The sequence below is a fragment of the Marmota monax genome, unplaced genomic scaffold, assembly GCF_021218885.2.
Source record: "Marmota monax isolate L192 unplaced genomic scaffold, Marmota_monax_Labrador192_F-V1.1 WCK01_AAM20220418_F8-fsc00061, whole genome shotgun sequence".
Classification (NCBI taxonomy): domain Eukaryota; kingdom Metazoa; phylum Chordata; class Mammalia; order Rodentia; family Sciuridae; genus Marmota; species Marmota monax.
Genome location: NW_026695230.1, coordinates 11,727,997 through 12,304,712, shown reverse-complemented (window position 1 = coordinate 12,304,712; position 576,716 = coordinate 11,727,997). Strand labels below are relative to the sequence as shown.

General features: G+C 40.7%; 2 protein-coding genes across 3 annotated transcripts; one reads left to right on the top strand and one right to left on the bottom strand.

Moving 5' to 3' along the window:
- Positions 1 to 129,623: 129,623 nt before the first annotated feature.
- On the top strand, positions 129,624 to 405,555 carry Spon1 (spondin 1). Its single transcript, XM_046438224.2, has 16 exons — positions 129,624 to 130,097; positions 148,764 to 148,870; positions 199,227 to 199,360; positions 244,557 to 244,630; positions 249,373 to 249,495; positions 289,733 to 289,881; positions 379,210 to 379,274; positions 389,694 to 389,895; positions 391,016 to 391,156; positions 391,586 to 391,661; positions 393,193 to 393,375; positions 396,813 to 396,983; positions 397,073 to 397,240; positions 398,007 to 398,171; positions 400,152 to 400,415; positions 403,225 to 405,555. Exons 1-16 carry the CDS (start codon positions 129,860 to 129,862, stop codon positions 403,386 to 403,388), a joined length of 2,424 nt encoding a protein of 807 aa, XP_046294180.1. The 5' UTR covers positions 129,624 to 129,859; the 3' UTR covers positions 403,389 to 405,555.
- A 7,035-nt stretch (positions 405,556 to 412,590) lies between these two features.
- Rras2 (RAS related 2) lies at positions 412,591 to 496,547 on the bottom strand. Of its 2 annotated transcripts, none has more exons than XM_046438232.2 (6): positions 496,321 to 496,547; positions 432,518 to 432,605; positions 431,339 to 431,441; positions 431,064 to 431,172; positions 416,226 to 416,344; positions 412,591 to 414,094 (listed from the first exon to the last, which is right to left on the bottom strand). In XM_046438232.2, the coding sequence occupies exons 1-6, from the start codon at positions 496,426 to 496,428 to the stop codon at positions 414,007 to 414,009; spliced, it is 615 nt and encodes a 204-aa protein (XP_046294188.1). In that variant the 5' UTR covers positions 496,429 to 496,547; the 3' UTR covers positions 412,591 to 414,006. The 2 variants fall into 2 exon arrangements, with proteins under 2 accessions (XP_046294188.1, XP_046294189.1); XM_046438233.1 differs by lacking the exon at positions 496,321 to 496,547 and adding an exon at positions 495,821 to 495,844.
- Positions 496,548 to 576,716: the final 80,169 nt, after the last annotated feature.

Sequence of the window (576,716 nt, the reverse complement as noted above, 5' to 3'; positions counted from 1 at the left end):
CAAAGAGGTTCTGAGAGCTCTGCCCCAGCAGCATGAGCAGTGAGGTTGTGCAGTGAAATGTGGACGTGAAGAAACTTCTTGATTGACTACAGTTAGCCATTTGCCTTATGGGGGTATAATTTTTCTAACTAGGAACTCCCTAGAGTTGGTTGGCAATTTGTGCTGGTGAAGGATAATTTTACTGTTAACACTGAATTAGATTTTGATTTGCTTACATAGGAACCCTAGACCCTAGGGCCATCTCAGCCTGATATCTTCCCTATTATTTTAATACCTTTAATCCATTCCAGTCTGGGCCAAATAGGGTACCAGTAATCAAGCACTTCTAATAATATTAGTTATTTCATTTCCCTTCATTCACCACCCCGTGGAATCACTCATCACTACCTAGGTCTTTCCTTGCAGTGGCAGCCAAGAGTAACTCCTTCTGCGATGAGAGCATCCCTGGGAATGTTCTGTTCTAGGCTTCTGTTTGTTCTAGGCTTGTTCCAGATGCACAGCCTTGCAACAATTTCTGAAGAATCTGTATTCTGATTCCTAGTTAGAGTGTTTGCCCCTCATGGCCACATTCATAAAGTGACACATTAAAGGAATTTTAAGGTATTTTTAGTGTAATTCCCTACTTGATGCCTGAGGCCTTTCAGAAATGGCATTCTACTTCAGAGTGACATGACATTTACCACCCCAGAGGCAGCCCATTCCATTTTGGTTCTTTTCAATGAATAGAATGATCAGGGTCATTGGGCAGAAATCCCCATAGCTTCTTTAGAAGCATTCCTGCCAAGATTTGTAATTAGTTTAATAAGTTCAGTGGCTGCCAATTATATACCATAGGCTATATTACTGGTGACCAGAACTCAGAGTCTGTCTTTTAGAAACAACTGATTCAACCTCATTCAACCTCATCCAATGGGCTTAGGTTAAGATGGAAATAGTTAAGAGGAAGATATTTTCTAATCAATTTTTTTATATGCATTATTTACAAATGCCCCTCTTTCACATTATTAATTAATTAACTCAATCATTCTTTCATCCTATCCAGCAAGTGTTACCATGTGTCCATCATAGTGGTTATATTAGTAAATTAGTTAGAGAACGTCTCGCTTTCCAAGTCTTTTTGGCTAGAGGGACAAAGAACCTAAGAACAAGCTATAATTCTCAAAGTGAGCCAACTGCTGTCCTATGGGACTTATTAGAGTACATTGGAAATTCATGATTGAGCCACCTAATCTAATTTGAATTATAATACTGGAAATCAGGAGGGTGGTTTTTTAGGTGCATCCAAGATTTGAAAGTAAACCTTACTCACCTTGGATAAATTTGGGTGGATCTCCTGTTTTCATTAACCTTCATTTTTAGACCATGTCCTGTGGATATATGGATAGATTATTTCTGGTGGGCAAAACCAATGTTGGGCAGTCATAGAAGGGATAAGTGGCTGGTGGGGTGAAGGGAGGAGATGGGCCCTGGGTATTTTTTACTGTTATCAAATGCCCCATTTGCCTGACTCTCTCCAAATAGAGAAACTCACTCTGTTACTTCTCAGAGTAACACAAATTTCTGGGCTTCTGCTGATAAAACAGAAACACATTTTGTTCATTAACCACTCAATGAAGGAGCAAGGTCAGAAACATTAAACACAAATATTTCAAAAATATATATAGGGATTCATTGATTTCTTTTTTCTTTTCTTCTTCTTCTTCTTCTTCTTTTTTTTTTTTTTTTTTTGAGGGCATACACAGATCCAATGGGCTTAGGTTAAGATGGAAATAGTTAAGGGGAAGATATTTTCTAAGGAAACTATTGCATATTTCAAGACAAAAGTGATTACTAAATATATTTCCCAGATGTCAAATCACATAAGAGCCTCATTTCCCTGATAGCATTCAGAGCCTCAAGCCATGTTCATAATTTTTACATTTTCTTTAACTTAATGAAATCTGCTCTGATTTTAAAAAATCTCCATAATTATATTCTCAGTTACAGATGAGGGACAGGGACAGGCAGAGAGCAAGCAGGTGAATTTGCTGACCAGAGTCCAGTAGCTTCCCTTAAGGATGCCTGAAGTGGTGGGCTGAGGGGAATCTAAATAATCCCTGACCACTCCTTTCCCCCGGTTCTGAATTGACCTCTGTTGCCCCCCCCAAAGAACTTGAGCATTCAGAGATGGGTGGGGACAGCCACAGTTATGCTTAGTCCCCAGACCCTAGTGGCGGGATTTTGGTCACATTTAGATACTGGACCATCAGAGTATAGTGTGACTGTAAGAATCATGATTACCCCACTCAGTCCCTGTCATGTGAATTGGGGGGAAAATCTCTAATTATAGACATTCTATAAGATTGGATGCAGGAAGGGTCTGCAGGGAATAAAATGGGTTTGGCTTTAATCCCACCTCTTCATCCTCTTGTTTTGTAATATCTAGGAAGTTGCTGAACCTCAGGAAAGGGAGATGAAAGGAGTTATACCCATCATGGGATTGGGGAGAGAATCAGCCAGGTAAACAGCAGGCCACACAAATATGTAAGTACTGAGCACCTACTCTGAGGTCCAGATCATCAGGCATTGTTCTGTGTGCTTGGGATACAGTGGTAAGAAAGACGTGCAAAGATTCATTCTGCCATAGAACTAAACATGGTACAGGGGATAGTGGTAGATGATAAGCATATTAATAGACATATTACATAGAATATGATAAGTACTATAGAAAAAATGAAAATAGGACCAGTTTAGAGGAAATCAGGAGAGCAGGTTGAGGCTGTGCAGGTCCCAGTGTTAGGGCAGTGAGGCAGGCCTTGTTTAGACTGAGATTTGAGCAGAGCTTTGAAAAAAGTAAAGGAATCGCATAAGTGGTAGCTAGAAGAAGACCCTAATGAGCTGAGGAAACAGCTAATGCTCAGGACCCAAGGTGGCATGTTTGAGGGTAAAGAAGATAGCATAAGAGAATAAGGAAAGGGACTGGAGGTGGTGAGAGTTGGTGTGTCAGGGGATCACCTCTCCCCATCAGGAAGCAAGGGAAGCTAGCTAGGAGGCAGTCATAGAAGTAAGAGATGATGGTGAACCAAGGTAATAGGAAGACATGGTAGACTGGAGGCACAGATAGCACAATTTCCTGTCAGATTGGATTCTGAGCCTGAGCATGTATGTGGAGAAATATCAGGATCTCAAATTTGTTACGTGAGATATCTATTAGATATTAAAGTAGAAAGGTCAACAGTCATTGTACATTTGATCTACAGTTTGAGAAGAACTTTCAGAATAGAGATAGTTTTGGAAGTCATCAGAGAACCACTAACATGTATAGTAATTTGTATTTTGTTGTGATTATATTTTTCCTCAACATCTCTGTCCCTGCAGGACAAAAAAGGGAAGCCAGCCGCCCCCCTGCTTTTTTCCTCATGGGGAGTTGGTTTGGCATTGGAAAGCATCCATTGCTTGAAGGCAACAGTCATTCATCACTTCTGTCTTCAAAAGCCCAGGGTTTCTGGAAAGCTCCTCCAGAGAGATGTGTGTGACAGGTGATTTGCATGAAGCTAGTTCTCTGTGTTATAGTTCAGGTAATGTAGGGCTTTATCAGTTAACACAGGGTATTCCCCCAATCTCAGGGATTGATTCAGGGGTGGCCCAATTTACCAGAAGTTTAAGGCATTTGCTGGGATTCTGAGATACCTATGAATTCTATCCTCTTGGGCAACATAGTGTTTGCTTGTTGGACTTGGAGCTGATACAGCCATTTTACTCACATAAGGGAATTATACTTGAGAATTAAGTTGCCCTGTGAAGAAAGGCATAATGAGATTTTTTTTAAAAAAAGAAAGAAAGAATAAAAGAGAAATAAATAGCAGAGATAGACACATGAATTATCCATTCTTGTATGAAAATTGCCTCCAAACTAAGTAATTTAAAACAATAGACAGTTAATGTTTCACATAGTCTCTTTGGATGAGGAATTTGGGAGTGGTTTACCTGGATGGTTCTGATTTAGGCTGTCTCAGACATTGTAGTGAAGATGTTAGACAGGGCTGCAGCTGTGGTGTTACTCAACTCAAGTCTGTCTGCTCAACACTCAAAACTCCAAATGGGGCAGACAAGAGTGGGTGGGAAGGAAATTGGGTTTATTTAAGGACTAGCACACTGAGAAGATGGGGATGGGTTTATTGTACTCTCCCTCAAGACTATTTTAGGGAACTCAGGTATGTGAAAGGGCTTATATAGGCTTTGTGAGCTAGCTATGTCATTTACATAGACCAAACATGTTTGTGTCTTTCCACAATGTCAGAATTTATTGAGTAAAATATTCACAGCCATACCAGTTTTAGAGGTGGTAATTTACTGAATACTTATAGGTCGCCTGATAGTCATAAGCCAGGCAAACACAAGTTCTTTTATTCCAACACTCAAGTTTGTATATATTGTTAGGTTGGTTTGAGGTGATTAAGTAACAAAGCACCAAGCAACCCAAGCTTGTGCAAGAACCACTAATCAGGTACCATCAGAACCACCTGTCAATCAGCAGGGTCTCCTGACCAATCCTGGATCTCAGCAAGCTTCCCTTACCCAACCCCACTAGGACAAGGGACTCTAAAAACCTCATTTTCCTGTCCCAAGCCCTCCCTTCCTGCCCTAAGCCCAATAAAAATTCTGGTGTGGCTGAGCCCTGCGTGATTCCCCTGGACCCGCTCTGTTGGTCTGGAGGGTCTGGCCTGGGAGCGAAACTCAATAAAGCCTGTTCAGCAGCCTTTTAATCTGCCTTCTTGTGGTCACCGGTGCCTGACCTTACATGTGTGGGTGTTATAGAAAGGTTAACAAAGGGTTACAGCAGCAGCATAGGGGGTCTGGAGACTAAACTGAGAGCAAGTGCAGAGAGCAGATATGCAATGCAGCGGGATTCACTGTAGGTGGTGAGATAGGATTACCAGGGAAGAACTTGTTCAGGGCATAGAGCTGTCAAAGTACATGCGCTTATTTAGGCCAAGATCCAGATTAATGGCAATTTCAGAGTGTCAGCTTGAGATGTCATTTCAAGGTGTTAGTTTCGAGTGGTCTGTGTGTGTCATCATGGGCTAGAGAAACAGCATTCTGTTGAAGCCCAAGGACAGAGATTTGGAAGTTTATCACTGTGGTAATTTTCCTGGGCAAGTCTAGTGGCCAGTGACCAGGTGCCATCATGCTGAGTCTTGGAGTGCTCTGCCTGTTTTGGGTCTTGGATGAGGGGGTTACTTCATTCAGTGGTCTGGTGTGTTTAATAAATCACAGGCCTGTTTTTTTTCCTATATAAGTTTGATGCACTCACGCATCCATGTGATTTTGATTAATTCAATAAGTTCTCAGGTGGTCATTTTATTAGCATGATTAATTTATCAGTTTGTGCCAGGCAGATGGTGGTTGTTTACTTGTACAAATAAGTTGTAGAGTCATTCTATCTCAGCACTTAAATTCAGAATGGAGTAACTCATGGCAAACTACCACTTTTTAAAATGTAGTTAACACAGGTTTAGGTCAGTCTGAGAACTACTCTCCTATACGTCAGGGAGTAATTCAGAGTAGGGCACAGTCTGTTCTCCACAATAGGGAGAGAGAGAGGAGATGCCAGGGGCCAATGGTCAGGAAGACCCTATGCCAGTAGGGTCTTCCTTATCCAGAATGCATGTCTTTCTTCCTTCTTTCCTTTCTCTCTCTCCCTCCCTCCCCCCCTTCCTTCTTTCCTTCCTCTCTTTTCTGGCTGGAACATAGCAATTGACCTAGACCTCTGGGGTCTAGTTCCTGTAATTCTTTTGACAAACATATTACTTTTCTGCAAGTTAAACCTCAGCAATTTACATGCTTTGTGTTAGTTAATAGGCAAAGCTAACAAATAAAGAAAGGAAGGCATTACACATTCTGTTGTTATCTAAAGGCCAGTAGATGTTCTAGGTTCTGTAAGTCTAAAGAAAGATTATTTAGCAGTTAACATCTTGATCATTTAGGTACAGCTTTTCTTTAGAATTTAGAATGCCAGGCAAGGGAGCAGGAAGTAACTCTACACAGAACAACTCCCAAAGGAGCAGCCCCTGTTACATTTAGGAGGTTTGTCTGGGGCTGGAGGACCTTGCTACAGTGGCAATCACAAAGATGGCAGGTCTGTGATGGCTGTGGATGGTCTTCTCTGTAGGACTGCCTGAGTGTCCTCATGCCGTGATAGCTGGTTTTCCCCAGAGTAAATCACCAAAGAGAAAGGAAGAAGGACATTTCAATGTCTTTTAGTCTCAAAAGTCATTCATTCTGTTCATTAGAAGCGAGGCACTAAGTTGAGTCCCTATTCAAAGAGAGGGGAAATCAGCCTTTACTTTTTGAAAAGAAAAATGACAAAGAATTCATAGGAATGTTTAAAAAACACACACAAAGGGCCAGAACTCTTATATAATGATGCCTGACATGGATTTCATGAAAGAACAACTCCTAAACTCAAGAGGGTGGCTGTCGTAGCATCTAATTCATCTGGGGCATTTCAGTGATTAGCCATCCGATGAATGTCCTGGTTTTTAAAAATGAAAAAACAAAACAATATCTGAAGATTTTCCTACCAGTGAGTCAATAATATTTTTTAAAGCCAATTTGAGTTGAAATAAAAAAAAAAGTACTATGGGAAGTTATCCTAATGATGTGGAAGTGTTTAAGTTGAAGAAGAATAAATATTCTTAAAGCTGAGAAGGAGATGATTTCTTGGGAAGTGATAGGTTCTCAGAGATGGAAAGACAACGCTTAGGAATCCCAGGCTCCACAAAGGTCCCTGGGCCCAGCCTTAGCACTGTAGTAACGATGTCCTTTATTTTCTATATTCTGATGTTTTGACAACCGGGGATTTGCTGAAGTAAATAGCTAATTTCTAAAGAGTAAATGACACCCATGAGAAAGGTTTTCAAATGCAAACCAATCAATCCAGAGTCCTTATCCTACCACCTTCTTTAATGAGCTTTCACACTCTTGGCCACTATCCATCTGTCTTCCCTGATCACCCCAGGGCCAACCACCAGACAACAAGATACGGTCACTATGCCCCAGAGCCCACGGAAATGATTCAAACTCGCCAATGCTAAGCCTCCTCACTTAGCCAGCCTTGCCTGTTCTTTCCTGTGGTGATCACGATGAAGGTGCTTACTCACAGCCCCTTCACCTCCTGAGTGAACTTGATTCTTTCCCATGTGGTCCTCTGTGGTGTGGTGTGCACCCTCCTCTTGGCAACTGTGAGTAACAAACTACCTTTTGAATGGCAATCATCTCCTGATTCCTCAGTCTTCTTATGCCTCAAAATTTTTTTTTTGACTAAAGTATATTTTCAATCAGGAATATAATCCATGGAACTTCCTACAAGGAAGTATATCAGCTATTACTAGTATTGTCCCTTCCAGAATTGCTCTGGATCATGTAACACACCAGGGTAAAGGAGACAAAGGGAGGAAGAGTCAGATTTAATACAATTTTTAAGAAAAAAGGTAACATGGTGCTTCTTTACCTAAGTGTGGTGATTATAAATTAATAGCTTCTACATAAAAGTTTTATTTTTGAGTAATCTATGAAAATTCTAATAAGCTGATATCAAAGTTAATTTGTTGTTTTCAGTTTTCAAAGTAATTTGCAAAGATTTATTTTAAAAACTTTCTATGCCCTACAATCTCTCTGCCTTAGTGACCTCACAGCACATGAAAATAGTAGGAAGTGTGAAAGCATTTGGTGATAATTTGTGTATGCAGATGGTGCATACCTCACCTCATGTACATTAGCCAAGTACTTTGAATCTTACTACCTGAAAAAAATCATACAACTATTTTTATAGATTTAGTCATAAGTTCACTTCATTGGGTATTTCAATTTGACCTTTCTTGCAAATTACTGATTTCTCTAAAATCTGAATCTACACCATGTCTATTTAGTGGATAAAAGATTTCCATTTATTCTTTTGGATCTATTTCTTTCCTTCTGGATAAGAAGATGATTTTCCTTCTTAGAAGCTCCTTTCAACAACCTTTGCCTGTGACTGATAAGCCCAGAAATGTTTTCTCCTTTGTGTAGTCATTCTTATACCTTTCTTGCAATGGTTTCCCTGGGTACTTTATCTAATTAGGTCCCTATCTAAAACTCATCTTTAATAAATAAGTATACATCCTTCATCATTGCTGAGATAGAGTTCCCTCACTCACACTCAGGTTCCAAATTCTCTGTATTTTTATGTAATTATTTTATTTCCTTTCTAATATCAGAGGAAGAGGTTGTGAGAAGAAACCCTTCCCTTAAGCTAAGTCATTCCTTTTGGCCTTTTGCCAGAAAAGGATTTCTATATTCATCACCTTGTACTCATTCATCCATCTAGTCAGTTATCTCTCCAACAACTAATGAGTGTGCACCTGATATTTGGGGGGATCAGAGATGTTTAAGACACTGCCCCTTGCTTTTAAGGACTTGGAAAGAATACTAACTAATAAGCGAGCCAACAATTGCAAAAGCATGTACAAAAATACCTAAATACCTCAAATGAGGAGATGAATTACTATGGCATAGGGTAGATGGTGCTTCAGTTATCTATTGCTATGGAATAAACCACCCAAACACTTAGTGACTTAAAACAATAATAACTTATGATTTCTTATGATTCTGTAGGCTGAACTTGGCTTAGCTGGAAGACTTTCCTGCTTTATGTGTTGTCTGCTTGGACAGAAAGTCCAATATGGCTTCTTCAGTTGCCTGCCTGCTGATTCATCTGGAATGACTGGAAGATCTGGGTTCTAGCAGGCAGCTCTCACCTCTGTGTGGAATCTGCACCTGGATTGCTTGGGCTTCCTCATAGTGTGTCTTTCTCAGGGTACTCAGACTTCATTTACAGATAGCTACTCTCAGGGTGGGTATAGAATCTGCAAGTTCTCTTAAGGCCTGGGTTTGGAAGTCCTAGAATGTAACTTTTACCACATTCTATTATCAAATTAGGTCACAAGTCCAGACCAGATATAATGAGAGACAACTTAGATTTTACTTCTTGATGAGTAAAGTGCCATGGGTGTATGTGGAGGGAAGGAATTTATGGCAGCTATTTTTGGAGACTACCATAGGAAGAAAGGTTAGGGAAAGCATCATAAAAAAAGTGATTGAATTGATCAATGAAAAATTATCCAAGCATAAAGTTACTGTAATGTGCTGAATGTTTGTGTTTCCCTAAAATTCATTTGTTGGAATCCTAATCTCCACCATGATGTTATTAGGAAGTGGGGCTTCTGGGAATCAATTCGGTCCTGAGGGTAGAAAGAGACACCAGAGCACTTTCTCATTCCTTTCCTCAACATTATGATTTGGATCTGGAATGTCTCCCAAAAGCTCATGTGTAGAAGGCTTAATCCCCAAGGTAGCAATGTTCAGTGAATGGAGTTTTGGGGAAATGATTGGATTATGAGCACTCATTAGTCCATTGATGGTTTCATAATTAAATGGACAACTGAGAGGTGTTAGAAACTATAGGAAGCAGGGTATAATTGGAGGAAGTAGGTCACTACTAGAGGTGTGCCCTGGAAGGTATCTTGCCTCTGACCCCTTCCTTTCTCTCTTTTCTTTTTGCTTCCTGGCCACCATGAGGTGAGCAGCTCTGCTCTATCACTTGTTCCCTGCCATGATGTTCTGCCCCAGCAAAGCCCCAAAGCTATGAGACCTAATGACCATGGACATAGACCTTTGAAACCATAAGCAAAAATAAATCTTTACTCTTTAAAGTTGATTTTGTTGGATACTTTGTTACAGTGACTGAAAACTGACTAAAACATCCATCACGTGAAGATACAAGGAGATGTCAATAGTGTACAACTGCAGCCAGGCCTCACAGAACCTGACTTTGCTGCCTGGCACTCTGATCCATTCTCAAGAACCATGATAAATAACTTTCTACAGCTGATAAGTCAACCAGTTTGAAACTTTGTTTTAAAAATCTCAAATAAGATAGTCACCTAATCTTTTGATTTAAAAAAAAAAACATTTATTTTTTAGCTGTAGTTGGATAACAATACCTTCATTTTATTTATTTATCTTTATGTGGTGCTGAGGATTGAACCCAGGGCCTCACACATGCTAGGCAAGCGCTTTACCACTGAGCCACAGCCTCCGCCCTAATCTTTTGATCTTTATGAATAAGAACTTCCCTTCTCCACTAACTTTTACCATGCCCCCCCCCCCCACCATTGCCAAGAGAACCAAGGATGTTTACTCTGGCATAAAGATAAAATGTGGAGAACAGCTATTGAAGATGTAGCACTGTAGTAATGATGTCCTTTATTTTCTATATTCTGATGTTTTGACAACTGGGGACTTGCTGAAGTCCCTTCTTTTCATGATCCTGACCCATAATTGGCCTCTCCACCTTTATAGAATTTCTTCCCACCCCCTTGTGATGTACTCCAGCCAATAACAAATCTGTCAATAACCTGGAGAAGAGGTATGTCTTTCAGACAGGAAAGTAGGGCTGAGGGAAGTGTTCACATGGGCTCAGGAAGAGGAACAAACTCTTTCGGTCCCACCTAGAGAGGAAACTGGCAGGAACATAAATATGCCATGACTATTTATATATAATTTATAATAATTTACATAAGAGGAAAAAATGGTGCTTGCTGAAGGAGCCAGGCTGGGAGCTGGGCAGGAAAGCAATATGGCCATTTCAGGGAAGGCTGGCCAGCTCTCTGGGACCTCGAGTTTCCTACAAAGATGGGCTCAGGACAGCTGGCTATCTCTATTCCTATGGAACTAGCATTTTGGTAGCATCAGAAACTCTGAAAACCATGCTATTTCTTATGTTATTTGCACTTTGAAGAATTATTTCTTTACTATTCATTCTCTCTCCCCCACCATCCCTCCATCTCTCCCTCTCCCTCTCTCCGGATTTAGTGACTTTCTTTGCAATGTCATCTTTCACAGCTATGCTAAATGGAGCTAAGGGTTTAGCCCATACTTGTCCTAGAATCATAAAGTGGGAAGCATTCCTGTCCCTGCTGTATGGTGGCAGGAGAGAGTGTTCTAGGTGGAAGATGGGAAACTTTGGCCAGGAACTTTTTGTCCAATGACCTCTACTTACCTTAGTTTTCTTCTTCTCTTCTCAAATCTGGAAGTTTCTGTTTTTACTTTCATTTTTTTCACAGGAGACTGTTGCTGAAGTCCAGGTGGGAGATGGAAGATAAGAACTAAACTAATGTGTTATAAAGGAACAACTAGGCTTCTCTGCCCATGCCTACACACACACACACACACACACACACACACCCTGTCATGGGCCAAGGCAACTTGAAATTGCTTTGTTTGTATAGGAGCTTGTATTCCCCACCTGCCAGATCCCTGTACTTTTTCAGGGCACTGACAGCTCTGCCTGTGAGTAACCCTCTCTCTGGGAGCTGCCTGCCTTCATTATCACCATCTAAAACAGTCCCTTCTAAGTTAGATGGAGAAGTGTCTGGGAACACATTGTAACTTCAGAATCCAGATGCCACCTTATCCAATCTAATGACAAATGGAGTCATACAGTTCTTAATGAAACAGAGGTTGACTTGGAAACCAATAGCATAAACTCTGAGCCCTGAAGGACTCCCCCTCTGTTAGGGCTCTAAGCTGGCCAGGACATCGCTGTTGCTCTTGGAGTAGCTTACTCAGGAAGGATAAGGATCAAGCCAACTCTCCATATTTAGGGAATCTAGGTATGACTTGTCTTTTTTTTTTTTCCCGCCAATTATTTTTTGAGATCTCAATATTTCTAAGAAATTTTGATATCAAGGCACGGAGAAAAAAATTAAGAAAAATAATCACCATAACATTAAGAGGTAGGAATTATTACCATGCCCATTTTACAAAGGTACAGCCCACATTGCCTAGCCTACGATGGCAGAGACTGAGTCTAGGATTCTTTGGCCCCAGATGGCTTCGCTTCCCTGATTAGACCCTGCAAGTTGGCTAGTGATGTCAGGAGCTCTGGGCAGGGCATTTCTGCTGCTCTGTCCCTGGTGCTTTTTTGAGGCTTAGCCAGCTTCTAATCTCTTCTTTCCCTTTTCCTGACCCAAATCCTAGTGGGCCTTCCCACTTTTCTTTCCTGCAGAGCTTTCGCTTGCTCTCCCCTTGGTCTCCTTTCCCCCAAGCTTGGGTGCACCATGGCCTGCAGTCTTCCCAATGGCCTGTTTCCTCCCTGCTCTCAAAGACAAGCACCCAGATCTTTGGTGCTTTAAAGATTCTACCGCAGGTCTCTATAGGGACACATAGAAAAGGTGACAGAAATAAGACCCCTGCAGAGTCTGTATAGTACTAGTCTTGGATCTAGAGTCCCTAACCCTTTATGAAATGGCTGCAAAAAGCCCTGGTAGCCATCGACCTTTTTTATTTCAGAAAGTAGAGTTCACTGGAGCCGTCCTCCCTCGCACTCTCCCCAGTTTAGGAGGAACACAGGGATGCTTTTCTCCTTGAGAAAGCTTCCCCTCAGCCCCAAGGCTCCTGGTTGAGCACTGGAGAGATCTCACCTGGGCAATGGAACTTGGATCAATTTCCTAGCTTCTGCCATTCCCACCTTGTCCTCTGGGGGTGCTGTCTTATCATGACTTGACCCCAGTCCCTTACCTGAGCAAGTCATGTCCCTGGCTGATGAGGACACCAGTGTCTCTGAAGGCCTCATAGGACACTGCAGATTGAAGAAGTCTCATCAGTCAGTTCACTATCAACAGATTACATATTTTCTCAAAATTAAAGCATTTCTTACTGCCCAAGGAAAGTTTCATAAGAGATTTGTCATGAACAAAGAGGTGTACTCATTTTCCCTTTTTTCTCCCTTTCTCTTCCCTCCCTCTTCCATTAAGAGATGATAAAATTAGTTTGAAAGAGAATAGGTGACTGTGTCACTGATTCTTAGGGGAAAGCAGAGATGGTGTACTTTGAAAATAGTGTGGCATGGGCCACAGCTGTGGAGCAGGAGAAGAGTCAGCATTCTCAGTAGGTGATGAAAGCCAGTTATTCATTACCACCAAGACTTGACAGTACACTGAACACCCGACATTATATTTATGCTACATAAAATAACGTGATTCAGTTTTTATGACCCAATTTAATCCAGTAGAGGGTATCGGTTTAATAAAGACAAGGTCAATAGAATTAAAATTATCCATAGATCTACATAACAAAAGGCTAATAAAAAAAGAATTGAACTAATTTGACAGGATAGAGGCAGCACTGTCGTAAAAATGAGAGAAATGTAAAATGGAGAGAAAGTACCTCACTCAGAATTTGTGTGAGTTAAGTTGACAGGTGCCAAGATCTGTAAAAGGAAAAAAGCAAACACCACAGTGTAGTCTTTTTAGAATTTCCAGGCCAAGTACAAGGCCCCTTCATTTATTTATCCCACTGATGGCAAAAAAGACTATGTGTGTGTGTGTATGTGTGTGTGTGTGTGTGTGTGTGTGTGTGAAAACGTTAATGTTTTGACAACTATCCAACAAACAAGCAAACATTTTTATGGTTGTATAAGATTTTTTCAAAGTTGAATTTCACTCCATTTGGTACCTTGCATCCCTTCTAGGTATCCATGGCAATTGACTGGGAATGGCTAATGTGAGTATAGAAATGTCAGTACTAGCTACTCCCTAGACCTGTGGAGAGCTGTGGGCTCAGCGCTCAGTGCAACTTTACAGAGGCAGGAAATCGCACATGCTGTGTGGGTGGATTTCAATTCTGTTTTACTCACCACACATTTATGCAGCTTCCCCTAAGTATCCACCTCAGGACTGGGTTCAATGGAAAAATTCAGTGGAAAAGAATGTGACCTGATCTCTATCCACAAAGGACTCACAGCCTTTAGGGGATACTCTGATTTATTGTCAATCCTTTTGAGAATTTGGGGTCAAAGGTAAATTCTAGTGAACTGCCATAGTTCCTGGTACCAAGTTCCTCATGTTGGCCCCTCAACATTTTCTCCCATTTATCGGTCAACTCCCTTGAACCACTCACTGTTCCTTCCAGCAAGAGCCCAACATTTGAGCAATCCAACCACTGGCTTCATTACCCTCCTCAGGGTTACAAGGTTGGCTTGTGGGCATCAAGTGTCTATTTTCAGACTGCTGTGAAATCCTGGGCTGTTTGGTCTCTAGAGTGATGTGATAGTTCATTTTCTGTGTCAACTTGTAAAGACCATGATACTGAGCTATTTTATTCTAGATATTTCTGCGAAGGTTTTTTTTTTTTAGGTTTATATTTACATTCAAATCTATAGACTTTGAATAAAGCAGATTCTTCTTCAGGATATGGGTAGGCTTCATTCAATCAACTGAAGGCCTTGATAGAAAAAGACTGACAGCCCCCAGAAGCAGAGTGATTCTGCCAGAAAACCACCTTTGAACTCAAACTGCAACTTTTCCTTAGGTGTTCAACCTGGTGGCCTAACCCACAGACTTTAGATCTGCCAAGCCTCCACATTTTTTTTCTCTCTTTCCATATAGACATAGATATGTACATACATACACACATATGTATGTGGATATATGAACACATGCACATATATATATATATGTGTGTGTGTATACATATATATGTGTTGTGTGTGTGTATATATATATATATATATATATATTTTTTCCCCTCTGGAAAACCTGGCTAATACAAGTGGTATTCAGTTACTGCTCCTCAGAGCTCCAGGGCTTCCTTGAACTTCAGAAAGTCCTGCAGTGAGGGAGAAGAACAAAGAAGACTGACTTAACTGGGTCGGGCCCTCTCCCTGCTAAAATCAGAGTAGTTCCATTTTCATCTGTTTTATATATTAATGCCACGTAGATGCTATCGAGTCAATGTAAGTCACAGGAAGGATGGAAGCTGAGCATGACCACTGGGTTTGACCGTGAAAGAATCTCTTGTAGGTTTAGCTCAGTTTCAGGGGAGGGCTGGGGGCAGAAGCCAGGCTTCAACCAGTTGCTAGAAGTGAGGAAGTGAAAGTGGGAAATACCAACTTCCCTTCTAGGGCTGAGCCTGGGGCTCAGCGGTAGCACACTTGCCTGGCATGTGTGAGGCACTGGGTTCGATTCTCAGAACTGCAAATAGATAAATAAAATAAAGATCCATCAACAACTAATGAAAATATTAATAAATAAAATAAACTTTCCTTTTAGAGTGGGGTATAAGGAAGTAGCATGGATGGAGGTCAAGGCAGGGCACTTCCTTTGAGAATTCATAAGTTTGAGGACAGAGACAAAGCTGTGCTCAAGTTGAGAAGGATCTATTGGGAGGGTGTGAGGGAAGGACAGTAGGTGGTCCATCATCCCTAGGAAGTGGGTGGGCAGAGGTCAAGAGCCCCACCTGGTTGCATAAACTCAGACAAGACACTTACCCTCTGGAACCTCCAAGCCTTCACTTGTGAATTGGAGATCACAGTGCCCTCTTCACTGGCTTATAAGGATTAAATGATGCATTGTGTAGGTAGCAGATAGTAGATAGTAGAGGGGCTGGTACACGGGGGACTGTCAGTTCTTCCTTCCCTCTCAGCTTCCTGATATCACTTTCCACTGTCTCTTGGTTTCCACATCTCAGTCTGCGCCTGTGATTGGAATTGGGTAGATCCAGGTTTAACCATACTGGCTGTTTAACTTTAGGTAGGGTATCCAATTTACCTAGACCTCAATACTGACATCTGTAAAAGGAGGATACTATTTCTATTTTAGGATTATTTGGAAAGGTTAAGTGAGATCATATGTAAAACCCCTAATGAAATGCCCAACTTTGGGAAGATACAGAGAAAAAATAGTTTAAGTGGCTCATTAGTGGTCAAAGTCTCCATCCAACTGATGTGCATCAGGGAGCTCCTGCCATTTTATGGGACAAAGAGAAGAGAGGAACAGGTGTCTTTGTGGTTTGGCTCATGTGTCCATTTCTTTCCTAAATGCCTTAAACCTGAGCTTGGCATTGTGTCTCTTGTCTCATTGTGTCTTCGGGATCATTGATACAACCCTAGAATGGTTCTTTCAAGAGCTGTTTTTTTTTTTTTCCAGTTTCTCAAACAGTCAAGCTTCAGGGAGGAGGAAGTGGCAAAAAAAAAAAAAAAAAAAGGAAGGAAAAAAATAAAAGAAAACAGAGAAGAAGCAAGAAGAGAGACAAGGTTTGAGGCAAAGAAACCCTGGGGGATCTCTATCATGTCTGTTTTTTTTTTAATTTTTAATTTTTTTTAAATTAGCTACACATGACAGTACAATGATCTTGGCAATTCATACATTTAAATCAATTGGGGTATAATTTCTCATTTTTCTGGTTGTACAGATTGCAGAATCACACTGGTCATAGAGTCACCTGTATATGTACTCTATCATGTCTGTTTTAATCATCTTACAATATCATGTAAATGTGCTAAATGAATGAATTAACGCATGTCTTCTCCACAGTACATTTAAGTGAGATATAGAGCTATTCAAATACAAATTCCTCTAGCCCATGCTTGTTTTTAAAATGAGACTTTAAAAATATGCATGACTCAAACTCTTCACCTTCCAGTTACCCTTTTTAAAAATACCCAACCAAGACTATGGTTCAAGATTTCCTCCCTGGTGATTTCAGAAATTCTGGTCTTTCATGGGGTTTTTCTCCAAAAGTTTTTTTTGAGATATTCTCCAAAGATGTTTGTATGAGCCGGAAATGAGTTTTGGCCATTGCTTGTCACTCCAGCTTGCTCTAAAAGGCTGTCTCCTGACCTTTGGGTCATCCTTTCCAACCTAATAGCCTTTATCTAGGTTCTGTGTTCTGTAAGTGGGCAGAGATCTTTTCCTTTGATCAGGTCATAAATTTTAGCAAAACTTAGTAGTGGATTTAGTGCCAATAGTTTCAACATATAGAGAATTAATCCTGAGTGAGTTCTGGGCATCTTAAGCCCTAGCCCCCATAAGGCATGGCTCCTGTAACCAAGGCCAGAACTTTCCTTGGCTCCATGCTATTACCTATTGCAGGCCCCAGCTATTATCTTTCCATACAAACAGAAATGCCTACAGTCATCCCTTCTGTCCAAAAATTTCAGGCCTCCAATACCTTCGGGGGCCCATCAGGAGGGTGTGTAAGAAACTCTGTACCTGCCTCAGCTCTGTTATCCTCTCTGTCCTCCCCACCCCTTTTCCTCCACTGGGACAGCTATTTAAATAAAAAGTGGCTTGACTCCCTCTTGTGTCAACATTCAAAAATAGAAGAGACTTTATCTTTGTTAACCAAACTGCTGCCTCAAAGTGTTTTCCTTTTCAAACAAAAAATTAGTCTTGCCTCAGAGATGATGTATTAGTTTCCTATTGCTGCCATAACAAATGACCACAAATGTGGTAGTTACAAATAGCATGCATCTATTGTCTCATAGTTCTAGAGATCAAAAGTCTTAAATGTGTCTCATTGGTCTAAATTTAAGATGATGACAGATCTGTGTTCCTTTTCGGAGTCTTTAAAAGATATTTGTCTCCTTGAGTTTTCCAGCTTCTAGAAGCCTCCTATATTCCTTGGCTTGTGGAATGACCTCCTTCCATTCTTAAAACCAGCAATGACCCATTGAGTCTTTCTTGCCTCTGACTGTCCTTCCCTTTTCCCTTAAAAGAACTCATGATTATACTGAGTCCCCTCAGAAAATCCAAAATGATCTCCCTATCCCAAGATCTTAAGCACATCTACAAAGTTGCTTTTGCCATAGAGGCTATTGTATTCACAGGTGATGGGCCTTAGGAGTTGAATTCTTTGGGGTATGTGTATGCATAAGTGATATTATTATGAAGTCTTTTCATAATTTAAACTTTTCATAATTTGATAACTTTAAAATAGTGGTTGTTCTGGGTATATGCATAAATAACTTATCATAAATGGAGATGTTTTTGTCGCTGAAATTCTTTGTGAAAAGAGCCATATATTTGAAACAAATAAGTCAACCAAGCATTTTGTGGTATGAGTGGGAAGAATGGAGGTGGATAGGGAAGTGAGTCTTTAGACATTTTAAAGAAGCAAAAGATGATCACTGTAGTGTGCTCTAAGGATGGCGGAACTACAGGACTCTTTGCTTCCACAAAAGGGAAACAGAGTTAGTACATAAACTTTATAATAGGAGTGAGGATTGAGATGCTTAACAGGAGAAAGAAAAAGCTGAGCTTCTCAAAGGGAAATTTAAAATGAAAGAACCCAGGAACTGAGTACTAGTGGAAAAGGGGGAGAGAAAGAAATAAAACATCCCAACTAAACCAAGCAAAAGAAACAGCAACAAAACATAAAACTGATGGTCGGAATGGACAACGGACATGTGGGATGTGGGGAGCACCTTATTATATGGGGGGATCTTCATGCAAAGTCACATTGCTCGCTGATGCCTTGGGGCAGGTTGAGGTGGGAAAAGATGAGAAAAGATGTTGAGCTCTACAGCAGGGACAGCACAGGGAAAGGAAGAGGTACCCGCAGGATCAGAGAAGATACTGCCACTAGTTGGGTTGCAAGTGACAAGAAGGTAACTCTTTCCTTCCATTATTCTTATCCTCTAACTACTTGTCTGGTCTAAGTGAGTGACCCTGCATTGTCTAGCAGCTGTCACCTCTCCACTCCTTTAAATACTCTCTTTCATCCCTGCATCTTCTCTAAATTCCTTAAAGATCCTAAGAATTTTAATTTTTTAACATTTATTTTTTACATCTACAGTCCTAATTAGTCTGTAAACTCAACAATGGCATGCATGTTTTTTTTTTTTTCATTACTGTGTAATCAGTTCCTGACACTGAACCTGGTATATAGAGAGGTGCATGGTAGTCCTTGAATGAATGAATGAATGAATGAATCATCTCAGGCTCATTCTCCTTCATTTCAGTTTTCAGCTTATTTCTAAGTCCCAGTTAGTGCCTCTTTCATTCAATTCTGACATGACCTCTTCTTGTCTATTCCAGTTACTTTTGACCTTAAAGGGGTACAGAAGATAAATAAGATGAAATGGACCATGGCAAACAGACCTGCATACAGGGTGGAGCAGGTCCTGGCAATAAGCCCCACATCAGGTAAGAGGAAACCCAAGGTACCAGGCAGACAGATGGAGTTCAGTGCCCCAATCTCATGGTCCAGGCAGGTAATGTGGCCATATGCTCCTGTAAAGATGGAACAGGTAGGTGTTTTGACAGATGTTAGAATCAATTAGATATTGGGTAGTTGTCTGGGAAACTTGAGGTTTGGGACTGAAACTAAAGCATGTGTTTCCCTTTTTCTGTGTGGACATATGCACGGTCACATTCACCTATGTAGGAAGAAAAAATGGGATCCAGTGGAGAGAGGGTGGTGGTCACACACACAAAGAGGATAGTAGGATTGGTACTAAAAGTGGCTCTGCAAATTGCTAACTCTTCTAAGAACAAGATGGGCCTTTAAGTTTGCAGATAGGTATCAAGTAGTTTCAACTATGGAAGAGGCATGTTTGCTGGGAAGGTGTTATGGTTTGAATGCAAGGTATCCCCCAAAAGCTTAAGCGTGAGACAATGCAAGAAGGTTCAGAGGAGAAATGATTGGGTTGTGAGAGTCTTAACCCAATCAGAGAATTAAACCCCTAATAAGGATTAACTGAGTGGTAATTGAGGTGGTAGGGTGTGACTGGAGGAGGTAGGCATTTAGGGCATGGGTTTGGGGTATACATTTATATCTGGCCAGTGGAATCTCTCTCTCTGCTTTTTGGTCATCATGTGAGCTCCTTCCCTCTGCCACATTCTTTTGCCATGATGTCCTGTCTCACCTTGAGCCCTAAGGAATGGAGCTGGCCTTCTATAGAGTAAGACCTCTGAAATGTGAGCCCCTAAATAAACCTTTTCTCCTTTACAGTTTCTGGTTCAGGTCTTTAAGTCACAGCAGCAGAGTAGCTGACTAAAACAGAATAAGTCAGACAGATTCATCCTTCACCAGAGGTTCATACTTCCTCAACTCCAGGCCTCTTCCTATTCTCATCTCAGTTACACAATGTATCTAGATGCACTCACCAAGCACTGATCAAACCCTGTCATTTTTGTTAAACTTTCCAGGGCACTCTACTGCCAGCAAAAGTAGAAACTTCTCACCCTGGCATTGAAGGTCACATAAATGCCCACTTTTCTTGCCATTTTAACCAGATTGCTGTCTATTATATGTGTTTTCCTTTCCTTCTTTGTACCTTTTCTTTTCCTGTTTCTTTGAAGAACTTTCCCATTTTTACTGCTGGAAAAGTCAGCTTGATGCTGTGGGGAAAGACATATCTGAGCTTCAACTTTTGGTTCTATCAGTTATGGTTTTGGGGGCATGCTGCCTAACCTCCTAGAGCGGCACCCTACCTATCAATTAGATGGGGACAGAAATGCTTGTTTGGTAGGATTGTTGGGAGAATTAAATGTGATAGCACATGCTAGCATCTGGCACATAATTGATGCTCAAAATTGTTGGCCACCCATTCTTCAAATCCATCTCAGTTGATATCTCCTGCAGGCACCCCTCAATGACGTGCAGGCTCCTTGTTTGCCCTCAACCCCACAGACACTTGTTGGGACCTTTCTCTTGGCATTCGTCATCTTTGCATTTTACTAAGAATGTTGGTGTACTTGTTCCAGCTCCCTCTTTAGGTTTGAAGTTCTCGAGGGCAAAACCTGAATTGTCTTTATCTTTGCAGCCTCTGCAGAAGGTGGTACCGAACTGGCACAGGGACTTGGCAGCTGTGCTCAAAGTATTTAATAAACATTTGTTGAATTTAATGGAAATGTCTAAAGCAACCTGCTCCCATTGTCATTCTGAGAAATTCCAGTCTTAAGTGCTGCAACCGTCCTCAGCAATCATGTATTATTCATGAAAATGTCATTTTCAGCGCTCCCGTTTCCTGGTCTACCATCAGAGGGAGGTGACAGGTCAGCGGCGTGGGCTGGACACACTCACATTTCAGAAGCTCTGACTTTTCTCACCCTCAGCATGTCCCAGCCCCAGTGAGGTGAGCTCAGCATTGCCAACCACAGAGCCAAAGTCATTGTATTCTCTCTCACAGAAGCTCTGGCAGGAATATTGGTCTTTCAATGCAATGCCAGTTCAAAATATATTATCGGTTCTTTTCACATTTCTAATATTTCAAAAAAGTAAAACTCTAGCATTAAGTTAAGGCCCAGAGGGGATAAATTGTTTAATGAAAGAAGACATATATTTGGCATTTACAAAATGGGAAAGGAGGCACAGAAAATCTGGATATGGCAGGTGGATCCTCCATGAGAAGATGCACACAGAGTCTTCCTTTATTTTTATTTCCTAACTTGATAAAAAACTGGAGCTTTCTGCTGCCACTGAGCAGGGAGGCCTATGATGTTTGTGCGGTTGATTTCATGCATGTTGACAGGTGCATCACAATTCTGACAGTTAAAAAATCTATCCCCTGCCTCCCATCACACTGGGATGTTGATGTCATGTTGGTGTATTCTGGAAGTATCCTGAAGCTACATGCAGAGAACACAGGATTCTTAGTCCTTTTTAGAATTTAAAGCACACTTATTTTGAATTGATCTACTTACAGAATGATGTATTTCTGGAAGGACTGAACCATCAATGAGAGATCACTTCAAGTTGAGTCTTTTTGCTCAGATACATGTCAGGCAGGCCTCTGCAGTGGAGGCACCCCGTCTTTGAGGATGATGATCCCTCTGTTTGGGATACTTTCTGGGGGATACAAGTTCCTCTTCAGTGATGATCAAATATTGTCTTTCCAGTGTCAGGTGGAGTGCTTTGCTCCCTCTTTTTGTTCCCACATAATATTTACATCTCTCTCTAGGGCTGTTTTTTTTTTAAATTGCTGCAATTATTTGTTTATATGCCTCTTTTTTTCTGGATTGCAAATCCTTTAGTGACAGAAATGATTTTCTTTTCTGAGACCATTTTCCTGCCTCTCTTTGTATCCCCTGACCTGCATGAAAATTAAAACAAAACAAAACCCATGAGCCAGTCTCAAAGAACTGGCAGTTATGAATACCAACAGAACAGCTGAAAATTCTGCTCTACAATAATTCAAATCATAGAAGACTGTAAAAAAAGAAAAATGGGTACTATAGAATATGATACCGTGAAAAAACAAGACAGATATGATTAAGATACACATGATACCTGAAAATAAGGCGTAAGGGGATTCAGGGTGTCTCCTACCCCCACCATCCATCCAGCTGGACTTCATGTAAACAAGAAATAAACATCCAGGATTAAGTGACTCCCTTCCCTTCTACTCCTCCAATATTTACTTTCTGTTCTCTTAGTAACTGCCCTTTTCCATTTTTAGTTTATTTTTACTTATATTCAAAATGGGTACTTGAAATAAAAATCATATTTTATATGGAATTGTTGATTTCAGTGTTCATTATTTACGCATTTATGTAGCTAAATTTTCTCCTTTTAATTTTCTTTGTTATTCTAGATAATGCCTCCCAAAGATTTTAACAGAAATATCTGAGTTGTATAGTTTCTGAAGAAAGCTGGTCTCATTACCTTTATGAAAAAATAGTTTCAATGAACACAGTCATCTCATATTACTCATTTTCCCTTCAAAAGTTCTGAAAACACAATTCACTGTCTTCTGACACTGTGTGTTGCAGTAGAAGAATGTGGACCTATTCTGATTTGGTCCTGTTGGAATTGTTTCTAGCTAATACACCTTGAGAAGATTAATGCATAGCTGGAGACATAATAGACAGACATTGCAAGATACCTATGTCCCCACCAGTTCTATTTCCTATCCAGCTGGTTCCACCCCAATATTACTATATCTAGCAAATAGATATAGTCACTGGGAAAAGTTTCTTATGTATGAACAAGTAAACATAAATAGGTATTCTTACAAATAGGCAGGAATGGAAAGAGTGGAAGTAGTTATTATTATCTGCTTGTAATAAAAGCTGAGTACAGATGATACAAAAAGAAGTAGATTATCTCTTAGGTTAGACCAATGACTAATGAGGAAGCATGGGGAAAGTAAGAAAATCCAAAAAGTTCCTAACTCCTTATCAGCCATAAAAGAAATTCTACAGTGATGCTGGAATGGATACATATAAATTGAAAGTTATGGTACATATGCTTTTTATGGAAGGTCTGAAGTTAATGATGAGTAATGTTAAGACAGAGTATTTACCTCCTAAATCATACTAGAACAAAACAATAAAAAAAAGAAAAAGAAAAGAATGCTGTGTACATATATCAAAAAAGCCATAATAGAAAAGACACCTCAAGGAAAAATAATGTTTAAAAGCATAAACTAGAATGACAGTTCTAGTATTTTGATGATCATCATACTCCCCATGAAATAGTGGTTTGATAAATTATAGTTTATTGGTCCTTTGGAAGATGGTGAAGATACAGAAAATAATCTTTTTAAAGACTGGGTGATGAGAAACCACATTTCAGATGTGAAGTTAAGTAAAAGAGAATGTGTTCACTAGGATTGCAGCTATAAAATAAATCTGTGGACAGGCAGAGGACCGACCATGGGGCAGACTGGAGGTGTTGCAATTACAGGATTTATTTTTGTTACTATTTTTCTTAAATTAAAATTTCATTCAGTTTAGTTTTGTATAGAATTTTTCTTTATTAAATTAAAATAATAATATCAATAATTATAACCAATGAAATTGTCCTAAGGCATATTTTTAGAAGTTTAAAAATCTCTTCCTACTGCCCTCCATTCTAATCCTCCTGAAACTGTCAATGTGGAAAACTTGCTGCACATGTTTTCACGGTTTCCTTCATTCTCAAGCTAAAAGCACATATTTAGGACTCTTTTTGTTGGTATTGGCATTTGTTTTCATGGAATTGGAAATGTGCCATAAGTATAACTCTACAGATTATTTCCCCATTTGACAAAATAAATTTCTATATTTTAAAAAAATTTAGTTCATACTGTGGATGATTACAATTGAGTTAACAATATCCCTTGTTGCTTGATATTGAGATTCTTTTGATTTTATAAGCAACAATACAATAAATTTCCTGGTTCATATACACTTATATATTAGATTGGTTGGTCATATTGCCAACCAGAAAAAAAAGGTCTTGGACAAAAACATGAGTTTGTTTATAAATCCACACATATTTACTATTGCACTAATTTTTGAGATGATCACTCTTTGTAAGATCAAGGATGAAAGTTTCAAGTTGTTTTTTTTTTCCTAGGCCCCATTGTGGTACACAACATGCGGGGGCCACATACATGTTGAGAGAGAAAAGAATAATAACAGACTCAGAGAGAGATGGTCAGCAGAAATGCTTGGACGGAAGCAAAGGAGAAGCATCCATTTTATGGATGAGAAAAATGGCCGTTCACAGAATCTCCATGTCTTTCTCCCTGGCAAAGGGAAAGATGGCACCTCTTCCATTCCTTTGACGCTAGACATGGCCATGTGGCTTGTCTTTAGTGTATGGAGCATGTACAGAAGCAGCGCATGTTTTGTGAGGTCAGAGATTTAAGAGCTGGTGCTCAGGTTTCTCTACCTCTTTCTCCCTATTACCATGACTTTGACATTCCAGATAATGGAGGTTCCATAAGGCAGAGTCCCTGAGTGAGTCATAGGACAGAGCTCCCTACCTTCCAGCCAGTGTGGGATGGACATATGAGCATAAGTGAGATATTAATCTTGTTTGAAGTCACTAGGATTTTAGGGTCATTTGTTAGGATAGCATAACTTAGTCCATCCTTACTGATTAGAGTCACCTAGAAAATAGATTTCACTGAGAGATACTGGAGTTGGATCTCAGGGGAGAAGACAGAATGTAGTTCAGGAGTCGAACAGTATGTGTATGAGGAAGTGGAAGTAGCAAGTGCTGCATTTCTTTCAAGGTTGCTTAGGGGAACCCAGTTCTGCCAATTAGTTAAATAAATGTTTTTTGGGGGAATCTAGGGATAATTCTGGAACACTTTTAAAATAAACTTAGAAAAAAATTAACTGCAAAAATAACGACAAAACCAAGACATACATTATAAAATTCTTTGTATATAAAGATGCAGCAGCTTTTATGTGTCTCCATGTGTGCTGGAGATGTAATATCACACAATAAATTCCTCTGTGTACTTCTAGGAAAAATTGCGTTTCTCCTGATGAAATGTATTTCTTTTTATTATTTTATGAGAATTATGCCAACATTCTTACAAGCCCTTGTTCTCTGTTCTCCTCTTTGTCTTGACTGCCAGGGAATTCAGAACTGTGTTCAAGTGAAAAAATACCCTCTACCGAGATGGTTTGTGAACCTCTCTTGTGTTTGGGTCTAGAAAAGGAGCAAAAGGCTTTTGGTCTCTGATGGAAGATCTGGAGAGCCTGGGCAACCCGTGTGACTGAAGACAGGAAAGACTGTGACTGATTGTCACCAAGACAAGTTGGGATACGTTAAAAGTGGAAAAGATGCATTGGAAATACCATGGGAGCCAAAGAGTAGAGGAAGAGAGAGATTTTATGTTTATTCAAGATGACCCTAAAACCTGTAGTCACATAACTAGCCAAATCCAGCAGCACCTTGAGAACCGTTCGGCAATAGTTGGACTATTGGTAGAAAAGAAGGTAGGTGGGCTGTGGGTATAGATGGGTGGCAGAGTTCTTGTCTAGAATGTGCCAGGATCTGGGTTTCATCCCCAGCACCACAAAAACAGGCAAACAATAACAGCAACAACAACAAAAAATGTAAATAAAGGCCTGGTTCCCAGTGAGATAAGATCAAAACTATGTACCACTCGACATCAGAGTTTATAAAACTGGGCCATAAGCTTTTAGTGGATTGTGAATTGACTCAGAGCATCTTAATCAAAGTTGTAAAAAAAATAGAAGAAAATGGAATAGAAAATATCAATATGGATTCCATGTAGTAAGGGTTGGTTTGTTTCTGTAATGAAGCCTTTGTTTCTGTGTGTGTGTGTATGTGTGTGTGTGTGCGCGCGCGCACACGCGCTTTGCTGTGATTAGGAATATATTTCTTACTGTGGATTCTGGGTACAGAAAAAGAAAGAAAAGAAAAGAAAGCCACAGGTTTAGAGCTTGTAGGGAGATTGAGTTTATTTTGTGAAGACAGGGGCAGATCAGCAACTTCAAGTGACCAAGATACCACAAGACAGGCAAAATCTGGCTATTGCTAAGGAAAGAACACCTTATGATGCTAAAGTCGGTGGTGGTGCTGCTGATTTTGAGTGAGACAGAACTGCCCAAGTGTGCAGACAATAGGCAGTGGTTTAAATGAGCATGCAGCCTTGGCACAGCTGAACATCGTTGGTTAGAGTCAATAAATGTTTAAATTGGTATACGACGTCAGTAGCAATTTGTATTAAATCTCTCTCCTTGATCTTGGATCAATTTCCTCCTGCATAATAAGCTAGAGAGAGAAACTGAAGGTCAACACCAAAAGAATGGTGCTGAGCAGAAGGGCCTCAGAGGTGAGATGAGCAGGACTTGAGCTTGAGTTTGAAAACCTGGAGAATCAGGAGCAGGTCGAGTGCTGTGACTTCCCGCCAAGACCTGGAACAATGTGAAGGTGTTGCAGACCCATTTTAAATTGTTCTGCTGCACAGGGGGAGTGCAAACCTGAGACATTAAAGTCCCCAGGAAGGGCCAAAATGCCTTTCCCTTTGTTATATACTTCTTTGGGGGGGGTCTCTTTTGCTTTAATTTAGAATGAGACTGTCTTTGACTCTTTCATTAAAAGCCACTTCAAATCCTTTTCCTAAACCCAGAGTATACAAATGGTAAATAAGGAAATGGAGATTGATAAGACTGTAGCTCATGTTATTTGATGTCATATCCTCTTACTTATGTTACTCTTTGGCAAATTTCTAGGCTGTAGTTGTTTTTCCTATCAATGGAAGTTTTACAGAGCATCCAACATGCCAAAAGTGATTACTGCATTTGGGATGCACAGATATTTCAACCTGCCACCTTGGTTTCTCTGATATCATTACTTCCTATGTCCTTTTAAATTTTCCTTGCAGCCATAATTATCTGACTTCTGAAGATGGTTCTAGCCATAGAAACAGAATTATAACAGTATAGAGGTTCCCCCTGCCGTCCCCGATCTATTTCCAACATTGGCTGTGCCTGGCATGCTGCAAATACCATATCGTCATTCAGACTAAAATTGTAATTCTGGGCGTGCACAATGTCACTTCGGTTAAGTTGCTGATAGAGAAGAATTCTGTTCAGGTTATTGTCAGTGATAGAGAGCAGAGCTTGTGGTTGTTTGAACGTTTATCTTTCTCTCTTTGTTTTCAGGAAGATTATAAGGAGGAAAAGATCTTCATTAGGATAGTGGCATATTTTATTTAACCTAACGCTGTTTAATAAACAGGAACACATTTAAGGCAAGATACAACATAGAGAAAGATTTATGCTTTTTCACTAGGTTTGATTTTTTTAGAGCAATTTTTTTTTCCTCAGAAAAACTGAAAGGAAGAATATTTTTAAAAAATACAAATCTTTTTAAATAATTAACCTTTATTAGTGCTTAACTACACTCTAGTTTTTGTTTATTTATTATTTATTTACTTATCTATTTATCTACGTATAACTTGCAGAGAACGCTGGCCTATATACGTCTTTGCCCCACCTCTGACAATCTGGCTCCCATTTCTGGATCCAGTTTGTATCCTGATCACTGGTCTTGTACCTGATTAATTCTAAAACTCTACCCCCCCCATTATACCACGTTGCTAATTTCATAAAATATGTAGATTTTTCAATAGTCTTATAAACATTTAAAACCTACAGGAAAAATCAAAACAAAATAAAATTTACAACCCAAACCACCCAACCCCATCTCAAGGTCTACCTTTCTGTTTTTAGAAAAAAAATATCTATTTTAATAAAAAGATACAAAATATCTAGGAAAAGAAGTACCTGCCTATCCATGTCCCTACTTTCTGTCCCCACTCTCTCCCCCATAACAATAGCCTACTTTATGCTTTGAATGTAGCCTTGTTGCTCTGCCACTGAGACTTATTTTTAAATGGACATGTTTCTTTCTCTTCCTCTCCACTTCACCTTCGCTAACCTTCCCTTCCCTAATCTGGGGGTCGGGGAGGGGAACTGATTACCTTTCTTCCCCATCCTAGGCAATTACACCCACCATAGGAACAGAAGGAAATAATTCAGACTTGGGGATGGCACCATATTATCTAAGAAATGACTATCTCCCGAATTAACAAGCGAATTACAACTCCAGACAGAGAACACCTGTAATGTGGACTTGGAATCACCTCGTTAAAAATCCTCTGTTCCCTGTGATAGGCAGAATCACAGCCTCTGAAACCAGAGTCCCCTGTGTTTCTCCTTTGCTTGAAAAGTAATAAAACTTATTTTTCCTTTTTCTCAAAACTGGTCCTTGTTATTGGACTGGCATCAAGGACGAGGACCAAGCTTTTGGTAACACCCCTACAAACAAGCTTTTTTTTTTTTTTCTTAAAAGAAGATTAAATTTGGAGGTTCTAGGCTTGCTGAGATTTCTCATCATCCCTTCTTTGGCTGAATTAAAAAATTAAACATGCCGAGTGCCCTGTGTACAACCAGATGTACATGACTCCTCATTGCTTTGAACAGTTCCAGATCCTTAGTAATTTGAGTTTATCTCAAAAATTACTGAACTGCATGGCAAGAAATTAAACTAAAAATTACGTTCATCCATCACCTTTTATGAGCCATGAAAAACTACACAGGGAATAAATCTTTGCAAGCAAGACAGTTTCTGTTCTAAGTGGTTCTTCTCACTTCACATGCATTAATATTCAAAACTATAACCTGTCTCGTGCTCAGCTTTGCGTGAGAAGGAGAACAAATCAATCCCCTCCTTCTGTTTATGTGTTGATTAACACTGTTCTTGTCTGTGCCTGGGGTATGGAGAGGTATGCTGCTTCTCCATTAAAGGAATAGGGGCTCTGGAAACCAAAACCCAGGGACTGGGTGCTTTCTGTGAGCCTGCTGTGGGTCACACCCAATCTTCCAGCAGTTCAAAGAAGATTTTCTTGTCCCCACTTTCCAAGGGAGGAAAATAAAGCCCAGAGAGCCTGTGGAAGGCTGGCTAGCTCACACAGCTTGGAAGTGTGAGCTAGGTCCAAACCCAGCCCCTGTAACTCCAAACACTTCTTGAATTCCTCCATGACACCCTTCAAAAAGCAATCAAAGGAAGTGAGAAAAAGGAAGCCCCCCCACCCCCAGTAGCCACAGCCCTTCCCATGTCCACAGAGCCAGGAGTGGAGCATTCTGCCTAATCCCCGTTCCTAAGGATAGCTCCTTCCCTCTGCTCCCAATTTGCCCAGAAGTCACAGCAGGCTGCTCACCCTCTTGGGAGTGATCGATGGAGTGTGAGTGGGAAGCTGCCCCGAGTGACTCATGCCATGTGCCCCCACACAGCCCTCACGAGGGTACAGAATTCTCCCCCCTGGATTGCATCTGAAGGAATTCATTCCTGTCTGTGTGGCACAGTCGTTTCCTGGGTATCTATCTGGTGGTTGATCCCCTCCTCAGCCTGCAAATAACTGTCAGAGTCAGAATCAGTGTCTTTCAAGCAGAAACCCACTCTTTCCCTTTTGCAGAAGGTTGAGTTGTAGCCTCCTTGGTGGGGACTGATGACAGGACACTGTGGCCTTACGAGCTCTAAACCAGGGAGCAGCTCCTCCCCTACAGTGTCCTGACACGGCTGCATGTGCAGCTGCTTCGGTTGGCACATGTACTTTCATGGCAGGGGGAAGAAAAAAGTTTCTTCATGATCCAGATGTCCTCTTTGTGAACAACTCAAACTGTAACTGACTTCCTGGCCCATCACTGAGAAACCGGATGCCTGCACACCCATGCCCTAGCAGTCCAGCTGATCTTGCCCTCTGATGCCTCGTGAAGCTTATGTACAGAGCAGAATACTGTGAGTGGCATTTGATCTCTATCCACAGCCCAGCACCTCCTGCTGGGGTCACAGCCTTCACCCTGTGATCTCTTCATGTCCCTGTGTCTTCAGTCTCTGTGTGTCCACCTCATTCATCTTGCCAACCAGCTTCCTGGCACTGCCCATCAGCAGCCAACCCTTCCTGAAGAAAAATGGAAACAAGCAGGCCCAATGGTGACCCAGGTGGCACATTAGCACTTTGAGCAGGGCTCTCCACATGGCTTGGTTTTGTTCAGAGTCCATCCGAGGACACCCATCACATTCACACCTTCAGAGCCTGACCTGCCCCTTTTACTGTCCCTGGGAGTACATCTCCCTCCCGGTCTCCCACCTCTTATTTCAGTAGGAAGCTTCCAAGCTGATGATTCTGAGCCCCTCAAGGGCCAGCGCCATGTTCGTTTGCATTTGTGGCAATAATGTGTTGAATAAATGATTGAGATGAGGAAACAGTATAAAGCTATTTAACCTGAATCTCCCCAAATTCAGTCCTCTCTTCCATGCATCTTAATTAAGAGGAAGGGAGGGATGCTAATTTAAATGGAGCACTTAACTATTTTTAAGCCTGGTGCTCAGCAGCACTTTCTCCTATATTATCCCATGGAATCCTCCCCCCAGTCTGTGAGGTAGGTTATGCTATTTCCATTTTAGATGCACAAAAAAGTAAGTGATCCAGATCCGTCTAAGTCCACAGTCACGTACTTTCCAATGCATTTGTCATCTGCCTCTCCACCTGCTTTCCCATATTTATCTCTTCTAATTCTTTAATAACCAAGAGAATTTACTAACAGTTGGCATGAAAGGAGGCAGCATTTGAGGTGGTTCTATAGATACTAAGAGAGAGAGGTCTCCCAAACTTTAACATTCACTGGTAATACTTGGCAAAGGAGTCAGGAAGGAACAGAGCCCATGCATTGGTTTGAATGTTTGATTTTGTTTGCAAGTGACAATAGCCCAACTTGAAATGGAGAGGGAAGGAAAAGAAATTGTTATATCAAGTACCTAGGAAATCCTGGGCACATTTGTCATATGTTTGGGAAGAGAGTTCCTGCAATGCCATGAGCAGGTTGTCATTCTCCTCTCTCTGTCTAGGTTTTGCTCCCCACTGCGTTGGCTTTATCATGAGGCAGGGTACTGTATCTGGTGCCAAGGCAGCCTTATCATTGCTGGGCTGGGAAGCCCATATCCACTGGTGCAGAATCTTATCATCAAGAGGAGAGAAAGAGCTGGGTGTGGTGGCACACACTATAATCCCAGAGGCTCAGGAGGCTGAGGCAGGAGGATCACAAGTTCAAAGCCAGCCTCTGCAACTTAGTGAGGTCCTAAGTAACTTAGCAAGACTTGTCTCAAAATAAAAAATAAAAAGGTCTGGGGATGTGGCTCAGTGGATAAGCACCACAGAGAAAATTCCCTAGTACCTCCCCACCCCATACACACACAAAGATGAGGGTGGTAACAGTGGCCTGTGTCACATAGGGTGGGTGTGAGAGTTAAAGGAAATAGAACATACAAAATGCTTCCTGGCATATCATCAAGTTGTCAGAAGCTATATCTTATTATTGTTGCAATTATTATTAATTTCATTATTTAGAAACCTTGTATAAGAGTAGCACTGGTGCTGTAGAATTGGCAAAAACTAATGTTACACTAGATAAAATTACAAAGATCAATAACTTGTCTACTCTCTATAGCAATAACCAAATGTATATTTTTATGGGAATTGAAGATTACATACACAACTTTTAGAAAGAGCCTGTCTCATGTTTAAGACACTTTCAAGAATGTTGGGGTTAAGATATTCCCAGAAAAGGTGGATGATGGCAACCTGGACTATCAGGAAGTAAACTACCTGGGGACATTTATGAAAGATGCTGCAGGCGCTTTCCTTTGGTAACAAACCTCTACTGAGCACCAACTGATTCCAATGGATTCCCTGGAGACCCCCACTTTTGAAAGTCCCCAGCTGAGAATTGTACCTTCTTTTCTGTAGTCCCCCCTAGCCCCTGGACCTGTGCCCAGAAGGAACTCCTGAATGTGTATATCAATCTATTCTGTTTCTGATGCTAGATTTGGTATGCCCAGAGAGTATTTCTCTGGAATAAGACACCGCCATATGTTCTAGTCACTAAGACCTTTATTTACACGAGTTTTTCACCCTGGTGGTAATGATTAGGGGTGAAAATGCCCTGGAAATTAACAAATTTCACAAAGAAAGAAGCGAATTAAGTCAGTGCAGGCAAGAGGCCTCGATTAGATGGGAACAGCACTATGAAAACATTCGCCTGGTCTGCTGAGGAAGGTACACTCCCTGCTCTCAAATTAATGCCATCTGGTCACCCCCTGCGAGACAAAGGCCCCTCCCCAGGAATGCCAAGTGCCCGCATGAGGACATGTAATCTAATTCTCCACGACACTTCCATCTCCATGTTAATATGAAAAATCTCGATGAAATGGATTCTGCAAGAACAGATTTTCATTATTGAAAAGCCATGTCAGAATAAATTAGCATAAAGAAGAAGCAGGAAAACACTGGATTGGATTATTCAGAACAATTTGATTATTCACCTATTGGCAAAGTTGTTTCGTATGCATTTAGTAGGCGTCAGAGACACTAAGTATTGTTCTTTCTGCTAGCAAAAAAAAAAAGGTTGAATTATCTGTCCTGTCTGAATTTCTGCATTGTTAACTTGAACACTTTCCCTGCTATTTCTTTGTCACTTGGTTATCTTGTGCCTTAGGTCAATAATGATAGTAGCAGAGCAGTGGTTGGAAGAGGAGACCTACCATTCATTTGTAGATTCAGCTCAGGTAGCATATCAGATTAGGTGTCATAACTGAGCACACACTTAGCAAGAATCTGCCTGGATACTATTGTAAAAGAGAGGGAAAAGCAAAATGGAGGCAGACTGGCAAATTTGGGCCTCTAGAACAAGGCTTGAGCTGCTCTTTCCTAACTGACCGTCTGTGGGTAGAGGTAAACTTCCTCTCCATTCTGGCTCATGCTACGTAATTACTAATCAATGGCAGTACCTTTTCCCTCCTGGAACCTAGACAGAGAAATGAAAGTGTTCTCAATGCTGTCTTCCAGGCACCCACTGCAAATGAGCAGGATTGGCACCCGAGAGCAAATCTGTTGGCTGTCCTGATTGTAAGCATGCCCTCCATTTCCTAGAGTGGGGAGAGGAGATCCTGTCGTCAAAGTAACCCCAGTTGACCTTTCCTTTCTCTCCCTCTCCTGGTACAGGGAATCCACATACAGATAACCCTCCAGTGGTTACTCATGAGTCCTCCACCCCTATTATTCCATCTTGCCCAAAGAGCAAACCTCCCCGGTTCCCTCCCAATAAAAACAGCACCTGTGGGTTTCTCAGTTGGTGTAGTCGTGAACCTTTGGGTCAGAGACAAGCTTTGATGCTAAGCTCTCTCAGTCTTTCACTAGTCAAGGGTCTGATTTTGCTTCCTTCACCAATCTCGAGGGCTAGCACCCGGTTTCTAAGGTTGCATCCAGGTAGCAGGAAGCCACTGGGGATTCTGCAGCCATTAATCCGAACAGCTTGTCACTAACAAAAGCTTCAAATTCTGTCTAAAGTTCCAACTGGGATTCCTTGGTTCAGAGAAGGGTCTCATCACAGAGCTTCTCCCAGGACTGCAGAGCTCCAGAGGCCATGTGGGGTCGGTGGCTTCCCTCTTTCTGGGGCACTGGCCTGCATGACTAGGATTCTGTTACAAATCAGAGCCAATGCAGACTGTTGTCACCCATGAGCAGAGGCTGATGTGTGAGGAATTTTAAAGTGCAGTTTATTCAGCCCCAATTAAATCCCATTTTACAAATTCTATCCAACTCCTCCACAGGAGAAAGCTCATTAATTTTTCTCCCCCTGCCCTAAGCCAGACTTGGTGGCAGTGCTGGGCTGTTGCTGGTGGAAGGCTGTCAGCAGAGTTCTGTGATTTCTTAGAAATGGCAAAAGGATTTATGTGGTATAACTAAGTACCAGAAAGACAAGGTTATTTCTAAGCAGGTATCAGAAAATAAAGCGACGGGCATGAAATGGGGAAAATAATCTTTGAAGAGAAGCATTCAAGCAACTCAGGGCTCACAAATCAAGAGAAAAGGTTTCTTTTTCTTTGTCTTTACTCCTTTAAAGAAGGCCAATTCTCTCCAGTCAGGGATATCCAGTGAGCATTATGGGCTTTATAACAGCTCGTGATTAAATCAATTTTTAGAAGAGCATCACAGATAAAGCCTCCTGGGTTGTCTTTTAGCTACTGAATGGGTCATCAGAGGATCACCCTATTAGTCAATCAAACCAGGAACTGGAATCCTTAAGATATCTTAATGTCAGGATTACCTCCCTTCCAGTCTCCTTTTTACCCTTTTAGGTACCTGGCAAATCCAAACTAGGGAACACAGAACCAAATCCTGCTCTTTATTCCTAAGTTTGAGTCAGCCTCAAAACCATTCCCCACCGCAGTCCTGCTCTTCCCCTGTCTGTGTGTTAAGGGCCCCTCTGCACTCCTATTAAGGTCTAGGGCTGCAGCCATCTCCTGTTCCTCTTCCTTGGGTCTTGCTTGACCTCATCAGCTCTTCAGAGTCAAAGGGACCTCACATGCCAGACCCAGATCCGGCCACCAGCACGGCACCAGGTGAGGCAGAGGGTAGAGGGTGGGCCAAGGCACGAAGGGGGTGGTTCTCATTCTTGCACCTGAGGTTCGTCTCTGGGGGAGGTCCCAGGGATAGACTTTGGCAGCCAGGGTGAGGGTTGACCATCTGCTCTCTTACTCCCTCCCTTCTTTCCTTCCTTCCGACTTCCTTTTTAAAAGTCTAATTCGGTGAGAGTGAAATAAATGAAAGATCCTGGGCCTCCACCCCACTTCAGAAACAACCTTGCTTTGATTAGTCATTCAGTTTCCACAGATTTACTATTGGTGAAAGGAGACTTTAATTATGAAGAAAGGAAATGGAAAACTGTCCTTTCTGCAATGTTTCCTTTGGAACCAATGAGGCCCTCTGTAGAACGGAGTGCAGCAGCCTTTCATCCTGTGCAGACTAAAAGACAAGAGAGTGAAATGTGCGTCTGTTAGAGAGAGGCGGAGCGTGTCTTCTCCACCCTTGCATTTTGTGCTCAAGCAGGAGATCTGGGCTCCATCAGCTGCAGACTTCTCCGTGAGCTTCCAGGCCAGGTACTTGAATATGAGAAGACGAAACAGGACTGAGAAGGATGGTTGGAATTCAGGAGCTGGTCCAGGTGGAGGCAGGCAGGGATGAGCCCTTCCAGGGTCAATGGCAGAAATGAACCGTTCAAGAGAAGAATGGAAGTCAGGGAGTGTTATTGGTAGGCCTGCAGAGGAAGGTCACACAGTCAAATGCCTGTGAAGGTCCAGTAACTGAAATAAGCACAGTGGGCAGGGTGTCAATCAATAGGGAGTGGTGGGGACTGTGTTCAACTAGGAGAGCAAGGTTCTCAACACAACCTTTCCACACTGCCACGGGGCTTGTGCCGCCTGCCCTTGCTCTGCTTTACTCTTTGAAGATGGAAATTTGAGCAACTGCAGAGAGAATAGTTGATTCTGGTACCAAGGTGTTGCTGGCGTCATAGGAAGAGGTGTAGCATGGGGTCCATGAACAGGACAAGGAGAAGTGACAAAGAAAGAGGATCTAGACCCAAACCAGGAAATATCAGAATTCCTAGATTCTAAGACATCTTCCATTATAAAATACCATTAATGTGGAAATAGGCTTTAGGAAAAATAGACACGATGTTAAAGAACCCTTTTCATGATTATTTTGCACAATTATATCTATACACTACTTATTTTTTTTTTTTTAGTAATACAATCAAATCTTTTGTCCAAGCTTTTTACAAACAATGAAACTGACTGTTTTTTTCTGAGTTATTTTTGGACAGTAGCAGTGATGTTTACCATCACATGATATATTGATTTTTAATAAACAGTGCTTTAGACTGTTATTGTTATTAACATTTGGATTGAATACAATTTTTGAGTCATATAAAAAATAGAAAGACCTGTCTGAATTTCCTATTTGGCTACTGTTATCTAAATGACTAGACATTAACTGGATTCTAATAACCAGTGAAGAGTAGATAGGCTTAAACTAGGTGCACCAAAAGGCATTTCCTTGATACTCATGGGGCACAGCTTAAATAAAAGACTCATGTGGCTGAGCAGTGAAGGAAAAAACCCTTTCTCTGTGTGTGTGTATGTGAAATGCCACTGAGAGGTGCCCACCACATGCATTTTTCTTTATTCAAGACAAAACAGGATCTTAAATCTGATGTTGGAAAAATCTTCAATCTTAAAATCTAATTTCTATAGGCCACTTTACTGTGGCTTATACTTTACACTTTACAGCAGTAGGGAATTTTTATGCACCTGCTGAGTGCCAGGTGCCCTCATTGGGCTAATACCTTCTGCTATGGTGTGAATGTGTCCCCTCCAAAACTCAAGCCAGTGTGATGGTATTAAGAGGTGGGGCCCTTCATAGGTGTTCAGGCCACAAGAGCCTATCCCTCGTCAACAGAATGAAAGCCCTTTTAACAGAGGTTGCGTGAAACACTGGGCTCCTTTACTTACCCTTTTGCCTTCTGCTACGTGAGGATGCAGACCAAATGCCTGCACCTCTCTTGGGCTTTCCAGCTTCCACAGTAGTGAAAAATAAATTTCTGTGCTTTATAAATGACCCAGTCTCAGGTATTCTGTTATAACAGCACAAAATGGACTGAGATACCTTCTAACCATCAATTTTATAGACTCTTTACAATGACTCTGAAAGGTTTTATGATACTTGTTCTGTAGTTGGAGAAATGGAGAGGCAAGAATTTAGATAATTTGTTTTAAGTCACACAGTAAGAGCTCAAACACAGACTTGATTCTGAAATCCATAAGGTTGAAGAAGACTTCAGTTGTGGTGGCCATCCTCTGCCATGGAATGAAAAATGGGGACCTGGGGGCTTTTCCGAGTAGAACCATGCCATGAACACACCATACTGTCCTATGCTGACCATCTGCCATTTCCTGTCTTGATCATTGAACTCTAGCTGGTGCACCAGTGCAGGAACTGTCTAATCCATGCCTCTTCCCTACGCCTTTCTTTGACTTCAGGGTTCTATATTTCCATCTTTGAAGACCCTTGAATTCTTTCCTGATTACATCCCTCCTCCAATTATCTCTTATTACTTTCTTCTGTATACATATATTTGTTTGTTTTGTTTTGTACTAGAGATCGGACCCAGGGGCACTTAATCCTCAATCACATTCCCAGCCCTCTTTATATTTTATTTTGAGACAGGGTCTCGCTAAGTTACTTGGGCCTTGCTAAGTTGCTAAGGCTGGCTTTTTTTTTTTTTTTTTTGAGAGAGAGAGAGAGAGAGAGAATTTTTTTTTTTAATATTTATTTTTCAGTTTTTCGGCGGACACAACATCTTTGTTTGTATGTGGTGCTGAGGATCGAACCCGGGCCGCACACATGCCAGGCGAGCGCGCTACCACTTGAGCCACATCCCCAGCCCTGGCTTTTTGTTTTATTGGTTCTTTTTTAGTCATATATGACAGCAGAATCCATTTTGATATAATTATACAACAAAGAATACATCTAATTCTAGTTCAAGTACCATTCTTATGGATGTACATGGTGGTGGGATTTACCATTTTGTTTTCATATATGTACCTCGGAAAACTATGGTAGATTCATTCCACTGTCTTTCCTTGGCTTACCCCAACTCCTTTTCCTCCATTCCTAACTTTCTACTCTACTGCACTTTTATTCTTTCTTTCTCCCAATCCCCTTATTGTGTGTTAGCTTCCACCTATCAGAGAAAACATTTGTCCTTTGTTTTTTTGGGACTGGCTTATTTCACTTAGCATGATAGTCTCCAGATCCATTAATTGGCTAGCAAATGTCATAAAGTCATTCTTATTTATGGCTGAGTAATAATCCATTGTGTATATGTACCACATTTTCTTTATCCATTGCATCTGCTGAAGGGCAGCTAGTTTGGTTCCATAGCTTAGCTACTGTGAATTGAGCTGCTATAAACACTGATGTGGCTGTGTCACTGTGGTATGCTGATTTTAAATCCTTCGGATGTATACTGAGGAGTGGGATAACTGGGTCAAATGGTGGTTTCATTCCTAGTTTTCTGAGAAATCTCCGTACTGCTTTAAGAAATGGTCACACCATTTTGCAGTCTTAGCATCAATGTGTAAGTGTACCTTTTTCCCCATATCTGAGGCTGACTTTGAACTTGCTATCCTCCTGCCTCAGACTCCTAAGCCACTGGGATTAAGGCATATGCCACTGTGCATGGCAACCACATGTATTTTTGATCCTCTCTTATGAAAATTATATTCTACCTTACATTATACAATTGTCTACTTTAAGCCCATAGTATATTGGGAGGCAATGAGATCTGTGTTCCACTGAGACCAGCTTCCACGGTTTTGTAGGCCCTTCAAAGAGGGCCTGTCAGATGGGCCTGCAGCATGATGGTGGTCTCTCTCTGGAGACAGCAAGAGTGGCTGGTTGCCTAATCCACCCACAACATCTTCCCCCAGAGCTGCTGCGGCTTTTTCCCCTGCTGAACTTCCAGCCCATGGCTACTTCAGTCGGTCCCAGAACACGGGCCATTCAAAAGCATAATTTAGGAAATCCTTCAATGTAACTAAAGACAATACAAGATATATTTCACATATTTATTGTAACTTATATTTTATAAAACCAAGCTGGTGCTTACCCCTGTTTCTCAGAAAAATCTTAGCTCTAGAATTGCATGAAAGAAAAGAGAAAGGATCTTTTCTCCCTAAATTTATGCTAATCAAAAGAGAAGCGATAATAGGCTTCAAATCAAATAGAATACAAAAAAAAAAAAAAAAGACTCCAGACTTTAGATAAGGAAATGCTTCTGTCAGAGTTGGCTTTTAGCCAAATGAATTAAATGGAGCAGAGGAAGGCTTTGCAGCCTTTGTCGAGTGGCTTGGCACAGCTAACGTGAATTCTGCTTAAAATCCCAACACTTCCCACCTTTTCACCTCAAGTATTGCAGCCTGTGCCCTTCAGGGTAGCAGATCCTCAAAGTGGTGTCTTTGCTATTTACTTTCCCTCTTCTATGTATATTGCCTCATTTTTAATCCCTTCTTCAACCCACTACTCAGCCTTGATGGCTCTAGCATATGGAAGCCAGTTTATCATCAAAGAATCATACAACTACCACTGACACCCTGACCTATGTAGATGTTTCTTAGGAAAGTATTGAGATCCAAAGGGTGGATATGGTGGTTCACCTCCTGCTCAGAAAAATCTCCAAATGCACGCAAACCCTGCAGTCAAGAAGCCTGTCTAAGTTAATTTAATAACTACATGACCAGATTTATTTTTACAGAATGCCACCCTCTCCCACACCCACCCAGCTTTTGTTGCTTGTTGTTCTAGCTCAGGGACTCTATCTAGCCTTCTTTGGAACACAATTTGAAAAATGTTAATATCCCCTTTCTGGTTGTGGGCTCTAACCCTTCCCACATTCTCCATTTTATCAGGGGCTTTCCAGGTGCTCTCACCTCACTCAACTCCCCTAAAGAAGTTCTATTTTGGGAAATAGAGTTTTACAACCAAGACAGTCCAGGGTATGGACTCTCGTGGTCTTTGCCAAATGCCGAGTCATCTGATTATACTTCAATAGTGCCTGACAATTTGGCACTCTAAAATTTCCATTTAAAATTAAAACTCCCAAAAATATTTTAGGTAAGAGCAGGTGGCTTTTTGTTCTGTGCAGCAGCTTCTATGGAAACCTATTTATAAGTGCACCGTTGTTTGCTGTATTTTATTTACTTAGATTTATTTTATTAAATTTGTTGTTTTGGAAACTACCTTTTTAATATGCTTTCTTTCATAAGTGAGGCTTTGTCTTTTGGAAATGCTGTATAATATACAGGATGATTTATATTAGAAGGAAATATCTTGTTTGAAGAACCTTGAGTGACTTCTTTTGTCAGAATATGTCAACCTGTCTACTGCTAAAGGTTCAAAGGAACCTGACCATATCTCTATCCAGAGCCTACAGAGGCTGTTGCAACTTGAAATATTCATTTATTCAGTTCTCAGTCAGTAAATATTTATGGCACACCTATTTGTGGCAGACCCAGTTCTGGTTGCTGGAGATAACACGGTGAGCAAAGACAGAAAAAGGGCCATGACCTCTTGGAGCCCACACTCTTGTTAGAAAGAAATAAGTAAATGAGAGCGTCTCAGAGAGTAATCGATACAGTGAAGGAAATAAGGCAGGGTCAAGGGAAAGGAGGCGGGAGAGAAAGGGCCTCTCCAGGCAGTGCCACGTGAACTGAAGCCTGGATGAACTGAAGGACCAGCCGTGACAGGGAAGGAGATTGCAGACAGAAGGAACAGTAGGCGCCAAAGTCCCGAGATGGGGTAAGCTTGAGGTTTCCCAGGCGCAGAAAGGATGCTTATGTGCTTGGAGGTGGGTTGAGAGCCGGGGAGCCTGGTATGGACTTAGCTGGTCAGGACCAGACCAGGTGGGGTCTGCAAAGCCGGAGTAAGAAACTACATTTTATTCCAAGAACAAACAGGAAGTCACTGCTGAGGTGCACCTGGGGGGGTGACATTATTTAATTTAGACATCACCAGTGCTAAACCAACAAAGCAGCAGTTTATTTAGAAACCTGGACACCACCTAGCCCCATGGTGCCACATTCCTATCAACCATGTCCCCAATTCAAGCCTCTGCAGTCAGTCCTCTTCTGCAGGCTCCTCTCCCTCTACCTCCTTTTCCCCTCAACTTTCTCTACTCTGCTTTCTAGAACTCCATACTCAAGAATCAGCACACCTCGCTTTCTTCTCGGCATCTCACTATTTATTCCCTTCTCTGTCTTGCCTTAACTGGAATCTTGTTCTCCCTTGAAGGTGCTGCCTGTCTTTGCTCCCCTGAGCCTCATTGCCTTGTTCTGCTAAGAAGGTGAGGTGGAAGGTGGGCATCCTTTTCCCTTCACCCAGCTGCCTTCCTCTTGCCTTCTGCACAGAGGCTCCAGTCTGCTTTACAACTTCTCTCTCTGGTACTTTCTTCCAAGTCATCTTGCTAGTTCATTTTCCTCACCTGCCCCTTAAGCTTTGGCATGCGTGGGACTCTTTCCTGGACTCCCTTTCTTTTGTCCTTTACACACCTTTCCTGGGTTATTGAACCCCCTCCACCCAGATTCAATTTCTATCTATGACTTGAAGACACCTGAATCCATATTTCTGGTTCAGACTCCTTTGTTGAGTTCCAGACTCTTCGATTTGACTGCCTTTGGAAAACCTCCACTTGTATGTGCTCTAGATATTTTAAATTCATGAGGCTCAGGTTAGATTTATTAATCTCAACCACCACCCAAACTGCCTTTCTTCCAATAGTCTCTGTCTGTTGAATGATTCAACCCAATTGTTGAAGCTCAAACCTAGGAGTTTTTTTTTTTAATTTTTTTTAGTTGTTGATGGACCTTTATTTTACTTACTTAATTTTTATGTGGTGCTGAGAATCAAACCCAGTGCCTCACACATGTTAGGCAAGTGCTCTACCAAGGAGCTACAATCCCAACCTGGGAAGTCAACTTTGACTCCCCTTGATGCCCACCCATCCTCCAAATTCTGTGGCTTTTACCCCCAAATCACTCACATTTCCACTGCCTTAGTTCAGGTCATCATCACCTTTTATATGACTAGACTAACAAACAAATTGCTTTTCTACAGAGTTATACCAACAGTGATCTTTCTTAAAGCTATAGAACACATTTATTCTTACCTAATCAATATCCATTTATCCTTTTCTGGTGACAGTGCCCTTGTGTGGAGGGAATGGCTTCCCTTTTTTCCTTCTATGGAGTTTGAATGGGGTACCCTTCCCATTTATGGAGTGGAGCACAGAATCAGGTTGACCAATCAGCACACTGAGCTCCCTGCCACTGTGATTGGTTCAGATAGGTCACGTGACCAAGTTTGGTCTAATCAGAAAGACTCCTAGGACTTGAGCCAAAACTGGCAAGAAGAAAAACTTTCTTTCTACTGGATTCAACTCTAGGCAGATACAGGCCCAGATCTGCCATCTTAAGGAGCAAGAACAGAACCCAGCATTCAGGAGAGCAGAACCAAGAGACGACGGAGAAGCCCTGTCCTGATAAAATAGTTTAAGCTATCAATATTTGATAGAAATCAGCTTTACCCTTTGTACTTTTTAGTGATGTGACCAATAAATTCATGTTTTTGCTTAAGGTAGTTTGAGCTGAGTTTCTTGTTTCTTTGTTTTCATCATTTGCTACTAATAATCCAGGCTCATATCATCCCTCTGCTGATTTCTTGTATTCTACAGGATCATCCAAAGGCCCTTAATTGTCCTGAAAACATTCATAACCTAGTACCTGCTCACCTTCCAGTTTCCTCTCCTGCCACCACTCCCTGAATCTCCCCCTGGGCTCCCAACACACAGAGCTCCTTATAGGTCTCAGAATCTGTCACCCTTCTGCCTGCCATCATGTGCTGTACTCACCAGAAACAATTGCACTCCGCCAAGTGCGCAACTGGTGTGCAACTTTGCCAAGAACAACCTGTAGTCTGTCTCTCACCCGTTGCTTCTATTTTTCCATCAAAATGGGGTCAGACATATTTTTTTCCACCACATCTTTTCTGATCTTCTTTCCTCAGTCTCAGGTTATCTCCTCTTGCCCCCTTGATGTTGTGAGTGCCTGGGATTATTCAATCTCCATTCACCATATAATAGTCCCATTTATCTTTTTGTGTTGTTGCTGATCTCTCCCCTTATATCATAAACTTCTTGAAGGCGGAGTCCATGAGTCTCATATCCTTTTTTTTTTAACTTAAAAAAGTTTTTTTTTTGTAGTTGTAGATGAAGAGCATGCCTTTATTTTATTTACTTTTGTATGCGGTGCTAAGGATCAAACCCGGTGCTCATGCATGGTAGGCAAGTGCTCATGCCACTGAGCCCCAGCCCCAGCCTGAGTCTTGTATTCTTAAGAGCCTAGCATTATGCTAGGATCATCAATGAGGCTTGAATCTATAAAGGCCTTTTGATGTTACTTATGTTTATAGGCAGCAAATTGTAAGTCCTTTAAAAAGGGACAATATTTTACTCTTATTTATATGATTCATAGTGTGCATTGGGCTTCATATATAGCACATGCTCTGTCAATATTTGTTGAAGAAAATGGATGGGAGACACATGCCATCACACCCTGTTGCTACTTCTCCTGGTTGTTGCCATCTCCTGGTCTTCCTGTTTCATCCTTCACAGATGCCCTCTGCTCTCCACACGTGTCCTGACATCAGAAACCATTTTGTTAATATCGATATCTATGGAGAAGACACAACCAACAAGTGGCCTCAGACATTCAGCTTCTCACCTCCCCTGGTGAATTTCTCTACTCTACTCCAGCTTACAACTCACATGCTATGCCTCTATCCAGATCTTCTTGTTACCAATAGCTACACCTCCTCTTAAAATCTCAATGCTTCTAATCACCTCTGCCAATATTCTAGAACGCATCCTATAATCATTCTTCATCCCTATTTGGATTTCAGTCTATGGATCCTGTTGTTGTTTTTAGTCCCCTCAGGTCCACATCTCCCTCTCTTCCCACCATGCCATCCATCATTCTCATCAATCCTTCTGAGTTTAGATTATGTCGGAGGAAGTGTCAGATTCTAGGGATAGAGCAGAAAAAAAAAGGCCACCCTGTTCTGCACTCCCAAAATTTATAGTCTAGTGGAGGATGAGATATTAAACACATGAGGAAACTTACAGCTGCTATAATTAAACATTATGAGGAGTTCTTTGAAGGGAGAGTGCAGGAGGCCATGAATTTGCATAACAGGCTCATCTAAGTCAATCTCAGGGGACAGGGGAGTATTTCCTGAAGAATGTTAAAATAATTTCCTTGGAGAAAAAAAAAGGAGAAGTATTTTAGTGGTTTAAATAATAATTTTAATTATTTCAAAAACCCACACAACTTTCACCTAAAGAAAACACTAACAGTTTCCTTCTAATGAATCTCAGTATTTCTGATCTTTTTCCACACCCATTTGTGCCTATTCTTCTAGACATTTCCTGTGGTTTGTATTTTCTGCTTGCCTCTCCTCCTGCCTCAGGATGCTTCTGGAGCTAAATGATCAAAATGGAGAGGAAGTCCATTGAAGACTCTGACAAAATGGTTACTTTTCCTGCCATGTGCAGCAGAGAGACATTATGTGCTGTTTGCAAACCACAAGAAAGGTGAACACCTTGGATTTTGCAATTACGAAAGGTATATTAGCTCCCTGGCTTTCTCCCTCCATGCCTATCTCTGGAAGCTGTCTTACTCATTTTTTTTTTTTTTTCACCAGAAGGCAGCTCATGCCTTCCCCACAATCTGGGAACCTGGCTTGACAACAGGGTTTCTCTTCCTTCAACCTGTCTTCAGTCATAATGTGACAGTTTAATGCCTGAGTCACTGAGCTTTCCTTCCTCCAGGGCAAGGGCATCTGTCGGGTTTATTACAACATGCTCTGGTTCCTCTTTCATATCTATGAAGCCCATCCTACTGCTCCAGGGAATACATCATCCCCACACCATCCCCTTGTGGCTGGTTGGATCAAACTGTACCTGCTCTCAGCTGGCCAGGACAGATGCCTCACTGTGGCCCCCACTCGGTGTCGCCAAGTAAAAAAGTTCCAAGTCCTGTGATCTGCTCACTTCTCTTCCGCTGGCCAATCATTATGTTAAATTCCATCTTGAGCTTTTCTTTGGAGACAGGAACAAACTGACCAGAAAAGAAAATGAAGTGATTGGAGAACAAGATAAAAATGAACTTTCCTCGATTTCAGAGCTTGAAGAATAAAGGTCTTTGAACTGGTTACTCCACATGCTTGAATGGGGGTGCTATAAAGGATCTTTAGGAGATGAGTTAGCAAGGTGCTCAAGATGGAGGGGAGAGGACAGTGCGAGGGACAGGGAGAAGTAGAGCCCTGTGTGGAATACTAACCACTGGGAGACCAAAAAGCTATGATTTGCCTGGAGCTATCTCAGACAGCTCTTTTACTATTTGATGAATTCCTTCTTTCTGTGTTGAGGCTCTTGGGGCCTGTAATTCTTGACATAAGCCTTCCCGGGATCACTCTTGTGATGCGTGTGATGGGTGGATGTCGAGCTGGGTGGGTAGAGCTCAAGTCAGATAGACCTGTTAGAAGGACGCTGAGCACAACAAGGTGAGAGATGAGCTAGACAAAGGCTGTGTAGACAGGAGAGGGAGGATGGTTAAAAAGGTTGTGAGAAGGTAAAACTGGAAGGATTTGTGAGCTATCCATATCTAGAGGGAAATGAGGAAAGAGAAATCCGTGATAAGTTTTCTAGCTTGAGATTTCTAGGATTATGGAAGTGGCATGGGATGGTGCTGGGAGCCATTAGCCAAGTAGGTATGACAATTTCCTTGCCAGCGTACCCCATGTTGCTGACATGTTGCAGTGACATTGAATGTACGTGACCTTGCTCAAGGACCAAGGCAGATTAGGGTGTTCCCGGTTTTAAGATAATCGTGTTTAGGGCGTTCCCAGTTTAGGTTCCAGGTTTAAGGTTTAAGATTATTCCTGCTGGGAATAGGGCGTATCCTGCTGCCTGAGTTCCCCTTGAGTTCTCACGGGATTCAGACAGTATATTTTGGAGATAGAAGCCCAGTGGAGGTGGATTTGGGCAGAGAACGTGGATTTGGGCAGAGAACGTGGATTTCCCCAGAACGTGATTGTAGACGGCTGGTGTGAGTTCGGGAATAAAGAGTTGCTGTTTTAATCTACAAGCTGTGTGGTGGCTCGTGATTGTGTGCCCAGCCAGACTGCGGCATTTGTGCCCAGCCAGACTGCGGCATTTGGTGGCCCGTACGGGGAACTTCTGAATCTTGGAGGTAAGTGAAATTGCTTGCCCCTGAGGAAGATCGAAAGAATGGGTGAACATTTCAAAAAACAATGTGTTATTGTTTTGATTTATTTTGTTTTTATTTCAAGTTGCCTGTTCCTAGAACTTTCTCAGGCAAACTGGGGAAAATGGTTGACTCAAGGTTTGAAGTTATTCGCCTCCGAGCAAAAGAAATTGTTAGAGGAAGGAGGCACCCCAGTGAGACCAAGAACAATTAGGGCATATGTTGATACAATACAAGTAGCCCATGATCTGGTCAAACAACAATTAACGGAAGGACATATACAACCTTCCATATCTCCCCATAATACTCCCATTTTTGTCATCAAAAAGAAATCTGGTAAATGGAGATTATTGCAAGATTTAAGAGCCATTAATAATGAGATGGTTGTTATGGGACCTGCTCAATCAGGGATTCCTCAATTGTCTGCTTTGCCAAAAACCTGGCATGTTTTAGCTATAGATATTAAAGATTGTTTTTTTTCAATTCCAATTCATCCCGAGGATAGTCCACGTTTTGCATTTACTATCCCTGCATTAAATCATGAAGGTCCTGATCAGAGATATGAATGGAAAGTACTCCCTCAAGGGATGGCTAACAGTCCAACTATGTGTCAAATATATGTTAACAAAGCAATCCAGCCACTTAGAAATCAAAATCCTGAACTACAAATATTTCACTATATGGATGATGTATTATTGGCACATAAAGATAAAAACATATTGCTGGAATGTTATGCCACACTTACAAACTTATTAAAAAATTATAATCTAGAGATAGCAATAGATAAAGTACAATTAAATTTTCCAATTAATTATTTAGGAGTTCTACTATCCTCAACCATGGTCCGTCCACCAAAAATTCAAATACGAGTAGATCAACTCAAATCACTTAACGACTTTCAAAAGTTATTGGGAGACATAAATTGGATAAGGCCTTATCTAGGTATACCAACAGGAGAATTGGGACCTTTATTTGATATTCTAAAAGGTCCATCAGATCCAAATTCACCCCGCATGTTAACTCCTAAAGCAAGAAAGGCATTAAAAATTATTGAAACGTATATGGAAAACATACATTTGGATAGAATTGATATAAGTTTGCCTTTATTATTTATTGTACTACCAACAAAAAATATTCCTACAGGAGTATTTTGGCAAGAAGGTCCATTATTGTGGATACATTTACCTTATTCTCCTAACACTATTCTTACTAGGTATCCTGAGGCTGTAGGACAATTAATACTCAAAGGAATAAAAGCAGCGAAGGGAGTGTTTGGAATTTCTCCCAATAAAATTATTACTCCATATACTATGGATCAAATTGATGAGTTAGCTAATGAGTTAAATACTTGGGCAATAATCATGTGTAAATCTAATGTTACATTTGATAATCATTTACCATCTAATCCTTTGTTGTCTTTTTGGTCTAAGCATCCTGTAGTTTTTCCTAAAATGACAAGAAAAACACCTATCATGAATGCTCCAAATATATTCACTGATGGGTCAAATAATGGTACAGCAGCAGTAGTTACCCCTGATCAAACTTTTACATTTTTAGTACCCAAACAATCAGCTCAAAAGGTAGAGCTTAATGCAGTTTTACAAGCTTTTTTGATGTTTAAAGATTCTGTATTTAATTTATTTTCTGATAGTCAGTATGTAGTTAATGCTATAGTATCTCTTGAAGATGCTGGTAGGATTTCCCCTTCTTCTACTGTTTTCTCTTTGTTTTCCACTATACAAAGTCTAATCTGGGACAGAAAAGATCCATTCTTTATAGGACATATTAGGGCACATACAGGATTGCCTGGAGCCCTTAGTTTAGGCAATGATTTAGCAGATAAAACTACACATGACATACATATTTTCTCTACATTTGAAGAAGCTACAAATTTTCATAAAAGGTTTCATGTTAATGCTAATACTTTACAAAAGCGTTTTAAAATAACTAAGGAACAAGCCAGACATATAATAAAACAATGTCAAAATTGTGTGACATTTTTACCACAAGTTAATCTTGGAGTCAATCCTAGAGGACTGATACCTAACCATATTTGGCAGATGGACGTCACACACTTGCCAGAATTTGGAAAATTAAAATATTTACATGTTACAGTCGATACTTCTTCTGGATTTTTGATGGGCTCCCTTCATGCCGGAGAAAAAACTAAAGATGTTATAGCTCATTGCTTACAAAATTTTGCCACTGTGGGCGTTCCTAAACAGTTAAAAACCGATAATGGTCCTGGCTATACCTCTACCTCTTTTAAACAATTTTGCTCATCATTTGGTATTACTCATATAACAGGAATCCCATACAATCCACAGGGACAAGGCATAGTTGAAAGAGCTCATCAAACTATTAAAACATACTTATTAAAGCAAAAAGAGGGAATTGGAAGGGGGTATATATCCCCCAAAGATAAACTTAAAATAACGCTTTTTACTCTAAACTTTTAAAAATTTAGATTCATCAGGACTTAGTGCTGCAGAAAGGCATATGTATCCAAAAAATGTACATAAGTCTAAGGTACTTTGGAAAGATATTCTAACAGGACAATGGAAAGGTCCTGACCCAGTGATTGTCTGGAGTCGGGGTTTTGTTTGTGTGTTTCCACAGGGAGAACAGCAGCAGATTTGGATTCCAGAGAGATTAACTAAAACAATTTCTACAGATCGAGAAGAAGATGATTTGACTCAAATCCATAACAGCTGATATCCAGAGCTCCAGCTTGGCCATTCTTACATCTGCGACAGTGATTAACTAGTGATGCAATTTTTATTTCCTTGCCAGCACACCCCATGTTAATTGTGGTAGTGCTGACATATCTTTGCTGATGGTGTCACCAGTGATGCAATTTTTCCCAAGGAGCCGTCAATTGGCTTGGTGTCGTGGCATTTCTGTATCCTCCTCCCTTCTGCTAGTGATGGTCTAAAATTTGGGGGCCAATGGCTTATGCTGGACCGGTAGTCAGTGACGGGTATGATCCAATTGCAGTGGTATCAACCTAAGACAGGAGGCTGACGCCTAAAGGTCAGTTTTCCGATGACGGGTAAGAACCATATGTTGAATTGGACAACCTACCAGGCACGGTCCATAAGCCACATTAACCTCACTCCCCCACTGGCACCAAGGCCAAATTTGGGGGCCAACAGAGGTGAGGCAAAGAACCTCACCCCCCCACTGGTGCATAGACCTATCCACAAGTATGGGTGTATGCTGGACCGGTAGTCAGTGACGGGTATGATTCAATTGCAGTGGTATCAACCTAAGACAGGAGGCTGACGCCTAAAGGTCAGTTTTCCGATGACGGGTAAGAACCATATGTTGAATTGGACAACCTACCAGGCACGGTCCTTAAGCCACATTGCTTGTTGTTTAATTAATCAGAAGGGGGGAGATGCTGGGAGCCATTAGCCAAGTAGGTATGACAATTTCCTTGCCAGCGTACCCCATGTTGCTGACATGTTGCAGTGACATTGAATGTACGTGACCTTGCTCAAGGACCAAGGCAGATTAGGGTGTTCCCGGTTTTAAGATAATCGTGTTTAGGGCGTTCCCAGTTTAGGTTCCAGGTTTAAGGTTTAAGATTATTCCTGCTGGGAATAGGGCGTATCCTGCTGCCTGAGTTCCCCTTGAGTTCTCACGGGATTCAGACAGTATATTTTGGAGATAGAAGCCCAGTGGAGGTGGATTTGGGCAGAGAACGTGGATTTGGGCAGAGAACGTGGATTTCCCCAGAACGTGATTGTAGACGGCTGGTGTGAGTTCGGGAATAAAGAGTTGCTGTTTTAATCTACAAGCTGTGTGGTGGCTCGTGATTGTGTGCCCAGCCAGACTGCGGCATTTGTGCCCAGCCAGACTGCGGCAGGATGGGGATGGCAGAGAGGGTCCCACATGCAGACAAGCCCCCAGCCCTTCTCAGTCAGACCTCATGGCAGATCTCATTAATCAATGGTATCAGTCTCTCCCACTCTCTGAGCTTGAACCCAGTGTCACAATACCACAATACAATGGCTCCTGGTAGCCATTATCAATTAATCACGTTAGTTCTAAGAATGAAAGCTATTCACTTCCTCTCACAGTCCTAAAGGTTTAGAAATACACTTCTGGGTAATAAGACTGTGTTCCTCACTCAGTGCCTTCTTGGCAAACTCCCCACACCCAGGCTGCCTTTCACACATCTGCCCTGCACCTCTCAGGACACAGGGAGTCCCAGCAGCCGCTGTCTAAAGGTGAGCTTGCGTGTGGTCAGACCTGCAGTCTCCATCTGTGTGCAGTCTTCACACAACCTGCGTAGCATTGAGACTCCCCTCATATATGTGTGCCCCTTTGCCTTTCGTCCCCTCACACAACTGTGTGGATGCCAGTCTGCCTCATCCTGAAATCTGGAGCCTGCATCTTGGGAGGGTGAGTGACAGGCATTCCCCATCGAGGGAGACAATGGCAGTATTGACCCCAGACAGGAAGAAGGCCTGACCACATGCTCTGAGGACAGCTTGCAGACAGGCCTCTCCTCCCACACAATTGCTGGCTGTTTCCCATGTTCCACAAGAGAAGGGGTGCACATTCCAGACAAGGCCACTATTTATTTTCCCACCGAAGGTGACACGTGGCATCCGGAGGTCAGACCCAGGCCGGGGCCATGTTTGCTGGGCTAAGCCTAGCCTTTTCCCAGAGGCCTGGGTTGGTCTGACAACCTCCCCAGCTGTGCCCCCTGGGCTGGGAATGTTTCCTCAACTGCTCTGTACAAACACCCATACTGGCTACCCAGTCTTTCAGGTTTGTTTATAGACCAAAGTCAAGTAATGAGTACTGGTTCTCCAGACAGGGATCTGCCACAAATAGGTGGGTGAGGGGCAGAGTTGGGACCCGCAGGCAGCTCTTTCCCCACAGTCTGAGCAAGATAAGCAGAATTTCAACTATCAAGAGGTCTTCACAGACAATTTGACCCCATTCAAAAGAAACTCCGGTGACTGTGCCTCTGTCTAGCAGGAAAGAATTGAAATGGCTGCCTTCCTAATTTCCTTTTCCAGTGACATAAAAATTCCTTAGTACCCCCTCCAGTAGTTTACTAACAATGATGAATTTTATTTGAAAAGCATCGGACATTTTAAGGGGCACTTTTATAAATATTATTTAAATTCCCTAAGAGATCAGTGTGAATAACCCCATGTGTTTCAGGCATGTGTTGAGATGGGCACGTGCTAGGTAAAAGAGTGAAGGGGAGACGAAGATGAGTGAGAGCCCCTGAGCTGTGGGCACTCACTGTCACGTGTATGAACAAGGAAGAGGGAGCAGCAGGATCTTTTGAGCCTGTCTCCAGCTCAAAGGGGCTCTCAAATTTTGGCTGCCCTCTATGGGAAAATTTGTTGAGAGGATTAGGATGATACTTCAGCATAACCATTGAACCTGACCCAAATCCACTAGTCCCAGGTAGCAACCAAATCTAAATAGACTGTCTCAAAATCTGGCTACACTTCACTCGAAGGATATGCTCATTGTAATGCAGAAACAGCATCCAGCTTCATCCCAAGGGGCTGTTCTGATGGATTTTGTTGCTTTATAACTTGTACAATCTTGGGAAAGTCGTTCAAGCACGTGGGTCAGTGCATGTTGGCTTCTTCATCTTTAAAGTGAGGTTGCCTTTATTATTTATTTCATTTGTTGGCAGGGAGAATTAAATAAATGAATTAATATTAGTGAAGTGTTTTGAATTGTACCTGTCACATAATACATGGTTAATGCATACTAGTTATTAATGTTATTCTAGTGGATTATACCATATGAATGATGAACTGGCTACTTCTTAGAAGTAACAATACAAGTCCAGGCACTGGTGGAAAAAGTCCAGAGAAGAATGGAGGGGTGGTGTAAACTTACTCTCTTTTCTCTGCTTCTTTCTTTTCTTCCTCTATTCCTGCCACTTGCCCTCCCTTATTCCTTCCTTCTTCCCCTTTCTTGGTGGAAAGAATGTGAAGAGAAAACTGGAAGAATTTGGGCAAATTGGGTGATCTTATTTGGAACTAGGGCAGAGGCAGACCCCAAACTTTGGGAAGATCCAAAAGGACTCATATAGGACTACCACCAGGGTGGAGCATCCACAAGTCAAATACTAGGAAACCAAACATAAAAATCCATATGCAAGGGGCAGAGGCAAGATTGGAATCTGAAGGCTGGATGCAGAGTCCCAAGATCACAACTGGGGGAATCAGGTCAGGGCAAGAGTAGGATGGAAACAATCACAAATATCCAAAGGAATTGCCACTTACAGACTCAACGGGTTTGGGTAGCTGTGTTTGGTGGTCTTAAAAGATCAGAGATAGGAAGCATAGAGTCACTACCACCACCAATAGCAACAGCAAGAATGGCCAACATCTGTCTATCCCTTCTTCCATTATGGCAATATGCTAATTCCTTTATGTGTGTTTCTCATGTCATTCTTCCACCATATCTAGTGGGTGATATCTATTATTTTTCTCATTTTGGAGACTAAGTTTCAGAAAAGCGAGCTTCTTGCTGAAGGTTCTAGTGATGAATGTGATGGAGGATAATCAGACCTGGGACTGTTTGACTGCCATACCCATGCTCTATGCCCTTTATTCAAAAACATCAAGTGGAAGTTTCTGGTGCCCTGGTGTCTGGATAAAGCATCCTGAAGGCAACAGAGGGAGACCAGACATGGTCTCTGTTCTCCCAGATGGCAGTGCATCAGTGGAAGCAGATAGAGATAAATATATCTTCTGGCAGAAAGTGATCTAAGTTCTCAACCTGCAAAACCAGGTTAACCGATTGTGAATTAAGGTAGGGGACCAAAAGAGGTGGCCAACTAGTAGGGCTCCATGGAGATGGGAGGGAATAGGAGAAGGGACTGGCCAGATGATCCTAGCTGCATGAGAAGCAGCCCAGGGAGCTGAAAGAGTGTTGGCTTTGGGATAAAAATAAACTACTTCTCACTGGCTCTGGAGGCTCCAATAAGCAAATCTCTCAACTCATGTAGAGTGGGGATACTGATATCTCTCTCAGAGAGTGGTGGTGAGGATTACTGGAAGTAAGTTTTATACAGAGCCTATTACAGTGTCTGACATTGTAGAATACTAATAAATGATGAATTGGTGGAGGAGGAGAGGGAGGAAGAAAGGAAGAAGATGGAAAAGAGAGGGCAAAAGGGAGTGGGACTATTTCTAAGTAGCCCCTGAAGGAACAACTGTGTTCACCATAGTGGAACAGAGTGAATTCCTGGTCTCCACATTCCTGCAAAACTATAGAACAAGGTAATTGTTCTCATGCCATCTCAGCAACACATTGATGATGACCCAGTTCTCCCATATTGGAAAATTTTACTTGTATACTTAAATATTAGTAAGTGAAACTGCAGTGGACATACTTTTTAAAGGAAAGGAAACTACTTAGCCAGGAAATGTAGATGGAGGCAGTGAGAAAAAGGGTTTGCCTCGTACCCCCAAACTATCCCCTTAATAAGCTTTTGTGAAGCACCTGCTGGCATGTGCCCAACCCTTGAAGGGAACTCAGAGACCCAATCCAAGGAAAAGACAGAGCACCAGGCTCCCAGGAGCATAGGCCCATGAGTAGAGGGCAGACAGGAGTATTGGGGGACAAGGAGGAAAGGAGCTATTTGGGATATAGAACTTGCAGGACTCTGTGACTCACTGGGGGTGAGGATGAGGGAAGGACATTGTTACCCGTGTTTCCATCTGCAGTAGTTTTCCCAAGGATCTGGGGGCCCCTGCAAGGCAGAACATAGTCAGGCAGAGCTCCCTGGGTATTTGTTCCCTCAGTACCACAGGAGCAAAGATAACTCCATGTTGGCTCCTCCCCAAGGTCAAGTGCAGAGAAGCTGGCTGCACATACCCACCATGGCTCTCTTCCTCCCTCTTGCCTTGGCACCTTGGGCATAGTCATCCCAGCGGCCTCCCTGACCCACTTCCCTAACCCAGACACAGCACCATCCTCCTGCACAAATCTTCCGTCTACGCCTGTAGCCTTGCCGTGTTGGCTTAGTTCCCTGTCTGGATTTCCGGGAACTTTCTTTCTATTCTATTTTGCCTAAGGCTTGTTCAGGCCAGTGCCAGCAACAACTCCCTCTCCAGCCCCTCTATGGCCACAGACTCCTAATTTAAAAAAAAAAATCCCCTCCAGGCTTCACTTCCCTCAATTGCTCCTTGTTCCAAACTTCTTGTTCTGGTCAGTAATCTCATGCAGTTGTCAGCCACCAGGAGTCCCAAGCCCTCCAACCTAAAGGGGCATTTCCCTCCTTTTAATGGATGCAGAAAAGTAACTCAAAAGCCATCAGGAGGAGGAGGGGAACCCAGCATCCTCCTAGTCTCTCTAGTTTCCCACCTTTCCTGTATCCTTCAACCCGACTCTGTAACCGCCTCTTTGCTCATTTCATGCACCACCCCAATTTTCTTCATTTCTCTCTTAGTTACTGCTAACATAAGGCCGCCCATACAGTAAATTTTCTGGAAGGTTCTGGGGGTACCAGATAGATTTGAGCACACCACATTCATGGTCACAGCCTACAATCCTGTCTGACTTGTCAGCACCTAGAGAGTGAATGCACTTTCCCTGCCCTGGGAAACCTCTCACTGACCTGGCTTCTCATTAAGTCCTGATGTCTCTTCTCTCAGCCTTATGAATCTCCTTCTCCCCTCCCCACCATGACTCCCATGCTGCCAGCTTCCCACCCTAGCCACCAAATTCCTTCACACTGAGAATACCTCAACTACCTACCCTCCACCTACAAACTCTCGACTCCTTTGCTTATCCAAAGCTCATTAAGGGATTCTATTGAAATAGATTAGCTTTTCAGAAACTTCCTCCAAAGGTACTCCGAGGGTCTCTGAGATAAGTTTTCCCTTTATACTCCAGACTTCCAGGAACAAGCTCCTCCTTTGTCAGAGGCCTCCCTTCCAGGGCTGTTGCATTTCATGGGTTAGTTTTTCCTTCTGCATCTGGTTCCGGCTTCTTTCTCAAAGTCTTAGCCAGATTCCTCCACTCTACTTAACCCCTGGGTTGACCACGAGGCCATCAGGATTTGATTTCATCTTCTTCCTCACTGCTGTGACCACACAAGCTGCCACCCAGGCCCGGCACCCCACTCCAGCTGCACCATGTGCCACACACTTGTCCTCCAGAGGGAGGGGCTGTGCAGACCTTCGTGAGGCCTCTTCCCAGCCACTAGGTTCATGTCATCCTGTGCACAGGGGCCTGAAGCAGGGGCTTGGGGCCACCCTCTAATGTTGGCTCGTCAACATGAAGGGGACACATGGAGGACCAGGAAATGCATAACAGAGAGAGTGGGTGGAGGGGACTTCTGGCTTGGGGACTGGCTGCTTGAAGGTGACTTACTGGAAACACAGGCAAAGCAGGTTTGAGAAGGAAAGTTCCTTCTTTCGGGCACGTGAGGGCTGAGGAGCTGTGGAGAGGATGGGAGGACTGGGGGATTAAAGGGTCAGGACAATGGCTTTGGGGCCAGGAGCTCTGCCGACTGGATGGCTTTGCTCTGTTGGAGCTCCTGGGGGACCAGGGGAGTCTTGAGATCCTAGATCTCCCCACACAGAGGCCAGCTGCACCCCTGCACCTCAGCCACAGCAGCCCTCGCACTTCCCCTGCCCAGGCGGGCAGATAATGCGCTCTGGTGTTCAAGGACAATCAGACTCAGCAAAGTGTGAAATCAGTTTTTTCCAACGAACTCACTCTGGGCTGAAGGAACAGTTTCTATCTTCAGAGAGAGAACAGCGACCTGTCATTCCCTGAAGCAATTTACCTGTTTCAGTGGAAATGGACGTTCTTTTTAAGAGCAGGGGCATCTGTGCCTAACCAGGGCCTGCCTGGATGTCCAGGTGCACCGGGTGGAACCATGTGCTGGAACCAGGCTTGCTCTCTTCTCAGCCTTATGTCCAAGGGTTTGTGAGGACAGCAGCCTTGCCAAGAAAGCAGATGTTGCACATCAGCAGCCCAAGGCCACTGGGAGCCAAGAAATAGGTTTCCTTTGTTAGTTTGCTCAGCTTGCATTTATTAAGCACTTTCTGTGCATCAGGCCCTGAGCTCTATTGTTTCATAGAAGAGAAAAATACAGTATAGTGTTAGTTGTGTAGAATCTGGAGTCAACTGCTTGGGTTTAAGTCCTGGTTCCACTGCTTACCAGCTGTTGACCTTGAACAACTTGTCTCCCTTTTTGGTATCCCGATTTCCTTGTTTTAAAATGGGAATATAAACATTTTATCCCCTATATGACAGTATTCCAAAGATTGTTAAAATACATATAAAAACTCCTATCATTGTGCTTTGCACACTGTGAATGCTCCATAAATGCTACTTTTAAAAAGAAAAACTTAGCAGAGTATGGTGGCGCATGCCTGTCATCCCAGTGGCTCAGGAGGCTGAGGCAGGAAGATTGCCAGTTCAAAGCTAGCCTCAGCAACTTAGCAAGGCCCTAAGCAACTCAGTCCCTAAATAAAATACAAAATAGGGCTGGGGATGTGGCTTAGTGGTTGAGTACCCCTGAGTTCTATCCTGGGTACCAAAGAAAGAAAGAAAGAAAGAAAGAAAGAAGGAAGGAAGGAAGGAAGGAAGGAAGGAAGGAAGGAAAGAAAGAAAGAAAGAAAAAGAAAGAAAGAAAATAAAGAAAAGTATTGAAGGACTGAAGCACCAAGGGAGGAGCATCTCATGGAGACAGTGGTGGCTTCAGTCTTGAAAGGTAATCAGGAGAGTGTATGTGTGGTGTATTTGTGGGAACTGGAAATGGCTCCTCATGGCTGGCACCAGCACTCGCTCATGGAAGAGGCAGGTAGTGAGGGAGGAAAGATTGGCAGGGACAGATCCAGGAGGCCTTGAATGCTGTGCCAAGGCACTTGGTGTTGGGTAATGTGTTGTAAAGATGATTCTGGAATCATTTCTGGGAACTCAAATGTCATGCTTTTATTCACTTGTCTTGGAAATATTTTCAAGTCAGGAAGGTGGAATTATAGTTTGTTTATTTTTAACAAAATTGATTTTTTTCTAACCTCCCATCCTTTGCCAATAAACCATTGTGCCGCTGCTGCCGCTTCATCAGCTGGTGACTGTGCTAGCTGGAGTGTAATAATTGTTTTTCCTCATGGACTGACTGAAGCATTGGTCTGTGAGGCTAAGTTCAAGTTCAAATTAGATGGCGTTTGTTCCGTATTTAGGCCCACCTGTTCTGAATATTTACCAAGCTGGAAGAAATCAAGGGAACAAGTGGACAGGCTGTGAGGGTCTTCCAGGCAGAGATGAGCTTGCGTCCACAGGTGCACGCCTCACAGGAGGGCCTTTCTGGGTCTGGAGTGCATCTTGAAGGAGCTCCCTTCACACCTCCCAGTAACATTTCCCCCTTGCCTGGCCTGGGATGGGGGCTCCCGAAGTAATGTCATTTGGAGAGTCACATGCAGTGCATTAGAAAACACATAGACTTTGGTGACAAAGGACCTGTCCTTGGTCCTCCCTCTGGGCCTTTATTTCCTCATCTATAAAATGGTTATCATGCCTGAGAGGGGAAGAGAAGGACACATAGAGCAAAATGCAGGTAAAGTGGGAGACAGAAGGGGAGAAGGAAAAGAGGCTCAAATAAGCACCAGTGGGAGGGGGGAGCACTAGCCAGGGGCTGCCACTGTGAGCAAGGTGCAGCTCCCCGACTGAGTTTCCCTCTGAGTGAAAATAGCCAGGAGACATGGAAAGGAGAGCCCTGGGTTCAATGTCTTAGGAAGCAGCAGCGTCTCTCCTCTGGTTCCAGATAGCATGGGTCAAGGTCCTGGCCCTGTGCCTGCCCACTGGAGGCCATATCATTTATCTTCCCAACTGGGTCACTTTTGAAAGTGAAGGGAGCAGCGACTCATAATTACAGCGACACGGCATGCCAAATTAAGGGCAATCAGGACTCTCCAGGGCAGATTGCTTCTTGTGATCCTGATGCCTAGTAAGCTTGCATTGTTATTCCTAGACTTCATTAATGAGAATCACAAATTAGAGAAAGCACTCATCTAATTTTTTTTTTTTGTTTTATTCCAAAAGGGTGTATTTTGTAGAAACAAGTGCCTGCTACCTCTAAACAGTGTGGCAGCTGATGAGAAGTTAGTGGTCAGGATGTAGAGCTACCACATAACATGCAAGAAGTTCAGTTAAGTTTGGATTTCAGTTCAACAAGGAGTAATTTTTAGTATAAGTGTGTAGTGCACACACTCATTGTAGAAACCATCAGCTTATTGTCTAAAATGAAAACTGGACTTTCTGAATTTTTATTTTTTAAATCTGGCAGTTCCACTGGGATGGAACCCAGGAGTCTATGGATTTAATTGAATTAAAGACATATTTGGTGAATACCTTCTATCTGCCAGGCAAAGAGCTTGCATGCCAGGGTATCCCAAATGTACAAAGACAGTCTCTGCCACAATTTACAGGCCAATGAAGGGGAAAGTGGAAAGGAATTAAGTTGATGTTTACTGAGCACCTATTAAGGTCTGGGCACAGTACCTGATGCTCCCTATATTGTCTCAGTAAATCCTATAGGATTATTTAAATTTTAGAGATGAGAGAGTTAAGGCCCGAAGAGAAGATGTGGGCCCTATAGTCTTAGAATTGCTAAGTGGTGAGGTAAGGTTAAAGTTTAGGTTTATTTGACTTCAGAGCCGTGCTTTTTTTCAACATGAGAACATTTTCTGTAGAATAAATATGCAAATGCACATTTAGTTTATAGGGAAGGGAGAGATGGATTCTTCTCTGGGCAATCAGGGAGTGGCTATCATTTAGGCACAAGTCAAATGATAAGGGGGGGTGGTGTTAACATGAGGAAGACCCAGGGACCAGGATTGTGATACCAAAACTGCAGAAAGATGTAGCACCGCCGAGGACCAGCTGCTCTCTCCACCTCCCTCAAAGTCTCATGGCCTCTCTCTCGGCATCTCCCTCTTCCTCTCCTTGTCTGATTCTTTCTCTTCTCACTCCTGGCTGCCTTCCTCTGGTTAGTCATAGATTCTGTATTGTGACTTTGGCCTGTGCATGGTCAGCCTGGTTTTCTAGGGCCTCCATCTACATTCAGGCTTTCAATTTCAAATACCCACTCCCAAAAGGCTCAGTGTTTCAAAATTCCTCATTTTTTTTTAAACAAATTATTGAAGTATAAAATTTATATGGCATAAAATTCACCTGCTTTCTAGTTTAATGTTTGCAAATAGGTTAGCTTATGAATGAGAGGTCCTGACCAGGGGCTTATCTCCAGGTTATGTACCCATCGCTGCTACAATAGCTGTGACCAGAGGACAGGCCATAGGATTGTCCTTGAGCTAGTGCTGAAGGTTGAGCAGCTTCACTTAGATAGGATCCTGAATCTTCTGATGGTGCGATTAACCTCTCTAGTATAGAATGTTCTAAAAGGAGATGACTTTTGATATGGGTCTTAAAAAATGAGTTAGTTTTTAAAATTTTTTTTATTATTAATTAATTAATTTTAATTAGGTATATATGACAGCAGAATGCATTTTGATTCATTGTAGCACAACAATTGCAGCACAACTTTTCATTTCTCTGGTTGTGCACGATATGTGCAATCATATGTGTACCTAGGGTAATGATGTCCATCTCATTCCACCACCTTTCCTGCCCCCATCCCCCTCCCCACCCGAGAGAGTTTTCACCATGAAGGAAAAAAGGAAGAAAGATGTTCTAGCTGAGGCACATCAGGTGCCAATAGAGCACTTAACAGGAATGAGCAGGAAATGGTGAGTGATTTGAAAAGTGCTAGGATGCAGAGTCCTAGATGGGAAGGTAGGGTGGATGCCGACTTTCAGATTTCTACCTGGGTCATCTGGATGGACAGTGGGACCATACAATGGGATGTGCTTCTAGAAGAAGCACTAGTTTGGGAGGGAAGATAGATGAGGCTGAGTTTGAGGGGCCTTAGAGCATCCAGATGGAGAGAGTCTAGTAGGTAGTTGGAGACACAGTTGGGAACCTACAGGATTACTTCACCACAGACTTAAAATGACGTTCACCAGATCTAGTCCTTGTTGGACCTTGGTGCTGGGCCATAAGATAGTTCAGCAGGAGAGTGAAGTCATTCCTCCAGAGAGACCTGCACAAGCCTCCTGAAGGTGGGCCACATTGAGTTCTGCATTGTTGATTCAGCCCAAACTCAACTGTCTGTGTACCTTATGAGGAAGTAGAGAGTGGCTGAAGTCTGGAATGCTCTATGTGAAATCTCTGCTTAGCCAGCAAGTTTAGATATTAAATGTTGTAAAGAAATATATGACCTGCCATAAATTTTCATTACCTACATTATTTCACTAATAGAAGTACAGATAGGCCCCTGAAGAATTTTCTGACTTGCAGTCAGTATTTAGTTTTAGCTTTTGATTTATTAATTTGTTCTTTTTTTTGCAGTTGCTTATGGTCAACATTTTAGAAAATATGGATAATGTTTTTAAAAAGGAAGAAAAGAAAAATCGCCATAGGTTCCACTACCTCAAGATAATGACCGTTAACAGTTTTAAGAATATAATTCAAGTTTTCTTGGTTTTTTAAATTAAATGTTAATCTCTATGTAATGCATACAGAGCATTGCACATCAAATAGTACAGAAGAGTTGATGATGGAAGCAACTTGGCTCTGTCTCCACCCCTTCATACTACCCCACTATCTAGGGGGGGAGGCTAGAGCTTAGTGGATTCTGTTTCCCATGGTGTTTGCCTCCATCACTCATGATTTGTGCTGTCCAATATGCTGTCCTCTAGCCAGCATGTGGCTCTCTGATTAAAATTAAAGAAATTAAAAATTCAGTTTCTTAGCCTCACTAACTATATTCAAGTGCTCCATCCTCAGGCAGCAGGAAGCCGCCATGTTGGACAGAGTAGATATGGGACCCTTCCATCATTGCCAAGGGTTCTGTTGGACAGCACTGCTCTAGATAAAAATAAGCTTTTACTTTTATTTCTTGATTTATCAAATTTAGATAGCCTCAATTGTCTTAATTCTACTTCTATTTAAATATCCAAATATAACACACACCGAAAAGCATATCATTTATAAATGCACATTTTAACAAGATCACAGAATGAATAATCCAGGTGACTGTACTTCAGAGCAAATGAGCAGAATGTTACAGGACACCTGAATGCATTCCGAAGCCTGCTCAGCTGATGCTCACCCAATATCTCAACTTCTTATCACTCTGGGCTGGTTCACCAGTTTTTGGTCTTTCTGACTTTTTTCATGCAAATTATGTATGTGGGATATATCCATATTTGGAAGTAAAAGAGAGTTTTTGGAAAAGTATTACTAGTTTGCATCATGTGAGGACACCCATTTTTTCAAAATGCATTCTACTGTTCAGAGACATTTAAGTTCCTGTTTGCTATTGTTTGAAGACAGTTTGTCCCTTCCCAAAGTCACGTTGAGGCTTGGCCCCCCAGTGTAAGTGTGGGGAGGTGTTTGGGCCTTTACAAGGTGATTATATTGTTAGAGGGATTGATGCTCTTATTAAGGGAGTGAGTTCTTGTGCTCGTGGGACAGGGTTGGTAATTGCAAGAAGAGGTTATTATAAAACAAGCTTGGCATTGTCTCTTTCTTTTTCTCTCTCTATCACACACACACACACACACACACACACACACACACACACCTTTCTGCCATGAGATCTTCACCTGAAATGAAAAAAATGATGGCACCTGCTTTCAGAATTTCAGAACCATAAGCCAGATAAACCTTTTTCTTTAAAAAGTATGCAGTCTCAGATATTCTGTTATAGCAACAGAAAAAATATGAAAATAAGGCTATATAAATAATGTAGCTGTGAACATTTTTGTGCATGATATGCATGAATACAAACACATTTCTGTTGGGTGTAAGCCTGAGAGGGGAATTGCTGGGCCATCGGATAAGTATGCTCAGCTTTAATGGCTCTTCCATTGTACCATTTATATCCAGCAGTGTTTGATATTATTATTGGTTGCTCTGCATCCTCACTAACTCTTGATATTCTTTTTTTTACAAATTTTTTATGTCTTTATTTATTTATTTTTATGTGGTGCTGAGGATCAAACTCAGAGCCTCACGCATGCAAGACAAGTGCTCTACCATTGAGCTACAAACCCAGCCCCACTAACTCTTGATATTTTAACATATGTTTTAACTGTTAAATGAATGAAGTTTAATATTTTGTTAGGTATCTATCAATGATTTGGATATTCCCTTTTTGTCAAGAGTCTGAGTCTTTTGGCTAGTGTATTATTAGATTTTCTGTCTTTTTAAAAAGTGGAATTTTAGGCATTTTAAGTACTTTTTGGGTATAAAAGTATGTTCTACTTCAGTTTTATGTGTTTCTAACATTGTCTCCCAGACTGAACCTTACCAATACTTTTTGATAAATAAAAAGTTCATGGTCTGGGATTGTAGCTCAGTGGCTGAGAGCTCGCCTCACATGCGTGAAGCACTGGGTTCGATCCTCAGTACCTCATACAAAAATCAATCAATCAATCAATAAATAAAAACAAAGATATTGTGTCCATCTACAATTAAAAACAAAAATTAAAAAAGTTCATAATTTGAGGCTGGGTCTGGGGCTCAGTGGTAGGGTGCTCGCCTAGCACGTGCAAGACGCTCGGTTCAATCCTCAGCACCACATAAAAATAAATAAATAAAATAAAGATATTAAAGAAAAAGTTCATAATTTCATTACAACTTAAAATACCAGCTTTTTCTTTTATGGTTAGTGCTTTTTGAATCTTATTTAAGAAAAACATTTGGCTGGGGGGGTAGCTCAGTTGGTAGAGTGCTTGACTTGCAGGCACAAGGTCTTGGGTTAGATCCCCAGAATCACACACACACTGTATATAAATAAAATGGATGTAAGAAAAACATTTTTGTACCCCAAAATCATAAGTATGTTCTGCTATGTAATTTTCTAGAAGCTTTATCATTTAAATTTTTTTCACATTTATATCTATATTTGAAGGGGAATTTATTTTATATATCATGTGAGGTAGGGATCCAATTTTATTTTTCTAATATGTCTAGCCAACTATTTTTAAAACCATCCATTCCCTATATTCTTCAATACCTTTTTATCACAAGTCATACCTATATGTATTTTGATATTGAGATCTGTGTCTGCCTATGTCCGTTTCTGGATTCTCTATCACAGGGATGGGCAAATGAAGGCCAGCTCCCTCTTGTGCAAGTGAAGCTGTGTTAGAGCCCAGCTGCGTCCATTCATCTGTGTATTACCTGTTGCAGTTTTTATGCTACCACAGCATAGTGGTTATGACAGAGTCAATGTTGTGTGCAAATCCTAGAGTATTTACTATCCTGGCTCTTTTCAGAGAAAGTTTATGATCCCTGCATTCTCTCTCTTTTTACAATTATTCTTGCACTGATGGTATACTTTCTTAATGGCTGCAGATTTGCAATCAATCTTGATTCTTGGTAGAGTACGCCTTCCAATTTTGTTCTTCAGGATTGCTTTGGCTATTCTTTGGTCTTTGTACTTACATAAAAATGCTATTCATATATATTTGGTTATAAAATGCTTTTATACAAATTGAATAAAATTTTTAATAACTTGTTTTATAAATTACTTAATATACTGTGTAAATCTTTCCATGATATTAAATAATCTCCTATAACACTATTTTTAATGGCTTCATAGTATTTAATTGTACAAATAAACTATAATTTATTTAACAAAATAAGTTGCTTGGTTACATGTCTTTCTTATTTTCCTATCACCCTATTAAATTGCAGACTGTTTCTTTAGATGTTCACATCTTTTGCTAAGTAACTCCATTTATGGGAATTGAACCAAAGTAAATGATCTGGAATTTTAAAAATGGATGAAGATGTTTATCATACCATCATTTATAATCATAAAAAATTGGAAATGACCAATACATTGACATTTTGTAAATCAGTGGTTAATGTACTTCCACTTATTGGAACATTATGCACATGTTTAAAACAATGATCAAGGATACTGGAAAGTTACTATAGAATGTTGTATGCAAAAAATTATGTTCTCTTTAATTATCAGTGTTAAGACATAGCCCCATACACTGATAATTAAAAAATCTAGAAGGACACACATCAAATTGAGAGTGAAGAGATTCTAGATTGATTCTAGAGAATAATATTTGTGAGGAGAAGAGAAGGAAAGATACAGCATAATCTTTTGTCTTGCATGAATATTTTATAGAACTTATGTTATAATAAAAACATTTGAAAATCATTTTTAAAATAGACTGCATGATGCATGAAATGATAAAATAGCAATGCCCTAGGGAAAAGATAAGCCTTCTGTAAAAAGCAATGCTAGGAGATTTAGTTTTCAGCAAGTCTGTAAACAGAGACTAAGATTTAAAGTGAGATTTAAAGTGTAACATCCCAGCTTGGCAGATGAATTTAGCCTAAGAGGCTAGAATTCACATAGGATGACCCCAGTTTGATCATAATTATCCCCTGGGTCATACCAGATACCTAATTACCAGTCCCTCAGGGGAGATGAACCACAGACTGTTGGTCCTTAGAGACTGGAGTAAACTGCTTATGTTTTTCACTTGAGTGTGAGCTCAGAGTAATTGTGGAAGATATGGAAGATGACACTCAGAGATCCATAGCATGGGACTGTCCTGTGGGTCTTGTGGGGACTGCAAGAACAGACCACAACCTGGTGAGTGGGGAGGGATTTTTCTCTGAAGAGGACAAATCTCCAATCTTGGGAAATGTTCATGAGGTGGACCTTTGGACCGAGGGAGAGAAGAACATTCCTTCCATCCCCTACTGTACCAACCTGGTATTGCTGGCTCCAAACATGGGGAGACCTAGAGAAGTTTTGGTGGTGGATAAAAGCAATCTCTAGCCAAAGAGATGCAGGTAGTGTAATGGTTTAAATATGAGGTATCCCCCCAAAGCTCATGTGTAAGACAATGTGAGAAGTTTAGAAAATGAAATGATTCAGTTATGAGAACTTTCACCTCATCAGTGCATTAATCCACTGATAGGGACTAACTGGGTGGTAACTGTAGGCAGGAGGGAGTGAGTGGAAGAGGTGAGTCACTGGGGGTGTGACTTGGGGATTTATATTTTGTCCCCGGTCAGCAGAGCTCTCTCTGCTTCCTTGTTGCCACATCCTGCACTGCTTTCCTCTGCCACCCCTATCACCCACGACGTTCTGCGTCACCTCAGCCCAGAGCAATGGAGACAGCTGTCTATGAACTGAGACCTCTGGAAACTGTGATCACCACATAAACTTTTCCACCTATAAAATTGGTCACAGTGACAAAACAAACAAACAAACAATCAAACAACAACAAAAAAACCTTGACTGAAACCGGCAGGATGGTACACAAGGTGATCAGCTGGTGAAACAAGCGGCAGGCATAGACGAAGGACGCTCTTCACTAGCTGACATCCATGTGGGGAGGCAGTGTTTGCAGAACCAGACCTCTGACCTCAAAGGGCTTACATCCTATCACCAACACCGTTATGAAACACACAAATGCACAGATATCACTCCAAACCCATTTGCTCAGAATGTTTAGGGGTGCAGACCAGCAACTACTCATGTCAAAGCTCTAACACACCGTCTGAGAACCACGGCTTTTCAGCCAACCCTTCCGCTACCCACAGGTGTTGGACTCTCAGAACTGTGTCTCACTTGGATTGTGCTGCCCAGCAGATTAATATTGGGCAAGAGCTTCATTCATCAACAAGCCACAGAGTCCTACAGAATGACTCCATTAGCCCTGGCAAACTGCCAGCCCTTTCCTTTTCTCTTTGCCAGAAAATTAATGAAACCATTTATCGGAAGGTGGAAAACTAACCACCCCATTTTGTAGTGTTGTAGGTCAAACTGGACTCATTCTGCTACACTTACACTTCCATCAGAAAGGAGTAGAGGGGAAGGATTCTGGTTATGTGCCCGGAATCTTTTCATATGTTCCTTCTTCTAATGTTAAAAAGCACCCTGGAGATTAAGTAATACTATTAGTTTCTTTTCATAAATAACAAAACTGAGACATTAAATGGCTAAGAAATTTGATCAAAATGGCTCAGGTAGTATGAATGGCAGACTGGAGATTTGAACAAGGTATATCCAACTCCAAAACTCTTTGCTTCTCTTTCTCTGTATTACAACCCTCTCCTTTCTTCATTTCATGGTTATGCATAAAGCATTTAAAGTAATGTCTGGCAAAGAGCAGGAGTTCAATAAATATTAGCAACTCCTCCTAGAATTTTATAGGGAGGAGGAGGAGGATAGGCATGAAATCCTGAGTCTGAATTACAGCAAACTTTGCTAGAGAAAAATGCGGTGTTGGAAGTTGTGATTGGGTGAAGATAATTTCCCAACCTGTGGCTGAAATCCTTCATCCATAATGGAGAGTTCTATCAAATACATGTATACAAAATCAAAGATTAAAACTTCACTTTGTTAAGCTTGCTTTAAAAATGCAAAGCAAGTTCTGAACGTATTGAACTCTTAATGAAGCAAATCCTTTATCCAGGAGAGAACAGGAAGGTTCATGAATTCCAAGTATCACAGTGATTTCCCCTCCTAATGGCGTCTCCTTGGCAGGCATGTGGGTTTCTCTGTGGTGCTGGAAAGAGCAGAACGAGCAGGTGAGAGCAGATCTGCACCATGACCAGGAAGGATGAGTCCATACGACAACCATCTCAGGATGGCTCATGTTAAAGCAGAGCAGCGGCCCTCCCAGGGTGGAGCAGGGGTCTGTTGAGGTCCTGAATTCTCTTTCCCTTAATTATCTCCCACTGGGCTCCAGCTGTCACCACTATCCAGTGATGCTACACAATTGTCATTGAAGATTGGCCTTGCAGTGATGGAGTTATCTTTTGAGATAATCTGAGTTCCCAAAATCAGATTATTTTACAAAATAATGAGACCTGAAAAGAAAAACCTCTCAAATGTATAAGCAGCATAGACTTTCCAAATGATGTTCTGTATTGGTTTCTTTTATTTGACCATGAGTGGCTTATGTCCCCAAAGTGTTTCACATCAGGAGTCCTTCATGTTCTCCCTCCTTCACACTAGCCAGATTTTCTTTATGAAGACAAAACCTGTCTCCCAGATATCCTTAGCCCCCTAGAAGAAATGACCAGCTTCCCCTGAGGGGCATGGCCTCAACTCTCTCCCCAGTTGAGAAGCAGCCCCTGGTGGCCAACACACACACACACACACACACACACACACACACACACTGAAGATTGTGCTGCTCAGATGAGAATTCTGTTTCCTATTCACAAAGGTAGGCTTTGTCCATTTAGAGTTCAATGGAATGACATCTCAAACACTAAACAATAAATTCTCTATTAGAGGCACAATCATAGAAGTATCATTTTTTAAAATAGAGGAATCATGAACATAGCAAAGACTTTTTTTCCCCTCCTGATTCAATTTCAGGTGGTGTATAATTACATTCTCATTCCTTAGAAAGTCCCTTCTAACCAAACACTCCCATTGCCAGTAGGCCTTGTTACCATGTAACAGAGTATCTGCTAATATAAGGGTCGATCTTTAATTTATGAGTTACTACTCAGAAAATAAGTTTTCTGGGATTTTTCATCAAGAATTCCAAAGTCTCAATAATACAATCTCTAGAAGCACATATAAGCAGCTGTGGAGACAGATGAGATATGCATTTGTTCATATGGTTTCATGTGTTCCATGAGCTCAGATAGTAAAGTATCAGCCACTATTGGAGAAAGCACCTGCTTGTGTCTTGCAAAGTCACACCAGATGGGTGTGTACTCTAAGGTAAATACCCATGGCCTCTGTGAACTGGTAAGAAGTGATAGTAGAAGATAATCTGTGACTAAAACACAATTGGAAGCTGGGCACACGGGTGCACATCTGTAATCCCAGCTCCTCAGGAGGCTGAGACAAGAGGATCACAAGTTCAAAGCCAGCCTCAGCAACTTAGTAAGACCCTGTCTCAAACTTAAAAATAAAAAGGACTTGGGGATGTGGTCAAGCAGTGAAGTGCCCCTGGATTCAATCACCAGTACCAAACAAACAAACAAAAATTCCCAGCTGGAACAGATGCAAACAAAGATGACTGAATAAGAATGAATTACAGAGAAAATAAAAACGCATCAGCAAAAGTAATAAATATCTAAATATTTACCTTGGAGAACTTATAAGCAGAAGAGGCATTGCAGAAAATCAGATTAATAACACGGAGAACAAATTATGGAAGATCTCCAAGCATTCAGGAAAAAAATAACAAAAAGATGAAAACAATAAGAGATAATATGATAGCTATTAAAAGTAGAAGAGATCCACAATCTAAGAACCATAGCTTTTTAAAATTTGTTCTTTTTAGATATATGTGACAGTAGGATGTATTTTGACATTATATATACATGGAGTATAACTTCCCATTCTTACAGTTGTACATGATGTGGAGTCTCACTGGTTATGTATTCATCCATGAACATAGGAAGATGAATGGATAAAGAAACTGTGGTACATATACACAGGGAAATGTTACTCAGCCATAAGGAAGATTGAAAAGATGGCATTTGAGGGTGAATGGATGGAACTGGAGAATATCGTGCTAAGTGAAATAAGTCAATCTCAAAAAAAAAAAGGTCAAATATTCTCTCTGGTATGTGGATACTAACACATAATAAGGGTGGGGGAGGGAAGAAAAAAAGTTCATTGGATTAGACAAAAGGGAATGAGGGCAAGAGTGGGGGGATGGGAAAAAAAGATAGTAGAATGAATCAGAACTTTCATATGTTCATAACTTTTTTTAAAAATAAAACAGTACAAAACCATTAGAATGGAAGCAATCATCTATGACACATTGAAGAAAACTTTCCTAAACTAAAAAACAAATATAAATTTATACTTTTTCAAATAAATGTTGTTTTGGAATAATTTTATGTTTGTAGAAAAGGTGCAGAGTTCCCACCTGTGCTTTGCCAGCTTTCCTCTAACATTCGTGCATTACACAGTCAACACTGAGAAATTAGATTTGGTAATTTATAGTGAACTACTCGACAGGTTTTGTTTGGTTTCACCAGGTTTTTCACTAATGTCCTTTTACTGCCCCAGGACCCAATCAAGGATACCACCTTGCATTTTGCCTTTATGGTTTTGCAAAAGTCAAATCGCAGGGGGAAACCTTAACACCAAGCTGTTCATTTGAGCTGCTCACAGAAGTCATTTCTACATCTCAGCCAGTCCACTTTCAACTTTCCTGGTCTCTCATTTTTCCATTTCATGCCTCCTCAGATTGGATGCACACCAGGGCCTCAGAACTTCTCTTCAAGATTGGTGTCTAATGTCCTTCTCAGTTCCCTTCTCTAGACCCAGGACACTCTCACTTTCTTCTGTGTCCTCAGATGGCACCATCAACCCAGTTCCCATGACATTTTTTAAAAAATTTAATTTGTTTTAATTAGTTATACATGACAGTAGAACGCATTTATGCACTTTAATGTATCATATATAGATGGGATATGATTTCATTTTTCTGAGTATTCATGTTGCAGAATCATTGGTGCAACCAGAATTATTGGTCATGTAGTCACATATATACATACAGTAAAATGTCTGTTTCATTCTACTATCTTTCCTATCCCTGTATACCCTCCCCTACCCTCCCATCACTTCCCTCTACCTAATCTAAAATAACACTGTTCTTTTCTAGTGCCACCCCCGCCCCCGCCTTATTGTGAATAAGCATCCGCATATTAGCGAAAACATTCAGTCTTTGGTTTTGTGGGATTGGCTTATTTCACTTAGCATGATATTCTCCAATTCTAACCATTTACTGGCAAATGACATATTTTCACTCTTCTTTAAAGCTGAATAATATTATATATATATATATATCACATTTTCTTTTCCATTTATCTATTGAGGAACACCTAGTAGCTAGTAGTTTGGTTCCATAGTCTAACTATTGTGAATTGAGCTGCTATAAACATTGATGTGGCTGTGTCACTATAGTATGCTGATTTTAAGTCCTTTGGGTATAAAACAAGGAGTGGAATAGCTGGGTCAAATGGTGGTTCCATTCCCAGTTTTCTGAGGAATCTCCATACTGTGTTTCACGGTGGTTGCACCAATTTGCAGTCCCACCAGCATTGGATAGGTGTACCTTTTCACCAGAATTATTGGTCATGCAACCATCCTCGCCCACATTTATTGTTGCCTGTATTCTTGATGATTGCCATTCTGACAGGAGTGAGACAAAATCTTAAAAGAGTATTTTGATTTGCATTTCCCTAATTGCTAGAGATGTTGAACACTTTTTCATATATTTGTTGATCAATTGTATTTCTTCTTCTGTGAAGTGACTGTTCAGTTCCTCAGAGCATTTATTGATTAAAAATTTTTCTGGGGTGTTAAGTTCTTTATATATCCTAGAGATTAATGCTTTATAGGAGATGCACATGATAAAGATTTCCTCCCAACCTGTAGGCTTTCTCCTGACGTTATTAATTGTTTCCTTTGCTGAGAAGAAGCTTTTTAATTTGAATACATCCCATTTATTGATTCTTGATTTTACTTCTTGCGCTTTAGGAGTCTTGTTAAGGAAGTCAGATCCTAAGCGGATGTGGTGAAGAGATAAAGAAGGAAATATCACAATAGACACATCTGAAATACAGAAGATAATTAAAAACTATTTTGAAAATTTATAGTCTAAAAAAAATATAGAAACTGTTGAAGACATCGACAAATTTCTAGAGACATATAACCTACCAAAACTGAATGAGGAGGTCACACATGACTTAAACAGATCAGTTTCAAGTAATAGAATTAAAAACGCCATCAAAAGCCTATCAACCAAGAAAAGCCCAGGACCAGATGGATTCTCAGCCGAGTTCTACAAGATTTTCAAAGAAGAATTAACACTGATACTCCTCAAAGTATTCCATGAAATAGAAAAAGAGGGAACCCTTCCAAACTCATCCTATGAGGTTAATATCGCCCTGATACCAAAACTAGACAAAGACACATCAAGGAAAGAAAATTTCAGATGGATATCCCTGATGAACATAGATGCAAAAATTCTCAATAAAATTCTGGCAAATCACACACAAAAACTTATTAAAAAGATAGTGCACCACGATCAAGTCGGATTCATCTCAGGGATGCAGCGTTGGTTCAACAAGTGGAAATCAATAAACGTAATTCATCATATTAATAGACTTAAAACCAAGAATCATATGATCCTGTGGATCCTGTCCCGTGGATCGAGTCCCTGAGCAGCCTGGTGGGACTCTTTCTCCTCAAGGCACTATTTGAACAACTTTTCTTTTTGCTCTGCCTCCAAAGCTGATTACCAGACTTTTGACTCCTCATACATTCTTTAGGCGGGACCACACTTCTTCCTTCAGTTCTCATCCAGGTCTGGGAACTATCCTGGCTCTTTTAAGATGACGATAGTTCTCATCAATTATTTTTAACTCCCAAAGGACTCACTCCCAAGTCCTGAGCGAGTGTTACTTATGGCCATGTATACTGTTGACATTTCCTTGAGTGCAGCTCTCCCTGACCCCAGCAAAGCAGAGGCAGGGGACTTCAAAGAGAAGAGCAAGACAGGGAGGACCCACTACTTGCCAGGCCTGTGCCAGGTCTTAGAGTTACAGCAATGATCCACAGAGGTCCTCCTACAGAGGTCCCTGCCCTCCTGGGGTTGGGTGGGGGTCATTTGTAAAATAACTGCACAGATAACAGAATCTTCAGAGAATGCTGTGAAGGACAAGGTCGGGGAACATTATCTAGGAGAAAACTGCTCCAGAGCTGGTGGGCAGGGAGGGTTTTCTGGAGAGAGGTAGGCTTGTGCTGGTAGCTCAAGCAAGAGTAAAAGGTAAGCAGAGGAGCTGGGGAGCAGAGACCCACTCTCCACACTGCTCCATCCTGCTCTCTGTTCCTGGAGGCTGACCCCTGGGGTTGCACCTCCAGTGTTCCTGCCTGCTCTGGCTCTCTGTGGGGAGTCCCAGATCCTTAGGAAGTCCAAGGTGGGGTGGAGGAGGGATATGAGGGCCAGGTATGCTTTCCCTGTCTTCCTCCCTCAGTTTGATTGGCTGGTCCTTTAAAGAAAAGCCACTATTCCCATCCTCTCGTGCCAGCTGTGTTGCCCATTGGTGCAGCAGAGGAGTCCCCTGTCATGGACTCCTTCTCTTCTGGCTGCTCCACTACCCTCCGCTCAGCCTGGGCCTGACCCTCCATGTTGTGGGCATCTCTCTTCCACAGTGTGGACCACATCTGAGAGATTGGCCAGAGGGTGCATACTGTCTGTGTGGTAGGTTCTGAGAGCAGCATGGGCTGAGGGATGGATGTCCATCTGTATGAGTGTGGCTTCTCAGGGTTGCAAGCAGAGGCAGTGGTGGTCAGAGAAGGGAGTGGGCTGGGAGCCAGGGCTGGGGTCCAAATGTTTTCCTTCTACCATGCTCCTGCATCGAACAGTCTCTGACTTCCAACTTCCAATGTAGTCTTCCAGGTTGTTATAAAGGCGTACTTGCCAAGGTCAACAGTTAGAACATATTTCATTTAGTGGCTTGTTAGTTTACGTGATAACTTTTAAATATTTAGACACGTGGTTTGGAAAGTCTCCAACTATTCTCTCACCCTGGGCCCCCCAGATATGTGAATATGCTTCCCTACCAGGGTCCACTCCCTCCCTGCTCCCTCTGTGCCTAGGAGGCCCAGGACTACTGCATGCCCACACCTCTGTAATAGTCCTTTGTAAATAGGCTGTCCTCAAATGGTTCTATTTTGAGAGGACCATCTGCTTCCTGTGGAGACCTGACTTGACTCAGCAGGTGTTTCAGGCAGAAGGAAGAACACACACACACACACACACACACACAACACACACACAACCATTTATTTGTACCTTTCATTTATTCTGCAAGCATTAGTTATACGGAGCAAGATGGAGAGCCATGCTAAGAGAGGCTGGAGGGCCCAAGGTTGTGGTGGCTGTTAAGCGAGTGTGTGTGTGTGTGTGTGTGTGTCTTCTCCTAGGGAAGGAGGTGCAGTATCATAGCTTGTTGGTGCTCTTTCCCTTACCAAAAAGCAGTGCATGCTAAGCACCCCCTGCAGAGCCTGGCTGGCAGGATGTCTTCAGATGCTTCAGGACCCAGGCTGTGTCCAACTGCAGAGCAGGGGAGGGTCAGCACTTTCCCTCAACCTTGTGCCCTTCCCTCTAGGAAAACTGGATCTGGTTCCCTCCTCCTCTTATCAGGGACACTACTTCTGTTTTGCTTGCCTGGACTCCCTTTCTTCCCAAGATTTCTAGAAAATATGCCAAGGTGCCTCACTCTAAGAAGGTGTATAGAACCGGTTGAGATGAGGGGTCATGTGTACAGACATCACTGGGATGTCAAATAAGCACCACTTGTAATATAATCAAAATACAATTTTATTTTTGTTGCTCACCCACAATGCTTTAGCAATTTATTCAACAGGGATAAATCTCCCCTGCCCTGCATGAAATCTCTAGCCAGTTCCCAATTACTCTGCTCGCTGTCAGGTAATGGTATTCTTAGCTTTAAATTGAGAACATGCTCTAATTTAGTCATTAAAATGTCCAGCCCCCAACTGTAATCTTTTTTAAAAAAAAATACTTTTTTTGTAGTTGTACACAATAACTTTATTTTATTTATTTATTTTTATGTGGTGCTGAGGATTGAACCTAGGGCCTTGCACATGTGAGGCGAGCGGTCTACCTTTGAGCCACAACCCCAGCCCCGCCACCCACCAACTGTAATCTTGATGTAGGCTTCTCCCTCTTCCCCAGCACAGGCTGACTGTAGGATAGGAAATCGGGTGTGGTGTGGCTGGCAGCCCCAGCTTTGCCCCTGGGCTCCTCCAGGGTCCCATCCCTTCTAGTTGGGAGAGGGTGAAGGGTAGGAATGGCCTTATTGGAATGTTGGGTCTTACCTGGAACCGGGTGTCCTGGGCCTGGTAGATGTTTGAGCTGACTTTTTCTTTTCTGGGGTGTTTTCTCATATTTCTATTTCTCAGGGTTCCCATTGAATCTATCTCCCCCCATAAAAATGCATTTTTTTTTTAATGGAATGTAATCTTCTTACCCTCTGCCAGGTGTTAGAATCCTAGACTGTCCTTCATGATGACCCACAGGTGTTACATGGGAAAATGCATATTCTTGCCTGGACAGTCTCTAGAAATGCACGAGCCCAGAAGGCAGCAGCACCTCCCAGGCTTTCCATCCTCTCCACTTCCTGGGTGTGCCACGCATGATTGTCCCTACATGCACACGTGTGTAGAGGAGACACACTAAGCTCTCTGGGTAGCCTGGAGGAAGCCCTTGCTTGCCACATTGCAATGAGTGGGCAGGCACCCCGGGACTCCCCTCTTCCTTACAAAATCATCACCCCAGAAGAGTGAGTGGGTTTGAGATAGAGAACAGTGGCCATTGACTCCTATTGGTAATCTGCAAAGGGTAACGCCCCTCACTTTGGAATTTCACACTTATTGCTGTGGTTTTCACGTGGTTTGTCCCCTAAAGGAGCATGTGCTAAAAACTTAGTCCCCAGTGTAGTGGTGTTGAGGTGATAGAACCTTTAAGATTTGGGGCCTAGTGGAAGGTGATTAGGTCACAGGGGCAATCCCCCGTCCTTCCTGAAAGGGATTAATGCTGGTCTCATGGAAAGCTTGTAAGAGTGGATTAATTTCCATGAAAACAGGTTGTTATAAAAGTGTGAGACTGGCCCCTTCGGGTCCTTTCTTCCCATCTGGCAATATAACCTCTTTCTTACATACATCCCTGCCATATGATGCCATCTGTTGTGGGTCCCTTACTAGAGGGGAGCAGAGACCAACACCATACTCCTAAAGCTTCTGAACTATGGGTTAATTAAACCTTTTTTCTTTATACATTATCCAGTGCCAGGTATTTTGTTATAGCAACACAAAACAGACTGATATCTATTACATTTTGGCATCTACTAATGCTTTAAACTTTCTAATAAGTGAAAGTTCTTTATTTACTCTCAACTGAAGAGTTGGAACTCTGACAAATCTCCTTTTCAATCACATAAGGAAAGTCCAGCTTTTTTCATTTCTACTTAAGAGAGAAAGGTAAATGTATGAAGGCAAGAACGAGAGTAGCCACAATAGAGGAAGAGACTAGAAGGACTGGGAAGGAAGAGAAAATCATGAGAGAGGGAGAGATAATGAGAGAAGATCCCCTCAGGACTTGAGAGGAATACTCTTACAACAGCCATATATCTGGGTAGACCTGTGTTCACTGATGACCATGCTAGGTCCTCATTCCACCTCTAAGAAGGGGCCCCACTCTTTCCCAGTGCACTCCAAAAGAATGCAAAAGGTGAGATAACTTGTGCAGTTTTAGTTCACGGACCAGGATAGAAACCCAGGAACATGGATTGAGCAAAATTAAAGTGAAGATGAGATTAACCGTGCCCAGGGTCATAGCAATGCTCTGTGATTTTACCTGGGTCTAATAGTTCCATTCTTTTTGTGGAGTTTACAAAAGAAGAGGGATCCATGTGGCCTCAGACTTCTCATCTGCAATTCTGGAGCTAGCAGGTGGAGAAATACAATCCATAGGTCATGAGGACAAAAGAAGAGCAACCCTGGAATCCTGTACCCATCCTTGCATACAGTCTTGCTAATATGCAAGGGTTCAGTGGGTACCCCAAGTTCTCCATCTGAGGAAAATACTCAAGAATCAGAGCAAGAGTCTCGAGATGGAGACCATGAGCAACGAGACTTCTAATACAAGGTTGAATCTGAGTTGATTACTAGCTCATTTTACAAGTATCTCTTGGGGACTATTAAGAACCAGGCACTATTCCATGCACTGGGTGGTAAAACAGATGGTGACCAGCACCCTGCTAGGGTTGAGAGCCCTCTGTGAACTGTGCATGAACCAAATCGGCATGGAAGACTTTGGGTAGGAAGGGGATAAGCCATCTAAGAAAAATAAAGTCTGAAATAGTTAGTGAATAAACAAGGGGCAGAATCAGAAAATAGGTTTTAAAAGCCGATCACCTGATAGGTTCTCCAGCCCTGGTAGGAGATAGAACTGAACAACTACAAACTGTCTCAGGTCTTTTGTCGAAAGGAGTACATTAAAGTCAGGGATAAGGTTTAGGCAGGGATAAGGTTTCAGCAGGAAGAGTCTTGTTTCTCAATGTGGCAGGGGACTTGCAGCCAGCACGTTGATTGGCATCTTGGCAGGCCACAACCATCTCTGAGAGGCTGTGTGTCTATGTGGCTCCAGTGGGTCACCCCTTCTCCGGTGCTTGGTGGAACCTGGCAGAGCTGGATAGGAATTCACATGTATTAGGGCCGTCTTTTCAGCAAGAGTGCCGCTGGGAGTTCCCAGATACCAGACTTTCTTACCCAAAGGTTTGCGTGCCGAATTCGTTCATGCACAGTTCACAGAGGGCTCTTGATATACATCCTAGTGGAGGGGAGGGGAGAAAAGGTAGGCAGATTCATGATTTTTAGTAAAGTTCAATAAAACTAGCCAGGGTTATGGGAAAGGAAGGACGGATAGATGGGAGGGCTTCTGTTTCAGAGAGTGATTTGGGTTTGTGGGGAGGGCACATGTGAGCAGAGACCTGGGGAAAAGAGATAATAAGCCACACGGGTATTCAGGGGAGGAGAGTCCCTATCACAGAGCATGGGTGCAAAGGCCTAGAAGGGAAACAAACATGGAGAAAGAATCTGAAAAACAGCAAGAATATAGTGATTGAGGAGCATGGTGGGAGATGAGGTCAGAGGCCAGGAGGGCATGACCTTGAGCAGTCTGTACGCTCTGGGGGAGAATGGGTTTCACCACCATTCCAAGATGGTTTTGATCAGAGCAGCAATGTGATGTGATGAATTTTTTAGCAAGATCACTCTGGCTCCTGTACAGAGAATAGAAGGTAAGAATACCAGTCAGGAGGCTATTGCAGATGTCCAAGAAAAAAACAAAAACAAAAACGGTTTGGTGATGGACCTGGTGCAGGTGGTGAGAGATGATGGGATTCAGGATATACAATAAAGGAAGAGTCATTTTTCTTTAGCTATTCATATGTCTGTACATTAGAAAGATGCATAAAAGGATAGACAACAGCAAAATATTACTGATGGTTAAAACGCAATCAAATTTGAGGCAATTTTTAACTTTCTATTTGGTAGATTTATATGTTGTTTAAATTTTTCCAAAGAGTAGGTGTCATCGACATAAGCAGAAGAAAAGAAGGAAGGAAAGAAAGAAAGAAGGAAGAAATTTTGTGATAAAAAGAGTGACTCCAAGATTGTCCCTGAATCCCTGGTTCTGTTCTCTTCATGTCCCCATCTTTTCTTAGAATGTCAGGAAGCTCAGAGGAATTGGAAGTTTCCCTTTAATAATTACACAGTAGTCCTGGAGACTGAGCATCTGTGTTTTAGATTTGCTGCTAGATCCTGACCAGCTTCTCTGGGTCAGCAGATTCTGAGAGGGAGATCCTTGTGCAGGGATCGCACTGGGGCCTACTCTTGGTGGTAGACCTGTGTAGGAAGGAAAGAGGCAGGACCAGGCAAATCTAGACACTGAACTGCAACACAGCCAAAGCCCTCAGCTGATTCTTGGAGAACTCTGGATCACAAATGGTCTTTCAGGGTTGTCTCCGGTTGGACCAAGTGCCTGGACTCTATTCTCCTACACTGACTGTGTTTTGGATGGATGGCCAGCTTAACTTTGGTGAAGCATGATTTTGACAAGGGACTTGACTGTGACAAGGGATCTAACACTCCCTTTAACTAAGGAAATGGGTCTCAGTCCTACACAACAGGGACACATGCAGACTTAGACTGAGTTTTAATTCTGGCTCAACACCCCCATTGGCTGAACAGCTTTTTGGCACATTTTTAAATATCCTCATTTACAAAATAGTGATAATGATAATAGGTACCTCAAGTTTTTTTTTTTTTTTTCCAAAAATTCATTTGAGTCCATCCATGTGAAGCATTTAGATCAGTAGCAGGCCCCTAGTGAACAATGAATGGTAGCATTAATATTGTGCTAGTTCATACATTTTTTTTGGTCCAAACTTTAAATTCATTATTTATATGCTTTTTCTAAGTTTCTAAGTTTTTTCTAAGTTTCTTCCAAATCTCTGAGAAATGAGGCGGCTGATTCCAGGTCTCGGATCTGATCTGTAGTGAAAATAATATGAAGATTAGCTCGGGTCCTGCGCAGCTGTCAGCTCCCTCCTTTGAGGTGGGAGGATGTTGCCGACTACTCCTGTCTCCCAGGTGGAGGCTGGGCTGGGACCCCCAGCAGGGCAGAGTCTGAAGGTGAGGCGGAAACAAGACAAGGTTGGCAGGTACTGCTCGACAAATAGTAACATCCTTACAAACCTTGCCTCCAAAATGTGACTTTTGAGTAAAGCCAAGAATATTATATTTTCTAAAATAAAGAAATTTTGTTTCCCATGTAGAACCCTGCCAGGCAGCTAAATGACATAGAAAAGACGGTGACAGCTTGCTGTGTTCCTGACCCCATTATGCAGCCAGTGCATGAAATGTGTCTCCTTGGAAAATAAACAGCTATTCATCAAGTTGTCTCTCTCCAGCATGGTATAATTATCTTCCCAAAGTTATGAATGAAATTATAGGTTCCTGACAAAAAGAGCATGATGTAAAGATGGGTTTTGGTGCTGCCAGTTGGCTCCTAGGCAAAGGTTGGACCTGCCTCTCCCTGGGCTGCCTTTGCCACAGATCACACTTGTCTCAGACCCAGGGATCCTGTGATGTACACAAGAGGAGGGGGGAGCCCCTCAGGGAGAAGAACTTTCAGGTGTACATCCGGTCTGTGGCCACAGTTGTGTGTTGCTGAGCTGAGCCCAGCCTGAGAGGATCCAACCTTAAGGCCTGATTTTCAGGAGATTGGAATGGGCCAAAGGGAGATGAGGCCTGATGAGAGGCTGAAGGATACAGGCATTGTCCATGGAGGAGACTGAGCATCTCAGTGAGGACCTAGGTACTGGCCCTCATCTAGGAGCAGTACCTACCTGACCCTGAAATACATCATTGAGAACCAGAGACCCTTCCTTCAGTCTGCATGATTCATGCTTGTTCACACCCAAAGTCTATAGGCAAAAAACACATCAGCTCTATTCAGTAATTTCTTTCATAGAATATACTAGTGTCTGAGGGTTTTCTCTAACACGAGAGCTCCCTCATTCATACTGTCTCCTTTTTCCCAGGAAAATGAAGCCACTAACCTTGACCTCTGCATCCCCATCTGTATCAACCTTCCACAGAATGATGAGAAATAACCCAGCCTACTGTGACAATAGCAAAGAAATCATTCTGTCGTGTCTTCAACCCCTTCCTGCTGTCTTCTTGAAAGACTTTCACCTGGCTCCTAGTTCTCCAAATGAAGGCCTTACCCCAGGCTCTTTCTTGCTCTGTCATGAGGAAAATCTATATTCATGTTTCTCTTTTCCATCAACTGGTTCCTGCTCCCCCATTTGAACCCACCGGCCCTCCCCAAGGTCACCATGGGTCCTGGGACAATGGTACCTTCAGGATTTTTCTCCTGCTCTTCTGACTTCCCCTGTTAGTCTCTTTGTTGGCACCTCCTTCTCTGCTCACACTTGAACTTCCAAGGTTCTGTGCACAGTAGGGTTTCCAGACTTGGCAAACAAATATTTTCTCTGGCGACTCTAGCCTGCTCTCTGCTTACCCCTCTACGTTCTCCATGGGAAACCTTATCCATGGCGTCACTAGTGCCTCACCAGACATGACTCACAACTTCATTTTTCCAACTCTATTTGCTGAAGCTCATACTGAAAAAGTCCAGGCATCTCCTGGATGTCCCCAAAGTACCTTTAGCTAAATTTTCATTCTTCCTCCTCCTGTGTTCCAATTTCAGTAGATAGTTGCCTTTAAAGGAAGGAGTGTCTCCCTCTTCTAAGTGCCTCCTTGCTTCTCCCAGAGAGAGAAAATTGAAGAATCATATTTTTAAAGATCTAATCAGGCCATGTTTACTTTGACATCACTATGCTTTAGAATAGAAATTGGTAATTTTTTCCCCATAAACCACCAGGTAATGATTATTTCAGGCTTTGTGAACTACTACTATGGCTTATCTCTCAAAAATAGAAGTAGTCATGGACAATATGCAATCTAGTGAGCATGACTGCATTCCAATAAAATTTTATGCTTGGACATTAAAATTTGAATTTTACATTATTTTCACTTGTCATGAAATATTGCTCTTTAATTTTTTTCCAGACCCCGTAATAACCCACATAACAGTATGACAGTTGATGGTGGACCACACTATAACGATGGTCCCAAAGAGCCACACCATCTAGGTTTGTGGAAGTTCTCTCTGTAATGTTTGCATAACAACAAAATTGCCTAACTGCATTTCTTGGAGCATGTCCCTGTCATTAACTATAGCATAAATGTATTTTAAAATGTTAGAATTATTCTTAGCTTGCAGGTCAAATAAAAATAAAAGTGGGACATATTTGCCCTGTACCCTGCACTTTGCCAATCTCTGCTTTTAAAGGTCGCTGCATTGGTAAGATGCTCTGGATTGTTTTCCTTCTTCACGGCCAGGGCAGCTCCCTGAGCGTTCTTCAACTGAGCAGTTTGAAATGTCTGTCTCCTATGTGTCTGAAGCAGTAAGGGCCAGCAAGCTTCTTGTACCCTCTCCATTTGGTTTATTCCATCTGTGTGATGAGTGTGGCAAGAGTGGAAACATGAGTTTGGGCAATGAAGGAGGAGGTACCAGGAAAATCAGGCTTGGTAGACCCTGATTTGCTTGATAAATATTAAATAAGAACCTCAAATCCTAATACTATTTCTAATACTATTGCCATCCTTCTTGTTACCCAGGCTAGAAAACATAAATCATCTTTGACTTTTTCCCTGGTCTGTTACATCCGTACTCTAATTGCTGCAAACACTATTGCTGTTTTGTCAATTGCCTTCCACCCAGCACTCTTGATGCTTTGTAACATACAATCAAATGGGCATGAAATAATTTTTTTTTAAAATTGCAGTCGGAACAGGAGGAGATTTCATAATGATTGCATAATACCAGAATTTAACCAGAAATTTAAATTGGCAGAGAGCAATTGTAAGTACAAAGTAAATGTTAGGAAAAAGGAGCCAATCTCCTTTATAATTATAAAGGGAAACAAGATGGTGGCTATGGGCAGCTACATGAAAGAGGCCGTGCACTTCAGAAGGAGAAGCTGGTACCACAAAGCCACAGAGACGCCTTATTATTTGCAATTCTGCGTGTTCTCAGAATACATTAGAGATTGTCAAAGAATGAAACACAGAAACACCTGCCAGAAACAGCTCTGCAGAAAGCAATGAAGAGGCTGCCAGGATCTGAGAAGTGCCTTTTTCCTCCCCTTTCTTTTCTCATAATTTGGTGTTTTGAATATACTTATCCACCCAATTAGGGTAGACTTATTAGCCTTGGTAAGATCGACGATATATTTTTTTTTCTGCGTTAGTTAGCTTCCTTTCTTTGACCTCATATTAAAAGTGATTACAAAAAACAGGGAAGACACAACTCTACTCCATCAGACAAATATTCCCCAATCTGTTAGGAGCAGCAGCGACACTGAAGACAACCTTTCTCAGAGGAGGTAGCTTTGAGCTGTACAGAAGGTGGTGCTGCCTGTGTGCTCTGCCATCCTGTCTCCTGCCTGGCTGTCCCTGACTCTCGCTCCTCTTCTGCAGAGGCATCTTTGAGGGGACACCCCTGAGCAATCCAGTGTCTCCTCAGAAATTCTTGGTGGTAGATTTCCATGCTGTCCACAGATCCTGTCAAACTCCTGACAAGGTATTCTCATGTGTCTTTGAGCTAGATTCCACAAGCTCCCCAGCCTCATCTCTGTGCCCTCTCTTGCTTCCCAGAAGGTTCTGGCACCTGCAGAATTCGGGGACAGAACCTCCATATCACAGACTTTCAGATGACATCTCTACTCCCCCAAACCCGAAGGTCTCTGTCCAATTACCCAATTCCTTCCACTTGAAATGTTCTTATCCCTATCTCTGCCTGTTAAAATCCTACTCAGCTTCAAGGTCAAATCCTGTCTTCCCCATGAAAATTTTTCAGATCGTCTCTGTCAGCCTCCCCCAGTACATCGACATTGCCTTTGAAAAACACCTAGTTCTTTCAAAACTTTATTATGTTAGTTTGGTCATACATTTGTTCAGTCCATAAATATTTATGAATGACTAGGAGCTGGGCACTGTACCTTGGCATAGGAGATAAGACAGAGCTCAAGACTGAAACCTAGATACTCTCCCTGATTGTATGGGATGATGAGGACCACTGCTCCTAGGACCCCAAATAGTAGGGATGAAGGGATGAAGGGGGACATTCAAGGGTAACATGAAGTAGAGGAGAGCAGGCATTCTAGCTATCTTGCCTTGCTTTTGCTGAATAGGGTTTATAATCTGATGGGGAAAATGATTTGCTTGTAACAACAAGGGAATTTTCAGAAATGTCTTGACAAAAAGAGACAGAGAAAAGAGAGTTCTTGAAAATAGTTCTTTCTCCGAAAGGAAGAGGCTACAGAGGAAAAATGGAAACATCCAAGAGAAAGTTGTTTCATATGTTGCAGAACTGTCTGAATTAAATTAGATTATCTGTGGGAAGTATTCAGCACTGTGCCTAAAACACACGGAGGATCATTCAACTGTAGTTGTTATTATCATTATCATTATCATTTTGCCCCTTCTTCTGAATCCCCATAAAATCTTCATTAACATAGACATCATAGTAGTTAATCTTCATTATCTGTGTGGAATACCTTCTAAGACCCGCATTAGATACCCAAAACTACCAATGGTACTGACTGTCTATATAGTTTTTTCCTATATACGCATACCTCTGATAGTTATTAGGCACAGTAAGATATTAATGACAGCAATAATAAAAATAGAACAATTACAACAATAGACTATAAAAAGTTATATGATTGTAACTTTCTGTCAGATGCCATGGGGTAGGTAGCATATACAATGTGGATACACTGAACAAAGGAATAACTCATGTCCTAGGCATAATGAGTGTGGTGGTGCAATATTTCATTATGCTATTTAGAATAGCAATTTCAAATTTATAAACTATTTCTGGAATTTTTTATAAAATATGTTTATACTCTGGTTGACCTGGGTAATTGAAATAATGGAAAGTAAAACCCCAGAAAAGGGGCACTTACTGTATTTGACAATCTTTTTGGAGTTAAATTTTTTTTTGTGTGTGTGTGTGTGTGTGTGTGAAAATTAATGTGTTATGGGGATGGGGTAAACTACTGAGTCTGGCCTTATATTGGCTGCTCAAAGAGGACTAGTCTTACCTGAGATATATACTACTTATTAAGTGTTTGCATATGATAAGAACTTGGCTAAGGAAGACCCTGTTGTGCATTATTTCACTTAATATTTCAAACAACCCTGTGACACAGGTATTATTATTATCCCCATTTTATAGATGAGAAAACTGAGGTAGCTAGACCATAAATAATTTGCTCAGAGTTACATAGTTTTAAGGGAGCAGAGCTAATGCTCAAATCTCCACTTGACTGTCTCCAAAGTTCACCTACTCCACCCCTGAGCTTCCACAAGCTCCCTGAGGGCAGGAGAAGATAATACTGAAGGCGGCTTGGCCTAGGATGTCATCCCCATGTTATAGTAAGAGAACTGAGTCTCTGGAAGGTGAAATGGCAAAATCAGCACGTTTTGAAGTCAGGACTATGATCTCTGTCTTCTGTGCTCCCTCCATCATCCATGGTTGGCTTTTAAATGAGAACAATTCCCTACCACACAGGGCTGCTCTTCCCACTCCTGGGCTGATAGCACTCCCAAGCTCCAGCCAGGATTAGAGTCTTCTTTGATTTATGGCCTTATTCTTTTCTGGTCTGGGTTATTCAAAGGTCAGTTGGACTAATAGATGAGGGCCGTTTTGCAGTCTATGTTCAATTTGAAATGCATGACGCCTGTCAGACTTATGATTTTTAAAAGGGAGCCCTGATTGGAGCAGGGATGCTATTTTAGAGATGATTCTGTGATTGGTTTTAGAGAGTAGATCAGATATGTTTCAGAAAGATAGTGTTGAAATTCATGACATGTGAAAAAAAGGAACCTAAATTCTCAAATGAACTCCTGATAAGTACAAAAGGATTCTCTGAAATATTTCACCAAAGTCTTTTGAGGCCATTAAGAAAGTGCCCAACCAGAACTAAAAAGTGCATTAATGGTTATTTCTACACAGCAATTGAATTATAGTGTCAATCTCCACCTAACTTGAATCACTTGAAGCAGGTTATTTTAAAAATTAGATACAAGTGTTCTGGTTTAAAAGTGGGCTGGATGGTTACTCTGACACAGCCTCCTCTGAGCTCCCAGGAAAAGTCTATGAAGACAGAGAAGATGTTACAATTATGTTTTTAAAAATTGCAATTTAGGACTACAAACTACTGCTAGAATCTGGGACAAATTAACTAGCAACTTAATTAACAAATTAATTAACAATTTAAATGCCAGTGGAGTTATCCTAAGCAGGCAGATTTTGTACTACCCTTGCTCTGACATTAGAACAGGAAGTCTGTCAAGCTGAAAATAAAATAGGAATAATGTAAAGGCATAGCTTGAAGCATTTTACATTAATTCAGTCATTTAATCTTCTCAAAAATCTTATGAAGCAGGCACTATCATTTTTCCCATTTTACAGATGAGGAAACTGAGGCACAGAGAGGCAAAATATCTTGCTGAAGGTCATAAAGAAGAACCAAGATTAAAATCCATGTACTTTTTCTAGTTCCTCCTTCATTGTGTGCTTCCTGTTCAGAAATGCAAGGACTTCCTATCAGAAATCTAAGCAGTGAAATATCTACAATGTCTAGCAATTATGAAATATAAATATCATGAAATTCTAGTACCAAATTGCAAAGTATCAAATCAGATTTTTTTTAAAAAATGGTCACAAACATAATCCTTGGCTATGAAATTGGTTTCGCTAGTCAAAATTCTCCAGAGGCAGAGCTGTAGGGTATGTGCACAGATAAATCAGAGAAAACTTCTTAGGGAGCTGACTCATACGATGATGGTTGTTTGCAGGATGAAGACATTGAGATGCAATTAGCCTGGCTCAGTCCCAGTCTAAAGGTCTCACAACCAGGGAAGCTGATGGCGTAACTGTCATCCAAGGCCTCAAACCTGAGAACCCAGGGAGGGAGTTGCTGAGGGAAAACAATCTGCCTTCCATATTGATCCTCCTCAGGCCCTGCCGATTGGATGGTGACACCCAGCACTGAGGGTGGCTCCTCACCACCTCCCCCACTCAGACTCACACACCAACCCTCTCTGGAAACACCCTCACAGAGTCGTCCAAAATGATGTTTTTCCAGGTTTCTACGTGTTCTTTAAGCCAGTCGAGCTGACACCTAAAGTTAACCATCACACTGGTAGCTGTCCAATTATTTGAGAGACTTCTGCAGATAAATTAGGACCAAAAATCAAATCAGACCCAAACAAAAACCTGGGGGTATAGAGAATTCAAACACATACAATACAGTTCTCAGGTTTCCAAGCCCCCTTGTTATATAGAGAGAGTGTAGAAGGAGTAGGAAGAGAGGGATGGTACTAAGCATAGCTGAAGTCCTGGTAAGTTTATTTTACTTTTAAATGTTTTATTTGATATTTATTTATTTGAATATTTTAGTTTATTAAAGTCTATAATTTTAAAAAAATCTATGCTATAGGCCAGGCACGGTGACACATGCCTGTAATCCTAGCAGCTCAGGACACTGAGGCAGAAGGATTGCGAGTTCAAAGCCAGCCTCAGCAAAAGCAAGTCACTAAGCAATTCATTGAGAGCCTGTCTCTAAATAAAATACAAAACAGGGCTGGGGATGTGGCTCAGTAGTTGAGCATCACTGAGTTCAATCCCTGGTTACCCCCTCCCCCCCACCAAAAAAAAAGTCTATGCATATTTATATATGTATGTGTGTGTGTGTCTATTCACACATACATTCCCATTCTGCCATTTAACGGGACTCTCAAGCACTTCTAAGGAGAAGCCCACAGCATAGGGCCTCAAAGCCTGCTGCCAGCAATCATGGGAATGCTCTTGGAATCAGATCTTCCAACCCAGTCAAACCTTCAGATGACAGCAGATTCAGCAGACATCTTGACTGGAACTTCATGAACCAGAACCACCCAGCTGAGCTACTCCAAGATTCCCAATCCTCAGAAATTGTGAGATAGTGAATATGTTGCTAAATCTAGTGGTAACCTGTTACACTGCAATAGATAATTAGGCATGGAGAAAATAATATTACTAGACATAGTGAACATTTGAGTGGTGGAGAAGAGGCTTCCAGGCAAGAACTGTAGACAGCAACAATATAGTCATCACGAGAACCATGTCTGCTGTGCTGTAGGGAGAGATAGAAGAAAGCCCTACACACTCTCCTGCTGCTCTCAAACTCCTGCCAGTGTGCACAACAATCAGGCCCAACACATGCCAGAAGGCAAGCAAGCCCCAGTCTCTATCAGTTAGCCCACCGGGACACAGCAAGGTTGAGAAGGTCAGAGAACAAATCTTATGAAGCCAACAAAGAACCATCAGCACATATTTAGGCTAACCTCAATTACAAAACTGTGTTTTGATTAGGGTTTGATCAGAGAAGAAGAACTACTAGGAGATATATGAAATAAAAGATAAATATGATTTAGACCATATGCAATTGTAGGGGCTGGTCAGTTTGAACATGACTGTGTTTGGGGATAGAGCCTCAAGTCAGCAAGACATGCAGTGAAGGAAGAAAGTCAGACATGAGCGGAGGACAAGAATCGGAACCTGCAAAGATAGACTGGAACCTTCGTTAGTCTGTCTCTAAGCTTTCACCCAATGCAGAAATGTGTTTCCTTTCAGAACCATGTCCAGCTCAGGAGACTGAAGTGCAAGTCTCTGGCCCAGCAGTATCTGGAGGAGCTATAGGCCCAGAGTCAAGCCAGCAAAGCAGTGACAGTTCGTGAGCAGCCTCAGTGCCCCGGGCACTGCAACAAGATTGAAAATGTAGGGCACATGCATCCTGCTTCTTCCACCTTCTAGTCTCACACGATTGTTTCTTGTGGCCCAGCTAACCCAGAACTATACACAGAGAATTCTGGAAACACAGACCTACCTACACGAAGTTGATTCAGTACAGATTCACCACAGAGTTTCAAAAGGACAAGATATAATAACAGCAAAGTGAAATATCAAGAAAATCACCAATCACAGCTATATTAGGTTTGTCCCAGAGAAGCAAGGATAGTTTCATGTGGGAAAGACCTATTAACATCATGACATAATTCAATAACCCCAATAGGAAAACTCACATGACATTCTCAATAGGTGGGAAAAGATAAAAATTCAACCTTCAAGCTCAATGAAGAAAAAGAAAATCCTCATAGGATACACAATAGAATATAACTTAGCCTTGAAGAAAAATGAAATTATGGCATTTGCAGGTAAATGGACGGAACTAGAGAACATCATGCTAAGTGAAATAGGCCAATCCCCCCAAACCAAAGGCTGAATGTTTTCTCTGATTCTCGGATGCTGATCCATAGTGGGGCAGGGGTAGGAAAGAATGAAGGAACTTTGGATTATGCAGAGAGGAGTGAGGGGAGGGGTGGGGCTGTGGGGATGGAAGGACAGTAGAATGAGACAGACATTATTACCCTATATATGTATGATTACAGTACTGGTGTGACTCAGCACCATGCAGAGCCAGAGGAATGAGAAGTTGTGCTCCATTCGTGGACAATGTGTCAAAATGCATTCTACTGTCATGTGTAACTAACTAGAACAAATTAAAAAAAAAGGGGGGGGGGGAGACCAGTAGAATAGAAGAAAGAGATCATGGGGAGGGGGGAGGGAAAGGGGAGGTACTGGGGAGAAATTGATGAAATTATACTGTTTTATTGTGTGCATGTAAGAATATATTATAACAAATCCCATTGTTATATATAATTATAATGTGTCAATAAAAAGGGAGGGAAAATTTTTTTTAAAAGTATAAAAACAAACAAAAAAAGAAAACCAGGAGCAGGAAGCTACTTCCTTTATCACATGGTACCTCCTCCGGGCAGACTGAATCATTCTCCATGTTGAACCATCCCCATCAGAACCAGGGAGAGGCAGAGATGCTGGCCGACTCCACCACCCTGTTGCATGTTCTAGAAACCACCTGCTGTAGTAAGACATGTGGCAGAAATAAGAGGAAAAAAATATGGGGAAGGAAGAGACTAATTTACTGTTCTTTGCAGACAAAATGATTATATATCTTTTAAAAATGAGGAGAGAATCAGCTGAAAGCTCTTCACATTAATTTGTAATACGTAAAAGAGTGGCATACAAGAAAAATGTACAGAATTCAGTAACTTTCCTCAATGCCAGAAATACTACACAGTCACATAACGCGGAAAGAAATTGGATCACGGTAGAAACTGGAAAACATTAAATGTCTTATGATGTTGACATTTTTGAAGAACACGGACCATTTATTTTGTTGAATGTCTTGAAATTTGTGTTTGTCTGATGCTTCCCTCTGATTAGGTGCAGGGTTTTTCATTTTAGGTGGTAATATCTAGATATGTCGCTGCATCCTTGCCAGTTCAGCGTGAGAACACCATGCCAATTCGACCCATGACTTTACTGATAATCTCTTGGTTAACATGGGGTCTCAACACAAATGATCACTTTTCCCTTTGTAGTTATTAAGTATCTTATGTGAATTTATTTCAAAACCAAGTAAATACCCTGTTTCTCCTCAAACTTTCATCCATTGTCAACTACTTTAAATGACAAAGGCTAGGAAGGGTGTGTTGAGATCCACATTCACAGGCAGCACTAGCAGGAGTATAAGCAGGTCACATTCTCTTAAAAGCAATGGAACAATCTTCAGGAGGAACATTAAAAATTGCTATTGTCTTTGATCTAATAATCTAATAATTCCAACTTCTAGGAATCTACTTTAAAATGAATAAAAATCACAAAAGTGACCAAAGATTTTATTTTAGAAATCTGATAATGAAAATTTGGCAACAAGGTAACTATCCAACAATAGACAGGTAGATAAATAAATTGTAATAGTTCTGTATGATGAAATAATATACAATCGGTGATCAAATACTAAAAGACTAATGGAAATAGAGTTGCTAAATAATGTTTGTAGATACAGTATTTGAAACTGATATGTACTTACAGGACTTAGTCTTTAAAAAAATACACAAGAGTGCATTAAAATTTTAATAGCATTTGTTTCCAGGGTAGTGTTTTTCTTCCTCTCCTCCTCCTTCTTCTTTTTTTTTTTCCAGTGCTAAGATGGAATCCAGTGCCTACTGTATGCCAAGCAAGCCCTCTACCACTGAGCTACACAACTACCTTTCCAAGGGTGGTTTGGCCATTAATTTTCATTTTTATTTTTCCCAATGTTCTATAGTAAGTTTTTGTATTTTTATAACTTTAAAAAACTTTAAAGAGATGTCACATGAAAACAAATGTTTCCATACATTTTCCTCACACAAACTTGTGATCAATGAGTCATCTCCTCTGGAGTCAGGAACAAAGGATCTGTGGAACTGCTGACAAAGCAGGTGGCATCACTTTGTTGTGGTTGAGAGCTGTTTAAATGTGACATCAGATACTGTACAGCGTGCATTCACCTGGTCAGGCCATTTTATTTAACCTCACTGACTTAATCAGCGGTCGACCCAGTTTTTAGGTGCTATTTTATGATTTACAACACACTCTCATGTACATTATCTAATTTATTAAGTGACGACCTGTTTTAGGTCATTTTAATCTCACCAGGGAGAAAAACCTTTAAAGTTTCACTGAAGACTGAAGTCACTTAGCCTCTGTAGACGTGTCTTCCCTTGCTTTGAGCAGACCGTAGTAGAAAGAGCTTGGGCCTGAGACTCCGAACGTCAGGATTTGAGTTGTCTTTCTGTTCCTTATTAGCATGTGGCCCTCAGCCTGCTGTTTCATCTCTCTGCACTTTCTTTTCCTTACTTTAAAATGAAGGGTTGAGAAGTTTCCATTTAACTCTTATACGATGTATGGATTTCCCCCAGGTCTAACACACCCAGTTCTGTTGAGTCACTGAAATGCCAACAGACATCTGTGCCCTTGTGGTATATCTGCAAACATCACAACGCACCTTAACACTCACATCAGCAGAGGGCTGTATTTAATTTTGCCCTGACAATCATAAGCATTGAGTGAATCTGTATTTTCATTTCATTTCACTAGAGACCTAGGGCATCTATCATGGCCCAGTTCTTTGGTGTCAACTGCCTTCCCATTCTAACCCCTTAAAAGACAGTCACATTGCAATAAAGGGAACCTTACAAGTAAGTGCCCAGTAGCTAGGCATCATGCAAGAGGGCAAGGTACAGTATTCCTGGCTCAATAAAGAATGTCTCAAATAAACACTTGACAATGGGCTGGGAAAATAGGTGGCCAGAAGAGTTCATGCCCCCAATTCCTCTGAAGGAGACCATGCCTTGAGCAACTATTTACGAGAATCTTCTTTCCAATTGACCTTCACACTAAACTCTGGTCCTCTTAGTAAGAACTACAGCACTTTTAAAAATGAACGTCTTACAGAATGTCATCTGATTTCTTCTTGAATTGCTTTATCTGACATCTGCTTTGGATTAGGTTTGATAACATTGCCACACTTTCAAGGATTCCAATTGTCTTTGTCAAACCTACAAAAGAGAATAAATTTATTGACCATTAACCACAGTAGGGTTAAAGCCAATTTGGTCAATTAACCCACAGCATTTTATAAGTATCTTATTTTCATTTTACCAAATGAGAAAAAATGTCTCATAGAAATTAAATAAGTTACTCTGTTCCAACCTCCACGCACAACGAGACCCTTCTGCCTTAATGAATCCATGATCTTTCTATTGCACCTTGACTTTCCAGACCTGGGAATTCTGGGTGGGTCCAGCATCCCTTCATTCTGTAGATATAGGAACATTTGTTCATTTGGTGAACGTTTAATGAGTGTCCCTTGTATGTACTAGGCTTTGGGATTCATCATAGAACAAAAAAGAAAAAGGTACTTGCATCTGCTGCAGATTTCCTTCCAGTGGAGAAGACAGATAACAAAAAATAAATAGAGTAAAATATACTTAGTGTGTGAGTTAAGTGTTAAGGAGAATGTTGAGATTTGGTTTCAGAGGAGGTCAGTTTTGGACATGGTTAATTTTGAGACATATCTAAATGAAGATGTTTGAAAAACAGTTGGAAGAGAGAGCCTGGGGTCAAGGGAGAAGTAAATGAAAACACCTCAGTATAAAAAGAGTCCCGGGAGGAATACTAGAATTGTCCCTATTGTGACCGAGGAGCTCCTGTCTTTCCCTCGTTGCCTCCAGTGCAAAGACCTGGAGGTGTGAGAAGCAAGGTGCATAGCGGGGATGTGAAACATGAGGGGGAAATGTAAAAAGAGCCTGGCAGCACCTAGGGAGAGGATTAAAGAAACCTAAGGAGCTTGGCCTTGTCCAGATGAGAATGGGAGACTATGAAAAGGCTTAAAGGAGAGAAGCTGGGTGCTATAGAGAAAGAATTATGGTTGCAAGGAAGACTGCATTAAAGGGCAAGCCTAGGGGTAGGTAGCCCGACAGAACAGCTGTAGCCACCCCAAGTGAGCAAGACTGTGGCCTTAACCAAGGCAGAGGGAAAGGGGAGGAGAGCAAGTGGATTCCAGTTACATTTTTACATAAAATCAGCAGGGCTTGGTGATTGATGGGCAATGAGGGTGAGCAAGGGTGAGAAGGGAACTGAGGGTGCCTAGGTTTCTGGCTTTGACACCTGGTGTTTGGCCGTGCCACTTATCAAAATGGAGATGAAGGAAGAGAATGTGACTTTGGAAATGCCAAAGATAAGTTAATTTTAGCATATTTTATATTCAAAATGGCTTTGGAAATTTCAGGGAGGCAGTTGAGTGCTGGGATCTGAAACCCACAGGCGAAATCTGAATTGCACATGTTAGGGATACACAGACACACACACACACAACAAAGTGAACAGGGTCACCCAGAGCTAGTGTAGAGCAGGCAAAGTGATGAAGACAGAACCCAAGGGACTCTACATCATCCATAGGCACTATCTAATTGATCCTTTTAACAACCCTATGAATCAAAATTTCTCTTCTGGTTTTTGTTTTGTTTTTCAGAGTTGAATGATTAAAGAACTATAGGCATTTCCCTGCTCCTAGCCACGGGAGTCCCACTTGTGTAACATCTGGGACCCTTGTCACATTGGCTATGTGTGGGCTTCACATTTATTATGTGAGGAGCACTGGCTTCATGCAAACCCATGGAGAAAGTTTAGTGCTGAACCAAAGCCTTTTGAATGCTATTATAAAGTATCCCACCCAAGCCAAAAGGAGAACCCTCACATTCCATTTTCAAATTTTGAGGGGCACAGATATTTGGGCTGGTATCTCAGTTATACTAAGATTCAGAAAAATTACTGACATGGTAAAAGTCAACTTATAGGAACCCCAAAGTCAGATAAGCCAAGGAGATTTTAACACATTAAACTATCTGCATTTCATCTCCATGAAGGTGAGAAAAGTAATAAAATTCCCACATGTTCCTTTCAATAAAACAAGTGGCCAGGAGAAAACGTGGTTAAACAAAGAATCACTCCACAAGGGGAAATATTACAAAATGCAAAGTGTTTTGCTATTACTTTTAATACCTTTCTTGGCAGAGTTTATGGGAGGAAAGGGAAAATATCTCTATTGAAACTTAAGGGAAGCTTTCCATGTGGCCTGATCCAGAATACATAACACAGAATAGAGACTTTTGAAAGGAACTTTAAAAAATAATAGAAAAGTGGTTTTTTTATTCTTTAGAAAGTTGTTATGCAGCGTGATTTTAAGTCTTCAAACAGAAACCCACTAAAATGCAATAATTTATTGTAGGATACACTGAAAACAATATTTAACCCAGTGACTGCGCATAATAGTGAAAAGAAAATACACGCTCAAATGGCACATGGAGCGCAATCCACAGTCTGCAGAGCTGACTGCCACAGAGCTCCTCAGGAGCAAGCTCCGTGCCATTGTGTACGTATTCATGTGTAACTCAGCCACCAGATAGGGCTCCCACATTTATACAAAGGAGAAAAGAAAGTCATTTTTTCAAGTTTGTTCCCACAGCAACAGTATTCCATATTTTCTTCTTCTGTGCCTAAACATAAACGAACTTCAGCGAGAGGGGATGGAATGGAATCCTTGTGAAATACCAATTAGGAATGATTGTGAGTGTGAAAGCGTCAGGGATGACATTCATTGGCCAGGCATCCATTGAAATCCTACCTAGACCTGAGTCTGGGCTAGGCCCTGGAGATGCAGGGGAGGAGAAGACTCTAGACCTGCTCTGGAGTCCTGCATGTGTGCTGAGAAAGAGCCAGGTGAGGTTCAAGGTGCTGCAGTGGGCTCAGCACCATAATAGAGGCCCATCTGAGTACTAGGAAGAAGCAACTAATAGCCCCAGGAAGCTGTGGATATTTGACCTTGATCTTGATGGATTGATGAACTTATACCAGTGAACAAGGTGGGGCACAACCAAGGTAAATGAGAACTGGAGGTAAAAACCATACAAAAGCGGGTATGAAAGCAATATCCTTGAGAAAGGACAGAGTGGAGGGAATGGAGAACATAACATGAAGCTATAAAGGTAGGTTGGGCTATGGGGGAGGGACCATACATGTCTCAGTAAAGTGGAAGAATTTGATCTTACAGGTGACAAGGAGCCATCAAACATACTAATGCAGAGGCACGCTTAGCTCTATGCTGGCAGAATGTTCACCCAGCTCCAGAATAGACAATGCAAGGATGGGAGTCGGAGGAATGGACGTGGAGAACCAACTAAGATCTCACAGTTGATCCAAAGGTTTGAGAGTTTACTGAGATGTTCAAACATATGCATATGGCACGGCTCCAAATAGATTAACATTAATTCACTTTCTTTCCATTCCTCTCCCTTCCCTTCTTGACCTTGTTTAACCCCAGAGTTGAACTGGAGCTCATTCCTTGCAGGGGTTTTGTAGAGGAGGAATTTGGGCATGAGAGAAGAATAACTAGCCCAAAGTTATACAGCAAGTAATGACAGGACTGGAATTGGAACCCAGTCATTCAGACTCCAGAGTGACATCATGGGAGGTTCCTTGTAAGGGTTAAGTGAGAGGATATTTGATTCCTTACTCCTCTCTCATGGAATGTCCTCCTGGCCTGTGACCTTGACCTGGTCATTTTCCATTTTTCAGAGTTTCACATTGGCTCTTGTACTTCTGAACATACCTTTATGCCAAGGTTAGAATTGCTTCCTATAGTGTTCAGTGTTCTCCCTTTTCTAATTCCAGGACCTAACACAACACTCCCATGTATTCTCATGAAATACCCCTTGCAATGGTTCTACGTAAAATGGTGGAAACTCTTCATGTAGCCCCTGGTTCTCTTCCCCCATTAAACAAGTCCCCAAAGTGAGATACCACAGAGCCCCTCTTGACCAGAGACCTTGCTTGTTACTGAGACATCAATCAGTGTGGCTGCCATGCTATCAATCAATGGTGCCACTCTACCTAGTTCAGGAGCATTCAGTCTACTGACTGGTCAGTGAGAGATTTCACTCTCTTCCTCTTCTCTTGAACATAAACTAAGAGATGCAGAAACTGAATTAGTCCATCTGAGATGCTAAAATTACAAGTCAGGTGGAGTATGGTCTGCTCATGGACCTAGTGCAGCTGGACCATCCCAATCGCTAGGAGCCCCTTAACCTTGGTTCCTGACTTTAATCGATATTGACCCTCTGACTGCACTTCTTCCTCCAGAGTCTGAGACAACTGTGATGTCTGTATCCAGTAAGGTTCTCCTTTTGGGTTGTGTCATTTGGAGGGGGTTTCTGTTATTACAATAAGATATTCCCTGACTCTGAAATATAACCAGGGATGGTGTTCTTGCATACGAATTTTGTGTGTGCTCAATTATAAATTCCGTTAGAGCCAGACTAAAAACCTGTTGGGGGGGGGGGGATGATCAATCTACATTGAGACTTGGCAGTGGAGTTAGATTTCTTTGCTCATAGCCTGTAACAGTAGGATAAAACTGGTCATTTCAATTGCCTCTTTTTTCTTTTTAGCACCTAGGTAGTAAATATCAAAGGGTTCTAAAATATAACTTTTTGCTTAAAATTGGCTTAAAATATTTGGCCAGCTTTAGTCTCACAGTTTTGGCTAAATATGAGAACAAATTGTAACAGCTATTTAAAGTCCTAAGAATTGTGGTATTGGTGAGTTTATGTATGGAGAAGGGCCACTAACAAATTTTAGCATCCAGATGCTCCATCTGCTTTTAATTGTCATAATTTTGTCTCACCCGCACCCCACCCCCCCAACACCAGGATAGTACCTGTCTTTTAAAAAACGTGTCCTTTTTGATTTTGACAGTGAGCTATGCCAGGTGGTCGATTTGAATGCCTGTTAATCAGTGCAATGGGATGTCAAAGGAGGCAGGAATCATTAGGAAGGTATCGTCTTTGGAAAGTTTTGTAATTTTCCTAATTTATTTTTATTTGAAGAGACTCCCGAGACTCCACGGTGACATATGTGTCCCATTTACTCCATCAGAAGCAGGATGGCTGGGCACAGATGCACCAGATGAAGAATATGCTAAATTAACCTGGAGGGGTCTGCAATCTGAGGGGTCAGGGAAAGGGTCATCATAAGGGCAGTAGTACAAGAGCATGTCTCATCCACGGGTAAGTGAGATGGGGCACCCAAATGCAAGAGACTCCACCAGATCTCTGGAGATGTGTCACCGGGGAGAGCCCCGTCCTGGGAAGGCTAGCCAGGGCTTGGCAGTAGGATGGGTCGCATCCTCAACAAACAGGTTTCTTAGCAAAAAAAAAAAAAAAAACCAAATTCCAGTTGTAAAGGGACATAGCTTAGCCTGTCACCCTCACATCTCTGAACATTGCGATTAAACTGTAAAACTGTCATAAAAAGAAGCATGAAGATTAATAGATAATATTCTTTAGCACTTTAATTTCGTGAAATTCAAAGTGTAAGAAAATGAATTTCTTGGTCTCTTGCCAAAGCCGATATAAATAAATAGTGATCGGGGTTCTAATTTCCTGAGAATTTTAATAAAGAGAAATATTTATGGTTTAAAATTACCTCTGAAATTATGCAGCAAAGAATAGATAGTTTATGACTTTGGAGAACAAAAAGAAACTTGCAAATACTTGATGTTGGCAGATCAATTAAGTGGTGATACGTGCTACATTATAATTTTAATCACCATGAAATTAAAATATGGTAATGAGTGTTAACATGACTTTATCCTTTCAAACTATGATTTAATTTATGGAACTTTACTTGACTACTTTCTTATTTCCTGGGTTATTTTTTTCTTACTCTGCGTGCTACTTGAGATTATACACTTTCCAATGCATATTATTCAAGACAGTCCCCAACTAAATGAGTTCTTCATTCCTTATCAATTAAGGATCTTTTAGGCTATTCTTACTCATTTTAATTTAGTTTTTTAGCCTCCCTACATAAAATATGCAAAGAATTAGAATATCTTTCTTTCTTTCTTTTTAACAGAATGGTCTCTTTCTGGTTTTCAAATTGTGCATCTTTCCCAGGGACACTAAAGGCAGCCCACGTGCCCCCTTACTCTTTTCAAGGGTCACCTTCCTCTAACATATTCAAGGAAGAGGAGAGTTTGCTCCTGGCACCCAGGACTCCCTCCTTTCCCTTTCTGTGGATGCCCCTGTGATGTCACCACCTTCCCCACCTGCTTCCCCGCCAGGTTCACCTCTGCAGATGCATGAAGTGGTAAAGACCACGTTTGCTGCTCAAACCTCTAATTCCTGGGACTTCACTTCCAAAGATCCATGAAGGAGGTCTAAAAATGATCTCCATAAAAGAAGAAAAGTGTATAATAGCACACCAAAAAGTGGTTCTATGGTTGTCAGAGCACCAACCGGTGTCCGACAATTCAATTCAATTCTGACATGACTCATCCAGAGTTTGCACAGTTAAAAGTTAAGGGCTCAGTCCCACGAGACTGCCCTCACCTCAGATGCCAGGCACAAGTCCCAGGTTACTGACTATATTTCTCACTGCCAATCTGAGAGTTCCCACAACCCCTTCTTCAGTTTGATAATTTGCTAGAATGAATCACAGAACTCAGGAGAGCCCTTTATTTACTATTACTGGTTTATTATCGATACAGAAATCTCAGTCCTTGACCCCAAAGCCAATCCAATATCAAGGACAAGGTTTTGAGGAAAAGGAAGAAAATAATTTATTGCTTTGCTAGCAAAGGAGACACATAGGGCACTTCTGTTCCAGAGGCTTGATTTCGTCAGGGGGAACCGAGGACTTTTAAAGAGGTGATTCAAAGGCTGCACTCCAGCTGTGTGCCCTGTCAGGGGTCATAATTCATTTGCAGCCTTGACAAATAGCTATTTCTTAGATCCACAGGTGCCGGCTCTGAAGTCAAGACTCCTTCGTTCTTGCGGTCTGTGAGCTGAAGGACAGGTAACTCAGCCTAGGATGGAGAGAAGGTTAGTCTTGCTTCCCCCATAATTAGGGAGGGGCAGAGGGAGAAGAGGAAAGAAAAAAACAATGTCAGTTTTAAAATAAGCCACGGTGGCCAAGCAGCAGGGATGATGTTCAAAGCATAAAGTGGATCCTGTTACATTATCGAGGATACCACCCAAGAACAGCCAAATGGAGGAGATGCTCAAGGCCAGGTAAGGGGACCACACGGGGCTTCCAGGTCTCCCCACCCTCCCAGCACCTCTGTCTCCAGCCACTTAAAAACTCTGAACCTCATTGTTCAAGACTTTTTATAACCCCATCTGCAGCCTCCTTCCTATCCCCAGAGGCCAGGAGTAGGGGGTTGGTGGGGGTCACTGAGAGTTCTTACCCTGTATCATATGTTTGGTTGCTTGGACTTTCTGGTGACCAGCCTCCTTTCTGAAACTATCTATGGGCTGATATCCGAGTCACTGTATTAACCCAGCTCAAGTGTTTTCCAGGGAGCCTGGTGACTGGCAACAGATGCTCTTATCACTCCAGGAATTCAAGGGGTGCAGGAGTCCTGTGTCCGGGTCCAGGGACAAAGAGCCACTATGTTTTTTCTTATGCCATACCTTCCCAGGGAACCCCATCATTTTTTCCATGGTGTCCTTCTTTCAGCTTAAGGTGGGCACTCCTCCCTGCACCCCTCTTCCACAGCATGGGAGACCTCAGCCTCTACTCACAGCTGATGGCTGGTCTAACTCTAGACCAACTTTTCTCCAGTCAGGTAATCCCAGGATGAAAACAATCCTGTTTCCCAAATGCATTTATGATTTATCCAGCCAAAGGGCGTGGATGACATGGTTTGAGAGTAGGTGCTAAAGCAAGACTTGGATAGGTTTCTGCACTGAAACCAATATACAGTAATTTCTTGTCCTTGTGTTAAGCAGTGCTGGGACCATGAGGGACAATACAGGACCAAGCAAAAACAGCTTAGTTGCTTGTTCCAGGAAAGAGCAACTCATTCAAGGTGAGGCTGTGAACCAACTGAACAGTTAAATCGTCAAAACTAAGCATGGTCGTTCAAACTCACTTCAAAGCCTTAAGCTTGCTGGACTCACCTATCTAAAATCACCATGCCACCGACTCTACCCAACCCTCCCTAGTTCCCTGCCTTTCAAGATTTGCTTTACCCCCCCACCTCCAAATCAGACTTTTGTTAGAGCCTTTGATGGCTCCCTGTTAGGAATTATCGCCAGCTAGGACCTAATGCTGGGTTCACAAAATCTGACTATTCCAATAACTTAAGAAAGTGACAAAGAAAGCATGCAAACACACAGATGTACCTTTTCAAATCCATGATGGCTCTCTGAGCTTAAGGGTCTGTGGAAAGAGAGCGAGCCACTGGAATTCTTTATTCTTATATAGGAGACACACAAGTGGAGGTTCCATGCAACATTCTATTCCAAAAAGGGCCAAGGGGTAGGATTACAAAGGAACAGGTGAGTGCCTACTCCTGGAGCCATACCTTGTCATCTGAGCTGGGGTAACTCCCAAGTTACTGTGACCTGGCACTGCCATGCCAGACTGAAGGCAATAATTGATTGTTCAGAATCTGGTGCATCAGGACTTAAAGCTGTCTGCATCCAGGACAGCTCCTGACAAGGGATAAAGTAAAAACTTATAAATTAATCCCTGTTTATCTGAGCAGGCTCATCTCCACCACTCCCAATTTGGCATGTTATTCAAGAACTCTGAACAATTGGTACCATCCCTACCCTACACGTCCACACCAAGATGCTTCACTTCTCTGTGCCTCTGTTCATTTTTCTCAGTGTTTTAAATGCCCCCTTCCTCTCCCCTTGCTGCCTTGGATAATTCCAACTCAGCTTTGATAAGCTCTTTTTCAGGGAATCTCCCTGAACCCCAGGCTAACTTAAGGATCCTTTCTTCCTCTTTTCTCTTGAGCACCTTGTGCATTTATCCTGACCCTCCTGCTTACAGTTGCTTGCAATGGGCCGTGTTATTATGGTCTGGATATGTGGTGTTCCCCCAAAACTCATGGGTGAGACAATGCAAGAACCTCTGGAGCTGAACTGATGGGGTTCTGAAAGCCTTAACCTCATCAGTGCATGAAGCCCCTGATGGGCTAACTGGGTGGTAACTGTAGGCAGGCAGGGTGTGCCCAGTGGAGATGGGTCACTGGGGGTGTACTTTGGGGTATACATTTTGTCCCTGGTGAGCAGAGCTCTCTCTGCTTCCTGATCGCTCTGCCTGCGCTTCTTTCCTTCTGCCATGATGTTCTGACTCATCTCGGGCCCAGAACAATGGAGCCAGCCATCTATGGACTGAGGCCTTTTGAGCCCCAAATAGACTTTTCCTCCTCTACATTGTTCTTGTCAGGTCTTTTGTCACTGTGACAAAAAGCTGATTAAAACAGGCAGTTCCATGCCCTGCCTCTCAGCCAAGCTCCGAGAACAGCGACAGTCGAGCATTATGCGGCTCCTGTACCTGAGGTCTTGTTACCTGGGGATGCACAGTTGGTGTGTGTCCAGATAAACCAAATCGGATTTTGCCCTCATGGCTGTGATGAATATTCTTCTCAGTTTATTGTTTGCCTTTAATTTGGGTTGTGTGGCGTTTTGACATGGAGTAGTTTTTAATTTTTATGAAGTCGAAACTATTGATCTTTGTGTGATTTCTTCTATTGATTTTGAGCTTAAAAAGTGAAGGGCTGGTTTTTGAGAGACTCTTCATGACTAAGCTAAGACACTCTGCCACTGTGCCCTTCTCGTGGGGAAGAGAGGACCGTGGGAGGCAGAGGGACAAAGGAGACACCATTCCACTCCTTCTCCAAAATTCTCAGCTCTTTCCTCTTTCCGGTGAGGAACAGCACATGGGTCAAAGACACGAGTTACATTTTCTCTCTCAGCTGTTATAATTTTCATCAACACGTGAAGGCACAAAGCTCAGCAATTTCATTTGTTTTTAAGCCTCAGAAGACAGTCTCTAAGTGTTTTCAATGAAAGAAAAATAACCTTGATCATTTTACTGTTTTCTTATTTCATTTTCTAAATGAGTATAATTCACCACGGCAATTGACCCTCAGGCTCTGCTTTCTTGGTGCTTTGCCCTTGGGTTCTCCAACATCTGAAATGCTGGCCCACCCTCTGGGGGCCAGCTCAAATGTCCTGGCCTTGATGAGCCCCTTCTCCTTCTGTACGCCCCCCTGCAGATTAGTGCTTGCATATAACATTCCTAAAATGCAAGCAACACAAGGGCACAACTAATATGTCCTTCATTTGCCCTTTTGCTGCCCTGCCCTCCTGGAACTTGCATCCCAGCAGAGGAGACAGACCTTTAACAACTAATTAATTGCACATTTGATTTGGAAGGGATAACAAAGGAAAAGTATAGGGGGGGAAAGGGAAGAAGTCAAAGCGGGTGAGGTACAGGAAGGTCAGAAAAAATTTCTCTACGAAGTGATCATTTTAAGATGATATTTGAAGGTTGAGTAGGTGTTAGCTGAGTTTTGTGGAGGAGGGGGAAGCAGGGTGTGCCAGGCAGGAGAAAGCATGTGCAAAGTCCCTGAGGCACATCACCTTGTGGCTGGCTGTGAACATACCCTTGCATACAAAAGGGACCAGAACATACATAAGAAGCAAAGAAAATGATAATACTTCCTAAACAAATAAAATGATATTGTGTGCCACTTTCCTCTTCTATGTCTTTAGATGTTTAACCCTTAAAGTAGATGGATGCATCAAGAGTAAAATTAAGAACTGCCAATTTATTGGAGAGGCAGAAGAGGATTGTGTTGAAAAATAGGATTCTGGAATCAGACAGGGTTTAAACTCAGAGTCATCATTTATACCTGGTGAAGTCACTTGATTTCATTTGCCAAATGTAATGGTGACAGCGGTGATGATGATAATAGTACCTACCTCACAGGTAGCTTCAGGGATGAGGGAGAGAGAACAGGAGAGGAGCCGAGAGCACTCAACAGAGATCAGCTTTTGTCATTTAGCAAAACCAACTTATCATCTGTGGATCTTCTTAGTATCATTAAATAAATATTTATTTGGGTTTAAATTAATAGCACTAACAGTTTATCACGAGAATCAGGAGAGGGAAGTGCAGTTCTTTCTTTTTTTTTTTTTTTTTTTTTGCCTTCTACCCAAGGAATTTCCCTTGTGAGTACGTCTATATACAGCGTTGCTGGTGAAAAAGTAGAGGAAAAACGAGATTTCCAAATGATGAAATTATATTTCTGTTTCAGTCATAATTACATACCTCTGTAGCTCCTCTCATGAATTTCAAGCATAATTCTGCTCTGTTTTCACTTTCAAATGCCTATCAGTTTTGGAAAGCTTTTTTGGCAATCTTTTATAACTTTCCCAACTGGGGCAACTTGATTAGAATCCTGACCCCCTCCCCCCCACCCCTGTTTTTTTTTTTAATCAGCAATTGCTCAAGTTTGTAAAATACATCATTATTGGGCTTTTATTTGTTTCTGTGACAAAATCACCGAGAAGGCAGTGACTTGCGAATGATTAACAGACTTGATATTTAGACGCTTCTAGCCTGGATTTCCAGCTTTGGAACCTGCACTTCATTTTGAGAAAGATCAGGTTTTGTCTGTACTTAGCATTTCTGCCCTGGGTTGACCACCTACCAGCCTCTCTCCCCACCTGATGGAGTTAGACTCAAGAAGCAAAATGAAAAAGCCACTAAGGGGTGGCTGGGTTGGAGAAGAATATCTATGAATGAATGGTCTGCCTCCTCGAGGCTGTGTCTGGGGCAGGTGGCTAACGCTGCCCAAACTGGTGCCCAAACAGAAAGTCCGGTGAGATTGCTGAATTCACCAATTTCTCATTTGCAGACTTGTCACTATCTTGACTTTTTTTTTTAAACAACAGCTTTATTGAGATAAACACTCACACGCCACACAATTCACCCAAAGTATATATTCAGTGATTTTTCATATGTTCCCAGAATTGTGCAGCCAGTGCTACAATCTGCTTTAGAGTATTTTCATCACCCCAAAAGAAACTTCGTACCCTTAATTCTCACCTTCCCCATTGCCCCACCATCTAACCCAAGATAACAGCCAAACCACTTTGTCTCATAGCTTTGCCTATTCTGGACATTTCTTATAAATAGAATCTTATAGTATGTGGTCTTTGGTGACTGGCTTTTTTTCCAAGGTTCATATACATTGTAACATGTGTTAGAACTTCATTTTTTCTTCAGTCCTGGGGATGGAACCCAGGGCATTATATATGCTAGGCAAGCAATCTACCACTGAACAACACCTCACTCCCCAGCCGGGAGTTCATTAATTTCTTAATACCTTTATTTTATTTATTTTTATGTGGGATAAGCATCAAACCTAGCGCCTCACACATGCTAGGCAAGAGCTCTACTGCCAAACCACAATCCCAGCCCCAAGAGTTCATTATTTATTTGTTTTGGTACAGGGATTGAACTCAGGGGCACTCAACCACTGAGCCACATCCCCAGCCCTATTTTGTATTTTATTTAGAGACAGGGTCTCACTGAGTTGCTTAGCGCCTCACTTTTGCTGAGGCTGGCTTTGAACTCACTATTCTGTCTCAATCTCTCAAGTCTCTCTGGGATTACAGGCATGTGCCACCACTCCCAGCTCAGTTTGTTATTTTTTATGGCTAAGGAATATTCTACTGTATGGCATACCATATTTTGTTTATCCACTTATCAGTAGATAGACACTGGGATTTTTTTTCTACCTTTGGTTATGATGAATAATGCTTTTGTGAATAATCATGTACAAGTTTTTGTGCAGATATATGTTTTCATTTTTCCTGCTAGGTCAATTTTTCTTAATGCTTTAACTCAGAAACAAATCTTAGAGCAAATTAAGAAAAATAATAGCGTTTTATAAGTAATAAAGTACTTACAAAACTGTTATAACTGTAACCGTCTTTTAGAATATTTAATATCTCCTGACTTATCCCAGTAATGTTGAATTAGTTTCTACAACAGCAGTCCCCCGCTTTTATCCAAATTTCTAGTTTCTGTGATTCCAGTTACCATGGTCAACCATAGTCTGAATATATTAAATGGAAAATTCTAGAACAAAACAATTCATTAGTTTTAAATTGTGTGTTATTCTAAGTAGTAGGATGAATCTCCAGCTGCCCCTCTGCTTCCTGCCCAGGACATGAATCACCCCTTTGTTCAATGTACCTGTGCTCTGAATGCTGCCCACCGTTGGCCACTTAGAAGCCACCTTGGTTACCAGATCGGCCTCACAGTGCTGCAGTGCTTGTGTTCAAGTGGTCCTTATGTAGGAGCCTACCACTGCCTCACGATGCCTACCCCCCTCACCTCACCTAGGCAGTGTACCATCGCACAATGTCACAAAAAGAAGGACGAGTCCACTGCCATGAGAATATTTTTCAAAACACTGAGAAACCCCATTCACGTAGCTTTTATTACCATACATTGTCATAATTGTTCTATTTTATCATTATTGTTGTTAATTTCTTACTGTGCCTAATTTATAAATCGGACTTTATCATAGGAAGATTTATATTATGAATTGGTACCGTCTGCTGTTTTAGGCACCTACTGGGGGGTCTTGGACTGCATCTCCTCTAGATAAGGGGAGACTACTGTCTGTACCTTGCACTGTGTGGTGCAATGAGAGTAATATTGAGGACGAAAACATGGTCCTAACCTGGAGGGACTTAACTATTTATAAAAATAACTGAGGGCTGGGGTTGTGGCTCAGGGGTAGAGCGCTCGCCTAGCATGTGCGAGGCCCTGGGTTCAATCCTCAGCACCACATAAAAATAAATAAGTAAAAAAAAAGGTATTGTGTCCAACTACAACTAAAAAAAATAATAAATTAAAAAAAATAACTGACATGTATTGGTTTTTCACTCTGGGCCAAGAAGGATACTCAACATCTTATACATAGTAAATGCTTGATGAGGAAGGTACTATTATTATGCTCATTTTACTGACAGCTTAGGTAATCTACCCAAGGTCATGCAGCTAGCTGGCAAGTGTCAGAGAACTGCCACACTTAGTCACTCTCTCAGGCTGCTTCTCTAGCAACAGGGTAACACACAAGTGTTAGGAGTGTGTCATCTGCAGTCAGATATCCTGGTTTTGAACGTTGCCTCTCCCCATGTACCATGTGACCTTGAGCAAATGAATCACACCTCCTACGCCTCAAATGCCTGATTTGTAAAGAGGGACTAATTCAAGTATCTACTTCGGAGGGTTGCTACAAGGATTAAGTGAAATAAACATATATCTGATACTTGGCTTCTAGTTAGCTGTGTCAATAAATATCAGCGGTTGTTATCATCATAAATAAACTCTATAAGCAAAACATTACAAGGGCATGTGATACATTTTAAGCAATGCCAAATGTGACGGTTTTGTCTCAGCTGGGAAAGAAAAAATTCAGGCTAAGCTGCAGAAATGCTAAAACGGTTTGCCTCCTTTTACCCAAATCCTATTCATTGACATTAACAACTGAAGGCTTTAAAGCTAGCTTCCGCTTATCTCTTCTCCTTCCATCTCCATAACTGCTAGGGAGCCTAGTGCAGGATGGCAATTTGTATTCGGTAAGTGTCTCTGGTCTCATTAAGAAAGGGGCCCATCTGGGCCTGTCATTGGGTGGGTTTGGAACCTGACACCCGGAAGATGGGGGTGACAGAGAAGAATCAATCCAGGCATCCTTAGAGGTGTCAGCCAGGCAAGATCCATCCCTCTTTGAGCTCCTGCAAGGAGGGGAAGTGGCAATACGATTATTCAAGGGAAGGGCTCAGAGAGATGTGGGATGCATTTCAACATGAATGCATTCTGTCCTTAGTAACTTGGGGGAGTTGGCATAGCATCAAGGTCAGCCTGACATAGGATTGAAGAGGCCCAGGGTGCAGTGTGACTTGTCACACTAAGTACACTTGTCTCCCACGGCAACAGGTTACTGGGCAGCAGGAGACGGCAGGGCTGGGAAAAGCATTCAGGGGAAGGGTCAATAGGGAGCCCTTCTTTGCATATTTATCCAGCCCCAGATTTGGCCAATGGTTTCAGAATGTGTGAAGTGGTCATCAGCATTCTCGGCTCTTCTTGGGGACATGACTGCTCTGGAGGGAAGGTCAGGGCTGGCTTCCTGATACTACAGGAAAGTCAGACATCTAGGGAGCCAGGCCACGAAGAAGGCCAAGCCCAAAGTATGTTTGTGGAGACACACTCACAAATACACATCACAGTGAGTCTCCTTAAGGATCCCTCTAACTCACACTGTTGAGTTTAATAAATATTTATTCCTTCTCTCCCTGCTGTCTCTGAAGAACTTCTCTTACAGATCTAAGTGCACCATAAGTACTTGCTTGCATCTGTTTCTGCTCACCTGTTTGTGGGTTTGAGGAGAGCAGGGACCGCGTGTTATTCTTAATATTTCTAAAGCATAGCACAGAATCCAGACCCCAATATGTCTGAAAAAAAATGTGAGTAGAATCTGAGGAAAGTATACAAGCCTGGGTGGTGGTTTTATTATTCCTGCTTTAACAGGTGAGGAAACTGAGGTTAGAGAGGTAAAGCAACCTGCCCAAGGCCATGTGGTTGGCGGAGCTGAAATTGAGTCTCAGGTTGAACATCTGATGGGTGATTAAGACTTACATAAAAATCAATCAACCTGCCATCACATTAAGACATTAACTAGCATGACTGAAAGAAGATGCCTGAAGCTTTCAGGAAGTTTAATATCATCAAAGAGTTTAAATTAATTGCCTCTGGGCCCATGACACGGTGCTAAGTGTTGAAAGAGGTAATCCACACAGATGGCGTAGTTCTCTGGAGGATTTTTTTTTTTTAAATAGAAAGCTATACATAAGTATGTGTAAGAGGAGGATTGGCACCACAGTAAACTTGAACCAATCTGAATATGGACAAACGCTCTCTGAGAACAAGGACTCTGGGTCTTTGTCATCACTATTTTTCCAGGGCCCTGCACAAAGCTAGTGACCAATAAGCGCTCTGAGATGGATTCAGTTCTAAGGTGGAAAGGCTGTGTAACTGCGGGGTTTAACACACCGCAGCACTTCAATCAGCAGGACTGCGGTCAAAATAAACAGGTCCTTCTAGCTGGCTTCCCAAACCTGTGCATCAGGCCGCCTCTGAAGTATGTCATCTTGGCTTCACTGGGTTTGAGAGGAAAGTTTGGAAAAGTCATCTTAACTGGCATATCCTTAGGGTTAGCACAGGATACATGGTCCAGATTGAGTTTTTTGATCCTGGGAGGAGATAGGTGGAGTAATTCACCACAGGACTCAGACCATCTCTTGAGCAGAAGACAGGGATGGAGACAGAAACTCTGTTGGCAGAAGCTTGGTGTGGGGGGCCCCTCAGCCTCCCACAAACAGCAATGGGAAGGTGATGCTGAGCCAGGAACATGGAGCTTCAGAGGCTGCAGCTGGTCCAACTGCTTCTGCAGAAGACATTAGTTGTGGGTACAAGAGGGGAGCAGAACATGCTGGAAGGAGCCTGGGTTGTGGGCTGTGTAGAGGAAGAGAGTGCAGAGGAGGGAGGCGGGCTAGGAAGAGCACACACATTCCACAAAGATTTGCCATGTGATTGGGGATTGAGGAGAGTGCTGAGGAAAACAGGGACATACTTGGCAATATGGAGTTAGCTCCAGGATGTCACAGCCTGGAGAGGAAGACAGTCACAAACAAGGCTGTGTTAAAATAATTTTAAAAGGTGGCAGACGGATAAGCAAGGTATGAAAACCAGTATGTACCCCTAGTCAGAGAGGACCAGGTTTAGATCTCACAAGGTGTTTGACCTGGCCCAAGTCATATTATCATATCCAGGCTTCTTGGTCCCATCCATGAAATGGGTAAAAGATACTCCATAAGGGTGTGTAGGGATGAAAAGGAGATATAGATGGAGGGTTCAGCACATGGCGGGCACACCCCCACTTGCAGAATCGGAGTCACTAGTACAACTACTACCTCGGCTTCTGCTTGCCAAGCACTGCGCTAAAGGTTTGCGCTATGTGGTCTCAACCTCTCCTTTCCTAGCCAGTTATTTGTATCCTGATCTAATCAATAAGAATGTGGAAACTCTAAGTGTGTAACGTGGGTAGTATACAGCAGACCCAGACTCGCCGCCAGCCATCAGAAAATCCACTCTGTTCACTATCTTGCTGCTTTACTTTACAAAGATAAGTACCTACCGACATGGCCTAGGTTAATAGCAACTCTATAAAGATGTCATATTTATAATAATTATCATATTCTAGCATTGAATATATACATATATATATATATAATTTTAGTGATCATTTTAGATTATTATTGTAGTCATTGTTAAGAGCTGAACTTGGTACTTTTCATATAGTTCATTTAATCCTTATAATAATCCTTTGAATTGGGAACTATAATTATCTTTGATAGAAAAGATTAAGTGACTTGCCCGAGTTATGTATCTATTAAGTACATCAAGCTGTGTTTTGAAGCGGGTGAAGAGACTTGATTCCAGGCTCTATTTTGGATCACTCTGACCTGCTTAACTTTTTCCCACCTGGGCATTGGGCCCTCCCTGAGGTTCTGAAGAATCATGGCTTCATTGGGTTTGAGAGAAAAGCTATGGACAAGTCATTTTAATTGGCATAGCCTCGGGGGAGTGCTTTTCCCCTCTCTCTAGTTTTTCCTGTTTCTCTACTTCTCCTTTTTCTTCTTCTTTCTTATTAGAGGGGCAGAGAAAGCACTGAATGGATGAGCAGAGGACAGGCACTTTTCATTTTTATAATCCAGTTGTAGATTTACCCAAGAGGGAATGCAAAGGGAAAAAAAAAGTACACAAGTCTGGAAAATGAGCACTTCATCCTGACTAATGAGCAAAGAAATGCAAACTAAAATAAAAATGGTATTAATTTTGCAAAAGATTTTTTTTACATGAGAAAACCCTAGCCCATGAGGAAGTGGGTCCCATTTCTTGTGCGAATACAAGATGGGATAGCTCTTTGGGTAGGAATTTGCATTAGGCACTTAGAGCCACAAAAGGAAAATTCCACTTAGTCACTTACTCACTGAACACAGTGGTGCCAGTGCTGCTTGTGAGTTTAATCACAGTGCCATGATGGAAATTAGTTTCTTCTCATGGGAGTTCCACTTAAAAAGGGGGTGCAGGTTACTAGGTATGCTTCCCCCAGCTGTCCATCAATCTATCTTTCTCCCCAAGGCTAACGGGAGAGGCCAGTTCTGCAGCAGGGTGGTACCCATTTTTGTTGCCCCCAGGATACTGTGTCTACAGAGGGAACCTCGGTGAAGCCAGGGTCAAGAAGAACTAAGGGAAAGGTAATCTTTTTTTTAATGTAGACAGGAAACTCCAGCATCCTGATTAGCAGGCACCTAGCTCTCCAGCCTGCTTTACTGGTCATAATTCACATTCCCCTCCTCTTCTCTTGACCTGGCTGTCCCATGTCTCCAGCCACAGGGGATCCTGGTTTCTCTTTAACATCCTTCATTCTGAACGCTGCTTCGGGAAGAAGGGATGCCCAGCACTCCACCAACGATTTAGTCCTGAAGACTATTCATCACTGCAACCCAGATCCTATCCCTTTCTCAGCAGCCTTGAGGCTCTGAGCAAATGAATCCTTGGTCATGACCTTTCCTTATGGTCTCCCTGGACTTGGTCAACTCCATTCTCAATGCCCTCCAGGTCTTGAAGAGCACACTTTTAAATCTAAGTACTGTTAGCTCTGACTGGGGCCAGGATGGGGGCAGGGAGGGAGGTCATGGAGCGAGGGTGTTCGACATTCTGCTGCACCCGCCATTGCCTGCTATTGATTTTCTCCTGTCCCTCACTCTTCCACTGCCCCATAAAGAAGCCAAAGTAGTAGAGCTGTCAGGACATTTTCTAAAAGAAAGATGTGCTAAATGGAAGTGTTGTTAGTGGCTCTTAAATAAAGAGGGACGGGATGGCTCTGGGAGTTTGTGGCATTGCTGTGGGTGAGTGGAGGAAGGGGTTTGGGGACAGAACTGTGCTGTCCAGGGTGTGGTTGCTGTTGTTCCCACAGATAAGTGAACACCATGGCTAATTCTTCTCGCAGGTAAGAAGCACAGCCCACAGTGAAGTGGCTGTGCTGGTTCAGTTTCCCAAAGGTAAGGCTGGACACTTAAACATCACCGAGTCCCACATAACCATGTAACTCAGAGTTCCTGTGCCCGCCCAGATGGCGACTCCAGTCCAGAGGGGAGGGGAGAAAGGAAGATCTGAAGGTGTTTACAAGTGCAGACTTTATGCATCATGAAAAACATTACTGTCTGCCTGCACACGACGCAGAATGGTGCAAAGGTATTTTGTTTAATCTCAGATTAGGATCCATCTCTGCCGCTTACCAGTTCTGCGGCCATAGGCAAAGCACATAAGCTTTCTGAGGCTCCATTTCCTCATCTCTCAAAATGGGGAGACTTAATACCTACTTGCAGGGATACTGTCAATATAATAAAAGTAGAATCCTATGAAAAAATATCTGTCTCACACCTTTGTGTTCAATAAATGCTTCCTTTGCCTCTCCTTCAGTCTTTGTCCGGAGCCCTTGACCTTTCATGTTTTAACAAGGGCTTATGGAACTGTTCTAGGACATGGTGTCTTTCTGGTTTCACAAAACTCCTCTAATGGCTTAAAAAAAAAAAAAAAAAAAGCACTGTTGTACCAGAGCACAAGGGAGAATACCAAGGTGACTAAAGCTGCAGACTAGCAGTCATTAGTAATGATGATTTCAAACAGTGATGAGGTTCAGGTGCTCATCATCACAGCAACTCTGTGTTCATAAAAGGATAGAGCATAGCACCTGGACCAGGGCAAGCATTCAATGAGTGTGTGGTAGTTAGGATTCTAGGAGAGACCCCTAAGATTCTTGCTCCCTGCTAGGGAGGTCCTGCATAACCTTTAACCTTGCTTCCCTGCCTCCAAATATGGGCAGCGCTTGTGAATATGAAGGTCAAAAGGCCAAAGTGAAGGGATTCTGCAGATGTAATTAAGGTCCCAAATTAGTTGATTTTGAGTTAATCATAAGGGATGTTTTTCCTGGGTGGGGCTGACTCCGCTCAGTGAAAAGCTCTAAAAGACTGATCCCTTCTAAAGGGAGAGATTTTCTTACCAGTTTTGAAGAAGCAAACCACCACAAATTCTACAGCTTCAGGGAAATGAATTCTGCCAACAAAACCATGTGAACTTGGACCAGAACCCAAGACCAAAGTCCAGGCTGACACCTTGATGGAACACTGAACAGAGGACCCAGCTCAGCTGTGCTAAGACCACGGCAACCTGAGTGAGGCAAACCGAGCTCATAGGTGCACCTTGTTGTAAGCAGCAATATTTCTGGGACTTTGTAATGCTTCCACAGAAAACAAAGACAAAGTGTAGGCTTTCAGAAAAATCACTATTACTAGTAAAATAATAAGACAAAATCATTTTAGGTAAGACTCTTTGCCACTCTGTCCTAGGAGAAGGATCATGTAAATAAGATATTGGAAAGACAGTAGAATGAATCGGACATAACTTTCCCACGCTCATATATGAATACACAACCAGTATAACACCACATCATGTACAATAAGAATGGGAAGTTATACTCCATGTATGTATGATATGTCAAAATACACTCTCCTGTCATGTATAACTAAAAAGAACAAATAAAACTTTCTAGGGGCTGAGGATGTGGCTCAAGTGGTAGCGTGTTCGCCTAGCATGCGTGAGGCACTGGGTTCGATTCTCAGCACCACATAAAAATGAAATAAAAAGATATTGTGTCCACCTAAAACTAAATAAGATATTAAACCTTTTGGGAAATGACTACCACCCAACAAAATAAAACTCCATTCCCCCCAATCCAAAATATTATTCTGAGTAACTAAATACCTGCAACCTCACAAGCAGCAAGCATTTCAAGGGGCCCTGCTTGGTAGAAGAAGTGCAGTCTTATTCTGGATCCTCCGGTGGAAAGCAAGAAGCAAATGTACTGGGCTAAGTTTCAGAAGCATGACCATAACCCTCCCTCCCACTCCAAGGACACATCTTCTCCTGCTTTAATGAAACCATTCTGAGTTTCTTGTCTCAGGGAGGGAATAAGCCCAAGAAAGGGAGACAAGCAAGGCTTTTCTGCTTTGGTTTTCAGAAAGTCAGGCCTCAGGGGCAATATCGTTCTGCGTTTAAACAAAAGATTGGGAAGAAAACAGATGGTAAGATACAGGCTATGCTTACTTTTGTAGGGTAGAAGGAGAGGGGGGTCAGAAAGATGAACACTGAGACTGTCTGGTTCTCTGAAGAAAGGGCATTGTTTACACTTTGAACAGGCCAAATCCAGGGCAAGGCAGATTCTTCTTCAGAAAAGTATGGGGAAGCAGTGGAAGATATGGGTCTTGTTTCCTGTGTGGAAGCAAAAGGCAGCAAGATCTCATAAGATAAATGGCTGCATAGTATACAGAGAGGGCCTTGAACAACCTCATAGAGATTGCCACAGTCCAGTGGGGACAAGAGCACAGAATAATTGACTGCACAACAGAGGAACAGAAAAAGGATCTGAGAGGAGGTGAAGCCTTCCGGGGGCTGCATGGACCCTCGGTGAAGAGCCAGAATATCTCCACAATTGCCATCATGCAAATATGACAGTCCAGAGCAGACCAAGCCTTCCCAGCCCTGGAACTTGGATGGAACTTCCAGGGCAGGTACAACTCAAAATTTAAGGTTCCATTTCTACCATCCGGTGAGAAGGAGTGGTCGCTTTCAGTGAAAATTAGACGGACTTCTGCCAAACCAAGTTTTTAAACTGAGATGCACATTCATTGAATCATTATTTTTTCTACTTCTGGGAAACACTATGAGAAGCAGGGAGTAGGTTTTCAGGAGGAGGGGGATGGTAGGAGATCATAGTGGGAATGACCCCAAACTCTCATTTTATATCCTTCCCCACTGCCTGCATGGGACTTGCTTAGGCCAATGGAACCTTAGCAAAGGGGAGGTGGGCTGAGTTTTGAGTTGGACTTTGGTGTTTACCCTCTCTTGTGCTGATTCTGGAACTCATCTACCATGTGCAGAAGCCCAGGCTAGAAACACCTGGCCCAGCTGTCAGCCAGGTCCAACATATGAGTGAAGTTGTTTTAGGGCATCCAGTTACAGAAGGCTGCCAGCTAACTCTAGCTGCACAAATGAGCCCAGGAAACCAGCGTGCAAGCCATCTGCTCAAGTCCAGCTTCACTTGCTGATCCACAGAATCCTGAGTGAAAACAGTCTTTTCTGTAGACCACCATATCATGAGGTGATTAGTTAAACATAGCAAAAGACGATCGATAGAGGGCCACATGAAAAAAAAATAATGATCTCTCAGTGAAGCATGTGAAACTCAGCTCCAATCAGATAGCTCAATATAAAGAAACCAAGCCCATGAACCAGTATCTCTTCACATTTATTTTGAACCAGGAACCTGTATTTCATTTCTTTTTCCACACTGGTGCCTCTGAAGTGAGACTGACTATGATTAAGGTAACTCAGACCAAAGCAGTTGTGTCCAAAGTCCCTGGTTTTCTACTGAGTCCAAATTGTGTGTTTGTGTCGTGTCCTGAACAGTAGCACTTACTAGATGGTGGAGGCAAACGTTTGATGGGACCTAGTATATAACAGTGGGGTTTTCTTTCCTTTCTGGTTCTTTTTAGGACCCTATTCCAACCTGCAGCCTATCAACCATGGGCCCCTTTCTTCTCCCAAGGCAAACAGAAGAGTTAGAAGAAAGAGGGAGGAATTAGCCTTTGTAACACCCCTGGGTGAGAGCGGAGAATCACCATGGAGCTCAGTGATCTATGAGACAAAGGCATTTAACCCCCCTCTGTTTGGACAGCTGAGACTTGCCGCCTGCTCCCCAGTGTACATGCCAGCAGACTCCGGCTGAATCCTAATTCTATAGTAAGAGGAGCTTCTCAAGAATGATTTTCAACAACTATAGGTGAACTCTCTCCAATGACCCAATACTGTCTTCCAGGAATGCTTCAGAGCATTTTTGGCTCTACTTGCTATCACTCTCAATTCTTTTTTTTTTTCCCCATCAGTCTCAGAAAGCAGAGTGACATAAAAGCTGAGTGTGTGTGTTGAGGAGGAGGGGAAGGAGAAGTCCCAAGAAATCATTTAATTCACAGAGTTTTAGACTGGAAGAGTCTCCTGGCCTTATAAGTCATTAAAAAAAGCCAATCTCTGCCAAGAGGCCTTTTCTCCTGAGTGGTTCTGACCCAGCCTGTTGCCCTTGGAAGATGCTGTGGGCCCTGAGTCATCCAGAGACCATCAGTTAGCACATGGCAGCCTGTCTAGAAATGCTTTTAGAAAAAAGCATTTCATGTGTAGAATATGGTGAGGATCCTAGCTCTTTGACTCACCAGTGGATGGCCCTGGGCTTGAGCTTCCTCATCTGTCAAACAGGGATAGTATTACACGCCTTCCTGTGTGGGCGTGAGGACCACATGGAGTAATCCACCTGCACAATAGGAGTGGTTTCTCCCATCCTGGTTGCTCCTGGTACCAGCATTCCCAGCAGACCATCGGTTCTTCCTGATCTTCCCACATGAGTAGTTTCTGGAGTGGTGAATGGCCAGCAGGTTATAATTTTTATTTTGCCCTAAAAGGCAGGAACTCTATTTTATTTACAAAGAGCAGAAACTCTTAAAACTGTCTTAAAAAACAAAAAAAAGCTCTTTTTTTTAAAGAGAGAGAGAGGAGAGAGAGAGAGAGAGAGAGAGAGAGAGAGAGAGAGAGAGAGAGAATTTTTTAATATTTATTTTTCAGTGGACACTGACATCTTTATTTTATTTGTATGTGGTGCTGAGGATCAAACCCAGCGCCCCGCACATGCCAGGCAAGCGCGTTACTGCTTGAGCCACATCCCCAGCCCACAAAAAATCTTTACAAAGATCCTTTGAGTCCCCCGCTAAACTGGAAAATCCAATCGATCCCTCTGGGGAGGACTCATTGATTGCTTTCTCCCCTCTCCCTACCTCTTTTATTTCCTCTTGCCTTATAGCACCCTGATTTCACATGAAAGTTCATGCTCCTCTTTGGCTATGTGCTTCAAAGAAGGTGGTCCCCACCTCAGCTCTAGAAGGTTTCTGATTGGTCTAAGGCCAGGTTTCTCAACCTCAGCACTGTTAATATTTTAAATCAGATATTTCTTTCTTGTGGGGAAGGCTACCTTATGCATTGTAGGATGGGTTAGCAGCATCCCCAGCCTCCACCTGCTAGATGCCACTACCACAGCCTTTCTTCATTTGTGACAATCAAATATGAATCAAGACATTTTGAGTGTCCCCTGGGGAGAATTGGGGAGCAAAATAGTCCCCCCCAGTTGAGAATCCAGATCTAAGCTAATCATAGTAGTGCCATTCCCCTTACCAGAAATTCATTAAAGATTGTATGTGGTACATTTCTGGCCAATAAGACTGTGGAGAAATATCCTGAGGCTTTTAAAAAGGTTTTCTCTCTCTTAAAAAATGACTCAAAGATGTAGACACTTCCTTGCCTACTGTGGGACATTTTATGGTTGTTGTGACCAGAAGTATAAGAGTCATTTTGTTGTGGTTGCAACCACAGAGAGTGAACCTGAAGACAAAGCCAACTCATCAAAAGATAGACTGAACTTGAATCCCTGATGTCAACAAGCCACAGTGTTAACCAAGCCTGGAGACTATTCACTGCTATAAGAGATCTTTCACTTGTTCTTTGAACATATATTTACTGAATGCTTTCTGTGCACCAGCTACTGTTCTAGAAACTGGAGCTGGACTAGAAGATGAGATGGACAGATGTCCTATACTTATGATATTCACAGTCTAGTAAACTTAGTGCTTAAAGCACTTTGAGAAGATTTTCTATTACTTGTTGTAACCAAACTAATACACCCACCATGTGCTAAAGATCGCCAGCATCACTTGGTACTTAGTGCTACCTAGGAGGTTTTTTCTCTCCCTCCAATTTCTAACCTTTTATACTTTTGCTAAAACCTCTGGCCACCAACTCTTCTCTCAAACCTGGTCCTCATTCTTCTGTAGTCCCCAGTAACTCCCTGTGCACACATATCAATTTCTTTGCATTTGTCCTTGCAGATTGGCTTATCTGTGGTGACTCTGGACATAGAAGAGTAGCTGGTGCTGGACACAGTGGTGCACACCTATAATGCCAGTAGCTCTGGAGGCTGAGGCAGGAGGATTGCAAGTTTCAAGCCAAATTCAGCAATGATGAGGTGCTAAAGAACTCAGTGAGACCCTGTCTCTAAATAAAATACAAAATGGGGCTGGGGATGTGGCTCAGTGGTCAAGTGCACTTGAGTTGAATTCCCTGTACCTTTCCCCCCAAAAAAGAAGAGTAGGTGGCTGGACCTAGAGAATGAGTCAAAGGTGAATAATGCAATGAGGAAGAACACCTCTGACATATCATGGCCCTAATAACTTCCTGTTTCTCTTCAGGTTCCCATAAGTTCTGTAGCTTTACAGAAATAAAGTTTTCTTGAGATAGCCCTCAGGGTATCTCTGTTTCCGGGTTCAGCACACTGTGTCCTGAAGGTCAAATCCAGCCTTCCACCTCAGAAACTAAGAATGGTTTTCTAGTGGTTGAAAAACAGTCATAAGAAGAATATTTCATGACTCATGAAAATTATATGAAATTCAAACTCATATCCATCAATAAAGTGTCCTTGGAACACAGCCTCATTCACTTGCTCATGGATGCTCATGCTTTGCAGTACAAGAAGGGGTGAGTAGTTGCTTTGGAGACCAGATGACCTGCAGAGGCTAAAACATTTATCATCTGAAAAAAGTTTGTTGATCCCTGCTCTGTTTCACACAACACAAAGAGCCCTTCCTAGAACAAGTACTTTCTGCACTGAGAGTTCGTGAGGAGCTTTAAAATAGAGAATGCTTAATAGATTATTCAGTGTCTTTTTGATTGGGTTGAGACTGGATTTGATGGGATCATTCTCTGCTTCTCCCCAAAATAGTTAGAAGACAAAAGTAGAGAAAGAATTTGGATTTAGCCTGGCGGAGTGGATGGCTAACTCAAGATATAATACATTCAGGCACTCACTTCTTTAGTAGGTTGTTTTCCAAGTGTGTTCTGCTAGTGTGTTGTCTTCCCAGTGTTTTTGAATAGCAAACATCGCTATACAAATACAGTCAAGAAATGTGGTCAGCCTACATTGTACATGTAGCAGAAACAAAACACAAAGCCATGCCTTCACTATCTGAGCGACTGAGCATTCCCCATTGAATTTCCATGGGTGAGTGAATTCATTAGTTTGTTCATAGTTTAGATACACACCTGTTTAATCTGCAAATATATATTAGGAATTGTATGAGGAAGGGTGTAGACCAAACTGAACAGAGATGTGCAAAAAATATCAAGATCAGCTGAAGAGATTTTTCTTTCTCTCTGGAAGGATAATCAGGGCAGAGTCCAGGGTTTGTGCTCAAGCAGAGGCTGCAGAGGTAGTGGACAACAGAAAATAGAACAACTGTTCTACTGGACTTTTGTCTTTATGAAGGAGAATGGTCATTGGATTGCGAGAGTGAAGCCAACATTGGCACAGGAGACCTGAAGTCTAAGAAAAATTATCAGAGAACTGAACAGCTCCAAATGAGGCTGTGCTGATTAAGGAGGTGACTGTGCTGGGGACCAGAGCGTCTGAATTTCGTGAGACAGAACACTCACATATGCAGCAAGTTCCATGAAGTGATTTCACTACTTACAAGTAGACAGTGGGCACAACAGAAGGCTAGCTGCGCTGACCAGTCCTTCCCCTTCCCTAGTGTCATGTTCCCAGTACATTCTACAATTCTTGGGAACTATAAGCCAGACATGGGGGAGAACTGGATAGGTCCAAGGCTACCCAGAGAGCCGCCAGGGCTTCTGGACTAAACAAATTACCTCCTCAGGCATGAATGTAGGTTTCAATGAGATCACTGGCATGTGCACAGTGGAACTGTGGGGAATTGGGGGGTATAAGAAATTAGAATATTTTCAAGTAGCATCTTGATTTATATATTATGGAAGAAGATAAAGTCTTCAAACTACAGAGAACTGGGGTTGATCCTGGTCAGAATTCATGGACAGATGTATCATGTTTAAATATTAGTAACTGAAGCCTCAAAAGAGTAATTAAACCAATTTTGAAGCTTATTTTTCCATATATATGCACAACTAAACATTTGTTTAGTTTAGTTGCTCAAAGATGCCAGGATTGAATTCTCTGAAATCTCTTGGCCTTTCCCTAGTTGTCACTTCATGGTTCCAAAGTGACTCCTCCTCCATCACCAGCATAAGAGTCTGTCCATGCTCCAGGCAAAGGGAATAAGGACAAGAGCAAACTTGTATGTACCAGCTGACTCTGGTCCCACCTCCCCTTTTGAAGAGATTTCCCTGAAGCTCAAGGGAAGAACTTCCTCCTCTGCACCATTGATCAGAACTGTATCAGATGGTCTGCCGGTACCAGAAATAGAGGGAATTTGTCAGTGAATAAGGGCAGAATGGATATTGAGTACACTCAACAGACTCTCCAAGAAACAGGTTATAGGTGTGTTATAAAAGAAATTAAAAAGAGACGATTGCTAGAAACTGCTATGAGTTTTTGCAAAGAAACTGCAAGCAGATTAACCTACTTTTTTGAATGAAAATGCTAACTAGGCTGATGGAAGAGGGAAATATGGTAGATATAATAGACACATTTGTCAGCCTGGAAAGCATTTAACAAGGTCATTTGTGATGTTCTTGTGGATAAGATAGAAATGTGGATAAGGTAAAGTAGAGTAAGGTAGATTTATAACTGGCTGAAAGACCATCAAAAGATGGCCGATGAATGTCAGCTGTATAGGCAGTAGCCATTATTACTACATTGTATTATTTTAATTCATATCCACCTTAAGAATAATACTTGTAACTGACAGAAGATTCAATCCTTGTCCCAGTCACATTGTAGATCAATCTCTGACATGAAGATCTAGCAGACTTGAAGATGATGTAAATTGGACGACAGAAGCAGAATCCAAAATCAGATGGGCAGGAATAGTGGACCAAAGAGGATCAGTCATCATTCACCGAGTAGCCACCACATGCCAGATACCATGCTGAATGCTTTCCAGACACAATTTCTAGTCCTCTAAGTACCCTTGCAATGAAGTTCTTCTTAGCATTCTCATTTTATAGATTAAAAGACCATGGCTCCAAGGGTTTCAGTTGCTTGCCTAATTTTGCACGAATGGGGAGTGAAAGAATTAGGAGTCCCACCTAGGTCTACCTATTCTTCTATACTTTTTTGTTTTTCTGTTTGTAAATGTGAAAAAAATGTATTTTAGGAGCAAGCAGAGGATGGAAAGGAATAGACTGGGGGAAACTGCAAGTAAAGATGGGACTTGGTAATCTGGGTTGACTGAAAGGTCAATGTGGATGTTTTGAACTTTGAAATACATCAAACAAGTGAAGATTAAGAGCATGATAAAGAAATGGATTCGGGATAAAGCAAGTATAGTAAAATGTTCATTGTAGAATATAGGCAGTGGATATCTGGATATTGATTGTAAAATTCTTTTAACTTTTCTATGTGATTAATTTTTTATAATAAAATGTGGAGTAATCAAAGTAAAGTGACAATATGATGTGGGCATGTTTAGATGAAAGGTTATAGCCTCTCCCTTCTAGGATAGCACCACCATATTTTAATTCTCTTTTCAGTTCTTAGTGTCAGACTTTTCCAGGGCTGGTGATGAGCTTCCATAGTCTTTGTGAGAGAGAACAGAAGGACGAGGGATTCAGAAACCATGCCTAGCCTGCAAAAGAGAAGATAGTAAAACATGGTGATTCTCAGAAAATACAGGGACTGAATATTCGCTTTCTATTGCTGTATAACAAATATTGACCATCTTCTAGTTTCTGTAGGTCAGGAATCTAGAAGTGGTTTGACTAGAGGCTGTAGCTCTCTATGGCTGCAGGTAGAATGCAGGGACAGGGTTCATCTGAAGGTAGACCGGGGCTGGAGAATCTTCTTCAACATGGCTCATCCACACAGTAGGAGGCTTCAGTTTCTGTTATGTGAGTCTCTACACAGAGTTGCCTGAGTGTCCCCATGGCATGGCAGCTACCATTCCCAAAGCAAGCTGTCCAGGAAAGAAAGAAAGAAGCCCCAATGCCTTTCAGAACTTGGTCCCCATAGTCCCACACCATGACTTCTGTCTTACAGTCATTGAAGAAAGTCACTGAGTCCAGCTCACAATCAAGGGGAGTGAAGGGGAGTATGGATCTACCCTTGAAGGGAGGAATTGTGAAGAATATGTGGGCATGTTTTATAATCACAGGTTGCTTCTTGAAATAGAGTTAGTTCTTCTGTTCTGTACGGGCCATAAGGAGGAAGTTTTGACTAGTAAGTAGAGTCATTAAAAGAACAGGAAGGAGTTAGTGAGTTTCCTGTCACTTGAGGGACAAAAAGACTATGAAGAAACTGGAGATGTGAACCTCATTCTTTTACTCAACAAGTACCAATTGCAGATGGTTGAGCATTTAGTCTGTGCCGTGGATTGGGTGAAGACCCCAAAACACAACAGTTGGCCAGACAGGTGTGGTGCCTGCACCCATGGGGCTTACACTGTCCTAAGGCAAGAAGACCATGAACGAGTAGATTAACAAGTAAAATAATTACAGGTTGTGATTACCATTATAAAGACAATAAGCAAGTAGGTGATTGTAATAGCAACACAGTGTGGGGAGCTACTTTGGTTTTACAGCAAGGAATCGCACAAGGGATAAAGGTTTGAAACAGATCATCCTTTCTCTGACATTGTGGTGGTCACTCATTCATTCTTCCATCTGTTCATTAATTTAGTAGATATTTACTGAGCATCTACTGTGTACCAGGCATTGCGCACAGCACTGGGGATGCAAAGTTAACAGTTTCACCTTTTAAGGATTCTGGCATCCTGTGAGAGGTAACAGGATGTATGTATGTACAGAAAGATGATGCTACAAGGGTTATGCACAAAGAACCTGATGCACACAGGAGTGACAACTTTGCCTGGGGCAGTCAGCAGCCTCCACAGAGGTGCCATTTGAACTGTGTTTTCAAGGATTAGAAAGGGGAATGACAATCTGCATAAGCATCTTTCTAAAAGGTCAGCATCTGAGATGCCAGGCCTTATTAAGGAGAACGCAGGAACAGAGACAAAAGTGAAATGTAAGTTTAATGAGTTAATGGAGCCTGATGAATGAATTCACTCTAATTCTGGCTCCGGTGCCACTGCATTAAGATGCACTGAGCTGAGAACTAAAGGGCAGTTCACTCTTAAAACTTCTCAAGAGGAACCCCAATATCACAGGCTTCTCACAAATCTGCCACCATTGCAACAGCTTCCCTGTGATTCCCTGCCACCGACCTTCTGCTCCAGACTGAGGGGCCCCTCACTACCACACCCCACTCCACTCTCCCACCATCCATCTGCACTAATTAAAATGTATTTTCCTTCCTCCCTCCAAATCCTACCCACTCACCAAATCCTCCTGCCTCTCTAAAGCCTTCAGACTACTCTAGCCTATTGGAGATCTTGAGGGTACTAAGCATGGACACTAGACCATTTGTCTTGGTCCTTCATTGGCACTGAAGTATGTCTTTTTGATCTGCATTGGTTCTCAAATAGACTGTGACTTTGGCCAAACAAGTGATCTAACCTTATGCCTCAGTTTATTCATCTGCAAAATGAGGGTAAGAAAAGTACCCGGCTGGTAGGTTCTCATGAGAAAGAAATGAGCCCAAGTGTGGGAAGCATTTAGAACACTACTGGCCCATAATGGCATCTCACAACTGTCCTCCTTCATTACAGCAAGCTCCTTACAGAGAGAAGGCACACCTCTCCACCCTTCAGGGATCCCAGAAAGGGCCCAGAATTGTCAATATCACCACTCTCTGGTGAACGAATAAAATGTGTTTTATTCTCACTCTCTTCAAGCTCAAACCTATAGACTCAGCTCCAGATTTCTAAGAGAAATAAGTTTGGGGGTTGAATTATGTTCTGCCTCCTACACCCCCCTTCCCATCCTAGCTCATGGGGCTGCACATTTGAAGTAACAGTTGGATGAGAGCTTATTTAAAGTCCCATCCAATTGGTAAACCTGACACTTCAGCAATTGTATGTCCACATCGGGAAAGGTGCAAAACTGGGGCCACAGTTCATTGGAAGGCAAAATGTCCTTTATTTATTGCAGCCAATGGACACTTTGTTGTGGTAATAGGAGGATGGGAGCCTCGTTCCCTCTGCCCTTTCTCAGTTGCTCTTAGGTGTTCTTTTGTGCATTAAAACCCCTTCCTGGCCATCTCTGTCTTCTTCCTCATTTCCAGGTCTTTGTACATGTCCTTCCTGACCTGTGTCTCTCGTATCATTAGTCTGAAAGGACATGAGTGCTTATTCTCCTCCATGTCCTCTTTGGTGCTCCCTCCAGTTTCAGCTTTATGCAGCAGTCAGCAAGACCTGGCAGCTCCAGACCATAGTTACTGTCTAGGTTATGGAGTTCCACATCTTTGCTTACCCCAGGACACCACTGTGATCACAGACGTACCTGCTGAGCCAGGTAGTTAACACAGGATTCTCCTCCTCCTCCTCCTCCTCCTCCTCCTCCTCCTCCTCCTCCTCCTCCTCCTCCTCCTTTTTAAATAACATACTGGTCTTTTGGTTTGGAAACAAAAGCACAAAGTTGAGAAGAAGCAACACAGGAAAGTGAAGCTTTTGGAGCTACTTGAAGGGAGTGTGGGGCTCAGTCCACACCAGCTGTCTGTCTCCTGCTCCCACCTTTCTATTGAGCTGGGAACTCGTTGCCTTTCTTTCTTTTTTAAACCTTTTTTTTCAGTTTTAAATGGACACAATACCTTTATTTGGTTTATTTATTTGTATGTGATGCTGAGGATCCAACCCAGAGCCTCACACATGCAAGGCAAGTGCTCTACCGCTGAGCCCCAGCCCCCAAACCTGTTGTCTTTGATGGCCCACTATACAAGCCCCCTTCAAAAGACTCCTTGAATGTGACATATCCACAATTGAACATATCATCTCCCATTCCCATAAGCCCGATGGTTTCTCCTCTTGAATTCTTTAGATAACTATACCATCATTGACCACCCCCACCCCCTTGGCCGGTGTGAGAATTCACAGAGCCATCACTGCCATCATCATGTATGACATCCCCCATGCCCCACCACAAACCACCTCCTAGGGAACCCTCTCATCCATCATCTCCTTCCTACCTTGTCCCTGGCTCTCCTCGGGACTATCACAAAGGCTCCTAATAATGTACCTGGTCCCAGACTCTCATGGGACAACCGTTCCTCTCACAGTGCTACTGAAATGGCCATTCTATTAACCTAGGACATGCCCTGCCTTTCATACCTGTGTACCTTTGTGCCAGTTGTTCTAATAAATTCTCTGCCTATACTACCCATGTCCCCTCATCTAGTTGTCAAGTTCTTATCTGTCCTTCAAGACAGTGTTGAGTCCCTCTTCAACTGTTACCATTACCTGGGCAGAAATGGCCACTCCCTTCTTTGAGCACCCATGGATACACATTTAGTACATCTGATTTGCTTCATTTTACAAATATGTGTCTTATCTGTCTCTGTAGTTTTTGAAGGCAGGGATTATATCTTATTTTTTCTTCATATTACCTCTTCCTACTTAATTCATACATTTGTTGAATGAATGAAAGGCTTAAGTTGCACAAAATTCATTGAGCACCTACTTTGGGCAGACATGTTATTCTAAACACAGCAGGAACCTCAGTAACTGTATTCTCAAAAGGCAGACAATCTAAAGAGGCCCACAGAGGTGACCTTAGAAGAGCATGAATGCTTCAAGTCCTTACTTAATTCTGCTGCACATTCAGAACACTGTCACCAGGTGGCAATAGTGTGTTGTGGTCATGTGGCCAAACTATGAAGTTCCCAGACTTCAAAAAGGTGGCTCTGCTTGTGTCTGGTTGCTAGGTTAACAGCAGGAGAAACACAGGGACTATGGGCTGTGTCCAGGTTCTGTGCACAACTGGCTTTGCAAGGATTTGCTCCTGGGCCCAAAATAGCACCTGGCATGCTACGTTGCATGTGGACACAAGGCTTTTTCTAATCCATAAACCCAAAGCTAGGACACTGAGAGGTCTGGATCCAGGTGGGGACCAGATCTATACCTTGGAAAGCCTCTCCTGTGCTCTTCCTTTTAACTCCCTGCAGGGGTGAGGTTCTACTCTGCTCTGCAGTGATACGGCCCTTACTCACAACACTTGTCTATTTTAATTCAGACAATCAGTATGGCATTTTTGGAGGTGTTAGGTGATTTCTGTCAGAGCAGTTCTAATAAAGTGATATGAGTTGATTCCAAACTACACTGCATGGAAAAAAAAATGATAGAAACTTAAGGAGCAGGGATGTCAAGAAAGGATATGGAGGGGAGATCAGGTCCTGTCTCAAGATGAGAGAGACATACCTATGCCTAAAGGCCAAGGACATGGATGGGAAAGAAATATAAACGAGGAAGGAAGGGAGGGAGGGAGAGAGAGAGAGAAGAAGAAGAAGAAGAAGAAGAAGAAGAAGAAGAAGAAGAAGAAGCAGCTGCTGCTATATTAGTGTTCAGCAAGGCCAGAGGGAATGAGGACAAAATGCAAATCTTAGATTATAAGAGAAATGGAGTTGGTTTTTTTTTTGTTTTTTTTTTTTGAGGGAGTTAATACCCAGTGTCCTCTATTTGAAGGATGAAATAAAAGGGCAGGTTACCTCACAAAGAGTGAGAATAACAGCCAGCTTGAAAAATGGTAAGGACTAGAAGAGAGAAGGCACCAGGAAGGATGGGAATGGAAATGATTAGGAAAAAACTTTACGAGCTATTAGTTAGACACGTTATCTATGAGATAGTAGGAGAGAAATTGGAGAGTTATCAGGTTTTATGCAACACAACTCAAAAGACTGTTCCAATGTTTTGCTTGGTTGATCTTGAGCTGGGGATTAGTTAGAGAGGAGGCACAGAAATAAAAGGGGAGAGATAAGGAAGAGTGTTGCTGAAGATATGGTTAAAATAGTTAAGCATGGGATCCAGATGGGGTGGGGGGAGGAACTGACTCTTGGGAAAATCAGAAGCGATTAAGCTGAGCAACTACAGGCCTTAATAACCAAAAAGAGTGGATTCAAGGGGGTGAGGAATTGGGAGAAGGGAAAGTAGAATGAGGAAGGGCTGCTCAGCACTCAAGATTTCCAAAGCCAAGGGAATTCTGTGAGAGAGGGTTGCTGATATGGAGGGAGGCCAAGCTCATTGAATAGAGGAGGTTAGAGCAATGGCTGGATCATCAGCTCAGACTTCCTCGTCTCCCAGGCCTGTAACATGTGTCAAGATGGGCAGCCAGCTAGGGAGCCAGTTGCAGAGTCCTCTCTGGCTGCAAGATAGTGACCTGGAGGCTCTAGATGGTAGAAATAAAATGAGGAAGTACAGATTGGGTGCAGTGAGTTTTAAAATAAGAGGGGCTCTTGAAGAATATTCTAGAATACTGATCTGGATCTGACAATAGAAAACAGATAGAGGAAAGCTCCAGGGAGCTGAGGGAAGTGCAAAACCGAACAGAGACCAAAGGACTGCAAAAACTAGGTGACAAGGCTCTCCCCCCTTGAGTTGAATTGCAGGTTGGACCTGTTCCACTTTAAAATCATACCTGACTTGGTCAATGCCTAGAACACAGCAGGTGCTGAAGAAGTGTGTTTTAAACTAAATTAATATCTTTTGCTTTTAAATTTTAAAATAATTCTTTATATTCATCTTCCATAGCTTAGTCTCAAAACTTGCTAGCTCTCTTGCAGAGAGCTTCTGGACTTCTCCTCATGACAGATTGCCAATAGATTGTTCAGGGCAATTCAGCTTCCTTCATTGACTATCTGCTTTGTTTTCCTAGAAATCCTTTCTAGATGCAGCATTTCTGGAGACTTGTCTAAATAAGTAAAATAAGAGTAAAAACAATAACCACAGGTTGTTTTTTTATTTTGGTGAATTACTTTGAAGTTTACAAATTATTATAGCAGTTATTTATTTGTCAAAACTCCAGGAGATAGGGAAGATGGGTACTTCCTTTCCCAATTTTGCCCATAAGCAGTTTAGACAGATCATGTGGCTTCCCAGGACACCCCAGCTCTACACAGCCAAACAGGGGCCCCTGAACTTTAAGGATGAATCACAGACTCTAGGACAGTGATTCCTTAAACTTTATGGGAGTTTGTTCAAAGTGCACATTCGGGGGTCTGAGGTGAGGTTTTTGGAATCCACATTTGAAGCAAACATCTGATGAACATCCTCAGAAAAAAACTAATGTAGAAAAGGCTTTTTTCCTTGTTTCTTAAAGGGAAGAAAACAAAACAAGAAATGGCTTACCTTATCTCCTACCAATCCAAGGAATTTTTCTTTTTCTTGGAGAAATGGAGCCCCCAGATCTTCTTTTCAGCAACCTACCCACACACACTGATAAAGTTAATTATCTGCCCTGGCTAAATGACTTTCCCTAGCAACACCCTAGCAACTAACATCAGCTCTGCCTTAGGCTACAAAACTGGAAAGAGATTTCTTGAAGTCCAGTGTATTTTACAGCAGAACAAAACATCTGAACAGGAAATTAAACAGAAAATAAACTGGATTCATTGCTAGGATATGAGACATGGACACAAGAAACGGTTCGTGACAACCCAGTGGCACACTAATAGTCAAAATAAGAAACTTTTTCTCCTCCTGAGCTCAATTCCAGTCTAGAGGAGGAGAGACTGCAGGACTTTGTTCCACAAAGGAGAGTTTAAACAGGCAGGAGGGTAAAAGGAATTCTAGGCACGAGGAAAGCTCTAAGCAAAGGTGTTAAGGCAACATTGATAAGCATGGGACCAAGACGACCTAGCTGGGCTATACTGGAAATTCAGACTGGGATCTATGACCCGATGGGTACAGTGAGATCAGTTATGGAGGACTTTGAAGGCCAACATGAAAAACTTGGACTGAACTTGTTAAAAGACTATGTCCAGAGAACAAGTACTTGTAGATCTGCACCCTGAGTCAGGTACTACTAAGACCATGGAGCACAGAGTGGTGAGACTTTGATGTTCCCGCCCTGGTGCAGCATAGAATTATCAATGGAGACAGACACTAAATAAACATAAAATTTAGAAATCCAACAGACAAATGAATACAAAAATATAAATCTTGAGGCTATTAAAAGAAAAAGTACTGGGTTCCAGTAGAGCATTAATGGTAGGGTCTATTCCACAAAATCAGGAAGGGCTTCTCTAAGAAATTGGCTTTGCACTGAGATCTGAAGGATGCATCCTGTTCAGCCAGAGGAGGGCAGTGGGCTGGAGAAACTAACCACCATTGCAGGACCCCAGGCAGAGAGAAGCTTACAGGCAAAATCTTCCAAAGTTGAAAAGCAGCAGTAGCTGGAACTCATGAGAGAAGAGGCACCTGGCTTGAGAGGCAGATCAAGCAGGGCCCTGGAGTTCACATTAAAGAGTCTATCTTTATTCTGGGATCCCTGAAAGTCACTGTAAAAGGTTTTAACCTCAGGATTGACATTCTAATCTGCATTGTAAAAAAGATCCCTTGGGCTTCTGTCGGAGGATGGATAGATTAGAAGAATAGTTGGGGGCAGACCAATTAGGAGACTGAGAGAGGATGACAACTTGGCCTGGGTGATTGGCAGAGAAGGGGGAAAGAAGCAGACAGGTTCAAGAGGTAGTTGAAAGGTGAGACTGATGACGGGGTGATGGATCAGATGTGTGGAAGAGAGAGCGGAAGTTGGAAGTGGCAGCCAGGTTGGGACAGGGAAATCTAGTTCATGTAGTGAGGTTAGCATTTAGTGTGCTGATTGGAGCTGCTGTCATAACCCAGATGAGAGGGCCAACACTGGGTAATGAAAATACCCCCAGCTTGATACTGGAAAGGCCTATTTTAAGTCCTGGCTCTCTTCCCTTACTAGCATGGTACATTACCTAGATAGGTAATTTTATAGGTCCCTAATCTAGGAAATGGGGTGAAGGAATAGTGATGGTGGTGGAATAAATCCACCTACTTCACATAGTTTTATTGTCAGTGTCCAATAAAAAATTAAATATTATGTCCCTGCCTGTCCCATGCTGGCCCACCTCCAATTTAAATTTGGATGCATTGATGTAAATGAAAAGATATTCAAGAGCACACATATTTAAGCTATAGGATATGCAATAAGCTCCAAGATGATAAAAGTTAGATTTTATTTTCTATAATTTCCTACACTGTGATATACGATCAGAAACACTGTCTTGAAGGACTTAGTTTACCAACACATATCATAATTACAACTTGAAAAAAATTTATGATTGTATTTTTAATATTCACTTCGCCATAGGACTGTAAGATCCACAAAGATACATCTTGGCACTGAGCACATGGAGAGCCTTCAATATACATAAGTGAATGAACGAATGAATGAATTTTTGTTCTCTTCTGTGTCTACCATTCAGTACAGAGCCTGGCTCCAAATCTAAATGCTATGAAAGCTTGCTGAGTGATTGGGAGTAGAGACGCAACATGGGGTCAGGCACGAGCGCTGAGTCCGTAGAGTGGAGATGAAGGTATCTCACTCAGGACACAGTGTGGATCTGAGTGTCACCTCTGTGAAGGAGGGTTGGTCAACTGGATCGGAGGCTGCTGAAGTCAGTTCTCAGTCTTTGCCCTCAGTGCTTACAAAGGAGTAGTATAGGTTTTGTCAAGGGGTTACTCTTAGGTGATTCTTGGAAGATAGTGCCCAGTTAGCAGTGAAAATGGGAGTCACAAGCATGAGGACTAAGGAGCAGGTGGGAGGACCTTCAAGGCAGAGGATTTCCACAGACTGAAGTAATGTGAAAGAGAAAACCCTGATCTGGAAAGCAAAGGAGATTGAGGCACTGGGGGTGTTTTGAAGGTCCCAAGGAAGCAAGGGGTACAGGGAGCTTCTGAAAACATCTGGGGATGCTTATGTGCACTGAGGAGAGGTAGGAGGCAAAATGTGTCCCCAAGGAGGGGAGTGCTGAAGGTCAACTGTTTCATAAAAGGAATTTCGTTGAATTTTAGTGCACTACCCCAGGAAGGGTATAGTAGCATCTATCCCCACCTCCCTGCTCTGGATTGGCAGGACCTAGGCTTGACTCAGGTCTCTCCCCAGGGAGACACTGGGAGAGCTTCCTGCCTGGGTTCTTCTTCCCTCCAACCCTCTGGTTGTTTTGTAGGGCTGTGCCCAGTGAATTTTCATACTTAGCACATCTCCAAACACCTGTTCCTGGGTACAGCAAACTTGAACTAAAATCTAAGCCAAGAACACACAAGCTCTTCTTTGACTCTTTCAAAACTCCTTTCCAGATCTGGATGAGGACCTTCCTAGTCCTTAGGCACTTTTGTATTGGAAGGTTCCATTCTTCACAAAACAATATTAAACATATTTTGGCTGTTTGGATATAAAAATGAATATATATATAGTAAAACATTTTCTTCAACCTAAATGTTTTTCTCTACTGCTTTTAAAGAAAAAGCATAGATCTCTAAACGAATTGTGGCCCTAGGCACTGTGCCTGCTGAGCTCAGAGAATAAGTTCTCTGGCTCCTTTCTCATCTTCCAGTCCGACCTGTTCCAATATGCCTATGGGAAGCGCGATGGAGCCAGAAACTCACGCTTCTAACCCTGTCTACCTCCATCTGCTTGTCTATAAAATGAGTGAAAGTAATGTAGTGTTTGTTCATTGTGTGCGGTGAGAGTGGAGACCGTGAGCTGACACTACAAGTAAACCGCTCAGCATAGTAGTGTGCAAAGTAGGTGTGCAACGAAAGTTAGTTCTCAGGCTTTCCCTCCTCGGAGCGCGGTGGTCCACGGGTCCCAGAGTGCAGTCGGGGGTTGGGGCAGCAGCCTCTCTGGTGGTGGAGAGAGCCCGCAGTGTCCCAGTCGCCTATAATTTCCCCTCCAGACCCTGGGAATCCAGTGTCGCAAAATAAACACCCCCGCTCCGCTAATCGCCGGCTCGGAAACAAAACAGCGCTGCGTTGGGGGATCTGGGCAAAATCAGCCCTCCCTCCTCCCGCTCCTTCGCCGCCGCCCTCTCCTCCTCGCGCTGCTGGCTCGCTCTGCTCAGCTCAGCGCAGCGCAGCTCGGCAGCCGCCAAACCGAGGCGGGCACAGTCTCCGAGTCGCCAGAGCTGCTCAGAGCTCCTTTCCTCCGCCTGGGCTCTTCCAGGTATCGCTTCTGCCGGGACCACTTCAGGCAGCAGTCGCTTGGTGAGAGCCGGCGACACAGCACAAAGTTGGGGACCCGCGAGGATGAGGCTGCCTCCTGCGCCCCTGAGGCTAAGCCGGAGTCCGGCGCTGGTGGCCCTGGCTCTGCCCCTGGCCTTGGCGCTGGCCTTCTCCGACGAGACCCTGGACAAAGTGGCCAAGTCGGAGGGCTACTGCAGCCGTATCTTGCGTGCCCAGGGCACAAGGCGCGAGGGCTACACCGAGTTCAGCCTCCGCGTGGAGGGTGACCCCGACTTCTACAAGCCAGGAAGCAGCTACCGCGGTAAGTGGCCTGGCGTGGCGATGAGGGCACGGGACCCGGCCCCTGGAGGGCACCGATCGCGCGGTGCCAGAGGAGGGCGCGCGGTCCCTGGGCGCACAGAGCCGGCGCTGCCCTGCACGGGCCCTTCTGCCTTGGCTGCCCTCAGCCCATTGAGCCGAGCACTCTGCGCGAATTGCTAGCCAACGTCCGGGGCCGTCGCGGGAGTCGCAGCCAGGCAAAGCAGCCTGGATCCCAAGGGCGCGTTTCCCAGGCAGGGGCTGTAGCTGAGCCACGCGTCACACCCGCCTGACTGTGAGGGAGCCCCGCTCCAACCCTAGCGGTCGTCAGGAGGGAAGTAGACTTGACTTTTTCCAGATCGGTCTCTGGAGAGGAGGGGACCCTGTCTTCTCTCAGTCGAGTCACAAGCAAGGCAGCGTTTTCCGCTTCCATTCCTTAAAGAAAGGGTACCAGTTTCTAGCAGACCCCTCAGAGCAGGAGGGTCACTCGGGCTTCCCTGGATAGATCTGTTCCGGAGAAGAGACTTCGGCTTCTCACTAACCCGTCCCAGGGCGCGAGGAGAAGGGAAGAAGCCTGAAGCTCTTCGAAAGGGTCCCTACGAAGATGCCCAGATTATTCTTCCATGGTCCCAAGCGATAGAAAGGACCTTGGATTTCCAGGACGGGTTCCCAGTGAGAACGGGTCCCCAAAGAACCCAGAATAGCTCCCAACGGGAGGGGAAATCGATAAAGACCGAAAGGGGAGCCTCGATAGCTTATAGTCCAGGCCTGCTCCCTGGAGGCTGTGGGACTTTGTCTCCTGCAGCCAGGAGGCTTGGCGCCACCGAGATGTCGCACCTACGCTGATCAGCTAAGAACAGGTTTTCCGGAGCACAGGAGGAGGGTATCCAAACAGGTGAGCATCTCCAGGGTAGGATAGGCAGCTGGCCTGGCATCGACCCCAAGACCCTTAACTCCATTCCCAGCGCCCACTGCTTCCCTCCTCAGCTAAACGTCTCCCCAAACACCTCTTCCCCCGCGGCAGCTGCTGCTTTTAGGGTGGGACACAGGACATCAGTCAGGGAAGGAAGCCTGCTTAGCCTTACCTAGTGTCCCGCCAGGGCGCGAGTCCCCTCAACTCCGCCCCCTCATAAGTCAACTCCAGTACCAAGCAGAGAAGAACGGGTCATTGGGGCACCTGAGGGACAAATGGGTTCCCAGTCATATCCCTTCCATTCCCGCCTTCCGGGTCCCTGGAGCCTCGGGAGAAAGAGGGGGGAGCAACAAGAGAGAAAGTTTGGGACCATGTCAGCCGACACCCGGTCATCCACGCGCAGCGCAGGACAGAACCAGGGGCCACCCTTTTCCCCCGGTTTCGCGTACCCGACTTTCGGAGCTATGGGGTCGGCTCCAGGCTCCCCGCGCGTCCGCGGGGTCTTGATACCCCAAGAAGAAAGATGTGTGGAGAGCACCGTGCCCATCCGCCCATCTGCTCATCCGGGGAGGGAGCGTGCGGGTTACAGCGGCGTCAAGGGGGAATTGAATCGATTTGTGGGGACAATCACCGGGCAGAGGCGGGAGGTAGCCAGTTCTCTCAGCCTACAGGAGAGAAGCAGCGGTAATCTCAAAGGCCTCTCCCGTCTTCCCCCAAACCCAGGGCCAGAGTTCACTAGGGAACTGACCCAGCTCCAACAGGCAAGCAAAGAGGGTGAGGAGACAATTGATGGGGAGGGGGAGGTTTTAGCACCTGTATGACCTGTGCAAGTAATTTAATTTCTCCGAGCCCATTTCCCAGCTGTAAAAATAGCCGTTTACCTAACTTCTCTGGGTGGTTGTAGAGAGTAAATGAGCTTACCAAGGTCAGTGTGTCAGAGAGAACGGGTCCCCAATACACTTTAGTTCAAGTTGGATTGAGGACTTTACTGGTTTAATAAGGTATGTGCCTGGTCAGAGGTGTGTGTGTGTGTGTGTGTGAGAGAGAGAGAGAGAGAGAGAGAGAGAGAGAGAGAGAGAGAGACTTCCTTAGTACTGCTCCAAGTCAATCTAACAATGAATGACCATTATCTGGGTCCTCATGAACTAATTGGATGTGTGATGATTTGATTTCTCCATACTAGGAGCCTGTCAAAGACTGTTCCTAATTTAAGTCCAGGAAGATTTTGAGTGGTATGATTTAGGTCAGTCTGGGACTCTGGCCAAGTGTCCTCCTGGCATCTCTTCCCCACACTAATGCTTCATGTTTGCCTGAGTGTTGGATCAGTGGTCCCAGCACATCCCATATTGACAAGACCAGAGAATTTTCCCCAGGCCCAACTGGGAGGAACTGGGACTGGAAGGGGAGGGCCCTGGACTTTCCAGCCTAAATCATTAGGTTTTTGGAAACTGACCCAGCTCCAAAGGACAAGCAAAGAGGTTGTAGGTAGGGTGATAATCTTTTCTCCTTTCTTGTGGCTAAGAGATCTTGAAGGAAAGATCTTTCAGAAACCATGCTAAGGTCTCCTGTGTAAATATTCTGCAACTAAAAAATCTTGTTCTGCCACTCAAAGTTTCAAAGAAAGGGCACTGACCTAGTTTGTGACATTTTCTGTGGGCTTAGTCTTTCTTAGGATAATTATGTTGAAAGTAAACCTAATGCACTTTGCCCGTTGCATTGCCTTAGAGTTGTGGAAGTTCACATTCCCCTGCTTTTCTATTTACTTTAGTTTTTTTTTTTTTTTCCTGAATTAGGATCCCTTACAATCCTTGGGATCAATAACTTCTTTTCTTCTGTATTCCAGTTCATCCCCAAGTAATAACCCTGATGTGAGTACTGCTGTTAGGTATTCTGAACTGGAATAAAATGGTCATTTTTAAAAAATTGAATCATGAGGTTTCTTCCCCACAGCCTGGGCCTAGTTGAGATTGTTATTCAGCCTTTCAGTTAGTTGTTAGTATTATATTGACTTCCTTTTCTCCCCCACCACTTCTCTCTCCCCCTCCCTCCCTCTCTCTTCCCCCTACCACCAACCACCACCTCCAGCAATAATTGTGCTTTAGAAAGCTCTGAAAGGCCTGCTCTGTTTCTGACCAGGGCCTCCTTTGAAAGGAGATTACAGTGATTAAAAATAACAAGTTGAGGATCCTCAAGGGGCTTCCCTTATAGGAGGACAATTTGCAGGACCAGCCTTTCCCAGATCACTATTTCAAGCCAAATAGAAGAAAATCAGCTGAAACATTCAAGAATTGATTGAAAATAAAAGAGGCCCTTTTGTCTAACCAAAGTTCTGTTTATTAGGAAAATAAAGTCAGACCCTGGCTAATGAGAATGGCTTTTCCTAGATGCTCTTTAAAGGGAAATTTCAAGGAACTTGATGGGAAAAGAATGTGCAGTTGAGTTTTCAAAAGCTGGTCTAACTTCAAGCATAATTGGGGGATTTATTCAAAATAGGGAGGTTTGGAGACCTCCGAGGTTGCCTTGCTTTCTCTCCTTTGTCTCACTCTGGGACACAGTGCCTGTAGGAGTAGCCATCTCAGCCTGGTGTAAAAAGCACAGGATTTAATGTTTGGATGAGTCAGTTTCAATTTGTGCTCAGTCACATATTCACTGTGTGTTTTCAGGAAAGCCACTTCACCTCTCTGAGCTACAATCTCTCCATCTGTAAAATGAGGGTATTTGTCCCTCCAGCTCCCCACCCCCAGCATTGCTGTAAGAACTGGAAATAATCCAAGTTTAAATGATTTGTAACATAGTAGTCACATAGCAAGTGTACATAAATAAATATTATATATTATATATCCATATCATATATGTGTGTGTATGTGTATATATATTATATATAGAATATATTATATATATAACAGAAAATTATATATATATATATATATATATATATATATATATATATAACTTTTCTGTTTCCAAAATAATTATCTCATCTTATGATCCTATGATGACATAATTATTTTGGAAATAGGAAAACCCTCAGCTGCAAAGCACTGGATAAGACATTGTGTTACGTTCTTTTTCTATTCAGCTCTCTTGTTCCTTATGATACTTTGGGGCAACTTATTATTATTATTTTACAGATGAGAAGACTAAGTCTCAGAGAGGTCTAGTTCCTTCCCAAGGGTCTCACAGCTAACAATCAGTGGAGTCAGGATACACTGTCAGGTCTAATGTGACTCGTAAGTCTGGGCAAGTAATCAGTCATCTGTGCTCATCCAATAACATGACTTGGGAGTAGAACGCATTTTCTCAGTCTTCTGGATGGTGAGTCTTCCTCAAAGGAGAACAGGATCAACAAATCAAGATAATAACTGACATATCACAGGACCCGAAGTAATAAAGAGATGGATCCTTATTTACATTTGCTTTTTTTCTTTTTATAGGCTTCAGTATTGCCTTTCCCCATAAACCAGAGGATTACTTTAGAAACATGAAGAACCTTGTCAGTCTTTCCGCCAACTCCTCTTGTTTGTAGGGAAACAGAAACAAATTGGATAGGGAACAGAGCCTGATTTGATTACTGCTTTCTTTTCACATGCAGAAGTTATACCACTATGCCTGTAAAACTGTATGTTTGAACAGAATATATATATATATATATATATATATATATATATATATATATATATATATATATATATGATGTGACAAATTGAACCTGGGTGAGGTCTTTCAATAAACTCTTTCTGATATGGTGTTTTCCTTTAAAGTACTGCTGAGAAGAGCATAATGTCACTCCTCCTCCCTTCTTAAAACATTCTCTTCTTTTTTTTATTATGTCATTTTAATTTTTAATCCTTATCCCTTTTAGTAAATATTTAGTTCAAATTTATAATAAGGATAAAATATGCATACATATGCATAATGGTTGTAGAGATTGTTTATTGCTCTGAGATTCATGAAATGAAAAAAATTCAAAATATGAAAAAAAATGAAGACACATTAATTGATGTTTTTCAAGGTTTAAAACCTGGGTACTTTCCCATACACAGGTAAGTTGTTGGGTGACAGGTAACTGGGCCAGAACAACGGGCAGTAATTGCTGATTTGTCAACAAACCTGGACTAACATCAAGGGCCTTTTCCTGCCACACTCTCTATTTGCCTTCCATACAGAATGTCAGATGTGGGTCAAGAACAATTCCTGTGGGACAAAAACCCCCTTACCCTGTTCATGGTGCAGGCAAATCTCATGTTACAAAGAGATCCCCAGATACAGTGTTTTAAACAAGTGGTAAGCTGAAGATCCATTGTGATGGGAAGTGTTGCTCTCCAAGGTCGTTCAGAACCCCAGGTTCCTTTCATTCTCTTGCTTTGCCATCTTCGAACACAGCTGTCCAAGAGGTAGCCACTAGCCAATGGTCAAGCATGACCATGACATAATCGGCATGAGGCAGGTCTGACTTGAGATATCCTGAGTTATTGAACAATCAGTATTAAAAGAAGACAAACTTCTCAATAATTTTTATATGGATTCCATGTTGAAATGATTATTGTGTACACTAGGTTAAATTAAATAGATTGCTAAAATTAATTTTTCCTGTTTTACATTTATTTCTATTGGATACCTATTAAAATTCATTTCACCTGGCCTGAGCGTATTTCTGTTGGACAGCACTGTCTTGGGATAGTTACAGTCAGCTCACTGCCACCATATCTGAGTTTTAGTCGGCATGTGGAGAAGAGAGAGGGATAGAAGTAGAAGACAAACACCTTCTTTTAATGATATGACCCAGAAATTTCACCCAGCCCTTCTAAACGCACTTCTCATTAGTCATGCAGCTGCATCTAGCTGCAAGAGATGCTGGGAAAAAACAGCTTTAAGCCAGGCAGCTACATGCACAGCTAAAGCGTGAGGGAGGGACGTATTTTTCAAAAAGATGAAGGGAAAAACGTATTCGGGGAGGCAATTACCTATTTCTGTTACATTTTGATGCCTGTCTTATAAAAACACAATATTTCATTTTCTGTCATCCTGTGAAATGTCTTGTGAATGGGTCCTCTCCACAGCGTGTGAACTGGTATTTTGCTAAATGAGTTGATAGAGGAAGGGGTCCTTGGGTGTGTATGTGCAAGCATGTGTGTGTGTGTGTACATGTGCAAGCTTGTGTCTATACATAAGTATGTGTGTGTAAGCATGTGTGTTTACACAAGGGTGTATAGGTGGCCTATTCTGTCGTAACTCTCTCCTCAATAAAGGAGGGATCAGCAAAGAAAGAACAGAGTGGGGGAAGGAGTGCATCAAGCAAGGGAGCAAGGGGGTGGTGTGAGAAGAGAAAAGGGAAAGAAAAAGAAAAAAAACGCTTGGGTAGACATGCAGAATGAAAAAAAAAAATAACTTGAGTTCTGTGAAGTACTGTCCTCCTTGAGGGTTAGATTCAAGAGGCACCCCAAAAGTGAAAATCATGTAAGTCCAAATTATTCCTTAAAGATCTTTTGAAATTGTACATCAAATATAACACAGATACCAGTTTCAATCTGGACTGGTTTATGCAGCACCCCCCCCCCACCCCAGATATTTTTGTTAGGAATAGAAACAAATTGACATTTCTCAATAAGTCCCACACTTCTATTTTTCCTGCAGCATTGGAAGAGATCCATTTTTCTGCAGTTGAAGAGCAGATAAAACCATTGGTTTTCTCCCCCTTAAACACTGACTTACACTTACAAAATCCTCACTGCATGGTGGATGAGGGGACTGAGGGCCTGCCACATGCTCTCTTAGGCATATCCATGCATTGAGTGGAGTGGCGAGGCCATTGACTTTAAATGACTCCCAGGTTTAAAGTGTTTAAAGATTTAAACTGTTTCTTCCAGTCTCCCCCAGCCCTCTCAAGCTTTGTGCATTTGTGTTTGATTATGCCAAATGCGCTTCTCTTGAAGCACAGTAGTGTTGGGGAGCTGACCACATCACATACAAGCTCTTGGTGATGCCAGCCAGCTCTTGCTGATATAAAATGTCCCATTTTTACAAAAAAGTTTTGCCTGGGCTTGAGCTGAGGCTCAGATAGGACAGAGCGAGAAGTGAGATGCGTGCCCTACATGGTCAAGGCTCCTAACTCTCACAGAATATTCAAAACTGCCATGAGAAGTTTAGGAAAACCTAAACAGGGCTTAATCCACATGAGCCTTGAGTACATAGAAGAGCAGGGCAGAGTGACTCCTCAAGCCCAGATACAGATTACCAAAGTGAATTTCCCTGGCATCATTTGCTGTGCGTGCCAAACCTAGCTATGGGTTAGAATCACTTGGAGAATTTAAACCAACAAGCCAAAGTTCCCCGGGGCCCTGACAAAGGGCTAGACTCCAGGAATCTGCATTTTTTCTTTTACGGCAACATGGTGAGGCTCGAAGAGAAGGTGGCCAAAAGCCATTCCTTTTGGGGGGCAGGGGATTGAACCCAGGGGTGCTTGCTACATCCCCAGCCCTTATTTATTTAATTTTGAGACAAGGCCTCACTAAGTTGCTTAGGGCCTAAGTTGCTGAGACTGGCCTTGAAATTGTGAGCTTCCTGCCTCAACCTCCCAGATATCTAGGATTACGAGCACGTACCGCCACACCCACAGATATTCCCTTTCCTATGAGCATGTTTCCCATCACCTCCTGTCCCAGTCTCCCAACCACACATCCTTTTGCACCTGATCCTATCACTGCCCTGTTCCATTACTGAGGGACACCTGTACAGTGGAATGCCCCAATACCAGCATGATTTCTGCATTCCGCTGCCTTAGCAGATGGTGACACTCATAGACTAGCAAAGATGGGGCCAGAGCTGACCTCATGGTACTTCTCTGCTGCTGAAGCCTGCCTCCCCTGGACCTTTCACACCTGTGTCCAGGTTCTGGCCTTTGGAGTCAAACAAAATGAGTTCCCCTCTGGCCATAGGTCAGCCCTTGAGGTATTTGTGGGTAAACAGATATTGGGGCTTCTCTTCTGATTAAAATGCCCATTTCTTCAACGATTCCCTTGTAGGGTACTGTTTCTTGTTCCCTGTACTTTACAATCCAGATGTGCACTGATGAGGCAGAACAGGGTGGAATGGCTCTCTTCCTGTCCTGGACTCTGTGCTGTGTTAAGCTTGCCAGGTTTTGTGCTTGCTGTTTTGGCCAACATGTTGTTCTTTGGAATTGTACTTAGTTTGCAGCCAACTCAAATTCTTGCTATTTGCTATAAAGGCCTGATGCCTTCCTTAACTGCTATGAAGGGATGTGGATAGTGTCCCATGAAGATCCATTTGTTAAAGGCATGGTCCCTAGGGTGTACTGTTGGAATGTGCTATGGACCTTTAGGAGGGTGGGCCTTATAGAGGTCCCTAGTTTACTGGGGGTGGTGCCCTCAAAAAGGAGTGTGGGACTCTAGTCTCTTAGTCGCTCTCTACTTTCTGACTCAAGATGTAAGTGGTTTGTTCCTGCTGTAATTTGTTGCATTCACAAGAGTCCCCAAACTGTGGGGCTGCCCAATCTTGGACTGAACTTCCAAAAACATGAGTCAAAAGAATCCTTTTCTCTTTGAAAATAACTGCCTCAGGTATTTTGTTATAGTAACACCAAACTGATTAACACATTAACCTACACTGGTGTAGCTGTTCTTGGATGTAACATTTAACATGATTCCCCCATTAAACTTAATCTGATATATAATTTGGTTCATCCCTGTAGCTGTCATATATCCATTGACTTCTGTCAATGAGTGTCTTACCCACATAACCAATTTTGGATTATCCACAATTTTTATAAGCAGGACTGATAAATCTTTATCTAAGGAGTTGATTAGAATGTTGAGCAGGTCAGAAGTTAGGACAAAGCCTCAGTCAAACCTTGGAGTCATTTCTAAAACTGACATTCAGTTACATAGTTTTGAAATCAACAACCTATCAATCCAATGACCTTGCATACCAACTGCCACCCCAGCTCAGTCTCTCTTCAGTTTAGTGGTGAGTATGGTTTCCTGGGCCTGGTGATGATTCTTATAGTTCAGGCAGAATTATTTGCTTCAAATTATTCAGGACTCTTTTCACTCCAAATGACAGGAACACAGTCTAACTAACTAAAGCAAAGAATGGAATGCATTAATTCCTGTATTTAGAAAGTCCAGGGGTGGGTCTGGCTTCAGGCATGAATGGATCTAGGAACACATCAAGAGTTGTTTTCCTTGGTCCTGCCCCAGCCCCCTCCACCTTTTTCCCTCTCTACCCTTCCCATTCCTCCTTTCCACCTTCTCTGCCTTGATCCTTCCATTCTTTATTTCTTGGCTGTGTTTCTGTGTGTTGTCCTCATTTTTTCTTACTACAGATAAACTTTCTCCAAATGGCATGGAGGATAGCTGCCAGCAGCCTTCAATGAAGAGCCTGTTAGCTGGTTCTGTCACTAAAAGAAAAGCCCTTGTCTCTCTAACTCCAACCCGAAACATCTCGGGGAAGTACTTTCATTAGTCACACACCCAGGGGAATGGGGTATGGAAATAGAGCAGGTCTGGGCATAGTCATTTTCATGGCTTCATGTTTTAGGAGGGAGAAGGGGAACTGTGATTGGCAATCCTCATGATCATATGGTCAGAATAAGGGGAGTCATCAGGTCCCCTCAAGTTTCTGCTCCTTATCTGTATTGGCTGACATATTGCCATTTCCCCCAGAGTATCTTTACTATTTGTATTAGTCAACTTTCCATTATGTAACAAAATACCCCAGATAATCAACTGTAAAAGTGTTTTTTTTTATTATTGTTGGTTTTTAATCTTATGGTTTCAGATTATGGTTGCTTGGCTCTATTGCAACATAGCATATATCATAGTGGGAGCATGTAACAGACGAGACCTGTTCACTTCCTGGCAGCAGGGAAGGAAAAGAGAGAAAGGAGGGACTTGGAATCCCAATATCCCCTTCAATGCTCCCAATGACCTAACTTCCTCCAACTAGGCCCCGCCTCCCAAGGCTTCCACTATTTACTAAATAGTCCCATGGTCTGGGGACCAAGTCTCAACTTGTGGCCCTATGGGGAACAATTAAGATCCAAACTGTAGCACCACTCTTCCTTTTCCCATCCACAGATTGTTTAGCCCAGGACTCTTCCATTTGGCTCTAAGCTATCCTGAGATGAAGGAACCCATGGGGGAAAGAATTAACTTTTATTGAGCTGTTGCAATGTGCTCACATTCATTTTCTTCACTAATCCTCCTGACAGGTTCATGAGATGATAATTATGATCTTTATTTCATAGAGGAGGCCAAATTATTTTTTAATATATCTTATTGATTTAACAAACCTTTTTGTATGAATTATAGATTCACTAGTGATCATAATAACAACACAAGGTAAATAATATTATTGCTGATTTATAGGTAAAGACACTGGGACAAAGAGAGGGTAGATACCTTATTCAAAGTTATACATAATAAACAGAGGGATGTTTGAATCCAGGTCTTTTAGATATTTCCACTATAGGACAATGAACCTAGCAATTTTAAATGTGAAAGACCTTTCATTTGGAATGGGAGACACTTCCTGAACACTGAGAGCACTGGGAGAACAGCACAAGCCCACCCTACCACCCTACCATACACACTTGCTTTATTTCTTGGCTGTGTTTCTGTGTGTTGTCCTCATTTTTTCCTACTACAGATAAACTTTCTCCAAATGGCAGGGAGGATAGCTGCCAGCAGCCTTCAATGAAGAGCCTATTAGCTGGCTCTTACCCCTGGGACTATTACCCCTGCCTTCCTATCTGCAAACCCACCAACAACAACCCTTCTTCTGCTTGGTCCTAGCTCGGTGGACTGAATTGCACCCATTTCTTAATGGAGCATTGGATTTGTAGCCCCCCTGAACTCTGCAAATTGTGTCGAATAGGGCTTATATAATGCTGCAGCAGTCTTTATAACCCCATGTTGTAAATCGAGGCAGAAGCTGAAGTTCACTGTGGTTGAGGTGTGTGGCATGAAGCACAGCAGGTGGGTGGGAGGGGCTGCTAAGGTGATGGAGCTGATACTTGATTCAGGACCTCCCTACTGAGGTTAGAGTTCTGATTCTGAAACCCCAAACGCAGAGTACAGAGGGTGATGGAACTGGACAGGAGCTAATAAACATAATAATCCATAGAAGATGCAGAAGTCACAAAAGACAGTTCATCTGGGTTTTTGTTAGATTGTTGACACACGGTCACTTGAAGGACCCAGAAATCTGTTTGGGAATGGTGGGGAGGCTGGAGTTTCCATATGGCAAGTGTATCCAAGGATGGGGAGAACTCTGCCCTGGGTGGGGATTTAAGGCCAGGCTCCTCTGTGAAATGAAATATCAGTCTTCACACCAACAAAATGGGCCAGAGAGTCCTTGCCACTGAGGTGGCTTTTAGGGCAAGGGCATAACTCAATAATCACATAACCTCCAGCCTGTTCTCCTTAAGTCCCAAGTTTGAATATGACATTCCCTGGCTCAGACTCTTTAGTGACCCCTCAGCACCTTCAGGGTGGTATCCACACCTAATTAGCCAGGCATCAGAGGCCTTCGACCATCTACTCCCTGCATATCTTCCTAATCCTGGCTCTTAGGACACCTTCCTTCCCAGCTCGCAATTTACAAAACGCAGAATGTGTTCTGGTTTTCAGGACCGAGGCTAGCCCACCCTGCCCTTCCATCTGCCTGGCATGCTCTTACTCTTTCTGTCCACTGGCAAACTCCTGCTCCCCACTCACCTTGCAGTTCACCTGCCACCTCCTCTTCCAAGTCTCCTCTACCTCACTTACACGGACTCAGATGTTCCCCCTACTGGTATCCCAGAGGTCATTGCTCATGTGTCCTTAACGCCCATCACATTATAAAGAATCTCTTGATATAAATTTTTCTTCCAGCAATTAGCTTATGTGCTCCGAGAGGGCAGAGGCTCTGTCTTTTCTTTCCAGGAACACAGCACGGGGATGGCACATAGCAGGTGCTCAGTAAACAAAAACATGGGACTGGTAGAGTAGTTACGCTTGTCTAGCATAAGCAAGGCCCTGGGTTCCTTCCCCAGCTCTGTACACAAAACAAAAAGAACGAAGGAGGTTGGCATATTATACAAGGAAACCCATGAGAACTTTAGGGAAGAAACCAGAGCAGAAATGGGCAAACCATGCATTGAAGACCCAAAGAACCCTGTTTCATTCATTTATCCAATAGGTATTTCTTGAGAATTTACTACTTGTTGAGAAATATACTAGATACTAAAGATGCCGTGGAGCTCAAGACAGACTTGGTCTCTGCTCTCACGAAGCTTATAAGTTTATAGGGAAAATAGATATTTGTCAAATATTTTACATATTAAGATTGAGTGAAAGGTATTCGAGAAAAGAAGTTTTGAGAGGGTATATTGTGTGGTGGTAGAGGGGGCAGGAAGATCCTCCTGAGTATCATGAGCTGCAGGTAGATTCAGTTTATTATGAGGCCTTACCCAAAGCTCCCCACAACCTGGCCCTGTGGGGATCATCCCCACAGACAGTTATCTCCTTTGCAACCCTCCCCAGGGGTTCTTCACTGTGCCATCTAGAGTTTTTCTTTGGAGGTTCAATCCTCCCTGAGGAAACTCATTTTTCCAGTTAAGCAGCCAGCTGAGTCTCATGGTTATCATGATCATCTTCGTTGTCACCATTTTCCTCATCATCAGCCTTACCATCAGCACTGCCACCACCGCCATGGCCAACACCATCATCGTCTTTTGCCATTCTTGTCTTCTTCACAAGTGCCAGGCATTGTGCCACGTATTTGCTTCATCCACTCTCTATTCCTATGAGAAAGGCAATATCATTAACCTCTTTTTCAAAATGAGGAAACAGGAAGGTTAAGTAACTTGCCAGAGGTTGCATAATTAATAAGTGGTAGCTCTGGGATTCTAATATTAAATCGTTGCTCTTAACCAGTTCCCTGTATGTGCTCACCGGATGACTCCAAATAGCCTTTTTTTTTCTTTTTAAAAATCCTTTGTAAGCACTTTTCTTGAGGTTTTTTTTTTTTTTTTTTTTTTTTTTGGATCTCTTAATGGCCTCTCTTGGGAGGCACTTGGGAGGCGTCATTAGAGAGAAGATCCTATTATTTATTGCCAGACAGTCATCCTCGGTTGTTCCTGGGAGTGAGAACATGCTGTACATTGTGTCTTACAGGAGGAAGTCATATAATGATGGAGTTCTCCAGAGGGAAAGGGTCTCCTGTCTTCCTTCAAATTATACTGTGTAATAACATCATCACCACTGATAATTATGAATTGAAACCCACACTGAGTTCAGCCTCTATCTTACTTAATAAGGTACAGCACAACCTTAGTTTTCTAGAACCTACAGAAGTGCAGCATTCTGGAAAACTGAGTTTATGGTAAGCCCTTTAAGTGCAGTGCCAAAACATAACAGGGTATGGATATTTATCATGCAGAAACACAGTTCAATAATCTTTTTATCAAAAGATAACTTACATATTTTAATAATCTAAAGTCCACAAAAATCATATAGCTTAGTGATCACATGTTGGACCCACAGTAAGAAATGGAGTATGACCACTCTTCCAATAGCACCCCTCATCTCCAGCCCGCTCTCCTGACCTCCATTTCCCATGCATCTGACTACCCTAACCTCTAGCACCATAGATTCCTTTGCCTGTTTTTGAACTTTCTATAAATACAAATGTATCCACACCATTTGTATTCTTTTGTGTCTGTCTTCTTTCATTAGGGATTATGTTTTATGAGATTTTTCCACGTTAGGAGTAGCAATAATTTGTCCATTTTCATTATTGTAAGGCTCAGCTATATGCACATGTCACCATTTATATATCCACTATACAGCCAAAATGTGAGTGTTTCCAGCTGGGAGCTACTACAAATAATGTCACTATGAACATTCTTATAAATGTCTTCTGGTGCACGTAGGTATACATTTCTGCTGATTTAGGAATGGCATTGCTGGGTCATGGGATATGTGTTTGCTCAGTTTCAGAAAATACTGCCAAAGAATTTTCCATCAAAATTTGCTAATGTTCATCTCACCAACAGCATGTGAAAATTCCCATTAGCAACATTTGATATTGTTAACTCTTTTTCAAACTTCATTAATCCAGTGAATATGCAGTAGTATTTTATTGTGTATTTAATTTTTATTTCCCTGTTGGCTAATGAGGTTGAGAGCCTTTTTATGTTTATTGGTCATTTAGGTACCTTCTGTGAAGAAGTTCATGCCTTTGGCCACTTTTTTTTTTCTATTGGGTGTTTTGTATTTTTCTTTTTGATCTGAAAGTGTTCTTTATATATTTTGGATAGAAATCAATTGCTACCTATATGATTGCAAATATCTTCTTTCACACTGTGGCTTATTTTTTCACTCTGAATGGTGTTTTTGATGAGCAGAAGTTTGATATCACCCCATTTATATAACTTGTATTTTATGATCAGTGCTTTTTTATGTTCTATTAAAAATATCTTTCTTCCTCCAAGGTCATTCACATTTTATCTTACGTACCTTTAAAACTTTATTATTTTACTTTCACAAGCAGTTCTATGATCTATGTGCAATTTATTCTGTGTATGATGTGAGGCATGGGGCCAATAGTCACCTTTATCTCTGTGGCTACCATTTGTCTTGGCATAATTTACTGAAAACATCACTTTCCTCCAATTACTCTGCAGTACATTCTTTATCATACATCAAGTTTCCATATATTTGTGAAATTTCTTTGAACCCTAAACTGTTCAACTGGCCTATTTTTCTTTTCTTGCTTTAGTGCACTGACTTAATTTCTGTGATATCTGGTAAGATATGCCCTCCAATTTTGTACTTCTTTCTCCAGATTATCTTGGCTATTCTTGGACCTTTGCATTTTCATATCCATTTTTAAAATTTGCTTGTCAATATCACAAATACATGCTGGGACTTCCATTTAGATTACACTAAATCAATACATCAATTGGAGGAGGATTGGCACTTTCAACAATACTGAGTCTACCTACCAGCCCCTGAACACTGATCATTGAGTTAAGATGCAGGTGAACACTGTCCTAATCACTGTGCTGAGCTCAGAGGTGGTTCTTGCTCTGGAGAGATTTACAGATAAATGTGTAAACAAATACATAAACACAAAATATAATGGAAAGTAATAGCTTCACCATTGTTACAAAGTATTAATATTTACTAAGTGCCCACTATAAGGACTTAATAAGTATTAATTCATTTATATTTTGAGGTAAGTGTGGTTATTAAGCAAATAATGTAGATATTTTTATGAAAAAGTATATTGTGTTTTTGAGCTTTAATATAGATATGATTTCTGAAAGGCCTTTGCAAATATGGAAAATAACTTCCAGATCTCTTTATTTTTTATTTTTATTTTTTGGTAATGGGGATTGAACACAGTGGTACTTTACTACTGAACTGCACCTCCAGTCCTTTTTATTTTTTATTGTGAGACAGGATCTTGCCAAGTCGTTGTGATCCTCCTGCCTCTCAGCCTCTGGAGTCACTAGGATTACAGGCATGCGTAGGTCCTCCTTATTCAAGGATCTTTGGAGACTCAAGAATTACTGAACTTGATGATTGCAGGTTACCAATGAGGAGGAAGACAATTCAATGACTTCTCAAAAAAGAGTGAAGTTACAAGTCTCAATTATTTTTATTTACTTTTCAAAAAGTGCTCAACATACTTTTTAAGAGAGCTGAGAGACACATTTAGATAAGCATCTTAAAATATAAGGTAAGACTACAAAAGCAGTGTAACAGGTTTTCCTGCATCACTTGTAAACTGGATTAGAAGGCAATCCCCAGAATTTCAGAAATGTTAGTTTATATCAGGATAAATGCCTTGAACTATAAGCAAGGCACCTGGATTCCACTTGCCATCTTGCGTGGTCTGATCATGAAGTCTCTCCACTTCCGGATATCAGAAGCCCCATCCCAGAAGGCAAGGGGCTCAATCAGGTCATCTTTAATATCCTCTCCAGCTGTTCTGTTGTAATGCCAGGAAATCAGAGTAACAAGTTCCAGGCTGCTTGGGGTCAGGGGATTTTTGAACCTTTGTTCAATGTATGCAATGTATGGTACTTTAAAAAATTTGTCTTCCTTTTTTGAGTCTTTTTTATTTTTTTAGGTAAAGAGTTTTCATTGTAAATCTCACAAATCAATCTCATTTCCAAATACCTTCCCTTTCCCTCTCCCTGATCATTTGCATATATATATATATATATATATATATATATATATATATATATCTCCCATCATGTTCTTCTGCATATTTAAGTATATTTTCTTATTTAACAGTGTCTTCATCATTACATTTTTCATTTCTTACATTTATTTACTTATTTATTTAGGCTTCTGTTTTAAGTTTCTTCAAGGTCTCTTTGGAGTTGTAGATGGTAAAAGCTTCACCCCCTCTCCACAAGATTTACCACCCTGATCTAAACCCCCCCTACCCTGGCTGAGTTCTAGGACCTTGGAAAGATGGGGGGCAGAGCCCAGCTCCAGCCTCCCCTTCCCTTGGAAGTGCTGGAGCTTCAGGTGTCAGATCTATCGCAGCATTTTGTTTGGAGCTGAGTTTGGCCTGGATGGCTATGGTGACACATTCACGGCCACAGGACTAAGGTCTCTGGTTCTTGGCTCTGGCTTTTACCCTTGTTCTTGGCACCAGCTTTCCTCAGGCATCTTGGTGCCAGAAGAAAGCCAGGCTGAGTGGGTTCCCACTCCTGCCCCGGGCGGCTTCAGCCAACAATTGCAGGGCAACATCTCTCCCTGGGAGGCCTGTAGGTATGTTTAACCTTGATGGGGTCCCAGAAAAAGAGCACCCAGACTTTATGGAGAAGTCAGAGGAAACATCACACAAAAGATGAGAATCTAGTTGGGTTCTGAAGTTTGCCAGGAACTGAGCAAGTTGGACATTCCAGACATATCAGCAGTATATGAAAAATCCTTTAGGGTGAACCGATCGGGCTTTCCAGGAGACTGCCAGTGAGTGAGTCTCAGGACCTCTGTGGTGGCTGGGAGGGGGAATAGGGTAGGTGAAGCTGGAGAGGTAGAGCCTGGGCCCTTTTGGCCTGTGGAGTTTGAGTTTGTACTGAAAGCAGAGGCTGCTTGTCCAGCTTAGGTTGGGTTTCCCAGAAACTGCCTATATTCATTTTGGAGGGCTGTCAGATGCATTACCACCAACCAATGATTTAAAACAACAGAAATATATTTTCTCATAGTTCTAGTGGCTAGAAGTGGAAATCAAGATGTGAACAGAGTTGGTTCCAGTTTGAGGAATTTGGAAGACTAAATGCTTCTCCCCATTTATATATGATAATTATGTAAGTGATATAGGAAATATTTTTTAAAGTTTAAAAAATGAATAATCAGCCAATACTCACAGAAGACCCATATCATGATGATATATCCAGTATGTGAACCATGGGTAGAATATTAAACTGGAGGGGAGGGACTTTCAATTTTGGCACTAAATTGGCCTCTGGATGGTTTAATGGCTCTGAGTATGTCTGTGGACCTCTTGGTTTCATATCTGTCAAATTTGGATTGGAAGGCCAGACTGGAGGATACTTGGGATCCACTGAAGTTCTAATAGTCTATAATTCCATAACTAAAGTCCAGCATCTTAGCACTTTAATTCAGGCAGCAAAGTAACTTATACCCAAATTTACATCATTTTGAAGAAATTTGAATTGAACATCAATTCGATGCTTGGTACTGGGTAGTAAGATACAAAGGTAATAAAAACACTAGCCACTCTCCTTCATTCACTCACTATCCAGTGGGAAAGACAGGTTAGCAGAGAATTTCAATTCAACAACAACAACAAATTACAGTAAAATATTTCCATCTCAAGAGTTTGCAAACCTAACTGGGGGGCAGAGGGTGGCCATCATTGCCTTGCTGAGAAGGCCCTTGAGCTAGATTTCAATGGAGAAAGTTTTCTTAGTAGATATGGGAAAGAGATGTATAGTATAGTCACAATGCCAGTTGCTATAACAAATGGCCCCTCACAATGTAAGTGTATATTCCATTCATGCAAAATATAATATGGATATTTTTGGTCAGTGGGTGATTCTTTGAATGCTAATTGAGAAACCCATTTTCCTTCCATCTCTGACCACTTCCCTGGGCCATCAGAGTCCTCTGAAGGATCTCCTGAATTCAGCAGGCAGAGGTGAGAGAGTGAGAGTGGAGGATCATGGGAAAGTCTGTCAGGGCCAGACTTGGAAGCAGCGTCTATCATGTCTGTCCATGGCCGACTTGGACACATGCAGACCTACTTGCAAGGGAGGCTGGGAAATGGAGTTAGTGGTTTCCACGAGAAAAAGGAAATGTGTTCCATAGAACATGGAGTAGCCTGCGCTACAAAAGGCATCCTAAAGGAGTTTGTGAGAGTCTCTCAAGCCAATCTAATGGAAGCATAGAGATCATTGTCCAGTTCCAAGTTTCCAAGGAGGGATTATCAGTATCCATCTGGGGTTACTGAGAGAGAGCTCACCCCAGCCATGGTTGGTTCAAGAATTTTCAGGTGAGAGAGCAGATCAGGCATTAATCAGGTTCTGAAATGTCTGAGGGAGCCAAATGGCAGTAGGTTTCTATTCCACAGGTAAGTCCCATTGTCCTCGGCCCCTCAGCCCCACAGGGGTGAACGTTGATGGAGAGCCCCACCCATCCCATTTGATAAATGAAGCCCAGTTGATCCCTCTGCTTATAAGATGCTCTTTTTTTTTTTCTCTCACAGTGACACTTTCAGCTGCTCCCCCCTCCTACTTCAGAGGCTTCACATTGATTGCCCTCAAAGAGAACAGAGAAGGTGATAAGGAAGAGGACCATGCTGGCACCTTCCAGGTAGGAACCCCTAGGGGGTTTCCAGCAGTCCTCCTGCCCTGGCAGGTGGGCGCCAAGTGAAAGGCGGACACACTGAGGAGTGAAAGGAGAGGGGCAGTGTCTCCAGTGACTTCTCACACAGCTCTCTGACTACTGGCCCGGTGGGCCAGCTCCATGTGAAAGACCATCACGGAGGAGGTGGCACAAGCCTTTCTTAGTGAGGTTGGCCACCCACAGGGTTCGCAGTGTCCTGGCAGATCACGCTGCTCTGCGGCTCTTCTCTGGGCTCTCGGTGCCCTTGGCAGCGGGCAGCCAGTGCATTGAGTGCACTTGGAACCCTGGCTGGGCCCTGCGGTTTCCCCTGAGCAGGCATTTTATGATTGACTGGTAATTCTCAAGTGTAAACGGAGCAAGAGCCCAGGACAGCCAGACTGGAGGGAGTTCAAAGCACAGGAGAAGGACTATTAAGGGAACGTAGGGATTGATTTATGAGGGAAGATTAAAAGAATTACACATGCTTTGCTTGGCTAAATGAACAGGGCTGAGTTTAAGAGGTGGTAATAGTCTTTGAATGTCAGTCCTCGCAAAGCAGTCTCCACAAGGCAAGGCTTCCTTTGACTTTGTACAAAAGGGCACAGCGAGAAGAAAGTGGGTCAAGAGAAGAAAGGGAATCTCAAAGGCAAGGGCCTGACAGTGAGTCATATTTCACTGTGGAATATTCTTCCAAGGGAAGTGGCGGGAACATCAGCCCTCTCACAGGCTTAGGAAGGGGCCAGCAAGTTGTCAGAACACATCCCAGAAGGACTGGGGTAATCCTAGCGGGGAGGCTTGGCCAAATTTGCTGCAACCATTTCTGGTCTCTGATTTCCATTGTTCTGGAATTCATTTTTGTCTGGTATTTGCAAACTCAGAAGGGAAAAAGAAAAACCTTTAGGGAGAATGCTTACACTCATAGCTGGCTGCTGGGAACACTGGTACCATTTATGGGTTCCTCAGAGGACACTACCTCGAAATATCTTCCCATCCAAAGGCATCCTTTTAATCCTTGGGGCCAGGTTATAATTTTTCATCCTATGATTTAAAAACTTTTTTTTCTGTTGTCTGGGATTCTAGGCTTTCTGGCCTAGTGAGACTGTTAATTTTGTGTTTAGTGTCACATCCTCCTATGGCAAGGAAATTCTTTTTGTGTATCCAAAAGAGCACCTGGTAATACTAGTGACAGCCTGTGCTTGTTGAATACTTACTATATGCCAGGCACCATGCTAAGGGCTTTACCTTGTCTTAGTTTGTCTTTACCTTAACTTAGTTTAATTGGCTTACCTTATCTTTGTTTAATTCTCAAAACAGCCCTAGTATTATAGGAACTATTATCCACATTTTCAAACCAGGAAATTAAATCACTTGCCTAAGCCTTCAGCAAGCAACATGGCCAGCTCCATCACACTGATTCCAGAGACGATCTGCTCCCTACAATACCAAACTCACTCCTGGCACAGGTGTGTTTGCACAGTGTATCACCGAGGTTGCCATTACAGGGAAATGGAGATGCAGGCCTGCTTCCTACCTAGAATTCATTAAAGTATAATCCTTCTGGCTTTGTGATAATTTGCCTGGAGGTGTGGGTAATTTATCAGATTTTGGTAGCTGAAAGACCTATGTACCTGAGTAGCAGGAGAGGTAAAGGTCTAAGAAAAGAATACATGTATTGGGGTGGGGTATGAACTTAATCTTCACCAAAGCAAAATTGATTGGCTTTATGATCACCCTTACCATATAGACCCAAAAGAATTGAAAGCAGATTCTATTGCCAAAGTAAGAAATTGTTTGATTTTGGAGTCAATAAGGTAGTTTTTCCAACAAATGTTCATTATAAAATAAATAAATAAATAAATAAATAAAAGAATTGAAAGCAGGCACAGGAACAGATGTTTGTACACTGATGTTCATGGCAGCATTCTGCACAGGAGATGGAAGCAACCCAATTGCCTGCTGATAGACAAAACCTAAGTCACTTGTTCAGTGGAATATTGGCCTCAAAAAAGGACGGAAATCTGATACATGCTACAATGTGGATGAACCTTGAAAACATGATGCTTAAGTAAAATTAGCCAGTCATGAAAAGAACAAATATTATATGATTCCACTTACATGAGATACCTAGGATTCTTTCATAGAGACAGAAAATAGAATAGTGGTTGTCAGGGCCCAGGAGAAAGAGGAAATAAGGAATTATTGTTTAATGGGTATGGAAATAAAGTTTGGGAAAATGAGAAAGGTTCTGGAGATGGATGCTGCATAGCAATGTGAATGTATTGCCATCTCTGAGTCATATCTTAAAAAGAGTAAATTTTATTATATTCTAACACACACACACACACACACACACCCACTAAAGATGCTTAAGAGCAAGGCCATATGGAGACCTGGCTTCTTTCTTTAATGCTGTTTTGGTTTAATTCAATAAGTTGTTAGTCCCTTAACTCAATATTGTTCTGCTCGGATTTATCCTCGTCCTTGCAGCTGATAAGTGAATCCTGGGCCTTTCGCGTGGTGCACAGTGAGTAGATATTTGCTGAAGAAATGAATGAACAAATGCTTCACTTGGTGGTTTCCACAGCTCAGTTCTGTGCAGGACTGCTTCAAAGCCCCTTATCCTTAAGGTTCCTCCTTCCTCCTCCTCTTGGAGCTTCTGTCATCTGTTCTTGTTACCTGACAGGGTACTCAGAGAATGGTCTCAGCAGCAGCAGCAGCATCACCACCTGGGAACTTGTTAGAAATATAAAATCTCAGCCCACCCAGACTCCTGGATCAGCCACTCTGAGGGTGGAGCCCCATGGCCTGAGTTTTAACAAGCCCTCAGGGTGAATCTGGTGCCGCTGGGGTTAGAGAACTGTGGTTGTAATGAGCCGCAGACCAGCACCCTTGGACACACCTGTCTGTTTCTATCTATCCTCCCGTCACTTCCAACCAGCCCGAGAGGGATCAAAGTGGGAGAAGAGCACGGAATGCTTCGCATGCAGTGATCACGCCAGCTAACACTTCCTTAGTGCTGGGGTGCCCGGCGCTGTTCTGTGTGCTTTCCACTCATTAGCTGATCTAATCCTCGGAGCAGCAAACCGAGGTGAGCACATTATCATCCTATTTTTCACAGCTGAGGAACTTGTGGCACAGAACAATTAAGTAACTTGCCTAAAACCACCAGTTAAGTGATGAAGCTGGGATTCAAACCCAGGCAGGATGGCTCTCAAGGTGTACACATTAAGTGAAACAACAAAGGCCTACTATGGCCTTTTATGATAGCAGTCTCTGCACCAAGGTCTTTGTACAATTTTTCCTATTTATTTCTTATGGTGGGCTTGTGAGGTCAATTATGTTCTCCTCACTTTTTTCAGAGGATAAAACTGAGCCTCCAAAGAGTTAAGTAAATTCAGCAAAGCAACTTAACATTGCAAGGGGCCAAAGGCTATGATGGATTTTTTCCTTACACTCCATCTTCCCACCTGAGCTGTGCCCTTGTGCACATTAAAACTCACTCCACTTGGATCCCATTGCCCCACAGACTGTGGGGGAGGAATAACAGCTCCCGCCCATCGTACCTCTCCTGTCTCTAAAAGAAATGGCCACGATCTCAGGCCTTCCTGCTCTAGCAGACAAGTGTCTTCTCTCTGTACCACAGCTGTCATCTCTGGGCCATTCATGTATTTAGCAGCACTTACTGAGTGTCTCCCATGTGCCAGGCACCATGTGAGGCAGGATACAGTGGCAAGAACATTAGACAGCATCCTGTGGTCACAGAGCTGACCTGTCCTCCTCTAGAGTATCCCTTCTGTTACTTCTATTCCTGACAAGTGAGGCAGCTCACAGGCCACCCACTAAGACAGGAGCAGCCAATGGAACCACAAATCCATTGTAATTTAAAAGAAAATAGCGATCGACATATAGTTAGATACACTCTTTAACACCCTAATTCCAAATATGACAACTTCGAGGACTTAGCCACAATAAAATTCAAATACTCTTTGAATCTGGGTAAAGATTACATTCTCAGCTCTAGAAAGGCCTCTGAGAATGGGTTGTTTGCTTCTACATGAGCGAATCCTTACCCAGAGAACCAAGTATTAGCTCAACAAAAACGAACTTCAGTGCTGCCTTCGACTTGGGGGGAAGGGAATGAGCTTCCTGGCACAGGGGAGAGTAAGGGTGAGGACCCCCCACCTCCCACCCCACCTACAGACTAGGGAGAGGGGGTGGACCAACTTCAGCTCCAGCAGTGGGTTCCAGGGTAGCGGCATTGGCAGGCCAAGGTGGTTGTCCCTGGCTGCCAGAGAGTCTCTTAGAGCTAGCTGGGTGTACCCATGGTTAGTTGGAAGAGGAAAGGAATTCAGAGACTGTGCAAAAGTACCCACCATCCTTACATTTTGTGCTACTAAAAACTAAGTGCTCCCTGGACTGCTCTGGGCCAGCCAGCTGCCCCACTCACTGTCTTCCTTCCTCCAGGTCTCTGTTCTTTCCTCCTTTCCAAGGAAATCCTGCCCTGAACACCCTGTGTAAACCTCCACCCCGCCTAACTGAAGTAAATTAACTAGTAATCTAAATTTTACTAGTGTAGGTAACAGTCTGGCCCCTGGACTCACTCCCCTCTCCCACTCAGTTTTTTTCCATTGCAGTTACAGCCTCCTGACATGCTATTAATTCCACTTATTCTTGTATACTCTCAGCCCCCTTCTGCTGAACCATAAATTCCATGAGGATTTTTATCTGTCTCATTTGCTGCTACGTCCCCCACCCCAGCAGTGAACACACCCAGCATAGCATAGGCACTCAAATATTTATTGAGCTGAGCGTGGTGGCACACACCTATAATCTCAGCAATTTGGGATGCTGGGGAAGGAGGATTGTGAGTTCAAGACCAGGCTCAGCAACTTAGCGAGGCCCTAAACAATTTGGCAGAGCTCTGACTCAAAAAATAAAAAAGGGCTGGAGATGTGGCTCACTGGTTAAGCACTCCTGGGTTTCATCCCTGGTAGCCCCCCCGCCCCTGCAAAAAAAATTTTTTTGACATAATTTAAAGTGGATTTTCACACTAAAATTCAAGCTGCTGATTTATAATACTATTGTCTTATTTTATTCTTAATTAAAGGACTTTATTATATTTTTAGTTTCAGGTGTTTAATTTAAGGCCTAACTGTAGTAAATTAACTAGTAATCTAAATTTTTACTAGTGTAGGTAACAGTCTGCCAATTATAAGAATACAGTCTCACAATAAAATGATGTTTTTTTTTTTTCTGAGAAGACCCCTATAACACCATACAAACAAGTATCTTTCAGTAACTAATTCTTCTGTGTGCTTGACTACCATTTTTTAAACCCTTGTTGCAATCTCTTCATTAAGGAATGATAGCTATTTATTAGCATCTAATGGTTCTGAGCCACGTTAGAAATTGAAAGTGTTTTTGACACATTTTCTTGTAATAAAACACTATTGCAAGCTCGTTTTCAGGAATTCTCTAAGTTTATAAGAAAACATGTTCTCATTAATCTAGTTTATCATGGGATTTTAAAATTTACCATTCACTATTAGAAGTAATGGAGTAACCTTTTCTTGCATAAACTTTTATTTGGTATTCATTTGCTAAGATAGATTTCTGGAAGTGTAACTAAAATACAAAAAAATATGGTAGTTTTTATGGTTTTGACATACATTGTCAAGGTGACCGCCACCCCATATCACCCCAAATTTCTCCCAATACTTTTTTTCAGCACCTTTAATGGGCATTCCATCGTGTAGCTGCAGCTTTGGATGTAAGGGGAACATGCATTGAGGTCAGGACTGAGCATCACAGGATTTGGGCAGGCTAAGTTGATGAACCACATCTAACAAAATGGAAGCTAATGAAGGAACAGAGAAAGTCACTCACTTAGCTCTAAATGACCAATTGCACAAGTACCAGATGGGAGATTTGGATTTATAGCAGCACTTTAAACAAACAAACAACAAAACTACCCTAGGACTTTTAGTGGCCTGTCAGTTCAGAATGAGTTATTCATGAGATAGGACCACAGAAAACTAATGAGGTCTCAGGGTGCACCCTAAGAGCAGGCATCCAGAACACAGGAGTTACATCTTCTAATGGGATGTTTAATCTGCCTTGAGAGAGCCCACAATTCTCTTTCATTCTCTGTAGAGTACACCTTTCCAGAGAGTGAATATCAAAATATAAGATACATAAAGTATTTTCTTTCATTTATTTTTTCATTTAAGTATTTTTCCTTTGCAATAATCATTTGTTTGAAGCATTATTTGTTTAATATTAGCTGTGCCCCACCAAAATGTAAGACAAAGCCAAATCTATTTTGTTCACTTCTGCATTTCTGACAACTAGCACCAAGTCAGTAGATATTTTTTGAAATGAATAAATGAATGCATTAGTTGCCAGCTATGTGAAAGACACCATACTAGCTTCTGAGCATAAGGAGATAAATAACTAAAACATGGTCCATATTGTCAGGTAGTTAAAGACTGCAGCAGAATCTGTATTCCATTGACATTATTGGGCCACAAATAGGTGGCAGGTGAACCTAGATATTTATTTACTTAGATAGTGGGGAGGCCTTATCTGTGGGGAAATACTATCGTTTCCTACATGTGGAATAGAGAAAATAGATCTGTACAAAAAACTGCAAAGAATTATATTATAGTACTTAACATGCTAGGTACCAACATGCGTAGAAAGCAAGTAGGAAGGATCTGGAGGTCTCCAGGGCAGCTTCCTCTACCTGCTCAGACCCCTGGAGTGGAGGCTTTTGCCAAAACATGACTTGAACCTCATTTTTGGTGAAGCTTCTACATAAGAGTAATTCATACAAAACCTAGTAATAGAGCCCAGCCAACCACCTCACACCCACATCGAACAGTTTGGGTGTATATATCCAGTAATGTTTTATGTTTCACTGTATCTTCTTTGAGAAATCCATAGAGAGTTGCAAGGGCACAGTAATATTTTTTTTTTAATTAAAAAATAAATGAGCCAGGAGATAAATGCCATGCTGGGCCTGGCCTTTCCCTTCAGGAACTCACTTGGTGTCAAGTGCTTCTGCAGAGCTAGGATGCTAAAAGAACCCTCACAAGGACACATTTTAAAAGCGATGTCAATACCTCTTGTTTGATGCTGGATTTTCTTAAAATTTCCATGTGGAATCATTTGTAAGAATGGGAAATGCTGGGGTGTAGCTCAGGTAGAGTGCCTGCCTGGCAGAAGGAGTGCCCGGCTTCACAGCCCCGGTCTCTGGTGCTTGCTACCACAGAAGACAAAGAGTGATTTTCCTTCTAGCAGCAAGCCCTGAGTCTGGGAACCACCTGCCCTCTCCAGACTGAAGTGCCAAGCCACACAACAGAGCACACCTGGGTTTCATGCTGAAAAATACAGGAAAGGATAAATACAGAGAAGAATAAAGAGGGAATAAAATGTACTTCTTTATAATATAAACACTATTAACATTGGGGTATATTTCCTTCCAGATATTGTTAGATAATATTTCTATATACAAATATAACTTTATATAAGCACATATAATTTTATATTATTTATGACTTTTCTAGCAAATACTAAAACCATACTATATAGGGCCATATATCCTGTTTTTAAATGAATATTATGAGCATATACTAATACAATTAAATATTATTTCATGACGTGGTTTTAATGACTTTATAATACTCCATTCTTTGGACTGTGATATGATTGGGATGGATATAAAGTAAAATGTGGCATTTAAGCATTACTGGTACATGATACCCAAACTGTTCAATGTGGGTGTGAAGTGGTTGGCTGGGCGCTATTACTAGGTTTTATATGAATTACTCTTACGTAGAAGCTTCACCAAAATGAGGTTCAAATCATGCTTTGGCAAAAGCTTCCACTCCAGGGGTCTGAGCAGGTAGAGGAAGCTGCCCTGGAGACCTCCAGTTCCTTCCTACTTGCTTTCTATAGTTCTTTGATTCTTCCCGCTCTGCTGGGAGTCCCTGAGAACGGGAACTCTTTCTTTCACAGCAGCACACCCGGCACTAGGTGCCGTGCCTAACACACAGTCAGAGCTCAGTCAATAATTGTCACATGAATACATGTGTCAATCTTCCATCAGACCTCCTCCCATCAGGTAGGCACATATCCCACTTACAGGCAAGGTAATACTGAGGGCATTAAAAATTTGAGGGCACAGAGCCAGTAAATGGCAGTGAGCAAAGATTAAAGCATCTGAAGTCTGTGTGATTATTTTCTGTCCTTTATCTTGTTGCTCCAGGGGGAGAAACTGAGACAGAAATCAACCTCATGGTCCTCTAAAATCCTCTGTGTGTTGTTCAAAGGACCACACCAGGTTTTTCATTGCACAGATCTGTCATCTTCCAGGTCTCAGCCCTTAATGCCATCTCCTGTCTTTTCAGATGTCCTTGTTTTCTTTTCATCCCACCTTGAACCTGTGCCTCTGCCCCATCTCTAGTTCCCAAACGGTTGGCAAATCCCTCTGTTCCAGTTCTTTGCACACAGTGCTGCCCTGATGTGTTAAATCCCCATTCTCCTGCAAGACTGCTCAGAGGCAGAAAACTGGGCTGTGGCTATCTCTGTATTCCCATGGCCTCATCAAGGCCTGCCTGGCACATGGGCCGTTGATAAATGTTTTCCAAATTGATGGATGACTGCCACTGGAATTTCTGGCCCTGCCCACTTGTTGGCTGGCATTAGTTGGTCTCATACTTTCCTGCATGGGAACTAGCATTATTTCCACATCTGTTTTCTAGAGGCCTGGAAATCATTTTCAAATTCATGATAGAATTGTTCAGCCATCATCTATAAGTTTTGTTGCCAAAACGAACTTTTATTGTATATAGTATTAAGTATTTTTTTTAAATGCCAGTAAGTCACTGTGTGACACTTGGACACCTGTGAAATGAGATTGATGTGCCTCTACTCCAGATCTAACAACGTGGTGGCATAGGTGTTCATTCTGATTTTGCAAACATTGAAAGCCATCATGCTTGTTTTTAAAAACAGAGTTACATTCAAAGAGTGACTGGATCATTATTTACTGAAACAGCAACCTATTTTCAGATACTAGGTAATTTTAAAATTGTAATTAATTTAGCAATGCATTTTTAAATAGTAAAGCCTTTAATTTCATTTATTTGTGAATATATAAGTGAGCCGACTCATGTTCTAGGCTGTGAGGATATGGCTGTGACTACAATAGACATAAATGCCTGCCTTTATGGACATTGGGCTTCTGTATTTTAGATCATTTCCATGAGATAGTCACAAGTTTCTGGATCAAAGAACTTTCAGGTTCTCACTATATACTACCATGTCGTTTTCCATTGCACCTGAACAGGTAAGAGTTTGAGTAGAAGCCTGATTCAGAGCTTAGAGAGTATAGAACCTTTACTAAGATTTTGTCTTGGTTTCCTCACTGGATTCAAAGCTATCCCTCCAGATGCTTCCCAGCAGGTACCTGAGTCCCACAGTCTTTGCTGTATGGGAGTCCAGGGTGTTGGCTGCAGGGAATTCCCATCAATATGCCATGTGTTACCAAACCAAATTCAGCAAGTCCTTTTCTCATGCAACTCCATTTTTGCCCTGATAAATTAACTGTTCAACATGGTCCATGCCTCTGGCATTTCAAGGTTCTTCTAGATTGGGCATCTTTTATCCAACACATTTGATCACTGTCTTCATAGTCTTAAGTCATATGAGTTGGGTATCACATGGTGAGATAGGAAACCGGGCAGCAGAGAATGGCTCTTTTATAATAACTAGCTCTCAGGGAAACTAACTCAGGGTACCCTGAGAACTACCTGCCCACAAGGACCCTGCCAACTCTTCTACCATCCACCTCTTAAAGTTGCCTTCATTGGGGGGACCAAGTTTCCAACACATGACCCCTGAGGGGACACATGAAATCATAGCTGAATCAGAGCATTGGGCAAAATATTGTGTTCCCTCCTCCTCCCCCTCACCCAAGAAAACCCTGAAGAGACAATGAATATTGAGAGTCACAGCTTATCGGGAGCAGAAGCTTCTGGAAACAGTAACTGGTAGGAACACATAAATGGTAATTGGTGAATAGCTAGAGACTGTGTGGACTGGTTTGAGAGTTCAACTCTTGAGAGCCCATTCCTAGAGGACCCCACACACTTTCATGAATTTTATTTCCAGGAACCACCCCCCCCACCAGGTTCTCCCAGTGAAAGTCAGAGAAAAATACCCTTCTGCTTTGGTCATGAGGAGGGGAAAATGCATTTTTAATTTACCAAGTTTGTTCTTCATAACAAAAATCTGCTCTCAAGGGAATCAACTTCACCAAAGCCTTAGCCCACCCAGAGGAAGAGTGATTAGCCCATGAGCCTTCCTGTCTCATATAAGGGGAGGAGGGAAAAGGCTGGCAAACTCTTCTGAAGGTCAGAGACTCTGGTCCAATAGAACACTGAGATGTGATTATAAGACTGTGTCCTTATGGGTTTGGAGCCCTTCCCAACACTTTACCACCATGTTACCAGGGCTCCAGCAAAGAACAATGGATTACAACTAAGAGCTGCAAGGCACAAACTGTACCTAGGAAGGAATCTAGCCATGTCGTCATAAAATCTCACATTCAAGACCCATCTATCTCAGTCCCTGTTACCCCAGATGCCATGTCTGGCTTTCATCAAAAATGCATGCGATATACAGACATGCAGATAACAAACAAGCAACAAAGAGGCAATGGACCAAATTCAGATACAGCAGAGATTTTGGAGTTATCAGACTGGGAATTTAAATAACTACAACTAATATGCTAAGAATCTAATGGAAAAGATGGGCAGCATGCAAGAACAGATGGTAATGTAATTAAAGAGTTTGGAACCCTAAGAAGAATCAAAAGGGAATACTAAAAGTCAAAAGCACTGTAATAGACATGAACAAAGACTTCAATGGGCTCCAGCAGCTACATGCAGCCAAGGAGCAGAGTTTGAAGATGTCAAGAGAAAGTCCAAACTGAAATGCTAAGAGAAACAGAGGAAGTAAGCAAATAAAACTAAACCAAATAGCCAAGTGTGGAAATTAATAAGATGTAGCATACATATAATGGCAGTTTGTGACAAAGAGAGAAAGGAGTAGAAGTTGTATCTGGAGATTAGATGAAATAATAAACTTAAAAGGCTATCTTAGGGGCTGGATTGTAGCTCAGTGCTGGAGCATTTGCCCAGCACGTGTGAGGCCTTGACTTTGATCCACAGCGACACACACACACACACACACACACACACATTAGAAGCCTATTATTTCAAGTAGTTGGCTCATACTAAATGATTAATAAATGATACTTCTATCATTGTTATCATTGACAGATCAAAATAAAAGTAAGCTGTAATCAAAGGCAAACCTGCAAAGAGGACCCAGTCTTGATCAGGGTGAGAGAGGGACCTCTGTCTTGAGATGGGGGAAAGCATAAGCTGATGATGAATAAGAAGGAGGGTAGGAGAGTTCACTGAATACCCTCCATGCAATTCTGATTTAATTCTGACATTTTTTTTCGTCTTTTTTGCAGTGCTGGGGATTGAACCCAGGGTCTGTCTGCTAAATGCTAAGACAGTTCTGTACCATTGAACTATATCCTTAGCCCTAATTCTGATTTCTATAGTAATATTTCCCTCACAGGATTATTGAGAAGATTAAATAATATATAACAGTAGTTTTAAAATTGGAATGAACATCAAAATCTGTAGAGTGCTTATTTATAATGTACCTCTCTGGAAAGAGAAAAAGAAAGGTCACGGGGTGAGGGTGGGGAGGATTTCATGAAGGGAGACCAGTAGAATAAAGGAAAGGTATCAAGGAGAGGAAGGAGGGGTGGCAAAGGGGAAATACTGTGGAATGATATTGACCAAATTATATTGTTATATTGGGTACATGTACAAATAAATACATATTTATATACGTACCCCCAAACCAGAGAATTTAAAAAATTTGTTCTAATTAGTTATACATGACAGCAGAATGCATGTCAATTTATTGTACACAAATGGAGCACAACTTTTCATTTCTTTGATTGTACACAATGTAGAATCGTACCACATGTGCAGTCATACATGTATCTAGGGTAATGATGTTCTTCTCGTTCCATCATCTTTCCTACCCTCATGCCCTCTCCCCAACCCTCCCTCCCCTTTGCCCAATCAAAGTTCCTCCATTCTCTGCCCCAACCCCCATTATGGGTCAGCAACCACTTATCAGAGAGAATTCCATCCATTTACCTGCAAATGCCATAATTTTATTCTCTTTTAATGCTGAGTAATATTCCATTGTGTATATGTACCACAGTTTCTTTATCCATTCATCTGTTGAAGGGCATTTAGGTTGGTTCCACAGTTTAACTATTATGAATTGAGCTGCTATGAACATTGATATGGCTGTGTCACTATAGTATGCTAATTTTGAAGTCCTTTGGGTATAGATCAAGGAGTGGGCTAGCTGAGTCAAATGGTGGTTCCATTCCAAGTTTTCTAAGGAATCTCCATATTGCTTTCTGTAGTGGTTGCACCAATTTGCAGTCCCAACAGCAATGTATGAGAGTACCTTTTTCTCCACATCCTCGCCAACACTTATTATTGCTTGTATTTTTGATAATTGTCATTCTGACTGGAGTGAGATGAAATCTTAGATTAGTTTTGATTTGCATTTCTCTAATTACTAGAGTAGTTAAACATTTTTTAATATAATTGTTGATCAATTGTCTATCTTTGGAGAAGTGTCTGTTCAGTTCCTTAGCCCATTTATTGATTGGTTATTTATTTTTTTGGTGTCAAGTTTTTTGAATTCTTTATATATCCTGGAGATTAGTGCTCTGTCTGATATGCTGTAGTAAAGACATTCTCCCACCCTGTGGACACTCTCTTCATATTATTGATTCTTTCCTTTGCTGAGAAGAAGCTTTTTAAAAACCAGAGAATTTGATTCTGTGCACCCAAGGGACTGTGGTCCCTGCCCTTCTTGAGAGCATCCCCTGCGGATTTGACAGAAGTGGTTCACAGGCCATCCTTTAAGGAACATACAAGGATGTTAATCAGAGTCTGGCCTGAAACATGCTCAATAAGTGTTTTTCAAGTAAGAGGCAAGCTGATCTGCAGAGGGCTGTGGACTGAGGAGATGGAGGAGGCTTGGAACAAGAGTAGAGAAGTTGGGAGGGAATCCCTGAGAGATGGATGGAAGAATTGCCTGGCAACAGAGAGACCCCGTTTTAGGAAGCACGCGTTCCTAGGGAGGACCTTGAGACTGGGCTTGTAACTTTCTCCATCAATTCTGAAGAGCCTGGTTGTAGGAGTCAGTTGGACAGATGGTGTGGTTTTCCTGGAGCTGGTGCTGTGGTTTGTATATGGTGTGTCCCATCCACAACCCCAGGTTCACGTGTGAGAAACTTGATCCTAGTGTTGAAAAGATGGAATCTTTAAGAACGTGGCTTAGTGCAAAGTAATTAGGTCATGAGAGAGTACATCACCCTTGGAAGGGATTTGTGTTGATTTCACATAGTGTGTTACTGCTCATGAGAGCATGTTGTTATAAAGTGAGGCCATCCCTCGCCCTTGGTCCTTTGTGCACAAAGCCTCTTCTCCAAGGCCTTGTGGCCTTCTTATCAGAGATAAAATCAATGAGGATGCCTGGTCTTGGACTTTCAGCTTCCAAAATTGTGAACCAAATAAGCCTTTTCTTTATACAGTATTCAGCCTTAGGTATTTTGTCATAGTAACAAGAGCCAGATTAATGTAACTGGGAATCCAGGAGTACAGTGGCAGATGGGAAAGCATAGGCATCTAACCAAGGGAAAAGATAATCAGGGCACTTCTGAGAAAGTCAGAGATTCGGGCTAGAAAAGAGGGCAGTACTCCACTATCTACCTACCTATATTTTTTAAGTCCTAGGACCCCACATCTCCTCCAATCATTGACTCATTCCTTATCCCCCTGTCAAAACCACACAGAGTTACAGAATTGCACCTACTTGTGTCTTTTCCACTACTTCACTGTCCATCCTCTTCTCCATCCCACCAGTCTGAATTTAGCCCCATTATTCTACCTATCAGCTTTTGATGGTTTCTGCAAAGGCTTCAATGTTGTCTGTGGTCACTTCATCTCTTGACTCTCTTCATCACAGGCCTGACCACTCTGTTTCCTTACACACTCTCCTCTCATGTCTTCCTATTTTATTTTTTCTTTCTGCCTCTGCTGGTGTCTTCATGTGTTTTAGGGAGACTATTCTTTGACCTCCTGATCTTGTTTTTTCAAACTTGGCGCTATTGACATTTGGAGCCAGGTGCTTTGCTGGTGGTGGCTGTCCTGTGCATCCTAGAATGTTTGGAAGCATCCCTAGCTGCTACTAGCACTCCCTCTTCCACCCAATCTGCTAATCTAGGCCCTGGGCTGAGATGAAGGGTAAATGAACTGGGGCTTTTCAAATTAGCGTGGATGTAAATGGAAGCTGGAGGGGTTAAAGTCATAGTGACCCCAGCTTCCATTTCCTTTTCTGAAAAATGGAAATAATAAAAAAATTTAAAGTTACCAAGACAACCCTGAGAGTTCTTGGCATAGAGAAAGTATTTCGTTATTTGTTATAACTTTCAGAGTCCTTATCACAGGGCTGTAAAATTATGAATGACAGGCTTCCTAACACACAGGAAGAAGCTGTGCTCAAGGAACAGAGTGCTGAGTGCTCAATTCTAGAGCCTGGGAGTCCTGGATTCAAATCCTGATTCTACAGCTCTGCTCTATGGACCCTCTAAACCTCAGTTCCTTCTTCCTTGTATATTGGGAATAATAGTACCTACTTCCTTAGGTGAGTCAAATGAGGAATTTCTAGGAAAATCATTTGACATGATACCTAACATATCAGTATGCAATAAACATTATTGTTTATAATAAATAAATATAAATGAATGCATAGAGGAACATGGGAGAAGCTCATCTGTAACTGAATCTCGAAGTCTAAGGAAAGGGCAGCCAGGGCGGAGGGGGGAATATGGATAATGGGCTGGAAGCTTGGAGAAGCTTGCTGTAATCGGGGAATGGGGAGAGACTCAGGGTTTCTCGTGTAAAGGTGAGGGCATGAGATGAGACTGAGGAAGTCATAATCTAAATGCCCTCCCATGCCACTTCAGGACTGTGGGACTCATCCTTTTGACAACTGCAAACAAAAATATGTATGGGAAGGAGGCAGTGAAGAGTCTTACACTAGGGACAGCATGTTAATTACCTTTGTACATTAAGAAGAGAATTCTCATCAATCTAGAAGAGTTTGGAAAAGGAAGTATTGTTAGGAGATTGTGCCAAAAGCCCCAGTGACAGATGATGAAGGCCACCCATCAAGAGATGAAGGTCACAGATGTCAAAGAGCTCTAGCATGGATGGGGTTCCTGACCAGTTGACTGCAGAGGGAAAAATGAAAGGCTGAGTAGGACTCTGAGGCTTTTGCTTGGCCACAGGCAGTGGACCGCTAGGCCATTAAGGCCCCTGCTACCTTTCCATCTGCCACTCACCCTCTCCCCTCTTCTCTTATCTTAGTATTTGAACTCATCATCACTGTAACAACATCTGCCACATCCCGTAACTTCCTTTTTTCCTTGTCTTCACACCCATCTAAGAAAACTCCAACCCTCAATGGATGTGTGTGCGTGTGTGCATGTGTGTACACATGCCTGCATCTTAGCTCTATAGCTGGAGAAGGTCATAGTTCAGGGCAGATTGGTAGACTAACATCACGTAAGTTTCCTAGGACTGCTTTAACAAATTACTAGAAATTTGGTGGCTTCCAATAACAGATATGTATTCTCTCACAGTTCTGGAGTCCAGAAGTTCACAATTAATTTCACTAGACTAAACTCAAGGTGTCAATGGGACCACACTGCCTCCAGGAGCCCTAGGGTAGAATCTGTTGCTTCTTCCAGCATCTGATGGCTGCCAGCAGTCTTGGGCTCGTGGTCACATCTCTCCAGTCTCTGCCCCATTTTTACATGGTCCCATCTCCTCTGTCTTTCTAAATTCTCCCTTTCTACTCTCTGATAAGGATGCACATGATTGCTTTTAGAGCTGACCCAGATGCTCCAGGATAAATGCCTCCTTCTCAACATTCTGAAATTAGTCACACCTTCACCATGTTAGTTAGTATTCAGGAGTTCTGGGGATCAGAATGGAGCCTACCTTTAGGGAACCCTTTTCTGCCTACCACACACATCCATGCAGGATCACTGACCTTTGAGGAATTGCCAATATGAATTACTCTGGAAGGTTCTCTCTCCCACTTCCCCCAATGTTGATTTTCTTTCATTTCAGACACACATAGATGCTCAGTAAATGTATACTGCAGGAACAAATGAAGAGATAATAGAATAATGACAGAGCTGAGATCCAGGAATAGAAGAGGGCTCAGGAGAAGGGCCCCAACTCAGTGTTACACATGTTTGTGAGCCCAGCAGCTGATTCCGCTGGAGAGGTTCACTCTTAGTTGGAAATTTGGATTGGGAACTCTACAGGGTTCAGGCTGGTGGTACCATGGTAGGCAGGAAAGATTGGAGATAGGAGATGATTCATGTTTGGAGGTGAGGGGGGACAGGATTAAGAGCAGACTTGGGGCTCAGTTTAGTAAAGGAGGAGATATAGTCATGAAAGATGGAAGTGAACAAAAATAATATGGAGATGGAAGGGAGGGACGGGGAGAGCATGGAGATGAAGCAGAAGGTGGAGTCAGATGAGGGGGAAGGAGAGACTAGAAAGGGTGGAATGAGGGCTTGGGTAACATGGGAAAAGGTTTAGATTTCCTGAGAAGAGGAAGATCTTGATGTCATAGCCAAGCACACAGGTGAGTGCACTTGTGCATGAGGAAGCGCTGCACAATGAATCCATTTCTCAATTAAATGCCTGCCTCTCTTCATAGCAACCCACGCTCTCTGAGGCAGGCAAGGCAAGTGGAGTCATCTTTCTTTCCTGGATGCAGTATGAAGCTGATCCGCAGCCTGTGCCTTCCCTCTTTCCCTTAGACCACACTCTCACTCTTCTCCAGCTTAACTATCACACTGGCTATTAGGTTCCACCATGTGAATCTGGGTCAACACCTGAATCGTGGTCATTCAGACCATGTCCATGAGGACATATATTCCCAGTGCCTGGCATACCATGTGACACACTCAATAAACACGTACTGCAGAAACATATGAAGGGATAATGGGATAATCCCTTTAACTGCCTGGAGCTGGAAGACATGTTGCTGTCATCTTTCAACATTTCTATCTACTGCAGATGAAGCTGGCCTCTAGCCAGGGGAAAGTAAAATGCTCTTGGTAAATGGCATTTTAATAGGATCTTCGCTTTTAGAAATCCTAGTGTTTTTTCTAACACCTCACCCTGCCTTTTTCCCTTTATTGGGACCTCTTAAGAATCAATTACATTCTCTTAATTAGCAGAGCTGATCAGGATAGACCAGGACTAAACTACTGTGCATAAAATGTGACTCTAGTCCAGGGCAGCCTAGTGTGAGCAACTCCAAGACAGAAAGGTGAGGGAAGATTATAATTTTAGTTTCTATGGTCTGCCTTGGGGAAGAGAAATAATAGTTTTTCTGGTCTACCTTGGGGAGGAAAAAGAGCAGGTAAAAGGAGGGAAGAGAAGATGAAAGACAGAGAGATTTTGCTTTCTGAGTCTGTTTCTGAGACCTAAGGTGTCCCAATATTATTCCAGTCACTCAGGAAATAACAAGGGCTGTGAGAATTATAAGCAGAAACCATGGATGAAAACCAAAATATATATATATATAATCTTAATATCACAGGCTCCCCCCTCTATGAAGTTGTGAAGTTAGAAAATCTCCTTTTCTGATATTTCAAAATTCCCCTTCCCTATAGCTTCCACTCTTTAGGGCAAGTTTTAAAGACAAACGTGGCCCTCTTCCATGTGACAGCCCCTTTACACATGTTAAGACAGAGCCTGCAGACTGCTCTTCCTGGCTCCTTTGAGGGTCTTTACATGGCAGGGCAGGGGTCAGACCCTGCACTGCCCTTTTACACTGGGGTCTATTTTGCCTCTGCAGAGACAACCCTGTTTTAGCATCCTTTTCCCTGGTACTGGAAACGAAAACTGGTTTCCCTAGAGACCAAGGCACTCACTCTCTTAGAGACAAAGTACCAGAATGTATTTGAAGAGCAGAGCAGTAATTGCTTATCTTGGTGTTTCCAAACTTGGTCTTAGGAGATGAAGTCTATGCACCTCCCAGGTGCCCAGACACATCATGGAAGTCTCCTCCCTACACCTGGGACATAAATGGTCAAATATCACTCCTGATCTGCATTTGGGTGATCTGCCCTCCTCACTGAATGAGACCAAAGTTTTGTATAACTTTGTCCTAAATCAAACCCAAATCTATGACTCCCTTACCCCAGGAATCCAGTACTGATGGTCACCAAGAACTCAGCCACAGGTAGAGCAGCTCTCCTCATCAGATTCCACCACATAGAAGCATTTGTTCTATGTTCAAGGCACTACGGTGGTCAAAATAGTAATTATGACATGGGTATTCCCTCCTGTCCTAAAGATTGAGGTCCCCTGGGTCAACCAAGAATTAAACAACCAGCTAGAACACAGAAGGATCATGCAGGACTTAAAGACTGTGGCAGGCACATAGGGGCAGGGAGTGAAAGAAGGCTTCAGGAGAACCTAACTAAGGATATTCTGGACAAATAGAAGTCGGGGGTGAGGAGGATGCAGAAGGAGGAGTGTTACTTGTGGAGACCTGGAGGTGAGAGGGAACCACAGAGAACAAGGGAACACAGGCTTCAGAATACAGTCTCTCAGGATCTGATTCCTGGCCCCACTTCTTATTAACCAGATGACCTCAGGCAATTCTTCAAACCCCAGTGTCCCTGTGTATAAATGGAAAAAAATAATGTCCTTCTCAAAGGGTGGGTGTGAGGCTACAGTGTACAATATGTGGAATGTGCTTAGCAGAGTCTGGCAAGTGAATAGTAGAGAATGGCGGGGTTACCCACTGCCTCTCAGACATGATGCCCTCATAGGCCATGGAGGTGGGTGGTGTTGGGTGCTGTTCCCTTTCTTTAACAGTCGGGGATTGCTGGGAAGCCTTCCAGAGGCCCATACTTGAGTGTACTTAGCTCTGGATGGTCATAGGTCATTTCCATCCTCCTCAGACCATTAGCGACTACATCCAAAGTGACCAAGCCTGCTAACTGGTCCTAACACAAACTCTGGACTTTGACCCAGAGCCACAGGACTAGATTGGGGAGGCTGACTCTGTGCCATAGTGGGCTGCCTTGGGTTGGCTTTTGACTCTGATGAGATATATCTGCAAAGAAGACTAGCACCTAATCCTTTATAAAGCAACTTACCTGTGCAGTGGAGACGTGCAAACCATATTTTTCCTGCGTGCTAACCCACAAGGCCCTTCTCCATCAATGCAGCATTCACATGGTGCAGACTTCCCCAGTAAGAACAGCCAGTTCATCTGTTGGTGTGGCACGCACCAACTCCTCTTCTAAGACTCCCTTAAAGTCACTTCCTCAGCTAAGCCACCCCTGTCCCTCCTGGCTTCCTCTGGCTTCCCAGGGGAATTCCCCCTTACTTGTTTTCTCCCCCTCCTGCTTTCCTCTCTAGACTGGAAGCCCCTTGAAGACAGAACATGTTTTCATCATTGTGGAATCCCCAGGGCCCAACCTAAAAATTCGTTCTTGGTAGTTAATATGTGCTTGTTGAGCAAAAGGATGACCACATTGCACGCCCCTTTCTTTATGAAATAGGAAATGTATCTTTGACATATCAGTCCCTCTGAAGAGGCATCGATTGTCCCTGCACAGAATAGTCTCTGGCGACCATAAGCATCTTCTCCCTGTGGGTCTGTTTCCCACTGCCACCCAACCTCACGCACCCTCCACACGTTCTGCATTTCTTCGCAGACTATGCAAGGTACTGAATAGATGGCCAACTGGGGGTGATTGTTTAAGCTCTGTTTAGCCTGTGTGTGTCATCAGTGAGGATGGGCAGGGGGACAGAGGCTGGGTGAACAAAACCCACAACACACTGTTTCTACTTGGCCAGGTTTTATCTGAGTTTTGTATTTGGGAATAGAAAATTTAATTCTATTAGTAAACGAGCGATAATTAGTCATTTTAGAGCCACTCTCTGAGTAAAATGGCAAATGAATCCAATTTGGCTATTTTTGAAGAAAAAAATAAAAAGGAGGAAATTAAGGGGCTTTTTGACATTATTTCCCCAAATTCTCTGACTCACTGATGGGTTTGTGGCTGCAGTTGCCAGAAGCTCCATTTACTGTGCTGCCTGAATATTGAGTAGGATCTTCCTGGGACATGTTCAGCTCGAATGATGTTTTGGAAGCTGCTCAAACTGTGCTCAGGCCATGTTGCTACTGTTGAAAACACTGCCTTTTGAGCAACCAGCTTACCCAATTGGGGGAAATCTCCTTCACGATGTTACATTTTTAAGAGCATTTTGGCACACTCATTCCTAAGAAAAAGACTGTAAGAAATAATTCTGAAATGCCTGGACATGCCAGAGGTTTTTATTTAAAAAAAAATTTAATAAGCTTTTTTTCTTATCATTTATATATAACAGTGGAATTACAATTCCTGTTACACATAGAGCACAATTTTTCATATCTCTGGTTGTATACAACTACAATTCTTGTTATAATTCTTGTTACACATAGAGCACAATTTTTCATCTCTGGTTATACACAAAGTATATTCACACCAATTCATGTCTTCATGCACGTACTTTGGATAATAATGTCCATCACATTCCACCGTCATTTCTAATCTCATGCCCCCTCCCTTCCCTTCCCACCCCTCTGCCCTATCTAGAGTTTGTCTATTCCTCCCATGCACCCCCTCCCTACCCGACTATGAATCAGCCTCCTTATATCAGAAAAAACATTTAGCATTTGTCTTTTTGGGATTGGCTAACTTCACTTAACATTATGTTCTCTAACTCATCTATTTATCTGCAAATGCCATGATTTTATTCTCTTTTATTGCTGAGTAATATTCCATTGTGTGTATATGCCACATTTTTTTAATCCATTCATCTATTGAAGGGCATCTAGGTTGGTTCCACAGTTTAGCTATTGTGAATTGTGCTGCTATAAACATTGATATGGCTGTGTCCCTGTAATATTCTATTTTTAAGTCCATTGGGTGTAGACCGAGGAGAGGGATAGCTGGGTCAAATGGTGGTTCCATTCCCAATTTTCCAAGAAATATCCATACTGCTTTCCATATTGACTGCACCAATTTGCAGTTCCACCAGCAGTGTATGAGTGTGCCTTTTTCCCCATATCCTTGCCAACACTTATTGTTGTTTGTCTTCATAATAGCGCCATTCTGACAGGAGTGAGATGAAATCTTAGAGTACGTTTGATTTGCATTTCTCTGATTGCTAGAGATGATGAACATTTTTTCATATATTTGTTGATTGATTGTATATCATCTTCTGAGAAGTGTCTGTTCAGGTCCTTGGCCCATTTATTGATGGAGTTATTTGTTTTTTTGGTGCTTTGCTTTTTGAGTTCTTTATATACCCTGGGTTTGTTTGTTTTGTTTTTTTTCCAGTACTGGGGATTGAACCCAGGAGCACTCTACCACTGAACTGTGTCTCCAGCCTCCTGTTTTACTTTTTATTTTGAGACACAGTCTTGCTAAGTTTCTGAGGCTGGCCTCAAATTCGAGATATTCCTGCCTCAGCTTCCCAAGTCACTGGGATTACAAAGGTGCTGCAGGTTTTTAAATTATGCATAATTGTAGAGTTAGGCTCCATTTAAGCCAAGCAGATCCTTTGAGCTTCACACTTGCCTACTGTGTTCATCACCACAGTACTCTTAATAATGACCAGCATTTACTGAAACCCACTGTATACCTGGCTCTACACAGGGTGCCCTGTCTACTTTAATCTCAATATTTGTGAGCAATCTGTGAGAACTGTTACAATATTTTAAAGGTGAGAGAATAGACTTAGAGAGGTTGTTTACTTACCCAATCCCACACAGCAATGATTCCCAAACTTGAGTGTTTCTTCCTTTGGCTGTTTTGTAGGGAAGAGAAAGTCAAAGCCTGCTTTCAGTTGTTGTGGGTTTAAGAGAAAAGCATAAGCATAGTAACCTGAGAAAGTCAGATCTTTTGAAGCTTCTGACTGTAATCAAATTAGAAGCTTATGCTAGGGAGAAGCTCTGGGTGAGAGACCCACATCCTCCTGTGCCTGTCCCAGCCCAAGCTGCCTCTGATCTACCTTGTCTGCCAGTGACATCTGGGCCCTGGCTCTTCTTCCCTTTTGAGCCAGATGCATTGAGCAGGCCCTGCCTTAGTGACTATGTCTGTGCTATAGCTTTTTAGCAATGAGTGGGAGGCAGCAGGCATGGGAACTATCAGTAGGAAAAGGAGGAGGTGTTGCCGCAGGCCAGCGAGGCCAGCAGCATACCAAAGATTTCAAAATGCCCACTTTTATGAGGGTAGTGTTTCAGGAGTCAGAATGCACCTTACAATTGATCTGCACCTAAAGTAGAGCTGGTTGCTCCATATAAACTGTTTTGGTATCATTGATGCCTGTTATGTTCAATGGCATCTTAGATTCAAGGACCTAGGGCAGGTTTTAATTTAGGTGTCAGATCTGGTCAATAAGTGGGGACCAAAGTTTGGGAAAAGAAGGGTCTGCGTTATGTCTACAATAGTGGGAAGAATGCTAGGTTGAGTGGGTGTCAGTATGCACTGGACATGGCATGAAATCGGGGTGTCAGGCATTCGCACCCTTGTGCTGTAGCTTTGGGAAAACCTGGAGGAACACTTGTCACATCTTCAAGAATAAGATGCACAAAGCAGACGGAATATTTCACAGGAACAGGTCAGAGGCCTGTCTCTGCTGATACAGATTTTGACTTTTATTTTTTTAAAGAGATTTTTTAAAAGTATTTGTTTGACTATCAAAATAGCGCATTCTTGTTATAAAGGAAAGATGAAGACGTTTATGAAACATAAAAATCCCAGTGCATGGATATTAGTATTAATGACCAAGTAGACTGTTTTACCTCTTTTCTACTACAAATAATCATGTACCTTTGTACATGTTGTGGATGTATATTTGCATAAACATACATACATTCGTGCATTTATGTCTATGAAATAAATTTTAGAAGCAGAATTCTGAGTGGACATTTTTTAATAAGAACAAAATAGTCCACTTAACATTTCCCCATTGAAGTGTGGCTCAAAGGTTATTTCCGCAATAAAACATCTTTGACTAGTGTCTTGGTCCATTTTGATGGTATAAGAAGATAGTCATGCCTCTTGACAACAGGGCCACATTCCGAGAAAGGCAATTTCATCACCATGTGAACATAAAATATACTTACATTAACTAAGATGTCTACAGTGTCCCTTAGTGATAAGATCTTATGGGACAACCCTGACATACGTGGTCCATCATTGACTGAAAAATTGTGTCTGTATAAGAGACAAATTTCTTTCGCTTATAAATTACCCAGTGTGTAACATCTTCAGCACGCTGGATAATTTATAAACAGTAGAAATTTATTTCTCAAGTTTCTGGGGTCTAGGACGTCCAAGATCTAGGTACTGGTGGTCTCAGTGTCTGTTGAGAGCTGCTTCTGCTTCCAAGATGGTACCTTGTTGCTGCATCCTCCAAAGAATATGAAGGGGCAAGCTTGCTCCCTCAAGTGCTTTTATAAGGTCACTAATCCCATTCAGGAGGTCTCTAACTTCATGATCCAATCACTTCCTAAAGGCTCCAATACTGAATAATATCATATTGGAATTTAACCTATGAATTTTGAAATACATTCAAACACAGCATTCAGAAAATTTATGTTTTAGATTAGTTCATCAAGATGGTTACCCACAAGTGGAATTACTGTATAAAAGGATATAAGCATGTTTAAAAATTGTTGATAATTTGTGAACTGATATTCCAAAGACTTGGTTGTTTTGTACCTATGATAAATTTAAGCTCAGTAATACTGACTTTTTGTTTTCACTGCCAAAGAACAAGAGGTATTGGAAACATCTCAGCATGTGTCTATGTTGGCTATTCCACAACCCCCTCATTAGGATCAAGTCATGTTGTCTATGTGCAATGTGACGCAAGGGTTCAAGAACTGAGGGACGTCTCTCCCACATTTGACTTTAGGTCCGCTTTAGCTTTGCCTATCTTAACTGACATGCTCATAGCTGCCAAGACTCCAGGAAGGATCTCTGAAGTATCAAACATGGCTTTCCTTTTCATAGTTGAGGTGCTTCTCCAGAGAGGGCTAGGTAATTGATGACTTATTCCCTGAAGTCATATAATCTTAGGACTGATTCTGTTGTATTCTTCTAGAGGTGGAGGAAAGGAAGGGGCAAGGGCTCTGATAGGAGAATCCTCTTCCTGGATACTCTGCTGGTGATGCCTCAGGGATTCCATTTTCTTGGGGTTATAATAACAGCATCTAGTATTCATGAGGGGATCTGCTAAGCTCTAAGCACTTTTCACACATCTCATTTAATGCAATCCATTTCACTGAACCACCAAGAGACCTAAGTGGTTTACAAAACTAGTAAGGAGATTCTGTGGTCTGTGCACTTTCACTGGTGTGAACCTATGAGAGTTTAACTAGTGAAACAGATGTGTCAGATGGAGACCATTGTGCTAGCTCCATATCAGCAAGAAGGCAGATATATGTGCATTGAGGTGGACATATCAAAATAACACTCAGCTTACTTACTTGGAAAGGGACATGTCACTATAGCACTAGCTATGTAAAGCAAATCTCAGGGTGGGTTTCTTTTTATTCCTGCTATATTTTTATACTCACATTAAGGGAGAACTATATACCCATCCTTGTTCAAAAAGAATTTAAGATAGCTCATACCTGGTTTAATCTAAAATTAATACTTTTTAAATAGAATTTTTAAATGATCATTTTAGTAGTGCGTTGAAGACTTAAATTGGGAAAGTCAGGAAGCTTGGTGTTGACTCACATGATTTCTTTTACATTTGCACAAGATAGATGCCATTTTTTCACTTCGACTCAGGCAATACTTCTTGGTCACCTCTGAAGCTGCATTTGGCCAGTAATACCTGCATATGTTGTGCAGCTGCAGACAGCAGATCAGCAGACTTTTGCTTCTAAGACAGACAAAGGGCACTGCAACTTTGCAAAGTGGGCTTTAGAGCGACTTTGCAGGGTGCCTAGGGATTTCTGGTGTCAAGACGGTTTTTCTTGGCAATGGCCCTTGTGGCCCTTGCTGTATTTTCCTATATTCAGATGAGAAATTTAATTTTACTGTCCAGAGTATTAATTATTGAGAAAAATATTACAAATAGCTTTTCAAGCTTAGACTGAACAAATGACCATGTATAACTGTTTAAGACCCCAAAATAATGTCATTCCTTTTTAAAAACATATTCATTGAGTTGAAAGTCATTGAGGTCACAAATAAAAATAGTCAAAACCTTTTTTAAAAAAAAATCTCAACCCTTTAATTAATAGGGACAGCCAAGTTTAAAAAAAAAAAAGAAAGGAATTACATTGATTTTATTTATTTATTTTTGTACTAGGGATTGAACCTAGGAGTGTTTAACCACTGAGCCACATCTGCAGCCCTTTTTTATATTTTATTTAGGGTCTCACTGAGTTGGTAAGTACCTTGCTAATCTGCTGAGACTGGCTTTGAACTCGTGATCCTCCTGCCTCAGCTTCCTGAGTGGCAGGGGGAACAGACGTGTGCAACCATGCCCAGCTGAATCACACTGATTTTATAAATCAGTGTTAAAATATTTTATTTTTCAAATTAAGGTCATTGTTTCTATATTAAGCATTAATTAAAAGATTTTTAAATTAGCTGAGCTACCATTAGTTTTGTTATGTAACCTGTGATTAGAGCTCAACTTCTTTTTTTCCTGCTTTAAGATGGACTGACCTTTTGCAAAATGCATCTTACAATTTTAGACAACTTAGAAGTGTTTAAATTATGTTCATTTTCTTCCTCTTGTTTGAGCTCCTCCACAGTCTGTGAAGGAGACAGAATTTTACAGATGAAGCATCAGAAGTTGAACAACATGTGTCAGGTCACCCAGCAAGGACATGGTAGGGCATTTCACCTCTCGTTAGGCATATTTCATGAGGGCATGCTGCCTGATACTTGCAAAATTAGATCTCTGCATGGAAGACCTTCACCAGAACTCTACTTGCTATTTAGCTATTGTACACATTAATAACTGGATTCACCAGGACTAGCTAAATAAACCTAAAAATATGGGCATTCTGATAATGGATGCAATACATCAACTGAGTATTTTTAGGCTCCTTGTGATTTTACATTTGTTATATCTTTGTAATGTAATGATCAAACTCATGAGTCATAGACTATTTGTAATGAACAGCTCATTTTTATCCAGTGCTGTATTTGTTATATTTTATTGATCACTTGCCTAATTGATTAACTTATTCTGTGCTGGGTTTTAAGAAGGCTTTGCCACAGCTACTGAACTATTCTTTAATTTGTTTTTCCTTATTAAATCACCTTTGGGCAGAATGCTATTTAGAGTAGTTGGACCTTATTGCTAATTTGTGGGTAAAAAAAGTCAAGATGTATTATAATACATGGATATAGCCAACCAGCCAATAGCTAGAGAGCTTCTGTTCAAATTTAACCACCTTTCAGACAATCAGCACCACCTATCAGCTCTCTAGAAAGCCTTTAGTGGGTCCCAAAAGGAAATGCAAACTACTTTTTCATAACCACCAAGTCTAACATCTTAAAGCATCCAGATGGTTACTTGGGAATGGAGAGGAGAAGATAGATTCAAATGATATTTCAGAGGTGGAAGTTGTGGAATTTAGAGATGTCATGGAAGTTTCTAGTTTAATGATATCAGTAACTGAAATAGAGAACAAAGGAAGGACAGAGGCTAAGGAAAGGGGAGGGACCGAGTTTGAGAAATTGTCTCCTCCTCCTGAGGAACTTACAAACTGGTTTGGGAATACAGGGTTGACAGGGGAGAGAAGTAGATAAGTAAAGAAATTATTGAACTGCAGTATGATAAGGGCTGCAGTGGGGATCTTCAGAGCATGCTGGGAGAACAATTGGTGGAGGTGGGGAAACCAGAGAAGTCCTCCAGATGGGCATGACACTGGAGCTGTTGAAAAAGAATTAATTAGGGAAGGGTCTCCAATGACAAGGAGACAATATACACAAAGACCTCCAAAGGCAAGGGAAGAGTCAGTAGACCAGTCAAGTTCAGTGGGTGGGTGGGTGGGGTTTAGTAGGGTGACAGACAAGACAAGCAGAAACAGGCCCATGGTGAAGAGCTGGGTAAAGCATTGAATGTAAGCCAGGCACAGCAGAATAGTTCAGAATATGATCAGGAGGCAGAACCACCAACATGGCAGTAGAGGAGAAAGAAAAGCACAAGTCCAAGGAAACCCCAGGTCACTTGGCTTTGGTCTTCTTTCAGCTGCTCATGGAATGTCAGGTCCTGGGGAAACTGTGATTCTCTTGACCTTTTTCTCCTGTTTGATAGAACAGCTGTGCTAGATACAGCTCCTCATAAAATGGCTGTACAAGCTCAAAGCAACTCATCACCAATAGTGTTCCAAACAGGAGGAAGTGTGGTTAGGCAGGGGTGAAGGGAGGGTGCTCTCCTCACAGGCTTCCATTCTTTCACCATAGAGCACAGGCCAGAACCCCACCACCAACACCCCACAGCGCCCCCCCCCCCCATACAAAACTGCCCTTACATCTCATTGGCCAGAACCAGGTCACATGGCCACCTGTAGCTCCAGGAAGGGGAACAGGATATCTATAATTGACCATGCATAATTCAATTTCTGGGGCTGGGTACAGGCCATAAACAAAATTGGGATCAATTTTAGCAAGGGAAAAGGGAAGGGATGCCTGTCAGACCAGCGATTAAGAAAGTCTGCCACACTAGGGAGAGAGGGAGGGCAAGAGAACAATTGGAGAACCCAGGACTCCATGGTGTTCATAGATCACACAGGAAGAAGGGCAAGGGAAGAGATTTCAAATGCCAAGGAAACGGGAAGAGAGGAGACAAAAGGCCCCAAGGGAAACCAGGAAGAAGTCCCACGGAGGCATGTCTACTGGGGTACACATGCCAGAGCTTTGAGTAGAACGAGGCTGTAAAGAGCTGTCAGATTTGGCAATGAGGAGGCACAGTGACCATTGCCAGAGCAGATTCAGTGGTGCCAAGGGTTGCGAATAGACTGGTGATCTCCATCACATGCAGTTGGTAGGAGGGTGAATTGATCCACAATTTCTGTCAGTTTGGCACCATGTACCAGAATTTTAAATGCTCATACCCTATAATTCTAAAATTCCACTTCTAGGAATTAATCCAATCTCCAGATTTAGACAAGTGGAGGCTGATGTAGGTACAGGATGTTGATTGCACCCTTGCTTGTTACAGAAAAAGAGAGAGAGAGAGAAAATTCATCTAAAAGTCCATCATCCAGGATTAATTAAAACAAATGACAGTAATCTTGGCAATGGAACCCTGGGCACAGTAGATAAGAGCTGAAGTACTGGGGTTCTAACTGGGCTTGAATTCTGGCTCTGCCACTTACTGCCTGTTACCTCAGCTCCCCCTGGGAAACTTTCTGGGCCTCAGTTTCCTTGCTGTAGTTGTTATATGGGGTGCCTATGGTACTAACTCTCAGAGCTATGGAGGTTAAGGAATTTGATGTAAGTGAATTTCATTGAATATGTCTGGCACATATTATTAGGCAGTCATTTAAAAAGATTCAGTAGCTCTATAGGTATGGAAATGGCTGTTTATGAGATATTAAGAGGAATAAATGGAATTATAGAATAGCAAGATAATATAGTTACCATCAACCAAGCCAGGGACCCTGCCTGGATCCTGGCTGAATGGATTAGTCTCCTCCTCTCTGCATAAGAAATAAGCAAATGATGTAAAAAGAAGGAAAAATGAATTGACTTGCAGTTTTGGCCAAAGCTGGGAAGAAGCAGCTGAACTGTCCCCAGCAGCTGCTGGAATCTTTCCTGAAATTCCAAGGGTAGGTTCAGCTATTCATGAATGCTGGAGTCCTTTCTTCCCATCTCTCACCTCCCCTCAGCAGACACTGCTCAGGGATGGGACTCTCCTGGATGGTTTCACCAAAAACTGTTACTAAGAAGATTTCACCACTGGCTCCACTAAAATCTGGGGACAAACGTTAGTGAAGGACAACAGGTTTATTCAAAGCAGACCTTGAGGGAGATCAGGGAGACTTTTTTTTTGTCTCAAATCTCCATAGGGAGACTTTTTTTTTTGTCTCAAATCTCCATATTCTAGGGGTTCATGGCATAAACAGTTTTTACAAGAGGACAAGGGGACACAATGGGACAAAAGACAGAAAATATACATATGCAGATTTAGCTAGACTGTGCTGGTCAGAAATATGTTACAATTCCTTGGTGTCCACATGAGCTAGCAGGTGGTTTCTCAGTTTCCATTCTGAGTAGGAGGAAACTCCAGATGCAGAAAAACATTTGTCAGGAAATTGCTTTTAATTTTAGTTGCTCTCTTTCAGTTTGACCTAAACTTTGCATGGTTGGTTTTAACTGGGAGGTACAATCATGGACACAATTCACTTTCTACTTTATACACTTAAATACTTCTTGCCTTTAAAACAATGGTATTTGAAGCTGGTGACGTAACTCAGCAGGAAAGCACTTGGCTATTTGACTCTCATGTTCAAGGCCCTGGGTTTAATTCCCAGTGCTGAATAAAATAAAATAAAATAAAATAATGATATTTAATAGCTGATCCACCTGGCCAACAGTAAGCCACAGGAGAGCTAGTACCACTTTGTTTTGTTCACCTTTCTATATCAAATAGCTGGCACATTACAAGCAGGCAACAAATATTTGTTCAGTGAATGGAGAAAAAATAGGAAGTTGTGTTTAGAAGGAAATTTCATAGATCAAGAGTTCAAAGATGCAGCAGTTCTGTGCTGACAAGGCTCAGGGTACACCTTAAGAGTAAGGTGGTAAAAAAAAATCCCAGAGGTCAGAGCCAAGGGCCATATGTGGGTCATCATTGCAGCAGCTGCAATTTCCTGAGACATGAACAGCTTGAGAGGAAGAGAGGGAAACAGCCCCAGTGCACCAGAGTCCAGTCTCTGACTCTGTTTAGTGCTTCCCAATCAAACTGAATCTAAAAACAGAATCATAGTGTTTTAGAACTTCATTTTGCTGTCATTGGGTCTTTTTATTACATCAGAAAACCAAGGCCCTAAAAGATCAAATGAGTTCTCCAAGCTGTAACAGGGCTTAGGATTTACCACTCAGACCTGAGTCTCCCAATTCCTACTCTAGTGCTGGTTACTTTGTCCAAGGAGGGAACAGTGTGGATATTTCTGATATAAATGAAGTTGTTTTGAGAGAACAGTCATTGGATCCCTAAGAAACCCATTTTTCTTAAACACAATCCAGAGGCTTGCATCTGTAAGGTTCACTGACCACCCATAAGCTTTTTTTTTTAAAGAACAAAGGGACTTGGAACATAATTAACTCACCTACATCTCCCATTGTCCTTAAATCTTTTGTGCAGGCTTTGATGGTTGTTTCCATTATTGAAAGCAGGATTGTTCTCTTGGCAACACACATCCAGAGAGAGAGAGCCCACTGGGAAACTCAGCAGGTGATGGTGTTGAAGTTTGACCTTAAGGTTTGCAAGAATAAAAGGAAAAGGCAGAAAAGCACTAATTGAGCAGATTGGTCAATCTATACCATAGATGCTTTGGGAAAAAAAGATGTGGTTATTTTCAAGTGCATTTAGGAATTAAAAATATTAGCCTACCAAGTCCCCAGATAGAGACCGTTAGGGGATTCAATTTAATGAATTTTTAAGGACAACTTGTTGCTAAAAGACTACAATTAGCACAGATAAATGGAAGATTCTGAAGTGCTTTTGGAAAACAGCCTTGTCTTGTGTTTATGGCTTAATCACTACCTTATCTTTACGTTTGTTATGCATTTTGAGGTTGTTTCTTTCTCACTGGGAAGGAAGGATGTGCAAAGTAAAGAAAGATGCTGTGCAGAAGAAAGAGCCCGAGGCTGGGGATTGGATACCCCTGGGTAGAATATTGGATGTGTCCATTAGTGAAGCTATGTGCTCCTCAGGGCATTGCTCAGCTCTCCTAAACTTCCGTTTCCTCCTATATAAAATACGGATTATAATACCTATTACAGAGAAATGTTCTTTTGATTCAACAAAATCATATTTAAAAGGTCTGAGACATAGCTTAATAAACTCTAGCTTTCTTGCCTCATCTGTTCCCTGGCCATCTAAAAATTCAAGTTATGGATGACTAAAATATTTCAATAGAGAAGAGAAGGCAGTGTGTTTGGGTGTTTGGGTGTTTACCCGCATTTTGTGCATAAATACAACTTTATCCCCCCCCAAAATGACTTGAGTTGCTTCATCCACCTGCACCCTAAGAAAACAAAGGTGAGGAGCAAAGCTAGAAGCAGGTTCATGTTTGTTGCCCTGGCAACTAGCTGCTCTGGAAGCCCCAACTGTGTCCAAATGTGTTCCTCTCTCTTTTCCTTCCTAATTCCTTAAGGTTTGGGAGTGGGACCAAGTAGGATGGGACAACCAAAGGGGAGTATTGAGGCCCTGGGTACAGCAAGCTTCATGTGTCTAAGGGACTGAGCTTGAGGGATGAGACAAAGAGTGACAGGAGGTGATATCTGGGAGGTTGGCAGGGACCAGATCCGGCAGGGAATGCTGAGCTGACTTTGTCAATTTTGTAAGTTTGAATTGATCTATTATTTTTTAATACACACTCTAGCTTCTGCAGGAAGGTTGGACCATAGGGGTTGAATATGGAAGCAGAGAGAGAAGTTAGAAAGTTGCTGCATGATTTACAGAGTTTAGGTGCTCTAGGGTGCCAGAGAAAAATACTGTGAAGGTAAGAGCCACAGGTAGTCAGAGGTGAGACTTAAACCAAGTGAGACAAGTGAAGCACCAGGTGTATAGTAGACATTTGACAAACACAAGTTCCCTCTGTGTGTATGTGTGTGTGTGTGTGCGCGCACGCGCATATGCTACAACATCACCAAAGTGATACTTTCTTAGATTTGGGGAATGACATTTTATCAGCTATGGATTTGTTCTTTGGAGGAGGGCTGTTGGAGACGGGGGCCAGCTCACAGAAATTGAGATCTAGTGAGGAGATGCAGATAATGGTGGAGGCAGTGCTGGTAAGAAGATATAGTGGGGAAAGATGGATCTGTTAAGTAAGAGAGACTAGGTGGGTGTAGTCACTATCAGTAAGCACATGCTGAGCTCCCATGAGCATTAGGTCCAGTCCCGGCAATGGAAACACACACTGATGTCACTCAGACAGGCTTCCTGCTCCCTGAGCTGACCCTCTGGTTCCTGCTCTTACAGTACCCCACAACCATGGACCCATTATTTGGCTTCCATGAGTTGATTTCCTCTTCTCTCTGAAGGGAGGAGTCATGCTTCTTTCATTTTAATGAATTCATTTATCCATTGTACAAGTATTGACTAAGTATAGATGATACCAGGCATATGGTACTAGGTGCTAGGTGTCCCAAATGTGAGCCAGTTCGACCCAATTTGCTTTCAGATATGATGAACTGGACTTGAGATGCTCATCATCTTAAATGTCCATCACAATCACCTGGGGCCCTGAAAGAGCTTCTGCTCCCTGGCTCTGCCCAGACCTTTGGATTCAGCTGGTCTGGGATGGCGCTGGGCACTAGTATTTTCTCAACTCTTTTGGTTATTCTCACAGTAGGGGTTAAAAAGTTCTGGAGAGGGGAAGATCAAGGGCCAGGAGTGGCTGGGTGGGCAGAGAGTGCAGCACATCCAGACTAGCCACTGGCCCTTGGGGAAGTGATATGTCAAGTGAGGCCCTGAGAAAGACCAAAGCAGCAAGGACAAGAGGGACAATGTCTGGGAACCAGAGGCCCTCAGGGGGGTAGCCTGGGGGTTAAAGGAGAAGCAAACATAAAGCCAACCACAGTCCATGGCAAGATAAGCACTCAAGGTGTTGTCCCTCTTGAGCCTGTTGTTGCTGTCCCTTTGTTCCTCTGGCCCTACACCCTTCCCCCAACACATTGTGTCCTGCAACACACTGTGCTGACAGGAGCCTGCTGATCTTCCAGCTTCTAATGATTATCTGAAAGAGCTTCCTCCTGTCATCCATCTCACATCTTCTGCTCCTCAGCAAGGCAGGAACAGGCTCCCTGCCCACGGCTTCTGCTCACTGGCCTCAACATAGCTGACGGAAAAGCAGTTTTCTCCCTGATTTGATCAGTGTATTCCTCGCTTTCTCTCCACCCCCCTCCCCAGCCTACCACCTTCAGGAGCATAGAGACCAAATGCCTTCTCTTCAGATATTTGATTTGTTTGGCAAGCGCTCAGCACCCACTGGCTGATAAGTACATTGAGTGTTTGATAAAATGCCATTGAGAGCGCTTCTTAGTGTAGAAATACAATTAGGTCAAAGTTTGGCAATGCCCCAGGGTGTGGGGAAGTTCACAGGTACGGACCATATTCAACGAATTAAACGAATTATATATCCATGGGCCGTGTCTGCCATTGTCACTCAAAAACAAGAGGGAAACCCCGTATGCTTTTCTGTCCTGGGGAATGAAGGCTCCACCGACCTCCTTCAGCCTCCTTGGAGCTGACCCCCAGCAGGAACTCAGCCCCGGCTCAAGATTAGGGTGGGAGAGAACTGGGAGCAGGAACGGTTTTGACCTGTGCCAATGCCTGCTGATTTAAGCAGAGTAGAAGTGAGCCTCGGGGTTAAGGAGGAGACAGGGCATGGGGAAAGAGTGAGCAGTCAGCCTGCTCAAAGTGTCACTGTCTCATGCCAGGATGGGGGAAGGAGCAGAGTCCTCCTCTTATATTTCTATTCTTCTAAATACACTGTTTTCAAAAGAAAAGGCTTATATTATTCTTCCTGTTTGTGAGGTACCCACTCTCCCCCAACTCCATCTTGGGTTATTTTGATGTGTGAGACCAGAAACAAAGGTTGTCATCTCATCCAGGCAGCCATCTGTCCACACTTGCCAGTGAACTGAATTTGCCAAGAACTCCCACTCAGTGGCTCTCAGGAGAGGCAAGATGATAAGCTCGTGCCTCTGATAAAGCCTGAAGACTTGGCTGGCTAGTCTGGCTCATCTGGCCCGGGTTGGGAGGCTGGATCCATGGGAAACTGCATCCCTTGAGGAGACAGATCTGGATCCCTTCTCTGCAGAGCGGTGCTGACGTTGTAAGAAATGGAGGGAAGGAGTGGGGTGGAGAGAGCTTCAATAAACCCGAGGTTTAAGGAGCCAGAGTTGCAAGTAAAATCTGGCTGGGATCACTTTTCTTTTGCATCTGACCTCATGAGATATCTCTTTCTAAAACTGGAAGTCCTCTCTGTGCACACAGGGTCTTTCCGGAGACTTGTCATGTGGTGGTGAGGCTACCGGTTTGAAGCCAAATAGCCTGGTGTAAATTCACTATGAGCTTCAACAATGAAATCAAGTTCCAGTGTATTTTTTGTGGGCCTCAGTTTTCTTCTGTGAGATGGAAACCTAGTCTCTTCTCAGGACTGTTATGGAATTTAAACAAACCAACTTGGTTAATGGATATAAACACCAAGGACACAGAGGGGCCTTAGCAAACTCACTTTTCACTCCTAACTTTTTCCTTTGCTAAAGGAAGTCCAACTCTTGTAAGCCTCCTTCATATATAAGAGCATTCATTCATCCATCCCTGAAAGTGTTAGCTCGATATTCAAAGGCCTCTTGAGCTACTCAGGCAGGGCAGGGTAGAGAGACATACATTTTGCTGAGCTGATCATAAATCTGAATGAAATAATTATGTAAAGTGTTCAAGAGCAATTCAGTGAGAAGATGCCTCATCTGCCTTGATGGGCTTTTCAATTACTCATTTTTAGTACTGCATTATACCATTCTCTGGCAATAATTATTAAACATTTCAACTGTACAACAATATAAAACTTAAAAGGCTGATTTATTTCCTAGGCATTAGACTACCTGGTATAAAATCTCTCAATTATATGGTTCTATTTGTTTAAACCTATTTATCAGAGTGATTTGCTAGCACTGAGGGAAAGATAAGGGGTCAGTGAGTTAGGACCTGCAATTATAAGCCTTGAGGTCTTGCAGGAGGTGAACCCAGGACCCCACTTGCTAGTCTCAACTTCCGAATCTATAAGATGGGGATTATTCCTACTTCACAGAATTATTGAGATAATTAAGCAAAATAAACACAAACTGTTAAGAAAACTGTGAAATATGTACTTAGTAAATATGAGACATTATTAGTATGATTGTGTGTTCTGGGACTCCCTGACTCCCACCCTCACCAGAAGAAAATCTTCCCAGCACAAGTCCTACTGGGCTGTAGGCACTGAAGGTGCTGTCAGGGCTCCTTCTCTGATTGTCACTTTGAGAACTCAAAAGGAGTCACAGTTGTGGAGTAACTAATAGCTCCAGGCACCCCATAAGGCACCGGACAGAGAACATCTTCTTTCATAAGCATGATGGAGCTATTTTCCAGATAAGCACATAGAGGTGAGTGACTTTTCTCAAGGTCATTCAGAGACTAAGACAGAAATCAGATGCAGGTCCTCCTGACTACAAATGCAAACATTCTCTCTCACCACCCCAGGCAGCCTCTCGGAAAAGCAAGAGGCATATTTCACCTGATTGGAAGAATTCTTCCTTCTGTTTTCATTTTCCTGGAGGAACTCCCTCCTTGCTTAATGAGAACTTCCCACCCTTGGTAACTTACCAGTTTCCCCAAATCCATCTCTACTTTTGTTAGCATCTTCCAATTTTCACATGGAAGATGAAGCTTTCCCTTTTATCCAGGGCTACACCGTGGGTAAAATGATCAGGCATTGACCTGAGAACAGGTGCACACGTGTGCGCATGGACACACATGTGGGTCCCAGTTCCACTAGAGCCTGTCCATTGTACTTGAGATTCCTGAGCCAAGCTGGATTTAGGTGCAGGCCAGCTGGGCTGGTGCCTGAATACCAGTCTGTAAGGAGCACTCAAATATTGCTGGAAATGTAATGAGATAGAGAAAATGGTCTTTACCAGAATTGTTGAGAGGAAGCATGACAGGAGAATGATAATAATAGTATTTAGTATTATCCAGAATACAGTGATTATAATATAGCCAGTGATAGCTTTGTGCCAGGAACTTCTCTAATGCCTTTACAAATCAATTCATTTAAGCCTTCCAGCCCATTGAAGAAGATATTGCTATTACCAGCCCCTATTTTACGGGAGACTTGGTCCATAAAAGTTGAGGAACTTGCCAGAGTCATACCAATAGCAAAGTGGCTGTTGGGCTTGTCCAGACCCTTCACCATTGCCTCTAGTCAGGGATAAAATGACAAGAGATGATGTCTCAACTGCCTTCAGGCTTCATAGTTGCTGGGTGAGACATGCAGGTTTAGGGCCAGGAGAGAGAGCCGCTAGGGGCAATAAAGAGTGCTGAGCCAGCAGTCTCCCCGGCTCCTTCCACACAGCACAAGGCCTGTCCTCCAAATGAATGTTGGGCAGATATTTAAAGAACATCATTCTGAATGGAGGCCAGGTCATTAGCCTGCCCAGGGCGCCCACACATCCTGGCCCAGCCCTCCTCCCAAGCCTGGCGTGCTCCCAACGTGTGAAATAACCCACACAGTGAGGAGGATTGATCTGCCTTTGAGGGGAGTGCAATCTAGTAGCTTTGGGGACTAAACCTCCTTGGACTGGAGGCCACATGTCCAGGCCGAGGTGCCAAAGGGATTATTGACAGTGCTCATGGCCAGGTCACTTCCTTCCCAGGTCCACACCTACTTCTCAGGTCTGGAGAGCAGAGGGGACTCCCCTGGGAAAGATCAAAGAAAGCAGGGAAAGTGAAAAAAGAAAAATAAAATAAAAAATGATCTGTTTGAAGAGATGCTGGTTCCCAAAGGAATGCTGGTGACTTTGTCAAAGGGGTGTGGGGGCTTGGAAAGAGGCCAGGATTGGGGGCTGAATCTTTACCTCTTAGAAGAAGGACCACTGACAAAAGCTACACTGAGTGATGTGGCCAAAGTGGATTTCACATGATGTTTCTGGGGAATTTAGAACAACCCGGAGAACTGCTGAGGCTCCTGGCGTACACACAGAACGAACACCGCTACTTACAAATTTCAAAGTATAAATGAAGAAAAGGCTAGAAGAAAACAAGCTGAAATTACCAAACAGTGGGGGATTTTTATTCCCTTTTTTTTCTCTGTCTTTGTAAACTTTTCTATAGTAAACTTGCTTTTTAAAGCAATAGAGGCAAAATATTTAATTTTAAAAAATTTGTATTCTCTTTCATAAAAAACAAATGCAGCTGTCTTTCCTTCCCTGACTTTCAGACTGAAAAAATACACATGGGAAACTAGGAAGAGGTGATTTAGCGGCTAGGATTATTTTCTTTGGATTCCCTCTGATTTTACTGAAGTATTTATAAATCCCTATTTGGGCAGACTCAGCAATAATAACCTACATTGATTTCACTTCCATAAAAATTAAAGATGTCAAATTTAGCCATAAGGGATGATTGTAATAGCCCTAAATTGTAAACAACAAAATGTTCAACACTCTTAGGATTTGTTAGGTAAAGTGTCCCTTTCCCTGTCAGACTCACTGACTCAGCAATTCATTGGTATTTAGAAATACTGATGCCCTGTCCTTCAGACACGGCCTGTACATTACCCAGACTTGAGGACAGTAGGCTTAAGCAGCCACCTCTACACTGGGAGACTGTCACATTGCTATTCCCAGCAGGCATCCTTGGCTGTGGTGCCCCAGCCATGACCATGGGGCTCCGCAGTTGTTCTCTCAAACAACTCACATCCCCACAGCAAAAGCCCCTTTTGATCTCAAGGCCCAAGTTTCCAAACCTGACCTTTCCTGCCCCTCTGCTGCAAGCCCATATTCAAGGGACCAGTTCCTACTGGGAATACTGTTCCAACTTCCCCTCGGTTCTAACATGGGAATTGTATTCCTGACCTGACCACTATACCTGATCTTTATGTCTGGGACTCTTCTTCCTGAAGACAAATGTCCCAGATGCCACTTACGTGGACTTCTGATAATATTCATCCAGATGTACCACTACCATGGGTAAGAATCGGTCAAAAGGCTTCTAATCTCATCTCTTGAGGCTGTGTTGGGTGGACCAGAAAAGATGAGATAACATAGCAGGAGACAGAATCCAGATCAGAATTGATGAGGGCAGCTAAGATTAGATTAGGAAAGAAGTATTGTGAGTCTGAAAAGAAGAGTGAAGCCAAAAACAGGTGAGTGAAGAAGAGACACCCTAAGGGTCAGGATGTAGACTTCAGAATGGGTGTAACTTATGATTCAGGACTAAGATTGTGATCAATGAAAAGTTTTAGAAACCTTGAAAATCAAGTTGGCCAAGGAGCTTAGAATGTCCCTAATATCTGAAAAGGACTATTCATGATGAAATACCCAAACCATTGCTCTCACTGTGGATTGACAAATATTCTGGAAATCAAACATTTTCCCCATTTGCAAACATCAGTGGATATCTGGATGTGCCTTACCTGGCCATCTCGCCTGACTGGATGGGACTGGCCACGGATTACAATCTCTCCTTCTCTTGCAGGGGGTTAAGCAGCTTCCTTACTAGAAAACTCACCCAAAAATGACTTTAAAGTTAAACTTAAATTGAGAAGACTTATTTTAACCTATATATAAAATGAAAACATGTGCCTTGGAATGTTGCCCGTGAAGTCTTTACGAAATTCTTTATCTAAATTAATTCATCATCATTGAAGGTAAATTAGAAAATACAAAAAGTATACAAAAAAAAGAAAAATCACTCATAATACCATTACCAGACATAACTGCCTCTTATAGTGGGTTGTAACTTTCTCACCTTGGGTACCAAGAGAAGAGAGTCCAGACTGACATTCCTGACTATCATTTAATTGGTGGTTAACCCAGCAGGATTCATCTGGGCCTGGGAAAGGTACAAGAGCTGGTTCTGATAGGTCCAGAGCTTTTTTCAAAGAAGCTGATATTTTCTAAGAAGCAAACAATGTTGGGAGCATTCTCTGAATCCGAGGAAACAACCCCTTCTGTTCAATGCTTAATTACCATCTGGCAACTGAGGTTGTGGGTAAACAGCCATATTTACCTGAGGTGGATTCTGTGGCTTGGAAAACATTCCTCTTTGTTTGAGCTCTGGCCAAGGGTCTGAGTCTTCTCCCCCACTGGGATCTTTATCTGAGTTCAACTGGAAAGAGCCCAGGCTTTGGCTATAGACAGCTGGGAGTCAGAATGCAGACCAGATCCCTCTGAGTTTCATTTCCTCATCTATCCTACCAAGAACTCATGATGGGACCATGTTAAATCCCTAGCACACAGTAGGAGTTAATTAAACATTTTCTCTCTTTGGCTTTCTCAGTATGACATTCACTCAGAATGTCCCAAGGATTTTTAAAGTTTAGGATGAAATGTACCTGATGAATTCTCAGTGACCACCAGGGAAAGAGAGTTTCACTGGAGATCTCACTGCGAAAGCCCAGGAAAATCATCCTCACACCAATAAAACTGCAGAAGGGAATCTAAGTACCCCTTCAGAAAATAGGAAGCAAGAGCGCTACTTACCTTCACCAAGTATTTGTGTGCACGTTGGAGTTGGGGTGTTCAGTTGCTTTGGCCTCGCCAGTATTGGTGGTTCTACTAAACTGGGCTTGAGTAGAGAGAAACATCTTATTTAAGATAAGAAAAAGGGTGTGATGAGGAGGAACTGTAGGGCAGGGGAAGGAGCAAGGAGGGCCGAGCTCAAACCCTGGCTCTGCCACTGTGGGACTTTTTGTTTTTGTTTCTTAAAAAGATACATTTATTCAGCATCATGATCAGACATTACATTTAGGATGAAATCAACAGCATGGGTGCAAAAAAAAAAAGTCTCCATTAAAATACTTTGTTGGAATGCTTTACCCTTTCCACAGAACAAAACTAAAATAACCTTTTATACTATTAATCACAAATACAGTGCTTGAGGTATTTTGCCCACACTCATATGAGTATTGTCTAAACCATGTCTTCTTTGTAGCATCTGGGACCTGCCACCACTATGCTGAGTTCATAAATCTTTTGTAACTTGTAGCTTCCCTGTCACTTCTCTGGCTCTCCTCTCCTACTAAGCTTTGTTTCCTGGCAGTATCAAAACCTTCTGCCTCCAAAGTTTCCACCCTTCATGAGTCCTAAAAGAATGAACAAGGCTCCTCCTTGGAGAAAATGCTCATTTATTGAGGAACAGCTCTGCATATTTATAGAGCCAGGGGTGTTTTGACAGTTATGACAGTTTAACAGTTTAATGGTTTGACAGTTGGCATGGGGTGTTTTCTGATTGGTGGGTAAGGGTCATGTGAGTCAGCAGGGCTAATCTGATTGGTGGGTAAGGATCATGTGAGCCAGCAGGCTAGTCTGATTGGTGGGTAAAGATCATGTGAGCCAATAGGACTAGTCTGATTGGTGGGTAAGGATCATATGAGCCAGCAGGGCTCACCATTGGATGGCCCTTCTCAGGCGATGGGGAAGTTAGTCTTTGGAGCCAGGGCGACTCCCAACAGGTCCAAAACTTGATGGCTGATTGTTGTAATTGCCAAATCATTGTACTTCCTCCACCTCCAAAACTGCTTCTGTCATTACCAAATCCATTGTAGTCTTCCCTGCTCCCACCATATCCACCACCACCACCACAGTTGTCACTGAAGCCACTATGACCACTAAAGTTTCCTCCAGTATCAAAATTGTCATTTCCACTAAAACTACCTCCATGACCACCACCAAGGTTTCCAGAACCACTTGACCTCTTTGGCTAGAAGAAGCCCCAGCCATCTCTTGCTTTGCAGGGCTTTCCTCAGTTCACAGCTATGGCCATTCACAATATGATATTTATGAATGACAATCTTATCTACAGTCAAGGTCGTCAAAAGTTACAAAAGCAAAGCCCCCCTTCTTTCTACTGCCTGGTTTAGTCATGATTTCAATAACTTCAATTTTCCCATATTGTTCAAAATAATCTCGTAGGTGACATTCTTCAGCATCTTTTTTAATGCCACCAACAAAGACCTTTTTCACAGTGAAGTGGGTCCCTGGTCTTGAGAATCTTCTCCTGAGACAGCTCCTTTTGGTTCCACAACTCTTCATCCTCCTGGTGTGGTCTTGCATTCATAGCTGCACCCACTTCCTCCACAGTGGCATAAGTAACAAACTCAAAGCCCCTGGAGCGCTTGGTGTTTGGGGCTCATTACCGCACAGTCCGTGAGTGTTCCCCATTGCTCAAAATGGCTTCATCAGTTGTTTTAAAGCTTAGCCCTCTAATGAATAGCTTCCACAGCTGTTCAGGCTCTTTAGGGGACTCTTAATTTAGCTGAACGTAGTATTCTGGTAAGTGAAACACAGTTTCCTTCCATGATACCCTTCCCAACTATGGGAATGATGCTTTTGCAGCACGCAACATATAATGAACATGCCAACCAAATGCGTAACTTCTCCCTCTAGGCTGTAGTTGCCTCAGATGGCGGTGAAGTCGTCTAGGGCTTCAGCCGTGCTCCCCTCGTCCAGGTTCAGCTCCTGGCACAAGGCCTCCCCGGCTGCGGCCACCACCGCCGCCCCTTCAGCGTGGGGCTCGTCCTGGAACATCCCTGTGAGCCCTGTGGGGCCAGCGGGGCCCCCAGCTCCTTTCTCCCTCCCGGGCTCACCACCTACCACTATGGGACTTTGGACAGGCTATTTAACCATCTGCATCACAGTAGCTTCCTCAAGGATAGGCTTACTAATGCACATTTTTCAGTGTTCAGGGAAAACATGAGAACTGTATTCCTGACCTGACCACTATACCTGATCTCTATGTGTGGGCTCTTCTTCCTCATAGAAGGCTGGATGTACCTGCTTGGTACTCAGAGAAGAGGCCAATAGAGGAGGATGAGTTTTCCAAGGAAGTGGAAAGAGGGGGGAAGGGACACCAAGAATTTGCTACAGCACAGAAGCCAAGGGAGGAGATATGTTAAGAAGGAGGACCATGTGGAATCTGTTGAACAACGCGGTTCAGAAGCCCTAGCTGGAGGCGTTTTGGTAGTGTGATGTGGCCTAAGATCACATGGGTTTCTAGGGTTGAGGAGTGATGGGAGGTGAGCTAAAAGCAATAAGTTCAGCCAACATGGGCAAGGAATTTCTGAGGGAGGGAAGAGAGGTGGGACTGTGGCTGCAGGGGGTGAGGGGTTAAGCAGGAATGACTCAGTTGGGGCAAACGTTGAATGTGAAGGAGAGAAAAGGGATAATTGTTGGGGGAGGGATGAGACCAAAGCAGAAATGAAAGAGAAAGAAGGCTCCTCTGTGGTGACAGAAATGAAGGCGGGCAGGGTGGATACAGGTGAGGAAATGAAGGACTTCACAACTGATAACTTTTTTTTTTTTCTGTAAAGTAAGCAGGAAGGTAATAAGAGTGAAAGAAGAGATGAAGGTTGCAGGTTTGAGGAAGTGAGAGATTTGAAATTATCACTGTTGAGAGTAGGGAAGCAACTTGGTTGACAGAGAGACACAAGCAGAACAGCAGGGCAGACTGGAGGCCAGGAGTCAGTGAATACAGGAGCCCCCTGGCCTCACCGTGGAGCACTTTGGCAGCCCGGAGTTGCACAGGAGTGAGCAGTTCATCTAGGGGTAGGATTCTATCATATCAGGATGATCAGAAAGTCAGGGATTTTGTTAGAGTATTTATACTCCTTAAAAATAAATAAATGAAGGTCCACAAATAGCTGACACGTGTTGAGAAAGAAGAGCAAGGAAATGGTACGTATCCTTGCTCTTCCAGGTATTGAAATTTATTATCATGCAATATTGAGTTGGAGAGGGGAGAACAGACTAGAAAGTCTAGAAACAAAGTGAGTTTGGGAGAACCTGGTAGACGTTAGGTCACCCAAGTTGCCTGGAACGGTCTCAGTTTTTCCTGTTGTCCCAGAATAATTATAAACAACATCCCTTTTCATCCTTGTTGGTTAATAAATTACATGGTCAGTCTTTATATGAAAAAGCTGGCATCCAAAAAAAAAAGTGGAAGAAGGATGAATTAAGTAGTACTCAAAGGAGCTCATGGTGTGGACTTCCAGGTTCTGCTCTGGCAGGTTAGGTCACCACGTCATCCAACAACAAAGAAAAAGCTAAACAAACTGGAAAGTCGACAACTAGCTTTAGATCTTCAGATAAATGAGGTCCCAGAATGCTGTCATGTGAATATTTGTGTCTCCTGAAAATTTGTATGTTGAGATCTTACTCAGCAAACTGATGGCTTTAGAATGTGGACTTGGGGAGATGATTAGATCTTAAGGGTGGAGTTGTCATGCATGGAATTAATGGCAATATAAAATAGCCTGAAAGAGCTTCTTTGTCCCTCCACTACATGAGGATGCAGGAAGAAGTTACCGTCTTTGAAGAACAGACCCTGGACCTGCTGGTGCCTTGATCCTGAACTTCCCTGGCCCCCAGAAGTATGAGAAATAAATTTCTGTTGTGTACAAATTACCCATCTATGGAGTTTTGTTATAGCAGCCTGAAAGGACTAAGGCATAGGGCAGATGGGAGAGACAGATGGGTAGATACAGAGAATCACAACTTCTCCAAGCAGAAACCTCCATGGGAAGCTCTGCTGGAGCAGGAAAACCTGCACTGTAACTGATGCATTGCTGGAGCTCGATGTGGACAACTTTCAGAGTTAGGAACTCCCTAGGACTGGGTTTTTCTGGAGTTTTTAACATTGTTTTACTTCCCAATGGATGTTGGAGAAATGTCCTCTCAATTTTCTAGCAAAGGGAGAAGAAAAGGAAACATTTTGAAATAGCCAAGTATTCTTTTCTTTCTTCTTTTTTTTCAATACTAGGGATTGAACCCAAGGGTGCTTTACCACTGAGCTACACCCCCAGCCCCTTTTTAATTTTTATTTTGAGACAGGATCTCACTAAGTAGTCCAGGCTGGCCTCAAACTTATGATACTCCTTGCCTCAGCCTCCTTTGTGGATTGGATTACAGGTGTTCATTCTGTTTTTCTTAACAAGACCTGACCTCGGAAGAAACTACTCAGCCAGAGGCTAGCCTATGGGAGTTTTATCAGAGCCTCACCTACCAGAGAGGGGGAGGGACACCCAACTCTAGACTCTCTAGCCATCCTCTCCTATCTAAGGAGGAAACAAACAACTGAGAAGCACTGGCGGAGTTCATAGTCCAGAAACATGGTCTCAACAAAAGACTGGGACCCAATCATAGGATTATAAACCATTTCCTCTCCTCCAACACCTCATCACTACCTGACTAAAGGTCTACTTATAGTAGCTCCTTTTACCCAGCATGCCATGTCTGTCTTTCAACAGAAATTACAAGGCATATTCAAGGGTGAAAAAACACAGTTTGAAGAGAAGGAACAAGTATCAGAACAAATCAGATATGGCAGGAATTGTGGAATTATCAGACTCGGAAATTTAAAGCACTATGATTAAAATGCTAGGAACACAACATGCAAGAACAGATGGATAATGTAAGCAGAGAGATGGGAAATCAATGGAAATTTGATTCTAGGAAAGAATAAAGAAGAAATGCTGGCAATCAAAAGCACTGTAACACAAATGAAGAAGGTCCTTGATGGGCTTGTTAGTAGACTGACATGGTTGAGGAGAGACCCTCTGGGTTTAAGGGGATGTCATTAGGAACTTCTAAAACTGAATAGCAGAGAGAAAAAAGACTGAGAAACAACCACAGCAGAACATCTAAGACCTGTGGGGATAAGTGCACAAGGTTTAAATATGCATGTGTTCGCCAGCTATTTTGTCACTGGAACAATATACCTGAGAGCAACAACATAAAGAAGGAAAGATTCATTTTGGCTCTTGGTTGCAGAGGTTTCAGTCCATGGTCTGCAGCTCCGTTGCTTTGAACCTGGGGCAAGGCAGGAAGAAACAGCATGCCAGAAGCACATGGCAGAGGAAAGAAGCTCCATTTTTTTACAGCCAGAACTCAGAAAAAAGGAAAGGAGACAGGGACAAGATACAGTCCCCAAGGAACTACTCAGGTCCCACCTCCTACAGTTTCAAACCACCACCTCCCAAGAAGCCTACCAATTTTTAATCCAGTGATGGGGATAGATCCCTTATGATCCAATCACTTCCCAAAAGGCTCCCCACTGAACATTGCTACCTTGGGGAAATAAGCATTTAACACGTGGCTTTTGGGGGACATTCCAAACAGTGAATGTTTGGAATACCAGGAGGAAATGAAAGAGCCAAAGGAACACAAGCTGTATTTGAAGCAATAATGACTTAAAATTTTCCCAAATTAAAGTCAGACACCAAGTCACAAGTCTAGGAAGCTCAGAAAACCCCAAGCAGGGTAAATTCCCCCCACCAAAATAAAATAAAATAAAGTATATAACATTTAAACTTCATTAAATCAAAGACAAAGAAAAAGCCTTGAAAGAAGCTAGAGGAATATTTTTTTCATTATAAAAATTTATCAAAGTGATCAATTGAGTTTCAGAGGTTTGGTTTAGCAAGGTAAAAGACTAAAAACAAAACAACAACAATAAAAATAATTAAAATCATGTAAATTCATTTTCAACCTTCCAAGTAGAACCTAAGTTAAATAAATCCTCTGCTATTGTGAAGAGAGAGGAATATTATACCTTACCTATAGAGAAGCATATATAAGACTCCCACTCAACTTCTCAGAAACATGCAAGAAAGAAGAGTGAAGTGAAATATTTAAAGTTTTGAGAGAAACTTTAAATATTGAGGAAAAAAATCAACCTGGAATTCTGTACCCTACAAATTTTTTCTCCAAAAGTGAAGAGAAAGAAAGACTTTCTCATACAAATAAAAATTGAAGGAATCTGTTGCCAGTAGATCTGCTTTGCAAGAAACTGTAAAAGAAGTTATGCAGAGAGGGGGCAAATTATGTAGATCAGAAAGTCAAATATACATGAAGAAAAGGAGAGAATCAAAGAATGAATAAGTGAAGATAAAATTTTAAAAATATTGTAAGGTTAAAATCCTAAAGTCAATCACTCTTCTATCTATGAACAAACACATAGAATTTGAGATTAAAGTCACATTACATTTATATTAGCATGCCACAAAATGAAACACTTAGGTAGAAATCTCAAAAAAATATTAAAAGATCTATATAAGGAAAACCACAAAACAAATGATATAAAAAATTAATAAAATAGAGAAGTATTCATGTTCATGAATAAAAAGGCTCAATATTGTTAAGATGACAGTTTTTTTCCACCTTGCTCTGAATTGAATGTAATCCCTCTCAAAATTTGAGCAAATTACTAGTCTAAAGTTTATATGGAGAGGCAAAAGTTCTAGAATAGCCAATTTAATATTGAAGAACAAAGTAGAAAGATGATGCTACCTGACTTTAAGACTTATAAACATAGTCATTAAGGCAGTACAGTATGGGGGAAAGAACAATCAAGTAAATCAAGGGAATAGAATAACTTAGAAATAGACCCACATAAACATATTCAATTGATCTTTGACAAAGGAACAAACGCAATATAACGAAGTAAAGATAATCTTGTAAAGTAAATGATACTGGAAAAAATGAACACACAGAACTTACACCCATCACAAAAAAAAAAAAAAGGAATTCAAAATGAATCACAGACCCAAATGTAAAATGCAGAACATAAAATATCCTTGAAGATGACATACAAGAAAACCTGGATGACATTGGGCATGACAATGACGTTTTAGATAGAATACCAAAGGCACAATCCTGAAATAAATAATTGATAAGTTGGATTTCACTACAATTAAAAAACTTATACAACTTCTACTCTGTGAAAGGCTCTGTCAAGAGAATGAGAGGACAAGCCAAAGACTGGAAGAAAATATTTGCAAAAGGCAGATCTGATAAAGAACTGTTATATAAAATATGCAAAGAACTTTGAGAACTCTATAAGAAAATCAACAACCCAATTAAAAATGGGCAAAAGGCCTGAACACCTTGCCAAAGTAGATATATGGATGAAACATAAGCATATGGACAGGTTTTCAACTTCATTTGTCAGTAGGGAATTGCAAATTAAAACAACAGTAAGATACCACTCTACACCTATTATGGTGGCCAAAAGCCAAAACACTGACAGCATGAAATGCTGATGAGGATGTGAACAACAAGAACCACCATTCACTGCTGGTGGAAATGCAAAATACTACAGCCACTTTGGGAGACAGTTTGGCAGTTTCTTAAAAACCTAAACATTCTTACCACATGATCCAGCACTTATGCTCCATGGTATTTATCCAAGTGAATTAAAATTTATGACCGTATAAAAACCTGCACAGTGATATTTGTGGCAGCTTTATTCATATTTGCCCAAACTTGGAAGCAACCAAAATGTCTTTTAATAGGTAGGTTGATAAACTGTGGTACATTCAGACAGTGAGATATTATTTAGTGCTAAAAAGAAATGAGCCATTAATTCATGAAAATATGTAGAGGAAACTTAAATGCATATGACTAGGTAAAAGAAGCCAATCTTTTGGCAAAAGCTTCATACTGTATAATTCCCACTCTATGACCTTCTGGAAAAGGCAAAACTATGAAGATAATAAAAAGATGAATGGTTGACAGGGGTTGGTGGGAGAGAGGGATGAATAGGCAGAGCACAGAAGATTTTTAGGGCAATGAAACTAAACTGCATGATACAGCAATGAAGATATGTTTTCATTGTGCATTTATCAAAACCCATAGAATATGCAACACCAAGAGTGAAGCCTAATGTGGACCATGGTCTTTGGGTGATATGATGTGCCTATGTAAGAAATGTGCCACTGTTGTGGGTTGTTGATAGTAGGAAAGATTTCGCATATGCAGAAAAGGGATACAAGGAGTTTTGCTGTACTCAGCTCAATTTTTTTGTGAACCTAAAACTGTTCAAAAATAAATTTATTATTTTTTAAAAAGTCATAATTCGGACAAGTGTAATTGGATCCCTATTCCGTCTTATTAAAAAAAATAAACTCCAAATCGATTGAAAACCTAAATGCAAAGGTAAAATTATAAACCTAATGGAAGAAGATATTGGAGCATACCTTCGTGATCTTAGGGTTGTATTTTGTTTGTTTGTTTTTAAAGCAAGATCACAAAAGGGAAAGCCATGGGAGACATTGATGAAATTGACTAGGTAAAAGTTGTTTTTGGTAAATGACATATTCCAAAGGTAAACCTCTGGGTAACAGATAGGAGAAGATATTTATTAATGATGAGGTGTTCACATTAGAAAATGCTAAAAATCAGCAAGAAAAGGATAGGAAATGTACTGACAAAGATTCTGAGTAGATAATTCACAGAAGGGAAAACTTGATACATTTATGAAAAGATGCCCAAATTTTCTAGTATTGAGTTAAAACAAGAAGATGTTACATTATAACTGTGAAACCAGAAACCATTAGAAAGTTCAGTAATAACAAGTACTGATGAGGATATAGGGAAACTGGGAATGCTTGTGCATATTTGATGAAATAAAAGTTAGGAATAACCATTCTGTGGAACAATCTGTTAGTACCTGGTTAAATTAATATAACTATGCCCATAATTTAACAACTCAGCAATCCCATCTCACGTTTTCTATTGTTGAAAAACCAGGATCACAGGTACAACAGCATGAGATTTTCCAATGCAGCAATTTGTGGAGGCAAAGAGCTAGAAGTCAGAGAAGTGCCCCTCACTAGGAGAATGAATTGGCAAAATGTGTTGTATGCATAGTAAGGGACAGTAGGCAGCATTTGGAAGCAACGGATTATATTCACATATAGTAACACTGACATAGCTCAAACACACAAAGCCGAGTGAAAGAAACATTAAAACAAAGAACTCTATAATTTCAAGTGTGCATATCCATGCACAGAGAAACACTCAGAACGACATTAATTCAATACCTAGAAGTAGGTACTAAATAGAGGAGGGAAATGAAATTAGCATAAGACTATAATGGAAGATTGCCTTTCTTTGTCCAGGAATGAAATTATATAATGAATTAAGGAGTTCAAGTGACTTAATTCTATTGCTGACTATCTTATAAAGAAAAGGAATTTTTAAAAACAGAATAAATACAACACCAATGTACAATGTACAATAATCTTTCCAGATCATATTTTAAAATTAAATGTGTAATTCAGATAAAGCACTTAACTTAGTGCCCAACACATGCTAAACACACAATAAATGACATCTATTAATGCTATTAACAGTATTCATGACATAGCTTCAACCAACCAATTAAAGCTGGCACTTGAAACCAATTGGATGTAGGCGGCTTCCCCTCAAAGATCAGTATATACTAAACCATTATATATTAGAGGGGTGGGCAAGTACCAGGGAGACCCAACTGCAAGCAGGCAGAAGAGTTGAAACAGCCTGAAGAAATGAGAAAGGCTACAGTTGTATTTGTAGTATCCTAGGAAATCGTGATGATACATTTGGGAGAAGGATGATTATACACGGAACGCATAAATAAAGTAGAAACTACACAACTTTGAACAACTTTGAATCTGGGAGAGTATGTATTTTGCTGTATTTCCTCCAAAAAGTTATTTTTCTTTTAATATTTTAAGTGGCAAAACTATAGCTGAATAACAAAGAACAACTATATAGTGTTTTATTTGGATTATTTCTTCCTGTTCCTTCTCTGAGTGGGACATGGGTTCTCTAGTGAAACAAGCAAGATCATCACCTAGTGGTCAGTTCCTCAAAGTGCTTACACAAGGTCTGGTCTCTGAGAGTTTAGATGTGCCTGTGCTTGGCTTGGTGTTAATTCAGTAAGCATTGACTGGGACTCTGTGCTAGGCACTATTCTGGTGGTGGGATAACACAAAATGACAGGTTTCAAAATAAATTATGGGCTGAGTGCATGGCACACACCTGTAATCCTAGTGGCTCAGGAGGCTGAGAAGGAGGATGGCGAGTTCAAAACCAGCCTTAGCAAAAGCAAGGCACTAAGCAACTTAGTGAGACCCTGTCTCTAAATAAAATACAAAATAGGGCGGGGTATGTGGCTCAGTGGTTAAGTGCACCTGAGTTCAATCCCCAATTCACAATAAAAATAAAATAAATAAATTATGGAGGTATCACTATGGAAACTAAGGAGTCCAGCCTAAGTAATAATGTGTTTTAATATGTTTATTTTCCAATGGTTTTTTGTAGATCATAGATGAAGAAGAAACCCAATTTATGAGTAACTGCCCAGTTGCAGTCACCGAAAGCACCCCACGGAGGAGGACACGAATCCAGGTGTTTTGGATAGCACCACCAGCAGGAACAGGCTGTGTGATTCTAAAGTAAGTAAACACAGACTCCTTATGGTACTCCATACTCCTTTCCTTGGTCTCTCCAGGCTTACTGGTGTGTTTTCAGAAAGAGATGTTGCTTTACTAGGGCATTGGGCAAGGTGCATCATCTCTCCACCTTCTCGTATCTCCATACCAAAATGGCAGCCTAGGCCATCATTGGTGAAGTGATACATAATGATCCATTTGCCTGAATCTGTTTTCATCCTATTTTATCCAATAGGATGATTCTCCTGGCCATTCTCTATCTTGCTAGAGGTGTAATGCTACTTAGGGTTGGTTAGGAAAAATAACCACCCAGGTGAAGATAATCTTTGATTTCTCCATGTGGAATTAGCACTTTTTCTTTTTTTTAGAAATCCTAACAACTAGAATCCTTAAATTGTGCTTAGGTTAACCTCCTTTAGCCCCCAGCTCCACTTTGTATTATCTTCTTTCTTATCCATCAAAATTCCCCTCTACTGCCACCTCCCTTCTGGCCTCCTAATCCTCCTCTTGGTGAGTTACATTAGGTGATAAGAGGTATTGACCAGCCCACATCACTTTATTCTGAAAGGTAGCATTGTCCCAAACCAGTGTCTCCAAAATTGTGTGCCACAAAAGAATACTCTAGGAGATATAAATAGATGAGGGGGAAATAATTTCTCCTGTCCAATAAGTTTATCAAATGCTGAATACTGGATCCCTTTATTGCACATTCATAACATGTCTTAGCATATGAAAAGTTTTTCAAAGTCTTGCCCCACCCCGCCCCAAAAATATCTGCTTAACTTGGTTTCACCCACCATATCCCAAACTTATTTGACCTTATATGAGTTTCTTACATGTGAGGTGTGTGTGTGTGTTGACATTGGTTAGCATTCACTATATTGAGAAACAGCCACAATCTATTTTAAATAGATTTTAAAGGCTATATGGAATGATGCTGTGAATTTAGGATTTCAAGCAGGCAAATATTCATGAGTAGATGGCAGGGTTCCAATCCTAGCATCCGAGAAGTCATTTTTTTCATGGAGGTGGAGGCTGGAAGCTTCCCAACCATCTTCCTCTTCTTTAAATCCCCTAACATCTTTTTTTATGTATTTGGTTCATTTGCCTAATGTGGACATTTCAACAGGCTTCCCACTGTGATTAATCCAGCCCATCCCTGAAGAGATGCTGATAAGAAAGTCTCCTTCCCAGGCAGTCCAGACACTGCAGTTTGCAGACTGAGTCTGGCTTATAGAAAAAAAAAAAAAAAACAGAGGTCTCTGGAAGCATTTCACCATAGCCCAAACTCAGCCCTGTCTTGTCTGGCCTCCCTTGACTGCCATCCATCTGGACATTATTTGTTTCTTTCTTAGTTTAATGCAAGTTGAGCATCCTTCCTCAGATTCATTGAGAAGTTTGGTTCTTGACATTAACCTACATCAATTTTTTAAATTAGCAATAGAATTTCTTAAATCAATCTTATCTACAAGCCACATTATTGACATGTATCTTATTGAAATGTGGGAGAAGGCACTGTAGGGGAGATGAATAAAAAAAACACTGAAATGAGTATAGAGGCTGGTTCAGAGCTTGATATAATGTATAGCAAAGACAGCAGCTGCCATAACTGGCATTTGGCAGATACTCAAAGGCAGGCAGAAGAGTGAGGAAGCCGTGTAGTGGAAAAGAAAGGAAGGCTTCAGTCTGCTCCGTTGGGATTTGGGTGGCCCTGGGAAGCTGGAGCAGACTAACTAGAAGAAGAGCATCTTATGTGATGAGCAAGGAGGGTGAATCTGGCTTCCTCTGGTTGGTCCTGAGTTCAAACTGGGGTAAGTGATGAGGGCAAAAATAGAGAAGTTGGCAGTCATTGATTGGTTCTTGATTGTTGTAGGTCAACTGAGGCAGACCCAGGGGCTAGAGTTCTGTTGTCCTTGTTATATAAAGTATATTTTGTGTCTCAGCCTGAAACTGGATTTCCAGCTTGGCTCTCTAGTACCCAAACCTCTATCCCTTGTTAGACTGATCACTCCACCGAGCCAGGGGCTCTGAAGAAAAGTTTGAAATTGTCAGGTCTGTGCAATGAGATGTGGCCCATTTCTTCTGGCCCACATCTCTGTTTTTTGTTTTGTTTTATTTGTTGTTCTCACAAACCAGAAGTATTTGATCTTTCTGGTGGAATCCAGAAAGGCATGCCTTGTTTACCCACTAACAACCAACATATGTGAACATATGTTGATCCATTAACAATTAATATATGGGTCTTGTTCATTCACTCATTTGACAGATGTGACTGAGCTACTATTTGCCCAGCCATCCAGGATGTCCAGGCCACCAAGATGGGTTCTTGGCCCTGGAGTTCTCACAGGTCAGATGGAGAGAGAGAAGAAAACAGCCAACACTTTCTATGTGCCAGGAATTCAGCTGCACATCTAGCAGGCTTTGGCTAGTGTGGTCTTCACAGCAAAATATCCATATTTTACAAAGGAGGAGATGGGCCTCAGGGACTTAGACAGCTTCTTGAAGTCACACATCTATTGAATTCTAAATTCCTTGTTCTTCCTTTATTTCTTTCTGAAGAAGTTATATCTATAAGCTACAACTCTTCATTAAAGAAATAATAATTGAATAGTTAGGATAGAAATACAGTTATGATGTAAAATTTCCAACAATACAAAAAGGAATGAAATACAGAAAAATATAGAATACAGGAAAAGTGAAGAGTCCCTGACATCTGCCCCAATAAATCACAGTTTCCCAAACAAAGCCGCAGTAAATGCCAATTTGGTGTGTATGCTTTAAACCTTTTGTGCATTTATATTCGTAAAGGTCAACATAGAAGTACAGTTTCATTTTTGTGGGAATTTAAATTTTCACACATGGTATTGCACTGTACACAAATGTCCTGAACTTGAATGGTTTTTCCCTAAATAAAATAGATTGAGAGATGCCCAGATCAGTCCATATAGATCTACCTTTTTGTTGTTGGTGGTGGTTTTTTGGTTTTTTTTAAAAACAACAGTTACCTATAACCTCTGGTACAAATGTGTTAATTATTACATAGTTCATAAATAGATTGTTTCTAGTTTTTTATTATTACAAATAAAGTTATGATGAACATCCTACATAAGCTGCCTTGTTGGACAAATATGCAAGCTTTTGTCCACAGTAGATGCCAAAAATGAATCATAGAGGATGAACATTTATCATTTCAGTAGACACTATCAGATTTTGTTCCAAAAGGCTTGCCAACTTAAATTCTCTCCCTGTGAAACAAGAGACTTTGTTCCTTGCTGACTCAATAGCCCTCAACATTATCAATCTTTAAGATGTTGCCAAAACGATTATCTTGTATTCATTTACATTTTCCCTATTACTTGTATATTAGGAATTTTTTCATATTGTAGTACTCCTTCTGTGAATGGCCCATTCACATTCTTGTTCATTTTTCTAATAATGTGTCTTTTAAAAATTGATTTTGTATATTTTATTTTATATTATAAAAATATAAAATTTTAAAGTATTTATAAAACATTTTATATATAAATATAAGTTGTTTATAATACATAAATTTAATTAAAACATTTATATTTTAAATTTATTTCTATATAGCTCAGATAATAACAAACTTTTTATTATAAACTTCAAATATTTCTCTTCACCTCCCTTTTAATTTAGCTCATAGTTGTCTAATCATCCAAAAACTTAAGTTTTGATTTGACCAATGGTATCCATGTTTTCCCTATGGATTTTGATTTTTTTTTTAATCTTGGTCAAAAATTCTTCTACACTCAAGGTTATATACTCCCAAATTTAAAATATTTGTATAGATTTTTCAAATAAATTTAGGTCTTCAATCTTCCTGGCATTTAATTTTGTGAATGATTGGTATCTACCACAATAGGAAATGGATGGCATGTTCCAAATGAGGTGCCAAAGGAAAGCTGAGAAAGGGTCTATTTACAATGGTGTGGACAAAAGGGTAATGATGGAGGCCCATACCAACCAGGCCTGAAGGGGAATGGGGAGGGGATGCAGGGAACAGGGCGAAGACCACAGGAGCCATGAGCGGAGATCTTTGATTTAGGGAAACAGCTAATATGAGGCGACCACACTGAGGTCCCAATCCCACCCCCTTTCTCTGCTTGCTGTGGGTTCTCCCCCTTTGGCCTGGCCCCAACCATGAGGATCATGGAGCACATTGACCCAGTCCATAGAGAGTATCCACTCAGGCAAAGACCAAGGTATGGAGTGTGATGTCTAGAGGAGCAAACCCAAAACAACACCACAAATGGGAAATCTAAATCCATCTTGATCCAAAATGGATAATTGTCCCATTCATTTATCAGAGAATATATCCTTTCTCCAATGCTTTGAAATACTACAGTATCAAAAACAAAATTTTTTACAACTCTGTTCAGTTTTATTGGTCTTTTTCAAATCTCTTCTTCTATGAAACCTACACCATTTTATAGCAAAATGTTGTTTTGATAACAAGTCAGCTCTCATTAATCTTTTAGTTCAAAATGTTCATGGTCACTCAAGCAGACTCATAATTCCGGGTTAATCATAGAATAAGTCTATTATGTTCAATAAGACCTTATATTGGAATTTTAAATGAATTGCACTGAATCAATAGTTGGAGGAAAAGTTGGCATTTCTAGCTTATGGTTTTCCAGTCAATAACGTGACATACCTCCTTTTTTTTTTTTTTTTTTTTTGCTCAGGTCTTTCATGTGCTTCATAAAATTTTATGATTTTTTTTTCATTTAGACTGTTCATTCTCATGAGGCTTCCCCCACCCCTGCCCCGTGGTTGATTTACAGTCTTGTTGCTTTCGTGAATGGGATCTTTTTTTCTCTTATGCTTTCTAAACACTGATGGTTTGTGTTTAGGAAAGCCATTGACTTTTGTCCATGACATTTTGATCCAGACAATGCTGAATCCCCTGGGATAGTTCTCATAGCTTGTTCTTTCATGCTTTGGGGATTGTAAATGTAAACAATCATATCTAAAAGTGCATACATATACTTTGTGTTTCTTTCTCACCTTTTAGTTTGTTATCTTGCACCTCTAATATGTTAGAGGTATTATAAAATTAGAAAATGGTATTCAGGCTTATTCTTTTTTATTTGTTCTAATTAGTTATACATGACAGTGGAATGCACTTTGATACATTATACATAGATGGAGTACAATTTCTCTTTCTTCTGGATGTACATGATATAGAATCCCACCAGACGTATAGTTATATATGTACATAGGGTAACAATGTCTGATTCATTCTACTAGTCTTCCTACTCACATACCTCCTCCCCTCCTTTCACACCCCTCTACCTAATCTAAAGTAGCTATATTCTTTCCTAGCTGCCCCCCCTTCTTATTGTGAATTAGTATCCGCATATCCGAGAAAACCTTCAGCCTTTGGTTTTGGGGTATTATTTCACTTAGCATGATATTCTCCAGCTCCATCCATTTACTGGAAAATGCTATAATTTCACTCATCTTTAAGACTGAGTAATACTCCATTGTGTGTGTGTGTGTGTGTGTGTGTGTGTATACACACACCACATTTTCTTTATCCATTCATCTATTGGAGGGCATCTAGGTTGGTTCCCTAGTTTAGCTATTGGGAGTTGAGCGACTATAAACATTGATGTGGCTGCATTGCTGTAGTATGTTGAATGGGAGTACACTGTATTTCACTTTTAAGTAAAATATGTAGTAGTGTAGTTTAAAATTGATGCCTTTAATAAGGTTGAAGGAGACCCTTTATCTAGCTAAGAAAGTTTCCTTCTTTTTCGTGTTGAAGGCAGTATTTGAGAAACCTACCCATCAGTATTCCATGTATACCTACCATGGGCCAAAAATATATACCAGGCACTGAGAAAGACTCAAAGTATAAATAATGATCCCAACTTTGAAGACACTTTCATTCTGGTCATAGTATAAATAAAAATTTGTATGCAAAAATGAGCAAACCCAAGACAGACATGAACAAGGGACAAATTAAGCCTGGTTAGAATTTAGAGAGGAGATGAGTGAGGAGTGGAATAATCCAAGCTGCTTGGGAGCATTAGCATTTCTATCTTAAAGGCAGTGTTAGAGTTTGGCTTAATGGATGGAAGGGAAGAGGTAATTCCAGGTGAAGGGAATGGACAGAGTGAAAACTGAAGTGAGAACCTGAAGGTGAGTGTGAACGTGGCAGCCCTGGCAGATAGCGAGCAGAGATTAGAGGGTCTCTGGATGCCAAAATTCATTGCTAAATCATAGAGGTCCTCCAATGTCAACACAAAGACATTGAACTGGATTCAAGGACAGCCAGGGAACCATCAGTGGTTGTTAAACAGTGGACTGATGCACTCTGAGGAAGTTTCACTAACAAGTTAATAAGGATGTTTCAATCTGGCAAGGAAGTTCAGAACAGATGAAAGAAGAGACACCAGCTTTGTCACAGGGCCCTCGCTTGCAAGAAGCACCTTGGTGTTGCAATGCTTGGGTAGAGAGTAAGCTGCAGACTCTGCCTACTGTCTGTGGATGGCAGCTGTTCAACCCACTTGGTGGGTTGCGTCTCTCTGTCCAAGAGGGCTGGAAGGCCAGCACACAGTGATTACCGTTTTCCTTTTGGCAAACCTGACATCATTTCCATTTTCCATTTGGATGCAAAGGACTTGAACATTTCTAAATTGCAAGCTTTCCAGGCAGCCTTCTTTAAAGGCTTCTCCCTACAAATGAATGGCCTGGGATGTAAGGTTCCCATAGTGTTCTATAACACTGCAATACTCTTGCAGCCCATTACAGCAAAATAGCAACTGATGAAAAGAAAAAGCCCCTGTGAGTAAAGTAGATGTTTACAGGCTCCCACCAGAAGTCCTGTTCCATTAAATCTGACACGTTTTGTCTCCTGAAGTGATCCTCTCTTTTCATGAATTTATTATCTCTGGGTAGATTTACTTCCTGGAAGGATTATTCTTCTCCCGAGGACACAGTAATTTGGTGAACCAGTTGGGAAATTCAACTTTATGAAACAGTGAACTGGTTACCACAGCAATAATAGCCAAGCGGTCCTCCAATGTATTTGTATGTTACAAATACTTATTTCATCCTTTTAGTGACCTTGTGATATAGATGCTAAAGAGGAAGCTGATGCACAGAGAGGTTAAGTAATTTGCCCAAGGTCAGAGTAGATGACAGATATGGGTTTCAAACAGAACCTTCTATGCTCCAGAGCCTGTGATCTTAATACCGCACTCTGCCATCTCAGACTGGTGCCAGGATTTGGTTGCACCCTGATGCCTTGTCTCCCTGTTTCATTAGCAGCCAGGTATTGGCCATGGCGCTTGTAAAGGTCTCTGCTGTCACTTGCTTTGCACTGGGTTGCTTGTTCCTAGACACTTCTCACCTTTCCCTTGCAAGAACCTCCTAATCTATCACACTAGCTCCTGCCTGCTGGTCCCTCTCATTCTAGTTAAGACTTGCTGTTTTCCTTGGCAGCTGAGTCACATCACCTGCCTAACAAACTCCAACAGACCCTCCATCACCTTAAGATGAAGTTCAAGTCCTGGTGAGAACATGTAAGCCCCCACCCCATGTCCTGCAGCAGAGTCCCCAAATGGCCTCCACAGCACCCCTCCCTTTCTTCTCTGCTCATTTCTTTAATAACATGCTGCGTGCCTCCTGTATACAGGCACTGAAGACTCAGAGGCTGTCTTTGAGGTTATCACCATCTAGGGGTAACAAACAAATAAACCATATCAGGTTCAGAGACCTTCATCTGCAGTTCTCAAATCCAAAAGATTTTTCATTACTTCTTTAGGGACAAAACCTGCCCAGAACAGACTTGACTTGCTATATAGTCTTTTAGTGTAAATATTAATGTGTTTGAGTGTGAAATTCTGCCAGCTCCTCAGCAGGTGCTAATTTTATATATATATATAAAATTATATTATTATTATTTTATTATTATATATTACATAATAATATTATTATTTTATTTATATTATATAAAATGCATTATATGTTCTTTCTGAAATCCCCAAGTATTCTGAATTCCAAAACACCTCTGACCTCAAGGATACCAGATAAGGGACTTTGGCCCTGTTGACACAATCCAGGGTAGGAAATCAGTAATGCAAGCATCTCTCAGGTGCTGCAGAGTGGGAAGCAGCCCTCTGGCAGAACTGGGTTCCATAAAATGTTAAGAAACAATGTATTTCTTGCCAGTGAAATAACCTATTCCTGGCTGCAGCCACTATAAGATCTGAGAACCCATTCAGTGTTTCCTGTGGCTAAAGAAACAAGTCAGAAATCCTCAGCATGATGCTCAATGTTCTTCAAGACTTACTCCAAATGCTTTTTTTTTTTCTTTTATTCTTTTTTGCAGTGCTGGGATGGAACCCAGGCCTTGCACATGCTAGGCAAGCACTGTACCACTGAGCACCACCCCCTGTCCTCCTTTACAGGCTCATTTCTAGGAATTCTTGCCCACACAGGACTCTGATCAATTTCACCCCTCTTTGTGGCCCGAAAGTAGGGATTGGTAAACCACAGCCCGTGGGCCAAATTCAGCTTACTGCTTTGTTTTGTTTGTTTGTTTGTTTTGTTTTTGTTTTTTGTTTCATTTTATAAATAAACTTCTATTGGAACATGGCCACATTCCTTTATTTACATATTGTTTAGGGATTTGATTTTCACAATACAGCAACAGAGTTGAAACGCTGCAGCAGAGACCATGTGGCCTACAAAACCTAAAATATTTCTCATCTGGCTCTTTGTAGAAAAAAAATTTACTGGTCTCTGCTCAAATGCATACTCAAGTGCTAGGGATTTAGCAATTATTGATTTTTGGCCTAGGGTGTTCCTAAAATCCAGCTGAAATATAAAGCTTGTCAAAGGGAATTAATTTGGGAAGCCATTTTGGGGAGCCCGTGTGAGGGAGGGGAAGCAATTTAGTTAAGTGTTATGGACTTGGCCATCATTGCAGGCAACTGGTGCTTGATCCCACTGGGGCCTTTGAGGAAGTTTTGTAATGTGTGTATCAAAACAATATACCCAGGGCAAAGGGAGGAAGCCACTACCCAGTGCCCTCCTTCCTCCATGGAACCAGGGTGGATGGCTCTATAAGCATGAACTCTTCTGAGTTGCATACTTGTGTTAGGCAGATTCTCAATACTTGCTACAGTAGCAGAAAAGATCTGGGACATGAAGCAAGAGGTATAGAAGGTGGGCAAGGTACACATTATGCAATTACAGTGGGCAGAGCTATTCACTGCAATAATGGTAGACATCAGAGTTGGACTGAGAGGATGTGAAGAGGTGCATAGAGTGCCTCCTGCCTCAATCCCTATGTTAAATCTTATTTCTAATGCGGGTGTTAGGGGATGAGCCTTTGGGAGGGTAATTAGATAATGAGGGTGGAGCTTCATGAATAGGGTTGGTGCTTTCAGAATTGGAGATGAGAGCCTGCTCACTCTGCTGTCTACCACGGAAGGTTATGAGAAGACAACCATCTGTAAACTAGACACTGACTAGACACTGACTCTGCTGTTGCCCTGATCCTGGACTTCTGGCCTCCAGAACCAGGAGAATTAAATTTCTGTTGTTTCTGAGTCATCTAGTTTATGGTATTTTGTTACAACATCTCTAACAGATTTTTTTTTTTTTTAGTAGTGTTAGGCACTGAACCCAGGGTCTTGTGCATGCTAAGCAAGTGCAATACTGCTGAGCCACATCCCTAGCCCCTGCCCTAATGGATTAAGTCAATGCCCAATATATTGATTAATCAAATAATAGCATAAGTAGCTTATATTTATGTCTAAGCTAGATGCATTGCATGGCTGGTCTGAATCCTTATAAAAGCCCCACAGGATCTTTACTATATCATTCTCATTTTGTTGAGGAGAAAATGAAGGTTTAGAGAGTTTATATTCAGGTCAATAAGGCAGTTAAGTAATTGAGTAATGGAGGTGGGACTTAAGCCCACTTCCACCGGAGCCCCTGTTGTTGAACTAATCATCAACAAATTACACTGACAGAGACTGACTCCCCTCCCCTCCCCCCTCACTTTCTTCCTCAGTTGGTCTGTAGGAGTAGAGCAGAGTCCCTCCTATAAATCAGGGGTCCCTGGATTGCCTATTGGGGAAGATGTTGTTCCCTAAGTGAGGAAATTAAATGCCATTTAGAAAAAGGAAAATGAGCCCTGGGACCTGGCCAAAGAAAGACTTATTAGTAGAAAGAGAGGGTGAGTATTAAAGAGGATTAGCTAGTGCTCATAACTTCACAGGGCTCACCGATTCTTTTTATCTAAGAGAAGAACAACACAGAGAACCAATATGGGGTGACAGTGTGACTTAGAGAAAAATGGCAGGTTAGGAGGATCTGTGATTGGAGTGACACACCACAATGTTTCTGGCATTAGGTAGCAAGAAGAACCAGAGCCTCCTTTGTAGTAAGTCAAGGGGCTTCACTTGAGGCAGGCTAGAATCTTAGCCACACTAACCAACAAAGAAGCCAGGAACCTACAGACAAGGGGTGGGAAAGCCTGGTCCAGCAAACTGGCTGACTCTTGGGAGCATTTGGAAAGACCAATGCCGTGGCTAAAAGGCAACATGTTTGCTTCAGGAGACACAGATGCCCCAGGACCTATCATCAAACAGGTGGAATCCAGATGCTAGGGGTTCCTGGAAGGCCAGCTGTGGCACATGTCCAGGGGAACAACCCAATGACAGCAGAGTTTCATTCAGCAGCTGAGATCCCAGGTGCAGGATCCAGCCCCTGGGAGGAAACTGGCAAGGATTAAACAAGAAGTACCAGCTGCCGAGGAGCAGGCGCTAGACAGAACTCCAGGCACAGCAGCAAACGGAAGCTCAGGTGGAAAAACTGAAGCCCCAGTCTGTGGATGGTGCCAACATGATGCAGACCCAGGGGGTGACTGCAACTTGAGGAGCATGCAAAAACCTATGGCCCACCCCAGTTGTGCACAAGGACCCCACTCTGTGGCAGCAAAATCAGGTCCAATTCTCTTCCCTGGATGGAGCAGGGTTGCCAAAATATTCTCTGCATGTTTTGACCCTGTAAATATATTTTTAAATTGAGGTTAAATTCACATGATATAAAATAAACCATTTTAAAGTGATCATTTCAGTAGCATTTAGTATTTCACAATTTACCTAATTCTTAAATATGTCCTTCACCCCAAAGTAAAGCCCATGACTCCCAGAGCAGATTTCCCCTGTTCTCTTCTTCCATCAGCCTACAGCAACCGCCAAGCTGCATCCTCTGTCTATGGAGTTGCCTAGTCCCAATTTTTTATATAAATGGAATCATATGAGACCTTTTCTGTCTGGCTTTATAAATTTAGCATAATGATTTTTGAGGTTCATTCATGCTGTAACATGTATCAGAACAGTTGTCTCTCAAGTATCCATGGGGGCTTATTTCCAGGACCCCTCACAGATGCCAAAATTTGAGGATGCTCCATCTTCTTACATAAAATAGTATGTTGTATTACCTGCATTTAACCTATGTGCCTTCTCCTGTATACGTTAAATCAACTTGTAATGCCCAACACAATGTAAATTCTATGTAAATAGTTGTTATACTGTATTTTCAGGGAAAATGACAAGGAACCAAAGTTTATGTGGGCTTGATATAGACACAATTTTTTTCAAGTCTTTTGATATGCAGTTGATTAAATCTGTGGAAGTAGAACCCACAAAGGGCCAACTATATTTTATTCATTTAAATAGCTATATAGTATTCCATCCTATGGATATTCCTATAGCTATGGATATACCACAATTTGTTTATCTCTGTGAACATTTTGACATGAGATAATCAAAGGATAAAAATAGGAACATTGGGCACCAATGAAAAAGCACCAAATATCGTAACTATATCCTATATTTTTTTAACCGGATAATAAACATAGTCAGCATGTTTTTTTTAATTGGTTGTTCAAAACATTACAAAGCTCTTGACATATCATATTTCATACATTAGATTCAAGTGGGTTATGAACTCCCATTTTTACCCCGCATACAGATTGCAGAATCACATCGGTTACACATCCACATTTTTACATGATGCCATATTAGTGACTGCTGTATTCTGCTACCTTTCCTATCCTCTATTATCCCCCCTCCCCTCCCCTCCCATCTTCTCTCTCTACCCCATCTACTACAATTCATTTCTCTCCTTGTTTCCCCCCCATTCCCCTCACAACCTCTTATATGTAATTCTTTTTAATTTTTTATTGTTGGTTGTTCAAAACATTACATAGTTCTTGACATATCATATTTCACACTTTGATTCAAGTGGGTTATGAACTCCCATTTTTACCCCATATACAGATTGCAGAATCACATCAGTTACACATCCATTGATTTACATATTGCCATACTAGTGTCTGTTGTGTTCTGCTGCCTTTCCTATCCTCTACTATCCCCCCTCCCTTCCCCTCCCCTCCCCTCTTCTCTCTCTACCCCCTCTACTGTCATTCATTTCTCCCCCTTGTATTATTTTTCCCTTTACCCTCACTTCCTCTTGTATGTACTTTTGTATAACCCTGAGGGTCTCCTTCCATTTCCATGCAATTTCCCTTTTCTCTCCCTTTCCCTCCACTCCTGAGTCTCAACCCTTCCCTAGCAAGGACAATAATGACTCTAAGAGTAGAAAAGGACACAGAGATTGTTCTACACCTACAATCCTGCATGGCTTAACAATGGGGATATGTTTGGAGAACTGCATTATTAGGAAATTTGGGCCTGTGTGAACATCCTACAGTGTAGTTACACAAACTAATATAGCCATGACATCACTAGGTGATATATTTTTATGGGACCACTGTCATGCATGGGACTTGTCATTAACCAAACTGTCATTATGCAGAGTGTAACTGTATTTGGTCTTTCATGGTCATGAAGTAAGTGTGAAACAGCGTGACATATTTCACCCTGTCACCAAGATGTCTTGATTAGATCTTTTACACCCATATGTGACGACAGTGTAACAGTAATATAGCATTCCTTACTTCCCCTGGAAGAAGCAAGGGCTGAAGCTCAGTAAGATGCAAATGATGCTCGCAGATGAGCAGAGATCCTTGATGCTGTAGAAAACGCCTTTCCTCCATCCCATCACTATTCATTCTCAACCACTAATCAAAGAATTGTCCCTAAATTATTTGCATCTCTACAAGCCTGATTGCCACAGAGAATACCCAACCTCAAGCCAGTGAAGAAATGAGATTACATAACAAAAATGTTCCCTACTCCCTCCATGATTAATTATTGTGGGTTGATTTCAGCTCCATTTTTTTTTCTTGGGCATTTCTCTAACAGTTCACATTTAACAGCTCCTGGAAGCTGGGAAAACAGAGGAGAAAAAGCTCCTTTATGTCTTAGTTCTGTGCTATTCATAAATGAAAATCATTGTTAATTTAGAGTTTGACAGCTGGGGTGCATTTGTAAGTCTGGGGCAGCTGTCATCAGAGCTCCAGCTTATTTTTCAAACAGATGTTTAATTTGACTTTAGTGCTATTGCCAGTTTTTGAGGAGAAAGAGAAGGGGAAGCAGAAACAGAAATAATCATGATATTCATCATTTGGTTTCTTTTCAAAACATAAATCGTCATGATTAACATTGACATCAGAATTGCTCTAATTGCAGTTTGTGGGGGCAGGATCCGTTAGCTATCATCTCCTACATGGACCAAAGTCCAGTTTGCATGTTTTTTGTGTTTTGTTTTGTTTTGTTCTTTAAGTCAGAGGCTGTTTTGTGGTCATTACACCCAGACTCTGATCAACATCCCCAGCTACCCAGAGAAGCCTCCCAGAGTGCAAGGGAAATTGGGGAGAGATAAAGGACGGGTGACCGGGCCACAACCCCAGATGTATGCTGCAGAGCTGATGTGCAGCTCTGGAATCAGGAGGCCAGTGAAAGCAAACAGAGCCCCTGATGCAGCAGCCGAGCTCTCCCACTCTTTCATATCTACCCTGCTTATGCGGCCAGGCAGCTGGCTTTGTGCGTGCTCACAGTGTGCAAATTGGTCTCAGTGTATAAAATTAAACACATCTGTGGCTCTGGGTAGAAATCTGATGAGTCAGTATGTACTCGATCGGCCGGCTGTTCCAGTCCACAGTGCTCAGAGGAATCTTCCTGCACACCAGCTGTGTTGCTAGGTAAACCCACTGCCAGGGTCTGCTTTCTTTCCTCGTCCTGTTTATGTGTGTGGCTTTCAGTGGTCTCATTTGGCTTTGGATTTGACTTTTTATGTGTCCCATCCATTGACAATGCCTCTGTAGTGGAAACATCCTAGGCAACAATACACGTATTAGATTTCTATTTTGTTTCTTGTACATTGAGATGGAAAACTCACTTTTCCTTCTTCATCAGTTAACAGCTTGTTATGTGTCATTCTTAGAAAAAAAAAGGGGGGGGGGACAAACTGAATCCTAGCTCTGCAATCAAAATTTGATAGTCATGAACCTCAACCTCAACCTCACCCAACCAGTGCGAGAAGCCACAGTGGATGCTCTAAACAGAAATAGATATGTTGGACTCTGAAAAACAACTGACTCAAAAGGGTGACCCGTGGGTCTTTTTAGGAAATGGATTGTTTGAAGATTTTTAGTTAGGAAGCATTTCTTCCTTAACTATAGAAAAACCAGACTTCTGCTAAAGTTGACTTCCCAAGAATTTAGGAGGAATTCTTAGGGACTTAAAATGTAAACCCCAAACCACAGGCTGTTGCTACCAGGGGTTTGATCCCCTGGGTCTGCACTCTAAATCTCTCCCCTGGATGAGCTCTGTCTCCATTTTTCCTCCAAGCTTTAGCATGACTTCAGGTCATCCCATAACACCCATATCACAGCTGAGGCCAAATGACAGTGGCCATTCAGATGTGGGTGAAAACTAAAGGAGTGCCACCAAACTCCCCAGAGGATCCCCATACGTAGGGTATAGGTTTTGCTGCTCTCGGGGTTCACAAACTCAAGCCCATCTTAGGGGTTCCCTGCTCTCAGCTCCTCACCCGTCTCATCCTTGGTGGACATCAGACTCCCTACCTAACCTCAGGGTCTCATTTTCTTCCCCCCAAAGAATGCCCCTGTTCAAGTCCCAGTTGCCCAAAATTCAAGACCCAACTGCCTTCTAGACTAGGCTATTTAACATCCTAGTTAAGAAGGTGAACTCTCAGGTCTGAGATGGAGTTCTGCACGTCAATGAGTAATTCATGTCAGGCAAGTCATTTAAATTTGTTTTGGGGGACTGGGATGTAGCTCAGTGGTAGTGTGTGCTTACCTAGCAGGCACGAGGCCCTGGGTTTGATCCCCAGCAACACACACACACTCACCCCCCACACACACACACACGATAAGAAAATTTGTCTATTTTTAATCAATACCTATAAACTGTACCTATTAATGTGGTTTAATATGATATTTCCATATAAGCTTATAGCATGCATTGATCAAATCCAGCCTGTCTTTTTATACCACATACATACTTCCCCAACTTCTAGTGACCACTAGTCAATTGAACTTCCATATATAAGAAAGAACATGAAGTATGGATCTGTGTTTGACTTATTTCAGTTCTCATAATGCCCTCCAGTTCCGTCCATTTTCTGAAACTGATAAAATTTCATTCTTTAAGACAGAATAATATCCCATTGTTACAAATACCACACCTATGTGAAGAGTGCTGCTATAAATAGGAGCATACAGGCATCTCTGTGCTATGCTGATTTCATTTCCTGTACATACATAACCAGAAGCAAGATAGCTGTATCATATGATAGATCTGTTTTTTTGTTTTTAGAGGAATCTCCATACTGTTCTCCCTACTTGCTGAACTAATTTACATTCCCACCTACAGTGTATGCATGCAGACCTCTTTCTTCATATCCTCATCAGCATTTTCTCTATTTTGTAATAGCGATTCTAATTGGGGTGAGATGGTATCTCACTCTAGTTTAGATTTGCATTTCCCTAGTAGCTAATGATATTGAGCATTTTTGCCTGTCTTTGTTGGCCATTTGTAGACACTTCTTTAGAGAAGAAGATCTTCTTTTGAGATCACTTGCCCTTTTTTAATTGGGATACTAGGTTTTGTGTGCTCGGTTTTTTGAGTTCCTTATGTTTTCTGGATATTAACCCTCAGTCAGATAAATAGTTAGCGAATATTTTGTTCCTTTCTGTAGATTATCTCTTCAGCCTGTTGGTGGTTTCTTTTACTGTGCAGAAGCTTTTCAATATGATGCAATTTCATTTGTCATTTTTTGCTTTGGTTTTCTGTACTTTTTGAATTCTGTCTAGAAAATCATTGCCTGTCCCAATGTCTTAGGGCACTTTCATGTCTTGAAGTGCTTCCCCTATGTTTTCCTTTAGTAGCTTCTGGTCTTACCTTTAGGTTTTTGATCAATTTTTAGTTGACTTTGATACAGGGTGAGAGATAGGGGCCAAGTTTCAATCTTCTCCATGTAGCTACTTCAGTTCTTCCAACACCATTTATTGAAGAGCCTGTCCTTGTTTTTTGGTGTCTTTGTTAAGAATTAGTTGGCTGTAGATGCATGGTTTTTTTTCCTGGGATCTCTATTCTACTGGACTATTTTTATGCCAATAGGGTGCTGTTTTGGTTACCTGGACTTTGTCTTGAAATCAGGCATTGTGATGCCTCCAGCTTTGTTCTTTTTGCTTAAGTTTGCTTTGGCCAATTTGTAGTTTTGTGCTTCCATAGGAATTTTAGTATTGTTTTTTTTTTCTAGTTCTGTGAAGAATGACACTGGTATTTTGATAGGGAATACACTGAGTTTGTAGTTCACTTTGAATAGTATGGATATTTTAACAACCTTAATTCTTCCAATCCATAAATATGGGAGGGCTTTTCTTTTGTGTGTGTGTTGTTTTTGTAGTTTTCATTTTAGGGGTCTCTCAGTTCCTTGATTACGTATATTACTAGGTTTTGTTTTGTTTTGTTTTTGCAGTGCTGGGCATTGAACCCAGTATCTTGTATAATCTAGGCAATTGCTCTACCATTCAGCTATCCCCCCAACCTAGGAATTTCTTCCTTTTTTTTTTTTGGTAGTTTTTATGAAAGAAGTTGCTTTCATGATTTCTTGTTGACAAATTTATTATTGGTGTATAGAAAAGCTGTTGATTTTTTTATACTGCTATTTTTTCTGAATTTGTTTACCAGTTCTAATAGTCTTTTGGTGAAATCTAGGTTTTTCTATATTATAGATTATACATATAGAATATTATATGATTATACATATAGAATCATATAATCATATGTATAATCATATAATAATATTATATCATCTTCAAACAAGCATAGTTTTATTTTCTTTCTTCCTATTTGCATGCTTTTTATTTCTTTCTCTTGCCTAATTGTTCTAGCTAAACTTCTGGTACTATTTCAAGTAAAAGAAACGAGAGTGAACATGCTGTCTTGTTCCTGATCTTAGAGGAAACGTTTTCGGCTTTTCCTCATTCACTATGATGTTAGCTGTGGGTTTGTCCTAAGTAGTCTTTATTATGTTGATATATAATCTTTCCATATCTAATTTATTCAGAGCTTTTATTATGAAGACAGACATACTGAATTTCATCAAATGGTTTTTCTTTTTTTTTATTTTTATTTTTTCTCTGCTCAGAACTGACTCAGTTTTGTTTTTTTGTTTTTTTGTTTTTTTTAATTTTTTATACTTGGCTGTTCAAAACAGTACATAGTTCTTGATATATCGTATTTCACACTTTGATTCAAGTGGGTTATGAGCTCCCATTTTTACCCCATATACAGATTGCAGAATCGCATCAGTTACACATCCATTGATTTACATATTGCCATACTAGTGTCTGTTGTGTTCTGCTGCCTTTCCTATCCTCTACTATCCCCCCTCCCCTCCCCTCCCCTCCCCTCTTCTCTCTCTGCCCCCTCTACTGACATTCATTTGTTCCCCTTGTATTATTTTTCCCTTTCCCCTCACTTCCTCTTGTATGTACTTTTGTATAACTCTGAGGGTCTCCTTCCATTTCCATGCAATTTCCCTTCTCTCTCCCTTTCCCTCCCACCTCTCATCCCTGTTTAATGTTAATCTTCTTCTCATGCTCTTCGACCCTACTCTGTTCTTAGTTACTCTCCTTATATCAAAGAAGACATTTGGCATTTGTTTTTTAGGGATTGGCTAGCTTCACTTAGCATAATCTGCTCTAATGCCATCCATTTCCCTGTAAATTCTATGATTTTGTCATTTTTTAATGCAGAGTAATACTCCATTGTGTATAAATGCCACATTTTTTTTATCCATTCGTCTATTGAAGGGCATCTAGGTTGGTTCCACAGTCTTGCTATTGTGAATTGTGCTGCTATGAACATCGATGTAGCAGTGTCCCTGTAGCATGCTCTTTTTAGGTCTTTAGGGAATAGACCGAGAAGGGGAATAGCTGGGTCAAATGGTGGCTCCATTCCCAGCTTTCCAAGAAATCTCCATACTGCTTTCCAAATTGGCTGCACCAATCTGCAGTCCCACCAGCAATGTACAAGTGTACCCTTTTCCCCACATCCTCGCCAGCACTTGTTGTTGTTTCACTTCATAATGGCTGCCAATCTAACTGGAGTGAGATGGTATCTTAGGGTGGTTTTGATTTGCATTTCTCTGACTGCTAGAGATGGTGAGCATTTTTTCATGTACTTGTTGATTGACTGTATGTCCTCCTCTGAGAAGTGTCTGTTCAGGTCCTTGGCCCATTTGTTGATTGGGTTGTTTGTTCTCTTATTGTCTAATTTTTTGAGTTCTTTGTATACTCTGGATATTAGGGCTCTATCTGAAGTGTGAGGAGTAAAGATTTGTTCCCAGGATGTAGGCTCTCTATTTACCTCTCTTATTGTTTCTTTTGCTGAGAAAAAACTTTTTAGTTTGAGTAAGTCCCATTTGTTGATTCTAGTTATTAACTTTTGTGCTATGGGTGTCTTATTGAGGAATTTGGAGCCCGACCCCACAGTATGTAGATCGTAGCCAACTTTTTCTTCTATCAGACTGCGTGTCTCTGATTTGATATCAAGCTCCTTGATCCATTTTGAATTAACTTTTGTGCATGGCGAGAGAAAGGGATTCAGTTTCATTTTGTTGCATATGGATTTCCAGTTTTCCCAGCACCATTTGTTGAAGATGCTATCCTTCCTCCATTGCATGCTTTTAGCCCCTTTATCAAATATAAGGTAGTTGTAGTTTTGTGGATTGGTTTCTGTGTCCTCTATTCTGTACCATTGGTCCACCCGCCTGTTTTGGTACCAGTACCATGCTGTTTTTGTTACTATTGCTCTGTAGTATAGTTTGAAGTCTGGTATCGCTATACCGCCTGATTCACACTTCCTGCTTAGAGTTGTTTTTGGTATTCTGGGTCTTTTATTTTTCCATATGAATTTCATGATTGCTTTCTCTATTTCTACAAGAAATGCCGTTGGGATTTTGATTGGCATTGCATTAAACCTATAGAGAACTTTTGGTAATATCGCCATTTTGATGATGTTAGTTCTGCCTATCCATGAACAGGGTATATTTTTCCATCTTCTAAGATCTTCTTCTATTTCTCTCTTTAGGGTTCTGTAGTTTTCATTGTATAAGTCTTTCACCTCTTTTGTTAGGTTGATTCCCAAGTATTTTATTTTTTTTGAAGATATTGTGAATGGAGTGGTTGTCCTCATTTCCATTTCAGAGGATTTGTCGCTGATATACAGGAATGCCTTTGATTTATGCGTGTTGATTTTATATTCTGCCACTTTGCTGAATTCATTTATTAGCTCTAATAGTTTCTTTGTAGACCCTTTTGGGTCTGGTAGGTATAGAATCATGTCTTCTGCAAATAGTGATAATTTAAGTTCTTCTTTTCCTATTTTGATGCCTTTAATTTCTTTCGTCTGTCTAATTGCTCTGGCCAGTGTTTCGAGAACTATGTTGAACAGAAGTGGTGAGAGAGGGCATCCCTGTCTTGTTCCAGATTTTAGAGGGAATGCCTTCAATTTTTCTCCATTCAGAATGATGCTAGCCTGAGGCTTAGCATAGACTGCTTTTACAATATTGAGGTATGTTCCTGTTATCCCTAGTTTTTCTAGAGTTTTGAACATAAAGGGATGCTGTACTTTGTCGAATGCTTTTTCCGCATCTATCGAGATGATCATATGGTTCTTATTTTGAAGTCTATTGATGTGGTGAATAACATTTATTGATTTCCGTATATTGAACCAGCCTTGCATCCCAGGGATGAATCCTACTTGATCAAGGTGCACAATTTTTTTTGATATGTTTTTGTATCCGATTCGCCAGAATTTTATTGAGGATTTTTGCATCTAGGTTCATCAGAGATATTGGTCTGTAGTTTTCTTTCTTTGAAGTGTCTTTGTCTGGTTTAGGTATCAGGGTGATGTTGGCCTCGTAGAATGAATTTGGAAGTTCTCCCTCTTTTTCTATTTCCTGAAGTAGCTTGAAAAGTATTGGTATTAGTTCCTCTTTAAAGGTTTTGTAAAACTCTGCTGTATACCCATCCGGTCCTGGGCTTTTCTTAGTTGGTAGTCTTTTGATGGTTTCTTCTATTTCCTCAATTGATATTGGTCTGTTTAGGTTGTCTATATCCTCCTGACTCAATCTGGGCAGATCATATGACTTAAGAAATTTATCTATGCCTTCACTATCTTCTAATTTATTGGAGTATAAGGATTCAAAATAGTTTTTGATTATCTTCTGTATTTCTGAAGTGTCTGTTGTGATATTGCCTCTTTCATCCCGTATGTTAGTAATTTGAGTTCTCTCTCTTCTTCTCTTCGCTAGCATGGCTAAGGGTCTGTCGATTTTGTTTATTTTTTCGAAGAACCAACTTTTAGTTTTGTCAATTTTTTCAATTGTTTCTTTTGTTTCGAATTCATTAATTTCAGCTCTGATTTTAATTATTTCTTGCCTTCTACTTCTTTTGCTGTTGTTTTGCTCTTCTTTTTCAAGGATTTTGAGATGAAGTATGAGATCATTTATTTGTTGGTTTTTTCTTTTTTTAAGGAATGAACTCCAAGCAATGAATTTTCCTCTTAGAACTGCTTTCAATGTGTCCCATAGATTCTGATATGTTGTGTCTGTGTTTTCATTAATCTCTAAGAATTTTTTAATTTCCTCCTTGATGTCTTCTATAACCCATTGATCATTCAGTAACCTATTGTTCATTCTCCAAGTGATGTATTCTTTTTCCTTCCTTCTTTTATCGTTGATTTTCAGTTCAATTCCATTATGATCAGATAGGATGCATGGTATTATCTCTACTCCTTTATATTGTCTAAGAGTTGCCCTGTGACATAATATATGATCTATTTTTGAGAAGGATCCATGTGCTGCTGAGAAAAAAGTGTAACTGCTTGATGTTGGGTGGTATATTCTATATATGTCAATTAAGTCTAGGTTATTAATTGTGTTATTGAGTTCTATAGTTTCCTTATTCAACTTTTGTTTGGAAGATCTGTCCAGTGGTGAGAGAGGTGTGTTGAAGTCTCCCATGATTATTGTATGGTGGTCTATTAGACTCTTGAACTTGAGAAGAGTTTGTTTGATGAACATAGCTGCACCATTGTTTGGGGCATATATATTTATGATTGTTATGTCTTGTTGGTGTATGGTTCCCTTAAGCAGTATGTAGTGTCCCTCTTTATCCCTTTTGATTAACTTTGGCTTGAAATCTATTTTATGTGATATGAGTATGGACACTCCTGCTTGTTTCCGAAGTCCATATGAGTGATATGATTTTTCCCAACCTTTCACCTTCAGCCTATGTATGTCTTTTCCTATCAAATGCGTCTCCTGTAGGCAGCATATTGTTGGGTCTTGTTTTGTGATCCATTCTACTAGCCTGTGTCTCTTAATTGGTGAGTTTAAGCCATTAACATTTAGGGTTATTATTGAGATATGGGTTGTTCTTCCAGCCATATTTGTTTATTTATGTTACTAAACATGGTTTGTTTTCCTCTTTGATTATTTTTCCCCCCTTTACTGTCCTACCTCCCACTGTTGGTTTTCATTGTTATTTCCATTTCCTCTTCCTGTAATGTTTTGCCAAGGATGTTTTGAAGAGATGGTTTTCTAGCTGCAAATTCTTTTAACTTTTGTTTATCGTGGAAGGTTTTAATTTCATCTTCCATCCTGAAGCTTAATTTCGCTGGAAACACAATTCTTGGTTGGAACCCATTTTCTTTCAGTGTTTGAAATATGTTATTCCAGGATCTTCTAGCTTTCAGAGTCTGTGTTGAAAGATCAGCTGTTATCCTGATTGGCTTACCCCTAAATGTGATCTGCTTCCTTTCTCTTGTAGCTTTTAAAATTCTCTCCTTATTCTGTATGTTCGGCATCTTCATTTTAATGTGTCTAGGTGTGGGTCTCTTATGATTTTGCACATTCGGCGTCCTGTAGGCTTCTAGGATTTGGGATTCTGTCTCATTCTTCAAGTCTGGGAAGTTTTCTCGTATTATTTCATTGAATAGATTGCTCATTCCTTTGATTTGAAACTCTGTCCCTTCCTGTATCCCAATGACTCTTAAATTTGGTCTCTTGATGTTATCCCATATTTCTTGGATGTTCTGCTCATGGTTTCTTAACAGTCTTGCTGAGCTGTCTATGTTCTTTTCAAGTTGAAATACTTTATCTTCATTGTCTGATGTTCTATCTTCTAAGTGTTCTACTCTGCTGGTAGTATTCTCCATTGAGTTTTTAAGTTGGTTTATTGCTTCCTGCATTTCTAGGATTTCTGTTTGTTTGTTTTTTATGACCTCTATCTCCCTGTATAGTTGATCTTTTGCTTCTTGGATTTGTTTATGTATGTAATTCATTGTTGAAGTGATCTTTCATTGTCTGATTTTGCTGTCTGATGTCTTCCTTGAGACTCTAGATCATCTGAAGCATGTATATCCTGAATTCTTTATCTGACATTCCATCTGCTGCAGCTATTACCTCTTCTAACGTTGAGTTGACCTGCATTGCTTGTGGTCCTTTCTTTCCTTGTCTCTTCATACTGTTCGCGTTCCTTTCTACTTGGTGAAACTGTTGTGCTATTGAATTTTCCCCCCATATATTTATATTGGTCTTGTATAGTTGCAAAGTCTCCCTCGCAGGCGCTGGCGGCGGCTCTGCCCCTCCTCCAATTGGGGCAATGTGCCTACCACGCCGGCAGGCCGCTGGGCCTGCTCTGCCGGTCGGTAGCAGGTCCGCCTACCTTGCAGGCTTGGGCAGCGGCTCTGTCCCTCTGCGGGCCGCTAGGCTTGTTCTGTCGGTGGTCGCAGTTCTGCCTACTTTGCAGGCGCAGGCAGCGGCACTGCCCCTCTGCAGGCCTCTGGGGCTGTTCTGCCAGTGGGTCGCAGGTCTGCCTACCTTGCAGGCGCGGGGGGTGGGGGCGGCTCTACCCTTCCTCAGGCCACTGGGCCTGTTCTGTCTGTCGGTTGCAGGTCTGGCCTGTTCTGATGGTGGTCACAGTTCCGTCTACCTATCAAATGGTTTTTCAGCATGTATTAAGATAATTATATGATTTTTTACCCTTCATTCTGTTGATGTGATGTATTATTTGTTGATTTGCATATGTTGAACCATCCTTACAATCCTGGGATGAAACCAACTTGATCATGATATTTTTACTGTGCTGTTGAATTCTATTTATGAGTATTTTATTGAGAATTTTGCATCTGTGTTCATCAAGGATATTGTTCTATAGTTTTCTTTCTAATTTATTTTTTTGCTGTTGTATCCTTTTTTGTTTTGGAAACAGGATAATGATATAATGCTGATCTCACAGTGTGAGTTCAGAAGGGTTGGGGTGGCCTTTCTTTCTTATTAGCACATATTAATTATACAGAATAATGGATTTCATTGTGGCATGTTCATACATGCATGTAACATACTTTGGTCATTCCCACACAGAGCCATGATCTACCATTAACCTCCCCTTCACCCTCCTCCAATCCCCTTCCTCTTCTCTAATAGCTTCTCTTCTACTTTCATGTCATCTCTTTCCCCCTAAATTCCACATAGGAGAGAAAACACACTGTATTTGCCTTTCTGAGTCTGGCTTATTGAGCTTAACATCATGACGATGATCTCCAGTTCCATCCATTTTCCTGCACGTGACATGATTTTGTTCTTCTTTGTGGTTTTCTCCCTTTCAGTTTTTTGAAATAATTTAGGAAGAATTGGCATTAGTTTTCCTTTAAAAGTTTGGTAAAATTGACCTGTCCTGGCTTTCTTTGTCTGGACACATATTACTGATTCAATCTCTTTACTTACTATTGTTCTATTTTTTTTTAATGTCCTTGTGGTTCAGTTTGGGTAGGTCATGTGTGTTCAGAATTTTGTTGTATCCTTTTCTTGTTTTGGAAACAGAGTAATGATGTAATGCTGACTCATAGAATTTGTCATTTCTTCTCTAGGCTTTCTAATTTGTTAGCATATAGATTTTGATAAAAACCCCAAATGACCTTTGGTATTTCTGATACTAGTTGTAATATCTCCTCTTTACCTGTATTTGTTTGGGTCTTCTCTTTTTTCTTGGTTATTCTAAAATGTTGTCTATTTTGTTTATCTTCTCAAAGAACCAACTCTTTATTTCACTGATCTTTTAGTTTATTTTAGCTTATTTAGTTTATTTAAGTCTCTATTTAGTTTATGTCTGTTCTGATCTTTGGCTTGGTTTGTTCTTGCTTTTGTAAGTACTGATGATACATCATTATGTTTTCTGAAATTCTCATTTTTTTATATAGGCTTTGCTATAAACATTTATCTTGCTGCATCACACAAGTTTTGGTATCTTGTGTTTCTATTTAAGTTTGTTCTTGAGAAATTTTTAAACTTCCTTTCTTACTTCCTGGATAATCCACTGTTTGTTGAAAAAATATATTATTCAGTCTCTAAGCATTTGTGTAATTTCTAAAATTCCCTTTCTTGTTGGATTTTAGTTTCATTTCTTGGTGATCAGAAAAGATACAAGCTATGATTTCAGTCTTTTTGAATTTGTTGCAATATATATGGTCTATTCTAGAGAAGGTTCCATGCATTGATGAAAAGAATGTGTATCCTGCAGCTGTTGCATGGAATGTCCTATTATGTCTGCTAAGTCCATTTGATCAGTGTATAGTTTAACTCTGATTTTTTTTTTTGTTGTCATTGTTGGCTTTTTTTGGTCTGGATGATCATTCCATTGATGAAAGTAGGGTATTGAAATCCCTCATTATTATCATCTTGGAGCCTATCTCTCCCTTTAGGTCTAATAATGTTTGTTTTCATAAATTGTGTGCTCTGATATTAAGCACATAGAGACATACAATAATTTTATCTTCTTGTTGAATTGATCCCTTGATCATTCTATTGTAACCTATTTTGTCTCCTAAATTTTGTCTTAATGTCTATTTTGTCAGATACAAGTCTAGCTACTCCTGCTTGCTTTAAAGGTTTCATTTGCTTGGATTATTGTTTTCCATCCTTTCACTTTTTCTCTGTATGTTTTAACTGGAGAGGTGAGTTTCTTAGAGGCAGCATATTATTGGTCTTTTTCCTCGGTTCAGATAGTCTATATCTTTTAACTGGAGAATTTATTCTGTTTACATTCATGGTTATTATTGATAAGTAAAGTACTCCTTTCATTTTATTGATTTTCTACTACTTGTTTTGGATATTCTTTTCTTGTTGTCTTGTTTATCTTTATGGTTTGATGGTTTACTGTGTTGATGTTTGATTCTTTCTTTACTCTTTCATGTGTCTACTCTTCTAGTGGGATTTATACTTTCACATGATTTCATGGTGATAGTTATCTTTCTTTCACTTTTGGATGTAATGTTCCCCTAAGCATCTTTTGTAAGGCTAGACTGGTCATGAATTCCCTCAGTTTTGCTTGTCTCAGAAGGACTTATATTTCTTCATTTCTGAAGGATAGTCTTGCTGGGTATAATATTTCTAGTTGGCAGAGGTTTTTTTATAATTCTTGTTATCCTGCATTGAAATTTGCACATATGGTGAATCAGGTGTCACTAGCACTTTTATGGTGTAGCCACCTTAGTACGCAGCTTTATCTTGAAGATAGGTCTTGGAGTATCATTTTGTTATGCAATGTTGCCTTATTTTGGACTGGACACCATTCTGTAGACTCCCCCATAGCTTCTTTGGCTGTGATTAATGATTTTGAGCATGGTGTACACTGTGGTAGAGATGAGGAGGTCGGTTGTCTCTGTGACCTATGCAAGAGTGGGGGCACTCTTGTGGTTCAGGCATGCATGGTGCAGACAGCAGTGGATGTGGGGTACTCACCGTGTGGCTATTGCTACAATGAGAGTGGTGGCCCTGTCAGGCAATGGGGTTTCCTCAGACACTACTGATGCCAGCTCTGATTCTAGCAAGGACCTCTGGCACTGGCAGCCTCCACAGTGGTGAGGGGTCTGTAGCACTTGTCCTCCAGCCAGTCAGTGGTGCAGGCCCAGATGCCACATAGGGAGAGGCTCAAGTCCACTCCTGACAGCAATGAGTGGTTCAGACAAGGTGTAGGGGAAATTAGGTAGAGGAAACTGACTTGGGGGGCAGGTGTTAGAAGAAACTGTGGTGCTCCTCTTTGCTGGTGGAAGTTCGTGGCTGGAAACATGACTGCAACAGACATGAAGCAAAGTTCCTCTTGGCCCTCTTTGGCTGTGCACAGGGATGAAGCCATATCTGAAGTTTCTCAAGGTTTTCTCATCACCCCTTGGGCAAGGCAGCAATGGGAACTGTGCTGTTCTCTCCCTGCCCTGTACTGACAGGTGCTGGATGCAGAACAGGGAAAAGGAGCACTGGAAACTATGTGGGCACCTGCCTTCAATCCTGTCACTGGTATGAGTCCACACAAGGCTGGCCATGCCCTTGGTCTCAAAGGACAAGCATCCTGATCTCCTGGTTCCTGAAGGTAGTACCCTCCATTTCTCTACATGCTGCAACATGTGTCCCTTACAGTGCAGTTCACCTAGCAGGCTTAGGTGACAGTTACTCTGCTGAGCCTGGTGAGTTAGAAAGGCAGCTACCCACCAAGACAGTACAGCTGAATGTTCTGTGGCATCCCAGGGGTAAGAATGTGCAGGTGTTTCTGACCCTTAGAACAGCCCAGTTTCAGAAAATAGCTCACTTCTCAAGATGGCTTCTGGCTACAGAACCCTGGGGGTTCCCTGGGAGATGATGTGCAATCCTTTTCCAAAGCAAAGCTGCTGTGTACAGATTTCAGGTTACTTCTCTGTGTGGGCTACAAGCCTGTGAGGACTATAGCTAGCATTGCCAGCATCATCACTAATAGAGTTTGCAGGGACGTTTTTCCACCCTTGTCCCTGCACAAGGGAGTCTTGTACCCCTGCAGCTGTGGAGTCACACTCTGGACTATTTTATTTCTCCTATGAAGCTGATATCCCAGGTCTCTGAATCCTTCTAGTTTTTTATTTTCTCTCCAGTTTCCAATGTCTTCCCATGCTCACTCACCTCAAAATGAGCCCTGCCCTTGTTAATTTGCTTCTTCTTTTAGGAAGAAGAGATGAGTGCCAGCTGCAGTTATTACCCCCATTTGACAGAGGAGACATCTGATGCGTTGAGAACTTGGAGTGGCTTGCTTGGTTATTTAAGATATAGCCAAAGAGAGGAAAATAGGAACATTAGTGTGGAGAAGTCTGGCAAATACCTATAACAGAACAAATTTAAACATAAATCGTATGCCACCTGATAGGATGCAATGAGAGGAACACAGCATCCTTTCTCTAGTAATCCTGCTAAAGATGCATAAGCTCATTCTAATTATGAGGAAATCTCAGAAAAACCTAAGCATTTCAAAGAATAAACAAAACATAATCTTCAAAAGTTTCAGTCATACTGACTCATAGTTGGATAGGGAGAGGGAACATGGGAGGAATTGATGAACTCTAGATAGGGCAGAGGGTGGGAGGGAAAGGCAGGGGGCAGGGAGTTAGCAATGATGGAGAAATGTGATGGACATCATTATCCAAAGTATATGTATAAAGACATGAATTGGTGTGAACATAATTTATATACAGAGATATGAAAAATTGTATTCTATATGTGTAATAAGAATTGTGATGCATTCCACTGTCATATATTTAAAAAATAAAAGCAATTAAAAAACCACAATAATACTAACAATAAAAAAGTTTCAGTCATAAAAGTCAAGGGAAAATGGAGGAAGTGTTATAGATTGAAAGAGAATTCTTAATACAGCACTGTATCCAAAACTAGATCTTTTGGCTATAAAGGAACACTCGTGGACACCTGAATAGGGTTTGAGGAGTGGATGCGTCAGAGTTAACTTCTTGGATCTGATGGTGATATTGTGGTTATGCAGGAGATTGTCCTCGTTGATAGGAAATGCACAAGAATGTACTTAAGGTAATTGGACATCATGTCAATCACTTCATTCCTGAATGTTTCCGGGGAAATGATTCTTACTGTTCTTGTAAGTTTTCTCTAAGGTTGAAATGATCTCAAATTAAAGTCTCAGTTCAAAGTCAGGGGGTGATGGGGTGCAAAGTAAAAAGAGAAGAACTCCATGTATATCTTCCTTCGTCTTTTTCTGTTTTCTTCATGACTTCTTCCTCCTAGAAGTTTGGGCTAAGAGCAGAACGAGAAGACATTGGGTTCAATGGAGAAGACAAGCAAGGACTCTGGGTCAGGCCCTAGAGACCAGATGGAGTTCATTCATTCACTGACTGCTGCCCATCATGTAGACCCTGCCCACCGCCATCCTGAAAACTGAGAATCCAGCTGGATGTTGGTCTAATTTTTTAACAACAGTAATAATAATGGCTTAACTATTTGTCAGCCATCCTATAAAGAAGATAGTATGATTTGAGGAGGAAACTGAGACCCACTTTGTTAGGCCTTATAACAGCTCATTTTTGAGCTGGGATTTAAACCCTAGCAATCTAACTCTACTCCCTCTGATCTGCCAGGTGCCTACATACACCCTAATGAGGCTGATATCTTGAGAAGACTGTCTTTTAAAAGGGATCCCATGGACCTTAACAGTTCTCTCCCTTGAGACACAAGGTGGGAGATGCATGTAAACTGCCATCTGTTGGTACATCTTGCATTTAGGTGCCCTCGCCTGCTCTCCCACTTGCTGCTTTTGCACACCGGCTCTGCCATCAGTTATATGAGACCTACTGCGGGTTCCAGGAAACAGGGATAGAATCAATAAACACTCCCCCCAAATGATTGTAATGACCAGCAGAATTGAGTACCCCTGGACTATGTAAAATACTTACTATAGAGTGCCTGGCAAACAGTAGGTACTCAGTAAAGGTCATGATTGTTATATGGCAGACACTACTGGGCACAAGGATTACCCCTGATGAACTGGTACAGACTTCCAATAGGCCACCATGCACTCTAGGTAAGCCCAGGATGAGCAAGAGAGACTTCCTATCTTGACAGGGTTTCATTAAACCTCTGATTGAGTAGATAAGACATAAACACATGAAAAATTCAATAGCAACACAAGATTCAAAGTAGAAAGAAAAAAAGGAAGATAACATTTTTCAAGCACCTACCTCATGCTAGGCCGTTTCCATACCAGTTCAGCTTGTGAATGCTCACAGGAGCCCCTTAAAGTAGATATTAACCCCAATTTTTAGGGCAAAAAAATCTGAAGTTCAAGCAAGTAATTCACCTCCTACCCCTTGAAGAGGTAGAGCCAAGGTCAAATTTGATCGTCCTGACTACATGCTGATTCATGGTGCTTATGAAGACAAGGAATAAACTAGCTGGGATTAAAATTTAGAAGGTTGAAATCCTCTCCCATATGGATGTACATATCTACCATCTCTCTATCATTCTATCCATCTCTCCACCCATCCCTGTATCTAATTCTGTTACCCTGCAAGGTGATAAAATAAGATTTTCAGCTTAATTAAATATTTTAGTTAACAGTCCAACTTTTGGGATAAATTTTAATTAATTCTTCATTTTCATGCCTGAAGTTGAAAAATAGCATTAAGCAAAACAACATATTGCTTCTGATAAATCAGAGGAACGGGATAGCGGAGGTCATTCTTTAAAGCACGTGAATGGTACCCGATTATTTAAGGCAGATTAACTACCCATCCTAAACAGCAGCACAAACAGAGGACAACAAAATTAATGTGATTAAATACAGGCTGAGACTATTTATTCTGTCAATTGTTAAAATTTAGTCAACACTCAGATTGCACCGAGACTTGCAGCTGCATCTCCAAAATAAGCCCAGCCTCCCCTCAGCTGTTGCTAATTAATGTGATTTTCCTAATAACAGTTTTCTGATAGCAGACAGACAGTAGCAAATCAAAACAACTTCATTTTTATGCTGATGAGGCCTAACAACAACAACAGAAAGGGCCCAACTGGATCCAAATGGCAGTGCTGTTCACTACAGGCCTGCGTGTGGTCCTTCCCAGGCTCAGTTGACCTTCAGCACTCCAAGTCTTATTGCACAAGTACGTGGGCTGTGGGATACCATGGCAAGTTGCTTCATCACGCCAGCCATGGTTGAAGTGGGTGACAGTGGGATATTCCACAGGCTCCAGGAAAAAAAAAAATGCTCTGAACAATTGTCCCTTGCACAGAAGCTAGGCCTCTGTAAAGGATCCACCTTCTCCTAGTTTGTCCTACATTTTCCCCCACAAAGATAGAACTCAAGCACACCATTTTGTACCATTCCATATGCAGAACCCCTACTGCGCAGAGTTAGCAAGATAGTGACCCAGAGATGGCTAGCATCACTCACATCCAACTTATCTGTGGGCGTCTTTGGCTCACATATTGGTCGCTTGTCTAGTTGATTCAGCTAATTGGTCTCACCATAATATGTTGCACAAGTCATAATCATTTGTGAGTCAAAGTATTGATTTATATTTCCCGTGGAGGGTACCGGACATTTGGAAAGCCAGGGCTTATTAGCTTTTTCTACTGACAATCCAGTACAATAGCATTGCAAACTGGGTCTAGTTAGTGACTTTAGACCTCTGGCTGTGAGCGACTCATGCCCATCTCCAGAGCAGCTTGAACAGAGAATAATTCAAGTTAGCAGGAGATTGAATTATAAATTTTTAAAACTAGCTATGTCAGCCCAAAGAAACATTATGCATATCAGTGCTGTTGGACTGAGGTCACATTAAATACAGTGCAAAGCTTCGTTACAGGAAAATCATTACCCATTATCCTCCTAGGTTGAGGATTTTGCTGGTTCACTTTCTTGTAATGTATCTTACTTTGTATCATAAGCATCCTTGACATGGAACCATCTAGAAAACTAGGGAAAAGTACAACTCAATCTGATGGCACACACTTTCATTTGCGAACACAAAACAAAGCACTGAACCTAGATAATGTTGATCCTTTTGTCCACCACGCTGTGAGGGTCCAACTCCCAGGAGGGCTGTTGTGGAGGTGGTGACTATCTGTTTTCACTTGGGTTCCATTAGAGATGAAGAAATTGGGGCCTCCCCAACCCCTGCATCTCTTTCTTCTCTGTCTCCACCATGGCTTTTCATGTCCCTATTTTGTGAAAGCTTTAAGCATTTCTCAATGACACATGCTTTGAAGTTCAACTCCTTCATCTCTCTGAGACATGCAGCATGTAAATGTATGTGTGGTTACCTTATAACTTTAGAATAGATATTTTTAAGATGTGTTGGGTTTTCATTTATTCCTTATCGCCTCAAAGAAAAAAATGATTTGTGGGTGGTACTCTACCTTATTTAACATGAACAAAAGACTCCAGAATCATCCCTATGTTCCCCTTCAGAAGAATTAGTGATTAACCAGTTTTTAAAAAGTGGTCATTTGCATTCTGCTCTGCATTAAAATGAGGTCTCATTGAGTTCTGCATTTTTCACTAAGCAAACTAGAGTTTTGGGTCTTCTTTTTTCTTCCCTCCTTCCTTCCTTCTCTCCCTTCTTTTCTTAACTAGTGGCTACAAGTATTTTCTGTGAGAAAAGCTAGAAAACAGGACACATTGTGCCCAGACTTTGTGGCTTATGTGTGGGCTCATGTTGTTGCTCCAGAACTTTGAGGGGGTGCAAGATGACAGTGGCTTTTCTTTGATCAGCTCATGTCATATAAGGAAGAGGTCAGATGCTACAAAAGGGGTGCAGACATTGAAAAGAAGAAACATGAGGCTCCTCGAGGGATGAGCAAAGCAGGAAGCATGAGGCAGCCGGCCAGGGTCCTTTCCATTCAGAGAGCTCTGCCCTAGGTTGACCCTCCCCCTGGTTAAACCATCCCCATCCTGCTGAGTCCTGACATCATGAAGGGATTTTGAATTTAGCCCCAGTAGTCCCTTTTGAGAACAGTGATTGCCATCAGCCCCACTGCCGCGCCTGGACAAAACCAAGCACAGATGTGAGTGGCCTTCATGCAGTGGGAAATGTTCCCTGACTCAGCCCAGTCACGGTTTACATTGTCCAGCACTCTGGGTGGCACTGCTAATACAGAGTGTCTGCTTCTTGCCAGACCGAGGACATACGGAAGGCACTCAGAACTGTGCACTGGATCTAAAAGAGTTGAATTATGGGTAAAGTCAAGAGATTGAAAACATGTCGGATCCACACACCCTCCGTGCTTCCTGTCTGAAAGGCATCGTGCCAAGTGCTCAAGGGGCCCCAAGGGCAGGTCAGCCCCCACCCTCAGAAATCTCAGAATTCAGTCAGAAATACAACACGGAAACATGTAACAAGCCAAAGGGTAACTTGTTACTGAAGTGAAGTCAACAGCAAGAGTAAGCAATGCCTATTGAACAGCAAAGGCTAACCTCCATCTGCAAGTCCTGTGGAAGAACTGGTCACTTCTGATGGTGCTGGTTGGTCAGTGAGGTCTGAGGAGGTGAGACTGTGACAGATAAGTGGGGTCTAATATGGCACAGAGAGGGAGAAGAGCATCCCCGGTTGACTGAGAAGCATGTGTGAAAGCCAGGAGAGGACAGGGACACATGTTCTGTGCACGGTGAAAGCAGACCTGAGTTCAGTAGTTGGGAAGGGAGCGTATTAGTCCATTTCCATTACTATAATGAAGAGTGCGACTTATAAAGAAAAGAGGTGTATTTCTAACAGTTTTGGAGGTTAACAAGGGGCTGGCCCTGGTGAGAAACCTCTCGGCTACATCACATGGCAGATGGAATCATAGTGGAAGTACTTGTGAAGAAAGAGATCGGACGGCAAGACTGGGGTGCCCTAAGAACTACCTTAATCTTTTCTAAGAGCAGAGCCTCCTGACCTCTCACTAGGCTCTACCCCTTAAAGATCCCACAGACCCTTAACATTGGCACACTGGGGACCAAGCTTCTGACACTGGATCCTTCAGAGACAGACCACTTTGAATTCATAGTAGGGGGCTGTCAGATCTGAAAGGTGGCTGTAGCCCAGGGTTCAGGATGACGGCTGTTTCTCCAAGAGTTGGGGCTGTATGTGAGCGAGGAAGGAGCCTTTGCTTGGAGAAGACCTCCTCTGTGTCAGGCCCTGTGCTGAGACGGGGCAGGGGTAAAGGGCACTATTGCTGCCTAATAATCTCTTAAAGGAAGTGATAATGTGCTGGAGGAGATAATTAATCCCAAGTCAGGGTGCAGGTAAATTGGATGGGTGGCAAGGAGAGGAGATGGTTTGGAGGTGACTACAGTCACAACACAGGATTCCTTTATTTAATCTCCCAAGGATGATCTGAGGTGCAGATGGAGAGGGCTGGGGTGGGTATTAACAAGCAGGAGAATGATTGCTTCTGCTTTAGAGCAATGCACTGCACATATTTACAGTTTTGCATTCAGTTTCCACACAGGTTTTTGGGGATTCAACTATATTTTGAAACCCATCCATGAATCAGAAATCCCTAGCTGAAAACAATAACCACCCTCCCACACCCCAGTCTGGCCAGTTCTACTACTGTACGGGTTGCTCATTTCCACAGTAGAAACCCTGGAGGAACAGGGAGGCCCTCTGAGAAACAGAAAGGATAGCAGGTGGCCCTGCCCTGTCACCTGATGGTGTCCTTACATCTGAGGGGACAGTGGTCTGGCTGTCACAGGAAGCAGGAAGACCACCAACCAGCAGGCTAACCATAGGAGGCATTGGTAATCATGCTCACCAACATCAAGGGAACAGTGAGCCAGTCAGTCGTACCCAGCGGGAAAGCCACTGGGGCCAGGGCAAGGTGGGACCCACTGTAGAGAATACTGATGTACTGAAGCCAGCCAGAGTGGGCTTGGGTGGCACTTCCTCTTCCTTAGAGGCAGGGGCAGAGGCGATTATGTGACTACACTCACGCCCTGCTGTGGCTCAGCGAGGACTCTGCAGGCACGGGGAGGAACACCCGAGAAACCCAGGAGCAACGCTTCCCTTTCTATTTCTTGTTTCCCAGCTGAGACGGCTTCTATTTTGGATCAGAGCTTAGTCTGGAGAGAAAGCAGTTGAAGCCTTGGGTACTTGGGATAAAAATTTAACCTTAATCTTTGGGGGTGGAGGGAGCATGAATCTTAGAGACTTTATTAACTAGAATGACAGTCACATCATTTCTTATACCTGCTATCATGCATTTCAGGCCTCATCATAGTGCCTAAGCTTTTGGGGGGCCAGGAACCCTTTTGAGAAGCAGATGAACGCTTATGAATTCTTACCTTGAAAAATGCTCTTGAGCACATCACACAAGATTTCATCATCCTAAAACCCGTCTGCAGACTCCAGATTAAGAACCCCAAGTTCAATAAACCCTGTCCAGACCCGTAGTCTCTGGGCTCACAGGGGTTCATGGTCTAGGGAGGGTTTATAGATGTGAAGAAGGTACTAGGGGAAGCCAGACCTGTCACCACCCAACAACCAGGGTAACAGATCCATTACTACTCATGGACTCAGCCATGTCAAAGAAACAGTGAAACTGCCATTTGTCCCTCAACTAGTCATACCCCAGGTACCAACATCATATTGCAAAAGGCCAAATAGCATGCTAAGGTTGATTGAAAAAGAAAAGTCATTTTTCAGACTCATCAAACCCTTCACCCCAGGTTCAAGGATCAGACATTTATCTCATTGGCAAGTTTAAGAAGGTCTGTGGCTAATTTAAGCTAAAGAGACCAGTAAGAGTCAAAAGATGCTGAAAAATATCCTTAGTTCCGTTCAAAACAATTATAGAAAATGAGAAATGGTCCTGTTTACTACCCAGAATTGCCTACCTGTTAGAGCTTTCACAACTGGGACTTCATCCAACAATCTATTTATCTTGTTCATTTGAGTTTGTTTAAGAGTTTCTCTAACAGTTGACAACTTTACAGCCAGTGATCTAGCAGCTGCCCCTCAGGACTTGCACCGTTTCCTTGGTCTTGGCTGTGGGCATGTGAGAGCTGCCCAGGAGGAGAATGCTTCCCTGCCTGTGTCTCTGTCAGACTTCCCCTCGTCTTCTCCTTCCCTTAGGGCCATGTCTGTTTTCAGACTGGAGTGTGTACTTGGAGACCTGCCCCAGGAAAGGACAGCAGGGACCTTCTGGTTCCTGAACCTAAGGCCCTCTTCTAAGTCTAAGCAGATGACACGGTGTCCATCAGGTTGTGCTTCTAGAAGACTCCTGACCTGTTAGTGTGGGTTCAGGCAGCACCTGGCTCCTTTCTCCCTTTTGAGCTTCCCATGTCTACACTCCCACGTTACTTTATTCATACCTCTTTCCATTAGTTAGGCATGCTTTTGAGAGCAGTGTTCATTAGAAAATGACTAATCATGCTTCAACAAATAGAGGTTTATGTGTCTCATGTAATAAAAATGCCAGGGGTAAGGGACTGCTGGTATTATTTCAGCAGCTAAATGATGTCAGGAATAGTATCACTGATTTTTCTTGGCCTTTTCCTCATGGTGGCAAAATGGCTGCCTTGCTACAGACATTGTGTTTGTTTTTAAGACTGAAAAAAAGAGGGACCAGCCAGAGTAATCATAGATTTCCTCTATCTGGAAAGCCAAACTTCCTCAGAAGTTTTTCCCTCCATTTTAAAGCCTGCCTTTGTTTTACTGAGATGACATGTGACTCTCAAGTCCCCTCCCCTCACTGCATGGAAGGCTGGAACGCAGAAGTGGATCTTCATGACTGGCTTGCCCGGTACAACCTCAAACAAAATGATAGTTCCGTGAGAAAAGAAGAGGGAGGGAATAGATGTTGCTAGACTCCAGGACTTGCCATGTAGTATTCTGATTCTTCGGATTTCATGTCTTTCAACTATGGGCCTCCAACTATTTGGAATCACGCTCAATGCATCGTATTCATCTCTACCTCCAAGTCCTGATGCAGCTCTGTGGCACCTGCCTTGTGAAATGAGTTCATGAGTAAATGAAAGTCTGGTTTTAATACCTCTCACATTTAAATTAATTCTTTAAAAACACACGGGTTTTATTTTCTTTTTACATCTCTTTAATGATACAAAAATCAATTCCTTGTTAGTTTCCCATTGAATTTGGTTTGGGGATGAATTTTAAAGTGCTAGAAGAATAGTATTGACAAGTTACATGATAAAGATGAGGTCTGAAATTGAACAATAATGAGGGAAAATGGAGCTTGTTATCCCTCGGGCCATTTAAGATTCTATAGAACAAATAAACTGAGTGTTAAAACTGGTTCTCCACTAATTTTTGTTTAAATTGGAACCAGGGCTTGGTAGATATAACTTTGTTCAATGATGTGAGTCAAGAGCTCCAGAAACCAATGATCACACAAGGTTCGGAATGGGTTGTGGTCTTGCTAAGAACCCAACCAACCTTTTAAACAGATTCTGGTCATAACTCAAGCTGCATGTGGTAGACAGCACTGGGTGAACCTCATGCTCCTGAGAAAGGTTGAAATGTCTTCTCAGAGCAGATGACACGGTGTCCAAGGTCCATCTTGGGCAGAAGACCTGCCATAGGCATTTTTTTTTAATCTTTTGATTTGTAGCTCTAACTGCTGCAAAGTTCTTATCCTTGGTTACAGACCTGGCCTCTCAGATTCCAGTGCCATTTTTCTGATAAGTTCCTTCTGATTGACCTCATTTCTGTCAACACTTCCCCCAGCTCCATCTCTACCTCCACCTTATCCCAGCCAGAAATGGCCTTTCCATGGCTGAGTCACCCCTGCACTTGTAGATGATTAGAGGGCTCCAACAGGCTGTACGTCTGAGAGTCATTTGGGTCAGTTTTGTCCTAGAGAGTGGTAGGTTAGGCACATTTTCTACAGAATGGCATGATCTGGCTCTCTGCTAGGCCATCGTACAATTTTGTTACACTCTCAAGCCCAAGGGATTCTATCATCGTCAGCATCCCAGCTGTACTTATGACACTTATGTTGTAGTTAGCTTTTGTGGCCCTGTGGCCAAAACACCTGACAAGAACTACTTCAAAGAGGAAAAGTGTACTGGGGGCTCATGGTTTCAAAGGTCTCAGTCCATAGACAACTGAGTCCATTGCTCTGGGCCAAAGATAAGGCAGTGATGGGGGAAGGATGCATCCAAAGAAAGCCGCTTAGCTCATGGTGGGGTGAGGAAGCAGAGAGAGGAAGGAGCCACAGGGAAGACAACATTGCCCTAGGCCATACCTCCAACCTCCTCCAGTTATGCTCTACTTGCCTACAGTTACCAACCATTATTCAAACTAGGATGGACTCATTATGTTATAGCTCTCACTGCCATCACTTTACCTCTGAACATTCCTCCATTAACACATTTTCTTTGGGGTGGGGGGAGACACCTCACATTCAAACCATAGCATTCTGTCCCTAAAAGATCATGCGCATCTCACAATGCCAAATGCATTTAATTCATCTCTAAGAGTCCCATTGTCTTAATAGTTTCAGCATCGCCCACAGTTCAAGCTCACAAAGTCTTCTCTGAGACTCAAGGCCAACTCTTGACTGTAAGCACGTATAAAAATCATAAACAAGTTTCATATGTCCAATATTCAGTGGCACAGAGTAAACATTTCCATTTCCCAAAGGAAGGAATGGGGGTATAGAAAGAAGAGATGGGACCAAAGCAAGATGAAAACCCAGTGAGTAAACTGTTTCCAGAACTCCACCTGCAACTCTGCATACAGCATCTGGGACATAAAGATGTTAGACATGCTTTTAGAAGGGCTTGCATAGCCCCACCCCTTTGGCCGTACTGGTTGCTGCTCACATGGGTTTTCTTTTTTTCTTTTTTTTTTTACTGGTTGTTCAAAACATTACAAAGTTCTTGACATATCATATTTCATACATTAGATTCAAGTGGGTTATGAACTCCCATTTTTACCCCAAATACAGATTGCAGAATCACATCGGTTACACATCCACATTTTTACATAATGCCATATTAGTGACTGTTGTATTCTGCTTTAGCCTGGTTCTTTCCATAGCCAACAGCTTTTCTCAGCAGACAGTTACTGGTGTCTCTTAATTCCTGGGGTCTCCATTCCAGCTTTGGTTTCACCTTCACAGCCTTATGCCTTGCCCTCTCAGGGGCAGCCTGTAGGGACTCCCACCCTGCTACATTTTACCTAGCCTTCTACGTCTTCCTTTGAAATCTCAGTGGAGACCCCATAACCCCTTAACTTTAGCTTCCTGCATTCTTGATGCCAAGGCCTGCTGCCAGTTTGCACAATGCCTGGACCCCTGGAATCATAGCTGCAGGGACCACTGAGTACCTGCAGAGCTCAGCACAGGGAAACAACTTCCCAAGCCCCCTATCCCCATATAAGCAGGGTGCCCCCATGATCTCTTCCCAAAGGAAATTTTCCTTCTACATCCTTGAGCCTATAATGAGTGTAGTTTTGCAAATTCCTGAGATGCCCTTGAGGCATTTTTCCTGTGATCTCTGTGCAAAGTGCTTAACATCTCTTTAGGAGCCGTAATCTTTTAAATAAGCACACCTTCCTTGGCCCCAGTTTTACATGCATTTTTCTGGCCAATCTACAAGTTTCTTAAATCCTCTGATTCTATTCTCTGCCCCCAATTCTCACTGATTCTCACAGTAAATCTAGCTAAAAAGCTGCCTATGATACCCATGCCATTGGATGCTAGACAGTCTTGAAATTTCCTCTACCAGATTAATTAATCCATCACTTTTAAATTAAGCCTCACACAAATTCTCAGAGTATGGGCAAAATGTAGCCAAGTTCTTTGTTAGAGTACAACGTAAGAGGCCTCTAGTCCAATTCTCAATAGAGTCCTCATTTCCCTCTGAAACTTCATGAACACAGTCAGTCTGCAAAAGAGCAACTCCAAGGGCTTCTCAACCACGTGGTCAGGTTCGTCACAGCAGTAGTCTGACTTCTCAGTACCAATTTCTTTTAGTTGGCTTTAGCATCAGCTTAGAAAAAGAAAAGTTTATTTGGGGCTCATGGTTTCAAAGGTCTCAGTTCACAGACAGCTGAATCCATTGCTTTGGTCCCAAGGTGAGGCAGTACATCATAGGGGAAGGGCCAAGACAAGGAGAACTGCTGGGCTTATGGTGGGGTCAGGAAGCAGAGAGAGGAAGTGGCCACAGGGAAGACACACCCTTCTAGGGCATATCCCCAATGGCCTACTTCCTCCAGCCATACCCCACCTGTCTACAGGTACAACCCAGTCATTCAAACTGGGATGGACTGATTAGGTCACAACTCTCACAATCCAATCACTTTACCTCTGAACATTCCTGCAATAACACAGGAGCCTTGGGGGGCCACCTCATGTCTAAACCATAACAAGTTAAGTTTTGCAAATGAGAACAATCTCTATGATAATTTTGTGTGAATCTATAATTACCTCAATAAAAATCCTAAAAAATTAAAAAAAACAAACAATTATTTTTACCCCTCTGTCTTTTGTTTCACTTACTGGCACCACTATGGGTACATTGTCATGGGCTTCTAGGATACCTGTTAGCTCAGGACACAGTTCTATTTCTTGAGGTCCCACCTGAAAGTTGTAAGAAGCTGCATCATGACATGCACACAGCCTCTTGGTGAATGTGAGACCAGGGTCAGGTTAGCACTTGGCATCCTCATGAAATAAAATAACACAGATACCCTCAGTACCCTAAGATACCATCACTATGCCTTCAATATTTTATTCCTAGGTCCTTCCACATTACTGTTATTTTGAGTAGATGGGAATAAACATTGCTGGTTATAAACTGAACCACCTCTATGGAAAAACATCCCTGAAATCATAGAGAAATTTTATAAAGTATTCCAAGAAATGTTCAGTAATAGAGAATTTACTGGAATTGGGAAGAAGGTTGGCAAAAAGTAGTCTGGAGACCACAAAACCAGGGTTCATTTATTATCTGTGTCTGAAGCAGCTGGCCAAGGTAGCACCCTCATTCCTTCCTCCCTAAGTGAAGGAGACAGACCTGACATCAGTCATGATAGCCACCTTTTATTAAGCACTTATTATGTGCCAGGAACTTCATCAAGGGCTGGTGATTTCACAACCAAAACTATAACAGCTACCATATACCGAATTGCTACTAAGTTCAACATGCTGCAGTTGGACCTTCTGCAAATCATCTTTGCATGGTGATAAACCAGCCACTGAGGAGCCAGGCATATTTTTTAAGTTATTTCATGGTCTGATCTCTCCCAAGTACTTCAGTGTCTGAGATCTCCCCTCTCCACCCTTTTTAACACTAGACAGGAAACCCACAACTTAGCAAATTTTAACTCTACCACAATAGGCAAATTCCCCAAGGAAAAACAACATTAGTCAGAAAAGCGCCCATCAAGCAATTTAAAGATTTAGGATGATACTTTTGGAAATATCCACTTTATTTTTAAAAGAAAACTTTTGAGATGATTAGTGAGTTACTTAGAACCTCAATATTCTGAAGTTTGAGAAGCTCACATACTGAGAACTTTAATTTAGATTTCCTTCCATGTTCTCTCATGATAAGAGAGCATTCAGCACATAAATGCTATGCAAAAGGACTGCCAAACTGCAACACGGAATGGGAGAAGATTTGTCATTTTGAAATGCTAAGGGAATTCTTACTAACAGCTTTCTTGCCTTATAAAACTATTATTTTCCTGAACTGTAGTATGATTTATAAGTCTCAGCTGAGTTTTATACGTTTAATGGGAATAAACTCAAAGGAAAATGCATTTTCTCAGAATGCAAAATTCTCTCAGGAGGTGACCAAACAAAGAATAAAGAGAAGCATCTTCTACCATGAAGTGTTCCAAAGTCTTGTTCTCCGCTAGCATGTCTGAAGGTGAATGGCAAACCTCCCCGACATTCTAGGCTCAACTGGACCCTGTATTTCACTCTACACACCTTCCCTGGTGACATCAGCCACTCCAAATCCTTCAACTCTCACCTTGGCCCTGAGGAAGAAAGTTCAGAGGATCCATTACAGATGCTAGTGGAGGCCCCTCAGCCCTCCCCTGAGTTACAGGTCCCTACACCTAATTACCCACTAAATGACTACCATCATGTCCTACTGCCACAAATGCTCTCCTTCTTCACAAGCCCTCTTCCTCCTCCTTGAATCCCAGTATTAGAATGACACCGTCACCCTTAGAATCTAGCACAGGAGACAGAATACTAAGTAGTTATTGTTAATAAGTGTTGTGCTCAGAGAAGCCCAGAGGGTCTGGCTGTCATTGGAAGGACACCTGTCACAGGGTCAACCTCAAGGAAGAAAGATCTTCCTTGGGTATGCATTAGGTAACTGAAGTGTGTGTCTATATGTGTGTGTATGTGTATATATGTGTGTGTGTGTGTGTGTGTGTGTGTGTCTGGTAGGTAAAGGCCTGGGAGGAAAGTATGGTAGCGTGGAGCTGGGTGTGGCGAGTGCCTGGAATGAGCACTCCAAAGGCATTGCACAGAGATCACAGGAGAGACAGAAGACTGGTTTCCCCATTTGATCCACACAGGGTTTGAAACCCAAAAGGCATGATAAAAGGGGCTGGCCAAGCTCAGCCTTTGCATAGAATGTTCAGGAGATCACGATTCAGGTTCTGAGGAGACCCACCACAGTCCTGGCCCTCCACAATGTGCTCCACGAGAGGCTTAAATCAATCCAAAGAAACTCAGTGTGGGGTGACATTGACTATAAAGCCTCAGAGTAATTGTCCTTTGTATATATGTTATCAACTCCTTCCAACCCATGTGAGAATAAGACAGATCACAGATTTTGCAGGTAGACAGGGGAAACTTCCAAACCTGGACAAGTTACTGAACCTCCCTGTACCTCCCTCATACTCACCTGGAAGACAAGGGTGGAATAGCCACAGAATTTTATCTAAATCCCACTGAAAACCAGAGCATTTTGGTAATATTGCCCAACCTTACCTAACTGATATGAAGCCATTTATGGGGTTTATTTACCCTCAGTATGAATCATCTAAGATTTTGCTGCTAAATATTGCTGTTTGCTTACGGAGGGGGCATCAATGGGATGTGTGCCATCTTAATTTTCTAACATCTAAAGAATTTTGAATTCAGAAGCATATCCAGCCCAAGCATTTCGGATGAAAAATTTGAGGAGATACATATATATATGGGTGTGTGTGTGGGGGTGGGGGGTGTTTCCATAGTATAAACTGCACATAACAGGGGCTCAAAAATGACAGTGATTATTAAAAAGAGAGATTGTCTACCTTAGATTTTATAAAACCTTGAGGGGTGAGGCAGTTGAGACATTTTAGAGGAAATACAAGTTTTCTATCTCTGGTCCCCCCAAATCTTTACAATCTTATTTTGCAAAAGGTGGTGGCAATTGCTTTTCCTGATCATGCCTTTAAATTATAGATACTGCCATCGTCCTCCCATTCACAACAGGAGGAAGAAAGTTCAGAGGATCCATTACAGATGCTAGTGGAGGCTGGCAAGGGAGATTCTGGGAGAGAGAGCAGCTGTACAAGGGCCCGGTAGAGCAGAAGAGAGGGTCAGACAAGAAAGTGAGCCTCAAAATCCTGGGACCCAGCAAGCTCGGCACAAAGTGGTGACAAATGAAGACAGAGGTTGTTTGGGGGAATTGTAAAGAGCCTCGAATGACAGATGTTTGCATGTTATCCTCTAGATCAGTGGTTTCCAAAACTTTCAAGCGAGAAAACGTAAGTGAAACAGAATTCGATTTGCATGGGATCTCTGAATGCTTGCAGCCACGCTCCAACTCATTTTTATTTGGTGGCCCAAGTGCCCTTTCAAAAGAGCAAATCTGATCATCTCGGTCCTCAGGGTATGCTCTAGAAAGCTATCTCATTAAACGTGGAGTAAAATGCCATCTCCCTGCAGGCTCTGGCTGACACAGCCCTGCTCACCTCCACAGCTCATTTCACATCACCTCCTTGACTTACCACTCGTGTGTTTTCCCGTGAGCCCACGCCCCTTCCCACCTCAAGGATTTCCAAAGGATGCCCTCTGCCTTTCTTCTCCCTCCTACTTACCTGAGTAACTCCTACTCTTCCAAATCTGAGCCTGGCTGTCCTTTCTGGGGGGATCCTTTCCCAGCTTGGCCAGACCCCTGTGCTAAGCTCTGCTGCACTTGTGAATGTCTCCAGTGTGGCACGTCATCACGGGTGGGTTAAATCACTAGCTGTAGGTTTGGTTCTTTGATGCTTTCCCCTAGTGTGCTGTAAATTTTGAGAATGGGAAGTGCAGTCCTATCTGTCTTGTTTCAGACAGTGTCCCTGATACCTCCCCCAGTGCCAGCCACTAAGCAGCAATGACATGTTGAAAAAGAAAAAGAGAGAAAGGGTGGGGGGGATAAATAAATAAATAAATACAGCAGGAAGACAAATGGAGAGGAAACTACTGTGGTTGAAATAAGGATGGCGCCTTTGGTTGAAGCAAGAGTGTGGGGCCTGGGGTACTTCCCACCAAGCCTGCTCCTTGTCCTCCAGGGGTCCTCCCGGGCACAGGGTAGGGATACTCTGAAAGGCTGGTAGATGACCAGTGCTCTAACAAAAGGCTTTGTTATTTGGCTTGGTGGTGGTGTTGGTGGGGGGTGAATATTATTCTCTTGGTCTGAGGAAACTTTCCCACTTAATGGTCCATAGAATGGATAATCATCAAAGTAGCTTTGTGTAGACAGGAAGCATATTTCATTCATTTATTTCAACATCTCATCTCTCTTGGGTGGAGAAAGACCGTAAAAGACATCTGTAGGCTGGTTTGAATTGTGTTCTTTTGTGTAAGCCTGGATGTCAAGGAGACATTTCTTTGGAAAGTCATCTTGGCCTTGGCCTTGGCCCAGACCATCAGGGAAATCGCTTCGGTCCTCCACAGATTTCAACGCACACAGCCCCTCCCTCGGCATGGGGTCATGTGACCCAAGGCAGATCCTGTGAGTCCAGCACTCAGTCAGTGTGGTCAGCTGTAATGGAGTTGAGGGACGCCTTTATCTGTTAAATAGGGTGAATCGAAGTGAAAATTACCTTTTGATTGAGGACCATTGCTGAAGAGAATCGATAGAAATGGCCCGAGATTTATTGGCACCGTCTCAACTTTAAGTGTTGTAGACTTTCAAATTACTGGAACACTGGGTTTCAGGATTCAACCTCTTCAAGGCCAGCTGAAAATAAACAACAGAGTGAGTTAAAGAAGTAGAGTGTCTGCAATTTCAGATTAAAGAGAAAATATGTGCTGACCAAAAGTAAGTCGTCTTTCAACCTCAAAATATGCTTTCCAAATTCTAAGATCCTGTGTTTGACATGTTTAAGAGGGAGAGAGATCACAGCTGAAGTTGTCTTTGTTCAGAATGTAGGAGACAGTTTTGTCTAGACTTTCAGGAAAGATATAGAATGACATTTTCAGAACAAATCAAAATATATTTTTAAGTTCCTTTTTTTTCCCCTTCAGGAAGAGATTTGACATGCTTCTATAATTTGAATTCGGTTGATCTATAAATGGCCTCAGTGGTTTAATATGAAGAGTAGAGTAAAACGAACCATTGAGAAAGGTATTGAAAATGCTGTTAGTTCCCTTTCTTGCCTTATAATAATATTACTGACAACAACTCAATAACTAATATTGAGTGGCTTCTAGGCATGTGCTAAGCTCTTGACATACCTTCTCTGATGGTTCTCACAGCAACACTTAGAGATAGTTATTTGAAATTGTGCCAATTTCTGTATAAAGAAACGGAAGCACAGAGACCTGGAATGACTAGCCCAGAGCCACAGAGCCCTGGTGGCCCAACAAGGACCATGTCTGACTGATCCCTGGCAACCATCCTCACCATCGTGCTATGTCCTCTTTCCCACAGGGCCAGCATCGTACAGAAACGCATCATTTATTTTCAAGATGAAGGTTCTCTCACCAAGAAACTTTGTGAACAAGGTAAGTTTTTGCAGGTGGGGAGGGGCAGATGAATAGAAGGGGCTCTTTCAGTTCAGGCATCCTGCGGCAGGAGTTAAGGCGATCGGGCTCTCTGAGTCCCCGTGGGTTCTACTTTCTCACGAAGCTCCGATTTTTAATCTGGCTGTGTGCTGTGGATAATTGGATCCGCCTTAAGCTCTAATTACTCAGCTTGATTCCCTGGGTAGGAGATAATGTACCTCGTATTGGTGTCATCGTCTTATTTTTGTGAAACAGTGATTATTCTGGAGAGGTTCCTTGGAATAACTCACAGGACTTAATTAAGGAATGCGCAATTGTGTACCTTTAAAAAGTCTATAACGGTTCTCTGGGGAAAAAAAATCACCCCAAGGAACTCGTTTGGACAATATGGGGGATTTTCCTCAGGAAAGGCCAGCAGGGTACAGGGATGCCATGGAGCCACTGGTCTTGTGATTACATCACATTCAAGATTCTGGGACTTAGATTTGCAAGCTCATCAACCCCCTCTCCTTTGAGACATTCTGACAAAGCTCATGGAGTCTAAGAAGACTGGGAAGGTTAAAACAGGGGCCTGGATTCAAATCAGGCCTGAGTTTGAATCTGTCTCTGTCCTTCCTAGCAATAAGACAACCTAAGTAAAGTGGTGCCTTGCCTCCTTGGCACATAGTAAATGCTGTCTATATAAGTGTTAGCTTTAGTTAGCAGATTCCAAAAGTTTGTTCATTAATCTACTGTAAAAAAGAAAAAATAAGACCTTAAACATCTGAATGTGTTTAGAAGTCATTAGATAACTAAATAAAAATAGAAGATGTTCTATAATTATACAGCTTAACTATCTCATTTCTATTCATTTCTGCAGAACTTTTATTTGCATTTGGAGCAATTGGTCTTTGGAGAATAAATAATCTTTTCCAACTCTAGCAAATCATAAGCTACTAAGAAAGGTTGATAAAGGTCTTCTGGGGAAATAATAATAATAGCTAATATTTTCTGAGTGCTTGTTATATGCCAGGCACTATTCTGAGAATATCATAGGCATTAATCACGTAATCTGCACGGCAACCCTATGTGGTAAAGATGATGATATTATTCCTATTGAAAAGTTAAAGAGCCTGAGAAACAGTCTAAATGACTCTCCTCACCTCATAAAGACAGAGGTAGAGGAAAGGTTTGACACAAGTGTCCTAAACTACCACCCTCCCATCAAAGCAAATACGTCCTATTTCAGTAGCTTGAATCCCCTTGGACAGGTCAATGCATTGTCTCCCTACAGATGAGCTGCAGTACAACCAAGTTCTATGTGGAGGATTGTGGAGTCAGAGGGTGCCCTGCCCTACCTGCCATTTCAGGGTCAGACCTTGCCATTAGGGCTCCTTGCTAGTTTCCAGGGGACACCACCATACATGGCTTTGAGGACTTTCCCTTCTTATACTTAACTAACCAAAGGGTCACTCGGCCTTTCTCCAAGCAGAGAGCTTTCTCACCTCTTAAGGCTTGTGGTTCCTGAGTGAATCCTATTACTGATTCCCTGGCCATGAAGGGAAGTCCAACTGAGGGGTGGAGTTGTGGAGGTTCTGTATCACACATTCATAGGCCACCTCTTGGTCTTCCCCCATAAGTGGCTGATCGCTCCTTTGCATGTAGTTCTGTTAGTCTGTCAGAGGACAGCTTTATTCCCAGGATTCCAGGGTTCTGAGGAGACACTTCGCTGACATCCCATCTCCATGTAACTGAAAGGAATCATTAACTAAAGGGACTTTCCAAAGGCTCGATTCAGATGTTGTGTAAAACCTTTGTCTAAGGTGTAAATGGGCTTACGTTCTATAGATACAAAGCCAATAAAATGGCATAGCAAATATTTAGTTGTTTCCCCTAGATAGAGAGCTTATCAAAATGACTAATCATGCATCTCTATACAGGGCCACTAGCCAGTGGCAACATAGTAGACCAAAGGAAAAAAAAAGGTAGGGGCAAAGGTCCTGGGCCACAGACTCATCAGATATAGTTGTAGATGATCCCCAGAGTCAGCAGCCCCAGGAATAAATCAGCCAACAAAGAAATCAGTCAACACACCTTAAGAAAGTGTATAAAATGCAAGCACAGAGCAAAGGGATTTTTAAAATATGTATTATCACTTAATTATCACCAGATTTTTCATTAAAGTCTTGTATATTCTTTGCTTCCTTGTTGAGTCAAATCAAATCTATCAAGAAAGGGGATCGTGAAACTTGGAGTCATTCATTGTTTTCCCCCCAATTGAAGCCATTAATCCATAGGGAAAGAATTAAGTGCCATACAGATAAAAAGTAATAGAGATTGTTGCTTTTAAAAAAGCAGCATAAACATTAAGTTACTTACAATTAAGAAGAGAGGAACATAAAATATTCAAAAAGGTGACCTGTAATAAACATGCACACAGACACCATGTCATAAACAAGGAGAGAGACCAAGGGGAGGAAGGATAAAGAGAAACTCAGAAGACAGCGGCACATGAGCAGAGATGGGGGAAAAGAAGAAAAAGGAAAGAAGAACAAAGAATGCAGAGAAGGCAAGGGATTAAGAGTAGAGGTGGGGAGGAAGGGAAATTCAGCCTTGCTCCTGCCTGAAGTTACCTGCACCTGGCAGCCCTGCTGTGGTCCTGCAGGGAACAGACTGGGGCTCCTCCTCACCACCCTTTGAAAGCCTGGTTCATTATCAGTAGGTTTTTCCTCAGTAGGAAAGACTCGTTTTCAAACCTCAAAATTTAATTTTTAGATGAAGGCTTAATTTCCTTTGGAATTCCAAAAGGTTCATTATAAATGCATTTCTTTAAATCCTTGGAAATCTCTTTAACTTTAGCACCTAAATCTGAAAGCCCTTTTGATAAGGTAACGCTACCAACTGGCCTTATTGGAGGTCCACCAGAGATGACTGCTGCCTTGTTTAACCATAGATGGTTGCTACAATCAAAACCCCAGCATGTAGCTCTTAGTTCTGAATTCATTTCTCAAAGCTAGTTTTGGTTTTTTACACTATAGTTGATCATAGTGGGAATGAAAAAGTCTTTGAAGACAGAGTCTTCAGGAGTTACTGGTTTATGCTGCCTTTCCTGAACTATATTCTATGGGGTTTGTCCCTGAAAGATCAAAGTGGTTCACCCAGGAATTAGATCCAGGCTCCATGCACATATGGTGGGGGGTGGGGAGGTGCGTGTACTTGCTCCTAGGTGCTGAGAATGCTCTGGCCTTTCCTAAGTGTACAAAAAGTAGTCAATTATTTCCACTTTGAGTTTTTGCAGTCCTCATTTTGGGGGTTGTTTGGAAATCCTGAAGCTATAGAGGGAGGTAATTTTTTAAATGCACTGTTCCTCATTTGGAAAAAGCTAAACAGAAACAACCCCCAATTTTTTTAATCTCATTGTTTATGTAGACAAATCCAGATGACTTTCCTGGAATGACAGAATACAGAGACTAAGGGAATGGGGTCTGGACCCCCAAAGACCTGGGCCTGCACTACTCGCTAGCTCTGGGTGATCTTGAGTACATTTCCTAATCCATCTCAGTTTACCAGGTGGTAAAATGGGGATAACCAAAGTACTTACCTCTTAAGATTATGAGGATAAATGAGACAATGTATGGAGAGGGATCAGCATATACAGGGAATCAATGCACGGCAGTTATTATTACCACATCCCATACTTTTTTCTCCATCCTAGAACCTAGAATTCACATCAACCATCACTTATTTTGCATGTTCAAACCCAGTGAACCCAGTGAATTCCCAAAGGAAGATCTGCAAAATGCTCTTTCTGACATTGAAAATTATTTTATGCTCTTTGTTGCTGTTCTTTGTGTAATATTAAAGAATAAATGTCCAACTTGCAAAAAAAAAAAAAAAGACTTATGTGAATACTGCTAGGGAAACTAAAGAAAAAGCTATTGCAGCAAGCTGCATCTGTAGTCATTGTTTTCATCTTGTAGGAAGCAGAACAGACTAAAAGCAACAAGGCAAAGTTAGGAATGTGGGTTTGACAATCGGAAATACTGAATTTATTCATGTAATCTCTCCTTCCCTACTTATCAGCTATTCACAGCTAAAAAATGGGGGTGGAGAGAGAAGCTGAAGTTTTTCCTGGCTGCTTCTATACTCAGAAGTAAACCTGAACCTATGAACATATTTCCAACCCCCACCCCTCCCAGTACAGTCTCTGAAAGCATGATAAGAAGTGAGGTGACTACATGGCAATTAAAAAAAAAAAAAAAAAAAACTTTTTTTTCAGCTGTTCTTTCTGTCTCTCTACTTGTTCTTACTGCTGTCCTTCAAAGCCTCTCCCTCAGGTCTAGACATTTTGGCCCTGGATAATATTTCTTGGAGAAAACACACATGTGTATCCCTCTGAAAATTTGGTAGGAAAATCCCATTAGAAGAGGGATGGAAGGATATCTGAGTACATTTTATCCCTAGTTTTCCAAGACCCCGCCTTTGTCTCAAAGATTCTGCCCTATTGGTCCCAGAGAGATCCTCAAAATTATTGAAACACAAGCTCTGATGTTTTTTTTTTTTTCAAAATCTAGTTTTCGTTCTCAGAGGTCTACAAAAATCCTTTGAAGCCCAAGTACTGACCTGGTTCCTGAGTCTTACAAATCGATGAAAACTGTACTTCATCTTCTTTTTTTAGAAGTTAAAGATAAGACAAATCAAGATGGCACTGCCATATAGAAATACCTTTTTGGCTTCCTAACTCGGGGATTTTTCTGTTTCAGATTCCACATTTGATGGGGTGACTGACAAGCCAATCTTAGACTGCTGTGCCTGTGGAACTGCCAAGTACAGACTCACATTCTATGGAAATTGGTCTGAGAAGACACATCCAAAGGATTACCCTCGTAAGTAGAGAGCTACTTTGTGGGTTGAGGGAGTACAGGTTGTCAGAGTTCTGAATGTGGGACAGACAAGCTGAAATGTGTCAATTCTGCTCACCGTTATCAATTGATTCATGAAACGTGCATTTCAAGTAAGTAAATTCATTAAGACAGGCAGATGGAGTAGTGATATGCTGTTTGCTTCTTTGCATAGCATTGTTCTGTTTTTAATCTGTGATTTAAAAACTCTTTCTAATAGTCATGCTACTTCTCTTCAGGACAGGCATTTGGTAATCTCAGTCTTCAATTATAATCCATAATTACAAACAGGCCTTTGTGCCGAAAACAGCTGGTAAAGTGACTTGCTCTTGACTCCACAAATCAACATCAGCAACATCCTCAAGCAGGTGACGGCTGGCAATCTGTCAGCCTCTTCCCTACTGGTTCCAGATGCCACCTTTCAATTTCTTCATGACATCATGCTCTAGATAGCCAATATCAATCCATGAGAGAAATCAGGAGACCCCAAAATTGCTAGTTAGGAGTAGATCCTTAATCAGGACCTTCCCTATCCCTGTTTCTGAGACAGTTGTCTCAAAAAAAAAAAAATGCCCAACATGATGCCCAGTACTGCAAGATAAATAAGTAAATAAATTTTAAAACCATAACATGTGCCAGGCACTCTGTTAAACTCTGGAGATATAAGAGTGAATCAAAAAAGATTCCGTGTAGGTTCTCATTCCACTCAAAGAATAGTCCGGATGTTAATCAAACCATCACACAGAAGGAAGTAAAACGTTTTAACTATGAGTAGTGAACCTACCATGTACCAAGCATTTTCACATATGTAATGTCATTTAATTCTCAAAATAACTTGGTTTTGTGGTTAAGCTCACTGGGGACCAGAGAGATGTCATGATTTGCCCAGAGTCAAATGTAAGTGGTGGGTCCGAGTCTCAAACAAGGGTTTGCCAGGCTCTTTGTCTTGCCTTCAGTTTGGGTTGTCTTTAGGCCTGAGCTTACCCGTTCTCTCTGGCTGTGGGGGGCAGAAGGTCCATGTGTGGCACTGAGCAGGTTTTTTTCTGCTCTTTGTCTGTTTTGTTCCTGCGCATTTCACTTTGGAGTTACCACAGCTGGGAAGGCCCAGTGGGAATGGCAGAAAGAGATTAAAAAGAGGAATTTGAGCCAAGCCCCAGAGGAAAAGGGAGAAAAGGGGCACATGGTTGGAACTTCAGAAGACCCAAGCCAGACCAGAACCTTCCTGGTCCCCAAACAGCCCACCCAGGGGGGACTCCAACATTTCTTGGCAGATCAAGAGCCCTATTGTTTAATTTTACCCACGTACATTCGAGGCTTGGGATCCTAGAAGCCTAGTTCAATCTTCTGACTCTGGGATTCAGCCTGATGTGCCTCAGCTGGTGTGGGAGACCTGTGTGAACAAACTTGGACTCTCTGCCTGGAGGAGAAAACCACTTGGAACAAGTATGTTGGAAAAAATTTCCTACAGGCCTCTATCCACTAACCAGAGGAAATAAAATGTTAGGGGGCCATTACTCATCCTTTGTGATTCTAAGATTTTTTTTTTTTGCCCTTTTCTATTCTGCCACCATCATTTCCCAGAATTGGTGGGGGGATGGGGTACAAAACCATTGTTTCTGGATCTTTGGGGCAAATGAAATACAAATCTGCAGAGAATTTCAGTGGAGTTGCTGGAAGTTTCTTAATAAATATAGCAGACACAAGTTCTAGTTTCCCCAGATTGTTCCACTATCAGATATTATGTTATACTGTCAGATCGTATCCTAATTTTTGGTTGGACAATTTCATCACTATGTACAGAATAGCATTTATCATATCATACTGCAGTTATTTCTTCAGGAGCCTTTCTTCCCCACCTGACTGAGAAGTCTTCCAGGACAAAAGCCAGCCAGGATGAGGACCAGGACCAGGCACCAACTTCTGAGCTCAGAGTGGCTTTACTATGTCCTGGGAAGCAAGTGTCTAGCCTTCACCTAGTCAAGATGGCCAGCACTGAACAGGGACTGTAGGCTGGACTGTCCTTTCCTTGGAGGGAAAGGCGTGAACTTGAACATTCAGAGAACTGGAGACACTTGGAAGAGAACAGGGAAGGTCACCTCAGGACCTTGAAATCTCTGTTCCCCAAAATGATTTCTATCAGTCTTAGGTAGCAGGTAAATTTCCTTTTGTTGCTGCAGATCCTGTCTTGATAACCAGTCCTGTCACCAAACACAGAGAAGCTTCCCCACACCAGTGTCAACTGAAAGACACCAAATCCCCCTCTTCCTTTGTTAATCAGTCATCCAAAACACCACTTTTTCTTCAGGGATCTTACAACAGTGATTCTCCAGCATTTTATTCCCAGAACCCCTTTTATCTGCTTAAAAATTACTGAGAACTTCAACATATTTTTGTTTATGTGTGTTCACCATATCAAAAATTGAAACGAATTTTAAAATATTGATTAATTAGTTTTAAAAAGTAATATATAGTAAATTATTAATAAACTCATTAGAAATTGACGTAAGTAAAACATTTTATAAAAATTACTATGCTGTCCATAACAAAAGAAAGTTAGTAAAAAAGCATTGTTTCACATTTCTGCCAGTTTTTTAAATGACTGGCTTAATAGAAGACTCACAGATTCTCATTCACCTTTGTTTCTGCTTTCAGTCTATTGTGGTATGTTTTTGGTTGAAGTACAGGGAGAAAATTCCACCTCACACAGATACATAACTGGAAATGGGAAGAGTATTTTAATAGCCTTTCCAAACAAATATAAATCATCTTTAATACCATGCCACATACTACAACCAACTCTACAAATGATTATTTTTGAAGGCCAATTATACTGTGGAATATGAAACTATGTCAATGGATTTGTACTGGGTTACACTAAAATGCATTGCTTACCTTCCACCTTGAATGGAATTTGATAACATCATAGATTGTTCATTTGGAAATTATTGGTTTATTGAATTATACAGATCATCCAAATGCCGAGACCGTTCATTAAACAATATGAAAACCCTCATCTGAAGAGTGTTTAGGTGTTGCAAGGCTATCAAATTCATAGAATGCATTCAGGTTGTCCAAGATTCTGATTTTTTATTGAAATCTTAAATTTTATCATTGGCAAAAAGTACCCATCAGCTGTTTTCCTTGAAGTGACAGGCACACTTCATTTTTGAGAAAATTTCTGCCTCATTCCCAAGTCTGAATAACCATGACTTGTCTGTCATTTGTTCTTTCATGTAAAAATTATGTTTTATTACAGAAAAAGGCAACTATTCCAGCTTGCACCTCAAAGAACACATAAGTGCTTTCATTTGGGACAATAAGAGTACTTCATATACAGCAGAAGTGCTTTTGCATATTTCCCAGTTAGTCACACAGAATAATAAAAAGATGTGCACTAAAAGGTAGAGATTTAATAAAATTAATCATTTTTATTGTTTCATCAGGGACATTCTTGTGTGAAACTAACTTTTCTGTTGTCTACTGTGAGTCAGTGGCAGTGAAGAAACATTGAGTGCTGACAGTTCAGGGCCACTACCTTGACCTGTGCTCAGTGCCAGCAGTAATGTTAGCACACTGCAAAAAGCAAATTATGTCTTAATATTACTATGAAAATATTTTTCACCTTTCAGACCCCCAAAAGCGTTTTGGGGTCCTCAGGGCTATGTGAATCACACTTTAAGAACCTCTGTGATAGGATAAGATAGCAACTTAAGGTGCTCTTACTTTCTGAGAAACTTGAGATTCATCATGGAGGGTTGAGCAACAGGGAGGGTTGAGCACCACCTGTATTTTCAACCATTTGGTACAGTGGCCCACATCTGCAGGTGATTCTTCTCAATCATGGTACAAAACATTCGTTCCAAATGCTATTTCTGGGGTTCCCTCCATTGGAGTACAGAGCACTCTGCAGTTCCCACCCTGGAGAGTAGATGCGGTGAAAGGGAGGTGGGAGAATGGCCTAAATGGCCACTGGCCTTCCTTTTAATGACCTAAATCTCTGCTGGCCATCCGGAAATAGTGAGATCCTCTTAATATATTCCCAATCAAGAAGATCTAGAAATCCTTTTTAAGCTTGGATCATATAAGTTTACCTCCTAATTTTGTAATGGGAAAAACAAACAAACAAAAAATGTGAAACACAAAGAAATCATGCTCAGATCACATAGCCAGCAAGGGTCCCCACCAAAATCAGAGCTAAGATCCTGATTTCCTTTTGTCTTCCTCTGGGGTCTGTCATGAGGCAATCTGTCCTCTACAGTAAAATTAAATGTCTTAAACACAAAGCATCTTTTAATAAGGGTTGGCTATACAGACACGAAACTCAACTGGTACCAAATTCTGTACCACACTGAACTGCTGGGCCCACTGTAGAAAGACCTACTCTGCAGAAATCCTAACTAGATGTCAGAAAGAGAAGGAGTAGATTTGCTGAGCCTGATGGAATTCCTGATTCCTGAAGCACTAGGAAAACTGCAAGCTCCTGCAGCATCTGCTCTAGGTACTGTCAGTCTAGTTCCCAGGCACAGGAACTATAGGAGCAGTTGCTTCCCAGGAACAAGGTGACCAGGCACATCAGGATGTCCCAAGGTCTGGAGATATGCCCAGTCTTTGCCACAGAATTGGGAGCTTCCTACCAACTGCTGACTCTCATTGGTCTCCAGCTTGCATACAACTCCTGGGTTTTTTTGACAAATGCTTCCATCTCGTAGAAACTCTGTCGTCTTCCTAGACAATGGAAGGCATATGACCCCCAGCCATTCAATACTGTTTTAAAAGTACATATTGATGAAAAGAATATTTATCCAGAATCCCATTATTGTGTTACTTAAAATATTGATATGGCCACTGGGAAATATACTCTACATAATCAAAGTTAATTTTACAATGAAATTCAACCATCTTCTCTGTTGGGTCACTTGCCTTTAATATTTATTGCATCCAATCACTTGAAAAACCATCGCTTTAACACTTGGCAACTATTTTTATTCCTTTACATATCCATCCACTGACCGAGTACCTACTTCACATTCAAACATACTGAGTCCTACTTTTTGCACTTGATTTTCCTTTCATAATCATAATTTATTACGGCAGTTTACTCCAAACCATTTATCCATCTCTTCTTTTATTGACCTTTTAGGTTGATGTCAGATCTTTTGCTAGCTTAGAGAGTACTGCAGTAAAAACTTTGTAAAGTCTCCTCCACCCTTCCCCTTTTCTTGAAATTATTTCCTTGAAATAATTTCCCAAGAGTAAGACTGCTGGCTCAAAGGATGTGGGATTTTTTTTTTTTTTTTGACTTGAGATTGCTTGCCGGATTCGTCTCTGAAACATTTGTATTGATTCACCATGTTAACCATAATGAACAAAATATCTATTTCTCAGCATTCAATTTAAGCTTTTCTTGTTTGGATTCGGCCAATTTGATGGTCATAAAAAATTAATCTCATTATTTTAAATTGGTCTTGGTTGAAATTATTAACACACTTGAATCTTTTTTTTTTTTAATGTTTATTGTCCTTTGTCTTTAAATCACTAGGGAGGTGACATGAATCAAAGTCTAATTTTGCTCATTATCTCTCCAGGGCCTTGCTCATTGTCTGGCACATTGAAGTTCTCAATAAATTGTGTTGCATGAATGCAAGAAGCAGTTTGAAAATGAGTTAAGGAAAGAAAGAATGGAAGGAGATGAGCAATGAAAAGCTACTGAAGAGGTTAGGCCAGGGGAGAGAGAGGGGACCATATGTGGCCATCACATGGAGAGCAGATTGGATGGGGTCAGTGGTGTGTGAGAAGGTGGGTTAGGAGGACATTGCCATGAGTCAGCAGTGATGGCCGGGCTTGGACCGTGGTGGTGGAGCTGGTGATGGGGGAGATAGTAAGTGGGCCTATCTGTCAGCAGCAGATTTTGTCATGGATTGGATGCGGAGGAGTAAGGGAGAGAGAGAAGCATCAAAGCTGATAAGCCACGTGTCTGGCTTAGAAATGGAGGTGCCTTTTCTTTTTAAAATATTCCTCAGTATTATTGTCTTTCTATTTTTACAAATGATTTTTGAAATCATGTCATCAAGCTTGTAAAGGATCCTGTCAGAATGTTAAGTGGAGTTGCATTAAATCCAAAAATTGCCTTGGGAATAATTGTTAGCTTAATAATATTTAGCTTGCTTAGTTTCTTCTCATTTATGAATAAAACCAACCATTTGTGGGCTTCCTTAGTACAGAGCCTAGAACAGTGATAACATGTGACTGACTATAGGCTTCCTTTCCCAATCTAACTTCACTATCCCCAAGCCACCTCCTTCTGTCCCTCCCTGTGGAGGCTGAAGGTGGGCAGTCCTCTTCCAGAGCCACAACTTCTGTCCAGCTACCCTCTCTTCCAGCTGCAGCTCTCCTTCCTGATTCCTGTAGGGAAACATTTCAAGTTTAGCGGTGCTGTTTTAGTCAGCTTTTTCATTTTGCTGTGACTAAAGGACCCAACCAGCACAATTTTAGGGAAGGAAAAGTTTATTTGGGTGCTCAAGGTTTCAGAGGTCTCAATCCAGAGATAGCAGGCTTCATTCCTTGGAGCTCAAGGTGAGGCTGAACATCATGGCAGAAGAGTGTGGCAAACTCGCATGATGATAAGAAAGGAGAGAGAGAGGGAGAGAGAGAGAGAGATAGAGAGATATCTCCCCAAGGGCCAGATATAAATATATATCCCTAGCTGAGGATATAGCTCAGTTGGTAGAGTGCTTGCCTTGCATGCACAAGGCCCTGGGTTCAATCCCCAGCACCACAAAAAAACAAATATATATCCCAATGACTGACCTCATCCAGCCACACCCCACTGGCCTTCAGTTACCACTCGGTTAATCCCATTAGGTGATCAATTCACTGATTTAGTTAAGGCTCTCGTAACCCCATCATTTCTCCTCCAAACCCTCTTGCATTATCTCACAGGTGAACTTTTGGGGGACACCTCACATCCAAACCATAACAGGTGCTCACCACCCCTGAGAGCTCCACCTTCCTTTACTGCTTTCCTTTAACCCTGCTGTGCCCTTGTAAATTGTCCCTACACCAATCTATCCTCTCTTACCCCATTTGATGATGCCATCTGTTTCCTGTGGGACAGCAATGCCCCACATTTTCAGGAATTGATTCTTAGACTCTGTATGTGCGAAATGAACATACAGTATGGGCACTGACTGCTCCAGGGTTCCTCTAGGGTTATGCTTGCCTGCTGTACTGCCACCTTCTCTGACCCACTCACCTTACTCTCCCAGATGGCTCCAATGCTGCTTCCCCACATTGCTTTTCCAGGACGTGGAGACATCCACATGGGCTGTCTTTTCTCTGGATCTGTGGCTAAACTCAGATGCCAACTCAGTTCCCATTCCCACGTCTTCTAAATCCCCTCTCCCTTTACCAACCTGGGTTCTCGTCTCACCCAGAACATTCACAGGAGCCTTGCTCTGGACAGGACACCTCAGTACTTGCTTGTTAGGCAGGTGTTTTCTAGACTTTTACCTAAAAGGAGACTCTTTAAGAATGGGGAATGCATTTGCATGGATCATGTTTCCCTACTTTAAAAATATATGCAATTTCTGTAAAAACTAAAACTTGAATAAATTATAATTTTTCATAAATGATTCTCTTTCTCCCATGAAAGCTGTACAGTTTCTTTCCTATACATCCCTCATGAAGTTAATGCCTTGGACTACTTTGTGTTTGTTATTATTATGAATGAGGTTTCCAGTTTTCATTATGTTTTCTGACAGGTTATAATTAGTATAGAAGAATGTTATTGATCATTATTAACTTTTATTGTACCTGTATGCTTTTTCCTTAATGCCTCTACCCAAGATTTCTCAGATTACATAAGTAATCAATCACAATTTGCCTGTAATGGGTTTGTCTTTTTATTTTTTTCTGATTACTGTTCTGTTATTTGTACGGTCTCCCTCTTATTCATTGACAAGAACTCCTTTACAATTTTAAATCATAATGGTAAAAATGGACAGACTTGCTTCACTTCTGTTTGTATTTACAATGCCTTTAATATCTCTTAATTACAGTGTTGACTGTTGGCTTCAATGTTAAATATAGATGCCTTCTTTGCATTTTTTTAATGGATTTCGGAGTTTTCAAATGCCACTTATTGATATGAACATATAATTGTTACTATTTAGTCTCTTGTGAGTATTATAATTACTAGTTTTCCATTTGCTAGACTACTCTGTGATGAATCTGACTTAATTATGGTGTTTTATTCCCTTTAGTATACATGCATAATCAGCATCTTCCAATATTACGTGCTTGTGACAAGACATTATATTAATTTTTGCATACATTTTCTCCATATTTTTCTTTAGCCCCATGAGATGAATACCATGTTCTCTGTTTACAGAAGAAGAAACTGAGTCCCGGTAAGGTTAGCAATGAGCAAATCTGTAAGGGAAGCAAGCTTTGAATCAGGTCTATCTGACCCAGTCTTTCTTACGGGGTCTCTCCTTTGAAGTGGTCACGGGTCACAGGTCTCTCCTTTGAAGTGGTCACAGGCCTGTCTTGTCTCTAAATTCTTCACATCTACATGTAAGAATGAAATAGGTGTATATTTTCTGAGTTTTTTCCTCCATGCTGGGGATTGAACACAAAGGTGTTCTATCGCTGAGCTACACCCCCAGCCCTTTTATTTTTTATCTCAAGACAGGGTCTCTCTAAGTTTCAAACTTGAAATCCTCCTGCCTCAACCTCCTAAATAGGTTGGATTACAGGCACGTGCCCCCATAGCCAACTTAATTTTTTAATTTTTCTTTCTACTCTTATTTGACTTTAGTCTCAAGACCATGGAATAAATTGGTTAGTTGTTCCCTACCCACTTGTATTCATTACAGATTCCCTGAAGGCGTTGTCCACACTCAGCCCTCCTGTCCTCACCAGCAGCCCTCTTCCAGTTTTTTCATTAACTTTTGGTACCTACAGGCTTTTTTGTGTTTGTTTTAGAATTTCTTTCCTTAAAAAAATCATCTTTTTAATTCAGGTTTTCATAGTCTTTAGTATATGACCATAGAGATAGTGAAATCATTCTCCTTTCTTTTCTGACTAAATTTACAAGGGTTAACTCTGTCAACTAAGTTTCAGTAGTTGGTTAAATAATGCTCTTGGTATCCCTTTCCTAATATATATATCTATCTGCTTTTCTATATCCCAATCTTTTCTATTCCTTTTGGACTGTCCTTTGGTTCCTTTGGTAAATTTTTATATTGTTTACTTTCATATTGATTTACCTGCTTTTTTATCATCATTGTTTTTATTAATAACAGAGACACTTAGGGCTGGGAAGCTGCTTCTTTGTTGAGCCCTGAGCTTTTCCCAGAGATTTTCCTACGTGTCCTCATTTCCATTGTTCCATAGAGCGCCTGTGTGCACTTTATCTTTTCAACATACCTATTTATTGGCAAAGTATTGTAAAAATCCCAAGCAATCAGAGTTTGTTTATTTGTTTGTTTTTTGTCAACTATTGTTGTTCTTAATTTTGTTTCATCATTTTGTCTGGATTAGAGAGTACAGAGTATGTAATTTCTGCTTTGTTTACTGAGGATTTTTTTTTTTTAATAACCTAGCGGAGATTTACTTTAGAAAGCCTTTTTCTCTTATTCCACCTCAGGTGCCAAGGGATATTTTGTTCACTTCATGACACGTGAGCATCATTGGTCCATACAAAGCCCCTCTGGTTTTATTTGTTTTTTTTTGTTTGTTTGTTTGTTTGTTTGTTTGATTCCATTTATCCCAGAGTTATTGTGATTACTGTCATACTATAATTTTTCTGCCATCTTATTTTATGTTTTCTGATTATACGATCTTTTTTTTTAAACTCTTTTCTTTAAAGTGCCTAAATTAAGTCTGCTTCTGCTGGTTTAAAAATAATCTGATTCATTTTTTGTGTTCTTATGGGAGTCGCCTTTAGCATAAGACACATGCCCATATCTGTTCATCTCTGTGGACTTCATCAGTATGTTACAGCAACATCTTCTCCTAAATAAAATTAGTACTTTGCATGCTCTCAAATTCCCCTGGTCTCTACCATCCCTCTACTCAAATGCGTACTTCATTTTGATTGGCTTGTATTTGTTGATTGTTATGGATAATTTTTTTTTCTCTTTTTTTTCTCTTTTCTTTCGTCTTTGCTTTTCTACACAACCACAAATTTTGCTACAGCCTTGATCACGCCTTGCTTTTTAACATTCCTCTTATTTGAGTTTTTCTTGTAAGAATGTGCTGACAATAAATCTTCCCTAGGCAAACCCCCTTCAGCTTTATACAACTGAGAATATTTGTATTATGTTCTTACGTTTAAATGACATATAGCTGGACATGAGACCTAGGTTCAAAACCATTTCCTTTTATATTATAAAACATCATATTCTGATATCCAGCTCTTTGAAAGTCTGATATAAGTCGGATTCTAGTTTCTTTCAAGTCGTCTCTTCTCTGTACTTTCCCATTTTTTCTACCTGTTTGTCTCCTTAACAGTCTTACTTCTCACTATTAATGTGACTGGGTGTGAATTTTTTTTTTCTTTTTTAAAAAATGGTTTTCTGTTTTATAGGTCCTTTCAGTATGAAGCTATTCCTCTTCTTTTAATTCTGGGAGAGTTGGGGATTTTTTTGAGGGTCAAATATTTCCTTTCCTCTTCTTTTCTCTCTTTCTGGGCCTCCAGCTACTCAGATATGAAATCTACTCATCTCTTCAAAACACATAGGTCCTACTTCATGTGTTCTTTCCTTTAGGAGGGTCCTCAACTTGGTCCCCCAGATCACTCATTCTTTCTTTAGTGTTAACCATCCTGCTTTTATCCCAACTACTGTGCTGTTTATTTCAACCACTGAGAGGGATTTGCCATAACCTTTTATTTTTAAATAACTTCTAATCCTGTAGGGAACTCTGATTATCCTTCACCCAGATTCTGCAATTGTTAGCATTTTACCACATTTGCTTCACCATTTCTCTCTCCACATAGTTCTGTGTGTTTCACCTCCATATGTCAACTCTTGCAAATAAGTGGCAGAATGTGCCTGCCACGTTACATCAGTACTTCCATGTGTATTTCCTAAGAAAGACATTCTTTTATAAAATCATGTTATGCTTAAAAGTAACATGATAACATACTAGAATCTATGTATGTTTTCTCAAAATACACAAATTGTATTCTCTACAACAATATGTTAATATTAATAATAATGTTCTCTACAACAATTCTGTACAATATCAATTGATGTAATCCACATATGCAATTTTAAATGTTCTAGTAACCACATTTAAAAAGTAAAAAGAAGCAAATCAAATTTGGCACATGCCTGTGATCCCAGCTATTCAAGAGACTGAGGCAGGAGGATGGCTAGTTTGAGGACAGCCTGGGCAACTTAGAGAGACTCTGTCTCAATAAAATTAAAAAGGGCTGGGAGAAATAACTCAGTGGTAAGTACTTCTCTAGCCTACAAGAGGCCCTTGGATGCATTCCACAGTATCATACATACACACATATGCAAATTTTAATGTTCTATTTTATTTAATCCAATATATCCAAAATAGTATCATTCCAACATTAACATGAAAATATATTATTTGGATATTTGCATTCTTTTTTAATGTAAAGACTCAGTATATAGTTTACATTTTCAGGACATCTCCGTTCAGACTCACTACATTTTAATCACTCAGTGGCCACACGTAACAATTGGCTCTCATATTACACAGCACAACTGTAGCAAAGAAAAAAGAAAAGATTGGATCTGGTCCAAGAACCAATCTGGTATCATACCCTACATTTTCTTGTCATGTCTCTTTAGCCTCCTTTAGTCTGGAACAGTTCTTTAATCTTTCTTAACTTTCATGTTATTGACATTTCTGAAGAGTACCAGACAGTTATTTTACAGACCTTTATTCAATTTGGGGTTGTCTGATGTTTTCATATGATTAGATTCAGGTTGTGCATCTTTGGCAGGGATTTCATAGCTATTAGGAATGTTCGTTTAACTTCTAAATTGCATTTGGTTCTTTTTCTCTACTTCTTGTGTTTGCTTCAGATTACTAATATCTTCTTGTCTTTGAGGATATAGATTGTGCTTGTGTTAAATTTTTGGTCCATCTGCTGCAGTAAGCGGCTTGGCATTCAGTTGTAGTCCTGGGGATCTACTTCTGTGGCAGGTGGTCTTATGTTTCTCTGGTGACATAACTATGCCTGGTAGTGTATGGTGGGGAAGGGGCAAATCTGGGGTGGCATCTTTTCTGGTGTCTTCAAAGAAAGGGAAAGAGATAAGGCCATGTAAGAGAGGCTGAGACATCACATCACTGTCACGGACATTTCTGTATGCTTCTATCCTACGCATGACTTCTCCAGTTAAGGATTCATTCCGATACCCAGAGCAAAGCAGGCTGAAGAAGAATCTTCAAGATCTCCTTAGGTTCTAACCCCCAGCCCTGGATTTCTGGAGGGGAAGGGATGGAGAAGCGTATACCCAATAAAAAGGGGCACCTTTCATCCCCTTCTCTTCTGTGGAGGAATTTGGGCTCTCTTGATATTACTTTGGCTGTAGAATAAAAATAGAGCTGGCCAGGTCCTGCAGGTATCTGAGTCGTAGGACCGGCACTGACCCTCCCTTGGCAATGTCAGAGAAGAGAAAGAGAAGAACTATAACAATCCTCACAAACCCATCCTCCCACCACTGGACCAGAGGAAAGAGGAGACCCGCCACTCCTCTATCCATCTCCTCCTGGCTCAGGCCACCTCCACTCCATCCCCACGGGGCAGGTCAGGATCGCTTCTGACCTCACCTTTATTTCAATATCTCTGTTAGTTGCTTGGATCTGTGCTTCCTACCATTTCTGAAATTTCCCAGGCTAAATTAAGAACATGAGGAGCATATGTTAATTCACCATCTCATGAGGAACCAGCAATAAAATGTCAGGGTTCTGTTGTTGTTGTATAATCTACCTAATTTTGACAATATCTGCACTTTCTGCTGTATTATAGTATATTCAATTATGTTTTTAATTCTGTTGCTTCATTCTCCTCTCTGTTTATCACATCCTGATGATAGAGTATTAATACCCTGTTCTAAAGGCGTATACTTATTAATTTCTCTTTGATTTTTAACCGTGATTGCTTTCTATTTGTTGCTGTACTTAGGCCCGAAAGACAAAATATCATCATGTTCTCATTAACTCCAGCTTTTATCATCACGTAGTTAACAAATCAGCTTGCTTTAATAACTTGTGCCTTAAATTTCACCTCGTCTGAAATCTCAATTTTTTTCTCTTTAATATATCTTTTAAGTGTTTTTTCAATTTATTTTTGATCTATTTAATCTTGCTTTAATCTATTTTTATTCTACAATTCTCCTAATCTCTAACTCCTTTCTCAAACTTTTTTTCTCTGTTATTATCCTTATTTATTTAGACTCCCTAAACCTTTTTAAAGATTTCCTAGTAAATTACTGCATTGATTCATTTGGAAGCATTCTTTCTGTTTTGTGTTTGGTTTGGTTTGGCTTTCCAGATAGTTTAAATTTATGCTCAGAGTAATCCTGGTCCCTTTCAGGTTAGGTCATTCTACTTTTTACTTCTCGATTGTTACAGTTAATTTGTTTTGGTCCTAGATTTTCTTTGGTATAATGGAAACAATACCTTGGTTTTATTTGGTTATTTTTAATTTCCTTGGGCACTGGTCTTTTTAATTCAAATAGCTGTCAGCTTAAAATAACCAGGGACTTGGGGGTAGGGGTTCTGAATTGGTGGTGACGAGCTTGCCCCAGCATTACATAAATGAAAACAAATAAATTAAGCATAGGTTTTTATTTCTAGTATATCTATACCCCCGTGCCTTATTAGAACAGTACCTCTGATTCACTTTATGGAAAGCTTTCCTGTTCTTGGTTTTCCTCAACTCTTCCAACTGCCTTGTCCACTGGGTTAATTTGCTGCTCAGCTTACTTGTTTTAATCTATTTTTATTCTACAATTCTCCTAACCCCCAACTCCTTTCTCAAACATTTTTTCCCTCTGATATTCTTCTTCTTTCTTTCTTCCAAAGACACTAATTCAGGATTTCTTACTGTCTTTAAGAGTATCATCTTTTCTCAGGTTTGTCTTTTAAGATCAGAACTTTTTTTGTGGGAGACACTTCTCATCCCTTAGTGGGTGATTATATTTCTTATGACTGAAAATTTTTGAAAGTATTTGCTTTTGGGTAATAACTGAGCTGAATTTAAAACCCAAGTTCTATAGCTTTTTACTCTAATATTTGGACATGGTTTTCCATTACAATGAAAGAAAATGGTCTTTTTTTTTTTACCTTGTGACCTTATTCGCCACCTGAAATCTGCAGCCTAGCTCCTTGCGGAATGCTTTATTTCTTTTGTAGTTAAAATATTTGGTGATGTATATTGATCTCAGTTATTTTAAATGGATCTTAAATAGAACTCCATTTATACCTCTACTTTATTTAGTGGCATTTCTCTCCCAGTGGGTCTTTTCCTCCCCTTTTCACTGTGTGTTCTTTGTGGTTTGCTCATTCATTCCACAGATCCATTCACAGCTTCTATTGTGTCCTGAACGATACTCAGGCCACCCTTACTCTTTCTTATCTCTCCCAGAGTGCTCCTTGCTTCGTATCCATCTTCTGCTTCCTTTCTTTCCACACTCTGCAGATTTTTCCTGTGCCTTTTCTCTTCCTCTGTTTAATTTCTGATGGCATCCAGTACCATAATTCACCTACATTCATTGATTACTCTTTCCTGCCCCTTCCTCCCATAAGGAGCTCTTCTGAAACAGGCGTAATGTCTTTCTTACACAATTGTAAATCCTGTTCTGATTTTTGTTTCATTTCATGGTTTACTGATTCCACACTCCTGTGTGCATCCCACCCTGCACCCAGGCTCCCGACGCATTTCCGTCTCTCATTCTGCCCAACATTTTTAATAGTTAAAAATCACGTTTTCCCCTTTACTCATTCTGCCTTCAGTTTTTCATGATGCTATGACTGCTCCTTCTGAAACCTTTGCTTCAACTATTTTATTGGTATTTTAATGGACCTTGAAATTGGAAGGGTCAGAGCCTCTCATTCTGCCTTTCTCCTGAAAGTCCCAAAACTATTTATTGAGCCTCTCCTTCCTTAAATGAGATGCACCTACATTGGACTGACCATTCAGAATTATGTAAAGTATTGCTTTTCTTCTATCAAGGTAGAGTCCCCATTACAACTGAGAGGGGTAAGTTAATTTATTGATAACTTGCTCACCATTTACTCCTGCTGCCTGGCAGTTTAAAAAGCTCATGCTTCCTGAATCTCATTTCTGCAGCTTAAATAGTCACCTGTTTTGAACTGATTTCAGGAGGAAGAAAGATTGGATTCATTGGCAAGTCATGGATCAGTTATTATGTAGGCTCTAATGCTACCAGTTTCCCTAGAAAAAATGGATGTGATTAACATTTACTTTTGACACCAACCCAGACATTTTTCATTTACTATTTTCTTCAAACCTGTTTGCCAGTACCTATGTTGTGATTCCAAGAAATGCAGACTTTAATAAGAAAGATTTAACTTTCCCTTTACATAAAAAATATTCAAAATACCCAAAAGCCTTATAAAATCACAGGAGGGGGAATATACAAAGTTCACTGAACAACAACATTCTATATGGTTACCCAGGAATTTGCACCCAAAACTCTGTTAAAATGGAAAGCATTTATGTACTTAAGTTTTCCAAACACCGAATTGAAAAATGCACCCTCAAGAATTGTTTATGCCAAGAAAAGCCAACTATTTATAATCACAAGTAGAGTTTCTGCAAAGGTCTATGCCAGCCACTATGGTCCTGGCAAACATCCCTCCAAATTTGCAAGAACTCTACTGTTTTGGGTTGGAAGTGAAGCATGAGTCCAAAGAAATACTTGCCACTTTTTTCCTAACCTCAGTTAAATTCAGAGTGCAAGAACAAACATAAAAGAGGACAAAGGGCATAGGAAATCTCAGCACCGGCAGCCCTGCCTTATTTTTAGTGAAAAGGATTAATACAGGGCAGCCCTGCAGAAAAGCTGATGGCCTGTGATCAGGGAGTGGGATAGTTGTAATCCCTTTACCATACCACTGAGTTGATTGATTAAATTGAAAGTTAGGAGCCAAATGCCCTGAGAGCATTGTGGAACCTTCCAACTCTGTGCATATTCATGTGGTCCTAATGACCCTCCATGGGAGGGAAAAGTATATACTACCTGCAGGGAACACATGAAACTAGGCTTGGGAGGAAGCGAAACTTTTTCACAACCACCAGCAAGAATTTAATTAAACTCTAACATTACAAGCTTTCCTGAATTTAAGAGGAAAATGTACCTTGTTTTCCCTGCACATGGAGCTTCCCAGAGTCTTGTGGCTCAAGTAGAAAGAACAATGGAAAGCAGAAGGCTTTCTCTTCACATCTGGCTCCTTGAAATGGGGCTAAGAGGTTTTCTGGAGGGCTTTGCTGGCGGGGGTCAGTTAGTGTTTACAGATGTGAGTGGCTTTCAGTCATTGAATGCAAATTGAATTTGCTTTGTTGCACACACTCTGGGAAAACCAAAAGGAAGGAATAATGATGCTTTATCCGCCCACCCACATTGAGATTCAGGACACAGCCTTTTCAGGTTTTTTGGGTCCCTAAGCAACCTTTGAAGAAAGCTGTACTTCTGTCTGACTGTCCCTTCTTCAAGGTTCATGGATGCCTTTGGCTTTGCTTTTCAAGTTTTTGGTTCCATCTTTTGCCCATTGAATTTTTTTCTGGTGAACACTTCTTGCATTCCGACCTGAGTGGCTACCCAGCTTCTGGGCTAATTCTGTCTCCCTTTTAAACTTTGATCTGTATACCAAAGGCAAACTCATCAGTAAAAATGAAAGAGGACAAGCTTTTAATGTGGAGGCTAAAAGCCAGGAAAAGTAAGCTGAGGCAGGGAGGTGGCGGAGAGCAGGATCTTGCTGGAATGCTGAATTTCAACACTAAATGTTAGGGCACCGGGACAGCTGAAAGGGGGTATCACTGAAGCGAGGGGCTGGAATCTAGGGTTCTCTCGTCTCAACAACAACAATGAGTGGTAGTGGTCAGTGCTGTCCGGAGAGACAAGATGGGCCACATATAATCGGAGATGATCATGGACTAATGTGGGAGTCAGGTCTATCTTGAAGTCTTGAGTCTGAGACTTATTAGAGGGCCTTGTAAAAATTACTTTGCCTCTGTGTAAGTCATTTCCTCATCACAAAGTAGCGATATGTAAAACACTTACCTCATGAAGCTGTGTTAAGGACAAGCCAGGTTCAAAGCTAACTACCATTTTTCCAGATGTAGCACTGACTGAACTCTCTGAGCTCCAGGTTCCTGTCAGCAAAGCCAAACGTGCATCATTGTGTTATTACAGGGTTATGTAAGTTAATATTCTCAGCCCTTAGAACAAGCTTGGCATATAGTGTGAGCTCACACAGTGTTAGTCATTACTATTTTAAAATGAGATAATGCATACATGGTTTTTAGCTCAATACCAGACACACAGCAAGTGATGTGTCCGCTATGGATATAATGTGCTTATTTCTAACCTTGTCACTAATTCTCAACCTTTAAATAAGGATTTAGCTCTGGTCTCATGTTGATATCTTGGACAAAATCTCCTCCTGTGTTATCAGGTGAGGACTTGCTCAAGTTCCAATCTAGCTTCTGGATTTCCTCCACAACCCAAATGGAGAGAGGGCTGGGTTCCAGATACAGTTTATCATCCTTAACTTTATAAATTTAAATTGAAAGACATTCTATAAAAGATCTTGTCATAGAAGACCTAGCCAGTAATGAGGAAAGACAGTTTGTGTTTGTGACTTATTGCTCATCAGAAAGGAATTTAATAGCAAATATAATATACATTGCACAACCACCTGGGCAAACACATAGAACTAGTCATCTAACTCAATTACAAGAAAGTAGTTACTGACTTGTCTGTTTATAAATAAGGGAAGTAAATGGAGTTTGGAATCCATGTGTTCTCTGATTTCTGTTGGCCGAGGTCAGTTTTACTTGGTTTCTCTCCCTTTCTTCCCTCAACCCCTAGGAACAAGTGAGCCATTCTTGGGTGGGACCTATTTCTAAGTGTGCTAAGAGCTGAGCCACAACCAATTAGAGAAAAGGCAAAGCTGGGGTGAGGTTAGGGAAACTGACCTGTGGAGTGGAGTCAAGCAGCTACTACTCTCTGGATGGCCAGGTCTTATTGGGTCGTCTTCTTGTTTTTCTTTCTTTTCTTTTTTTTTTTTTTTTTGGGGGGGGGTACTGGATTGAACCCAGTGACACACTTTACAACTGAGCCACATCCCCAGAACTTTTTTATATTTTATTTAGAGTCAGGGTCTCACTAAGTTGCTTACAGCCTTGCAAAGTTGCTGAGGCTGGCTTTGAAATCACAATCCTCCTGCCTCAGCCTCCCGAGCTGCTGGAATTATAGGCGTGTACCATGGTGCCCAGCTCACTTGGCCTTATTTCACCCTGTGAGACATTGCTTTTTCAAGGGGGCCCTCACTGGTGTTCCACACTGGGCTGGGTCCAGGCTTTTCTGCACTTCTAACTATTTATTGTTAAGTACAGCTGCTGCAGGTTTCCCGAGGGTTATGTTCCTGAGGATATCCATAAAATTGAAAGCTTACGAAATTCAAGATTAATCCTGAAAAAGGATTAAGACTGCTCTTTAGTACCAATTATGAAATGGTACAGCTGTGCCCCCAAACCATAAGCACAGTTTAAAACATACTCACTCACCAGTTTTAAAGGGAATGATTCTTTGGAGGAAGAAAATTTGCATTGTTTTACATTTTGGACAGGGAGGGGCTTTATTAATATTTTTCATTTTCTTTTTATATGTCTTTATTAATATTTTTATATATTTCTATGTCCTATGTTTCACAGCTATATAAAATGAAGCTGCTCTGTTATTACTTGCTTAATTAAATTAACCAGCTTCTCCACTAAAGGATAATTTCCAGGAATTATCACTACTCTTTGTTCATGGCAATACACCCAGTGCCTAGAGAAATGTCTGGTACATGGTAGACACTCAAGAAACCTGGGAGGGGGTGAAGATGATAGAAACTGATACCGTCAAAGAATCTGAAAAGAGGAGCAGCAGTCTTTTCTCCATGAGTAGGAAGAACAGGCAAACTTTCCATCTCAAAGATCGAAAAGAGAGTTACCTCTTCCTCTGGGTACTATTAGTGTTATGGTTTAGATACGAGTTGTGGCCCAAAAGCCCCTGTGCTAATGCAGAGGGTGAAATAATCAGATTATGAGAGCTATACACTATTCAGTGGATTAATCCATTTGATGGATTAATAATTCAAATGGATTTCTGGGAGGTAACTGTAGACAGATGGGGCATGACTGGAGGAAGTAGGTCACTGGGGGGCATACCCTTGGGTATTGCATATTTTGTCTCTGGCTCTTCACATGCTCTCTCTCTCTCTCTGCTTCCTGGCTGCCACAAGCTGAGCCCCTCTGTCAATGCCCTGCCACCACTTCAGGTCCAGATCAATGGACTTGGCCAACTTGTATGGAACTTATAAAACCCATGCACAAAAATATACTTTCCCTCCTCTATGTTGTTCTGATCAAGATTGTGATCATAGTGGCAGAATCCTAACTAATATAATTAGCAGCCTATCCACTCCTACATCACAGCAGAGATCCTAATTGGCAGTTATTTATCATGTTTCCTGCAGTAGACTATTATTTCCCTAAAGACAGCGGCCATGTCTTGCTCATTACTAGAATCCCAGCCTATATAAAACAGAATAGATACCTGTGACAAACAGATAGATGAGAGATGAAAGGATGGAAGGATGAGCTGGGTTTCTGGGGCCCACTCCATCTCTTATAATAATATTGAGGAAATGTTACAAAGGACATGATCTAAACCCTCTTTAAAAATGCTTCCTTTCATTTATAAAGTGTGGAAATCTCTCTCATATTATTCTCAATCCTGGATCCTGCAATTGTAATTAGCATCTTCAAGATAATACGTAGAAATAGCATTGAACAAACTCCTTATATAATGCACACATCATTTTCCTTACTCTCCATTTCCCGTGTCCTCTTTGCTCTTTTTCCTGTCTTCTATAATGGTTTTAGGGCTGACTCCAGAGAATAGCATGAGAGTCAGGCGGACCATCCATATACCACTAGCCCTAGCACCAGACCTAATGCAGAATTGATGCTGAATATGTGTTACTGCAAAAAGTCTTTATTTTTAAGAAAACGTTCTAAGTACTTAAAACAATTGTAAAAAGAGGGAATGTGTATTTTCTAAAAAATCTTAATAAGGTTACTCGAATCATATACACAAAACTCTGCTGAAGCTAACAACATTTATGTGCTTAAGTTTTCCAAACAATGAGTTGAAAATATACCCTGAAGAATTGTTTATGCCAAATAAGGCTGACTATTCACGATCATGACTGGAATTGCTGCATGTTTTGTGCCAGCCACTTAATTCCTGCCAAACATTCTCCCAATTTGCAAGGATCCTTGGGTTTTGGCTTGGAAATAAAGTAATGAAAGACTCCTTTGACCCTACTTATGTGGGTCTTATTCTTCATTAGTACTTAGGCGATACTGATTAGAGCAACATCTTTTAACTCTTTTTTGAAATGTTTATTTGGGTTGACAAAGTGACGTGAGTTTTCAACCAACAAGCATGGAAACAAGTTAATGGAGTTGCAAGGTCAGTTTGGATTCTAAATACACGTGGCTCCCACTATCTTTTGTGCCAGAGGCACCGAGAGCCCACAGAGAATGTCACTCAGATATTTTCATCAGCCAAAACAAGAAAACAGTTTCCCATCCTGGTGGCGGCTGGGCCAAAACTTGCAGAGTAAAAAGAAAAAATCAAAAAGCTGGCAACCAAGGTGTTAGATTGATAAAGGTCTTAATCACAGCTACTAGAAATTAGGTGCTTGGAAAATAACTCACAAAAATAGTGCTAGAAGCAGGTAAAAGTGAGCTTGCTTCTTTTCTAAGAAAACACCAAATGTCCCATGACACTCTTCCAGCAGGAGGGCCCCAAGGCTCCAGACACCCTGAAGGCCGTAGGGACCCTTGAGTGAGAGAACTCTGTGAAGACTTCCGCAGCAGCATCTGGAGCCAGGATCACAGAGCTCACAGAGCCTAGGGCCAAGGCCCAGGACAAGGAGTGGATCCCTGTCACCAAGTGGGCCACTTGCTCAAGGACATGAAAATCAAGTACTTGGAAGAGATCTGTCTCTTCTCCCTGCCCATCAAGGAGTCAGAGAACATTGACTTTTTCCCAGGGGCAGCCCTCAAGGATGGAGTTTTAAAGATTGCAGCAGTGCAAAAGCAGATCTGCTCTGGCCAACAAACCAGGTTGAAGGCATCTGTTGCCATCAGGGACAACAGTGGCCATATTGGCCTGGGTTTTAAGTATTCCAAGCCACCACCATCCAAGGACCATCATCCTGGCCAAGTGTTCCATTGTCCCTGTGCAGAGAGGCTATTGGGGGAACAAGATAGGCAAGCTGCACAGCATCCCCTACAAGGTGACAGGTTGCTATGGCTCTGTGCCGGCATGCCTCATTTCACCCCAGAGGTGCTGGCGTCATCTCTGCCCTGTGCCCAAGAAGCACTGCTGATGGTTGGTGCTGACCAGCGCCACACCTCAACCAGGGGCTGCACTCCACCCTGAGCAACTTCACCAAGGCCACCTTTCATGCCATCTCCAAGACCTCCAGACCCCCATCTCTGGAAAGAGATCATGTTCACCAGCTCTCCCTGTCAGGAATTCACGGACCATCTAATAAAAGCTCACATTAGAGCCTCCATGGGAAGGACCCCATCTCCAATTGTGGCTATGAGGTAGAGTTTTTCTACAAGGAAAATTAATGTGAATTAATTAAGCCTGTATTTAAAAAAAAATTAAAATGTGAGTCAGCTGAAGACACTTCAGACTCAGTCCAGCCCCCGGGTTCCAGAAGCAGCAATTTTCCTTGTTTGGAAGAATTTCACAAAAGGTTAGCAACTCGGTACCATCCCAATTCTGACACAGCCACCACATCCAAAGGTTAATTAAGCAGAACTCAGCAGACAGACTGAATCCTGCTTCTACTGTTTGCTGCTCGTGAAACGTTAGGCCAGAGGGTTAGCCTCTCTGTGCCTCGGGTTTCTCAGGTATAAACAGGGATAATAACAACACTGGCTTCATAGGACCAATGTGAGGATAAAATTAATTCATCTATGCACAGAGCTCAGAAGGGTATCTTGTATACATTAAGGGTTAGAATGGTTAGCTACAGTTATAACTCATCTTTTATGACCTATTTCTTGCTTTGAACTCCAGTTCTCCTAATTGGGTCTCAATCTTCATGCATTCCTTGATTCTGTGATATTTAGGGACTGCCTACTGTCCAGGGGACCTTGTCCTCTGTATTGCCTTTTTCCATAGGGACTTATGTGGGAGCCCCGTCTTTGCCCATCAAAGAATGAGGTCCCTTCTTTGCTTCTTCCAATCCTTCCTCACCCTAGAATTTTGCCTCTTAGAGCTGCCAGACCTGCCTGATGCTGGTGTCTCCTGATGCCATCTGCTCCAACTCCTTGGTCTCTCCTAGCACCAGGGCTCCTTGGCGTGCCTCCCCATCCCCACCCCCATCTTTCCATCTAGCCCTTAAGTTCAGCCGCCTGGTCTGGATTTGATTCTGATATAGCACCCTTGAAATTTGTTCCATCAATAACTAAATTATTCAATCTTTTATTTCCCTCTAAGGGAGAACTAGGAAGCCAAACCTTATCAAGTCAGAGGAATTCCTGCTGCCTCCTTATGGCAATAATTTAATCTCTAATATGCTTTAACAAAAAAAACCAAGGAAATATTCTTATAATCATAAACTATCCCTCTTCATCAAGAGAAAACAGATCTCTCCTGCCTAGAATTACATTAACATTACTCTTCTATTCCACCAGGGCTCCAGGGACCAGTAGGCCACCAGCTGCCACCTTGAGCTGCAGGTCTCAGGAAGTTGGAACAGGGAATTTTCCATCCTGATTGTTGCCTTCACAGTAGTCTCAGCTGCCAGCTCAGAGTGGTGGGTGTAGGTCTGAGCCAACTTTTGTGTTCTTAAATAATAATGCTAGGGTTCTGTCCTCCTTAGCTACAGAGCCCTAGACAATTAGCCAACTTTCCTGGGAGCACCTGCTGTGGATAGGCCTTTAGAAGACAAGTTATATCCCTATATACTTTTAAAAGTCTTGGAGGGAAGCTAAAATTCAAGGCAAAGGTGATAAAGTTCTGAGGTTCTCAAGCAGAAGGACACAGAGCTCAGAAGGGGCAGATTCAGGATTGAGTTACATCACCCTGGGTTAAAACAGAAATTCTCTGACAAGTTCCTCTGGGTTCACTGGTACTTAGCCTACTCCAGCCTAATCTCTCTCCCTGCACAACTCTGCTCCAGCCCCCCCTTAGGTTTCCAGACATCCCCTGGTCTTTCTGCTCTCCAGGCTTGAACACAGGCTTTTTCTCGTGTTTGCCGAACTCCCTTGCCCAGGCTGATTGCTGGCCAGCCTTTGGTCCCCAGCATAATCCCAAATGCCTTGAGAAGCCTCTTCCCTCCCTCATCCGCATTAGCGATCTTCCTCTTTTCCGTTCCATGGCTATTCCATCATGAAACTTTTCAGGCTGCATTGTGAACACCCATTCTCAAGTTTAATTTCCTTAATATGCTGAGAGATCCTCACAGGGAGGGCCCTTGTCTGCTTTGTCTCTGAATCCTCACAGCCATGTTTTTACAGCACTTAGAGCATGGCCCGTGACTGGTGAGTGAGTGTGGAATTAAGATGAACCAAAGTTTCTCCCTCTACCATAGGGCCTCTCTGATAGGAGGACAAAATACTAGCAATTCTAGGCTAATGGCTCCAGGCAGGTACTCCTGGCCCAGCATACCTGAGTTCTGATCTTTAACCTCTGACCTCCCACTTGCACCTCTTCAAGTTTACAGCTCATCGCTGTCGTTCCCCATCCCCATTACATGAGGATCAAGTTCCTGGTTTCCATCCAGTACAGCTCAAGCATAGGGTGGCCAAGAGCAAGGCTTGAGAGACCAGGAAAGAAAAGCAACTCAGCCTCTACCTTCACTTTCTCTTTTTTAAAAGAGATCATCTTATAGAAATATAACAAACATACAGAGAAGTGAGGAAATCACTAGCACACAGTTCAAACATTCACATGAACACACTCAAGTTACCAGGACAAAAATCAGAAAATGACTAGGACCCCCAAAAGCTTCCTTTGTATCTCGTTCTAGTCCAACTTCTCCCAAAAGATAACCAAACCATCTTGATTTCTAGTATAGATTAATTTTTTCATAACAAATGGAATTTTATAGTGTGTACCCATTTGTGTCTGGCTTCTTTCATTTAACTTTATAACTGCATGTTGCATGGTTGCATGTGATTTTGGTTTGTTCCTTCTCATAGCTGTCTAATATGCCACTGCATGAATACAACATCTTATTTATTCATTCTATGAATAAATCCATGATAGTTATGGGTCCATTAGGGATGCACATTTAAGTAGATTTCCAATTTGAGTTTTATTATGAACAGTGTTGCTATATGCATTCATGTATGTGTCTTTTGGTGAATTATGTGTGCATTTCTGTTAGTCGTTTACTGGATGGGCAATTTCTGGGTCATAAGTGTCCCAGCTTTAATAGATATTGCTAAACAATTTTTCACAGTAAGATAGAGCTTAATCTAGGTAATTGCCAATACTTGATAGTGTTGTGTTTGTTTTTTTTAACTACCTGGTACATGTGTAGAAATAGTACATTGTGATTTTAATTTTAACTTTTTTGATTTTTGCTTAGTGGACTATCATTAGCTACTTAGACAATGTGTTTATCCAGGTCTCCAGATCAGTTTTTTTCTATTTTGTTGTCTGCCTTTTTCTTACTGAGTTGTATGAGTTCCTTATATAGTTCTTTATATCGTCTTTATGACTATATGAGTCGTATGAGTTCTTTATATGGTTCTTTGTACAGTCCTTTGTCAATTATGTGTATTCCAAATATCTTCCAATCTGTGGCTTGCCTTTTGTTTTTGTTTTGTTTGTTTGTTTGTTTTAGAAATCCATCCTCTGACAAAGGCTTTACTGACAACTTTCCATACAGTTCGTCAAAAAATTAAAAAAAAATACAGAATACAACAGACAGTATCTTGTATACTAGAAGTCAATGTAACAGAGTCCTTTCTCATAGTTGTTTAAAAAAAAATCCCCCCCCCAAATCTAAGAACTTAGTTTTAGTGGTGGACAGAACTTTGTTCCCCTTCAAATAAACCAAAATAACCCAGCAGAGAATTCAAACCAAGGGAGTAGGGTTGAGAAGGGATCAGATTTTAAAATAACTGCTTTTGTGACACAAACATGGAGCTGGAAAAGACGGGTTTGGGCTAGGCAGAGTCTGTCACTATAACTATCACCATGTGCTCTTCTTCTAGCTTGCCCAATGTCCTCAGTGCTGACTGGAGGTACTGCTGTGAAAAGTCGCAGGGAGGGAAGGCATAGAGCATACCTGTGCTGTCTCTGCCCTTGGATCTACCCACTGGCAGGCTGATCACCCCTGCAGCCTGCTTCTGTTTCAAGTAGGAGACCAGGTTCCAGAGAAGCCGCCTCTGTAGGCCTGGCTCCACCGTGGGCATCCCCTCAGTGCCAGGACCACTAAGGGTTGCCTGGGTGGCTAGGAGCACTGCATAGCCATTGGGGCTCCCCTGTTTGATGCGACGCGTGACCTCGTCCAACTTAGGCTGGTCCGGTCGAAGGCGCTGGGCAATCTTCAGTTGAGTCAGCTTGCTCCCGGAAGAGTGGTCTTTGAGGAGACCACTGATAACTCCCTGGTCCCCCTCCAGGATGTGCATAGATGTTGGAAAGCAGCTGTTTTTCAACACTAGAAGCCCATTCCAACCTAGCTGCAGCGTCTGAGCATACTCTGAAAGAGTCTTTAGTTTTTTGGTCTCATGTTTTGGCTCTTCAAGAGGCCAAGAAGAGTCTGGGGCTTCATGGTGGTGGTGGTGATGGCCCCGCTCTTCAGCTCCGTGTCTGCTGTTGCTAAGGGAGTTGCTGCCGGATTCCTTGGTCCCTTCACTGGAGTGGTTCTCCCTGCGGCTGCGCTCAGGGGTGCGGTCTGAGTGTGGCTTGCCTTTTGGCTTTTGTAATTGTTTGATGAACAGAGGTTTTAATTCTAATGTAGTCCATGTTGTTGTTTTTTTTTTCTTTCATGATTAATACTTTTTGTATCTCTTATAGGAAATCTTTGTCTACTTCAAAATCATGAAGATATTCTATATTTTCTTCTTGAAGTCGTATAGTTTTTGCCTTTGGCACTGAGATGTTGTATTGATACATAATTGAATTTATGTATGGTGTGAGGTAGGGCTCGATTGTTTTTTTTTTTTAATGCAGAGCCATTTATTGGAATATCTTTCTTTTTTCCCACTTCATTACCCTGTCACCTTTGTTACATAGCAAGCTACTGTACACCTGTGGGTCTATTTATGGACTCTGTTATTCTGTTCCATTAGTTTACCTATCTTCTTCCATGAACACACACTGCCTGAATGATGACCCCTTTATAGAAGGCCTTGATATCTGAAAGTGTTATCCAACTTTGCTCATCTTTAAGAACAAATCTTAAATAATCTTTAAGATTATTTTGGCTATTATTGATCCTTTGCATTTCTGCATCAATTTTAAAATCATGATCTTAATTTTCACATTTTAAAATACCTGCTGTTATTTAGATTGAGATTGTGTTGAACTTAGGAACAAATTTGGGGTGACTTAAAAACTTTACATTATTGAGTCACATAGATTATTGTGGAATTTTAACATAAACAGTTTTGTACACCAATAATTTCCATCTACTCCTTATGCCTTCTCTTTCCCTCTTTTGCCTTATTGTACTGGGTAGACCTTCCAGTACCATGTTGAATAGAAGTGGTGATAGTGGGCATTCTAGCCTCTTCCCAATCTTATGGGGAAAACTTTTAATATTCATCCCTAAGCATAACTTTTTGCTATGGCTTTTTTTTGTGGATATTTTTGAACCAAATAAAGAAAATCCCCTTCTGTTCTTAGTTTGATGAGTTGCTTTTGTGTGTTTTGGTACCAGGGATTGAACCCAGGGGCATTTAAACACTGAGCCACATCCCCAGCCTTTTTATTTTTTATTTTGAGACATGGTCTTACTAAGTTGTTTAGGGCCTCAGTAAGTTTCTGAGGCTACTAGGTCGCTGAGTTTTTTAATCATGAATGGATATTGAATATAATCAAACACTTCTTCTATATCTATGAAGATATTTATATAAATTTTTCTGGTTATGTGATGAATCATATTGATTACATTTTTAATGTTAAATCACCCTTTTATTCCTGGAACAAACCCAATAAGGTACTATTTTATTTGGGATTTCTGTATATATGGTAATGAAAGACATTGGGCTTCTACCTTTATTTCCACCTTCAATTTTGAGATGGATTTTTTTTTTAGCCCCAACCTGACCCCTTTTTTATCCTATACATATATGGACTTGGTTAAACAGACTTTGCTTCTATTATTAGCTTAGGAAACTTTGCACAAACCCTCTGGCTTCAACCAATCATGAGTCAAATCCTGGTTTACCCCTCTACTGGCAGTGTGGTCCTCTGGCAAATTACAGACCTCTCTGAACCTACATCTTCTTCAATGAAATGAGACAGAGAAGCAAATTCACCAGTGCACAAAAAAGCACCTCGTACAAGTAGGTGCTCAGTAATTCCTATTTCTCTTCTTTCTATTGCTTAAAATCTTTTGAAAATAGAACATCAGCTTTCTTATTTGCAGACACAGCTGATAGAGTTCAGATTCAAACATGAAATATGTACTAGCAGAGTGGGAGAAGTCTTTTTTGTTGTTGTTACACTCAAACAACAACAAAAAAAAAGCAAAGTTATTTACTGCTCCTGCTAAGCTTTTAAATACAAGCTCCTAGAGTTTTAAAATTAGATAAACATTGCTAGAATCTATCATCCAAAATGCTGCAGTTCCTTCCCTGGGGCTTTAAACTCAGGTGCTAATGATATATTAAACATTTGGAAGCTGTCCAGGAATATAGCCTCTTTCCCATATATAACAATGTTTATGTGGAAAAGTCAGCTTCGAAGAACACTTTTAAATAAAGTTCCCCTTTCTAGAAACACAATCCCAGTGTTACCTGTTAATTCATAATAACCCTTCAACCAGGCTATACAGGAGCGATGGGGATATGAGTTTGGGAGTGCCCTGAAATTATGCTCTTCGTCTCAGAGATGGGAATCAAATAAATGCCTAGACTTTAGAGACATTCCGATAAATCAAGAATAAGAAGTTCAGAAAAAATTTGGCTTACAGGGCCAAGTCCAAAAACTCTGAAATATATGAGTATCAAGAACTAGAAGGCACCATCCTGCTACACCTCCTGTTTTCCCCACCCCATGGTGACAGCCATGGGTGACATTAGAATGACCTCCTAACTAAATATAGACTTGACTCAAACTATGGATCCTTTGTGGAAAATGAAGGGCATGGCCTTAAGTTCATCAAATCTATGGGAAATCTCAGCCCTGCAATTCAGTTCCTTCATCCACCACATGCTATGGTAACTGACCCACCTGGCAGGACCACTGTGAGAAGGAGGGACGTCAGCTAACACCTATGAAGTGTAGGATGCAGGAAACAGGCTCAACAAATGGTGGCATGTGTGAAGACCGTGATCCTGATGAATGATGATGACAGCAATGACGTGGTGATGATGGCAGTGGTGACGAGGACAGCATCCTCAGCTTTGAAGGGAGGGGTGATGAAGGATCACCTGAATTCGACTTACAGAAACAGAAGGGGGAGCCCCAGCTGGCTCTTGTCCCATCCTCACAGTTATTTTATGGATCCCTGGGCCCACACACATGAAATTAGTTGGATGAGCCATGTCTCAATTTGGGTCCCCCCGAAAACAGAATCTGAGGCAAGGACTGCAGCTATAAACCCCAAAGCCATGCCCCTAATGACCCACTTCCTCTAGCCACACCATACCTACCTACAGTTACTACCCAGCTAGTTAATCCCTATTAGGGAATTAATGCACTGATTAGGTTAAGACTCTCTTAGCCCAGTTATTTCACATATAAACTTTCTTGCATTATCTCACACATGAGTTTTTGGGGGACACCTCATATCTAAGCCATAACACCTGCCTTTCCTGGATAAATAAAATATTAATATTAAAACAATAATTTGTTGATTCTTTTATGTACCAGGAACTGTGCCAAGTGTTTTTATATGGATTTCCTCTGTAACTCCATAACCACCTCAGTAGTTAGGGACTATAATTATTCCTATTTCACAGATAAGAAAACTGAGTCTTAGAGAACTTAGCAGGTTGTTCAGGGTTACACAGTTAGTAGATGATGGAAACAGGAATGCAAAGGTGGCCTTAAACCATAGGAGTTCTCCTTTGTCTTCTAAGACATTTGGGGGAAAAAATAAAGGACCAGTTAATGCAAGAACAACATGGATGAAACTCAAATTCATTACGCCAAGTTAAAGGAATCAGACTTTTAAATGCTAAATACTGTTTGAGTCCTTTTATGTTATATTCCTGAAAAGGCAAAATTACAGAGGCAAAGAATAAGACCAGAGGTTGCCAAGGGCTGAGGGTGGTGGGATGGGACTGATTACAAAAGTCATGAGGAGGGCTGGGGCTGGGGCTCAGTGGCAGAGTACTTGCCTGGCATGTGTGAGGCAGTGGGTTCGATTCTCAGCACTGCATATACATATAAAATAAAGGTCTATCAACAACTAAAAAAATATTTTTTAAAAAGTCATGGAGATTTGGGGGAGTCATAGAGCTATTCTGTACCTCAATTGTGGCAGTGGCTACACAATTGTGTGCATTTGTGAAAACTTGGCAGGCTGTATATTAAAAAGAGAGAATTTAAAGTATACTTTTATTTTAAAATGGGAAATAAAGACAGAATGTAATTTTCCCCTGACTGACCCCAGCCACTGTTCAACTGTGGGAATGAAGGGGAGCAAAAGGCAAAATTGTAAAGACTTGTTAGCGGAGATGAGCTCAGGTGGGGGCTCGGGTTAGATTGCAAGGAGAAGAGTTCAGAGGGAGTTAGGCAAACGGTGAGTGCAGGTTGCTTTCCTGAAATGCCTGGGGGAGCAGGGAAGATCTGCTTCCGTGGGAAGAGAGCATTGGTGAAGTCGTGTTCATCCCAAATGAGAAAGCTGGAGCCTCTTTACTTAAAAGAGGAACTCTTCAGTGGAAAAGAAATTGGAGGGCCACCTTACCCTCATATTTACCGTTTCTGGCACTCCTTGTGTCTTCAGGTAGACATGAGTTGCCTCTGTTTCCATTTCCCTTTGGCCTAAAGAACTTCCTTTAATATTTCATAGACAGCAGATGTGCTAGTAATAAATTCACTTAGCTTTCACTTATCAAAAAATGTTTTATTTTGCCCTCATAGTTGAAGAATATTTTTGCAAGGTAACAGAATTCTAGGGTGATGGGTTTATTTCTTTCAAATAGAGGTGTCACTTCCTCGTCTTCTGGTTTGCCTTGTTTTTGGAGTGAGCAGTCTCATCTTTGTTCTCATTTTCATGTGTCTTTTATTGCTGCTGGTTGCTGTTAGGATTTTTGTCTTTATCAGTTTATGATATGCTTAAATGTCTTTTTTATTTTGTTGGGTTCTTTTAAGTGTAATTTTTTTTTTTTTACTTTTAACCAGTTTGGATCCATAGGTTGATATTTTTTCATCAAATTTGGGGAAATTTCAAGCATTGCTTATTCATATTTCTCCAACCCAATCTCTCTGTTCTCACCTACAAGGACTCCATTCAAACTACTTACTTTTATTGCACAGGTCACTAGTAATACAGTTCAATTTTTTTTACGCTTTTTTTTTCTCTGTACTTCATTTTGAATTGTTTATATCACCCAATCTTTCAGCTTACTGATGTTTTCCTTTGCTGTGTCCAAATACAGATATTATATTTTTCAGTTCTAGAATTTCCATTTGGGCTTTTAAAAAAGTTTCTATTTCTCTGCCAGAATTCCCCATCTGTTCATTCATCATGTCCATCTTTTCTTTAAATTTTTGAACATACTGATAATACCTGTTTTACAGCCCTGATATGTTATACCCAAATAACAGTCATCTCAGCAACTGTTAGCTGTTTTTTCTCTTGTTTTGGGTCACATTTTCTTCTATACATATTTATATTTTTTTCATTGCATGATGGACATTGTTAAGGCTACATTGTTGAGTATCTGGGCTTTTTTTTTTTCCTTTAAAGAATATGGAGTTCTGATCTGGCAGATGGTTAATTTACTGGTGGATCTGCTTGATTCCCTTTCAAGCCGTGTGTTTCTAAATTTTGTTAGGCTAAGTCTAGAGTAGCCTTTACTCTAGTAAGTTGATTGCTAGGTTGTGGGTTTTCTAGGCTCTCAATTGAATGCCCAAGTGGTCAACAAAGCTTCTCTAGTGCAGATAGTTAGAAGTCCTATATCTCTAGCATTGTGTCACCTCTGTGATCTCAACTCAACTCTTAGCTCCCCAGTAGCTATTCTCTGTGTCAGCCCTTGTTGAGTCTCACCCTGCCCTGGGCAGCTTAGTGTTTGGTCAAAATTTTAAGGGAATGGCTATGCATATTTCTGAAGCTTCTTCACTAGGTAGCCCCTGCCTTTGGGGTACTCTAACCCATAAATCCTACCTACTTCAGCATCACCAAATGCCCACCCTTACCTCCTCAGCTCAGCCAGTTGCCCGTTCTCTTCTGTTCTCTGCTCTGCTCTACCGTCCTGCACTACAAACCAGAAAGTGTCCTGGCAGAAGTCCAGGGGTCATAGTCCTTTGCTGTCTGTTTTCTGACATCTGAAAACTTCGCATGTGTTTCTCAGTTTCACAGTTACTTCTGTCTACAGGAGTAAACCCAGCGCCATTTACTTCATCAGAGTCAGAAGCAGACGTGAAGTGAACATCTGTAGATGTGGGGATTGTCTCTAAATAACGTTATCTTATTCTCTACTTCACATAGCCTTCAGGATGAAATAAGAAGTTTCTATTAAGATAGTCATACACCTTCCTGTTCCACCTGGCTTACTGATCTCACTAGTCCTCATTTATCCTTTATAAACACACACACACACACACACACACACACACCCATGACCTACTACTCATAGTTCACATTGTACCTCTTCTTTTTCTAATGCCCCTGATTTTGCACCTACCTATCCTTCTGAAAAACAAAATTGCCTTTGCTCAATTCCCTATCTGTCTTGCTAACTTATACTTATCCTTCAGAATTTAACTCAGCTGTCATCTCCTCCAGGAGATGGTATCTCCTCTGTTACTATCATAGATAAATGTCCCCTTCTTTGTGCTTTAATATTCCATTTGCGTTTATCAATGTTGTGTCATACATACACACAAACACAAACACACACACACACAAACTGTGTTGTAATACCTGTTATGACCTGTCCTTTACGTCCTTCAACTCATCCTCTAGATAACTTCTCAAAGACAGGATTTTGGAGTTGCCGCAGCCTGGCAGAGATTTTGGCAGACATTTTATACAATGGGTCACATAATAAATATTTTAGAGTTTTCAGACCAGACATCTTCTGTGGTAACTACTCAACTTGGTCACTCTACCATGAAAGCAGCCATAAACAATACATAGATAATCTGTAAAATTCAAAACTTCATTGGAACGAAAACAGGCAGCTGTAACTTGATGATGTGTTGTTAGCAGAGTATTATACCAGTAAATGTTCACTGAATGAATCAGTAGAATAGATAGAATCTTATTACTGAAGACCTCTGAGGAACTGGAATAGAATGTAATCAGTTTCATAAGTGTAAGATTTTCCCAGGAATGAAAAAGTGACACTTGAGACCCAAGAGAAGAAAAAAAATGGTAGCTGAATGAAGAAAGAAAATCAAGGAATTTCTGGCCTCATTGACAGAGGTCCTCATGCAGAGTTTTTGCCATACTGGAAAGGGTTGGTCAGAGTGAGTCTCTACAGCAGCCAAGAGCAGGAAGACCCAGAGAGTAAGTCCAAACTGTGTCCTGGGCAGCACCTAGGGGCACACCCAGAGAAGCCAAGCTATATAGCCAAATCTAAAGCAGTGGAAGTTAGGCAGATACTGGGCCTGGGTCTAGGGTGAGGGTAACAAGGCCATGAGGGAAGTGAGATCCAGGACAACTTAGGAATAGCTCTGGAAGGTCCACAATATTTTTTTCGGGCCACATGGTGCATGGATGAGTTTATGAATGGGCTGACCTTGGCCTTCTCAGAAGATTTAAGTAACAAGGTCATCTACTAAGAGATAAAGCAGGAAGGTGAAGATAGAACTTAGAGGTTGGAGATCTATTTGGTGTAGTAAATTCCATTAGGACCCAAACCAAGGATAAACTGAGAGTGTAATGGGTGAGGCTGAGGTTGGACAATAGGAGGCTGCAGCAACCCAGTCAGTAAGGCTGCAGGACATTCTCCCATGGAGCACTATGAATGGAGATCAAGGAAACGAATGGGAAGCTATTTCAGGACTAAGGTTGGCAGGGGATTGCTGTCACTGGCCATGAAATCTGGGCAGTCACTGAACACCTGCTATATCAGTCGGGGTTCTTTATGGAAGCAGAACCAATAGGATGTGTTTGCACATATACAAAAATATTTATTATTAGGAATCGGCTCAACCAATTACAAAGACTGATAAGTTTGCAATAGGCAGTTAGCAAGCTGGCAACTGGAGACCAGTTGTGTGGTTTCAGTCTAAGTCTGAAGGCCTGAGAACCAGTAGAATAGATCATGTATTTCTCACCTGAAGACCAAAAGGCTCAAGACTCAGGAAGAGCCAGTATTTCCACTTGAGTCCAAAAGCAGGGGGAGAAATGATGTCCCAGCCTGAAGGCCATCAGGCAGCAGGAACTCCCTTGTACTTGGGAAAGTCACTCTTAGTGTTCTATTCAGGTCTTCAACTGACCAGGTGGGGCCCGCCCACTCAGACAAAGAAATCTGTTTTATTCCACCTACTGATTCAAATGTTAGCTCTATCCAAAACGTCCTCACAGAATCTCCTGAATAATGTTTGACCAATGCCTGAATCCCTCACCCCATCAAGTTGACACTTCAAATTAACCATCACACCTGCCACGTGAACGGCACATCTCACAGAATCCGCCTACTATGCAACATCCCTCTTCCAACATCAGATGAGAGGCAGACATGGTTCTTCTTTGAAGAGTGATGGCATTTTAGGCAACTTTGTGAACAATGGTCATTTGGCCCCAGTGATGACAATAGAAAAAAAATGTCAGGAAAGACATTACTATACATATATTTATGGTATTTCCATGGAGTCACTTTTTAGATAAATGTGCCTGGTTGAACATCAGCATCTCCAACTTGCATGTCTCATCATTTCGTCCTCCCAGATTCCCATTGCCTCTGTCCCATGTAAGCTTATCCAAGCTAGAGAGAGTTAACACCTAGACCCAGAAATGTAGAGGCCTCTCGAAGCAGTGAGGGGCATGCTAAGTCAAAGAGCTGTGTCCTTCCCTAAGAGACAAAGGGGTTGGTGCCAATCTGCTTCTCTGCCTGCTCTGGTTTAGATCTGGAATGTTCTCCAAAGGCTCATGTGTTAAAAGCTTGGTCCCCAATATAGCAATGTTCAAAGGAAAGTTTTTTACAACATGATTGGATCCTGAAGGCTCTGACTTCATGAATCCATTGAAGGGTTCATAATTGAGTAGATTATGGGGAGGTGGTGGAAATTGTAATGGATGTGATATAGTTGACAGGACTGAGTTCTTGGGAACTGTATCTTGTCCCCAGGAACCCTTTCCTCTCTCTCTCTCTCTCTGCTTCCTACATCCCACAGATACCAGCATCTTCACTTAACAACTTCTGTGATGTTGGATTAACTTACTTAACCTCCCCAAGTCCAAGTTTGTTCATGTAAAAAAAAAATAAGAATGACGATAACATCAATATCAAAAGAGATTTCCTTTTGTGTCTAATACAAATCACATCCTTGGCACAGCATCTGGCACACAGTAAATATCCAATACATGTTAGCCATTGTTATATCATTCTTACCAGAAGGAATCTTCTATCCTGTTTGCCCCTTCCCTAATGCCAAGGGCCATGATGGGCACTCAGCTGTCTCCACAACTGGTCCTGACCTTCTGTGTCATCTAATCTCTTTGTGGTCTAACTCTGGTCCACCAAATGTCTCTTTCATTTCCTGCTTTCCTAGAGAGGTAAAGGGAAAAGGGTGAGTGTTCTAGAATCAGAGAGACCTAGGTTTGAAACCCAGCTGTGCTCCTTCCCAATTCTGTGAGTTTGGATATGTTCCTTTGACTCTCTGGGCCTCAGTTCCCTCATCCAGAACATGAAGATAAGGTTGTCATGAGGATCACACAGGGAAGCACAGTCCTATGAGGCTTTGGGTCTTCTTATCTGAGCTGTTAATAGGATTCCTGCTGCTCCTGTCCCGCCCATCTTTCTCCCTGGCCCTGTCCTCGCTTCCTTCTATTTCTCTGAATCTCTGGGAGCCCTCCTTCCTGTGGGAAAGTGTTCTTGCTCACCTATCTTCTTTTGGATTCTTGTAGATTCCCATAGTGCTCTATATCTGAAATCATACTGAGAACTTTGTTTTACAGATTTCACAGTTCTTTCCAAAACTAGCCCAATTAATTTGCACAACTCTGGGAGACAGTCCAGGCTTGTAACTATTATCCCTATTTTTAAAAGGGGTGGAAAGGCTGGGGGTGTAGCTCAGGAGTAGTGTCCTTTCCTAGCACATGTTAGGTCCTGGATTCAAATATATATAAAACTGAGGCTCTAAGAGATTAAATGACTGATGCATGATCACAGTTGGAGGCCTACAGACAAGTCTTCCAGCACTGGGTCTCCATGCCTTTCTTTCCTGTACAACTGTGCACCTGTGTGACTGCCACTCACCTGGCATCTATGCCCATTCTAATGTTGCAAATTTTTTCTCCATGGGTACCTTGTCCTCTCCAGGGAGGATGTATTCTTGTCTCTTCCTGTCATTGAGTACATTGCACATTCCTGTTATTTGGACAATGTCATTAAACGTGTTGAAATTTGAATGAATGTGTCATGTTGCAAAATCATTGTAGGAAACTAACAACTGTATTGCATTGTCATGAGGATCACACAGGAAAGCACAGTCCTGTGAGGCTTTGGGTCTTCTTATCTGAACTGTTAATAGAATTCCTGCCATTCCTGTCCCACCCATATTTCTCTAGAGGTTGAACTGGTACAATGAAATTTTATTCAAGAGTAAGAATCATGCCAGGTGTCATGGCGCACATCTATAATCCCAGCAACTTGGGAGGCTGAGGTAGGAAGATCATAAGTTCAAAGCCAGCTTCAGCAACTTAGGCCCTAAGAGATGTAGAGAGACCCTGTCTCAAAAAATGAGAAAGGGCTGAGGATGTGACTCAGTAATCAAGTGTCCCTGAGTTCAATCTCTGGTAAACCCCTGCAGCCCCCCCCAAAAAAAAATAGAGTAAGAACCATAAAGATAGACTCTGGTCTGGAGATACCTGCTTCTCTGTACTCAATTCCTTGGACTTTGATTCCTTGGATTTAGGGCATTAGGAATTAGCTGCTTCATTCCTGTACCCTGCATTCTTGTTCTGTAATAACCCTGACAAGCTAGATTGTAATTAATCTGCTATCCATCTGTTTCCCCCACGCCCAGTCTGAGAGTCCCTTCAGGGCAACTGCCATATCCTATTTTTGTCAGTGCCCATGGCCTGCCACTGTGCTTGGCACACAGTTAATGGAAATTGAATGAATAAATCAGAAAGATCCATCTGGGCCCTTCCTCTGATCCCATGATGTGGTTATTCCCATTGTCCTGCTTATCACATTCCATATTATACATAATTTCTTATCTCTTATTCTGAATTAAGGACAGGTTTCAGGTTTCATTTATTTTTGAAGCCTCCCTAACAACCATGAAAGAAGGAAAACATAATTACTGAATTACTGAATTCTCTATTCTGGGCCAGTAGTGATTCCACCTACATGATCTCATTTTTAAATAACATCATTAATAACATATTTATCATAATAGGTCAATAAGGTAGGCATTATCATTCCTGAATTATAGAAGAGAGAGCTGAGACCCAGAGAAATAAAATAATGGAATCTGACCAAACTTACACAGCCAATAAGTGGCAATGCTAGGACTCGAACCCTGTATGTTGGCACTCAGACCAATGTCTTTTCCTTATTGCTCATGGTTTGTTTTAATAACACACAAGATAGCTGAGCCCTTTAACTTAGCAGTGGTCAGTTTCTCTGCTGCACGGAGACTTGAACTTCATCACATTGAATCAAATCTCTGCAAGTCTGCTCCCTGATCCTTGGAGCACACGTACTGCCACCTTCCCATTGGATTGCCTGGATGAGCTGCTTCTGGAAACATACGGAGCACCCCCAATGCCTCAGGCCCAGTGCTGAAGACGGACGCCCTCAGAGAGCTTAAGTCTAGGGGGACAACAGAATATACCAGTAATAGAAAATAGGATCTGTGGATGGAGAGACAGGGGAGAAGAACTCACATATGCCTGAGGTGGTCTTGGGAGGCTTCCAAGTAATTCATGAAGGAGGAATAAGTGTTGGCCAAGCCAAGTGAGAGGTGAGCACAGAGGAACAGCATGTGCCAAATCACTGAGGTGCAGAATTACAGGTAGGACAGGCCTAGAATAAGGGATATTTTTGTGTATAGCACAGGGGATGCAAAAGATGACGAATCTGGTCTCCCTGTGTTCAAATCATGAGCCAAAGGTCAAAATAGGTTACCAGCCCTTGTTTCTACATAAGCTTGCTGTTAGCTTAGATGACAGTTTGGGACATTCTTTCGACCGAGGAAATGAATTAGAAAAGTAGCTGGCAGCATCTCCACCTGTGTTCTTTAGGTATATGTGGGATAAATATGAAGTTTGTATTTCTCTGATGTGAAATGATGAGAAATTGGGCAGACCCACAAAGGTGATGTCATCTGCTTGGGGTTGGGCTCCGTTGTCCTCAGTGGGCCAGAAGGGTGCAGCCTGGCTTTATGCCCATGTTCTTTTTTGGTTTTGTTATTCTTTGTAGGTATACATGACAGTAGAATGTATTTTGACATATTATACACTCATGAAGTTCAACTTATTCTAATTAGGATCCATTCTGGTGGTTGAACATGATGTGGAGTTTCACTGGTTGTATATTCATATATGAACATAGGAAAGTTATGTACATTCATTCTGTCTTTCCTATTCCCATCCCTCTCCCTCCCCTTCAGTTCCCTTTGTCTAATCCAATGAACTTCCTTTCTTCCCTCCTGCCCCTTTATTGTGTGTTAGCATCTGCATGTGAGAGAGAACATTCAGTCTTTTGGTTTCTTGTTTGGGTTTTTTTTACAGGGGGAGGGGTCTTATTTCACTTATTTCATGATAGTCTCCAGCTCCATCCATTTACCAGCAAAAGTCATAAAGTCATTCTTTTTATGGCTGAGTAATATTCCATTGTGTATAGGTACCACAATTTCTTTGTCCACTCCTATGTTGAAGGGCAACTAGGTTGGTTTCATAGCTTAGCTATTGTGAATTGAGCTGTTATAAACATTGATATGACTATGTCACTGTAGTATGCTAATTTTAAGTCCTTTGGGTATATCCCAAAGAGTGGGATAACTGAGTCTAATGGTGGTTCCATTTCAAGTTTTCTGAAGAATCTCCATATTGCATTCCAGAGTGGTTGCACCAATTTTCAGTCCCACCAGTGCCCCTGAAGCAGAAGGCCCTGGGGATAGCAATGGCAGCTATATAAATAAGACCTGTTAAGAATCATTTTTGTAGATGGGATGGGCAGGGTGGAATGAAGAGATCTGCCCATTCTGGGTGTCAGTGTGGTAAAACAAAAACATCAGTTGTTTCACCTAATTCAATTTTTTTTCCTTCAGTGTGCCAAAAATTTCTTTAGCTTAAGACTTTGTAAAACCAACCAAAGAATGCCTGAGAATTGAGCTGATCCTGTGATGAACTATATGTGACTTAGTCAATGATAAATATAGATGTATCCATATTTATTGCATGGAAAAACAAGTCCAATATGGTGCTGATGTTGACTATCAGCTCTTTCTTCCTTGCAAACTTGGATAAAATCCTCAAGTTCTGTCTCCTCATGCTCTTATGTTGAGCATTAATTCCCTCCTGCCATCCTGCTACAACAACCACCTCACATGAGCATCACCAGACCACTGTGGACCGGTCACTTCCACACGTCCTGTCTGTTCTATCCTTTGGATATGGCTAGCCTGCTTGCCCCTCATACTGCAGTGCATACAAAAGCCAGATGAAGACTGCCACACTCAGTCCTGAGAATTGCTGCAGGCTGTTTCCACACACCCCTTAGCTTTTGCTCTTGCTCACCTCCCCATCTCTCCACTTCAGTTTTGCTCCCTCCAATGCATCCTCCAAGCTGCTGCCTGGATGATTTATCTAAAATTCAAATGCAATCATGTCCCTCCCCTGCTCACAGCCCTTCAGTGGTTTTCAGATCCTTTCAAATGACACCCAAATTCCTGAAGCATTTAGAGCAAGGCCATTCCTGAGCAGGCTCCTTTCTACCTCCCTGGCATCTTCTCCCAACTGTCCCCTTGACAGCTTGTGACACAGCAATGCTGAATTACTGATGACTCTCCAAACACACCATGTTATTTAGTGTTTCTGAGTCTGCCAGAAATAGCCTTTCCTCTCCAATCTGCCTTACAAATCTGATCAGCCTTTAAAATTCTCTTAACAGAGGCCCTCCCAGACAGAGGGCATCCTTGGGCTACCTCTCTGTCTTGTGCGGACACCTGCTATTAGCCTGTCTGCACATTCCCCAGACTTGCTTGGTCATAGGGACTGTGCACATCACTGAACAGCAGTGAGCCTAACACAGAATAGGTGCCTCCTCTGTGCCCCTTGACTTACTGTTCAGTTATCTCTTCTCCCCATCATTTGAGGGGTTCCTGTTTCAGGCACAGCCACACTGATATCTCTGCATCCCAACTGACTTTCCCAGGTCGAGCCAATCACTGGTCTGCGATCATTGGTGGATCCCACTCCAAGAATTACGTGCTGTGGGAGTATGGAGGCTACGCCAGCGAAGGTGTCAAACAAGTTGCAGAGCTGGGCTCTCCCGTGAAGATGGAGGAAGAAATTCGACAACAGGTAAGAACAGAATCATAGACTAACCAAAATCCAGGAATGCAGTAAAGCATCCCTTAGGTTTCTCATCCAGGTCCTGAAAATCTGCAGTACAATGGGCTAGAAGAAAACCTATGAAATGAGTTTGGGGTTCTGTGTTAAGGGGAAGATAGGTGACAAGTGCCCATGTTATTGTCTCGGGTTTTTCCGGACTTCATTCTGTGTTCCTCAGCCTGTGCTCCATGCTGCCGCTGTGGCCATTATTGGGATACCATGTCTCTGGTCTCCTGACAGTCAAAGCAGTGATTTACAGTTTTTTTTTACTATGATCCTTAGGGGATGGGAATGATGCTCAAGCTGTCTAAGCCAAATTGTCACTTCTGAAAATAAACCGTGGTGTATTGGCACATGCTTTTTGCAACTGTGACTTGAGGTATTTATTTGATAAGTTAGCTGGTCATCAGTCATGATCACAGTGTGCTGAAGCCTTCTCTGTGTGCCCTGTGACATGGGCCCAGGAACTGCTGCAGGAGCTAGCCCCCAATCATCCCACCGAGAGCTAAGGGAGGAAAGGCCCATCTTGCCAACTTGTTTGGCTGAAAATGCCATTGTTCCTCATCAAGAGCCAATGTGTCTGACACGAGAGAGAGAGGGTGAGGTGAGACTCTTGGAAGAGGCGAGCAGTTTGTCAACAGCTGTGTACTGTGGAGAGGCAACAGCCTAGCTCCAGCTATGGCTGCCCACCAAAGCCCCTCCAGCCTGACAGAGCTCTGGGAGCAGCCCCATCTCACTGCCCACCAGGCATTCTGGAGGAAAGAGGGAAGCAGCAAACCATGCTTTGGAAGTGGTCATCTCACAGCATGGTTACTGAGAGGCCATCCCTGTGCTCCTGTCTGACGTCTCCTGAAAACATGCAGGAGGCCCCTCACACATGGATGCCCCTATAACAAGATATGCAGGTGCTCAGAGGCCTTAGTGGTGCCAGGCCATGGGGACAGCTGAGACCTTCCCCTGGAAGCCCCTGTCATGACTCCAAGCTCTCCACAAACCTTACTAAAATGAATGTAGCAAAGGTCACTCTGACTCCCACTATAATCGCCAAAGAAATCCTTCTGGACCAAAGTTGAAAAATGCCCAAGAATGTGTTCCTTATTAATTTGATTTTAGGTCTTTTTTCTTGGGGGGAAAAATGTTTGACCAGATGTTTTAAGACTGCACGCTATTCATCAAAAGTTTGGCCATCTACCTACTCTGAGGTTCTATGACTCAGGCTGCCGTGCCTAACAAGAGATGCCACTCCAGGCAGAGTCACAAGGGGTCCATATTGATGCTAGTCTGTCTGGCCTGTCATGGGTGAGACTCTCTTTCTGGGATATGGAGAGTCCACGTTCCTGGTTCTCAAGCTTGGAACTATGACCAATAGACTTGTCCAACTCTGTGATGTGGGGTATTGAAAACCATTTGTTACAAATAATAGTTGAAATACTAACGTTAAGGGGGGTGACTCAAAATAGAGTAGGGAGGAAGAGCATGAGAAGAAGATTACCACTAAATAGGGAAGAGAGGTAGGAGGGAATGGGAGAGAGAAGGGGAATTGCACAGAAGACGAAGGAGACCCTCATCGTTATACAAAATACATGTATGAGGATGTGAGGGGGAAGAAAAAAAAGAGAGAGAAATGTGTCACAGTAGATTGGGTAGAGAGAGGTGATAGGAGGGGAGGGGAGGGGAGGGGGGATAGGAAGGGCAGCAGAATACAATAGACACTAGTTTTTCTCTATGTATATACATGGCCGTATAACCAGTATGATCCTGCAACCTGTACATGTGGAAAAAAATCAAATGTATGATATGTCAAGATCTTTGTATTGTCATGAGCAACTAATAAACAAAAAGAAATACTAAAGTTAACAAATAAATTAGATCAAGGTCAAGGGCATCTTCATAATAATGTCAGTCTCACTTATTGGCTGTCTTGGGAGTTTCTGGAGAGAAGAGAAGCATGCGGGATTCATACAAACCTAGGATTCCATTGCACTGATGAACACTGTCCTATGTCACAAGTATAAAAAGGTTGGAAACTCTGGGATGGGACCCTAGCCTTAGGAGAGTGTTCTTTGCTTGGGGTGATTCTCACCAGCATGCCTGGGGCTGGCCTGTACAGCACTCAGGCAGAGTCTGCCTATCCCAGCGGGCTATCGTCCCTGACACAAAGTCATATAATGGTAAGTTTAATTGTGGAGTCAACCCATGGGAAGGAGCAGCATGTGCTAGTGTCTGTCACTACTGTGGAGGGTACTGGACATCTATTGTTAGCTCCCTGTACATCCAGTCTGACAGGACAATATTATTATCCCAGTTCTACAGATCAGGAAACCAAGGCCTGTTTAATTGCAGAAAATACCAGAACCCATGCCCAAGTCTGTCCATCTCCAAAGCCTATGCACAATACGAAAAGTATAATTTGTTGGGCTCAGTGCAGACACGGGGTTCCTTATTCAAACTTAAGAATTTCAAAATGGTGATGCTGCAAATTTCAAAGCATGGGGCCCAGGGAGACTGCACAGGTCATAACACCCACAATGCCAGCCCTGCCTGTGCACCTTCCCTGCCCACTCCGCTGCCCTCCAGAGGAACTCCTCTCACCAGCCTCTGGATGGGACCTCTGCTAGCAGCACGTCAAGTTCCCAGCTCCTTGAAAAGTCAGCTGGGCAGAGTAATTTCAGGGTCCCTTCACTTCTATACAATTCATGGCCCTGAATATTGTTCCCAACAAACACATGACTTGTACTTTTGTCTAAGTCAGGCAAGAAACAACATGAAAGGAAGCACGAATATGAATCCTCCTAGAATATAAAAGTGTCCTCGAGATACCAGGGGACTTGTTTGAAAACATCTACAAACTAACAGTGTTCTCAGCACTTAATACTTTATAGCCTACCAATGTTTCCATCAAAGAACTGGAGTCCAACTATGATGAAAATAAAAAGCCCTCTTTTCCCACAAAGGACTTTTATATGTTTGCCAGCATTTCTTTTATTATAGACTTATCACTCATGGCAAGTTTCAAGGGCATTAAAAATCACAATAGGGATTGTTGGAGGTAAATTTTATGCTAATGGCTTTCAAAAGCAAATGAATAAAAATACTAATCCTATTAGTAGTAGAAAATTATGATACTATTGAGTATAAATCTTAATGTTAATACAACTGCAAAATGCCAAGAAAATTGATGAAAAACTATAGCAATTCTTGGCAGTAATGGTGCTGTGGCTGGAGAGGGTGGCTGGAGAGGGTGGGGGAGGGGCAGAACATGCACCCATTCTTAGGGAAATAGAGGTAATGCCTCCCGGTATAGCCACTGGGGCCTGGGAATTGGATATACTGAGCTGGGTTATTGGCCATTTGTGTTTTTTCTATTCTGACCATTTGCCTCCTTTTTAATTGGATGATTTGCTTTTTTGAGTTTCTTACGTATTCTGGATGCTAATTAATTGCAAGATGAATGGCTAGTGTTCCCTCCCATTTTTCCATAGGTCGTCTCCTCACACTCTTGATGGTTCCCTTAGCAGTGCAGAAGCTGTTGCATTTGCTGTAATCCCATTTGTCTATTTTTTTTTCACTTTATTTCCTTTTGTGATCAGATCCCCAAAAATATTGCTGATCCCAATGCCTCAAAGTGTTTCCTCTGTGTTATCTTGTACTATTTTCATAGTTTCAGGTCTTACATTGTGTTTTTTAACACATTTTTGATTAGTTCCTTTTAGAGATATATGACAGTAGAATCCATTTTGATATATTATCCAAGCAGGAATATATCTTATTCTAATTCAGTCCCCAGTACCTCTCCTTCCCCTTCCCTGTCCCCACCCACTGCAGGGCCCTTCCGTCTATCGATCTTTCTACCATTTACACACAGTTATTTTTTTAATTAATTTCTTGTGATGTACAAGATGGTGGGAATCACTGTGGTGTGTTCATTTGTATGCACAGGAAAATTATGTCAGATTCATTACACTGTCTTTCCTTTTTCCACCTCCCTCCCTTCCCTTCATTCCCCTTTGTCTACTCCACTGAACTTCTAATCTCCCTTCTGCTTGTTGTGGGTTAGTTTACGCATCTCAGAGAAAACATTCAACCTTTGGTTTGGGGTAGGATTAGCCTATTTCACTTAGCATGATGGTTTCCAGATCCTTCTACTTACCTGCAAATGTCATAAAATCTTACTTCTTTGTGGCTGAATGATACTCCATGGTGAATATGTACCACATTTTCTTTATCCATTCATCTGCTGATGGGCATCTGGGTTGGCTCCATTTTTAGTTGATTTTTGTACAGGGTCAGAAACAGGAGTCTGGATGGGACTGAGAGTGAAGGCAACCAGACACAGGAGGCAAATACTGAGTAGTCTATCATAAATGGAAGCCAAAAAAAGTAGACCTGGATGTAGACGAGTGATTGCTAGAGGTTGAGAAGGGGAGGAGAGCTGAGGGAGGCTGAATTTGATTAGTACACACTGTATACATGTTTCAAAATATTACACAGAATCCTATCAATATATTCAACTCATACATGTTAATCAAAAATAAAGCATTTTTTAAAAAGAAATACTGAGCTGTGGCTAGTCCGGCAGGACACAGATGGTTGGGTAATCCAAGGCAGGCAAAGCCACAGGAAATGAAGGGAAGGAGGAAGTGAGCAGACATATCCTCATGCTATGAAAATCCTTCTTCCCACTAAGGCCTTCTGTACTTCAACAGGCACGTGTTTATAGCATATTCACCAGGTATTTGCCCTCACCTGGATACTGGCCCAAGACAGAGCCCTATCCACCAGTTATGCACACTAGAAACCCAGGCGCCACCCTAGATCCTTCCATGCCCCAACTTCTGCTTCTCCTTTGAGTTCACCCAGGTTGATCCAGGCTCACCCCCCAATGCCCCCCGCCCCATCTAAGTACTCTCTCATGTTGCCTAAATTGCTGCTCTAGCCTCCCTGGTGTCCCTGCATCCAGTCCTCTTCCCATTAACCTCCGTGTCCAGACCCTTCTTTATAAAACACAAATCATGCCATGCCCCACATTAAGAAGTAAAGGCTTTAGGTGCAGTGGCGCTGGCTGTGATCCTAGCTACTGGATTACTGGGGCTAAAGCAGGAGGAGCACAAATTAGAGGTCAGCTGGGCAACTTAGAGAGACCCTGGTGTGAAATAAAATTTTAAAACAGGGCTGCAGTGTAGCTCAGGGGTAGAGTGCTTGCCTAGCCTGTGTGAGGCCCTCAGTGCAATCCTTAGTGCAGCACTTAAGACAGAAGAAAGAAAGAAAAAGAAAAAGAGAAGGCTCCTCTTTGACAGTAAGATAAAATCCAACTCTTATAGCTTGAAAATGCTCCATGATCTGGCTTGTCTTTCTCTCCAATCTTATTTCTTGCTACAGCTCCAAGCTTTGTACAGGCAAAACGTCTTTCAGTCTCCCCCCAAAGCCTTACTCTTTTGCATCTGGGTGTCCTCTCAGCTGGGAACATCTTCCAGTTTATGTTATGATCTGCATGACGTTTACTCAGTTTCCCCAAACTCGGGATGATGAGGGGAGTAGAAATAAGAAATATAAGAAAGAAAGACAAGGACTCAATTAACATATAATAGTGGGGCATTGGTGGGTGAATCAGCCCTGGTGGGTTCTGATCTCTAACAAAGAGTGAGGGTTCATCTGGGTTCATTGGTGGGTGAATCAGCCCTGGTGGGTTCTGATTTCTAACAAAGAGTGAGGGTCCATCTGGTTTATTTTACAGGCAAAAAAATATATATATAGCAAAAAGATTTATTGTGAGAAAAACCTCTTCAAGGTAAACGAGAAGCGAAGTCAAGCAGGGACAGGCTAATTGGAGCTCACCTACTTGCTTACGATATCTTCTCCAGCTCTGGAAGCTGGCACCTCAAGGCTATTGAGCCCCCCATATTTCTTTCACCACAGGGTAGCAGGCATCTGAATTCAAAGTTATGGAACCCATAGATTCCACACCAAGTATGGAATCTGCCCCAACAGCGGTGGCTACCTGCAAATGGGTGTATCTTTTTGTACCTTCGCATAGAAAGATTCCCACAAGGGGCAGTCTCACTGTCCAAGGCTACAGAGTTCAAAGCAGTGATTCGTTTGCCGCTCCCAACAAGTGTCCCTTCCCCTGGCGGACTCCTATTCATTCCTCAGGACTTGCTTCTGCCTGAGTCTTACGTTAAAGGGGTCCTTTGCCAGGGGCTCCCACAGCACCCTGAACTTCCTCTGTCACAGCCAACATCACATTTACCTGTCCTGGTTGGAAGTCTCTTCCTCCCCAGACTGTGAGAGCTGCCCTTCCCAGCACTGGCTCTCCTGAGCTGGGCGTGTTTCTTGTGTGTAGAACTTTTTTATTCAGGGAGTTATAAATAGTTGAATGCACTAACTCCTCCATGGGATGACCGTACTGTAGGAGCCGGAGAGGCCGCAGTGATGGAGAAGACTCGGCCAGGAGTAGTGGTGCATGCCCTCTGGGTGCATCCCAGTGATCTAGAGGCTGAGGCAGGAGCCCAGAAGGTCCAGGCCAGCCTAGGTAACTTAGCAAGATCCTGGTTTTGGTACTGGGGATTGAACCTATGGGGCACATAACCCCTGAGCCCTATTCCCAGCCATTTTTAACTTTTTATCTTGAGACAGGGTCTCACTAATTTTCTTAGGGCTTCACAAAAGATGGGAGGGAGGGAGGAAAAAGAAAAAGAAAACTCTTCTGTTCATGAACCTACATTCTGACAGAGACGAGGAAAACAACTATTTAAAAAAGAAATAAACATAAATAATATTAGTCGATTAGAAATTATGGTAAGTGAAAAGAGACCAACAGAAGTGATGGTAACATGCAGAGGGTGGGGAGGAGGAGGAGCCTGTTTTAGGTCAGGTGGTCAGAGAAGATCTCCCTGAAGAGTGGCCATTCACCTGGACCCAAAAGAACCTTGTGGTGGGGGAATCACATTAGATGGTGACAGCAGCCTGTGCAAAGGCCCTGAACCAGGAAACAACAGCTTATTGTTCTTAAAGAACAAAGACCGGTGTGTCAAGAGAAGAGGGAGTGAGGGCAACAGTGGCACAAAAGAAGAGTGGGCAGTTGGATGAAGGACCATTCACTTTGAAGAAAGTCACAGCTCAGGTGGGAGAGGCAGGTGTGTAGCTAACTATTTCCAAGTGGGAAACTTCATCTTCAGTGAAATATTCTCATCAGCTGATGAAACAGGGACCCAATTGGACGGTGGCAGTGCTTGGCTATGCCATTCTGAGTCACCCAGACTCTACCACCTGCTGCCCCTTTGGTGGGAAGACCCTTCCTCCTGGTCCTTTTGGCTCGTGGCTGCCTGTGGGATCTGCATCTGTGTGTGGATGTCATCTGGGGAGGCTGGGCCGGGTGCCTCTCTGGACCCCACAGCTCCATGTGCCATCCCTGTCCAAGACAGGCCCGTGGCTGCTTGTTCCCTCCTATCTCCAGGGGACCTCCAGCCCTCAGAAGCAGGCTCCTTGTTGGTCGTCCTCACTGGAGTCTCCTTTTCAAATCTCCAGGCTTCTCTTCAGGCTGTCCATCCCCCATTGTGGCCACACGGTCTCTTCCATAATTGTAACATGCACAGTTGTCCCTTTCTTTCTCTTGTCCCCTTCAGAGGGACTTCTTTTCCCTTCACTGAACCTGCTCTGTCCCCACGCAGCTTCCCCTTGATGTTGGGTTGGTTGGTTGGTTTCAGAAGGTCTTCTTTTTTCCCTGTGGCTCACACAATGGCGCCTTCACAGAGTGACCTTGTTATTTCTTCTCCTGGTTCCTCCTAAGCTTTGTGGGCTGTGTTTGGGGCCACCCGCTGCACATTGGGCACATACCGGGACTCTGCACTCACACACTCACACCTGGGAGAGACAGTGGGTCCATTTGGTGAAAGTGCCCTGGACAGAGGGCGAGCTTCCTTGCCATGTCCCAGGTGACAGAGGGAGGCTGCTCTTGTCCCCTGTTCATAATCAGGGTGGCCCTTCAAAATTTCCAGTTTTGCGCCTGGTGCCTTCCCATGTCCCAGGTTCAAGTCACCCCTTCTTTCCATATATGCTTTCAACCCTCCACTCCTAGTGCCTGAAGTCATATACCAGTCCAGGGCCCATGCAGTGCTCCACGGACCAGCTCCTTCCTGATCCTCTGCCTTAGACTTTTCTTCCCCTTTCTGACATTTGGGATATTTTTCTAAATCCAGTTGTACGTTTTTAGAGCTTTGTCTTATTTTATTTTTGTCCAGACTTTCTAGGAGTTTGTAGCAGGAGGGAGACTCCTTTGCTTGAGTTCACCCTGCCTCACCTCCAGATACCCACCTGGTATCTCCAGCACCTATCAGTATCTAAATTGATGTATTGGCAGGTGAGCCATGAATAAAAACGTGAGCTTAGCACCCATTTGTGAAAAATGCACCAGAGAAACCACTTTAGCTTCCGCATTTCTCTGAATACCAAGGCTTCCCTTGCTGTAAGAAGTCAGATAATGGCGGGCCCTAAGCTAGGCATCGATCGATTCATCCTGAGGAAGCTCTGCTTGGGTGGATTACTTCAGCCAGCCAGCAGGATTATCTCACCACTTGTGGCAGGACAATCAATAATCAAGAAGGTGTTCTTTCTCTTTAAAGTTGAAACAGCTTTTTTGGTTCTGGGACCTGCAAAAAAGGGTTTGAGAATTTTTGTTTTCTCATCTCCTTTGAAGCATTGGAGATATATGTCTATTAAACTTTTGGATTTTTCTGGGTTTTTTATTTTCTAGACTTTTAAATCATTTTTCTCTAATTAAAACCATCACCTGATTTCTGGTGTTTTCTATGGATCCCAATATGCTGCCTCATCACAGCTTTTATAATAATGAAGCTCCAATGATCTTCCATGCTTCTGAGAAGTCATGCTGTACAATGACTAAGAACATTGGCTCTGAATCAAGGTTTCCTGAGTTCAAATCCTGACTTCATCACTTATTTACTGTGTGACTTCAAGCTAGTTACTTCACCCCCTGTGCCTTGATTTCCTCTTCTATAAGATGGAGATGGTCATAGTGCCAACCTTGTAATAGTTATTATGAGCATTAAGTGACCTGATCAGTATCAAGTGCGTGAGGCAGAGCCTGACCAGTAGAAAGTGCTCACTAGACGTCACCTATCTTTACTATATTTTTGTTCCTTTGACTCTGTTTCCCACCATCAGTGAACTCAGTGAACTGAAGCCTTTGTCTGAAAACCTAAGAGTCCCTGCAGGAGCCAGAAAACCTAATGATTCTAATTCTTCAAGTTCGTCATGGCATTCCTCAGTTCGAGAGGATGAGGCCATAGTCCTTCTCCTGACCTTCCACATCCCCAGGCTCTCTCAGTCCCTCCTACCCCCCTGTTCAATGAAATCACCTCCCAGTATGCCCCAACAGTATCCTGTTCTAAAGTTGACCAGAAGCAACTGAAGGAGAAGAACATGACCTCCAACTTAAAAGGAGCTGAAGTAGAACTCAGCCCATTCCCAGCTCATCCTGGGTCGGAGTTCTCCCCTTTCCTTGCAAGAGCCTGAGGAGGGTGCTCACAGGAACTAGGTCACTGCCACCTCCAGAACCAGCCTGGGGGCAGACTACAGTGAGAGTACTTTCCACACAGCAGAGAAGACCAGGCAGTGGGTGGAAATGTGGGAAAGCCTCCAGCCTAAGGAAGGAAAGGGCTTGATTGTGGGTCACAGGAACCTACTCGACTAACTCAAATCCAAGAGAACTTTCATGGCACAAGAAATCAGAACTCTTGAGAACTATCAGAACAGAGTGCATAAAATTCCCCCGAGAGCTAAAACTAGACGCCCTCAAGCTTAGACAGCCACCATCAAGCTCCTCCTCCTCCATGCCACCCAGGCTGCATGGTCTTTTGTGGTCTTCTGTGTGAATCTCTTCCCCCATCCTTTGTCAACAGGCCATGTGATCCTCCTCCTTGGCTGCCCACAGCCCACGGAGCAGCTTTGGTGGCTCTTAGTTGAAATACAGGAAAACAGGTTGATGGCTGCACACCTGTGCATTGTGCTCCTGCAGGGGACACCTACCCCGGGTCCACTCAGTGGCCACCCCTGTGTGAAGAACCAACTGTCATTACTGCACACAGGGCCTCTGGGCAGGACAGTTTATACTGAAGGGGGAACTGAAAGTAGAAAATAAACTACATTTCAGGGCGGCAATGAATGCTCAAGAATCAGACTGACTTGCAGAGTCTCAACCTAAGGATAGGAACTCAGGGTGGGATGCAGGCCTGCAGAAAGGAGGGGCCTAATGAGACAGGAGAGATCTACAGAAACCCAGGATGGAGAGCTATGCCAATCGGGTGAAAAAATGCTGGGTCTAGACAGTGGTTCAGCAATTGAGGTGGTACGGGGGACATTACTAGACCTTCTCCTAAGGATTTGGAGCAGCAGAGATTAGAGAAGGGACACGGGGGCCAGGAACACTGTCAAGACCACTTGCTACCATGCATTATTAAAAAAATAAAAAATAAAAAACATGAAAACAGTCCAGAGCAAGAAGATAAACATGAATGTGGCTTCTTCAGCTTTTCACCTTGACTAGGTCACCAAGTCTCAGAGCCTTGGCTTCTTCATTTGAAAAATGGTGGTACTGAGTCTGTGAGCTACATATGTTGGTTGTGAAATGATACACGTGCAGTGCTTGACTTGGAGTATGAGTCCATTATTACTCTTACTACTAGGATGAAAAAATAAATTGGAAGGGCTAACAATCCCACTTTCCTGTTGCCTTCTAAGAAGATGCTTTCATTTCATTGGGTGGGAACAACAATCCAAAGAAGTAGACTGTGCTACATAAAAGCTACTAGAGAATAAAACCAGAACACAGGAAAGGGACAGGGAGCAGCGGGAGCAGGAGACTAAGGCCGTATTGAAATTTTAAGGAGTGAGAAGAGACATACTTGAACAGCTGCTATTTGGAGTGGAAATCAGGGAGAAAAAGAAAGATCCAAAGAAAACTTTGAGTGAATTTGCTTTCTAAAAGAGGAAACATCAAAAGAGAATTTTTAGCAGGACACACTGAGGAACATTGTGTGATGTAAATTTCCCTTCGCTGCCTTGTCAGAAACTCAGTAAAGAACTGTAGTACTTCTTGTCTCGACTTGCTTTCTGCTCTTACAAAGAGTATACCCACAGACCGGACACCTTCTAAACAATCAAAGTCCATTCAGCTCACAGTTCTAGAGGCTGGGACGTCCGCAATCGAAGGGTTGTAACTGTGTCCTGGCATGGTAGAAGGGCTAGTGAGCACACCTGAGCCCGAGAGGTAGTGTAAAGGGACTCATCCTCTCCCTAGGACTCACTCCCACAATAATGGCGTAAATTCATTAATCCTTCTTAAAGCACCGCCTCTCAACAATGTCAGGGTGGCAATTAAATTTCAACATGATTTTGGAGGAGAAATTCAAGCCACAGCATTTTTCAAGACTTGGATCAAACTGGAGATATATATATAGTATATAAATTTATATTATTTATATACATATAAATGTATATATATACACACATATAAATGTGTATATATATACATATAAATGTGTGTATATATATATATTTTTTATTTAAAGTGTAGCACCTGACTGGGGTTACATTTCCATTATTGTACACCCCTTCCTTGTCCCCTGCATCTATTCAAGGCTTGCTCTTGGGCTGTGTTTTAACTGAGCACCTGTGGTTGATAGAAATAAAACGATGCTCAGGGTGGGGCTAGGGAAGGAGTTAAATAAAGATTCTCAGTTGCAGACTCTTCATCCAGAAATTAAAACAGTGTGTGAAAGGTATAATTTGGGTCATGTGAAACCTCTTGGTTGTGTTCAGTTGAGTCTTCAGGCAAACCTAAATCACAGTAGGACAAGCAGCCATGGTGATGTAGCAATGCCTCTCTGTGTAATAAAACCATCACAGGCTGCCCTGGCAGGAGAGGGGCAGAGCCTATCTATGTGGGAGCAGCAAGCTCCAACTCCAAAGTTTTACACACAGAAACGTCCATCCCAGGGAATTTTGCTAAGAATCTCCGAATGAGAAAACTGTGAGACATTTATTCAAGACTTACAGGTTATTTAACTCACTAAAAAGAAATGTTTTTTTATAGTAACTGAGCCAAAATATCTCAAATAGAAGGCAAATTTAAGTCAGAGAAAATAAATTCCCTTAAAATTTAGTGGGAAATTCATCAATATTTATCAAATATTTACATTTTTATTATTGTTATAAAAAACATATAACAGCAATTGTAGCCATCAAAACCATTTTTAGTTCAGGATGTTTACATTGTTGTATGTACATTTTCTTTACACCTGATTTTTTTTCATGTATTTATAAATTTATTTTTTTCAACATTTCATTTTTTTATTAGCTACACATGACTGAACAATGATCTTGACAATTCATACATTTGAATCAAATGGGGTATAATTTCTCATTTTTATAATTGTACAGGTTGCAGAATTGTGATTCTACACCTAGGGATTTATATTTCAGAAATACTCACAGACAAAGGCACATGAGAAGGATACTTGTTACCAGATTGTTTTAAAGACAGAGACAGAGAAACAAGCTATTCTTTTTATCAATAGGGGACATATGAAAACTTTTGGCTACATTTACAGTCAAATAAAAGGAACAAGGCAGATCGTTGGTACTGCTATAGAATGCTCCCCGGTGCATGTTGCTAGGTGGGCACAAGCATAGCAGTGTGTTTGACTTATAACCAGTGTGGGTAAAGGCAGGTGGGCTAGAGTGAAATTAGTCCATGCCAGTGGTATTTTATATGCATTTCTCTACAGACTCGTTGCCTCTAGAGTAAACTGCAAAGTACGTGTCAGAGCTGAACAGCTTGTTCAGGTTTTCCCATACGCCCTTGGTACTGTTTAAACTTACCATGTCTACACATTGTCTTCTTACAAGAGTAATATTTAAATGAACAAGAAAAGTTTTGATAATAAACTAAATAAGCCTCCCCTAAAATACTCTGTAACTTTACTAATAAGTCTACTGTGCTCCCACCAAAAAATATTAAAATATTTTGTTCACTTTTATCAACTGATTCTATGAAAATAGAAAACTAAGCAGTCAAGAATAGCCAGAAAATGCATGGAAAAGAATAGTTAGTAAGGTGTGGGGGAGACAAGGCAAATCAGATATTGAAAATGTATTAAAAAATAGCATTTAATAAAACTGAATCCTGTGACTCAAGAGGCTGAAGGAGGAGGATGGAGAGTTCAAGCCCAGCCTCAGCAACTTTGTGAGAACCTCAGAAACTTAGCGAGACCCTGTCTCAAAATTAAAAATTTAAATTTAAGGGGCTGGAGGTGTAGCTCAGTGGTAAAGCAACCCTGGATTCAATCCCCAGTACCAAAAGAAAATGAAAAAAGGAGGAGAAAGAGAAGCAAGGGAAGAGGGAGGAGGAAGAGGAGGAGAAGGAGAAACAGGAATGTGTCCTCAACTGGTTCAAATACTTACAGTGCACGTAGGTGCAACAACACCTCACTTGACTTTCATTTTGGAACTTTCTTCCCTCACTGCTGAAAGAAAGGAGGCAAAAGCATCCCTGAAAATGTCACCCTAGTATATGTATTCATCCAGTGCACTGAAAAACTCATTCAATTGTCACCGTTTTTGGTGTTTCTAAGGCAGTCTAGAGTTACACATTCCAATGAATACTTACAATCTAGTGGTTTAAAAAAAAAGATGTATTCACTTAGTGTAGACTATTCACTCATTCATGGGTCAAACACGATATTTTGGAAATCACTTGTACTTAAGGGGTTCATGGTCTCTTGGGAGAGATTGACATAGAAATAGGTGATACATACCATGCAACAAGAGCTAGGAAAGTCAAGTTCAGGGAACACTAGAAGCACAGAAGAGTGTCTACCCCTTCCTTCAAAAGTTAAAGGTGTCATAAGCAACATCAAGCTCAAGTTTTTTTTAACTCTCAGTAAATACTGTAAAAATGAGCTGCTTTCTCATCTTGCTCTTGATGGATTCCATCAGAACTAAGATAAGGGTTTTGCTGTCACCTTCTCTATGTCTGGGGATGGATTCATTAACTGATCTTGTGAGGAAAGCAGCCAGTGTTTTTGCCGTTTGGCTGAATAATGTAGCTATCCCCAGAGCCAAAACCACACCACTGCTGCATCTGGTCTTCGGATGCATTGTTCATTTCCCACCGCTGATCAGAACCTGTGTGGCATGACCCTGGTCCCTGCCGTCCCTCAGCTCTGTTAACTTGAAGCTCTCCTCAGGGTCAGCCTGGCATTCTCTATGCAAACTAGTTCTTACAGCCCATAGGAGATGCCCTTCACTGAACCAAGAGCCAGCCACCCATGAGTACAGCTTGCCTGCAGTGAAAGTCACAGGACCCAATATAAAATTAAAAAGTCATGAAGTGATAAAGGATAGGCCTCTAAAGATAGGTTAGAATCATCTCAGGAATGAACGTGAATGCTGGGCAGTGGAGACTACACATAGGCCACCAGGGAGTGGCCCATGAGGGTTTCTGAGCAGGAAAGCATCAGAGACCTGAGCATTCATTCATTCAACAAACACTACATATAAAGTTCTGAGTGAGACCTTGTGCTAGAAACCTCATATGGGGCTACTGTCGTTCCCCTGATTATGATATTCTCCATGCAACCTGCTACAACTTAAAATCTTGGAGAAGAAAAGAAATTAGATTATCTCTGAAATTTCAGAGTATATGAAATTAGCTGCAGAAATTAACCATAAGTCACTGTTCCAATTGTTCTTTAACTGTGTAAACATATCAACTTTTAGAATAGAAATATAAAAAGGAGAACATAGAATAGAAATATAAAAATATAAAACAAGAACCCCATCTCATAGAGAGATTGTTAGTTCATCTTTCTGTCACTGTAACAAAATACCCCAGATAAATAACTTATAAGAAAGAAAAGTTTTTGGCTCAAAGTTTCAGAAGTTTCAGTCCATGGTCAGTTGGCCCATTGATTTGGGACCTACGGCGAGGCACAACATCATGGCAGGGAGTGCCTGGTGAAACAAAGCTGCTCACTTCATGGTGGCCTGGAAGCAAAAAGAGAGGAAGGAGCTAAATCCCAATAGACCTTTCCAGGGTATTTCCCCAGTGTCTTGACCAGGCCCCACAGCCTGAGGGTTCTACTTCCTTCCAGTAGAGCCACAGGCCCTGTTAACATATGGGCCATCAGGGAACCATGCAGATCCAAACTATAGCACAGATATTCTGTCTCCTCAGATTCTGGCCCCTGCCCCCAGAACCAGTCCCCTTGATACCCTGTGGTACAAAAGCTTAGAAGGCCTGGCTTCAAGGGCTAAGGAAGACAAGGAAAAGCAAAGTCTTTACAAACTGAGGTTCACTTTAGAGTTCTATAAAGGGTTAGCTGGAACTGAGGACATATCAGTTCTGATCAATTCTGCCTTGAAATGAATAGTCTCAGACAATCCTAAGCTAAGTTTTGAAAGATGAAGATTTTGTCAGGTGATTCAAAGGGAAAAGGCACATCAGGCCACCTGGGGTGAGCAACATGGCTGTACCTTCACCACAAGGTCCTCAATTTGGTGGGAGTGTTGGAAGAGCGCGAGGAGAGGGAGAAGGACTGGACTCATTCACTCGCACGTCCTTCACGCAGAGGTTTCCTGTGTACCTACAGTGGCCACACCCAGAGGTAAGCCATGGGCATACTAAAGTATAAAACACAGAGACACAGACGTTTCCTTGAAAGAGCTCAAGACCCAGAGTCCAGATGCAGAAACCCAAAAAGCAGCACACCATTTTGGAAAGGAGGGAAAATTTCCTTCAGGATCACTTCTTTCTTCTACCCTGTATATACATGTTCCTGAAAGAAAGGACACAGGAGGTGACCTGAGCAAGGGCATACCCCGGACTCGTCCCTTCCCTTCCCAGGGCGCATGGGGGCAGGGTGCATATGGCTCCAGGTATATTGAGAAGTGTCTATTGAACTGAGTTGAATGGTTTGGTCCTCAGTCCCCTGGCAGAAGAATTGCTGTAGCAAAGTCAGCCATTCTACCTTCTTTGTATCCATAGCTACTGACAGTTCTCCAAATGACAGCCTATTTCCCACTAGGCTCCAGTGACAGTACTTCTTAATGTGTCTTCCAATTCAAAACCAGAATTACTGCTTCATTAATCAATGCATAAAGAAAATCAAAAGTCTATTAACTGGCAAGCAATGCTATTCCAAAAAGCATTGATCCATATACATTAGGGGCAATCTGTTCTCGGGAACTACAGCAACTGAAAGCAGCTCTCTGGGGTCATACTGGAGGAACTGTGGTTCTTTTTGAAGTACATGGAAACACATCCAATTCTTTATTTATTTATTTATTTATGACAGCAGAATGCATTACAATTCTTGTTACACATGTAGAGCACAATTTTTCATATCTCTAGTTGTACATAAAGTATGTTCACACCAATTCATGTCTTCATACATGTACTTTGGATAATGATATCCATCACTTCCACTGCCCTTCCCCATCCCCTGCCCCCTCTCTTCCCCTCTCACCCCTCTGCCCTGTCTAGAGTTCATCTATTCCTCCCATGCGCCCTCTCCCTACTCCTCTATGAGTCAGTCCCCTTATATCAGAGAAAACATTTGGCATTTGTCTTTTGGGGATTGGCTAACTTCATTTAGCATTATCTTCTCCAACTCCATCCATTTACCTGCAAATGCCATGATTTTATTGTTCTATTGCTGAGTAATATTCCATTATGTATATATGCCACTTTTTTTATCCATTCATCTATTGAAGGCATCTAGGTTGGTTCCACAGTTTAGCTATTGTGAATTGTGCCGCTATAAACATTGATGTGGCTGTGTCCCTGTAGTATACTATTTTTAAGTCCTTTGGGTATAGACCAAGGAGAGGGACAGCTGGGTCAAATGATGGTTCCATTCCCAATTTTCCAAGAAATCTCCATCTTGGAAACTGATTCTTGATTCTTAATGGGAAATTTTTTAGTGGAGAATAGGGAAATGGAGATTTCCTTAGACTTCCTAAGTGTGAATTCACTGGCAGTAATATAGTATAGATACTATTTCACAAGATTTCGTAGGTACATATATTGAATAAAAAAGCACTAACAAATATGGACATGTTATGGGGAGCAAAATGATTTTATTCTTTAAAATGTAATGACCTTCCTGTGGACTGTATGTAAGAAGCAATGCAAATATAAAAGGTGTGTTAATCTAGATTATGATTTGTGCTCTTGAATGCACATGTAGGGTCTCTTGAGATGAAGTTTTCCTCTACACCAATTTTGAAAGGGCTTTTTTCCTCAAATGAATTTCCTGATAATTCAAAATGTACCCCATGTATATCAGTGACCTTCCAAGATGATCAAATATTTAATCAAGTACATATAATATACAAAGAAATGACTCTGAGGTAAGCCTCAGCCTCTCCAAATGTAGGCCCTAAAACAGTAGCAGTCATTTGTTTTGGAGCAGGCATATGGCCTGGTTTGGAGCTTAATTATTCCAACCTTCATTAGCTTCTTAGTTTTTCATTCTAATACATGTGTCCTTTTACAACATGCACCCTTGACTTATTGGAGTCTAATGTGTTAGCATCTAATGGACTCTTACTTCCTGGACAATAAGAAAGACCTTAAAACACTTTAATTCTCTACTCTGCTGCCATCTTAAGTATTATTGTTGCTAAATAATTAAATGTGACATGAATTTCAGCCCTAGAAGACATTATTAGTATTCTTGTGCACAGTCAAGATTCATTTGGCCTTGATGAGTATTCACCCTTTTTTGTTGTTCTTCCTTCCTACTTGCATGTCCATTTTCCCTCAGCATCATTTCCTTCTAACCAACTCATTTAGCATTTCCTTTAGTAAGAATTTGCAAGCAAAGAATTCTCCATTTCTGTTCATCTGAAAATGTTTTTATTTTTTCTTTCATTTTCTGGAGGCTATTTTTAAGAAGTTGACAATTTTTTTCAGTATTTTAAATATATCATTTTCTGTCTTAAGTTTCCGTAATTTCTGTTGAGAAGTCATCTGTCAATCTCACTGCCTCTTATTTGATGTTAACATATCTTTTGGTATAGCTGCTTTTTAAGACTTTGTCTGTCCCTGGTTTTCAACAGTTTTCTATATTCTTATGTGTGGTTTTATTTGCAGTTATTCTTTTACAGATTTATTGCATTTCATAAATCCCTGGCTTGATATCTTTTCTCAGTTTGGGAAAATTCTAGCTATTATTTCTTCAAACATTAGTTCTTCCCCAATATTCTATTTACTCTCCTTCTGGGACTCCAATTACACATAGATTACACTTTTTTTATCATTTCATATCCATATGTTTCTTATACTTTTTCCTATTATTTCCTATATTCTCTGTTATGTTTTCCCTCAATACTTTAGTCTGGATGTTTCCTAACACTCTCTTCTGCTTGTCTAAACTGATATTAAACCTATCTGTTCATTCTTAATTCTAGCTATCATACTTACCAGTTTTAGGATTTTCATTTATTTCATTTTTATAAATTCTAATTTCTTGTTAAAGTTCTTCATCTTGATTCTTGTTTCCATGAACATATTAACCAGAGTTTTTGTTTAAATCTGGGTCTGATGACTACAATGTCTGCATTATCTGTGAGTCTGTTTCTCTTGTCTGTTTTTTTCCATGTTCAGCTTTCTGATATGGTTCATCCTTTTTTTTATTATATACCATAAATGTATGTGAAAAATCATAGAGACCCTAGGTGACAGTCTTTCACAGAAGATTTATTGCTACTTCTAGCAATAAATAAGATTAAGCCTTGGGTTGGGCTGTTTTGAAGTTGGAATTCAGTCTTTGTGAAAGTTGTCTTATTTCTGGTTTACTCTTATTCCAAAGTTGTAGCTTCTCAGGGTTTCTCACAGGAAATATGAAGCGCTTACCAATGCCTCTCCTCCCACGCCAGCTTCTCAATTCCAGCTTCCACCTTCCCAGAATCTGAGCTGAAGCTGAATGCTCTGGTCAGTGTCTTAGTTTCTAGTTTGAACTCAGAGTTGTAAACCATCTTCTCCATGAATCTTGCAAGTTAGAAACTGCCTCAGAAGGAAAAGCAGTCCCAACTGTTGGGCTCACTTCTCTGTTCTTCCCTTCTCTTCAGAATCTTGGATCAAGCCATTTTATCTCCCCAGTCATGTGAGACTGCCAAAAACTATGCTCAGCTTCTCAGCCTTTTAGCCTTGTGTAGCTGATTTTTTAAAAAAGCCTAAAGAGGAAAAGCAGTTTGGAATATCTGACTCACCTCTATGCGTTTCCCTTCTCTCCAGGATCTTGGCCTCCAAGTCCTGGCTGCACTGAGTGCTCTCCAGTGCTTTAACCCAAGTTGTTTTATTTTGTTTTATTCATTTTTTCCTATTCTTTCTTGGCAGCTTGTTGGTCTGATACACACTAGTTCATCATTGTTTGAGGTAAAACTAGAATCTCTCCTTTAAGCATTTGGGTTGTATCTCTCTGACATCATTCTGACCTGTGTCTCCAAAACAATCCCACTTTCTGATATCAGTTCTAACATGCTAAGTGTGGAGAATGCAGTCTTTCTGCCTAAAATTGTTCAAAGTTCTCCCCTGATGTTATAGCTCTTGATTTTTGTTTTTGTTGTTAATTTATATTGGAAAATACAGTATTCCACCAGATGTGACTTCCTTCAATGTGAATACCTTGGCAAAATTCTGCCTTAGGGAAGGGGCTTACAATGCTCTGATACTTTGATTGGCAGGTTTTCCTCTGGGTTAAATGTTTCTGGGAAGTCTCTTTACCACTCAAAAAACTCCTCTTCTGTGTCCAACTTCTCACCACATAATCCTAAAAGTAAGAAACCACCTGTGCCTGAGTTTGAACTCAAACCAGCTGTCTTGAAACTTTGCCTTCTGATTTATGGATGCCCACTACATGGGAATGACAAACTTGTTCAATCTGTCAAGATAATGCTAAGAAATCTGGGTTTTGTTTTCCAAAGAGTCAGACTTTTAAGACTTAAAACACTCCATGGAGTTAAAATAATTACAGTAATAAACTAGTAGAACTCTGATCCTTACCTGATGTCATGAAATTGATACCGCTTTTTTTTTCCAATTTCTTAAGCTATTAATGTGAATCAGGCATTATTAGAGGTTTTTTGTGATGCTGGTGAAAAGAAACTCTGTTAAAATAATGAAGCTTTTGCTGAATATATGAAATTAAGTATAGTAGCTACATATTTAGTATATTTAACCAGTGTGTGTGTGTGTGAGTGTGTGTGTGTGTACATACATGTACACATACCTATCCGTTCATGTATATGAATGTCTAAGTTGGTCAGTTCCCTCTACTCCAACTTAATTGGGAGCAGTAGTTGATTAATCTTAAAAGGATGTGTTAAAGCTGGGAATTATAAAAATTAATACATGTTAAATATTTTATTTCAAATTAGATGAGTGTACTTTAGATCACAAATATAAGTCACATCAATAATTCATCATTCCTGATTTCCAGTTTAGGCTTCTTGAAAGTGGATCTGGTATTTAAAAGATAAGTTCAGAGAAATCAGAGAACCCCCAATTTTTGCAACTTTTCCCAATCTTTTAGTTATCTCATTCTCACCTAATTATACAACCTGTTTTCAGCAATTTGACTTTACTGAGTCCTTTCAAAGCAGTCATAAATAACACCTTCCTTTTCTCACTCAAACCACATCAGTTTCAACAATTTTAACTAGATTAAGTAAATAGAGTCTAAGAACAACCGGCAGCTTCCCTGGGAGCGCATCAGTGTGTGGCCACAGTGGAGAGTGGCTGAAGCATGGGGCATGCCACACGGTGTTGGCTCATTCTGCAAGGAGGCTGAGTGGGGTCAGTCAGGAGAGCTTCCACAGCACCACTTGTGAATACAGCTGTTTTGCTCAGTCTTGGGCTGAATCTATGTCTGTTTGAAGACACCTTCTGTAATTACCTCTGCTCACATTCATCAGCATGATTGCAGAATGATTGAAAATAACTCAACAATCCGTGATTGCTGAAATTTAATAATACTAACAGTGAACTTTGTGTGTATTATCAAGTGCCAGACTGCTAAACACTACGTGAATCATCCCATCGAATCTTCAAAACCCTATAAAGTAGAACTATTATGATCCTTATTTTATACTTAAGGAAACTGAGACTCAGAAGAGTGAAATTATTTTCCCAGAGGCTCATAGGTAGTAATAATAGATGCAAAATCAAATCCACAACCCACATTTTACCATACCCTAACTGCATCCCTGTCATAGAACTTGGGAGCTGGCAGTAGGTCCTGCTGTAGCCCACTGCCTGCTTGTTCCAGTCAGCTCCCAAATGCTTCCTTTCTGGTCCTCCAAATTCTCCCCCAAAGCCAGAGTCATTGGATTCATCCTAAATTCCCTCTTTCATTGTTTCTGAGGTTATCCTTGTGAGCTCTTAGTGATTTGAAGACTTTATTCTTATCATTATGGAGATACATGGTAAGAGAAAAACACATGCAGAAAAATGACAAGTCTCCAGAAACTTACAATATTCTTGAATCCTGGTTCCTGAGCCACAATTCTTCCTGTTCATGCTGTGATGGGAACCAAATGCTCCCTGGGACTGCTGCCCTCTAGGTTTATTCCTAAGAAGAGGGCTCCCCAATTCCCTCTGCCCCTATGGCAACAGCCTTAGTTACCTCCAACCCCAAAAGGCTCCTTTTCTTAGAAAGATGCCCCTTGTTTATAGTGGGGCTCTGTGTTCTGAAGCCCTTCAGACTGGAGAACAGCTGTTTTCCAAGAACTAGCCCTCCCCCACCCACCCACCCCCACACACTAACAGTAGTACTGACTCCTCTGGGCATCACCTGATGGTCACCATTTTGGGCTAAGTATTATGACTTCTGTAAGAACTGTCAAAATGTCTAGTATTTTACCTGACATAAAGGAGGTGGAGTGGATAGGGCAGTTCCAACCCTGTTAACCACTAACTCTGAAAGCAGCCTGTTCATCCAAATAACACCCAGGACAGACTTTCTTGGCTGTACTGAAATGGCAAAAACCCAGAGAAAGTCCATGGATACATTTAAGCTTTCACTATCGAATATAGTATACTTAATGTTTACCCCAGGGTCAATTCTCCCACTCTTTAAAATTTCAGGATGCTAATTTTGAGATAGCTACATGCAAAATAAAATGAGATTTCCCAGCTTCACTTGAGTTAGCCATAATCATGAAACTAAGTTCAGACCAATGAAATGTGAGAACACTAAAGTGTGAAATTTCCTGGAAAAGTCCTAAAATAGAGGGAACATGTCCCTCTTTGTTTCCTAGACTGTCTACCTACAAGTATAAATTTTTACTCTTGTTTTAAGCCATGATATTTGAAGTTTCCAAGTTTTATTCAGTCCGATCTAATCCTAATTGACACAAGTAAGAATATCAAAAGTGGGGTTGTGGCTCAGTGGCAGAGTGTTTGCCTAGCACATGTAAGGCCCTGGGTTGTATCCTCAGCACCACATAAAAATAAATAATAAAGTAAAGGTATTGTGTCCATCTACAACCAAAAAAAAATTTTAAAAAGAATATCAAAAGTATCTCAGAAAATGAGAGCCTCGTTTCCTATTCCCTTTCAAAGTTCTTGTCACCTGAAGTACAGCCGACCCTCCATGTCTCACAGTTTGGTGTCCTGCATATATCAAAGTCTGCATATGCTCAAGCCCCTTAGATAAAATGCAGAGTGTTTACATATAAACTACATGTATCCTCTCATATACCTCAAATCACCCCTATATTCCTTATAAGACCTAACACAATGTAAATGTATGTAAGCAGTTGCTATACTATATTGTTTAAGGAATAATGACAAGGGGAAAAGTCTGTATATGTTCAGAACAGGTGCAATTTTTTTTTGTTTTCAAATATATTCCATCTGTGGCTGATTGAATTCAGAAACATCGAACCTATGAACATAAGGAATATATATATATACACACACATATGTATATATTTATTTTTTATATTTTTAATTGGTGCACTATAGTTCTTTATATAATGATAGGATTTGCTGTTACCCAACTATATATTTAAACTTAAGGCTCTCTGTCTCTCTGACTTTCTTTTTCTATTCTATAAAACACACACATACTTTGGTCTCAGGGAAAGAGTCAGTTGCTCTCATAGTTCACTGTATTCTACAAATAATTCTTCAAGTAATCAAAGATGAGAAGTCAGAAGTTACACAAAATCCTACACAAACTTGATTTCAGTTTACAATCAACCCCTATCCACATTCCATGGATGGGAAAACAAATGAAATCAGCCCACTTTTTGATTCCTTGGATTAAATTGTTACATACGCTTCAAGGAAATGAGAGCAAATATTTCCAAGGCTGAACCATCATGTGCAAGAAGTTAGAAATAAATACAATAAATGCCTAAATAAATCAAAGCTACAGCAGGCACGGTAATTTTTCACTATCCGATGATTCCCGTAAGAAGCACTCAAGTGTCAAGTCTACAAGAAGCCCCCAGCCCCATTTCAAGTTATCGGTTAATTACACTGCCCTCATTTATCCAGTGCCTCCACTCTTGTGGCAAGTATCTAATTCATTGTATCCCGTCGCTCAATTGATTTTAATTGCGGCTGCTGCAGCAGACACCTTGAGATACATTTCCTAGAGAGACCATGGCAGCCTGCTAGACTGGCCCAATGATGATTAATTTCAATGACTTGAATCACTGAGGAAGAGGAAAGACACTTCCGTTTTAATTACATCTATAGGAGTGCAGCACTCTTGCTCCAGTTCACTGTCCTGAAACAAAAGAATCCCTGAAAGGAAAACAAAATGTGGGATGCGATGTTCTCCACTAACACAGATCTTTTTTCTGTTCATTGCGCCACGACTCAGTCCGCCTTGAGTTAGGAAATATTGGCAGGCCTTGGGGATTTGCGAGCAGATTGGAAACCACGAAGAAAGCATTGTTCGGTTTGTTTTTGTTTATCTTACTTGGGCAATTAAAATCCATTGAGCAGATTTAAGACATGAGACCGCATTTCATCCTCATTGCAGATGTTCTGCATAAAAGGGTCAAGAATAATTAACTCTGACTTGCATATGTATTTATTTATTGTCCCAGGGACACAGAGCCAAAGACATTTTTGGGTTTTTCCAGAACACTCTCTACTCATACATGCCCTTGGACGTGGGCACATGCTGTTCCCTTCTCTCCCTCTTCCCATTGAGACAAATGGCTCAACCTCTACTTCTGTCCTGCCCTGGCGTGAGTGGAGGAAGTTAACTTATCTAACTGGGAATGCCAGAGTTGTGTGACCTTGGGCGAGTTACTTTAGCTTTCTGAGATACAGAGAACAGCTGTTCTCTTGAGCTGTCTTCCTCCTCTTGTTATTATGTTTGCTAAAATGACTGCCAAACCCCTTGAGGTCTGATTTATTGCTGGCTGTTTCCTCATCTGTACAATGGAGGAGAATGAGCATTAGTTGTTGTGCAGATTATCATTAGTTGTTGTGCAGATTAAATGAGGAGCTTTATGTAAAGTACCCAGGCTGATGCCTGGTCATGAAGGGGTATCCAGGTACTTTACTCCTGCAGACCTCCCACCGCTGCACTTTTTTATAAATCTCTTTTATGATGCTAATTGGTAAGCAAGCCAGAAAATGGGCATTTAAATTAGTCTCTGTCCTTTCCTCCTTCTCCTCCTCAGGTAAAAGGGCAATTAAATTTAATTGTCTCCACTTCATATTTCACATCCATTCCCTCTTTTTGGTCCTCACTGCTGTTTGGATTCACACCTGGTTTCTTCAGCCCTTGCTGAAGAATCCACAGTCTCTTGACACACCTGCATGCCTCCTCCCTTACCCCATCTGCTGCATCTTCTGCAATTTCTTTCCTGTCCCTCCCCACTAAGTGACATGTCTTGATGGTTTCTCAAACATTCCAAGATACATTAGTCAGTGTGGCACACAAAACCCTTTGTGATGGAGCCTTGTCTTACTCTCCACCTTCATCGTCAACATGCCCTCCCTACTCGAGGCACAAACACACACCGTGGCTGTGGCAGTACTGGGCTCCTAGAACTTCCTCCACAGATGTTTCCTGCCCTTTCTCAGCCCTTTGCCCTTGCAGTTCCTTCTACTGGCAATGCTCATTCCTCTCCTCATTTCATCTGGCTAATTTCTTCAGATCCTAACCCATCACCTCCACTAAGAAGTGCTCCCTGAGCATCTGCCTGAGAACACTGCTCCTCCATAGCACCCTGCACAGACCTCTGAGCTGAGGTCTGCTACATTTCACTGTGATTAGCTCTGTCTAACCTACTAGACTAAGAGATCCCGAGGACAGAAACGATGTCTTCTTTATTCCTATAATCCAGGAGTTGATAGTCAGTGCTCATTATTGAATGAATGAACAAATGAGTTGTATACATTTGCCTTCTCGCTTCCATTGCTGTGTGAACTCTTCAAAGGAAGAAAGGACACATTCTTGATTTTCTCAGGTTTTTATTTTCTCCCCCAGCACCTAGAATACAACAGTGCCTAATTAAATATTATGAGTGAATGAATGAATGAATCTCTTTAGACATGAGCCATGCGATATGCTTTCATGGTAAAATTAATTTTCCCTCAGTTCTCCCACTCCCTCATGCCCTGGAAAAGATACCAGTTGTCAGAATTAAACATGGCCCCATGCTGTCCCCCAGGTAAAAGTCATGACCTCTCCTATAGACATAAACTTCAGAAGGAAAAAGACGTCTGTCCAAAGAAAATGTTCAACTAGACTCCTTACACAACTGAATGCAAAGGCCACTAGCACATGAGGAAGAGAGCTATACCAGATGGCGTTCCCACTACAAAGAGATGAAATATGTGTCATTTCCACTTCTGTAGTGGGTTAGTCTTTTTTGGAGCTCAGCATTAAACAGCTGGGAGTCCTTTCTGACAATGCAGATTCCACTGCCTGATGGCAGGAAGTCAGGCAGCAGGCAGGGTCCATCCATTTTCTCCAACCACCTTTCCAGCCAATAACCTATAACTTTCTCCCCTATAAAAGTTTTATGGCCAGTTGAGTAGAAAGCCTAGCAATGAATAAGACCTCAAGGGGTTTGGCAGATGGAGAAAATGAGAAAAGTTTGGAACATGAGGGTTCCTGGGGAAAAGTGTGGAGTGGAAAAAGATCCAAGGGCATTGTGGTCACATAGACTGGGGATCAAAGCTCAGTCTTCCATGTCCATGCTGCCTGACCCCAGTTCACTGGGCCTGGACCTCAGTTTTCTAAGCAGAGCAGTGAGAAGAATACAAAACCCAGTCGGCACAGAGGACATTCAGTACGTTTTAGCTCTCTTTCCCTCTCTTGACTCCTCTTACATTTGCTAACACTTCTGGACTAACAAAAGATTTTCCCTCATTTGTAGATGTTTTTATAATGATAACTCTCATAAAGATTGTTTAAATGAAATCAAATCTAGACATAGATTTTTTAAATATCTTACTTTTGAATAGAAGGATAAAGCTATGTTGAACAGGATAAAATCAGAACTATCAAGGGGTGTCTGGAAAATGTGATGGCTCTATCTATGAGCCAGCCGTGACAACTAAAAAAAATGGCAGATGATAAGTCGCTGTGAGTCTCCAGAAAGTTCTAGAAATACCTATGTTCTACTTCAACTTACACTTGCCTTCTTACATCTCCCAGATGGAAAGGTATCGTTAATATTCTTAAACTCTTACTTACCTCTACCCCTTGGTAGACACCTTACTTCTATACACTATTTTTTTTTTCTGATAGTTATTAATTCACCTTTCAAGTCCATATCTCTTTTAAAATCATATTCAAATAGGCATGTGGGGTTAACACACTTTCAAGCCAAAATCCTCCCATGGAAAGCCTAGCAAGGCAAAATGAATGAGCATTTCAGAATCAGAGGCCTAAATTCTAATCCTGGCCACTTCCTCTTTCTACAGCATTGATGCTTACGTCTGTAAGTCATTGGATAAAATCTCCAAATGCCACATGTCCTATGAGAATCCCCTTCCATTGCTTCCCTAGCACACAGTCACCCCACCTCTGCTTGAAACAGCAAACTTGTTTCTCTGAACTGCCATATAAGTTTATGCAATTTATATACTGCGCAAAGGTACCAAGCTAAGAAGGCAAAGGGAAGCTGAAATCCTGTCCCCATTCTGCTGCTGGTCAAGTTGGTTGCTCCTAAAGGGACACCTTTTTCTAATTTGTCCACAGGAGGTTCCTTTTATTAACATTCACAGAGGCATCATATAGACTAGCAGTGACCCAGTGAGGTCAACACACTCCAGCGCACATTGAAAAGTAGAAGAGAACTCAGCTCCACCAGGAACAATGAGACTGTGACCTCAAACAAGCCCAGGTGTTGAGATATCAGCAATTAGTTGGCATCCAAGCTAATGTTTCTGCAAGAGAAGAATATAACTAAATAAATAAGGACCTATGGCAGCTAACTATACTTGATCATTTATTAAATTGCAAAAATCTTACCCATGACTGTGAAATGCCTTTATGGTTAGGAAAATGTACTAATAATTTTATTAGGCAGCAATTAAACTTAAATTCCTTTTAACTATATTTGATGTCATCCTTTTTCTGGGCCCATTAGAGTAACATTAAGGTGTTTGTGCAGATAGCTCAGTCATTTCAAATTACTTTCCTGTCTAATGTGGGAGCCTTTAATAGCATACTCTTAGGTTGAATTCAATTTTGGAGACACCAGGCATGCTAATTAGATCGTCTCAGTGTTCCTTGCAGAAGAAGCCAACGAAGAGCTATTTTCCCACCGTCTTCTGCTTAGCAATGTTCGTGGAACACGGCTTTCTGTGCAATTAGAGGTATAGACCCTTTACTGCACAAAACCTGGCTTGATCGGTAAGTATTGCTAGCAGACACAATGTCTGGTTAATATGCCACTGTTGTTGACATGTTTTTTGGATCTAATTAGAGCTAGTAACTTTTCTCCTCCATTATTCTGAGTCTCGTAGTTAGTGTTTGTTTGGTCTCAGCCCCCTAACATTAGAGTTGAAAGAGAAAGGGAGAGGAATGAGCATTTATTAAGCACCTACCAGCTGCCAGCTACTGGGGGAGACATTTAATGCCTATAACAGCTCTGTGAGCTGTAGATTATTAGCTCCATTTATAGATGGGAAAACTTTGGCTCAGAGACAGGTAAGTTAAGTGCCCAAAGACACATAACTGGCAAGTTGTAGGGTTGGGATTAAAATTGAGATATGACTCCAAAGCACATGCTTTTCCCACTTTGGCAGCTCTGCCACTTGGTGGTTCTAGGAACTAAGAGAGTCGCCCTTGTAGAAGCTGGAGCAGTATCCATATGTGATAGGTATCGTGCCCTCATTTTGCCACATGATGCAGACCGATGTATGGATTATATGGGATAATACTATGTAAAGCATCCATTCCACTATCCAAATACAAACACCAACAAAAGAATAATTTGTTGCCAGCCACTGGCACCCTCATACCTCTGTAATCTCTGCTCACTTAAATATATCCTTTCCTAAGTCTCTTTCCTCATCAATCTATTAACATAAATTCTTTCTCCAGTCATTGCACAGGCCATCGATCCCCTAACGTACAGCTATTACAATCATGATTGCAATTACCGTTTGGCTCTGTGCAATGCTATCATCGTTTTCTTTTGGTTGGCATGATAAATGTTACTAATAACTGTGGCCTCAGATCTTTTGTAGAATGAGGCAAGATAGTAATATATTAATTGATGGACTAATGACTCATAACTGTTCCGATCATCATTAATTGCTTTTACCTTCAAAGCACCAAAAGGTGGGGGTGAGGGTGAGAGTGAGACAAAGTTCATTCCCCTTGGAAGGCCAGCCAGGAGAATGGAAGAGCTGTCAGCAGACAGGTGGAGCAATGTCCCCCTGAGAGTATGAGAATAAGACTATCATGGCACCAACCACAGCTGTCTCAAACCATTCTTTTATCTGCCCTGGCTCTGATTTGGCTTTTCCTGTTTCTACTGTGATTCTTGCAACAGTATACACCAGACCTGGGCTACTAACACTTTCCTTCCCTCAAAACCATTCTCTACCCAGGAATTCCAGAGAGCCAGTCAGGCAAGAGAAGAAAACAATGGGACTGTTTATCATGCCAGCCTCTGGGGTCTCTGCAAGCCCTGGTCAAAGCAGCATGTAGCTACAATCTTGTCCCTGTGAGCATAGTCCTCAAACTCTCAGAACTCATGGGACTTACGGGAGACAAGAGCTCCAGATGCTTACATGCTCCAGAAGGGCAACCAGGGAGATCCCAAACCTTCACCTCCCTTCACAGTCCCTTGAAGAACCACACAAATCTCCTGCAGCTCTCTTAGCCAGGAGGCCTTTCTGCTTAGATATAAGAGTAATAGCAATGCAAAGCACAGGCTTTTGCTGAATGATTCCCATCAAGGGTATCATACATTGTTATCACAGAGTCTGCCTATAATACCACCCCATCAGCAAAACCAGTTATTTTTCTCTTTACTATTATAATCATTGTTCATTGCTAATGGCTACAGAGTATAGTTTGCGGTTTTTCATGTGGCATATACCACATCCTTTACCATCCAAGCTCCATCTATGTGAACTATAAAGAAACTATATGTTGGGCTGGGGTTATAGTTCAGCAGTAGAGTGATTGCCTATCACATGCGGGGTGCTGGGTTCCATCCTCAGCACCACATACAAATAAAGGTATTGTGTCCATCTACAACTAAAACAAAATATTTTTTAAAAAAAGAAAGAAAGAAAGTATATGCTTTTTCTTCATTTAGTATTAACGTTGACTGTAGCCTCACCCCTTTCTCCCAAAGAGCCTTTCTCATGTAGACTGGCCACCAGCTTAACTCACAAATAGAACAGACCAGGGGTCCGAGTGTTAGTTAAACCTCAATGTGCATGTTAGAATGAATTTCATATAGTTTCCCAAACAGATAAAAGGTATACTCAGCTACCTCAAGCATCATACAGGTGTCACTGCAGAGAGAAGATGAGATTAACTATTAATCTGTCTTACACAGAGCGCCAGGCAAGCCTGGGCTAGGTGCATGAATCTTCCTGGGACCTCCATGATCTACCTCTGTCTTTATGAGATGGTTCTGTGGTTTCTGCTGACCCACCTCTGGGTCCAGGATGAGCTGTACCTTTTCTCATCAGACTAGTCACTTTCCTACATCAAAACTAATACAGTATAAAAAGGATTCTTCATGTTAATGTCAGTCCAGCTGATCTGACATGATATAAGAAGACTGGAGGACCTTTCAATGCCGGGTTTTGCATTTGTTCTTATAGTCAATAAAATTATTTAGCTGAGAGTAAATCCCAATAGTAATAATTATGATCTGTACCTTCCCGAGTTATAGAAGGATCAGATATAACATGCAAAATGAATTTGCACATAAGCCTGGTTATGATGATTATTATTTCTTAAAGAAGTCCTCCACTGTTAGTGAATTCTGGCCTATCCTTTGGACTCCTCTTTAAGAAAAACAAACCAGACACGCATGTGACAAGTTAAACAGGCGTAGAAGATATTTTTATCTGTTCAAGCCAACAACAGTAAATGCATCACAAGACAGTATGTGATTAATTGCCAAGTGAATTGTGAAAAGAATAATTGCCAGAAAAATATGAACAAGGGAGGGCTTTGCTCTAATTGGTGGAGGAAGGGAAGAATGAGGTTCACAGGGGCTACACAGAATAGAGATTTGTTCTGATCTTGTAGAATAGATAGGACTTGGATTGGAGAGGAGAGGGCATTTCAGGGAAAATACATCAGGTTGGGTGGAAACAATTAGGGACTGGGAGACTTGGGGGAACATTTGGTAACAAAGAGAGGAATGCATTGATGTAGTAGGAAATCATGAATGTTGTTTTCTCTCGCTGTATCCATTCAGACAAGTCCAACATACCTGAGGCACATTCTGCAAGCAGCCTCTCTGAGGCTGGCTAGGCCACCTGTCCAAACCCACCACTTGCTTCCTCCATACACACCCCTCACCAACCTGGAGCGTCTCAACTCTACTCCAGACTGCATGTCCCATGTCAGCCCTACTCAGGCTCTAAGAACTTGATTCTAATTTTTTTGATGGGTGAGGTTTATTTCTCAATTCCCATTCAAGTCTACAGAAGCTAACATTAACCCAGATCTTTGTGTGAGATCATTAAATATCCTACCTCCCTTACTCCTCAGACTAGCTCTGTGAAGTGGTATGGCTCTTACCCATACTTTTGCAGATGAAGAAATAGAGAGATGTTCAGATCCAAGGTCATGCCACCAATAAGTGCTAGCGTTTGGAGTGTATCCCCAAGTTAGCTGACCCCATAGCCTAATTCCCAGCCACTAGCCCAGTGAAACAGTTTCATTGCCTAAACCCATCCCATTGGGTCTTTCCTCCTTAGTCACCTTTAGATAGGATACTTTACTCTAGTCAACCTTTGGAATCTAGACCCTTCCTCAAACAGCCATCCTGCTCCAAATACATCCATGGATAGGAATCCTCAGTGGAACCCTTGGTTTGGGGTCCTAGAAGACATTCAACACCAAGATTTATGTCCAATTTTATTGAATATGCAAACCAATGAAGGCTTTAAGATACTTATAAGCATGAGATAACATGGTGAAATGCCACATTTCCACAAGATGATCCAGCACTCAGTTCAGGACTATCGAACTGTCTGTTCCATCCTGGAAGGATTATAGGAAGACAATAATTTGTGACCCTGTTTTGTGGTTCAAAGTGAGATGATAAGCATCTAAGTTAATGAAGTGATAGTGGAAGCAAACAGAACATGATAATAAAGAATCAACTCATTCCATTCCAAAATAAAATTAATTTCTTCTGAAAACAAACTTGCTCACCCACTGAGTCATCTGTAAAGAATCAGCTTACAGCTTCATAGCTCTCTGGAACCCAGAATGCATCTCGGGTGTGTTCTTGTTCCTTGGTTTGTGCTGTTAAAACAAATGTAAGCAGCATGACATGGAGAGAACTTCAGGGCTTTGAAATCAGGTCTAAGTTCAAATAGTGGTCCTGCCACTCACTCACCCATGTGACCTTGGGAAAGTACTTAATCTCTCTAAGTCTGTCTCCTCATCTGTAAAACAAGGATAATAATGTCTGCCACACGGGGTTGTTGTGGGGATTAAATAAGACAGTGGATAGAAAAGCTATGATTAGCACAGAATAAATGTCAGTTTTTGTACTATCATTTCTGAGCCAAACACCTCATTAAAAGCCCTGCATAATCACCCATAAAATCTTCTTTGAAATAAAGTGATTGGGTTCAACCAACCTTTTGGAAAGCAATTTGGCTTTCCAAATGCTTTCCACTGTATATTAAGACACATAAAAATGTTCCTATCCTTTGACCTAGTTGTTCCACTTCTCAGAATCTATTCTTAGGAAATCATCCTCAATACAGGAAGAGCCTAATGCACCAAGAGGTCCAGTGCAGATGGATACAATAGAGGGAAATTAGAGGCAACCTGAACATCCAGGAGCAGATGTTTGCAGAGTCTCGGTGCAGCCTGCTTCTAAAATGCCTTACTTCGGTATTAAGCACAGAACAGCACAGAGTTTTAAAGTGAGTGAAGTAAATCAAGGATCAAAGACACTCTTTCCTTAAATTTGTTTGCTCCCTCTTACATCCAGCTCCTCTTTTCTGAAGGCTTCCCTGCATGGCCCACACGCCAGAAATCTTAGCCCTTTTTCTCCCACTCACAGTTCTGCCATCTGGGCCCTGCCCGTGGGGCTTCATGCCTGAGCCCACCTGCACAGCCGGGGCTTCCCACCCGCTGCCTCCAGCTTTGCGGACACAGAAGTCCTCTCCAAGCTTGGGCGTCCTTTGGCTCAGCGCTCTGTCTCCTGGGGCTGCCTGGCAAGCGCTCCCTCAGCTCTGTCTTCACCTCCCACCCCTGTTGTCTTCCCACTTTCAACTTCTTGCCTGATTATTTCCACCAAAGTTTGTCGTGTCCTACTAAGTTACAGAAGGCCCTGTCTAGGGTATCCAGAATTTGTCCATTTGAATCATCTTAATGGGAGTGGGAGGAGATCAACTTTTAAATTAATGATTTAGGAGCCCATTTTCAAAATCCCTTAAGAAAGGACTGAAATTTCATGAAACCACATCCTTTCAAAACTGGCATCCATGAGGTTAGAAACATGGGCAGTAGCTGAGGCGAACAAATCTAGGACTGTCTCTTGGAGCTACCTTGATTTGTAAGCTGGAATTTCCTTTTTAGATGACACCTGGAAGGAAGAATATTGAGTTTGTATAACTATGTGCATTTTGCAATGTCCTGGTTTTAATAGGCACCGGGTAGCATTTGGCTTCAGCCCTTTCAACTCCAAGGACAATTTCACAACTGTGCTTTTCCTGTCAGTTCTGACATCTGGACCCATGGAGGTCCAGGTCACCATGTGGTGAAACCCTGTGGTGAAACCCTATGTGAACTCCTCAGCAGAGTGCAGAACAAGCTGTCCAGGGCCCAGGTCTTTCCCTCCTTTCCAGAAACCTAAGAGCTGGCCTCTCTCAATGGCTGCAGAGACAATGGCCATTTTTAAAAATCAAACTAGGTAGCAGTCTTTTTTAATGTTGTTTTACTGGTTGAACAGCAAGCACTGTTTTGACTCGCTGTTTACTAAGCACTGTAAACTGTACCCCAATTCTCACACCGTGTGCTGGGATACAGAGGTGACTCCTCCTCCATCTTGGCCATCTGCCTGTCTTCCCCCTTCCTTTCTCCTCTGTTAGCTTTTTGTCACCACGCTAAATCAACTTAAAGGGAGGAAAGATTTGTTTTGGCTCTGGCTTTCAGAGACTTTGGTCCATGGACACTTAGCCCCATCTCGCGGGGTCTGTGGTGAGGCAGCATCATGGTGGAAGGCATGATGGAGCATCATAGCAGTTGGGAATCAGAGAGCAGGAGGAAGGGGTCAGAGACCAAATATACTCTCCGAAGTCATGCCCCTAGTGACACACCTCTTCCAGCTAGGGCCCACATCCTGGAGCTCCCATGACCTCCCAGAAGTACCACCAGCTGGGGACCAAGCCTTCAAACCATGAAACTTTGAGGGACACTCCAAATCCAAACCATAGCATTCCCTCTTCCTCCTCTGTGTTCTTCCTTCTTCTTTCTTCTTTCCTTCTTTTCTTCATTCCTTCCTTCCTTAGTTCTCCTCCTTTCCTCCCTTCTTAGAAACTAAGATAATGTTTAGATAATACTGAAAAACAAACAAAAATAACATGTACAGTCCTGCCACTTAGTACAAATATAAAAGAATGAAAATCACTCCCTTCTCATCCCACCTTCTAAGCTCTAAAGGTGGTAACTACTCTTAACAGCTTGGTGTACAGCATTTCCAACTTTTTATTACATTCATATAGATGAGGCTATCTATCTGTCTGAACATGCAGGTATTTTTTACAATAATAGAATGATGCTCTGTTCCTTAAACCCCATACTTTTCTTTTTTAATTAATATATTATTGGCACCTTTCTAAACACACCCCATTTTCATTGACTGATATTACCATTCCATTAAAAAGAAGTTCTTCATTATTCAACATTCTCCTATTAATGGACACTTAGGTTGTTTTCAGTTTTTATACTCTTGCAGTTATGAAGAGTTATGCAGTAGATATCCATAAATATGTATATGTATATATTTATTTATTCATCGTTGTTTATTTATAATTGATTGTGGGGTTAGTAAGTCAAAGAGTGTGTATCTTTTTCGACTATAGTAGATATTACCAAAGTGCTTCCCAAATAGGTTACAGCAATTCACTCTCCTATCCACAGCATGTGAGAGTGCCCATTTTCCTTCCTACTCCTGAAGATCTTCTTCTTTATTTTTGCTGGTCTTGTCAACAAAGCATTTATTGTTTTAATTCACACTCCTCTGACTTGTCATAACATAGACCATCTCATATTTACTGTCATTGGTACTTATTTTTTAACCCAACCCCCATGGGGTTTGCTGTCATTGTTATTAACTCTGCCTTATTAAGTGCCTGCTAGACATGTATCAGTGTGTTCAACACTTGACAGGCATTGTTTTGTTTAATCGTCTAACCCCATATGAGGTTGATGCTACTATCAGCCCCATTTGACGGGTGAGGGAAACATCTGAGATCAGGGCAGATAAGGAGCCTCCTTGTCCATAATCAGAGTCCACACTGGCCCCAAAGCTTTTGCTCTTTGCACTAGTCCAAGCTGCCTCCCACCCATCTGTGCTCTTCATACTCTCCCAGTCTTCTGGGTCCTAGCTGTCTTCTCTAGATGATTTTGTTCATCTCCCCTCCCAAGGTCCTCTGCTGCCTCATAGATTTCATTTGTATACAAAGAACAGTGCAGAGACAGTTTAAATTTTCTCTTTAATTTATAACCTGGTGCCTGAGTTTTCTGTCTCTCCCACAAGTCCTCCCACTCCCTCCTCCCCTCAAGGGGAACTCCTTAAATGTAATTTCCCTCTTCCTTCCCCACACACTTAAAACCGCCAGGCACATTTTGTTCTTCATGAACTTTCAGGACTGGGCACACACTGTGAAATCACAAGTGGAAAGGAAGAGACAGCAAGAGCAGCCTGACTTTCTGGCTCCAGAAATTTTCTTCCAGACTAAGTTAGCATCCAGTTCACTCTTATAGACAGTCCTGCACCAGAGAATTCCAAATGAGAGCAAAAATCCATCAAGAGAATTCTCATTTAAAACTTAAGAAAATAGTCTGTACATACTTTTAGGACAACCCAGAAAAGAATACATCTGTGACTCGAAACAGCTGGAAATCCTTTTGCCAGAATGATGCTGATTACAAAAGTGGTAATGCTCAGACAAGAGGCATTCAGGAACCACCCAGACCAGTATTTTCACGTATTCAACTTTCAGATCATCTTTACTTTCATACGTGAAACACTGACCCCTGTAAGCTGCCTTTCAAACGCCAAATGCCAGCCAGCTGTGAAGTTTGTGCAGCAGAGTTTGTGTAATTATTTGAGGATTTTATTGTATTTTTGCCTTTGTTGGCTTAGTAAAAAGAGTGGTTAAACCAAAGAACAAAAGTAATCAGAAGCATAGGTCTTATAAACATAAGGTCTCATAATATACTTGAGAAAATAAAGGAAATTATGAGGCATGCCAAAGACAGAATAACATTAGCTTTGGATAGTCACTGGACGTAAGCCAGTCTACCATGTGCTCGATTCTGAAGGAAGACAACAAAATTAAAGAATATGTTGAAAATGTTGGTGGCAAACTGTGGAAAAAAGACAAGCTATCCTTAGGAAGCCGCATTTTGTTTTAAAGATTACTGAAAATGGAATGTTCTTCAACCTGGCACTCAGTTAGGGCAGGTCTTTCTTTGTCACTGTTATGTCCTCAGTGCCTTGCACATGATACATGGTCCATAAATATTTGTTGAATAAATCAATAATAATAATTTGGTTGCAGATTTAACATTTTAAGAATTCTATTGTGCATAAAAGTAGAGGTATGGTTGCCTTTCCCTAAATATTAAAAGTGAAGAAGAAAAGAAAGGATTCCTGAGACTGCTGTATTTCAGTATCTCATGGGGGCACAGAGGGTGAATTTGAGCAAAAAGGATGACAATGAGCTCTTTGTCAGCCTCTTGTTCAAGTACCCTATCTCATGGCATTTCTTCCTTCAAGCCGTAGACACACACACACACACACACACAAACACACACACACACACACACACACACACACCTCTGACTGAAGTCAAGCAGAAAACCAGACCCAGCCAGGCCATGAGTCCCAAGAACAAAGACAGGGTTTGAGGTGTGTCTCACCAGAGGATGCTGTGTCTAGAAAGCAGGTAGAACCAGAAGTTATGCCCAGGAGAATCAACATCAAGCTCCAGGCCAAGGAATACAATGAAAATTCATAGCGAGGTTAAAGAACCACACCAGGAATGCTAGTGAGTGAACAGCTTTCAGATGCATGTATCTACAGGAATTCATGAGGTGGAGTGCAGGCATCCAGATTAGTGTTTCTCAGCCCTTTTCTTCAAGCAGCTACTGTGCGAACAATGGATAAATGACAACATGAGAAAAGAAAAGTCTAAACTTGTGCTCCCAGCAGAGCAAGTCTCTGGAGTGTTAGCTGCAAGAAATAAATGATAAAGACAAAAACTGCACACAGTTGAGGTTAGACTCTGGAGAAGTATTTCAGTGTTACTAAGACCACAAGCAAGGAGGGAAAGCAGTGACGGCAGCAGGTGAGGCCAGGGTCAGGGTAAGAGCAGGCTGTCCTGAGATTCCAAGCTCAGAGCCAGGAAGCACTGGAAAGAAGGTCTGGAGATGATCGGGATGGTTCTGCCTCCTTGGAAGGCTCTGGTCACACCACGCCAATCTAAAAGACATCCCACTCTGAACTTCATTAGTGATAGCTTGTGAACATGTGTGAGGCCCACCATTCCCCAAACCCTAAAGCAGGGTTTAGGGTTTGGGGAATGGTGAACCCTACTTGTCCTAAAGGTAAAGGGAATGGCAAAAACTAATGGTAAGTAGTTTCACTTTGTATAACCCTAAAGGTCATCTTATTATTTTTTATTTAATGTACTCTTCTTTATTAACACATATTAATTGTACATGTGTGATATTTCCATGTACTGACCAAATACCACTATTCTTTATATAGCCCCACTCCCAACAGCAGAGGATATGAATGACAAATCCATAGCCAACATCATACTGAATGTGGAAAAGCTGAATAAGACACACACATATGCACGCACGCACCTCTTTCCATTCATGGGTTGATGGACACATAAGATGATTCCATCTTGACCATCGTCATCAGTGCCATAATAAACGTGGGTGTGCAGGTATCTCTTTGATATGTTGATTTCATTTCCTTTAGTTATATACCCAGATATGGGATAGCTGTATCATAAGGTGTATCTATTTTTAGTTTTATGAGAAAGCTCTATGTTTTTCTTCATCATGGTTATACTACTTTACATTCCCACCTACAGTGCATAAGAGTTCCTTTTTCTTCACATCCCCACTAGCACTTTTGTTTTGTTTTATTTGATTTGATAATAGCCATTCTAACTGGGGTAAAATAGTATCTCATAGTTTTAATTTGCATTTCCCTAATGGCTAATGATTTGGGTATTTTTTAAAAATATTTGTTGGTCAATTGGACTTCTTCTGAGCAGTGTCTGTTCAGATGATTTACCCATTTTTAAGTGGATTACTTAGGGTTTTTTGTAAGTTTTGGGAGTTCCCTTGTTTCCTGAACATCAACCCTTGTTAGACAAATAATTGGCAAATGTTTTCCCCATTCTATAGGTTATCTGCATTCTATTGATATTTCCTTTGCTGTGCAGAAGTTTGTAGTTTGAGAGAATCCCATTTCTCAATATTTGCTTTTGTTCCTATGTTTGGGAGGTCCTATGCAGAAAATCATTGCCTATACCAATGTCTTGAAGTATTTCCCCTATGTTTTCTTCTGGTAGTTTCAGAGTCTTGGGTCTTGTATTTAGGTCTTTTATCCGTCTGAAGTTGATTTTAGCACAGGTTTGGTGATAAGGATCAAGCTTTATCTTCTGCATATGAATATCCAGTTTTCCCAGCACCATTTATTGAAAAGGCCAATACCCCTTCTCCAATGTATGTTTTTGGAGAATCAGTTTGGCCATAGAATTTATTTCTGGGATCTTTATTCTCTTCCATTGGTCTATGTAGCTGTTTTTTATGCCAATACCCTGATGTTTCAGTTAATATGACTGTGTGATAAGTCTTGAAATCAGAAATTGTAATGCTTCCAGCTTTGATCTTTTTGCTTAAGATTGCTTTGACTATTTGGGGTCTTTTGTGCTTCCAAATGAATTGTTCTACTTCTGTGAAGAATGTCATTCGTATTTTGATGGAGATTGTATCAAATCCCTGGATCACTTTGGGTACAATGGACATTTTCACAGTATGAAGTTTTTACATTAAGTAACACGGGAGGTCTTTCTATCATTTTGTGTGTTCTTCAGTTTCTTTCATCAGTGTTTTGTAATTTTCATTGTAGGGGTCTTTTACTTCCTTGGTTAAGTTTATTTTTAGGTTTGTCTGTTTGTTTGAGGCTATTGTAAATTGGATTGCTTTCATGATTTCTTTTTTAGCAAATTCATTTTGGGTATATAGAATATCTATTGGTTTTGTGTGTGGATTTTGTATACTGTTACTTTACTGAATTCATTTATCAGTTCTAATAGTCTCTGGGTAGAGTTATTAGAAATTTCTATATAGAGAATCATTGTCTTCAAACAAGGATAGTCTGACTTACTTCCCTTCTATTTGTATACCTTTTAGTTCTTTTTTTTTAACCTTATTTTATTTTTTTTTAAATTTTTTATTGTGGGTTGTTCAAAACATTACAAATTTCTTGACATATCATATTCCACACTTTGATTCAAGTGGGTTATGAACTCCCACCTTCACCCCATACACAGATTGCAGAATCACATCAGTTACACATCCATTGATTTACATATTGCCATACTAGTGTCTGTTGTGCTCCGCTGCCTTTCCCATCATCCACCCTCCCCCCTCACCACCGCTCCCCTCCCCTCCCCTCCTCTCTCTCTACCCGCTCCACTGTATAACCCTGAGGGTCTCCTTCCATTACCATGCAATTTCCCTTCTCTCTCCCTTTCCCTCCCACCTCTCATCCCTGTTAAATGTTAATCTTCTTCTCCTGCTCTTCGTCCCTACTCTGATCTTAGTTACTCTCCTTATATCAAAGAAGACATTTGGCATTTGTTTTTTAGGGATTGGCTAGCTTCACTTAGCATAATCTGCTCTAATGCCATCCATTTCCCTGTAAATTCTATGATTTTGTCATTTTTTAATGCAGAGTAATACTCCATTGTGTATAAATGCCACATTTTTTTTATCCATTCATCTATTGAAGGGCATCTAGGTTGGTTCCACAGTCTTGCTATTGTGAACTGTGCTGCTATGAACATCGATGTAGCAGTGTCCCTGTAGCATGCTCTTTTTAGGTCTTTAGGGAATAGACCAAGAAGGGGAATAGCTGGGTCAAATGGTGGCTCCATTCCCAGCTTTCCAAGAAATCTCCATACTGCTTTCCAAATTGGCTGCACCAATCTGCAGTCCCACCAGCAATGTACAAGTGTACCCTTTTCCCCACATCCTCGCCAGCACTTGTTGTTGTTTGACTTCCTAATGGCTGCCAATCTTACTGGAGTGAGATGGTATCTTAGGGTGGTTTTGATTTGCATTTCTCTGACAGCTAGAGATGGTGAGCATTTTTTCATGTACTTGTTGATTGACTGTATGTCCTCCTCTGAGAAGTGTCTGTTCAGGTCCTTGGCCCATTTGTTGATTGGGTTGTTTGTTCTCTTATTGTCTCATTTTTTGAGTTCTTCGTATACTCTGGATATTAGGGCTCTATCTGAAGTGTGAGGAGTAAAGATTTGTTCCCAGGGTGTAGGCTCCCTATTTACCTCTCTTATTGTTTCTTTTGCTGAGAAAAAACTTTTTAGTTTGAGTAAGTCCCATTTGTTGATTCTAGTTATTAACTTTTGTGCTATGGGTGTCCTATTGAGGAATTTGGAGCCCGACCCCACCGAATGTAGATCGTAGCCAACTTTTTCTTCTATCAGACGGCGTGTCTCTGATTTGATATCAAGCTCCTTGATCCATTTTGAATTCACTTTTGTGCATGGCGAGAGAAAGGGATTCAGTTTCATTTTGTTGCATATGGATTTCCAGTTTTCCCAGCACCATTTGTTGAAGATGCTATCCTTCCTCCATTGCATGCTTTTAGCCCCTTTATTAAATATAAGACAGTTGTAGTTTTGTGGATTGGTTTCTGTGTCCTCTATTCTGTACCATTGGTCCACCCGCCTGTTTTGGTACCAGTACCATGCTGTTTTTGTTACTATTGCTCTGTAGTATAGTTTGAAGTCTGGTATCGCTATACCGCCTGATTCACACTTCCTGCTTAGCATTGTTTTTGCTATTCTGGGTCTTTTATTTTTCCATATGAATTTCATGATTGCTTTCTCTATTTCTACAAGAAATGCCGTTGGGATTTTGATTGGCATTGCATTAAACCTATAGAGAACTTTTGGTAATATCGCCATTTAGATGATGTTAGTTCTGCCTATCCATGAACAGGGTATATTTTTCCATCTTCTAAGATCTTCTTCTATTTCTCTCTTTAGGGTTCTGTAGTTTTCATTGTATAAGTCTTTCACCTCTTTTGTTAGGTTGATTCCCAAGCATTTTATTTTTTTTTTGAAGATATTTTGAACGGAGTGGTTGTCCTCATTTCCATTTCAGAGGATTTGTCGCTGATATACAGGAATGCCTTTGATTTATGCATGTTGATTTTATATCCTGCCACTTTGCTGAATTCATTTATTAGCTCTAAGAGTTTCTTTGTAGAGCCTTTTGGGTCTGCTAGGTATAGAATCATATCATCTGCAAATAGTGATAATTTAAGTTCTTCTTTTCCTATTTTGATGCCTTTAATTTCTTTCATCTGTCTAATTGCTCTGGCCAGTGTTTCGAGAACTATGTTGAACAGAAGTAGAGAGAGGGCATCCCTGTCTTGTTCCAGATTTTAGAGGGAATGCCTTCAGTTTTTCTCCATTCAGAATGATGCTAGCCTGAGGCTTAGCATAGATTGCTTTTACAATATTGAGGTATGTTCCTGTTATCCCTAGTTTTTCTAGAGTTTTGAACATAAAGGGATGCTGTACTTTGTCGAATGCTTTTTCCGCATCTATCGAGATGATCATATGGTTCTTATTTTGAAGTCTATTGATGTGGTGAATAACATTTATTGATTTCCGTATATTGAACCAGCCTTGCATCCCAGGGATGAATCCTACTTGATCATGGTGTACAATTTTTTTGATATGTTTTTGTATCCGATTTGCCAGAATTTTGTTGAGGATTTTTGCATCTAGGTTCATTAGAGATATTGGTCTGTAGTTTTCTTTCTTTGAAGTGTCTTTGTCTGGTTTAGGTATCAGGGTGATGTTGGCCTCATAGAATGAATTTGGAAGTTCTCCCTCTTTTTCTATTTCCTGAAGTAGCTTGAAAAGTATTGGTATTAGTTCTTCTTTAAAGGTTTTGTAAAATTCTGCTGTATACCCATCCGGTCCTGGGCTTTTCTTAGTTGGTAGTCTTTTTATGGTTTCTTCTATTTCCTCAAATGATATTGGTCTTTTTAGGTTGTCTATATCCTCCTGACTCAATCTGGGCAGATCATATGACTTAAGAAATTTATCTATGCCTTCACTATCTTCTAATTTATTGGAGTATAAGGATTCAAAATAGTTTTTGATTATCTTCTGTATTTCTGAAGTGTCTGTTTTGATATTGCCTTTTTCATCCCGTATGCTAGTAATTTGAGTTCTCTCTCTTCTTCTCTTCGCTAGCATCGCTAAGGGTCTGTCGATTTTGTTTATTTTTTCAAAGAACCAACTTTTAGTTTTGTCAATTTTTTCAATTGTTTCTTTTGTTTCGATTTCATTAATTTCAGCTCTGATTTTAATTATTTCTTGCCTTATACTTCTTTTGCTGTTGTTTTGCTCTTCTTTTTCAAGGATTTTGAGATGAAGTATGAGATCATTTATTTGTTGGTTTTTTCTTTTTTTAAGGAATGAACTCCAAGCAATGAATTTTCCTCTTAGAACTGCTTTCAATGTGTCCCATAGATTCCGATATGTTGTGTCTGTGTTTTCATTAATCTCTAAGAATTTTTTAATTTCCTCCTTGATGTCTTCTATAACCCATTGATCATTCAGTAACCTATTGTTCATTCTCCAAGTGATGTATGCTTTTTCCTTCCTTCTTTTATTGTTGATTTTCAGTTTCATTCCATTATGATCAGATAAGATGCATGGTATTATCTCTACTCCTTTATATTGTCTAAGAGTTGCCCTGTGACATAATATATGATCTATTTTTGAGAAGGATCCATGTGCTGCTGAGAAAAAAGTGTAACTGCTTGATGTTGGGTGGTATACTCTATATATGTCAATTAGGTCTAGGTTATTAATTGTGTTATTGAGTTCTATAGTTTCCTTATTCAACTTTTGTTTGGAAGATCTGTCCAGTGGTGAGAGAGGTGTGTTGAAGTCTCCCATGATTATGGTATGGTGGTCTATTAGACTCTTGAACTTGAGAAGAGTTTGTTTGATGAACATAGCTGCACCATTGTTTGGGGCATAAATATTTATGATTGTTATGTCTTGTTGGTGTATGTTTCCCTTAAGCAGTATGTAGTGTCCCTCTTTATCCCTCTTGATTAACTTTGGCTTGAAATCTATTTTATTTGATATGAGTATGGACACTCCTGCTTGTTTCCGAAGTCCATATGAGTGATATGATTTTTCCCAACCTTTCACCTTCAGCCTATGTATGTCTTTTCCTATCAAATATGTCTCCTGTAGGCAGCATATTGTCGGGTCTTGTTTTGTGATCCATTCTACTAGCCTGTGTCTCTTAATTGGTGAGTTTAAGCCATTAACATTTAGGGTTATTATTGAGATATGGGTTGTTCTTCCAGCCATATTTGTTTATTTCTGTTACTAAACATGGTTTGTTTTCCTCTTTGATTATTTTCCCCCCTTTACTGTCCTACCTCCCACTGTTGGTTTTCATTGTTATTTCCCATTTCCTCTTCCTGTAATGTTTTGGCAAGGATGTTTTGAAGAGATGGTTTTCTAGCTGCGAATTCTTTAAACTTTTGTTTATCGTGGAAGGTTTTAATTTCATCTTCCATCCTGAAGCTTAATTTCGCTGGATACGCAATTCTTGGTTGGAACCCATTTTCTTTCAGTGTTTGAAATATGTTATTCCAGGATCTTCTAGCTTTCAGAGTCTTTGTTGAAAGATCAGCTGTTATCCTGATTGGCTTACCCCTAAATGTAATCTGCTTCCTTTCTCTTGTAGCTTTTAAAATTCTCTCCTTATTCTGTATGTTGGGCATCTTCATTATAATGTGTCTAGGTGTGGATCTCTTATGATTTTGCACATTCGGCGTCCTGTAGGCTTCTAGGATTTGGGATTCTGTCTCATTCTTCAAGTCTGGGAAGTTTTCTCATATTATTTCATTGAATAGACTGCTCATTCCTTTGGTTTGGAGCTCTGTACCTTCCTGTATCCCAATGACTCTTAAGTTTGGTCTCTTAATGTTATCCCATATTTCTTGGATGTTCTGCTCATGGTTTCTTAACAGTCTTGCTGAGCTGTCTGTATTCTTTTCCAGTTGAAATACTTTGTCTTCATTGTCTGATGTTCTATCTTCTAAGTGTTCTACTCTGCTGGTAGTATTCTCCATTGAGTTTTTAAGTTGGTTTATTGCTTCCTGCATGTCTAGGATTTCTGTTTGTTTGTTTTTTATAACCTCTATCTCCCTGTATAGTTGATCTTTTGCTTCTTGGATTTGTTTATGTAATTCATTGTTGAAGTGATCTTTCATTGTCTGATTTTGCTGTTTAATGTCTTCCTTGATACTCCAGATCGTCTGAAGCATGTATATCCTGAATTCTTTATCTGACATTCCATCTGCTGCAGCTGTTACCTCTTCTAAAGTTGCATTGACCTGCATTGCTTGTGGTCCTTTCTTTCCTTGTCTTTTCATACTGCTTGCGTATCTTTCCTGCAGGCGCGGGCGGCAGCTCTGCTCTCTCCTTATTCCAATTGGGGTGTCGTGGCTACCACGCCGGCAGGTCACTGGGCCTGTTCTGGGCGCTGGCGGCGGCTCTGTTCTGCCCCTACTCCAATTGGGGTGGGTGACGAGTGTACCACGCCGGCAGGCCACCGGGCCTGATCCGCCAGTCGGTTGCAGGTTTGCCTACCCTGCAGGCGTGGGCGGCGGCTCTACTCTGCCCCTACTCCAAATGGGGTGACGTGTCTGTCGTACCGGCAGGCCACTGGGCCTGTCCCGCTGGTCGGTCGCAGATCTGCCCACCTTTCGGGCACGGGTGGAGGCTCTGCTCTGCCCCTACTCCAATTGGGGTGTCGTGACTACCCCGCCTGCAGGACGCTGGGCCTGTTCCTGGCACGGGCAGCGACTCTGCTCTGCCCCTACTCCAATTAGGGTGGTGTGTGTACCATGCCGGCAGGCTCCTGGGCCTGATCCGCTGGTCTGTTTAACTTTATTTTAATTCTTTCTTTTGCCCAATTGCTCTGGCAAAATCTTCTGGTACTATAGTGAAGTAGAGCATGAAAGTGAACACATTTGTCTTGTTCCTGATCTTACGGAGATTCTTTCAGCTTTTCCACATTCAATATGTTATATAGCCTTAGTTGCATATAGATTTACATCTTATTGAAATTGACCTTCTATGCCTAATTTGTTCACAGCTTTTATCACGGTGGGATGTTAAGTTTTATCAACTGATTTTTCTGCATCTATGGAGATGATGATTTTTATCCTTAATTCTATTGATATAATGTATTATGTTTATTGATTTGTATGATTTGTGTATGTTAAAGCATCATTATGTTTCTGAAATGAAACCAACTTGGTGATCATTGTGAATGATCTTTTGGATGCACTGTATAATTCAATTTACTGGTATTTTATTAAGAATTTTTATATCCATCAAGGATATTGGTCTACTGTTTTGGGGGGTGGTTTTCCTTGGTGTCCTTGTCTGGTTTAGTAATGCTGGCCCCATGGAATGAGTTCAGAGGGGTTCCTATCAATTCTATGGAATGGTTTGAGTAGAACTGTCATTAGTTCTTTTAAAGTAGGGTAAAATTCAGCAGTGAAGCCATCTGGTCCTAGGATTTCTTTTTGGAAAACTTTTTTATTACTGATTCAATATCATCAGTAGTTTTTTGTCTATTAAGGCTTTTTTGTGTCCTCATCTTTCAATTTCAGTAGCACATATGTGTCCAGATATTTGTTCAGTTCTAGGTTTTCCAAGTTGTTAGCATACAGTTCTTCACAATAATTCCTAAAGGTCCTTTGTATTTCTGTGGCATCACTTGTAACATTTTCTTTTTGAACTCTAATTTTATTTATTTAGTTCTTTTCTTTTTTTCTTGATCAGCTAAAGTTTGGTTGTTGACATCTCTATTTATCTTTTCAAAGAACCAATTCTGTTTCACTGCTCTTTTGTATTTTTTTTTGTCTTTATTTAGTTTATTTCTGCTCTTTGTTTATTTCTGTTCTTTGTTGTTTCTTTCTGCTAATTTTGAATTTGGTTTGTTCTTGCTTTTATAAGTCCCAAAGATGCATAATTAGGTTGTTTATTTGAAATATTTCTATTCTTTTATGTAGGCACTTATTGCTATAAACTTGTATCTCAGTACTGCTTTTTCCTGCATCCCACAGTTTGAGTATCTTGTGTTTCCATTTTCATTTGTTTTGAGAAATTCTTTAATTTTCCTCTGACTTATTCTATGACCCTCTGGTTGTTGAAAGAATGTTGTTCTTGTCTCCAGGCATTTGTGTAATTTCTAAAATTTCTTGTTGAATTCTAGTTTTCTTCCATTGGGATCAGAAAAGATACAGGATATGACTTAAATATTTTTGAATTTGTTGCAACTTGTTTTGTGGCCTATAATACATGGTGTATACCAGAGAAATTTCCATGTACTGATGAAAAGAATTTGTATCCTGCAGCAGTTGGATGGAATGTCCTATAAATGTCTATTAAACCCATTTGATCCATGGTATAGTTTAATTCTGATGTTTGTTATCTTTTTGGTCTGGATATTTCCATCAATGAAGGTGGGATGCGGAAGTCCCTCACTATTGTTGTGTGGAGCCTATCTTTAGGTCTTAAAATGTTTGTTTTATAAAATTGGGTGTTCTGTGATTAGTTGTATGTAGATTTACATCTTATTGAATCGACCTTCTTTGCCTCTTCGGAATTTTTTTGTCTCAAAGTTGATTTTATTTTAGATTTCCTTTACATGGAATATCATTTTCCATCCCTTCCCCTTCAGTCTGTTTGTATCTTTACTGATGAGGTGAGTTTCTTATAAGCAGAATATTATTGAGTTTTGTACTTTTATCCGTTCAGCCAGTCTGTATCTCTCCATTACATTCATGGTTACGAATGTATCCCATCATTTTGTTGCTTTTCTTCTTCTAATTTCAAATATTCTTTGTTCTTTTCTTCCTTTCTTGTTCATCTTTGTGGTTTTATGGTTTTATTAATAATGTTTGTTTCTTTTGTATTTTGCTTGTGTATCTGTTCTTCTGGTGGGGTTTATACTTTCATATGCTTTCATGATGTGGTTACCTTTCTTTCACTTCTGGATGTAGAACTCCCTTAACCATCTTTTGTAAGGCTGGTTTGGAGTTCATGAATTCCTTTTTTATTGTCTTGGAAGGACTTTATTTCTTCTTTATTTCTGAAGGATAGCTTTGCTTGGTATGGTGTTTTTAGGGGGCAGTTATTTTCTTTAAGGTTTGGAATGCATCATTGCATACCCTCTTGGTTTGTAGGATTTCTGCTGAGAAGTCAAATGGGGATAAATTTAAATGCAACTTGGCACTTTGCTAATGTAGATTTTTTTTTAATTCTCTCTTAAGAGAGTTTTAGCTATAATATTCCATGCTGGAGATATTTTCTACTTATGTCTATTTGGGGGTCATATAAGCCTCTTGCACTTGGAAATTCATTTTTTAGGAAAGTTTTCTGCTATTATTTTATTGAATAGGTTTTCTATGCTCTTAACTTTTTTTCTCCTCACCTGCAGGTGTAATGAAAATGTGTATATTTGTTCATTTAATCATTTTCCAAAGGTCTTAAGTACTCTCCTTTCTTCCTTTTTTTTATTTTATAAAAATGGAATATTCCAAAAAAGAATCTGTCTTCACGTTCAGATATTCTTTCTTCTGTTTGATCTAGTTTGTTGAGATTTTCAACTATATATTTATTTGATTTGTTGATAAAGCTCACTTTAAATGAACTCACATTCAGTGTCCTCTTACCTTCAAAAGGTGTAATATTGGATGCTGGGGGTGGGGGGGGTCTCCATTGTCCAGCCTTCCAAGGCTCTGCTGTCCCCCTACTTGGTTTGTCAAAAGAGCAGAGCTGAGGTGCACTCTCTAAAGCTTGGGTGTTGCCTGGAAGTCTGGAGGGAGTGCTAGATAGAAAATCTAGACACCTAATACCACAATTCTGCTCTCGGAGTACAATTTTTTCTTAGGTTTGGTGACATGTTACATGGAAACCCAGAGAAGGAATGTACTAAGAGACAAGGAATTAGCCAGTGCCTGTATGGGAAGGAGGTTAATGGGAGGGAACACGTGTCCAGAATCTCACTGCTTCTCAGACAAAGCCCTCAAGTGAGGATCTGCAGTCTGGGTTATTATTAAATGTATCTCTCCTAGCACAGGCCCCATCTGAGTTTCCAACCACATCAATGTCCTGGTAGAAAATTAGTATTCTCTCTTCCTAGTGAGAAGGTACAAAATATACTCTTACTCTGTACTTTACCCTCTGACATCCAGGGAGGCCCATTGCAGAACTGCCCAAGCTGTAAGACCTCATCCATCACAGGATCCTTGCAAAGGATTCCTACAAAGTCCTTTGACAGCAGTGCCATTAATGGCTTTTGAGGTTTCCCGCTTACCTGAGTAGCTCTGGGAAGGCTATAATTCTCCCAACGGTTCATCTAAAATTCTCTCAATGGTGCATCTAAAGAGCATCAGCTTACAAAAAGACCCTTGTTGAGCCCTTGTGAAGCACAGCTGGCCCAAGGAACATCTTTCTTTAGAAACCCAGTGGAGCTGCATATTGAAAACAACATGTAGCTACCTCTGAGGTCCCTCATCCTGTGCCCAGTTTGGGTCAGTGCTTCTAGCCCTTCTACTTAAGGAGAAAACTTTGCCTTCCCCAACTTTTTATCTTCCCCCTCACCTGTCACTGGTGAGAAGAATATGCCTATTAATACCCTCCAATTGGTATCTGAGTATTTGCAGAAGCTCTAGATTTCTCTTCATATAAGTCCTAATGAAGCATAAATCTGTGGGCATGTAATTAAGTAATCTGACAGTCCTCAGTGTCCTTCAGCAACCTAAGTGATAAATGCAAACTAAACTTCATAATGACTCCAATTTGAATGGCATATGCTAGTCTCTGAGTCCATTCTAAGCTCAAGGGAAATATCCACAGTGAGACACCTAGAGCCAACCCCCTCGTGATGGAATGCTAAAAAGCAATGGCAATGAACAGATGAGAATCCAGGCCTATGTCACAAAAACAGGGCCTTCCCTGGCTGCTACAATAAATGTGGTGTTTACTCACTCATCTCTGTCTTTACAAGGGACTAATCACAACGATATTTATTTGGTCTTCTTTCCTGCTCTGGTAAGCTAATTACAAAGTAATTCAATTAGCTACAGAGTAAATTAGTTGTTATCAAACCAGAAGTAAAGGCATTCTTCTAAAAAAGTTTTTAGGGTAAAACACTGGCTTAGATAATTACTCCAGATTGAGAATTTTTTCAACTTATTTTACTAACTAAATATGTGCATTATTTCAGAGGAAAATCCTAAATTTAAAGGTAAATAAATATTCTGTCTTTATTGAATGAGAAGGAAAGGAAAAAGTATATTCCAGTTCTTGGAAGTACCAGAGGGGGCAGGCTATATGAAATGTGTGCATGATCAACTTTGTCAACCAAGGATGCTGAAAGTTGGAAATGTCTTCAGAGGTGAAGTGGGGTAGAAATTAGTGGTACTTGCTATCCAGCTTATAACTGGTTGATTTCACAGCCTTACTATATGGAGTTACTTGGTAGCCTGAAATAATGCCTTTTGCAAAATATGTACTCTGTCCTCTTTAAAATTACAAAAACAATCATTTGTTTGTAAGTTCTCAAATATGCTCCTATAAGAGGCCATGCAAAGTTCAAAAAAAAAAATTGTTGCCTCTGATCAACTGGGTTTGCAGAACCCTCAATGAAGGCATTTCTATTTGATTGCAAATAGGTCTGAAGATTCCTTGCAGTCAAGTATCAGGCTTTCAGCTCTCCAAAAAGATGAAAGGTACTTAGGAGTTGAAAGAGTATGGGATATTAATGGCAAAGGAAAAAACATGTGGGAAAAAGTCTGGAGTCAAAGGACAAAACCTGGAATTATTAAATATAATACAGCACAATCCCACCATCAAAAACACTGCAACATCATGGATTTCTTTGTAGTATGGGTCAAATCAAGTCCCATGATCATAATACTATATAATTGAGACGAAAAGTCAGATCCTGCACTTGGGCCTAAAAACATCAGCACAAGGACAAGATCAGAGAATAGTACTGGGAATAGCCTGCATGCTTTAGTGGACAGGAAACTCTGAGAGTATGTGCAGGGAAAGGCTGCAGAAAGGTCATCGTGAGCATGGACAGTGTTAGAAGATGACATCTGGGATAAAGGTGCCTACCTGGAGCAATTTGGGGGGAATTTAGAGGGTCATGCCCCTGTTATTAGGCATTTATTTCACAATTTTCAATATTAGCAACACTGTCACATGTACCTATATCTCTGCAACCATCCTCAATGAATGTGTAAGGATTATCCTGAAGGTGGAATTTCTGGGTGTGCACATTCTTAATATTCATTACCAAATGGGCCTCTAGGAAAATTGTCCAATCTCTTTTCCTAACAGAAGCATTTGAAAGTTCTCATTTCCCCAGCTAGAAAGCATTTGCCTCGTGCTTTTCACTAGCTGAAGAAAAATTTTAAAGTGGAATCTTTAAAGTAGAAGGGTACCTGAATTCCATCCCTTTCATATTTTAGGAGAAAAAAAATTGAAGCCCCAGGAGGCTATCTGTCCTGTTCTCCAAGCTAACAGGAGACCTTCTGGGGGTGGAGAAGATACCACTTGCTATAGCCCCTGCTCCTGGGCTTAGGCCTGATTCAGAACAGGTACTTGGAAAGGTCCAGTAGAGGTGAACCTGCAGAAACCCTGAGTAGATTAGCAGTTGCCTAGGCTTAGGGAGGGGAGGAGAGACGGGGATGACTACTAATAGGCACGTGGCATTTTTGAGGGGGATGGAGACAATGCAAGTATCTAAATTGAGGGTGGTGAAAGCCACTTAAAGTAGGTAAACTGTTTTGTGCAAAATATATCTCAGTAAAGCTGCTATTTACAAAGAAGTGCTCAGGAAACTCCGGAAGGACAGAGGGAGGGAGGGAGGGAGACATATAGCCCTGGACCTTGATGCCCACAGGGTGACTGTCCCCCTTCCTCACTTCTGAAGTGGAACAGATCTGTAATGGACCCAGCCCCAGCTTGATGTTTCCTCTAGGAATCTCTCTGTTGTTTGGTAAACTGTTTTCACTACACACTGATCTGTCTCTTCCAGAACTTTCAAATAAAGAATTAAAAAGCATCCTAGCTTTAGCCTTTGATGTTCCCCTGAGAATCTAGCTCAGGACTGATCACCAAGCAGGCACTTGATAAATGCTTGTTTACTAAATTACTGGTGAACTAGAAGTAAATTAAATATTAACTAATAAGGCAGTGACATAGCATTTTTTTCCTAACACTGATGCCTAATTTTCCCCAGCTGTCAGCTCAGGCTTTATAAATAGGGCTGGCAGTTTTAACACTGTTTCTTTGGTGTTTGGGACATCCTGCTTTAACTCCTAATTTCACTGCACATAGTGGGTGGTCAGGGTGCAGGTTGCCCTTGGTGCCTGGAAGGGTAGGACTACATTTAGGGCTCAGGAGTGTTGACTGCTACAGGTAAGGCCAATACAGAATTCATGTGGCTTAAAGTTTATTTTGGAAATACAAAAACACAAATGCGCATTAAATGCCTGGGCTTATCAGGGGCATGTGCAAAGAGAGTCCCAAAAGCACAGCATCCAGTAAGCGCCTCCGACTGTATTCATGTCTCTGCTCAGTTTAATTGGATTTTATTTTGTTTTTATGCTTTGAAGCAGTTGAGCATTATAGGTCTCCTGGCCTTTCAATCCTTCTTTAAGATAGAAGGAATTTAAGTAATTGTTTAATTAATTCCGTGTGCCATCTTGATAACTAGAAAGATGGCACAACAGCCCATCTTGCAGGGAGGTCAAGCTGTAACATCAGTGCCTAATGTGGAAATCACACACAGTCCTAATTGCCCTTAAAATCCCTTAAACTGCCTGCACATACAGAATATGTAGTTTTATGTGTGACCCTGGCAGCCGTTCCTCTACACACTCAAATTTGAAAACCATTAAGCCAGACTGAAGGAAGGAAAGTCCACATGCAAATGTCTTTGCCTTTGACAGTTCTGTAAGCTTTGTCTTCAAAAGAATTTGCGTGTTCACCTGGGCTGTTGAATCCATCCTATTTTAATAGTGAGACTGTATGAACTTCATAAATGTTAACAGATTGGTTTGTTGTTATTGAATTTTAGAAGACGCTACACATATGAGCTGGTAAGATGGGACCTGGCACAGTGGGTGCTACATAAATGTCTACAGGATTTTTTTTTTTTTTTGAGAAAGCACATCTCTATGTTACCCAGGCTGGCCTCAAACTCTTGGACTCAAGTGATCCTCCTACCTCAGCCTCTTAAGTAGCTGGGACTTTAGGCGCATGCCAACTCATCCAGCTACCTATTGGATTTTAATCAACGCCACATTTGATCAGGTCTCCTGGAGTAAAAATAGTCTTTCAAGCTGGTGTTTCTGGTTGTCTCCATACTATGTGACCAGCACACTCAGGTCATTGGCCCTGGGCTCAGCATGTCTTTCAGGCTGGACCTGCTGCAACTAAAAGTTCCTTTATATCTGAGGGAGACTTGGGCAAGTCTCTCTGGAAAATCATTTATTCATTACAGCTTCTTGATAAACTTTGTATAAACAAGGTTCTTTGGAAATGAAATATTTATTTGGTATTTGCTATATTTTCTCTTTTACTTGTTTTTAAAACTTAACCTTAGGGGAGAAGGATGTTTCTGTTTTGTGTTTTTAAAACCAACTCAAGTAAAGCGTTAATGAGGATTCCAAAAGACAGTAAGAAACCTAGTTAAAGTCGATCTCAGAATTTGAGTGAATTTTGTTCCTGTTCTCATTCTTAGTTAAGGATCTCACTGATGTCAGTAATAGCTTTTCCAGCATAAAAATTTTGTTATGCAATCTACTACTTTGGGGCAGGGAGTGAGGTCTTCAGGTACAGATCCACCAAGAACCTAAGTATCAGTCATGTGCGGGGCATGCGGGATTCAGAAATGGGTCGCTAGTGCACGGACCTGACATGAAGGTCACAGGTATGTGAAGCTATTGAGCAAGTGCTAACTTTCAATATATCTTTCAGGGAAGAGAATAAGTTCATTTCTCCAGTGTCTTTATAATTACATTATTTTTTTTTACACAGTATCATTTCATATTAGCAGTACCTTCCACTCAGGTGCTCAATTCAGACCCTAGGAGTTAGCCCAGACCACTCTTTTTAATTCCCACAACACTTGACCATCAAAGAGTAGTAGCTCTAAGTCCCAATACAACTCTTTTATTAATTTATTTATTTTAATTAGGTATATATGACAGCAGAATACATTTTGATTCATTGTACACAATTGCAGCACAACTTTTCATCTCTCTGGTTGTACACAATATAGCATCACACCATATGTGCAGTCATTCATGTACCCAAGGTAATGATGTCCATCTCATTCCACCATCTTTCCTGCCCCCATGTATCCTCCCCACTGCTCTCTCCCCTTTGCCCAATCAAAGTTCCTCCATTTTTCCCATGCCCCCCACCAACCCTTATTGATCAGCCTCCACTTATCAGAGAGAACATTCAGCCTTTGGTTTGGGGCACCGGCTTACTTCACTTAGCATGATATTCTCCAACTCCATCCATTTACCTGCAAATGCTATGGTTTTATTATCCTTTAATGCTGAGTGATATTCCATTGTGTAATGTACCACAGTATCTTTATCCATTCATCTATTGAAGGACATCTAGGTTGCTTCCACAGTTTAGCTATTGTGAAATGAGCTGCCATGAACATTAATGTGGTTGCATTACTATAGTATGCTGATTTTAAGTCTTTTGGGTATAGACCGAGGAGTGGGATAGCTGAGTCAAATGGTGGTTCCATTCCAAGTTTTCTAAGTAATCTCCATATTGCTTTCTAGACTGATTACACCAATTTGCAGTTGCACAAATCTGCAGTCCCACCAGCCATGTGTGAGTGTGCCTTTTCCCCCACATTCTCACCAACATTTATTGTTGTCTGTATTCTTAATAACTGCCATTCTGACTGGCATGTCACTGAAATCTTAGAGTAGCCCATTACACCCCTTAACTCTCTCTTATCCCTCCTCTGCCTTTTCCCCGGTTTGGGCCTCATTGCGTCTTGCAACAGCCTCCTAAACTTCTGTCACTGCCTCCAACCCCATTCCTGCTTCTTCCCAACCTCCCCTTGCCTTGCCCAGTTTATGCTCCATGATACTGTTAGTAAGAGCTTTCTAAATACAAATCTGACCACGTCACATTCCTGCTGAAATTCCTCAGGGCTGCCCCATTACTCTTAGTGGCCCTTCATGTTTTTCTCTTGCTAATTGCGTGTTCACATGCATGCTGGATTTGGAAGTTCATTCGCTCGGCTAGGTCACACATTATCCCAAGCCTGCCAGCTATAAGCTGGCCTTCGTCCCTCTGGAGTGTGTGAGCCCTCAGAGGGGAACCCCAGATGTAGAGCATCAAGCACAGTCTCCTTGGCCTTGCTACAGGGTTTAAGACCTCAGTGCCTTGCATACAGCTTTGCACCCTAGAAATTGCCTAATGTTTGAAATTTTTAGAAGGAAGGGAAGAAGAAAGAGAAGGTTGAAAATCAGAGCTGTAATCATATCCTTTCCATCAAAATCATAAGAAAATAATATTTTAAACATCCATTTAATCAGTTCCTATAAATTTTTTATTGTTGATTTACTGCACCTCAAAAGTCTTTATTTAAAGATCCTTTGGCTGTGTTCTTCTTTCTCCTCTTTGGTAATTTGTCTTAAAGTTATATAAAAGATTCATAGGAACCTGCAGTGGCTCAAATTCCAAAAGACAGTCCTCTAAGGAATGGTGGTCGGGTGTTTGGGCTCTGGAATAAAGCAGACCTGGGTTGGAATCCTGTTGACTACTAACCATTCGTGTGGCTTTGGCAATTTACCCACCCACTCTGGACCTCAGTTTCATCATCTATAAAACGGGGATAATAAAACTATTAGCTCCATAGCACTAGTTTGAAAATTAAGTGAGAAAATTAATACAATTGAGTAAATACATGTATGTGTTCAATAGATGATTACTATTAGGACAATCTGATGTAGCTGATCTTAAGTTAGGATTTCATTATCAAGTGGTGGGTCCTCATAAAAAAGAAAAAAAACATTCACTGGGACTTATATAATGAGATAATACAGAAACCATTTTTTCTAATCTGTTTAGTTCACTCACTTAAAATTAAGCTACAAGAGTATTCCTTCACCAAAAAAGTGGATATATTCTTTATTAATATTGACATGTTTGGAAAGATAGTTTGCAATGGAATGAATTTCCCTTGGATATGATTTTCTGGCAAGATGAGTTTCTAATATTGGTTAATATCCTAAATTAAGAGCTCTGATTGAACTCTGAGAACCAAGTGTGAGTTGAAGACATCCCTTTACAAGGGCCAGTCCCTGAGGAGCTATCCATCGGTATGTCAGGGAGACCCCTGAACATCAACAACAAGGATACTAATAACAGACATTGAACAAATGCTTGCCACGTAGCCAGTATCCACGTCAGGCTCCCAGCCCCACAGAAGGCTGACACCTGTTGCTGCCCTGCCATTTACAGTGAGAGATGCTTCTGCTATGAGCCAGCACTCCCAGCTGCTCTCTGGAGCATCTCTTTCCTGGGTCTGGGGAGCCGCACAGCAGCTTCTCAGCATGGATCCCAGCCGAGGGAGGGAGGAATTCTGCAGAGCTCTGTTGTCCAATCAGCATGACACCTGGAAAACTACTGCCTTACATCCTTTCTTCAGAAAGTACTCTCTCCCTTCGCCCAGGCACCTTTGATATTGTCTTCATAATACTTACCACTTCTGAAACTCTTTTGTGCCTCTGTGGACTTTTCAGGATCACGCAGCTCCCGTGAACACAAGTTGTGTCCACTGCCCAGCACCTCCAAGCCAAGGATGGTGCAGGGTGGGATGGTGGTCAGTGAATATGTTGAGTAAAATTATGGAAAGAAGGTGGGGAAGGAAGGAGGATGAACTGTGCCTGCCTGACCTAACCCATGCTCCTCCAAAGTCTGTCTCTGGACTCCATTTTCCAAGTTTCTTTAGCCCATCCCCTTCATCTGCCCCATTCCTCCCTTTAAGCCAAACTCACTGATTAGTCTTCCATTTCTTTCACTCTCAATCATGCCTGACCCTGTTCTTGGTGCTTAACACCAAGGGAGACCTCCTGCCTTTTACCGTGATTTCTGCAGGTGGCTAATATCATCGATTATTTTACTCATTCAAATCTCAGAGGGTAATCTCTTCTTTAATCTAAGTTTCAAGGCCATCTCACCATGGTCTCCTATATGTCACTGATTAAGCCGAGCAGAATCAAGCAGAGGTGTTGGCTCTGCTCTTTACAGATTCATCTGGAAGTTATGCAACTGTTAATCTCTGCTGCATTCATGCTAATAGTGTCTGTCTATAATCAGCCTCAATCTACCCTTCACCATGCAAAAAAGAGAAATGCTAGGCTACAGGAAACAAATAGAAGACAACTCTAAAGCCCCAGGACATCTTGTCTACCCCTTTGGGGTCAAGAACTCCTGTTTTAGGAGTTTGATCTCTCCTCTAATTTCTCCTTAAGATGTATTTCAAAATCAAAAGCCAATAGTTACATTGCTTTGCAAAGGAGCAGACAAAAAAAATGTTTTTGTTTGACACAGCAGTAATAGAAATGAGACCGTGTTTCTATTTTATGAAACCTCTGAGCGTAATTCATTGAGATCTTGACATTTAATATCACCTAATCACCTCTCCAGCAAGATATTTTCTTTGGCTCTATTAGCCCCACACACAGACAGAGCTGCTGGCACTTACTGGGTCTTGTTGTTAGGTGGGCTGCTTTTAACACCCAAGGCAGGATTTGGCAAGAAGAAGCGGCACCTGCTTTATTGAGAGACATCTTCATATTTTATCCTCTGAAAGAGAAATGTGCAATATAAATGTCCTTAAGAGATGATTATCATACATCAAGATGTCCATTCCAAAAGGCATTGTACCAAATGCCCATCACACGCAGTCACCGGAATGAAGGTGGCAGATGGAGACTCTGAGCTTTGAAAGAAAACAAATTTGTAAGCTCTAAGTGCCTGCCTGCTCCTGGCCAACACACACCCAGGTGATTTAAGTAGTGCTCAAAGGCAAGATTCACGCCTCGGAGAGGGTTGGGGGAGAAGATGACCCACGGGTCCCTTGTTGCCCAGAGTCCATGAGTCAATACACACAGGACACACTGCATTGGCCCAGAGGTTTTTATGCACTGAGTTAAAGAAGGGATTGAACAATACAATGTCGCCCAACACATTAATATGGGTTCCCTGGCATCAGGAGAGACATTAACGTAGAGGACTTTTCCTCTCCACTTTGCAAAAATTGGAACAGTCATTCCAGCAGTGAGAGCAGGAAAGTCCAACACCCATAATACTTAGCAGCTCACATACAAAGAAAATGAAATCAGAAATCCAGGGTGTTTCACTATTACTGTCGTGGGCTGTCTTTGGTATAACAGCAATCTTCTACAGTTCCACATAGTTTGACTCCTGCAAGTCAGAGTGAGTCACTGCCTGCCTAAAATCCTTGTGTGGCTTCTATTTCCTACAGCTGTGGATTTCAAATTGCTCTCTGGGTCCCTGGAATAAGGCTTCCCCAGGGACTAAAAGAGATGGGTACAGCTCTGGGGCATTTCCCCTCGATTCCAATCAGACTAGTCCTTTCCTCTTTTCTCCAAATTGGGCTTCCAAGTAAGACTGTCAACTAACAGGGGTGATGGCCAGCATCTCGTTGAGGGGTTCTCCTTCCTACCAAGGAAGGTGCAAGCCACCTGAAAACTTCAAGTCTCAAATAATTAATGAAGAACAAAACACAAAGAGTCAGAAACATATTTATAAAAGCAGAGCCCCTGATACGTCCCTTCCACACAAGAGTTGGAACTAGACAAAGGAAAGATGGCTCTGGTGGTTTATTTAAGGGGTACATCAAAGGCAGGGATAAGGTTTCAAGGGCAGAGTCTTGCTTCATGATGTCTTACAGTCAGCAGGTTGATTGGCATCTTGGCAGGTCACATCCATTTCAGGTGCTGTGTGGGTCATGGCAGAGCGGGACAGAAATTCACTATGTCCCTGGGCAACTGACAAGAGAAAATGTCCACTGGTCATTCCCAGACACCAGATGTTTCTATTCACTAAGCTTCAATGTGTGGTGACCCACATGCTACCCATAGATGGCTCGTGACATTCAATAAAGAGTTTTTAGGCTTAGAAACAAAGTTGGAAAAGCACTAGTGTCCTTAGTCTATTTCATGTTGCTATAACAGAATGCCACAGACCAGGTAATTTATAAAGAAAAGAAATTTATTTCCCACAATTCCAGAGGCTAGGAAGTCTAATATCAAGGTAACAGTATCTTCCTGCTGCCTCATTCCACACCAAGAAGCAAGAGGACAAAGCGAGAGAGGATGGGAGAGCGTGAACAAGTGAGATCCAAACTGCCCTTAACAAAAATCCTTCTCTCATGGTAAGGACATTAATCCACTCCTGAGGAAGCCCTTTGACCTTGTCACCTTTTAATGGTCCCACTGCTCAACACTGCAGCATTGAGGATTCAGTCTTCAATACATAAACACTGGGGGGACACATTGAAACGTAGCAACAGGAGTGTGGGATAAAGTCCAGACAAGGTCCTCCACGTTCTGGTCCTCTCCGCCTCTCGGTCATACCCCAGCACACCCACATCATCCAGTCGTGCCAAGGACTTCCCTCAGTCGCTGTCTCAAGCCTTCCCTCTGTTCCCTTTGCTTGCTAGTCTCTCCTTTCCTCTTCTTTCCCGCATTCCTGTTGTAAGATTCAGTTCACATTCTGCCTCTGGAGTGCTGCTCTTCCTGATTTTGCAGGGATGGGGCCCATTTCCAGGGCATTTGTGTATGTGCTGATGTTGATGCACATGGTGTTAGTATGTGTGTCTGTATCTCAGTGTGCAGACTCACGGGGGAGAGTCCCTGTCTTATATCTTTCCTTCTCCATCTTCCTTCAGGGCCTGGCATGCATTGGGCACTCAATAAATATTTGATGGATGGATGAGTATCTGTTTAATTCACCACCAGATAGCAACTTGGCATCTTTCCAGACAGCTTTATTCAGAAGGAATTCAAAGAAACAGAGCCACAGTCTCATAACCAATTTAAGCAGCTCTGCGTTAACAAAACTTGACTTCTTTTAACTACCTCTGTTTGCCTCTGAATTTCACTTTTGTAAAAAACTGAAGATTATAAAACATTAAAAGAAGCAATATACAGAGGTCATATGTTCAAAGTCTCTCCACAGTAGTAGTCTTTTAAATGAGCGTGGTTTGACCCCACTAATCTGACCAGCTCCCCTCTCCTCCATTCCCCATGGCTTTCTAACTGTTCCATGGGGCTCTGAGGCTTCCCAGGGCATCCCTAAGGCTGAGGTGTCTGTGGAGCTCTGACTGAGTGGAAGTGACCCAGGGCTCCACACTGATTGTTCCACTTGGTGAGATTCCACAAATCTGAGGAATTTTTGTGTGTGTGTTTTAGTTTTTTGTTTTTTTTAAATTTGTTCTAATTAGTTACACACGACAGTAGAATGCATTTTAACACGTTGTACACCCATGGAGCACAACTTCTCCTTCCTCTGGCTGCACTGGGGATTCAGTCTTCAATACATGGACACTGGGGGCGGGGGGGGCATATGGAAACCATAGCAACTGGCATGTGGAATAAAGTCCAGACAAGGTCCTCCACGTTCTCCCAGGAGTCTGCACACTGGTCCTAGATACAGACACACATACTAACACCATGAGCATCAACACCAACACATACACAAATGCCCTGGAAAGGGGCCCCATCCCTGCAAAATCAGGAAGAGCAGCACTCCAGAGGCAGAATGTGAACTGAATCTTACAACAGGAATGCGGGATATACCTGGCAGAGAAGAGGGAACGAGAAAGTCTAGTAAGCAAAGGGAACAGAGGGAAGGAGAGAGAAGTCCTTGGCACAACTGGATGATGTGGGTGTGCTAGTTTTCTGTCTGACTGCCTTTGGCTCAGCCTGACCCTCCAGTTTGTCACCGTCCCCACTTCTTTCTTTTTCCCACTCATCTTCACCCACCTGATTCCTGATATCACTTGAGTTTAGAACTCAAAACTCACCCAAACCCAGACTCTGAAGGTGTTTTCATTTCTATGAACTCCTTTCCAGGTTTGGAGCATGGTACCCATGTTTTTGTGTAGTTGTACCCATATTTCACCTTCTTCAACATCATGCACAGATACTTTTCTATTATGTGAGATACAGTCTTTCACGGTTAACTTTTTCTTTTTGGTACCAGGGATTGAACCCAGGAGCGCTTAACCACCAAGCCACATCTCCATCCCTTTATATATATATTTTTTCTTTCTTTTCTTCTTCTTCTTTTTTTTTTTTTAGAGACAGGGTCTTGCTGAATTGCTTAGGTCCTCGTTAAGTTGCCAGGGCTGGGTTTAACTCAAGATCCTCCTGCCTCAGGCTGCTGAGTCGCTGGGATTATAGGAGTTAGCCACCACACCCAGCTCATAGTTACTATTTTTTTTAATATTTATTTTTTAGTTGTAGTTGGACACAATATTTTTATTTTACTTATTTTTATGTGGTGCTGAAGATCAAACCCAGGGCCTCTCACATGCTAGGCGAGCGCTCTACCACTAAGCCATAACCCCAGCCTCACAATTATCTTTTTAAAGAGCATATTTTTACATTAGTGGGCTCTAGTTTATTTAGGTCTTCCATTATTTATGCTCTTAGAAATTATGCTGTGTGGACTAGCCTCACATACTATGATTTTTTTCTAGCAATAAATGTGTTCTTGACTTTAACAAGTTCCTTATAGGTTATAAGGAATATTTGAAGACAAATATTTCTCAATGTTTCTTTTCTTTCCATTTCTTATATTTTTATGATTAAAATATGCTACGTATTACCCAGTTGAATCTTCTGATTTCTACCCCTGTTATTTCTTCTCTTGCTTCAAGACATTAAAAGTTCTTCACAGTTCATTATGCATAGTTCCTAAGAGCTGATGCAATCTTGATTCTCTTTTTTTTTATAGATTTAAAAGTATGTATTTAACTCTTCCATTCATCTGAGCGTAATTGGTACATGTTTAGCTAATAAATGGTTTCAAAATTTATAGCATCATCATTTACTAAATAAATTCTCCTTTGCCCACCATTTACCATATTTTATTTCAAATTGTAATGTATAAATAGATTTACTTCAGTGTTTCTAATTCCCTTCTGTTGTTCTATATGCCTGGTTTTACACCAGTAACGTGCTGTTTAATTATTCATGTTTTGCAATATATAGAATTTATTCTGCTAATCTTCCCTGATCAGGTCTTTTTTCCAAAATGTAGTTTTATACTCTTGACCTTTTTTTTTTTTTGCTTAATAAATGTAGAACCATTTGGTCAGTTTCTTAAAAAGCTGGTGATTTTAATTTAAAATAACATCATTATACTTCTTAAGTCATTGCATGCATTGCATGCATTGCATTCTAAGCACATTATAGTCTTACATTATCACATGTGTACTGCTTGTATGTTGTAATGTGTATAGTAATGTAGTATACATACTGAATATAGTATAGTAGTGCATTTTTCATTTGAATGCCAAATCTTCCCTCTTCCTGAACTAATAATTTAGTTCAAAGTGTATGACAAAGTCTTTATAAATATTTTTTCTTCTTTTCCAGTGTTTATTGCTTTTTATATCTTTTGAAATTTGCCTAAAGCCACATTAAGCTATAATGGTAGCCATATTCTTGCTTTAGCCTATTTTTAAAAGAAAAGCTTTTAGTGTTATTCCATTGTTGGTTCAGGATTTAAAATAGGTATCTCTATCAAGTTCAGGTAGCAAATTATTTTACTTGAAGTATTAAAGGCTTTATCATTTCCTCTTTTGCTATATAGATTGAATCACATAATGTGGATGTTAATGTTATGTTAATCTTTTTTTTTCTTTTGTATTCCTGGTAAGATCAAACCTGTCCCATAGATGAAGTAGATGGAGTGCAGTCTTGTCTGTTTTGGAGTGGATCTTGAAAATGATCCGTTCCTTGGGAGTGAGAAGGACATTAGGTCTATGTGCCTTTCTATTTTGGTATTCTGAGAAATTCTAAACTTCTTCATCTATTATTGGTTTAATGGATTTCCTACCTCATTGTTCCATTTGGGGCATTTAACATTTTTATTGTGAAGTATCCATTTATTGAGGTTGACTGGACTCCTGACATCATTTTCCCTGTAAATAGAGGTCAGGTTATTTACATCAGATTTGCTGTGAAGATTACAGATAATGTATTTAAGGTCCTTAGCACAGTGTCTATCTTCAATAAATAGAAGATATCACAGTGTTTGTTCTCTTTTCTAATGCTTGTTCATTTGTCTCCTTTCTCTGTTATTCTTTAATTATATTTGCATAATTACATTTTTTCATAGTCTTTTCAGAAGCCATATATAAGTGATAGGGACACAGCAAAGGCTTTTGAAAGAAGAGCTTCAGCTCTGGTGATCCAGGGTCTGAGCTTGATTTGTGGGCAGATCATCAGAAGATGGGTCTATGCTGTGTGAAATGACAGAATTGACAAGGGGCCAGCTCGACTCCTCTTGCCAAGTGGGACTTGGAGGTGTAGATCTTACATTCAGAGTTAATGAACACAGGCTCCAGAGCTTGGGAGAGCCCCTTTCAGGGGCTCCCAGGAGTGGGAAATGGACCAACTGGCCCCCAATTATCCTGCTCCACCATCCAAGCCTTCAGGGCCTGGAAATAGAGATGCTGACAAACACCGAGACCCAGACTGAACCCGGCTTTTCAATGGAACAACAAAACCGGCTTTGTTCATCCTTTTGAAATGGGGCCCAATTATGTTTCATTAATAAATGAAACTCTGTGTCCAAATAGGAGAGACACTGTAGAAAAATGGCCAGAAAACACTTTGTGTAGGAAAAGGCTGGTGAAGTTTTCAGAAGGCATTCATTTGCCAGAAGCTCGTCTAAGACGCACAGAAACTTTCGGCCTCCAAATCCTTCTCTTGTTTCCCTATCTGCCCCCCACCTCTTGTGGTTTGGGTTTTTTGTTTATTTGTTTTGCTTTGGTTTTGTCTTAAATATGTTTAATCCTTCTGCTTAAGATTTATTTTTGGCTACCTGAGGATGCATTTCTGTGTTGATTATGTCATTTAGAGAAAAATACACTATCAGAAATAGCCCTCATCTACTTACAAACATTTACGGGGGGGGGGGGCCGACAAAAGGTTGACAATAGTAATTAATCAAAAGACATGTATTGAGCACTTTCTATGTACCAAGCACTGTGCCATGAAGGAAGAATAAGAATCAATCCCTACCCTCAAAACTCCTTTGATCCAGTAGGGAAAATGGCCAAATAATTGACTAGCTGTAATATAAGAGAAATTGAAACAAATACTGTTTCATAGACAGGTCATAGGCCACATGGATCCATTGGATGGATTGACAAAGACTGCATGAGCAAGTTGCATCTTGGGATATAAGTAAGCCTTTTATAAGCCAGCCGGTGCACCCATGTTCTGTGCCCCCAGATGTCAACCAACCCAAGCAGCTTCTCTAGCCTATTCCACCAGACCCACTGGGTGCACATGAGCCCACAAACATTCACCTGTGTTTGCCTTCTTGTCCGTCATTACATTTGTCCTGCCCAAGATTCTTCCTCCCTGACATGCCCCTGGCTCCTTTCAGTTCAATGTCTTCATAGATCTCATCTTTTCTAAATGGTTTTTGGTTTTGCTCCCTTTTTTGACTTTTGGCCTTTCTTCCACCTTGTCTTGGGGAAAGAACTCTCAGCTTCAGTCCTCTGCCCATAGGGTCCACATTTCCCCCCAGATCCAACCGTACAATGAGGAAGCTTCTTGAAGAATTACTTTCATTATACATCCAGGAGTCATGGAGGTAGCCAGGTTCTCCTCCCCGCCCTGGCCTCGGGTAGGGTGATGCTGCAGAAGAGAAGCATGGCCTTGTTTAGACCAGGGATTCCCTTCACAGCCAGCTCATCGTCAGAATGGAAAACAGCGCTTCTAGCATGGAGCTCAGAGGCTTCCTTCCTGTATGGCTTCTTTTTTCAAAGATCTTAACAGGGGAAAAAAGACCCAGTGAATTTCCAGAGTTTTTCCTGAACCTGATATTTGATATTCTTAGCCAACCTGACATGCTTTTTTCCTATCTCTCCCATGTGCTAGGATGTAAAGGCAAGGCAGGTCAGAGGGCGTGTTGTGGAATTTCATCTGCTATGTCAATCACTAGGATGGAATCACTGGAGACCAAGAATCTTAATCCAGAGAGCCTAATAGGGATGCCTGAGGATAAACCAGCCAGGGAGGTTGAAGCTTGGCATCATCCTCAATATGTAAATTTGTTAAAGAAGTCAGAAGCCTTAATATACACCTGTAATCCCAGTTACTCAGGAGACTGAAGCAAGAGGATCACAAAATTGAAGCTAACCTGGGCAATTTGGCATGGTCCTATTGCAAAATTTAAAAATTTTATAGTAATTTTTTTGTTTTGTTTTGTTTTTTGGTACCAGGGATGATTGAACCCAGGGGAGCTTAACCACTGATCTACATCCCCAGACCTTTTTTATATTTTATTTAGAGATAGGGTCTTGCTGAGTTGCTCAGGGCCTCACTAAGTTGCTGAGGCTGGCTTTGAACTCGTGATCCTCCTGCCTCAGCATCCAGCAGCATTCATTGGAATTACAGGCATGCACCACCACTCCTAGTTCAAAATAAAAATTTTTAAATGAGCTGGGGATATAGTTCAGATTGGCAGAGAATTTACCTAGCATTCATTAGATCCCGTTTTCAATCCCCAGTAACACACAAATAAATAAATAAATAAATTTTAAAAGAAGCTAAAGAGTATGCCCTCAGGGCTGGGAATTTAGCTCAGTGGTAAAGTACCTGCCTTACCTGTGTGAGACACTGGGTTTAATACCCAGGACCAAAAAAAAAGGAGAAAGGAAAAAGTATGACCTCAAACCCAGCCAAGTCCTCTTGTCCTTGTAACAAAGTCCCCCTAAGAGACAGAGTATAGGGGGCGGGGGGGTGTTTGTCAGAAGGATACAAGTAACAGAAAACTTAACCAAGAGTGACTTAAACAATATGGACTTTTCCTCTCTCACTGAATTAGAAGTTTGGAGATAAGACATTAGCACAGTGGACATTGATATTGTCAGAAACTAAGACACCTGCTTCTTTCCACTCTGCCAATTTTAATGTGCCTCTAATAGTTCCCTCCATCGCTGCAAGATCAGAATAGTGGTTCCACACATTTCCTCCTCATGTGACCTGGATGACTTCTTCCTAGAGTGCTGTTGGTCATGGTACTTGTGGTGTTCAGCTGGCAGATGACCTGGCCTAACAGGTGCAAGAGGGCATCGTTTGTATCTGGAAACTTGAGGGATATCTAGAAAACTTCATGTGGCCTCTTCCACATAGTGGTCTCAGGGGAGTTTTACTTCCCATGGGATGGCTCAGGGTTCCCCAACACAGTGTTACAAGAGACAGAAAGTGAACTCTACCAGGGTCATTAGGCCTGAGCCCAGAAATTAGCCAAAGCAGTCACAATGTCACCCACATTCAAGGAGTGGGAATACAGAACCCCACCCCCTAATGGGAGGGATACCCAACAATTTAATCATCTCTGAGCCACACATAAGCTAAACTATTATAAATAAAGAGACTAAAACTATGGTGATTTAAACAAGGAAGAAATTTGTTTTCCCCACACTCAACAGTGCAGAGGAGAGCAACAGGAGGCTGACCATCCACGTCCGCCAGACTAGGCTCATGGACCTGGGCCCAGGACAGGTGCTCTGGTCCTCCCACTTCTCAAGCAGTGGGAAAGGGAAACTGAGAATAGAGGACCATCAGCTCCCTTGCTTCTCACTGGCTAAATGTTTGTCCCATGGCCATACCTGCCTGTAAGTTACTACCACACAGAGGATAAGGAGAATGGGTCCTGGGAACCACCACTTCTTGGACTCTTTTAATGGCCCCCAAATAAATAGGTGGTGGTGAGTGTGACTCAACTCTAAATAAGGAAGTTGGCATCTGGGGTGTTTTGTGAATCAGTTCTGAACATGCCAAGGACCTCCATATGTGGATCTGGGTAGTGAATCTTAAGGGACCCTGAACACACCTCTAAGTACTCAGTTGTTTGCGCCAACAGAAGCAAATGGCGTGCAGATGCCCCCTATGAGTGGCTGCTTGTTCAAATCTCTTCCTACAGTAGGATAGTCATAAAAATCATCCATTGAGCCCATTTGGTAGAGTCCTTCTCCTTTGAAATGTCTGATGAGGCCCCTTAACTGTGATCTGTACACAGACCACAAAAGAATTAGTTGATTCAAGGAATGAGCTAAACAGTTCACAGCGTGGCTCATCAACGGTAACTACAAGGCAGATCTAACCACAGTGTGGAAGCCGTTGCCCTGAGGCTAGGCTCACACCAGCATCAGACTGCCCTAGCCACCAACCCCACCTCACCAAGGCGTTGGTGAAGCCCTTCCCTGGGAGAAGGTGGCGTATGTCATGAGTGACTCCCAGCACATGCCAGAATTCCTTGTGGATTTCTTCTGGTTCTGAGAAACAAACTGGTGCACATCTACAACCCACTCCACAGCAGGTTGAAGGGTTGCCCCGCTTGTATCAGAGCCGAGGCTTGGGGCAGGGTGTAGTGCTCTGTGTCTCCTGCTAGCGCTCAGTGCATCTTTGCAGCCAGCACCAAGCTCTGTTCCACCGGTGGGAAAGCAGCCCTGTTCCTGTCTGCTTTAAATATTGGAGTTCTGAGCAGAGTTTGATTTAACAAACTATGCTCCATTCCTTTAAAAAAGGATTGATAGCTATTGGCTTAGACGGCTCCTCAGGCTCAGTGCATAGCCAGCCCTTTCTCCCTCATATATTTTTACAACTATTTTCAAAAAATAAATAGCCTTTGCTGGCTCTTGAGGGATAATTTTAATAATATATTTGGGGGACTATTTGAAATGGAGTAAGAGTATTATGGCTCTAGACTTCACTTATTTATTGTTGGATCACTTTAGCTTCTGTGTTAAAACAAAAAGAGAAAGAAAAAGGAACATTTCTTTACTGGAGAAGCATAACTGAGTGGCAGAAAATGCAGGGGGTTCTGTGCTCAAAAAGACTTGGGTTTAAATATCACCTCTGCCACATAGTAGCTCTGTGATCTTGGACAAAATATTGAGATCTCTGAGTCTCTGTTTTCTCATGTGGAGAGTAAAGATAATAATTATCACAATGTAGCACTACTAAGATTAGGTTAACTACTTTGTATAAACTATTAAATACAGCACCTAATACTATTAATAACTGTTACTTATGGACCCCTTACTGGTGAGCACTGTAGAGGTTCAGTGGTTCTCCCTGGGGGACTTGTTAGAACTGCAAATTCTCTATCACGTGCCATCCCGACCCACAGAATCAAAAACTCTAGGGGCGGGGCCCTGCGATCTGCTCTAACAAGCAGATCCTCCTCATGATGGATACACTGTAAATTTACACTTCACCATATACTCCAGCCAATGATTCATGCAAAAACAAATGCAGCAGTGCCCTCTTCCATTTCATTTAATGACAGCCCAGAGCCTTCACTGACTTAGTTGCATCTGTGACATCAGTGGTTCCCAGGACCCTTCCTTGTGAGAAGAAGGAAACTTGGGAGAGCCGCCTCCCTCCCAGGTCCTCCTTGCTGCCTCGGAGTCTCTGTGTCCTGTTTAGGTCAAGCAAGTTGTGAAATACTGGGGAAGAACTCCGTCACTCCTGAAAGAATGAGCAGCTCCTCCATAGTGCAGCCCCAGCTCCGGGGGCCCATGTCGCTCGGACTTGTCATCATACGTTCCCATCTGTCCCCCTGATAAAATATGAGCTCCTCAAGGGCAGAAACCATGTCTAAATCATCTCTGTGTCCCCAGACCTGGTGCACATAGTAGACACCTAATAAAGGGGCGGTGAATGAATGAAGTGTCAGCCCCAAATCAGAGAAGCACTTACTTGTTCCTGAAGCCCTCGGGTGTTAGTCGAGCCTTGGCAGCCAATATATTCCTGGTCCTGGTGACAAGTAGGGAATGGGATTGCCTAGAGACCCATGAAATGCTACCTGAGCCATGCCCCCATCCATCCTTTGGCTCAGTCCAGTGCCGAAAAGAAAGCTGTGTGACAGTCTCACCCCAGATCCAAACCACTGTTAGGAACAGCCTAGAAAAACAAACTGCAAGTATCCATTTTATTTTTTTCTGTCATAATTTGTTTTCCCGGTTGCCTGTGAGGTTGAAATGAGCTCTGTCTATTGACAATTTGATTAGAATAACTTCTGTGTTTCGTGAATTCTGAACAGTGCAGGACTGAAGGCTGCTCTGGGTTGTGGAAAATGAACAAGGCAGGCACTCGGTGGGAGGGGAGCAGATGGAGCATGTTCGTAGCTAAGGAAGAAGCTGGCCCTGCCCTGCGGTTTTCCCTGAATTTACTCCTGCCTTCCAGGTCTACCCATGCTGGCTGGGTGTCAAAAGCTATCCTGCCCGTCACCTTGTTCCCCACCACTGCCACCAATGCTGGAGCCATTCATCTACCCACTTAGAAGAGCCAGGAAGATTACAGATTTCTTCCTCTACACATTAATTTATGGAACCTTCCCATTTCTTCTCATTGCAATGTTCCTACCTGCTATGGTCACGCTCCACTTTATTGAAAAGCAGCAGGAAATTCATCCTTCCCTAGAAAACTTGAACAGTTCAATTCAGACTATGAGGAAAAAGTTATCCTAGTTATGACCCCTCTCTAAATCAAAGTGTAGGCAGTATGGACAGGGTGATGGGCTATGGACATCCATGGCTATGGAGGGACGATCAGGCTCTCTCTGAGCTGCAGCAGGGAGAATCAGCCTAGAAAATACGAGCTCAACCATGTGTGGGCGTGACCCTGAGATCAGGCTTCTAAGCAGGTGATGACCAAATTCAAATCATCACAATTAGGACATCCTCTAAAGTCAAATGTGAATAATAAAACTGCCACCTCTTTGTTTTTGTAGCCCAGCTGAAGGAAGAAAATGTAGATAGAAGGAAGTGGTCCGCATGGCCTCTAGGAAAAGAGCAGTTGGAGAGGAGTTTGTCAGGATCCAAGATAGAAAAGGGGTGAGCACATGACATGACACTTTGATCTGCAAGGCAAGTCTAGCCCAGTAATGGAGGTACGAACACCTGATTTAGAGAACTCCGTGACTGTCCGTTAAAGCAACTTAGCTGAAGCCCATGGCTTCAACCTCTGTGCTTTCCAGGCATTATCTGTTAAATTATAGTTTCTCCAAAAGATGCCCCTACATGGGGAGGCTGTGCTGGCCAGCACCCATGACTACCCGAGCTTACTTGGCTTTCCGGTCCCTCACTGTTGGGCGTGTTCTATGTCTGAGAGTTTGGGTAGTGTGAGCCAGTTCTCTGTTTGATTCGCTCTGCACATACCATCAAAATTAAGGTTCTGGGCCAGGAAAAGGGAGGATCATACTCTGAATGCTCATCGATCTGTAACGGGATGTTGGTTTGCCCAACATCTAGGGTGATAAAGTTCTTGAATTCTACTATACAGAGGTGATTTGTATTCCCCGTCTTGTCTTCCGATGGGCCTGTATAAAAGATAAGTAATAATCATAGTCTTTTTTTTTAAATTCTTACAAAGGTGACATTGGTATGCTGTTTTAAGTAAGCTTTTGAAGAGGTTTTCTTTCCAAAATTTCTAATTTTTGTTCATTATATATTTAAAAAGCAATTCGTATTGCCTAGTGTTAAAAAGTGAAAACATGACAAGCTATAAACTCTGACCTTAAGAACATCTATAATATAGCATCATAAAATATAATTAGAAATCCATTTCAACATCCCATTACAGATCGATGACTTAAAGGTAATTTCTGTCATTTGCATATTATGGTGAGCTGATAGCTGAATTGGATTCTTAAGAGAAAAACAATTTCTCCTGCATTAGGAGTTATTACTTTAATTGAATAATATCTAGATCATGCTGGGGTAATGTTAATGTTATTACTCATTATCTTGGTGATGTTCACCCCACTGTTTCCAGGGAAAATATAGCCCATTAAATGGACAGAAGGATTAAAATAGAAAAAAGCTGCAAGCTTTTCATGGCTCATTATACTAAGGTCAGGCTAAAGAAATGGCCCTGACCTTGAAAATGGGATAGAGGACCCAGCCTGGATTACATGCTAAATTAGTAGCATTCCAAGAGAAGTCCTTTTATCCATGACAGAGTGCACTGGATTTCCTCAACAACATGTGGTTCTGAAAATTAGTATTCATTAATTAATTCACTTATTCATTCATTAATTACCTATTCATTCAACCAACACATTTTGCATACCTTCATGAAAGTGGGAATAGTGACACATCGTGGAAAACCAACAATGATTTAGTCAAGAAAGGAGGGTCAAAGCTTAATTAAGAACCTACTGTATTTCAGACTTTATGGTGGGAGCTTGCAGACAATATCTAATTTATTCTTCACTAGAACCAACAAGGTAGAGTTATTATTACACCCACATTATACTTAGAAATCAGTCCTGTCTTATTTGAAGGCCTTGGCTGTTTCTCCTACACCCAGAATTTGGATTTAGGACATAAACACATTTTTTTAAAAATTGTAATACAGTGTTATAAAAGGGACAACTGATATATAATAGTATGGAGCTAGATAGCTGTGGGGGCAAAAGCCAGACCCCACTCTGGGTGAGCTCATGACATTTTGGGTAGTGCAAAGTGTCTGGTGGTCCTAATGTGTCCTCCAGCACTCCCCTCCCTCCTGAACCCCATCACACAGGCCTCCCCCGTGTCTCTTGTCAAACCTCTTCTCCACTCTGCAGCCCACCCCCAGTCCTCCCCAACAAGGGACACACCCCACATAACTCAGGGCAAGAGGGAGGCTCAGGCGCCACTTTGTCCCCATCGTCCTCTCACGTCTCATCTTATGGAAGGGGACATACATGCTCCCTGCTCCTTTGAGGAACCCAGCATCCAGCCATACCAGCCTGTGACCCTGGTGTCAGCCATCACCAGTGGTCTGTCTAGTCATTCCCAGCCCTCTGAAGATTTTGGCCCTGGGGTCACTGTCCTGTCCCCACATCAGCAGCATTTACTGAGAATAAAACCATACCAGCTCCTAGGACCACTAGCATCATGTTGGTGCCCTAGGTGTCTTATTGTCCTGTCAGTCGGGGACTCAGTGACAGGTGATACAATGGCCTAAGCCCATTTTAAAGGAACAAATCTGATAAAGCTTTGTGCATGTCCAAAAATTTTTTTCAAACTATGCTTTTTTCTGATGATAACTTTTCAGAATCTCTCTCATTTTGTACATGCACCACTACCTCCATCAGCATCTTAAGCCAGATCTCCTCGGGCTGTGACAGGTGGCAGAGGCCATACATGGCAGGGACTGGCTTAGGAAATCAATGTCCTCATAGGCCACACTTTATTATCTTCTTCCTGAAGTGTCTTAAAATCTTGAGACACACGTCAAAGATTTCCATATGCTATTCCATTGACCAGAACCAACTTGAGGACATTTTTAAAACTATAGAATTCTGTGCCCAACCCAAAGATTCTAATTCAGTCACTCTAAGGTCGGGCCTGAACATAAAGTCTTAAAATGTCTCCAACCAATTCTAAAGCACCACTGATTTGGGGAGCACTGAGACACAGCACAAAGTAGATGACGTGAGTCCTTCCTCATCTGTATATTCATCAGAAAAATACCTTCAGCCTCAGCCAAGGGCTTCCTTTTCCACACCAGTAATGTGCTACTAAATGTTCAACTGTTGTTTTTTGAATAAGAAAAATATTTTTTAAAAACTCTGTTTTATAGTGTTTCCCAATTTCCCTGGTGTAAATACACCCACCATGACCTCACCTCGCCCCACTCCTAATCCATGATAGTCCCTGGACATAGCTTATTTTTTCTTCTGTCTTCTGTCCTTTGTCTCTTGAGAATTTCCAAAGCCAGGTGCCCTGCCACTGGTCCTTATCTGGGTCACAAAATAACCAAGTGACAAAATTAAACATAACAAAAAACCACTGGGGAGTCCAGCTCCCTTCTGCACCACTGAGGATCAGCAGTTAGTCACAAATGACAAGCTCTTTCATCTGGCTCCAGTCTGGCAAGAGACCGGGTGGAGAATTCTCTCTGAGTTTCATTTTCCTTATTTCTCTGAGCCACTTCTGGCAGGAACATTATAAGCAAATCAAGTTTTGATCCGTTGAAGACTATTTGAAGGTTCTGGGAGGTGCTGCTGATTCTCTCATTTGTTAAACATTTATTTAATACTTCTCTTGTGCCAAATCCTGTATTAGACAGTGGGGAAGAGGTAGACAGAGAGGAGACAACCTGAGTTTGTCCCCTTAAAGCCCTCAGAGTGGGAGAGGGGGGTGAACCGTATGATAGGGGATGGGGACAGAGGCCAACACGGGGCACTGGGAAGCACAGTGCTCTAACTGAGAGGTCAGGAAGGCCTGGATGCACAGGACATTAGGCATTATCTAGGTGAGGCAGGGCATAAAGCCACCTCAGGGAGAGGGTGGCTTATGCAAAGGCACAAAAGCTAAAACTGTGATCCCTCAGATTTGGGGATGTGAATTGTAAGCCAGGTCATTTCACTCACAGCAGGGCAGACTGCAGGAAGGACTACAGAGTCCAGGCTCCCGTTATCATTGGAATTAAGCTGCTTTTGTGATTTTAGAAATGTCACACTCAGATACACCAAAGTGTCTTTTTTTCAACTTAAAATGAATAAGTAACAGTGGTTATCTGTGGGTGGCGAGATTATAAATTGTTTTCATAGGATTACTTTTGCCTAGCTCTGTTTTCAAAATGTTCTACAATGAACACATTTTGTAATAAGGAAAAATCCATTATAAAAATGCGTAAAAAAAAAAAAAACATGATTTCCATCAAAACAGCAATCCTTTCCTTACTACCTGAGAAAGGAAACTCTCACCTGAATTACAAATGGGGGAAATTTTTGTTGATAGGATCCAACTTTAAATTTCTAAGCGATCTATTTTGTTCCTATTGCTTAAGGAGATGGTGCGATGGCAGGGAAGACAGACTGAAGATGTGTGAACAGTCTTGAAAAATAATAGTCACTTTTATTGTTATAGCTTCAAGCATGATTATTTCCATGATTTATATTTCAGGAAACTTTCAAGTACAGGAAAATTGTCCAATAGTTAGAGATGATTGGATTATCGATGTTGTCTTTTGAAAGAAAATAAAACATCTTATCGAGAGAGTTCCAAGTGACAAACATCACCATACTCAGCCTGCATTGTAAAAGTCAGGGAGGGGACATTCAAGATAATGAATAAATATAAGGAATTGAAGGTAGGCCCTGGTTTAAGTAAGTGGTGTTTTATAAGAACTACAGACAGGAGCCTGACAACTGTGATTTCCAGGCCTAAATGAAATATTCATGAGATAATACATTTTTATGTACCCTTAGCCCATCTTCTTGAGAGGTGGCATCTTGGTCACTGTCTCCCATTTGAATTTTTCAAAGAAAGTAATGATAATGACAATAGTTCACATAGTTTCATGATTCATATAGTGTTTTGACATTTGATCTTCACGACTTTAAGTGTTAACTTTAGTTCCATTTTAGAGGTGAAGAAAGTGGGGCATGGAGGAGCTTACTGACTGGCCCAAGGTCACACACCAAGGACATGGAGAGACAGGATCAGGTCAGCTCTTCAGATTAGACTGGGAATTCCCCTCCACTCCTCCCTTCTCATGACTAGTTTCATTTCATTTTCACTAGTCTCATTAACTGTAAGGGCAAGTGGGGCTCATAGGAATTATATTAGTTTCTGTTGCTGTCACAACAAATTATCACAAATTGGTGGCTTAAGACAATATAAATTCATTCTCTGATAGTTCTGGACGTCTGAAGTCTAACCGTCCTACAGAGCTACAATCAAGGTTTTGGCAGAGCTGATTCCTTCAGGAGGCTCCAGGAGGCCTCTTCTGGCTTCCAGCTTCCAATCAGTGGCTGCTGGCAGTCCCTGGCTTGCGGCCACATCATTTCAACGTCTACTTCCATCTCACATTGCCTTCACTTCTTCTGAGGCCAAATCTCCCTTGCCTCCCTCTTATAAGGATGCTTACATGGGCCCACATGGATAATCTAGTTGTCCCCATCTCAATATCATTAATCTAATCATATTTGAAAAGTCCTTTTAGAGAAATAAAATATAATTCACAGGATCCAAGGGGTAGAATGTGGACATCTTTGGGAACCCATATTCAGCCTACTTATTTTGTTTGTTGAATGGTCTCTAAATGTAGAGTTCCCTGAATTTAAATTTAGGTCTTAACTCTTCATAGTTTTTTGTTTTGTTTTGGTTTGGTTTCTTGTAATCTTTCATGTTTGTGTGCCGTGGGGCTTCAGCATTTGCTGGCTTGCTAGCTTATAAACAAATTAAATTCTGATCCCCCTGTTGGAAGTAACTTACCTGAAATCCCATACTCCTGCTGTCTGTCAAGGATGGATGCAAGTAGCTGGCTTTTTCCAAGCCAGGCTGGGAAGAGCCTGAAGAGAGGCATATTCTTTACTGTTAGTGCTGTCCCACCTGCTACCATTTATTCAGCAATTATTAGTATCAGGAACTGTGAGAGCATTCCACTTTCATTGCTTGCCAGCTCATTTGTATCCTGCAACAAGCCTGTAAGGTAGATACCATTATCCCCATTTTACAATGGAGAAAACCAAGGCTCAAAGACATTAGTAACAAGCCCAAGGTTACATAGTTAAACCACGGACTCCTAATACCATGCTCTACAAAATTGGGTAATTCCCAAGCCTGAGTCACAGAGGGGGCCTATTTTAAAGGGCAAATACAAGCTCACAATCTCCCAAGGTTATGTTATAATTACTTTCACCATATTATTATTATTTACATATGTGCACAGATAATTAGATATTAACTCCTATGCTTATGGCTCTCACAAGACTATAAAAGCAAAATAATAATATTAAGAATAACATAAATAAAACTACAAACCTTTAAAATGCTAATTCAGAGGATTACTTTAATGTAGAAGGTGATGCTGTGTTGTGGAAATTACATGAAATTCTCATAACCTGGAGGCAGTGCTGACCACCTGGCCTGGAGCCTTCAGCCTTTGGTGCCTGGACACCAGGGTGCTTTGTGCTAACTCGCCTCTCCCACCGGTCTCCCAACCACTGCCACGCTCTTCACACAGCAACACACATATCCTTTGGGCTTCACCTGGTGAGACTGACATTGATTTTTTGACTCTGCCTCTCTTTTCTTCCCCTAAATATAACTGTCGGGTGCTCTGAGAGGCAGACCCCAAGTCCAGATTCACTGCAGGGAGTTATCAGAGCATGTTCTTTGGAGCCACTGCTGAAGGAGGGCCGAGAAGGAAGCAGGAAGGTGCGGAGGGAGAAGTTGGGTCCCTGGGAAGGCCTCTGCCAACTCGCTTTGCTGGAGTGGCTTCTGCCAAGTCCTCTGTTGGAGTAGCCCTGGTTTAGGGGTGACCCGTTGCCCCTGGATGATCACTGGGTATGGGCCATCCCTGAAGGAGAGGGAAAGTGGCCTCACATGAGGCAGTTTTGTTTTGTTTTTTTAGTTGTTAATGGATCTTTATTTTATTCATTTATTGATATGCAGTGCTGAGAATCGAATCCAGTGCCTCACACATACTAGGCAAGCGCTCTACCACTGAGCCACGACCCCAGCCCGTCATGAGTCAGTTTTATTCAGCCAAAGCAGGAGACTGACAGCTAAGAGCCATCTTTTCGCATTGTTCCTCCATCTGAAAAGAGACATGGGCAGCAGCGGTGTCCACCATCCTGGCCCACAATAGAATTGTGTGGGGCACCAGTAGGATGTTAACAATGGCAGACTGGCTACTGAAATTGCCAGGGGGTCTTTGGTAAGAAAATCTTTGCGATGATCCATAATATCCTTACACTGATTTTTTTTTAAATTCTCACAAAAATATATAATTGTGTAAATTCCCACAGGGATCTACAGAGACCTTAATAATATGCTCTCAGACCCCCAGGGTGCCTCAGACTGGCTTCTGAGAAAGGAGAACATTAGGAGACATCTCCTCTCATTCCCTCTGCTGTGAATCTGTATAAACCTGAGAAGCATCCACGGCATGACGGTCACAAAGCTTTATGAGGACTTCCTTGGGTCCTGGTCATAACAATTTCCAGATCCTCTCACAATGTGCATAGAACATTTGGGGATAGAAACTTTCCTTTAGGGAGCATTCGTGCTCTGGATTTGATCAGGTGCATATTATGAGCCTTGCTAGTTGTGTTCTGGAGGGAAAGATACCCAAGTGGACAAATACCCAAGCAAATTATAGGGCAGCTTGATTGAGGTCATGGGACAGGATGATTGGAGAGTCAGGGGCATTGTGAAGGTTTACCAGAAGAGGAGTACTGAGGAGGCAAGAGATAAAGGCAGAGGGATCCAGCACAAAAGCACCTTGGGCATGACGTGTAACGGGTAAGGTGAGAGATTTACTGAAGGCCGGGTTGGGCAGTAGTGAGAACGACACCCCCTGAGAAGGACAGGTAGAATCTGCAGTCGTGACTAAGCCATCAGAGCTGTGCTTCTCGGTGCCATTCTCCTGGCCCTTTCCTTCCGTTGTCTCATCTTATCCTCATGCATAATCGTGAACCCACTAGAAGACAATGCCACAAGGCAGGGATGGTGTCCTTGTCTACTGCCCAGTGCCCAGTGTCCAGAACCTGGCCCATCAGGTGGTTCAGTAAATGTGTTTCCCAGATAGGGAATCAGGCTCAGGGTATAGCAACTGTCTCAAACTTGCCCACAGCACAGGGGGCCCAGCCTCCTCTGCCTGACTGCACCACACTGTTCCCTAACTCCTTCTCCAGGATGCTGCAGTGATAACCAAAAAGAGGATTTTACACTCAGGGAAACTTCTGTGACCACAGGAATGCTGGAAGAGGCCAGCTTGTGTGTGCATGAGATCTCAAATTCCTAGCAGGGACATAATTTTAGTGTCAGCCAGCAACAAAATTTCTCTTATTATCTCCCAAATCTCTCCTCAAATGTGTGGGGTCTCAGGAATGGAAAGGGTTGAGCTTCTACAGCTTATAAGAGCTGTTACTTTGCATTTAAATGGCAGCATTTAAGAAAGCAGCATTCCCAGGAACCTTATTTGCTACTAATGTGCTGAGTACCTTAAGACCCGCTTCCCCGTCCAGGTCATTTGGAGTTTCATTACTTAATAATTTGAAAGCTTTTTATGGAAATCAATGGATAAACGGAGATGATGAAGCGAAATGTTCTTGTATTTAAGGACCCAGCAAAACAGGCTGCCGGTACCCAGGTCAGATGCTCCTGAGTGGAGAAAGAGAAAAGAAAGAGATCTTCAAGCAGATGAATTCTCATTTCTTTTGAAACTGCTTTTATTTTAAAGATACTCTTTGCCTAACAAAGCCTAACAGGCTTTGAAATTGTCAAGTAAAGAACCCACGGGCTGTCTTCCGAATTCCGGGCCCTGCAGCAGCTCTCCTGTCCCCTCTGCCCCCACTCCTGGCCGCTGCGTGGGCTCCAGCCCCCCAGCTCTGCTCCCTCCCCAGCCTCGCACAGTGCCCAGCTCCAACCTTCGTCACTGTCTTTCTCTTTCCATATTTGTTCAATGGCGATGTGGTTCGAAATTCAGAAGATACACAAGGGTACACAGGGCAATGTCTCAGCCTTCTCTTTGCTCCCTGTCTACTGGGTTCCCTTCCCTTGGGGCAACCTATTTTTTTTTTCAATCTCTTAAAATTCCTTCCAGAGATATTTTATGCACTAGAAACAGACACACACACACACACACACACACACACACATACACACCCCTGTCATTATCTCCACCATGTCTTTGCACAATGGTAGGTAGATTACTACACAAATAGATTAGTATGCAAACCCTTCTGTACCTTGCTTTATAAATTTAATATGTCTTAGAGAGAATGTCATTTGTGATGACTCTTCTAATGATGAAGCCAAAGACCATCAAGGTGAAACAAAAAAGATACAAAAGTACAGGTGGTGAGTGTGTGTGTGTTATGTGTGATGGCTACAATCTCAATGATGTGATGAAGACATAATAATGAATATAGCAATTGATGACAGCTGCCAAATAAAGATGATAGGATTTGGGGTAATATATTCTCTCTCTCTCTCTCTCTCTCTCTCTCTCTCTCTCTCTCTCTCTCTCTTCCCCTAAAATGTTTTATTTTAATTCTGAAAACCTCCTTTGAGGACGTAAGGTGTATTCTCATCTTGGTAGAGTTCCCTGGCCTTTTTCATTTGCATTGTCATCTCTATCTGTAAATACTTGACTCCCTTCCTCCATGAAGCCTTCCCCCACCACTCCACTTAAAATCGCAACATTTCTCCCTCTCCCTCACCCTGGCCTTGCCTCTCGTTTTCCCCTGCTTTATGTTCCCCAGAGAAGCAATCAACTGTGACATAGTATGTGCTGTAGTTTGGACCTGGAATGTCCCCCGGAGGCCCATGAATTAAAGGCTTGGTCTCCAGCCTGTGGCTCTACTGGGAAATGGCAAAACCCTTAGGAGATGGGGCCTGGTATAAGGAAGTTAGGTCATTGGGTTGTGTCCTTGAAGGGGATATTGGATCCCTGGCCCCTACCAGCCTCTCCCTTTTGCTTCTCGGCCACAGTGAAGTGAACAGGCCTCCTCTGCCACATACTCCCACCATGCTGTAGTGAGCATCAGGGCCTAGAAACCTCTGGAGCTGAGCCACAGTAAGCCTTGCCTCCTTGCACTCCTCAGGTATTTTGTCACAGTGACAGAAAACTGACTCACACTGTGTAACCCTCCCTTTGTTTATGGCTGCCTCCGCACTGTAACCAAAGTTTTGCAAGGACACGCCTGGGAGTCTCGTTAGGGACTCCATCAGTAGCTGCTGGGTGAATGCCTCTTTGCTGGTTGGCCCCCACAATGGCAGTACCCACAGGCGTCTGCAGCAGGTGGTGCTCTCTCCCCTCCTGTGTTCTTGCAAGGCTGGAAGGCCATCTCCCCGCCCCCCAGAGTCTAGGTCTGGCACTCACCTCTTCTCCCCTCCTCGAGACTTCACTTCGGCTAGGGCACACCCCCTCTCTGGCCCTCTCTGCTTCCCTTCTGTGTGGGATCCCACTCTTGGACATACAAACTCACCCAGATGTCACTCATCTTAAAAAAAATAAAATAAAATACCTGTCCTTCCTGCTACTGCCCTTTTTCTTGACTTAGCTTCACAGGAACCTCCACAAGGAGAACTGCCTGGCCTTGCTGACTGCACTGCTCCACCTTCTTGCGGCTCCTGAACCTGCTTCCGTTGTCTTTCAGCACAGGTGTCCGCCTGTTTCCCTGGCCTTTTCTTCAGGGGTTGCTTGGCTCTTCCTCCATCCTCCTCTCTGCCTCCTCTCACTCCCAGACAAGCTGCCCTGTGACTCCACCACCTCCCTGCTGATAACTAAATTTTCTATCTCCAGCCTAGACTTCTCCCTTGAGTCCAGCCTGGTGTACCCAGCCGCCTCCTGAACACCTCCCTTTGGAGTCATCCTTGAGCCCTCCTGCTTCACACCCCACGTCTAATCCATCCTCAGAGCCCGCTGAGTCTCCTTGGACACACATATATCTGGCATTTCATGCTTCTCAGCCTTCTATTGCTCTTCCCTGTACAGTGTCACCTACCTGATCCCTGCATGGCTTTCTGCAAATATCTCTGTTTCCCCTCTTGCCTTACTACAGTTCACTTTCCCACAGCAGCCAGCAGAATCCCCCTACAAATGTCAATCACATCACATAACTCTTCTGCTCATGAGCCCCTTGCTGGGTCCCCATCCCATTGCACTCAGAATGAGGGACCCCCGAGGACCACTTAGGACTCCCCTGGGAGGGCAGCAAAGGCCAGAGGCTTTACTAGCTTGTCATAAATTAATTGTTTAATTCATTCATTCATTCTTCATCCCTTAAACATTCCCTACAGACCTCCCACAAGTCAGGCTGGTGCTGGGGATACAGGGAGGACAAGTCCACCTCTGGCTTTAGAGGTAGGACATGTCCTCAGGATGGAGGATAGAGATGGAAAAACAGCAAGGAGACCTCTAAGACCACAGATGTGCTCCCAGGGGAGGGAGGCACATCAGCCTGGCCCGCCCTGGCTCATCCTCCCCAGGCTCCTGTCTGGAAGCAGATGGCTCCTGCTTAGCACCTTCTCTCCTGTTCAGATTTGGCGTCATTTGTAGGATGTTGGACTCTCCCCAATGCCACTCTCTTCTTACTTCTCTGTGCTTTTTACTTCTTTTTTTTTTTAATTTTTTATTGTTGGTTGTTCAAAACATTACATAGTTCTTGACATATCATATTTCACTGCCAGGCTCTGGCTTGGGCACTCAGGGTTTCCTAATCACTAGAGATAAGATAAAAGGTGGAGAAGAGCTGTGGAAGAGCAGCCAGAGACTGGAGATGGGAGACACATCCTCCTGATCTCTTCAGATTCAGATCAGAAGCAGGCTTTGGTGGACATTAAAAGGATACAATAAAAATCCAGAAAAGGAAGTTAGGCCTGAGATGGTTCTTCAATAACCAAGGGACAAACTAACTCAGGGCCTGTGACTGATGCCATTACAGAAGGGCATGGGGTGGTGCAGGACCTCAGAGCTTACCCCCCACCACAGCCAGTGGTGGCTAGAGGGACAGTGGGGAGGCCAGAGCAGCTCTGAGGGCCCTTCCGCTCCAGCTTCAGAAACACCAAGCTGCTTCCACAAAGCCGTCTCAGGAGAAAATTGTTATCTACAAGCATTATGCAATTTTCCCATTGGAATTACAGGCTGTGTTTGAAAAGAAATAAAAAGAAATTGAATTTGAAATGCTTCTGTGCAAACGCATCCTATTCTTGTGGATCTGTTAATGGGCTTCAGATACCTTCTGTGGCTTTGAAATAGCTGATCAGACAGCAGCTTGTGATGGCTTCCCAGGGGACAAGGCTTAGAACGGGCACTTACACACAGCCAGCAGGCTGCTTGGATGCCCTCCTGAGGCAGACCCAGAACCCATGAGCTGGGACCGTGGTTTCTGACGTGATCTCTGCATGGCTTCCCTTCTCTCTCCTTCTCCAGCCTGACAGCACTCACGGTTCTGGGGCTTGTGCTCTCACCTGCTTCTCTGGTGCTCTCCAGATAATGCCCAGGTCAATATCATGTCACACATCTCTCGATCCATCCTAAGCCATGTAGTGCAGGCAGGTTGAAGCTCAGAAGGACACCAGCCCCTTCCTGGTCCTACCCTTTCATTCATTCAATAAATATTGATGATGTGCCTTCTCAGCAAGGATCTCAACATTGATAGTACAGCAATGAACAAAATGGACCAAAAATCCTTGCCTTCCTCCAGCTCCCAGTCCAGCAGGGGGCAAGAGGGTTGATAAAATATAATAAGCAAGCCAGGCACGGTGGTGCACACCTGTAATAGGGCTGGGGATGTGGCTCTGTGGTTGAGTGCCCCTGAGTTCAATCCCCAATACCAAAAAAAAAAAAGTAATAAGCAGCATAAACAGTAAATTGTGTGGAGAATAGGTATTCAGATACAGGGAGGGGGTGCTGGGTTAAGGAGGGGACAGGTAACTGCTGTGGTCATCAGAGGACTCACTGAAAAGGTGACATTTGAGCAAAGACTTAGATGAGACAAAGGATCAGATGCTCTGATATCTGGGACAACAAGCCTTCCAGGTGCGGGGAACAGCAAGCACAGTGAACCTGGCATGTCTGGAGAAAAGTAAGAAGTCTGAGATGCTGAGACAAAGGGGGTGAAGGGACCAAGAGTAAGAGATGAGGTTAATGAAGTCATGGGGTTGGAAAGAGCCTTGGGGGCCATCACAAGGCCCCCATGTATTATGAGAGGCAAGGCCAGTGGACAAGTTTGACCAGAGGAATGTCATGATATGGCTATTGCATGAAGGGAAGCCTGGAGGAAGGTGTATTAGTCTGCTTTTCATTGCTGTAATGTAATACCTGGGGTGATTAGCATTATAATGAAAAGAGGTTTATTTGCCTCACAGTTTTGGAGATTGAAGGTTCAGCCTTGGATTAGGCTTCATTTTCTGGATTTCTATCATGTTCAGAAGGGTGCGAGCATCCGCTCAGTCCTGGCAAGGGCCCTTTCAGTAGCATGAGGTCATGGTAGATAGCAATGGAGGAGGCATGTGCAGGAGCCAGTGATCACACCTTGACCTGGGAAGCCAGTCTGGGCAGGGTCCCAATCTTTTATAACAGTCTATACCCAAGAACTAACAAGGGTCCCACAAGAAATGCCTTAGTCCTTTTAAAGGGCATGCTGTCAACTGACCTCCCACCTGGCTCCACCTCACAGGCTCCGCACCATCTCCCAACACTTCCCTGGGAGGCAAGCCTCCGACACATGAACCTTCAGGGGACACTCAGACCGCAGCAGAGGGTGAGAGGGGAAGCAGAGAGACCTCTAGGAAGTAATGACAGTGATCCAGGTGACAGTGGTGGCTTGGGCCAGGACGGTGACAGGCCAATGATGATGGTGAAGATATTCTGGAACCAGAGGTGACAGGTGTGCTGATGGGCTGGGTGTGGGGTGTGAGAAAGAGGTGTCAAGGACACACACCTGGAACAACAGCATTGTCATTTAATGGGACGGGAAGAAGGAGAGACGCTGGATTTGGGGAAGGGGAGACCGGGAGTGTGGTTTAAGTCCCACTGTCAAGTTCAAGGCATGAGTTAGGCATCCAGATGAAAACATCGGGCAGCTGGCATTCAAGTTGCAGTTCAGATGTGAAGTAGGGACAGGAGATTAAACTCTGGCTGTGTCCAACTGCTGGCGGTCATGGAAGCCAAAGGCTGGTCACCGCCCTGGGCTTTGGGACAGGTCACGGGTGAGCGTACAAGAGCAGTTTGGGAGGAGAGGAAAGTCCCAGTGACTTCATCTGAGCGTAGGGGACTGTCCGCCTGACTACCTCAGAGGGACACCGTGCAGACCACATGAGATCATGGGCAAACTGTAAAGTGCCACCAAAAATGAGCTGTCTGATCTTATTTACAATTTGAGAGACCCAGAGCCTGATGGGAGGCTACCGTTGAGCACTAGTGGTTTTAAAGGTGCTTATAGCCCTGTTATCACCTCATAAAATGGCTCATTTCCTGCTGCTCATCACCAGGACACTCATCAAGGGAGGGGAAAGTTACCTTCAGAGGTGGAAGCCATCTGGATTGGCATTTCTGTGGATGGTAAGTGGGAATTCTGGGAAAGGGCAGAAGCAAATAATGGACCTAACCGGTGCTCACTGAGATCCGTGTACCCTCCCAGAGGAAGCCAGGTGAGCCTGTGCCTCGACATAGAGCTCTCCACCAGGATCAGCCATGCTCTTGCTGACACACGAGGAACAGGAAGAATGTCAGGGGAGGTGGAAAGAGCATGAGTTTGGGGGTCAGACACACCGTCTTGGAATCATGGTTCCTGGGTGGTCTTGAATAAGTCACTTGACGTCTCTGAGCTTCAGTTTCCTGTCTGCAACAGCGAGGATAATAGCTATTACCAAAGGTTTCTGTAAAAAAAAAAAAAAAAAAGCACATGAGCTGTGTGCAGTGGCACACACCTGTAATCCTAGCAACTCAGGAGGCTGAGGCAGGAGGATCTCAACTTTGACGCCAGCCTTAACAACTGAGCAAGAGCCTATCTCAAAATAAAATTTTTAAAAAGTCGTTGGTGATGTAGCTCAGTGGGAGAGCACTTTAATCCATAGTACTGCAAAAGAGAAAGAAATAATCTCATAAATTAGAAAGCGTGTGCTGCAGGGGTGGGGTGGCTGTGTCTGCCTGGAATTGCACCTCTGCCTGGTCATCAGTTTCCCCCTCATTAGTAGTAAACAGTTTTCTCTCCAACTCTGTCTGGAAGCCTGTTCCTTCCCCTCTGTCATCAAAGCTGGTTCTCAGGACAGCATGAACTTCAACAGTAAGGTGAACACTGTCTGATGACCCTCCCAGAGTGGCTGCAATATACAGAACTCAGAATCAGCCAGGACATGCCTTGTGCTCAGCACAAGCATGAGAGATGGGACTGGTTCTCTACCTTTCCCCTCTGCCTGGGTTCTCTGGAGTCAGACCGAGGTTTAAACACTAGCTCAGCCTAAATTCACCATAAATTCAGTGAAATTAACTTGGACGAATAAAAGTGTTTCTAAGATTAAAAAATATGTATGTACCTGCCTTGCCAATGTGTTGTGAGGATTGAGATGCTATAGCTAGACAATTAGCAAGGTGCCTAACGCGTACATCTGTAACAGTTCTTTTTCTTATTTCAATCTGTTTCGATTCCTTTCCTTCCCTAATCAGGGAATCACATCCCACTTCTATTCCTGGGGGAAGAAAGCATGGAGAGGCTTCAGGCAAATTGGCTGAGCTCACTCCAAGACTGCATTCAGGGCAGCTTTGCCAGGAGCAAGGGACTTGCGAAGAGGAAACAGTTTTGCGGTTCACAACTGGAGGTTGAAGTCAAAAGATCAGGAGCCAGGAAGGTGCAGGAACAGGGAAGTCAAGGATCCAGGCAGGGAGGAGGTGACAGACTCCAGCAGTCTCTGGCTTGGGGCACAGCTGAGACGTTCAGAACCCTCCCTTACCGGGTACTGGCTTTGGAGTCCATAAGAGGGCCAGTGCAGGGTCAGGCTCCCTGCCCTGACCGGATCACATTCTCACTCTCTACTCTGCGTAGACTTGTATCACCTGACTCTGTCATTTCCACCTCCAGCCAGTCCCAGGCTTGTTGTCACTCTGCATGAACCCTCCTCACTCAGGATCGAACCTCAGATGGGGGCTGTGCTGTTCCCATTTGGCACAGTGTGTGTGTGGTACAAGTACAGCTGACACATCTTCCAATATGTTTTCCAAAAGCAAAATAAAAGGTGGACATAAATGACCTGTAGCTTCTTTTGGGTATTTAATTTTAATTGGCGTATCCTTGGGAAAGTGTTAACACCCTCCAAACAAGGCATGAACTGTGTGAATGCTTTGAAATACTTTGTTTGAAAAAGGTCCTATGGGAGATGTAAAAGGGCTCTGAGGATCCCTGGGAGATCCTATCTGTGCCTTAGAGACTTGTTAAAACAAGCTTTTCATTTAAGTCTAATGTGTGGATTGCTTACTCTGAATTTAAGTCCTCCATTCTTCAGAATGTAAAATGCCTGGTGCCCCAGCAGCCCCATGCAAGGCTTGCCCAGCTACAGAAGCCTCCCATAGATGCTCCCGGAAACTGATATCTTGTCTGTAAATGAGAGAAAGTTCTTTTGAGGTTTTGTGGGTTTGTAGCAGCAACTCCATTCTCCATTCTCTGTACCTGAACAGGGCAACTCAATTCTAATGCCTGCTCCAGCTGAGTGTCCCTCAGAATAAGAATGATGGCTAACACTGATGGAGCACTTTCTATGTGCCAGGCACTACCACCTCCTAAACTATGTAATTTAGTCTCCCGACAACCACACATGGATCCCATTTCACAAAGGAGAAAACTAAGAGGGGTCAAGAGACTTGCCAGAAAACACAGAACTAGTCAACAGTGCAGTCAGGATTTGAACTCAGATCTTAGGCCTTCAACCACTTTACTTTCCTGCTACTGGATTAATAAATACTAAAAGGATACACAGGATCCAGTGTGCCCAGAGTTGTCAGGACCTGAGCACACATACATTCTTACTGGTAGTATAAACTAGTATAGGCATTTGGAGGGCAATTTGGTAGGGCTTACCCTAATTTTAAGTTTCTTCATCCTTTGATCATTCCTAGCAATCAATGATGCAGGAAACTTTGGGTGTGTGAACAAAAAAATATGTACACAAATGTTCATAGAGACATCATTTGTGGAAAAAAAATATTAAACATCCACTAATAATGTTAGCTAAATGGAAAATACCCATGCTATGGAATTCCACCTGTACAATAACAATGGTGTTATTTGGTTTTTCAGCAATTTACAGGGCATCTGTGGCCACAAATAAACCAGACTCTCTCCGGTCTTGTATAACTTAGGCTGTATCAGAGAACTTTAATGTTCAACAACAACAACAAAAAAAACATAGTTTATTTTTGAGCAAATGTTCCAATATGCTCTTTTCCAATTCCACTGAATAATACAAAGGATCACAAAAAGCAATAATAAGCATTGATAAGACAGATGTTGTATAACCTGAATGAAATGACTTACAGCAGAAGCTGTAATGGCCACATATGTGGACTGCCCATCCTTGGAGACTGCACGGATCTCAAAAATGCAGATGGAATTTCATCACCATAAATAAACGCTAATGGAGGGTCTAAACTATTGTTGTTGTGTTATATACTGCAAAAGTAAAATCAATATGTCATTAGCTGGAACCTGAAAACCAAGATTTAATTGTAAACCAAGGTGAATCTGCAGGGCTAGCTCAGTGGCCACCTCAGCTCACTCACATTGATTTTATTTTTTAGTGAAGTATTTCTTCAAGGGCAAAAGGAACGTCAGCAGACAGCATCTCATTACTTGGATCTCATTTCATTTTTATGTCTTCACCTGTCTTGCCATAATTTGAAGATTTCCAATACTTCAAAAAAATTCAGTGAGGAACTATGATATTTAGTATATATTGTAAATGGCCTTCGGTATGTACTGATGGAAATGTTCTCGTGATATGGTACTAAGGAAAAATGCTAAAGTCGTGGTGCAGAACAAGATTTTCAGTATGATGCAATTTTTTCATGGGAAAAGCTACATATAGTACATACGCACACACCCACAGAGTTGTGTAAGCATAGTAAAAGGTCTGGAAAGACACATACCAAACTGTAATATTCTGGAGAAGGAGAAGGAAACAGAAGGCAGGATAGATGTTGATAGAATGTGCCCAACATTTACATTGTGTGCTGCTTCAATGCTAATATTTTCTACAATAAGTGAACATTCTTCTGGAAAATCAATGAAAAAAAATGTAGACCAGAGCTCAATGATGAGGGCCACATAGGAAATCAGAAGTGATCATGGAAGTTGTAGGGAGCCCTTGGTGGCTTTGGGTTGGGAATGGGTATGATCAGATTTATGGACACAAGCACAGAAGGTCTAGTGTGATGGGGTGGAAGCTGGAGGAAGGTGGTGTCACCCCGTGTCAGGATCAGGGAGTAGCAGATGTGTACTGAACCTAGACAGGACCTACTGGGAAGGAGCAGGGTTCTGGGGTCAGACGAAAGAGTCCATGTGAGACATGGAGGTTCTGGAAGATGCAGAGCTAGCATTCAGGAGATTGCTCCTGTTCCACATGATTTCATGGTAAACACCTTCTGTCAGTCACTTCTCAGATACCAACTAGGAAGAATCCACAATAAACAAATAATTCTTCCATGAGAAATGCAGCAACTCAGGTAGGGCTAGGAAATGTTTTTTTGTGTAGACCTATGAATGTGGGAATGTATATCCATCTGAAGGTTGTTTCCTCCAACCAAAGTGGGCACCCCAGGAAGCCTGCACTCAGCAGGGGGCTAGGAACTCTGCCAACGTGTTATGTGGGCCTGGCTTCTGCCCTTCTCCTCACCTGGCACTATCTACACAAGCCCAAGCCAAGCTGGATCTGGCTGTGCCCCCCTCCTCAGAGGCTCACCACCCAATGACTCCTTCCCTGGTGGCAGGAGAAGCACTTTGGACCAGAAGTTTATTTTATCATTTGGGGGCCTGGAAGACACCTCTGACCTCCTTTCTTCCAGTTACCTCAGGACTGTGGGTTTTTCTGAGCAAGTTACCCAACCAAGGGGAAGTGCACCAATTCATCCCAAACATGTTCTGCTGCCAGACACAGCTGGACTGGGGCATAGCCACATGAGTCTTTGTTCCCTGGAACTCAGGAATCTGTTCAGTTGGCAACAAAGCTCTTCCTTCCCCAGCTGGTGACATTCTGGAATTTTTTATACACAAAGGACAATGGTGTCTGAACACTACTGGGCCAGGCCAGGTGAAAGGGGAATCCAGAACCAGATGATCACTCTGGGAAAAGCCCCTGCCAAAGCTGAATTTGGGGTTCTGTAGGCCTTAAGCCTTGCAAACATCATGACGCCCTCCTTTCAGTGTGTAACTGAAAGTAAAAACCCATCCAAACCTCAAAATCAAGCAACATCGACAACGTTCAAATTTTTGCCTTATGGTGACCATATAATGCTTTCCTTCGAAGTGTTAATTATCAAATTCTTTCTCAAAAAGATGTTTTAGTTTCCCTATGCTCTAATGGTGCTCTACACCCTGTCCAAAGCAACAGAGAGCAGTATGTCATGAATGCAGCAAAGTATGTAGGGCTCAGGCTCTGTTCTGCCTTCCATGTCCAAGGAGGGGGTCTCAATAGCAGGAGAGTGACACTGAGAATGACAGTGCTTGGGTTCAAGTGTTGGCTGCATTGTGGCTCCTACTGACCCTGAAGCAGGCCCCAACTCACGCCTGGATGCAGAGCACTTGACTTGGCCCTTCAGGTTGGACATGATATGGAAATCTGGCTCATCCAGGCCAAGTCCAGGTCAAAGCTCCAATACCAGTGGGGAGGGAATGGACTGAGCTGGAGACCAAAGGTGTGGCTCAGTGGGCTCATCAGTGTCCAGGCTGCACCAGGCACAACTGGACATTCAGTCCTACCTCCTGGTGTTGCTGAGGCTCTGTGGCAAGATGGCTCCACAATTGTACAGGTAGAGTCTCTAGCAGGTGAGGGAATGGGGGTAGATGATGTCACCATGTCAAATTCCTCACATGTCGATGAATCCAGCTTTGTTCACTAAATATCTCTGGTTCTTTTTTTTTTTTTTTTCCAGAGTGATGAGGTCCTCACTGTCATCAAAGCCAAAGCCCAGTGGCCAGCCTGGCAGCCTCTCAACGTGTAAGTAGCACAGACTCTGGCCCCACCCTGCCCCATCCTGCCTTTGTAATGGAAGCCACCTGCCTAATGGCCACAGTGTTGGTCTGCTTTTCATCACTGTGTCAAATACTTGAAAGGAACAACTTAAAGGAGGAAGGACTTATGTTGACTTATGGTTTCAGAGCTTTCAGTCTATGGTTAGCTGGCTCCAAGGTAGAAACATCATGGTGGAAAGGTGTGTGGAAACAAACCTGCTCAGCTCATGAAAGCTAGGATACAGAGAGAGAGAAATGAAGGGACCAGGGACAAAATATAATCTCCATGGGTACACCCCCAGTGACCTTCCTCCTCAAAAAATGCCCTACCTGCCTAAGTTTCCACCAACTCCCAGTAGTCCGTTCTTTATTATTATTATTATTATTATTATTATTATTATTATTATTATTATGGTGGTGGTACTGGGGATTGAACCCAGGGCTTTGTGCATGCAAGGCAAGTACTCTACCAACTGAACCATATCCCCAGCCCTCAAATTATTAATCCATCAAACGAATTGGTCTGCTGATGAAGTTGGAGCCCTCATGATCCAATCATTTCCTAAAAGCTTCATCTCTGAACACTAATGCATTGGGAATTAAGCCTTTGACACATGAGAATTGGGGACATTCCAGATCCAAGCCATAATACCACCACATACCACTTGTGTCATTGGAGTAACAGCTATCAAGTGAGCAAGCAGGTGAGGTGCTGCCCATGTGCAGAGTATGAAGTGTGCCTCTACCTTCTCAGGAATGTAGGCTTGGTCTCTGCTTACCCCAGTGGCCCTCAGAGTGCATAGGTACACTCACTGTAAGCAAATAGGAACCATGGACATCCAGACTCACACCAGGTCCTATTCTCTATTCCTTGGAGATTTCATCTACCCTGGAATCTTTAGTGACCAGAGGTATGGTGACAATTCCCAAAATTAGCTTCCCCCAGTTAGATGTTTTAGATGGATGCATTCATGCATGCATGCATGCACATGCATGGATGCATGGATTGAGGGATGGATGGATGATAGACAATGGATGAATGGATGATGGATGGATGGATGGATGATGGATGGATGCATGATGGATGATGGACAATGGATGGGTGGATGGATGGATGTTGGATGGATAGATGATGGATGGATAGATGGGTGGATGATGGATGGATGATGGATGGATGGATAGGTAAGTGGGTAGATACATCTATCAGTATCTTGAACACCTCTCCTTGAACTCATCATGTTCAAAATGGAACCCATCACCTTCACATAAATCTGCTCTTCTTCATGTGGGGAAACATCAGTAGTACAGTGAGTCACGAAGTCCTATTGATTCTACATTTTTATCTCAAAAATCAGTCCTTACCTGGCCATTAGTTCAAACTACCATTTTTCTCCCCTGGACTATTTCACAACTCTTTCCTCTTTTATTATCTACCCTAATCTAATTTCTCATCAACACTGTTACTACAGTGATCTTTTTTTTAAAATTTTTTTCTTAGTTGTAGTTGGACACAATACCTTTATTTTATTTATTTATTTATTTTTATGTGGTGCTAAGGATCAAGCACCAGTGCCTTGCATGTGCTAGGCAAGTGCTCTACCGCTGAGCCACAACCCCAGCCCCCTACAGTGATCTTTTAAGAATCCAAACTGTTGTTCCTTCCTTTCTTAAAATCTTTCTGTGACTCTTATCCTCCAGGATCACGTCCACACTTAGTTCAGCTTCACAGGCTAATCATAACACGCTTCAGCCCGTCCTCCTTTTCCTATGGGCTCCCCACTGCACCTCTCTTTGGCCACCCTGTATGCTATGCAGTTCCTTGAATAAGTTTGATTTTCACTCATTCTTTAAAGATGCAAAGTCTGGAAGTTCCTGGTCAACTATCAGAAAATGGTTTGTGAATAATGGCTTGACTAGCCCCTCTATGGAGTAGTCTGCATCCACTAACCATGATATTAATGCAGACAGAAACAACATGGGGAATGTGTAAGATCTTGCTCACTGGCAGAAAAAGCAAATGCAAAATGATAGATCGGAAGTACAGGACATTAAAAGGAAGACTCCCCAGGGTGGGACTGCAGGAGCAGAGGGAGGAGGAGCACTCACACAGTACCATTTGGGAGCAGGGAAGCTGTTGCCAGGCACCTGGAACCTACCCACTTAACCATTCAGTGAACTAATGGTTCATCCCCTACTATGTACCCAGCCCTTTAGGCAGCTCCCAGTCTTTGGACCACCCAGCCCAGAAGGGAGACAATTAACAGAATTCTACCACTTCAAGTCCACACTTTGCATAAATCCAGATGGCACCATATACACAGAATGTATACAATATGATGTCACCATGGTAGCCCGGTACATTCCAGGGTTATCAGTTTTAGGATGAGGATATGAGCAGCTCTAGAAGCTCAGAGAAGGGGTGGAGAGAAGTCAGCAAAGGCTTTGTGCAGGAGGCACATGGTCGAGTCTGGAAGGATGCTCCTCACTCTGGTCAGGACCGGCCCAAGTCTGGGTGGCACTGAAGCAGTTGGCCATGAGTAGCCCAGCTGGCTGCAGGAGGCCTTTATCTTGCTGTGATCTCCAAGACTGGCTCTAAATCCTCTCTAAGAAAGTTCACACCAGGGTAATGAAAAAACCTCCCCAGCCCAGGAAATGCCTTTCCCTCCAATGAGAAGCAGGCTCTGCTTACCCTGAGTTCTCCCTGGTGGGTGGGCATTTGCCTGTCTCATCAGTGAACCACCAGAAAAAGCAGTGCAAACTCACAAGGGCCCTGGCTCCCTTTGCATAACCGACATCAATAAGCAATCAGGCTCCTGAATCCTGTTTGCTTACATCTCTCTTCAGCTTCTCCTGGCTCCCAGGCCCCAGGGCCTCTTGTGAAGAACCTCTCCAAAAAGACAGGGGCACAGGGTAGGTGTGATTTAGAGACATGTGGGCCACATTTTGTGGATGCCAATTTTTATACCACTAAGAAGGTCTTATAGCTTGAGGAACCTGGGTTCAGAAAAACGCCAACTACAAAGCACAGGGCATTCAGGAAGGAAAAAGGGAGAAAGGGAGAGAGAAAATAAAGAAAGAAACCTAGATGTGGTGGTGCACATCTATAATCCCAGCAATTTGGGAGTCTGAGGCAGGATGATTGCAAGTTCAAGGCCAGCCTCAGTCTCAAAAAATAAAAAGGGCTAGGAGTGTGGCTCAGTTGTTAAGCGGCTCTAGGTTCAATCCCTGGGGAGGGAAGGAAGGAAGGAAGGGAGGGAAGGAGGGAGGGAGGGGAAATCCTTTTATTTTAAGCATCTACTATGCACCCAAGTACCCTGGTAGGCACTTACATTTATTATCCCACTTAATCCTCATAGTAGCCCCATGAGGTAGGCCCATTTTACAGATGAAGTAACAGAGACTAAGAGTTTCTATGACAGATCCAACAGCATTATCTAGTTCCATCAAAAGTGGAACTAGAATTCCAGCCATATCCAGCTGACTAACTCTGATACCTTTACTATAACAAGGTCCCTTTGGTTAAATAATAACTCGTTCCTTTCCTCAGTTTTTAATGAATCAAGAAATATCTATCTTCCAACCTGATCAGCACGAAATCAACCATGTGGCCACACTGAATTGTCTGGCTCCAGCCTCAAAACAAAATGGAACAAAATCTTGACTTTCACTTACCCTGTTTCTCATCAAGGATGACTGAGATGTTTCATTCATTCAATACTTATTGAAAGTCTTGGAAGAAAAGTACTATGCACAGTGCTTAGGGATACTACAGTGAGCAGAATTCCTCGTGGAGCTCACAGTTTAGTGGGGAGACATTTACTCTATGATCACACAAATAAATGACTGTGAAGAAAAGCATAAGGTACCTTGAGAGTGTGTGACAGGGACCCTGACTCAGCAGGGGCACAGAGCTGGTCAGAGCCCTCCAAGATCTAATGAACCAGTAGGAGTTAGGTAGGTATAGAGGCAAAATGAAGGGGGAATATTCTCCAGACAGAATGTCACGTGCAAAGGCCACATATTAGGAAGAAGCGAAGCATATTTAAGGTACTAAGTGGCTTTGTACTGGATCCAGAAATCAAAGAAGAGCTTGGTGTAAGGCCAAGTCATGCAACACTAATTTTTGATTTTTATATTAAAAGTAATGGAAAATCATTGAAGAGTTTTAAACAGAAAGATGATACAATCAGATTTGCATTTAAAAAAAAAAAAGCAATAACAATACTCTGGATCCAATGTGAAAAGGTAGATGAGATGAAACCAGTGGAGAGGCAGTTGCAGAGAGAGGATTAATCGTGACTTCCAGGGCATGGTGGTGGTGGTGATGGAAATGGAAAGAAGTGCAGAAATGTGAGAGATGCAGGTAGGAGGTAATACTGACAGACTGCGGTAATGGGTTAAACAGAGAAGGTGGGAGAGACACAGCGATCCAGATGTGACTGGCCTAAGGAATTTGTGGTGCCATCCATAGGACTAGAAACATTAGGTAAGTCTGATGGGAGCACCAAGTGACTGACTGAGCTACATTGTTAAGATGTCTTGATATCCAGGTGGAAGTATTGAGTACCCAGTTGGCTACATAGCTCTGAATCTCAGGGCAAGAATTCCATGCTGAGAAATAAAATTAGGAGTCATTGAGGAATGGGAGATAATCTATATGAAGGGCACAGATGAGACAGAACTTGAGAATAAGAGTCAAGGGCTTAGGACTGAGTCCCAAAGAGCTCTAGCGTTTCATGCTGTGGAGGACTTGCCTGCAAAGGAAACAGAAAAGGAAGAGCAAAGAGATCCAGAGGGAAGTTTGCAACCTGGAAGCCAAGGGAAGAGTGTTCCAGGAGAGCATTCAGCTAGGTCCAGTGCAGTGGAGAGATCGAGTAAGACAGGGCTGCAAGATGCTTCTTGGATTTGTCAACATGAAGGTCACTCTTGACCTTATAGAGAAGGCTTTCGGCTGGGGCACACGGGGAGGGAAACAGCACATCGTAGGTGAAGTGTGAACAGAAAGTGAGATCATGGAGTCGCCAAGCACTTCCATGAGGTTTGCTGTGAAAGACAAGACTGGGCTGGAGCTCCAAGGGGGTGAAAATCAATAGAACTCTGCCCACCACAAAGATGGGAGAGACTTTCTAAAAAATTGAAAGAAATCTTCTGGGACACATTTCCACACTTCGCTCATCCCTCAGACCCCCGGAGACACCAGTGGGAGAGAATCCATTGATGGCAAACACTCAGACCCCCCCCCCCCCGAAACACTCACATCCTCCACACTCAGAGCCACCAGCTTGCTGAGGGAGAGGAATTTTCCTTTGCTTTTCCTATACCCTAGGTTCCCCTTCCCTCTTCCAAATCTCATTAGGAAGTCAAATTAGGAAGCCTCCATGCAGCTAAGTTTTGTTTTGCCCAAACAGCCCTGCCCCTCCTCCCAGAGCCTACTCGATTGAGGTTAATGGGATTCCAGCCTCCCTAGGCCCAGTGGAAAGCCAGGGTGACCTACTTTGCGAGGTCCTGCCCGTTGAAACTGACTTGTTTTTCAATGATCTTCATCTTTATCCCCAGCACCACTTCTCAAAGGACAGCCATGAATGAACAAATTAGTTGCTGACTTGTTTAGCTCAATAAATCAAGCTGTAGCTCCGACAGCCCAACCCCAGGTAGAGACAGGAAAGACAGATTCTGAACAAACTGCACATCCTTCACTAGTTCCTCTGGCCCTGAAGTGGAAAATGCCCAGGTTTCCTGCAAATCAATTCTGAATTTCCATCACCCAGTTCCTCCAGTGTGGTCTGAGCGCTAAGAATTATTGGAATTCTTAAAAATACTTACTTCCTTTCTTATAATGAATCTTGGAAAGGACTGCAGTCTCTTAAATTATTCCCAGGAACTCCCCTTAATGAACATTTTATTAGTCAATGTCCCTATGTGTGAGGTCAGTGGAGTAGAGACATGTTCACCTTCTCCAGAAATCCAAAGCCACCCTTGCCCAAGAGGCCAGAGACATCTTTCTCTTAAATCCAAACTGGGAGTTCCAGGGCCCTCCCTGCCTCCTGCAGCATTCCATGTCTCCAGGACAGAAAAGGAAGACACGCCTTGGACTAGAGGAGCAGGTGGTAGATCTGAGTCTGCAGGTGGATCAGGAGTTCCTGATACCTCCTGGTTACAGTTTCTCCAGCACCTTAGGAATCTCACTCAAACCTCTCTCCACCCACCCAGGACTAAAAGAGCCTAGTGAATGACTTGGGCGCCCCCTTGTGTCTGGTTGAGTTTCTGCAGGTGTGAAAACGAGGATTGTTTGGAGCATATGAGAGACAGAACCCAGCCTATGAATGGTTTAGTAAACACTCCTGAGTCTCACTGGTGTATGTAATTTGCAAGGGGAGAATAAATCTCTAGAAGAAGAAAAACTAATTTCTTTTGCGATGTTTTCAGAAGTTTTGTTTGGAAAAACTGCACGAAAAGAAAATCAGCCTTTACCAAGTCCTATTATGTGTCAGTCACAATGAGAAGTGATATCCTCACAATAAAACCCTGAGATAGGTATGATGATGTTCCCATTTTGCAGATGTAGTAACTTCAAAGAAAGGTGGGGTAAAGGCTGCTGTGTCAGCAAATAATTCAGTGACTGAACCAAGATTCAGATCCAACTGTCCATGCCAATGCCCTGGGGTTCTTCCCTGCACACCACACTACCTTCTAAATGTAAAAGGAGGAAATGTTTCTCTGTTCTCATTTTTCTGATGTGAATTGTCTGTTTGTAAATTTCCTTCACTGGGGTTGTGGTCTTTTTCTTAGAGATTTGGGTTATATCTGTACAATATTAACACTTTGTTTGTTACACTTAACAGAGACATTTTGCTAACACACCATTTTTTTTTCTATAATTCAGGCACAGGTTGAAAATTCCTTGTCCAAAATGTTTGGGACCAGAGGTATTTGGGATTTTTTTAAGTTTTCAGGTTTTGGAATATTTACATATACATAATGAGGTATCTTGGAAATGGGATCCAAAACTAAATTCTTTTCTGTTTCAGATACACCTTATACACATAATCTGAAAGTAATTTTATGCAGTATTTTTAGTGCACCAGCATTTTGACTGTGACCCAACACATGAAGTTGGATGTGGAATTTGTCCATTTGTGGTGTTATGTCAGTGTTCAAAAGTTTAAGATTTTGGAGCATTTCAGATTTCAAACTTTTTGGATTAGGGATATTAAACATGAACTATTGTTTTCACTATAAAGATGTTTTTGGCTAAAGTATAATTCAAGTAGTTAACTTTTTTCTTTGTGATTTCTTTTATAGTCTCAAAATTTAGAAATTTAACATTTATCTGTTGTTGTTTTTTTCCTTGAACAGTGGATTTTTTTCTGATTTTGTTGCTTTCTGTTGACTCAGGCTTTATTATTTGGTATATTAGATATGAAACCAATATTTTTTATAATTTAGCCCAACCCCACTTGTACAATATTTCCTTCCACTCTAACTTGAGTAGCCTATTTGTATAAGTCCTTACCTATAGTTTCTGGAATCTCCATTCTATGCCACTGACTTATATTTCCATTTTATCTTGAACATCAGACCATTCTGATTATCATGCTTTATCATATACTCTGGTGTGTGGTATGACTAGATCAACTCTGTTTTCTAGAAAATGGATTCAAATTTAATTCCCAGATAGAAAAATGAAACCGAATTAGCAAAAATATCATATCTTGGAAGACATGGTTTATAAAAAGGCATAAATAAGAACTTTTGTTATGGCTTGAACAAAGAACTCCAGTCCAATCTGGCATTTCCTAAAGAAAACTCACATAGGTTCTTATCCATTTCATTATTTTAAATAGAATTTTATAATAGAAGTAGTAAATACTGTGAAGTGATTTTTAATTAAATTTGAAGGTCAAAGGAAGAACAAGAGCTCTACATTCATCTCCAAGATTAATTCATTTATTTCAACAAACATTTGAAGAGAACCCACTGCATGCCAACTCCTAAGCTAAGCAGTGGGATATGCTATAACCAAGAAAAGAAGGTCCCTACTCTATTGGGACCTGATAGGGAAAACAGGGAGGTTGGACTGGGGTATAAAGCAGCCCCAGTAAGATGCCAAGGCTCTTGATTGGCAGTTCCTGCAGGACAGGCCAGAACTACATCCTGTAAATCCCTCTGTGAGCAACATCACAGCTCCCCAGACTACAATCTTTGGAGAAGCCTGGTCTTTAAGGCAGCTGCTGAAACCACTGATCCATATGCCAAAAAATGCACACACAGGGAAAGGATGTTTTTATCTGGCTAACCTCATAGCAGACTATGTCAGTGTAGTACTTCAGCAGTTTGTAAAATCTCCCAGAAATGCATCTCATTTGGCCCTCATGTAGGTATTGTTAGATGACAACACTGAGACTCAAAGACAGTGTGGGACTTGCCTGAGATCTAGAGCTAGTAAGGAGAGTAGCTCAAACCATCACATAGCCATTGGTTCAGTGGTCCACTGAGCAAGTACTGAGGTGCAGTTGTGAAATTTAAGGTTCCTGCCTTCAAGAAGCCCCCAGTGACCAGACAGTATAGAAGCAATTGCAATCATAGGGTCTGGCTACCGAGACCTCACAGCGTGTGGAAATATAGACCAAGGATGCTTACCTCAGCTAGGTGATCAGAAAGGATCCTGGAAGAGGTGACTCATGAGCTGAGACTTGAAGTGCATGAAGAGCACCAGAAGGGATTATTAAAACAGATTGTGGGGACTAATAATAAGTGCTGGAAGGATGTGAGGAAAAGGGAACATGAGACAGTCATGGTGGGATGGCACATTAGTACAGCCAGGAAGGAAATCAGTGTGGAGGTTCCTCAAAAGACTAGAAATGGAACCATCATATGACCCAGGTATACTAGTCCTCAGTACCTACCCAAAGGAGTTAAAGTCAGGATACTACAGTGACACATGCATACCCTGTTTATAGCAGCACAATTCACAATAGCCAAGTTATGGAACCAGCCCAGATGTCCATCAACAGATGAATAGATTTTTAAAATGTGATATATATACACAACGGAGTTTTATTCAGCCATAAAAGAAAGAAATAATGTCATTTGTGGGAAAATGGGTGGAACTTGAGCGCATTCTATTAATTGTTTAAATTTTCCACTGTGACATCCTGTCAGTGCTCCAAGTGTTAGATTTTGAAGCAGTTCAGATTTTAGATTCTCAGATTAAGGGTGCTCAACCTGCAATAAAAATGACTCAGGTGGCAGGAGCTGGGCAAAGTACTGTGTTCAAGTTGGCTCATTTAACATAATAACCCTTTGGAGCTGACATATGTTATCCCCATTTTAAAGATTTGGACACTGAGACACAGAAAGGTTTTGGGAATTTGCCTAAGGAGGTGCAGCTGTGTGAAGTGGAGCTAAGATGAACACCCAGGCTCCCCTCCTCCTATGCTTTCTGTCTGGTCCCATCTGGCTGCCAGAACCTGATGACGGGGTTCCACAGGGCCCACCAGATCTGGAGTCATTGCTTTCTGGGGCCAGGTGAGGGCCGCCAGAAGCAGCTGGTACCAACAGAAGGTTTTAAGACTCCGGAACAGCTGAGGTGGACCAGCTGCCAGCTGGACTAAATATACCAGTTGGTCCCCAGCCAGGGATTCCCCACAGTTAGCAGCCGGGGGGGTATAAAAAGTGACACCAACTGACTTGAAGTCTCAGTCTCTGCTACCTGTGTCTCCCAGTTCACTCATTTCTGTTCACTCGCATTGCCTCTCCATAGAACAGGATAATAATTCTAACACCGCAAGATTGTCATGAGGGGAAAATAAAATAACAAGGGTCAGCCACAAGTAAATAGGATTCTTTTCCTCCCCAGACTTTTCAGTGGGCAGCCACCATTTATCTCATGAAGCCCAGTCCCTACTGGAACCTCCTCTTAGTAACCCAGGGGTGATGGAGGTTGAAGAGCTGCCCTTGGGGCTGTAGAGCTGAGAGGTCATTTTCTGCAGCTGGAAGTCATCAGCCAAAGGAGAATGGTTCTGTAGCTGGACCCCTGCTTCCAATGGGAGAAAATGGCCAGGGAATCAGGTGTGAGTCGTTGGGTGTGTCCTGCTGCGAGACACGGCCTTGCCGTGGAAGGCCTCTTAAAGGGAATAGAGGCAGCAGACATGGGGACCCCTGCAATGGCCCAGTGGAGCTCTCAGAATGACACATTAAAGATAGATAGAGTAACCACATGGGGCTCACTCACTTCGTGTTTCTCCAAGAAGTGGGCTCAGAAGACAGAAGAGCAAAACCCAGTAATGGCCAGAGAATCTGCCTCCTCTGTCCCTTGTGTCCTCGAGTCATGTCCCAACCACATGTCCCCCAGAGTATGCACCCTTTATCCCCTAATATACAGCCCTCTGTATTTGGTTTCCAGGAGAGCAGCACCGTCAGCTGAATTTTCAGTAGATAGGACACGCCACTTAATGTCCTTCCTGACCATGATGGGCCCTAGTCCCGACTGGAATGTGGGCTTATCTGCAGAGGATCTGTGCACCAAGGAATGCGGCTGGGTCCAGAAGGTGGTGCAAGATCTGATTCCCTGGGACGCCGGCACTGACAGCGGGGTGACCTATGAGGTAGGTGTGCCTGAGTGGTGAATGGCAGGCTTCCTAAGCACTTCTTTTTCAGTCAAGTTATAGAATTTGACCTAGAACTCTACCATGGATAGGACTGGTACAGAGTGGGCATTCAATTTTATGTCCTCCTTCATCTGTCCCCTGCACATTCCCTTCCTCGGGCTCACCCCTATTTGGGTGTCCTGGATCTGGGGGTGAGTCTGACCCTGCTGTTCTAGAAGAACTTAGTCTGGAAGGAGAGGTCAACATCGTCTCATCATCACATACACAATGATTCAGGCTCTGGACAGGATCCTTGCAGTGACCAGAGCACAGAAAGGGAATCTGCTAATGAGCAGATCACAGGTAAGCAAGGGCAGCATGCCAAGGACAGGGGCAGAGACACACAGACTGAAGGAAGTTGTGTTTGCTTAAGATTGGGCCAGATTTTAAAGTGTGAGGAGTTTATTCTTGCCTGGTTGTCACATATTTCTTAGACATGGTCAACATACCAAACTGCAATGAAATCTGAAGCCATCACAAAACCACTGGGAGAACAATCTAGAACAGGCATCAGCACACTATGGTTTTGAGATAATCTACCCTGTACCCTGATTTGTAAATAGTTTTCAAAGCCAGCTACACATCCAATTACATATTGTCTTTCTCACTAAAAGGGCTGAGCAGAGTAGTTGTGACAGACAATGTGACTCACAAAGCCTAAAATATTTACCATCTGACCTGTTATGAAAAAAAAAATTGCTGCCTGGTCCAGTAGAAGAGATTGGGATTCAAGCCAAACTGGCTTAGCCATTTCTGAGCTAGGATGGAACTTGGTTTGTTCATCTGGCACAATCCTGGTGTGTGTGTGTGTGTGTGTGTGATGCTGGAGTTTGAACCCAGGGCCTCATGCATGCTAAGCAAGTGCTTCACCAGTAAACCACATCCCCGTGGAAGAATTTTGAAGTACAGATCTACAACTTTCCAAGCACAGTAGATGGCATGAATGGAATTCCATAGCTACTGTTACATTTGTTTAAAATTCCTATCAGAGTTTTTCTTCTGTTCCATATAAACAATTTGCTTTGTGGTTTTTTTTTTTTTTTTACTTCCCCTTTCTGTATCTGTGTTTTTTCTACAGTCACCAAACAAACCCACAATTCCACAGGAGAAAATCCGGCCCCTGACCAGTCTGGACCATCCTCAGAGTCCTTTCTACGACCCAGAGGGAGGGTCCATCACTCAAGTAGCCAGAGTTGTTATTGAGAGAATCGCTCGGAAGGTAATGGGTTTGAGCCCACCAGCATAGCCAAGGAAACCCAACACCTTTCTGCTCTAGAATTTTGGGGGTGCCTGGAACTCCTGAGCTTTCAAGTGTTTCAGTATGCAAATTATTTAATAAGATGTAAATGAGCAAAATGAACTCAGTAGTTACGCCTAGTGCCCAAATGAATGATTTGATCCAGGTGGATAGGTTTCATCATGATTCCCACAGTTGATTACTCATGTCTGCCCTGGTCAGAATTCTTCCTTTGCCAACTCTGCTTTTGTGCACTTCTTTTTCAGTCAAGTTATAAAATTTGACCTAGAACTCTACCATGGATAGGACTGGTACAGAGTGGGCATTCAATTTTATGTCCTCCTTCATCTGTCCCCTGCACATTCCCTTCTTTCTCTAATGTGAGCCCTCCAAATAAAATTCCTTTTGCAGGGGGAACAATGCAATATTGTGCCTGATAATGTTGACGATATTGTAGCAGACCTGGCTCCAGAAGAGAAAGATGAAGGTAGGTTATTCTCCTATGTTGTAAGTAGCAATACAAATGGCATGTGCCATTGAGAAAGCAACTTGCTAACATGGTTTAAGAACTATAAACACAGAGGAGCATGGTGAAGTATGGCTGCAATCCCAGCAACTCAGGAAGCTGAAGCACGAAAATTGCAAGTTCCAGATCAGCCTGGGTAACTTAGTAAGACCCTATATCAAAAACAAAAAACTAAATAAAAAGGTCTGAGATGACAGCTCAGTGGTAGAGTACCCTGGGTTCAATCCCAGTACCATAAAAAATAAAAACATAGCCATATCCTTTGACCGGGTTATCCCATCTCTGAGGATTTCTCCTTAAGAAATAATCAGGGGCTGGGGTGTAGCTCAGTGACAGAGTGCATGCTTAGCCCACACCAGGCCCAGGGTTCCATCCCCAGCACCCCTCTCCACAAAAAAAAAAAAGCAAAAAGCAAGGCTAAAATTAGCCACCAATTATAAGGTAATTTGTGAAGGTATAATATTGAAATATGTATTCAATGGTATCACTCCTTTAAAATAACCACAAAGATGGAATTTGAATATTCAGATCACTTTCTGCTTGATTCTTGCACTGGCCTAGGAGGTAGACATGGGAATATCTACTCCTCAGCAAGGAAAAAGGCCCAGGTCCCATAGTCAGGAGGGAGTGGCAGAGCCAATCTTTGAACCTAGGTTTTCTCATGGAATCTGGAGCCGAACAATCTAGACTTTTATTAGCCTTCTGACCTTGGGCAAGAGGCTTTCTACCTCAGTTCCCTCACTGTAAAATAGGCATAATAATAGAACCTGCCTCACAGAAAGTAATTTAGTAAGATCCTGTCTCAAAAATAAAAACATAGAGCTGAGGCTAAATGGGATAAAACACATAGGTTAGCACATAATAAGTGCTCTACAAATATTAACTGCAGCTGGGTGCAGTGACACACACCTGTAATGCCAGTGGCTTAGGCAGGAGGATTGTGAGTTCAAAGCCAGCCTCAGCAAAATTGAGGCACTAAGCAACTCAGTGAGATCCTGTCTCTAAAAAATACAAAATAGGGCTAAGGATGTGGCTCAGTGGTTGAGTGCCCCTGAGTTCAATCCCAAGTACAAAAAAAAAAAATTAGCTGCCCTTACTTTTAACCATGTTTAAACTGTGTTTAGCAGACATTGGGAAGATGAAGCTGAAACAAATAAAATCTGTACTTTCTAAAAACTGTCTATGAAATGCCTACATGAGTTGGAAAACAACTTCTGCCAAGGTGAGGGACTGGTAATGAAAAGATGTGCATGTGTTGAGAGGAAGAGATAAAAAAGAGAAGTGTTCCTATCATTTGGATATTTACTAGCAAGATGTTGAAATTCGATTTTTAAAGACAAGGGAATGGCTGCTGCCATCCCTGGAGCACTCAGGCTCATGAAGGCTGGGTGGACAGCAGGGCTTCTCCTGCCTGCAGATGAGCTTCTCTGGCGAGAAGGCCTGCTGCAGCTTCCACAGGCTCCAGGGAAAACATCTCAACCACTCTTTCCAGATGATACTCCTGAAACCTGCATCTACTCCAACTGGTCCCCGTGGTCCGCCTGCAGCTCCTCCACCTGTGACAAAGGCAAGAGGATGCGGCAGCGCATGTTGAAGGCACAGCTGGACCTCAGTGTCCCCTGCCCTGACACCCAGGACTTCCAGCCCTGCATGGGCCCGGGCTGCAGTGATGAAGGTAAGGAGACAACCCAGACCAGTGGGCAGAAGCTCAAGAAGAGAGGTCTGCCTGGCAACACAGGCCCCCTCCACCCAGGCAGGCAGTGGCCCTGAAGGGGGCAGTAGGACCCTGACTATACTGCATACCCACTTCTGCAACAATGTCTTCGGGGCTCTGAGTCTAGAATGTCTTATGACATCAGAAGAATTCTTTTTAAAAAAATATTTTTAGTTGTAGACGGACACAATATCTTTATTTTATTTTTATGTAGTGCTGAGGATCGAACCCAGGGCCTCGTTTGTGTTAAGTGAGTGCTCTGCCCCTGAGCCACAACCCCAGCCCAGAATTCTAGAGGTTGCATGACTACCCTCTTCCCTCCCCAGCCATGGAACAGTGCATGCATACACTTGACTGCAAAGCAAACAGACAGATGTGTCTTATGACAAATTACAAATAACCGTAGCCTGATTCTGGATCTTAACTCCCCAATGGAGTCCATGAACAGGTTGATCAAGATGGAATCCAGGTGCACTGCCCTAATTCTGTCATTCATGACCCCTCATCAGTATTCCACCTCAACCCAAGCATTCGCATCCTGTCAGGATCTTCTCAGTCTATCTACAATTGCTTAAAGGTCAGGCTTGAACTACAAGCTTGCAACACCTATGTCACGATCAGACTTCAAGACTGCACAAAGCTGATTGCTGTGCAAAGGTTGACTGCCTGCTTCCCAGGGCATGACTCCTCTCTGCCTTGATAGACCTATATTCTCGCTCTCATCTTATTCTCTCAGAGGTGCAGTGAGGCTGCAGGAAGACACATACAAGCTATGGTGCACAGCAGGAAGAAAGCCACTTCCACGCAGAGGAAAAGAAACCTTACCCCCTACAATCATTCACTCCCCAGCTCTTCTTGGCTACAGGCTTAAATGCCTGTCCTTAAATACCTCTCTGGACTGCACTCACATATGGTTTATTGCTAACTAGTTTTTGCCCAAAATAAGGCACTTTGGAGGGGAACAAACCTTGCCATAGAGAGGTCATTCCTACAAACAGGGGAAGAATGTGACTGACAGATTAATGTTGAAGGTGCTTTCTTAGGGCTGTGGAGCTGAGGGCTACAGTGAAAATTGAGGCCTTTAATCTCCTGCTCCACAAAGAGTCTATCCTTATACCAGTTCAGGTGATTCCCAGCAGGTAATGACAGTTCTGGGCTGGGTCTGTTCTTTGTACCTGGGGTGTATGCACACTAGTAGCAACTCCTTATACCCACATCCCTTCTACACTGAATTATTTAAGGGAAATGGTTTAAATGGGGAGGAAGAAGAGATTCCTTTGAACATTCTTTAAAAATTATTTTTATAAGATGAATGTACATCATTATATTATAGCAACTGCATCTTCATCAAGTTTCTTCCTAATGATCCGGACCAAGCCATTTAGCCTAGCCTTTGACATCTCTCCCTACTTTCATACATCTTCCAAGGGACCATTTGAGGGATCTTTTGCAAATTAAGATGAGTCCTGTTGCTCATGTGCAAACTCCTTGGCTTAATTTATTGGTGAAATGGTCCTACAGAGAACCAGGGTAAAAGCATGGTTAAAAACAAGCACTCACATCTGACACAATCAACATTACACTGCAGTACTGAAAGGCACCTTTTCAGTAAAGGCACCTAAGGACTCTGTGGAGGTGGGTACTTGAAGATGGGAGCTTCTTGAGCTCCAGCATGTCCTCTCAGAACACACTCAAGTTGTCAGTAACCATATTCACCCTGTCCAAGGCAATGTCTTGCCAGGCCATGGTAAGACTGAATTATGGCTTGTCAAGTCCTATACCCGAAACTGTATAACACCAGAATATAATTACCTAATTGGTTGTACCTGCTGTCTTTAGTTAGGTCCAGTGTATGGGGTTTCTGTGCATCATCAACACTGTCTAGCCACAGTCCATGAGCTAAATAACAATGTCAGACACCATGTATGTGCAAGTTGACAGTCTGTGGACGGGCACAGGCTGGCTGCAAACTTTGCACACTTGGACCTTAGTTCTCCTTTCTCTCTCTCTCTCTCTCTCTCTCTCTCTCTCTCTCTCTCTCTCTCTCTCTCTCTCTCACACACACACACACACACACACACACACACACACACACATACAGTCTCTATAAAGGGGTGTTTGCAGAAGCCAGCCCCTCAAATGCAAATATCCTCTACTCAACAAAAGTGTTCTCAGATGTGCTTTCTGATATGAAATTTAACCCACAACTCAAAGACAGAGCAAATGTTCCCCCCTCTGTGCTGCCCCCATTCCCTAGGCTTCTCTTGTTCCATTTTCAATACCTGGAATTACTGTCAAATTATGTATCCGTCTCCACCCCTACCGCCATTCTCTCATAGGACAATATCATACCACTAAGCATTCATTAAATCTTCATGAACAAATGTGTGAGTGGATGGATGGATGGCCAAATGACTTCATTTTCCTCTTTAGAAATAAGCAGCTTATATTATTTTCCTCAGCCTTCCTCTGTTCCTCTCTCCTGGCATTCAGACATGACCCCTGGTCCCCCACCTGGTCAGCAGCTGGGGTATTGTCTTTTTTATTACCATCCTCAACAGGGGCATTGAGATGTCTGTTCAGTTGCTGTAATTTGCTCTTTGGACACAGATCAGCCCTGTGTCTCATAGCCCACCACGCTATCCTCAGAACAAAGTTCCTTCCTCTGGTTTTCTAGAACTCATAGCTTTAGACAATAAAGTTTCCATTTCCTCTGAACAAAAGTGCTTATACCATATCTCAGAATGAATCATTTCTTCCAGTGCTGTCCAAAAGAACTTTCCATGATGGTAGAAATGTTCTATATCCACACTGTCCAATACAGTAGCCACTAGGCACACATGGCAACTGAGCATTTGATGTGATTAGAGGCTGAAGACATGGATTTTTATTTACTGGTGTTAGATGTATGGACACATTTTAGACTATAAATGAACTATGACTTAAATATGTACACTAAATTATATGTACATTTATATTATATATGCATTTGTGTGTATACAGTCTAGAATTTAAGCATTAAATTTAAGCATTTTTTAAAGTATCCATAAATATAAATTGTGTCCACACAAATGTAATGAGTTATATAAACACTAGTGTGCGCATATGCATTATCACCATTCTATCCATTCAAGCATCTTTTAATTGTTTTCACAGGATTAAGAGTAATTTTGAGAGCCCCACATACCTGTAAAAGGGATATTTACTCTTAGAGAACAATTCTGGGTTTAGATTTAGACCTTTTATATTCTCTCCTCCACTACCTAACAAACCTTGAATGCCAGTGGTTCCTTTCTGGATTCTTGCTGGTGAGAAGTTCCCATGGCAAGGTCCCCAGCCAACTCCTGCCCCTACCCACCACACACGCTGAGCTTCCTGCACACTTTGGCATATTGCAGATGGCTCCACTTGCACCATGTCCGAGTGGATCACCTGGTCCCCCTGCAGCATCTCCTGTGGCATGGGTATGCGGTCCCGAGAGAGGTATGTGAAGCAGTTTCCAGAGGACGGCTCTGTGTGCACACTGCCCACCGAGGAGACAGAGAAGTGCACAGTCAATGAGGAGTGCTGTGAGTTGGGGAGCCATGGAGGGAGGATGGGCACGAGCAAACAGACCCAGAAGCCACTGGCATGACTCCAACTCTGTTGTACTCCCCAGCTCCCAGCAGTTGCCTGATGACCGAGTGGGGTGAATGGGATGAGTGCAGTGCCACCTGTGGGATGGGCATGAAGAAGCGGCACCGCATGGTCAAGATGAGCCCAGCAGATGGCTCCATGTGCAAGGCTGAGACATCCCAAGTGGAGAAATGCATGATGCCCGAGTGCCGTGAGTGGGTGTGGGGAGGGCACTGGGCAGAGGACCCAGAATGGGAGGTGGAAAACCAGAGCACTCCTTACAACCACATCAAGGTCAGAGGTGACAAGCACAGGGGGAAAGCATGGCCCAACACCTTTGTAGGGTGCTGCCAGGAGTAAGATGAGAGCCAGACCCAGAGACTGGCCTTTTTTGGTGGATATTCTAAGCAATGCTAGAACGGCAAACTGGTGGCTTTTGGATAGAATTCTGTAGTTCTTTCACAGAAGCATCTTTCTTGGGGCAGCAGGGAAGAATAATAATTTAGGCAAGGCATGCACTCCCCAAGCCGGGTCTCCATTCTTGCTCCATGCAAAAATGCATTAGACCCACACATCAACACACAAGGTAAACACACACTCAAGTACATATGCATCCTAGAGATTTCAGTATCAAAATCCAAAAATGCAGTATTGAGCCTATCCTTTAGTGCATAATTCTTGGATGTGGAATGTTTTATCTCTAGTAAGATCCTACTCAGAACTTCAGTGCTGTTTCAAGTGGGAACTTGTAAGCTCACATCACTGACCTCATCTGATGTCTGGTCATGAACAACAGCTGGGCCACAGGAGATGCAGGAAAGTATCAAGAAGGACAGTAGAGTGCAGAGCCACTTCTTGCTCCAGGGATTCACCATTCCATTTTACTCCAGGGGCCACAGCAAGGGACAGGGTTGGGGCATTGTGAGGCCAAGATCAAAGAAAACTGTTCTCAGTGGAAAACCTGACTCTTCACCTAGACACCATCCCATGCCTGTTGTCTCCATGGTCTGAGTGGAGTGACTGCAGCGTGACCTGTGGGAAGGGCATGCGGACCCGCCAGCGGATGCTCAAATCTCTTGCGGAACTTGGAGACTGCAACGAGGAACTGGAGCAGGTGGAGAAGTGCATGCTGCCAGAGTGCCGTAAGTCCTGGGTCCTGGAAACCCCTCCCCCTTCCCCTCCTAAGTTCCAGAATCCAGAGAAGTCTGAACAAGGTCAGTGCTGTGATCATGCCACTAGAATCTATAGTAAATGATTTGATGGGGAGTTAAAAGTAGGGTTTGGGTCTGTCTTGGCATAGTTATGTAACACTTCAGTCACTCTCATTACCAAAAACTGCAAGTGGTTATGATGTCTAAATGGGAGACATGTATATAAAACACACTCACTTCTTCCCCTCGTCCCATCTCCAATTATGGACTTCTCTGATCCATGAATTTTCTGAGCTATTTCATCCTGCTCTTCCTCCCTATGACCATTTTTGAACCCTTTGAACCAGACACTAAATCAATGACTCTAGCAGCCTGGTAAAAGACAGCAAGAAAACAAGCCAAGTTCTCTAAAACGTGCTATCTACCCCCATCTCCTCCAAAATCTATAGTCAGCTGTTTTTATGACACGGGGACAAATCTCCCAAGAAGAGAGATTTGTGGAGTTTTTCTGGCCAGCTTTCCACGACAGCTGCTCTCTTAGGTGATAAAAGGGCAAGCACACTTTGCTTGCTCTGATGTTTTCTGGCTTCCTCTAGTATGCACTGGCAGTCTGTCAAGTCTCCTCCCCTTTCTAGTACTCAGGTTCAAATCCCAGCTCTGTCCTTACTGGTTGCCTAACCTTCAGCAGACTGCTTAACATCCCTGTTCCTCAGTATCCTGATCTGTATGATCAGGAAATACTTCCTAGGTTGCTCTGAGGAATAAACCCAGTAACCAGCACAAAGTGTGAACACTGACTGGACTAGCAGGTGCAGACATCAACTGATGATCTATGATAGTTCCTGAGCTGTTTTAGCTAGACTGGATCACATGTATGGATAACCTGCACCATCAACCAAATAAAGTATGATGTTTAAAATAACTACAATTGGCCTGATAAGTCAACCCAGCTCATCAGGTTAGGGCCCCACACCCTTTTGACAGGGACAGTTACAACTGAAACAAGTCTTCATAAGGCCCAACGGAGAAAGGGTGGTGGAAACACTTACGTAGAACTTTGTTAACTGGGAGCATTGTCTCCTTTAATCCTCACAACCTAAGAGAGAAAAACACCATCATCCCCGTTTGCAGCTAAGAAAGCTTCCTGAGCTCCCGCAGGTGAAAAGGCCTGAAACTACTTAACAAAATGAGTATTTCCTAGATCCAGCCTAGCTCTCATTCTGCAAAGCCAATAGAGTGTGGAATCATTTGCCTCCTACAACACATCCTGCAAATCAGATCACTGTTATTCCCCCTTTACATTCATGAGGTGCTGCCCAAAGAATTTGCTGGATCTTGCACTATGATAAACCATAAAATAGCACTTGCTATTGACCCTCTGCTGAATTTCCCATTTCTGACTCCTGTATTTTTTTGCATAGACCACCATATATAGGACATGGAATGATGCTGAAAACTAGAAAAGCTGCCTGGGTCTTAAGAAAGCCACTATTCCTTCCTTTGTATTGGTCCCCAGGGGTCAAGCCACCAGTTATCTTGTTGACTTGTTCTTCCCAGGGAGGCAGCCTTGCTCCAAGAAACACCACCAGTAAATTATGTCTTCCTTAAGAAATTCTGAGTCCTTGCAGACTGTGGGAGGTTGGTCTGTGCCACTTTAGGCTGACTGAACAATATTCTAGAAGCTTATGCAGCAGGGCAAGAGGTTCTGAACATACCTTTAAAGTCCCTCAACACCTTCTTGAGTCAAAAACAAGATACAGAATGTGGGTCATGACCTGGCACCAGTCCTGCCTCTATTTACTGACCATGTGGGATGGATAATGTCATTCTGCTTCATGGAGCCTATTCCTTTTGTACACACATTTTTAGGCTTTGTACAATCTATAGGCTTGGTAAGACTTCAAACAAGTGTAAGTGACCATATCTTGTCTCAGATGTGAGATACACTCATGCCCATCTGTGTCTTGTCAGCCATTGATTGTGAACTCACTGAGTGGTCCCAGTGGTCAGAATGTAACAAGTCATGTGGGAAAGGCCACATGATTCGAACCCGGATGATCCAAATGGAACCTCAGTTTGGAGGCGCACCTTGCCCAGAAACTATACAGCGAAAGAAGTGCCGCATCCGGAAATGCATTCGAAATCCATCCATCCAGAAGCTGCGCTGGAGAGAGGCTAGAGAAAGCCGGAGGAGCGAGCAGCTGAGGGAAGAGTCTGACGGGGAGCAGTTTCCAGGTACATACACTTGCCAGTGTGCAGCTCAAAAAAAGAATGGGGGAAAGATTTCATTGACTTTTTAGATACATATTAAATATTTACATGAATATTTGAGAAAAAAATCATAATTTAGGAGGGGTCTTTACCAAGGAAAGTTTTAGAAATGTAATGATAATCTGCCAAATATAAATTTTCAAAGAACAAGCCTTTAGAAATTGTATAATTCCTTCCTCTGCATATATAAAAACCAGAAGTCTTGTCGAACCTTGCTCAAAATCACATTTATAACTTGCTAACCCCATTTGTTTCTTCCAAAGGGGTGAAATAATGGCATAGGTTTGTCAGAAGTCTTGATCCTTATTTAGGAAATGTTTTCCAGGACCTCTTGGAATGTTACCCATTTTAAGGGTGTGGTTCAGCCAAGACAGCCCCAGCCTATGGCTCCTTGATTTATTTTTTTCAAGGTTAACCACCAAGTTTAGCAGCAGTATGTCAGCCTTGAGTTTTATTTCTTCAAATACCATGGATCAAGGCTGCCATGATAAATAAGTGATAAATGCTCCAAAGGAACAATGAACCAACTGCTAATGGGGCCAGAAATAAGCATCTTACACTGACTTGAATTTAGGGTGAAGCCAAAGCTGGGAAAATTAAGACTGGGCCTTGAAGAATGTGAAGTTTGCCAGTTCAAGAAACATATTCCAGCCAGCAGAAATAGCAACTGCCAAGGCACAGAGATACCCAAGAGTATATATTCAAGCAACAGATGGTATACAGATGGAGCAGAGGACAAGGAAGGGAGGCAGGAAACCAGACTGAAGAAAGCCAGACCATAAAAGGCCAGTTGCTGATTGAGGATTTGGAACTTGATTTTCTAGGTGAAGGTCTCAAGCAAGAGTGATTTTAACAGACCTGTGTTGGGTCATTTGGAAGAGGCAAAAACAGAAGCACAGAAACCAGTTATTAAGTTTTGCTTGTAGCCCAGCAGGAAAAAAAAAAAAAAAAGAGTATAGGTCCTCCTCCAGCATAACTTGAGGGAGTTCTAGGACTTAAAATAAATAAATAAATAAATAATCCCTACCTGGGGCTGCACTGCTGAATAAACTAACCCAAGCTAAGAGAGCAATACCCCTCACAAACCAATGAGATAGTGAGTTGGGAAGATCCACAATTAAGCCTTGGGCACAGACTGATAGAGTTTCTTTGGATTCCCTGGAAGGGTGAGGAAGGTACCTACAAAAAAGTTAAGACCAATTTGTCAAGCCATTTCTAATTATTTTTAAAGGTGCAGCTCAAATGACCCCTTTATGCTTCCGTAAGATACTCTACCTCATGCCAGGCATGGTGGCACAAGGCTATGATCCCAAGCTACTCAGGAGACTGAAGCAAGATTGAAAATTCAAGGCCAGCCAGGGCAACTTGGCAAGACCCTGTTTCAAATTTTAGAACAAATTAAAGGATAGGAGGGGCTAGAGATGTGGCTCAGTGGTAGTGTGCCCATGGGGGTTCAATCCCCAGTAAGGGGGAGGAGAGCTTTACCTCTACCTGAGATGATGATGAAAGAGGTGTACAGATGTGAGAAGCTACCAGTACACTGTCCTATCTTTAGGGAGCTGTTCACACATTAAGATACCTATTGCACATGGTCAACCAATCAACATTCATTAAAGCCATCTATATGCTAGGCTCTTAGTTTCACCATGAAACTTAACCATAGTATGGTAAACAGATATCTAATGCATGATCATAAATGTGATGGGTTCGAAGTAGGGTAGATAGTGAGCTGTGGAAGCATGAAAACAAAAAATATGATCTCTAGGGGTTAAGAAAATTTATTTGAGAAAGGCAAGTTTACTCTAAGTAGAAAAAGCAAGTAATTGTTCTTTAGTTAGTATTTGGGAGGTTAAACTTAGGGAACAAGACATACAAAGAATTGTTTTGTGCTCTTTGAGTGGTTGCTGCCTCACAAGCAACTCCAGAGTCACCAATGGTTGGACTGTTTGCTTGTTTAGTTTTCACTTTTGCATTTTAAAAAAAAATTAGCTGTCAATGGACCTTTATTTATTTATATGTGGTGCTGAGAATCAAACCCAGCGCCTCACACATACTAGGCAAGTGCTCTACCACTGAGCCACAGCCACAGCCCCCCAAATAGCAGATTTTTAAAAGATCATTTATTAACATGATGCTGCAGGTCAGTGACTTGAGCTCATTCAGCTGGATTATTCTTCTGAGGTCTAGCTTGTGTTCATTCCCATTCATGTGGCCACAATCAAAGAGCTACATGGGCCATACAGGCCTCAACTGATTTTCTGGGGCATCAAGGGATAGCTGGGCCTTTCTCTACATGGTTTCTCCCATAGGTTTATCCAGATTCAAACAGTGGTGGAAAGGTTCTTAGCAACTTTTCTCAAGCTGTTTCAATTGATGGGCTGCTTTGCTTAAATGTAACCAGTGATTATACCACAGATCAAAGTTACTGAGTGTGCAAAAAGCAGTTTTCCCTTGGTTTGGTTTGGTGTTTTGGTGTTATAATCCTCCTAGGAAGATAGCCACTGGTCAAAGCAAGTCACGTTGCCAAGCTCAGATTCAAAGGGTAAAGAACTGAACTCTGCCCCTTCACAGAAGAACCAAAAAGCATGAATGGTTTTGATTGTTTGTTTTGTAATCTATCACATATGAGTGAATAGTCCCTAATGAAGACTCTAACAATTAGTTAATTCCACAAATCATTAGATATAGAAGCAGAGAAGGAGCCCAGACAAATGAATTCTTCAGGTCAGCACTCCAATTCTCCTGACCTAACCAGGCATTCTCATGTTTCCAGGCTGTAGGATGCGCCCATGGACAGCCTGGTCAGAATGCACCAAACTGTGTGGAGGTGGGATTCAAGAACGCTACATGACTGTGAAGAAGAGGTTCAAAAGCTCCCAGTTTACCAGCTGCAAAGACAAGAAGGAGATCAGAGCATGCAACGTTCACCCTTGTTAGCAGGGATACAAGTTTCCCAGGGCTGCACTCGAGATTCCAGAGTCACCAATGGTTGGACTGTTTGCTTGTTTAGTTTTCATTTTTGCAGTGTTGTTTGCCCAATAGTCTTGTGGATACCAGGGATGTCCTTTGTGGATACTTTTTGGTGGGTACAGGCCATGTGGGGCTCCCTCAATTATGTTTGGCCCTCTTCCTACAGAAAAATTAGTGTCAGTTGCCTTGTACTAAACTGAAGCATGTTCCTCTGGAGCATCCACCTGGCCAGGCAGGACAGAGACCCTGGCCTCCTCCACATGGAGGGGGAACTGTGTCTGGAAATGACTGTGTGCCTGGGTGCCAGGGTGCAGCAAGTAGTAAACACACCTGTCAGATGAAAAGAACAGATTCCCCTCTTTCTTATCTTTGACCTGTTCATTCTTGCAGAAAACTTCCATTTGCCTATCTCTCTTCATTTAGTGGAACTTTAAGTCTCGTTAAGTCTACTCAGTCATTATAAGTTCTTGGGGGAAAATGGTCCGAAGGAGAACTGATATGGGTAGCTTTTATTCATACACTAAGAAACTCTATGTACATTTATCTTGCCTCCTAATATTGGCTCCTGATACCCCAAAGGATGAAAATGATGACTGTTGTATTTAAATGGAACCAGTTCTTACATCAGTGTTGAAGGGTATGGGTATAGAAAGTTGTCTTCCCTTGGTTTTGCTTTGGGTTTTGGTATCATAATTCTCCTAAGGAAGCTAGCTTTATGAATGCTTTGATAAAAGATCCTTATTGGAAGCAAGGCCAAGGCACCCAAATTTTCCTGCCAGTTCCAAACCTTGAGTTTTCAAATCTTCCTATATATCTATCCAGACTTTGAAGTTTTCAAATCAGTTTCTAAAAAGAAAACATTTTAGTTATACCAACATTTTACTAAGTCTGCCCAAAGGCCCCCATATCATTTCTTCAACAAAACTACCATCTCTGAACCTAAGTTATTTTTTAGTCATAAAATTTTATATAGAGAGAGAAAAAGACTTGACAAAATCTAGAGAAAAAAATATTATGGAATCAAGCTGAAATTCTGGTACAAAGACAAGCCTGTGTCAGCTTTCTACACCAGGGCTCTGGTTCTCATGGATATGAGAAATCTACTCCCTTCTAAGCCATTATAAGCACACCAAATTCAGGGAGACTGACTACCAATGATTAGTGTAAAAGCACTATTTTCTCAGTTGAGCCCACTGACAGTTTTTGCTCATGCATTTATTGTTAAAACTATAGTTTCACTTCTTTTGCAGGCCTTTTTTTATTACTGCTTAATCCAAATATATACCATGGGCGAGATGCATACAATGCTTTGGATATGCTACTTTTAAGAATTTGCATTAAATACTTCAGGATATTTCAAACAACACATATATGCTATAGCCCTGAATATGTATTTTCTTTTAACACAAGAGAGACTATTCAATAAAAAACTCATTGGGTCTGTTGTTTGTGTTTTTAAGCTAACTAAATGTGCAAATGGTTGGATACTTTAACAATTGTTATCCAAATCAATCATTTTCAGTAAGATATGGGTTTTACTCTATCTGAAGGGGCTATTACAGCCCTGAGTTACTCTGGAGTTTTGAGTTGTTTCCAATGTTATTTTTTAAAAATTCTTCAATGAATTGCTCTCTTCCCCCAAAGGAGCATAATATTTAAAAAAAAAAAAAATAGGAGGTTTAATTTTCCACTTTGGGCAACAACAACAAAGTCCTGCTATAGAATCTGCCCACTTTTGCAACATCTAGCTATCTTGATATTCAAAGTTCTCTAAGATGGTGATGCCTAAGTAACTCTAAGACAAGCTGCCCTAGTGTCTCATGTTCTTATTTGGTCCCTGTTGGGTACATTTTTAGTCTTGATTTTGAAGATTTAAAATCAGGTAATTGGTTAATGGCTAAGAACAGGTAACATGCTTCTCTACACAAGTGTTTTTTGTTTGCATTGGGGAATTTATAAAAAGTGTCAAATCTCTTTCTTACCAAAGTCTTCTGTTAGTTGGTTTATAGTTTTTCTGGCTAATCATTTTGGAAATAAAGACTTTTTACTACAAAAATGCAATCCGTTTGAACTTCCACTTGAGATGGTAAAGATTATAAGAAAAACTGCCAAATAAAAAACAGATATAATTGTACATATTTTTTATCAGTGCCAAACCAGTTATCTTATTTACATCCACAAAAGATAACAATAAGAAGTTCAGAGATACATTTCCCAGTCAAACATTGGGTTACTTACCTGTTGCCTTGCCAATGCATTTTATTTGAAGAAAATCTGTTGTAGCAAATAATAAAACCTAGGCTTCTTTAGACCCAGAACTGAAGAAAAAAAAAAATCAAAAAGAATTTGTGCTGTTTTTCACTTGAAGTTTGTGTACTAAATATGTGTTAGGCATACTCAAAGCCTTTGTACTCTCTTCCAAGAAGTAAGGGTACATTACACATTCTCACGTCACTTCAACTCTCCAGAAACTTAACCTACATCAAGATCATTGCTAAAAAGTCAATATACAAAAATTACTCACAAATTATCTGTGACCTATTTCTGTTTAGCCTATGTTTCAGGCAATGAAGGACAAAAATAAATTTTTAAAAAATCTGAAAACACAACTGCAAAAAGTCCTCTCCAGATATTGTTTAATGGAATCTGACCTGGAGGGGGTTTTTTTAGTTTTGTTTTTTAAACAGTTTTGGAAATTTTGTTACATGGTATTAGTTCGCTTAGAAAGGAGTTAAATATTTATACCCTAAAGAAATGGGTACTATTATTCAAACTAGATTAAACCATAAATGTTTAATCTCTAGTTACAACACAGAATCAAGGAAGACAGCCATTTCCACTACTTTGCTATTTGGTGCTATTAGTTTTAGTAGAATGATTCATATTGTTCTTCAATATTGCCCAAAGTAGGGAGACTGAAAATAAATCAGTCCCTTTTGAAAATGATTGAGATGCAGTAACAAATTATAAATAGCAGCTGAATGTTAATTAGCATGAAGCTAATTCTTCAATTTAAATCCTTTGAAACTGAAAGGAAAAGATCTATTCTAAAATGTCACATTTAAATAACGATTTCCCTACTTCGGAAATCTTGTGGGTTCAGAAGCCTTATATATTCCATAGGGTGGAGTAGCAGAAGCTGTGTAATGGTTAAACCTGGGGAATCCTAAGTTCAAATGACTGCTGCACCTGAATAGCTGTGAAAGCTGGGAACAGTTTACCTTTTCTGACCTCAGAATCAACACAAGTTTTCTCATACTAAGGAACTCCTCTACCTGACCTTCAAAATGGAGCAGTTCTCACCTTGAGTGCAGGTCCTTGTGGACTCAATGAAAGCCTACTCTACTCTGCCCATCCCTCACTTCTTCATAGACTAGTAAATGCCCACTTTGTGTTGAAGCGAGTTTGAGTTGCATTTCAATCACTTATAATAAAACAGTCATGATAAAATAAGTATGCATAATCTTTACAGTTATCATCATAGCAAAATGTAATTTAAGACTTTCCACTTAACATTTATGGTATCTTAACATAGGACAGCATTAACATTTTCTCATAATGCTCTTCCCATATTTAGCCTACTGATAATAGTTCTCACATTTTTAGTAGTTACATACTTAAACATTTTTCTTTATCTCAAATAGTTTTTAAGTACTAACAGGAGAGAAAGAGCAAACATCTTACTCAAGACTATTTATTCTTTACAATTTACTTGGGAGTTTGTAAAAGTACAGTTTTTGTTTTTCAAAGTTTTGGAATACACAACTCCTGTACTCCAACAGGTGATCTTGGGTGATCCTAAACTAAACTTATTTGCCCACCTAGAAAGTCAGAGGGCCACTTGTGAAACATAGCTTAATCTCTTACTCCCCTCACCACTATACTGGTACTACTCAGAGCAAGACCAATAACCTGAAAACATTCACAAAAGAGATTTAGAAATGGAAAGCAAGTGTTTAAAAACTTTTATATTCATCTGACATTGCCACAATACCCAAGAAAATGGTAATTTTCCTAGTTAATTCATTTTTCATTACACTTAGCAAAAGGTTCAGCCCATAAAACTGGAGATTAAATGTTTCCTTAAAACTGGAGCTTTAACAGATGCCTAAGAAGCTCTGCACCATGCCATTCTCCCCGATCAGAAAGGGATGTGAGCCTGCAAACCCCAAGCTTTCAGAATCTTTCAGAGGCTTCAGTATGTAGACAGTAACACCTAGTTCCAGATTTGGTACTGACATACCTGTGATTAAATACCTTGCACAGGCTCCCTTTCTTACTCCTCTAACAGCCTACCCCTAAAGCAAGATAACTGCCCCAGCAACCTAATTTTTACCACTGAATTTCTCAAAATAACTCACATTTAGTTTCTCCAATTACACAACTCATTCTTATCTAGTTTCCACAACCAGACAGCTAAAAAAAGAATCTAAGGAAGTCACCAGTGACCTGAAAACTACCACTGCTGCCTCTCACCCCGCAGTCCTCTGCATAGCACCCAATGCATTTTAATACATTTTACCATCCCTATGTGTTCTCCTGGCCTCCTGGACAATACAGGCTCCTGGTTCTCTTCAGTTTCTGGCTGCTGCTCTTGGCTTTTTGCTGCCTCTTACTTTTCTACTCCCCAAGTCTTTGTTTTCCCATAAAATTTTATCCTGGGATCTTCTCTGAAACACTCTCTAATGGGTATTATCCACTTCTCTCTCTTCATTCACTAGTTTAAAATTGATAAATTCCAAATCTGAACATCTACTCCTTCTGAAACAATAATCCCCATTTCCCAATGCCTCCTGACTAGCCCTCCTGTCACTATCATTAGAGTTGCCTGAGCTCCTTATTTTAATTAATAGGACTACTATCATTCTGCTCAACAAGATTCAATATCTTAGAGCCTTATTTCCAAGATGTACCTCTGATGTTCAGTCTCCTTCTCCCCATTCTACTCAGGTCTTCATCATCTTTTTCTGAAATCATTCATTTGTCAGTCAAGTTATTTTTCTGCACATGCCAAGCCATATGAGTAAGGTAATAAACACAAAGTACATGACTCTGTCCTCACAAAGAGTTTATGATAATAAGAGGGTAGATTCCAGGATTCCAACAACCTCTTGCCTGACGTCCCCTTCTTAAATTTGCACTTCTCTGCATTCACACTACCACTAAGATTAGATCCAGGAAACTCCTATTGAGAATCCTTGGCAGTTTCCTATTACATACAGAGAGGCCATCCTGTTTAAAGCCCCCCCACAACCTGATCTCAGTCTAAGTGATGATATTTTTTTCCTTTGCACTAGAACCTTTTTAGACCAAGGTTCCAATCTCAGCACACACCCTGCATTCTGCCTTGGGCCAGGCTTTTCCCAGTCTTTCTGCCACATCACTCTTCTTTCCTTGCCATCTCAGATCCTACAAATCTGTTGAACTCCAGCAAAAACATCATTTCTAACTAAGATTTTTCCTTGAAAAACCCTCCCATCTACCCTCCCATCAGCTGCACTAGACAATGCTTTTAGCGTGCTTTTCATACTTTTCCTTGAAATATGGAGACCCAGCGTGCGTTTGTGTCATTCTTAATCTTCCTCTATTAGACTCCAAGTCATCTGAATGAATAGTTCCATATTTATCTATTTTCCAGAACACCTAAATCCCCAAAAAAATATGCTCAGTCAAGTATTTTTCATTAAAATACCTTTTCTTAACAATTAAAATACCATTTTGCTTTAAAAAAAAATACTTGAAACTTTAGAGGCAGTCACAGGTTAAATAGCCTTAATTAGATAGTGATGAGAATTTGAAAATGATCACTTGATCGTCATCTCCTCCTGTTTACCTCCCAATTATCCGTTCAATAGAATCAAATGTTTAGCAATGAGAAAAAGAAGAAAATGAATTAAAACAAATCAAGTGGTGATGAAAAGTTAAAAGAAGAGCAAAGCTAGACCTTGAGTATGTACAACCTTGTGATATCAAATTTTAAAAATCAAAGGATAATGTAAGAGACCAATTTATAACATAACATTCCAATCCTACAAATCTGTTAAAATTAGCAAATCACCAAAGCAACATGTGCACCAATTAGAGCATAATGTCCAATTCTGAAATACTATAAGTCTCTTAATAAGCAACATAGGGAGAAAACTCATAAGACAGAAATTCATCATCATACATTCAGGAAATTCTACTGAATTTCCACAAAAATAAAGAGACATAAGAAATTCTGAAGTTAAGTAGAAACCTCAAATGTTAAATGTGGCACAGACCAGGGCTGGCAAACCATGGCCCAAGGGTCAAATTTACCCTACCATCTGTTTTCATAAAGAATGGTCTTTACAATTTTAAATGAATGGGAAACTTATGTGAAAGATGAGTATTTCATGACATTTGACCATGACATGAAACATAAATTTCAGTATACACAAAGTTTTATTGGAGCTCAGCCACATTTTTTCTCTTATTTATACATTGTTTATGGCTGTTTCACAGTGCTAGAATGGTAGAATTGTGTAGTTGGGAAAGAGACCATATGGCCTTCAAAGCCCAACATGACATTTAGTTATCTATCTCTTTAAAGGAAAAGTTTTCCAACCCCCAATTAAGAGAGAAAATAATGGCCACATAGACCAGAACTACTCACGACACATACAGAGAAAAAAGTTTTCAAGTCAGAGATTCAGAGAACTAAACCTCTGACTCTACAAACAGAAATAAAATAGGAGCCAGACGTGGTGGTGCACACCTGTAATCCCAGCTACTCAGGAGGCTGAGGCAGGAGGATAGCAAGCCTGAGGCCAGACTCAGCAACTTAGCAACACCCTGTTCTCAAAGTAAAATGGGCTGGGGGTACAGTTCAGTAGTAGAGCACCCTGGGTTCAATCCCCAGTACAACAAAAAAGGAGTAGGAAGAGAAGGAGGAGGGGGTAGGGGGTAGAAGAAAGGGGATAGAGGAAGGAGGGGAGCAGAAGTAGTTGAAGAAAGAGGAGAAAGAAATCAAATGGGAGAACAGACACTTCAATTTTTTTATCATGAGGAAGTTATGAAACAGATTTATCCTCCTAATTTTGACAGTTAAAACATGAGACTAAACTGGGTGGGATAGTCCATATCTGTAGTATTGACTCAGGAAGCTGAGTCAGGAGGATTGTTTCAACTCAGGGTCCTGTTTGATGCTGGCCTAGTCTATACAGCAAAACCCTCTCTCTCAAAAGTAAAACAAAGTAAAAACAAACAAAAAAACAGAATTGGCTGGATGTGATGGCCTATAATTCCAGTAACCTGGCAGGCTGAGGCAGGAGGATCACAAATTCAAGTCTAGCCTCAGCAATTTAGTGAGATCTCAGCAACTTAGCAAGACCCTGTCTCAAAAATACTTTTAAAAGGGAGGAGGATTTAAGCTTAGTGGTAATGGACTCATGGGTTCAATCCCCAAGACTTCCCCACCAAAAAAACTTAGAGTACATGTACAAAACAACTGTTTTCAGACCAGGGAGTACTGCACTATAATCCCAAATGGAAAAGAAACAAATAATGTAAGCCTTAAGATTGCCCTGGCTTTCTGCTTAGAGGCACATTCCAGACTGTAGAAGGGGCAGGAGACTCCAAGCAGGGCTCAAAAGTTTCCCTGAGCTGAGAAGACTGACACTGGAGCTCAGCATCTGAAAGTAACTGGACAAAGTTCTTAAGGGAGAAGGGATACCCAGAAAAGGAGATCCATGAATAGTACAGTCAATAAGTCTTTGCCAACTATTAAAGTACATAAGTGTAGGGTGAAGCTCTGGAGATTGATCAAAGAATGACCCAAGAGCTATGACTAGAATAGCTTGGGGCTGGGAATTGTTTGAATTCACACAAGACAAAGTGTAAAGTCCTTACTGATCACTCAGGGCTTTTAGTAGAGTCCCCCAAAGGGCCACATTTAAGTAGTGAAACTAAACTATCTTGAGAAAAAAGGCTACTTGAAACTATATTGAGCTTCAGAACAAGACCTGAACAGACCAGAATGAACAGCAAGTAAATTAGCTGACTACCAGAACAAAGCCTAAAATCTGCAAATGAAGATAATACAATCTAGACACCCAACATAAAGCATTCAATGTCTATCATCCAACCAAAATTTACGAAATGCGTGAAAAAGAAAATGTGAAATAAGAGAAACATCAGGCAACAGAAACAATTCCAAATAGTGAAAGAGATGAACAAAAACATTAAAACTATTAAGACCATGTTCAAATAATAAAGGCAGCCTTTCTCAACCTGTGAGAAAAGACAGCCCTGAAGAGTTTACTGAGTGATTAATTCCTCAATTGCCCAAAGATGGTACATAGCTAAGAACTATTTTAGCTGCAGAGATGAAAAGTTAATTTATAACACACAACAAATAAGACAGTAAAAGCTCAATTCTCTTATGAACCCCACTGAGAAGAGGAATACATGAACTTGAGGACTAAAATAGGATATAGAACTTGTAGAGAAAAAAACGTCTGAAATGAAAATTCAGTAGATAGGATGACTAGCAGATTAAACAAATGTAGAAGTAAAGGTTAGGGAACTTGAAGATTACAGCAACAAAAATAATCCAAAGCGAAGCACAAAGAAAAAAACTGAGATAAAATCTGAAGGGTATCCCATTAAATCTGGACATTATGTAAGCAGACTCTTATGTGAAGTTGCCTATGACAGAAATAAAACTTTACCAACCAAAACAAAAAAAGAAATAATAACAAAACAAGGCAAAGCAAAATTCCCAACTAAAAGCACTACGAAGGATATGTGATAGTGCTAGTAAAGTAGTAAATGACACAGGATAAATTTGGTATCTTCCTGGAGTGTAATTTTACAAGATTGAAACATAATTAATGTTTAATTATAAAGTACAATGTAAAACTGTAATTTTATTAATCTTCAAATAAATGTATCATCTGCCTTGCTTCAGCTGCTTTAGGCTTCATTTAAAAAGAAAAACACTGACCTACAAAACGAATCAAGAAATCACTAAGAACACCAAAACGTTTCATATCAAATTCACCTACTAAATAACCAATGTGACTTTTAGCTTCAAACCCAAAGACAATGTTGAAAAAGGCACAGAACTACTAAAATAAGTTTCTTCTAATACTTATTCACTCTCACAAAACCACTAAAATAACAAAATGAGTGATAGAATACCATCTTGTGATAACAGATCAACTTTAATTTCAGCACCTGAAGCTATCCAAGGGTATGCTCTATAAAGGTCATGGGACTGTTGTACACATTCAATAAAGTGACAACTGTGCAATACCACTTAGTATCTCAAAATCAGGAACATACTTTTGAATTGTTTAAACACAATCCACAGAATTAAAACAAAATCAGAAGCCATCCACAGTTATACTAATTGTCAATTACAAGTTTTACAATTAATACTTGATATAACAGTCAATATATAGCAGGGGATATTGAAATGATTTCAGAGTCTCATCCAGTTGTATTCGATTGGGAAGGTTTCTTGAATGGGGATAAAACTGGCCAAAGATAGATACAACCAGGATCAGACCAGCAAGTAAAAGTTCTACCACAGTTTCTGTAGTTTCCACTTTTTTTTCTTTGTCAGTTAAAAGTGAACAGTGAGAATTAAATACTTATCTTTACATATACACAAGGTATGCTGTGAAGCATATTTGCTTACAAACATATAAAAATACTTGTTAACTAGTTCAATAAGAAAATAATGTATAAAAGTATATAGCAAAAACATTAATCATCTCTGACTCTGGAAAGCTCAATTCCATATTTTATATTACAGAAAACAAAAACAACTTTAGTTTTTTTGAATCCCTTAAACCAGAAATACTTGAAAAGGAAGACAGACAGAAATAATTCATTCTTATCCTTAGCATGGCTGTGAAAGAGTTAAATTAAGAAACCAAGTACACATTGAGATGCCCAAGTCCAGAATGAGTCCAAATATTTGGCCACATAGAACACTATCATCTTCAAGAGGAGGAGTCATAACAGGCTTGATAAGCAGTTTTTAATCCATAAATACAATAGGTATTTTGGCCACTGGGAAACAAAAGCTGTAGTATCAAGAAAGGTCTGATATGTCTCAATTTTGTAGACTCCATTCAGTGTATTTAAGGTTAACTAAGGTTGACATCAAAATCTTTAAAGATAGGCAAAAAATTCATATTAAAAAAAAAAAACCCTCCTGTGGAGGTTAGAATAACAGTAGGTAATATGATTCCAGAAGTTAAAAATTATTTCACAACCTAAAACTTCAGCTTAGCAAACAGCTTAGGTTCCAAAACTGATTCATCCCTATTAAGATGTAAGCCCTTAAAAAAAGAATATGTCTGTATATGTAGACATGTATTTAGAAAGAATCAGATAATCTTTGAGGCAGCCTTAGTGTTTCCTTTAAATTGGTCTGGAAATAACCATTATATTAGCTTCATGGAAAGGATTAGCCGGCTTCTTGGTCTAAGGCTAACACGGTGATCATTTGTCTAAGGCTAGAAAGGTACCAACATGATGTAAACCATCAGGAGAGGAGGAGGAGATGAGGGCTTTTCCTGGCAGTTGGTAGCTAAAATTCAAGGGATTCTTAGAAAATGACACAATGGCAGCCTTTCTTGTCTTTTTCTTTCCGAGTTGGTTCCGGTGAAGGAGGACATTCTTGCTCTTGAAATTTCCTGTAAGACAAAAAAGTCTAAATATAGTTTCCTACTAGGTAATCAGTTTACAGATTCTTTTTGGACAAGTCTCATTTAAGTGCATTTGCTCTCCCATGTTCATCTGGGGATTCAAGCGTATCTTTGAAAGAAAAACAAAACAAGGGGGCACAAACGCATCAGCACAAACTAAGCTGCCTTAATGGGAGAGCCCTGAATTGGATGAGATGCTGGACTCAGTAATCTCCATGTTCCCTTCTCTATTTGAGACTCCTTAACCCTATAATATACTTAAGGATAAACATACCTTGGAGCCTACCATATAAAATTACCTTCAAAAAGTATACTTGCAAGGCTGGGGTTGTGGCTCAGTGGTAGAGCGCTCAGTGGTAGTACATTCAGGGCCCTAGGTTTGATCCTCATTACCACATAAAAATGAATGAATGGAATAAAAGTATTGTGTCCAACTACAACTAAAAAATAAGTATTTAAAAAAAAAAGTATACAGGCAGTTCTTATTCCTTTTATTAGAGTCAGTATAAAACAATTTAGTCCACCTCTCTAGGCCTCCTTAGAAGAGAATAATAAAAACTCAGCTTTCTCAGCTATTATGAGGATTTAACATCTTGTAATGTTTAAATCTGCATGACAGTGTCTGGCATTTAAAAAGCCAAAAAGCCTTCTCTACCTCCCTTTCTCACTCCCGCTTGATTAATGGATAAGGATAGCTCTTGAGGGTCAAAAAGAAGGACAAGATATTCCAAAAAATTTTAAGAAAAAATCAGTTCACCAGTTGTTTAACACAAAAATAGAACTAAGATGGGGGATGGTTAAATAAAACATCAAATTTTCTAGCTTAATCGGTTTTTAAGTTGTGTAAGTCAGTGGCATTCATTTACCTTCACACTGTTAAACAACCATCACTACCATTTGTTTCCAGGACTCTTCCATCTTGCAAAACTGAAACTCTGACAACAACAGGACTTAGATTTTTAACAAACTACTGAAAAACTAAAATCTATAACCTTCACTTTTTCTGCTCCATAGAAAGAATATCCAAGAAGCCCACAGCTCAGGTGTCAATTCACTTGAGATATAGAATGAACAAGAGCCTATTTATTTTAAGTTCTTGTCAAACTGTCTTAACTAGAAAAAAAAATGAAGAAGGAAAAAAGGAGGAAGAGGAGGAAGAGGAGGAGTAGGAGAAAAAAAGAAGAAAAAGGAGGAGGAGGAGGAGGAGGAGGAGGAGGAGGAAGGGAGGGAGAGAGGAAAGTTCACTGAAGCAACTTAATCTTTCTTTCTCTCATGCAGCAATATAGCATACACAGTAACTCCAGCAGGCACAACCCATCACCACAAGCTTCGGAATCCACAAACACTTTCTTTTTTTTTTGTTGTTGTTGCACATGGACACTATGCCTTTATTTGTTTATTTATTTTTATGTGGTGCTGAAGTTTGAACCCTGTGCCTCACATATGCTAGGCAAGAGCTCTACCACTGAGCCACAACCCCAGCCCTATAAACACTTTCTTAACCACTAGGGACCTCTTAGACCATCTACCAGAAAAAAACTCTTTGTAGACGGGGGTATCATGCTTCACACTTCATGAGACTGCTGAATCTCTACTACCTCTCTTACTCTTAGAAGGTAGTAAGAAGTAAAAACCAAGAACACCAGCTCTGGAATCAGAGATTTGGATTCAAGCCCCAGCTCTGTCATTTAATATGTCTAAACCTTAAACAAGTTATTTAACTTATCTGTACTTCTGTTTTCTCATCTGAAAGTAAATATAAAATAAAGTATTTAGCTTCCTGGGTTTTATTGAGGACTAAATATAATAATACATTTAAAGCATTTAGCATAATATCATGCAGATATTTGATTACCACTCCAATGTTAGCTGCTGTCATCACTACATCCACACCATCACCTTGGGAAACTGTGTTTATTCTTCTCAAAATTCCTAAATGTACTTTATACTTTAATATAATAAATTACATTTAGAAGTGCTCAGAATATATTGTATACTTAATCAAAATTTAACACCCCATGTGCATTAACCCCTAGAAAAGAACTACTCCTACATACAATTTTCTTTCTTACTAAAAATAACAATTTAATAAAACACTTCCAGCATATGTTTTGCTTACCTTATAACCCGGACAAGTTCATGAAATGCTTGATCTACATTCATCCTAATCTTTGCTGATGCCTCCATGTATGTTACTTTAAGTTGCCGTGCTAACTGCTGTCCTTCCTCCTGTGTAACCTGAAATTCCAAGAGCTGTGTTTAAGGTACAGTATTAATTTGCTCCATCTAATCCTGACTAAAGATTGTACTGTTATTCCAAAAAGAGGTCAGGCTCTTTTACAAGATGAACCAACAAACCTTATAGCTCAACACAAACTGAAGCCCACCTCTGTAGAACAACTCAGAAGAACATACTTGTGACAGAAATATAGTCAGCCCTCAAAATCTGTGGGCTCCAAACAAGTTATAACAACTGCAGATCAAAAATGTTTGATTCAAACTGTGCTAAACATATACAGATCTTCTGTTCTTGTCATTATTCCCAAACAACACAAGCTACTCTACATTATAAGTAATGTAGAGAGGATTTAAAGTATATAGGAAAACATGTGTAGGTTAGATGCAAGCTCTATCATTTTATAGAAGGAACTGGAGCATCCAAAGATTTTAGTGCCTGGGGGATATTATTGTGGGGGAGACCTAGAAGCAGTCCTCTGTGAATATCAAGGGTCAATATGCTACCATACAAGATTTTGGACTACAGAGTATACCAAATCTATTAAATACAACAACAATACATCCTAGGAAAGAAAAGCACAAAGTGCTATGAAAGTATCTAACCCTGAGGAGGTTAGAATAGAGCTTGGAGTGAGGAAGCGCTAAGAAAGGAAATGGTAAGTGTGAAGCTGTAAAAACAAATGGGATTTCTAAGTCCTGGGAACTGAAACAAGCCTCTTCTGGCTAGAATACAGCACAGAAAGAGAGAAAATGGCAAGACGTCTAGATGAGACAACCACATGCTTCTAGGGCCACAGGGTCTCCGCATTGTTGAGTTCACAATACCCGATACACAGGCAACACTCATGAACACATGGAGGAAATCAGTGACCATAGGAAGGGTAGCGTTGTTGACATAAAAATGATAGGCCAGAATAAGAAAACATGAATAAATAAAGACCACAGATAGATAGGATTTTGGTGGACGGGCAGGGCGGTGCTGGTGATTGAACCCAGAGGCACTTTACCACTGAGCCACATCCCCAACCCCACACAGGCTCTCCCTAATTGCTTAAGGCCTCATGAAATTGCTCAAACTGTCTGGACTGGTCTAAATTCTCCTGCCTCATCCTCCAGAGTCACTAGGATTACAGGCATGCATCAGGGCACCTGGCTACTCAATATATTTTAAATTGTAAAGAATTGGAATAGAGGGCTGGGGATGTGGCTCAAGCGGTAGCGCGCTTGCCTGGCATGCGCTTGGCACTGGGTTCGATCCTCAGCACCACACACAAATAAAGATGTTGTGTCCGCCGAAAACTAAAAAATAAATATTAAAAAATTCTCTCTCTTTAAAAAAAAGTTATCTTTAAAAAAAGAATTAGGATAGAGATTCTTACCAAAAATTATTAAACTATTTTACATTTATATAGTGGGGCTTAAAATTATGTTTCTGGGACAAAATTCCTTTCACTGCTGTCATTACCACTAAAATAAACGAAGAATAAAAAATCAGATGGGGGCTGGGAATGAGGTTTTGTGGTAGAGCGCTTGCCTAGCATGAACTAGGACCTGGGTTCAGTCCCCAGCACCACCACAAAAAAAAAAAAAAAAAAGTCAAATGGGAAAAAGAAAATCTGTAAACCCATAACCCATACAGAACCACATTTTTCTGTTCACTTTTCAATGACAACTTGTTTTATATTATATAAACAGAATCATGATTTTGTGTATTTATTTTGTAGTCTGGAAACCCTCTAAATTCACTTATCTAAGAGCTCTTTTGCAAAATTCTAAAGGCTTTTCTATATAATCATGTAACTTGTTAATAAACATTTTTATTTCTTCTTTTCTGACATGGACGCCTTTGTTTCATGCCTACTACACTGCCAGAACATCCTATAATGACAGAAGTGGTGAGAAGAGTATTCTTGCTGTGTCTCTGATCTTAGGGACAAAGCACTTCATCTTTCACCATTAAGTATGTAGTCAGTTACAGAATTTTACTATAGATAGATGCCTTTTATCCAGTTACCAAAATTTCTCATTTTTTCTATTTGTAAACAGTGTTATCAGAAAAGGATATTAAATTTTATCAAATATTTTCTTCTCCATCTATTGAGATGATCATGACTTTTTCTTTTCTGTTAACATGATAAATTATATGAATTCATTTTCAAATATTAAACTAAATAATAATAGTTTAATGCAATGGCATTCCTGGAATAAACCCATACTTAAGTAATGTATTGTTCTTTTCACATACTGCTAATTTCTAATTACTAACATTTTATTAAGAACTTTTATGTGTATGTTCATGAGAGACGGCAGACCGTTGTCTCCATGTCTTTGGTTCAGTTTCAGAGTAATTCTGATTTCATATAATGAACTGGAAAGAATTCTCTCTCTTCAGCATTTTAGAACAGCCTAAACACAACAGAGAGTATGCCTTCCTTAAATGTTTGGTATAATTCACCAGTGAATCCATCTGGACTTTCAGTTTTCTTTGAAGGAAAGTTGTTAGGACAAATCAAACTTATTTGATAGATAGTATTATTTAGCTAATGTATTTGTTTCTTAAATTTAGATACTTTATATCTTTCAAGAAACTCTGATACTTATGTTTGTTTCTGGAACAAACTTTGATACTTTGTATCTTCCAAACTTACTAAGTTTGTTGGCATAGTCTTTGTAGCATCTCTTTATTATTTTTATGCCTTTGTAAGATCTAAAGTAATAATCTTTCTCATTCCAAATACTGATCTTCTCTCTTTTGTATCTGATCATTCTAATTAGAGATTTCTCAGTTTGATCTTATAAACAATACTTTTTAGGTTGTATTTTTTCTATGATTTTTCTATTTTTTACTTTCATTTTGGGTGCTAGCTACTGCACATGCAAACGACACACTTGAATCACTGAAACCCACAGTTTTTCTATTTCACTGTATTCCATTCCTTATTATTTCCCTTCTATTTACTATATGTTTAATTTGCTCCTTTTTTCTTCTAGTTTGCTTTTGTTTTGTTTTGGTGTTTGTTTTGGCAGTACTGGGGAATTAATCACAGAGGTGCTCTAATTCTCAGCTACATCTCCAACCCTTTCTTTATTTTTTATTGATTGATTGGTTGACTGCTTGGTTGAGTGATACTGGAGATTGAAGCCAGGGGTACTTTACCACTGAGCCACGACATCCCCAGTCCTTTCTATGTTGTTTTTTATGATTACTACTACTGCTGCTGCTGCTGCTGCTGCTACTAATACTACTTGGAGACAAGATCTCGCTAAGTTCCATGGGGCCTTGCTAAGTTGCTGAGGCTGGCTTTGTACTTGCAATCCTCCTGCCTCACTCAGCCTCTGGAGTCACTAAGATTACAGGCATACACCACCATGCCCAGCTTAATTTTTTTTTAAATTTTGAGACAGGATCTTACCAGGTTGCCAAGGCTGGCAAACTTTCGATTCCCCTGCCTCAGCCTCCAGAGTAGCTGGGATTTCAGGCATACACCCTGCACCTGGCTTCTTCTTATTTCTTAAAACAGAATCTAAAGTTGATTAATGAAGATCTGTTTTCCAATACAAGTATTTAGTGTTACTAACTTCTCCACATATATGCATTTTCAGCAGCATCACAGATTTTGATATGTTTAATTTTCATTTAGTTCATAATCATCTGTAATCTTCCTTTTGATTTTTTTTCTTTGACCCAAGTGTTAAATAGAAATGTTAGTTTCCCAGTATGTGGAGATTTCCTAGATATCTGTTATCAAGTTCCAATTTAATTCCATTGTCATCAAAGAATAAGTGTTATCTAACTACAATCATTTTAAACTTATTAAAGCTTGTTGTATAATATATTTCATTTCAAAAAATATATATTCTATGTCATTCAGTGACAATTAGAATAAGTTGATAGTGTTGTTCAAGTCATTTGTATCTCACTAATTATCAATTATTTAGAGGGGTTATTGAGGTCTCTACTAAGCATGAACTTGCCTATTTCTCTTTGCAGTTCTTATAACTCTTAATTCAGGAATTCTGAAGCTATTATTAGGTTGGATGAACCAACCTAATATTACACTGAATGTTTAGGACTATAATATCTTCTTGATAAATTAATTTCTTTATCATTATAAAATTACAATCTTTATCCCTGGTAATACTCAGCTATAAAAATGACTTTTATATAGCCACCTGAAATTTATATTCATTATGTTGTCCCATCCTTTTACTTTATTTATATATATATGAGAGAGAGAGAGAGAGAGAGAGAGAGAGAGAGAGAGAGAGAGAGAGAGAGAGAGAGAGAGAGAGAGAGAGAGAGAGAGAGAGACTTGCTAAGTTGCTTAGGGTACATCGGTGAGGCCTGGCTTTGAACTTTCTATCCTTCAGCCTCAACCTCCTAAATTGCTGGGATTACAGACACACTCCTAGCCCATCCTTTTACTTTTATCCTGGCTGTGTCTTTAAAAAGTAGACTTTTTGTCAAACACAATGGCACACACCTGTAAGTAATCCTAGCTACTGAGGCAGAAGGATTGCAAGTTCCAGACCAGCCTGAGCAATTTAGTGAGACACTGTCTCAAAATAAAAGGGGCTTGGGATATAGCTCTTCAATCCCCAGTACAGGACGGGAAGTGGGGAGTAGATACTTTCATCCAATCTGACAACATGTGCCTTTCAACTGAGGTATTCACACAAGTTATGCTTAATCAATATAGTTGAGCACTTAGCTAAGTACTTTCTACTCACCCTATTTGTTCTTTGTCCTACTTATCCTCTTTTGTTGCCTTTTGGGTTAACTGAAATATTTTTTACATTTCCATTTTGTCTCCTCTGTTGACTAATTAGCTATGTATCTGTTATACTACCTCAGTGGTTGCTTTAGAGTTTACAGTATATATTTTCAATTTGTCACAGTTTTATTCAAATGGTATTATACCAATTAATGTACAGTTTAAGAACTTTGAGAGTCTGTTTCTACCTTCCTTTTTTTTTTTTTTTTTACTATTTTAGCTTTTACCTCACATTATTTTTTCTTAAAATGTTCAGTTATGTTTTAATTTAAATACTAAAAAGCTATTTTATTTCCCAATATAATTACCATTTTCAGTGCTCTTCATTCTTTCCAGTTGATTCAAATTTCCACTTGATATCTTTTCCCCTTCGACTTCTTTCCTTGTTTCTGGTTAGTAATCTCATACTTTATATGTTTGAGGGAAGTCTTTTATCTAACCTTCATTTTTTTTAAATAAAATTTTAGTGGATTAAATTCTAGGTAAGTTTTTTGCTTTCAGTATTTAAAAGATGCAGCATGTTTTTCCATGAAAAACAATGATGAATACAGTCCCTTTATCTTTATTCCTCTATATGCTATATTTTGTCACACTACTTCTCAAAATTTTTTTTAAATTGATTTTTATTGATTTTTTAAAAAAATAAATGACAGCAAAATGCATTACAATTCTTATTACACATATAGAGCACTTCATATTTCTGGTTGTATATAAATTATGTTCACAACAATTCATGTCTTCATACATGTACTTTGGATAAAGACGTCCATCACATTCCACTATCCTTGCTAACCCTCTGCCTCCTCCTTCCCTCCCACCCCTCTGCCCTAACTAGAGTTCATCTATTCCTCCCATTCTCCCCCTCCCTACCCCACTATGAGTCAGTCACCTTCTATCAGAGAAAACATTCAGCATTTGTCTTTTTGGGATTGGCTAACTTCACTTAGCATTATCTTCTCTAACTCCATTTACCTGCAAATACCAAGATTTTATTCTCTTTTATTGCTGAGTAATATTCCATTGTGAATATATGCCACATTTTTTTTTTATCCATTCATCTATTGAAGGGCATCTAGGTTGGTTCCACAGTTTAGCTATTGTGAATTGTGCTGCTATAAACACTGATGTGGCTGTGTCCCTCTAGTATGCTGTTTTTTAAGTCCTTTGGGTATAGAACGAGGAGAGGGATAGCTGGGTCAAATGGTGGTTCCATTCCCAGTTTTCCAAGGAATCTCCATACTGCTTTCCATATTGGCTACACCAATTTGCAGTCCCACCAGCAATGTATGATTGTGCCTTTTCCCCCACATCCTTGCCAACACTTTTTGTTGTTTGTATTCTTAATAGCTGCCATTCTGACTACAGTAAGATGAAATCGTAATTTTAATTCGCATTTCTCTAGTTGCTAGAGATGTTGAACATTTTTCCATATATTTGTTGATTTATTGTATATCCTTTTCTGAGAAGTGTCTGTTCAGGACCTTGGCCCATTTATTGATTGGGTTTTTGTTTTTTGGTGTTTAGCTTTTTGAGTTCTTTATATACCCTAGAGATTAGTGCTATATCTGATGTGTAAGGAGTAAAAATCTGCTCCCAAGATGCAGGCTCTCTACTCACCTCACAGATTGTTTCTTTTGCCGAGGAGAAACTTTTTATAGTTTGAATCCATCCCATTTATTGATTCTTGGTTTTAATTCTTGTGCTATAGGAATCTTAGTAGGGAAGTTGGGGCCTAATCCCACATGATGAAGATTAGGACCTACTTTTTATTCTATTAGACACTTTTAGATTTAATTCCGGGGTCCTTGATCCACTTTTGAGTTGATTTTTGTACATGGCGAGAGGGGTTTAATTTCATTTTGTTGCGTATGGATTTCCAGTTTTCCCAGTACCATTTGTTGAAGAGGCTACCTTTTCTCCAATGAATGTTTTTGGCACCTTTGTCTAATATAAGATCATTATAATTTTGTGGGTTAGTCTCTGTGTCCTCTATTCTGTACCATTGGTCTGTTTTGGCACCAATACCATGCTGTTTTTGTTACTATTGCTCTGTAGTATAGTTTAAGATCTGTAATAGTAATGCCACCTGCTTTACTTTTCCTGCTAAGGATTGCTTTAGCTATTCTGGTCTCTTATTTTTCCAGATGAATTTCATGATTGCTTTACCTATTTCTATGAGGAATGCCATTGGGATTTTGATGGGAATTGCATAAAATTTGTATAGTGCTTTTGGTAGTATTGGCATTTTGATAATATTAATTCTGCCTATCCAAGAGCAAGGTAGATCTTTTCATCTTCTAAGGTCATCTTTGATTTCTTTCTTTTGGGTTCTGTAGTTTTCATTATATAGATCTTTTACCTCTTTCATTAAGTTGATTCCCAAGTTTTCTGGGTTGTTGTTTTTTTTTTTTTTTTTTTTTTGAGGCTATTGTAAATGGGGTAGTTTTCCTCATTTCCCTCTCAGAGGATTTGTCACTAATGTATAGAAATGCCTTTGTTTTATGGGTATTAATTTTATCTCCTGCTACTTTGATGAATTCATTTACTAGTCCTAGAAAGTTTTCTGGTGGAGCTTTTTGGGTCTTCTAGGTATAGAATCATACCGTCAGCAAAAAGTGCTAATTTAAGTTCTTCTTTTCCTATATGTATCCCTTTATTTTCTTTTATATGTCTAATTGCTCTGATCAGTATTTCAAGAACTATGTTAAATAAAAGTCGTGAAAGAGGGTATCCCTGTCTTGTTCCAGTTTTTAGAGGGAATGCCTTGAATTTTTCTCCATTTCGAATGATGGTGGCCTGGGGCTTAGAGTAGATAGCCTTTACGATGTTATGTTCCTGTTATCCCTAGTTTTTCTAGTGTGTTGAACATGAAGGGGTGCTGTATTTTGTCAAATGTTTTTTCTGTGTCTATTGAGATATATAGAATATCTTCTTGAATATACGGAATATAGTTAAAATAACTGTTTTATTGTCTCTGTCCTAATTGTATCATCTACATCATTTCTGGATCTGTTTCTATTAACTGCATTTTTCTGTTACCATAGGACATATTTTCCTCCTTTACATGCCTGGCAATGCTTGAGTGGACATACAGGATTTTTACCAATTGGTTACCAGATATTTTGTATTCTGTGTTATACATATTATTCAGCTGTCTTCTACAATGCAATTATTTGAAAACAATCTGATTGTTAGAGGTCAGGTTTTAGGTTTTGTTATGGAATACTAAGAAAAAAATTTAATGCAGGGCTAGTTTTGCCCCACTAGTAAGTATACAACCCAACACCCCAAGAAAATTAGGTTTTTCATTCTTTGTGACTAGAATATGAATTATTCCTGAACTCACATGAGCTCAAATCTGTTCTACCAATTTAAAACTCCATTCCCAAAATTCAACAACCTAAATACAACAACATTTATTACATTAATGTACATATATCCAACAATCACTTCCTAATAGTCTGGGTCCTTATTGCACAACAAGATAGCAGACAAGTTCAGTTAAACATTGGTAAGCCCAAATTTATGTAAATTTTAAAGTTATCTTCTCTTTCTTCAGAAAAATATATCTACTAATAAGGACTATGAGTCTGAAATATAGATGAAATTATGCAAGCAATTAACAATAAGTATGGAAGTCAAACAAGAAGAACAATCTTTAAAAAGCCATCAAATTAGAAAGGATAATTTCTATTTTAAGAAAATTTAAGCTAGGTGTAGTGGCACAGGCCTATAATCCCAGAAGCTCCAGAGGCTGAGACAGGAGGATCACAAGTTCAAAGCCAGTCTCAGCAAAAAAACAATGCTGGGGGACCTCAGTGAGCAACTCAGTGACATTTTCTCTAAATAAAATACAAAATAGGGCTAGGGATGTGGCTCAGTGGTTGAGTGCCCCGAGTTCAATCCCCAGTACCAAAAAAAACCACATTTTTTTTAACATGGTAAATTCCTTCCTATAAAAATAACCCCAATGTAGTCAAAATTCTGTTCTTCTTCCTAGGATGTCATCCCTTCTCTCTCAACCTTAACATTCTTATTTCTCACTAACCTTTCAAGACTCAAGCAACAAAAAACTCCCTCCTAGTGGCAATGATGTCCCATCACACTCAAAGATCACCACTGACAAAAATTCATAATATGTGATACTAAAAATTTTAGTTATGTTTTCTTGTTCTCCCACCACTTTAAGATATCCTCTGAGACAAGTATTAACAACACATTTATTTGTCTTTATACCTCTAAGGCTTAGAAGAATGCATGCCAATTAACTAAATAACTACAAGTAAATGGAGTGGGATCAATCAAATAAGTAAATCCGAAAATGAAACAGGATATAGGAAGAAAATTTAAATAAATACTTAAGATTTTTAAGTCAGCCAAGCACAGGGGCATAACCTGTAATCCCAGAGACTCGGGGAGGCTGAGGCAGGAAGATTACAAGTTCAAGGCCATACTAGGCAATTTAGTTGAGACCCTATCTCAAAATTTTAAAAATTAAAAAAAAAAAGGCTGCAAATGTAGATCAGTGCTAGAGCACCCTGAGTTCAATTTCCTGTGCCATGAAAATAAAGATTATAAGTTAATCTCAATTGTTTGTTATTGTAAATTTGACTTGGGGAGGGAAAAAAAATATGTCCTTAAGAATACTGCTGTCTTTCTGCTCAATTGTTCCTGAAAAAGTTATCTGGCGCTGAGCATGGTGGTGCGCACCTGTAATCCCAGCAACTTGGAGGACTAAAGCAAAAGAATTATAAACTTGAGGCCAGCCTCCACAATTCAGCAAGGCCCTGTTTCAAAATAAAAAAAGGCTGAGGATGTGGTTCAGTCAACTGGGTTCAATCCCCAGTACAAAAAAGAAAAAAAAAAGTCACCTTACCCTACCCATCATGCATAATGTAATATAGATCAAGAGGGATGGCAAATAATCTATCTTTGTACATAGTTAAGAAAATTAATGAATTCATAGTCTAGATGACAAAAAAAAAACTCTTTGCTAAGACTGTTTACATGGGTCGTCGTCCCCCTAGACCCCCACTGCCCTCCCCTCCCCCCCCCTCGCCCCAACTGGAGATTGAACCCAAGGGCAATTTACCACTGAGCTACATCCCCACCTCTTTTTCTTTTTATTTGGAGACAGGACCTTGCCAAGTTGCTGAGGGTGGCCTCAAACCTGCGCTCCTGTGCCTCAGCCTTCAGAATCACTGGAATTACAGGCGTATGCCACTGTGCCCAACTCACTTATTTGAAGTCTGGTTTTACATCACTGTCTTCCAGGAATCAAAGAAACAAGAGTTTGTACATATATTTCTGGTCAAGAGATCTGTACCCACATATATGCTTACTAGAGGGCAGCATACTTTTAACTAAAAGGCACTGTGACAGCACTGCCACCACCAAAGCAAACAAAAAGAAAACACATTGTGAAGACCAAAATAAAAGCAGACTGATATCTACATAAACAAATATTTTCTAGAGTTCCTCAACCCAGAGAATTTTATAAAGACACAAATACTAAGCCTTATCACCTGGATATTCTATTTGATTGGTCTGAGCTCTACTCAGAATTGTTTTGAACATCCAAAGTAAATCTGAAACAACGAATCCACAGACCTACTTTTGGGAACTTTGAGACTCAGTTCAAAGGCACAAATTATTCAAAATCCATAATAATATTAATTCAAGCAGTAATATATATTCCCAAAGAAAGAAAAGCAAAATGGGAATGATGAGAGTAATTTTATCTGAACAAATCTGGCTTAAAAGGAATAAACTACCTTTCCAACACTCAGGGATATGTCAAGTTAACCCATTAGGTCCCAAGTTTTCAATTCTGCAAATATTTCAACAAAATTGACATAGATACATTAGAACAGATTGAAAACCATGACCTACAGTTTATATAAACAGTTTATATATACATAAACAGACAGAACTCAAAAAGTAAGAGACAGGATTCTTTATCCTAGGATGCCATAGGGTGCACACTATGTCAAAGCACTGACAGATGAAGGAGACTGAGTTGTATTTTTAGTAAAAGTATAAGGAGTGCCTTTCTCAACTTAATGGTGACCATTAGCAATTAAGTAACTTAACAAGGGGGAAAGGAAAGAGGGCAGCTAAGGTGAAGGAGGGAGGGAATAAACAAAAAAGTGGAAACAGCTAGTTTCTATACAGCATAGAATCAAGGACGAGAAGCTTGAAATCAGATGATGTATCACAAAATCCACCATCCAAATCCACACACTGCCTCACTAAATTTCAGAATCTATATACAGTCATACTTACCTACTTTCATATTTTAGGAACGTAAGCAAATCATTCATCTATATTTTCTTCCTATACCTTTGATAGGACAAACAAAATCAGCAATCACTCCGTAAGTGGTCAGATTAGTGATTACACTAAACCACCAAATTCTTCAGACCCTTTTTTATTTAATGTAAATCTTGGGGACTGTTTTATCTACTATTTCATCATGAGGGCCTAGAAAATATGATCAATAAATACTGGGTGAGCTGAGTGCAGTAGCACATGCCTATAATCCCAGCAACTCGAGAGTCTGAGGTAGGTTAATCCCAAATTCGAGGCCACTGGACAATTTAGCAAGACCATGTCTGAAAATAAAAAATAAAAAGGGTTGTGAATATAACTCAGTGTTAGAGCACCCACTACCACAAAAATTAATACTGGGTGAGTGGATAGATAAAAGGATAAAATAAGTCAGCCAAATCCACAGGTACAGCAGCAAAAACACAGTAAACAAACCCTTTTCTGACTTATTTTTAATAGGTTTCAGAACTGAGGAGTTAGTGGTAGGAATGCCCCCCCCACCCCTGATCCACAAGTTGGAAGAACTAAGATAAAGTCTAACAGATTATATCTAAAACAAAGCTGGGTGGGGTGGGGGGTGATGGGGTCCAGGTCAGCAACACAGCAAGCCAGACTGGTTACTGAGAAAGAACATAGAGATGACTAAACAGTAGACATCTCTAAAAAAGGGAGGAGAAATTTTTGTAGGATACCTGTAGCCTATACAGGTAGAATGAGTAAAGGTTCAAAACATTCTAAGCATTACCTTTAATTCTGAAGAGTGACCTTTTATAAAGGCAAAAACCTTTAGTATATAACATTCTCAACTTCAATAGCATTGAGTATGCCCTTCAAGGCTTAGAGAGCCCAAAAGAGAGAACTATGGAGCCCTCACACACCCTGGAAATAAAAGAAAATGAAGAGAAGCCAACAAAGGACATCTGGGAGGAGAGAGGACAAGTAGGAAATGATATCACAGAGTCAAGTAGTGTTTCAAAAAAAGAGAAAGTGATCAACTGTGTGAAATATATCATCAACATTTACAGAAGTGGAGTCTTTGACAATGGCACAGAATGAATGATGTCAATATAGGCAAGAATAACAGATTGAAGGAAGAGGAGAAACTGTTATCAGAACAGACTCAGTTTCTGCTGTTACTTTTTTGTTTTTAAGATGGGCAACACTGTAGCATGTTGTATGATGGTGGGAATGATCAAGTAAAAGAAAAAAGCAATTGCTAAGGTGTTACCCATAAGTTGGGGAGGAGAAATAGGATCCAGGGCCCAGTGGACAAGCCAGTCATAGACCGTGAAATTTATCACGTAAGTGGGAGAAGAAAAACCTCATATGCCACATTCTGTATTAGTAAATGTGGGCATAAGACTATGTAGAAATAGGAAAATATCATGCACCATCAGCTGAGAAAAGAAAAGAAAGTATTACAGGTGAATAACAGGTAAGAAAGCAGGCAATAACTATCCAAACAAGTGAGAAATAAATGGAGTAGGGAAATATGGGAGGATTTCCAATTAGCTCACATAGGGGTAGTAGTCATGACTTTAAAGTGAGAGTAATCAATATGCCTGACTACAGTGCAAAGGAACCCAGAAAACAGCAGACAGACAAAGCATCAGGAGTCATAAAATTTGTCTTTATGCTTGTCATGCAGAAAACAAAATATGAATGAGCAGAACATTGGCCACTAGATATCAGTCACTTGCTTTACTCTCTTCTGAGATTTTTGGTGTGAGGGCGAGGGCGAGGGCAACTTATGTCTACATATATGATTTAGGAAAAAAAAAAAAACAGAATAACTTACTCCAAGCTAATAGTGTATATCTTTAAGGTGATGAAAATAAAGAAGATGTATTTCCTATGTTGTGCTTAAGTTACTTTTTAAATTAAATGAAAAATTTTATGATCCCATGATATACAGACAAAGCAAATGCTACAGTATGTGGAATACCCACAAACCAATGAAAACTGCACGCCATATACTAGCAAATTCCAATACAGAGATTATAGACCTTACCCTAAGCTAATGATGGTAAGGGTTTGGTTCTAATGGGCCTATATCCTCCTGCTCTCCCTAATCCACCACAACCTACACAAGAGGAGACTATTCCAGAGAGTCTTCCCCACCCACTTCATTACTGCCGCTGAAAAAGTTTGAGAAAAGATCCTTTTATACAATCAAGGCGTGCTGGGAGCAGAAATTAGCATGAGAAAGGGAGAACCCCTTCTTCACTGCGTATCTACTTTGCCATTACTTCTCAGATCTAATGATATATGAAGTTTCTAGTGCTAGAAAGAAACAAGCAGCAGAAGTAGACAGGTTCTATCAGGCAACACTTAATAAATATAATTTAAGTTCAGAAACCCCCAAGGAAATAAAAAGACCAAAATTAAAGTTTATATTGATTTAATATAAAGAGCACGTTTTTTTTTGCCTTAACTTTATAACAATTCTGATTTAAAGTACACAGAGCAGGAAAGTTTATTCTGCACTTAGTGTCATCAAGAAATATTTCTAAATCTTAGCATGAGAAGAAATATCCTTCCTCTTGAATATCTTGAATTTTGTGTGTGTCCAACAAAATTTTTACAAATAAAGCACAAAGACTATGTTTTAAACAGTTAACTACAAAATAAAAGCCTAGCATCAACATAAATTGAGCTGTTTATCAATCAACTTTTCTTCATGTTTATACTGTTCCAATAAACTCTTTCTTTTCCCAGTACTGGGAATTAAACCCAGGGGCACTCTACCACTGACCTACATCCCCAAACTTTTTATTTTTTATTTGGAGACAGGGTCTCAACTAAGTTTCCCAGGCTGGCCTGGAACTTGGATTTTCCTGCCTCAGCCTCCCAAGTGACTAGGATTACAAGTCACCCAACAAAAATCTTTTTGTCAACCTAAGGTTATATAAAAGCCAACAAGAGAAACAATTTAAATAATAATTATTCCAGATGTGAACAAGAAACTAAAGACTTAAATACACCCCAAATAAAGTAGGACTGCATCAATTTACAGCCGACTTTCTTCCTCTCCCCTACAAAAAATGAGTGAACAACACATACCAAAAAAAAAATTTAAATAATAAATTTTTCAAAAGTGAGTAAGAAAACAAGTGAGAATAAGTTTGCAACTAAATATATTCTTATCTTAAAGGCTACTGGTGTTAGAGCAGGCCAGTGTGAAGAATTAATAGAAAATTCAGTTGCTGAAGTTAGGAAAAATTAAAATACTGTAATTTACATTAAAGTCAGTCTCTAAACAAAGAAAATTTCATATTAACAGTAAATAAAGTAGGCATTTGAGATTGTCTAACTAAATTAGAGTTCTTAGATATTACCCAAGAAATTACATGGGACTGGAACTAGTACAAATACTTGTAGGCTTATAGAATCTTCTGAAATTTTGTGTAAAACCATGAAATTTAAATTTCTCTAAATCTCCTTTTTATTGTTTACCTAATGTAACTTCTCCAAGATCCAGTGTACTAAACTCAGCAATAAATACTGAAGTGACATCAGCACAGTTGTTTCTTTTTGATCATAGGACTTTCTATTATTTCATTAAACTCATCACTTCACTTACATGATTTTCCAGCAATGAAATTCCTTCTTACCTGTCTTTGATGATCCAGGTCTGCTTTATTACCAATTAAAATCATTGGAAACTCATCACGATCCTTTACTCTGAGAATCTGTCTTTGAAACTTATAGATTTCTTCAAAACTTAAAAAAATAAAATAAAATAAATTAATTGATTTGACCAGGAATCATAATTCAACGAGCTCCATACTCCAGTTAGTATTTTATTATTAAAAACAAGAGAATCTAAATTCAATAAAATCATGATGTAGACAGGACCAATGGCCTACATTTTAATATTGCTACTAACCTGCCTCTATCTGTGACTGAAAAAACCAAAAGGAAGCCTTCACCAGTCCTCATATACTGTTCTCTCATGGCACCAAACTCTTCTTGTCCAGCTGTATCCAAAACTAAAGGGAAAAAAACAAACAAACAACAACAACAACAAAAAAAAACCCGTGTTTTCATTTTTTATAAACTGCTCCTCTACAAGGATAGGCTCCTTTCGTGTGGGTCCTCTAGAAAGCCTTATTCTTGGTATAAAAAGGAAATGACATTCCTCTCTCTTAATACTTTGTTCTCAATATTAAAGACAAACATATTCTAATGGCAGACAGTTACAGAGCTTATTTTCATCAGCACAGATCCATTTTACAGTTAGAATATATTAGCATACCAATTACAAGGTTAAAAATATCAAACACATCTATGCAGACAGAATCAGATAACCTCTGAAATCACTTGAATATTTATCTCCTCCATGTAAAGATCTGAAAAAGATATTATAAATTCAAGAAAGAAATTGCGGTTGTTACCTGTCCTCATGCCACACAAATACCAGACTTTGGACAGGTGCTAATACATTTCTTAATCTCTATGAATAAAAGAATCACACAAATTAAAAGAACAGGGTTTTGGGCTGGGGTTGTGGCTCAGTGGTTGAGTGCTTGCCTTGCATGTGTGAGGCACTGGGTTCAATCCTCAGCACCACATAAAAATAAACAAACAAAATAAAGGTATTTGTTCATCTACAACTTAAAAAAAAAAAAGAGAGCAGGGTTTTCTCCTGTGTGGAAGTGGTATATTTAACCAGGCACAGTATTTGTTAAAGCCTCTGGGCTTAAACTCTATGGTCACTTCCCCAGTGTAGCCTTTGCCAAACAGCAGGAAGAAATGAGACCTGATTTTCTATTTCCAGCTGTACCAATAAATACATTTCAACAAATTATAAGACCAGTCTTAGCAGAACAAGATCAGTTCAATTACTGTTTTACCTTTCATTTACAGAGACATATTTAAAATTGACCAATACGAAAAAAAAAAAAAAACTGACCAATATAGAGACTCATCAAAACTAATGAAAAAGGCAGGCTTATATTGAAGACCTCATCTAATATTTCCATTATACTATATAATCAGCAAAATACCAGAGGTAACTTTTTAAAAATAGAACAGATGAACTATTAAAATAAACAAGTTTACTTACTATCTAGTCGGGCTGCTCTGTCATCTATCACACACTGCTTTGTGTAGGAATCTTCAATAGTTGGATCATAATCTGTTACAAAATAGGACTGTAAAAAAAGAAAAAGGAAAAGAAAAAAATTCATGCCTGTTTGTTAACTTTATAGAATTCCATTTAGTCCAAACTAAACAAATGTTTTCACTGTATTGGGGTTTATTCTACTATATGTTAATTCCCTAATAAATGAGTCTCTTTAGAGCACCTTCCAAGTAAAGAAAGATACTAAATATCTTTGGATTATCATATCAGAAAAATGCCAAGATTGCAAATCATCTGCTATAATTTTTTATAATTAAAGCTAAGAATCTAGAACTCAAGTTCTAGAAAAACTAGAAAAATCCAATAAACTGTAATTCAGACCTACTTATATTTCACATAAACATCAGTCCTGAAGATAAAAATAGATGCAAAGAAATTATAAGAAAGAGGGCTGGGATTATAGCTCAGTTGTAGAGTGCTTGCCTTGCATGCACAGGGCCGTGGGTTCAATCCCCAGCATCACAAAAAATGAATATATCACAAAAAAATACATACACACACACACACGAATGAAAGAGGCCTGGAACATTCCTTCCCCCACCTTCTTTTCTCATTATTATTCCCCTTTCAGCAGAAATGATGCTTCAGAAACATCATTCAGGATTACTTCATCTGTAGGAATCTCAAACTTCATCTAATCTTTTCATTTTTAACTTAAATTATATTTCTGTTTATCAAAGCTTCACAATTATTATCTTTTAAATCATCATCAAAAGAATGGCAGTTAGAATATCATACTTTTCTTTTAGAATGTTCTAAAAATAAAGCAATAATCTAAAAGAAACCATTTCTCATTTCTTATCAGAAGGCCAGTACCTGTGATACTGACTTACTCTTCTTCTGGTCTATCTCCTTTGCTCTCCTAGGGATCAACTTCCTCACAGTCCACTGTCCCACTGACTCATTTTGACTCATTTAACAAAACCTGAGAAAGGACTCAGAGGAAGAAAGCTTAATGCTAGCTAGGATCCAGAGCCAACTGTTTTTGGCCATTCTTCAGGAAAGGGTTCCTGCAGAAAGTCATTGCTCTAGGAGCACAGAGTTCTTAGGTAACATCCCTCAACTTGGTGGGCTATGCTCAGAAAGCTACTCAATAGGTACTCAGAAAGGAGTCAAGAAAACCCTAATTTGGGGAGGATACTAATCTGCCTGCTACTATGGCTTTACATATTTATTTTATTGGAAAGGTCTTTCCCACAATTTATTTTTATTTGAGGAATAACCTTAACCATAGAATTCATTACCCATAACTGTATTTCCCTCTTGATGGTCCCATTTAAAATGTATGACTTACTAAGGAAAAAAAAAAAAAAAAAAAGTCTGTTAAAGAATCATTTACCAACAGTAGCAGCCATCTCCACCATCAGCCCCCATGTGCATTTAAACTAAACAGGTATCAAAACAATCCTGAACTAAATGTTGGCACTCACACCCCTTCAAAAAGTAAATACAACTGGCAACAATTTTCTTTGAACTTACTACTCTTAAACAACATCAAACTGCAATCTTACACCAAAGAAGTTGAATAAGCATATTATTCATACTTTGAAGATGAGTTTCTCTTAAGATATGTCTCTTTGCAGCCACCTGATATTTCTGGACATCCCTTCATCTTATAAAACCTGAAATTCATTAGCTATTCCCATTATATGCCTGAAAGTATTGTACCATCCCTACCACTTTGATTGAAAATAGAATGAATAAACAAATATTATTAAATATATTTTTACAAATGTGCAAGTTATACATGACAGCTGGAATTCTTCAAATATGATGAACTTTTATACTGTGATACTAAATTACGACATTAACATGCTGAGCCCAGTGGCATATACCAGCTACTCAGAAGGCTAAGGCAGGAGGGAATGTAAGTTCAAGGCCAGTCTGGTCAACTTAGTAAGATCCTACCTCAAAATAGAAAAAAGGGATGGTGATGTAGCTCAGTGGCAGAGTGCCCAAGTTCAATTCCAAGTACTGGGGGGGGGGGGGGGACTTAACATGTATCATTCATTGGTTTATGTGACTTTGAAGTCTATTATAATAAATTATTTGTTTTTCTTTTTAGTAGTTGTGGAAGTTTCATATTTCCTTTGAATGTCAGTTCTTTAAATACAATATTACAAGACTTCCAAAACTCTGCTAACACTGGCATGGTTTTGTTCCACACACATTAATTTCCACACACATTAATTTTTAAGGTGAACTAACTTGGGATTTCTAGATATTAGTTCCACATCTCATCTTTACTACATCCTATTTTCAAAATTTGTCTAAAGACTATCATCATCTTACTACATGCAACTTTAAAAAGACATCCTCATTGAAAGATTCTTTCTAGGGAACTCACTCTAGGGTCTGTCAAAAAATTAAAAAACCCTTTCCTGGGCTGGACATAAAGCCCAGTGGTACAGCCCTTGCTGAGTATGTGTGAGGCCCTGGTTCAATACCCAGTATCGGGAGGGGCACTTTTCTGACTAGGGGAGCAGTTCAATGGTAGAACTTGCCTAGTGTACACAAGGCCATGGTTCAATTCCCAGGACTGCAAAAAAAAAAAAAAAAAAAAAAAAAAAACTACCTTCCCTCTTATAATTCATTCAGTAAGCAACAGGTCAGAATGTGCCTAAAATAAGCATTCATTGTACCACAAAAACATAACATTTTTGTCACTTTAACTCAGGTACCAGATATATGAGGCAGCAGACCACCAAAAAGTAATCAGTCTCTGGTGATGGTCAATCCTGAATTCAATTCTAACTCTGCTACTTTAGATCTGTGGCAAATCACTTTACTTCTCTACCTTTAGCATCTATAAAACAAGAAGAGTTACAAAAGCTTGTGGAGCAGATAAAAAGAAGTAATGCATATAAAATGCCAAGACATGTTGATGATTAATCAATGACAACCATACAATAACTGCATTACTTTTCTCATGCAATTATATATCTGAACTGTTGTTCTTGTTCAATTATAAAGACTTCAACTATAAAGACAGAAGCAGCTGTAACAGTTCCAGTCCTATTTATACCACAGACCAACCATGTGATCTCTGGTACTTAGTATCTCAATGTTGTAATTCAAGATAAAATATTTTCTAGATATAAGTAGTAATCACACAGGTATATAAAAAAGTAAAAATCCATACAATTAAGATTTGGGCATTTTTTATGTACATGAATTATACCTCTAGATTATACAAATTAAGTAGTTTCTTGTTTCTTATAGAATTCATTAGTTTCTTTACACAGTACATAAAGCCCCACACAGTGTGATCTGTGATATTCACTATTCAAAGCATTATATCCCACTTCCTGAAACTCCTCAACACAGTTTTCTTGCTTTCTTGATTTCAAACATTTGTAGAAAATTACAATTCTAGCATGGATGGAGCATCCACTATGTACTCTATCAGTACAAGGTCCCTACTTTCATGGAGCCCACTGTTTTTAATACAACATTAGTAACTGAGCTACTCTTAGGGACAGGGGAGTTGGGGAGTATAAATGTATAGGAAGGTCAAAGGTCAAAATTATTATAAAGCACAATACCATTCTTGTTCGGAAGGCAACAAACTTAAACAGGTTAATACTGCAGTAATGCATGGGAACTATGTGTACATTTACTTTAAACACAGAACCTCAGTAACATGCCAGAAAAGAAAACAGACTCTTTCCTGAAGCTGAAAGTTACCAACCATAGTTCAGAAAGACTATTATGTGGCAGAAGTGGGATTGGGGGCAGGGAGCACAGTATTGCATTGAGCTACACAGAGGAGGTTCACTCAAGGGCAGGGAATAAGAATACAACAAAGGGTTCAGAAGAACACACTGAAGGAGAAAGGAATTGGAACTGGAGGAAAGCACCATGCTTCCCTGGTACCACACCAAAGTAGAAGGCTCCTAGCCAGAAGAAAGAGGATGCCCCATTCATGCTAGCATTGCAATTTTCAACAAATGTCTAAAATCAAAGGGCACAATGCCTCCCAGGTTGTTAAAGTAGCAAATGAACTTCAGTTTCTTTAATTTAGGGTAGGAGAAACTATTCCATTCAGATGAGAAATGTATTTCTCCTAATAAAATCTGGTTGTGTAAGGTTGTGGAAAACCCTTAATAGCACAAGCGTATTATGACAAGCAGGAATGTCATCATTACATGCCTCTAGATTGCACAAGCAGCCCTCTAGTTGGCCTCCTAAAAGCTATGCCAACTCACTATCATCCTATTCAAACATTCTATGTTAAGGATGAAAAGAAGGGGAAGAGGAGGAGAGCAAATGAGTTGCCCTTCCGCATTCAGTAGGCAGGAGTGACAATTCACTTTCTCCTGACACTAACTGGAGGAAAGTGTAGTTCCCGAGTACGGCCACAGGGTGGTGTCGGGTCTAGGAACTAACAAGGACTGGGAGTTTACGGGAGGTTCTGGTAAACAGTGAATTCAGTCCATTGGTTAAGTCTACTACTCTTGCACAGAAGATATGAAGCTAAATCTGAGCGACCACAGAGGAGTTGTAAACAAATGAGCATTTCAGACATTCTCAGGATTCTTGGGAGTCCTCAAAAAGAATAGGGGGTAGAAAGAGGAGGGAAAGGAAACATAAACAAGTGTGGGAAAACCGTGACCTGAGTCTACATAAAGTCTACATAGGTGTATGTTATACTGTTCTCTGAAATTCTGCATATATGACAATTTTTTACTAAGATTAATTTTTAAAAATCTTATAGACCATAAGAGCTATAGAGAGTCAAATCAATAAAAAAGGATAAGGGCTAGGAATGATGGTACCCATCCATAACAGCTACTAGAGAGGCTGAGGCAAGAGGATCACCAATTCAAGGCCAGCCCAGGCAATACAGCAAGACCCTATCTCAAAATAAAAATAAATTTTAAAAAGGAATGGGATGTAGTTCGGGAGTGGAGCACCACTGGATTCAATTCCAAGAACTGCAAAAAAAGAGAGGGAGGGAAGGAGGGAAGATGCAAAAAAAAAAAAAAGAAAAGAAAAGAAAGAAAGAAAGAAAGAAAGAAAAGAAAAAGAACAAAGGATAAGGGATCCTTTGTCAATTCTGAGCTTTATGACCTAGAAGGCTGAGGGTCTGGTTTGGGGAGTTGGAGACTTGTTTGTTTGTTTTCCTTGCTCAGAGTATTTTCTGGGCTTTTTTTTTTTTTCTTTTCCCACTTTCCCTCTCCTTGTTATTATCTCCTCTCTTTCAACAACACATGTATCTTACTATACTGTTTTATATTTTTACTGCCCCTTCCTCCCTCCATCCAACTAGAATTTAAACTCCTTAAGGGCAAGGACTTTTTAAAAAGGTAAGTAACCTGCCTAGAGTGTCAACATTAACTCACTGGTAGATCCAGGACTGAAATGGAAGATTCTGAGCCCCTGCAGCTTTCCTACTGGGCCTCTCCAGAGGGTTCAGTCAAGGGCAGGAAATAAGAATACAACTTCTTTCCTGCTTCCACTGCTCCCATAAGAAGTAAGATATCCCCAACAACATCCACCAGGGATTAAGTATTTACCATATGGCAGGCAGTTTATAACACTTTATTATTGGTTTCTTATTTAATTCCCACAATGAACCCTTCAACAGATAGTCCCTTTTTACAGACTTTTTTAAAATGAGGCACAAAATTATGTTACTTCTTCAAGGTCACCCAACTAATAAGAACTATTTTTTTTTTAAAGACAGCCTTTTTTTTTTTTTTTTTTAGAGAGAGAGAGAGAGAGAGAATTTTAATATTTACTTTTTAGTTATCGGCAGACACAACATCTTTGTTTGTATGTGGTGCTGAGGATCGAACCTGGGCTGCACGCATGCCAGGCGAGCGCGCTACCGCTTGAGCCACATCCCCAGCCCCTAATAAGAACTATTTTATTTATTCATTTGTTTGTTTGTTTGTTTGTTTGGGGCTGGGGATGTGGCTCAAGCAGTAACGCACTCACCTGGCATGCGCGGGGTGCTGGGTTCGATCCTCAGCACCACATAAAAATAAAATAAAGATGTTGTGTCCACCGAAAACTAAAAAATAAATATTAAAAAAATTCTCTCGCTCTTAAAAAAATAAAAACTACTATTTAAATTTAGATCTGATCTTAAGCTCATATTCTAAGACTATATTATTATTGTTCTCTTAAGCTCATATTCTAAGAATATATTATTGTTGTTCAATAAAATTCATACACTATTCAAATTTTTCACTCCTTTGCTGGCCTATAAAATGAATAAAAATACCATGAAAAATAAGGAGCAAAAAAAACAAGACTAACGAATTCACATTCCTGCCTCCTTCTTGAGCTCCTGCTCACTCATCCATTCCACACCCACAAAAAAAACAAACAAACAAACAAACAAAAAAACATTGTGAAATAATCTAGAGGTAAAATCCTATGATTTTTTCTGTCCCCCCCCTTTTAAGTTAGCACTTCCTTATTATCACTTCTATCAACATAATATGTATGTTTTTAAAACCATGATACAATAAACCAAAACATGAGATTTCATAAGGACTTGGTTTCTCTGAGGAGACGCATTTATAAAGTCTTTGTTGTAGACAGCTCAATAAGAAGAAAATACAAGGGCTCTGGAGTCAGACCTGGAATTCAAATCCAGATGCCATCCTACTTGCTAGCTACCTGAATTCCTTGCAAATTAAAACATCTCTAACCCCCATTTCCTCAATAGGGGAAAAAAAAGTAAGAACTGGGCTAGTTTAAGGAGAGCATATCCCAATGCCCACTATAAATGTGGCAAAAGAAAGACAGCAGACAACAAAAATCTTCCTGAAAGCAGAAAGAATGAACCGTGCGGGTGGGGGACAGCACACAGTTGCCCCTACGGATTTTAAGGTTGCAAATCACCAGTTCCTGCTATGTATCCTCCATTCTCCTTTTCCAGCCAGGAGCACTAGATGAGATTACCCTATCCCTGTCCTACCTGTAATTCCAGTGTGTGAGAAAATCTAGGGAGGCTGCAGAAAAAGAATAGGAAGAGACTGAACTGTGCAAGTAAGGCAGGCCAGAATACAGCTCTACAGTTGTACTAGCTATGGGAAACTGAAATAACTCACTTAACCTGTCTAAATCACAATTGTTCTGCCTATGAGATGAAGAAACACCAACTTTAGAGGATCACTGTAAAAAGTAAAAATATGTACAAAGCACAGTATATGACACACAGAGGCATTAATAGATTTTGGCAAATAAAACCCAAGTCACATCTTGCTTTCTTTGCAAGGCCTTCAACACTTCAATTAGAAAACTATCTCAATATAGTCTCACCTTAATATTCTGTTACCCTAGGTTGGGGAGTATAGCTCAATAATGAAGCGCTTGCCTGGGATGTGCAAGGCCCTGAGTTCAATTCCCAACACCACAAAGAAAGATGAATTCTCTTACCCTTAAGGTGTTGACAGTCTGAATTTTCCCAACCTCAAAAATTCCATCTTATTATTAAAAGTTGTGATTTGAACAATATGAATGCCAAGCTTTATGTGTGCCATGTGACTGGTAGGCAATTTTAAAAGGAAATTATAACTATCTTTTCATGTATGTGTACATAAGAATATATAAATAACTCATAAATGTATAAATAACAGACTGAGCTCAATAGGGCTCAAAATAGGGCATAAAATTTTTCTGCCAAGTCCCTCTGTGGGCATGTTTTTTCCTTGATCCTGAATGAAATCAAAGAAAGTCTCAATTTTTTTCTAGTCATCCTTTGATTATAAAATCTTCTTCAAATCACTTTCAACCCTCAGAACATTATAATTCTAATAATCAAGATGTCTAGCACAGTGTCTTAATTACATTAGTCAATACTCATCTAAATTAAAGCTGATTTAAAGCTTCTTCCTTTTTCTAGGTTGCCTGAGAAGTCTGCAACTAGGCTGGAGGTGGAGGGATGTCATCTTCCCTCCCTGTCTCAACCTCTTATTCTGCATATCTTCTGTCCCCACAAAGGCTGTCCCTGGTTCCCTCGGGGTGGGAGCTGAAGAAGTGAAGAGGGCTAAAGTAGGAGGTGGGGGGTCAAAAGGCCACACCAATTAAATGTGATGTTCGGGCTTTCTTGTGAGAGCCTATAGGTTTCCTGAGACAGTGCCCAAAGTGAGGCCTTTGACATAAAATTCTTAGGCACTGAATGAAACTTGGCCATTTACACTTCCAACCCTGAATCTCTGGGGTTTTCACGAATCCTTCCCTCCTGACTTACGTCACTTTTTCGGTGACCATGTACAATGTCCCTTTTGAAATGTCTTTTAGCTGATTCCACTCAGGAAAACACTACCATCTTCCCAAGTGCAAAATACTTAAAACACAAAGCTTCTTCCTTTCCCTAAACTCGCTGCCTGGGGGCTACTGAGCCCCAGATTTGCATACTAATTCTTATGACCCTGCCCCCAAACTCCAGGGGATACTAGTCAAGCTCTTGGACTGATTTGGTTAAAAGTACCACCCACCATTTGGCTTAAATGCAGGGGGCTTAAGAGAAACATACCTCATCTCTTTCCTCCACTATGTGTAGAGGCAAAAAATACTAAAAGTTCAAATACTAACATTTCTCCAAAAATGTCCTTGTCAGAGCCTTTAACACTGAATACTGACTCTCTAACAGTAAGTGTGAGCTAAGTGTACAAAACCAATTCAGGTCTACCCTTTATGCAAATCAAGGTAACTGGGCACCTTCTGTTTTGGGGGCTTCGATTAAACTAAAACAGATTACAGTTCCAGTAAAAATCCTGTCATATATGTCCCCAGGCACACAGAATTAGATTTGATGTGCCCCAGGAATAGCTCATGCTTTTTAGAACTTTCTTGGAGTCAAGTAATGTGCCACTTTGCACATATTTAGAATCTCAAAGTACCACACATATTTAGAATCTCAAAGTACTGACCAATAGGAAGCCCAATAACTGTGAAGATCATAATGAAAAGTTAAGAATTAGTTTCCCGGGTCTGGGGTGTTAGCTCAGTGGCAGAGTGCTTGCCTAGCATGTATGTGTAAGAGACTGGGTTCGATCCTCAGCACCACATAAAAGTTAAAAAAAAAAAAAAAAAAATTTTTTTTAAGGTATTATGTTCATCTACAACTAAATATATAGATAGAGGTGTGAGAATTAGTTTCCCTGAACACAACAAGGACCTAGTTAGCTATCAGCAGTCTCTATTTTCTAAAACAAGTGCAGTGCAAATTCCTCTGGTAACACTAGAGAAGACCAGAGTAACTTCAGGCAGCTGTGAGCCAAAGAGGAGATCTTCCTTGTGTCACTTTTTAACAGCAGCTGTCAAGTCACAGAGAACCTTTGTTCCCTACAACACCCTCCCTAATTTTTATGTCAAATGTTTCCAATATGCTTAATAATCCTAACTCAAATGTGTATTTTTTTCCTGATTGAAATTAGTATTCCATTTAACCTAACATGTATAATCACAGATATCTCCATAATTTATGACCTGGAACTCTACTGCAGTACTTTAGAAGCTACACTAAATCCAGTATCCTTTTAGTTTCTTTTTAACAAAATTTAGTCAGTCAAGGTATATAATTGTCTCAGACTGCCTAAAGCAACCATGTGCCTTTCAATGGACTTCTGTGCAACTTCAGCTATTGTGTATACACCTCATGGTATGGTATATAATTGCAAATGAATGGACCTGGTATGCCACCAGCAAAAACACAGTACAAAGTCAATGAACAAACTGATTCTATTATAAAAGTTTATTTCTAAGTCAGTTATATAGTACTCTTTTCCCCAGGGAAATCTTTTTCTAAATTATAGTTGTATGTCCATAGCCCAGACCATAAAGCTAACATTAAATACGGTCCTGAACCAGTAAAAGGCCCACTTTCTAATCTCTAAAGCAAAGACATCTGGCCCAAGAAGAAAATGGGAAAAGAATTTTTTCTTTTTCCAGAGCAAGCCCAAAGCAAGACTTAAGAAGAAAATCTTGTTCAGACACCCCGTATATATTCCAGCCTCCTCAACCTTCCTAACTTCTGACTACCACTGTCCTCTGGCTTTCGACTCCTTATAAAAACTTTACTGGAATAAAACACCTCACACCCACCTACCACTCTTCCTACTGTTCCTTCCTCTCCCAGTTTAAAAGTAACAATTCCCAGGAACTAAATGAAATATCAGTCTAAATAGAGTACATTGTAGTAAAGGAGAGAGAGCAGTCAAGGAGGAGGAAGGGAGAAGAGGAGGGAGAGGTGGAGCAGCAGCAGCAGCAAAATACTAAACCAAAATGAATCTTCAACAACATTTATGAACAGGTCAAAAAGAAAAGGCTTTGGGCTATGTGAAAGGAAAATTACTCGGGGTAAATCACCATTTCATGATGTCAGCTCCCCAAAGGAGGCTTTACTTAATCTGAACTGCTTTTATCCTTCCAAACTCATGAGCTTTTTTTTTCTCCTACTCCCTCCACAACCCAACTACAACTTACAAAACTATCCTACTGAGCGGATAAGACTACATAAAAATTTATAGTTCTTAATGCCAGTGGATTTTGACAACTGTCACAAGAGGAAAAGGGGCCAGGAAGGATACAGCCACTATTCATAGATATGAATTATTTGTAGGTAAGACAAGTTTAACTTAGTCACCACCTTTCATCCTTTTTTCATCTTCTGTATTCATCCTTTGGAGCTGACATAATATTTATAAGCCACTGAGCAATCATGAGTCAGTGGCCTGTTTTAAGCAGCCTGAAAAATTTATTTCCTTTGAACTATTAAACATCGGTTGCTTTCACATTGTATTATTGTATTCTCATTTCAAGAGACAATATGTAAAACCTAAATAAAGTTTTAAGGATAAGAATTAACAATTTTTTAAGAAAACAGTGATGACTATGCTAGCAGAAATGATTGATAAACAACAGAAAAGGATATCTAAGCCTAGTTGGTATGTTATGTAGACATTAACAAATACTTCACACTATCCCCATAGGAGGTTGGAGAAAATTCCATTACTGTCTTTCATACCAAGGCCTGTCTTTGTCTTTCTGTTCTTGCCTTGGCAGAACTTCGCCTTTCTAGGGAATCCATCCCATCCTTTCTATTCCTGTAGCTGCTGTTTTAATTAAGTTATTCTTCCTTACCTTCATCTCAAGTGGATCAAGAATGACCGAATCACATAATGCTAACCTCTGTAGTACACTTTAGATGAACCAGACAGTGCCTAGCCCTACCTTAGCCACCACCTTTCCCTACTAATATCCTTCCCACAGTGGGGTTCCTGGGTCCTGGTTCTTTCTGTAGGCTCAACCGCTCTACAGACCTTAGTGCCAGCAGAGATTGAAGGAAGAAGCATTGTTAGCTTTGATATTCATCTGACCCTGACAGGATACTGTGATGGCGAAACTGCTTTTATTTTACTTGTAAATCTCAATATCACCGTGTTTCCTCCCTCTTCTCACAGAGTTTCCCAGTCTACACATTTTCTGACTTCAGCATGATCTCTTATCATTGGGCTCTCTTTTGCTCTGAAATCTTTTCTTATATTGAATCTCCTAAGTAATCCACGCCCTTCCTAGAATCAGGGTCTTGTTTTTGTCATTTTTAAGAGCATTACTGGGATATAATTCAAATACTTTAAAATTCATTTAATACATACTAATGGTTTTTAGTCATCTATAAGGTTGTACAACAATCACCAACTCCAGAACATTTTACCACCCCAAAAAGTAATTCCACGCCCATTAGCAGTCATTCCCCATTTCCCCCAACCCTTGCCAGCCCTAGAGCCACTACATACTAATCTACTTTCTGATTCTATAGGCTTGCATAATCTAGACATTTCACCTGAGTGGAATGATACTATACATGGTCTTTGTGTCTGGCTTCTTTCACTTCACATTTTCATGTCATGTTCACAGCATGTTATCAGGACTTCATTTCTCATTTCTTTTTATGGTATACCACTATGGATAACTCTACTCATTAGTTGGGTTGTTTCCACATATTGGCTATTTTGAACAATGCTACTATGAATAATCATATATAAATTATTGTGTGGACACGTATTTTCATTTGTCTTGGGTATATATAACTAGTAGCAGAATTGCTAAATCATATGGGAACTTTATATTTTAACTTTCTCAGGAACTATCATTGTTTTCCAACATGGCTGTACCATTTTACATTTACACTGGCAATATTTTAGGGTGCCAATTTCTCAATATCCTCACCTACACCTGTTATGAAACATCTGTCTTTGTATTATAGTCATTCTAGTAAGTATACAAATGGTATCTCTTTGCAATTTTGATTTGCATTTACCCAACAGGATATTGAGCACCTTTTTGTGCTTATTGGCCATTTGGACATCTTCTTTGTAGAAAGTTCTATTTGAATTTTGGCCCATTTTTAAATTGGGTTGTCTTCTTATTATTGAATATAAGAGTACTTTATGTGCCCTAAATACAAATCCTTTATCAGATATATGATCTATACTCATTTTCTCCCAGAGTCTCATTCTTATAAAATCTTCCTGCCATAAATAAGTACACAGTTCTTAAATTTCAACCTCAGACTGAAGTCCTGATGCTAACCAAAAATTTTCATAATTTCAACTTACATATATCCAGACTCTGGGTACTACTTGCTCCTATGCTCCACAAACTAGTTGTATTTTCTCTCACAGTTTTAGTATGATTGCTGCTAGTCTAGAATGAAACTTCCATTGCTATACCCACCCTTCTAACATCTCATTCACACACCCCAACAGTCTCCATCACAAAACACTTCCTCTGCCTTTATCATGCCCTAGCACAGTCCACTAGTTTCAGTATCCGAATTCGCCCTATTTCATTAAATCTGGAATGCCAATCATAAGACTTCATTTTATGTGCCAAGGGAAAAAAAATCAATGATATGAATCTTAGAAACAATGAAAAACAGTAGTTATACACAACAGCTCTGGAAGTTTGGTTATATTAACCCCATTTTACAGATGAGACCATTGAGACTCAGCAATTAGGTAAAGTGACAAAAGTCAGCAAGCTGGAAGAACAGCGATCCAAATCAGGTCTCACTCTGAAGACATACTCCTTTCATTATATTTTATTTAACGTGTTTTATAAACATCAAAGTTCATACCCTGCACAGGTTAAAAAATCCTAACCAGGCATCACTATCTGCACATATCGTCCCAAATACTCAAGAGGCAAAGGCAGGTGAATTGTTTGAGCCCAAGGATTCAAGTCAAGCCTGGCCATCTCCAATATTTATTTATTTATTTAGTAGTTGTAGATGGACAGAATGCCTTTATTTTATTTGTTTGTTTTTATGTGGTGCTGAAGATCGAACCCAGGGCCTCACACATGCTAGGCAGGCGGTCTGCCGATGAGCTACAGCCCTAGCCCTCCAAAAATTTTTTTTAAAAAGTCAGTTTCATTCAAAGTGAAAACACTCCAGTGCTATGTTAAGAATAAAGTGTGTCAATTTTAAAAAAGAAGAACACTCTTTGATCCAGCAATTTCACTTCTAGAAATTTATCCTACCATTAGATCTGCACATATAAAAAAAAAATTGATACAGGCAAGGCCAATTGTTATTGAATTATCTTTAATTTAAAAGACTGAAAACACCATAAAATGTCCTTCAGCAGACATCTGGTTAAATTATAAAAAGTTCATTCAATATGAATATACTCATTTAAAAAAAGAATAACTTGGGCTGGGGATATAGCTCAGTTGGTAGAGTGCTTGCCTCACATGCAACAAGGCCCTGGGTTTAATCCCCAGCACCACCAAAAAAAAAAAAAAAAGAATGACTTCATGTACTAGCATCCTGTAATCTACAAGATATGCTATTAAATGTATACACTTTATGTTTTTGCTTTATATGCAAGAAACAGAGAAACTTCCATTACATGTTGAAAGAAGAAGTAAGTTGCTGTGAGACATGGGTGGAAGGAAAATAAATTTTTGTAATTTTTGAAATTTGAAACATGTGAATAAAAAAGGGAACACAATGGTTTTGAAAGACCCAAACAGATTAAATATAAGCTCTTCAATAACAAAAGCTAGGCTTTAGTCTACGCTCTAGAAGAAAAAACCTGTTTCTTGGCATTTAGCTATAAATAAGGAATTTGTTATTTATGATCACTCTTTGTAGCTCTATAATTTTATTATAACATATATAGGTCATTCAAAATATAACTTGCAGGTGCTAGAGAATTTCTTTGATTTTATGATACACTGAAAGAATATGGGGATTTAGGTGAGAAAGGCTTGCACACAGGCATAGATAGCCCTGCTCCTTTCTAACTGTAAGATTTGCAACAAATCATTCATCACTGATATCAAGGTTATCTACTTGCAAAGTTGAGTTGATATCTATTTTCAAAAGTTTGTTATAAGAAATGAAATAAGATACGTGAAAACTTTACTGTAAACTTTACGCCATCATAAAATGTAAATTATTGCAGATAGACTACATCTTCAGTTTGCATGAAATAGTACAGGAAAGGGCATGAACTTGAGTCAGTCAGCCTGGATATCCCACTTAATTGCTACTATAATCCTGGGAGTGTTATTTAATCTCTCAATTTGTATTTCCTCCCCAATAAGATGAGCATAATGATTATTATTTGAAATGGCTATTATGAAAATTAAGTGATATTGCCAAGTACTCAGTACACTGCTTAGCCTAAAATGGGGATTCAAAAATTGGTTTTCTTTCTTTCCAAACTTAGAAATGATATTGACTGCCTCAACAGCAGACAGGTGAACAACTCATTTCTAGTTGTCACTTTTGCTCCCCCAGAGGCTGGCTTAAACTTGCTATTCTCCTGCCTCCACCTCCCTAGTCACTGGGATTACAAGTGTGTGCCATTGTGCCTGGCCCCAATTTCATTTCTTATATCTTCTAAAACAGAGAATGGTCTCTAAAAGAAAAACTAGAGTAAAGGGGAATGATCTTCACAGCCCACATTTAACTAAACTGTAAAATTTTCACATGAATCTTCCTTAGGTTCATTCACCAGCCCATTCAATCTAGTGTCAGGCACTGTCAGGAGCTGAGAATCAAATCCCAGGTGCTCATGAAGCTTACAGTTTCTTAAAGACTGATCATCACCAAGTAAACAAACACTACTATATCAGCAGTGATGTGAACTCTCAAAAAATTGCCAGGGGGACTGGCAATAATAAGAACTAGAAGAGAGGTCATGACATTGCATAATACTGTGAGATAATTCTTCTCTGACAATGTGACATTTGAGGAGGGAATCCTAGACCAAGTTAGGAAGTATGCCACACTATTTTACAGGGGAAGACAATTTCGGGCAGAGGGATTATTACATTTAAAGGTAAGAATACATGTAACATGTTTGAGGAACAGGAGGGCAGTAGTGGTTACAACAGAACAAACAGTATGAAGAGTAGTAACTGAGTTCATACAGGGAAACAAGCAGAGACTTTAGGCCACCGTGAGGACGCTAAATTTTTTTCTAAGCTAATGGAAAACAACTAGAGATTCTGAGACAGGAGTAAAACATTTTGCCTTTCATATTAAAAGTAACACTGACTGCTGTGGGTTATGGAAGCCGGTCAAGAATGAATAGAGAGAGATGACTGGAGAGGCTATTAAAAATACAACAAGGATGGGCTGGGGTTGTGGCTCAGTGGTAGAGCGCTTGCCTTGCAAACATGGGACACTGGGTTCGATCCCCAGCACCATATAAATAAATAAAGTAAAGGTATTGTGTCCATCTCCAATTAAAATTATTTTTTAATTTTAAAAAATAAAATGAGGAGAAAAAGACTCCTAAAGAAATAGAGACGAAAACTGGCTAGATCTGCGTGTATTTCCAAAAGATTCAACAACATTTTGCTGATGAACTACCACATCGATATAGGGTCTGTCAAAACTCGAAATGTTTTGCCTAATTAACTGGAAGAATGGTGATACCATTTATTGGCATTGGTAGGAGGGAGCTGCAGAGAATGGAGAAAAGCATAAAGAATGGTTTTGTACCTATTCTGTTAAAATACTTTATTAGCTACCTAACAGAGAAATTAGTCTAAGGATTCTTGAAAAGGTAGGGCTTAAGACAAATTTGGGAATCAACAGCAGATAAATGGTCAAGATCAAAGAGAGCTGAGGACTGGGACCTGCTGCACTCCAGTATTGAGGCGACAGGACAACAAGGAGCATCCAGGCAAAGAAAATGAGAAGGAACAGTGAAAATAGTAGGACAAGAACAAAGAATATGGTAATCAGGAGGCCAAGAAGAAAATATTTCAAGAAGGGAAAGAGAGAGGTCAACAGTGAGGACAAACACTTTTATGATATTAGCTATATACCAGGCACTATTGTATCTCTATTATACAGACAAGAAAACTAAAAAATAGAGAGATTAAATAGTGTGACCTTATAACTTATTTATAAACTAGGTCTGAAAGAGGATGCTAATGACACCAAGATAACAAGCATCAACCAGGACTACCCTAGGCAAATTGGTCCCCTTAAGGCTAAGTACCTGCTTAAACATGAAAGGAACTCTTCCTAATTTCTTATTCGATGTTCTAATCTTATTCTACGCTAACTGCTGTTTTCCTTCCCACATTTTCTATGCAATAGCAAGAAGGGTTCAGATACTTCATTTCCAAAAAGGGATTAACCAAGAACCATCACACAGATGCAATCAAAAGTCTGAATATTAACACTGCTTTTGATACTTTTTTCAAGATTTTATGGCAAGAGTTTCACTGATTTAAAAACATTTTAAATGTATTTAGAAAAATGTAATTTAGTTATACTTGAAAATTATCTCAGTAATACACTTTAAAATATGCTCAACTATTTCACAGGAGCATAGCTAGTAGTGAAGGCAATTAACATATAAACTATCAAAGATAAACACAAGTAAGATGTGTCCTAGCAGCTCTGTAAACATGAAAAATTGTTAATAACCTACATGTCCCTAACAGGGCACTGGCTATGGCATACCCATCATAGACTAGTAAACATCCATTAAAAGGAATGAGGTAAGTTTCCATGAGTGGATTTTAAGTGTCCATGACATACAAAGTTCATTCATTCAACACAGATTATTTGTGGAGTGCTTATTACTTAGTGGTAGGATATAGTTTCCTAAGTAAGAATAAAACTGGCATGGTTCTAGCACTTGTGAATGTAACACTTTAATATGGAGACTATATATCTAAACAAGCATAATAAAGACCGTTTTATATGCTACAAAACACCAAAACTAACGTGCACAGAGAATAGATAAGGGGGGAAAGGGGCCTGTACACTGTCAAACCATGGGTTTAAATCACAAATAAACTTTAAAACAACCTTGTTATTATTTCATTTCCTTAATAAGAATTAAATTTCTCATGCCTTCATCTCAAAATAGAAGAGCAGAAGGAGATAATGCTCTCACCAGTTTTCCTCTAAACCACCTGCCTGGAGGCCAGGCAAGGGATTCTCAGAAAGTGGCTGTCTATTCACACCAAGGACCACCCTTCTTCCTTCTGTTTAACCTCATGCATCCACCCAGCAATTCATAGTAGTTTTTAAAAAAATTCCTTTTTATGACACACATATTTAAATCAGACTAGATCACTAGATAAATGTAAAATCTTTTGAGTGAATAAAAACATTACTTATATAAGAAGGAACCACAAACATATTCATCTTAAACAGCAAAGTATGTATATTTTAAAAGTTAAGAGCTAAATGGCACATATTCATAGAATTTAAGACTCTGCTCACACCATTTAAAATAACAAATTATAACTTGTCTATGCGTGTTCCACTTAATCTCATAGTAAAAGAATGCCACATCAATTGGAAACCACATGAAGAGAAAGTAAGCATGAAACCAAATTCTTAATCACATCTTTATGCATATAATATAGATCAGTTTCTATAACTATTATTACATTTAGTAAAAGTATTTTCACACGCTTATTAGCAAATTCAGGAAGAGGCTTATTTACTATAGTGAGACTGACTAGTGTCACCCAAAAACACAATCCAACTCCTAATCTCTGGAAACTGTGAATAAGACCTTACTTGGAAACAGGGACTTTGCAAATGAAATGAGGTGAAAGAACTCAAGGCAAGATCATTCTGGACCTAAATCAAATGACTATCCTAAGAGGAAGGAGAGGGACATCTGAGACACACAAAGAAAAGACCAAGAGGGGAAGGCCAAATGAAGGCAGAGATAGAAATTAGAATAAATACCTACAACCAAAAATACTAAGGACTCTGGACAACTTCGAGAAGTTAGGACAGAGGCATGGAAATGACTCTCTCTCTAAATCTTTAGAATAAACCAACCCTATCAAGAATTGGATTTTGGAGTTAAATTTCCTTTGTTTAACCCACCAAGTTTGAGATAATTTGTTACAGCAGCCCTAGGAAACTAATACACTCATCTACAAAATTTGGCTGCCCCCACCCCTCTTTTTTTGTACTGGGGATTGAACCCAAGGGCACTGAGCCACATGCCAAGACCTTTTCATTTTTTATTTTGAGAGAGGGTCTTGCTAAGTTGCTTAGGTCCTCTCCGTTGCTGAGGCTAGCTTTGAACTTGCAATCCTCCTGCCTCAGCCCCCCAAGCCACATGGCATGCACCACCATGCCCAGCTTGGCTGCCAAAATTTAAAGCCATTTCTAAACCCAAGATTAGAACAAAATAAAACTATTTTTTTCCTGTCACAAGTTACCAGAACTCAAATACAGAGCTGCTTAACAGTATCTACATTTCATTTTATTGCATTAATATATACATAGACCAATGAAACAATTGTTTTTATTCCCTGAACTAGAGATTTAGTAATTCAACAAAAACACAAGAGGAAAAAGTATAAATGGAAATGAATGAAATGTAACTAAATGATTGTAAGGTTCTAATACTTTTAGGAAAGTAGTCAATATAATCATTTGTTTCAAAATGCAATACATCTGAAGAGTAATCCCTAAAAAATAAATGAAACTGGGTGTGATGGTAATCCCAATTACTAAGGAGACTAAGGCAGGAGAAGCACTTTAGTTCAGGAGTTCTAAGACCAGCCTGGGCAACATACATACATACACTGGTGTCAAAATTTTGAAAAGGAGATTAACTCTTTTTTTTTTTTCTCTTTTTTGGTACTGGGGATTGAACTTAGGGGTGCTTTACCACTGGGCGACATCCACATCCTTTTTACTTTTTATTTTGAGACATGGTCTTGCAAAGTTGCTAAGGATCTAGCCAAGTTGCTGATGCTGGCCTTGAACTCCTCCTGCCTCAATCTCTAGAGTCACTGGGACTACAAGCCTGTATCACCATGCCCAACTATTCTTTTTAATTTTTTTTCTTTAAAATCCTCACTGTAGAAAAACTAAAAAATCCTAAGAAAAAATTGTGAAGTTCACCTTTCAAACCAAAGCCCATTTGGGCATTTTCTCAGCTTAAAATGTGAAACTAGACATCTACCTTGGAAGCTAAATAACCCTGGCTTAAATTTTTCAAAACAGGCTCATCATTGAAGATCTCTGTTTACAATCAAGTTCATATGGCAGTTATACAACTATGAAATTCAGAGTTTACAATGGAAATTCTGACCTAATTTTAACATAAGCTTTATAAAAGAAACACACAAATGGGAACTATAAGGAGAGATTTATTGTCATGGGGGTTTCCAACAAGGTGCTTTCCCTTGATCATTTTGGGTCCTGAACTGTTCTGGTCTCTAATCATAATTTACATATCAACTAAGTCCTCAATTTAGAAAAAAAAAAATGTGCAAAAATAAGAAGTGCAGAAAAGCAATAAAGTTCAAAATATTAACAAATTTTATTCAAGAATTGTCTAATGACAAAAATTTCCCTTTCATCTGAATTTATGAAAAATAATTTTCAATTAAATGGCCTAAAAAGTATATAAAGAGAACCATCTATCAGCTGCCATGCAATATAAAGGCTAAAACACGGAGGAAGAGGAAAAGCTTGATAATTTCTGCCCAACCAAATCACTGAATGCATTTTTAAAGTATTTTGTTAAAAGTAAAAGTTTTGCCTGGTGTGGTAGCACACGCCTATAAGCCCAGTGCCACAGGAGGCTGAAGCACAAGGATTGTGAGTTGAAAGGCAGCCTCAGCAACTAGGTGACATAGTGAGACCCTGTCTCAAAGCTAAAAAATTGAAAGGACTAAGAGTGTGGCTCAGTGGTTATACACCCCAGGGTTCAATTCCCAATTTAAAAAAAAAAAAAAAAAGTTTCACTAATTGCAGGTAAATTTCTAAACTAAAATTCTGTCATTTAAATGTGTATTCAAAAATACACAGTATCCCCACTCCTTAAGTATGAACAGCAAATAATGACTTCCTCTTAAAAAATATGGAAAAGTGGGGGCAGTGGTTGGAGAGTGACTTTGTAGTAGAAGACACACATTACCTCAGTCAGGGATTAGAGTCAACCTCAATAGTCATAAACCATATTGAAGTTTTATACCCTAGATATGATGTAATGAAAATGGCACTTTAACACTGGGTTCTTACTCTCAAAAAACCTGAAGACCAGCTGGGTATGGTGGCACATGCCTGTAATTCCAGCTACTCCAGAGGCTGCAGCAGGAGAACTGCAAATTCAAGACCAGCCTGCGCAACTCAGCAAGTCCCTGGGGTGTAGAAATTTTAAAATGGACAGACATGTACTTCAGTGGTTGAGCAATTGCTTTGCATTCATGGTTTCAATCCCCAGTACTCAGGTACACAAAAACAAAAACAAAGAAACAACCCTAATCCTAGTCCAGTCATGAGAAAAATATCAGAAACATTCCAACAGAGGGGCATTTCACAAAATATTTAATGAGGACTCATAACAGGTTCATCAAAAACAAGGTAAGCCAGCAAAAGAAGCCTAAAAAGACATAATCCAACATAGTATCCTGATGGGATCCTGGAACACAAAAGGACATTAGGTTATCAACTATGTAAAACTCAATAGTTAATAATAATGTATCAGTATTGGTTCATTCTTTCTAGCAAATGTACTATGCAATATAAGATGCTAGTAACAGAAACAGTGTCAGGTTTGCAAACTCTATTATTTCCTCAAGTTTTCTATAAATCTAAAACTATTCTTTAAAAAATAAAGTCTACTTTTTTAAAATAACACATAAATCCAAGCTACTTAGGAAGGCTCAAGCAGGGGGATCACAAGTTCAAAGCTGCCTCAGCAATTTAGCAAGACCTAGTCTCAAAATACAACTTGAAAAGAAAAGGCGGGACTAGGGATATAGCTCAATGGTAAAGTGCCCTGGGTTCAATCCCCAATACCTTTAAACAAACAAACAACAAACAAAAATGCAATAGTTATTTCTAAAAAAAAAAAAAAAAAAAATACTTTAAGACTTCTCTAATCACTTAAATGTAAAAAAAAAAAAATGAAAGAAAACAACTAGATTCACTAAGCAGTTTCTTTTAGTACTAAGATTAAATCTAGGTTTTAGGGTACCCAGAGGCAACAAACTGACTCCACCTTTTCAAGCAAACATTTAATTTACTGTGATAAGAGAACCCAAAGTCTCATTAAGCACAGAGCTATTTATATTGGTAATTTTAAACTAACAAAAATTCTGAAAAAAAAAATTCTAAAGGGTATTCTTCTAAAACAGAAAAAAAAAAAAATCCAAAGCATTAGACAAAAACCTGAATAGGAAGTCTGACCCTTCTTCCACTACCACCAACTAAAATCTATGTCCCTAAACATAGTCATTGTATTTCCTCATTTACATACTGCAAAGGTGACAGCTGCACAGTACAATAAAGGATACTCAAAAAACAGCATATGATAAGTGACAAAATACAAAATGTACTGTTTCATTTCAATGGCATCTGCTAAAACCAATGCCTTGTTGATGAGGTGTGCATTAGTACACATTAGGCAAGGGGGGGGGGGGAGAGGGAACACACAACGGAGGAGAAAGTCGAAACTACATTTCACTACTATTAGCACTTACCAGGTTCTCCTTTTCAACATCTCCACCTACAAGTGTTCCAATGAAACTCATATTTCAACTAACATTTATCCAGATGAACCTAAAATTGCTACACTGTAATTCATCAAAAAGCAAGTCTCTGAAGTGCACACAAGCTACTCAAGAGGCAGGAGAATTACAAGTTCCAGGCCAGCCTTGGAAAATTAATGAAGTCATTTCCAAATAAATAAAAAGGTCTAGGTATGTAGCTCGGTGGTAGACTGCCCTGAGTTCAATCCCCAGTACTATAAGTAAATAATAAACCAGACTCTAAATTCAAATCAAATATTGGAGATTACAAAAATTAATATCAATACCTGCCCTCAAGGTGTCTACACACAGGCCAGTAGGAGACAAGACAGAAAAAAATGATTATTTTTTGTTGACTTTTAAGATGCCATCATTAAGGGCCAGGCACCTATAATCGATTATAATCCCAGCAGCTCAGGAAGCTAAGGCAGGAGGAACCCAAGACTGAAGCCAGCCTCAGCAATTTATTGAGACCATGTCTAGGGATGTGCCTCAGTGGTTAAGTGCCCCTGGGTTCAATCCCTACTACTACAAAAAAAAAAAAAAAAAGGCAATAAATATATACCTTAGAATGGAAGAGATATAGTTTTGTTTTGTTTTTGTTGGGGGAGGGGGGAGTGAGGTGTTTTGTTGTAGTACTAGGTTTGAAGCCAGGGAGTTTTTACCACTGCTTTTTATTTTTTATTTTGAGGCAAGGTCTCACTAAGTTGATGAGGCTGGTCTTGAACTTGACATTCTATTGCCTTAGCCTCCCACATAGTTGGGATTACAAGCATGCACCACTATGCCAGGCAAGACACCATAATTTCTGTGCTACTACAATAAGTTTAGCATAACAGTCTATGCAAGCACAGATGTGAATGTGCTACCTTTTGATATCACTACCGTTACAGGAGTTAGGGACAGGAGGAGATTCTGTCAACTCTTCATCATCTAAATTAATGGGAAAACAATTCAAAATTTATGATACCAGGAACAGATTTATTGCAAAATGCAAGATAGACCTCTAAAGATATAGAATATCTTTACTTTAAAAAAATTGCATTCCAGTAAATTATTTAGGAAACAAAATTCACAGTTAATGATTTATAAGAAATATAGATTTTTAGCCAACTTAACAATACCTATTCTCAAAATGTAATTTTAAAAGGGCTAGGTATGTAGCTCAGTAGTAGAGTGCTTGCCTGGCATGTTCGATGCCCTGGGTTCATCTCCAATACAGAGAAGAGAAAAAAAAGAGAAGAGAAGAGGTCAGGTCTTTCTCTACAAAGCAAATCACCACATGAAGGTAATCTAAACTACATTTGTAAAGAAAGAATCAGGTCATTTTCAAAGCTAGCCAGAAGAACAAAGCAATTTTCATTGTTTTCTCCTCGGGACTACAACTCTACTTCAGATAAGAAAAACTCCACAAACTTCATATAAGCCCTGGGGAAATATTTGTTGAATGAATGAATCACAATTCCTAATAAATCCTATATGGACATTTACTTCCTTTAATAATGCTCCAGTGTCTAAGGATGAGCCAGCACCTGTTTCATCAAGGACCCTTGTTAAAAGAAGCAAAACCCTTCTCTCACAGCAGGGACTCTGAGCTCAGCCAGGTGGGGCTCCACCCAATCTCCCATTGCTAGGACCACTCCAGCTCAGCTGGGCAGTGGAGCAGTTGAGACAGCAGAAATGCTTTCTGAAGAAGGCAGACTGTGTACAGTAAAGATAATCCAACATGAACATTTTGTTGGTTCTTTTAGTCCCAATTTTGGAGGCTCTTCAAAATTACTATAAATTAGGCTTTTACACCAGGCCCTGGTGGCATAACCCCAGCAACCTTGGAGGCTAAAGAAGGAAAATTGCAAGTTCAAGGTTCAAGGCCAGCCTGGGCAACTTAGGGAAACTCTGCCTCAAAATAAAATAAAAAGGGCTAGAGATATAGTTCAATGGTAGAGTATCCTTGGATTCAATCCCCAGTGCCAAAGGGGGCGGTAGGGGGTATATAAATTAAACAAAAATCAAGTTCTATCCTTTACATTCCTTCAGGGAAACATACACCCTGAGCCATGCATACTGACTTGGCAACAACGTATCTACAGCTTACTATATTCCAAGTACTATGTGCACCAGATTTTATATTTTTTTTTTCAAAGAAACATCAAAATAAGTCCATGAAGTAGGCACTCTTAATATCATCTCCATCTTACAGATGAGAAAAAGGAGGCATGAAAGGTAAAGTAACTTGCCTCAAGTCTCAGAGTTAATAACTGTAGGGCACAGATTGATTCAGAGCAGTCTGGCTCAATTCTGTGCCCCAAATCAGAATTACACTGACAACTACCTTCAAAAAACAAAATAAATGTATTGCCCCTGTTTGGTACAGCCCAGTTGTATCTAGTAAAATGTCAAAAGACTGTGTCAAATCCATCTCCCCACACACTTCAGTCAATACTAACATTGACAATAATGCCAGGTGATAGCTGGTAAAATTTTTCCCAGGTATGTGAGTATGGCTTGAACTGCAATCAAAAAGGTATAAACTTTCCAGGCTCTGTCTGTCTTCTAAGAGCATAAATAACTAACTTCAAGCTAACCACACATGATTAAGGATTTCTTCCCCTTTCAAAAATACCTGATATCCAATACTCAAATGATAAAATGCCATGAACCTACCCAAAAGACTTATAGAGGACAGAAACAAAGTTAGTTTTATTTTTAGAATATAAATGGCTGTGTGATCAAAATAGCAAAAACTTACAGGATAAACTAGCAAAAAAGAAATCAACAAGATAAAAGGGGATTAGTTCCAGTCAACAACAATGTGAAAGAGTATGATTTCAGACATACAAAAATAGATTACTGATAAAATAAAATTATAAAGCTACTAAACAATTCAAAGATAGTTTTGTTACATGTTTACAACAAGCTAATCACTGTAAAAAATGTTTAAATAGCCAGTCACACTCAGGGAGGCTGAGGCAGGAAGATTGTAAGCTTGAGGCCAGCTTGAACAACTTAGGAAGACCCTATCTCAAAATAAAAAATAAAAAGGTCTGGGGGTATAGTTCAGTGGTAGAGGATCCCTGGGTTCAGTAACCAATATCTAAAACAAAAGTTTAAACTAACAATTATACCAGAAAAAAAAAAAAAAAGTCCTGTGAAGAGAATATAAAGATGGGTTAAATGAAGGTCTTCTTCCTGAACAATTCAATTTGTTTATGCAGTTGTAGCACTGCTCACCCACCACACCCCACAAAAAAAGCCACATTCATTTGAGGTCCTCCTGCTATTTCCTTTGCAGTGAGTCTGCAAAGTTGTGATGCATGATGGTGATCTTATTCATTAAACAGAAAGTTACTGAGTGAAAAACACAAGCAACCAAACCTCTGGTACCCTGTAAAACCACAAAAGAGCAAGATCTTTTTTTCCCATGTTCTAACATATCACTTTAAAGAATTTTTTTTTAAGTGGCAATATGCCTAGAATGACTACATACTTGTCTAGAGTCATGTGCTCAGTACCAAAAGGCAGAAGATAACTAAGACTGTAAATTAATCAAGGCAAAATTTTTAGATGGACTTTTTTTAAGCAGCTCTCACTCAAACTTTCATTTAACTAGTTTCAATCTACGAACAATAAAAGCAATAGTTTTCCCTATAGAAATTCATTTAGCCTTCAGAGCTACACTTCAGATTGACCCAGAGATTACCTTAATCAATTTTCTATTGTTTCTAGAAAGGGTCATGCAAAAATATTAACTAAAAATGGTTTAAAATAAAAGCTCCAGGAAGTGACTTTCTGAAAGGCATTAAGCATACTGTCAGTTTATGTTAAATTGCAAGATTGGTAAAAATGAAAATGCAAAATAAATTTATTTCAAAATTTATTTTTTTAAGATTTTTTTTAAGTTGTACATGGACACAATACCTTTGTTTTATTTATTTATTTTTATGTGGTGCTGGAGTCAAAATTTATTTTTAAAGAACCTGACAATCGGGCTGGGGTTGTGGCTCAGTGGTAGAGCGCTTGCCCAGCACATGTGAGGCACTGGGTTTGGTTCTCAACACCGCATGTAAATAAATAAAATAAGATCCATCAACAACGAATAAAAATATTTAAATAATAAAAAAAGGACCTGACAATCATAGATATAAAGTCATGGAAAGAAGTATCATATAAAAATATAATAGTCAAAGGTGGTGGCACATGCCTGTAAACCCAGTGATTCGGGAAGCTAAGGAAGGAGGATAAGAAGTTCAAGGCCAGCCCCAACAACTTAGTGAGACCTTGTCTCAAAAAAAGTTAAAAAATTTTAAAAGTGGCTGGGGATATGGCTCAGTTATTAAGGGCTCCTGGGCTCAATTCCCAGTACCAAAAAGGTGGGGGGGCTATGAAAATGTGAATTAACCTTTACTTAAGTAACATAAACTGACTGTTAACAAGTAAATGTACATACTTCTAAGCCTTTGGGAAATGTCTATGATCCAAATATGATTCTTTAACACTAACATGACAGATAAAATTTTGGGTGCCCTCAATAAATTTCCACTGGGGAAAGGGTGGAAGGATTGGGCAAGGTACTCTACAGGTGGCACTAAAATCCCTCCTTCTTTATACTTACACTTTTAAAGAATAATTTTAAGAGTATCAAAATATTTTAAGTCCTTGTACTGAACAGGGGGTCAGTACTGGGGAATTGAACCCCAAACTTCATACAAGCACTCTAACATTGAACTACATTCCCAGACCACATTGCACATTTCTTGGATCACCTGGGAGTGAATGAATTTTTTTTATTTAAGAAAAGCTTAACCATCCATCTAAGCAGCTCCCTAGTAACATACAGTGTATGTTACTGGCTAATTGCCAACAATCTAGTTCTGTGTATCTATGTGTTCAAGTACTCACAATGTAATTTATTTTGAACTTTCTTATTATGGAAGTACATGATATCTGTTGCTAATAGTTCTGATCATTCACATCCATCAAGATCCAAGATTTAATGTTAAAAAGAGATCAATGGCTCAGGAGTAGTGGTGGTGCTCTCCTGTAACTCTAAGACTCAGGAGTTTAAGGCAGTAAGAGTCAAAGTTCTAGGCAAGCCTGGGCAACTTAGCAAGATTCTGGACTGGTGGGGGGGAGAAGGATTGGGGAAGGTAGGGAATAGGAGTAGAAAAGAAGGAGGAGGGAAGAGGAGGGGAAATAGATGGGGGTGATTAGAGAGCCTGAATAGACCTAGGATCAATAAAGGAAGAAAATTAAAAAGCAAAAAAATTTTGTCAGAGATGGTATTATATAGTCTGTAGTCTCAACACTCAGGAGGCTGAGCTGGGAGGACAGTTTAAGTCTAGGAATTCAAGACCTGCCTCTGCAATATAGCAAAACCCTGTTTCAAAAACAATAACAAATTTTGCCACAGGCACAAACAAAAGTAAGTTCAGAAGTTATAAAAGCAAGCTCTATGAAACTCTGGAAACAGGTTAACTCCAGCATCACACCAATTATCCTAGAGAATAGAAAAGAAAAAAATATTCCTCTAAACTTATTTTATGAAGCCAGTATAATCTAATACTAAAACCAGAAAAAGACATTATGAAAAATGCAAATGCCTGGTCAGTTTCACTATCAACATAGTTTTGGGGGATTTTTGCTTGTTGGTGTGGTGTTTGCTTTATGCAGTATGGAAATCGAACCCAGGGCCTTCAGAATGCTAAAGAGGCACTCTACCACTGAGTTCCAGATTTTTTTTTTTTTTTAATTTTAAGGCGGGATCACTAAATTGCCCCAGCATGATTTCAACCCAAGATCCGTCTGCCTCCCAACTAGCTCATATACAACTTACAGGTGTACACTACTGTGCCCAGTTTAATATTGATGCCCATACACAAAACAGTAGCAAACAGAATCCAACAGTATATAAGCAAGAATATAAATTACGACCATGTATCCCAGAAATCTAGGAATAGGATGAGCAGGCTTTAGTTCATAAATATAATTTTATAAACAGATTAAAGAAAATCTGATGAGACCAAAAAAGCATCAGAAACTGCCACATTTATCTTAAAATTTTATAGCAAATGGGACTAAAAGGTAATAAAAAACCTACAGCAAATAACATTTTCCAAAGTGAAACTCTAAAAAATCAAGAATAAATAAGGATGTCTACTATTACTACATTATTCAACATTATATTGAAGGGTCCTAATTAATATATTTAATTAATTAAAGATATATAATTTTAAAAATGGAAGAAAAACCACTTGTTGATATATGGCTATCCACATAGAAAACCCATGGATTATACACAATAATTACCCAAATTAATTAAAAGTTCAGCAAGAGGTGTCTGGATATAAAAATCTACATATCACTCACATCCAAATCAATACCACATCTGTATTCACTATCACCTCTGTATACAAGCCATTAGAAAATTAAGTAAAAATTAACATTTATAATAGCAACAGCAAAAAATTTGGTAAATAGGAGTAAATCTAATAAAATATATTCTAGTCCTTTATGGGAAAAAAGTATAAAGATTTTTTTTTTAATGCCAAAAAAGGAAAATATGTAAGACTATAAAAGGGTTTGGTCACAGCAGTTTTCCAGCTAAAACAATAAGCAATAGAAAAATCTCAATAGCCCTAAATCTATAAAAGAAATTGAATGAAGGGCTGGGGGTGTAGTCAGTAGTAAAGTACTTGCTTAGCAAGCATGAGGCCCTGGTTTTGATTCCTAGCACCACTGGGAGAGAGGGAGGAAGGGAGGAAGGGAGGAAGGGAGGAAGGAAGGAAGGAAGGAAGGAATTGAAATTTGAGATCTCCTCTAAGCCCAATGGTTTCACAAGTGACTTCTATTCACTAGTGCATTTTAAAATTCATCCAAAACAAATAAACAATTTTACACTTGCTTGTTCAGAAAAAAAAAAAAAAAAACTCCCAAATCATTTTTAAGAGGCTAGATGACCTAGTGCTAAAACCAAACTAAGACATACAAAAATAAGAAACTACATGTCAAAATTTCTCAAAAACCAAGACACAAAAACTTTCAACAAAATACAATGAATTCAGGTTGGGGTTGTGGCTCAGTGGTAGAGCATTTGCCTCGCAAGTGTAAGGCACTGGGTTCAATTCTCAGCACCACATATAAATAAATGGATAAAATGAAGGTCCATCAACAACTAAAACAATATTTTAAAAAATATATATATGAGTTCTTAGAATATAAAAAAATCTAGTCATAAGAAGTTCTCAGGGCTGGGGATGTGGCTCAAGCGGTAGCACGCTCGCCTGGCATGCATGTGGCCCGGGTTCAATCCTCAGCACCACATACAAAGATGTTGTCTGCTGAGAACTAAAAAAAAAATAAATATTAAAAAAAATTTTTTTAAATATATAAAAAAAGAAGCTTTAAAACTGTTAGTCCCACTATGGAAATAGTCTTTCTGCAAGTAAAATAGTTCATTTCAATGTTTCTACAACAGTGTTATTTTATTTACAATAAAGACTGTGATGATGCTATTCAAATATTTTTAAACACATTAAATTAGTTTAACTTTTAAACATAGGGTCTTCATTATAGATCTCATGAAAATCAATGTAATAATCTTTTCTTCTATAGCATTAGAAGAATGATTAGGAAAACTTGAAAGACATTCATTTCCCTAGGTGAAAATAGGAGGAAGGAGGAGGGAAAGGAAAGGTAGGTACAGGAGAATGAAATTGACCAAATAACACTGTTGCACTATATATATAGTATACTGTTATATCATATACATTGTATACTGTTGAACTGTATATATTGTACAAAGTTACATTGTGTGTATGTATGACTAAGGAACAATAAATCCCTCTGTTGTGCAACAACAAATAACACTGTAATGCATAATTGCAATGCTCTAATAAAAAGGAAAAGAAAGAAAAAAAACATAATGAGTGGGGCTGGAGTTGTAGCTCAGTGGTAGAACACTTGCCTGGCATGTGTGAAGCACTGGGTTGGATTCTCAGCACCACATATAAATAAATAAAGGCCCATCAACAGGAGATATATATATACACACACATATATATATATTCTTTTTTTTTAAAAAATTAGACATTAATTGATTAATGTTAAACCAAACTAATTATTTAACATTAAAAAATAATTCACTGTAACAGAATAAAAGGGAAAATATAATTACTTCAATGGCTATAAATTGTTAATAAAGTTAAATGCTTATTATTTTTTAACTTTCAGGAAACTATAAATAGAAAAGAAATTTTAAATAAAGTGTTAATATTTTCAGGGATTGTCAAAATGTTAGTTTTTCCTTTACTGACCTAATTTTAAGGTTTTTTAAATGCTATCAGATTTTTTCACAGAACTTGACAAAGATTATTTAAGAAATTCTGTCACTGGGTATGGTGGTATGCATGTAATTCCAGCTATTCAGGAGGCTGAGGCAGGTAGCTCACAAATTTAAAGTCAGGCTGGGAAATTTAATGGAACCCATCTCAAAATTGTTTAAAAAAAAGGATTAGGGATGGGGGAGTGTGGTTCAGTGACAGAATGGTTGTCTAGCATGCAGCAGGCCCTAGGTTTCATCCCCAGTACCTTAAAATAAAGGTAAAAAGGAAATGGAAATTCTGAACAAGTGTAAGCTCCGTGAAAATTGCTTTGTTCCATACTATTTTTCCCAGCACCTAAAAAGTTCCTGATGTACAGCAATTAATTAATACACATATATTGAATGAAATTTTATTCAAGGAACATAGCAGGTAGGATTTGTCCTACCATTTATTAAATTAAGAAAGGAATTGACACAGGAATAGGCAAAGATGACTAGCGGAACAAAAGACCTAGAAACAAATCCACATGTAAAATATTTGATCCCAGGAACTCAGAAGTGGTAGGCTGACTCAAGAGTTGCAAATTTGAGGCCACCCTCAGCAATTTAGTGAGACCCTGTCTCTAAATAAATAAATAAATAAAAAGGACCAGGGGAACATCTCAGTGGTAAAGCTAGGTCCCTTGGTTCGATCCCCAAGGCCTAAATAAATATATAAGCAGAAGAGCAGATTATAAAGAAAATATAGACTAGTCAACAAATCATGCTGGGCAAACTGCTAACAGATGTGGAAAAAACAGACTTGAGGGAAGGGTATTATAAAGGGCAATCAGTCTATAAATTTAGTCTGCATTATCTCTAGACTCTCCCTTAAAAAGTCATACAGATTTTGAATTACTAAACATATACAAAGATGCTATTCTAATTGAGAAATTATACTGCATTTTTACCTAGAACAATGATGCTTAATAATGTAAATGTTTACTAAATATTAACTATTACTCAATGAGCACTTGAACTCACCTTTCTGTGAAGCCTCACTTTACCCCTTCCTAGATTTTTAACTAAAAAAAAGTTAGTTAAATTCTCTGAGTTTTGTTTTACATATTTATAAAATGAGATTGCACTAACACTTAGCCCAGCAAGAACAACCATCTGGTGGTTTTTGTTTTGTTTTGATTCTTTTACTAATTTTATTTTAAGATGGCACTAAGTTTGTTGACTGACTTTTAGAAATGGAGTGGGGATGAGAGAAGAAACAGCTACTGATTTTATTTTAAAATCTCACTTGACTTTTCTCAACTTCCTCGAATTTAAAGCTATAAATTCCGGCCTAGGAATATTATAGAAAATTATTCTGCACATAACTGACATATTGATCTTTTCAAGAGAATTTGTTTCTTTCCTTGAATAGCAATAAAAATTATCTCATTATCCTATGGCATGGTACCCAATAGTAGTGAAGAATGCTTTAATACAATATGAACAAATATGAAAATCAAGGCATACACCTAGTGCTTTTATTTATTTTTCAGAAAACAGAAAAGCGAAGACTTAAATTTAAAATAACTAGACTATTTACCTTCTAAACTGCTTGTTGTGGTATAGTGTTTAGTATTTTGTTTATCAAACTTTTCTATCAGGAAGTATGTCACTGTTATTTATTTTATATAATGTTTAAATATTCTTTTAAATAAACTCAGCTACACAAATTACTGTAATAAACATTTCAGAGAAATGCTTTCAATGCTAACAAAGTTTTGGGAGACTCTAAATGCACAACACCAAATTTTATCAAGTTTTACCAACTCTAAAATCTGTTTAGTAAGTAAAGAAAGAGTTTTATAAAAATAAAAGAATTTTAAAGGGTAAAGTTCTAAACCTTTATTCCAGCTGATTGAACAAAATTAGTAATTCCAATTCAATTTCGGGCACAGTTCCACTAAGAGCAAAAATGTTTATCTTCTTCAGGGGAGAGAAGGGTTTGAGGGACAAAAAGCAACTAAACAACTGAAATTCATATATAATAACTTCAATCATTTAAAATGTTAAACAAAATAAACATTACAAACCTATTAAGAAAATGATTTGCTATTCTGTTGTGAAAAACTAGTCACTTGTTAGAAAAACTTCAGATGACACAAAGAGTATAAACCAAGGAAGCCAAATTAAGTCAAAACAAAATTGTAGTTTTAATACAAAATATGTTTTATGTATATACGCATGAACTTTACTGCAGAAGATGTAAAAGTTAAAATTCCACTGATGTACTCACCTAAAGTGGCACATAAAAATAAAATTAGCTGACCAGAAATCTTAAAACAAGTGCTCTAACCACCACCCAAAAGTGTAAAATAGAGGAAGTTGTCTTCAGAATTGAGGGGGGAAAAAAACAAAGTCTCACTAGTGTTTATACTACCCAGGGGGGAGGGGGAGAAAAACAATTCCATGTCCTTTCCTAAGGGCTTAACAAATACAATTTGCCATTACTAACACCAAGAAAGGAAAGCATTGTTATGTTCACTTCAGAAATATTTTCATCAGTATCCACAAAATTTGCTAATTTTCACCAATCAACTTAAGTAAACTAAGCTGCCTTGCCTGTTGTGAGTGTGCGTGCCGCGCGCGCGCGCGCGCACACACACACACACACACACTGCCTAAAAGGGCCCAGAAAGATGCAGGGATTAAAATTTTACTCCAAGAGAATAACTGGTAATCATAGTAACTTTCACGTACTTTCTTTCAAAAGTCAAAATTATCAGTAAAATTTCTACTAGAATTGTGACAAAAATTCATGCAATGTAATGTAAACAACATAAATTTTTCCCTACTTAGCCAATTTCTAAATGTTTTAAAGGAAAAGAAAAATTTGTAGTACACACTTTTAATAACCAGTTCCATCAACTTCTCATAGAGTCATGGATACTTCTTACTCACAAGGATTCAGGAGAGGACAAAATTCATGGATGAAAGGTTTTATTTATCTGAGCAGTGGCATAGAAGAGCAAGAGTAATAGTATACAGGTCACTATAATCCTAACTACTCAAGAGGCTGTGGCAGGAAAATCAAAAAAGTTCAAAGCCATCCTAGACAACTTAGAGACTCTCTCAAAACAAAAATAAAAACTGAGTGTGGTGGTGCTTACCTCTAATCCCAGCAACTTGGGAGGCTGAAGAAGGTAGATCCAAAGTTCAAGATCAGCCTCAGTAACTTAGCAAGATCCTGTCTCAAAAGTGAAAAACTAGGACGGGGGTTACGTGGGGCATTGAGTTCAATTCTCAGCACTGCATAAAAATAAATAAATAAAATAAGATAAAGGTATTGTGTCCACCTACAACTAAAAAGATGTTTTTAAAAAATGTTTTTAAAGTAAAAAACAACAAGGGCTGTGGATGAAGCTCAGTGGTACAACATCCTTGGGTTCAATTACTAGTACTACAAAAAAATTTTTTATTAAAAAAAAGGAGAAAGAAAAAGGAAAAAAAGAGAGACTAAGCAGGATTTTTCAAATGTAAAATCTAATACTGTAGTGCTTGCGAAACATGCAAGGCTAAAAATAATGAAAAATGAATCAAATAAAGAAAAGGATCAAATTTAGTCAACATGGGAAAGAGTAAAAAAAATCAATATTAAATATGGCAAAATTTGACAAAAACTATACTGAGAATTTAAAATGCAAATACTCAATAATAAGAATATCACATAGACATCAAGAAGCATAAATCTGCCAGGCATGGTGGCACACACTTGTAATCCCAGTGGTTGAGGTGGATCGTGGGTTCAAAGCCAGCCTCAGCAACTTAGCAAGGCACTAAGCAACTCAGTGAGACCTTGTCTCTAAGTAAAATACAAACTAGGGCTGGGGGTGTAGCTCAGTGGTTGAGTGCACCAAGTTCAATCCCCAGCCAAAAAAAAAAAAAAAAGCATAAATTAGGGGGGAAAAAATGTTAGAAATATTGTCAGTTAAAGAAAAACATACCCATGACATATAAAGTAGTAAAAGAATAGGAGGACACACAGGAATGAATTAAAGAAGCCTTAGGCTACTTCAACACTTGGATCTGTTCTAATTCTCCTATAAAACCCAGGGGTACTTTACCACTGAGCTACATTTCCACCTCTTTCTTTTATTGAGATAAAGTGTTGCTAGACTGCCTAGATTGGCCTTGAACTTATGAAAATTCTCCTGCCTCAGTTTCCAGAGTAGCTGGGATTATAGACATCACCACCAAACCCAGCTTTCTTTTCTGTGGGGAGTGTGGGAGGGAGGGGAGATGGGACACGGATGACACAGGGCTGCAGATGGATCCAAGGGCCTTGTACAAACTAGATGAGGGATCTACCACTGAGGTACATGCCCAGCCCTACCATTTCTAATATCTAAAACTCCCAATCTCTGCCACAATGCCAAAAATTAAAACAGAAGGAAAAAAGCAAAAATCAAGAAAGAATTAAATTATAAGCATGCACTACAATAAAGATTCAAATGAGGAAAAGATGTCTTAATTTAGAAAATTAAAACAGGATTTCAAAAATGTTCAGATAAGCCAGGCTCAGTGGCACACACCTTTAATCCCAGAGACTCAGGAGGCTGAGGCAGGAGGACTGCAAGTTCAAAGCCAGCCTCAGCAAAAGCGAAATACTAAGCAACTCAGTGAGACCCTATCTCTAAATAAAAAAACAGAATAGGGCTGGGGATGTGACTCAGTGGTGGAGTTTCCCTGAGTAAAATCCCCGGTACCCCTCACCCTCCAAAAAAATGTTCAGAAAAAACCTGAAGTACTCTCTAGTGAAATGTGAATGATGAGTTCATCAAAAGAGAAAACATGGGCTGGGAGTGTAGCTCAATGGTAAAGTACCTGACTAGCCTATGCAAGGCCCTGGGTTCGATCCCAGGCACTGCAAAGAGAGAGAGATAATAAGATTCCCTTAACCACAACTATACAATAAAACTGAAAATGTTAATTAAGACAATAATTTCACACCAATTTTCAAAAAGAAAAACACATTATACATAAACATCTCAAAGAGATAGAAAACTAAACCAACAGAAAAAGACAAATTTTTTTAAAGAACTAATAATAGTGGTAAGTTCCAATATATATACATACATATGTATATATGTGTGTTTATAAAGTGTGTGTGTGTGTATACATGCACACATATTTTTCTTGTTGGGGGCAGTACTGGGTATTCCACTTAGGGCCTTTCAACATTAATGGACACCTTAAAATTTATTTACTTTAAATGGTAAATAAAACCAAACTCTATAGTTTCTGTAGATACCTAAAGAACATCTGATAAAACTGCATTGCTAATAATATTAAATGAAAACACTAATACGATACTTATTTACAATACATAATCAAGAAATTTTTAAAGAATTACTTATGAGATAGAAAAAAAGTCAGTAGCAAAATAAGGATATCTACTATATTCCTGATTTGTTTTTATCTTTGGGAGTACTGGGGATTGAACTCAGGGCCTCAAGCACTCTATTGCTAACCCAAGCTTACACTCTACCACTCAGCTATATGCACCCCAAACCTGCTATGTCCATTTTAACTATTTTGTGATTTTTAAAGTTGGTAGAGGGAGGGATGACAGTGGCAGAATGCTTGCTTATCATGCCTGCGGCCTTAGGTTCAATCTTCATACAAAAATAAATAGATAAAAAGGTTCTGTCCAACTACAGAAATAGAATGTGAGTATTAAAGGGGGTGGGGGGAGAACAAAACAAAAAACAAAAGCTATGAACTGAGAGAAAATATTTGCAACACAAATAGCTGACAAAGACTTTATATACCACATACAGGCTAGGCATGGTGGCACATAGGCACGCCTATAATCCCAGCTACTGGGGCGAGCCAGTTTGAAGCCAGGCTTGTCAGATTAGTGAAGACTCTATCTCAGTATTTAAAAAGGGCTGGGGATATAGCTCAGCAGTAGAATGCCCCTGGGTTCAAAGACCAATACCACAAAAATAACCCATAAAACTCAGTAAAAGCAACTCAAGTGCAAAACAAAAGATTTGAAAAGACATAAGGAACCTTTATGAATGGCCAATACATAGGTGAAAAGATCCTAAACAGAGTTAGTCATCAGGAAAAAGCAAATTAAAACTACAGTGAGATGCCACTATACACCCACTAGATAGGCTAAAATACCAAGTGTTGGTAAAGATTCAGGGTAACTGAAATTTCCATATATTGCTGGTGGGAATATAAAATAGTACCAACATTTATAAGAAACTGCCAAACACATTTCTAAATTAAAACAACAGCTGAGCGCGGTGGTGCCACCTGTGATTCCAGAGGCTCAGAAGGCTGAGACTGGAGGATCACAGGTTCAAGACAAACCTCAGAAACTTAGCAAGGCCCTAAGCAACATAGTGCACCCTGTCTCAAAAAAAATTTAAAAAGGGCTGGTTAAATCTCCAGTACCTGAGAAAGAAAGACAGGCAGGCAGGCATACACTTACCAACTGATCCAAGAATCTACAACTTGATTTATCCAAGAAAGATGAAAATGTAAGTCCATACAAGATATGTACATGAATTTTCAAAGCAGCTTTATCCTCATTTCCTAAACGCTGGAAACAGCCCAAATATCCCATTAATAAGCAGACACAATGTGGTATATCTACATTATTACTACCAAACAATAATAAGGAACAAACTACCAAAACAATCAGTATCATGGATGGAACACAAATCATTGTCAAACAAAACATCCTGTACACAAAAAAAGAATACATACTGTATAGTTCTATTATGTAAAGTCTGAAAAGAAGTCAAACGAAACTAGGTGATAAAAGTCATGGTGGTGGTTACCTTTGGAGGTGGACTAGAAAAGGGCACAAGGATCTTCTTGGAATTATCGAAATATTCTATATCTTGCTTGTGATAATGTTCACATAATGTATACATTTTGCAAAAGGTTAATTCTACACTAAAAATTGGTGTATTTTACTTGGTTACTATTACATACTGAAGATGTAAACAGGAGGAGGTGAGTCAGCTTTGGCTCTTCACTTGGCATACCTCTATACTGCTTGCATCTTGGTATATGATTAAAGCAAAAATTCTACACATTTAATGACACTTTCACAAAAATTTCACTGTTTTTAAGTGAATTTTTTTAATTCACATATCATCTGTAGTACCACCAAAAAGAAAATCCAGAGAAAAGAAAAAAATTAGAACACCATAATTCAACCACCCAAGATGTCGACATTTGAGTCTTTTATTCCCTATGCATACATAAATAAATCTGTATAATAGTGTTTTCAGTTTTATAATTTATCACCCCCCTGTTTTTCATTAATTTGGGGAGATTTTTTCTTATTTTTTGAGATTTTTTCTTATTTTTTGAGAAGGGGTCTAGCCATGTTACCTGGGCTGGCCTCAAACTCCTAGTCTGAAGTGATCTTCCTGCCTCAATCTACCAAACAGGTACAAGTACAGATGCCAGTCACCATTACCAGATTTCCACCCACCCACCCGCCCCTTATACTGAGAACTATAGCCAGAGGTGCTTGGTACCACTGAGATACATCCCCATCCCCTTTATTATTTATTTGTTTGTTTGTTTGTTTGTTTAGGGCAGGATCTCACTAAATTGCCAAAGCTGGCCTAGAATTTGTGACGTCCTGCCTCTATCTCCTGTATAGCTAGGATTACACTCATGTGCTACCATGCCCAGCTCTCTCCCTACTTTTTTTTTTTTTAATAAACATTTATTTTTTAGTTGTAATTAGACACAATATCTTCATTTTATTTATTTATCTTTATGTGGTGCTGAGGATTGAACCCAGGGCCTTGCACATGCTAGGCAAGCACTCTACCACTGAGCTACAACCCCAGCCCTCTCCCTACTTTTAATACACCTCTCCTCCTTGCCAAATACTCTTAAAAATAATTTTAATGGCACAGGTCATTATTTAATTCATCCTTGTTATTGATCATATAGGTTATTTCCAAAATTAATCAAGTAAGTAACACTGTCACAAAATTTTGTATTTATATCTTTGAACATATAACAAATTGCTTCATCAGGTAAAATTACTTGGAAAATAATTACTTGGTCAAAGTTTATAAAATTTAAGACATAATTTGGCGTGTTGATTTATAATTTCAACAACAGAGTAAGAGTACCCACTTCCCATACCTTCATCTACAACAAGGAATCTTTTATCAATCTTGGCAATTTGATAATTTTAAATGGTTTATATTAGCCATGTATAGTGGCATACACCTATAGTCCCAGTTACTTGGAAGGCTGAGGAAGGATGATTGCATAAACCCATAAGTTTGAGGTTAGCCTGGACTATACAGCAAAAAGCCAGCTCAAAAAAAACAAGGGCCAGGCAAGTAGCACGCCACTATAATTCCAGCAACTTCAGCAAGAGAATCCCAACTTTGAAGGCCAGCCTGGGCAACGTAAGTGAGACCCTGTCTCAAAAAAAATAAATAAATAAAACAGCCAGGGATGTAGCTCAGTGGTAAAGTGCACCCAGGGTTCTTCAATCAATATCATCAATAATCAATCTCTCTCTCACACACACACACACACACACCTTGTGCCATCAAATACCTCTTCCTATCAAACTAGCTTTTTTCCTCAGCATATAAATAACATTGTTTCTTTTAAAAACATTCATGTACCTCCTTGCCCCATCTGTATCCTCTTTTTAAAAAAAAAAAATTTATTTTTTAGTTGTAGTTGGACAAAATACCATTATTCTATTTATTTATTTTTATGTGGTGCTGAGGATCGAACCCAGGGCCTCACACATGCTAGGTGAGCGCTCTACCGCTGAGCCACAACCGTATCCATCCCTTCTATGTTTCTTCTTTCTCCTCCATCATTTTCCTTAACCTCACATTCAGTATCCCATGACTATACTACCATTGCTATGACGTATTCACTGCTGATTCAATCTCATAATTTTCACCATCAGATTCCAGACCAAAGACCCTACAACCATTTTTTAAACTCTTCTCTTGAACCTGATTTTTGTATCTACTTCTAAATGGGTTCTCTTCAGCCATCTCAATCGTCTTTGTTTCCTGTCTTTTTTTGGTTTTGGGGACTGAATTCAGGGGCACTAAGCTACATTCCCAGCCCATTTTTATGCTGAGACAGAGTCTCACTAAATTGCTGAGGCTGGCCTCCAACTTATGATCCTCCTATGTCAGCCTCCCAACTGCACAGTGAATCTCAACATCATGTATATCCACAAGACACTAATTTAAAATATAGAGGAAAAAAAAAAAAAAAAAATATATATATATATATATATATATATAATTTGCAGAACGATCAGTAGAGGACAGGGAGAAGAGTAGGGGGAGAGAGAAAAGGAAGAAAGAAAGGGGACTGAATTAGAGCAAATTATATTCCATGCTTCTATGATTATGCCAAAATGTATCCTAATGTTATAACTAAAAAGAAATTTTTTGAATATTTTTTAGTTGTCAATAGACCTTCATTTTATTTATTTATATGTGGTGCTGAGAACTGAACCCAGTGCCTCACACATGCTAGGCAAGCACTCTTACCACAGAGTCACAACCCCAACCCCACTAAGAAGAATTTTTTTTTTAATTTGCAGATATGTTTTAAAAATTGGGTAAAGAGCACTTTCCTGCAGTTGAACTATGAACTGGGATTTAAGGTATGAAAGTGTTAAAGTCTACAGGAAGTGAGAGTGTGTATAACAATGAATCCCACTGTTACATATAATTATAATGCACCAATAAAAATTAAATAGTCGAAAGAATGACAGACAGACTGGCTGAAAAGTTCTCCTATTTGGTACAACTCATAAACTTACACATTCAAGAAGCTAAGCAAAACCAACAAGGAAAAATCCAATAAAATCCACACCAAAGCCAGATGTGCTGGGCACACACCTATAATCCCAGTGACTCAGGAGGTTGACAAGAAGGCTTATAAGGCAACTTAGTGAGACCCTGTCTCAAATCAAAAAATAAAAAGGACTGAATATATGGTTCAGTGGTTAAAGCATCCCTGGTCAATTCCTGGGGAGAAGGGGGTGGGGAGGCAGGGAAGGACACAGAGGAAGGGAAAAAGAAAGAGCAAAAGGAAGAGAAAAAAATCAACATCAATATACAACATAATTAAATTTCTGAAAACTAAAAGCAAAGAAAAAAATCATGAGAGCACCAGATAAATAACACCTTACCTTTATAAAAGAAAGGATGACAGATTTCTAATCAGAAACCATGAACACCAGAAGAGGCATAATATTGTTCAGGTGCTGAACAAAAGGAACTATGAGCCCAGAATCCTATATCCAGTTTAAAAAAAAAAAAAAAAAATCCTTCAAGAATAAAGCAGAAATTGCCAGGTGCAGTGGTTTACACCTGTGATCTCCACTACTGGAGAGGCTTAGGCAGAAGGTTTGCAAATTCAAGGCTAGTCTGAGCAAATTAATAAGACTCTGTTTCAAAATTTAAAAAGAAAAATTAAAAGTGCTAGGGGTGAACTACTGTGGTAGAGCACCCCTGAGTTCAATCCTCAGTGGGGAGATGGAGCAGTAGAGAAATCAAAGGGAGATAAATATACTTCAATAGAAGCAATAAAATAATAATACTAGTAGAGCGCAATGTTATACACATGCGATATCTAGAGCACTCATAAAAAAGCTAAAAATCCCACCAGATAAGTATTATTACCACCCCCTTACATTAACAAGGAAATTAAGGCTCAGAATTGTATAAAGATGTGGCTACTACTAAGTACGAAACATGAGACTTAATACCGAAGTCAGATGGTTCTATATCTTGATTTTTTTTTTCACCTCACTAAAATGGGGTTTTGTGATTTAAGAAGTCCTTGAGATGGAAAACATGAGCAGGCAAAAACCAAACAAACAAAAAATGTTTTCTATTAAATAACAGAAAATTCATTTAAATTTATTTAATTCCTATTAAATAAAAGTCTTAAGAGGCCACTGATCTGGATCAAACTTTTGCACTAAACCCAAAAGACTAGTCAATGTCATCATCACTCTGAAATTTCATGCCACCAAGATGAAACTATACTGTTTATCTGACCTTCTAAGAAATGGGGGAGGGGAGGGTGTAAGTCAAATACCCAAACGGGCCAGTTTTACCGACATTGATGAGTAAGTCCCCTCTAGTTCAACCTTTACAAATAAAGTAACTTCAAAATGACCACTCTGCTTTTTGTCCAGTATCTGCTTTCTTCAGCCCTTTGTGCCTATAAAACCAACCTGCCCTGCTCAGCTCTATTTTTTTCAGGTTAAATATATAATTTTATTTTTCAATTATACCTCAATAAAGCTGGAAAAAATAAATTTTATAAAAGCAGGAGGGGCTGAGGCTGTGGCTCAGTGGTAGAGTGCTCGCCAGGAATGTGTGAGGCACCGGGTTCAATTCTCAGCACCACATATAAATAAATAAAATACAAGTCTGTCAACAACTGAAAATATATATATATTTTAAAAAAGACAGCAGGATTCAGAGAACTATTAAGTATTATAATCATCTTTTTTTTACATATCCTATAATCCCTAATACACAGAACTCTAAAATTCATTTAATATAAGTCTCAAGAGTAACCAGAAAATTCCTCTCAATTAGTGTCCATCTTAAAAACTTTTCAAAGAATGTTCTCTCTGCCTTTGACAGCATAATCTGGAACCAGCCAGCTGTCTTCGGTCAGTTTTTTTCCCAGAAGCAGATCCTGAGATGAAGATTTGTGTACAAATGACTTATTAAGGAAGTACTCCCAGAATAAACCAAAATATCAGCTCTATTTTATAGAAAGAGGTGTTTCTTGATCCAAGAATAAAAAATAAAAACCAATTAAATCTTTAAACTAAATTTGTTGTAACTTTAATCTCTGATACATCTTAACAGAAATTTAGCATTCCCTTTAACAAATCACTGTGATTGTCAACAAATCAGATATTTTTATATAATAGTTGTTACAGACAAACCAGAATAGCAACTATGCTAGAAGAGTTTTTTAGTTTGTTTCTTTGGTCTCCACCCTCATGCAGGGGATTGAAACCAGGGACACTCTCACTGACCTACATCCTCAGTCCTTTTTATTTTTCGATACTGGGTCTCACTAAGTTGCTTAGGGCCTTGCTATATTGCTGAGACTGGCCTTGAATTTGGAATCCTCCTGCCTCAGCCTCCTAAATTGCTGGGATTACAGGCATGCACCACTGCACCCAGATATTTTTTAGTATTTTGACCTATGTATTTAAATGTAATCGGTTTCCTTTAAAATCATATGTATTTTATTTTATAGAATTAAAAACAATATTCTGGGCTAGGGACATAGATCAGTGGTAGAACACTGGTTCTGATCCCCAAAGCCATGCACACACACACAAAAAAAAAAAAAGAAAGAAAAAAGAAAAAAAAATTCTGAGAAGCCCACAGGTTTACCAGACTGATAAAAGAATCCTTTGCACAAAAAAAATGGTTGAATCTAGCATACAGAAAGACCTGGGTTCATTTCAAAGCACTTCAAAAAGAAGAGGCGGATAAAAACTACCATGTGGAATGTTTTCCAAATTCAGTCCATTTCAAGATCTTAATGGACCACAGCTCTTCTTGCCAATAAAACAAGATGAATGGCTCTGCTTTTGAGAGGACACTGGTGAAAGAATACCTAAAAAAATTAAACCATACCAAAAGCAAAGTATTTTTCAAGTTCTCAAAAATCAATACAAAAGGGCTACGGTTGTGGCTTAAAGGAAGAGCACTCGCCTAGTATGCATGAGGCCCTGGGTTTGATCCTCAGCACCACATAAAAATAAAAGTATTGTGTCCACCTACAACCAAAAAATAAATGTTTAAAAAAAAAAATCAATACAAGAGCCCAAGCCTTAGATTACATACAACAGGATCTATCCAATATCAAAGGACCTGCCCAATTTATACCAAGAGTTAATTCCTAGGTAATCCCTCCCAAAAAAAAAACGAAATGATTTAAATATCTAAATGTAAGAACAATAGTATTTAATCTACCTTCCCTAACCTTTCACCTTTCACCTACCCCAACCACTTCCTCTTAAACAAACATAATACATAAATCAAAAGATAAACTTGAGACAGGGGATGCAGCTTAGAGGACTAGCATGCAAAAAGCTGGGTGTTTGATTCCCAGCACTGGAGAAAAAAAAAAAAAAAAAAGATGCCCTTAAATACATGTTTTTATCAGTTTCTTTTTGTTATTGGTTTGGTTTTTTTGTTTTGTTATTTGGTGCTGGGAAATAAGCATGCAGTCTACCACTGAGCTGCAACCCCAGCCCTCACCAGTTTCTCAAATATATAACTGAAAATGTACAAACCAAGCATTCCTAATATGAAAATCCAAATGTTCTCAAATCCAAACACTTTGAGCATCCCCATCATGTTGACACTCAAAAAGTTTTGGATTTTGAAGCATTTCAGATTTCAGATATTCAGATTAGAGATGCTCAACCAGTAAATTCTATGCAAATATTCCAAAAACTGAAACACTTCTGGTCCCAAGCATTTTGGATAAAATGTATTAAATCTGTACCTACTTTCACATCCTTGTTAGAAAAACACAGAATTCCTTTCTCCCTCTCATCCCACTTGTCCAAAAAGGCAGACATTCCCAAATAAAGACAGTCTATATTTTTTAATATCTTGTTTTTGGTTTTCATTATTATTATTATTATTATTATTATTATTATTATTATTATAAAGGCAAAGCCTTTAAAAGAACAACTTCCAACAGCATTTTTTTCTAATATCATGATACCGGCACCTGGAAAAAAGACCCCTTTCATTCACAAGGCCACCAAAAGGGGAGTAGCATATTTTTAAAATAAATAATCCTACTCCCCTCCAAAAAATTTTCAACCCTCAATGATAATGTTTTTCGTCCGAAAGTTATCCGTTTAATAAATGGTCAATTTCATGAGCCAAAAAGCCGTAGCACAGAGTTTAGTATAAGATACTTAAGATTTTCTTTGAATTCACACTTACCTAAAACTACATTGTGTAATCTTTCACTTTGTACATCAACAATGTTAACAATTTTGTTCTGAGAAAAATCAAAGGCATCACTTCTTCATATAGGAAATACAAGGCAAAATTAATCACCAGTTCCTATAACCATCAAGATGAAATCAGATACAGAGCTTTGGAAAAATCTTCAGAAACCAAGTATAGTAATTTTAAAAGCAAATCACAGCACACACCCTTATACATACATTTACATAAAACTGTTTTACCCACAGGGACTGGGGATGCAGTTTAGTGGCACAGCATTTGCCTAGCATGTGCAAGGCTCTGTGTTCAATCCCAGTAAACAAACACACACACACACACACACACACACACCTGACAAACTCAAATATGAACTTTTTACTGTAATAAGACTTGTACACAAGTTTTATTTGTTGTTTGAGTAGGACAAGGAGAAAAAAACATTTCCCACCCTAAAGGAAACCCCCAAAAGACACTTGTCAACCAAGTCATGACACCTTTAACACCAAATGAACAGCTAAGTTTCCATATGACTACATAGTTAAGTCAATTCAGAATATGTTCTCTAGCTCAACACAATAGAACATGCCTTTAATACCAGCCACTCACGAGGAAAAGGAGGATCTCAAATTCAAGAATAGCCTCAGCAACTTAGTGAGACCCTCCAACAACTTGGTGAGTCCTGTTTCAAAATAAAAATACATAAATAAAAAGGACTAGGAGTATAGCTTAATAGTGAAGCATCCTTTGGTTCAATTCCCAGTACCAAAAAATAAAATCAAATGAAAAGAGTAAAGAGCACATTTTCTGTTCTTAGCTAACTATACAAGACCTCGGAATATGTTATCAAGATAAAATATGAAAAATACACATACCCACCTCCCTACTAATTATTAAAGATTCTTGTATAGCCCTCTACAATCATTTTCCCCCCAAAGGAAGGAAGCAAGGATAGGAGGATGGAAGAAGGGAGGGAAGGCAGGCAGGCACCATATTTAAAAGTTAAGAAAACCAGTTTAAATGACAGCTTCACTGTTTATTTGCTATAGGTCTTAAGGCAGATCCACTCTTCCCAACCCTCACTTCCTCATGGACACAACAATGACCACAACAATGTCCAATGTCCAATGTCATTGCTGCCTTCCAATCATAAACAACTGGCATAAAATGAAACCAGTAACAACTTGTATAATATGAAAGAATTTGTGTAAAAGTTCTTTGAAAAGCAAAGAATTGTTGGGCACAATGGCACACACTTGTAATCCAGTTACTCAGGAGAGAGAAGGAGGAGGATTTACAAGTTTGAGGCCAACCTAGGCAACCTAACAAGATCCCGCCTCAAAAGGGGGGCTGGGGATGCAGGAATATAGCTCTGTAGCTCAACAGTAGGCCATCCATGTGTTCAATCCATGGGGGCGGGTATTACATAAATGTAAAACCTAGTAAGAATTAAATGTCAGTTATAAAAATTCTTAAGGAAAAAAATGCTTCAAAATGCTAAATATAATCCAAATAATTTTGATAACTCTTTAAATTATTATATAAACCAATGTTGTTGTTTTTTTATAGGGGAGGGGCTAGGGACTAAACTCAGATTCGTCCAGCATGCCAGGTGAGTGCTTTCTTACTGAATTACAGCCTTTTTACTGTAATTGTCAGTAATTTCTTACTGAATTAACCTTTTTTGTTTTGAGAAAGGGTCTCCCTAAATTTCACAGGCTGGTCTCAAACTTTAGATCCTCCTGTCTCAGCCTCCCAAACAGCTGGATTACAGACATACATCACCACTCTTGGCCTCTGAGCTTTAACAACAAAACTTTAAAGTACAGATCTAGTATCTCTTATCTAAGACATTTGGGACCAGAGCATTTCAGATTTCAAATCTTTCTAGGTTCTGGAATTATCTGCATAGACTTTACTGACTAAATAATCCTAATCTGAAAATCCAAAATATAAAACACAATCAAAAACATTTTGAGCACTAACATTATCCAACCTTTATTAACAATCATACAACAGCACTTGATACACTCTACTTATAATGATATAAGTAATTTCAACTAAACACATTATTCTAAATTAAACAATGAATCAAGATTCTCACAGAATTTTTTTCCCCCCAAAGCTAGGGATCTTGTATATGCTAGGAAAGCACTCTACCACTGAGCTACATCCCCAGACCCAGATTCTCACTACTTAACTTATGAAGCCAGGTGCAGTGGAGAACACCTGTAATCCCAGCAGCTCAAGAGACAGAAGCAGGAGGATTTTGAGTTCAAGGCCATCCTCAGAAATTTAGCAGGGCCCTAGGCAACTCGGTGAGACCCCATCTCTAAATAAAATACAAAAAGGAGTAGGAATGTGGCTCAGTGGTTAAGTGTCCTAGAGTTCAATTCCCAGTATCAAAAAAATAATAATAATAATTATGACAGAAATTTCATAAAACTCACAAAAAAAACTATATGTAAATCGTGTTTAAAAAGATAATAAACAGCCAGGCATGGTGGTACATGCCTGTAATCCTAGCAGCTCAGGAGGCTGAGGCAAGAAAATCCAAAGTACAAAGCTAGTCTCAGCAACTTATCAAGGGCCTAAGCTACTTAGCAAGACCTGTCTCGAAAAAACATATGAAAAGGGCTGGGGATGCAGCTCAGTGGTTAAGCACCCCTGGGTTCAATCCCTGGCTTCAAAAATAAAATTGAATTTAAAAAAATAATAAATAATAAACAGGAGTTGGGTACAGTAATCCCAGCAAGGTAATCCCAGCAACTCAGGAGGCTGAGGCAGGAGGATTTCAAATTTAAGGCCAGCCTCAGCAATTTAGCAAGAACATATTAAAATGAAAAATAAAAAGGACTGGGGATGTAGCTGAGTGGTAAGTACCCTGGGGTTTGATCCCCAGGACCAGTAGTAGTAGTAGTAGTAGTAGTAGTAGTAGTAGTAGTAGTAATAGTAATAGTAGTAGTAATAGTAAGTTCAGTACTGTGGTGTACACCCTATAATCCCAATTACTCTGGAGGCTGAGGCAGAAGATAACAAGTTGAAGTCTAGCCTGGGCAACTTAGTGAGACCCTGTCTAAAAATAAAAAACTACATGGGAAGCTAAGGCAGGAGGATCCTAAGTTTCAAAGCCAGCTTCAACATCTTAGCAAGGCCCTAGGTAACTTAGTGAGACCCTGCCTCAAAATAAAAATAAATAAATAAAAATAAAAAGGGCTGGGAATGTATCTCAGTGGTAAAGCACCCCTTGGTTCAATCCCCACTACAGGATGTGGGGTGATATGCCAGTTTCATTTTCCAGATATTCAGCTACTTGTTTTGGAGCTGTCTCTCAAGTTTGGTGCCTTTTTCAATATCAATCACTTGTCTTATGTAAATTTTCACAACTACATTAACTCACAATAAAAATATATATATAAATAGACCAGGCTTATTAAATCTGTTATACATAATCCATTGTGGCATCATTCTAAGTAGCTACTCATAGGCTGAAAAGTGAAGAAAAGTTATTAAAGTAATTACTAAGATTCATTTAAGTAAGAAAGTATAGAACATTACAAAAAGTTCTGTTTAAAAAAAAAAAAAGGAATGCAGGGTATTTTCTGACAGGCAAGCAGGACAGCTGGAACAAAGCTGCTGGAGCAACAGCTGTGCACCATGTACTGCTCAGCTAAAACCACAAACTAAAGTAACCCATGTCAGACAACTTCATTTGATTAATCGGCTCAGTCAATGGCTTCTTCCTGAAACTACTACAAAGAAATCTAAATTATATGTGTAATTCACAATGATTTTATTTGTTTATTTATTTGTTTGGTACTGGGGACTGAACCCATGGGTGCTTTCCCACTGAGCTACATTCCCAGTCCTTTTCTTTTTTATTTTGAGACAGTGTCTTTCTAAGTTGCTGAAGGTCCTGTTATAAGGCTGAGGCTGACCTCCAAGTTACAATCCCCCTGCCTCAGAATCCCAAATCACTGGGATTACAGGTTTACACCACACTCAGCTAATCTGCAATGATATAGGAAATTAAAAAAAAAAAATCTATAAAATAAACATAAAAACTTTAGTTTTATAAAATTAAAAACTGAGAATCACAATCTAACATTTTAACAGAAGACAAGATTTCCATAATATTTTCAGACCTACTAAAATAATGATCATAAACCATGGCACACTATAGTCCCAGCTACTTGGGAGGCTGATACAGGAGGATCACTTGAGCCCGGGTGTTTGATGTTTTATTTTGTGGTGCTGGGGTTTGAACCCAGGGCCATGTACATGCTAGGCAAGTACTCTACCACTGAGCTACATCCTCAGTACCAAGCCGGTTATAAGACCAGCCTGGGTAACACAGTTATACCCTATCTCACAAAAAAATAAGATTTCATAATGGCAAGGAACTTACAAAAACAAAAATAACATCACCATTTCGACTGGCATTCTTAACATTAAACTAAATGAAAAGAATTTTAACACCATAAAATAGTGCAGTGGTTATAAGAAATTTTTTAACATTAGTCAGGCATGGTGGTGTACACCTGTAATGCCAGCTACTGGGGAGACTTTAGGCACAACAATCAAGAGTTTAAGGTAAGCTGGACAACTTGGTGACACCTGGTCCCAAATTAAGAAACAAAAAGGACTGTGGATGGAGCTCAGTGGTAGAGCTCCCTGGGTTGGCTCCATGCAGTATATGAAAATAAGAATTAATGCAGTGCTTGAGTAAGCTTTACCATTATATCTACTTAAACATCTATAACTTGTTATTAAATTATCACAAACTTACACCTTTGTTTTACATTTTTATCTCCGTGTTTTTATTTTAAAAACTCACAAAGCACACTCTAACTTTAAATGCATTTTTTTCTTGGTTTGAAATACATGCCTATAACCCTATATTCAGTTCCCATAAGAGAGGGTATAAGGCTATATGGGCTTGTGCATATACACACACATACACACCTAAGGCAAACTCCCTACCTTATTTACTAGATGCATCTTAAATTCAGAAGCAATAAGGGCAAAATTACAAATTTAATAGTCCACATTATTTTTCTACATTATTTCTGAAATTTAAATTATATTATTATCACAAATCTTCCTTTGCAGTTTGACTTGACTGGTTAGTATTCTTTCTCTTTCAGCTAACAAACTGCTGACTGTTATAATCTCAACCACATGTCATCATTTAACCAAAAACAAGGCATTAGGAGAAAACCCACCAGGAAATAAGACAAAAGTAGTGACTCCTTAAGACATTACCCTCAAGTCTGTTTCACATTTCCTGAGTCAGAATTTCCAGAAAGAAATTAATGATGACTACTATGTCCAAAGACTTTTTTGGATAAAACTGAATGCTTATGGATCAATTGCTAAAACTTCTAAAACTCAGGATTCAAATGTGCATCTGCCATATTGATCTTCTCATTTCAGAGATGCTCTGAAATTTAAAAATGAAAACCAGTTCTTTGCTCTCTTCATTAATAGGCTGCTATGAAGCTATCCTATAACAGATATTACTCATCTTTCCTAATATCTTTTCCCTAGTTATTTTCTATTTCCTATCTAAGGCCTAATATTAGCAATTAATAAACAGCAACAAATATTTTCCTGTGCACTTAGTTCTATGTTACAAATGTATTCCTGATCTATGATTCTCAAAATCTAAATAGGAAGAACAAAGTGTACAAACGAACGAAAAGGCATACATTCAGGCCAAGCAATCTAAAGATACAAAGACTTAGGTTGGGCACAGAGACCCTTAACACCTAGAATCCCAGCTGCTCAGTAGGCTGAGACAGGCTGAAGTTCCAGGCCAGCCTGGGCATTCTACTGAGATCCTGTTTCAAAATAAAATGTAAACAGATTGGGCATTAACTGCAGTGGCAGAGCACTTGCCTACCATTTGTAAGCTCCTGGGTTCAATCCCCAACCACCCACACACACACACACACACACACACACACACACACAAAAGATACAAAGTCCTACTAAAATACTTGTTTACATCCTTGTGTTTACAGGGTTTTAAATATTGCCAAGGTCAATCAGACACAGAATCTTTCCCTACTTCAAACCTTCCATTTGAAAAATGAAGAAACTGAATCCAGAAAAGCGAATTGACTTGTCCATGGCCACACAGTCATACAGCAGTTGAATCAAGACCCAAATTTGACTCACAGGTTGCTGTTTCTTAGACAAACAATATAAATTTTTCCATGTCTAGAATTCTTTAAAAACAAAAACACGGAAGCTGTATTGTTTAATTTCATTAGGCGACTTAGGACTAACAAAAGCAATCACAAGAAAGAAGTTCCTTAGAAATAACCTCTACTTTTGAAATAACTTCCACTTTTATACCCTCAATACAAGGGAAATAAAATGATATAAACAAACTTGCTCAAGTCTGTATAAACAATGGTTAAAGGTTAAAAACAAAGAATATAAAGTACAAAAAAAAGAATAAAAACAAATTTACACAGATTTCACAAATCACTGGATTCCTCCACTAACAGAGAATCTCAGATTTGATTTTTAAACATTATATACTATTCACAAAAGTGAAAAAAGAACTTAGCAAGGCCCTAAGCAACTCAGAGAAATCCCATCTGTAAGGGCTGGGGATGTCCCTGGTAAGCCCCTCTGGGTTCAATCCCTGGTACAAAAAAAAAAAAAAGTTGAAAAAAATGTTAAATACAATTAAAGTCAAGCAAATGCATACAAACACAAAAACCAAGAATGGCAATATTAATATTATAGGATGAAATACAAGGTAAAATACACAAGAATGATACTACTTAATGATAAAAGAAAGATTTAATCATTCTAACTTTTATATAATAAATAATATACCATCAAAGAAAAGCAAAATCAGAAATGCATGGAAAAATTAGGTCTTCACAAAAGATTTAATAAAACTACTTCAGAGCCTCACAGATTTAACAGGCATAAAAAAGGATATAAAAAAATTTATAATGGGGCTGGGGATGTGGCTCAAGCGGTAGCGCGCTCGCCTGGCATGCGTGCGGCCCAGGTTCGAACCTCAGCACCACATACAAACAAAGATGTTGTGTCTGCCGAAAACTAAAAAAATTTTTTTTTTAAAAATTTAAAAAATTTATAATATTATTGACAAGTTCCATTTTAATATATTTGTGTAAAACTTTGTACCTCATATGCTACAAATATTCTCCACTTATATTCTAGGAATGGCTACAAAAATCAATTGTAAATTTCTTTTTCTTTTTGGTGGTGATGGGGGAAGAGTACCAGGGACTGAACACAGGGTGCTTAACCACTGAGCCACATCCTCAGCCCCCACCCTATCTATCTATCTATCTATTTATTTATTTATTTATTTAGAGGCAGGGTCTCACTAAATTGCATAAGGCCTTTCTAAATTGCTGAGGCTGGTTTTGAACCTGTGATCCTTCTACCTCAGTCTCTCAAGTTGCTAGGGAAGGGCTGTAGCATGTGACACTACATCCAGTATTTTTTTTTTTTTTTTGGTCCTCCACCCCTCCACACTCACCCCAGCAGGACTAAGAATTGAACATAGAGCAAGTAGTGGGGATTATAGGTATGTGCCATCCCCTGTGAAGAAAAAAAGTCTTAATGTTCTAAAACAGAGATTTTACATTTTCTTTTACTTTAACCCAATGAAGCAAGAAATCTATAATTAAAAGGACACAGTCAAACAGGTGAGGTGGCACAGGCATCTATAATTCCAGCTACTTGGGAGATGGAAGGCAGAAGGATCAAATTCTGGCCAACCTCCACAATTTAGTGAGACTCTATCTCTAAATAAAGTTTTATACAGGGCTGAGGCCATAGCTCAGTTGTATAAACTTGTCTAGTATTCCCAAGGCCTTGAGAAGGAACCACTCAACCTTTTTCCAAATTTAAATTACTCAATATGGCACAATGAATTCAACTACTATGTATAATTATAATGCACCAATAAAAAATTAAATTATTTAAAAACTAAGGTGATATTCAAACTGAAATTACAAATTATTCTAGGAATAAGCAAAAAGCGCAAGATCTTATTTCCAAGTAAACAATACAAAATCAGCCTTCCAATACCTTTCCAAAGGTCATTAGTTACACTTCAGATTTCAGGCAAAGCACAGTGGCACATATCTAAAATCCCAGCGACTCAGGAGACTGAGGCAGGAGGACCCCAAGTTCGAGGCCAGCCTCAACCAAAGCAACTTAGCAAGGGCCTGTCTCAAAATAAAAAATAAAAAAGGTCTGGGGATGTACCTCACTGGTAAATTGCCCCTAAGTTCAGTCCCTAGAACTAAAAAAAAAAAAAAAAATTACATCATAGATTACAGGGTGATAGTAACACATTTGGAAAACACTAGAATTCCTTTAAAATATCTTTAAAATTATAAATTATATTCCCTAAAAGTACTATAGTGAGAAATATATGGCAATTAATTCCATTTTAGAAAATGAGGAAGGCAACAGCAAAGTTTATATATAAAATCATGAAAAAGGTAACTATTATAATATTCAATGCAATATAAGCATACTTCAGGTTACATCCACAAACACATACTATACACAAACTCTCTAAAGGATCTCTTTTGTTTCTAGGCCATTCCATTTTCTATACCTACAGCAAGAAAACCTGTGCTGTGATTCACATTTTAGAGATGTGTAAGCATGCACACACACAAACCTCTGTCTCCCCCGTCTCTTCCACTTGCCTCAGTGCAGAAAGCTAAGATGTAATGGATTTAAAAACTGGGCTGAAATGTACCTCACTAGTACAGCACTTGCCTAGCATGTGTCAGGCCCTAAGTCTGATCTCCAACAGTTTTTTTAAAAAAAGCATCCCTTTCAACAATTCTCTAAAATAATACCTCTCAGCTAACAGCTCAGAATAGGCTGAATGTTTTAGAGGATTTAAAAGAATTTCTCATTTGTTGAAATCCTACTGATACTGTCCAAAAATCTGAAACTTCCCAGTATCCATCTGCCCTCCTACAACAGAACAGAATGGAAATCTCAGTCCCTTAAAGCAATCCTGAGGATGACCAGTTCTTTACTTCCAACACCAAAATCAACTTCATGAACAAATACATATTCTTTGCACAATGAAAAACCCCAATCTTTGTTTTACAATATTAAGATTCAGAAAAATACAAGTTTTGTGGCCTTAAGAAAAGATAAGAAAACATTACCATTGTTTAATATAAGACTTAATATCTTGACTTCTCAGCCAAGGGCATTAAATCTGAGATTTAAACAGATGTAAATTTTAACAAATTTTCCTAGAATGAATATAGCTTATTCTTTTCGTTGATTGACTTAGACAAACATGATATGAATATTATAGAAGACTGAGGATATACCTCTACATAGCAAAAAAAAAAAAAAATTCAGAGAACCCAAAGCACAAATAGCAGATATTTAAAAGATAATTGAGAAAAAAATGCAAAACATGAAATCTTCCCAGTCCTTAAGTGTTTCATCCTTTCCCTGGGGAAACTTGGGAACAGAGAAAAACTTCTAGTCATATCCTGATAAATATATTTTATATATATATAATATATATAAAATAAACAAAGGGGTTGGGGATATGGTTCAGTGTTAAAGCGCCCCTGGGTTCAATCCCTGGGAGATGGAGAGGATGAGGAGGAGGAGAAGGAAGAGGAAGAGGAAGAAGAAGAGAAAATGAATAATTTTAAGATTAAATCCCAGTAGAAAAAAAGAACACAGAAAAAAAAATAAAATACATCTACATAGCAAAAGACACTTGATATAAAAGGAGAGAGTTGTTTTGAAAACATTAACAGTTAATGGCCAAGGGCTGGGTTTGTGGCTCAGTGGTGGAGTGCTCACCTAGCATGCATGAGGCACTGAGTTTGATCCTCAGCACTACATAAATATAAAATAAAGATATTGTGTCCACCTAAAACTAAGAATATTAAAAAAAAAAAGAGTCCATTGCCAAAATGTATACTGTCCTAACCTATTTTTATCAATAGTTCCCTACCAAAATATCTGGCTACAAAATTAGAAGGTTTTCTCTTTATACCCCAGGTACATGTATGACTGCACATATGGTGCGATTCCACATCATGTACAATCAGAGAAATGAAGTTATACTCCATTTGTGTACAATGAGTTGAAATGCATTCTGCTGTCATATATAACTAATTAGAACAAATTTAAAAATAAAAAATTGCAAGTAGAAAAAAAATTTTCTCTTTAAACAGAGAGGAAGTAAGCCCAACTTGATGCCTCAACTTGATTCCTTGAAGCATAAATTCATTCAATACCCAGATAAAGTGATTAAAAAGACTACATCTCATTAGCATAACCAAGTAGTTAGGTTCTGTCAACAACAGATGTATATACAACTGTAATCCCGTAAGATTAGACTACCTAGTGGGGCTGGGGATATGGCTCAGTGATTAAGCACCCCCAATTCAAAAACCCCAGTAACAAAACGGGGAAAAAAAAAAAGAGAGAGAGAGAGAGAGATCATCAAAAGTTTCCACTGTATCCTGAATGTTTATTCACTAGACTGAATTCTACATCAAAAACTTCTCAATCATTTATCATCATGGAGTCAATTATCTCATTTCAATTATTAAATTGTCCCCTAGTAAGTCAATGGTAGTCCCCATCATCTCCAATTTTTTTTTTAAGTAATTCCTTACTTTCTGGAAATACAAGATGAGCCTGTAGTGTCTTGTATTATAAGACCCTTGAAAATACAAGATACTACAGGCTCATCTTGTATTTCTTCCTACCACAACCCTAGAATCAGACATTTCTCTAAAGTTCCTTCTAGTAGAGAATGGCATTTAGAAACCAAGATCTGGTGCTAGTTGGTCTCAATTCTAACAAGGTGTCCCTGTTTCTGGGCCCTGTGAATGGAAATGGAAGAAAAATATATACATGGGGCTGGGGTTGTGCCTCAGTGGTGGAGTGCTTGCCTTGCATGTGTGAGGCCCTGGGTTCCATCCCCAGCACCATGTAAAAATAAACAAATAAAAATGAAGATATTGTGCTCATCTACAACTAAAAAAAAAAAAGGAAAATGTATACATGTGTGCATGTGCATCCACATACCTGTACTGTATTTCTGTATCTACATACTTTTAAAAGGTTAAACCAATATCTCCAATTTCAGTCAAACAACAGAGTTCATTGTCACATTCACCCTTTCCACGTTTATAGCTCCCTTCCTCCAACAGTGAGAACCTGCTCCCATTTTTCAAAATATGTTTACTTATTTGCTAATCTCAGTACAGAAAAATACACACAATTGCAAACTCATGCCTCTGTAACCAAAAAAAAAAAAAAAAAAAACCATCAACTACAGTTCAACCTTTGCTTCAAGTTCTTTTTGTCTTTATCCTGAGGACATAGTACAAATACTGGGTTCAGAAGTTATCTAAATAAGGTTCAGATCACTTGTTTGTATTTCACATAACACTTATTTCCTTCATCACCTGATTCTATTGCTATGTTTGCTATTTATATACAGTATGTAAAACATTAACATGGTTCCAAAAGTCAAAAGGATCACTGTTCCCATTTCTTCTTCCACCTCATTCCTACTCTCTCTCTCTCTCCAGGTAACCAATTTTATCATCAATCACTCATGTATTCTTCTTGTTTTAGTTTTGTCCCCAGAAACAAATACATATGTATTTTCTTATTTCCTCTTCTTTTCTACAGTATTTATTAAAGCCTCCTGTTTATCATTTCCCACTTTAGTTTTTTCACTGAACTATGTACTTTAGAAAGCACTCCATACTTCAAGGCCTTTCTCATTCTTTATTACAGCTGAATAATGCTCCAGTGGGTGAATATATCATGTTATTCAACTCCTCCTACCTAGTAGGTTGCTTCTAATTTTTGCAAGTACAAATAATGCCACAACCTTGTGCCTATTATTTTCACACTGCTGGAAATATATCTTGAGGGTAAAATACTAGATTTGGGACTGTTGAGCCAAAAGGTTAATATAAATATTACCTCATGTCTCCTAATGTAATGCAATGAGAACAAAGCATTTGTTATTCTTGCCCCCCAAAACACATAACCTGAACTTAATCACAAAGAAACAGTAGTCAATAAAAATTAAGGAGACTCTACAAATAACTAATTTGTACTCATTTTTTTTTTTAGTTGTAGTTGAACTCAATATGTTTATTTATTAATTTTCATGTGGTGCTGAGGATCGAACCCAGGCCTCTCACATGCTAGGGAGCGTTCTACCACTGAGCCACAACCCCAGCCCTAATTTGTACTCTTTAAGAAACTAAAAAACTCTTCCAAATTAAAGAAGAAACGGATATAAAATGCATCATATAATCTTCTTATAAAGGCCATTATTGGGACAATTGGCAAAATCCAAAAAACAAAATCCACAAATTAGGTAATAGTAATATATTAATGTTAACTTCTGGTTTCGGTTTACTGTATGGTGTTTATGTAAGCAAATGCCCTTGTTCTTAGAAAATAACAACAGAGGTCTTTAAGGATGGAGGCGGGGAAAATGTCAACTTACAAGCCAATGGGGTTTTTTTTAATGTGTTTATATTGGAAGGAAAAAGCAAATATAGTAACATGCTGGCATTTGAGAAATGTAGGTTAACTTTTTTACAAAAGGATTATCAGATATCATTTTAACACTTAACATTCATAATTCCGGTACTCCCCTGACACATACTGGGTACTGAACCCAGGGATGCACTACCACAAGCTATATTTTTTATTTTGAGACAAGGTCTCACCAAATTGCAGAAGGCTGGCATAGAACTTGTGATCCTCCTGCCTCAGCCTCCCAAATCACTGAAATCGCATGCATGTGCAAACACACACGCTCACACATGCACACAAAGTTTAAAATCAAGAGATTCACCAGAGGCTAAGGCAGGAGGATGGAGAGTTCAAAGCCAGGCTCAGCAAAAGCAAGGTGCTAAGCAACTCAATGAGACCCTGTCTCTAAATAAAATACAGAAGTATCTTCTAATTGAAGAAGTGTCTTCAAGATGTAGAAATGGGAAGCTGGAATTCAGTGGCACAGCACTTGCCTAGCACTGTGTGAGGCACTGGGTTCAATCCTTAGCACCACGTAAAATTGAATAAATTAAAAAAAAATTTTTTTAAAGAAAGGTAAACTTTGAAAAAAGATGTAGAGGCCGGGATTGTGGTTCAGTGGTTGAGCACTTGCCTCACATGTGTGAGGTACGATCCTCAGCAACACATAAAAATAAATACACAAAAATAAAGATATTTTTTAAAATATTGATGAGAAAAAAAATATATAGTGCTAATTGAGAAGTGTTAAAAAAATTAAAAATAAAATAAAAAGACGTAGAAATGGAATGACAATTCAGGAATTTAAACTCACAACCTTGACACATGAATCAAGTAACTATTAACAAAAATAAGGGAGTCCTGAAATCTCTCCAGGATCTCTGCTCCCAAGGGAAAAAAAAAAAACAATGAAAACAATACTCTGCAAAAGACAAACTCTAGGTAAATAGTAATGTTTGAATCAAGTCAAGACTAACAGGTTTTAAGATTGACTAAAATTCAAGATGTGAGAAATTAGCTAACCCCTAGAGTTCAAACATAACAAACTGCTCAATAAAAAGTTTGGATGCTAAAAAAATAGAAACTGGAGCTGGGGACAGTGGCATACACCTGTAATCCCAGATCCTCAGGAGACTGAGGCAGGAGGAGCCCAAATTCAAGACCAACCTGAGCAATTTAGAAAAACCCTATCTCAAAATAAAATAAAAGAGCTGTAGATATAGCTCAGTGGTAGAGCACCCCCAATTCAATCCCCAATATAGGGGAAGAAAAAAAAAATAAGAAACTGAGAACATCTAACTTTAAAATCTGTAAAACATGTAATATTCTCTTCTCCAAATTTTCAGAAGAAGCACTAATTCAAAATCCAATGATTAGTTCATTATTTCTTCTTTTTTTTTTTTTTTTTTTTGTCCTAGTAATTTAACCCAGGGGGACCTGGCACATGCTAATAATTAGAACATGCTCTACCACTGAGCTACATCCCAGTCCCATCATTTCTTAAAATTAACTCCCCACAAAAAAAAAAAAAAAAAGTTTTCACAACTCAAAATTTAATCAATATTCATCACCTAAATACAAGACAGAAATGAGAAGGAGGAGGTATATGGGTTTGGGGTGGGAAGGGTAGTCAAAACTTAATAGACTAGATTATGAGTTAAGGAAAAATGAAAAATTACAAATTTTGTTTTGGAAGAACATCGAGATATAGAAGTAAGAATAGCAAAGAAAACCAGATAATAATCATCAGTTACTTACTCAGTAGATGGCACTGTACTAAATGATTTGCAAGCATTTATTTTATTTACTCCAAAAATCCTACGGGTACTGTTTATTCTGCCTTTTCAAATGGGGAACTGAGGTTAAGAGAACCTAAGAATCCTGACCACAGTAAGAATTTCAAAGATGCAGAGATCTGTTCAACCAAACCCAATATTTTATGGAGAATTGAAGTCATGAAGAATTTAAGGGAGACTGAGAGACTACCAGAGTGATCTGGTTAGGGAGTCTAAGAATACAAATATGTGGTGATACATACCTGTAATCCAAATGACTTGGGAGGCTGGGTTAGGAGGATGGCAAGTCTAACGTCAGGGTCAACAATTTAGCAAGACCTTACCTCAAAATTAACAAAAAGGACTAGGGAGTAGCTTAGCTCAATGGTAAAGCACCCCTGGGTTAAACTTCCAGTACTGGGAAGAAAAAAAAAAAAGACCCCAATATCAAACTATCTCTCTCTTCCACTCTGTACAATGTCAAAATTATGTCCTAACTGGAATTTACTCATCACTTAGGTATTCTACTTATCAAGAGAACTTAAAAATGTTTTTCAAAAGAACCTATAAACATCAGAAACAGGGAGTTCACGTAACTCTTAATAACAATACTTTACATTTTATCACATACACTATGATTTTTTTTTCTTGTTGTTTTTTTTTTTTTTTTTTTTTGGGGGGGGGGGCAGTTAGGGATTGAACCCAGGAGCACTTAACCACTGACCTACATCCCCAGTCCTTTTTATTCTAAGACAGGGTCTCCTTAAATTGCTTAGGGTCTGGGTCTCACTAAGTTGTTGAGGCTGACCTTGAGCAATCTGCCAGCCTCAGCATCACTGGTATTACAAGCATGTGCAACCTCACCCAGCTGTTGTATTCATTTTTAAAGCAGAAAAGGCAACCAGGCACAATGGTACATGCCTGTAATCCCAGCAATTTGGGAGGCTGAAGCAGAAGGATTCCAAGTTCAAGTCCAGCCACAGCAATTTAGCAAGACCCTGTTTCAAACTAAAAAGAGTTGGGGATATAGCTCAGTGACAGGGCACCCCTGTGTTCAAAAGCCCCCCCCCCCACAGGGGAGGGAGGATGGAAAATGCATTTCAATTTATGATTTTGATTTGATTTCCTAATTTTGCAGCTCTTCATATACACCGAAGATAACAACTAAATCTAGGGTCAAAGAAAGGGCTACAAGAGGGGCTGGGTTTGTGGTTTGGCGGTAGAGTGCTCACCTAGCACGTATGCAGTGCTGGGTTTGATCCTCAGCACCACATATAAATAAATAAATAAAAGGTATTGTGTCCAACTACAACTAAAAAAATAAAAAATAAAAAGGGGGAAGGGGAGTTACAAGAGAAGTTGTTTTTAAATTTGCCATTTCCAAATGTGTTTATTATACTTTTTCTGCTGAAGGTAACAAAATAGAGGGTGGGCGATATAGCACAGTAGTACATGAGCTACTGGGTTTGATTGCCTGCACTACAATAAATAAATAACAGAATAGAAAACATATATTGAAACATATAAAAACAATGTAATATTTCCAAAGTCTTTAAAAAATATATAGACTTTGTAATGTTTTGAACAACCAATAAAAAAAAAAACATTTCATCCCAATAAAATATTTTACAACAAAAAAAAATTTTATATATATATATGCCAGCACAGTGACCCATGCCTATAATTCCAGCTACTCAAGAGGATCACAAATTTGAGGCCAGCCTGGGAAACTTGGTAAGGCCCTTTCTCAAAACTAAAATTAAATAAATGGCATAGTGGCGCACGCCTGTAATCTGGGAGGGAGACTGAGACAGGAGGATCTCGAGTTCAAACCAGCCTCAGCAATTTAGCGAGGCACTAAGCAACTCAGTGAGACCCTGTCTCTAAATAAAATACAAAATAGGGCTGGGGATGTAGCTCAATGGTTGAGTGCCCCTGAGTTCAAGTCCCAATACAAAAAAAAAAAAAAAAAAACCCTAAAATTAAAAAAAAAAAAGACCAATTTGTGCCACCCTAATCTATAACTGATTTACAAAGAGAACTTCCTTGTTTAAAATGATTATTCTTCTGCTCTCTCCTCTCCCTCCAGTTTCTACTAATTATAATAGAATGAATTTTAACTCCCCAGTGTCAGACAATAAATAGCAGCTCTGTTAATATAGATGATAAACACTTCAATTACATAATCTAAGAATAATTTAATGCCAGGCTCAGTGGCACACCCCTTCAATCCCAGCCAGCAACTCAGGAGGTTAAGTGAAAGGATGGCAAGTGATTGCAAATTTGTGGTCAGCCTTGGCAATTTAGTGTGATCCTGTTTCAAAACACAAAATAAAAAGAGCTAGAGATGTAGCTCAATGGTACAGTATCCCTGGGTTCAATCCCCAATAGCCAAAATAATAACAATAATAAAAACATCAACATATGTAGTCTTACTATGAACTACACACTGTTCTAAGCCTTGGCATGTTAACTCATTTTAATTTTCACAACTGGATGTTGTACATTGTATTTCCCCAGTTTACAGAAGAGGAAACGTGAGGTACTAAGAAGTTAAGTAACTTGTCTGAGATTACCCATGGACCAAATGGCATAGTTAGGTCTCTTCTCCAGAAAGCCTAAACTTCAGAGCCTATGTGTTCCTATTTCACTGGCCCCAAGTCACCTATCTCACTCCCACCACCCCCACCTGCCTCCTCTCTCCAAGCTAACACATCGTCATCCCCATACTCCCATATAACATTTCCAGTCTTCCTACTAAACTACACAGTGTTTTTTTTTCCCCTTTTGGGGTGCTGGGGATAGAACCAGGGTCTTTAACATTCTAGGTTAGCACTACCACTAAGCTACACTCCTAGACCCACACAGTGTTTTATTAATCCTTCCCAAATTGACTTTTGCAAATCTGAATTCCCTTTGAATTTAAGCATGTTTCAGAACTGAACATACACTTATAAAAATGCCTACCATTAACAAAGCACATACTACATGCTAAGTACAAAATTAAGACCTTTCTTATAATTTAGAAGTTATACAGAATGTGTAATCAAACCTATTTTACTGACAAGAAAATTGAGGCTCAGAGAAGCTAAATATTTGGCAGTGTTCTCACAGCCTGCAAAACAACAGAGCAAAAGATACAACCTCATGTGTGTATGACAAAAAGTCCATACTTTATGTAATAATGTTGAGTGTGTGTGTGTGTGTGTGTGTGTGTATTATATATAGGTCTTTTTCATGCATACCTTTATCTGATATCATCTACCACATTCAGATACTATACTACTCATAAAGGAAGTATTTCTTTAACAAATGAATTCTACAAAATCATTAGGAAGATAACAATTACCATCATCTTAATGGTTTCTAATACTATTTCCAAAACCAAAAGTTCCAATACCTTGTTTAAATAATTAACTTATAGATCCAATTACTTTCAGATGATCCCTTCCTCAAACAAATTTAAATGTTTGGGTTTAAATTTTAACTAACATTAGTCACTGATACTGGAACCCAGATTGCCCTCCCATTTCTGGACTCCCTCCAACACCAACCATCAATCTAGTCATGAAGGAAAAGGGTTAGTTATAAATTATTTTGCTTTGCTATCAGTTACTTAAAAGTCTCTCTTGGCCCTGGGGAAACAGCGACGTGACAGCATCCCTGATTCTGTCTGCTAAACTCAAACCAATCTCACCTCTTACTCAGTGTGATTTTTTTTAACTCACTAATGAGCTTGCTGTAAAGGCTCATTACATATCTTTCTGGACACAAAGGTTTTAGCAGCGATTTTTAATTCCATGGGATATTATAGCAGTAATTACTGTTCATTTATTCAATGACAAAAGTGATACATTTATGTTACCGTACTTGGCATTTTAATGTCACTACAAATATTATAGGTTTTAATGAAATAGCTATTTAACCCAATTAACGACAAATGGGTGAAACAAGAATCAGAAAAAATATTTTGTCATCTGTACTCTTGGCACAGTAAAAAATATCTTTGTTACCTGGTAGAGCAGGGTACCTCCGTTCTCTCGAAGCATATGCCACACCTTTTAGGTTGACAAAAGCAGAGAAGATATCTGGGTTTTCTTTTTTTAAAAAAAATCTCTAAAAAGATTACTCAAACCTCTCACCAAAAGCAATTTCTAAGAATGAAGAATTCCACCTCCCCTCCCTTTTTTTTTTTTTAACACAACCCGACTTTCCTCCTCCAGCACGGGGTGGGGGTGGGGGTGGGGGAGAGAGTGGTTAGAATACTGAACGCACGACTCCCACATCTCCTAGACTAGCTCATCCCAAACTTCACCTTGGCACAGCGAGAAGCAGGAAGGCACCAGGAATTCCTAGGAAACGGTCTCACCCCTATCAAGGCAAATTTTTAACTTCCTCGAAGCCACCATTTCCCTGGGGCATTACAAACACTCCCACCCGGACCTATTACCTAAGAGATCACTTGTAAGGAAAGCGCAAACACACACAAAGAAAAACACACCGCTTGAAGCCGGCAGCTCCGGCTCGAACCGCGCAGAGACGCGACCAAGTGGCCACCGCGCTCGCACCGACGGCGCCGGAGGCGACGGCGTGCGGCTGAGAAGCGGCGCGCGGGGCTCGGGCTCCCGAACGCGCCCAACGCCGGGGCCCTCAGGGCAGGAAGCCCGGCTCCGAGGCGCTGCCGCTCCCGTGGGTCTCCGGCCTCGGTCGAAGGGTCGAAGCGATAAGGTGGAACGGCGCTTCCCACCCTGCCAGCTCCGCCCTCCCGGCCACATTCCTGAGAAGCCCGATTCTCGGGACGCCGCGCCGGGCGCCGGGCAGGCAGGGGCGCGGCGCCGCGGCCGCAGGGTAGGAGCGCAGAGCCGGCCCGGCGCCCGCAGCCCGCCCACCCCCGACCCGCGCGGCGCCTCCGGGGCGGGGTCGCAGCGGCCGCCCCGCCACAGGTATCGCAAGCCCCCGCCCGCCGCCGCCCCGGTGCCCCCGTAGGCCCGCTCCAAGCACCTGGATGAACTGGATGGTGAGCGCCGACTTGCCCACGCCGCCCCCGCCGACCACCACGAGCCGGTACTTCTCCTGGCCGGAGCCGTCTCGCCAGCCGGCCGCGGCCATGGGGACGCCGCGGAGCCCAGCCCGGCCGCGCCGCGCCGAGCCGCGCCGAGCCGCCGCCGCCCGCCCTAGGCCCGGCTTCGGGGACGTGTGCGGACGGCGGGCTGCGGGCGAGCGGCCGGGCGGGGGTCCCGAGCGCCGGGAGCTGCCAGGAAGGACTCTCGGCGCGGCAGCGCAAGCCCCGGGGCTGACTTGGTGCCGCCCGAGGCGCGGAGAAGCCGACTGAGCGCAGGGGTCAGGGGCTGCAGCGGCCGGCGACTCGCTCCTCTACGCTTCTCCGCAGCGCCTGCGGAACGCAGCCTCCAGCGCCGCTACAAATGGCCGTCTGGGGGCCGGGCTGCCGGGCCGAGGTGCTGCATATGCATGAGGGGGCGGGGCGCGGCCGCGCCCGCCTGGGCTGAGATTCCCCAGTCGACCCCACAGACGTGCCGCTTCAGCCCTGGCCAGTGAATGCAGGCGTTGAGTGTGGCAGAGTGTTAAGCGGGAGTGGGAGAAAGACTGTAAGACGGTGTGTGACCATAATTGTATATGTCAGGGATTGTGTGGATGAAAAACACAACATGTGACAGCGAATGTGAAAAATAGAACTGTTGTCATATTAACTCAACTTGAAGGAGAATAAATATTCTGCTTTACCGAGTGCAGATGGTGAATATACTTGTGTAAAAAACAGTATGTGGCAGTGATTGTGGATTAGAATTGTCACGGTAATTGAGTGTGTGATGGACTAGTGGTGGTGACAGCATGTAAGGAATGTGACAATGACTGAGCATGGGGAATAAATCATAGTGATTGAGTTTGCTTGGACAAGAATGAAAATGACGGGTTTTGTGTGTATCAGTACAGTGTCTTACTGGCTATGTTTTTGTGTAATTGCATATGATGAGTGTGAGTTCAAAAGATTAGTTTGTACTTAGTGACATGAGACTACCTACCAGGCACCATGCTCAGTGCTAGAGATCCTTTCATGCACACATATGTGTCCCTGAGCTCAGGAAACTTAGAGTCCAATGGAGGACACAGTCAAAACAGTAAGATTATAATGCAGAAGACAAGAGTTGCAACTACATAAACACCATGTGTTCCAAATGGAAAAGCACTCACACTGGGGTTGAGTAGTCATGGAAGCCTTCTGAAAAGACCTCGAATAAATAATATAGACAGAAGAATAATTGGAAGAAAGGCATTCCAGGGAAAGGAAATCACACAGGCCACCACAGAGCTGAGGAGGAAAGAATTGTGTCATATGATTTTAAATGTGTTCTGTGAGTTTACACGTTAGTGATTGTGAATGAAAAGTGAATATCTGTGTGTATGTCATTTTAACAAAATGTAACAGTAATCACAGCTCTGTGTAGGGCAGTGCAGATTAATGATTAAGACCATGGGTTCTGGAGCCAGACTGAATCAAATCCTCTCTCTTTCATTAATGGTGTGTTGGAGGGAACTTAACCTCTGTACCTCTTTAAAATCAGGACAGTAAGAGTATCTCCTTCATGGGGATTTTAATAAGAAACAAATGAATTCATATATATAAATCATCTACAAGAGTGCTGACATGTAGTAAGCATTTATGATGGTTTGGAACATGATATTAAGTTCTGGGACACTCTTAGTGACTAGCTTGGAACCAGTAGAATGTGGCAGAAGAGATGCTGCTTGATTTCCAAGACTAGATTAGTAGAGAGCATAGAGCTTTCACCTGTTCTCTTTGGATTCTTGCTCTGGGAGAAACAAGGTAAGTAATTTGATTACTATATGACTCCTGTGCTAGACAGGCCACATGGAGGCATGCAGTCAGAATTCCCCTGAGCTCCCACCAGACCACCAGTATCAATGGCCTGCCATCTGAGACTTCTGGGACACACCCCCACACACCCCCAAATCCCATCCTACCCCGAAAACACCAACCCAATAAAGTCTACAGATGACTTCAGCCCCTGCTGGCACCTGATGGTAACTGCATAACAGACTGCAAAAGAACTGCCCAACCCAGCCCTTCCTGAATTACTGACACACAATTCATGAGCAAAATAAAATTACAAGCCAATTGTGCATTTTATATGTGAATGTGTGTGTGTGTGTGTGTGTACTGGGAACTAAATTCAGGGTCTCCTGCATACTAGGAATACAGTTTTCCTGAATGTGTTTTTTAAGACCTTTATTTGGGAATAATTTCAACATACAAAATACAAAGAATATCCATATACTCGTTACCCAAATTCACCTATTGTAAACGTTTTTACTCCACTTGCTTTGTCATTCTCTTCTCTCTCTGACAGCTTCGGTAAATCTAACATTGATAGGAATACTTTTGTTTAATCCACAATTCATATTCTGATATTGTCAGTTGACTCAATAATGTCCTTTAAAATACTTTTCCCCTCCAATACAGGATCCAGACTAGGATCAGGTGCTGTGTTTAGTTATCTGATTCCTTAGCTTTCTTTGTGTGGTACAAATGGTTATTTTTGTTTGTTCATTTTGGGTTTTTTTGGGGGGGTACCAGGGATTGAACTCAGTGGCACTCAACCTCTGAGTCATATCCCCAACCCTATTTTGTATTTTATTTAGAGACAGGGTCTCACTGAATTGATTAGCACCTTAATTTTGCTGAGACTGTCTTTGAACTCACAATTCTCCTGCGTCAGCCTCTGGAGCCGCTGGGTGTGTGCCATGGTGTATGCCACCATGCCCAGCAAAATGGTTGTTTTAAGCAGCATTTTTCTTAATTTTTAAGCAGCATTTTTGTTACACGGCAGTAGTAAAGCCTCTATACGAGATGTTATTACAGAGAGAGAGAAAAGCAAAAGAACCCAGGTCAAGACAGTGCTGAAAAAGGGCCAACTATGTTTCCCACAGATGCCTCTCAGTGTGGGCCTAGCCCTACAGTTTCCCATAATCATTCATTACATAGTACCAAGAAGATGGCTGACTCCTCCTTCCAAAAAATCATGGAGCTAGGCCAGGCATAGTGGTGCATGGCTATGATGTCATCAACTCAGAAGGCTGAGGCAGGAGAATCACAAGTTCAAAGCCAGCATCAGCAATTCATCAAGACCCTGTCTCAAAAATAAAAAAGGGAGATGGGTGCAGTGGCGCACGCCTGTAAACCCACTGGCTCAAGAGGCTGAGACAGGTGGATCATGGGTTCAAAGCCAGCCTCAGCAACAACGAGGCACTAAGCAACTCAGTGAGACCCTAAAAAAACTCTTTAAAAAAAAATACAAAATAGGGCTGAGGATGTGGTTGACTATCCCTGAGTGCAATCTCCAGTACCAAAAAAATAAATAAATAAAAAGATAAAAAGACTAGGAATACAGCTCAATGATAAAGTACCCCTAGGTTCAATCCCCAGTTTAAAAAAAAAAATCATGGAGTCAGGTGTGATGGAACACACCTATAATCACAGATGCTCATGAGCCTGTAATAAGAGGATCCCAAGTTCCAGAGCTGTCTGGGCAACTTAGTGAGACCCTGACTCAAAATAAATGAGGCTGGGTATATAACTCACTGATAGAGTGCCTGACAATAATGTACAAGTTCCTGGGTTCGATTCTGAGCATGCCCCCCCCCAAAAAAATTAATTAAACATAATTTTTTAAGGGCCCGGGCTGTAGCTCAGTAGTAAAGCACTTGCCTAACATATGTGAGACCTTGTGTCCAATCCCAGTACTTAACAAAAAGAGAGAAGGAAGGAAGGAAGGGAGGGAGGGAGGGAGGGAGGGAAGGAGGATGGGTTATCAAATGTCAAGAGTATCCAAATGAAACAAATTATTCCCTGAGTAAAAACCACAGTTATAATACCACAACTATTTGGGCTAAGGAAAACTGGGTATTGATTCTAAAGCAATTGTAATGAGTTTCTTAGTATTCTACCTGGTGATAGCTTGACCAATAAAAGGAAAAGAGGAGGAGACAATTGCAAATCACATATGTGCCTGATAACTAGAGTTTTCAAAGAGAAAACTCAATTTTAGTAGGAACTATTTCAAGACCCTGTATGCTGAGCTGATTCTGGTCCTGAGTCTTAGCCAAGATTTTTTTTTTCCCTTCTTCCTCTGTACCACTCCCTGTGTACAGGACAGATCCAATGCTCAAACCAAGCAAGCAAACCCATCCTGTAGAAAATATATGTTGATTGCCTCCTAGACATTCATTTCTCCTTCCCCTTTCAAGTAGTATAATAGTCTCCTTATCCTCCGCAGATACACTCCAAGAACCTCCAATGGATATCTAAAACCTTACATAGTACCAAACCCTGAATATACTATGGTTTTTCCTATATGTACATACCAAGAAAAAGGTTAATTTACAAGTTAGGCACAGTAACAAGCTATTAACAGTAAAATGAAACAATTAAACAACACACTTTAATAAAATTGGCAAAAGTGGAATGGGGCTGTAGCTCTGTGACAGAGCGGTTGCCTTGGCACATGTGAGGCACTGGGTTCAATCCCTAGCACCACATAAAAACAAACAAACAAAATCAAGGCATGCTGTCCACCTACAATTACAAAAAAAATTTGTTTAAAAAAATTGGCAAAATTGCTACTCTTGTGTTTTGAAGTCATTATTAAGTAAAATAAGAGTTATTTGAACACAAGCACTGCCATACCAGGACATTCAATCCAATAACTGAAATGGCTACTAAGTGACTAATAGATGTGTAGCATATACAATATGGATACATCAGACAAAGGGATGAGTCATGTCCTGGATAGGACAGGGCAGGACAGCATGAGATTTTGTCATGCTTCTCAGAATGGCATGCAATTTAAAACTTATGAATTGTTTATTTCTGGAATTTCCCATTTAATATTTTCCAAATGAAATTCACCACAGGCAACTGAAATCTTACAACATGTAACCATGGGTAAAGGGAAACTACTGTATCTTCAAATCTCCCCCTTTATATTTTGAGTGACATATCCCAACCTCCAGCTCTAGGAATTGACCTGAATTCACTAAGACTGTCAATATCCACTAGCCACAGTAATTAGTTGATGGATGGTTATATGATTTAAAAAAAAAAAAATTCAGACCAAGAGCTGACATGGTGGCACTTGTCTGTAATCCCAGCAGCTCGGGAAGATGAGACAGGGAGATGACAAGTTCAAGACCAGCCTGGGCAATTGTGAGACCCTGTCTCAAAATCAAATAAAAGCCTAGAGATGTAGCTCAATGGTAAAGAACCCCTGGGTTTAATCCTCAGTATCAAAAGAAAAAAATCAGCAAAATATTCAATTACAGAATCAAAACCACAAGAATACCACTTGAAGTTTTCACTGAGATGCCACTGTACATCCAGTAGGATGACTTTAATCAAAAAGATAGAGCTGTACATATAGCTCATTGGCAGAGTGCCTACCTAGCAAAAGTGAGAACCTGGGTTTGTTCCCCAGCACTACAAATAAATAAATAACAACAAGTGTTGTTGAGAATATAAAAGAACTAGAACCTGCATGCACTGCTGATAGGAAGATAAAATAGTGCCACTGCTTTGGAAAACAGTGGTAACTATGTTTAACTCAATAATTCCACTTCTAGTTATATATCCCTATCTCCTAAAATATTTTTAAATAGTCAGTGGTTTTTAGTATACTTCTAAAATGATGTCATCAATACCACTATCCAATTTTAGAACATTTTCATCTCCCCAAACAGAAACCCGTACCATTATTACTCTCTGCTATCCTGACAACCACAATCGACTTTCTGGACCTTTTATAAAAACGGAATCATACAACATGTAGTCTTTTGTGTCTGTCTTCTTTCATCTAGCATAATGTTTTCAATGTTCATCCCATGTTGTCACATATATGAGGATTCCGTGCCTTTTTATTGACAAATAATATTTTATTATATAAACATATACCACTGAGCTACATTGGTAGCACATTTGTTTATTTATCAATTAATGGATAATTAGGCTGTTTCCATATTTTAGCTATTATCAGGAGAGGTCTCTTGACTCCTCTGCTCAGAGTACATTGGCCCATGCCAAACTGGTGTTATCCAGAAACCCAAGGAGCTTCATAGCACAGAGACAGTGGCACATACTCTAATCTCAGGTACTCAGGAAGCTTAGGCAGGAGGATCTTGAATTCAAGGCAACTCTCAGCAATATAGCAAGACATAATCTAAAAACAAACAAACAACACCCCCCCCCCCGCAAAAAAAAAAAAAAAAGATGTCTCTGTGTGCAATTCCATCTACCTGAGAGGCTGAGCTGGGAGAACAATAGCCTTAGCAATTTAGTGAGACCATGTCTCAAAATAAAAAATAAAAAAGTGCTGGGATGTAGCTCAGTAATGAACACCCCTGTGTTCAGTCCCTACTACAAAACACACACACACAAGGTATTTAGGGTTAGGGATGATCTGGTTTCAATTTCCAGCACCAAAATCAAACAAACAAGTAATAAAGCTATTTCACAAACAAGTCTGTATTTCTAACTCTTCTTCAAAAAAAATTTAATGGACTATCTGGCAACACTGGGCTTTCATTATTTAGCAATGTAAGTAGGACTGATTATCCTTGAGGAAAGGTATGGATGCTCCTATTCCCTTTTCCAGCATTTTTCTATCACACACCACCCATTTGATATTGCCTGCCTTGCTTCAGTCGGCTTTAAGAGTTTGCAGATCCAGGGCTGGGAGTGTATTAATGGAAGATTATATGCTTTGCATGCATGGAGCCCTGGGTTCAATTCTGAACACCGGAAAAAGAAAAAAAGGAAAACGAAATCCTGCTGCTGTATGTCAATGTTCTCTACCTAGGACATACATCTGAATCCCCTTTAGCTTCTTTTATTTATTTATTTGCAGCACTAGGGATTGAACCCCGGGGCATTCTACCACTGAGCTACATCGGTAGCTCTTTGCATTTTTTTTATTTTGAGACAGGATCTTACTGCATTACCCAAGTTTGCCTCAAACTTGTGATCCTCCTGCCTCAGCCTCCAGAGTAGCTGAGGTTATAGGGATATGCCAATATGCTAGTTGTATTTGTATATTTAAATACCCAAAGTGACTCTGAGACACAGCAGGGGTTGACAACTTTTGGAGGAGGACTTATCCAAAGTCCACTCTTTATTTCAGGATAAACAATGACCTTTTCATTTGGAATGCTGATTACTCATTACCATCAAAACCCACTATTGACCAAATAGCATCCCTGACCCATCCCTGAGAAAGGATCTAAGGGTGGAGTGGAGAGGGAAATGCTGAAACCAAGATTCCCCTGACCTCATCTATAGCTGAATTAGAGAGAACAAAGGTCGGGTGACCAAAGAGGACCAAGCCCCCAGATGAGGGAGCCTGCAGCCTTTATCATGGTTGATGGAGGAGAACATCCACTTATTTCCTTAATGGGCTATTGCTTTTAATGTGAATGAATGGCTGGTAGAGAATGAAACAGCCCAGCAGGAGCTGCATGCATCTGAGATGAGACAGAAGCACAAATCTATTCCTTGTTTAAAGATCAAGCTGCTAAGAATAGAAACTGAAACACATGCTCAAGCGTGTGCTCGTGCACACACACAGCCCTAAGGAAGGCCATGATCAAGCTGGAGAAATGCATGGCTTATGGGAAAGCAATCTGAGAATCATAGAGCCTTATAGCAGAAAGGGCACCTTGAGATCATTCCCTCTAACACTCTCCTTTTACAGATGGGGAAGCAGAATCCAGGAGAAGGGCTGTCCCCAGCATCACCCGGAGGCACAAGGAGGACATTCAGAATTTTTATCTCACAGCTTTAGCTACATCTCAGCACACTGTCAAAAACTGACCAGGGCCAATATCATACCATCCTTCCAGAGTATGGCTGGGAGGAAGAATCCAGCTTTATTTATTTATTTGCTTATTGCTTGCTTATTTATGTAACAAAGAAGCACAGAGATATCCTACAGTTAGTAAATGACTGTACATTTGAACCTAGGAAGTTAGAACTTCAGAGCTCTTACACTTAACATAGATTCAAAGAAAGAAAGAAAGAGAGAAGAGATTGGCAGAATACTCATTTATCCTAGATAGGGAGATCAAGTAAGTTTTTTGTCTTATTTCTCCTTGCCTGCCTTTCTTTCTTTTACCAGGTTTTTTGTTATTGTTGTTGTTGTTTTGTTTTGTTTTTTGCCCCCAGCCCTTGATAACCTCAAACATACTTTCTGTGTCTATAAATTTTTCTATTCTAGGCAGTTCATATAAGTAGAATCATATATAATATTTGTCTTTTGATGTCTGGCTTATTTTATTTAGCATTATGTCAAGGTTTATCCATTTCACAGAACATATTCATACTTTATTTTTTATGGCTGAATAGTATTCAGTTGTATGGATATATAACAATTTGTTATATACTCATCTGTTGATGGACATTTGGGTTGTTTCTACATTTTGGCCACTATAAATAATGTTACTGTCAACATTCATGTAAAAGTGTCTAAGTTACTGTTTTTAAGTCTTTTGAGTACATGCCTAATTGTGAAATTGGTGGGTCATATGGTAATTTAATGTTTAAATCTTTTTTGTGGGGGCGGTACTGGGGATTGAACTCAGGGGCACTTGACATCCCCAGCCACATCCCCAGCCCTATATTGTATTTTATTTAGAGACAGGGTATCACTGAGTTGCTTAGCATCTTGCTTTTGCTGAGGCTGGCTTTGAACTTGTGATCCTCCTACCTCAGCCTCCTAAGCTGCTGGGATTACGGGTATGCACAACCGCGCCTGGCCTTAATGTTTAAATTTTTGAGGAAATGTCATACAGTTTGTCACATCTGCTACATCATTTTACATTCCCATCAACCATGTATGAGGGTTACCCATTTGGGTTACCCATTTCTTCACATTCTTATCATCATGTTATTTCCCCACCTTTTTTGTTTTTTGTACATATGTGTATTACTGGGAATTGAACCCAGGGACACTTTACCACTGAGCTATATCCCTATCCCTTTTTATTTTGAGAGAGGTTCTCACTGAATTGCCCAGGCTGGCCTCAAACTTGCAAGTTTCCTATCTCAGCCTCCTGAGTCACTGGGATTACAGGCGTGTGCCACCACAACCAGCATAAAAATTATATTTATGAATGATTTTTAATGATATAGGGAAAGCAGAAGTCAAAGTTGCACATACATGGACTAACTATGTAAAAACAAGTGCATAATTAGGTAATCCAGAGAGAAGAATTAACTATTCCAGGAAGATTGAGATTGAGGGTCAGTATGTAACAAGGATTTAGACTCTTCACTTTTGCCTACGAATGTCTAATGGATGGTTAGAATCAGGATTAAAGACTTGGCATCTCTGCCTCTATTTTGTAAACATCTTCTTTGCTCCTGAGTCAGCTTGGATTCCAGGAACAATCTTATGATCGGTCTGAACTACTCCCCAGGCAACAGCAACTTTCTTACCTGAGACAAGGTCCAGCCCGACCAATCCTGAGATAATGATGAACAGATAATGATGAACACACCTGATCAGCGTCACCTACTTTGGCAGCTGTGAAAAGCTTCTAGCTATGCAAACCCCCACCCTTGCCTCATTTTCCATTCTATAAAGCCTCAAAGTCATTGTCAGTCCCTTTAAGTCAGGGCTAAGGACATGGGTCATTTTGTCTTCCCATTGTAGCTAGACCGATTAAAGTTCCTTTCATACTTTTTTGCCACTACCTTTTCTCTCTCTCTCTCTCTCTCTCTTTTTTTTTTTTTTTTGTTGTTGTTGTTGTTTTGGTGGGGAGGGGGGCAAGTGGTTAGATCTGATTCATTGGATCCCCAGAGTCAGGCCTCCAGCCTAGGATTCCAATAACAATTATAGAGAAGATACTTCTGTCACTTTCCATTGCTCAGGCTGAGCTGCTTTGTCTTTTCCCTGTAGCAGTTTTCCAAAAAGAGGCAAGTCTGCCACTCTGGGGGATTGTGCCCTGAAAATCAAGCTTCCTGTAATTCTGGGCCTGGTTTTAAGAACTCGGAACAAACACTTGTTTTATCCCCTTTCCAGGGCTGTCCCTATGGCTACTGTAAAGATATGTGAAGAACACAGAAAAGAGCAAAAGAATAGAATGGAGAGGAGGGAAGTCCTTTCTTCTTTCAAGTGACAGGTTGACATTGTAGCCTCCCAGGACACAGAAGCGCACAGCTTTAGCAGCAGCCATATGGATTTAGGTTAGATAGGTGTCAGAACCTGGTAATAAGGCAAGCTCCTAGGAAGCTCTTTAAAATGCAAAGGTTTCTAAGTCCCATTCAGGCTCCCCAGGGTGACACTGTTCCCAGAGAGAGCTGAAAGGAAATGCTCTGTGATTGCAATCATCCTGCCTGCATTCACAGGTACATCAGTGGTCTGGTGAGAACAAACAAGGTTTTCTTTACTAGAGCATGCTAGATCCCTGGAGAAAGAGTGGGAGACACAGTGTCCTCAGGACACACGATCCCAGAATTTGCCAGAATATGCCAATCTCCAAATATAGTATTTTGTTGGCATATGTGGGGCTGGCTATTGTGAGAAACTGGAGGCATAGGAATAGCTCTGAAAAGCTGTTCTTGTATTTAAAAACACTTACAGGTGATGGAGTTGTAGCTCAGTGGTAGAGCGCTTGCCTAGCATGTGTGAGGCACTGGGTTCGATCCTCAGCACTACATAAAACTAAATAAAATAAAGATATTTGTCTACAACTAAAAAAAATACTTAAAAAATGTACATCTGGAGAGGAAATCTATGTTAGTAATTTACTTTTACCTGGAGACTTTATCTGCATAACAAGACAACCTTTATTCACAACAGGTTTCCTCTCCTCATGCTCTTTACTCCTATATCTTGCCACATCACTGACCCACAAGCCCCAAGCCCCAATTCTTTTCTGAAGCTAAGATCCAAACATCTGACCCTTATTCTGAGTGTCTTATTTTATGAGGTTTCAATACATATGTATGTTAATTAAATATGGATTTTTTTTCTCCTCTTAATCTGTGTTATATCAACTTATTTCACAGTCCAGCTAAACAACCCAGCAGAATGGAGTGAAGCCTCTTTTCCTTTTCCTACAAATGTTAAAAGGGGAAGGGGCCTGAGAGATCTTCTACTCCATTCCTGCTGTATTAGTCAGGGTAGGGGCATTAAGGGACTCTCCAAATAAATAGCTCTCTTCTCAGCCAAATTCTGAAGCAATTGAGAAATAGGATATAGAAAGCCAACAAATGGGGATCAAAATGTCAGCTTTATTACTAAGAGCTAGACTGGAGGATACGGTTTAGATGTGAGGCCAAGCGAGCTTGCTTACACTATTCTGAGAAATACTACTTAGTTACAGACAGGGCTGGAAAGGCTTACACACCCTGTCTTACTGGGATCTGCTTCTGTAAAGCTCAGGCACACAGAGAAATGGAGTAACTCCCCTTTATCCAGGCTGGCTCCCACAGAGAACAAAGGGAGCAGTTGAACTGTGCATGCCTAGATCATTCTTCCAAACAGAAATTCCACTCTTGTGATATGCAAATTTTAGGGGGCATCAGAATTACCTGTTAGGGGGTTGTGGGTATGGTTTGGTGGTAAAGCCCTGGACAACCAGAGGCAATCCCTAGCATAGAGGGTCGGGCTGGGGGAATCACCTGATAGTCTTATGACAACAGACTGTGGCTGGCAAGGGCTCTACCACTGAGCCACACTTGCAACCCACTACTAGGACCCCCTTCCTAGCACTTGTTAGGTTGCCAAAGATATATCTCACTCAAACTGAAAAAAAAAAAAAATTCCTATAGTCTCAGCTACCCAGGAGGCTGAGGTCTTATTACTGAGACCTGGGAATTATAGGCCAACCTGGGCAGCATAGTAAGACTTCCATTTTTTATCTTTTTTTTTTTTTCCTTGGGTGCTGGAGATAGAACCAGGGCCTTGCCTTGCCTCCTAGGTTTTTTTTTTTTTTTTTTTTTTTTTTTGTGGTGGTGCTTTACCACAGAGCTACACTCCCAGCCCTTTTTATTTTGAGACAGGGTCTCCCTAAGTTGCTAAGTATCTCACCAAGTTCCTCAAACTTGTGATCCTTCTGAGATAGGAATTTGGGGATAAAGGGAGAGATGCTGAGTCTCAAAGAAGCCCCCTTGACCTGTGCCCTTATAACATGAGGGCAGTGCATAAGTGCAGGGAAAACTGGTGCAAAATTGTGTAACTCCACTCTGGTTCCTGTCTAGTCCAGCCCCTAGCAACAGTCCCCTATTAATATCACCAACAGTTCGTGTCTCTTGCTCTGGAGACAGCCTGCATTGTCTCTTGAGTACATATTCCTTCTTTTACCCCCAAAGGCTTCTCTCTGGAAATTGCTCCCATTCTCCCTTGAATGTGTATCCACTTTCCTAAATAAATCTCTGTCTATGTCTTTGATTGGTGCTTGCTGAAATTCTTTTCCTTGACATTCCCTGAGAACCCACTGGTCCTGAGTCAATTTCCCCCTTTTCTCTAAGAGAACTCCCCAGACGTGGACTCTTCTTCAGAGACACTTCTCCTGTGACATTCCTGCTTCAGTCACCAAGTTGCTGGAATCAGAGGTGTGCCAACATTCTCTTAAAAAATTTTAAAAAAATAGAGGGAGAGAGTTTATTGGTTGGTGTAACTAAATGCTACAACAGGTAATGTTAAGTTCAAGTATGACTGGACTCAGACTTCAATGATGTCTTCAGGCCTCTTTCACTCTCTGAATCTCTCAGCTCTCTTTGTTCTATATAGCTCTAGTCTTAAACAATAAGGTTCCACTTACATTCTTTCGCCTAAGCTAGTGTTTCTCAGACTTCAGTGGGAATCACCAGGAGTGCTTGTTAACTGTTGCTGGGCCCCAACCCTCTAGTTTTTGATTCAGTAGGTCTGGAGTAGGTCTGGAGTAACACCTGAAAACTGGCATTTCTATCAAATATGGGCCACATTTTCAGAACAATGCTCTAGCAATTTCTGAAGAAAAGAAAGGGAGACTCCCTCTCCCAAAGGTTCTCTTCCACATCACTCAAAAAACGAAACAAAAACACATACACATGAAAAAGTTAAGACCTGGAATCGAGTTTCTTTGGCTCAATTGGCCAGATTTGAGCTGCATGCCCATCTCTGAACCAATAACTGTGCCGATGCTCTTTTGGGCCATGCTTGAGTCATGCATTTCCGTTAAATTCTCCAGAAGTATCTGGAGATGCAGGTGGGACTAATTCTACATGAGCTGTCTGGATTGAAAATGGGCAAGAGATAGAGCCACATGAAGGTACTAAGAGAATAATGGTAAATGGGGAGGCACAGACACAGATGTTCTCTAACCTTTGTCTTACAGATTTTTTTTTTTCTTTCTTTCTTCTTCTTGTGTTGCTGGGATTGAACCCAAGACCACTCTACCACTGAACTACATCCCCAGACTTTTTTAAAAAAATTTTAAATTGTAGATGAACATAATATCTATTTATTTATTTTTATGTGGTGCTGAGGATCAAACTCAGTGCCTCACATGGGAGGAGCAAGTCCACTACCACTGAGTTACAGCCCTAACCCATCCCCAGACTTTTTTATTTTTTATTTTGAGACAGGGTCTCACTAAATTGCTTATGGTCTTATTAAATTGCTAAAGCTGATATCAAACTTGCAATCCTCCTGCCACAGCATTCCCAGTCTCTGGGATTATAGGTGTCTAACACCATACTTGGCTTCTGTCCTATTTTTCTTTCTTTCTTTTTTTTTTTTTTTTTTTTTTTTTGCATTTCTGGGGACCAAGTCCAGGGCCTTGAGCACAGTAGGCATGCACTCTTCCACTGAGCTACATTCTTAGCCCTCTTTTCCAAGACAGAGTATCAATATGTTGCCTAAGCTAGCCTTGAATTCCTGGGTTCAAGCCATCTTCCTGCTTCAGTCTCCCAAGTAGCTGGGATTATAGCGATGTGCCACCACATTTGGATTTAAATTTTTTGAAAAGGTAGTTTGGCACATAGAGTATAGATGGATTTGTCTTTATTTCTTTTTTAATGGTGCTGAGGATTAAATAGAGGTCCCTAAGCATGCTAGGCAGGCATCCTAACACTGTGCTAAACTCCCAGCTCCAAGTCCAATATCTTTTTTTAAATATTTTTTTTTAGTTGTCAAAGGACCTTTATTTTGTTTATTTATATGCGGTGCTGAGAATCAAACCCAGTGCTCACACATGCCAGCCAAGTGCTCTGCCACTGAGCTACTTCTCCAGCCCTAAGTCTAATAAATTGATGCAGGGGGAATTTGGAGTTAGACAGGGCAAGGGTTCAAATCCAGAGTGATCCTTTGTTGATGGATATATCTCAAAATGCTATTGTGAGAATTAAGCAAGTTAATTACATTAAGGACCTAGCCCAGTGCTTCACTTACACTAGTTATTCAATAAATGTTTCTTCTCTTCTCATACACTGAGCCCAAAACTCTTGCCCCAATAATGTCAATAATGTCAGCAGGTAACAATGAAGAAAGGGTGCTGGGTGGAGCACTGGGAGGGGTTAGTAGGGCTAAGCTCAGAAGTAGCCTGGGACTAGAGGCAATGCTGCATGGGACACTGGCATTGAAATATCTGGGTTACCCAGCCTCCATTGGTGGCCATTACAGATGATTAGTCTTTAGGATTTTGTCCTTCCTAAAATGCCTGCCTGAAGCTAGACGGGCGAGAAGGAAGACAAGGATAGGAAAAAGGAAAGACATTTTTCTCTGTGTCCCTGAAATCTCCCAGACTGGTTGATGATGGGGAATTTGGGATCCTCAAATGGTATGTGGACTGCCCGAGATCCATGGGACCACTAAAATTGGATGGGTACAGAAGGGCTCATCACCCCTGAGGCCCTCCTTTGGATTTTTGCTCTTTGTTCACTTCTCTGTTTCTGTTTTAGTCTCTTTCACTTTGTCTGTATCTGTTTCAGTCTTTATCTCTCTTTGTTTCTATCTCTTTTCTAAGGTTCTTTCTCCATTTTACTCACATTTCTCTCAAGAACAAGCCCAGAGCTCCCTAGAAAATTTTCTTTGCCTTTCTAAAATCTAAAGGAAAGCAAACAACCAAACAAAACAACAGCAAGACACCCCAGTGCCTGGCTTAATCACAAATGCATGTGAATCTAAAAGCCAGAGTTGACATGTAGATTCATTCACTTATACCATACACAAAAATAGATCTCCAGAAATATTAAAGAGTTAAATATATACAAGCCAAATCACAGAAAAGCTGGCAGGAAATTGAATTCACCATTTTTCAGATCTTTGGAGGGATAGTAAGTTTTAAAGCATTGAAGCAGAAGAAGAAATCACAAAAGAAAAAAATAAACAGATTTTATTATATAAAAATATGAAGCTTCTATACAAAGAAAAGTAACAAGATAAAAATAAAAATAGACTAGGAAAATGTTTGAAGTAAGCATTCAAAGAATGAGTATATAAATTACGTAAAGTTCATATCATAAAAAGAGAGATTAAAGCTTGAATAAACAGCTATCTTCCATAAATTAAAATAAAACTATAAGCCAACATAAGAAAAAGTGTTTAGTTCTTATTTCTGAACATATGCAAATTAAAATGTTAATAGGGACCATATCCCTGTCATTATGCTAGAAAAAAACTAAAAACAATGATGATACCCAGTGGTTGTGATTAGGTAAATTTGCAAAACACTTTTGGAATGCTATTTGGCAATAATTATCAAGAAACCTCAAACTATTTGTACCTTCGTCCCTTAATTCCATTCCAAGGGATTTATCCTAAGGCAGCAGATTTTAAAATATGCTCTTTGCAATCCCAGAAATGCAGCAGAGTTGTCTGTGGAATTGCTAGGGAGGGTGCATAATAACCAGGATTTGGAGCTATAAGCAAGATAAACTAACTTTGACTGCTTAAGCAACAAGGCAATGCCCTGGGAAAACTCAGAAGCCTTAGAGGCTCAATGGGAAACTAGAGAACCAGGTTTTGAAAACAGGCAGAAACAAGAGGATTCCAGAGGGCTAGGCAGCTGGAACCACACCACAGGTCACAGAGCAAAAAGAGTCAGGTGCATGTAACACTGCTGCTGAGAGGAAAGTGACCTCTAATCACCTTCACACTGTCACATGCTGGTGATTCAAAGACATAGGAAAGAATGCCTGGTTGATGTAACTTAAATCACATGCTCAGGTTTTGCAAGGAAAGCAGGAGGGAGGGCTGAGAAATCTGGGTCTTTGCTTCCTGATGGGATTTGGGAACTACTTCCCAATTGCAAGATGATATGGATGCTGGACAGCTGAAATGCAGGAAGTATCTTCTATGGGGTGATAATTAGGAATGCCAAACACATAAAGCTCTAATTCCCCATCTCAAATTTGACCAGAGAAATTCCAGTTTCAAGGGCTTTTCCAGGCAAGATACTGTTCAAGGGAAGATTTCTGTAGCTTCCACACATTTGAGAAGCCTTTGCAACAACACTAGGGAGAGAGGTTGGTTTTATTTTTTGTGTTTGTTTTGATGCTGAGGATTGTACCCAGAGCCTTGCTCATGTAAAGCAAGTTCTCTATTACTGACCTACTCCTCTAACCAGGAATCCTGGTTTAATACACATTACCAGCTCTTTCCTTCCTTGCTTTCCTCCAAATAAAGAGATTGGAAAGACACTTGTTCTTCTAGTCTCTCTAAGAGATAGGGTGGCCCTGTTATTAAAACAAAAAATCTAGTTAAAAGAGATATAAGTCTATGTCTATTGGGGTGGTTCAGGGATCATAAAAACAAAAGGCATGCCTAATACGTGCAAAGCTGTGGGTTCATTCTCCAGAACCATAAAAGCAAACACACAAATAAATAAAGCATACTTCACTGGTATTCTCTCTTCTTATTTTCCACCTTGAAATCTGCTGTCATTCATAACTGGAAATTTAGCAGCCATTTTGAGAACATAAAAAATGAGAAAAAGACCAAGAGAACCAAACCAGCAACTATCCACTTCTAAAAATCTTGTTATATGAGAAAAATATGTCCCACCTATTTTTTTTTTCAGTACTCGGGTTTGAAACCACTGAGCTAAAACCTCAGCCCCCCACTTTTTGGGACTGGATCTCTCTAATTTATTGGGACTGGCCTCAAAATTTTGATTCTCCTGTCTCAGTCTCCCAAATTACTGGGATTACAGTCATGTGACACTGTGCCCAGTGCCCCTTATTTTTAAAACAATTTATAGAAGCTTTCTGTTTCTTGCAACTAAAATCATTAATTTATTGGCACATTGCTAAGAGAAAAATACAAAAAAAAGAAAGCATAAAATACATATTGATAAATTATATTTTCTAATATAACTGAATTTTCCAAACTGGTTAAAAAATGAAAAAAGCTAAATCTAAATGCTTATAGTAAATTGCTTAAATAAATTATAACCTATTCAATCTAGTCACTGGATTGGCTATTATGCCTAGATTAAGCTGGATAAAGTCTCTCTCTCTCTCTCTCTCTCTCTCTCTCTCTCTCTCTCTCTCTCTTTTACTTTTGGCAGTACTAGGGATTGAACCAAGGGGCACTCTACCACTGAACTACATTTCCAGCCCTTTTACTTTTGAGACAAGGTCTCACTAAGTTCCCAAGGCTGATCTTGAACTTGTGATCCTCCTGTCCTAGTGTCCCCCACATCTATTTCACTGGGATCACAGGTGTGTTCCACCACACACAGCACACAGCTCTTTCTTCTTTTCCCTTTCCCTCCCTCCCTCCCTTCCTTCCATTTTCTTCCTTCCTTTCTTTCCCTTTTCCTTTCTTTCTTGAGATAGCATCCCACTATTTTGACCAGTCTGGTCCTAAACTCCTGGCTTCAAAGTAATTCTCCTGCCTCAACCTTCTAAGTAGCCAGGACTACAGGTTCATGCTTCTGAAGTCTTTACATGCACATGACATAACAATAATTAAAACTAACATACATAATAGTAGCTATGTTATTTAATATATATAAAAGCATAGTTACCTGTAAAAGCCAGTATCACTTTTAAGGATACTGACTCACCCACAGCATCTGCTAATCAAAGCGGCCCTAAACAACCATGTTCAATACCATGTAGCTTTATGACCCCCACCCTCACCATCCATGAAGCTGATTGGCTCAGGGGTGGGCAAGTGATCCAAAATAGCCAAGATCCTTTCAGATGTTTTGCTGCAAAACTCTATTCAAACAGGTATAAATTGGATAAATAAGTCTATTATCCTTCAGAATCAGAATGAGGGAATACTTAGAGAATCAGAAAAATTACATGAGGAGCTATTATTGTTTAAACAACACATAGATCATGTATTCAAGCAAGGGTTATAAGTAGCTAGCTATAACACATGTTATAAGGAACCAGAAAATATTAAGTCGAGAGAGGACTTGAGGAAGACATCCAGGTGAATGGAGAGAAAGAGGTAGACACAGAAAGAAGTGAAAACACAAATAGCAGTTGACATATGTAAATCTCAGAATGTTAGAATAAAGTACAAGAGTTCTGCTAATAAGGTCTGGAAAGTGGCCTTACATCCAGAATAACATTCTAGGTCTAGTCCTATAGGCCTACCTGGACTCCACTAGTTGTACTGAATTTCAGTATGACTTTTTTTTCTCTTGGCTAAATAATTTCAAGTAGACCCAGTAGTAAAGTATGTATGAATTCTTAGAAACTATAGTAGCCTAATATAGTAGTGAACATCACTATGTAAAAATTCTCTTTGCAGCCAAGTGAGGTGGCGCATGCCTGCAATTCCAGCAACTCAGGAGGCTGAGGCAGGAGAATTGCTAGTTTAAGGCTAGCCTGGGCAATTAATAAGACCTTGTCTCAAAATAAAAATAAATAAATTAAGTGCTTGGGATATAGTTCAGTAGTAGAGTACCCCTGGATTCAATCCCCACTATAAAAAGAGACCAATTTGCATACAGACAAGAATATAAAGAAATAAAAACAATTAATTTGTTAGAGAAGGGAGTTTGTGGATGATAGTTCCTCTTTTTTTAAATAATTCTTTTGAAGAATTCATTATTGCTGTTCTGATGTCCTTTTTTGCTTTTAAGGACTGGGGGATTGAACCCAGGATCTCTCGTATACCATACAAATACTCTACCATTGAGCTACTCTACCATAGCCCCTTCTAATGTCATTTTTACCTTTAATAACTATGATCTTTTAAAACCATGGTGAAACTGCTAGGGTAAAGCCTTCAATGTTTATATACTGTTTGATCCTACAATACTTTTTCTATTTATTTATTTATATTTTTGGTGCTGGATTGAATCCAGGGCATCATGAATACTAAGCACATGCTTTACCACTGAACTTTAGCCCCAGCCCCTCAAGAATTTAAGAATACAATCAGAGAATGTATGAAAATATATGTTCTTTAATATATTCAAGAACACACAGCATTGCAGTAGGAAAAAAAAAAGAAAACTGCTTAAATGCTAAAAAACAAAGTATTGGCCAAATAAATTATGATATTTCCATATAATAGGATGCTGTACAACCATTAAAGGTCATATTGTGGAAGAATATTGGTTGTCACATAAAATGCTCATGATTTACTGATAAACAAAGACAATAACACACACACACATCTCATACAAAATAGTAACTACAATGCAATGCCTGTATTTAGGTATAGACAACAATGTAAGCTATCAAAGGCATAAAAAAAACACTTAGAAGGAACATGTGTAATGGTGCAAGCCTATAATCCCAGCTCCTCTGGAGATTGATGCAGCTCAGTGGTAGAGTGTTTGTCTTGCATGTCTGACATCCTGGGTTCAAACCCCCAGTACCAGGAACAAACAAAAACTAGAACAAACACTATCATATTAATAATAGTTGTTCTTGGGTGGGGAGAATGATGCTTAGAGTTTTTGCATTTTTCCTTTATACTTTTCTGCTGTTTTAGTATTTTTTTATCTTAAATATCTTGTTTATGTAATTTGGTGTTGGGGAGAGAAAGCATTTCCCCTCTAATTTTATTTTTTTAAGGAAAAACACGCTGCATGAGTCCATTGAATAACAAAGTGGTACCTAAAATAGCCCCTGAGCTTTGGAATGCCTGGAGAAACTAAGTCAAAGACTTGTAGCTGGTTGCTGTGGGACACATCTGTAATTCCAGCAGCTCAGGAGACTGAGACAGGAGGATCACAAGTTCAAAGCCAACCTCAGCAAAAGAGAGTCACTAAGCAACTCACTGAGACCCTGTCTCTAAATAAAATACAAAATAGGGCTGGGTTGAATGGTTGAGTGCCCCTGAGTTCAATTTCCATTCACCACCCCTTAAAAAAAAAAAAAAAAGACTTGTGCTCTGAGAGCCAAGCACCGAGGTAATGGTAAGGAGAGAGGACTGGAGGACAAAAGAGGAGTTGAACAGAGCTGAAGAAGGACAGGCTGGCTGCCCTATTGGCCCTCTCCCTGCCTGAGCTCTCCCCCAATCCCCGCCCCCGGCCCAGCCCTGGACACACGCTTGGATGTAACCCCGAAAGGGCACTGAACCAGAACGTGCTAGGGACTCAAGTGACTGCGCTCACGGAGGTGGGAAGCTCTCAGCAAGTGAAAAGCCAAGCCAACCACGCAGAAGCGACTCTGCAAGAGCCTCAACCCAGGCGGCCCCGACCTGCTGAGTGCTGCTGCCAAGGAGCATGAACCAAGTGGATCTCTGGCAAGGCCGCTCGGGCACCCAGCCCACAAGGCCTGCTGGCCAGGGTAATCAGGGCAGGCGGAGATCATGTGCTTCATGCGTAGGAGCCCTTGGCATTCCTCGCAAGCTTCAGTTCTCCCCTTTGCATCCACCCAGGGGCTGCTAGGTTTATTTTTAAAAAGTCAAAAACCACAAATAGTGACACTGAGGAATATGGAAGTGGGTGTTAGAGGACCCAGCTTTGATTTTCAATCCATGTGACCATAAGCAGGACATCTTGCTTCTGTAAGCCTCAATTTCCCCATCTGTGACTAGAATAATGATAATATTTATCCCAATAGGCAGCTATAAGTCTTATTAATGGAGACAAAAATGAGATAAAAAAGACGTATGAAAAATACTTTGTAAATTATGAAGGACTGTGCTGGGGTCAGACCTTGCCCCTCACATCTATACTTTACCAACCCAGAACTTGTGCACATAGAGCAATCACTCTATCACTGAGCTGTATTCTCAGCCCTTTTAATTTTTTATTTTGATACAGAATCTGGCTAAGATGCCCCAGATGGCCTGGAACTTGCCATCCTCCTGCTTCAGCCTCCTGAGTTGCTAGAATTACAGGTATGCACCACCACCACCAGCCAGATGCATATTTTTTTGGTTTTTTAAAAAAATATTTTTAGTTGTAATTGGACACAATGCCTTTATTTTATTTATTTATTTTTATGTGGTGCTGAGGATTGAACCTGGTGCCTCACATGTATGTGCTCAGCAGGTGCTCTACCACTGAGTTACAACCCCAGCTCCAGATGCATGTTTTTAAGGACTTAATATTCTTTAATTTTTGGATGTTATTTGTATATACTGGTATCCCACCAATTTCTACTTTCCACAGCTTTCAATGGAAGTATGTAGTGAAATAATAATTTAGGAGTTAGAAGAAAATCAGGTCTAATGCAAGGAAATCACAGATCTGACAACATTTAAAGATCTATAAAATTTCCCTGAGATCAAGATCTTTTTGTGTGTGTGTGTGGTGGTGCACACCTATAATGCAATCCTCAGTACCACATAAAAATGAAATAAAAAAAGTTGTGTCCACCGAAAACTGAAAAATAAATACTAAAAAAATTCTCTCTCTTTCTTCTTTCTCTCTCTCTCTTTAAAAAAAATAGTATTTTTTAAAATTTTATTTTTGATGTTAGCTCTTTGGGATAAATACCGAGGAGTGGGATAGCTGGGTAATATGATGGTTTCATTTCTAGTTTTTTGAGGGATCTCTGAGCTTGAGTTTTGAATTTACATAATAGTTGGATTCAGTTTGACAAAATTAGACATGCATGGAATTTGATTTACTCCATTTCAGTCGCCATTTCCCCCCTCCCACATTTCCCTCCCCTCTTCCCTTCCCCTATTTTCCTTCCTATACTCTATTGGTCTTCCTTTTACATGTTAATTTATTTATTTTTGATTGATGCTTTCTCCATATACATAAAGGTGGAATTCACCATGGTATATTTATACATGTACATAATGTAACTTTTAAAATTCATTCTGCGTTTCCTTCCCTTTCCCATTCCTCCTCCCCTCTTCTGATCTCATTCTTCTACTCTTCTACTGATCTTTCTTATATCTTTGTGATATCTGATTCTCCCCACCTTCCCCCTTACCTCACTCTAGGTTCTGCATATGAGAAAAAACATTCAGCCCTAGACTTTCTGATCTGACTTATTTCACTTAGCATGATGTTCTCCAGTTCCATTCATTTACCAGCAAATGTTATAATTTCATTCTTCTTTATGGCGGAGTAAAACTACATCATCTATAGAGACCACATTTTCTTAATCCAGTCATCTATCTATGGATATCTGAGCTGATTCTATAATTTGATTATTGTGAATTGTCCTGCTATAAACATTGATGTGGCTGCATCACTATAGCATATTGATATTAGCTCTTTTGGATAAATACCAAGGAGTGGGATAGCTGGGTAATATGATGGTTTCATTTCTAGTTTTTTGAGGGATCTCTGAGCTTGAGTTTTGAATTTAGTTCTGAGTTTCAAACCAGACAAGGTGTAGAAAGAGCCACCGTCAGGTATGTTGTACTCATTATTGGAAAAGAAGATTAGTACAGAGGAGAAAGTTAAACTGGTTAAATGCCTGCAGAGGAAATGGAATATTTTCTAAATCTGTATTGCTGGAGTATCAGTCATTTACATACTACTCACGTGTTTTTGCTGTATTTGTATGCACATGTACTTTTAGTTAATGATGACTTTTTTAAAACAGTCTAACAAAAATTATTTCCTAAGAAGAAATATATATCACTCCTTAAAGTATTTGTTATACATTTCTCCTAGAGTACTCTAAAATTAAAAAAAAAATAGCCATTAAGTTAGAAAATATTCATCCCCAATCACCTGAGATCATATGCCATAGGAGGTTTATGTGTACATAATATGTACACTTTGGGAAAAATGTGCCCTCCCTATTTGATGAAACCCTTACAGAGCCCGTTATGGTATGTCACACTGACAGAGATCCCAACTCCCTTCACAGCTAACACTCACTGAGATGGAAGCTGAGAAAAGGGATCAGACCTGCCTAAGATCACACATCATGGGAAGGACTGTGTCCTCTGACTTCCAATCCAAAATCCTTGGCTACATTTTACTTACTCCCTATTTCTGGGTACCCTCCCCCATCCTGTTGACCCCTCAGTCAGGGTGTATGCCCACAGAATCCCATAGCATGCCAAAATCCAATTCTTAAGAAGGTAAGTTGATACAATTTGGGTGCTCCCCAAGTGACTTTAGATGTTTTTGTGGTCTCTTTCCCTAGATTATTAACTCCAGGAAGGGAACAGATATAATTTAAAAAAAATTTTTTTTTTGCAGTTGTAGATAGACAGCATGGCTTTATTTTATTTGTTTATTTTTATGTGGTGCTAAGGATTGAACCCAGTGCCTCACACATGCTAGGCAAATGCTCTGCTACTGAGCTATAGTCCCAGCCCTAGAACAGGTATAATTTAAGAGGTTGGTGTCGAACAATAAATATGGAGGTGGAGTTTAATGGACCTTGTTTTAACAAATAGGTGGTGAATGAGCCTTAGGAAAATTGCACAGGATAAAGAGAAATAGACAAGAGGAAAGGAAGAATTTTCAAGGCTTAGAACTTTTGGCAGGCAGCAATTTCTAGTGGGGAAATTTGTGCTCTGAGGGAAGACAGCCTGCAAGGGAAATGGCCCAGATCCCCCACCTTAGACTGAGCCAATCAATCAGAGGAAGGGCAGACATTTTAACTGGGATCCCAAAGGTATTCCCTTCCATAGTTTGTCCACTAGAGGAAATGTCTGTGTGTAATATACCTAAAGGTACTATATGAATGGCAGAGCTCCACATGGGCCCTAAGGAAAATTAAAGCATGCCTATAATCCCAGCAGCTTGAGAAGCTGAGGCAGGAGGATCATAAGTTCAAACCAGCCTCAGCAATTTAACAAGGCCCTAAGCAACTCAATGAGACCTTGTCAGTAAATAAAATATTTAAAAGGACTGGAGATGTGGCTTGGTGATTAAGTGCCCCTGGGTTTAATGCCAAGAAAGAGAGAGAGAGAGAGAGAGAGAGAGAGAGAGAGAGAGAGAGAGAGAGAGAGAAAGGAAATGAAAAGAAAGAAAGAAAGAAAGAAAGAAAGAAAGAAAGAAATGAAAAGAAAAGAAAGAAAGAAAGAAATGAAATGAAAAGAAAAGAAAGAAGAGAAAAAGAAAAAGAAAGTTATGGCAGTCAAAGACTGAAAGCTTCCATAATGTGAAACCCAGTTGGATCCTCTGGGCCAGACAGGAATGTGTCTCCCTCACACAGAGTGGCCTCATCAAACATCAGGTTGGGATGGGGAGTGCAGCTACTCTACAAAATAGAGTTGTTGTGTTGCCAACTGAATGCACCTAGTGTTTTTGCTCTGGCTCTGTATAACTTGGGAAAGTCACTTTGCCACTCCAGGCTTCAGTTTCCTCATCTACATAATTATTTTCCTAATTCTTGTCCTGCTGCAAAAATGAGGAAATTTAGGTTCTGAGGTTAGACCGACTTGGTTTCTAGCCCAGTTCTTCCCAAAGGACTCAGAGTTCAGTGGAGGACACAGACACATAAACAAAGATTTATAAGAGAGGCTGGCACAGATCTTGCATCTTACCCCAGCCAGCATGAACAATGAGTGGAAGAGTGGGGACTAGAATGCAAAGCTCAGTCTTTAATGAAGGGACCAACAAACAAATAATCATATAAATAATTAATTCAAGGGCTAAGCATAAATGTGATAGGTCCTGCAAAAGAAAAGTAGAGGATGCTAGGCAAACGTGACATATAAACTTTGGTAAAGATTTTTTATGTTCTCCAAGAATAACAGGAAATTTTCTAAGCAAAAGAGGGATGGTGAGAGTATGTTGCAATGAAGAGCAGATTGGAAGGATATAAGAGTGGAGACATGGAGGCTTATTAAGTGGCTTTTGCAATAATCCAGACAAGGGATGGAAATGATGTGGACTGGGGCATTTGGGAAACTTGACCAATGGAGTAGATCCATCAGCACTCAATGATGGATTAGGTGTGAAAAAAGGAAGGTAGAAGGTCACGTTAAAGACAAGTCCCATGTGGCTGGAAGGAGAAACAGGGTAATTGATGGTGACATTTCATGAGATCAGGGTACTGAAAGAGAAGCAGCTTTCGTAGGGAAGATCTTTAGTTCAATTTTGAACATACCGGGTTTTCTAGTTGTAGCAGTTGTGTTTGGGTTTCGTTTAGTTTCAAGATCGAGTTTGCCTTTGAAGTTGAGAAAGCAGTTGAGAGTTTCTTGGTCAAAGAGAAGTTTGGGCTTTGGAAGCAATGACATTTGGCAACTGAAGTTACAGGGAAGGCAAAGGCGGCCTCTCTGGCCCTGGAGCACAATAGGGAGTAAGTAGAGATCAGGTTTTGCAATGGCACTCACTGGCTTCTGTGCCTCCTTCACCACCACCCATTTGACCTTGGCAAGTTGCTCAATCACTCCAAGCACTCTCCTCATTTGTAAAATGGAAATAACAATTCCTACCTCACCAAATTGCTTTGACAGTTATACGATGTTTTAATTAATAGCTCAAAAGACTCATCTACTGTACATAAGGATATTCCAGAGAAGCACTTTGAAGTATATTTTATAGGCTTGGTGTGAAATTACTATGGTCTGAACGTTTGTGTGCCCTAACATTCTTACCTCTAAAGGGCCTTACCTCTAAAGGCCCTGGGATGCAAGGCCTTTGGGAGGTAATTGGGTAATGAGGGCAGAGTCCTTATAAATGGAATTGATGGCCTGACAAAAAAGACCCTAAGAGATCTTACTCCTTCTACCTTGTGAGGCTAGAATGAAAAGATGAGTGTCTTAAGGAAGGAAGCTGACCCTTATTAGAACCTGTATGGTTTACATATGAAGTATTCCCTAAGTTTCATGTATTAGACAATGCAAGAAAGTTTAGAGGTGAATTGATTGGGTTATGAGCAGCTTAACCCAGTCAGTGCATTAATCCCCTGAAAAAGATTAACTGGGTGGTCACTGCAGGCAGGTAGGATGTGGATAGAGGAGGTGGGTCCTTGGGAGCTTGCCTTTGGGGCATATAATTTGTGGTGAGGGGAGTCTTTCTCTGTGCTTCCTGCTGCCGTATCCAAGCTGCTTTCTTCTGCGGTACCCTTCCACCATAATGTTCTGCCACACCCTCAACACAGAGCAGTGGAACTGGCCATCTGTGAACTAAGACCTCTGAAACTGTGAGCCTCCAAAATAAAATTCCACTGATCGTTCTTGCAGCCAAAAAGCTGAGTTACACAGAACCCAACCATGCTGGCATCTTGTTCTTGGACATTCTAGCCTTTGGAACTGTGAATAATATATTTCTGTTGTTTAGAAGCACCCAGCCTATGTTGTTTCATTGTAACATCTTGAATGGACTAAGACAGAAGCCTAATATCAGTACAATTTATTTGAACAAAATAAATTCAACAAGCTTGTTACCATTTTCTAGCTGCATGACTTGTGGGAATTATTTACTGTTTCCATTTCTGAAAAACTGAGAGAATAATGGAATCCACCTCATGGGATCATTGTGGATATTAAATGAAATAATGATGTAAAGTATCTTGCTTACTAGGTTTGCAAGATGCTAATTATTGTACACGTTGTTGTTATGCATGATACAGCATCTGGCACACAGTGAGTGTTTATTAAATACTGATTCTTCTCCCTCCTCCATACCTTCTCCAGCCTCCCCAGGTTCATTTGCACACATTTTAGGTGCATAGGCCCTTATTCAGGGACTGTTCACAGAGGAACCACAGCTCTCTGAGTTCTCATTTCTCACAATTCTTCCAATCCAGTCCTCTGCACAGTGATCTATTCTCCTTCACTCAATAAGTACAACAGATAATATAGGACATTGTCCTGTTGTTCTCAAGTACCAGCTCCTTTCCCTCACTGGGAATGTAAGAGACAGAGAGAGGCTGTAGCCCATATGCTCACAGCATCAGCTGTGTTTCCATGACAACCAGCCCAGTACAACTAGATGTTTCAGCAGAGAGGAGCTGTGACACCCAGCTCTCCAAAGAACATAGCTGACTAGCTATTATTATCTTCCTTGCACTGGCCTGAGGACTAGAACAGGCTGGATGTGGCCCAAAGGGGTGGGGAAGTCTATGTCTACACAAGAAGGAGACCAGATTTGAGAACGCACTTGGCTATGTTCACTGCAGCAGAAACTGTTTTGACTGTTATTTATTTATTCAGATTCTGGGGATTGAACCCAGGGTGCTTTATAACTGAGCTACACTCCTGGCCCTTTTTATTTCTTATTTTGAGATAAGGTCTTGCTAAGTTGCTGAGGTTGGCCTTGAACTTGTGATCCTCCTGCCTCAGCCCCCTGAGTTCCTGGGATTACAAGAGTGTGCAACTGTGCTCAACTTTTGACTTTTGGCTGTAATTCAAAAGAAGTTTAAAAACAAATAAAACTTCAGTTCTAAATGCCACAACAGAGGAAGGTACCTACTGTATGTGGACAATATGAGAATTCAGTTCCAAGAGGATCACAGAAAACTTCATTTTTATAAAATCTTTGGTATTTTTTTCTATTTTTTTAAAAAGGAAATATACTATAAATGTATTAGGTACTTTCAGCTGCAAGTAACAGGATACCTGACTAAATTGGCTTAAATACAGATTATCCCTGACTCATAATGGTTTGATTTGCAATTTTTCATCTTTACAATGGTGTGAAAGTAATTCACATGTACTAAAAATCGAAGTTTGAATTTTGATCTTTTCTTTGCCTGTGATATGTGGTCTGATGCTCCTTTGTGATGCTGGGCAGTTAGCAGTGGGTCACAGTTCTTAGACTTGATCAACAGGTAAACAACTAATACCCTACAGTAGACTGTGTTGCTAAGTGTGATCTTCAGTAGATGAGGTGCATTAAATGAATTTCCAACTTACAATATTTTCAGTTTATGGTAGGAATGCTGGGATATAACCCCATTGTTAGCCAAGGAACATCTGTAATTAGGACAATTATTATCTCATGCTCCAGAAAATCTGGAGGTAAATCATCCCAGGGCTGGTTAACTCAGTGGGTCAGGGGTATCAGCAGGACCTAAACACTTTCCATCTTTCTGCTCTTCTATCTTTGTCACATCTGCAGAGTTTTTCCTCATGGTTAAGAGTCATAAATTTCTTGTTTCAGTAGATCATTTGGAGAGCAATATGGAGGATGGAATAGAGGGAGGGAAAGATGAGATGCAGGTAAAGCTGTTAGCACACTGCTGCCAAATCCACATGAGAAATGATGAGATCTGAACCACAGTAGTGATAATGGGCATTGAGGGTAGAATTAGGGAAGACAGAGTGAATTGGACATGTTAAATTGTCGCTGGCATTAACAGAGATTGATGGACTAGAAGTCTACTTGGATTTTTTGATTTTGTGTCTGAGTAAAAGAGTTTTGATACTAATGAAATTGAAGAACATCACAGAAGCAAATTTGAAGGTACTGATGATTGGCTCAATTGGGTAACTATTGATTTTGGGGACCATGGCATATCCAAATTGTTGGACAATATGAAGGCTGGAAGCTCAGGAGTGAGATATGGAGCTGGGAGTTGTAAGCTTAGGAGAGATTGGTTAAAGCCAAAGGAATGAATGAGATCACCCACAGCAAGGAGGGAGGGGTGTCAAGGATGGATCCCTGAGTGAACAGTATTTAAGGAATGAGGTATTCATGAGAATTCTGTGGAAAAGTTGAATTCAGAGAAATCACAGAGATACAGAGCATCAGGAGAGGATTTCCATAGAGAACAGACCAGATGCCAAGGAAGATAAGGATTGGCTTCAGCTTTAATGACTTTGAGGTAACACAGTGAACACAGCTCACATGATACCTCTTTCTAGAAGTTTGACGGTGAAGAGGGCAGAGAGATGATGAAATGACTGAGGTACGTGAGGTAGAATTTTATAAATGCCGAATGGTGCTTGAGCATGTCTGTAGACTGAAGGAAGGAGCCCAGAGACAGGAAGGTGCAATAGTTACACTGTCTGTCCTAGATATAGTTCAATTTTGAAGCAAAACTCCAAGAGTTGGAGTTCTTTCTTTCTCCTGGGCCATTCCAAAGGATCCCTCCGGATAATCCCTAAACAGGAGTCACCAGGTGTCCCTTGATCTCTACTCTTACTATAATGACATATTAATCCAAATGCCTTTATTGTTCTTAGACTATATGAGGGGATCCATCCTGGAATCTACTTAGTTCTTGGGAATTATGCAAAATACTGTCTCTAGGCTCACCTTATTAGTGCCTCAGTATGGTAATCTCGTGGAAATGACTCTGAGGCAAAATTGAGCTGGACCAATTGTCCCCAAGCCAGACTTCTAGGGGCTGGTTGCATCCTCATAATCCCTGTTTCCTTCAGACTCAAAATACCTTTTTGTCCTGGCTAGTCACTCACTTTCCATCTCTTGGTGGCACAATTGCAATCAGGATCAAAGAGTACAGTCACACCTTTTGATGGTAAGCAGTGTGTAACCTGATAGCCTGAAGGAGACCCAGGAAAAGCTGTCAACACTGCACAGATCCCCACAGAGCCCGGGACATGCAGCTCTTACCCTCACAGTCTCAGTGGGACACCTATGGAGGTATATAGAAACTGTGTGCCTTACCCCCAGAATTTACTTCCAGAAGCCAGGTTGCTGCTGCAACTCCCTCTTCCTTGTCCCCACCATTGGCTAACTGGTCCATGGTGGACGTCTGGCCCAAGAGTTTTTCCCTCAATCTTTTTCAATATAGAATGCTAGAACTCACCACTGTGTCTAGCACATAGTATGTACTTGCTAAATCAATCAATCTTCCTCTTTTTCTTTTCCTTCCTTTATTTCCTTCTCCTTTCTTTTATGGTTTTAGAGATCAAACCCAGGACATTAGTGCCCTACTACTGAGCTATACTCCAAGCCTGGTAATTTTTTTTTGGAGGGGGTGGGGCAGAGGCAGTACTAGGGATGAAACCCAGGGCCTTCCACATGATAGCAAGCACTCTATCCCCAGCCTTCCATAAATATTTCTTAGATATAAGGTTTTTATCTTTGCATTCACTGCCTGCTGTTTGCTTTACGAGGAATGCTTTTTTTTTTCCATCCTTACTGTTTAGCTGATTCTTACTTATCCATCAAAACTGACCTAAAACATCACTGACTCTGAGTGATTCTATGCCTCCAGTTTGTTCTGAAGCTTTCAGGGTTTATCACCAAGGTAGAACTTTACACTCTGTATTGCAGATATTTTTTGTTCATCCACTATGTTGGCCTCTGTACAAATAGATACATAGATACACAGATACATAGATGAGCTAGTGATAGAAATAGAAGTGTTCTACCTCTTTTACTTAACGGAATGTTTCAAGGTTAACTCATGTCATAGCATGTATCAGTATTTCATTCCTTTTGATTACCAAATAATATTTTTTGGTATGGATATGCCACATTTTTATCTATCCATTCATCAGTTAGTGGACATTTGTATTGTTTACTTTGTGTGTGTGTGTGTGTGTGTGTGTGTGTGAGAGAGAGAGAGAGAGAGAGAGAGAGAGAGAGAGAGAGAGAGAGAGAAGAGCCTGGAGATTGAACTCTGGGGTATTTTACCACTGAGCTACGTACCACCCCTCTTTTTTTTTTTTTTTTGACAGATTTTTTTTCTAATTTACTCAGGCTGGCCTTGATTTTACGATTTTTCCTGCCTCAGCCTCCTCAGTAATTGGGATTATAGGCTGCTACGCACCTCCTTTTAAATTTCTTTTCTTTTTGTTCTTGAAATAGAGCCTGCCCACAGGGAACAAGAATTCTCTGCTCTTCCTTGTTGGTTTTTCATTGTTGTTTAGTTTAGTTTGTTTGTTTTCTACATTACTGGGGTTTAAACATAGGTCCTTGAACATGTTAGTTAAGCACTCTACCACTGAGCTATAGCCCCACACTTTTAAATTTTATTTTGAGACAAAGTATTGCTAAGTTAGCGAGACTGGGCTGGAATTTGTGATCCTTCTATTTCAGCCTTGCCCGCCAGTATCTGGGATTAACAGTTTGAGAGGGGTCTTGCTCTGTTGACTAGTCTGACCTTGATCTTCTGGGCATAAGCAATCTTCCTGCCTCAGTCTCTGGAGTATATGAGACTACAGATGCAGGCCAGTGGGCTCTGCTCCTCTTGATTTTAAGTCTTACCTGAGGAAGCCCCATATCGGGAGGCTGCAGGATCTAATGCTATCTTGATTGGATGGTAAATATGTTTGATTCTGGAGTTCATCAGCTGATTCATTTGGCTCAGTTTAACTGGTATCACCAAAAAGGTGAGTTTTTTGTTTTGTTTTCTGCTTTTGAATGCTATCTGCATTATTCTCAGTCAGAGTTTCTCAATTTGATTAGAATGCATACAGTTGACAGGAGTTCTCTGAGTGGAGCACATCAGAGACTCTAGCACACTTTTTTTCTGCTTGAAGCCAAAATTTTTTAGTCAAGTGGGAAGAAAGGAAAGGTCATATCCCTCCAGTTTTTTTCTCTCCTAAGTTAGACATGAGATAGTTTGGTAATCCACTGCCTTGAGCAGATTTCAGGCTGTGGAATAGAATTATGGTCTCCTCCTAATTATGGTCTCATCCTAATTTCTACAAATGATTTTTCCCACTCCCAGTCCTAGAATTCAGGTAGAGAAAAATGCACCGATTCACTATGAACAAACCAAGTTCACTGCCCTCAAGAAGTCTCCCCTATCTCTCTTCCTTGTATTTTAATATATTTCAGAAGGGAAGGTAATGGTGATAGAGAGGTGGTAGCTGATGACAGCAGGACCAATATTCACCCTCTTGGTAGTCTGCACCCAAGAGAAGATTGATGAGTAGGAGAAGTTCTACCCCACCCTACCCAACACCCAATGTAAGCCATTCTTTTTAGGAGGTGAGATATTTAGTGTGTGTTTTTTCAACTATAGTATCAATCATAGAGTGATAGGAAAAGAGTTATCAATATTCTATTAAGGGGACAGGACTTAGCTAAGAGGTAGAGTGCTTGCCTAGCATGCATAAGGCTCTGGATTTGATCCCTCCCACCTTGCTGAAAACAAAACAAAAAAAGTGACTCTTGCTCTGGGTCAAAAAACTTATAATACCGTAAATATAGATATAATAAAGAAACTGAAAAGCTCTCATAAACTCAGCATTGTGGGTAGGAGAAAGCAGTGTGAGAAAGTGGATTGAGTTCCTCTAGACATTTTTTATGCATTTATTAGCTTTAAAAGGGGGGAGCTTGTAATATATATACTAATTTGTAACTTCCTTTGTCCACTAACAAAATATCCTAGTTATCCATAAGGTTTTTTACTGTCAGATGATAAAGTTAAAAATGTAAAAGGACGAAAACTAGATTTAATCTTCCAGAATTGGATTAGTAAAGTACTGGTGGAAATATGTATTTCAGTATGTATTGATAGATTTAGAAATAAATATAAGTATCTGTATGTGAGTGTATACACAAACACACATACTTGTACTTCCCATGGATGTATATAGACATATTTCCTAGTTCTTGCCGTTCTTAGAGTGTGGAAACTGTTATCTCAAATAGCTAACACTGAGTCCTTGGTTTCTAAAAATTATTCTTCACTAAAGAAGCCAGAGCTTCCTGGAGAAATGCTGGATGGGGTCTCAGTCAGGGAAACTGCAGGATGAGCCTGGAATTATATCTTTTTGCCCCAGAAAGTAAAAGAGGGCTCCAAAATTGATAGGGACATGTCAAGAGCACATAGAAGCCAACTTGTGAGGACTTCCTCTGTCCAAATCTAAAATAATTTGCACATCAAAACAAACAATGGTAATAATGGATTACAATCCACTTGTGATAATTAATTTTCTGTGTTAACCTGACTGGGATACAGGGTGCCCTGAAATTTGGTTACTAGTAGTATGGGTATATCTATGAGAGGGTTTCCGGATGACATTAATATTGTATTGGCAGACTGAGTAAATAAGATTGCTTTCCCCAGTGTGAAGAGAGTTCATCCAGTCTGTTCAAATCTTGTATAGAACAAAAGGCTTGGTAAGATAGAATTCATTCTGACTATTTTGATATCATTTGGACTGGACTTGGACTAGTACTTATACCATCAGCTCTGTTGGGCCTTTAGTTTGTCAAATGCATGAATTGGGACTTTGCAGCCTCCATACTTATGTGGGAAAATTCCTTAAAATAAATCATATATGCCATGATTATATAAATAATTTTATTTTGAGAGAGTTTTTTTTTTAAAGGCTGAGGGTAGCCTTGAACTTGTGGTCCTCCTGCCTCACCTCCCAAGTAGCTGAGCTTGCAGGCATGTGTCATATATCCAATAAGAAAAAAAAAAATACGTGTGTGTGTGTGTGTGTGTGTTCTGCTTCTATGGAAAATTCAAACTAATACATTACTGAATAAAATAGGATATAAATAAGTTGGAAGTTAAATGAAGAGAGGTTTATTTGCATGGCTTCAAAACATTTGCCACATAGTACTTATTAATTACAAAGGAGGAAGAGAGTAAGTTTTTAGTAGAGAAATCTGAGAGATATCATCTTAATCAAGTGATCAAAGTGGACATAATTAGTAATGGTGCAAATTAAAACCATGTCCCACCTGATAGGAGGCAGTGAGAATAAAACATGGGTTCTGAAATTCATAACCTGAATCTCATTATGAGAAAACATTAGACAAACCTAAATTGAGAAACATCTATAAAATAACTACAACTGTAATAGTCAAATGTGTCAAGGTTATAGATGTCAAGAAAAGACTGAAGAACTGTATCAGATTAAAGGAGACTACAGAGATGTTGCAACTAAAAGCAACATGTGATGCACAACTGGCTCCTTGGCTGAAAAAGACCTCATCAGGATAATTGGTGAAACTTGCATGAAGTCTGAAGATTAGATGATTATAACGTGTGGAGATCAATTTTCTGATTTTGATGGTTGTATTGTAGTGGTTATGCAAGAGAATGCCCTTGTGCTTTGGAAATACACACAAAGTAGTCTATGGAGATGGGTAATCATGTCAGTATCTTACTCTCAAAAAGATGAGAACAGTTCTTTGTACTGTTTTGTGATGTTTTTAAAAATAGGTTTGATTTTTTTTTAATTGGCAATCTTTTAGAAGAAGAAAAAAAGTAAATCACTAAAACACTGATTGTAATATGTGCATAGGCTAGACTTACTGACTCCAAGGATTCTTTGTTGCTTGCTTAGGGAGAGGGCTGACCTTTCTTTTCTTTTCTTTCTTTCTTTTTTTTTTTTCATGGTGATGCTGGAGATCTAATGCATGCCATAGCTGTAGGAGAATCATAAGCTTGAGGCCAGGCTGGGTAACTTAATAAGCCCTTGTCTCAAAATGAAAAATAATAAGGGCTGGGGATGTAGCTCAGTGGTAGAACACTTGCCTAGTAAGTGCAAGGCCCTGGGTTCAATTCCTAGTACTGTTCCCCCCCTCCCATACACACACACACACACACACACACACACACACACAAAAGCCCATGGCCTCAAGCATGCTAGGCAAGTATTCCATTGATATAGATACCTCCATTCCTAGCCTAAGGGCTTTTTCACTGGAGGCTCTTGCAGCATCCTTCCAAGGAAATCTGGTACTTTCAAATCCTGAGCCTGTCCAGTGTACTGCAGGAAAATTGGCTTGCTTTTTGCCACACTCTTCCTCCAATATCTCCACACTAATTTGGTTTCACCTGAAAGTAAAAATCTGAGAGAATTTAGGTGAAGCTGTTATTTGGGAGAAGATCTCAGAAGTAGGGTTAAAGAAGTAGAGAAAAGCAAGCCAATGAAAGAAGGAAAGGGCAATATAAGGGTGCGTTATTAAGGCTGTCACTGTGGCAGTGGGGGCTAAACAGTGTAAAGCAAGCCTCAGAATTGTCTTCTAGAGCCTGGTATGCTGGTGTGCGCCTGTACACCCAGCTACTTGGGAGTCCAAGGTCAGAGGATGGCTGCAGCCCAGGAGTGTGAGGCCAGACTTAGCAACATATTGGAGATCTCATCTCAAAAACAATCGGAGAGGCTGGGTGTGGTGGAATGTGCCTGTAATCCCAGCACCTGGGGAAGCTGAAATATGAGGATTGAAAGTTTGAGACCAGACTCAGTAAGTTAGTGAGACCCTCGGCAACTTAGTGAGACTCTGTCTCAAAATAAATGAAATAAAAATCAAAGGAATGGGATGTAGCTTAGAGGTAAAGCACTCCTGGGTTCAATCCCCACTATCAAAACCAAAATAAAAAGTAATAATTGGGGGGATGCTAGGAGGTTGTAGCTCAATTGTAGAGAGCATGCTTAGCATATATGAAAACATGGGCTCAATTCTTAGAATAAAAAAAAAATTTTTTTTCCTTGCCAAAGCACTGTACACTGGAGATTTTCATCCACTCTTCCTATGATCCCCTTTAGTTGAGACTAATCCCAGTGGCAATAAATGCATTTTTCTCTTGCACATGAGCCAGAGTTTTCATAATATCGAAGAAGATCCAAGACAAAAAGAGAAAAGGTATGGGCTATATGCTTGAAGCAAGATGCTGTCAGTACAATTGTATTTGAGTTGTAGCCAAAGTCCAAGGTGGGCTGAGGAGATATAAATTGGGCACTAGACATATCTGTCACTACAGCTTGACCTTCTTCCATTTTCTCAAGACAGTTTTCTTACTTGCTTCCTGTATTCCAGATTTCTCCCTGTGCCTTCAAAGATGGAGTTTGCATTTTTATTAGTGTCCTTGTTAGTATAGGCTGATTTCTGGGTAAAGAAGGAGAGGAAAGCCAAGCAGGGTGTCACATGCCTGTTGTTATTGTTTAAATGTGAGGTGTCCTCCAAAAGCATGAGAGGTTGTAAGAAGGTTCAGAGGAGAAATGATTGGGCCATAGCCTTAACCTAATCAGTGCATTAATCCCTTAGGGGATTAACTGAGTGGTAACTGGAGGCAGGTGGGTGGTGGCTGGAGGAAGCAGTTCATTGGGGACAAGGCTATGGAGCATATATTTTGTATTTAGAGGGTGGAGTCTCTCTCTCTCTGCTTCCGGATCATCATGTGAGCTGCTTCCTTTTGCCACACTCTTCCTCCATGATGTCCTGTCCCACCTTGAACCCCGAGGAATGGAACCTGCTGCCTGTGGACTGAAACCTCTGAAACCGTGAGCCCCTGAATAAACTTTCTCCTCTACAATTGTGGTGGTCAGGTTCTTTAGTCACAGCAGCGAAAAAACTCACTAAAACACCTGTAATCCCAGCTACTCTGAGTCTGAGGCAAGAGGATCAAAAATTCCAGGCCAGCCTCAGCAACTTTGTGAGATCCTAAGCAACTTAGACTCTGTTTCAAAATAAAAAATAAAAAGGGCTGTGGCTGTGGCTCAGTGGTTAAGCTCCCCTTGGTTCAATTCCTGGTACAAAAAAAAAAAAAAAGCTGGGGGTGGGGGAAGACCTTGATTTTGCTATCTTGTCATTTGAAGTCCACAAATTGATGACTAATATAGTACTTATTTGTAATGTATTTGATACTTGGCTACACTGCTGTGAACAGTCCCTAAACTCTGTCCCCAGCTCTTCATTTCCCAGGTTGTCTCATTTCCCAGGATTTCTTTGGCTTTGCCAATTAGTGAAGTGGGATTTGCTCATCCTAGGCAAATCACAGGTTGGACTCCTTCCATCAAGAAGGAAAGCGATTCAGGCTCTACAGTTCTCAAAGTAGCTTGACAGCTTTGGTGCCTATGGGTCTTATATTTAAAGCCTATCTTTAGTCATCAAATGGATGTCACAAGGCCTTGCCAAGAAGTGAAATTTGGAACTGAATACAAATTGACTTCTTACAAGAAGCACAGTTGAAATTTAAAAGCCCAGTTAAGAGAGACTGAGAAAGAATCTGCCACTCTCAGACAAGATCAGATCCTCTCTTATTCACTTTCTCCTTCGTCGCTCTTTATACTATTATGATTAAATAATTAATTGTGAAATCAATTGTTTAATGGTCAGCCCTCTTCCACTATAAGTAAGCTAAGCCCTATGGGAATAGAAATGTGTAATCATTTAAAACTACTTCCCTCAGCACCTAATAAAGAGTTATATTCCAAAAAATTATATTTGTAGAGTGTGTGCTTTTAGCTGCAAGTGATCAAACCCCCATCTGAAATTTGGTTTAAAGAATGTTCTACATAAGAGGAAGGTTAGGTGTAGGGTAGATTTGTTGATTCAGCAACTAGACAATGTCATCAATAATTCAGGTTCTGGCACTTGCCTAGCACATGTGAGGCTGGGTTTGAGTCTCAGCACCATATAAAAATAAATAAAATAAAGGTATGAAAAATGTAAATGTTTAAAAAAAGAATTCAGGTTCTGCATGGCTGGGGATATAGTTCAGTTGGTAGAGTGCTTGCTTAGTGTGTACAAGACCCAGGGTTCTATCCCCAGCACCCCCCTGAAATTCAGATTTCACAGGTGCAGTGGTACATGCCCGTAATCCCATTGACTCAGAAGGCTGAAGCAGGAGGATTACAAGGTCCAGGCCAGGCTGGGCAATTTAGCAAGAGATCTTGTTCCAAAATATTAAAATAAAAGGAGATAAAAGGGCTGGGAATGTAGCTCAGTGGTAGAGTCCTCCTAGATTCAATCCCCAGTACTGATAGAGAGGGAATCCAGATTCTTCCAACTCTCTATATGCTATTTTTGGTGTTGATGTTATTCCCAAGCTGCAAGATGACTGTAAGAGTTCCAGGTATCACACAAAATCTACAAGAAGAACAGAGAGAATCTCGCCTTTTCTATCTTTGAAATGAAGAAACTTCCCAGAATTCTCCTCCAGACTTGTCTATTCCTGGACTAATCATGGGCAAGGTGAAAAGATTAACTCTAGACTTCCTCAGTCAAGTCTCCTGTTGGTCTGCTTCCCCTGATGCTCATGGCTGCCTGAGGGAGAAGCATACAGCTTCATACAAAATCCATACAGATCATACAAAATCCTGATTCTGTCAGTATGGAATTTTTGGAGGCTATACAGAGTGTCTACTGCAGGTTCACACATGGTGTAACTCTTCATGTGACATTCAAATCTGTTGGTCTGGGACAGCCAGTGATCTCTGTAAGGAACACTGGGTTGTCCTTGCTATCCTCCCTTCTGATGCTGACATCTTCCTCAGGTGTTTTTATTCACCTTCCTGTTGAGTTCTGGAATCGGCCCCTCAGGCATAGCTGGGTTTTACCTGGAGTCTTTGCTATACCACCAGTGAAGACACTGTTTGGGCTTTTGCTCATATCCCTTATCTAAGAATCTATGATGAATTTCTTCTTGAATCACAAGTTTGTATCTTTGGACAAATATCCTCTCACCAAACAAGGACAATTGCACAATCCATAATCACTCTTTCTTGCAGCCGTGAAACTCAGAGCTATATATAGTGCTCAATAGCCATGATGATCTCATCCCAGGCTCTTGGTACCGCTATGTTTCTCCTTTCTCCAAAAGTTTGTCTAATATCTGTTTGTCTAATATTGTTTCTTTATGTAATAAGCTGCTGCTGGGAAAGTCTGGATCCCAGATCCCTCCATGAGAGACCAAAAGAAACTGGACTTAGTTTGGCACATTTCCCTCCTGGGTCAGCAACTGATATTCCAGATCACATATTTTAATTTGATTTTGTTATCTAAATGTTTACTGACTGGACATGATGAATGCATTTGTGTCCGATTATTTTTTGAGGACCACAGGCCAAAATACACCCTGTGGGCATGCAGAAGATGCTTCTCAAAGGGAATAGATATGCCTATTGCTAATCATCTTGGAGAGAGTTCAGTCCTGTAGCTATAAATAAGGTCTGAGGAGCTACCTCATGACTGAAGTAAGGGAACACTTCTTTCTCTCTCCAGAGCCTGGGGCCTGTTTGGCTTGGACTGTACAGTGGGAACGTTCCTGGAGAGCTCCTGGTGGTAATGAATATTGACTCCTGCTACTGCGCCAGGCCTGGAACATAGCAGGAGATAGGTCAGTGGGGGATCTTGGGAGAGGATCTGAGTTTGTACAGTCATTGGAAGTTAGCATCTGTTATTATTCTTTCCTTTCTTTGTTCTTGAGTCATCAGTCATCGCTATTTACACATTATAAGCTGGTTTCTACTAGAATAGGGGAAACCAAAGGGAAGGTTTTCATCTCACACTTGTGCCATAGAAACCAAGAGAAGAGCAGTGCCCCCTGCACCAGTCACACTCACAGTGTCAGCAGAGTTGCAAGCAGAGGACAGGTAGGGCCCTGGGAGCAGCAACCTCAGGGGTCATTGTAGCCGAGGCAGGATGTGGCTGCATGGTGAGGAGGCCTTCTTCTTCCCTCCTCCCCTCTCTCCCTCCCTCCCTCCTTCCTTTTCTCTCTTTCTTCCTTCCTTTTTATTTACTAATTTTTTAACTGGGTACTGAGGATTGAACCCAGGGCCTCACGCATGCTAAGCAAACTGTCTACCACGGAGCTACACCTCCAGCCCCCCTCCCTTCTTTTTAAAGAGACAATATATTCATATGGTCTAAAATTTTAAAAGTATAAAAATATGTATTCCATATATCTAATTTCCCAATTCCCTCACCTTCTTACTCTGTCACTGAGTTTCTTTTGAATTCTTCCAGGATTATCTTATGAATACACAAATAGATTTATTTTTATTCATCAAAAGTGTTTTAATATATTTATATAGTAGATATATTATTTTAACTATATTCTGTGAAAATAGAAGCATATTCTACATACTGCTCTACACCTTTTTTATTCACTTAACAATATAGTTTGGAGATCTTTGCATCATGGTCCATAAAAAGTTTCCTCATTAAAAAAAATGACTAGATGTTATTTTTGTTCTATGGGGATATCATATCTTATTCAATCTTTTCCTTTTATCAACAGTGTGTATTCCATTTCCACTGTGAGCAAATGTATCTATTGAGGAAATTCCCGAACATGGACTTACAAGGTCAAAGGGTATGAGCATTTGTAATTTTTTTCTTTTTTAAATTTATTTTTTATTCTAATTTGTTATATATAACAGCAAAATGCTTTACAATTTATATTACACATATAGAATACAATTTTTCACATCTCTGGCTGTACACAAAGTATATTCACACCATTCATGTCTTCATACAGGTACTTAGGGTAATGATGTCCAGCTCATTCCACCATCTTTTCTACTCCCATGTCCCCTCCCTTTCTCTCCCACCCCTTGATACATATTACCATCTCAAAGTGTGAATCTATTCTTTTTTTTTTTTTTTTTTGGTATTTGGGATTTAACTCAGGGATGCTCTACTACTGAGCTATGCCTGTAGTTCTTTTTCTTTTTTCTGTTTATTTTGAGACAGAGTCTCTCTGAGTTGCTGAGGCTGGCCTAATGATCCTCCTGCCTCAGCCTCCAGAATTTCTGGGATTACAGGCATGTGCCACTGTGCCCACCTAGGACCTATTCTTAAACATCTTTGGAAAAGACTCTTAATGAGTCCAGGTTTCACAGTCTAAAATGTTCCCAGAAATAGCTGGCCAGGGAATCCATGAAGAAAATTTATTTCAGGTAATTAATGGGTATAACTTACTTTTTGGGTTGGGTTAAGTTTAAATTTCCAGAGTAATGTTTATTATCATAGAACCCCTCATGACAGGACTGTCAGTTATTACCCTAAATCCATTCTTCCCTTCTTTCACAGTAATCGAAGTTCTCAATAGGCAACAGGCAAATGACCACCAGATGTGGTCTTGTGTCTAATTATCACCAATGGGCTGTGAGTGGAAGTAAAGGATTCAACTTTGCTTCAGATGCTTAAAAAAATAACTTTCCCTGGACTTCTACTATATTCCTTTCTTAAAGCTGAAACATATAGAATCTGTGGTCCATCCTTGACTAGGCAGATGAAGTCAGTGGCCTTGGCGATGGCAGAACAATACCCTGCAGGGACTCAGGCCTTTCAATGACTGTGTGGATCAGATGGACTCTGCCATTCTGGGCCTGCTTACCTTGGGGTGCTTTGTGAAAAAGAAATTAATTTTGTTTGTTTCTTTCCAAGTACTGGGAATTGATCCCAGAGCCTCATACATGCTAAGTAAGCACTCTACCACTGAGCTACATCCCCAGTGCTGAATTAATGTTTTCTTTAAGTCATCATATTTGGGGCCCTTTTGTTATAGCATCTTAGCCATTACCCTAACACACACACACATACACACACACACAGATGCACACTTTAGGGAGCTAAGTAAGAGTCTGCCAAGTAAGGTCAGGAAATCCTTTCCTTCTTTTCTTTGGATAGAGTAGAAGGTCAGCAAAGTTGGCAGAGTTGAATAGGAAACTGTAGCTCTACACATTGACTTCTTTTTTTTTTTTTTGGTTCCAGGGATTGAACCCATAAATGCTTAACCACTGAGCCACATCCCCAGCCCTTTTTTATAGTTTATTTAGAGACAGGTTCTTGCTGAGTTGCTTAGGGCCTTGCAAAGTTGCTGAGGCTGGTTTGAACTCATGATCCTCCTGCCTCAGCCTCCTGAGCTGCTGGAATTACAAGTGTGTACCTGGCCACATTGATTCCTGAACTGGCTGTCCTTTCTGAGGCCTTCTCCTCTCCAGGGTAAGGAGGGAGCTGCTGCCATGTGCTCCACCAAGGTCTCATTTTAACGAGTCTAGGTTTCACAGCACTGATATAGCCTGAGTTTATGGAAGAAATTCCCAGTTTGCTAGAGGCTTGTAGGTTCTTCCCCTACTTCCAGGGAGCCCTGACTCAAACTCACCTCTCAAAGATTTCCAGAGAGATCGAGGAAGATGCTGGATTTTCCATCAGTATCACTATTCAGAGAATAAATAGCAAGATGATGGAGTAGAAGGAAAACTGGCTAAGAAATTGGGTCACAACTCTGTGATATAGACAACTCACTTCCCTTCAAGTTCCTTATCTATAAAAAAGTATTCTGAGTTGGGGAGGGGATTAGATGACCTCTAAGACACTTTTCTCCTCTGAAACTTGATGGTAGTGATTTGCAACGTCTGGTCTCCAGTCAGGAACCATCAGCTTCACCTGGGAAATTGTTGGAAATGCTTATCTTTAAAGTCCACCTCAGACCTATTGACTTAGAAACTCTGAGGTGGGGCCCAGCAGCTTGCAAACTGTTGCCCTACGGTATGGTCTTTGAGGTGTCCAGTGCCTCCTGAGCCCACGTTCTGCCATGCAGAACACTATAGCACAGCAGGCCACTGCCAAGGGCTGTGCAGGTGTGCTTTGCTCCACTCCATGGTGTGCCCTTCACATTGCACAAATTGCAATTTGGACAATTATTAAGACAGTTTTCTGGCAGGCAGCAGTCAAGTGACTTGAAGGGCCACAGTTATCTAATTGGACTGGGGATGAGACTGGCAGGGACTGGAATTTGGGGCTGTGAGCTGCGGAAGTCTGATCTTAGTTGTGAGACCTTCTATACTTCTCCAAGGTGTGTGTGACAGCTACTTCTTTGACTTGAAAAGCCTGAACAGAGAGATTCCAGGGTAAGCTGCTGCTTCTCACTCATTCTCCTCCAGGAGGAATTTATTTCAGGTCCCTTGATGCAGAACTAGAAAGCCCTTTGAACCATCTCTTTACTTTACATATGAGAAAACCAAGTGACTTGCTCCATCAAGGACACAGAGAATGAGTGGCACAGCCAGGCCAGGGTAAGATGAAGGTCTTTATTAGAAGTGTAGCTCTGCATTTGGTAGCATCTCAGCCCCAATTCTGAGCATGCTTATTCTTTCAATCTCCCACATCTACCCCAACACACACACACACATACACCACTCCCACCACCACACACACACACATACACACACTTTACCTTGGGATTCCACTGCTCCCCCTCCACACAGTAGGAGGAAAGAAACTGAAATTCAGTCTTCCACAAAGCTTACAGGACTGATGTTACCTTTGAGGATAGTCTTGGACAGTCTCAAGAGTTGCATTTTAATTGAGACCAAAGCCTCCAGGTAAGAGAAGGGTCTGTGGGCTTATTTTAGGTATTCAGAGCATCTGGGGAAGGCATGTTGGGAATGGAAGATTTCCAGTTTCTCCTGTCCTGCCACATGGCCCAGTGAAGCCTATTCTGCCTGCCTAGGAGATTCCCAGGGCCCACACAGCCAACACCCATCCTCATCCCTGCCAGAACTGGGAGGTAGCAGACTTAATTCTTTAACTCAGCTCTGAGTCAGAGGTGGTCCATGTGTCGAAGCCCAAGCCAATGCTGTCAGGGGTGAAATTGCAAAAGTATCCCTTCAGGCTCCAACCACATCATCCCTGAATTACTAAGGCATAAAGCAGAAAATCAGAAATACTCCAGCAGCCTCTGCAACAGGCTTCCTCTCAAGGGACTGCACTGTTTTTGTGGCTCTGAGACCCAAGTGCGGGAAATGATGTCCTTCCCTTTCTTGTTCAGGTCTCTGAATTGGGGGAAAGGATGGGGGAATCTGAAGGGGTTGAGGGAAGAATAGTGGGTTTCCCCCAACCAATCAACCATAACCATTTGGGAACTTCTAGCTGTATAGTCAATTCAAAGTCCCAGATTCAGGCCCCTCAAGGGCCAAAGTCCCAGAGGCTAACCGTAGGATCACAGATATGGGCATATTAGAGATGGTCCCAGCTAGTGAAGATATTGTAAGTTGGTATTCAATATGTTAGTTAACGATTATACCCACAGTCCCTCCCAAGGGAAAATCCTCTGTGTGTCATCTCTAGAGGCTAGAAGCAACTAAGGGTATCCCTGTTTTTACTATGTGGACCTATCTCCCCTTGGTCACAACTAACTGGACAGGTGGAAGTGGAAAGCTAAGCCCAAGTGTAACAAATCCATAGGCTCATCAAGGACCCACAATATGAATTAGCACAAGAAGATCTAGGATAGCCATATTTTTTTCACTTGGGAATTTAAAAAGAGAAACACTGAGAGAATGTAATGTTTAGTAGTGGGAGCAGACATTCAAGGAATATTATTTGGAGGAAAGTGGGGCAACCATGATGAACTGTGAGCCAAAATAGTTTATAAGGTATCAGAGATTACCAGGAGCCAGCGTATTAGTGGGACTTGTATTGAGAACATGGAGCAGACATGTGGATGGGTAGAATGAGAAACAGAGTCACATGAATAGTCCAGGGCAGTGAAGGTCCACAGAAACCCTGAGGTGTGGTTCCTTGGTCCTCCTTAGATCCAGTGTGATCTCTCAGCCATACTACAGTAGGAGCCCTCTCCTTAGATTCAGCCATACTACAGTAGGAGCCCTCTCCTTAGATTCAGTGAGAAGTCTGTCTCCCTTATCATCTCTCTTTTCTCTCCCGGTGTATTATTTGAGGTAAACTGAATGATACTTTCTCCCTAACAACAAAAGAATCAAGCATACCCTTATCTCAGATTTTAATAAATGTGATTTAGTACTAATGACAGTGTTGAAAGAGGAAAAGAAAGTCACCCACCATGCTTCCTCATTCATCAAGATAATGATACCGAATATCAATCATCCCTCTGCATCCATTGTAAACATTGTGTCTGAACATTTATAGACTTTTTTCTTGTCATTATTCGCTAGACAATTCAGTAACTATTTCTATAGCTTTTACACTGTATTAGGTATTATACTTATTATTGTAAGTAAACTAAAAATGATTTAAAGTATATATGAGGCTGTATGTTGGTTATATGCAAATACCATGCTATTTTGCATAAGGGACTTGAACACCCCCATGTATTGGTACCTGTAGGGTGTTGCAGAACCAGTCCCTCCAGGATATTGAGAAGCACATACTTCTGGGTACCCTGTACATATTTGTACACAATCGCAATTATGGTGAACATACATTTTAACTTTGGATGAACATACATTTTATTGGAACTTGATAGAGGTATATAGAAGGATGAGGAAGAAAGGATTCTGGGAGAACCCCACGTTTGAATGATTGTATAGAACTATGTTGTACCCCCCACTGTACCTGCTAGCTACATGTGGTTATTCAAATTTGTTTTTAAAATAATTAAGATTAAAGAAGGTACGATTTTAGACTCTCAGTGACTATCACATTTTAAGTGCTTAATAGCCACATGTGGTTAATGGCTGCAATATTAGCACAGATATAGAATATTACTATCATTTCAGAAGTTCTATTGGACATTGCTGGGACAGAGCTTTCCCTGTTTACTCAGTAGTAAATAGCAGGAGGCAAATTTATTCTCTAAATGGCCAAACAGTAAATATTTTAGGTTTTGAAAGCCATAGGTAGGTCTTTGCCACAACTATTTAAACTCACCGCTGTACTATGAAAGCAAGCACAGACAACACATAGTAAATGAGCATGGCTGTTTCCAGTGAAATTTATTTTTGAAACTTAAAAAAAAAAAAAAAGCACTGGGTCAGATATGACCTGCCCACCACTTCAGTGTGCTGACCGTGGCTCTGTCACATGACCCTATTGTGTTTCCTGCATAGCAGTAAGTGTCTTCCTATAATAGCATCACTATTGTTCATTGTCTTCTCCCCAATTTAGTTCATCACAGTGAATTCAACACAGACAGGTAGTGCATAATAATGAATTTTTGTTGACTCACTAAATGAATAATGGCTTTGCCATTTATTGGCATAGGGAATGATAGGGCAGAAACTGCTTTTGAGAGAGAAGATGATGTCTTCCTTAGAGACATGCTAGTTTTAGTATAATTATTTTTATTATTCTCTGTGGAGTCCCTGTCATCATTGGCCTCCTTAAAACTTCATTAGTTTTGAGGGTAGTGATGGTTTTTCAGGAGTTGGTCAGAATAACTGCTTTTTGAACCCACTGTAAGTAGAGGCCCAGCCATGGGAGAGATTTCCTGGGACATCAGTCACAAGTCAGAGTGGCAGGAAGAAGACAGGCCTGGCTGCCCCTGCTGCACATTTGTCAGTATTGGCTTCAAGAACTATGATTCTTTTCCCATGCTGTTTGGAGTGAACTGAATTAAAAAGATCCAATCTGTGGCCCAAGTAATTACTTAATGCAGAATTTCCAAAATTGCAGTTATGCGTTTGTCTCCTTCGTGGCTTGTACCTCATTTCCATACCACCTGAAAACATGTTTACTTAACATTTTCAACCTTTCCAAAAGGTTTAAATTAGATTGAGTCACTCCTTGCTAAAAACAAAACCAAAACTCCAGCGATTTCTTATCTAGTAAACTTCAAAGCTCCTACCACAGCCTGCAAGGTCTTACTTCTCTGACTTGGTTTCTGCTGTTCATTCGGTCCTTTCCAGCCACACTGACCCCCCCCCCCCCCCCCCACACACACACACACACTCTTGCAACATTCCAAGCAAGCTGCTGCCTCAGAGTCTTGGCTCAACCTGCTGGAATGCTTCACTCCTGACACATCATTCCTCAGAGAGGACTTTCCTAAACACCCTATATAAAATAGCAACCCTCTTTGTTCTTCCAAGTAACTTTTACCATCATCTTGAAAATTCTCACACTGAGAATATTAACTGGGCCCACACTACATCTTTAGAATAATTTGGGACAAATGATAGTTTTATAATAGTAAATCTTTCAGTTCATGCTTTAACTCTTCATTTGTTTAGGTTTTATTTTGTTTTTCATTAAAATGTTACAATTTGTGGGTATAGGGGTGGGTACAGGAGATTGAACCCAGGAACACTTTACTACCAAGCCATATCTACCACCCCCAACCCTTTTCTTTTCTTTTTTTAAATTTTGAGATAGGGTCTCCTTAAGTTGTTGAAGTTGGCCTGGAACTTGCCATCCTCCTGTCTTGGCCTCCTGAGTAGCTGAGATTTCAGGCACACATCACCGCACTGGCATGTTGTTCTTGATAAAAACCAGAAACACATCTTTTTCTTTCTTTTTTTTTTTTCTTTTGGTATTAGCGATTAAACCCAGGGGCTCTTAACCACCAGGTCATATCCCTAGCCCTTTTTATTTTTAAATTTTGAGACAGGATCTTGCTAAGTTGCTTAGGACCTTGCTGAATTGCTGAGGTTGGCCTTGAACTTGTGATTCTCCTGTCTCAGCCTCTCAAGCTGCTGGGATTACAGGTGTGCACCACTGTGCCCAGCAGGGAAACATCTTTTATTAGATTTATTTCTAGATGTATAAAATTGTGTTGCTTTTGTGAAGGACATCTCTCAAAACAATTATATTACATTAGAGAATGTTTTTTATGACCCCATTTTTATTTCTATCATTTGTTTCTTTCTGGTGAGTCAGTGTTATTTAAGAAGTGCTAAAGATCTACTAGCACTGAATAGAGATATTCTTTTTTTGATGACACTTTCTGATGTAATAAAAAATACTGAAAAGGAATGAAAAAGGTAGTAATTAAATATTATTTAATGTTGGTGTTTGTTGGAAACCCATTTTATGTCCCACCCATACTACACGACTCTCACAATAAGAAACATTGATTTGTCAAATTTCACAACCACAGTGAAATGCCTTTTGGATTATGAGTTAGGCTTTGGCTTACTCCTGGGCCTATCAATGGCTCAGAGGGTGATGGAAGGGTGCTGAGTTAGGACAAATGAGTGTAAAGTGTGTCCTAGAGAGGAGGAGGATCCCAGAGTCTGGATTGGCAGAGGGATCTCCCTCCCCAAGTGCTCCTGCTGCCTGTGGTGCTTCTGTGAGTAGCTGTGTACACAGAGGGGTCTCCAGGGTGAGGCCTGGAGGTGGAGAGAGCAGAGGGTAGGGGCCTCCCTGCCTTTCCCCACCAAGGGCCCACACTGTGGGTGCAAAGCAGGAAATGGGGGCTTCTTAGAACTGTCGAAGTTTCCTGGAAGCCTGTAAGAGTTGAGACCACCTGGTTTTCTAAATCTTACTTTCTGGTGGTGTATGGGACTTGCAGGAGGGAGCCCTCTCTGGGGATATAAGTTTACTAGTTGTAAACTTTGAGGCCCTGGTGGGAGTCAGTGTAGGGCTGGAGGAGACATTTAGCTCTGGTCTCTTCCATCTCCACTGCTATTTACAACCCAGCACCTCCCACCCTCGGCTAGCCTTGCTAGCTTGTGCTTGTCGAATCGAACTCTTCTGGGAAATATGAGTATTTTTCAGGTTCCTCCTTGTCTGAGAAACCCTTGAACTGAAGGAAGCAGGAAGCCACAGACTACTGGGTGGGCAGAGCCTACCTGGGGTTACCCGCACCTCAGAGGGGAATGCAGCTGCTCTGAGTCATTGAAGATGCCGAACAAATAACACTTTCTTACATGTTCACACCATCAAAGAGGTGCTTAGTACCTGGAATGGGGGCATTGAAAGAGCATGGGCTTTGGGGCTACAAGACCGAGCTTCTGGTTCTGGCTCTTTAACCTCATGGCCATATTTTTGAGATAAACTCACTCAGTCTGTGATAACCAAATAACATAGCAGTGCCATGTGGTTCCCCTCTTTTAAAAATAATTTGTGTGGGTGAATATACTGTAATACAAAATAGTGTGCATTTGTATATGCTTTATTAATTGTGGTAGTGGTAGCTGTTATAACAATTCCCCAAGTGTTTCAAGATTCAAACAGAAATGGAGATTATTTCTTACTCATATTGAGCTCAAGGTTGTTTGGCAGGTGGCTCCTTTCTCCTCAGCTATTCAAAGACCCAGGGCCCTTTCATTTTGTGGTTCTGCCATCCCCCAGGGCTTCAACAGGCAGAAGGAGAAAGAGGGCTTGGAGAAGTCATGCTCATTTCCTGAAAACTTGAGCACTAAACTGATACATATTTCCGCTTATATTCCACTGGCAAAAACTATACGCATGGCCACACCTGGAGGCAAGAGAGGCTGGAAATACAAGCCCTGCCTCAGTCGCTGTTTCCAAACAACATCTTGTACCACAGGGGAAATTGAGATGCTGGTGGTTATGCCACATATGCAAAGAAAAACCCAGAGCGCACACACCAGTGTATTAATGGTGGTTATTCTTGAGGAGTAAGAATAGGGAAGATAGACTTTCACTTTGTACTTGAAACGAGCATACTCTATAAGCCCATATTTATTTTTAAAACTGAGAAGACAGAAATGGGTATGGTTCATTGTAAGGAACTGGGCAAATACATATTAGCTGTTATTTTTATCTTGTGTGCATATGCATGCGTGCTAGGGATTGAACTCAGGGCCTCAGGCAAGATAGGCATGTGTTCTACCACAAGTCACGCCCCCAGCTCCTTGTCATTATTCTTTTGTCCATACCTGTCATCATAAAATATCATCCAAGCCATGCAGTAACTCCCGCCTATAACCCCCCATGACTTGGGAGGCTGAGGCAGGAAGATGGCAAATTCAAGGCCAGCATTAGCAATTTAGCAAGACCCTGTCCCAAAATTTAAAAAACAAACAAACAACAAACAAACAAGAAAACATTGGAATATAACTCAGTGGTAAAGTACCTCTGGATTCATTCCCCAATATCAAAAACAGAAAGAAAATATCATCCTAGAAAAGAATGCCCTTTCCCTTGTCCTTCACTAATAACAAACAGGTTTTAGGGTGGGTGGTATGGGAGGAAGCAGAGGGATTTTTTTTCCTTAAAATTTTAAGAAATATTCATACCAAAGAAGGCTTCCAAGAGGATATAAATTCTGGAATGGCAGACTTAGAAGCACCCATAATGAAACACTCCATATGCATATCTCAAACATAATGCAAAAACACCAATGTAGTTCTAAAAAAAAAAAAAATCCATGTCTTACATCTTTGCAAGACATAAGGAGTACTCCAGCTTTCTAATTGTATTTGAACACAAAATATTTAATATTTTGCAAGTAGAGAATAAGAGGGAATCAGCATGAAAAGATTTATAAGCAACACTATGTATGAAGAAGCAAAATTGCAAATTCTGGCCTACTCAGCAGATGGATATTAGAGAGACAGGGAGACAGACAAAGGGCAATAGAGAACAGGGAGAGGAGAGGAGGAGCAGTGACGGCTGGTTGCTCCTTGGCCCAGAGCAGGGTGACAGTCTTGAGAAGAACCTCAGAGTCTGGCTCTGGTCAGAATCATATGTTCATTAGACAAATTGTTACCATGTGCCTACTATAGGCTAGGACTCTTCTAGGTACTAGAAGTAGAGCCTTGAACAAATCAAAACCTCTACCTTCATGGAATTTATATTCTACAGGCAGGAGACATGATAAACAAGCAAAACTAAAAGCATATGACATAGTAGATGATGATAACTGCTTTAGATTAAAAAAATAATAATAATACAGAGTAAGGGCACTAGGACATGCAAGGGAACGGGTAGGGAAGAGAGATGGGAGTGTGTGTGTTATTTCCTGTATCTGATCACCTGGCCAAGGAAGAACATGTAGGTAAAAAGCCATTTGAGCCAAGGCCTTAGGAAACCCATGTGAACTACTTACTGTATTTCACCACATAATTGTTGCAGATTTTATGCTAAATTATTTTGGAAAATAGTGAGGTGCAACCATTATGAGAAGCTTTGCTTTTTTAAAAATGAACAATTATTACTTTCAAATCATTTACCATTAAATTGTCTTTGGTGCAAGATCAGGATGCATAGAATACTCACAGATATACGTTAAAATTGAATAGGTCCAAATCCACACACATCATTTTTTCATGATAGTTTAGTGAATATTTTTTAATTTAAAAAAGTTAACACATTATTGCTATTAATTTGTGCATTATAGTCAAAATATTACACTTGAGAAAATTTGCTGCAGTATTGCTAAGTATAGACTTAACAAAATTTAACCTTCTGCATCTGTGCTACTGTCATTGGTTTCATCATCTGACACGTCCTCCTCAGCACCACTCATATAAGATGTGCTTACTGTTAGACCTGCAAACAAACCATCCAGTCAACTTGACTTTCAAAAATACACTAACGACACGCAGTGTGTTGTGAATTCTAGGCTTGGGGTTTGCAGTGCACAAGAAAATAAACGTGTATCCAGATACCACTGGTAAATACATTGTTGCTCTGTTTACCTTTTAAGTGGCCTGACAAACAGAGTTATACCATGTGATGATTATGCAATGAAAGGTTATAAGCCAATTTTTGAACTGGAAAAACAGAGTGAAGTAATTATGCGGTGACAACAAATATGCAGTAAAATACGCTAGCATGAGAAAAATGAAAGTTATCATCTCTTGAGGATGCTATTGATTGTCCAGTCAACATCCAGTTATTTCTTTCTTGTGTCTAACAGAACCCCACCCCACAGACCAGGATGCAGCCCAGTGATCAGGAGAAAGCTGGACTCCATCTGTAACCCCAGGGGAGCTCCCAATTAGATCCAAGCTGTTTAAGCCAATCATGGCAACCTAGCCTCACTTACTAGTGACAGGTTCAGGAAGTCAACCTTAAGCCAGGTAATACACAGAGTCCCCCTGGTCACTCTAAGTAGGCAGATAACCTAAGTTACCCTAAACAGTTGGAAAGAAGGAATTTAAATTTGTTTGGGGGAGGAGTTATTGTTGTTGGTTGGTTGGTTGGTTTATTCTTTTGTGATGGATGTGAACAAGGAAGCATGTTGTCACAGTTACTCAGGACATGGTGACACAGCCATCTCTGGACAATGCAGAGCCAACATAAAGAAGAGGGCAGACTGGGGACAACTGCAGAGTAATAGAGTCAGAGCCCTGATTATTCTATGCCTGGAGCCTGCTTCCCTTCAAGTCTCCCCATTATTTGCCATGAACAAGCTCCCTACTGTCTACATCAGTTCTGCTTAGGTTTTCTGTTTCTTGGTGCTATAAGGTTCTCAACTATGACAATAAAAATAGTAACAGCTAAATTTCAGAAGAATTACCTTGTGCCAGGCACGCTGTTTATATTTCTAATTTCATTTGTTTTCAACAACCTCATGAGGCAAATACAACTGTGTCCTTGTTTGTAAAATGTAAGCGATTTTGCTCCAGGTCACATAGATGTTAAGTGGCAGAACCAAATATTTCAAAGCTCAGAGCCTGTACTCCCAACCAGGATGATGTTTCTATTGCCATGTAAAGCAGAGGCAGAAGGAGGAAGAAGCATGAGAAGCCAGAAGAGAAGATGGTGATACTCTTATTAATTTTATAATTATATGTAGGCTTGTTCTCTCTGCCTGGAACACCCTCTTCCTGGGATATCTTTTCCCATGTCCACTTCTAGAAACTTCTGTTTATTTTTTATAAGAAACTTACTCAGATGTCACCTCCTCTGAGAAGGCTTCTGACATCCCATATCCTTAAACCTCTAGTCCTTTGAGATCTCACAAAAAAAAAATTGTTTAGATTTCTATTAGATCCCAGGGTTATATTGTAATATGTTTGTTTTCACCTCTCTCTCTCAATATCTCTCTCTCTCTCTCTTTCTCTCTTTCTCTCTCCCTCTTTTTTTTTTTTTTAACTAAACTCAGAACTCCTTGAGGACAAGGACTACAACTAATTCTTCCTTGTGGTTCCAGGGCTGAGCTTAGCTCATGGTCAGTGGGAGTCCAGGATCAGGAAAAGTGGGATTGAATGAAGTACAAACACATTCATTAAGCATCACACTTTCTTGACGACACTCTGTCTTACCAGGTACTGTGCAAGACTTTGCAGAAATGAAAAACTATAAAGTCCAGGCCTTGTCTTCTTGAAGTTCATAAACAAATTGAGTATGTCTTGGTATCTTTTATGGAATCCCAATTCAAACTAACTTAAAAAAAAATATGTATGGGTAAGAAGCATTTGTCCCTGGCAGATTACTTCTCAGTACAGTAATAGCTTCATTTAAGATTCCACAGCTTCCAAGATTGTTATCCTCAAAATTAGTTCTCCTTTGCTATGGTACAAGCCTGTAATCTCAGTGACTCAGAAAGCTGAGACAGGAGGATCACAAGTTTGGAGCCAGCCTGTGTAATTTAGTGAAACTCTGTCTCTGGGTTCAATCCCTAATACTGCCTTCTTTCCACCATACAAAAATAAATAAATAAGTAAAAATTTGAAAAAAATTAGCTGTCTTTCTATAATTTGGTTTTAGATGGCTTTAATTCCTAAGGAGGAATTCATTTCCCATGTGAAAACCTAACAGCTTCATGTTTATACCAATCACCATTAAAAAAAAAAAGGAAAGAGAAAAGACACCCGGCCCCCAACAACAATTCCAGAAAAGCCCCAGGAGTAATTCTCAATGATTAAATTAAGTGACCTGTCATTCCCTGAACCAATCACAATGACTGATTGAAGAGGCCTCTCTCTGGATTGAAGAGGCCTCTCTCTGGGGGTGGGGTCAATCCCATCCAAGTAATATGGACTATGAATGAGGAAAGGTAGGTCACCAGAGCCAAATCAAGATGGTCTTACCAAAAGGGGGAAAGAATATTAGTCAAGCAAAAACCAGTGCATGTCCTCCACAGAGATGTCCTGTACATCAATTTTATGGCAAGGTTCTGAGCAATGTGTGTCTTAAGAGCTTACAGTCAAAGACTAGGATGACAAGGCCAGCCATTCAGAACACATATGCTCTAGTTCTTTTGGATGTATAGGATTATGGTAGGCAAAGGTGACTTTCAGATATGTAGAAAGGGAATTTTAGGGACTCAAGATTGGAATTTTGGTTGGGGCCTAGATCCAGAATCAATCTAATAAAGCCTTAATCATTTATGCAGATTTATTCTATATATGATTTCAAAGAAAGGCATACTAATTTTGGCAGGCACCAAGAACAGGATTATTCTCCCCACGTTACTACTGGTGTAAGCAAGGCCCAACACAAGAGACCCCTGCTGAAGACAATTTAGTGGCGCAGCTTGCGATCCCAGTAATTTGGGAGGCCGAAAGAGGAGGATCACAAGATTTAGGTCAGCCTGGGCAACTTAATGAGAACCTGTCTCAAAATAAAAAATAAAAAGGGCTTGGAATGGTGCTCATTGGTAGAAGATCCCTGGGTTCAATACCCAGAACCACAGGGAGAGACCAAAAAAAAAAAAAAAAAAAAATGAGACACCTGCTAGAAGTCACTCACCCAGAGACTGAGAAGCCCAGCGTTCTACCTTCCAGGACTATGCACTTCTCCTCTCACCCACAGCCAAAAAGAAGTCTGGGGCTAGATATCACCAGGCAGCAGCTGTAGCAGAACCTCAGGACCAGCCTAAAGAGAACTTTGGATGAAGCTGTAAAAGCAGTCATCAAGGCAGAGAGCCTTGCATAATGGTTAAGAGCAGAGACTCTGGAGTCAGACAGCCTTGGTTTTGAATCTGTTTCGTGACTTAGCATGTTATCTTGAACAAATTATATAACTTCTCTGAGCCTTAGTTTCCTCATTAGTTTAACAAAGTGGAGAACAATACCTACTTCACTGGATGGGTAATGAGGTCTGAATGAGGCAGTGAATATTAAGAAGGCAGAGCAATGTCTTTCCATAGAGATGATGAATAAATGTGATTTTGAGGACAGTACAGAATTCTGGTTCCATCACAATTATTGCATTTCATTAATTCTGCAATGTACTTTTCTCACTGCCCACCCCTTTATTTTAAACATCTGTGAAGTTAGGGTGCTCCTTAGCATTGTAATGTGGTTTTATTGCCAGTGTCTCTTTTTATCCTCTTTCTTTGTGGTGCTGGAAATCAAACCCAGGGCTTCCTGCTTGCAAGGCACATGCTCTATCACTGAGCTACATTCCCAGCCCTTTTTAAAATTTGTATTTTGAGACAGGGTCTCAAAGTTGCTGAAGACTGACTTTGAACTTGCCATCCTTCTGCCTCAGCCTCCCGAGTAGCTGAGATTACAGGTATATGGAACTGTGCCAGTGTCTCCTAACAATATATGAGATAATAGTGTATCTTTACAATCAGTGTCTTTTATTAGGCAAGTTGCTTAGTCCTTTGGTACCTTTCAGTTTTAAAATGGGGATATTAATAGTATCTACTTTATGTTGGTTATATTGGTGCACACCTATTAGCCCAGTGACTTGGAAAGCTGAGGCAGGAGGATCACAAGTTCAAGACCAGCCTCAGCAACATAGCAAGACCCTGTCTCAAAATTAAAAAAAATAAAATAAAAATATCTGGAAATTTAACTTAGCAGTAGAGTGGCCCTGGATTCAATCCTCTGTGCCACAAAAAAAAAGAAAAGGATGTATTTTATAAACTTGTTGGGAAGACTAAATTAGATTTGCTTTGCAAGTTTCTGGCACATAATGAAAGCTTAATAAACTCTAGTTTTTCCTATTATTATTATTATTTCAGACCAGTTAATGTTAATGGGGATAGTGGGAGCTGCATAGGCTGAGCAGCCAGAGGCAGAGGTAATCTGAGAGGCTGTGCAGAGATGAAGGTTGATGTCCGTGGAGGCAGTGATTTAAAAGTTGAGTGTGAGGAATGGTAGCCAGGAATCCAACAAATGGCCATGAAGTGTGGGGTGGGAAAGGGCATATGGTTTTCAGATGGAGACAGCTACCATGTTAGGGTACCAAGTGTGTGAGCAATGGGGATGGGTTGGTGGGTTAAAAGGAGTGGTCCAGCTGGGCTAGCTGGGCTACATGTTCTCTTTGGACTTTCGTGTTCTTTGACTATAATAGATACCACCTTTTAAGTTCTTGCTATATGCCAGTGCACTGTGCTAAATGATAATTACCATGTCATAAAATTTTGTGATCAACCCTATGAGTTAGGTGATTTTATATTAGGTCAGTTTTATAGAAGAAACTGAGGTTTAAAGAGATAAGTTCCCATGTTCAAAGTCACATGGCTTTTAAGTGGCTGAGCTAGAATTTGAATAAGGTTTCTTTTTTTACATTTTTTCTGGCATCTAAGTCCCTCTGTCACACTGCTTCTTGAATTCAGTTCTTTGGCATCTCTCAGTATAACTAAACCAATTTTCCTCCCTCTTCCACTCTGCCCCCTCCATCCCAGGTCCCCACTTCCCAAGCCCACAAATGCCAAACTCAGAAGTCATCTGTTTTGCCAAAATTCTGTTCCGATTTGATAAACTCTAGCCAGGCCAGCTCACTCAGCATGATTCAGCCAGAGAGAATAGGGAGGCTGCATGCCCAGCATGCCGACTATCTGAGCTCAGGCAGGATGGGCGGTGCTCAGGAACCTCAGCCTGACAGATGGCTCCAGTCGGCTGTCTCCATGGGCCTAATGCCAGGGGCAGAGCTCACTCTCAGCAGGAGAGAGAGGCGGGAGCCAGGTCATGTGAGTTTCACATGCATAGATGTGTGTATGTGTGTGGGAACATATGTACATATGTACATATGCAGGAGTGAGTTGTGTGTGATCCAGATGCACATTTGTATGTGGCCAGTTTGTTCATGTTTATCTGTAGGTCTGCAGATGAATGTATATGTGCCTGCCTGCCTCGCGCGCGTGCATGTGTGTGTGTGTGTGTGTTTGAGCTTGTATTCATCCTGGTATGTAAGCTCATAAGCAGAAAGTGTGTGTGTGTTTGGGGGGTGTGATTGAGCTTGTATTCATCCTGGTATGTATGCTCATAAGCAGAAAAAAGATAGACAAAGAGAGTAGAAGAGGGTGGAGAGAGAAGGGTCCTGAGCTTTGAGGACTCAACATTTTGAATGTTCCCACCTGCAGTAAGAGCTGCTGCATCCCCTTCTTACAGTTCTCACCTCATCACAGGATTGACAGACAGCAGCAGCAGCATGAAGTCATCCCACTCCCAAGTAAAGTTTAGGCTCTGGCTGAGCTTCAGATTTCTAAAGCCAATTTCCTGGCCATAGCTTTTCCCTAAGGTAGGCATACTTAACTGCTTGTAAATCTAGGCTCCTCTGAAAATCTGATGACCAGAGTGTGTCTTTCCAGGAAAATACCCTCAAAACCCTGAAATATATATATATATATATAAAAATACCCTGAAATATCATGGAGCTCAAGGTGCCTCCCAAAGACTATGCATGGACCTTGAGTTAGAAAACCAAGAATTATTGGGTGCCTATTATACTGAGCCCTGGTTAGAGAGATACATACACAGAGGAATAAAATGTCCACTGTTTTTGAAGAGTGTATAGGAGAAACAAATATAAATGCATAATTACAGGCCACTGTGACAAGTGCAGTAATGGTTAGGAGGAATGAGAGGTACATTTCTTGAGGGATTCCAGGAATGGATTCACCAAAGAGGTGTATATTTATTGAAATATAAGAAGGCATTTGGCAAACAGAATGGGAAAAGACTTTTTAGGCAGAAGGAAGAGTGTACAAAAGCAGAAGAGATGCTGTGATCAAGGAGCAAGGCAAGTGGGAGGAACAGGAAGTAAGACTGAAAGGGGAGTTTGGGAGGAGGACCCTGAAGGGTCTTATACATACTAAGCGAAATATTTTGGATTTTATCCTGTAATGATGGAGCTCTTTAAACAGGGGAGTGATATGAACTAATCGGTGTTTTGCAAAGACCACAATGCATCCATCATTTATTCAGAGACCAAATAAGAGGTTGTTGCAATAGATCATGTGAGAGAAGTGTGAATGACAAGAATATGGAGAAACTAGAGCATGGATTTGCAGAAAACTATTTAGGAGATAAACTAGTAAAAAATGGGTTCCCCATTAAATGTCTGGGGGTTAAGAAGCAAGAAGGAATTGTTGCGCATGGCTTCTATATTTCTAGTTTGGGAAGAAGGGTAAACATTAGAGCCTTTCATTGAGATGGAACCATGATGCTTTAAAGTTCTTAGGGAAGATGGTGAGTTCCATTTGGGACATAGTGAAACATCCAAGTAGAGGTGTGCCTTAGACAATTGGCTATGCAGATCTGGAGCATTGGGAAAGGAGATATGGAAATACAAATTTGTGAGTCCTGAGCAGATGGATGATAATTGACGTCATGGGTAATAGATGAGATTCCTGAGGGAGAGTGTAGATATTGAATGAGAAGAGGAATAAGAAAGAAGTCAATATTTAAGGACACATGGAAAAAGAGGAATTCATTAAGGAGACTTTGAGAGAGGATTCCTAGGATGTAGAAGAACTGGAGTAAAATCAGGAAATCTAACAACGTACAAAATGTTAAGAATGAGGAAGTGATCACTAGTGTCAAAGGCTAGAAAGAGGTCAAGTAAGCAGAAGACTGATGTAAAAACCACACAGCATAGAAAAAACATATAAAGAATAATGGAAGGAAATGTGAAATACCTAAAGTATGAATCCAAGTTGTTACCACAGGGAGATTATGGGTGTTTGTAAACTCTCTATCTCAATATTTTGGACCACACCCATATACATCAAATTTGAACAATAAGAACACCTGGGGAGATTTTAGGAGGCTGTTGGCATCAAGGACTTTTACTTTTAGTCAAGATGGAGTAATAGGTACTGGATTTAACTTCCTGCCAAACTAATTATAAAACCAGACAAAATATATGCAATAAACGTTTCAGACATTGGACAACAGGCCATGAAGAACACTGATCCCTGAAAGAGGGAGTAAAAATAAGAGTCCTAATACTATACCAGCTTGCTGCCTGGAGACCATTTCCAGACTTAGTGCATAGAGGGGGAACTAGGCAGGGCTGGCACATTCTTTGAGTTGAGGAGACAACTAGTCACTTAGGGAGGCCAGGATGGCTAAGGGAAGAGTACAAACTCCAGAGACCCACAGAGGGCTCCCTTTAAATTTTTACCCAAGTATGATGACTGTATGCCTACGAGGAAGCTACTATAAGCCGAGGAAATAAAAAGATTTGGAGATTACATAAGTTTGGAAATAGTTTATATTACCAACAACATAGAATGAAGAAACTCATATTAAGCATGGGGTAGATACTCAAAAGGATATTGTCTCACAATAGAGCCAAATTATTCCTAGAATAGATTTTGTTCCCAAAACACCAACTTCAAAATAATCAAATTGTTTCTAAGTAAGTTAACTACACCCTGGAACAAAACTGAAAACAAGGGAGGGAAAGTACAATACAACAACAATGTGAAGTTCACACTGTTGGCACTAGATTAACTTTACCAGATATGAAAAGATGCACAGTGAGGAGAAAAAACAATCAATAGAAACAGACCCATAATGACACAGATGATAGAATTAGAAGATAAGAACAAATATACTTATATGGTTTGGAAGATAGAAGAAAACATAAGCTTATCCAGGAGAGAGATGGAACACAAAAGATATAAAAAGACTTAAATCAAACCTAAAAATGAAAAATGCAATATTGAGATTAACAACAACAACAACAAAAAACCCAAACAAATAAAAAAACCAAATGGGACTAATAGATTAGATACCATAGAAGGGGAATTTGAAGAGACAGTAATAAAAAATATCCAAAATAAAACTTAAAAAAAAAGAAGAATGGGGTATAATTGGAAATCCTGATGGATAGGATAGGGAGGGGGCAGAAAAAATATATAAATAAACAATAAACCCCAAATTTCCAAATTTGATGAAAAGCAAACCCAAGAATCTTGATGTAGCCCAAGCAGAAGAGCACATAGACAGTCAAGGCACATCTTAATTAATTTACTTAAAACCAGTGATAAAGACAAAAAGGTGTTACACAGAGAAGAACATAGAAAATAATATCAGACTTCTCAGGTGAAATTATGCAAGCCTGGTATTGCATAAAAACAGACACAGAGACCAATGGTATAGAATAGAAGACACGCAGAGAAACCCACACATCTGCAGTCATCTGATCCTTGACAAAGGTGCTGACAACATACATAGGAGAAAAGACAGTCTTTTTAACAAATGATGCTGGGAAAACTGGTCATCCATATGTAGAAGAATAAAAGTAGATCCTTATCTCTCAGCCTGCAGAAAAATCAACACCAAATGGGTCAAAGACCTCGGAATTAGATCAGAAACTAGGCAACTCCTAGAAGAAAATGTAGGGTCAACACTCCAGCATATAGGCACAGGCAGTGACTTTCTCAATAGGAGCTTCAAAGCTCAGGAAATAATGTCAAGAGGTGATACATGGGATGGCATCAAATTTAAAAGTTTTTGCACAGCAAAGTAAATAATTAAGAATGTAAAGAAAGAAGCTACAGAATGGGAGAAAATCTTCACCAGCTATTCTTCTGATACAGGATTAATATCTAGAATACATAGAAAACTCAAAAAACCTTGACACCCAAAACAACAACAAAAAGACCCAAATAACTCAGTTAGTAAATGGGAAAATGAATTAAACAAATATTCCTGAAAAGAAGAAATACAAATATCCAACAAATATATGAAAAAATGTCCAATGTCATTAGCAATTAGGGAAATGCAAATCAAAACTATCCTGAGATTTCATCTCACACTAGTTAGAATGGTAATCATCAAGAATACAAACAGTAATAAATGTTGGAGAGGATATGGAGTATAAAGAACACATTTGCGTGGTTGGTGGGATTGCAAATTAGTACAACCACTATGGAAATCAGTATGATCAGTATAATTTCAAAAGGCTAGGCATGGACTGGGGTTGTGGTCAGAGCACTTGCTTAATATGTGTGAGGCACAGGGTTTAATTCTCAGCACCACATATAAATAAATGAATAAAAGAAATGTCCATCAACAACTAAAAAAATATGAGGCATGGAACTATATCATATGACTTAGCTATACCAGGTATTTATTCTGAAGAATTAAAATCATCATACTACAGGGACATACGCACATCCATATTTATAACAGCACAATTCACGATACTAAACTATGGGACCAGCCTAGGTATTCATCAACAGATGAATGGGTAAAGAAAATGTGGTATATGGAGTTTTATTCAGTTATAAATAAAAATAAAATCATGTCATTTGCAGAAAAATGGATGGAATTAGAGACCGTTATACTGAGCAAAATAAGCCAAACTCAAAAGGTCAAAGGTTATATGTTTTCTTCCATGGAAACTAGAGAGGAAAAAGGAAAAGGAAGTCGGAAGGGTGGGGATCTCAGGAAAATCAAAGGAAGATCAGTAGAGGAAAGGCACCAGGAGAAGAGGAGATAGAAGGGAGGAGGCAAGTGCTAGGGAGTGATATTGGCTCAATTATAATGCTATACTGTGTGCATGTACAAATATGTAACAACAAATCCCATCATTATGTACAACTATAATGCACCAATAAAAATGTGCAAAGACAAAAAAATTAAAAATTAAAATAAATTCAGCAAGCCACAAAAGAGTAATGAAACACTTGAATTTATTTATTTTTATTTTTATTTTTTAGTCCTGGGGATTAAACCTAGGGCCTCACTCACTGAGAAACACCCCTAGCCCTTTTTATTTTTATTTTTTTTTTTAATTTTGATCCTCTCAATAACTCAGGAGGCAGCAGCAGGAAAATTGCAAATTCAAGACCAGCCTCAATAACTTAGCGAGACCCTGCCTCAAAATAAAAAATGAAACCAGGCATGGTGGTGAACACCAGTGGCTCAGAAGGGTGAGGCAGGAGGATCGCGAATTTAAAGCCAGCCTCAGCAAAATGAGGCTAAGCAACTCAGTGAGACCCTGTCTCTAAATAAAATACAAAATAAGGCTGGGGATGTGGCTCAGTGGTCAAGTGCCCCTGAGTTCAACCCCAGGTATCTAAAGAAAGAAAGGAAAGGAAGGAGGGAAGGGAAGGAAAGGAAAGGGAGGAAGGGAGGGAGGAAAGGAGGAAGGAAGGAAAGGACGGAAAGGAAAGGACTCGGGATGTGGTTCAGTGGTAGAGTATCCTTGGGTTCAATTCTCAGTACCAAAAATAAATAAAATAAAGGAAGTCAAACTTAGGAGACATAGTAATCAACAGAGTATGGTATTAGTACAAAGATTTGCATATAAATCAATGGACTATAATAATCCAGAAATAAAACAGTTGTTTGATTTTTGACAAAGGAGCAAGGAAAACTGATTGAGGGAAAAGACAGTCTCTTCAACAAATGATACTTGGAAAATTGAATACACACACACACATACATATATACACACAAATGAACTCAGACCCTTACCTATACCATGTACAAAAATTATTTCAACATGATTATAAATTTTAAGAGCTGGGTTGGGGCTGTAGCTCAGTAGTAGAGCGCTTGCCTTGCATGTGTGAGACCCTGGATTCTATCCCCAGCACCACATAAAAATAAACAAGTAAAGATATTGTGTCCATCTATAACTAAAAAAATATTTTAAAAAAATAAAAATAAATTTTAAGAGCTAATACTATAAGATGTTTTTTTTCTAGTACTGGGAATTGAACCCAGAGCTTAGTGCATGCTGGGCAAGCAGTCTGCCATGGAGCTACAAACATTTCCAGCTCTTTTATCTTTGAGACATGGTTTCATCAAATTGCCCAGGCTGACTTCTAACTTTTGATCCTCTTATCTCAGCCTCCCAAGTAGCTGAGATTACAGGCGTGCCCCACCACTCCTGGCACTAGAAGATTTCTAAAAGAAAACAGAACAACTTGAAAATTAAAACCTCAATGAAATGCCACAATATACTCACCAGAAGGGAAATAATAATAATAATAATAATAATTATTATTATTATTATTAAAACAGTATCACGTGTTGGTGAGGGTGTGGAGATATTGGAGCCCTCATGTATTGCTTGAGGAAGTATAAAATGGTATAACACTCTGGATAACAGTTTGTCAGTCTCCTGAAAAGCTGAGCATAAACTCAATGATACAATCCAGAAATTCATTTTCTATGAATCTACCCATCATATGTCCACACAAAGACATGTATTCAAAAGATTTTACTATTATTCACAATATTAAAAAAGGGAAACAATCTAAATGTTCACCAGCTGGGGAATGGATGAACACATTGTGATATATCCACATTATGGAATATCATTGCATAACTTACAAGGATAAACTACTAGTATATACTACAACATGGATGAATCTAAAAACATGATACTGAGTAAAAGAAACCAGAAACAACAACAACAACAACAAAAACTACAGGTATCATTCTGTTTATGTGAAATATTTAGAAAAGGCACATTTAAAGAAGCAGAAAGCAGATTAAGTGGTTGTCTGGGTTGAGACAGGAGTGAAGATTAACTACTAAATGGGCATCAGGGAATTCTTTGGACTATGGAACTGTTCTAACACCAGATTGTGGTGAGAGTTGCACAGTTCTATTAATTTACCAAATCACTGAATTTATACGTTTATAATGGTTGGATTTTATGGTGTGTAAATTAGACTTCAATAAAACTGTTTAAAAGAAAGCACAGAAGAGTCAGACATCGTAGTGTATTTCTGTCTCAAAATTAAAAGGGCTGGGGGTGTAGCTTAGTGGTAGAGTGCTTGCCTAGCATGTGTGAGGCCCTAGGTTCAATCCCCAGTAATGCCAAAAAAAAAAAAAAAAAAAAAAAGGAGGGAGAGATAAAGACTTTCAGATCCTTAAAAAAATGCTGAAAAAAATAAATAAATAAAGGTTAAAGATCTATTCCAGGAGGGGATAGGGATGTAGCTCAGTGGTAGAGCATGTGCTTAGCAAGAACAAGGCACTGGTATGGATTACCAATACCACATAAAAAAGAAAAAAAGGACACTAGGCAAAAGGGAAATTAGAAATCTAGATGTACACAATGGAATAAAGAACACTAGGCATAAAAATATATGGGTATGGAGGCTGGGGTTGTGACTCAGTGGTAGAGCACTTGCCTAGCATATGTGAGGCCCTGGGTTCGATCCTCAGCACCGCATATAAATAAATAAATTAAATAAAAGATCCATTTACAACTAAAAAAATATTCTAAAAAAATATATGGGTATGTTAGTTATTTATTGCTATATAATAACTTATTAAACAACTCACATTTATTATCTCGGTTTCTATGTATCAGTCTTGGTAGACAATTCTCCATGCCATTTATATGTTCCTATATCACCTTTTAAATGATATTTTTTACAAGGATGTTTGTATATCTTGGAAGATGGGGAAAGTGACTATCTCCAGGGTAGAAGGCAGACTGATTTCCCTGGCCCATCTAATAAAGGTAATGTCTGTCTGGGATGAAGGTTGGCAAGTTGGTCTACAGCCTCAAACTTTTAACAATACATATGAAGATCAAAGTTGATCTCAGGGTATTTTCTTTTGTGTGGTCCAAGTACAATCTTAAGTAGTGACAGTTATGATGCTAAGCTTTAGAAAAGATCTCTCCTAGGGCAGGGGAAGGGAGTGTACAAAGATAGAAAAGACAGTCTAGTAGGAATGGGGTGAGGGTTGGAGGAGAGAACTTCGCAAAAGAGAAATATACTGCACAGCAGTACCTGGTCTGATAGAGGTTCTTTGGTGTGCAAGTTGATTGCTAACTTGGCATAAGAGCCAGCACTTCCTGCTCTTTGCAGATGACACAAAGATAGGAGTCCGCTAAATACTGTGATAGAGGTAGTAGAACCCATAGCGGCCCATTGTAATTCAAAATTAAAGGAGACAAACTTACTGACGGGGCTTCAGACAAGTAATGATGAAAATGTTGTCAGGCATCTCAACAGCTTGTAGATGAACATTCCCAAGAAGTCAGAAAAGAGAGATATTACATTGGTTTTATTGTTTTTTTTTTAAATTATAACTATAAAAGTAACATCTGTTAATTATAAAAATAAACAGTACAGAGGCTATAAAGTGGTAAATAAAAATCTTCTTCCTACCAATCCTATTCTTTGGAGATGCCTGATGTAACCAGTTTCTTGTATATATTTCTATACACTTATACTTTTTTTTTTTTGATGCTAGTAATGAACCCAGGCCTTCCTGCATGCTAAACATGAATTCTCCCATGAGTCACACCTACAGCCTACACTTTCACTTTATTTAATGTTTCTCAAATTATTACATGCCCAGTATTTTAAAAGTGGTTTGTTTTTTATAGTACCCAGGATTGAACATAGGGAGGTTCTATCACTGAGCTACACTACCCCATCCCCTCCACCCCTGTCTTTTTTATTTTGAGACAGTCTCACTGAGTTGCTCAGGTTGGTCTCAAACTTACAATCCCCCTGTCTCCGCCTCTCCACTAGTTGGGATTAGGGTGTATACCACTGTGCTGGGCTTATTTTTTATTTTCATTTTTAAAAAAGTTTATTTACTTACTTAATTTGTAGACCTGGGCATCAAACCCAGGACTTTTTGCACATGCTAGACAAGCACTGTACTATTGAGCTACATTCCCTTGTCTAAAAAAGTTCTCACTAAATTGCGCAGGTTGGCCTTGAAGGTACAACCCTTTTGCCTTAGCCTCATGAGCAGGTAGGATCACAGGTGTATGCCACCATACCTGGCTAGGATTTAGCTTTATTATATCCTTATTTTCTCTACTTCTCCCCATTCTCCCAAAAGAATGATAAATTTTGGCTAAATCAGTATTCAGTGTTTATATTATTATGCCTAAGTAAGTTCTACTTGCCAAATTTATTATACTATTACAAGTATGTCAAAATTATATTTGTTTTTCAGTTTTGTTTTCCTGAAGTTAGTAATTGTCTTGTTTTTTCACTTGTTTAATTTCCTTTGTAATTATTACCTATAGCTAATTATTCTGACATCTTCTAGTAATCTTTAACTACAGGTTTTCTCTTGGTCAATGACATAAGTTAATTTGTCAGTTCCAGTCTTTCTCTTGAAGACGTTACTCCTGGGGACCTTCCTTTTTCCTGTCTTCAGTGTTTGCACTCGAGCCCTCTGCTCAACTCTCTTCCTGGCACTTTCCTTCTGTGTTATCCTGGGAATTCTTTTTGGCCTTTTATTGGGTTGGAGTCCTTGTGGCCTCCAATTTGTATGTGCCTCTTCCTCAGTTTGCACCCTGTGGGAGGCCACATATTCCTGTAGCTTTCTCAGGTTTAAGCTGAGGATAATCCTCAGCGTCCCTGTCTTCAGTCACCTTGCTGTCATCAGGCCTGGTAATGCTTTCTGCCTAGTACAAAGCTGTGATCCTCAGATTTCTCATTATCATCATCATCCATCATGCTTCAGGGGCATTTTGTCTTTTTCCTTACTGGATCTTCTGTTGTCTTGCTTTCTTCCCATATTGTAGTGAGAGAGGGTGCATATCAGATATTGCACATTTGCAAATTTCCTCGTTCTGTGTTTACACTTCATTACAGTTGAGCAAAGTATTGAGTTATTAGTCAGAAATGACTTACCTACAGATTTTTCCCCCTGGTGCTGGGGATCGAACCCAGGAGCGCAACATGTTAGGCAAGTGCTCTACCACCAAGCTACATCCTCAACCTTACCTTTCAGAATTTTTAAGGAACTGCTCCCCTTTCTTTCTTGCTTCTAAGTTCTTAAGACTCCTAAAGGTGGCCTGGAGATGTAGCTCAGTTGGTAGAGTACTTGCCTCATATACACAAGGCCCTGGGTTCAATCCCTAGCAACCCCCCCTAACACACACACACATTCCTACTGACATTCTGATTCATGATTGTAGATGAACTGTTGTTTCTTTCGAAAGTTTTTAAAATCATCTCTTGTCCTTGGTGTTCTGAAACCACACAATAATTGTTCTGATTTTCACCAAGTGTTGAGGTATGGGTCAGTTGTCATTCCATGTGCTGGGCATTCTGTTGGCTCTTCCAATCTGAAAAACAAAACAACAACAACAACACCTCAATGATCTTCAGTTTGATTTCTTTGATGATTTCCTTCCCTCAATTTTTCCTATATTTCCTATTTATGTGAATGTTGAAACTATGGACTGGTTCTTTAATCTTCTCTTTTCTGCATGGCTTTCATCTCTAATTTCCCTCCTTACTTTCTGGGAGATTTCCTTAACTTTCATTTCCATTTTTCACTTTTTTAATTTTTGCTATGATGGTTTTAATTTCCAAGGGCTCTCTTTGGTTCTCTGTATGTTTCTTTATTTTAAAATGGCAGAGAGTTCTTCTTTTATCTTTTTGAGCATAGCAATGGTGGTGATTTAGAGGTTTCACTTTGCTTGCATCATCTTCGTTTCCTCTGAGTTACTTTTTTCTGCTTGTTTGTTTTGGTCGTTACCTTTCCTGCTAGAGGTTTTACTCTGATGTTTGTCATCCTTTGATATCTGCTCTTATTTGAGAAGGGACACTAAAAATTGATTGAGATCTGTGAGCAGGTCAATGAAGTTTGTCGATATAGCAGTTCGCTGTAGGTGAATGTAGGCCATTTGTCAGGGACCCTCCGATGTTATGATGTTTTATTTGTCTTCCTTTTGACTACATGGATTCTTTAGGAAATGTTTAAATCATTGTCTGGAGCATAGATTCCTGTAATCTTGAGTTCTGGCATCCAGGAAGGGGAGGCAAGCTGGGCAGTATCAGTCTGTAGCCTCAGTCGACATCCATTTAATACTCTAAAACGGGGTCAGGCAGCCCTTACTCTAAGGACTTTTAAAATTTTTTATTAATTTTATGTTTCCAAAAAATAAACCTTCAGTCTTCTGCTGGAGGGCGGCTAGGAACTGTCATTCAGGGAAATAAGCAGTGGGGAGAATAAGACTCTGTTTCTAAAGCATTATCTATTCATATAGTTTTCCTAAATTTAGTTTCTACCTCCTTTGCCCTCAGTTCCTGAGATTTTCAGGAATTCTGTAGCATAGATCAGTCTGTTTTGCTGCTTTTCTCTCCTGTGTTTGGGAGATAGTTTCTTGGATCTACCTTATCAGAGTTACTTGTCTACCTGCTTTCCAGATTCTGAAATTTTATTCCCATTATTTTTTTTCTCCTTTCCCCCCTATACTTATGGAACTCTGCCCTCTAAGCCACTTTACTGTGATTTTAATGGGTTTTTAGAAGGAAACAAAATTAGATGGGTGCATTCAATCCACCATCTTTAACTTAAAGCTCTTGAACACTTTCTACATGTTAATTCACAGATGTAACCCTAAGGGTTGGAATTATCATCTCCATTTTAAATATTTGAGGGGAAATAACCTTTCCAAGAACACAAAGCCAGTATAAACTTTGGTCGGTCTAAACACTTTTGATTTCTGTACAGATACAGACATTAGAAGTGGCAAACTGAAAACCTGCAGGCAGATGCAATTCATAGAGATTTTTGCTTGGTCCTCAGAGGATTTGTTTGTTTATTTATTTATTTTTTCAGTACTGGAGATTGAACCCAGGTACCCTCTACCATTAAACTACATTACCAGCACCGCCCCCTGCCTTTTTTTTCCTTTTGAGATAGGGTTCTGGTAAGTTGGTCAGGCTGGCTTCAAACTTGAGATCCTCTTGCCTCAGCCTCCTGATCACAGGTATGTGTTACCACACTCAAATACAATATGGAATCTTTTGTGAATTACTTCTTTCAATTAGTATGATGTTTTCAAGGTCCATCTAAGTTGTATCATGTATCAGAATTTCATTTCTTTTTATTGCCAAATTATATTCTATTGTATATATAATATTTTGATTATATATGTTGATGGACATTTGGGTTGTTTCTACTTTTTGGCAGTTATGAATATGTCTATGAACATGCCTGTACAAGTTTTTGTCTGGAGGTATTTTCATTTCTTCTGTGTTTATACCTAGGAGTGCAATGCTGTATCAGTGGTGAATCAATGGTGAGTCTACATTTAGCCTTTTTAGGGAATGCCAGACAGATTGTTCTCTAAAGCAGCAGCACCACTCTATATTCTTTTTTTAAAATTAATTATTTAATCCTAATTAGGTATGTATGACCATTCTATATTCTTATCAGCACTATACTTCTCTATATCCTCATCAACACTTGTTGATCAAGACATCTGTCTTTTTTATTATAGTTGTCCTAGCTAGTAGGTTTGGTTTTGATTTGCTTTTCTCTCATGCCTAATGATGATGAGCATCTTTTCATTTGTATGTAGGTTTTGAAGAGATATGTATTCATATTCTTTTCCTATTTTTTAATTGGGTTATCTTTTTATTATCGAGTTGTAAGAGATTTTTTTTCCCCCATATATCTTGGATAAAGTCCCTTAGTAGATATATGATTTGCAAATATTTTCTTGCATTTTAAGGGTTGCCTTTTCATCCTTTTTTCTTCTATTTTGGTTTGATATTGGGGATTGAACCCAGGGGCACTCTACTCCTGAGCTACATCCCCAGCCCTTTTTATTTTATTTTTATTTTGAGATAAAATCTGACTAAATTACCTGGGCTGGCCTTCAACTTGGGATCCTTCTGCCTCAGTCTCCTGAGTTGTTGGCATTACAGGTGTTCACAACCATACCCAGCCCAGCCACCTTTCTTAATAGTGACTTTTAAAGCTCAAAAGTTTTTAAAATTTTGATAAAATTCAATTTATCTGTTTTTTTCACTCATGACCATTAATATTTTGATTTTTTCCTCCAGATGTTTTCTGTTTTTTGACAAATATAAGATGATGTATATACTTTCTGCTTTATTTACTTAATAAATTGTGAATAACTTCCATAACTATACCCATTATTGCATGAATTCACTGTTATCTAGTTAATCAGTTACCTAGAAATGAACATTTAGATTATTCCCAGTATTTTGCTATTGTAAGCAATCCTTATTTGAACATCTTTGTTCACATCTAAGTTACATTATGGAGAAACAAGGACTGAAGCACGTGACAGGGGAACAGCATGAGGAAGGTCAAAGAGAAGGAAGAGCTCATCAAGCCCATATTGGATGAAAAGTAAGCTGCGTAATGGAGAAGAGTAGAAAATAAGCTGGATAAAAAAGGTGAGGCTAAATATAAAGTCTCAAAACTCTCAGGTTAATAAGCTTAGATTTGGAAAGCCACAGAATTTTTTTTTTTTAATGGGGGCTTGGCTTGATAAAAGCCATGTGATTCCTCTTTGATAAAGTGAGGAAAAAGTTCTGTTCAACCTCCTAAACCCATGTTCTAGAGAAGTAGGAAGAAAACTGAGAGATGAAGAGTCATAGTAACCAGAGGAAAAATAAGCTTCTGCAAGAGAACAGTCTAGTAGGTCAAATGATGCAGAGAGTAGCCAGGCACAGTGGCACACACCCGTAATCCCAGAAGATCGGGAGGGTGAGACAGGATGATCACAAGTTCAAAGCCAGCCTCAGCAAAAGCAAGGTGCTAAGCAACTCAGTGAGATGCTATCTCTAAATAAAATACAAAATAGGGCTAGGGATGTGGCTTAGTGGTTGAGTGCCCCTGAGTTCAATCCCTATTATATACCCCTCCCCCCCAAAAAAAAAGAATTGTGGTGGATTTATCTGAGTAAGGTCAATGGAGAGGAGAAATGATATTACAGTATTACATCAGAAATAATGTATTCTTTTTTAAGGAAATTATCTATCTATCTATCTATTTATTATGTGGTGCTGAGGATCCCAGTGCTGTACACGTGCTAGGCAAGTGCTCTACCATTGAGCTATACCCCCTGCCCAGAAATAATGTATTCTTTTTTTAAAAAAAGTACATAGGAGGTGAGGAAGTTTATTTATTAGTTAAGCTAGGCTACACTTTAGCTTAACCCCCGAATTTTGTGTCTTAACACAACAAAGTTTGCTTTCTTATACTGAGTCAAAGGTGGGACAGGTGGGTCTGCACCTCAGTCACTGATGAACTCAGAGATGGAAGTTCCATCATCTTGAAGTTGCAACTCTTGGAAGACAAAGCCTGCTTCACTTTTGGCTCAGCAAGAGATCATGCCAGTTCTTCCCTGTTTTGGTTCAGAGTGAGATATGAGTCACCTTGCCCAGCCTAACTGCAAAGTTACTGGGAAATATGGGAAGCAGAGGGATTATTTGATGAGCATCATTCTCTCTGAAACTGGGAGTGTAGACAATATAATACTTTTTTTTTTTTATTAGGGTAAGGAGAGTAAAAAGGTAGCAGCTAGGGTGAGCAGATGAGTGGATTTTGAGTTTTGCTTTTCTAATTAGAAGAGAATTGAGTATGTTTAGAGACTAGGGAGTAGCTAAGCAATGGACTATGGTATTGGTCTTGGAGAAGATGGAAGGAATAATGATGAGCCTCAGAAAGGAGACCTGACCCTCTTTCTCTGAGATTGGTAGGAAGGAAGTGAGGGAAGTACAGTTAGATAAATCTGTGAGTGTGATGGTAGGAAATTGAGGAAGTTCACACCTGATATTTTTAATTTCCTAAGAAGTAGGAAGCAAGTCAATTTCAAAAAGTGGTAGTAGTGGTGATGCGGTGGGGGAGGGGCCAGAGTTAAGTAACAGGCTTTTAGGAGTTTGGAGGAAGTTCTCAAACCTGTCTCCACTTAGCCATCAGCCTTTAAAGGGACAACTGTAATAGCTTCTTATATGGTTTGCTTACATGCATTTGACCTTTTTAAATACTCCAAACAGGTGGACAGTTTTTGAAAGAGGACACATCAAGTCATGACACCATGTGCACAGAGTCCTCTACTTTTTGTTCAAAATCCTGAAACAAACAAATATCTGGTTCACAATATCTTCTCAGCCTTGCCCTCAACCCTCTCTGTGCATTTTTGCATGATCCCCTTCCCCTGTGTTTGCAGTACTGGCAATTGAACCCAGGGTCTAACGCATGTCAGCTAAGTGCTCTACCATATAGCCCCTTTTCATCCTTCCTCCTCCTGCCTCAAGGCTTTCAGACACTCTTCCCTCCAGCTGCAAAGCACTTCCATTCCACCTTACTCCTTTCACTTAGCTAATTCAAACCCTTTAGGTCTCAAATAAAGGGTCACTTTCTCAGAGAAACCTTCCCTGACCTTCAGACAAGGTTAGGTCTTCCTACTGCATGCGCTTATGAATCTTGGAGTGTTTCCTTCCTTAGCACTCATTGCAATTATATATTTGTATATAACGGTCAAGGGCTCTCTCCTCTGGATTGTAATTCTATGAAGGTAGTCACTGTGTGTTGTCTACAATTGTGTGTTAAATATATCACACATTACCTGGCGTATAACATGTGAGAAAGAAATATTTGTCACATGGATGAATGGATTAATCAATTTTGTTAATTAATATAGTCTATTGTAAAGAGATGACCAGGGTTACAATATCTATAACAGTCTGGTGAATGATGGAGACCACAGAATTACTTCACAGTCAATCTGCATAGTTGTGCTTATCAGCCCGAGTATAGGGGTGGAAGGTTGGACTGATGCATGGTTGAGACTTCAGAGTGTGGAATCGAAAAGACAATCAATGCTTGTCTTTATACTGCACTAAGTTCTAGGCAGAATAGGGAAGGAAGAAAAGAGATACTGGGGGGAGTGATGGACTTGGGTGGTATCTAGATATTTCTTTTTTTGCCCTGAAGCAGGGCCTTACTATGTTGTCCAGGCTGGTCTTGAACTCATAGGCTAAAATGAACCTCTTTAGCCATGAGTAGGTAGGACAACAGTCACCACCACTGTGCCCAGCTATGGTATCCAGGTTTTTAAGTATTTATGGTGGCAATAAGAGTAAGAGAGGTAGGTAGCCAGGAGGTGGCAGACAGAGATTTAGTATATCAGATCTAAAGGTCTCTAAAGTAAAGCACAATTTAAGTCTTGACAAGTCCAGAATATAAAACCATGGAAAGGAGAACTAGAATGTCTCTGAGGTGGTGGTGGTGGTTGTTGTTATTATTATTATTATTATTATTATTAATTAATTTATTTATTTTTTACCAATAGTAAGGATTGAGGTTGAAGTGTTGAATGGTTCCATGTAATGAAGTTACCTGAGTGACAGCAAGACTTGAAGTGAAGACTATGAATCAGGCACCAAAATATTTATGGACTGAGGTAGTCAGAAGATGACCATTGTAAAGTTAACAGAGAGGATGACATGAGCCTCAAAACGCAGTTATCTCCCATCATTCTGTTCCAGGATTGGCCATTCAAGAGTCAGAGTTTCAGAACAGAGTCTCATGGGCTGAGCTTGATGGTGTAAACCTCAAAAGAAGCAAATTTGCATGTGGTAGAAATGTAATGGTGGATTAATGTTAATGAAAAAAGACAAGACTGCCAATAGAGGCCCTGATGGTATATAGGATATGTAAGAATAGGCAGCCAGCCCTTTTTTTTTTTTTGTATTTTATTTAGAAACAGGGTCTCATTGAGTTGCTTAGTTAGCACCTTGCTTTTGCTGAGGCTGGCTTTGAACTCTCCATCTTCCTGTATCAGCCTCCTGAGCTGTTGGGATTACAGGCATGCACCACTTATCCTAGCAAAATAGGCAGCTTCTAATCAAGAGATTAGAAAAAAATATGAAGGAGATACGACCTTGAGGGAAAGCCCAATTTCCATTAAACTGGAGGTGGGGATAATGATCTTTCATGAATTTAAAGAAAGCTTGTAGAAGAGGTTTTTGTTTATTTGCTTGCTTTTCAATAGATTGTTCCAGCATTAAAAGTAACAACACGTAATAGAGAGGACAGTCCCTGGTCAAATGTCAGGGTCTATCACTTACTTGCTGAACAATCTTAGCCAATTACTGAACCTCTCTGAGCTCAGTTTTCCCATCTGTGAAATAATAATGACTGGATTATTGTGTGGATCAAATAAAATAATGGGTGCAAAATTGCACTGTAAACTATAAAATAATGCCCACACAAGTTATTGTTATTATTGCCACATGAGTTCACAGTAGCATTTAGACGAAAGATTGCAGAAAGGTGTGGCACTGGGGATTAAATCTAGGGGCACTCTACCACTGAACTACATCCCCAGACCTTTTTTAAATTTTTGAGATAGGATCTCACTATGCTACCCAGGCTGGCCTGGAATTTGTGATCCCCCTGCCTCAGCCTCCCTAGTCACTGGGATTACAGGCCTACACCACTATGATGGGCCTGGACCAAAGTTCTTGATTTTTGAATCTAAATTTAGAATGGTCTCAGGAAGAAGACAGGACAAATACCATCTCTACCTTATAAGTGGGAAAACAAAAGTAGATTCAATTATTAAAAACAACAAGGCTGAGGCAGGAGGATCCTAAGTTCAAAGCCAGCCTCAGCAACTTAGTGAGGCTCTGAGCAACTTAGCAAGACCCTGTCTCAAAATAAAAAATAAAAAGGGCTGAGGATGTGGCTCAGTAATTAAGTGCCCCTGGGTTTAATCCCTGGAACCAAAAAATATACTATCTTATATATGTATATATAACTAAATGTATATATGAATAAAATAAACAACAGAAAAAAATAAAAAATAAATTAAAAAGGCATTTATTGAGTGCTACTTTTTGTCAGTAACTGAGCTGGTCAAGAGATGATTTGGAGGGGCTGGGGATGTGGCTCAAGCGGTAGCGCGCTCGCCTGGCATGCGTGCGGCCCGGGTTCCATCCTCATACACAAAGATGTTGTGTCCGCCGAAAAAAACTGAAAAAGAAAATAAATATTTCTCTCTCTCTCTCTCTCTCTTTAAAAAAAAAAAAAAAACCTCCTGTGCAGAACACACCCATGGTCTTTTTTTAAAAAAAAAAAAAGAGAGAGATGATTTGGAGGGCTGGGAATGTGGCTCAAGCGGTAGCGCACTCGCCTGGCATGCGTGCGGCCCGGGTTCGATCCTCAGCACCACATACAAACAAAGATGTTGTGTCCACCGAAAACTGAAAAATAAATATTAAAATTTAAAAAAAGAGAGATGAATTGGACACCAGCCATAACTTTGGTGTTCACTGGGAAATACAGTGGGATGCTATGTGGTTTTGCCACATGGTACAGTGGTGCCCTGGAGAATACTGTGTAAGCACTGAAAAAAGAACAATTTCAAACTTGAGTGAACTTTACAGTGGAAGCTCCAGGTGAACTGGGCCTTGAATGTCAATCCAGAGAAGAAGAGAGCTATTTAGTCCAAGTAGTGAGTGGTAGAGACCCAACTAGAACCCAGGGCCACAGATGTGCTGTTAAGTGTTGCTTCCCTAGTACTATCTGGCCAAAAAGAAGAGAAGCCTCTTTGGTCCCACATGGAAGCATCTTCTCCCTGTTTCTGCTAAAGGGCTGGCTGCCATAGCAACACCACATTGTTGATTAATCTCTTTGCAATTGACTGTCAACAGCTTCCTGTCAGGGTGTAAATACACAGCTCAGATCCCACCAGATATGAGGCATCGAGCTTTTTCCACCTCCTAACCTCTCCCCAACTGTTGGGTGGTGCTTTCTGTTGGCTGAATGCATGCCTTATTTGTGAACTAATGGGTGGCCAGTGGGTCAACTTGTGAGCAACTCTTCCAGGAAACCTGCAGGGTTTTAAAGGAATTTTGACTTGTCATACATACTGATTATTCTACACCTGAATGAGGTTGCTGGAGGTTCCCCCAACTCCCACCCTTTTCTCCTCTCGTTTTCTTTCAATAATTTGGGGGAAAGCCATATTCTATCCAGTTTTCTTCTTTCCCAATTTCTCAGGTTCCTATACTCTCAACTGTTCCTTTCATGCTTTTACAAAGGGCATTGATGGGAACTCAGTAATCTAGCCTATTCCTGAAATCTTGTTTACCCAGGGTCAGGCTCTGTTGCTATTTAATAACCAAAAATAATAACTATGCTATATCTATTTTATAGAAGAAGGGTCTTGCACTTAGTGAAAGAGGTGAGAGACTCAGGGTGGGGATGCTGTCTTGGAGGGACACCAGTCATGAGGCAGGAATAAAGCCTAAGGCTATGGAAAAAAAGGCATCTGTCCATGTTTGGCTCTTCAGTATTCATTTCTTCCTTCTAATTTCTGTCTACTTTATGTGCAGTCTGGTGGGAGTAGACACTATAGGTTATTGAAGGGCTACAGAATTCTGACCTGTGAGGTTTAAGGGAAATAGGAGAAGTCTGTCTGCTGACGCCAGCATAGTGCCTAGCCTACAATATTTCATGCTTAGCAAATGTCGGTTACTCAGCACTGATGCTCAGTGTTCGGTACTGTCTGTTACTATCAGTGTACTATTAGGTGGGTCATAGAACATTCCTTGCCTCAGGAACACTGTGTGTAAAATTACCAATGTTTCTAACATGTATTGAGTGCTTGGTGGTTACTAACTGCTATGATTGTTCTTTTGTCCTCCAAACAGTGAATGGTCTATCATTTTTAGCATATCAGAAACTATTTAAAGTCCTACAGAGGTAAGACAGTAATTTGCCCAGCTGGATAGTACATACCCATAATTTTAGCCACTCTGAAAGCCTAGAGCAGGAGGACAGCAAGTTTGAAGTCATCTTGGGCAACTTAGTGAGACCCTGTCTCCAAATAAAAAAATAAAATAAAATAAAAAGGTCAAGGGTGTCTGGAACCTGTGAAAAACTATTTCACATGGAAGACAGGTTTTGTAGATGTGATTAAATTTCAGATCTTGAGATGATCCCTAATTACCCAAGTTAGCCTAGTATAATCACCAGGTCTTTCTAAGAGGGAGGTAAGAGGGTCAGAGTCAAAGATGTGACACACTGGAAGCAGAGGTTGAAGTGATGTGACTAAAAGCCCAGGAATCCAGGCAGCTTCTAGAAGGCATTGGAAGCAAGGAAGTGAAATTTCTCCTAGAGCCTCTGGAAGGAACACAACTCTCCTACCCGTTTTAGGTTTATGATCTCCTGTACTTTACAGATCATAAACATAAATTTGTATCTTTTAAACTAAAAAAAAAAAGTCTGGGGTATAGCTCAGTGGTAGAGCACTGGTAGAGTACTGGTTCAATCCCAGTACCTCAAAAAATAAAAAATAAAGTGCTACAGAAGCAGACATTAATTTATTGACATTAGAACTTGTTTATATCATTAAGATATTGTGATCATACTTTGATTAAAATATAAATGCACATCTGAATGGCATATCTCAAAATAATAACCAATATTTATCTCTTTTGTTTTATTTTTGCCTTTCTTCATTTTCTGTCTTCAGTGAACAGACATTATTTAGTAAGTAATTTTTTAAGCTGGGTATGGTATTGTATGCCTGTAATCTTACCTGCTCTGAAAGCTGAGGCAAATGGATCACAGGTTTGAGGCCAACCTAGGCAACTTAGTGAGACCCTGTCTCAAAATAAAATAAAAAGGGTTGGGAATGTAGGTTAGTGGTAGAGCATTAACCAAGCATGAGTGATGCCCTGGGTTCAATTCCCAGCACCACACACACACATACACATATTCACACAGCAATTAATTTTTAAGTTAGAAAAGGTTACCGCTTTCAGACAAGATGGCATTACAAAATAGCCTGTAATTCCAGATACACAAGAGGCTGAGGCAGGAGGATTACAAGTTTGAGGACAGCTTTGGTTACTTCACAAGACTGTCTCAATAAATAAATAAATATAAATACAGAAAATAAAATAAAAATAAATAAAAAGAACTGTGAGGGTAGTTCAGTGATAAAGGGTCCCTAGTTTCAATCCCCAATACCAAAACAAACAAACAAACAAACAAACAAAAAACCCATTCAGAACTAACTTCCACTTTAGGAAGAATGCTAAGCAAGGAAAATGAAGTTAATGCCTTTCTGCCCTTACCTCCCTTTCTACCAGTCACTATATTTCCCATTATTCCATTAGCCTGCTTATTTCCTTCCTTGTACTCATCTACTCTGAAAATACCTTATTTGGTTGTTGCCATAAGAATGTAAGCTCATGGGCTGGGGCCGTGACTCAGTGGTAGAGTGCTCGCCTAGCATGCACAAAGCACTGGGTTCGATCCTCAGCACCACATAAATGTAAAATAAAGATATTGTGTCTACCTAAAACTAAAAAATAAATATTAAAAAAAATGTAAGTTCATAAGTGCAAAGATTTTGTCTGTCTTTTTACTATTTACATATTGCAACAAAGCAATTCTTGCACAAAGCAGAAGCTCCATAAAAAAAGACTGAATTAATTCAAAATCAGAATTCCTCATTAGGGAACAAAAATGTTAAGCAAATAAAGGGGTGGGAGTGTAGCTCAGTGGGTAGAGCACTTGCCTAGAATGTACAAAGCCCTGGATTTGGTGCCCAGCAGTACCAAAAACAAACAAACAAGGGTAAAAGAATGCTAAGCAAGGAAAATGAAGCAAAAATCAGAAATCTGCTGTGCTACTGGGACCCAGGAGTGTGGAGAATCAGTAACTGTGAGTTCACCTTTTGGGCTTGGTTTCAGAGTAAGGACTTTAAGAACATAAGTACCATTTTAACTGTACCCATCCCCCTTCAAAAGCAGTTATCACATTAAAAAAGAAAACGGTGATGACATTTCTAGGGTAAAATGACACAGTATATATGTATGAGCTTATTGGAAGTCTGAGCTAAATGAGTAATTTCCTGAATGATGTGAAATGTGATGAGACTTGTGGCATTCCGGAAAAACTTGACATAAATTGTGCCCAAAGCCATTCCGTAGAATATTCTAGTTTCAATATTCTAGATTTTGGCTTGAAGTTAGGATAGCTGAACATTTCTTATATACACCAAAATCCCCAGCATAACTCTGTTTTTTTCTGGGACACAGGAAATAGATAACTCTGACTTCTATGCCAAGTAGGAAAAATGAGGGAGAGGGGGCATATGGAGCAGTGAAGACTGACTTTTATTAAATGCCTTTTATATACCACATACTAACAGGCCAGGAATTTTCTCATTTAATAAGTCTAACAAAGTAGACATTATTTCCTTCCTTTTTCCAGATTAAAAAAAAATATATAAGGCTGAAAGAGATAGACTTGCCTAAGTCATTGTTGATAAATTAGAGAAAAATCTAATCCTAGGTTTATTTGATTCCTAAGCCTGCACACTTTCTCTCTACCACACTTGCCTCCCCAGCATTCCTGGAAATCCCTTGATGAAATATATTGCTTATCTTAAAAAAAATAATCATATGGCCTTAAGTAAGCTGAAATAAGAAAATTAAGTAATCCGTATAAAATTGCTGATATATGACTTTTTTAGCCCATAAAAGAGGCAATTCCAATTCATTCATCTCATGGGTAGATGAAGATCATTCTGACAATACTATTAATAACTAATTCATTGTCCATTTGTGTACATCTTTACTGATTATATTTCATTGTTATTTCTATAACCCTTTAAGACAGGAAGGTTAAAGATAGTTTCATTTTATATGAGCAAAGCAGATTTGGCAACCCCACCTATTTATCAGAGTAGCATTTGCCTTTAGGGAGATGTAACCTTTTTTAAGGCTCCTATTGTCCCCTACTCCCTGTTCAACCATGTCCCACTCTCCATATCATATTCTGTCAAAATCAGCTTTGATGTGATTTTTACAACAGGCTCTTAACTGGTATCCCACACTTCTGATCTATTCTCCAAAGATGTTTTTTTTTTTTTTTCCTAAATGCAAATCTGTCACTTATCTTCTTAAAACCCTTAGTAGTTTTTCTTCATTCCTTGCAAGATGTAGTTCAAATGCCTGTAATTAGATCCTTCTGATCTAATACTTGGCTGCCATCTCCAGTCTCACCATTGATGATCTCCCAGCAAACCCTCTGTTTAGGAGAACTCTCCTCTCTGTCCTCATACCTCAGTGACTTCACCCAAACTGTACTGTGGTTGGAATGCCTTTCTCACCCTTTCCCTATCCCTTATCTGACATTCAGCAGGCCAGTTTATACTTTTCAAGGCTTAATTCAATGTCATTTCCTTATGAATCCATGCCTGACTTCTGAGAGCCACCAGTTTTCTGTGTTCTCACAGCAGTTGGTGTAAGACTTTTCTATTGTAAGACTTAAACAGTGCTCTGATTAGCTGTTTTTTTTCCCCCTAAAATATTCACCTGACTCTATCTGAATTTAAGTAATGTCAGGATCATAGCATAACACTACACATGTAATAGACATTATCAGTCAAAACCCAAGGATCTTAGTAAGTTCCCAGCTTGTATTTTCAGTTAGAGAATGAGAGAAAAATCATACCTACAGGTTAAGTGCCAAAAACTAGGGCACACTCTCCCAGGACTTTGCTACAGTTCTCTACATTGAAGATATAAGCCAGAGACTACCTGAACTTAGATCTATACACTTCCATTACCATGGCCTTTTCATTAAACAGAGCCCATGAGCACATGATCTGAATGAATTAGATAAACATTTGGATTTTACAAATTCTATTTCACACAGAAACCTAGTACAGGATGGAGTACCTACAAGTCAAGTTGTCCTTGAAATAGTGACACATTTAATTCAATATGATGAATAAGGAATGATTTACTAGCAGAAAATACATGTATGGGACTGGGGAGGTGGCTCAAGCAGTAGTGCGCTCGCCTGGCCCGGGTTCGATCCTCAGCACCACATACAAACAAAGATGTTGTGTCCGCCGAAAAC

Bases quoted from the DNA above. Each gene is read 5' to 3' on its own strand.
- Spon1 (XM_046438224.2), top strand. From the start codon at position 129,860: ATGAGGCTGCCTCCTGCGCCCCTGAGGCTAAGCCGGAGTCCGGCGCTG. The intron at 249,496-289,732 runs GTAAGTAGAGAG...TGACTTTCCCAG, and splicing joins ACATCCAAAGGATTACCCTC to GTCGAGCCAATCACTGGTCT. The intron at 391,662-393,192 runs GTAGGTTATTCT...CACTCTTTCCAG, and splicing joins TCCAGAAGAGAAAGATGAAG to ATGATACTCCTGAAACCTGC.
- Rras2 (XM_046438232.2), bottom strand. From the start codon at position 496,428: ATGGCCGCGGCCGGCTGGCGAGACGGCTCCGGCCAGGAGAAGTACCGG. The intron at 432,606-496,320 runs GTGCTTGGAGCG...CTTTTTTTACAG, and splicing joins TCACCATCCAGTTCATCCAG to TCCTATTTTGTAACAGATTA. The intron at 416,345-431,063 runs GTAAGAAGGAAT...TTGGAATTTCAG, and splicing joins ACCTGGATCATCAAAGACAG to GTTACACAGGAGGAAGGACA.